The following is a 576,716-nucleotide window of genomic DNA, read 5'->3' as shown; positions in this document are numbered from 1 at the left end:
AGCAACCACACTTTGATGTTTCTCTCCTTCTCTCTCTCCTTCTCTTCCCCACACTCTAAAAATAAAAAAAAAAGTATTCAATGAAAGGCTTTAAGCAATAAATGAGAGGTGATAATGTGACAGGGTTCAGGGATAGGCTGTTCAGCATTATCCCAAAGACTGTCAGCATTTTAAGAAAAGAAGAACAGCTCTATAATAGTTTTCACCAAAATCTCATGACATATGCACACAATAAAGTAATTTGTAAAAAAAATAATCGGAGGATTCTTGTTTGATAACAAATACTCTGATTGTGGCATATATTTTTATGGATACCAAAGAATCATTTTATCTTTATAATATACCTCAATTACTGGAGTAGAATGAGAATCATTAAATAATCAAATAAATTCTTACTTTTCAATTTACGAACTAAAAAGAGTAAATGCATATAATTTATTTGCAGTAGTGGCTGTTTCTAATATAATATAATGAAGGAATAGAAAAAAAAACAGTACTGACAGTGATCTTTCTATATTGAAAAAAAGTTTTTCTCTCCAGTAATAATTAGAACCAACTGCATTAAGGTTCATCTCCTATCAATAACATAGACTATCTTGTTCATTATCTCAAATAGAGAGATGCCAGAAAACAGATTGCAGAAAACAACAGTGGGAGGGACCCATTAATTATTATTTGTTAGTTCAATTTCCAAGTACATTTAATCTCCCACAATTACCTAATGTAGACTGGCAGAAAAGGAAACTTTAATTTAGGAATCAGAAATTGGCTCAATTCTCTCTGCTGATTTTCTGCTACTAATGGGGAAGACAAACGACATGTGTTAATGTGTGGCAATATTCTCTATTGTACTTTGTGGGCGTGGCATTATTCGAGTTCTCTTTTTGGTCGATGAATAGTCAAACCAACTTTTAGTTTTGTTGAACGAAAGAATAGAAAATGGCTATATTAATGTGCCATTCTAAAAGTACTGTTAATTAGGGGAAAATATAATATCATGTGTAACTTCAATTTCTTAACAATTGTTAAATAATGTCTTACATAATTTTTTAATAACATTAGACTCTAGGTCCCACTCAGAGCAGTGTCAGAACTTTTAAGCGATTTACTTTGATGTTTCTCCCCGTAATCTGTGAGTATTTTCTGAACCCAAATCAGCCCCTTTTGTTTTGCCAGCAGAAAAAAGCAGCCAATTCATGTAAGTGGTTTGCTTCTTCAGTTCCTCCTATTGGCTAGGAAGTCAAAACTGGATTGGTCAGAACAGGATCAGTGCTGCTTGAAGGAGGGGAGACCACAGTACCAAACAGACATCTGTTTATCTGATTAATTCTCCATGTGAAATTCCAAAATCGTCTCAACATCCTGATTGTAGTGTAGTGGTGGCATTATTTTATTAATTGATTTGAAATTATTTTTTCTTTATTTCTCCAAATTTCTACTTCTCTGCTATTTGGGCATATACCCTGTTGATTATATAGCATGAAAAGCGTGTCTTTTCCATTTTTAAAGGTGTTATTCTATAAGCTTGTAGAAGAAAAGGCACATTTCAGAAATACAAATGCAAACACTTGAGCACATGCTCAGTGTGGGTTTGCATCGCCAAGTCATTGGGGGTAAGTGCTTGTGGAGTGACCCAGGGAACACAGAGAGAGCTTTGCACCTTATCTGACTGATAGAACACTTGTTAAAGATGATGATGTGAACGTCTTATTTTCATATGGCACAGAAATAAACTAAAAAATATCTTAGAATTACATAGACTTGTGATCCTCTGGTGGGCTATGAAGGTCATTCCTTCATGAATACAGAAGTCTCCCACATTTGAACATCTACTTGCAAATCATCACGTAACATAATGCTGTATGTTTATACTTTATACATCTTAATGAAATATTAAAGAGGCTTATTTTGAGTTCATAATATTAATATTAATTACAGTAGAGGTCACGACAGTAAGAGGAATGCAATTGTTTCCCTGGAACAGGTTTTTTAAAGTCCTATACTTATTTGATAACCTTGGAACAATCAAGATAATACTGTTTTAAAATTTTCTATCACCATGTCTTTCTTTCCTAATTTTTTCCCTTTTGCTCCTCACTTTACTATCAATAAATACAATTCCTTAAATACCTGAATGTTCTTCTAATCTTCTTTTTCATTCATAAGGTCACAAGGTCAGAAGCAAATTGGCTACAAAAGATTCTGCTAAAATTAAGAGATAAACTATGCAAGAAAATAATCTGGATGTCTTCCCCTCCCCTATTTCTTCATTAGAGAGTTCTGCTGCACAGTAGGCATAAAATTAATGGACAGTTTACATAACATTTGCAATAAATTGCCAGATAAAACAGCTTTCTCAGTTGTGTGATTCTGAGATTGAGAAACAAAACTATAAACTTTATTCTTTGCTTGCATTGCTGCCAGCATGTTGTCTAAAACATCTGCTCGGGTAATATGTCATATGCAATGGCCTGTGCAGGTTAGACCAGTACATAATAGAAGTAAATGTATTTTTAAATGCCAGGTTTTAAAAGAAGACAGGCCTGCTTGGTATCTCATTATAAGTGAAATGACTTTTCATGTCATCCCATCAGTAGTCATGCAGCTTTGGGGAGAGTTTCAAAGGTCAACATCCATAGCTCTTTATTCTTTACTCATTCACTATTTTCTCAGGAGAGAAATGAAGGAAAACTATTTTCTAAGTGGACTTGCATTTCATCTAACAAATGAAAAATTGTTGCTCCAAGTTTCTGTATATGCCAACAATCTCTTGAATTTGATATTGTTGCCAGAGGAACAAAACATCTCAGGGCAAAAAAACAAGTTTAAGTTCTTTTTCCTTCCTTCTATCCAAAATGCATGATTGCAGAAAATATGCCTAAAATAATCCAAGAAACACCTAGAAACAGTCCCTCAAGGTAAATTAGGAAGGTGCATAATTTCTTCACACCTGCAAGCTATTGACTTTGGGGGAATGTTTCCCATCCTTTCAGTCAGTACATTGTGGACTGATAAATTCCACTAAAAACAGTAAATAGGATTAACAAAGAAAAGGGGTTACATACAACAAAAAACAAAAATTTCTAGCTTTGTCTCCAGGTGGTTCATTTATTCCTTCATTCAACAGCAATACTGTTTCCTGAAACTCTGCTCTGGGCTGGGACTTTTCTAGGCTCTGGAAGTGCAAGAATGACCAAGGTCCTCAAAGTCCTTGCCCTTGTCCAGGAAGTGGAGACAATAAGCAAAAAATAGTTAAAGAACTTTGGGTAGTAAAAGTAAGAAGTATGAAAAGTATATGAGGATTGTTAGTTCCTTCTATTGAGTATTTGTAACTCATGGTTTTATTGGTAATATCAGAATGAAAGAGCTCTAAGGAGGACATGACATGGTAAATGCCAACTGTGCTGGTGAAGCCCAGACAGCCCTGTGTGGAAGGCTGGGCGTCACAGTGACATGTTCAAAGGCTGGGGTTACAATGTACTTGTAGAGTTGATAGGAAGCCTTCTGACTGTTTAAATATATATATTTTTTGCCCTCACTGCCCTACTCTTAAATGAACTACCCTGCCCACACTAACTGCCCAGTCCACTGCAAAATAATTGTTAAGAACCTCGGTAATATCTGACAACTAGACTAATTTCCACTTTTGTGTACTCCTGCCTTCCATTAAGGCTCATGTTCTCTGCTGTTTTTCCTCAAGTACCCTGTTAAATCAATAGGCCTGTAAGTCAGTAACAAGGTTCAAGTTAGAGTGTAAATGGCAGAGAGTGGCTTTTGATGTCAGCCCTGTGAAGGGCCTCCATTTACCCTACACTCATCATCAACAAAAATAAAAATGTCAACATTCCAGAAATTATGGAGGAGACGATGGGAGAGTTACCTTTGGAAAAACAAGACTTTTAAGGCTTTCTGAGCACAAAGCGACCAGAGCACGCCTGTCTTGCAAGTAATGCCGACTCTACAGTATTAGCGCTGATCCAATTATCTGGAGGACAACCAGACATTGCATACCTACTGTTATGCCACAGCTTGCCTGTGAGGATTCTCATTAAAAAGGTTTAACCTGAATTTTATCAAGTCTTTAGGTCTAACTCTCAGATTATGGGAAGTACAGAGGAAAGATGATCAAGTTAAACAAAACCATGAGGAAACTATTAGATAAATCAAAAGGTAAAACATTCTGATAATCAATTGGTCTGATCCTTCAAATAGTTCCTGGATAATTTCTACACAAAAGAAAGTTAAGATAATGAGCTTATTCTAACACGTTATACTTGAATGATCCTGATTTTATCTTTTTAGGAAATTACTGTCAAAATATTCATAATGATTACTAATACTAACATGTGGGCTAAGAATTAGATTATATTGTACTTACCATTAATATTAATATTATTAGCTGTGATATTGGCATTGTTTTATGTATAATAATGCCAATATATTTTAAAAATATTGATGCTGAAGCAATTAGAGAGAAGTGTCATGATGAAATTATTCAGCAAGTTTCAATTATATTCTTTTTATAAACATTTTTAATAAAGACTTTTAAAACTAAGTATAGGTTAAACTTTATTGTTTTTTATAAACAGCATTTTTTCTACATGGCCAAGATAATTTTTCTATTTTATAGAATTTTATTATTTTTTATTTTTAAATTATTTTTTATTGTTGTTCAAATACAGTTGTCTCCATTTCCCTCCAAAGCTCTCCCCTACCCCACCCATCTCCACCTCCCACCCTTGATTCTATCCCCTTTGGCTTTGTCTATGTGTTCTTTATACATGTTCCTTGACGACCCTTCCCCTTCTTTCCTCTATTGCCCCCTCCCACCTCCCCTCTGATTACTGGCAGTTTGTTCTTTATTTCAATGTCTCTGGTTCTACTTTGCTTGCTTGTTTGCTTTGTTGATTAAGTTCCACTTATAGGTGAGATTATATGGTATTTGTCTTGCTGCCTGGCTTATTTCAGTTAGCATAATGCTCTCCAGTTCCATCCATGTTGTAGCAAAAGGTGTATAATAAGCTTTAGTTATCCAGAACTCCAAATAGTCTTTTTAGAAAACTGCATATACCAGATAACAAAGTTAATACCTGATACATTGCAAACATAAAGTGTTGGTTTAAAGTTGCTATGAAATTGTTTTGATAAGTATAATTTATAGAATATCATGGAATTGTTTCTTATGGAATTTAGGTTATTCTCATTAGTAATTAATATTCTGACATTGATAATAAAACATATGATTGAATTAGACTGATACTGACATATATTCTAAATTTATTTTTCTGAAAATCTGTGGTATCAACTTGATCTGAGTCTTTTTTCTTTTCATCCTTTCAGTGGTATTTGTTGAGCAGATACATCAGGGCTAGATGAACATGTTGGGGGCGGGGGGAAGAGGGAAGAGAAATGAAACTGTATTTGGGGATAGACGCAATGAACCTGAATCTCGTAGGGTTCATGCAGGATCTTGAGGGTAATTGTGAAATAGCTGACATAAACACCAGCATTTTAGCATTTGGGATCCATGCAAAACAGACCTATGAGAAGACCAAAATATGAGGGAAACTCAGCTTCCCTGGGGAGAAGAAATTCATAGGAAGGGTAATTCTTTAGATAAATCTGAGAGATAAAAAAGAACTTGGCAGATAGACAAGAAGTGTGGAGCTTTAGATATTTTGAATATGTGTTACTACAAAGATAGTGGCGTCTTCAACTGAAATTGAAAAGAAACAGAAGCTAGGTTATTAAGATCAGTTTTAATAAAAAAGATGAGTTTCATGATTGACAGATCAATATGATTGCATGAGTAAACTCTCTTACTTATTGTATCATTGACAAGACGGCAATGACTGATGTCAGATAGCACTTCTGTCTTCTCTTTTACTAGCCTTTCAAAAAAAAGAAGAAGAAGAAGAAGAAAGTCTAACATAGGATCCAAGACTGGCTGGCTTCAAATAAACACCTTCTCCACACTTACCAGTTGAATAATCGGGGGCAACTCCAGTTTTATGTGCTAGAGTTTCCTAAAAACTACTTCATATGGTTGTTAAAAGGTTTAAATGAATTAACACAAATTAGGGGCTTAGAACAGTATCTGGGACAGTGTGTACACTCAATAAATATTAGTAATTATTAAATGTTCAAGGATAAAATTTCTTCAATTACTATTGCATTGTTTGACCAAATATATAATCTTATGACTAACTTTTAGATATTCTTAATAAGTGTTCTAAAACTACTATTATCAAGAATATAGAGAATAATATACAAGAAATACCATTTCTGCTTTGTCAAAGAAAACTTAAACAGAGTGGCCAATGAAGCAAATAATGACTAAAGAAAAGCAAAGTTAAAGTCTTTTACATTTAATTGTTGCTCACATTTTGATGGTCATAAGTAATTCACTGAGCTCTGAAGTTTTCAGATTAAGAAAGCAAAATTCACTTGGTTACTATCTCCAACATGCAGGCCCAGCTGCGTCCAGCTATGCCAAAAATATCTGGAGAGCCCACCCCCAGACATGAACTACATGAACCACACGAACTGCATTTAGTCGTCCCAATGACATATGATTTACTGCCTGGATGTCTATACACAGTCCTATTTTATTTTCATGACTAAATTGCTACTCATAATTTTTTCTCTGTAATGTTCTAAACATATTGCATAATTTTCAAAAAGTCCAGGGGAAATCACAGGAGGTAATGTTAATGTTGGGAGAAAGGGTTCTTCAGAACTAAGCCTTCTCTGAGAAATGGACGCGGAGTGAGTAGGCAGAGCTCATGTCACTTTGTGAACTCCCAGATGATGTTAGAGAGACTGTTAGAAACCCTGTCTGTTCTTGAGGGCATGTTAGCAATTACTCCAATCCATTTTTATCTTTCCTGGGTCCTTTCTTTTCTCCTTGGTTTCAGGCAGTCTTTTTGAAAAGGCTTATAGACACAAGAAAAACAGAGAAGGGGAAATGCTACATAAATACCCATGGGACCTCTCCATCTCTCTTATGTTTGCTCTTTTTGTCTCCTCTTTAATTATCATCCATTCTGAACCTGTTTGGAAAAGGTACATTGGTTTCAAAATCCATGAGCAAAAATAAATATACTATAAATCATCTTTTTCTTTCTTCTAAAAATAATCCTAGTATCTCACTCCGCAAATAGGACAGTCAGCTCTATGATGTTAATCAAATATAAAAATAGTAATATAATGCAATGCCCTTCAGAACATTAATACAAGTGGCAAGAAATAATGATTTAATAGTAGAGAGCACTTCATTTCATCAATGAAAGTACTGGTGCAGCCAGCAAGGCTAACAAATGTACACACTCAGTTCAAATCTCACCAACTTGACATGTTTTTCATTATTTTAATGTCAACTTCTCAAGAGCAGAATGGATGAAATAAAAGTTACTGCTGACTGATGAACATATGGGGATAGCCATCTTTTTTTTCACTCTGCCCAGGTGAACAGCATTAATGACCTCTCCTACCCTCTACAGCTTTTGCCTTTGTTCTGATTTGTGTCTCCAGCAGATGCAAAGAACTGCTGGTTCTTTTCCTCACATTATCTCTTTCACCTTCAGAAGAACTTCCATTAGCTTTCTGGTCCAAAGCCTAGGAATACATACACCCTTTCCAAAATGTACTAAATGCCTCAAAACATATGTCCTAACCTAATTCTTTTTTTCATGATGTTTTCCCTTTTTAACATTTGAAGGCTCTCAATCACCAAAAATTCAACCAGTATTGACTTTATATTAATAATTTTTCCACATTCAAAATATAGTCCCTCAATTCAGAAAACAGGGAGAAAGTAATATTTATTCTATTACTTTTAGTAATACTGAAAGTAATACACAAGGTAGTACTTCATTGTATTATTGTATTGTATTAATGTAACACTTATCACTGTATGCTACAGTGATGAGATAAGAGTTTGCATTCATTTCAGAGAAGTTGGAACAACATTACTTTATTTTCCTGGGAGATTTATATATATATATATAAAATAATATAAATATAAATAAATATAAATAAATATATATATTTATATATATAAATATATATATATATATATATAAATCCTACCCCATTATCAGCCTGTATGCCAATTATCTATTTTAGATGATGGAATTAGGAATTAGACACACGGAGTACTATCTGGAAAAGTCTAGCCATTGTTACTATAAAAAGAACAGTTTTTGCAACAGTGGTGTAACCTGGCAGCCAAGGAGAGTGGAATGGAATGTGCATGTGTGAACAAGGATGACTTCACTGTACTAGTCAGTGGGGATGGTAGATGCCACCGAGTGAGCATGTTTAGTATGTGTCCATCACATTCAAAATGACTGAGTGAGTAAAGCAATGAATCTGCAACACATTTTGCAATAATCTTGAACATACTTCCATGGAAACTACTTGTATGATTCAGAAGTCTGCAGCTATGGGCAGCTGGTGATTGACAGCTGCATCACAACAACATGCCTGCTCATGCATCACATCTCATGCAGAGTTTTTTGGAAAAACATCAAATCACCCAGGTAACTCAGCCGTCCTACATCCCTGACTTCTGGCTTTTTCCACAACTAAAATCACTTTTGGAAGAGAAGAGATTTCAGACCGTTGATGAGAGTCAAGAAAATATGATGGGACAATTGATGGTGTTTGGGAGAACTGTGTGAGGTCCCAAGGTGCCTACTTTAAAGGGGGCTGAGGCATCATTTTCCTATGTACAATGTTTTTTGTATCTTGTGTCTTCTTCAAGAAATGTCTCTATTTTTCATATTACATGGCTGGATATCTTCTGGACAGACCTGGCATCCTCAAATGAAGTTCTCACATGTATGTTTAAGGAAAAATAAAAAGAATGTTCACTGAAGCATTGTGTGTGATAGCTAATATTGAAAATAACCTAAATGTTCATTAGAAGAAAAATGGATAAATTGTGGAATATTCATACAATAGAAAACATCGATTGAGGATGGGTACATGCATCAATGTTGAATAAAAAAAGGCTAAAGAATGTTATATACAGCTTGATATCAATTATGTGAAGTTAAAAACATAAAATAAAAAAACTATACTGATTCTGGCTACATGCATAGGCATACTCTCTTTATTGCACTTTGCTGGTATTTTTTTTCAAATTGAAGGAATTTGAAGTGTGGAAGACTATTAGCACCATTTTTCCAACATTGGCTCAATTCATAATACAATATTTAGAATTTTTTATTATTATTACATTTTTGCAGTGTTCTGTGATCAGTAAGTATTCTTTGACATTACTATAATAATATGGGGGGTGGACATTTGAACAATGTCCATATATGAACTTAACCCATAAATGTGTGTGTTCTGACTGCTCCACTTGTTGGTTTTGCCCCATCTCTTTTCCTTTTCTCAGGCCTACCTTCTCCCTGAGACATAGCAACACTGAAATTAGGTCAATTAACAATCTTATAATGGCCTCTGAGTGTTCATGTGAAAGGCAGAGCTATATCTGATACAATATTGCTACGAGCAATGTCTGACATTTTGTTGCCTATGTTTTCTTCTATGATTCTTATGATTTTGGGTCTAACACTTAAGTCTTTGATCTATTTCAAATTTATTCTTGTGTGTGGTATAAGAAGTTGGTTTAGATTCATTTTACTGCATGTATCTGTCCAATTTTCCCAACACTACTTACTAAATAAACTATCTTTGGCTCATTTATGTGCTTGCTTCCTCTGTCAAATATTAATTGACTATAAAGGTGTGGGTTTGTTTTGGGCTCTATATTCTGTTCCATTGATCTATGTGACTGTTTTTGTGCAAGTACTATGCTGTTTTGATTACTATGGCATTATATTATAGTTTGATATTAAGTAGTGTGATTCCACCAACATTGTTCTTTTTTCTCAGGATCACTGTTGCTATGTGAGGCCTTGTGTGGTTCCATATAATTTTTTGAAATATTTGTTCCAGTTCTGTGAAATACATAACTGGAATCTTGAAAGGAATTGAGTGGAATTTATAGATTGCTTTTGGTAGTATGGACATTGTAATAAAGTTAATTGTGCCCATCCATGAACATGGTATGTGTTTCCACTTATTTGAATCTCCTTAAATTTCTTTCTTCAGTGTTTATAATTTGCTGAGTACAAGTCTTTTACATCCTTGGTTACATTTATCCCTAGGTATTTTATTGTTTTTGAGAAAATTGTGGATGAGATTGTTTTATTCTTTTATTTCCTTTTCTGTTTGTTCATTGATGTTTGACATATAAAAATTCAACTGATTTCTGGATATTAATTTTGTATCCTGCTACTTTGCTGAATTCAGTTTTTCAGTGCTAGTAGTTTCTAGGTGGAATCTTTGGGGTTCTGTATGTACATACCATGTCATCTGCAAATAATAACAGCTTTACTTCTTCCTTTCCAATTTGGGTGTCTTTTATTTCTTTTTCTTGTCTGATTGCTATGGCTAGGACTTCCAGTACTATATGGAATAAGAGAGGTGAAAGCAGACATCCCTGTCTTGTTCTCAGTCTTAGGAGGAACACTTGTCATTTTTGCTCATTGAGTATGATGCTGGCAATGGGTTTCTCACATATGGCCTTAACTATGCTTAGTTATGTTCCCTCTAATGATAACTCTTTGCTGACAGTTTTAATTATAAATGGTGCTAGATTTCATCTAATGCTTTTTCTTCATCTATTGATGTCATTATAATTAAGTGGTTTTTATCTTTCATTTTGTTTATTTGGTGAATTACATTTATTGATTGCAAATATTGAACAAACCTTGCATTCCCAGAGTAAATCCCACTTGATCATGATGTATGATCTTTTTAATACATTTGTCTATTCAATTTGCTAATATTTTGTTGAGTATTTTGGAGTCTGTGTTCATCAGGATATTGGCCAATGATTTGCCTTCTTTGTAGTGTCTTGACTTGGTTTTAAAATTAAGAGAACGCTGGCCTGATAAAATGAGTTTTAGCATCTTTCTTTCTCTTGAATTTTTTAAAATAGTTTGAGGACAGGAGTTAGTTCTTCCTAGAATGTTTGGTAGAATTCATCTGTGAAGCCATCCAGTCCAGGGCTTTTGTTTCTTGGGAACTTTTTCTATTACTGCTTCAATTTTTTTAGGTGTAATCTATCTATTCAGATTCTCTTATTCTTCCTGATTTAGTTTTGGAGGATTGTACATTTCTAGGATTTTATCCATTTCATCCATATTTTCCAGTTTGTTGGCATATAGTTGTTCATAATATTTTCATACAATCCTTTGAATTTTCTTGGTGTCAGTTGTTATTTCTCCCCTTTCATTTCTGATTTAATTTATTTTGTTCTTCTCTTTTTTCTTTATGAGTTGGTTAAAGATTTGTCAATCTTGTTTATCTTTTCAAAGAACCCAGTTCTTGGATTCATTGATTTTTTGTATCATGATTTTTTAGACTTTATTTTATTTATTTCTGCTCTGATCTTTATTATTTCCTTCCTTCTACTCATTTGGAGCTTCATTTGTTGTTCTTTCTCAAGTTCCTTTAAGTGTAAAGTTAGATTGTTCATATGGACTTTTTCTGGTCTTTTGAGATAGGCCTGCAATGCTATGAATTTCCCTCTTAGAATTTCTTTCCCAGGGTCCAACAGATTTCGGATTGCTGTGTCCTCATTTTTATTTCTTTCAAGGTATCTTTTGATTACTTCCTTGATTTCATTGTTGACCCATTCACTTTTAAATATCATGGAATTTAGCTTCTATATCTTTGCATGTTTTCCAGTGTTCTTCTGATTGATTTCTAGTTTCATAGCATTGTGGTCAGAGAAGATGCTTTATATACTTTCAATCTTCTTAAATTTATTGAAACTTGTTTTATGTCTTAACATATGGTCTATTCTAGAAAATGTTCCATGTATACTTGAGAAGTCTGTATATTTGGGGTGAAATACTCTGAAGATAATCAATTAAGTCTATTTGATCTAGTGTGTCATTGAAGGCTGCTGTCTCCTTGTTAATTTTTTTCCTAGAAGATCTATCCATTGAAATCAATGGTGTGTTAAAATCTCCAACTATGACTGTGTTCCAGTTGAAATCTCCCTTTATGTCAGGGGTGCCCAACATTTTGGCATCTGTGCCACACTGGAAGAAGAAGAGCTGTCTTGGGCTACACATTAAATACATTGTGATGCGTAATCACAAAAAAATTCTTATAATGTTTTAAGTAAATTTATGGTATTGTGTTGGGCCACATTCATAGCCATCCTGGGCTGCATGAGGCCCATGGGCTGCAGGTTGGACATCCCTGCTCTATGTCCATCAAGAATTTTTCACATATTTAGTTGCTTCTGCAACGTGTATGTAAATATTTACTAGAGTTATATCCTCTTGTTGGATTTTTCCCTTTATCTTTATATAGTGTCTTTCTTTGTCTCTTACTATAGCTTTGGTTTTAAACTCTATTTTTTCAGCTGTAAGTACTGCTACCCCCAGCTTATTTTCCTTTCCATTTGCATGAAATATCTTTTTCTATCCCTTTACTTTTAGTCTATGCGTATCTTTTGCTCTGAGATGGGTCTCTTGGAGGCAGCATATATATGGGTCTTGTTTTCTTATTCATTCAGCTACCCATGTCTTTTGGTTAGAGCATTTAAGCCATTTAAATTTAAGGTGATTATTGATAGGTACACATTTAATGCCATTTTATTGTTAGACAATTTTCCTTTGTTTCTTTCTTTCTCTTTTTCTTCTTCTTCTTAAAGCAAGCTCTTTAATATCTGTTGCAGTATTGGTTTGGTGTTAGCAAACTCTTTTAGTTTTTCTCTGTCTGGGAAGCTCCTCATTTTTCCTTCAATTTTAAATGATAACCTGTTGGGTAAAGTAGCCTTGGTTGTAGGTCCTTGCTTTTCATCACCTTGAATATTTCATTCAGCTCCCTTCTGTCCTGAAATGTTTCTGTTGAGAAATCTGATGACAGTCTAACTGGTGCTCCCTTGTGTGTAACTACTTGTTGTTTTCTTTTCCTTGCATCTTTTAGGATTCTCTTCTTATCTGTAAGCCTTGTCATTTTAATGAGGATGTATCTCAGGAAGGCCTCTTTGAATCCAATTTGTTTGGGACTCTCTGGGCTTTCAGGACTTGTGTGCCTTTTCCTTTCACCAGAATAGAGAAGTTTTCAATCATTATTTCTTCAAATAGGTTCCCAATCCCTTGCTCACTTTCTTCTTCTTTTGATATTCCCATGATGCAGATGTTGTTACAATTCATGTTGTCCAAAATATTTCTTAAGCTCTCCTCATTTTTTTAATTCTTTTTTTTTCTCTGCCCAAGTGTTTTTTTCTCTCTTGTCTTTCAAATCAGTTATTCAGCCCTCTACTTCATCTAACCTACTTTTTATTCCTTCTAGTATATTATTTATCTCAGATATTGCATTCTTTATTTCTGATTGGTACTTATTTATGGTCCCTATCTTTTTTCATGTTGTTGAGTATCCTTATAATCATTACTCTAAACTCTCTAGGTGATAAATCATTTACCTTCATTTCATCTAGTTCTTTTTCTGAAGAACTCTCTTGTTCTTTCAGTTGGGGTCCTTGTCTTTGTCTTTGCATTTTGACTGCTTCTTTGTATTTGTTTCAATGTACTAGGAACAACTGCAAAGACTCTAGTGTAGGTCTTTGTCAGACACTGATTGTGGCTGGCCCTGTCCTATTTGGAGCCATCAGCAATCCACAGCACGTGATTCCCTCTGTTGAGCCTATTTGTGTGCAGAGAAAACCAGGCTGCACACCAAGGCCAGCTTTTATCAGTACAGGGCCATGCAAGGGTCAGCTAAAGTCTCACAGAGTTCCCAGGGAATCTGCCTTGGTTGTTAAACTAATCAATCATATAACTTCAGGCTGTAATCATCTATTCACCTTAAGCTCCATAGTGTGGGGCAGAGTAATTCCTTTGGGTAGGGCTATAGTTTCCTCCCAGGCTAATGCCACTCAGAAAGGAGTGCTCTGCCTGAGAAAGATGGCTCCTGCAGTGTGGGGACTGACTCAGCATAGGGATCCTGGCAGCTATTCCTTTATTTGTCTCTCCAGAGCCACCAACCCCAGACTCTCTTCAAGCATCTCTGGTACACTTTTCCCTTCCTCTGCCAGAGCCCAGGGTAAGTAGTTGCAAGTGAAATTTTGTGCATTGGCCCTTTAACAGGCTTTCAGAGTCTCCAGCCATCTCTCCCTGAAAGACAGAAACCCTTTTGCTTTTCATAGCTGGATAGTATCTGGGTTCCTTTCTAGCTCTGGTGCTATAACCTGGAGAGCCCAACTTGGGGTTTAGGTCACACTCTTCTCAGAGGGAAACTTCCGGCTACTGAAATATCCCTCTGGCATTTCAGCTGCCACCCATGGAAGCCTAGCCAACCCTCTTGTGCCTCCTTCACACTCCTGACCAGTCTCATTGTGGTGAAGTTGTTTCTTCTGTCTATCCATAGTTATAAGGCTTTTCTCCAGCCAGTCTTCAGCTAGTTATTCAAGATGCTTCCTTTAAAATGTAGTTGTAATTCCAAATTGGTCCTGGAAAGTGGGTAGTGTAGCTTCCACTTACGCCTCTGCCATCTGGATCCCTCAGTTTCTTGTATCTTCTTCAATAAATGTCTCTGTTTTTAATTACATGGCTGGATACTTTCTAAACATACCTCATAAGGCCACTGTGTTCAAACAAAGTTTTGTGCCATCTTGGTTATTTTTATGCCCCACTTGGATACATTATATCCATTTACATTCATCTTCCAGAGCTATGCATTTATTATTACCTCAGGAAGGAAGAATGAAATTTGCTACTTGGTAGGGTTTGGTGAAAAAAAATACATATATAAGATTACCATGGTTTTATTTTTTGTAATGGGGTATTCTTTTTTAACATATCAACAAAATTATATATACATACACATATATGTGTATATATACACATATATGCATATATATTATATATATTAAATTATATATACTGTATACGTGTAAAATCTCAGTATCCAAAATGGCATGGCCTTGGGAATTTAGAAGGTAAAGCAAACAAATTAAGGCTAATTTTATCAGGGGTAGAGAACTGACTAGAACAATAGGCACACCAAGTTAATGATGCTGGGTAAATATTAGCTCAAGGAGATTTGGTGCCAATATATTAGCAAATAGGATGTGGCTAAAGAATATGTGGATGTCAGTTTTTAGATGCAAGTGGGTGTACCATCAGAAACCAGTGAAACCTTTCCAAGAGGTTGAAAATCATATGGAAGTAGGGTCCATTTGTGTCTGGCTGATTTCACTTAACATAATATCCTCGAGGTTCATCCATGTCGTCATAAATGACAGAATTTCCTTCTTTTTTAAGGCTGAATAGTACATTGCAAGGTATACCTCACATTTTCTTTATCCATTCATTTGTTGATGGACATTTAATTTTTTTTACCAATATTATATAATACCATTGAAAAGATAAATCTGAGATAGGCAAACTTATAGAAGCAAAGGTGGTTTTCCGGGTCATAAGAGGTGGAAATGGGGAAGTATTAGTCAAAGGATTTCAGTATACAAGATGAATAAGTCCTACAAAGCAGCATGATGCTTATATGAACTGTATTGTATAGTCAAAGACTTGCTAATAGGGTAGATTTTATGTTAAAGTTTCTTATTACAATAATAATAATAAAAAAATAAAAATAAATAAGAGGGATGAAAAAAGTTTTAGAGGCAACACTGGGCACTCTTGTAAGAGGAAAAAATGCCAGATCCAAAGAAATGCTAGCATATAAGGCCATAAGATGTCAAGAATTGCGTTGGGTATTTAGAAACAGCACATTCAGATAAATTGTCCCTTTTGAGTTATCTCTGATAAGAAGCATAGATTTACTGATGTGAGCAGCATAAGTCAGGAGAATACACTGTTCTTTCAATTGTAAATGAAGGGCACATTTCTGGGGATTTTACTGCTAAAGGTTCTGCTTTTCATCTAGCATGGGAATGTTAGGTAAAAGAGTCAGTGGGGGAAATACAGGATGAGCTCCATCCTTGAGATAATGAAAATAAAGACCAATGAAGTTCTCAGTTGCCATCTCTATAATGGAGTTAAAAATTGGGAAGTGTGTGTTATAACATGTATGATCTCAAAAACACTATGATAAGTGAAAAAAAGCTAGTCACAAAAGACCATTTATGATTCTATTTTTATAAAATGTCTAGAAGAGGCAGGGGGAGGGTTGGAGAGAGAAAGAGAAAGAAAGAAGGGAGGGAAAGAGGGAGATGGGTGAGATTCATGGTTATCAGGGACTAGAGGGAGAATGGAAGTACAAAAGACAACTAATGGGTACAGACTTTCTTTCAAGGGTGATGAAAATATTCTAAAATTATATATTGGTGATAGTGGCCCAACTCTGTGAATATGCTAATAACTCTGAATGGTATACTTTAAGAGTGTGAATTTAAGACATGAATTATATCTCTTTTTACAGTATTTTAAATATTTTAATCATTTGTTTGTTTGTTTGTTTGTTTGTTTGTTTATTAGAGAGGGGAAGGAAGGGAGAAAGAGAGAGAGAGTAACATCAATGTGTGGTTGCTTCCCACTGGGGGCCTGGCCTGCAACCTAGGAATGTGCCCTGATTGGGAATCGAACCTGCAATGCTTTGGTTTGCAGCCCGCGCTCAATCCACTGAGCTATGCCAGCCAGGGCATGAATTATATCTTTATAAATGTTATTTTTAAAAGTATTGGGGACTATGCTATAAGGACTATGTATGATTTTTGCTATTTATGACTTCACCACCTTTATTATTTTTATTTTCCTTGGTCTGTTCACCTCAGAGATTCACAGTTAAGTATCCATGCAAATGATTGTTCCAAGGGCAAGGCAGAAAATTATACCTTTTCTATAGGGAAAATGTGAGTAATAACATATTTAAGTAATAAGTAAATAAACAAATAACAATTAACTTTATGGAGTACTTGCCATGCATAAGGCACCATTCTAGGAGTTGTATAAATACAGATACAGGTATAGATATAGATATAGGCATGAGCATAAATATAGATGTAGATGTGGCTGTGGCTATTCATGTGGCTCTGTGTGTGGAGGTGGTGGTGGACATGGAGGTAGACGTAGACAGGGATATGGGAATGAAGATGGAGATACACAGACAGAGACATGTAAACTGGAAGAGAAAGGAAGAGCAGGCCTAGCACCTGCTCCTTGCCCAGAGGAAAAAAGCCAGCAGAGAAGGGTGGCTCGGGACAGAAAAGCAGACTGGAGGCATAACTGCACAAGTGAGTTTCCTAACATTTATACTTATACTCAGATAGAACCCTTATACTTCACTGATGTTCAGGAAAAGAGCCTGAATTTGTGACTAGCTAAGGTCCATTTCAACATACTGAATCAGAAATCAGCATGATTCTTAAAGCTTTTCTGATCCCACTTGGAGAGAGGTTCAATAACCTCAGAATGTGCCACTGTCTGTCAGTGAGGGAGACACAGAGACAGGGACAGCCAAGCCAGACTGTGCAGGTGGAGTTTTGTCTCTCAAACTGTAAAACATGGACCAAATACATCAAAATCATGTTTGGGTTTTTTTGTTTTTCTTTCCTTTGGACTTCAAGCACCCAGAATTGTGTTATGGCAGATTGTCATCACTGGCCATGGAAGTCCCATATTTTATTTTACTGTATTTCATTGTATTTTGCTTTATTTTATATCTTCTTCATTGCCCTCTTTACTTCCTGGCTCATTGCTCTCCTACCAGAGGCACTAAGTTCTAGTACATTTAATATATGCCTTTTCAATCTACCTCCTGTATACATATATATGTATGTGAGTGTGTGTGTATGCATATATATATAGCATCTGCAACATTAATAATATAACATATGCATATTATCAAATTTGGGGGAGTTTTGACTTACAGCATTATGCTATAAATCCTCTTCTGTCCCAAGTTTATTTGACTAGCACTGTATCTTTGAGAACTTCCATACTCTAATGTATAAAGTTAGTTCACACATCTGAGCTCTGCAGAGCATTCTGTCCCACATACATGCCACATTTTACTTTTTTATTCTCTACTGGCAGACATTTGGGTTACCAGCAGCCTGTTGCTGCTCCAGTCATTGGAAATAAAATAAAAGCAATTTACCAAATTGATGCAACTTCCTCCTGGAAAAATTATGGTGAGGAGGACAGAAAAAGAGGGGGTATTAAACAAACCAACTTCTATGAATTGTTGAAACATTCTTGAAAGTGCTAAGGAGGCTGTAATAATCTCCCCTGGAAAATTATCTCAGTTGTCATTGCTATTTACAGTTCACGAAGTGAGCAGTTTACAAAGTGAGTGCTTTAGAAATCTGTTCCATAAAGAGCAGAGTTGAAACAGTTAACTATGTTCCTTTATTGTAGGATTCTCTCCGTGTTTAATATCTCAATGAGCATGCAGCCTACACCTGAATACCTATGAACCAGTAGACTTTGTTTCCACAGAACAATCCCAAGAAATGCTGTTATACTGTGTTGTTATTATTTTACCTGTTTTCAGAGACATAGTGATAATATCAGAAGGCAATGAGATATTCACCAAAAGAAAGTGAGCCTTGAAAAGAAAAGAGGTACTTTTTGAGAAGAAAGCATTTTGATTAGAGTTTTATATTATTCAGTTTTTTCCAATATTATGTATTTTGTGGTTTCTGTTTATTTTTCCATTATGCTAAATCACAAATCTCTCTATGAAACCATGTTTAGAAAACCTGTGGTTGGTTATTAAACAGTGTATATGTGCTTACATTTCAGCTGCTGATGCCTTGGTAGTGTTTGTGCCTGGTCAGATCCACCAACATAGGCCAGAGCCTGATCTACTACAAACGGTAAGTGAGGAAGTCAACTCAGGCCTTGGTCATGAGAAGAACAAGTGCCGCTACTGCCTGTCAGCCAGGCCCAGGGTGCCTCTGTCCCTGGTCAGCGCTGAAGATGTTGGCCACACAAGTTCCATTCATCAGCACCTGCAGAGCGAGCACTTGTGTTTAACTGAGTTCAGGGTCAACCAACTGGATTCAGTATGTTCAATCTGAGAATACAAGCTATTGTTAAAAGGCAGTGCATTGTTAATAAACAGGAGAACAATTGTCTGGGAAGCTTCAGAAATTAGGTTTTCAGGTTTTTGGTCTACTCTAAAACTTTGAAAATTGAACTCTAGGTGGGAAATTGGGAGCTGTTATTTACCATATGACATTCAAACATGAAATTTGCAATTTAATGAAAAAAGTACTGTTGGACGCATTATGTCAAAGCAAGAGATGATCCCAAAGAAAAGGCTATACATTAATTTATTTCATCTTTATCATTTATTTTTATAAACTGCTAAAGCTGTGCTTTATTTATTGCAACTCACCCATATATAATTCTCTGTAGTTTTGAAAACTCCATCTTACATTTCCACCCCAACTTTATAAATTGCATTGATTTATGTCTGTCTCTTAAGCCTAAAACCATTTATTGCAACAACAAAACATCCTCCTATTCTCGTGATCTAGGAACAAAGTCGACCCACTTACTGTGTAGTGAGCATTGACAGATGGCCAAATGGGGTGATAGCTTTGATTTTAATGTGTCTTAAGAGAGTAAATGAAGCACAGGCAATCTCCATCTCATGTGAACAGTTGGATTTTTGTGTGCCTTGTCGGCAACGCCGAGGTGCAATTCTCACAGCACTCCATTGATTTTCCACTCAAGCATGACCACTCAGATGGCAAAAAGCAGGGTCAAGAATTTTTAAAGTTGTTTTTCCTGTTTGTCTATAAAAGTACAAACAGAGTTGATTATACTTACTTAAGGCATAGTCAGGAGTTTGCTGGTGCAAAGTCTTTATGGGTTTCACAGGTTATGAATTTTTAATTTCACTTAAAATGAAATGATTTTGTCAAGAGAATCATTAACATCATAAAGACAGTGATAATAAAAATTCTTCACACCTCCCCACCTGTGATTTTAGCATATATCATGGATGACAAAGCATCTTGCATTGTTTGCTTTAAGCTCTGAACAGGGACAGACTTCAACAGTAGAACATGAAATAATGGTTATAATGGAGCAATAAAGTCTGGCTGCTATAGGATAGCATGGTATTTTGTACTGGGCCTCAGATTAACTTTAAATACAAAATACTATTTAAATACAAGGATTAACTACTTTATCCACCCTGACAGTATGAAAGATTTAGAAAGTATTTGGAGAGGAAGGAGGCAAAGCTAAACTCCACAGCAACTTTAGCCACAGGACGACTTTTAAACAAATGGAAGCCTGATGTCACTAGCCCTGTAGATTAAAAATTTCAGTAGAATTGTACTTCTGTATACAAATACCAGTCACAATCATCACAAGCCATGAGACCACTGCTAGGTTTTATTTTAGTGCAATCCTCAAATATACAGCTATAAATTTCTCAGGTCTCATAATTCAGTTGGTAAGTTTGTGTTTACATTTCACCTTTCAGTACAATAACACAAGAACAGGCTTGGAGTTGAATCACAAAGACCTGATTTTAAGTCTTGTGTCCACCTTACACCTGCTTTGTGAAATCAGGAAGCTAATTTGGGCCTTTCAGCCTGTATCCACATCTGTAATGGGAAGAATACTACTACCAAGTTTCTAAGATTCTTATACCATTAGATTAGATTACCTTTGAGAACTGACAAGTAGTGTCTGGCATTTAATCATTTTCATTCACTTATCACATGTGGCTAATATGATAAAAGAAGTTTTCTATTCAAAGTCTATTAGGAATGTGAGACATTCTGTTATATCCCAAGGAGAATGCACATCTATACAATGCAATGATCCTAGCACCATACTGCACCGGTACCCCCAGCAGCAAAATGAATGTTATGTTCCCAACAGGACAGACTGTTAGAAGAGTAAAGCCAGATTCCCAGGGACCCAATATTCTACAGTGTTACATTTGTCTGATAGGGTAATGATGAGGGGGCATCCTCCAAGTCCACGCTTCATCTGCTAACCTCAGCACATCTGAGCATTTCAGAGCTGATTCAGGAGTGCAGTGGTGTGGTGGGAGGTAGGAAATGAAAACTCCAACAGGCCCACTCATGGACAGCAGTGTGTGCTCTCTTGAAAGTGAACACTGAGTGTGTGAATGGAGAAATAAACATTGACAAGATAATAACAAATATCAAGAAAATGAAAAAAAATATTTCAGCTGGCCTAAAGAAAGGAAAGCCCAGAATCTTCCAACCCCATATGCATTCTGGCAAGTCTCTGCAAACAATTACTTTTTCTTCCCATAGCCTTGCAGGCACCTAATTGCCTTGATTTCTCCCATGAAGCAGCATTCTTTACTCTTCCAGATGAAAGGAGGGCTTGGGAGTGAAATACTCAACAGCAAGCATGGACTTTGTCTTACTTCCTTTGCAGGAAGGCTCAATTATAATAAATTAGTCAATAAATATGCACCCATGGCAAGTCTCTGGCCTACCGCTTTGCTTTTTCTCTTGGATTGAGAAGGGCAAGATAGGTAGAACCTCCTCTATCAGGATGAACACATCCTATACTGTCTACTAATTTTCACCTTTAGAGCCTTTAGAGTGATGGGTAGGCCATTCTGACAAGACCCTGTGACAAAAGGCAAAGGCTGGCTCTGTCCATGCAAACCTGGACAAATGGCCGATGTATCTCTCACCCGTCCTGAAAGTATTTTGGTCATAATTCCAAACAAACATTTTAATTTAAACATCCATAGGAAAAATCAAATACCACAAGCCTAAAACTGAAACCATAATTCAATTCCACAAACCAGCATCTCCTCTCATTGAGCCCTGGATTTACGAATAACAAGCACTGGAGTCTCAAATCCAGTGCCCATCCAAGGGAGCTCCTCCTCCCACTTCACATGGCCAACCACTCACCACACCATGTGATTTTCCTCCCTTACCAATTTTGAGTCTTTTACGTCTGTGAGAGGCTTAATTTAAGCTGTCAGCTTCCATTAGTTTCCTATGTTTCTGTAACAAATTACCACACACTTGGGGCTCTAGAGGCCAGAAGTAGCAACTCAGTTTCATTAGGTAGAAATCCAGGTGTCAGTCCCTTCTAGGTTTTGGAGGCTGTGGCGGGCCTTGGCTTGTGACTGCCTCACTTGAATTTCTGCTTCTGGGGTCACACTGCCATCTCTCTTCTGTGTGTTTCAACTTCTCTCTGTCTCTCTCATGTAATGACACTTGTGGTTGCATTTGGAGCCCACCTGGATATTCCAGGATACTCTTCTCATCTCAGACTCCTTCACTTAATCACAGGTGCAGAGTCTTTGCCACACATGTTGCTACAAGTTGAACTGTACCCCCCTAAAATGTATGCATTGAAGTCCTAGCCTCTGGTGACTCAAAATGTGATCACATTCAAAGACAGGGTCTTTGTAATCAGATAATGAGGCCATTAGGGTGGTTCCTAAACCAATACGACTGATGTCCTTACAAAAGGGAAGATTTGGACACAGAGACATGTGTGGAGGAAGGGGAAGTGAAGAATCAGAGGGAGAATTCAATGAGGGAGGCTCAGACAAGACTCTTCCCTCACAACTCTCAAAGGAACCAACCCTTATAACACCATGGGCTTGGATTTCTAGAGTCCAAAACTGTGAAACAAAAAACTTCTGCTGTGTAAGCCACCTAGTTTGTGGTACTTAGGTATAGCAGCCCTAGCAAACTAATGCAGAAGGTAATACTGACAAGTGGCAGGGGTTAGGACCTGTACCTTTCGGGGTCAATATTCATCCACCACACTGCCTTATTGTGTCAGGTGTCTCCTTGTCATCAGGCTCACCCCTTTCAGCCCATTCTCCATAAGACTACTTAAAAATTACATTCAGGGCTTCAGAGATAAATATTCTACAGGAGATCCAAATAGGTCTTTTTATATACAACTGTTCCACAATTGATCATTATACTTTTGATCAATTTCTGGAGAAATGTACTAAATAAAACATAACATAATTTGCAGCTTGAATTTGTCATTCCTTGTACTTTGAAGGCAAGGACAGTAAAAAAGTAATGGACTACAAGAGTCATCCCCAAAGGCAGGCCCCAGAACTAACTGCATTAACATTGCTCTGGCCCTTTTACGGCAAGGTCTCCTGGGGCAGGAGCCAAGCTTCTTTAGTTTTCACCAGGGCCCGAGGACCTAAGATGAGTGGCCAGGTTTGACAACTGTAGAGATACAAGTTCAGTGGAAATCTTTACTTTTTGAAAGTTTTAGAGAGTTTGCTCTTTAACATGGCAATGGAGGTCAGGCTGTGTAAAACTGTCTTGGCTGATCAAGTGTTCATTTCAAACAGGTGAAACAAATCTTTGACTATTCTGCCCAGTGTCAGTTCATCTATATGCACAATCAATCTCTCTCTCATAACTTACATGTAACCTATAAACTGGATAATTGAAAACTAGCTTTGAATGAGTTAGAACAGTGGCTTACAAATCATGAGCACAAGCGTTTATTAATCTAAAAAACTTATTTTGGGCAAAATGCCAGAGTGAGGGTGCTGTCCTGGACAGGTTATCAGGCCTCGCATCTGATTTCAATAATATTCACTTTTAATGACTTTTATAATTAAACTTATATATAACTTCAATCTAAAAAAATTCTCTGCTAGACAAAATAAGAAATTAAATTCTAATATAGATTAATAAGTCACTAATTACTGATTATAAAATAATCTTTATAAAAGTTGCCTTTCCTATTTAGAAAACAGAGATTTATTTTCACAAACTAGAATTGTCCTCAAAAGGAAATAGGTCTGCCAAACAACTAGTGTGAGAAAGTGGCTTAAGACACTATTCTAAAGTTTTAAACCCTATTCTGACATATTGTATTGACTGATATTTATCTGATATACAACCACTCTATATAGCAGATGGCATTTTTCTCACTGATACTGTGGGGAATTAATCATTAAAATGTTGCAATGCTCAAAATTAGATACCCTATAGGTGTACTAACATTACTTTATGGCCTCTTCTTTAAAATGTTTCCCAAGGTAAAATGATGTTCAAGTTCTATGTTAGTGTTTCTTACCTGGTGGAATGAAGGCTTAGAATGGTAAATATGAGTATTTTCGATAAACTTAAATATATCTTTATTGAGCTATAACTAACACATTTACATAGTATTAGTTTCATGTGTGTAATGTAATGTTTTGATATTTGTATATGTTGTAAAATCACCACTGTAAGTCCAATGAACATCCATCACCAATCATGGTCACACTTTTTTTTTCTTGTGATGATCTTTTAATACTACTCTGTTGGCAACTTGCCAACATACAATGCAATGCTAGAAACTATAGTCACCATGTTGTAATCACATCCCCAGGACTTATTTATTTTATAATTGGAAGTTTGTACCTTTGAACTCCTTCACCCATTTTGCCTTCACCATGCCTGTGGCAACCACTAATCTATTCTCCATACCTACAATTGTTCTTTGTTTTTCTTAGATTCCACATATAAGATCATAATATGGTATTTGTCTTTTTCTCTCTGACTTATTTCACTTAGCATAATGCTTCAAGGTCCATCCATGTTGTTGCAAATGGCAAGATTTCCTTCCTTTTTAATTGGATAGTTTTATTATAAATAAATATCTATACCACAGCTTCTTAATCTACAGATGAATATTTAGGTTGCTTCCATGTCTTTCCCATTGTAAATAATACTGTAATGAACATGGAGGTGCAGGTATATTTTCAAGTTAATGTTTTCATTTCCTTTGGATAAATAAGAAGAAGTAGCATTTCTGGATCATATTGTGGCTTAATTAATGGTTTTGAGGAATCTTTACCCTTTCCATAGTGGGTTTACATCAAACAGTGGACAAGGTGAACACACAATGCAGTGTACAGATATGTGCTGTAGAATTGTGCACCCGAAACCTGTATAATTTTGTTAACCAGTGTCACCCCAGTAAATTAAATAAAAATGAAAAAACAAAATAAAATAAGTATTTGTGGAATGAATGAGTCATCTGCTTAAAAGAAAGAGAGAAGAAGGAAAATATAGCTAAGCACTTTCTTAGGAAGAAAAAGAGGAAACTGATATTAGTGATATTTTTGAGCACTAGCTTTCTCTGACACAAGTACTAGACATTTATGTATCAAAATAATAAAGACTGAATATTAAATTACAGAAAAAATTGAGAGGAAACTGTATTAGTTTAATATGTAATTATGTTAGATGAAAGGTTAGAAATCAAGAAGATTATAATCAAGTTAAAATTCTAGATATGACAAGTACATTATTGCAAACAGTGCACAAGTGTTCCCTTTTCTCCGTGTCCTTGACCACGCTTGTTATTATTGGCTTTTTGATGATAACTGTTCTAACATGTGTGAAGTGATATCTCATCATGACTTAAGTTTGATTTCTCTGGTGATTAATGATATTAAGCACCTTTTCATGTCTGTAGGTCATCTGCATGTCCTCTTTGAAAAAATATCTGTTCAGGCCTTCTGCTCATTTTTTAAGTCAGATTGTTTTTTTGTTATTGAGTTGTGTGATCTCATTGTATATTTCGGATCTTAAACCCTTACTGGATATATGATTTGCAACTATTTCTCCCACTTGGCAGGTTGCTTTTTCATTTTGTTAATACTTTCCTTTGCTGTACAGATGCTTTTTAGTTTGATGTAAACCCATTGTTTACTTTTGCTCTTGTTGCCTTTTCTTTTAGTGTCAAATCCAAGAAATCATTACCAAGACAAATGTCAAGGAACTTACCACCTGTTTTTATTCTAGAAATTTTATGGTTTCAGGGATTCAGCTTAGGCCTTTAATCCATTTGAGTTAATTTTTGTGCATGATATCAGATAGTCTTCCAGTTTTCCTTTCTTTTTCTTTTTTTGTAGGTGACCATTCAGCTTCCCAACACTGTTGAAGAGAATGTTCTTACCCCATTGTATATTCTTGGCTCCTTCTTTATAAATTAACTGACAAATGTGAGTGAATTTATTTCTGTGTTCTCTATTCTGTTCTATTTATCTATGTGTATGCTTTCAAGTCAATGCCACACCATTCTGACTGTTATAGCTTTGTACTATAATTTGAAATCAGGAAGCATGATGCCTCCAGCTTTGTTCTTCTTTCTCAAAACTGTTTTGCATATTCGAGGTCTTTTGGTTTTTCATACAAAGTTTAGGATCATGTGTTCTGTTTTTGTAACAAAACAAAACAAAAACTATTCTTGAGATTTTGCTAAAGTTTGCACTGAATTAGTAATTGGGGTAATATGAACATTTTAACAATATTAAATTTTCCAGTGCATTAGTACAGAATATCTTTCCATTTACTTGTGTCTTTATTAATTTTTTTATTAATGTCTTATAGTTTTCAGTGTATGGGTCTTTTATATCCCTGGTTCAATTTATTCCTAGGTATTTTATTTTTGATGCAATCTTAAATTGAATTATTTTCTCAATTTTTCTTTCTGATTGTTATTAGCATTTAGAAGTACAACTGATTTTTGTATATTAATAATGTATTCTATAACTTTACTGAATTTAATAATTTTAACAGTGTATTGGTGGAGTCTTTAGTTTTCAATATAAGAATAATTCATCTGCAAAGAGTTATCTTTTTATTCTTCATTTGCAATTAGGATGCTTTTTATTTCTTTAATATAAATCTTACATTATTCTGACAAGTGTTTTCTTTTCCACATGGTTTGGAAACCACTGCACTGTTTTATGTAACCTGAAAAAATTAAAGATTTCCTTATGTATGTATTGGAGTAAATATAGATCTGTGGATGAGACAAACATTGCCCCTACATGTGGGGACTTCCTTGGCCCATTGCCAGATAAATATGAGAGAGCCATCTACTTAGGTAAGATGTTTGTTTGGAAACTTAATTTTCACAGTTGGAGATCAATCCAAACCTTTGCTTAAGAGCCTTCAAAGAATGTGAGTCTGCCCTTAATTAATAGCATGAAAGTCTTATACCCTACAAAAACCAAACCATCTTTGTCAAAAACCATAACCTCCAATGACCCAACTTTCTACCAAAAACCAGGCTGTGAGAAGAAAAAAGTTTTAAGAAGATTGCAGAAAGCCAGCAAACTTTCATTTATTTATCTCTTTCAACTGTTACTTTTTACTTTAATTAAAGTGAACATGAGCATAACATAAAATTAACCACTTTAAGTTTTTAACACAGTAGCATCAAGTGCATTCATAACACTGTGCAGTGACCATATTTGTCTCATTTCCCCAAACCATTTCATCACTCCCCAAAATCCCATACTCATTAAGCAGTTTTCACCTTTCCTCCCATCCCTACCTACCACTAAGTGGCAACACTGTTCTGCTTCCTGTCTCTATGGATTTATTTATTTTGTACATTTTGCATAAATGGAATCATACAATAGATGATCTTTGTGTCTGGCTTCTTTCACTTTCCATAATGTTATCAAGGTTTATTCATATTGTAGCTTGTGTCAGAATTTCACTAATTTATGACTGAATGATATTCCATTGTATGGATATACCACATTTTGTTTATCCATTCATCTGTTGATGGATGTTTGAGTTGTTTCTACATTTTGCTTGTTGTGAATAATGCTGTTATTAGCATTTATGGGTAAGTTTTTATTTGAATGCCTATTTCCAATTATTTGGGACATACACCATTTACTTACAAATGGAAATATATATTATATATAATAAATACACAATAAATATATAATAAAAGTATTATTATATTTATATAGTAAATATACAATATACATTTTATGCACAATACATATTTTATTATATATAAGACCCTGTCTCCTGACTCCTGGTAACCAGAGAAACATTATAGGTCAGGTGTCCCCAACCTCCAGGCCATGGGGGAACAGGCCGAAGAGCAGGAGGTAAGCTTGAATTTAATGCACTTGAATCATCCTGAAACTATCTTTCCCACCCCCCTGGTCCATGGGAAAATTGTTTTCCATAAAAGAGCCAAAAATATTGGGGACTACTGCTGTAGGTGATAAATAATATTTTCACTGTAAGTAATTTTTGTCTTTCCTATCAATTGGTCTCCTTTGTGCCTCTTTTTCTGTGTTTTAGAAGCAACCAGTTACCCACTATCACTGTCTCGTCTCCACACTCATCACCTTAAACGTTCAACTCTACTCAGGCATTCATACTGCCCATACGGCATCTCTTCCCTCAAACATCCTGTGCTTTCCACCCTTCCTCTCCCTAAAATCAATACATTTTTAAAGATTTTATTTATTTATTTTTAGGGAGGTGAGGGGAGAGAGAAAAAGATGGAGAGAAACATCAATGTGTGGCTGTCTTTCAAGCTTCCCCCACTGGGGACCTGGTCCACAAGCCAGGCATGTGCCCTGACTGGGAATCAAACTGGCAACCTTTGATTTGCAGGCTGGCACTCAATCCACTAAGCCGCAACAGTCAGGGCTAAAACTGTTTTTTGAAACCAAGATTAAGTGGGAAATATTAGACACTATGACAGGGACAGTGACAAGGATATTCTAAAGAAAGATTAGCTGTGTCTGTCCTAACACATCTCAAAGAAAGTCAATACACAAGCTTCCTTCTTCTCCTTCTTCATGAAAAGTTAGACCTACTTGGGATATTTGTATGGAATGAAGCAAAAAATCTACACTTCTTATAAACTTTTTCACAGCATTCATGGGATTTGAGGGTGTCCTAGAAATCCATTTGGGAACTTCAGAATTTAGGAATTTCATTTCAAAGCAATACAGTTGAAACTACATACAGTTTATAGTTAATACTTCTCAAATCCATTGTTTGTGCAAAGTTCCAATGCAAAGGGTTTAAAACTATACAACATCTTCATTAGCATTATTATTGCTGAGAAATTAATAAAATTTGTATTTTATTATTTACAAGGATAATCAAAATCAAGAAGGCCACAGATGACTACTCATGAAGATTACTATTGCCATACACAAATGTGTACTTGTGTCACAAAGTGGAACTTGAGTTTCTAATCTATACTTTCCCCCCTTCTTCCTTCCACTGTCTGTACTGGTGCAGAACCAGCTAGCCCACATCCTTCCTTTGTGTAAAGGAGATCACCACTCCATCCTCTTTTGGGTGTGTAGAAATCTCCTCTGGCAACTCTGAGCCTTGGTACTAGCACCCGTGCTTACCAGAGTAGAATAGGGAAACTCCTTCATAAGATAAAGCGGGGAGGGTTATACTGAGATGCCAGCAGCACAACACAATTGCTTTGTCTTCAATAGCTCCACCAAATCACTAAAATTGATTATACTGGATTGTCAGTGGATTCAAGATTATAGTCCTAGAAACCTTAAGGTCATCATTAAAATCAGATTCAAGTTCCTCTGGTTTTAAACATTCTTTTCCTATTAACCTAGCCCAGAATAACCTCTCCTTCTTTCTGAACTCTTAATGTTCTTGTACTACATATCAAACCTTGGCAAATATGCCTTTGTGTTCTTTGTGTTTTATTTCTCCCAATTATCAGAGAGTACTCTATCTTCTAGCTTCAATTTCCCTCACTTCAGTCAGCATACCTGATGTAGTGTTATTAAATACAAACTCAATAACAATTTACTGATTGGTTGATTGATTATACGTGTGTGTATGTGTGATAGTAAATATTTGATGTGTCAGTAAATATTAGGATGTGTTAGTACATGAGACTACATATCCAGCAATCTTAAAAACCTGAGGTATAATCTAATTCTGAATGTAAAGTTTTAATTAATCACAAATTGCATAATATGTCAACAGTTTATACATTGTGTTTTTGGCTTTCCATTGTTGGGAACCGCCCTGACTGGTATCAGAAGCTGAAACCCCCGCCTAGCTAAGGCTAAGGGAACGCCCTTGGAACTGTAAGCCAGCAAGGAGACAAAAGCTTATCTTCCTGGCAGGAATGCTGCTTCTGCTGCTTTATTCATGACTGAACCCCCCAAAAGCTTGGTCGGTTAGCCAAAGACGGGTAAGATTCCCCATGGGGGGAACGACCTAAGCCAGGCACGATAACTTTGGGAGGCCCCCCCCCCAAAAGAAGGACTTGGGGGGCTGCAGCAAAAGGGGGGTGATGGACCCTCGCTCCTCGGCTTTGACATAGCCTGAGTTCTCAGCGTCTGGGAGAAAATCTCCTTATCTCTTGGTTACCTAGTTCCCTTGCTCCACCTAAGCCTAAAACAATGACAGGGTGGTGCAGCTCGGTACTGAGAAGTGCGGATTTCCCGGGGTGATCAGGCCTAAGAAAGAATATGTAAATTACTGTGAAACCTTCTTTGTTTAGAATGCTCTCAGTTGAATGAGAAGGGTCTTAGGAGGAAGTTAGTTTGTTCCTCATTCTTACAGCTCTTTGACCCCAACTCAATAGACCGGCAGAGTTCTTTGTTTTCTATAGTTCCTTACTTCCCCTAATGAGTACTGTACTTTACCTGAATTATTATGCAAAATGAGCCCAATAAAAGCAGGTATGGACTGTAAATCAGCGTGCTCCCCACTAGGGGGGGTGGCCATTCTGTCCCTACTTCCCCACAGAAACTAGTCTGTCTCTGTGCATGTGTGTTTTTTCTCGCGTATTGTCGAGCCATCCACAGCGTTCCGTGGTCACTGCTGGCCGGTGACCCACGCGCAACATTCCATGTATTTCAAATGTATAACACAGAAATGGCATTTTTTAAAAATATTTTATTGTTGTTCAATTATAGTTGTCTGTGGAGAAATGGCATTTTTATGCGACTCAAAAGCCATGCCTTTGTATAATCTGTGAATGACAAACCACATGTTTTTGTATCGATGCTGTGGTGCCTTCTGTTCCAGTACAATTTAAAGTTGCCTTTCAGGGTAAGGAATCTTGCCCTTTAAAATGAGAATTAGGTATGGGTATATGACTTGAATCCTGTGTATATTAGCAAAGGATAATATATGTAAAAGTTCAAGCCTTTAAAGGTTTGAATTGATTAGGAATGAACCACAGGCAAGAAATTTTCTCCAGGTAGAAGGACATCCTTCTCCATGGATGGGCAGTGGACATGATCTTCATAAACACAGAATCATCTTGTTTTGAAAATAAGGAGTACTTAGAGTCAAGTTTTTCTGATACCCTTATTGTACAGAGAACTGCACCATGTAGCCCTAAGTACCTGCTCCCAACCTTTGCCCATCCCCAGCCCAGCAAGAGGGTACCAAGCATTGTGTACCAGACTGGGGTCCCTCAGCTTCCCAGAAACCCCACAACTTCGATTGCACTCTCATTTTACTATATCCCAATTCACCATGTGTAAGAGGATGCCTCACGAGTCCAATTTGCATTCATGCCTATTTTCAGTTTGTGTGGTGTGTCTGCTATAGCAGTTGATTTGAAAACATGCTTGTTAACTTGTCTGACTCTAAGTTGTCATTTGACCATGAAACCAAGCCCTGACTGTGGTCCTCTCTAGTCCTAGACTTACACTGTCACATGTGGCAGCCACGAGCCACAAGTGGCTATTGAGCCTTTGAAATGTGGCCAGTCTAAACTGACAAGTGGTCAAGTGTAAAATACTTTAAGACTTGGTATGAAAAACTTAAATATCTCAATAATTTTTATATTGATTCTAACTTTATTTTTTCATTGTTATTCAAGAACAGTTGTCTCTATTTTTACCCCATCATGCCCCTCCCCCACCCTACCCTTCTCCACGTCCCACCCTAGAACCTGCCCCCTTTGGCTTTGTCCATGTGTCCTTCATACATGTTCCTTGATGGCCCTTCCCCATTTAATAATATTTTAATGTATTGGATAGTCAAATATTATTAAACTTAATTTTACCTTTCTTTTTTTACTTTTTAAAGGTGACTAGTACAAAATTTTATATGACTTATTTGTGACCTATGCTATCTATTTATTGAAAAACATTGTTCTAGGGTCCAAGGAGTGATTCTCCAGTTCTGTTCAATGTACTGCCTCCCTCAGTGTCAGTTATGCATTTTGCTGGTTTAGACAGCCAGGCCCTATTCCAGACTTACTGAAACTTGCTTTGAGGGATGAGGCCCTGAAATCTGTGTTTTAACTCCCTCCTGACATGATTCTTTTGCCTGACAAAGTCTGGGGTCAGTTGTTTAAGAACAAGCCTCCGATACTATTTCACTTCCTCTCTGCTTGTCACAAAGGAAGCAGAATGATGAGTCAAGAAATGAAATATTAAAAGGCAAAATAGCCTTTATATCTTTAAGCCTACTCATCTAGTGATGGTATACATGAAAAGACCTATGAGGAGATTGATGCTGAGTTGTATCAATAATGTTCCAAAACAACAGAACTAAATTAGTTTGTGTTGAAATACTTCCCACTCTAAGCATGGGAGCCACACTTGTATGCAGGTGACAGGCAGGAGGGATGAGTGGCTATGTGGGCAGCCTTCTGAGGCAGACAGACCTGGATTGAAGCTTGTGCCCCTCCACTCACAAGCTCTTTATCCTGGGAATGACACCTTTACTTTTAAGGATCCATATTCTCATTAGCAAAGCAGAGAAAATAATGCCTACCTTACAGCTTGAAAAACATTGTGAGATGTAAATTAAATAATGTAAACAAGATGCCAGATACATACATAGTAAACATTCAATAAATGGTAACAGGTTTTGTTATCATTAATGTAAGTTTTCAGGATGAATTTCTTCATTTAGTTTTAAAAATAAAAACATGTTTACATATGATTAAATAAATAACATTATTTAACTATTGATATTCATGATGAAGATTCAAATAATATGTAGATATTCACATTTTTTTAAATATTGCTCTAAATTGTGCATTGTTTGGTTTAAGGTTAGCAATTAGAAATGGAGTATTTTCTTGTGCTTTATTGTTTGAATAAAATTCCTTAATTGAAAGGAATAATGAACTCCTGTATCACATTCTATTTTATTTATCCACAACTATGTGATGTCTCACAATTCAAGCCATGGAGACATTTCCAGCTCTTGCTTCATCTGGAGTTGATTACCAGAATTTTAGGCAAGTCCTTGGGAAGAATAGCATCTGAACATTTAACCATGAAAGTTAAAAGCAATGACAAATATTATAGTATATTTAAAGGAACACAAATCTGCTTGTGCATGAAAAATCACACCCAAAATCCAAATTGAATCTCAAGTCCTCTGGATCTCAGTTGAAGTATGATAGCCTCTTTAAGTCTAAATCAGCATGATGATGGAATTATCTGATTATCAAAGTGGCAAGAGTCATGAGAATGTTAAAAATAGATGTAAGGCTAAGAGAAAGCAGAAGCTTGCTGACGGTAATGAATGAAGAGTGAGATCTAGAAAAAAAAGAAACACAAAACAGGACATGGAAGGGTGACCAGGGTGGTGACACTGTGGTGGGAAGGTGGAGATGAGTCAGGCCGGGCTGACAGTTTTGAGCCCAAAATGTTGAATTTATTTTTGTCTTTTGAAAATAATGTGAATTTTAATCACACAATAAAAAATTGTTTGATTGCCTGGGCCTTATGTATGTTTCTTTTCCCTATCTTTAAGTTCATTTTCTGTTAACCACATTACCCACAGCAAAGCCCCTTTTCACTCATCCACTCACTCATTTATTAAATAAATATTTGTTTTGTCTATTATTTTTCAGGCAATCTAATTGATGCTAGTGACATTCAAAATAATAAAAAATGAAGGAGGTTGTCATTCAAGTACATAGAGCAGTGGTATATACAAGAACTCACTGAAGCACAGTAGAGAAGTCTCCTACTCTCTGAAAGAAGTTCACAAGAAAGACAAAATGGGAGAAGTTACTATAGACATGTGATATAGCAAGGAGACAGGAAAGGTCAAGTACATGCCAAGAATGACAAGTGGCTGTGTGATATCCAGGATGCACAAGAGTGAATGGAAACAGGAAAGTTGAGGAAGACAGACACAACATTTCTTCATTAGAGGAAAGAAATAATATTATGCTAAGGAAAAGAGCTTTATCCTATTGCACTGAAAGAATAGAAACCAAAGATAAATATCATAGAATTTGCATTTTATAAGAATCACATTGGTCACAGGTGATTATGAAGTAGAAAGATATAAAAGCTGGAGAAAGAAAGAGAGGCTAGATTTTGTCAGAACAATTCTGGAAAGAGTAGCTAGTTCTCTAAACTGTGTTGGCAGGACTCAGGAAGAGGAGAAATTTCTGAGAGATATTTAGGAGGTGGTTTTGGTATAGAGTCGGTTACAACCATCACCATCTATTTTCCCCCTAAAATACACAGCAATGAAGGGATAGTTAAAAGAACTGGTCCTTCCATATACAGAATACTATGTAATAGTCAAAACAGGGAGGCAGAGGTGCAGGCTTTGAAGAAAAAAAGATAATAAAACTAAGTCAAAACAGAAGATCTAGTTTTGTTTTATAAAATGTAGGGTGATGATGGGAAGGGCCTGCAGGAAGCCTCCGTGTTCAGGGTGAGGTCACCACTTGCCTTGCCATCATTGACTTTGGTCAATGACACACCTCATACATGATGGCGGCCACATAAGATTATAATGGAGCTGAAAAATTCCTATTGCTAGTGACATGGTAGCCTGGGTAAGGTCACATAGCACAACGCATTACTCTTATGTTTGTGGTGATGCTGGTGTAAACAAACCTACTGCTCTGCCTGCTGTATAAAAGTATAGCACATGTCGTTATGTATCATACCTAACACTTGGTTAAGAATAACAAATGACTGTTACTGGTTTATGTATTTACTACACTACCATTTCATCATTATTTCAGACTTTATGCTTTCTGCTTATACAAAAATTTGCTGTAAAACTGTATGCTGTGTTATACTGGCAGCAGCCTCATACATCTTGTGGTTACTGCATCTCTTGATTCTATCATTTACTCTCAGTTTGATTTGATGTTGTGTTGTCTTGTACAGTAATATGCTCTCCAGGTTTGTAGTCTGGGAACAGTAGGCTATACCACGTGGCCTAGGTGTGTAGTAGGCTGTGCCATCTAGGTTTGTATGAGTCAAGTCTTATGAAGTTCACACAATGACAAAATTGCCTAACATCACATTTCTCTAAACATATTCCTGTCATTAAGCAGCACGTGACTGTAAAGGGTTGAAGACTGATTCCAAGGTGGGGGAGAGGAAGGACACTTTATGAGCTTGTGTATTGATTAAATGTTTATGAGGTAGCATATTTTAAGAGATCATAAAATGTGTGTTGAATATTTTAAGAGATAATAAAAAGAAAATTGCTGTAAATTCAGGTTATTTCTAAGAACAATAATGACTTACTTCAATCACAAGAAAACCAAGTTATTTCAAAATAAGGTATATAAATTTATTAAATCTTGAGGGTATTTAACTTTTTTAAAGTCAGAGAAATAAAATTTTAATATATTAATTCTGGAAATTTAGACAGGTTTCAAAGGATTTTAAAATATTGATTTGTTATCAATCAGATTTTAATTATACTTTTCATATGTAGTCTTTATTAACAAACCGAAATTGGGCTGCTTTATATTTGAGACTATTTTGCGCGTGAACCATTGCCATGATAAATTAGCAGCAGCACTGGAAATTGTGGATGGATGAAAGGCTTGGAATAACTCTTTCCAAATGCAGCAAAAGCCCCATATTTCGCATTTAATGGGATACTGCTCCTTCTAAAATCCTTTGGAACAAGGAGCCATTAGATTTCCTGTTTCTCTTCCTCAAGGAAGAGGACTTGGGAGATGACAGTGTGCACATGCTACGTGTGCCTTCCTGCTGACACTGCACCTGCAGAAGCTAAGACTCACCTTGGGTTATGACTACAGGAAGCCTAGTATCCATGCAGGCGGCAATGGCTCAGATAAGGCAGTTTACTTCCACTGTGTTCTCTCACTTGTCAGTTCTGCATGTGGTTGGCCACTGTTAGACTGGTAGACATGGGCTAAAATTTTCAGAACTCATTATTATTGAGTTCAAACATAGATGATCTGTTGCTATAATGAATGAAAGAATGGCCAAGACAAGGAGTCTTTTCCAAAAAGATGTCAGTAAGTGGTTAGAAAAGGCAGGTGAGAAAAATTCAGGAGTCAAGGATAACTCACAGAAGCCAGGTCTGGCTAACTGGGTGGGTGATGGAGCCTGCCAATTTCTGAGGGTCAGCCAGGGCAGGAGCAGGGCTGAGAGGGAATCTGAGTTTAGGTGTTTGTAGAACCTAAAGAGGAGAATTCCAAGTTGGATTCAGAACTGGAGGTTGAGAAAAATCTGGGAAGAATATGTAATTTGATTGATCATTAAATAATGGCTGAAGAAAATAATGTGAATTAAAGTCATTAAAATTTCTATGAAAAAGGAGGAAGGAAGAAAAATATATATCCCCTTTTTTCTTCTTCAGTCCTCGGTAGAACATCCATTCCAGCCAGATGCTGTTAAATGACAATCAAGAATAAATTTTTTTCTTATCTAACTTTGTAACATGAAGATTTTGAAAGAATCCCTTAAAAACAATAAATTGTGTAGTTTTTATAACTTCTGGATGATAAGTTTTTAGGAAGCAAATGTTTTCTCAAAATTGTGCTTGGTAAAGCATACTTATTGTGGAAAACTATGAATAACTGAATGAGAATCTTTAGTTTTAGAATGTTTATTCTAGCAGACTGGTAACAATAGTATACTACCAGGGGCATAAAGATATTCACAACTGTCTTTTAGTGCTAATGGCCTGCTATAATCTCAAAAAGTGAAGCCCAGTCAGGCTGACCACATAGAGATAAGATATAGTTTGAGCTGTAAGAAGCCCACGATCTGGATGTCTTTAAATATCTTCATGCAAAACAACTAAAGAAATGTCTCCTCCAATGCAGTCACTATTTTTTAGAGGAAGTATTCTTAAAATATATTAAGATATAAAAGTTTAAAAATTCTTATAATCTCCTAAAACAGGATTTCTAGAGATTATGAGATGAGAAATGAGAATGTTGTTAGGTATTTGCGCTATACCATATGATATATCTTCTGGAAAGTGCAGTCTTGTTTTGGAGTTGTTCTAAAGATGAACAGGAGAGAAGGTTCAGATAGTACTATTGCAGACTTCCCCACCACAGAGGAGTCAAGATCCACTTCTGATCCAGTCCTCAGGGGAAGATGACCTTGTGGCAAAGGGCAATTAGAACAGTTTCCAAAGGCTTCCTTTTATTCTCACCTGATATGTCATGGGCATATGAGGCAAGGCCTGCGAGGTGAATCAGTGGCTGGCTTTCAGAAAAGATCTGATGTCTTGGTCTAATAAAAGTCCAAAAGGGAGCTAATATTACTGAGTTTAAAAAAATCACACTATAAATATCCTTTGAGACTTTTCTGTTTTGGCAGCTTGCAATTACTACAAAATACTTGGTGTGGCACAACACATTTTTGCAAATAACAGTAAACAGACATATTTTATTAGCTAATAACAGACTCTAATATGTTTAAGCATGCCAAATACTGTCTTCCATTTTCTTCAAGTCAGAAGGAAGAAACAAACTTTTCTACGAGGTATGTGATTTTTCATACACAAAGATTTATAATAATCTTTGCAATGGCTGAAAACTAGGTCCTTGGAAAGCCCCAGATAGAAAACAGAATACAAACAGGAGAGTAATGTAATGAGAGACTCTGTGTACGTGTGTAAATGTGCATGTGTGTCCAAGCGTATCTGCGCATTCTTGCTTTTGGTCTGGGCATGCCGTGAGAAGGACAGAGTTAAAGGAAGAGACAAAGTGTAGGGGACAGCGGAGGCATGGATCACTCTCTCTGACACATCCTGTTGGAGAAGGCAGTGTGGGTCCTTGAAACTGGAGATGGAGGGCTGTACTTGCATTTACTGGGTACCTCAGTGCTCAAAGCAACACAGTGAATGACGGCAGGAGCCTGGCCTTGGTGATAAAAGTCTGTCTACTAGTCCCTTGTCCTCTGAGTTTCAGTAACCTGATCTGTAAGTCACAGGCACAAACAATACCTCATATGATTGATTTTAGTCAAGTAAATGTTTAATAAAGTTCAATCAAGAGTATCTTCTCTTCTTGGACAGGAATTATAACTGAGTTTTAGGGGTTGGGGTCATACTTACACAGGGCATGTACAACACTGGGTTGCACAGAGGTGCAACTGCTTGGACCTTAAAATAAGTACAAGGATGACAGATTTTACATGCAGTCTGCATTTAACTCTTCATCCTTGAAAAACAAGGAGAAAGAGAAAAAAAGACAAAGAGAACACAGAGTGTATCATTTCTGATAAATCATAATGCTTCAACCAGCAGACATCCCATCATCTGCACAAAAATGCCCAGCCACTGGACCATGCAACACCACGATGTGGCTCCTACACAGAACACATCAGATGGCAGTATTTCACACCATGCAGTTCCTAAGTAAAATATTGAACTGAAGTCGCAAGGGACACACAACTCTATTTGACTGTAAAAGTCACTTAACCCATCTTGGGTCCGTGGGAGGACTAGATTGAACCAGTTACTTCCTGAAAATTGGTAAGCCATAGTCGAAACTTGGACCAGGGTCTGGACTTTATTTTAAGATATGACTTTTCTTCTTGGTTTTGTCTTCAAGAATTTTTTATTTTTTAAAAAAGCAACCATTATTTTGGATGGTTACAGTGACAAGAAATCTTCCCCAGATAGATTTTTGAATTAAAAAAAAATCAACACTAGTAAAAACAAACAACAACCTCCCCCAGAAAACCAGGGTGGGCTTCAGGACAGCATGGCCCAGGGTTTTATTATCAGGTCCAGTTCCCCTCCCTGCTAATGGCTTCATTCTCAGCAAGCTCTCCCTCAAAGTTCTCACAGCTCCTTCATATTTTATTTTCTTCCATTCAAATCCAATGCAAAGAGCAAGAGTAACATTCACAGAACTAGCCAAAACCTCCTTGCATCTTCCCCTCGGGCCTAAGTGAGGCACTTGCTTGCCTCTGACCCAATCGCTAATTGCCTTTAGGCAACTTGATGGCGGGGACCCCAGACCCGAGGTCCCGAGAAGGTACGGGAAGCCTCCTGTTAATGGAGTGCAGACAAACACAACGCTCTGCAGATCTGGGAGCATCAGAACACCCGTAAAACCATAGCCTTTTTTTTTATTCTTCTCACGAACTTTGAGACTCATTTTGTTATCACTGAGGCACAATTTTCTTTATATTATGATATTGGAATTTTTACATATGGTTCAGAACTAAAAAGGAAGTTATTATAAAGAGCCTTGCAAAATGGATATGAATATTTCATTTATTTGCCATAAACATAGATCTCTGGCTTTTTTGGCGGGTTGTCTTAAAATCTGGATCCTCAAAAATCTTCCCATTAAATCAACAGCAAAAGTCAACAAAATTATGAAATCTTCATCTGCTTATTGAAACAAATTTCAAAATCTAATCTCACATTTCAAACTAAGTCTCTAGCAGTGTGTGGTGGGTACTTGTTGATTAAAGGCACACCCTGGAAGGAAGGAATAAATTGGCTAAGGCACACACATTTGACAGAATGTAGAAAACATTTCCAAAGCAAGTATTTACCATGCTTATTTCTTTAAATATTTACATAATTGATAATTGATGGATTATTTTATGCACTACCTTATGCCAAATACTATTCTTGGGGCAGACAATTGCTGCTTTTAATTAAAGATTACTACATTTTACATGTCTAGTTGAGTAATTATTTTCTAAATGAATTATATAATATGACCCATTTTAACTACTAAGTTAAAAAACAGGAGGGATATTTCAGATTCTACAGATTTCTAACCTTAGCTCTTTTTTCACTCTTCAAACTCTTCAAAGTCAGAGTCTACATTAGAGAATCACAAATCTGTATTTCTATACAATTTCAACTTTATTCTGTTTCTAACTAAACTCTAGCCTCCTCCACCTGTATATATCCTATTTGAACCTCAAATTCAAAGTACACCTACAAAGCTTACTCTTCATATTTTATGCAAGACAAGTTCTTTCTCTCTCCTGAAGTTGTGATTTTATTGGAACTTCATTTTTCCAGACAACTGGGCTCCATTTATCCCAAACTTCCCTTTCACTTTCTAACCATTAAATAGGAGGCCAAGTCCAAAGACAATGCTTCCATCATATCTTTCAAATATTTTATCTGACAATCTTGAGAGAAAGAAATGTGGAATGCAACATTTATTTTTATGATATGAGATTCACAAATGTTTGGCCATAGTACATGGGGTGGGAAATATTAATTATTTTTGCTCTGTGAGATGTTTCACTCTAAACTAGTTTTACAGGAATATAACTCCAAATTTAGTAATGTGAATATCTGAATCTATTAAACAGGCTAGAAAATTAAAACAATCAAGGCCATACATATCCTTATCAGAAATGTTTATGTGACTTTATTTTAAAGTCATACTCGTGTCTACTGGACACATTTTACAATAGTAATATCTGTTGATTTTATATCTTTATGAGGATCCAACTAACAGGATCTTATTAAATATCATTCTTATTACAAAGAAGATAAGTATCTGTTACAATGCCTTTCTTGAAATTCAGTATTAAAATTAGTGAGAAATTACCGCAAAAAAATACCATTGAGGTTTGATTATTTTAAAAAAATATTTAAAAATATCAAGAATTCTATTTAAACATTAATATTTTACTAACATTCTGAGGGCAAATTTCTCTGGTCTTAAGTAATATACTATAATCATAATTCCCTTATAATTTAATGTGATTAGATTATAATTATGTCATGATGGCAAAATTGATATGTTTTTCTTTTGATCTGAAGAAAGCCATGAGGCACATAGAATCAAATCGGTGGGACATGGAAGGTCCTTTGGCTGGACTGAGCTGCCTGTCAGCTCTGGTGTCTCCCATTTGTTTCAGTTACTAAGGCCTCGTTTAGCATCTAACACCCACCAGGAAATGGGCTCCGTATGGCAACAGTCAGGTAAGTGAGGAGGCTGCATTTACTTTCACACAGCTCAAACTGGTCACTGCCCTTTCTGAATCACTCTCTGTCACCCCACACTGTGCGGCAGGAGAGGAAGCAGGGCTATGGGGATGAAGCTGGACACTGAAAAGGGATCACAAGGGCTTGGAGCTACTTAGAGAAAATTATGATTGATTATAAAATGTAATTACATATAGATGATCTTTTTTGACTTCTGTCTCTTATAAGTGGTTTATTTTTAATTTATATATCCTTTTTAGCTTATTTTATTTCTTTTATTTTTTAATTTTATTTTGTTGTTGAAGTACAATTTTCTATCTTTTACTCCCATCCCAGCCCACTCCCCAACCCTCTCCTCCTCCATTTCTACCCACCCCTAGTTTTTTATCCATGTGTCCCTTATACTTGTTACTGTAAACTCTTGCCCTTTTCCCTTGAAATTCTCCTGAAATTCCCTCCCCTCTCCCCTCTGAACACTGTTAGCCTGTTCTCTGTTTCAGTGTCTTTGGTTATATTTTGCTTGTTTCTTTGTTTTGTTGTCTAGGTTCCTGTTAAAGGTGAATGAATGGATAAAAAAACTATGGTGCATTTACACAATGGAATTCGATGCAGCAGAAAGAAAGAAGGAGCTCCTATCCTTTGCAACAGCATGGATACAACTGGAAAGCATTATGCTATGCGAAATAAGCCAGGTGGTGAAAGACAAATCCTTTTTTATTTATATTTATTTATATATAAAATTTCTAAAATCTCTAAGTTTGTGAATAGGTTTTTAAGAGTAGCATTTCTGAAATATTCCACATATTCTTCCTTACCCCCATTTAGTTATAAATCAAAGTCAGAGACAGATTCCATACAATTATAAATGTATATTTTCAAAATTAGTTTTATATTATACTTGTATAAGGTTTGCAAGTAGCACAGTGGCTAAAGAGATAGCCAACCTGGGTCAAGTGCACTGTCCACTTGACCATTGCTACTTCAGCATAGTGGATGACAGGTTATTTCAACACCCTGCCATTACATTGTATACAGTGTCTAGCAGTGAGCCCCTGAAGGGTTAAATTTGCATCTGTCCCCCAATCCCACCGCCCCCTGTAACTACTTGGCCCATAGAAGGCATTTGGGGCTAAAAAAGTAATGTAACCAGGATGCCATGTTGCTAATCACTGGGTATTACCACTTACATAGAAATGCATTAATAAATTTACTTTATAACTAGTATTTTTGACATTATGTTCAAAGCTAGTTATTTAATTTAAATAACTGCTGAAAAAGAATGTAAATTTAAGTAAACTGTGTTAAAAAAGGGAAACTCATGTAATATTTGATGTTGCTATAAGTTTAAACACCTTTACATAAAATAAAGTTATTCTCAATGAAAGAAATTCAAAGTGCTTTTATCTTGCTTCTTTTATTACACAGTCAGTAAACCATCTTTAGTGTTAAACTAATGATTAGACATATAAAAACATACATTATATATTTGTAAATATATCATTTATATATTTATATATGTCATATATTTTTACTTTATATAATAAACTCAATACTTATTAATAATACATTATTAAGCTACTAAAATATACATATTTTACATTTTAATCACATACACTTGCATTATATATCATAATATAATATATACTTAAGTTTGAGATCTACAATTTAAACATAGAGAGCTTAATAATACATATAATAAATGTTAATACTATTTAATATTGAATAATAGTTTAATTAATATATAACACTTAAACTATATAATTTGTATAAGGATATTTAAACAAGTACAGAAAAAAATTAATAGCACCAGGAGTTGTTAACTGGCACTAGGAATTTATACTCCAACTATATATGTCAGTACAAGAAATAACATCAAATGAAAGTTTCCCATAAATTGATACATCAATTACCCCAAAGTTTCAAAATTTCATAACAGAATAATCTTGGCCTTTATTTCTTTCCTCAAGTGACATACCTACCCAGGTGGAGAAAAGCAGATTCCTCCCTGCCTGGTTATTGGTGGTTTTTCATTCTGCAGAGTGCACAGTACACAAGTGGGGAAGAAGATATTTTGTTCCATCCATGGAATGTGCCAATGCAGGATGGGGGTGGAATCACAGTGTCATCTTTTCCCATCAAAGATTCATACATTGATTCATTTGCCAAACAGCTATGGAGGAAAAAAAATCAATTCAAATGTCACTTAGAGTGAAAGAGTAAAAATAATTGATTATATAATTTCTGTTGGTACATACTTTGAATTTTCAATTTTTGTCATGAAAGCATGTGTCTTAATTTGGTCACCATTTGCATATGTTATTCAAAGCATATCTTAACGATTACATCTATATATATTTAATCCATCATGTCTTAAAATTAAAATCACTAGGAATAAAGTGAAATTAGTTTTGGCCTTTCTTGAGTTCACATTTCTTTATTACCAATGGCACAGTTTCAAAGTTTCATTGTCTTAATGCTCACATTTTGACAAATGCAGGAGTGAGTAAAAAGAATTGGAGGGAATCAGAAATTTTGTTATTTCTATCCATTTTTAGTATCAACACCCTTCTAAAATATACCCAAAAGGGGGGAGACAAAGACATAATAAATAAATGCCAGCTTTTCATGTCTACATGAATCCAAAAATAATTATTAAAATTGATGTAGTTAAGTGTAACAGTTATGAATATCTAAAAGTGAAAAGTTTTGAATTATTTCAGTTATATGTTTTGGCATATCCCTTAGAGAAGAGACTGATCAAACCCCCTGTTTGTGGTTATAAAAACAAAAAGCAAAACCTACTCAATTAAAATTTTACTCTTAGTCTGCTTGTGATAGTTTTATATAAAAGAGCCCTGCTCACACATTTCAAAAAGTGGGGAGAAATGCAATATCGCCAAATAAGCCTTCCCTTCTACAAAATTTGTCCCCATAATGACAAAGAGCTGTGTTTATAAAATCCATCTGTACACCATTGTTGATGATTCACCTGGGGACAGAGAACAACAGGACTGGGTCACAGGTATTAATGGCACAGGGGCCTTTAAACTCATTACTTGTGCGGTCATATTTTATTTTAGAATTGGATTCCTTATATTAGGCCCATGAAATTATTCTCTTTGCCAATAAAAATATGTTTTCCCTTCACTTGTAGTAGCTATGTGAGTACTAGTCATGTTCTAGGTGATTTCTAAACACAAAAAGCCATTTACTGAATTAAATACAGTTTGAATTTTACATGATGTCAAATAACACTCTTGACTAAACTGTTATCTGTTCCACCTGTTCAGGGGCACTTAGGAGCAGTCCAAATGTGTCTATTAAGAATACTCTACCAGAATACATTACATTAGAAAGTTTGAAGCAGGTGTTACTGAGTTTATTAATAATTCAACAGCCTTGCATACCCATAATACTTTGTGTCAAAGACAGTGGAGCCAGTCTAAAGGGGCTGGCCCATACTTTCATGGCAATTACTCTCTGCTTATGAACACCAATTGTATAGCACTAGCCAGAAAAAAAAAGTACCAAATGAACACGAAATAATAGAAGTCTACAAAAGTGTTATCACAGCAGAAGGGCAGAGGGAAAATCCAAAGCATGTAAATGGTGAGAGGAAATGGAGGGGAGGTGTAGGGAAGACAGGAGAGTATGAGCAGATGCACAGAGGTGCTGCATCACATGTTGTGATGGCCAGAGGGTCCTGGCGAGCCGAGTCTTGTGGGTGAAGAGTCCAGGGAGGTAGGAGTCAGGCTTTGAGCAATGGAGAAGTGTACGTTTAGTAGTAAAGACTTCTACTCTGAAAACACTGGGGGAAGACTTAGTAAGTTAAAGGTCAGGAAAATTGCCTGGTCTATCTTTTATATAAGCACGTGATTCAAGCAGCAATATAACTAATGGGCTGCCTGTGAGAAGTTAAATAGCTTTAGGGAATCTCTCCATAGTCCCAGTGAAAAATACAAAGAAACAAAATCAATATTAATTCTTAAAAGCATGCGAACACAACAATGTATGTATGTCATTCATTCACTGGGCGTCCATTGTGCAATAGTAAGTACATGCCAGGAACAGTGCTTGGTGCTTTAACCCATCGGGGTCCAGCTGCTGAATGGTGGTGAGACAGTTAGCTCAGGCTACCTTCCCAGTAGTGGACAATGCCACCCACAAAACATGATCCCTGGGGGAAAATGTTAAACAAAAATACAATGATATGTGTTTATAAATGTTATTTATACTATTTTCAGGGAAAGAATGTGTGCCCTGAGAGAATGTAATATCAGGTCTCTACCCCAAGCTGCTGGGAAGGAGAGACTTCTCTGTAGAGTGCTGTTCTACTGGGCACAAAGGGAGAAGGAAGAGTGAGCCGCAGGTTAAGGAGCCCACAGGACAGGGTGTGAGGAAGACAGGCTCGCCAATGTTAGAAATGCTGCAGAGACTAAGTGCGGATTTTACTAAGAAGACACCACTGAATTAGAAAGTAAGAAGTTAATTTTCATACGACCCAGAAGTAATGCTCACGGGTATTGCTCAAAGGAGTTGAAAAGTTTTGTCCACGCAAAAGCCTGCACATGGATGTTTATAGCAGCTTCATTCATAATTGCCAAAACTTGGTAGCAAACAAGATGTCCTTCAGTAAGTGGAGAAATGTGGTCATCCAGACAAAGGGACATTATTCAGTATTGAAAAGAAATGAGCTATCATGCCATGAAAAGACTTGGAAAAATCCAAAATGCTTAGCATTAAGTGAAAGAAGCCATCTGAAGAGGCCAATTGCTGTATGATTGCAATGATATAAGATTCCAGAAAAGGTGATACTATAGAGACAGTAAGAAGGATCAGCAGTTGTCAGGGGCTGGGGAAGAGAGAGGTGAACATGTGGACCACAGAGGATTTTTAGCACAGTGAAACTACCTGCATGCATGTGTTCAAACCCATGGAACGCACACCACCAAATGTGGACCCGAAGGTCAACTCTGGACTCTGGGTGATGATGATGTGTCAGGGAGCTTTACTGGTTGTTAACAAATGGACCACTTCAAGGGGGTGGTTGATAATGAGGGAGGCGCTGTATGTGTGAGGGCGGGAAGTGTTATGAGAAATCGCTACTCTCAATTTTTCTGTGAACCTAAAGCTTCTCTAAAAACTAAGAGTCTTACCAAAAGGTCTTTTCTGGAGCATGGGGGAGAAAAAAAGATACAGAGAGAAAATGAACATTCACGGAAAGCCCATTTTATTTCAAGAACTGAGGAGCTCTAGGTCCAGGAGGTTAACAGAGGGGAAGGGCATGTGAGAACAGGAGCTAGGCTCGTCTTCAAAACACTTGAGAGATGTCCTGGAAGAAAAGGCTGAGATGGCGGGAGTTTAGTCAAGATGGAACTTTTGTAGGAGACAAGAACATGGTAATTAAGGCAAGGGAGAAGGGAAATGGGAGAACAAAATATAAGAGGAGAAAATACTTAGTAACTAAGTAAAGGTTCAGAAGTATTACTGACCATGAACATTTGCACAAACTTTATTGTACCATTTTAACACGAGGAAACTGTTGTTCTAAGAATTGGATTGACTGAACAGCAAATGGAGAATTTCATTTGATCTACAGCTCAATTCTTTGAAAAATTTCTTATTCTTAGAAACAAACAAACAAACAAACCAAAAGCAAACCATGGTCTCCCCATTGCTTCGACCCTCCCTAGGAGAGCACAGAGGTGACATGTGCCTTACCCCGTTAGACCTCTGAGAGCAGCCCTAAGCCAGAGATATGTGTTCACAATGCCTGGGAAGCCACTTATACCTGGAAGCGCCTGGAATATCCCCCATGGGTTGTAAGAAAGTGTTCAGTGTGTCTCTAATTGCCAAAGAGCTACAGCACACAGCTGAATGGAAGCACACACATTGCCTTGGAAAGCAGGGGGCCTTGAGGAACGTACTGTGTCTCCTCTACCTGGACTGCCAGGCTTCCTCCAGGATGTTCTGTCTCAGAAAGCATTTCGTGTTTCCATTTGCTGAATATACAGCCACAATGCACACATTTACTTATTGAAATTGGAGGTCACAAATTTCCTGCTCAGCACCTTCTTCAACCTGTATGAAGATTAAATGTATTTCTTGGAAACAGAAAAGCATTTAAAATATATGAAGTTGTGGAAATACCTGCTATAGTATTGTGAGTGTGCAGTTAATTGAGAGTGTCAGACAAAACTGTACAAGGGAGGAGAGAGAAAATAACCTTGGGACATTTTTTCCTCTCTGTAGTATGTTTTCTCTCTGCAGCATCCATAACAACTCTCTAGAAAATGGAGGAAAAAAACCTACCTTTAGTGTGCTCTGCCCCCTTTCAACAGTCCTACACCTAAACCTGCCTCCTGTTCACCAGAACAAAGAATGAATCTGCTGAGCACTGTCATTGTCTTCCTAGCCATTTAAGCTCAACACCATTTTTTGCTATTCCAGAAAGAGCTGGAACTAGTGTCCCTAAAATATTACAAAGGTTGCAGGTAAGAATACCTAGAAGATACAGAGCCCACCCCCAGCCAGTCCCAGAAAACTCCTCAGACAGTGCAAACTGTGGATAAATTAACCTGGGAGAGAAAGATTATTCCCTCTTGTTTCCTCTGCCATCTGCAGAGACTCTGACTTATGGGGACTTGAGCTCATGGTTAGTAGCAGGATTTTAAATAAGAAAAAGTCTTTTGTTTTTTATAGCTGTAAAATTATATTCAGTGGTATCTGCTATTGTAGTTAACTGTGTTCTTCACATGATTCAATTAATATCTAATCCTCTAAGTGAAACATCGTGGAGCAATAGAGGGGGTAATTCAACAAACACAATGGAAAATAACTTGAGAAACAGCAGGTCAAGTACTCGACATAAAATGCATATTGAACATAAGATTTTGCAAAGGGTAAATTAATTTGCATGCTCTGAAAATTCCATTTTGCAATGGGGCATTCATTTTTTTTAACCTCAGGAGGAAGGTTTCTCAGAAAATGAAATTTAAAAATACTGCTCATTGTATCTCTCTTTTTTCTCTTCTTCTCCCCTTTTCTCTTGCTACTCCTCAATAAAACAAGAAGAATAATCAGTATAGGCTTCTGGCAGCACAGTGAGAGAAATGTGAGATTGGCCCTTAAGGGAATTTTTATTCTCAAGTGGATGTAAATGTATTCATCAATTCAAAGAAATGCATAGTGTGTTATATACACAATACATTAATAAATAGCCATGCATTAAAAAATAATGAGGTTTTCCACAAAACAACATCCTGTGGTGTGTAGGGTCATAAAAAAGATACTAAAAGAGGGAGAAAAGATTATGTGTAAAATCTGATTAAAATACAGAAACACCATCATATATGTAAGATGTAATAAATATTTTATTAGTTAACTATAAACAAAAGAACAAATGCAGTAAAATGTAATTAAAAATGCAAAAGTGAAGGGTGTGATTTATTTCGCTACAATAATGTTAATATTACAAATGGTATGTAAATGTGTTTCAGGATTATATTGTAGAAAGAGTGGAAAGCAACCATTCATTTCTTGTAATGAGATTTCATCTTTTTTTTGATTTACATTTGTTTAAATATTTCAAATACTGAATGAATAATGTTGCTCTTAAACCTTACACAGCTTAGCACATTCTCAAATTTCCATCAGCTCTTGGACAAGATTTGCATGTTGGCAGGCAGTTTCCAGGCAGAACCACTAATTGTGAAAATAGAAGAAAATTGACTGGCAGAGACCAAGAATATTTTTAGTGCTGTTGGCCGAATGAGTTTGGCTTTGAGTAGTAACCTCTACCAGTGAAATTCCTGGAACCAAAAATAGCACTTTACAGAAGCCTCCCCAATTAAAACAGGTGAAAAGACCAAAATGTAACATTCATTAACAACTATTGACTTGCAAATTTTAGGGGTTTAGAAAGATTATTTGACCTGAGCTTTCCTGTCATGGCCTCTGTAACGGAGCACAAAGCCGGAGGTTTTTATCAGACACCAAAGCACACGCAAGACCGTGAAACTGCAGGTACACCCTTTACTAGAAGCTGACCCTTCCCCTGGCTGAGCCTCACTCAAACAGAAAATACACCTTAAAGAGGTCTCTTCCACATGTATGCGGAGTGTGTAGCATGAAATTGCCCTTAGGTTGGACTCCAATTTGGAAATAACGACTGTCATTTGTTTACTATATTCCAACATTCCGTGTTTGAGCAATCATTTCATCTCTCTCTTAAAGTATATACCTCACAAAATATACTAAAACCTCTCACTATTATCAGATTGGGAGGGAATGGATCTTCAGAAAAGATACAACCTAGCCAGCTTGTTCCTCTAGTCCACAGCAGAAATTCCACTGCCCTCAGCAGGTTTCCTCTTTCATCCCTATGCCACCACTGCTCCCGACCTTGTTGCCACAGTACCTTTACCTAGTTCCCCTGCTTTCCCGTCCCATTATGAACTGGGCCTGCATACTGCCAGCTCTCAAAGTCCTCAGAGTGGCCTGTGTCACTGTCCTCGTTTCTGGCCACCCCAAACCCCCTCAACTGGCGTAGCCCAGAAATGAATTTCCTTTGCATTGCTTCTCTGACCCCATCTCCACACAGCATCCAAAGCCACACCACATCATGGGAGTTTCTGTTTCTTCTAACTCAAATATCCCAAGTGCCTTTTCCTGTTATAAAAATAATCATGAAATCCCCCTTCTCAATGAAGCTTCTTGGAATAAAAGAACAATTCTTGCTTCTCTAGTCTGCTGGAGTATAAGTCAGGAATGTTTTTAACAAAACAGATAGGAGGACATCCAGCTACAATGGCTCACACCAATACAAATTTATGAGTTTACTTTCTTATATAGCAAGATGTTCATAGCAGACAATTCTTAGTTTTGCTTCTCCAATTTAAAAATGTAAGCACCAGTACCACTGTTTTCTCTTTTCTATGCTTCATGGTCATAAGAAGGCTGCTGCAGCCCAGCCATCACCTCTACACTCAAGGCAAGAATCAGGAGAAAAGCACAATTTCAGTGGCTATCTGAGAAAACAAATTCTTTTCCCAGAACTGCACAGCAGACTCCCCCTTCTCTTTCATTAGCTACAACCACATCAGGTCTCCAACACTAACTGGAAGTTGGCTAGAAAGAAGTTGGAACAGATGACTTGGTTAGCCACCCAAGAGTGTCTGTCACAGTCATTGAACCAAAGTAATTGTGTTTCCTCACCATGTAGACATTGAACCAGATGTTTATTCTCACTCAGTCAAGAAACAAGGCCTAATTGAGAGTCTTTTATGTGCATGACATTAATCTTCATTTTAGAGAAGGTACAGAAATTGAGGCCTAATACACAATATAATATTATATTGATACATTAAATATTACTGTTATATTAAATATTATATAGCATATATAACATAAATAAGGTAGTGTTTCACTGCCTTCAAGTCCAGATAAGTTTGTATGACACAGCAGAATGGGAAAAATGAGAAATGCTTTAAAAGTTAGCAAACAAATAAAGCAGACTAATTGCAAACATGTACAGTTCCAAGATAGTATACAATGTAGGTAAATGGAAAATGCAAAATTAGAACAGGACAGAGTCAGCCATAGGATGTTTCTTGTGAGAAACAATGAGGAAGTCATGTTTTAAGGGTAAGGAACAGACATAAATTGGTATAGAACAGTGGTTCCCCGAATATTCTTGGTCTGATAACCCTGCTAATAAAAGTATTGAACATTCTCCCTCAGTATATGCACAGATAAGCTATGTATTTAATCATGATGATGCATTCATCATCATACTAATGTGGTGCATCTAGAATAAACCACACACAAAATAGAAGTATGAGATGTCAAAGTATCTCCTCACAAGATACTTATAAATTACAAAAGTATAAAATAGTTTTTAGTAGAGAAAACTGGCAGATACATCTTAAATAAATGATCAAAGTTACCATTGTCACCAGTGAAATGCACCAAATATCATGTGCCTTCTGATAAGATGCATTGAGAAAGGGACAGTATCACTTCTCTGGTATTCCTGCTAAAAATGCATACACTGATTTTAATCAGGAGAAAATGTCACAAACTCAAATTAAGGAACATTCTGCAAAATATCTCACTGGTAACAATTTTAAAAAGTCAAGGTCCTAAAGTCATAAAGGACAAAGACCCAATCTTTCCCAGGTTGGAAACCGATAAGGAAAAACAGAGACTAATGTGCTTTGGGATCCTGGATTGGACCCTGGACCAGAAAAAGGACATTAGTGTAATGATTTGAAATATTTGGATGAGATCTTTAGATGAGTTAATAGTGCTTATTCATGTTAATTTTCTGGTTTGGATAACTGTACTTAAGTTTATGTAATACATTCACATTTGGGGAATCTCATTAAAGCATATACAAGAATTCTTAATAGCATTTTGCAACTTTTTCAAAATAAAAAAAATACTAAAAAGGATGAGACCTTTAAAATGTGGAAAGAGAAGTTGTGGCAATGTAAAGAAAGCCAGGCAGGGTTTGAAAAATGCAAAGGTGTCAGGGGAAAAGGGGAAGGGTTTGCAGGAGCAAGTATAAAGGACACATGGACAATAACAAGGGGGGTGGAAATGGGAGGGAGGTGGGGAGGGCTGGGGGGATGGGTTGGGATGGGGTAAAAGGCAGAAAACTGTACTTGAACAGCAACTAAAATTTAAAAAATGAAAAAAAATAAAGAAAAAAGAAAAATGCAAAGGTGTTTGCTCTCTTAAATTGATCTAACTTTCTAGGACAGCAATTTCATACATTTTTAAATGGTATTTAACTGTTTGATTTAAAGATCTCACTTCTATGTATATAAAAGTCATCATCTGAAATGGAGAACCAGGGTATACAAACATTTCACTGAGATATTCTCTGTAAGACTGAATAATTGGAACCAATTTAAATATCCAAGAGTGGTAGAGATAGCTACATTTTTAGTAAATCCATACAATGGAATGCTTTGTAGCCACTAGAATCTTATGTTCCAAATTATTTAGTAGTATAGCAGAATAACAGCTTAAGTGGAACAAACAAAATAAAGTATCGGCGGTTTATGCCAATTATGAGTGCAGATTGTATATAATATATAAATGTTGTCTTTATAATGCAAAAGTCAACTGAGCAGTTTTAAATTTAAAAAGTAGAAATGGATAGTCATTTGTATTGGGGTTTTAAGAAATATTCATCTAGTCAAAGGGTAACTGGGGATATAATTAGCTTCCTCTAGCAAAGTAAATGTGAGATATACATATATCAGTGAGACACTTTGCAGAACGTTTCTTAATTTGTGTGTGCGTGCGTGTGTGTGAATGAAATTTTTATTCTTAAAGTTCACATATGTCCATATATACAATTATAGTTGATAAACAATATTATAAAAGTATCAGGTTACAACATAACAATTAGACACATATAACTTACGAAGTCATCATCCTGATTAATAGAATCTCTCTGAATCTCCTTGAAATGGGGCATATTTTAAAGAGAGCAGAAAGCTGCACTCAGAAGGAGGAGGTCCTGTGAGCTTTGCCTTTGGAAATGAAGGCAGGTGAGAGAAATTGATTAGCATTTAAATATAAGCTAGTGCGACAATAGGGTAAGACCAGTACATAAACATTTTCTAGGGTTTGGTAACTTTGGCATCATTCTCATGGTTTTTATTTTTGTTTTGCTTTGTAAATTCTCCATTGTGATTGACAACAAAAAACCTAGAAACACAAATGGGTGGGTGCCTATCTTCAGTATCAGGAAGGAAACAGTGAGCTGAAGGGACTGCATCCTTTCTCACACCAGGCAGGAGAAGTACAACAAATATCCCAGTGGGCCAGGCAGCTTGAAAGAGAGAGCAAAGGACAACAGAGTCCATAGGTTAGGGCACAAGAAGGAAATTTAGAGCATTGGGAGCCTCCCTAGGCTTGAGCAAGAATCCCAGGACTTGAGCAAAACAATAGGAGGTCAAGGATAATAAGAAGTGCAAATATGAGAGAGAAAAATACCCCTGCACCAGTGAATGCTGTCCTCCCACCCCAGCTGGTCTCCAGGCCATTTACAGATATTTACAGATCTGTGTTGAATACCTACCATTATTCCTCCTTGAATTTGACCGCACCTATTGGGCACCTACTATGGGGACAACTTTAGGAATCATCCTCAAACGGATCCAGATGGCCATTAATGGGAGTCTCCTCATAACCTTGTTCACCGCTTAAGTCCCAGCAACCTTCATGGAGACACCTGCCATCTCTGACCAACCCCTGTCTGCTTCCCTTTCTCGCATGACACTTTCGGCCTCTCTTCATACCTGGCATTTGCTCCTTGATCCATTTCCCATGCCCATCAGCTCTCACCCAACTCAGGATGGACTTCACAGATCTGACTACCGAAAATGTCACTCTAGGAATGGAGGAAGAAAAGGAGAAAAGGGAAGGTGAGGAGGATAATCGTGATCTCCCTTTCCACCAAGAAGCCCCAAGCCTAAATCCTGGGGAAGGGAGAGGTGAGAGGAAGCTCTATGATGTCTCCACTGTATTTGCTGAAACTGGTTAATCCCATCACTGTGCCATTGATCTCCCATTTGTGCATTTTTCATAATTTATTTCATTAGTGTATTGCACTAATCCCCCTGACTTTTATATTCTTGTATTCAGTCATCTACTGGGTATTTCTACCTGCAAGTTTAAATGTATCTCAAGTTGTGAGGTTCCCCAAACCTTCTCCCCCTTCTTTATCTGCCTTGGCTACGGTCTTCACCCTTCACCAGAGCCAAGAAATCATCCCAGACTCAGCTTTTTCCCCTCAGTTCCCAAATCAAATGGTTACCAACGATCAATTGTCCCATCAATTTTAACCTCATTGCCATTGAAGTTAACCTCACTGATGTCTGTTCACTCCTCTCCTGCCTCATTGCCATTGCTCAGCCTTCCCTCTCTCACGCAGATGATTGCAATCAGCTTTGTGCGTCCTCCTTGCCCCCAGTGCCCCAGTATCTATTTCATCACTTCTGTCCCAACAAGCATACACATACACACACACTCTCAAATCTATTCTTTCTGACACAGAAGATGGAATTATATTCCTCAAGTTCACTTGTGTCCATTTCACACCTCTGCTTGAATCCCTTCAGTAGTTTCTTGCCTGATTAATCAAAGCCCAAACAAGTTATCCCAGCATCCAGCTTGGCCCCTGCCTTCCTGTACAGCCCTTTTACTGCTCCCAGCGAGTACTCAGCAGCTATGTACCATCCTGGAACACGATGTACCCTTCCTGCTCCTTAGATGAGAATATTCAAAGCGCTTTTGCCCTCTTAACCCCTACCCGATTCACCTGGCAAACTCTCATTCATCTCCCATGATTTGAAACAAATGTTTTCACTCTCTTCGTGTGATGACACATCTCACTTTTTACATCAGTTGTATTGAGGTATAGTGGCATAAAATGAACTGCACACACTTAAAGTGGACAAGTTGATGTCTGAACATATGTTTACATTTGTGAACAATCACCCAAAGCAGGACGATGAGCATCTCTCTCTTCACCCCCACCCCCACCCCCCCGCCACCTGCCCCTTTCCTTCCTCCATCCTCCTGCAACCACTGCTCTGAGTCTGCGTTGATACATGTGTTTGTATTTATTAGAAATTTATATAAATGGGTTGTACTATATACATTCCCTTTTGTCTGGCTGCTTTTACTCGTTATAATTATTTTGATATCAATAGTCTATTTCTTTTTATGACTGAATAATATTCCATTATGTGAATAAACCACAATTTGTTAATTCATTCACCTATTGATAGACATCTGGGTTATTTACAGCACATGGCTCTTTGAATACAACTGCTATGAACTTTCTCATGCAAATCTTTGAGTGGACATATTCTTTTGTTTCTCTTGGGCAAATAGTAAGGTATGGAACAACCCAATCATATAGTAAGTGTAAGCGTAGCTTTGTAAGAAAGTGCCAAATGTTTTGCCAAGATGCTGCACCCTTTTGCATTCCCACCAGCAGTGTGTGAGAGTTCTGAATCCTCACAGCCTCAATGACACTTGTTATTGTATTTTTTATTGTATTCATCATAGTAAGTGTGGAATAGTATCTCATTATCACTTTAACTTGTATTTATCTAATGACTAATAAGTTTCATTTATGTGTTTATTTGCCATCTGGATATCTTTATTAGTGAAGTGTACAAATCTTTTGCCCAGTTTTTAATTGTGCTTTTTGTGTTCTTACTGAATTTAGAGAGTCCTTCATATATTCTGGATACAAGTTCTTTATCAGATATACATTATATACATAGTAATTTACATTTACTCTGAATGACTAATCTTTTTTCTTTTCACATTTTTAAGATCAAGTATTTTTATATTTGATAAGGTCCAATTTATCAATTTATTGATATTTTCCTTTGTGTTTTGATGTCATATTTAAGAAATCTTTTCCTAATCCAAATTCCCAGTGTTTTTCCTTTATTTTCTTTATGTTTTGTAGTTTTAGGTTTTACATATAGGTATTAATGCATTTTGAATTACATTTGTATGTGGCATAAAATTATTTTTAAATGAATATACAATTGTCTCAGCATTGTTTGTTGAAAGACTATCCTATCTCCTTTGAATTGATTTTGCATAAATTTTACCTAATTCTCCTGGTTTTGTAACTTATAACAAAGTATTATAATATTTTGAACTTATAAATCTAATAAAAAGCAGTTATTGAATGTGAAGGACCATGCACATCCTATTCAATTTTTATAGGATGTGGAAGGAAGGAAGGAAGGAAGGAAGGAAGGAAGGAAGGAAGGGGAGAAGAGGAGAAGAAAAGGAAAAGGAAATTGAAAAAAAGAAAAGGAAAGTTAGTTGGAAACTATCAACCAGTCAGCATGACTGAAGAACCTAACAAAACATTTTAGGCTTTGTCCCTATCCCTATTCTGAATAGTTTTCTATTTATTACCTCTGTCCCTTTCTCTGAGATGATTAGCCAATAACCTTCATGGTGAGCAGTCTGTTTGGGGACCCAGCAAGGAAGAAGAGATAGGAGATTTTTGTGCCCACTGCAGGCAGAAAAAGAGCACAGCAGGGTCAGTGTATGGGGACCAACCTTGAGAGGACAGTGACGGAATCCCCAGCACTGCATCAGGAGAGAAGGGACTTGAACTAGAAAAATCCTTTATTTCCCACAAGCACTCTGTGCAGCACACCAGTTCTGGTGGTACATGCACAAGACAGACACCCACAATTCCCTATCAGACAGGTTTTGATAGGTACTGAAGAATTTGGAGAAGGGGACAATTAATTCTGTCTGAAGGATCTCATAAAACTTCTTCAAAGAAGGTCTATCTGAGCTGGAGAATAAAGGAAGAATTTCAACAGGTGCATTTGGAGAAGGGACTTTTCTGGGCATTGCAAGCAGACTGTGAACCCACAGAAGGCCTCTTGCTGTGTACCTCTCCAGTGATATTAGTGCCTGTGTTCATTTACTGATAATTTAAAATCTTTATTCTGTGACCAAGGCAGATGTCTTTGAATACATCTCCAGGTAGATGAATGCAGGGTTAGAATCTGTATGGCTTATGTTTTGCAATACAACTCTTATGCAAGTTGTTTGTTTATTAGATGTTGATGATAGGAATGAGATAAAAATGATGATTTCAATGGCACCATCAACTAAATATCATGTGAAGAAGAAAGAGTTTGATTGCTTCTTGCTTTGGTGTTTGTGATGTTTTAAGAAATGCCTGAATAAGAATGGAAAGGCACATTTGCAATGGCCCACAAGAGATCAACACCTGCCATTCTCAATAAAAGGTCCCTTGTCTGTTGTCATGATACTCTCTAAAAGAGCTGAGGGTGGAAAATTTAACAGTTAACAATGCAGGGTTGGCCTCCAGGGCTGAGATGCCTCAGGCATGCTGGCATTTCCTAGGAGAGCAGGTAAAAAAAGTAGCTTATTATCTCATCATTGAACTGAACTCTTAAATGAGTCAGTTACATAAATACATGCATTTTACTGTAAATGTCAGATTAATCAAAACAGTAACAAATTCAGGTGACAAAAACTTAGGGAGCAGGAGACAATTAGATATCAAAAGTAGACAAAGAAAATAAAAATCATAGCTAATTTTTGGACTGAAATAAACTAATAGAAAATAATTTAAAATAAACTAAACTAAAATAAACTAAAGAAAAATAATTTAAATATTTCCATATTTCAATGTTACAAAACTTATATGCCTTCCACATTAAGTTCATAACCACTAAGAAAATAATTGTTTTAATCCTCTGTGAAAGCTAATAAATCATTTCAGAGAAAGTCCTCAACATTCTGTGGGGGCGGTGGGGGGAGGTAAATTTTCTGAAGATTCTGGCATGTGAGTGACACTTTGTAGAAATTTTGAGGGGATGTACCTGCAACAATAACGAAGATAAGTCGCATTTCAGGGCATCAATTATTGGCTACGTACTTTACTTTTCAATTTTACCTTATTGAGTCCTTGTGAATACCTTTAAGATAGACACATTAATTATATAATTTCATATTGCATGTTATTATACTATTATTTTGCTATTATTATTACTACTACTAATAATATATTGGAGCACATGTCACTTCTAGGTTCTTTGTCAGTGCATAAGGAGGGAATTAAGCCAAAATTAACCCCAACAAAGTCACTTAATTCACACTTTAATGTCTAGGAACAGACACTTAAGACCTCCAACCAGTCATTTATTTACTTCCTCCCTGTCTCTGCTTTTCACCTAGGGGTTCCTTTCCCAATGTGCAGGTCTTTCCCTTCCCCATGTCCCTCCTTCCAGCCACCCCTCACTCTCTTCCTGCTCTCTCCACAGTTGCTTTTTGATAAGTTAAATGTGTACATAAATCAAGTACCTTACCATCTACTGAGCTTCTATGTGTCAGAAACTGTGTTAAGTTCTTCAGATGTGTATTGTTTCTAATGCATAAAACATTTGAAAAGTTTAAAGAAGTGAAAACATGTGTCCAAGATCACAACCCTGACGAAGTTCCAAACCAAGTTTTCTAAGGAATCAATATTATCTGGTGCCTACTATGCTGGCCACCTCCTGGTCACATTGGTTGGTTGGTGTTCTGACAAGGATTGAGGCTAATTTTCTTCACATCCTGCAGATCATAGGTTTCAGCTAAAACTTCAGAGTCTTCAATCCTCAAATAAACAACACCTGCAATTTGGGCACACTGTCACCAGGTGGCAAAAGGTCTTTAATGGTTACTTCGTGATCTAAGGGCGAAAACTATGTGTGCTGGAGTGTTTCCATCACTTACAAATGACACATCTTATAAGCGTGCTGCCCACTCCAGACTATCACTCCCCTCCTTGAAAATGGAATAATCTTGGTACTGTCTTCATAAAATGTGTTGAGGGTTCAATGAGTTAAGGGGTCAAAACAGACAATGTTCTCAATTGACCCCTTCCCCTGGAATGACCTTCTCCCCTAATCCAATAGCCAGTACGGCATTCTGGACTGTTCTTTAACAACTAGGAGTGCACGTGAGCCCTTTCCGTTCCTCTGATATTTTACATGGTTTTGGCCAACCCATAAAATCTAGCCCTTCCCAGACAATTCTCCCATTCTGCAGCCCACATTCCAATTTTAAAATCTCATATGTATGCTATATATAAATATATATATATATATATATATATATTATAATATCTAAATAGCACTAGATTTATAAAGATAACATTTTAGAGAAACTTCTAAGGAAATACTCAGGATTGCCAATACACATGGGATGTTGACTAGGGTACCTGGTATTGTACCAAACACTCCAGAAGCATAATTTTATTTAATCTTGTTAACAAGCCTGTGAAATTGGTTCATAATAATAATATTGTTCCCAATAATATTTCCATTTTACACATGAGAAAATGGGATAACAAACTTGGACCAAGCTGTATAATTAGTAAGAAATCAGCTTAGATGCAAATGAGCAGACCAGCTGCATAGCCCAAGATTTTACACCACATATCTGTGGTTATTCACCTTGACTTTATAGAGCGGTAGCTTGGGGAGCATTTCTCGAAAGCTCTGTACCCTTTCCATGCTCACAGAATTAGAGCCTGAGTATCTTCATTGTCATAGGCAATTGGTTTACACAGAGCTGAGGCCCACTGTGTTGAACTTTCCTGCTTCCCACTAATAATAACTAACTTGGGGTGCAGTTCTGTACCTTTCTCACTAATCCTTAAAATATCTTTTCCCTTAGGATGAGTTCTAAATATTCAGGGAGTTTATATTCAACATCTTGAAGCACCTCTTGCTGCTTATCTGACAGAAACGTGCTTCACCCCCTCTCTCACTGTTAAAAGGAGAATAACTGCCAAAGAGCGAGATAAAAAAACAGTTTCTCTTCTGTGGTTTCCTGTTCCTAATTCTGCTGCATCTTTTTCTGCTCCTCTGTCCTTTTGCCACTTGAAAGAAGTGAAAAGAGGAAAAAAAAAAGATAGAGTAGCATAATCCCATTGAGACCATAGAGTGCCCAGAGGCTGAGCATTTAGAGAACAATAAAATGAGTCTATGGTTTTACCTTATAGAAATGCCAAGTTGCCTTTTCCCATTCAAATCTCTGGCTGGAAGTGCCTTACTTAAAGTAACTTAAAGATAATAATGATTAAAATTAGACAGTGATTCAACCAGTGTGCTTTAGCGATGTTCAGTAGACTGTCCCTTTGCTGCCTCAGGTGTTTAGTTATTAAATAATATTTCTGCTCTCAGCAAATCTAAAGATGGAGGTCCAGGAGTTCTGCGGCTTCTGCTCTGGGATCAGCAGCCATGCTCTGGGGGTCTGGGAGAGGAGACTACGCCCACATTCCCAGGCGCCAGTGAGCCTGGGTGTGATACTTGGAATGACTTTCTCATGTGTCTGGCACCATCTAAGGGTGACCTAATGCCCACATACCCCTCTTTGGCTGTGCTGAACTTATCAATGAGGTGGCATTTCTCCTCAATCTGTGTGACCAAGACTTTTGCCAGCTGTGCTTTATCTCTACTAAATCAACAAACAACAAGTGCTGGTGAGGGTGTGGAGAAAGGGAACCCATGTGCACTGTTGGTGGGAATGCAGACTGGTGCAGCCACTGTGGGGTTTCCTCCAAATATTAGAAATGGAACTGCCTTTTGACCCCGTGATCTCACTTCTGGGAATATATCCTAACAACTCTGAAATACCTGTCAGAAAGAATATGTGCACCCCTGTGTCTACTGCAGCGTTACTTACAATGGCCAAGACCTGGAAGCACCTCAAGAGCCCATCAGTAGATGAGTGGATAAAAAAGATGTGGTACATTTATACAATGGAATACCTCGTGGCTATAAAAAAGAAGGAAATCTTACCTTTTGTGACAGCATGGATGGACCTGGAAGTTATTATGCCATCTGAAATAAGCTAGTCTGAGAAAGGCAAATAACTATATGATCTCACTTACATCTGAAATCTAATGAACAAAAGAAACTGATAAACAAAATAGAACCAGATGCATGAATATATGCAATAGAGTGACAGCTGTCAGAAGGAAGGGTAGTTGAGGGGACTGGAAGAGATTAGCCAAAGAACATATATGCATAGCCCATGGACACAGACAACAGTGTGCTAAAAGCCAGGGGAAGGTGGGTAGGGGCTGGGTGAAGGTGGGCAAAGGAGACATCTGTACTAATGTCAACAATAAAATAAAAGTTAAATCTGAACAAACCGAACAAGACTGACTACAAATGTGAGATCCACCAGGAAGCCAGTGACAGGACATAGCAATGTCTCCCACCAGAGGGTGTGACAGTGAGGCATAGGCTCAGGTCACAGGAAGCAGCTCTGCCACCACCTCTTCCAGCTTCCCAAGGATGGGCCCAAAGCTGAGCTCCACAGAAAACCTCAGCCCCTCCTCAGACCATCTGCACAGGGACTGCCTGATCACCAAAAAGCCTCAGGCCACAACAGACCTGGGGAAACACAAACAGTCCACCTTCAACCTGGCCAGCAAGGGCAACCCTGACCAGTAGTCACTGGCATTGGTGGAGTTGGGGATTTGTAAGTAAACTGTCCTCATCTCCATGACCACCAAATGAACATTCTCCTTCCTCTATGCCTGCTTTTGTATCAGTTTAGATTAAAATATGATGAAAATAGCAAAACAACAAAAAATGAAAATAAAAGCAAGGACCTACAACTAACATTACTCTACCTATTAAAGCTATCATTAGAATTGAAGGAGCAATAAAGAACTTCCCAGACAAAAAAAAGCTAAAGGAGTTTATTACCACTAACCAGTATTATGAGAAATGTTAAAGGGACTTCTAGAAGAAGAAGGAGGAGGATGAGGAAGAGGAGGAGAAGGAAAGATCAAAAGTATGAATAATAAAATGGCAGTAACTATGTATCTGTCAATAATTTATTTAAATATAAATGTATTAACTGCTTCAATCAAAAAACATGTGGTGACAGAATGGATAAGAAAACAAGACTTTTCCACGTGCTGTCTACAAGAGATACTTCAGATCAAAAAACACACACAGATTGAAAATAAATTATGGTAACAGATATTTCATGACAATGGAAATAAATTTTAAAAAGCTATGCTAACAATAGTTATACAAGACAAAATAGACTTTAAAACAAAGCCTCCGACAAGAGATGAAGAAGAACCCAGCAATTCTACCTCTGGGTATTTATTCAATGAAACTCAAAACACTAAATCAAAAAAACACATACTGTATGTTTATCCTAGCATTTACAATAGCCAATGTATGGAAACAACCTAAGTGTCCATTATTAGATGAATATATAAAGAAGTAATTCATATATACAATGGAATGTGACTCAGCCATAACAGAAGGAATGAAATCTTGCCCTGGCCAGGTGACTCAGCTGGTTGAGGTGTCGTCCCATACACCAAAATCTGGGGCACGTATGGGAGGCAACTGATGGATTCTATGTTTCTCTCTCTCTCTCTCTCTCTCTCTCTCTCTCTCTCTCTCTCTCTCTCTCTCTCTCTCCCCCTCTCCCTCTCTAAAAAATCATCACTAAACATATCCTCAGGTGGGGATGAAATTTTTTTTCAAAAACAGTGAGATCTTGCCATCTGCATCAACATGGATAGACCTAGAGAGTATTGTGCTGAATGAAGTTAGACAGAAAAAGACAAATGTCAGATGATTTTGCTTATGTGTGGAATCTAGAAAACAACAAGCAAGCAGAACAGAAGCAGACTCATAGACACAGAGAACATTTTGACAGGTGCCAGATGGGAGGGCGTGTAGGAAAAGGTGATAAAGGTGAAAGGATTAGGAAGTACAACGGGTAGTTACAAGATAATCGTGGCTTGTAAAGTGCAGTGCAGGAAATACAGTCAATAATATAACAACTGTGTACATTGTAAGAAGGGTACTAGATTTATGTGGGCAATCATTTCATAAGGTATATAAATGTCTAAACACGATGCTGTATACCTGAACCCTATATAATATTGTATGTCAACTCTAATTGTAAAATTAAAAAACTGTTAAAAATTTTAAAAGTAAGAAAAATTATCAAGGGGCTAGTTACCCCTAAGTGCACACTGCCACATGTTCTTTGATCAATGAACTTATTTTCTCTGGAATTTTAAATTTCTTTTCTGTAAACTTTAAGGATCATACTAGGTGACTTCTAAAGTCATCTCATAACCTTGTAAAAATATTAACAATGTACTTAACATAATTATTTTCTCTACAGGGACTGGCATTAGTACAGAAGGAAGAGGTACTGATTTGTCAGGCTTTCTTGATGGAAAATACCTTGTTTTAGGTTATCATGAGCTCCATTAGCAAGTGCTGAAAAGGACACAGTACTCTAGGCTACCCCATGAGAAACATGTTTACAGTTTAAAAGAGATGAAAGAAGCATTGTACTCTCCATTATTCAGATGACATTTGGATACATAAGTTTAGGTCTGGCCAATGTAACTTAGAAGTGGCATTGGCAAGCTAGAGCATCCACAGAAAGGCAAAAAAGACAAAAATCTCAATGATTACATATGAGAAACAGCTAAGGAAGCTTGGAATGACTGACGTGGAAGCTCAGCATGGCACATATATGAGTAGTCTGTATGAGAAACTCAGTTTATTCAATGATGTATCAGAAAACAGAATCAAATATAAGGGTTGTAAATTACAAGAAAGAAATTTCGAGTTTGATTTTAGAAACCATTCTGAAAATGAGTTACTCAAAATAAAATGGATTTCATTGAGAAGGTAAATGATTCCATCTCACTGACCACACAAAAGCCGAGGCTGTATGGACAGTGGTCATGGATTTTATTATGTGCATTTCTCCATTTGGACCAAACTCGGTTAATGGACATCTATGGCCCCTGACAAATCTAGACTCTCTGACACTAAAGGTGTATTTTCCCCCCACTACCCAGCAACCAAAAGAGAATTAGGTCAAATCTTTTGCTGATTGAAGAAAGCAGATGATACGTAGAAAAACATTTTTTACTCTTCATTTTGGAAAAGTTTATAATTAATATTTATCCAGAAAAAGATAAAATAAGACCATTCATTTATATTCAGTTTTTCATTTTTCAAAGCCATGTCCATGAAAGGAAGAATAGGGTGTATTTCTTCAATCATTCAGCTGCTTCTTTTCCATGATTACTCCTGATATGGTCTTGACTCTTATAGTTTTTAAATTTTTCATCAGAATTAACACTATAGAAGTGATTTTACATTTTTACAATAAAATAAGGATGTTTTAAAGCAAGAATTACTGTGCTGAAAAGCTACCCTATAAATCAGATCACTTGACATTAGATTTTAAGGGCAATCCATGAAACTGTGAAGAAATAAAATCAATGAGAATATTTGCATAAAATTAGGCAGGAGGTTAGAATACATGGGCATCTGCTAAAGAGACAGATGATATCTAAGCATTTACACTGGCTTTTAAGGCACTGAATGTGATTTGGCTTCTAGCTAGCCGAAGAATTCCAGATCATATCAAAATCTCTTAAATGTAGTTTAAAAATATTTTGCTTTCTCTCGAGATGTTATGTGCACTTCTCCTTTTACATCCAACCAAGAGCCAGCTCAATGGCAATATTTCCCTGCAGCTAATGATCCCAACTTTGTTTGTGAATCATGGTTTCTACCTGACAAAGACAAAAATTGACATGCTTTCAGGACATAAATTAAAAATATAAATGCTCTTTTCAAAAGTTAATAAGACTAAGAGAGAAAAATGTGTCTCCCTGGTAAAGGAGAATGAATTAAAATGATGAATGAAAGAACACATTACATTTTCCTGGTTTTGAATACCTCTGGGTTAGTAGTTGACTAGTAGAGACTAGGCCTTTAAAGAAAAAAAAATCTCCCCAGGGTGCTATTAATACTGGTGAGCACTTTAGGTAATTGGGGCAGGAAGTTCAGTCCAGGCAGAAACACAAAACAAGGGGGAGAAAATTAAATTGTTTGTTTTAAAAAGCATTGTCACATTCATAAAGGAAAGTCATTTGCATTAATTCCAGTAGTTCTAACAACATAACTTTTCCATTTGTGTCCCCCCCAAACTGTGAATATAAAGTGTGATTCAAGATACCCAATTTCTCTGCTTCCAGTATCTTCAGCCACAATCACCTTTCCTGTCCTTGGAAGCCTATTTGCAGCCCAGGACCTGGTAAGTGAGTTACACCCAACTCATCATAATGCTGAAAGTATTGGGTGTTAATTCTCCCAGGGTTACTTGCATTGTAACCGGGGCATGACCTTAGTTTTCAGTCTCTTTTGTACAATTTTTGACTCATCTTGAGGAAGGTGAATAGTCACTTGTAGAACACGGTCTTCTAAAAGTCCTAAAATCAAAACCATATGCAGAAATATGAATGCCTACTTTCAAAATAACAACTACGGTTCTTTCCCTGATGGGAGTTTTACTATGCCCGCTCTGAAACAGTCATAATTAAAAATACTTTATTGACATTTAACACCATGGGAACTCTCTTTGAAGTGTTGTTATGGAGCTCCCCCACCATATTTGACTGTGTGAGATGTGAGGGCTTCTGGAGCCTGACCAATCACATGTCTAATTAACATAGCCATTCATTCATTCATGCATCCATTGAGTACCTACCAAATTTCAGACACCATGCTGGGAAGGAACCAGGCCTGGTCCTTTTCCACAAAGACCTGACAGTCTAAAGTCCAACTGAAGAATTTTTCCTTTTAGTTATATTATGATCAAACTTAAAAGTATAATTCATATAAGAATTTGAACTAAACTATACTGCTTTATTTCTCAAGTCTGTGTATTCCAGAACTTGCAGGGTTTGCTGGTTTTGTTATATAATATAATGCAATATAATGTCAATATAGTCTATGGATAACCATTTTGGAACTAAAGTTTATGCCTCCATCTAGGGTTCAACCTTGGTCTTTGAAGATCTTCTCACAAATGAAAAAGAAATTCAAAATTCTCTGGGATAAATAAACTTCATTTTCTCGAGTTGTGAATGATAAATCTGGTACACTGTTCATAAAACTCATTTAGAATTATAAAAACAAACCTCAATTAATCAAATCCATATATTATGGACCCTAAAAGACAGTCTGTTATTGATTTTCCTTTTCCAATGTGTATAAGGTTATTAAAAATGATAATGCAATTTCTGACAATGTGGGTAGACTTTGAAATAAGTGGGAGAGGGAAAGACAAATACCATGTGATTTCACTTACATGAGGAATCTAGAAAAAGCAAAAAAAAAAGATAAAACAAAAAATGAGCTTATAGACACAGACAACAAATTGGTGGTTTCAAGAAGCAGGGGTGGGGATTATGTGTGAGTAGAGACAAAATTAGCGAAGGTCAGAAGATACAAACTTCCTCATTGATTAAAGAAAGACATCCTGGAGGCATAATGTACAGCATGATGACTATAGTTAATAATATTGTATTGCATATTTGAAAATTTCTGAGAATAGATCTCATAAGTACTCACAATAAAGAAAATAGTAGCTATTTATGGTGACAGATGTTAACTAGACTTATCTTGGTGATCATTTGGCAACATATTAAACTACTGTATCACTATGTGGTATATCTGAAATAAATATAATGATATATGTCAATTATAAAACAATAAAAATCATACATACAATTCTTCTCCTTCTCCTCTTCCTTTTTCTTCTTCTTATCCTCTTCTTCATCTTTATCCCCCTCTTCCTCCTCCTCCTCCTTCCCCTCCCCCTCCTCATCCTCCTTCTTCTTTTTCTGTTGTAAATTTCATAGTGCTGTGGCAAAAACCCACTTAGCAGGGGTGGAGTTGCAGAGTCCCAGGGCCACAGTTCTGCTTGCAAATATTAGGTGCAGACTGAAATATTTAAACATAGGTTCTACCAAATTAGAGAGCTAGTAAAAAGGTTTTCATTTTATTACTTGGTTGTGTTTCTCAGTAAACACAAAGCAATCTTGAGATATTACTTTCCTAATTATATTATTAATCTAGTAACAACATCTTAATTGTCATACACATTGAATAAGTCACTGCTGCCCAATTGTTACTTCTTACAATAATTTTTTTAACTCAATTCAATTCAATTCAATAGTATTTGAGTGCCCAAAAGTCTCAGCTTAGGGATCTGTGCTAGAAAGAACTACTGGGCAATTTTTTATTTGTAGTCACAGAAAAAAAAATAATATCATGTTTTTTGAATGACCTACTTATCAGTTTACATGTACTCACAGGTTGATATTTCAAAAGCAAGGTAAGTATTGAAATATGATTTCTGTTCAGCTGGATGGGGTCCATCTGCAGAAAAATTTGACCAGACCTTTACTGAAAACCACCCACTTTCTGTGACTGAGATAGGCCAATACCTTGGGTGGTCACTGAACTTTCAATTCTTCTTACTACATCCCACAATTCTTTTTGATCCCCCCACCCCATTTCAGAATTCTCAAGTTCAGCCCCTAAGCGGCACCACATGAAGTTACTTTACTAAGATTATAAAAATAAAAGGTAAAAATGTGCACCATTTTCATTCTTATCACAATCATTGTCACATGAATAGATTCTTGATCTGACATTTCCTATTCTTACAGCAGGCAATCTTTGTCACAAGAATAAGTTTTTTCTTAAAAAAAAAAGTTTCATCCATGCTGTGAAAGCCAGCAGCCAAGTCTACGGCCTTGACCTTTTTAATGTTCTCTCATTTGATCCGGCCACCATTTCTCTTCTTTTCTGTTAACACCTTTGGTAACTTAGGAGAAAGAGGTAGAATAACTAGTCCATCAAACTGAGAGTATAAAGGTTAAAGCAGAATAGTTTACTGCCTTTCATAGATAACACTAGCCATTGAGATTCTCATGTCTTGTTCTTGTGACAAAAAAATGGCAAAGAAACAGAAAATGGCACAACATGAATCCATTCTCATGACAACAGTTGTAACAAGAATGAGAACTAGTACAAACAATCTATTCCTCTTCTGGTCTTAAACTTGGAAACTTGTTGCTCTACATGACTATAGTTGGAGTTATTTTTAGTCAATTCAGATAATTTCTTCTTCAAATAATAAATTCATTTAAATGAATTCAATGTTGGAAAAATACCAGCCTCAGAGGAATCATAATCATTTTATTTCTATGCCTCTATAATTTCATACATTTCTCTCAGTTGAGATTATTTTCCTGTAATGTACTAAATTCACCAAACAATAAATGCCTGATATTTTTTCAAAAACAGATTAAAACATTTGACAGTAAAAGATATCACTAATGTTGAATTAATCGGGAAAAAATTATGGACTAATTGGTCTGATTTTCAGTTTCCGCGTGTAGATTAAGGGAGGAGTGAGTTGGCTAACTCAGTGTGGACAGCCAACGCTGGTCACCCCTCCAGATGGCCAATTGAGGCTCTTGGGGAGTAGTAGGGGAAACTTTGTGAGGCTTAGTCAGTCTGCATTGGCTTTCTGACTAATCAAATTTATTGGCAACTCTTACCTTTATTTTTAATATATAGACATCTGAAATCATCTAAATCATTTATAGAGATGCTATACAATGAATAATTATTATTGATGATAAGATAAACCATCTGAGGAGACATTTTTTAAGGAGAGAGACTTTTATTTTGTGTTGAGGAAGATGGCAGAATTATTCTCTGAGACTAATTCTTTGTCAGCAATTTATTTAGCACAAGTTTCTTGTGGGAATCATAATAATTTCACAAGACAATAACATAAAGAAAAATATCTCTTAATAAGCCAAATAAAGAAACAATATAATCCACACAAATGACAAATTAATCACACTCTTGTTCTAAGCAAGAGGAGGCGAAAGGAATGAAGTCCAAATTTAGTGGTGTTTTTTTTCATGAGTTTGGTTTCTGGGGAGATGGCTTAACCAACTATGAGTTGACATCCACCTGTCAGTGCAAAACAAAAAGGCCTCCTGTTGCTAGCGCATGTTGCTAGGGAATGAAGAGGCTAGTGTTGGCAGACAAACCAGGCTGCTCAGAGACGTTGCACTGTTTAGCACCACTGCCCACTGGAGTCGCCTTGGCCAAGGTAGGAGCAAGTGTCTCAAGAGCTTCAGAGAGCTATTTAGGTCATCACAGCGTAGCTTGCTAAGACCAAAATTCTCAGAGTCCTCACAAACTCTCAGTGTTTATAGACTAAATTTCCCTTTGCCCTCACTGCTTCCCCACATGTTTTTACTGATAAGTTCCCAGCATTGTACATCATCACCTAGGCCACCTCGGTGCTCAACACTGTGGACAATAGATGTGGGATGAGAGTACCCTGACACCTTACTTTGCGCTTATATCAAAACAACTTGACTTCTAAAAACAACTTTCTTGGTCTTTGCAATAAACAAGTGGATTAAAACAACTTCACTGAAATCATAAACCAGTATATTTGAAACTATATTAAACCTATACACCACAGGCACCAAGCCCTCAAAATACTTTCATTTCAAAAGAAATGCTTTTATTTATATACATATTTTAAGTTGGAGTGAAACTGAAGCTTTGACCAAAGTTATTGAATCTATTGCTTACTTAGCATTATGTAGATAATTGCTTTAGTTTCATATACCTAATATGTGTTCAATAATCTTTTGTTGAATAAGGCAATAAATGAATGAGAACTCAAACTTCTGTCTTATGTAGCCACCCATGAGTGGAATGCCTATGTGCCTGTGTGCTGTCAAATTTTTAGGGATTTTTTGTATATATGTATATATTTCTTTTCCTCAGCAGAGCTCCTGGAGACAGTGAGAAGACTTGGGAAAGATGACCAGTAATGAGGGAAATCCTGACAGCTCTTCTAGGGTGTGGGCTTATTCCTAGGAGATTGAGACAAATGCTATACCCTGAGCATTTAATCCAAGCAATTGCTGGCTGAATCTAGTACACAGAGCTCTCCAGAGCAAAATGACATTTGTTTTGGTAAGTTTAGGGGATGGACAAGATTTGGCCCTTTCATGGTTTTTTAGACAGTATGCCAAATTTGTGCTTCCCTGTAGTGAACACTGAAAGAGGGGGTTGTTAAGTTGAAGAAATGTTAACAAAAGGACAGCTAGAAGTACATAAAAATGCCCTAGTGAAAACTTGGTTTAAGGGCAGCCTAGGAATTTAACCCCACTAGTAACATTTAACGTGTGTAGTTGCTTCAAAAATACTATGAGATGGGAACCTTAAGACAGAGTTAGTAGTAATCTCTGGAAGGGTTACATTAAAGGAGATCAAAGCTCTAGCCTTACCACACAGCTGCAAAATGAGAAAAGTCTTCTGTGCGACCGAAAACTTATGTCAAATTTTTACATCTGAATAATCACCAGGGGTGACGGTTTCTTTTCAAAGGCTCTAATAAATAAAACTAGTTTATTGTAGGTGACTGGAGTCAGAGTTAATATCTTTCAGACATTATAAAATCTGTGTTCTGAGAGCTGTTTTAGTTTATTATTTTTCTTGTCCTCTAGTATCACATATTCTCTTTTGAAGCATTCTACTCTTTCTTCTGCTATATTTTGAAAATCCTATGTGAGAATTTTAGTATCTGGAACACTTTTTACAGCTTTTCTTCATTAAATGAAAAAGTGAACTGACTTTCAGTACTTTGCTTTTCTGAATTTGAATTTGTTTTAAAAAAGCAGAAACAGTAATATAAAACTCCATTAAAAAACAGAAATGATTATAGTGTGTACAAACACTAACCCATTTTGAAGGGTTCCTTTAAGTTAAAAGGAATCACATTAAAGCAGAAAGATAGCAAGGGTAAAAATTACATAATCCCAGCAAGAGCAGAAGCATTCTAGAATCCGTGCTATGTGCTGATGCTCCTCTGTGCAAATGAAGGCTCCTTGTCCTTTCAGGCAGGACACACTGAGAGACACCCGCTGAGAGAGCAAAGCCTCAGCCCCCTTGACCCAAACTCAGGAACAAGGCCCTGTGTGTCAAGACCCAGCTCTCCTCTCCAGCCTCTCTTCCACCATTGCCCATTGAAATTTGCATCCATGCCATGTGCACCTTACATTTGTGGCTCGGTTTCACTTTTATTTCTGTGACTCTCTTCCTCTTTCTTCTTGCCTATATACTTTCTTTGGAGTATTCAGAATTCAGCCTAAATGTCATTTTATTGGTGAAAACTTTCAAGACTCTCCACAGGTTCAGGCTAGATACTCTTCCTGAGGATTCCATATCATCTAGTGCTTCCCCGAGACCACCCATTAGTATTATAATTGCTTATCTTCTAATCTTATAATCTTACTGGGTTCCAATGTCCAAGACAGTGGGGATTGGAACCCAGTGTCCCAGGCATCCAGCTCTGTGCTCATACAGAGCAGGTGCCCAGTAGTCTTTTTTGCAAAGGTACAAATGAACTCATGAGAGAAAAATCTTCCAATGCCTGCAGCCTAATGTGAGTTACAAAGTCTAAGAATTATGTGACCTGGAAAACACTAGCCATATTAAGAAGATGGCCAGTCAGCACAGATCTGACCACAGAGAACACTAAGAAGAGGATGCAGGCCAGATGAGCAAAAAAAATTAGAATGAACGAACACTAATTCTCCATTACAGCAGAACTTTTCTCTTAAACTGCAAAGTATAGTTTGAGAATAGTTCATTGAGTGCTCTTGTAATTGAGGGTAAGCTCAGGCATCTTTTAACAAATCATTTTATCATTTCCAAAAGGCCTGATTTTAAGCACTTTCTAGATATTAAAATAAAGTGTCTTATAACAGGAAAGACCCCACATAATTATATAAGACTCCTAGAGGTGGAAACATCAAGAAGGGATCCCCTTTAAAGCAAGTTATATGAGTGTCCTGGCTATGACAGTGATTCAGCGTTTAAAACTACCCTCAAGAGTCTCTAAGTGGTGATGGCACAGTTCTGTATTCCAAGTAGGTGGTAGTTACACAAATCTGTGTAGATGATAAAATTGCATAGCACTATTCACCAAAAAATGTGCTAGTTTTGTAACTATGTGTGCATTAAATAACAATTTTGCATTATTTTATAGTAACTATTTGCATTAAGTTTAAATGAGGTCATTTGTGAACTATTTTTATAACGCTCCTATAAAAAATGTTTTCAAAATGCACCTGTGTACTACCAATCTTTCTATTGTGTACAAATTAGATAACTAGCAAAGTTAGCCAATTTCTCCAAGGTTGCTCAACTGGTATATTGAAGAATTCAGACTAGAATCTGTTTGCTATCTCCAAAGAGGTGAACATATCTCTTTACCAATACCAGTAACACACACACACACACACACACACCCCTATTCCCATCTCCCCCTTCACTGCTATCACTTTATGCAACCACTAGCTATTAATGATTTGAAAGGAGAGACCTAAAACCACAGCAAATCAAATGTTGGCAACGACAAGAAATCTTTGGTGTGATTATGGTTGAACAACCACACTCTGAGATACCTGAGTGGTGAGATTTACACATTTGGAACTGAAATTCATATAACACTGGGGGAAAAATACTGAGACTGTAGAAGAATTATTTTAGCAGTATGTAATTCAGAAATGTGTTCTTTCATATGTTCTTTAGGTTAGGCCAAATTTGTTTTACTTTTAAGTGTAAAAATAATTCTATTTTTCCCACCTCAAAATCTTAGGTAATTATTCTTTATAAAATTACATAATTTCCAAATTTTCTATGGAAAAGTCAGAGACCAAGTTTTCCCCCTATAAAGGACACACTCATTTAGGCAAAGCAGTTGCTGGGCCTGATACAGCCCAGGAGGCAAAGGTGATCTCGAATGCACTCAGTGATAATTATGAGAAGCCTCTAATCTCTGTTCTATCCAAGATGGCTTTGACAGCAGAGACACCACTAGCAAGGACAAGATGCTGCTCCTTTGTTTTTCTTTTGATGCTTAAGGCTGCTAACTCCCACTTAAGGTTAGAGAAGAATGTTCTGATGACACTAGAAAGTATTGAAAATGCTCTTATAATTTACAGTCTTTTCTTCTTTTCCTTCAAGGTCTTCTGTGTGGTACTTTGTTCTTTTATGTGATTTGTCTAGAGAGACATGAAGCCTGTGCATTGCAGGCATGAGAAGTGAGAAAAATAAACGTAGTCAGTCAACCAGGCCTGGCATGGTTGGAGTCAGTAATGATAATTGTGAGCATCAGTAAATGAGGGTTGTTGAATCTGACAATAAACCATTGCATTACATTTGTTCACCTCTTTTCTACCCTAAAATATTATGATATGATTTAAAAAGGAGCATGCTAGCAGTTTACCCCTTGATATCTGTTATGACTGAATTATATCCCCCCAAAATTAATTTATAGAAGCCCTCACCCCCAATGTAACTGTATTTGGAAATAGGACCTTTGGGAAGGTAATTAAGCTTAATGAGATCAGAGGCTGAAGCTCTAACCCAATGTGAGTGGTATCTTCATAGTAAGAGGAAGTGACACCATGCGCACATGCACACAGAGGAAAAGTATGTGAAGACACAGACAGGTGCAATCTGCAAGCCGTGGAGAGAGGCCTCAGGAGAAGCCAACCCTGATGCCTTACCTCCAGAACTGGATGGAAATCAATTGCCATTGTTTAAGCCACCCATGATATTTTGTTATGGCAGCCCAAGAAAACTAACACAATATGATGATTCTACATGAAGCTAATATACATTTGAATCAACTATTTTTAATGAGTATTTGTTGTGCCCTCAAAAATAGACTTATATTTTCAATCAATAATGTTAGGAACAATCTACATAAGTGAGAAGAGGGATAAAATGGCTGAATAAGAAGAGGGATAAAAGCTCTTGTCTCCATGGAGCTTTGAAGTCTGGTACAAAAGATGAAAGAATACATGACAAATATTTTGGCACAGAAATTCAGGGACAGAGGAGTTCAAACAAGTTTCTACAATATGGTGTAACACAGAAGTGAGCAACTCATTTTGTAAAGGGCCAGCTAGAAAATAGTTGAGGCTCCATAGAGTCTCAATAATTTTGTAATAACTATAGATGGTGATAAATGGGTACTAGAGCTATCAGGGTGATTATTTCATAAGTTATATAAATGTCTAATCACCATGTTGTACATCTGAAACTAAAATAATATTGTATGTCAACTATAATTAAAGACATAAAAATTATTTTTAAAAACAAAAAGAAAGAAAAGGAAATATTTCAGGCTTTTTGGGTCATGGAGTCTGTTACAACTCTTCCACACGGCCACTACAAGTAGGTAACACTCAACCAACGAGTATGGTATATTTTATTACTGCTCTATTCACAGATGTGGACATTTGAATTTCATATAATTTTATGTACCTTAAAATAGCATTCTACTTTTTCTAATCATTAAAAATATATAAGCCATTCTCAGTTGGCCAGTCATACCCAATTAGATGGATGGCCAGATTTGGTCCACAGGTAATGGTTTGCTGATCGCTGGTACAGTATATAGGGTTCAAAATTGTTTTAGCCACAAATCTCTTTGTTCTAATCAAAGTTCGCAATGAAATTCAATAATTATTTTAGCATGAGGAAGAAGAATAAAGCACTGAGTTTATCTCTTACAGCAATTCCAGGGAATCCTTGGAGACATAAAGATAGTGGTTTAGGAGTCAGAAAACCGGGTTTTCTTGGTCAATATTTAAATACAATATACTACAGTTTTCTCAATTCAAAAGGAAAGGCTTTGACCATATATGCATTTTGTATAAAACATCTATTTGTATGATTATCATGGATGGTCAATTCATAAGGTAGATCATGTCTGAGCTTGGGAGGATGACAGGAATAACTCGCCAAAGTGGAGTCACTTCTGCATCTTTGTTCATGTTATTCTCCGAAGAGTCAGAGAAGGGGAAGGCCCCTCACTGGCAGCCCACGAATACATGATTTCTGGGGCCAAGGCAGAGTGGGAATTCTTTGTCAAGATACAGGAACAAGAAAGTATCACTGCAAGAGAAAGCAAGTCCATCGAAACTTGAGAAAGAAACTGAATTTTGGTAACTGAGAAAATAAGCAAGCAGTATATTGTACTATATATGTTGGACTGCCGGGGTAAGTAGAACTGGATGTATGGAGTAGGGCTGGATTACGGAGAGTGAAGACAATGAGACTGATGAGTTGGTACTTAGGTCACAGGCAAGCTGAAGGACTTTTTATCTGTAACATGGCATAATCCATTAGCCAAGCGGCAACAAACGTGTAAGAGTTCAGACTCTGATGCTACACTGCCTGATTGGAGTCCCAGCTTTTTCATTTGTTGTATTTGAGTTCACACATGTCACCTAACTTCTCAGTGCCTGTTTCCTCATCTGAAAAATACAAATAACAATTGTTTATTCTTTTTGTTCTTGTGAGAATTAAATGACTTAATAAATGTAAAATATATAGTGGCATTCCTGACATATAGTATGTGCTCAGTAAATGTAGATTATTATTATTATACAGAAAGTATTAGACACACACAGGTGTGTGTGCCTACACACAGACACGCATCCCACACTGTACTCAGGAAGTTTGGCGAACAAAGTTTCTTTTTTTTTACAGGAATGATGATTTTTTAAAAGAGTTTATTTATTTATTTATTTTAGAGAGGGAAGGGAGGGAGAGAGAGAGAGAGAGAGAGAGAGAGAGAGAGAGAGAGAGATATCAGTGTGTGGTTGCTGGGGGCCATGGCCTGCAACCTAGGCACGTGCCCTGACTGGGAATCAAACCTGCGATGCCTGGTTCGAAGCCTGTGCTCAATCCACTAAGCTACGGCAGCCAGGGTGGCGAACAAAGTTTTTATAGTGATTTAGCATCCAGTATCAATATTTGGATGACCTTAGGATAAGAAAGAATGAACTAAAAGAAATTTCAAAAGAAGAGTCTATTAGATTAAATAAATAATAGATTGAAGAGAACAACCCAATAAAAGATGACTCTAAAACAGTGATTTTTTCTTTCCCCTCCCCTCCCCTCCCCTCCCCCCTTCTCTTCTCTTCTCTTCTCTTCTCTTCTCTTCTTCTCTTCTTTCTCTCTTTCTTTCTTTTTCTTTCTTTCTTTCTTTCTTTCTTTCTTTCTTTTCTTTTTTCTTTTCTTTTTCTCCCCTTCCTTCCCCTCCCTTCCCCTCCCTCCCTCCCTCCCTTCCTTCCTTCCTTCCTTCCTTCCTTCCATTAGACAGTGATTTTCACCTATTGTGCCTCAACAGGCACACTGGTGTTCCACAAGAATTTTTATTTTTATTATTATTTTTCAGCTATTTTATTTTGTATCTATTTTATACATTATTTTTACTGTATTTTTTCATTACCATTTATCCCCTTTATACCCTTTTCCAGCCCCTCCACCCTTGCAATTACCAGCTGCAATAACTGACTGTCTACCTTAGTCCAAGGCACTGAGATCTTTTCCCTTAGACTGTCGAATAAAAAAGTGACAACAGCCAACACAACAATAGATGTCTGATGTGAATAAATCAATGTATACTTTTTTTGATCAGCAAAAAATATAATGTATATTTTTTGGTGTGCCACAGAATTTTAGTAATTAGTTTACATGTGCCCTGAGATGAAAAAAAATTTGGAAATTGCTGCTCTAGGAGACTAAGAAAAATATAATGTGATTACCAAATGGAGAAGTGGTAAGAGAAAATTATTTATAAAGAAAGAGCACTACAATTTTATGTATCATGTTTCAAATGTTGCAAAATTGTTTATAGGTATTTCAAAGACATGAGATTGGAGTTTGGGCCAAAGTTTGGGTCAATGAAAAATACAGTTGAACTATAAGACATGTCTAATCATTTCATCAAGAAATGAAGTTAAAAATGAATGGAAGTCTAAAACTTTATAGAATGGCAAGCATTAGAAAACAAAGGCATATAAATAATCCATGAAAGAAAACAAAATAAAATAAAAAGGTGCCTACAGAGGAGTGGACATGCAGGAAAGGGTCATATGCCAGAGGCCATGCAAGGAGACCTTGTTTAAGGAAAGTAAATTTGATCAGTGTAATAGTTTCCATTGCAATAAAGTTAAAAAGAATGACAGCAGAAAAGATAACACCAGATTTTGTAATAAGTGATTAGATATCTATAGGTAAATATATTAAATAAATTTGTTGGGATAAAAATCATTTTGCAGAGGGTTTGAAAGAATAATGTAAGAAATAAAACATGTAAGGGAAAATGGACAATTTAATCCACTTTAGATAAATAAGAAATTGTAGGTAATTAGATGTTGTTACTGTCAATGTTTTTCTATTTGATACGCATGGTCAATAGGAAAGATGTTAAAAGCCTCACATGATCACCAGCATATGTCAGTTTCATTTTTGACAGAGGCTGCATGGCATCTCCTAATACCCATTTTCCCTTTTTTTCATTTCAAAACTCTGTCTTTCAGTTGAGTATACTCTCAGCCATATAGATGTAGTACTACATTTCCTAGCTTCCCTTGCATCAAACTGTAGCCTTTGGACTACATTCTGGCTGATGAAATGTAATCAGTACAATGCTGTATTTTCAGAATGTCTTCTTAATAGGGAAAAGAAATCCCAACCATGCCTTTTCCTTATTCTTCCAACCCGAGACAGATGTACTGCATTGAAATCATCTTAGATTTACTCAGGTAGGTGTGGTGAAAGGAAACAGCCTGACTTCCTGATGTCTTCAGGAGTATCCCTGAACTGCTCCAGGCATCTGCATTTCAACTTCCTTAGTATGAGAAAGAAGTTTCTTCTATCTTGTTTTAGCAAAATAATTTGAGTGCTTGCTATTATATGCCAAACCAATCTTCACATTTAATCAGTCATAAGCAGGAGGCTCTAGGGGCAAGATGGGGGAAATGGGTAAAATAAATATATTCACATGGCAATCTGAGTGTACTCCACAACCTGCTGTGTTTATAAAAGTTAGAAACAATATGCTCTCTCAAAAAGCCAGAGGAGATGGAAGGAATCTGTACCAGTAGGGCTCCTGGACTAAGTGAGGTAACACTCTAAATGTAATGAAGGTATTGTTTATCTAGACATGCAAAACCAAGGGAAGAGTACAGGATTGGTGAAACGCTCTAGAACTAACAATAGTGGGAAGTCATGACCACTTCTAGGTCTGAAATCAGAGGTGGGAGCAGTTACTGAACCTGGATTTGACTGTAATGACAGAAGCTCTGGCCTTCAGAAGAAAAATGCAGTGACACTGGCCTGTTGGGGAGGAAGGCAAAGGAATGAGAACCCCAGGATCACCTTATGCCTCTGATCTCCTAATGGGGCATCCTGGGAGAACCCACCGATGCCAATTTATTATGTTCAGCTTACCAAGAAAAAGAAGTGAAACTAGAGGGAAACATTAGAAATTATTCAAAGTGTGAAAGTGGTATGAAGATAGTCATGGTGCAAAAATCTCTGTATGATGTACAGTGAGCAAGTGCATTACCTGAGGCTGGGTCCATGGAAAATGAGTAAAAGCTGGGACCCAAAATATTCAGCAGAGTAAAGGAGGAAATATTTTCATCTTTCAGGATCAAGAACATAGTCATACAGTCAACTGTGCTAGATGTTTCTAGATTATTCTACTTCCACTTCTTAGATCCATAGTGACAAGTTTTGACATTCAAGGTACAAAAAATATTCCTCCTTGTAATAATGCCAGTCAGTTCTTCTAAATAATTCAGTGTGACTCTACTTTTTAAAGCCATCATGTGTTCATAATACGCAAACTTGGTGTTAGCTGTTTTTTCCACACCAAATTTACTCAACATTGTAAACAAGTATTCAACTAAGGCAGACTACAAAATAGTTTTGGCTCAAAAATATCAACTAATTAGAACACCTTCTTGGCAACCATTAGATTCCAAAACTTTATCTTCTTCCTTTCAATTAATAATATTATGGAAGTTGTTTTTAACTTGAATGTTTCAATTTAAACCAGTCCTCTTTGCTTTTTCCTTTATGTATCCAAAGGAAATTATATATAAACATAAACATGGATACAGGGATATATTGAGATATGTTTATGTTTAAGGAGGGGAATCATCTTCTCATCACCAACAATGACTTTGAAAGAGAAGAGGGTAAAATGATCAGACTCCACCTGCTTTCATTTTCTAGATATAAGTAGCATACAATTTAATAATTTCCAAAACCATTTACTGATTACCCACTGTGTGTTTGACATTGTTCCATATTCAATTATTTTTATATTTGGCAGAATAGAGGATAACAGATGAATATATATTTATATTTTAAAAGATTATCTGAGAATAGACTCAATAACCCTGAAGTCAGGGGAAATTATAGTAATGAAAGCCAAGTATGCTAATTATACACATACACACACACACACACACACACACACACACACACATTTGTATGTATGTATGTATATGTAATTACACACACACACACACACACACACACACACACACACACACAAATGTATGTGAGGAAACCCTGTCTGTGCAGACAATTTCAATTTTAAAAATTCGTGGCAAAATCCGTGGGCCCATGTGAGGTACAATGAACTATAAATGAGGAATTTCAAAACCCCCTCTACAAGAAGCAGCAGCAATGCTAATGCTCTAACCAGGCTTGTGTTGAAGCAATATTGATCTCTTGCCTTTGCATTTCCTTAGCCCCATTTATTTTGTGCCGGTTGCATCACTGATTGTGAGCTGCATTATCCATGGTACCGGGAACATTGGTTTCCAGTGACACTCTCCAAGGTTGTTTTGGTGTTTCCTTGACAGTGGCCATAATGCCAGTCATCCAGAGCATGTAGGAAAATGTAATTGCTGTGTCATTTTCTGCTCCTGTTAAATTTACCTTTCTAAATTTAGAACATTAACTTAGAACAACACATCTTCCAACCATGTCCTCTTCTGAATGCTTTAGACCATACTCACTGCATCTTATAATAGGATCTCCTTCAGTGTTTACCCAAAATGCAGGAGCAATGTGGGTGGAGTGAGAAAAACAATGGGTCAGTCATGCACAGCTGAAGATCAACTAAAGAGCGCACAGCATCACCACATCTATTGGAGACAGGAGAAGAAACTGAAGGGCCCATTAGAGTTGTGTCAGATAGGCCCTCAAAACAGATAGGTGGCCATCCTGAGAGGGTATGGAACCTGGAGAGAGAAGGGGACTGCCCTGTGTGTCCTCTGCACGTTCCCAGATCCATCAGGTGCTGCAGTCAACCCACTGGCCACAGGTGGCTTAAGACCAAGGAAGACCTCTAAAATTCCTCCTGTGTCTGTTTCTATGAGAATCACTTAATATCAGCATATGACCTTGATTTTTTGTGATGGGCCTAATTTGTATGATCACCGAGCTGAGAAGATCTCTAGATCATACATGTGGAACCAGAGCCAGGCCAAGGCATCAAGGTTGAGTCCATAGGAGCAAAGCTGATGGGTGGCGTGGAGAGTCGAAGAACACTTAGAAAGGCAGATGGGGCCTGTGGGCCATGTCCAGATTCCATGCAACCTGCATAGCTGTCACCATGGGACATGGCCCATTTCAGGCAGGGGTCAGGGATAGGAGGATGACACAGACATTGTAGAAAGATGTTGCATTTTTGGATTGGGGGCAGGGCCCTGCTTGCTTGGGTCTAACTTTGGGCTGGTCTTAAACTAGCAAAAAACAACCATAAAAATAAATTCCCAATAAACTCTTCCAGAAATAGAAGGAAGGACTCCTAAAGTGCCTAAGAATTTTCCTAAAGTTCTATCCACCCGTGTGTCCTAAGGAACCTTTGAGGAACTCAGATACACTGGCTTGGGTGGCCCAGCAAATTCAAATCACATTATCACATTGAAGCTTCAGTACAATGACTACGGCCATGTGGGAAAATGCATTCACTTCCCACATTTAGAAATTCCTTCTGGGTCTTTCTAATAGCCACTTCTACTGATGTTTCTCCTACATTACCCTGTGCTTTCAAGAAACATAAATATAGTAACCTGGACAGTGTGCTGCACTCATATGTGAGAAAAGAAAAAGAAAGAGTCCAAACTGTAAGAAGCTGTGGAGTCCTTCTTGATGAGCCCGTATGAAAACATTGAGCAAAATATCAACTGTCATTGACTGGAAATCCTTAGCAAAAGTGTTTAGGTTAATCTTATTTATTTAACTCTTAGTAAACCAAAGGTATTGGGAGAATCGTGTGTTGTGATGATGCAGGGTTAAGTTAGTTATGGGTAGGAACTGAGGAAATAGCTTTACCAATCTAGCCTCTGCAGAAATCCTCTAGGATTTCATGCAGACATGAAAAAAACCACACCTATTTGGAGGAGCATTATAATAGGGAACACTAGCAGTTGTCCCCAAATTGACGATGAGCATGTGCTGTGTCCCTGACAGAAAGGAAGCTCCTTGCGATGGAGTTGAAGGGCACTCACAGTAGCCTCTAGATGGAGTCCACAAGCAACTGCACTGCAGACATTTTCACACTTTAATCAAGATCTCTTTACATTACCAGCTTCTCGAAGAAGGTCTGATGGGAAAATAGTGGAATGCAAGCCCAGAATATTTCATCAGCTGTTTTGTGCCAGACTAAATTTCTTCAGTTTATATTTAGAATACTTAGACTGGCAAGAAGCACTGAAGAACAGCACTAAAGTCGTTTTTGTGCAGATTACAGTACATCAGTGTCACACAAATCACCAAAACTAAGAAATTCTAAGAATTTTATTTATAACATATTTTTTTAAATTAAAAAAAATAAAAACACTGAGAATGCAGCAGAATTTTCTTGGTTGACTAGTTTTTGCTCTTTAAGTTGACAAGAGATTTTTAAAAAAGATGTTTCCATTTTTCTTACTAATTAGAGAAAAATAAGTTGAGTCCATCTGTTTTTTTTTTTTCTAAATGAATTGATGGCATCTCTTTCAGGATTTCTATCTAAACTGGAAGAAAAAAAAAAACCAACCCTTTGTTTTCTGAGCAGGAAAGTAGCCTTTTTAAACATAGTTTTTTCATCACACTTCATGAAAAAGAGTAACATAGGCTCCCTTATTTATTGGCAAATATTCTTTTATTTCATTTATGCTTTCAAGGGCTTCACTGGCAATTGAAGACGAACTATAAAATTTGCCACCTCCTCCCCAGAACAGTTTATGAAATCTGTCAGCAATCTGTATAATATACAAGAACCTTAATTATGAATCAATGTCACATTATGAATAGAGGTGTTTGTCGTTAATGCCCTCAGTGCTCGGTAAGCAATAGCCCTGTCACCAAAAACATTTTCCTTTCCCCAGCACTTACCCCAGGATGACCACTTTTGTTAGGTGCACACAGAGTTTTTACTTGGTCTTGTGGCCAAATTATAGGGAAATGATGCGTGATCTAGGGAAGTTTTACATTGCAAAGAAGCAAGGATGTTCTTACTGGAAAAATGAAAATCTCCCGAGACTGTTGGTGACTGACACTATATTTTATCTGCACACTGAAACAACACACTTATCAAATGAAAGGGAAAAAGAAAAATTACAAGAGATTTGATCTCTTTTATAGCTCTAATAGTAAAATACACTATATGATTAATGAACCTGTCAGTTGTAATGGGAAGAATATGTAACAAGTAACTGTGCATTACTCGTTTGTGATTATATCTTTTATAAATTCAGCCATGTGTAGTGTGATAAGATTAACTCTTTACAATTTTAAGGTAATGCTATAAAGTAAGTTAAAAACCGAAGTCTGTTCTATTTTTGCCTCTCTGCCAATTGTTAATGTGACTTTTAGGAACACATTTCCTGCAATCGATAATTACTCAATTAGCAGCTTATTAAGTTTATATGTCAATAAATTTCATTACCAGGTGTCTGAGGCAGGAAAAAAATGCTCTGGCACTTGGTGCATGCAATATTTCTTTGAAAAAAATTATTTTTAAAATGTGCTCTTTGCTGGATTTATTAGCCTATATAATATTCATAGAATTCAAACCTAGACATGTAACTACCATTACTCAGAAATATATGCAAGGCTTAAGTTAGGAAGCATAGCTATTGAGAATATCATTTTAGTACAGATGTGTTGAAAGAAAGAAAAGAAAGAAAGAAGGAAAGGAAGGAAGGAAGGAAGGAAGGAAGGAAGGAAGGAAGGAAGGAAGGAAGGAAGGAAGGAAGGAAGAAAAGGAGGGGGGAGGAAAAGGAGAAGAGGGAAAGGAAGGAAGGGGGAAGGGAAAGGGGAGAGGGAAAGAAATTAAGCCAAGCACTAATGGCAGCAGCAAGTTCAAAGGAAAGGAGTGAAGAGCTAGTAAAGACAGTGTTATCAATGAAAGAGCTCCCATATCTGCCTCTTTCTTCAAAGTTCCTGATAACAGAGCAAAGTGAGCTCAATTACATTATTTATGGAAAATAGAAAACAAAGTTCCTACTTGTTCATATGTTTGACATAGGAATTCCATAATTCATTGACCAAATGGTCCTGGAAATGGTTTCTGTGGTCTCCATATTGACTTGTAGGAAATGTAAGGTCATAAGTTATACATGAGGATCTCAACATTTAATTACCAAACACATGATATTGGTAGTCAGACCTGCATGGTGTGATGGGTGACAAAAACTAAAAAAAATCACAGGGTGTACCTGTTGTTGATCTACTGTGGCATTGTCCTGCCCTCTCCCCTAAGCTGGCCTCAATTACCAGAGCTTATTTACTTTGATAGATGAAAAAAAAATGTTGCAAAGAAAGAAAGGTCAAATTTTATATACTAAAATAAAGGAAGGGGGAGAAGGTGGAAGGAGAATGAGGAGGAGGAGATGGAGGAGAAGATGAAAAATTCATTGAGCTTACTGTGTTCCAAGTTTCATTAATATCTTTATGTGTATTGTTTTATTTAATATAATTTCCATAAAAACAATGTGTCATTCTATTCACATCTTCCCATGAGAAACATGGCTTAGAACAGATGTGTCACTTGCTCAAGGTCACAGTACTAATAGGCAGCAGTAAAAAAACCTAAACCTGAATGAGCTGCACTAGCCCTTAGCCATGACCAGCAGAATGAGATTCAAAAGAGAGAGTTTCTGGGGGAGAAGAAGCAAGTGTGCAGGGGTAGTTGGAAGCTCCACTTGCAGAGACAGCCAGAGGGAAGATGCAGTGGAAAGCCTGGGGGAGACAACTAGGAGAGGCTCTGTGGTGCTGAGAGCAAATCTCAGCTACCTCACCTTCCCCAGGCCACACACTCATCACTTATACACAAAGTCACTCTTTATGTGCTGCCTCTTCCATAAAGGGGAATCTGTTCCTCATTTCTTCCACAGGCCAAGACACTCTAAAGCATTTTGAGCATAAAGAGAAGACCTGAGTTGTGTGCTGGTGGTGCTCCCATGTACAGTTGTGTGGGTTGTGCCCTGCACAGCTCTAGGCTAGAGACATTCTGCAAAACCACACATGGCAGTGCTTCGCCCTGGTGCGGTTCAAAGGGATCTCTGCCACCTGGAGAATTCATGTTATTTCTCTGATGCAAAAAGGGCATGAAAATTTCTACCTCATGGAAGTCTTATGAAAATTAGGGGGTATTACATCTGGAACAGAAGTGGCTATTGAATAAATGTTACCAGTATGACTCTCTTGAGAGAGTTTAGTGTCTGGGATTTGATTCAACTGTTATTTTTTAAGATCTTTAAAATACGGAAGTATTAATTAAGTTTAAAAATATGACATTTCTACATGCATTGAATATATTCAAAATATAATTATGTATGTATATATATATAACATATATGCAATTGACTAGTCCAAAGTATGTCCACAATCTTAGAAGAATTATTTCAAATTATATTTTGGCCAAATATTGGGAGAATAGGGTCTATTTCTGGGGTCAGGGAAATTTCTGGAATGAGATGATAGTTAACTATTGGAGTATTGCCAATATAAGGAGGGTGAGGAGGAGAAGGTTGAAGAGAGCATGAACAAATAGGTTGATAAAGCTAAAATAGGGCAAAACACCAATGAATTCATTAAGCAAACACCTAAAGGGAGTAAGGAATACCCTGTGGCAGCTATAGGACAAAAAAAACAGTCCATACGGAGTTTTTTGTAGCCCTGGTTGAGACATTTTATGCAAATACACACATGTATAAATCAATACATTGACTCTGATTTTTGCAAATTGTCTATTTTTATAAATTATGTGTTTTATATTTATTAGTTATCTTAAACCTATCCACTGAGGCACCCAAAAACTTATAAAGTTCCCCTATCAAAGGAAAATTCCTTAAGTCAAAACCATACATAATAATACTCTGGGAAAATTGTAATTTAACTCTAGATCAATTTCAGCTGTCTAGTTACTGCACTCTGTGATTTTAGTAACAGAATTTTCCACACTTGTGTAATCTGTAGATTACAGTTTATCTGAGGTTATTATATATAACATACACCATGCAATTAATGATTCCAAACTCAACAATAGCTTATAACCTTATCATTTCCTACAAATTTACATGGAGACCACAGAAACCATTGTCAGGACCAGCTGGTTAACAAAATGTAGACCTCCTATGCCAAACATAGGTGAACATGCAGGAACTTCATATCTGAGATAATAGGTCTGCCTGGGATTCATTACTATGCCCTTTATAACACCTGGGGATACAGGTAAGTTTGGGGACTGTACATTTAAAAACCATAGCGTACACTTACTGAAAATCTTGGTGCAACAAAATAATTGTGTTTGGAATCTTTTTTTGTAGACTACTGAGTAACATATGAAATACATGCAGTATCTTTTTACTCTACAATTAACCAAGTAAAACTGAAACTGTAATTACATAAAGATCATCCTTTTATTAAAACTTTGTAAAGTAGCCCTGGCTGGCGTAGCTCAGTGGATTGAGCGCGGACTGGGAACCAAAGTGTCCCAGGTTCGATTCCCAGCCAGGGTACATGCCTGGGTTGCAGGCCATAACCCCCAGCAACCGCACATTGGTGTTTCTCTCTCCGTCTATCTCCTTCCCTTCCCCTCTAAAAATAAACAAATAAAATCTTAAAAAAAAAAAACTTTGTAAAGTATATGATTGTCTAACCACTATGCCATAGACTTGGAACTAATATAAAATAATATTAAATATCAACTGTAAGAGAAAAATAAAAAAAATTTAAAACCCAGTGTTTTCAATTTGAAGTTGAGCCCACCTTTAGGACAATATTGAAATCATATTTCTTTTGATGGTATCTTCTTCATTTCCTTCTTTCATCCCTTACCCCATGGCCAAGATTCTATTTTGTGGTCTTTACTTGCCTCAGGTTTGTACATAAAGAAAGGTACGAAATATGCATTTTAATCTGCAGTAGTGGTTCAATGATAGCCATCACTTTCTTTTATTATCAGCTATTATTACTTGATAACAAAAATTCTATTGAATAAAACTATCAGTATTCAATATCTCATGATTTCTCGATAGTACACTTTTTTGATTTGCTATCTTTTAAGCTTTTAACTTAGGCTAATTGCCCTTCAGTTCCCACCACTGACTTTTCCCCATTTGAAAAAGCGTATGTCTTTTTCTGCTTAAAAACTCTATTCAGGTTTATAAATAATGGAAGTAGTTTTGCAGTAAGTTAATTTCCAAATGACTAAGAGGAAGAGTGTTTGTATCTCCTAGAGATGTTAATTTCTCAATAGTTTTGACTAATTATTTTCTATTAACTATAAATTTGATTGCATTTCTATTCACAGTTACCATCAATTTTGAACATTACTTGCCCGTGGATCAAACAAAATCAGAGTCCTAGAATTTTAATGCTATAGGTTAACAAATATATTTTGCCTCTATTTAAGAAGCAGTATTTTCCATAACAGAAATAACAAAAACTATATGTTATATGTTTCTCTGAATGTATTGCATTAAAAAAATGGTGTGAAAATTGTATCAAGTTTCCTCCCACAGAAACCAAGCTCTTTACACCCGGTTTAACAGTTCATAAACTCTCCATGTTGAGATGGATTGATATGCCCAAGTGTAGAAATGAGGATTCTGCAGTGTAAATGACACTCAGTCCTGGCTTCCTTCACAACATTTCCATAGCCACAGGCAACGAAACGCAAGGCCTGTTATGTCCTCTTAATATGCAGTGTCTGTGGGAGAAGACAGTTTGGACTGATCCTCCTTTTAGGACACTAGTATGATCAAGTTTCATCATACTATATTAATATAAAATTACTTTTCAGTTAAAACTCAAAACTTAATAATTATGGAAAGTTTAGGTTTTTCCCTTCTCTGTATTTTCTAAATTGTTTGCAGTAAATATACATGTCTTTTAAAATGCCTTTTTAAAAAAGATTTTATTAAATTATTTTTAGAGAAAGGGGAAGGGAAGGAGAAAGACAGATGAAAGACAAGGAGAAAGAACATCTATGTGAGGTTGCCTCTCATGTGCCCCCTGATGGCGAACTGGTCTGCAACCCAGGCATGTGCCCCGACTGGGAATTGAACCCTCAACCTTTTGGTTCACAGGCCAGCACTCAATCCACTGAGCCTCACGAGCCAGGGCTAAAATATCTTTTTTAAAGTTTCATTTTGTACTTTATAAAGAAGCCAACAAGAGCTCTTTAACTGTTTCTAAGTATATTAAGAGAAAAAGAGTCTCTCTCTGACACTTTTTACCAAATGTGTTCTGCCAAACTAATCCTTCCCCATAGCATACAACAGCCGGAATCAAGGGGTTACACTTATAAATCTTAATTTCCAGACAATTAGGTATATAGCCAACTTAAAAATTGCTACCATTTTCATTAATATTTTTTAACCAGCATTGAAATGTCACTTTTACTCAAAGTGGATCATGGAGCTTCTCACAGAGAATGGCTAGAGCATCATCATTTTGCCAGTGTTATTGCCATCACAGCAGGATATGAAACACACCTTGAAGAGATAGGGAACTGCAACAAGCAGTATCCATTTCAAGAGAATTCTGTTGCTGTCAACAGAGAAATCAGAGAGAAATCAGACACACAGCCAAACTGAGACCCCTTAATGACAGACATTTACAAACTAAACTTCTCTTCCCTTTCTTCTGTGTTGCCCAGTCCCACTGTCCGCCAACCAGTCAGGTCTGACAGCTACCCCAGAACCCTCCCTTCCCTTGTTCACAGCAGTTAAATTAAAACTGCTTCAATAAGATATTCACTGACCTAACACAATGTTCATAGTATATTACAAGGCAGACTCCAAACTTTATGTACATTATAATATGTATCTATTATAAAAATTATAATAGTATAAAAATTATATGAATAAACATACACACTGAGAAAAATGTGAAAATACATTTATACATACATAGGTGTAGACATTTATATGTAAAAACACGTGTGTTATATTGTTTACATGTACATATTTATATTTGTATATTTCTGTTAGGTGGTTAAATCTATCTGATGGAGTTATGTTGATGTTGATTGACACTGTCCTCTTTTTACTTTTCTATAGTCACCTCAATAAACATATTTCACTTGTAAAACAGGGACATATGTCTATCGTAATTATCTCTCCATTATCTAGAAACAAAGTTCCAAACTTTCTAGCCCTCACGCATATTCTGCCTGTTCTGTCCCTGACAACACTACATATATTTTTTTCCTGCAGCATGTATCTTGTGTTCTATTCATTATTTTCCTCAGTGTGGCATGTTCTTTCCTGCTTCAATGCCTTTGCATATTCTTTTTGCCTGGAGTGCTATTTTTTTAAGATTTTATTTCTTTTTTTTTAAATTGTTGTTCAAGTACAGTTGTCTCCATTTTCCCACCACCACTTTCCCCTGCCCCACCCTCAATTCTAGCTGCTTTGTCTTTGTCCATGGGTCCTTTATATATGTTCCTTGATGACCCTTCCCCTTCTTTCCCCCATTATCCTCCTCCCCCTCAATTTGTTCTTTATGTCATGTCTTTGGTTATATTTTGCTTGCTTGTTGGTTTTGTTGATATGAAAGGATGCTCAGCAACACTAGACATCAGAGAGATGCAAATTAAACCACAATGAGATACCACTTCACACAGGTCAGAATTGGCCATCATAAACAAAGCAACAAACAACAAGGGTTGGAGAGGTTGTGGAGAAAAGGGGTTGTGTAGTACACTGTTGGTGGGAATGCAGACTGGTGCAGCTGCTGTGGAAAACAGCATGGAATTTCTTCAGAAAACTAAAAATGGAACTGTCTTTTGACCCAGCAGTTCCACTGCTGGGATTATATCCTAAGAACCCTGAAGCACCAATCCAAAAGAACCTATGCACACCAGTGTTCATAGCAGCACAATTTACAATAGCCACGTGCTGGAAGCAACCTAAGTGCCCATCAGTAAATGAATGGATCAAAACACTGCTACATTTACACAATTGAATACTATGCTGCAGAAAGAAAGAAGGAGCTCCTACCCTTTGCAACAGCATGGATGGACCTGAAGAGCATTATGCTAAGTGAAATAAGCAGGCGCCGAAAGACAAATACCATGTGATCTCACCTATAAGTAGAGTGCTATTTCTTACCTTGTCCACCTGGCAAACTCATGTACTCCATTCAAAACCCAGAATTCACCAGATATTATTTCCCCTTTTGCTCCCATACTGATTTTTGCAACCTTCCACCATCATGCTAATCTACCATCACATTGCGAGCTGCTTGAAGTAGGCGCTGTGTTTTAGTCACTTTTCTTCAAAAGTGCTGAGTAATAGGCACTTAAAAGTATTGAGTAAATGAATGAGTGGGTGAATGAATAAATTAGTAAACTTTATAGGGGTATGTTAAAGGTTGATGTGATGAAGTTTATAAAGTATTTAGCAGAATGCCTGAACATAGTGAGTGTTCATGAGATGAGTAGCTTCCATTGTCATCATTACTGTGTGATATATTCTCATCTGTTCTACTTTGAGCATTGGGTCTCTTCGTTGTTGGACAACCTGGTTAAAAGACAACATTGATGCGCGTGGGTCACTGGCCAGCAGTGACCACGGAACGCTGCGGATGGCTCGACGATAAACATGCGAGAAAAAACATGCACAGAGACAGACCAGTTTCTGTGGGGAAGTAGGGACAAAATGGCCAACCCCCCTAGTGGGGAGCGCGCCGATTTACAGTCCATACCTGCTTTTATTGGGCTCATTTTGCCTAATAATTCAGATAAAGTACAGTACTCATTAGGCTGTAAGACTTTGAGGAACAAACTAACTTCCTTCTTGGACCCCTCTCATTCAACTGAGGGCATTCTAAACAAAGAATGTTTCACAGTAATTTACATATTCTTTCTTAGGCCTTATCACCCGGGGAATCCGCCCTTTTCAGCACAGAGCTGCACCACCCTGTCATTGTTTCAGGCTTAGGTGGAGCAAGGGAACTAAGGCAACTGGGAGACAAGGAGGTTTTCTCCCAGATGCTGAGAACTTCAGGCTACGTCAAAGCCAAGGAGTGAGGGTCCATCACCCCCTTTTGCTGCAGCCTCCCAAGTCCTTCTTTTGGGGGGCCTCCCAAAGTGATTGTGCCTGTCTTAGTTCGTTCCCCCCTTGGGGGATCTTACTTGTCTTTGGCTAACCGACCAAGCTTTTTAGGGTTCAGTTATGAATAAAGCAGCAGAAGCAGCATTCCTGCCAGGGAGATAAGCTTTTGTCTCCTTGCTGGCTTAGGGTTCCAAGGGTGTTCCCTTAGCCTTAGCCTAGGTGGGGATTTCAGCTCCTGATACCAGTCAGGGTGGTTCCCAACACAACATAACAGTACATTCCATTGAATTAGTAATTCTGCACATATTGGGTCTTATTATTCTATGGGCTCAGGATAACCAAAGAAAGACAGATGGAGGAGAGGGAAGATCTCAAAAGCTGATGTTTTTTTAAAAAATCAAGTGGGCTTTCATAAATAAACCAGTAAGAGGCAGAAAAAATAAGAAGCAATTAATTTTTTAAAAAAGCTTTCATCCTAATACTTCTATATACTTTTCTCAGGAAGCATATTGCCCTCCTGATTACTTTTCCCACTTTTTTTAACCCTTCAGTGTTCAATATGCATGATGTGTGCGTGTGCTCATGTTATAATATAATCTACCTCAGTACCTACTTCCCCTATCTCAACCTAAGTCTGGGTCTGTCTAGAGTTCCTCGAAATACCTAACAAATACCAACAACAGTTATCTACTGACTTAAAGGGAATTTTATAAGAACAATAAAGTGTAAACATGTTAGGACTAGAGTGTATAATGAGCTCTTACTTGAGTAGAGTAGAAAGCTGACTAATGCGAAGCCTTAAAAGCTTCTCTCTGCAACTAAAAAAGCCATGGGTGAGACAGTCTTCTTCACTTCAGACCCAGAGAAATGGTACCATCAACATCATTTTGAAACAAGTACTCTCCAACCCATGAATATTTTTACAAATACTTTTCCAAAGTTATTTCTGTTTGTTGCAAGTCACAAACTTATTTTTTCCATATATTTGCCTTTGGTCTTCCTATTCACCATTGACTTTGGTAACAGATTATTTGGATTCAGTCCTGATACAATGCAATTCTTTCAGGTTACTTATTTTAACATTTTAAGATTTAGGGAAATTTTCTACTTGAGGAAAAACTTAGACTTTCTACATTGAGTCTCTTAAATGTATTACCTATTTTCTCCATTTCAAATGTTTCTCCATTTCTATTAATTTTTTTGCTATCCATTTTTCTGTTTTCTTTTCTGGAACAGTGAATATTCTGCAATATCTACAACAAAAGAAATAGTTTATGTGGCATATCATTTCACAGTATAGAGTCAGAAGAGCCAACACATCTATAGGATATCTTCTATTATTTTTAACATACTAGTTTTATGAAAAATGACGGATTAATCTGGAAAAATTGCCACTTCATTCTTCACATGCTGTGTCCCAGACATTGTTTGTACTTGTGGGTGCTGATGATTATTTTATGTAATTTCTGATGTTTTATAAAAGTGCCCCATAATATCGCTCTAATTGAGATTCTGGCAACATGTTCCTTTGGTTGTTGAAATGCTTACTGAACAATGTCAAGTGGTTGTTTTCAGTCTAAATTCCAACATGAAAAAATGACCAAGTCATACATGTCTTTCAAGTGGGATTCTAGTTCCCCCAAAAATTACTCTCTAGCTTCTATTCAAGAACATTAAATAAAAGTCATGTACATACAGAGAGTGTCATCATTTGGACTGATACATAAGTAGTCACGGAGATAGGCATAATTTGAGAAGCTTTGGGCAGACTCTCTCCTTGGAAATATCTGTATCTGGAATTTCATTATATGGAAATAAACTGACAGATAGCAGAGTAACAGCCTTTAGAAGTGAAGGCTGAGAAGATCACCAGGTAGAAGGTAAGAATCCTGAAAAAGGAGCTAAGAAAATGCCAAAGCCAGCAGTGACTAACACTGAAAATGATTTAATCTGAGTAGGTACCCACCAAATATTTTAAGCAGTCTGCTGTGCTGTCGGTAGTGGAAATTTACATTTTGAAATTTTGACCTAATCTGTGAATACATACAGGTCTTTAGTTTTAGAATTTTTAGATATGTTGAAAAGTAACAATGTAAATCTATATTTATGCAAATACATTCAAATGTATTAAAACCAAACAATGTTGGCTTTTTTTCCCCCTAAAAGGAGTACTCAACAGATTCCTGAGACTGTAACTGCAGAGAACAACTTGGAGACATTCTCAATTAAAAGTAATTATATATTCAACATATTTATGATTAAGTAAATGGATAGCAGCTGGCAAGGGCCAGGTTTCTCACTGTAGGAAAGGAAGTTTACAGATAAGCAAGGAGAGAAGGCTATAGTGATCGATGCGGCAGTGGATTAAAGTTGAAGACACCAGCATGATTTCATGTTTAGCTTAATACAGATACAGATGGTCACATATACATATGAATGTATTTATAGATATGTGTCTATACACAGGTTAGAATTCACCCATATTTCCTTTCTCTGTTAGCTGAGGTAGCCAAAAGCAATGACACCCCAGCAGCAAGGACCATACCCGGAGCCCAGAGCATGGTTTATAACACCCACTCAAATGAAACAAATCCCCAGGGCAAGAGCTGAATCTAGGACTGGAGCAAGACACATACAAGAAGAACCTGGAACATCTCACAGTGCCAGGAAGTAATGGGGTTATTAAAAATAAAACATGGTGCAGCCACTGTGGAAAACAGTATGGAATTTCTTCAGAAAACTAAAAATGGAACTGTCTTTTGACCCAGTAGTTCCACTGCTGGAATTATATCCTAAGAACCCTGAAACACCAGTCCTAAAGAATCTATGCACCCCAATGTTCATAGCCGCACAGTTCACAATAGCCAAGTGCTGGAAGCAACCTAAGTGCCCATCAGTAAATGAATGGATCAAAACACTGGTACATTTACACAATGGAATGCCATATTTTTCAGACTATAAGATGCACATTTTTACCATATTTTTGCTTCAAAATATTTTTTCCTATTTTCCTCCTCTAAAACCTAGCTGTGTCTTATGGTGTACACCCCAGATGTACCTAGGTTTTAGAGGAGGAAAAAAGGGAAAAAATTTTGAGCAAAAAATGTGGTAAAAAAGTGGGTCTTATAGTCTGAAGAATATAGTACTACGCAGCAGAAAGAAGGAAAGAACTCCTACCCTTTGCAACAGCATGGATAGATCTGGAGAGCATTATACTAAGTGAAGTAAACCAGGTAGTGAGGGACAAATACCAAATGATCTCACCTTTAACTGGAACCTAATCAACAAAACAAATAGGCAAGCAAAATATAACCAGAGACATTGAAATTAAGAACAATCTGACAGTAACCAGAGGGGATATGGGAGGAGATAATGGGGGGAAGGGGAGAAGGGTTTTTGGGAACTACTATAAAGGACACGTGGACAAAACCAAGGGGTGGAGTGGAAGCAAGGGAGGGAGGTAGGGATGGCAGGGTGATGAAGGAGTGGTGGGGGGTAAATGCAGACAACTATAACTGAACAACAATAAAATAATTAAAAACATAAAACAAAAAAACAAGGTCTGGCTGGTATAGTTCAGTGAATTGAGCACAGGCCTATGAATCAAAGGGTCACTGGTTTGATTCCCAGTCAGGTCACATGCCTGGTTTGCAGGCCAGGTCCCAAGCTGGGGGCATGTGGGAAGCAACCACACATTGATGCTTCTCTCCCTCTCTCTTTCCCTTCACCCCTCTCTAAAAATAAATAAATAAAATCTTAAAAAAAAAACAGAAACAACAAGACAAACAATAGTAAAGGAATGCAAAAGAACATAGAATCCACTGAAAGTGTTCCCATGGTCAAATCAGGAACAATTTGAACAATAAAATAAATAAAATAATATTGGATTATAATAATGAAACTATAAGACAAATATTGGTGCATGTGTATTAATGTAACAACTATTTTTATAAGTAAATAAATAAGGGATAAGAAACAAAATTTCAAAATAATTTATGTAGATACTCCAACCCACTGGTTAAGTGAAAGCCGTACACAGAGACTTTTTTCTAATGTGTATGGTCTGAAAGGGAGGGAAATGGAATAGACTTACAGTGGAAAAACCTGACGACACTACTGTGCTGGGTGATCAAGGTCAGCATCAAAAGTGATCAGTCATGTTAATAATAGATACCATTGACATAATGTATGATGTGGTCTGCCTTTCCAAAGCACATAACCTCAGTGTAATCAGAGAGAGACATTAGACAAATCCCAACAAAAACACCAGATTTAAATTCCAGTTAAAGACCACTGAAAAATACCTGACCAATACGACTCAAAACTGTAAGAGTCACCCAAAACAAGGAAGTCTGAGGAAGTGTCACAGCCAAGATGGCCTAAGGAGACATGAAAACTAAATGTAACATAGTATCTGGGTGGGTTTTGGAAGAGAAAAAGACATTAAGTAAAAATTAAGAGCATCTAAATAAATATGGACTTTGTAGTAATAAAATACTTAGAAATAAACTTAACTAAGAAGGTGAGAAAAGACTTGTATACTGAAAACTACAAAACATTGATGAAAGAGATCAAAGAAGCCCCAAAATACCAATTATACCTCAATAAAACAGAAAAAAAGGACACACAAAAATAAAAGATGTCCCATGTTCATGGATTAGGAGACAATATTGTTAAGGTGTCCATATTACCCAAAGCAATCTATAGATTCAATACGACCCCTATGGAAATTCCAGTGGGTTTTGATTGCAGTTGATCTGTAGAGGAGTTACATGTACAGTCATGTGTAGGGACAACCACAGTGATGGCCTGTTCTCTACAGATTAGTAACTACTGGTTTTAATAATCAAGACTCAGTTTCTTCCCATACTGGGTAGCTTAGTTGATTAGAGCACTGTCCCAATATGCCAAGGTTGTAGGTTCAATCCCCAGTCAGGGCATATACAAGAAGCAACCAATGAATGCATAAATGGGTGGAACAACAAGTTGATGGTTCTCTCTCTCTCTTCCTCTCCCTTTCTCCCATCCCCTATCTCTCTCTAAAATCAATAAATAAGAATTTTTTAAAAAATACCCAGCTTCTGTGATTCAGTGTCTAATGTATGTAGCCTGCACAGATATTTAAAAAAATATATAGCCTTTGCAAGTAGGCAGACTTGGATGCAAATTTTCAAATCTCTTCCTTACAACTTAATAGTGCAAGCTATCCAAAATCCAAACATCATTTCCCCTTCTGTAAAAAGGAATGATAACATAGCTTATTTGTGTCTTAGTGAAAATCTTACCACACACACACACACAGACTGCACAGATAGATATCTAAAAAGATAGAGAAGAAAGACTAGATAATTAGATACATAGATAAATAGATAGATACACAGACAGATAATGAGAAATAGGATAAAAGTAGAACATTATAAATACTCAAGAAACAGATTTTGATATTATTACTATCCATGAGCTTCTCTGGAAGCTCTATTAATTACCCACTGACTTGCTTTAACTCTAATTCCTCCCATATTCTATCACAAAAAACTTGCGAGTGTTTTAAACACACTTGCGAGTGTTTAAAAGCTGCGTTTTGATAAGTATTGTATACTTCCTCCCTGGCCTCTATGAGGTAGAAGATCTTAAAATTCCCCTGGCAATTCAATGAACCAGCCTTTGCAATCGCCCAGCAGCACAGGGCTACCTGCACTCTGAGCCGTAGAACTGCCGGCCAACTCGAAGCACCTGAGCTCCAGGGCAGGAAATCTCTGTTCACTGTAGAATGGTGACTGCCTGGAAGGGATGACAGGTCTTCCTCTCAGGAGAACTCTGGGTATATTTCCAGGCCCCAAAACTAGAAAATTGATGGGCTTGATGTTGTCAAGTATTAGAATAATACAAATTGTAGAACACCTCTGTCTATAATATATCTCATAGTTCTAGAGGCCACAATTCAAGAAAGGTAAAATGTAAAAACGGAATTTAAATTATCAAGAAAAACAAGGATTTAGGGCCAGAATTCATTAGTCACTGAAGTCAAAGTAATTTCTTTTTAAGCATTCATCTCTGAGTCCCATTAGATTCCAGGGACCATCATTATAGTAAGATACCATTAGAAGTTCAAATAATACAGTAAAAACACATTTATTAATGACAGATATGTTATGCTTTATCTATCAGGTTATTTCCAGACATGCAAACAAAAAAAAGATTTTATGGCTTTTTTAATTGCCATGCTTCTTAATTCCAATTTTACTGTGTGGTCACATTGAAGCCACTTAATTACTGTTTCCGTTCAACACATCTCTATTCCCTAATCCCGCAGTGGTATATTAATAGACTCTTATAAACAGAATTTCTACTGACTTCCACTAATGTTGAATATTTATTCTCACTGTAACTAAACACTGTAAAATGTTAAAGGGAGCACTGTATAAGAAATGCAAAGACATTTGTTTCTTTGCTGATACAAGCATACATGATGAGTCGTACATAAATAGCTTTGTCTCCAGAGAGTTACCTTCCCCGCCTTGCCCTTATGGTATGCATGGCGTACAAGCTGTGTACTTTGGGAGATTTTATTTTTCCATATTATTTCACTCCTGCACCTCCTACACAAGGCAAGGAAATGCCTGCTTTCAGAGAACATGACGTCAGCATCACAAATATGGGTACGATATCATCTGAGATATTTTCTGAAGAGCTTGTGAAACAATTTTTAAAGTTCTAATCTCAAAGGTTGATTCTCTAAGGTAGGGTTTTCAAATTAAATTTATTGAGGTGATATTGGTTAATAAAATTTATAGGTTTCAAGTGTACAGTTCTATGATGAATCATCTATACACTGCATTGTGTTTCTAAGGTAAGTTTTAAAGACCAAACACTTGAAATTTCCAGCTTTGCTGATTCTTATTCCACAGTGAGAGGTAAGGAGTAAAGCACATAGCTTTTCAGAAAAAGCTAAGTGCTGAGAAATAACTCTTTCCTCCTTGAACTTCATTCCTTAGACTATTTTAGATCTTTGACATGGCTAGTTATCATTAGAGCATATCCTAGTAGAAATAAGTTACAGAACTAATAACTTACAAATGTCTACCAGCTAAGCAGAGTGCAGGGAAGCAGGCCAGGGGTGGGAAAAAAGTACTTTTCTATCTTAATATTTAGTCATTCATTCAGCATTCTTTGAGTGCCTGCTTTGCTAGGCACCTTGCTTGACACTGGAAACACACTACAATTTTTATTAGATTAATTTGCCTCACATTAACTATAATAAAATAATATAAAAATCCTGCATTGTAACATTTAATTTTTAATTATCAGGTTATCCCCAATGATCTCTGGTAATATTATCATTATGTTCTTATACTATCATTATTTTTATTATTATTATTTTTACATATTTTATTTATTTTCTTTTAGAGAGAGGGAAAAGGAGGGAGAAAGAGAGGGAAACATCAGTGTGTGGTTGTCTCTCACATGGCCCCCACAGGGGCCCTGGTCCACAACCCAGGCATGTGCCCTGAGTGGAAATCAAACTGATGACCCCTTGGTTCACAGCCCATGCTCAATCCACTGAGCTACACCAGCCAGGGCTATCACTATTTTTATATTTCTGTCATATTGTTGCCATGTTATTATTATCATCATCATTATAATTCAGCAGCAGAGTAGTAGAGCCAAGAGGATAGATCCTGGAGTCATATCGTCCAAATTTTAATCTCAGCTCTGTCACTACATCACTTAACCATTCTGCATCTCATTTTCCTTACCATATATAGAGACAAAATTAGGACTGCTCTAATTATAGCAAGATTAATCTAATATAATTGTTTTAAGAAAAGAACAAACCACAACTTGAAGTAGTGGCATATAATAAACACTACTCGGCTTTTAATAAATAATAGCTACAATTGGTTAGAGATGAGGAAACTTAAGCTCATTTGGGTGGAGTGACTTGGAAGAGCTCCCCCGAGTTGACATTCACACCAGAGCCCATAGCCTTCACGCACTTTGAAGTCTCCTTAAGTACAGAAGTAGAAACACTGAAACAAAGGAGGTGGCAATATGTGTTTACATAGCACCTTCTATCCTGTTAGTGCTTTTCTATCAAATTTGCATTTCTATTAAAATACTTTTAAAAACGCAGCTCAAAATGTGGAAAAATCAAGGCACTCAGGAATATAGTTTATGAAAAATTACCAAAAAAGACCATAGATAAATTTCACTTAGTTCTCCATTCCTCTGCCTCTGTTCCTATCACTGCAACACTTGTCTTCTCAAAACAGCCCAAAAGGTTTCCCATGGCTGCAGAATCAAGTCTCAAATCCTTGGACTGACACTCAAGGTCTTTCACAGTCTGACACCATCCCACCCACATCTCTGGACAGCTGCTCTGATTATGTCAAATGATTCACAGTCCTCCAAACTTCTCACATTGTCCCACGCCTCTGTCTTCTCCATGTGCCTCAGCCCACAGTCCTGGTTCCTTCCCACCCCCACCAATGCTTAGCAGAACCCCAGTATCCCCTTAAATGTGGTTGAAATGTTGGCTTACTGAGAACTTTTCCTCAAACTCTCATTCAAATTCAAGTGTGCCTTCTTTGCATTTTCATATGCTTTGCTTACACAACAGTAACACTTATTTCACTTGCCATCCCTTGTAGATGGTTTGTATTCTGCTCTTCTCTGTTGGTCACAGCAGAAGCATTTTCCCTGTGATTATTTGCCCTCTAAAACCCCTGGAACAATGGCTGCAGGGTATTACATCTAAGAGGGAGGCTGTAATTTACTCCATCATTTCATTGATACTGAACACCTGGTGTTCCATTTTTTCACTGTTATAATCAATGCTGCAATAACATAATAAACCGTGTCTTTGTGACTTTTGCAAATCTCTTGACATTTTTTAAAAGATTTTATTTATTTATGTTTAGAGAGGGGAATAAAAGGAGAAAGAGAGGAAGAGGAACATCCACATATGAGAGAAACATTGATTGGTTGACTCTCACACCTGGGGCCCGAAATAGCAACCTAGTCATGTGCCTTGACACGGAGTCAAACTGGCGACCTTTCACTTTGCAGGGCAATGCCCATCAGCTGAGCCACACCGACCAGGGTTTGTGGAGACTTTTTGAAAATTAATTTGTGTGAGCTCTTTGTTGTATTTGCACCGAGTCCTTACACCTGTTTGTCTCTCACCATTCTGGGTGGTCATTTGTTTGATGGACTTGTTTTCCCACAGCACAATCCTTCATGAAACAACTGCTGTCTTGCTTCCTTTAAACTACCCCTTTTCTCTCTCTCACATGTACACACGTGTGTAATTGCTGCTTTGTTTTCCTTTTTTATTTCATAGTGCTATTGTGCAATCTAATAAAATAATTGTGATATGCTTTGAAATGACATAAGACATTATCCCTCCCAAAGATAATGTTCATCACTAGAAGTAACAAAATATTTAAATTTATTTTTTTCATTTTTTCAGTTTACTTCATTTTAGTTATAGGGAAAGAACCATATGTCTTCCAGTGTTTTTCTCATTGGCTTCTTAAATAAAATTTATCTTGTAAAATAGGCCAAATGAATAGGGGAAAAAGTTTCCCTCTGTACTGGAGAAAATTATGCCATACTTTTTAAACACTCAAATTTCCAAGTTATCTTCCTTAATATTTATTCAGCAATATTTCATTACTCCCACTTAATTGTAGCTTCAAAGTATATAATGCAAAATGGAAAATATCTGTTTATGAGTCAATTATTTATTTATAGTTTTGTTGCTTTTAATAAAGCCTTTGAATCTAGGCCACCCAATAGTTTTGTAGACTAATCACTTTATATTTCTTGAGAAAAATGCTTTGTTAAAATCTAGTCAGATGTGTTTTCAGAAATTAAATACTAGAAAAGTAAAGTTTCTTTTCTAAAAATATAATCTGTGCCAGAGACCAAGTTGCAAAACATCCAGAAAGTTTTAGACTATTAGTAAATATTCCAGTGACATTTAGATTAATCAAGCTACCAGAAAGACAAAGATAATAATGATGCAATTCTTAGGTAGGGAAAAAAGAATTAGAAGATAGCTTCTAAGAAACATATAATAAGAAAAAAAATATTTAAAAGGTCGAGGAGAGACTAAAAGCAGAAAGTCAAAAAACTCAAAGGCAGAAAGGGTCTCTCCTTAATGCTTACACACAGAAAGCTCTCAGTTTTCCCTTGTTAGAAGAATCAAGCAGAAAAAAAAATTTTTAATTCTTTAACAGAAAAAATAACCTGAATAAATAGTTCATCACCTGGACATGCTAACAAGAGGGTCTGAAGCTTCTTCACCTAAGGCAAGGAAGATACACGGCAGTTAAGCTTATTCAGTCCTTGTGGGAAAACAAATCTATACTAACCCCTGTTTATAAGATATAACCATTGTAAAATGAGTATTTTACTGTACCTGAGTTCTTTTATTTCTTTACATCAAACTCCAGTTCCGGTTTTATCTTTTTAAAAAAATACACAAAATGAGTAATTTTAGCAAAGACAATGTTGCTATTTTAACAAAGTACTATTATATAAACAATCAACAACAATTAAAAATGCATGCTGTAATTTTGACTCAGGTGATTTGCATGCCTAAAGAAGCCTGTCTGTTAGAATTGAACACTTAACCTGGCAACACCATCCACATAATGTTAGTTCACTCAATTGCTGGCTTGTAGGAAATATATATGAAATTATTGGCCATGCCCATTTGAACCAGTGAAGAAATGGCAAATATTAAAAATTCTATAAGTTACTTGCTTCAGTGGGCCTTATTTGTGATCTATCTTCTCAAGAAAAAAAAATCAGCTTCTTAAAGAAAGTATTTGTGCATACATCTGCTAAAAGATCCATCTTAGTCAGAGGGAAATATAACCAGATCCAAATTTCCAACCAGGATTTAAGAAATCAAGTACACACCAGCAGGTGGCAATTTGGTAACCACACACATATAATCTCTAGTGTCCACATTCTCTTAGGCATATGTCATATGACACTGACTTGGCATTGCAGATGCTATTATGCTTATTTATTTGCTATGAAATGGGCTGATTTTACTGGACCACATCTCTTCGTACATACAGAATTCCCATCGAAGTAAAGAACCCTTCTGTTTACCATTGAAGTTTATCATCATTCTGTTTATCATAATGAAGTCAATGGGAGCTCTGTGCACACAAGGAATGAAGCAGCCAGCAAAATCAAGCTCTAAATACTAGAAACCTGGAGAGAGGCCAGTGATGAACTGGCATGAAAATGGAATAACCATCTTGCCTTTACAGCTGGTCTCCTGAAACGGAACGGGAGAATATGAGAGGACGCACAGCAGAAATGATGCCTCTGCACAGCATTCAGGCTCTGGGCAAACAGACCCTGGAGCCGGGCGGCCGTCAATCTGCTGCGGGATCCACGGGACCACTTCCATCAACCCTTTATGAAATTAATTAATCAAAGTGAAAACTAAAGTGGTGCAAAGGTATCTCTGGAAAAGAGTGCATCTTGCAAAGAAATGGTAAGTTCAATAATTCAAAAGGAAACAGTGGCTGAAGAGATGATCTTAGCCACATTACATCACGACGTCCCTTCCAACCCACCCACACCCACCACAAACACTCATTTTCTGAAGGGCAAGATTGTCTCAAGGTCTTATCGACACTAACTGCATTACCCAAGCACAGAGAATACAATCAGATCTCTCCCCTTCATAATGTAGATGTTGTCTTTTTAAAGCAAGTTTGATTATATTCTGAATAGGTCAGTCTGTGTGCCTGACATTTCTCCTCAGTTTCCTGTGACCTTTTAATAAGAATGACTTGGTTTTGCACTGCAGAAAATGGAACTGTCCCTTTTCAATCAGTGAATATGAGAAGCACAGTGTGAACATATCACATTTTCTGTACAGCACGATTACTCCTGCAACAACAAAGTGAATGAAACCCAATCATTCTATAAAGACATGTGTCCTATTTGGCTTTAATTTTACCTTTTTCTGCCGCTCATTCCCATACACTTGTAAATATTTAAACAAACGTGCAGTCACATTTGCTCAGGGAAAGTAACAAATTAATAAAATCTCTGTTGAACAAATCTGACTTTCATAATGTATGCTTAACCAGATGTCATCTTTGAATAGCATTGCAAAGAATTATTAACATGGACCTCCCATGGTTATAGAGAGACAATTATCACCAGTGATCCAATTTCTAAATTTCAGAAATGTTCCTCTTTATTAGGTTCCAGCAACAGACAATTCAACCAGACAGACCATCCATGCCTGGATGAACAAGAGAACGGTCTCTGCCCAACTCAAGAGGCTGGAATTGCTGCGCTACAGGAGCTGGCCCCCCGATTTCCCACAGGATGCTGGTCAGTATAGGAACTGTCCAGTCCTAGGAATGCAGGGTCAGATTCTCTGCTGAATAAATGTGTATTGGAAGGACACAGGTACAAGTTTTATTCCCACAACCGGACTGGGTTTCCTGATGTAGTGATGTAGTTACACATGACTACCTACAGGAAGGTAAAGACAGAAATGAAAACTAACCTAGTGTGATATTAGCAAGGAGCACCAACCACCAAAAGATATCTGGGAAGCTGAACTGGAAAGTGAGTCAGATGTATGTATGTAGCACTCACATAGCAAGACATGTGGTCCCCTGGGTTCTGTTCAAGGATTCTACAAGAATGGTCCCTGTCTTCTTGGAAGCAGAAGGAGAAGCAGATGATCAGGAAGCAAGTAAAGACACTAATAACAATATAATTGCAAATTGGGGTACTTGAGGGGAAGACTATTACTAGAATGGGCTAGTGGAGAAAAATAATCTAAATCAGAAGTTAAAAACTTCTTCTGCAAAGGGAAAGATAGCAAATATTTTGGGCTTTGTTGGCCACATTTGATCTCTACCACATATTTTTATAATCTGTTAAAAACATAAAGATTATTCTTTCTTACTTCAAGGGCCTTACCAAAGCAAGACACAGGCCAAGGCCAGCCTGTGGGCCATAGTTTGCCAACTTCTGCTGGCAAAAGAGAAAGGTAGGAACTCCAGAATAACTATGCATAAAGGTTCAAGATGGAAAATCAAGGCCCTTGTAGGTGAAGCAACAGAGACATGAGACTGGGGAGGTGCGCTGGGCTCAGCAGTCTCAATGAGAAGTTTAAACATCTTTCTAAAGGCAGTGGGAAGCCACCAGAGTTGTCGATTAAAGGTGATATCATGATCCAGTTTATTTAAAAGGCTTGTTTGTACCAGTGTGGAAAATTTGCATCAGTTTTTTTTTTTTTTTGCTGGACAGGCACCAGAACTCAGTGAGAAGAAAAGGAGAAGGGGAGGGAGGGAGGAGGCAGGGTGTGGCTACTGGTGTTCCTTCTCCCAGCTCTTTAGGACCTGGAGAGCCCCTTGCAGGGATGTGAAATGTATCTCCCATCTGGCTGCTTTTAAGACTCTTCTGGTTGGTCTACTGTCCCTGGATATCATTTCTTATTCTTTTAACTTTCACAGAAGCCAATTTTGAATTTAGAAATATTCACTTATTCTAATACGGTTGTTCAACCAGCAATATATTTAAAAGTGTGAATGTGCCCATCTAGGAGTAAATCTGCATGGATATGCAGCATTGAATGAGTCAGAGAGAAAGATTTAGGAGATTGTGGTTGTCCTCCTTTTTGCCATTTCTCCCCTCTTCTCCTGTAAAGAGAATTAACCTGATTAGACATGCCTGGAGAGAGAGGAAGCAGAAATCAATTGTTTATTGTCTCCAGGATGTGACTCACCATTTCCACCCTCATATTCCCTGCTTTGCTTGAGGATTTTTTAGCATGTTTTTGCAAAAGTCTCCCCTACTATAAAATTGAGCCCAGGCTCACCTTTTCCATGAAGTCTTTCTAGAAGACAAAAACACTAGCCGGCTTTCATCAATTATTCCCTATACACACTTGTGTTTGGAAACGCAGTCGTGGATTTAGCCTCTCTTCTTGGATTTGGGTTCTGGTTCTTACTTTCCTGTCCCCTCTCTTATCCATGGGCATTAAATTTCCCCCTGAAAGGTGGCCCAATTTGATACTTAGAAAAGTATCAGAAATTGGGACAGCCTCATAAAAAAGAATGAAATCTTTCCATTTCAACAGCATGGATAGACCTAAAGGGTGTTATGCTACATGAAATAAATCAGTCACAGAAAGACAAATGCCACTTGATTTTACTTACATGTGTAATCTAAAGAATGAAGCAGCCCTGGTTGGTGTAGCTCAGTGGATTGAGAATGGGCTGCGAATCAAAGGGCCACCAGTTCAGTTCCCAGTCAGGGCACATGCCTGGGTTGCAGGCCAGGTCCCCAGTGGGGGACACATGAGAGGCAACCACACATTGATGTTTCTTTACCTCTCTTTCTTCCTCCTTTCCCCTCTCTCTAAAAGTAAATAAATATAAAATATTAAAAAAAGAACAAAACAAGAGCAGCCTTAGACATACAGAGAATAAACTGACATTTGGTGGAAGGGAGGAGCCTTGAGGGTCTGGATGAAAAAAGTGAAGGGATTAAGAATTACAAATTGGTAGTTACAGAATGGTTATGTGGTTGTGAGTACAGTGTAGGAAGTATATTTAATAATATTGCAATAACTATGTATGGTACCCGGTGGGCACTGGAAATATTGGGGGGGACACTTTTTAAAGTGTATGAGTGTTTGACCACTATGCTGTACACCTGAAATTAATACAAAATAATATTGAATGTAAACTGTAATTCAAAAATAATATTTTAAAACTAAAATTAAAAAATAAAAAATGTATAATAAAAAAAGAAATAGGGGCACCCTCAAGAACAGATGTTATTAATTCAGTATCAACCCAAATATTCCAAGGGAGAATCTTCTTAAAATATGTTCCCTAGTAATCCAACAAAGGCTTAGGCAATTCCCACCTCTTTTTTTTGTTGAATGAAACCATTCAAAGCATCTTACGTATGATGTTATTGTCCTTAAAGGCCCTATAAAAAGAAACCGTTAAATTTGGTCAGATAAAGCTAAGGCATCTTGTACTCAAACTTTCTCCCTTGGAAACTATAAAGTAGATAACGTATTAAAGACCCTGACCCTGTTCAACTTAATTTGCCTGATTGCTTCCAGAACCTTTTGACCACAAGATCCACTTTTCTTCAAAAACATACTAGTTCCTCAAAACACTTTGAGAAATGCAAAGTTCAAGCATTGCCCCCAGCAGGCCCAGGGAGGTGTGGGGAGTGCAGGGAATAGGGGGAGGGAAGCAGCCGCTATCCCAATGGTATGACCCATTAACTTTTTATTCCTTGTCAGACTAACTCCTTGAACTAAGAAAATAACTTTGAGTTGGTCAGGGGTAGTGGGAGGAAAACAGTGTTTCCAGCCTTGGTCTCTTTCCCTGGAAGGTCCAGCAGGGCTGCACAGTGATGTGTGGACTTGTGAGCGGACAGGTCAACAGATGGATGTCTTGTCATTGTCAAGAGTAAACAAATGGCTATGCCTAAATGAGCCCCAACCACTAACTGCTAGGTGTTTGGTGGGGGGAGTGAGTGGGTTGCCATCCAGATGAGAAACGCACGGTAGGGTTGGTGTTTTACAGAAAGCAAGAGCCCTTTGCAGCAGGCAGAACTGGGTTAGAACCTAGGCCTCCCCCCAACCCTTTCCAGCTGTAAGGTTTGTCCTGTCGGCCCTGTATTTTGTGAAATGGAATTAGTGACACTAATATAGAACCATTGAAAGTATAACATGAGCAACTTTTCTCAAAATAACTCATATACTGCCTAGGAGAAACTCTATAACATCTGAAAGAACTTTATCTTCATGGATCATCCCTGAAATTTAGCCAAAATGATCACTTTTCATCTCAGATTCAATTTTTCCATACTGCAAATTTAAATCAAGTATTAATTTCCCTCATTATGCCCTAATCTCAACATACTTTTATCCTATCCATCTTATTTTTTAAAAAAATAGAAAAATATTCAACCATACATAATTCTTCAGAAATAAATGACAATTTCTGATTGGATTTAAACTGATGACATTTTGGCTCAATTATACATGGGTAGGTATTGGTTTAAGTTAATTTCAAAATTACATATGCATTCTATAAATATAAGGATTTTTATTAAACATCTCTCCTGGTCTTGTTTTATTTTTGGTATTTGTTTCATCATCAAAAACAGGTGATACTTTTTATATAATGTTAGGCTTAAGATAGAAAGGGACTCAATTTGGACAATGAAGAGATAAAATGCCTGGTGGATAGTCATCAGAATTCTGCAGCTGCCCAAAATAGTCCTAAAAATCAGCTGTGCTTATAGTGTCTAATTCTGACAGTGGAATGTTTTTGGCCCAGATAACATAGTGTTTGACACACAAAAGCAAATCAGAACCCATCTCCTATGTCAACACTGCTAAAGAAGGCAAACTATACAGAGGTGTTTTGTTCATGTGTCGGACTACAGGCCGCTCAAATTAAAAAGCATCTTGTTATCCTAGGCTTGCCATATGCACACATGCATATAAGCAGAAGGATAACAAACTCAATATATGATCTCAGTTGGCAGAATTGTGAACCCTAGTCTAAGCTCTTTAATTGAGGTATTACATATTAGGTTTAATACTTATGACACGTACTCCAATCACAGACCCTCAAGTCAGGAAAGAATCAGGCCACTTAGATATTTTTATGTTTACAATTTATTAAAAATTAAATAGAGAAATCTCAAAACAAAGCTACAGAAGTTATAGTATAATTTAAATGTTTACACTTAATTAACATTTTAACATAAAAATACAATGTAATGTAAATGCACTTTATACAAGGTATTTAAAAATTTATTAAAAATATAACTTACAAACAGTATGGTCTGGTAAGTAAGACAGGAGAATAAAGCTCTTTGATTATTATCTTTTAAAATTTCTCTCAGAATTTATAAAATTGTGTATAACATCATTTGGAAATAACATCAAATATCTAAGTTTAAGAGGCTGATGTACATGAGGGGCAGGCCTTCAACAAAACTCTTCTGTGTACTTACAATGGCCTAAAGAAAAAACATAATATATATATGTCAAATTTTATCATTGGAATTAATATCAGATATAATCTAATTTAATATGGTTTAATGACAAGTGGGAAAAACAGGGCTCAAAAAAATGAAATAACTTATACATAAACACAGCGCGTATAAGAGCTTGTTAAGACCAAAAACTATATCCCTTGAGCCTATTTCCAAAACATTTTTATTATACTTAATTTTAAAACACAAATGAAGAACCTGGATCTGTTTCAGCATCATGAAGAAAATTAGAAAACTAACTATTTAATAAATAATAAGCCCCCCAAATTAACAAATAAGTGATATTGAATATCAAATAAGCTACACACCAATATTTAGTCACAAAACAAAACTACCTATGCTCTTCTTCAAGGAACAAGGTGAAAAAATATAGTAAAATAAAAAGATCTACCAAAACTTTCTAGTAAATGCTAAATGTTATGCAAATAAAGTAATAATACTTAACTTTGAGAGAGGGCCTAGTGACATATTAAAATAATGAAAAATAAATTTTACTTTTTATTTTATTATTTTCTGTCCTACTAGTTTTTATAAACATGTGTTTGTCCTAATTTTTATTTTATCAAAAAATAACCAATTTCTATATATTTATTACAAACTTACCCTACAAATGGATAATATGCCTTTTTGTAAATTTTCACTTAAAATTCACCCCAAGGGAACAATATTAGGTAAGTCAAAAAGAGGTCTCAGTAAACATTAGAACCAGAACTTACTGGGCTATATTTTCTTATCCTAATAAAGTAAATCTAATAAATATTCTATTTAACAACAAACAAAACCACGTGTTTAACACAGACAACAGGATGGTGATTACCAGAGGGAAAGGGGGTAGGGGAGGTAGAAGAGCATAAAGGGGGGTAAATGGTGATGGAAGGAGTCTTGACTTGGGGTGGTATATTGATCATACAATATACAGATGATGTATTATAGAGTTGTATACCTAAAACCTATGTAATTTTATTAACCAATGTCTCTTCAATAAATTCCATAAAGTTTTAAAACAATGAAAAACATGTTTACAACCAAGATGCAGTAACAGGAACCAGATATGTAGTCCCAACAGAACCTAGACAAAGTACATGAAACAAAACCTTTCAAGACACAGAGTACCAGGCAATAAAGAACAGTGATCCCTGAGGAATGGGAAATAAGCAAGGTGAATCCACATGATTGCCAATAGCTTGCTTTTGTGAGAGTTTCCAAGCAATAGCACAGGAAGGTATAACCCAGGTGAAATCCACTAGATTTCCTGAATTGAGGAGAGACCAAGCAGTTAGACTTACCAGGATAGAGTACAGAGAGGAGAGCTACTGCAGATAGAAAACTCCAGATATACCCATTAGGTAGTGATTAGAGGTCCCCACCAATTACTGATCAATGCATGCATATGACAAAATTACCTAAGACTTGGGAAAAAATCACCTAAAAAAAATAGAGGAAATAGTACCAACCATCACTCACATAGCACAGAGAATAGTGCCTGTTCTCATCAACCAACTACAAAAATTCCTAATTCCTGGGGCATTAAGTAAAGTACACAGGAAGTTCTTGCCTCAATAGTAGCAAACAACTGGCTCTAGTCTAAGCACCACGCTGGACCCACCTAACCTTAAAGACAGCCCTGAAAGAATCAACCTATTTCCAAGTAACTTAATACTGAAAGTAAATTACATGAGTATTTATAAATCCAAAATGTTTAACACTCAAAAAAATGAAATTCACAATGTCTGGCATCCAGTGAAAAATTACCAAGCATGCAAACAAGCAGAAAAATATGATCTATAATGAGGAGAAAATCAAAGGCAACCAAAAAGTTACATAAATGTTAGAATTAGCAAATGAGTATATTAAAATAGTTAATGTAACTGATCTAAAAATGTTCAGAGCATTAAGGAGAGAAATGAAATATCTAAAAATGAATAAATTAAATTTTTAGAAAGGAAATCTTCAGTGTCTTGGGTAAAGACTACACTGGATAAAGATAAAGGGCAAAGTAGATATTGCATAAGAAAAGATTATTAACTTTTATTATTTGGCTATATAAGCAATTCAAAGTGAAATACAAAGAGAAAAAAGAATTTAACAAGTTGTGGGATAATGTCAAGTGGTCAAACATATATTCAGTTACTCTTAATAAAGAAGAGATTGTAGTACAGAACGCTTGATTGAACAATAATAGAAATTTTCTACTATTGATGACACAAACCTGTAGATACAAGATGATCAATGAACCCAAGCACAAGAAACTTAAAGAAAATGACACTAAGTCACCTTATACTCAAATTGCTCAACCAGTGATAAGGAGAAAAATCTCAAAGTCAGCAACAATGAAAAACAGGTTGTATAACAAGAAAAATAAGAATAACAGATTTCTTATCAGAAACAATAAAAGAAGGAAGGCAGTGGAGATACATTTATAAAGTAGTGAAAGAAAAAAAAACTCTCAATCTATACACTATACCCAGCAAAAATATCTTTCCAAAGCAATGGAAAAAATAAACACTTTAAGAACAAACCTGCACTACCAGAAATATTCAAAAAGAAGGAAAATTATATGAAAAGAAAATATGAATCTACCAAAAAGAATGAAAAGAAACACAAATGAAAACTTTGGATAAACATTTTAAATTTTAAAAATATATCAACGTTCTAAATAAGTGGCTGCTTAAACAAAATAATGATGATGTAGTCTGAGGGTTAAACATATAGGAAAGACAATCATAACACAAAGGTCTGGAGAGAAGAGGTGGAATGTGCTATCATAAGACACACACTATATGTGATGTGTGTGTTAAATAATATTTGAAAATAATGGAGTAATAGACAAAACTGTACTTGAACAATTAAAATAAAATTTAAAAAATTTGAAAATAAAATGTGTTAAATATATGTATTATAAATATTACAGTAGTTACAAAAATAATAATATAATGACATAAATACTGAACCATCAAAAAATAAAATGGAAACCATAAAAATACACAATACTTTAATCCTTAATAAAGAAAAATAAGGGGAAAGTGAGAAAAAATACATGGAACAAATAGAAAATAAATAGCATACTATGAGACTTGAAACTTATTAGCTATATAGGTACAAATAGGTTGAAAATTAAATAAATAAAAGGATGAAAAAGGACAGCAGACTGGAAACGTGATATGTGTTCAGAGAAGCAGCCCTAGATGATGACACTAGTGGACAATTAGAGCCATGATGCTAGCTGAGTCCACACAAGTGGAGGAGAGGGCTCCCAGCTGTCGCAATTTTTAAAGATGGGAAAGATGAGAAATAAATAAATAAATGCTAAGACTACTGCGAAGAAGTACCTAGAAAAACGGGAGGAGGCCAGAGAACGGTGTCCTGCTATCCAAATAAAACGTTTCAAGAAGGAAGTAAGTCACTAATGTGTCAGAGGACTGGTCACTGGACTGAGAACCCAGCAGTTCATGTGTGTCCTGAACGCCAACAGCCCAGGGTGTGGTGTGAACGGGACTGGAAGGGCCTCCTGAGAGAAGGGGGTGAATGGATTAACAGAGAAAAAGAAACTTTCTTTTGAGGACGTTTTCTGTAAAGGGGAACAAAGAGAGGTCAGTAGCTGGAGAAAGGATAGGGAATAAGTAATTAAAAATAAAGCAGTTTGACTTTGGGTGATGTAATTAAAGGAAAACTTTTTCTCATTTGTATTTTTCTATATTTTCCAAATTCCTATAATGAATAAAGAAGTATATGTTGTTTTTATAACAAGAAAATGAATGAAGTATTAGAAAAAGAAAATATGTTAGTAATTCTCCTCCTTCATATATCAGTTTCCCCACTCTATATAGACAGTTTCTGTTAGAAGATAGAAGATTATTGGAAAAGAAGGTTTTTGGCTTTTGTTTTGTTTTTTTTTTTTTAATATCCCAGGTCACAGCAGCAAGTGACAAGCTATATAACCTGCATGATATTCATCGGAATTCAGAATTCGGGTGCCTTGGCTCAGCCTCCTGTGCCTGAGGCTCTAACCTGAGGTGTGGCTGCTGCTCAAGAAGCACTTTTGAAGTCTGGGAAGCCTTTTATTTTAGTATCCATCTGTTGTGGTGATTCAAGTTGTTTATAATTATTTTGGAATGGAAAATGGCTTTAATACCAAGTAATTTTCTTTTTTTCTATGCATTAAGAAGCTGTGAAAATAAAGGGAACAATCTCATTCATTTACAATTGCATCGAAAGGAATAAAATACCTAGGAATAAATTTAACCAAGTGGGCGAAAGGCCAGTCTATTGAAAACCAAGGCATTAATGAGTAAAAGCAAAGAAGACACAGCCCTGACTGGTGTGGCTCAGTGTGCTGGGTGCCTTCCTGCAATCCAAAAGTTCTCCAGTTTGATTCCTGATCAAAGGTACATACTCACCCACATTAATCATCGGGGAAATACAAATCAAAACACACATATATATCACCTCATACCTGTTATAATATCTATTATTAAAAAGATAAGAAATAGCAAGTGTTGGCGAAGGTGTGGAGAAAAGGGAACCCATATGCACTGTTGGTGGGAATAAAGCTGGTGCAACTGTTATGGAAAACAGTGTGGAGAAACCTCAAAAAATAAAAAATAGAACTAAGACACAATCTAGCAATTCCACTTGGGTATTTATGTAAATAAAATGAAAATGCTGACTAGGAAATATACCTGTACCCTTATGTTCATTGCAACATTATTTCCAATAGCCAAGAAATGGAAGCAAACTATCTACCAATGGATGGATGAATGGATAAAGAAATTGAGATATTTTATACATATATGTCATAATTCCATTTTGTATATACTACGTACACATAATGGAATATGTTCAGCCATAAAAAATGAAAGCTTGCCATTTTCAACAACATAAATGGACCTCAAAGGCATTATGGTAAGTGCAATAAGTCAAACAGAGAAGACAAGTACTATATGATATCACTTATATGCGGGAACTTAAAAAAAAAGAGCTAATAGATACAGAGAACAGATTGGTGGTTGCCAGAGGTGGAGGGGGGCTGGTGGGAGAAATGGATGAAGGGTGTATACATTTATTAAAAGGTAAAGACAGTAGCTAATAAGCACAAAGCAATTAAATAATTATTATGGGTGTACAGGTGGTTTTTACAGTGGTGCCACTCCTGTCTCATGAGCAAGAAAGAGTAGGTGGTATGTGGAAAGTTTCTAGCTGGACTGAGAGAAAAAAATATTTCAGTAGGTTGGTGATAGGCCAGGTTGAGAGGAATAGCAAGTTGGAATTTTATCTTGGAAGTACAAGGAAAACCACTGAGATTTTAAAGTGGGCAAATATTAATAGTTTCCAGGTTTGTATTCAATAAGAGAATTCCAATGTCAATTATAAAAGTTGGCTTAAAAGTAGATAAATTTGGAAGCAAAAAAGCCACTATATTTTGAGTCATTTCATAAATGTGGGGGAGATGAAGAAATTGAATTGATGTTAAAAACCACATTGCCATGGATATCCTTGTTCATGATTCTACACTGTGGAATATTATATAGTAGTTAAAATGAATGAATTATATGATACAGATTAATTTTATACATAACATATAGAATCAAAGTAAAACTGATTGAAAAAGACTACCAACAATACAGTATAATTTTTAACCTGAAAAATAAACAAACTAAATAACAAGTTTAGAGTATGCATACATGTGATAAATCTCCATTTTAAAAATACAAGAAAATTATAAACACACCATTCAAAGCAGTTAACTTTTGGGAGGAGGCAGAGAGAACTACTTCAGTTATAAACCTGCTTGGCTTTTACTAAAGGTCTAAACTCAAATAAATCAAGGGTCTGGGCAAGCACAAATGAAAGTACACACCCTGTCTAAACGATGAACATTGTCCAGAGCACACACCTTCCACACTAAGTAGTAACCACTGAACACAGGTCTCTGGGAATGCAGGCCCTATATTGTCATACTTTCTAATAAATAAATAAAAACCTTTTTTTGTGATACAAAAGACTTGTAAAAGCTGACTCAGTACTTCTTTTTAAAAACAGAGTGGGCCAAATGAAACATGGCTATTATTATATTACTAGTCTTCTGGTCTATACTTGGGAGTCCTTCTTTTTAAAGTCTCCCTCACTATGTGGAAGGTTCTGCTGTGTAAAACGATGACATCAGAACAATTAGTGTCCAATAGGGACTGAAGGTGATTGTAGTGCGTGGGTTGGCCTTTTAGAGCTCTTCTGCTCTTTCTGCTGCAGTGTTGGCTGCGGCCACCTTGGAAGCGCCAATCAATGCCCGTTTGAAGTCCTTTTGACCTCTCTCTTCCTGCGCCATCATGGCAGAGGCCTGGCTGGTTCTTCCCCCACTCCTCCATGTGGTCAGCTCAGCAATGTTTAGACAGTAGTACCAAAATGTCCTCAGGTATGCCAATGCCTTCCTTTCACTCCACTCTCATATCACCAGCTCACCGTTAATCTGTTGGCCTGACCTCTCTCCTACCAGCTGAACTCCCAGTTTACAATGGGCCTTCTCAAAATACAGGCTGTAACGTGTGGGTTGGCCTCAAGACTGTCACATAAACTTCACCACACTCTAAAAGAATCCTAGAACAGACTGGTTACACCTCTCATCTGCTATTGTATTGGTTGCCCCCTGAATCCATCCCTCCTATTCAACAACTATTAGTTTCCATTTACAGAAACATGTTTCTAAAAAGTTGCCTTTACCCACAGGGTTTAGCATGTGGTTAAGCGAATGCAATCAGCAAGACCCACAACCTGGGCTGTAGATATTGTTCAGGGGTGAATATGTAATAAATCAGTCAAGAAAGAATATTATTTCAACAAGAATTCTAAGGCAGATGTCTCTTGCTGGATATGAACGTGTATAAGTAGATGGCCCTAGGAGATTCCAGTATTTATCTGGGAACCAGGAGTGATATCAGCCTTGATAAGTCAACAGTGCAGGAGAAAGAGAACAAAACAAAAGAAAATGAGTTTCCTGGTGACATGATTAAGCCTCTTAACCTAGCAATAACTGATATCTGCTGAACTTTTAGATTTTTCACATTAGTCAATAACATTTTTTATAGCTTAAGCTATTTTGCATTAAATTTTCTGTTATTTGATCTGAAAGAATCATAAAGAGTTCTTCATCTACTACCCAACTACAATCCAAAATTCTTTTTTAAAACAGAGTGGGCCAAATTTTTTTAATGTACTTTATAAAGATTCAAGGAATTCTCTAATGTACATCATAACTCCTAAAATCTTTGTCAGAGTCTGAGAATTATTTCTGATTCAAGGGGGAAAATAAAGGAATTTGGGCTCAGAGCAGGAAAGACAACATCAGAAAAATGATAAAGAAAAGATTAGCATGACAACAGAGACAGAATCTTGCATTATCCATTTGAGGATCTGTCCCTACATTTTAAAAATGAGACAGAATTATGTAAAAAATCACACTAAAGTGCTATTCACACCTTTCTTTGGGAAAAACACATTTACCTTAAATATTTATAGTATATAGAAAGATCTACCAAGAGAACTTAGTAAAGATCACTGAAAATAAAAAATATACTTATTTTGTTAAATCATTCAGCAGAGTAGAAAGAGCAAATTCTTCTCTTCAGTATATTCTGACAGATTTATGGTGTTACAGAAGAAAAGTCACTGACAATGTAAACGCTTTTTCTCTAAGCCTTTGCTTAGAGAAAAAGCATTTGAATTTTTAAGGTGCTTGAATTTTTAAGGTGCTTGTTTAAAAGGTGAAAACAGGGCGGTCAATCCCCATTCCCTCAACAATGTTCCTAAGTATTTATTGAATAATGGAAGTATGAACATGGATGTGAGAAGACAAGTTTTCTGAGCCTAATGTAAGTGTATTTCTGTGAAGGGAGTAAGCAGCTAGGGTTTGGCAACCTCAGAAATGACAAGACCCCATCCTACTACGTTGGAGCTTCGGGTTTCAGAAGAGTCAGTGCAAAATGATGATCCACACAATAAAAAATAGTTTCTTGTCCTTATCTGCCTGGTTTCAACCTGAATGACCTTCTTACTTGGTATTTTTAACACTGCTACGGCACAGATACTGTTAATGTGCAGGGAATACGACAATAAGCAAGCTCAACAAGATCCCTGCTCACATGTTTACGCTGTGCGAGGAAGAGACTGAAAAGGAAGGAGAGAAGGACATTTCCTCTGAGGCTTTTAAGTCACAGAAGGAAACATACAATTTGATTCTCTGTGCAATGGGCAGCCACTGGCTAATTTTAAGCAGGGAAATGACCTAATCTTATTTACATTTCAGAAAAACACTCCAGCCACTGAGAATAGAATGTTGACAGGCAAGAGTAGCAACAGGGAGACCAGGAAGGAGGCTGGCGGGTTTCTGTGGCATGGGAGATGAGAGCATAGGCTCTGGAACTGTCATAGCTTTTCTGATTAGCTTTGTGCCATGTGGCAAGTAGCTTAACCTGTCTGGGTCTCTTTGTCTCACTGTAAGATGGAGGTAATGACAATGCTCATTGTAGAGTTCCTGGGAGGATCCTTAGGGCTTTAACATGTTGTGAGTGCTCATATGTGTTTGGTTTTGTAGTATTGCAAGGTCAAGTTACAGAACTACCAGTGAGGACAGAGAAAAAGAAGAGAAACTGGATGGGCTTTAGAGGTAATGCCATTGGACATTCTAACACTGAAGGTATCGAAATTGACAGATCAAATGTATTTGCTTAATACACCTGTACAGTTTGTTATAATTCTTTTGGATAAGAGGTGAGTCATTAAAAAAATGATTATTCTGCAATATAATCAGAGAATTTTAAATCTGGAAAAGAACTCAGAGCAAATTCAATTCAATGTTATCCAAAAAATACTGCACAAAGCCTAAGGGTCCTTAAAGGCTTCTTAGCAATGGAGGTTACAACAGAAAGTGCCTTCCCCATGACAAGCCTATTGGGGGATACTGCAATGCCTTTCTCCTAGTAGGTGTTTTTGGTCCCAAAATAGTCATGGGGATGTAAAGTACAGCATAGGAAATATAGTCAATACTATTGTAATAACTATGTATGGTGCCAGGTAGGTACTTGAAATATTGGCGGGTGGAGCATTCAATGGTGTCCAACCTCTTGGCATCTCTGGCCACAGAGGAAGAAGAGTTGCCTTGGGCCACACATTAAATACACAAACACTAACAAAAACAAAAAAATCTCATAATGTTTTAAGTAAATTTACAATTTTGTGTTGGGCCACATTCATAGCCATCCTGGGCTGCATGAGGCCTGTGGGCTGCCTGTCTAACCACTATGCTGTACACCTGAAACTAATACAAAATAACACTGAAGGCAAACTAACTGAAAAATAAAGTCTAAAACAATATGAATGGAAAGAGAAAGCATGAAAAAGAAAGCAGGCACCTGTAATGCTCATTTACAGATCTTCTGAAAAGTATTTACAATAAGTAACTAAATGCTCTTCTAAGTAAAGAGTTGAATTCCCTCAAATTTTATTTCTATATTTTGTACAGTATAGTAACCAACTTAAATTTCAATATGAGACATCTCTGTTCTTAAAATCCATTTTTCCATTCCTTATCGAGGAATTTGTTGAACCACTCCTTTGAGTTAACGTCTAGTCTCTGGCCATGCTTCTGAATCCTCTTTCACCTCCTCTGAAACTTACTCATCCTCACTGTTTGTTTCTTATGAGAAAGAGTGTGGCTTTTTGTCTCTCCTAGCCCATACTTCAGGCTCTCAAGTTTATTATTTCACATTTAAAATTGCTCATCAAGAATTGTGTAAATAAAGACATTCTCTTTGAAGAAAAATTTTGGTTGTCCACCTTAAAAAAATATCTAACATTTTGTATATGCTGTCTATACAGGCATGGATGGGAGCAAAGCTAACCAGATTCTAGGGCTAGCTAGCAAAGCAGAGATGATACGTAATTAAAGTTGGCATCCATCATGGTGTGACCACCTTGGGTGCTCTCCAGGTTGACATTTTTACTCTGCAGATTCACTCTACTGGGTCACATTTGCAGGCAGAAGTTAGACTCTCAGTGTCACCCATCAAGTATTTGCCTTGTTCTGGGTGATTCAACTAGCTTGGAGCAAGATACTACTCAGTAGCATGGTGCTGTAAAAAGCAGATTTGATCCCTGGGGAGAGAGCATTGACAAGGACAAAGACAAACAGAAGTGGATTGCTTGCTGCTCTTACAAACCTCTAGAAATCAGAAAGCCCTCAGGTAACCAGCACAGGAGGCCCATCCCCTGTGATCTGCAACACAGTGATGGTCAGAGGGAGAGTCAACAGGACCGGGGAGGCAGGGGCCTTGCACTCTGCACAAAATCACCAGATTTATGGCAGCAAAATTTATAATTTGAGGCCCTGGGAAAAGATCCTGAGACTGCCTTCTTTGGCAATAGCTGCCCCTAAATATGAGTTAAGTTGGCCCTGAGGTTGAGGTTATCAGTTTCTGTGGTGAGCCACGCTGGAGAAGGCCAAAACGGACAGATTAGAAGAGTTTGTATTCACACAAAAAGCAGAGCAGCTTTGGAATAGATTTTAGAAACTCTAATTGGTGATGCGAAATGCCCAGGTTTTTTGTGTCCATGAGGAATCTGTTATTCCCTAAAATAAATTTATTATGATTTTTAAATAGCTTAGGTTCTAAATGCTAATAAATAAGTTATTGAGGACCATGTGTGTTGAGTATTTATATTCTTGTTGATTGGTTGTATTAATATTCAACATATTTGTGGAGATGGCCTAGGAAATTTTCAGTGATGACAAGTTATCTTCACATTTTCCATTATGACAAGTCATTCTTGTGCCTGAGTGCATATGCTGGTATATATAGGTGAACCCATGCATGCAAAGTAAATGTGGGTTGCACATCTTTGCTTCAGAATGTGATAATCAGAGACAGAAGGATACACATGTTGATCTCAGTGCACATACTGTATAACCCAAGGCACCTGTGCTCTGCTTTGACGTGGCCAGATCTAGCCTTTGGACACATTCCATCACAAAGACAAAGCTAAAGGAAGGTGAGCAGAGTGAGAGTAGTTAGTTGTGCAGTGAGGTTTACAATGGCAGGCCCATAGCCTGCCTTCAACAGAACACACTATAAACATATCACTCAATTTCTGCCTTCAACATAGCACATTATAAACATATTCAAAAAAGAAACTTTTTATAATTACAATATTCATACAAATATTATCATCCAAAATTAGATGAGAAAGAAAGGAAAAGAAAGAAAAGCAATCCATGCTGCTGTTCATTTATAGCTCTTGTAATGATAATTATAATAGGTGGGCTAAAATGTCTAATTCTTAAATATTGTTGAATCACTCTCAATTGTATTTTTTATATTTTTTATTTTTGCTCCCATCTAGCACAGATTATTGAAAGCTATAAGCTTTCTGTTGTTTGACCAATAATAAATAGTGAAACCAGCCAAGATGATCTACATTTCTTCTTTTCCATTTGACCTAAAAAATCTATACCCTGCCTATTTATTTTAAGCCATCTAATTGAGTTTATAAAGACTGATTGTCATGATTATCATTGCCAACAGTATTTAAGAATCTGTGAATTCACACTGACCAATGTACACCAGCACACACAGCCTGTTTCTGATCATGCCATTCTTTCTACAATGGCTCTGAATCATGTTCACAGCTTCTCCAGGTCTCAGCTTCCATGGAAGTTGCCACCAATACTGGTTGTTTGTGATATTCCAAAAGAATCATCTAATCAATTCACACAAACTTATTATTAATGAAAATATTTTCCTCATAAACTTGCACATTGTCTAAAATTCCTACCGTTGATGTCTTTTATAAGGCCTAACATTCAACACACATTATCTCAATGGGTTTCTGTGCTTAAGTAACTCGTTATTAATTAGCAGATCCTAAGAAAAAAAAATAGGATTCATGTAAAGGATTAGTAAATTGTGGTGGAGATACAAAAACCCTGAATGCAGCTCAAATCTTGAACACTGATAGATTGGGTGCTCAGGCAATGGGAATAATGTGAAAAAAAAGAGAAAGAAATTCCTGGTTTCTGACCTCATGAGACTGCTGAAAATAATTGTAAGATCACTGGGAGAAGGTTCAGAAAAATGAAGCCAACTTTTTTCTTTTCTAAGCAATTTTATGAAAACTTCTTATCAACTCTTCCAGAACCTTAGCAATCTTTGACATGTTAAAGACTGTAGTGAAAAATTTCCAGATAAGCTAATTGCCTAATAATGATATTGAGCCTCCTAATAAGTAGAAAAAATTGCCCTTACCACTAAAATATTATTTGTATTAATGTAATACTTACAGTAATACAATATGTACTAAGGCATCCTGTCCTGAGAACAAAATCTCTATTGTGTCTCTCCCATAGAGGAAAAATGGCATTCCATTGATTGTGCCTGGAAAGAATCAAGTGCTCCGTGTTCTAAATGGTTTGGAGCTTATATAGACATTTACAGGAAACTAATGTTGTGTACTCTGGTTAGAGTTGGGAGCTAATTCTGTAACACTGAAGAGTCTTTTAAGATATCAGTGAGGTTGACTCATTTTTAGATAAACCACAAGTCAAAGCAGCCTGTCCAGCAAATGTTTCTTAAAAGGAAATGTATTCCCAGCATCACATTAAAGCTGCTGCTGATGAGACCAATTTAGGAAATTTTTAAAGGCAGGTGCTACTTTCCAGTTCTTTAGCTCACTTTTCTTGGTTTTAAATCCTAAGTACTCTGAGAAAACAGCCCAGCAGCTGGAGAAGGTGGAGTCAGGAGCTGGAGAGCCATTTTAGAGACGGCTCTCATGTTCTTGTCTTTTCATCATTTGCTTTGTTATAGCTGATCAAAAACTGCAACCAACTGAGATCACAGAGGGTTCATCTGCCTGTGTGCTGAGAATCCTAATTTCAAGTCACTTCTCTTCTTTATCTGAAGTCATTCTGATCATAAAGTGGTGGTGCAGGGGGAGAAGCAAGGAGAAAGAAAAAAATAAAACAGTAAACAAGGCAACAAAAACACTATATAGCCCCACCAAAAATTAAAAAAAAACCAAAGTAAATTAAATTAAGGATTCCCTTCATATTTTTCAGTCACGTAACTAAAAAGGAGAAATAAGATATGTTATTAAAAATATTTTCAAATAATCTGTCAAAACCTTCAAATAAATATAATTTGAAATTTGCACTTATTAGCAAGAAAAATACAAAATGGGTTGTCTTAGATTCCTTCTTACAAGGGAATATTTCCTTAGAATAATTGATGTCAGATGGGTTCCCTGTTACCTATAGAATTCCCAGTCATCTTTAATGACTCTGATCCTATTTATCTTCTTGTGTAGTCCTCCCTTAGACTTGACTCCTGACCCCTTTAGCACTGTCTCTATAACAAGCATTTGACACATAGATTGCACTGGTAGTTGTTCTGGTGTGTGTATGAGTTTGTCTCCCTAACTATGTTGACATTTCTCTAAGGACAGAGTACCTATCTTCTTCTGTATTATCCATGATCTGAGCCACAGTTCCTTTCATGATCATTATAATCATTACAGTAATTTTAAAAAGACAAGTGTTTCCATGAATACCAACTCAACCTTGAAACAGCCCTGCAGAGAAACTGATAGAGAAGTTATACAACTTACCCAAGGTTAAATATTAGTGAATAACAATCACCTACTCATTTATTTAAATATCAACCACAAAGTAGTAATTCTTAACCTTTATACTTCATAGCAAACATAGGAAAAGATATGTTTGGATGACACACTAAGGAAAGCAGGCTGCTGGTGACAGAGTAACTGGCCCAGGATAATAGAAATCCATTTCTTGACATACCTGGGACCTGTCTGTGGCACACCAGCATAGCATGGCATTTGGGGGGTTCTATGAAAGAACTATGTGCTGTAAAACAGTGACCTACACATGAAGGTGGATACCAGAATCTATGAGCCTTGATTTAAGCCAGTAGGAGTAAGGACTGAGAGATGCTGAGTAAAGTAAGTGCATGAATAATTATCAATGAAGGCCAGGAAGTGATCAATGGCCAAATGAGAATAGAGAAATCTCACCACAGAAGGTTGGATTACATTTATAAAATTTCCCAGAATCATTGAGTATCTACTGGTCCTGTGTTAGGCACTGGGGATGCAGTTGAGTGTCCAAGAAACTAATTTGTAAACTAGTGATTTTCAACTGATGTGCTGCAAAAAAATTTTAAAAATGCAATATCCAACTATTTAGTCCAGGCCACTGAATTCTTTTCCCTTAGACTGTCAAATTTAAAAAAAAAAAAATGACAACAGCCAATACAACAATAGCTGTTAGGTGTGAATGAATCAAAATTATACCTACTTTTGTCAGATCAGCAAAAATATAACATTTTTTTGGTATGCCACAGAATTTCAATTAGCTTATGTGTTCCATGACATGAAAAGGTTAAAAATCACTGTTGTAAACTCAGGGGCAGATCACACTTATTAACACATTGTTATAAAAGAGAAAAGTGGTTGTGATGATGGAGGTCTATGTGGGGGTCATCTGGGAGCACAAATGAGTTGAGCATTAAGGCAGATGTTGATTCTTAATAATCAGAAATCCAGAATGTAAGAAAGTAGGCTGATCTACATGAAAGGCCTAGCCAAAATAAATGAAGTGATGAATCATCATAGTTAGATATTGCCTAGAAAAATATTATATGAAAAGAAATGTGGGTGGAAAACAAACTCTAAGGTCAGTGTATTCCTGAGCATCAAGGAAAGCTGAGCCCTAAGCACATCTACAGGCAGACTGCAGAGATGAAAGAAGGAAGGTGATACACCATCAAGCATAACAACATCCACATCATAGGGATACAAGAAGGGAAAGAGAGTGAGCAAGGGATAGAGAAATTGTTTGAAGAAATAATGGCAGAAAACTTCCCTAACCTGGTGAAGGAAAAAGTCACACAAGTTCTGGAAGCACAGAGAATCCCATCAAGATGAACCTAAGAGATCCACACCAAGATGCCTTAAAAAGGCATTGGTTAAAGACAAAGAGACTCTTCAAGTCAGAAAGAAAGAAAAACTTAGTTACCTACAAGTGAGTACCCATATGGATGTCAGCTGATTTCTCAACAGAAAGATTTCAGAGCAGAAGGGATTGGCATGAAATATTCAAAGTGATAAAAAGCAAGGGCCTACAACCAAGCTACTATTCATGGCAAGGCTATCAATTAATATTGAAAGCAAAATAGTGATCTTCCAAGAACGAAAGAAAGAAAGAAAGAAAGAAAGAAAGAAAGAAAGAAAGAAAGAAAGAAAGAAAGAAAGAAAGGAGAAAGAAAAGAAAAGAGAAAGAAAAGAAAAGAGAAAGAAAGAAAAAGAAAAGAAAAGAGAAAGAAAGAAAAGAAAGAAAAGAGAAAGAAAGGAAAAGAGAAAGAAAAGAAAAGAAAAGAAAAGAGAAAGAAAGAAAGAAAGGAGAAAGAAAAGAAAAGAGAAAGAAAGAAAGAAAGAAAAGAAAAGAGAAAGAAAGAAAGAAAGAAAAAGAAAGAAAGAAAGAACGAAAGAAGAGGAAGAACTAAGGGAGATCATGATCACCAAACCAGTATTGCAAGAAATGTTAAAGGGACTACTACTACTACTACTATTACTACTACTACTAATAATAATAATAGAGAGAAGAAAGATGGGTATAAAGGGGGGAAAAGGCAAAAATATGCACCTAATAATAATAACCTAAATGAAGATGAATTAAATTCTTTAATCATAAGACATAGGGTAGCTGAATGTGTAAGAAAACATGATCCAGATATATGCTATATACAAGAGACCCATCTCAAAAAAAAAAAAGATCCATAAAGACTGAAAGTGAAGGGATGGAAGAAATATTCCATGCAAATGGAAATGGAATAAAAGCTGGGGTAGCCATAGTTATGTCAGAAAAAAAAGACTTTAAAACAAAGGCCATTACAAAAGACAAAGAAAGTCACTACATAATATTAAAGAGCTTGATCCAACAAGATATAACACTTATAAATATGTACACACAACATAGGAACACCTAAATGTATAAAGAGTCTTGTTGGACTTTAAGAAAGAGATCAACAGCAATAGAGTACAGTGGGAGATTTTAACACACCCCTGTCATCAATTAATAGATCTTCCAGAAAAAAAATAAACAAGGCAACAGCAACCTTAAAAGATGGATTGGATTGGATAGATTTAAATGATATTTACAGAACATTTTTATCCCAAGGGAGCAGAACATACATTTTTCTTAATGCACATGGAACATTCTTAAATAGAGAACACATGTCAGCACATACAATAAGTCAATAAATTCAAGAAGCTTTAAATCACATCAAGAATCTTCTTGGATAACAGTGGTAGGAAATTGGAAATCAACTATAATTTTTAAAAAAGTGAAAAACATTCAAACACATGGAGAATAAATAGCATGTTATTATACAATGAATGGGTTAACAATGAGATGAAGGGGGAAATTTAAAAATGACCTGGACACAAATGAAAATAAATGCAAAAACACCTAAATTTATGGGACACAGCCAAAGCAATACTAAGAGGAAAGTTCATAGCATTAGAGGCTCGCCTCAAGAAGCAAAAATAATCTTGAATAAACAATCTAAATCTACATCTAAAAATTAGAAATAGAACAACAAACAAAGCCTAGAGTAAGGAGAAGAAATAATGAAGATCAGAGTGGAAATAAATGACAGAGACTAAAAAATACAATACAAAATATCAATGAAACCAAGAACTGGTTCTTTACAAAGATAAAGAAGATTGACAAACCTTTAACCAGACTCATCAAGAAAAAAAGAGAGAAGACACAAAATTTAAAAATCAAAAATAAAAAGGACAGGTAACAACTGAAATCACAGAAATACAAGAGATTGTAAGTAAATACTATGAATAACTGTATGCCAACAAATTGGATAAGCTGTGCAAAATGGATAAATTCCTAGAAACATACAATCTTCCAAAACTGAATTAAGAAGATTCAGAGAACTTAAATAGACTGATTACAACAATAAAATTGAAGCAGTAATCAAAAAACTCACAGCAAATGAAAATCCTGAGCCATGTAGTTTAATAGGTGAATTTTAGCAAACATCCAAAGAAGAAATAACACCTATCATTCATTCTTAAACTATTCCAAAAAATTCAAGAGAGAGGAAGATTTTCAAGCTCTCTTTAATGAGGTCAGCATTATTCTCATTTCAAAACCAGATAAAGACACCACAAAGAAAAAGTTATAGACCATTATCCCCGATGAACATAGATGCAAAAATCCTCCACAAAATACTAGCAAACTAGATCCAGCCATACAGCATGATTAAGTGGTATTTATTTAGGGAATTCAAGGTGGGTACAATGTCTACAAATCAAAAAACTTGCAATACCACATATAAAATGAAGGATAAAAATCACATGATCGTATTAATAGATGCAGAAAAAGCCTTTGATAAACCCCAGCACTCCTTTATGATAAAAGTTCTTGCAAAGTGGGAATAGAGGGAACATACCTCAAAGTAATAAAGGCCTTGTATCACAAACCCATAGCCAAGATCATACTCAATGGGCAAAAACTAAAAGTGTTTCACTTAAGATAAGGAACAAGACAAGAATATCTTCTTCCACCACTCTTATTCGACATAGTACTGGAAATCAAGCCACATCAATTAGACAAGTAAAAGAAATAAAAGGAATCCAAATTGGAAAAAAAAGAAAAAAGCAGCACTGTCATTATTTGTAGATGAAATGATATTCTACATAGAATACTCTAACGATTCCCCTAAAACACTTTGGCAAAGTAGCAAGATACAAAATTAATACCCAGAATCAGTGGTATTTTTATACACCAATAATGAACTGTCAGAAGGAGAAACTAAGAAAACAAACCCATTTATTATTGCAACAAAATATAAGGAACCTAGGAATAAATTTAACCAAGGAAGTAAGAGACCAGTACTCCAAAAACTATAGGATATTGAGGAAATTGAGGAAGATACAAATAAATGGAAGCATATACATATTCATGGATTGAAAGAATTAATATCATTAAAATATCCATACTTCTTAAAGCAATCTATAGATTCAATTCAATTTCTATTAAAATACCCATGATATATTTTACAGATCTAGAACAAATATTCCAAAAATTTATATGGAACCAAAAGAGACGCTGAATAGCCTCTGCAATTCGAAGAAGAACGAAGTTGGAGGTATCACAATACCTGATATCAAACTGTATTACAAGGCCACTATAACCAAAACAGTCTGGTCCTGGCATAAGAACACATACACAGATCAATGGAACAGATCAAATAGCCCAGAAGTCAAACCATGACTTCATGGTTAATTAAGGAGAAACCAACAGCATACAATGGAGTAAAGATAGTCCCTTTAATAAAAGGTGTTGCAAAAATTGGACAGGTGCATGCAAAAAAAAATGTAACTAGACTACCAATGCATAGCACATATAAGAATAAACTCAAAATTAATAAAATAATATAAGTCACAAAAATCCTAGATGAATATATAAACAGTAAAATCTCAGATATCTCTCATGGCAATATTTTTGTAGATATACCTCCTAGGTCAAGGGAAACAAAGGAAAAAATAAACAAATGGGGCTACATCCAACTAAAAGGCTTTTGCACAACACAGGAAACCATCAACAAAATGAAAAGGAAACCCACTGTATGGGAGAATATATTTGCCAAAAAATATCTCATAAAACGTTATTCTCCAAAACGTATAAAAAAACTTCTACAACTCAATAACAGGAAGACAAGCAACCCAGTTTAAAAATGGGCAAAGGACCTGAATAGACACTTCACCAAAAAGAACATACAGATGGCCAATAGACTTATGAAAAAATACTCACTATGACTAATCATCAGAGCAATGTACATTAAAACCACAATAGGATATCACTTCATATCTGCCAGAATGGTTATGATCAATAAATTAACAAACAACACAAATGTTGGTGGAAATGTGGAGAAAAGGGAACCCTTGTGCACTGTTGGTAGAAATGTAGACTGGTGTAGCCATTGTGGAAAACAATATGAAGATGCCTCAAAAAATTAAAAATGGCCCTGGCTGGCATAGCTCAGTGGATTGAGCGTGGGCTGTGAACCAAAGTGTCGCAGGTTCGATTCCCAGTCAAGGCACATGCCTGGGTTGCAGGCCATGGCCCCCAGCAACCGCACATTGATGTTTCTCTCTCTCTTAAAAAAAAAATGGAACTGCCTTATAGCCCAGTGTTCCCACTTTGGTAATATCCAAAGAAATGCAAAACACTAATTTGAAAGGATATTTGCACGATTATGTTCATTGCAGCATTATTTACAATAATCAAGATTTAGAAACAGCCCTAGTGCCCATCAGTAGGTAAGTGGATAAAAAAGCCATGGTACATTTACACTATGGAATACTATGTAGCTGTAAAAAAAAAAAAAAGAAGAAGGAAATCTTTTGCAACAGCATAAATGGACCTGGAGGTTATAATGCTATGTGAAATGAGCCTGTCAGGGAAAGACAAATGACACATAATCTCACTTATACATGCAAGCTAATGAACAAAAGAAACTGATGAACAAAATGGTAAAATAAGCATTGATACATGGAACAGACTGAGAGCTGTAAGAGAAGAGAGGGCAGATGGGACTGGATGAAAGACAGTTAAGCGATTAGCCAAAGAACACGATAAGCATGACACACAGACACAGGCAACAGCATAGTGGTGGCCAGAGGGCAGAGGGGTCAGTGGCTGGGAGGAGGTAGGCTAAGTGGGGGAAATGGGAACATCTGTAATAGTGTCAACAATAAAAATAAAATTTAAAAAAAGAAATTGAAATCTGGAATTAATTGGTTAAATTAATTAATCAAATAGAAGGCAGGGATAAGAGGAAGTCAAAGTGGCAAAGCACTCAAATTTAAAAAGTCCAGGTTGGAAAGAGAGGAAATTATAACCAAGAAAGTGACATGGACATGGAAAATGCAAGGAACTAAGTCAGGATTAGATGACACAACGGATATAAACATTGACTTCTCTAAAATGGGAGGGGAGTTACACAAGTCACCAAGATGAAGAGATCAGCGGCAAGGCCCATGTTGGCTAAAGCGGATGGTCTGGATAGAAAAGTTTTGGGAAATAAGATGTGAAATCAGTTTTAAAAGGTCATCAAGGTAGATGATGAAGTTGCTCTAGATTGCTGGAAGTGGGATAGAAAAGAAGCCTTGAAGTCACTGAGATTTAGCATTGTTTTTTAAAGTGCTTATTTATGTATGAAAAGTAAATCATAGATTCTAATGAATAAATGATTAGATTCACACATTTTGTGTGAAAATATTCTCTAAAATATCTCTGAGGATATGACAGCTCAGTCTGCATAGCAACAACCAAAATTTGCCCTTCTATTTACAGCTTCCCCATTCTGTTATGATGCAAATATATTTGTTTCCTATTCAAGAAAAGCAGCATTTTCTTTCCAATGATAAAGCATCTTACTTTATGGCAATCTTTGAAATGCATTAGGTGAAATGAGATTTTTTTTTTGCTTTTTCTCGCTTTTATGAAAAAATTCAATAGCTTCACATTACATGTAACATTTTCTCACAACTTTCCTATTTAGAAGCTATTATAAAATAGTCAAATGGGAAGTAAATGTTCTTTTTATTTCACAAACCACTTACAGGAAGGCAAAAATATACAGATAACAGATTCGAGAAAGTGTAAGAAGAAATTCAGGGGATGCCAAGAACAGAAGAATCATTAGAGAGAAATAGTCTCATCAAGATTTACATGACAACATTTAATTTCATTTTAAATGTGGTTTCTAAATTCATCTGTTTTTAGAAGATTATCTAGGGGGCTCACCTTTCTTCTTGCATCTGTTTTCATCAGCACAGAAAAATACTGCCAGTATTAGACCCCTAATAGAAAGACTCCACGAATGCAAGGTTTTTGGAGAGGATGGTTTGGGATATTAATGCGGAGGTAGTCATGATGAAACCCAGCCTGAAACTGAGTGTACCATTAAGGGAAACTGACATTGTCAAAGGCAGGGTGCATATTTTACTACCATTTGTTTTTGGCTGCTTAATTCTGTGGCCTCCTTGCCTGATAAAATTTTACTGAAACTGAGTTCATTTGTTATGAAAATAGGTGTAATTCAAAATGTCGATATCCATCCCATGATTTCCATAAAAATTATATATAATTGTAGTCCTATATGCCCAATGATATGGAATTGTTACACTGTCACACATCCATACAACACAAAAAGACTAATTAAAAAACATCATATTCCTGATGAATATTTGATAATGTAAAAATGTTCACATTATTTTGATAAGAAAATGTTAGAAACCATAATAATTGGTTTGGTTCCTATTGATAAGTAAAATATGTGTGTGCATGTAAGAGACAAAAGTTGGATAGCAAAAATATTCATAAAAATGCTAGTTGTCTCAGCTTGTGGAACTAAGATGATTCTTATTACATGTTTCACGTTTCTCATTGCTTTCCAAATGTTGCAGTAAATGCTTAATAATCAAACCAATATGGTAAAATATTTAGTCTTAGATTTTAGAAATATTTGCTGAGCTGCAGCCTGGAGCTCAAATAAGGGATGGGAAGCTGACAGCCAGGAGAGTAGTAGTTGATGCCGCAGACAGACGAGATTGATGACCGAGGGAACACACATTTCTAAAAATCCATGATTAAATTACAGCATGCAATTATCCTGAGTAAATCCCCATTAAAAATTGAGTAAGAACAGCAGAGAAATGAATGATACAGTAAATGTACAACAATTAGATATATATTAAACTCTGTACACCCCTGAAAGAAATTATATCTCCTTGAAAGACAGTAATTCAGTAAAAAGGACGCTGAGCTTTGGCATCACAAACACCCAGTTCTGAGTTTAGCAGTACCACATACATAGTGAAGATGTAATCTGAGCACATCACTTAACTTTAAATCTATTTTCCACTGGAAAAGCAAAGTATAGATAATAATTCTTACCTCACTAGGTTGTTATGAGAATTAAATGAGATAAATATTGAAAGCATTTTTATATGGAAGGTACTTAAAATTATTAGCTTACTCCTCCCCCACCATTTCAAACACCAAGTGTCCACAGATAATACACAAACATTGATACTGTTCTATCCTAAGAAAGAAATATAGATATAAAACATACAAAAATTGCATGGATTCGGTCTCAAGATGCAACACAATGAAATCAAGTACTTAACATGTCATAATTTACAAAAACTTATAAACATACACTTCCCACAACAGCATTATTCCAAGAAAAATGAAGGATTGTTTTTATCAAATATTTAGAAATTAATACAAATGAAAACACTTCAAATATAATGACAGGTGGAAGAAATTTAAAATATATATTTCTACATAGTGTGAGTTCAGTAATTTTTTTAGAAAAAAAAATGAAGAAAGCACCCTAGCTATGCCATCTGTCCTTTTATTTGTAGGTATATGTTTGACCAGAGTGAGGGTCTTTAAAATTTAAAAATGTGTGTTGACAACTAAAGGATCATTATATTTTCCAATGATCTATAGTGGGTGGGCACCATTATTTCCTTAAATAGTTATGTTTATGTGAAGATAAAATAATTTAGTAGAAAAATAATGATGAATAACAAATCTGAAAGCTCCTTTTGCTGGTAAACCAATAATGCAAAATTTAAAATTCCTGTAAAATCTAATAATGAAAAAAGACAAACCAAAATTAAAATGAGAATGCAGAAGGAAATCAGCTTTTTTAGTATTATGATATGATATACTAGCTGTACTTGATTTTGATTAAGCAAATAGCTGAAATGCTATAAATATTATAAAGTATAAAAGTTGACACATGTTAAAATATCTCCAGCTCAATAAATATAGAAGAAATTATGGAATATTTATTAAAAACCATCCTCTAAAAATTTCCTTATTTTGATAGATTTGTCAATTAACTATTTAAAATATTACAGAATAAGTTATTTTCATGTTAGATACTTTATTTCAAAACACAGAAAAATAGAGGAAGCCACACAATTTATTCAGTGAGGAAAACATGATACAACCTCAAGCTTAATGAAAATGTCATATGGAGACCATTTATGTAATATTTACTAAAACTAACAAAGATATCAGACAAATGTAAACTCAAACATTTTAAGTTCTAAAAAGTCTAATGTAATTTGTTCAAAATCTATTTGGATACAACAATTGTTTAAAAATGAATATTTTCTATTGTTGGTGTTGGTAACCTTGATACAATGCAGATATTTTTGCAAATTATTTTGAGTCTTTATTTTCCCCCCATAAATGTTGGGATGTTTTAATTTTGTTTCTTGTTTTTTTCAGTTCAAAATGTGTTTCATTCTTAAAATCTCTTCAAGTTATTTTTCTTTGTGTTATTTATTGTAATTGAAGTTAGAAATAAAACAAGTGTCTAATAAAAATAGAACGACTAAATGATGGTAAAATAGAACACAATGTAAATTAGTGAATTGCATGTAATCATTAATAATGATCCTGGAGAAATTTTCCCATTGCTATGGAGAGCTCTTGATGAAAACAGATTATATTGTGCATAGGATATTCATTTCACCTTTGTAAAAAATGTTAAAAATGTGATTATATGTGTTTGGAAAGAAAAAATCTGGGAAAATATGCCAGAAAATGTTAATAATAATATATTCTTCGTGGGTTTTATAGGCGGTGTTCTTTTCTGTCCTCTTTTGATAATCTCTTTTTCTACATTGTGAAAAAAATTAAAATCTATGAAAAGGAAACATTTAAAATACTATATTATTCCAAGCTTTAAATTTTAAAGAAGTTTTAAATTTAATTAATTTTAATGAATTATGTCTCTACCCCTTTAGAAATGTTTCCAGTAAGTTGTCAATAATTTATTTTTTATTTATTTTTTTTTAATTGTTATTTGGCATGTATATTATGATGTTAACACCATCAAATAAAGGACCATATGATTTTATTTATATGTGAGATATAAAACTGAAAGCAACATATGAACTGCAAGAAAAACAAACAAAAGCTCATTGACTCAGACAATAGTGTGGTGGTCACCAGAGGAAAGGGGGGCAGAGGAGCAGGAAATGGTAATGGTGGTCAAGTATATGGTGACAGAAGATTTGACTTTGGGTTGTGGGTACATAATAATTTATATTTAAAATAATTTTCAACTGAACATAAACTAAATATTTTATATACTTCTTATGAAACCAGTGCCGTTTAAAGAAAATTGTTGACTGACTGATTCAGAGTTAACCACTGACCGAAAAATAAATACTGCTTAGAATAATAGGGAGTAAGAATATTTATTTTAGGGCCAATATTATTGTTATGAAATTTGCATTATGATCAATGTGTTTCTCATCAAAATGCTTTCAACCAAACCCTCTTCCAAACAATGACCAAGAAATTTTGATCCCTGGAATGTAAGGATGCTGCAATATTAAAAGAGCTATTAGAATAAGTATCATAGGCGTAAGATAAAACAGAAAATTAACATTCTGATACATTGATGATAACTTCAATACACACTCCAAATTTAAAAAATGTTAATGACAGTAACCAGAGGAAAGAGGGGAAGGGACTATAAGGGGAAAGGGTAAACAGGAAGAATTATAAAGGACATTTGGACAACAAGGGGAGGGGTGGGAACAGGGGAAGGAGGTGGGGGGAAAGGCAGAAAATTGTACTTGAACAACAGTAAAAAAAATGTTATAAAAAGAAAACCAGAAGTTTAACATTTAAAACTCTGAAGGTGTTTTTACCAAATTCAAAATTAAGAACAAAAATGGTGACTTCACAATGCTGTACATTATGAAAAAACTAAAACTCTAAGTTTTAGAAAAAAAGAAACTATTAGATCCTAGCAGATAACAATGAGGTATATCAATAAGAGCTATACAAATTTGTTTAAAAAACAAAATACTAGACCAGAATGTGGACTTCTATGGGTTGTCCCAGTGAGTGCGGTTATAATGTAGGCATAATACAGCTATGCTCCAGATAAGCATACGAAGTCACATATTCTCCAATTTTTGCATACTTGGCTGAAATCAAATGATCCAACTCACAGTGATAGAAAATATAAAAAAAAATTTAGGAATAATTTTGAGAAGTATATGTGCTATTGTAAAGCAAACCATAATATGTTTATGATATATTATTTCTGGCAAATGGGAAATAATAGTATTTGATGACTATTTTTAAGGCAAATAAATAAAATTTTTTAAAAAGTTAATTAAACTTTACACAAAATTCCAGGAGTCTTATTTTTTTTTTACGTTTTATTTATTTATTTTTAGAAAGAGGGAAAGGGAAGGAGGAAGAGAGGGAGAGAAACATCAATAGGTTGCCTCTAGTACACTCCCTGAGAGACCAAACCTGCAACGCAGGCATGTGCCCTGACCTGGAATTGAACTGGTGAACTTTTGCTTTGCAGAATAGTGCCCAACCCAACTGAGTCACACCAGTCAAGGCAGGATTATTTTAAAAAGAACATTTCTAAAGTCCATAAGGAAGAATACAGAGGAAATCATATTTTAAAAAGCTTTTTTTTTAAAGGATGGAAGAAAAAAGCAAACAAAATATAACCAGAGGCATTGAAATTAAGAACAACCTAACAATAACCAGAGGGGAGGGGAGAGGGAACAATGGAGGGAAGGGTTTTCAGGAACTACTCTACAGGACACATAGACAAAACCAAGGGGGAGGGTGGAAGCAAGGGAGGGAGGTGGGGTTGGCTGGGCTGGCGGGGGGTGGGGAAGCATAGCGGGGGGGGGGGGAATGCCAACAGCTGTAATTGAACAACAATTAAAAAAGAAAAAAAGAGAAAAAGCGTGAAAGAAAATCAGGTCATGTATCAAAAACATTTCAAAATGACAATTAAAGTAAATTTTTAATAAATCAGATTATACAGAAATTTGGGTTTATAGCTAGTTTCATAAGTCTGTCATTAACTCAGTGAATTGTATCAATTATATCCCAAGGAATATAGTTTTAAATGTTATCTCTAGTTTGAAAAAGGTGAGAAAGCTTTGAAGACTCCATCATACTACTTGGGAATGTTTCTTAATGGATAATACTGAATATTTTTCAAATATTCAAAACTAATAACCTTCTAAGCTATGAAGCTATAGATGATATCACATATGAAAACATCTTGAAAATTTTATACATATGAAAGACATTTATTAGTAAATCATTTTTTAAAAATCATTGGAAACAGTGGCCAGATGGTGGGCTGGTCCAAAATATAAATTTCAGATATTATTCTGAATTGTCTTGTTATTTATACTTTCAAAGCTGGTTGTGCTTATGCAAAGAGAGAGACAGGTCAATGAAAGGTCAACAAAGATAAATCTAGATACTACATTCCCATCAAAAGAGAGAAAACCAAGTGAAAATGGTATCATGAGAGCTGAGAGAAAACAAAGAAATTGTCAGATATTGCATGAAGAATGAATGAGAGCAGGAATAGAGATATTACTTTAGTGAACTTGGCACTTGAGTTCTTCAAAATCCCAATACAAATCTTAACTTCACTTGAAACTGAAGAGGTTGAAATAATCAGGTTGGGACTACAATCATTTTCTTCTGGATTCATTATTCAAGCTTATTTTAAATGATTTATTTAATGATTTAGAGAATAAACATTCTTTAAATAAACATTCTCTAGGTACTCAAATTCTTCCTTTATTTATCAATCCATTTGGGAGTTTACAAATATATAAAGTCATCAAAATATAGTTAGACCAAATATATGGTTTATCCAGTCAAACTTTTAAATATTACAGATTAGAATGCTAACCCTCACAGAGGTGTCAAACTCATTTTCACTGGGGCCACATAAGCCTCACGGTTGCCTTCAAGGGGCCAGATGTAATGTTAGGACTATATAAATGTAACTACTTAACTAAAGGCAAGGAGCTTGGCACTACTGCGGGGTAGAAACAAGGTAGGATTAAACAAGATAGGGTGGGTGGGCTGGGATGGGAGTAAAGGAGAGAAAACTGTACTTGAACAATGATTAAAATAAAATAAAAAAACAAGGTAGAGGGCTGGCTTTTGCCCACAGGCCTGTGTTTGCCACCTGCACTCTACCATTATTTAGACAAAAGATCTATTTCAATCACATCAATACATTATGGTTTTATTTGCAGGCTTATAAGCCATATTTTGAAACTCTTTTTTTAAAAAAAGATTTATGAAAATTACCTGGAGGTGATAACTAGTTTAATGAGCTTCAGATTATTCTTAATAGTATTCCAACAAACCAACAGTGTCAAGTAGTGCTGAAGTAGTAAAATATGTTCAGAAAGTAAAAAACCTCCCTCCCAAAGTGAAGTCATCTTTGCCTTTTTTTAAATCCCAAGCCACATAATATTTCACCAAAATTATTTAATGCTGCTTTCTTGATGATGTAGAAAAGTATCATTGGTCTTTGATTTTCTGTTTTATTTACTTTGTATTCCCTTGATTTCTTATCTTATAATTATTATTCCCTTCCTTCTACTTACCATTGCTAAAATTGGGTCTTCTTCTACACATTTACAAAGAAGTCTATATAACACATTGTAGACTACCTTCTTTTCTGATACAAGCCGTTGAAGGTATAGATTTCCCAATAAATACTACATGAGCAGCATTCTACAAATGCGATTATTTTGTGGTTTAATTTTTACTTAGTCAAAATATCACCTGGACTTTCCTGCAGTTTCTTCTGCAGTTGACCCATGGGTTATTTAGAATGCTATTGTTCAATTTGAAAATTGGGGTTTTGCACATGTATGTTATTAATTTACAATTTAATTCCATGGTGTAGTCACAGAACTTATCTTTATTTTTTAACATTTCAAAATTTATTTAGATTACTTTCATGGCCCAGACTATGGTCTATCTGTGAAAATTTTATTCGCACATTCTCTGTTATTGCTGAGAATGTTCTATAAATAGCAACTAGGTCAAGTTCTTTCACAGTGTTGTTCAAGTGTTCTACATCCTTACTGATAGTCTATCTGTTCTATCAGCTGCTGAGAGAGGTGGGTAAAAATATCAACTATCTTTGTAGATTCAACTATGTCTTTTTAACAAGTGTCAGTTTTTGCTTCAGGTATTTTGAAGCTCTATATTTAGATATATATACATTTAAGATTATGATGTTTTATGGATATGGGTTAACTGCTTTTTCACTATGAAACATCCTTTTATCTCTAGTAACATTCTCTGTTCTGAAGGACATTTTATCTGATATATTACAGATTCTCCAGATTTCTTAGAAGTTTGTCATGATATAGTTTATGCCATTAACTTTAAACCTGCTGTTTCTTTATATCTAAAATGGAGGTTGTCTAGACAGACTATCTATCTATCTTGACAATCTCTTTTAATTAGAATTTAATTTACTGTTACTATTAACATATTTGGATTAAATTTGTCCTCTTGCCATTTGTCTCCTACTTGTCACATCTGGGTTTTGTTTCTGTCTTTTTGGGGGAGATTATTTATTTTTATTCCATTTTATCTCCATGATTGGCTTATTATCTATAACTTTGTTGTTTTTTCTATAGTGGCTCCAATATATTTTAGTTTGCCATAAAATTATATTTAACATATAACAAAAGAAGCTTAAAGCTGTACTTTCATTTCCTCCCTGACTTTTTTGTACTTTTTTTATCACATATTTTACTTCTATATTCTATATATTATATAAAGCTCCCAACACATTGTTATTTTTGTTTTCAATGATCATTACATTTTTTAGAGAATTAAAAACTGAGAAAAAAAGTATCTCATGGTCACCAACATAACTTCTGAAACAGGTTCCTTTGAGTAGATCCATATTTTCCTCCAATAACCTCTGCCTGATGATTTTCATTTAACAGTTCTTGTCATTTGGGTCTGAATGGGATGAATTCTCTCACTTTTGTTTACCAGGGAAAAAAAGTATTTTGTCTTCATATTTGAAAGCAAATATTAACTGCATATAAAATTCTAGATTGGCAAGTTGACTTTTATTGTTAAAGTATTTTTAAGACCTTGTTTGCATGTAGGGCTTGCAAAGTCTCTGATAAGAGGTCTGTTGTTATTCTTTGCATATAATGTTTTATTTTATGTGGCAATATTTAAGTCTTTGTCTTTACTACTTGCATACAATAATTAGTTAGGATGTGCTTGGTGTAGAAATTTAAAAACTCATTTCTTCAAGTGAGACAAAAACTTGTTTCCTCTCATTTCTTCAAACTTTTTTCTTTGAACTCCTCTCCTTTTGGGTTATAAATAGTACATATGATAGACAACTTGATGCCATCCCATAGTTCAGAAAAACATCTATTTTATCATCTTATTTTTCTTCTATGCCTCATTTTAAGTCGTTCCTATCACTATGTTTTCAAGTTTATCTCTTTTTGTTGGAGTGCCTAATCTGCTGTAATCTCATCCAATATATTTTTATTTCAGATATTATATTTCTCATCTCTAGTCTGTATGATTCTTATAAAAATATCTTCCTCCCTGGCTGGCATAGCTCAGTGGATTGAGTGCGAGCTGGGAACCAAAGTGTCCCAGGTTCGATTCCCAGCCAGGGTACATGCCGCGGTTGCAGGCCATAACCCCCAGCAACCGCACATTGATGTTTCTCTCTCTCTCTCTCTCTCTCTCTCCCTCCCTTCCCTCTTCTAAAAATAAATAAACAAAACCTTTAAAAATATATATCTTCCCTTTCTTACCTAATTATATTCATGTTTTCCTTTAAGTCCCTGCTCACATAAAGAGTGTAATTACTCTTTCGAAGCCCTTTTCTGGCAATTCTACCATCACTGTCATTTGGGGGCCTGTTTATCTTGGCTGATATCTCTCTCAGGTATAGGTTGCATTTTTTGTTTCTTGTCATGTTTAAGAACTTCTGATTGGATGCTCAACATTGTGTTGTTCCATAGTTCATTTCTGAATTTCATTGTCCTCCTTTGAAGGTGTTAGGCCTTGTTCTGGCAGGCTTGATCACTTGCTATAAGTTTGATCCCCCTAAGGCAACTTTTTAAGCTTTCTTAGGATGGATCTAGAGTAACCTTTACCCTAATTATTGCTTAATAATAAAGTAGAAACACTCTGAAGCCTCTATTGAAGTCTCCAGATGAGTATAAAGAACTCTTCACGTAAGCCAATCAAAGCTTGAATCTCTCTCTACCTTGTGTAAGCTTTGGAAATTATTTGGATACAATAATATGATATTTATTCACCTAGCTTCCTGTACTTTCACTCCATATGCACATACCATAGAACTAAACCATAGAATTTTCCAAAGATTCTTTTTTTTTGGTAATATCTATCCCTTGGAATTCTGCTCTCATACCTCCAGACTCTTCAGCTTTCCTAAACTCCCATCTCTCTCTTTTCTGCCTAGGACCCTGTACCTGCACCATGAACTGAAATGTGCCTCTGAACAAAAGCTAGAGTAATTCTAAGGCCCATTTCATTTGTTTCCTTCTTCTCAAAAAGTTCTACACTGTCTCCTCACTAATGTACAAAATCTGTGGTTACATAGCTTTTCTCCAGTTTTCTAATAGTTCACAGTAGCAGGGAAAATCTGCCCCCTGTCAAATCAAAGTGAACTCTAAATTATAATCTGACAACTGACCTACTGTTCATATGATACATCAATACATAGATTTATCAATATTCATTAATACTATTATATTTTAACAATTTTAATTTAACTTTGTATGTATATTTTATAATACATAAAACATTTGATAATCAATATCATTATTCAATATTTGAAATATGTTTATTTCCACTTTGCAGAAGTTAGGCTATAACTTGAAATTTTTTCCTTATAATGATTTTAATAATATTTACATTATAATTAACTGGAGTTCGCATTTCATTTTTTTAGTGCACTGATAGTTTATGAAATAGAATAAGATGTTTGTTAAAATCTAATGTTGGTAACTTGTTTCCAGTTAAAAACATACATAATAATATGTGTGTGTGTATGTGTACATTATTTAATGGGTTCCAAGCAATAAATTTGCCTCATATGTTTCATTTACACTATTTTGTACTCTAATTTTTCTGTGCATTCTAGCAGGTGACTACACTGGTCAATAAGTAAAATGATATGAAAGGAAAAATAAAAATATTGTTTCTGAAAACATTAATGATATAGTATTATTTTAAAAAGCCATTATATATAATACAGTAATATTTTAAATCAGTAAAACTACTGCTGCTGATGATATTCTTATTATGGCATTATATGTTTTTCTTACATGATTTATGCAAGCATACCTTGGAGATATTGTGGGTTTGGTTCCAGACCACCATAACAAAGCAAATATCCCAACAAGCAAATATTGCAATAAAGCCAGTAACAGAATGGGTTTTTTTTTTTGTAGTCTGTTAAGTGCATAATAGTTTTATGTCTAAATTAATGTACATACTTTATTTTAAAATACTTTATTGCTCAAATATGCTCACTGTCATCTGAACATTCAGTGAGTTGTGATCTTTTAGCTTCCAGAGGCTCTTGCCTCAATGTGGATGGCTGCTGACTAGTCAGGGTGGTGGTTATGGAAGGCTGGGGTGGCAGTGGCAATTTTTACAAAGAAGACAAGAACGAAGTTCGCTACACTAATTGACAATTTCTCTGTAGCAGGCAATGTTTTTAATAGCATTTTACTCACAGTAGAACTTCTTTCAAAATTGATGTAAATCCTTTCAAATCCTCCTGCTGCTTTAACAACTAAGTTTGTGTAATATTCGAAATCCCTTGTTGTCATTTCAAAAATCTTCACAGAAATTTTACCGGGAGTAGATTAGTGGAGCAGTCAGCACACACTCATTTACCAGTTAATTTTGCTGTCTTACATGGGCATGCTTCATGGTGCCCCAAAAGCATTATAATAGTAACTTCAGAGATCACTAATTAAAGATCACCAAAACAAACACAATAATAATGAAAACATTTAAAATACTGCAAAAATCACCAAAATGGTACACAGAGACACAGAGTGCGCAAATGAGGTTAGAGAAGTGGGACCTAGAGACTTACTCTGTACAGGGTTGCCACAAACCTTCAATTTGTACAAAACATAATATCTGCAAAGAACAATAAAGTGAAGCTCAATAAAATGAGGTATTACTCTGCAATATTTGTCACAATTTTTTTAAATCACTGATGAATTTGGTGTTCATTCCCTACATCAGGAATAGAGCTTCTGATTTAATAAGATTCTAATAGAGAACATGTAATCTTTTTATAACAATTCAGTTTATGATAAGTTCTTTTTGAAGTACACACTGAAAGATAGGAAATGTTATTATATTTTAATGGTTTACCTTTTTTTTAATTGAACAGAAGTTGAAAATTTATTACATTTAGGAAAAAAGTGACCTGACATTTTTCATTTCTTCCTAATACAAATTTGACCCTGTGATGAAATATTTCAATTAAGAGAAACAATGCAAAGCCTACGAGTAATAAAGTACCACTGTTAAAGAAGGAAAATGTGTGTTTGCTCTTGCTGAAAGCAGAGTTGAAGATGAAATGCAGATGACAGATAAAAAAGAGAAACAGTCACATTTCTTCCCTTTCTACCTGATGCTAAGCTTACAAAATAAGAGGCATCCATCTTGGTAACCCTGGTCATTTTGCAGAAAAGGCTGACCTCAGAAAAGGAAAAAAAAGAAGGAAGATTTCTATTCTCACAATGGCTTGGTATAAAAAACTAGGAAATTCTTCAAGAGACTATAGTTAAACAGAAAAAGTATAAAATTATTAATTATTATTTTGGGCACATTATCTACTCCGCACATTTCTGTTGCACATTTCTTGCTGAAAAGTAGTATGCCCTACTTTATTTTATATCCAGAGTTAGACATGTAGTAGGGCTTCAAATACCAGTTTAATTAATTTTCTCAGCCTGCTTTTCTTTTCATTAAAATTATTTACTCTAGAATTTTGATCTTCTGAAGGCCCATGTCTTTTTTCTCATCTATTACCTAATGAGGAAAATGACTAAGAGAATTCAAACAGGACTTATGACACAGACCCTTAAAAGGAAACTTAGTGGAAAGGTTGGAACTTTGAGCTCTAGCAGATAGAGATGTGGCTGTTGCTTTTCAGCTTTCAACAGCTGCATATGGGAGAGGTAATGATAACAACTAGATTGCTTACCCTGACGACAGTGAATCAGGACTCACCCAAGTGGTGTTGTTCAGAGTAAGAGCTGGACCTTTATAATCCAGCCTTTTGAATGACATTTAAGAGCAAGGATAGGGCTGACCACATTTTCTGAGAAGATTAAAAATGAAATCTATTATCAGTAAGAGCAGTCAATGCCACATAGATTCCCTGTTTCACCGATGGTTAATAGTTGAGATTTATTAGAGATAGAATTAAAACCACCTGCTTCTCAACCTTCTACCATTTCAATATTACTAATAATAACAACGAATTTGGAGGTGGAAAATTTTAAAAGCTATCTTAGGTCGAGAATGAGCAGTTCCTGTCACACAGATCTTTAAAACCTCTTAAAAGTATGTCCTTCTAAATCCTGCCTGATTAATATCAGCCTTCTCTGAAAACACTTTTTTTCACTTTTTTTTTGTATTCCATGGGACCTGTTATCAATTTACAGTTTTCAATACAATGTCTCCAATGTATTTAAGTCTCTTCAACAAAAGTGAATGGAATATACATTCATTTATTCATATAAATATATCTATCAAGCCTCTGTTGTGTGTCAGACACGTTTCAGGGTGCTGGGGAGAGAGCACTGATCAAAAACAGATAAGATGTTTCTCATGGAGACTTATGAATAAATTACTAAACAAATAAACAAAATGTATCATTTATATTATAATAAGTACTATGAAAATAATAAAAGATGACAACATTATAGAAAGTAACTAAGAAGCCACTTTAGATCAAACAAGCAGAAGATAAACCTTATAATAAAGACCTTAATGAGACGCAGAATTTGCCATGAGCAACTTCAGGAAAAAGTGCAATTATGCATAAATGCCCCAAACTGAAAATGGACTTGGCTGAAGCCAGGCACAGAATTAAGCCTCATTTATAGGGGGTGACACAGACTACCATGTAAAAATTAAAGGCAGTGACAGAGCTGCCTACATTTTCTGTGAAGTAGGTCCTGGTAAAGGTTTGGACTGAAGTAGTAACAGTAGGGATAGGGAAAGGACACGAAATTGAACATATTTTAAAAGTCAAGATGAAGTACTTGAAAATATGTTAGATATCGGGTATGTGAGTAAAAGTGCAGAATAGAAGATGACTCCCAAGGTTTGGCTTAAGCGTCTAAGTGAATGGAGTACCATTTAATTGAATACAAACTTGGAATGGAAAGTTTGGGTAGAGAATATTGACTCAGTAGATGGATACATATGTGTGGAAATTAAAGACATCCACATAGGATTTTAGCATCTATGTTGATCAAGGATATTGGCCTATAATTTTCTTTTCTTTTTTTTTTGTAGTGTCTTTATCTGGTTTTGGAATTACAATAATACTGGCTTTTTAAAAGAGCTTGGGAGGCTTCCTTTCTCCTGAATTTTTTCAAATAGTTTCAGAAAGATAGGTGTTAGACCTTCCCAGAATATTTGGTAAAATTTACCTGTGAAGCCATTCAACCCAGGGCTTTTGTTTGTTGGCAGTTTTTTGATAATTGCTTCAACTTCACTAGATGTAACCTGTCTATTCACATTCTCTAATTCTTCCTAATTTTGTTTTGGAAGCTTCTGTGTTTCTAGGAATCTATCCATGTCATACAGGTTGTCTAGTTTGCTGGCATATAGTTGTTTATAATATTTTCTTACAATCCATTGTATTTTTTGGTATCGGTTGTTATTTCTTCTCTTTCATTTCTGATTTTATTTATTTGAGTCCCCTCTCCTTTTTTTTCTTGATGAGTCTAGTTAAAGTTTTCCCAATCTCATTTATCTTTTCAAAAACCAGCTCTTGGATTCATTGACCTTTTGTATCATTTGTAGGCTCTATTTCATTTATTTCTGCTCTGATTTTTATCATTTCCTTCCTTCTACTCACTTTGGGCTTTGTTTATTGTTCTTTTCCAAGTTCCTTTAAATATAAAGTTAGATTGTTTATTTGAGCTTTTTCTTGTTTTTTTTTTTTTTTTGAGAGAGGCCTATAATGCTATGAACTTCCCTCTTATGATTGTTTTCCCTGTGTCCCATTGATTTTGAATCATTGTGTTCTCTTCTTCATTTTTTCAAGGTATCTTTTGATTCCTTTTTTGATCTCATTGTTGACCACTTCACCATTGAATAACATGTTATTTAGCTTCCATGTCATTGTATATTTTTCAGTGTTCTTGTTATTGATTTCTAGTTTCATAGCATTTGTGGTCAGAGAAGATGATTGATATTTGGAAACTGAAGACAGCAATGCATCAAAAAGGTCATATGTCATGATCAAGTAGAATTTATTCCAGGAATGCAAGATTGGTACAACATTAACAAATCAATAAATGAGATTCACCACATAAACAAAATAAAGGATAAAAACCACATGATTATATTAATAGATGCAGAAAAAGCATTTGAAAAAATCTAGCACCTATGTATGATTAAAAAATCTCAGAAAAGTGGGAATAAAAGCAACATACCTAAACATAATAAAGGCCATATATGACAAACACAGTGCCACTATCATCCTCAACAGGCAAAAACTACAAGCATTCCCCTTAAGATCACGAACAAGATAGGGATGTCCACTTTCACCTCTTATTCAACATAATACTGGAAAACCTAACCACAGTAATTGGACAAGAAAAAGAAATAGAAGATATTCAAACTGTAAAGGAACTAAAACTGTCTTTATTTGCAAATGGCATGATACTGTACACAGAGAACCCCAAAGATTCCACCAAGAAACTAATAGAACTGATAAATGAATTCAGCAATGTAGCAAGATACAAAAATTAATCTAGAAATCAGTTGCATTTTTATATGTTAATAACAAACAAACAGAAAAGGAAATTAAGAAAACAATCCTATTCACAATTGCTTCAAAAAGAATAAAATACCTAGGAAAAAGCCTAGCCAAGGACATAAGAGCCTGTACTTGGTCATTATAAGACACTAAAGAAAGAAATTGAAGAAGATACAAATAAGTGGAAGTATATACTGTGTTCATGGATAGGAAGAATTAATATATTAAAAAGCCCATACTAATCAAAGCAATCTATAGATTTAACACAATTTCTATCAAGATTCCAATGATGTAGTTCACAGAACTAAAACAAATATTTCAAAAATTTATATGGAACCACAAAAGGCCTTGCATAGCAACAGCAATCCTGAGAAAGAAGAACAAAGTCAGAGGAATCATGCTACCTAATATCAAACTATCTATAAGGCCATAGTAATTAAAACTGCATGGTAATGGCATAAAAACAGACACATAGATCAATGCAAATAGAATAGAAAGATGAAAAATAAACCCACATATTTAGAGTCAATTAATATTCACAGAAGAAGGAAGCACACATGATGGGCTAAAGATAGTTTATTCAATAAAAGGTGTTGGGAAAATTGGACAGATAAATGCAGAAAAATGAAACTAGCCCTCCTTATGCCACACACAAGAATAAATTCAAAATTTATTAACTCAAAATGTTAGACCTGAAACCATAAAAATCATAGAAGAAAACATAGGCAGCAAAATCTTAGACTTAGCTTGTAGCAATGTTTTATCAGAAATATCTTCCCAAACAAGGGGGGGAAAAGGAAAAATAGACAAATGGGACTAAATCAAACTAAAAGTTTTTGCAGGAAAACATCAAGAAAATAAAACACAACCCACAGAATGGGAGGACATATTCACTAATACATCTGATAAAGGATTAATATCCACAATTTATAAAGAACTTAACAAAATTCATCACAAAAAATAAAAACAACCCAATTAAAAATGGACAAAGGCCCTGGCTGGTGTGGCTCAATGAGTTGAGTGCTGGTCTGTGAACCAAAGGGTCACCAGTTTGATTTCCAATTAGGGCACATGCCTGAGCTGTGGCCCAGGTCCCCAGTGGGGGGTGTATGAGATACAAATGCACATTGATTTTTCTCCCTTTCTTTCCCCCTCCCTTCCCCTCTGTCTAAAAATAACTAAATAAAATCTTTTAAAAAAATGGGCAAGGGACTTAACTAGACACTTTTCCAAAGAGGATATACAGATGGTCAATAGACATATGAAAATATGCTCAACATCACTAATCATCAGAGAAATACAAATAAAAACCAAAATAAGATATTATCTCATACCTGTCAGAATGGCTATCATCAATAAATCAACAAACAAGTCCTAGGGAGGATGTGGAGAAAGGGGAACACTTCTATACTGTTGTAACAGTGGAAATGCAGACTGGTGCAGTCACTGTGGAAAGCAGTATGGAGATATCTCAAAAAATTAAAAATGGACCTGCTTTTTGACTGAGTGATCTCGTTTCTGGGAATATACCCAAAGGAACCCAAAACACTAATTCAAAAGAACATAGCACCCATATGTGCATTGCAGCATTATATACAATCACCAAATACGGAAGCAGCCCGAGTGTCCATCATTACATGAGTGGATGAAACAACTATGGGACACTTAAACAATAGAATAGTACTTGGCCATAATAAAGAAGAAATTTTTGCCATTGTGACAGTATGGATGAACCTGGAGAACATTATGCTAAGTGAAACAAACCAGTCAGAGAAAGACAAATTCCATATTATCTCACTCACATGTGAAATCTAATGAACAAACTGAACTAACAAGAAAAATAAAGGCAGATTCATAGATGGGGAGCAGGATGATAGTTAGTGAGTGTGGAGAGTTTAGGGGATAGATGGCTTGAGCAAAAAGGAAAAAGAATACATAGACAATAATGTGATAATTGCAGGAGTGAGGAGGATATAAGGGGACCAAATGGTAATGAAAAAAAAATAAACTTTCAGAAAAAAAAAGATATCCACATAGGTATGTAATTAATCCTTTGAAGATGGAATTCATGTAGTAATTTTATTATTAAGAAAAATATATGATAAAAGCTAAGAGAAAATCTGATAATAGACTTCAAAATTTTGTCATTAGCACCTTTGAAATAAAATACCTATTTCCCTAAGTCTGTAAACTGAAGGAAAATTCCATGTCACAGGACAGTAACTGTGTATTTTTACATTTTGATTCCAAATCTCTTACAAACTTCTAAAAACAAATTGTCATTACATATTCATTGGATAGATGATATGATTCAGCATTACAGCACACGAGATATCCCCACATTCTTCCTTTCTCACTTGCACAGCCTGCTTCTCCCAACTCTTCTAAATAGGAACTAGGGCCTCTTTTCCTAGATCCTGGAGAGAAAACAGTGTCAGTGACCCCACCCCCACCCAATCAGCCTGCCCGCCTTAAACCTGTGAGCCTTGACTCCTTCTACCTTCAGAGAGCATGTAGAGGAGATCAATGTTGCTCCTCTGACTCTAAGAATTGGGCAGCCTTACTGGTACATTCATATTCTACTCAGGAGGCTCCCTAAGCCATCATGTAACCAACAGACCAACAGCCATGCAGAGAAGCCTGGGTAAGCAGGAATTAAGCTCTTTGGGCCCGTTCAGGGAAATTTCCTTCACAAATATCAGGTAGTTGTGTTACAGGATGCAGCTTAGATGGGGGGGGGGTGGCAAAAAGGGATTTGGAATGGGGTCCAGAAGTCAATGTGTCTAGGAAATATTAGGATGTCCTCCCCCCTCCCCTGCACAGGTGCAGGTTGGGAAAAAGGACACATGGAGCAGGGCCATTGAGAGCTCTTTTACATAGCAACAGTTTTGCAGCTAACCTCTGGTGTGATCATTTAACATATCTATAACGTTTAACTGGTTACATAGATATGTTAAATAGCTGTGGCCATGCTCTGAGCCAGAGGGATGGAAGTAACTTCCCCACCAAGATGTAACTGGGGTCAGGTCCCCCGAGTTACAGCACCTGTGTGGAAGCTTGGAGAAGATTGGCTCCATGACAAGGGGCCATGCCTGCCCAGACTCACGATAGCAACCCAGTAAAGCTGGAAGGATATGAGAGTGCTGGCAAATGTAGCCAGTTGTGGAAGGAGTCAGAAATGGGGCTACAGAGGAAGATTGGCATGGGGATTTAAACCCAGATGGAGCTTTGCCAGAGTGGAAACTTCCACTGACATTGGGCAGGGAGAACCACTCAGTCTTTAGCAGAGTGGGGACTCCCACAGCCCTGTGAGAGAGGACCACTCGGCTGTGGCAATAGAAGGGAGAACCATGCAGCTTTGCCAGAGTGAAGACCCCTGAAGCTTTAGAAAGGGGAACCACCACCCGGCTTTAGCAGAGATCCCGTCGACACAGCTGATGGTGCCAAGAACCAAGGGAGGCCTACCAGCCAAGACAGATTACTGGGAAGAACTGGGGGCTGCCTGACACACAGGCTTCTAAAGTCTTTCTTTTCCTGAGATACGATACCCCAGACTGGGCAAAGGGGGAAGGAAGGACTGTGTGTGTTTGTGGGTGTTTTAAGGGGACTTTGGGATTTTGATGAAGACATTAGGTCACTGCTTTAAGTTTGTATAGCATTAAATAAACATTTTCTTTCTTTTTCACAAATCTCTGGCAGTGAGAGATGTCTTTCCTATAAGGCAGTGGACATAACAAACCTGGAGGGGTTCCTTTCGGTAACAATATATTGCCTTTGGCCCCCCTTGTGTTCTGTAACAGTTGTAAATGCAACCTAAAATGAGCTAGTATTTACCTTTAACCAAATGTCATCCACAGTTCAGAGACTAAGAAAAATATCTTTAGAAATTATATCTAGAAATATATCTATTATATTTAGAAATTATATCCAGTCTCTGAAGGAGATATCAAGTGTGCCACATACTTCTAATGATCAATGTAAAATTTAAGAATAAACCCTTAGAACTTTTAGCTGAAAGTATTGTGCTAAAAATCATACTGTGAAAATAAAACAAATGCTACAAAACTATTCACTGTCAATATCTCTGTCTTCTGCTAGTGGTTATGGTATGTGTTTAGCGGCAACAACGTGGGAAAGGAGGGCAGTACAGGAAAGGACAGAGGTAACTCTGCCGTTCGTCATACACACTCCAGGCTATGCCCCCTGGAAGAGGGAGCACAACAAAGCAGCATTTATACCTAAAGGTGATCAACCATCCTTTAGCCTGGCTTTTTTCTGTTTCTGATCTGGACAAAAAATAATGACAGATGTTTTGGAAGTTAGGCACAAAACGATATACTCTGAGTTGGATTTCACACTGCAAGTATCAGTCCCAAAGCCAGACAATTAAAATATTTTTAACAAATGAACATTAGACTAGTTTTGGTTTCATTATAGAAATTACAAAATAGTTATAAGGCAAATAAGCAATTACAAAAATTACCTATTTGCTTTTTTCTGTAATTATATTCAAGGTACAACAAATGATTTATAATTTAACAAAAGCAAGAAAATGTCATGTATTCGAAAGTAATTATTTGTACCTGTTGGATTTATGTTGGGTTCTGGGATATTTCTAAAAATAGTAAACATAAAATAAGTAATTAAAACTTCAAATGCATTAGTAGATTCTTGAAAAAAATAGGCAGGAGAATGAAGCTGGCTGGGAGGAGAATGAGATGTTGGCATGTGCTCTCTTAGAGACCTGAAGCCACCTCCTTATAGATTCATGCCTGGGTTGTAGAAATGGCCATGGGCAGAAAAAACTTCAATGATATTTGTGATATTTTGTAAATAAAGGCAAATCTCCTTGTTTATCTCCAAGCAGTCTTGACTTGTTCACAAAATCTCCTTAGGAATAGTCAAACTGGACTAAAACAGTGGGAGGGGAGGCAGGGTAAAGGAAGGAATCATTACTAGGAAGCAAGAGCAAAGAGAGGAGTTTTGAGGCAATGTCGAAACTTTTTCATTTAGATATTTGGAAGATCTCACTAAAGACATTCCCAAACCAACTGGAGGATGAAAAATAGTAGCTGAGAGGAAAAATATGAAAGCACTTTGGATAAACTACCTAGGATTTGCCAGAAACAGTTAACAGTGTTTAAGGTGTGGGAAGGAGAAACTATAAGGCACTATAGACCTAGCCAAAAAATGCTCAATAAGTTGCAGTTATATGGTGAGGTTAGAATCTGTCAAAATAGTATCCTTAGGACTTTGCAGAGGGTTGATTTCAACTAAGTGATTAAAAATTTAAACCTGGACCAGAAATTTAACCCCATCCTCAATACAAGAAAATACTGAATTCTGAAGTAAATCATAAGCAATTTTTTGCATTAATGATGATGAAATTATCAGCAATCTAGAGTTTGTCATAGTATTTGTAATAATAATATCTGTTCCAGAGTGCTCACTGTGTACACAAAATTTGAAGCACACTGAAAACAACCAGGAAACTCTCCTAAATCATTTTCATTCAACTGATAATATCCTAAGAGAAAATGTAGGGAGTAAGGGAAAGTATTACAAAGTAACCATTTATCTGTGAGACTTTGAAAGGGAAGGGAGAGAAGTGTTCAATAGAAAATAACCAACATACAAAAGTCTTAACTACATGAAGAGATGGACAAGAGGTGAGTCTCAGAATCATCCAGGAGTTTTTTCAAATGATGCTATTCCCACTCTCCTCTCAGAAAGAGTCTAATATAGACTCTGATATGCTCCAATGCAAACATCCCAGTTATGCAGGTACAAACTACTATCCTTGACAGATCCATGTCTAAATGTTATTATGAACTTCTGGATAGATTTGAGTAGTTTTAATATTAACAACCCTTTGACCAAGAACAACAACAAAAAAAAAAAAGAAAAAAAGGGACTTCTGGACAAGATGGAGGCATCGGTAGACACACTGTGCCTCCTTGTACAACCAAAAGAAGGACAACAACAATTTAAAAAGGAAACAACCAGAACTGATAGAAAACCAAACTGTATGGAAGTCCGGCAACCAAGGAGTTAAAAAAGACACATTCATCCAGACCTATAGGAGGGGTGGAGACAGGCAGGCAGAGAGGACTCCAAGCCAGGTGGTGGCTGGCAGACCAGTGAGGCAGCGGATTATGAAGCAGGGCATGCAAGGCTGCCGCTAGCAGGCAAGGCAGCAGCGGGTGGATCCAGCCAGGCAGCAGATTGCAGCCCGGGAGGTCCTACATTCATGTGCAGATAAACTAGGAGAAACAACTGGGGATCAAAACAGACTGTGCAACCCAGGGCTTCTACACAGGGCAATAAAGCTGCAGAAAACTAATTGAAAACACCTGTGGGGGTTGAAGTGGTAGGAGAAACACTCAGCCTCACAGGAGAGTTTGTTGGAGAGATTCACAGGGTCCTAAAATGTACACAAGCCCACCCACTCAGGAATCAGCACCATAAGGGCCCAATTTGCTGGTAGGAAGCAGGGGAAGTGACTAAAATCTGGCAGAGTAGACAAGTGCCATTGTTCCCTCTCAGACCCCTTCCCCACATACAGTGTGAAAACATATCTACATGGGTTACACTGCCAGGGTGAATACCTAGGGCTCTACCCCTCATACATAACAGGCATGTCAAGACAAAAAAAAAAGTGGCCCAAATGAAAGAACAGATCAAAACTCCAGAAAAATACAACTAAGTGATGAAGAGAGAGCCAACCTATCAGATGCACAGTTCAGAACACTGGTAATCAGTATGCCTACAGAATTTGGTCACAAATTAGATGAAAAAATAAAGGCTATGCTAAGTGAAATAAAGGAAAATGTACAGGGAACCAACAGTGACGGGAAGGAAACTGGGACTCAAATCAATGGAGTGGACCAGAAGGAAGAAATAAACATTCAACCAGAACAGAATGAAGAAACAAGAATTCAAAAAAAAAATGAGGAGAGGCTTAGGAACCTCCAGGACATCTTTAAACATTCCAACATCCGAATTATAGGGGAACCAGAAATAGAAGAGGAAGAGCAACAAGTGGAAAAGTTATTTGAACAAATAATAAAGGAGAACTTCCCAAATCTGGCAAAGGAAATAGACTTCCAGGAAGTCCAGGAAGCTCAGAGAATCCCAAAGAAGTTGGACCCAAGGAAGAACACACCAAGGCACATCATAATTACATTAGTCAAGGCAAAAATGAAGGAGAGAATCCTAGAAGCAGCAAGAGAAAAAGGAGACAGTTACCTACAAAGTAACTGTTCTGAGTTCCCATCAGAACTGTCAGCTGATTTCTCAAGAGACTTGCAGGCAAGAAGGGGCTGGAAAGAAGTATTTCAAGTCATGAAAGGCAAGGATCTACATCCATGATTGCTCTATCCAGCAAAGCTTTCATTTAGAAGAGAAGGTCAGATAAAGTGCTTCTCAGATAAGGTCAAGTTAAAGGAGTTCAGCATCACCAAGCCCTTACTTATATGAAATGTTAAAGAGACTTATCCAAGAAGAAGAAGATGAAAAATGTGAATAGTAAAATGAAAATAAACTCAGCTATTAACAACCACACCTAAAACAAAAACTAAAGCAAACTAAGCAAACAACTAGAACAGGAACAGAATCACAGAAATAGAGATCACATGGAGGGTTAACAACAGGGGAGTGGGAGGAAGAGAGATGGGGAAAAGGTATAGAGAATAAGTAGCATAGATGGTAAGTAGAAAATAGAAAGGGGGAGGGTAAGAATAGTATGGGAAATGTAGAAGCCAAAGAACTTATATGTACGACCCATGGACATGAACTGGAAGTGGGGAATGTGGGTGGGATGAGGTGTGCATGGTGGAGGGGAGTGAAGGGAGAAAATGAGACAACTGTAAAAGCATAATTAATAACATATATTTAATAAAACTGAATATACTATAAAATAATGTATTTAAAGTTGTCAGAGACCTACCCAAGCAAAAAGAATTAGTGAAATCAAGAACCAGAGAGGTGAGTGGATGACCTGCCATTTCTTTTTTTCTGAAGGCCTTTGCTGATTCTGTGTGCAGGAAAGAAGGTTGATGATTTGGGTTTTGTCTCAGCAGGAGACCAACTCTGGGGAAAAAAGAAATATTAGTGATTTTGGCAGTCTCATAAGGACAGAGAAAGAAACTGGAGATTTGAGAGATATCAAATATATAACCATTTTTGCCTTCAAGACATTTTCAAAATTGTGAAGTGAAAGTAGGAGATAAAAAAGCTATGCAAACGGATTAATGGAATTCAAGACCCACAGGGAGATGGACTTTTAGACTGTAACACTTAGCACTTGAAAACCCTGAAAAGGTAGGCCCTGGAATCATAGGATGAACAAGAAGTGGTTAAACCTATCCTTACCAAAACCTCAATCCTGGCTTGGCTCACACAATCCTGATAGGGTAATCATTTGAGCAAAGAAAGATGTTCTATATTATCTGGAGCCTTTATAATTTTTTGTGCCAAAGGACAGAGCAAAATTAATATAAATAAAAAATGGCAATAGAAATACTTTTAAAAGTGATCTAGACACTAAAGTTAACAGTTAAGAATATTTAAATAACTATGCCTGATCTTGATATAGTAAATAAAATGTAGAAAACTGTGAATAAAAATAGAGATACTTTCACCAAAAATTAGGAATGAAAGAGAAACAAATGGTAATTAAAAAATTTAAATGTTCAGTATCTAAAGTGGCTTTTATAGTATATTGAAGAAATAATGGGAAATTTTTTTTCCAAATTGTTGAAAGATATCAACTCTAGATTGAAGAATCTCTGTAAATCTGAGCAAGACAAACACAAAAAAATTCTGCTTGACATATCATGATATGATTGCTGATAGATTGTGGGGGAGGAGGGAGACAGAGACATAGACATAATGACATGAGACAGAAAAGAAGAAATAAAGCAGCAAGAGAAAAATGTAAATTAGTTTCAAAGAAGAACAATTAGACAGGGAGCTAAGTTTTCAATAGAAATATGGAAATAAAGATGTTTTTGAATAAATAAGATATAATATTCTGCTAAGAAAAAGAAGCAAACTATATTAAATGAAGGAAAATGATTCCTACTTTTAAAATTTAAATTAAGATACATTAAATTAAAATAAAAACAAATGCTACTTAGAAACACCTTCAACATAATAAAACAACATATTTAAAAGTAAAGAGATGGAAAATAGTAATATATACAGTGACAATACTAACCAAAAGAACTCTATTTTTATACTAACTTCACAGCATATTTTAACACAGAAAGCATTTCTGGCAAGAAAAAGAAGTATTTCATAATGATAAGATCATCAATCCACCAGAAAGTTATATAATTTAAAATCAATATGCACTCAATAACATGAAAATACAAGGTCTGTCCAGAAAATATCTGGCATGTAATACAAAAAAATAAATACATTTTTTGAAGACAACAAGATGCAAGAAACATTGTGCATAAGACAATGATGTCTCAGTCCCGTCCAAAGTAGGCACCTTTGGACCTCACTCAGTTCCCCCAATTGCCATCAGCTGCCCCATCATATTTTCTTGAATATCACTGACAGTCAAAAATCTCTTCCCTTTAAAAAGTGGTTTTAGTTTTGGGAAGAAAAACCAGAAGTTGCAGGTGCCAAATTTGGACTGTAGCGTGTCTACACCTGGGTGATTTGATGTCTCACCAAAAAACTCTGCACAAGACGTGATGCATGAGCAGGTGCATTGTCATGATGAAGCTGCCAATTACCAGTTGCCCAAAGCTGTGGCCTTCTAAATCATTCAAACAGTTTCTGTGGAGAAATGCTCAAGCTTAAAATAAAACTTAACGCAGATCGATTGCTCAATTCCCTCAGTCATTTTGAATGCAACTACACATGCTCACTGTACAGCTTCTACTGTTCCCACTGACTAGTACAGTGGAGTCATCATTGTTCACACATGTGCATTCCAGTCCACTGCCTTGGCTGCCTGGTTACATCAGTGTCATGCAAACTGTTCTCCACATATTAACAATGGCTGGGCTTTTTCTAAACAGACCTTGTATTTGCAACAAAATTGATAAATTAAAAAAGAGTAGATAAATCCACACTCATAGTGAGAGACCAAACATTCTCAATATCTGACAAAACAGAAAGATAAAAATATATAAATTGATAGAAAATTTAGTTAACAAATTTGAGTTAATTGAAATATGTACAATATTGCTTGCACCAACCACAAAATACATATTTTATCCATACATGAAATATTTACCAAGTTAATCATATACTGCATTATAGAAGAAGCCTTAAAAATTTCAAAGGATTGACTTCACTCAAAGTAGGTACAATGCCAATAGAAAGATTAAACTATCAATTAATGAGAGAAAACTAGAAAATCACCACTATTAGCAATTAAGCAGCCATTTTCTAAGTAACACACAAATCAAAAACAATCACAGGAAAATTAGAAAATATTTTAAAAGATTTTCATTTATTTATTTTTAACAAGAGGGCAAGGTTGGGAGAAAGAGAGAGAGAGAAACATCAATGTGTGGTTGCCTCTCACATGCCCCCTACTAGGGACCTGGCCTGCAACCCAGGCATGTGCTCTGACTGGGAATTGAACTGGCAACACTTTGGTTTGCAGGTCAGCACTCAACCCCCTGAGCCACACCAGCTAGGGCAAAATCAAAAACTATTTTTAACTAAATGATAAGAATATTATATTTCAACACTTGTAGAATGCAGCTAGAATTTTTAGACTAAAATTATAGCCTTTGAAAAGTATATTTAGAAAAAAAGTGTTGAAAATGAATAATCTATGATTTCACATCAATAAAAGCAAAAGAAAGTAGAAGAAAATAATAAAAATAATAGGAAAAAATCAGTGTAATAGAAGTACTAAAATACAATATGAAAAATGAACAAAAGTTGGTGTTTGAAGGATTAATAAAGTTAGTAAGTATTATATCTTCACTTAAACCCACATAGTATCAGGCTTGTAACAATCTGGGTTAACAAAGAAAGAAAGTAATTAATAAAAATTTAGGACAGTTTGGCATGATACTATTTAAAAGATATTTATGTGTGGCATTGTAAAAAAAAGTATTTTATCAGCTAGTTTTGCACTCAAAATGTTTTGAGGTGAAATGTATATGTCATACCACTATGTAAAAGAGTAAAATCTCTTTTTCCTACTTGTTCCTGAGCAGCCAAAAACCAGTGGAAAAATTATAAAATATACTGATTTAATTTATTTTAAATCATACAAGTTCAATTCACTTGCACCCATATTATTGCTTAGAAATCCTATCATTCATATTGAATAACTCCCAAGAGTACTGAGCTCACCAATCCCACATCCATCCATGCACATTCATGAAATGTTCTTGAATTCTAATTGCCTAATAAGATTGACATCATCTAACCATGATATCTGAAGTTAAATTATTATTTTTTAATGTTTGGTCTTTGTTGCTGACATATAAATTTGTGATAAAAAACAGAGATTATTGTTTCTTTCAGGGCCACCTCTCCAGCATTTAAAACTGTGTTGGGAACAAAATAAACACCTAAATATTTACTAAGAGATCTATTGTGGGTTAGTGTTTTATTACCATGGACCAGGTTATCAAGCCACATATCCCTCTGGAAACTAAAGCATAGCAAAAAGTGCTAAAAGTACCTTCCCAAAAGCAAGAAAATTTTCATAAAAGAGTAAAGTACTACTGAGCTAACTATAAGGAGATTAGGAGACACAAAGAGAGATGCAGATAACCAAGACATTGAAACCACTTTTCTGAAGAATTTGTAGATCCCTGAAAACTGAAGCTTCCATTTGGCTACCTCAGGTGAGACAGATAGAAGAAAAAGCTCAGTGGGCATGCAAAATAAGAAGCTTATAGGAAAATCTCTTTTTGCTATGCATGATTTTCAAAGTGCTAAGAGCTTGAGGTGAAAGGATAAACAGAAGTATACACGCAACTACACTCGCATGATGGATTAAAGGAAAGATTATCTTGGCACCAAAGTTGGGTGAAATTATTCCAGCTCCAATTTTTAAAACTATCCTTTCTCACTAAAATGCCTATGCTTTGCCTTTGACAAAGACCACTTGGCTATATTAATGTGGGTCAATTTCTGGGCTCTGTGTTCTGTTCCACTGATCTATGTGTCTATTGCTTTGCCAGTATAACCCCATCTTGACTGTTGTAACTTAATAGTATTAAAATCGGGTAATGTCCTCCAGTTTTTTTATTCTTCAGTACCGTGTTGGCTATTCTTGGCCTTCTACATTTCTATATGTATTTTTAAGTCAGTTTTTCAATAATTACAAAATAACTTCTTAGGATTTTGATTGAGAGTGCATTGAATCTACAGAAGAATTTGGAAAGAACTGACATTTTAACAATATTGAATTTTCTTATTATAAACATGAAATACTTTTTATCTAAAATACTATGAACTGAAGTTTGACAAAGAGAAGACAGAGAGACAAACAAACAAACAGAAAGAGAATGAAAGAAGGAAGAGGATGAAAAGAAGAAGAAAGAAAAAAGGGGAGAAGGGGGAGGGGAGAAAAGGAGGGGAAAATGATAAGGTTATATTTTGAGAGGTATGGGATGAGAATTTTTCATAACTAATGAAAAATACCAATCCAATCCTGATAGGCATGGCTCAGTGGGTTGAGTGAGCATCATCATCGGGCAAACCGAAAGGTCATCAGTTCAATTCTTGGTCAGGGCATATACCTGGGTTGTGGGCCAGGTCCCCAGTTGGATAAGTGTGAGAGGCAACAAATTGATGTTTCTCTCACACATTGATGTTTCTCTCTTTCTCCCTTCTTTCCCCTCTCTCTAAAAATAAATTAATAAAATCTTTAAAATAAAGAAAATAAAAAGAAAAGCACCAATCCATAGATTCCTCTAAAAAACCATTAGCAGGATTTAAAAAATATATATAATCTTAGATGCATTACAGTAAAACCACCAAACACCAAAGGCCATGCAAATATTTTTAAACAACCTGATAATTCTTTTTAATAGCATTGAAAATAGTGATAATGAAACTGAAGGATGATACTTCAAAGAGCTTCAGTAATAAGTGCAAAGGAGTAAAACTGAATCTGCAGAAGAATAGAATATTTCTTGACTCCCAGTTAAAATATACTCAAAGAATATATGTGAAATTAATGCTTTTTCTGATAAACTGAGATTGTCACTTGAAGATTTCACTAAGGAAAATTCTAAAGAATATATTTTAGACAAAGGAAAATGATACCATATAGAAAAATTAAAATTCAAGAAAAACTAAAGGCCACAAAATTAGTGAATATGTGAGTAATTTAAAAAAACATAGTTTCCCTCATTTTTTATATTAGTTTCAATAAAGTACCAAATAAATCTCACAGAGACCTGCAAGATAAACAGAGAAAATAATTACAATACCTCCTTGGGAATCATTAAGGAAAATCTATGTATTTGGAGAGATGCTCCATGTTTATGATTAGAAAACTCAATATTTTAAAAATATCAGTTTTTCCCAAATTAATTATGAATGTCTTAAAACTTTATCAGATTCCAAAAGGCATTTTATGAAACATAAATTTGCTTCTAATATGTATTTTTAAATGAAGAAAGTAAAAAATTACCAAGAAATAATAAACAAATTAGACTTTTACCTCAAGAGACTCAAGAAATAATAAACAAATTAGACTTTTACCTCATTTACAAGAGAATTCTCCATGCATTAAAGACATAAATCTTAAAATATCTGTAAGATTATAAAAATAAATGTGAAACAATACATGAAATCAGTGTATGGGTATAAACTGTAATGAAAAAAAATTAAGAATCTCCAAAACATTAAACCTAAAAAATTTGTTTACCCAAATCACCAAATAGAGAGTAAAAGCAAAAGATACATGGGGAGAAGCTATTTACAATCAAAATAGCAAAAGGGGTGAATCTGGAATATAGAGACTTAGAAATAAATAAATGACCAAAAGACTGGAAGAAGGACTTCACAGAGATGATATTCAAGGCCATTACATGACAATGTGTTCAATTTTATTAGTAATTAGGTCAATACAAATTGAAATCAAAGTCTGAAGATTCTTAGACACTGATACTATATGGGTGCATCAGCATAACCACCACAGAAGAAAATTCAGAATTATCCAGCAAAATTAAGATTCACATTCCATAGGTCTTATCACTTTTGTTTTTAATAATATTTTTTAAATATTTCATTTATTCCTATCACATTTACATATAAGAAGAACCTAAATGAACAGACACACAGGTACCCAGAGAGAGATACAAGAACTTCCATGGCACGTGCTTATAATACCAAATTCTACCAAAAACCCAAACAGCCACTGACATAAGAGTTGGATAATGAGGGAAAGAAAGGGAAGGTTCCTCAGGAAACATGTATAAAGGACCCCAGACAAAGACAATGGGGGAGGGAACATTGAATGTGGGAGGTGGGGGTGGGTAAGGCAAGGGAAGAGTAATGGGGGGGAAATGGGGACAACTGTAATTGGAGGACAATAAAAAATAAATTATAAATAAATTGAGCTATACTCAACAAAGAAATATTGTGCATCAATGCAAATGAATGAGCTACAATTGCATTCAACAAAATAAATAAATCTCACAGACATAATGATGAAGAAAGAAATAAAAAACATGAATATATATATTTGGCTCCAATGTTATATAGTTCAAAATCTCTCAAAACTAAAGCATATTGTTTAAAAATGTTTAAATAGTTGTAAATAGTATTTTAAAAGGCAAGAAAACAGGGTTTCAGTCTAGACGGAAGCATAGGTAAATGTGGCACTTGAATCCTCCCACAATCACATCAAAATCACAACTAAATTACAGAAGAACCATCACTCAGAACCACCTAAAATCTAGCTGAATGGAAGTCCTACAACTAAGGATATAAAGAAGCCACATTGACACTGGCAGGAGAGGCAGAGACATATAACAAGCTAGTCCCACACCCACGTGTGGCAGACAAAAATCTGCAGAGGTTCCCGCTGAGGCGTGAGGGATTCTAGCCCCACACCAGGACCTCCAGCCCCGCGCCCAGTGCTGGGAAGCGAAGTTCCCGTAATGTCTCACAGTAAAATACAGGATTGAGGCTGAGGAAAATGGAAGGCCTTGGAGTCCAAGGCAGTTCCTCTTAAAGAGCCCCTACATGTTGGACCTACTCCCTCTGAGCTCCAGTGCTGGGACAGCAGCTCAGAAGGCACCACAAACATATAGGGAGGAAGTGAATTTTATGGCAAGGGGATCGGGTAGAGCTGGACGGGCAGCTTTCTCCCAGACGGAAGCGCTGGCAGAGGCCCTTGTTCCTTCCCCGCAGAACAGCAGGTAGGCTCCATACCTGAGTCCCATCAACCTGACTGACAAAGTTTACTCAACCCTGGTGATCCCCCAAGACCCACCCAACCCAAATTTCTGGCCCAACCCAAGTCCTCTCCAGTGGCTTTTCCATACAAACTGCCTATTTTAGCTAATGCGTCAGACTTTCCTAAAATCTCTCAAACAAGCAGCATCTGGCTTCAGTGTGCTGTGTACCTCTCTCTAAGTGGTCTCAGGCCAGACACTGGTAGCAGCCAGCCTTGGTTCACAGGTGGGCATCTCCTGGGCACCTCCAAGTGCAGCACAAGTAGCAGCCATCTGCAGATCACTTTGTAGCTCCTGCCGGGTAGCCCCCAGCAAGGCACTAACAGAACAGAAACATACTCAAAGATATAGTGAGCATTTTGACAGTTGCCAGAAGGGTGTCGGGGATAGGGGACTGGGTGACAAAGATGAAGGGATTAAGAAGTACAAATTGGTAGTTACAGAATAGTCACAGGGATGTAAAGTACAGCATAAGGACTATGGTCAATAATATTGTAATGACTATGCATGGTGTCAGGTGGGTACTGGAGTTATCAGTGTGATCATTTTGCAAGTTATACAATGTCCAATAACTGGGTTGTACCCCTGAACCTGTTAAAATACTGTATTTCAACTGTAACTTAAAAAAAAGTTGTTTAAAGTAAAAAATATATTATTCTAAGCAGATTAAGTCAGACACAGAAGGGCAAATATTATATGATTCTACTTACATGAGGTATCTAGAACATGCAAATTCATAGAGACAGAAAGAACAATAGTCATTACTAGGGACTGAGGGGAGTGGGGATAAGGAGTCATTATTTAATAGGCACAGAATTGTTGTTCAGATGACAAAAACATTCTGGGAATGGATAGTGGTGTTGTCTGCACAACCTTGTGGATGTACCAAATGTCACTGGATTGTACAGTTAAAACATAGTTAAAATGGTAAATTTTATACATATTTTACTACAATAAAAATACCAAAAAACCAAAAAGATAGTAGTACTTAACTACCTACTTAGGACAAGGCCTAGCAGATAATAATCAATAAGGATAACTCTTATTGTTTTACCATTATTTAGAAGGAAAAGTAACTTGAATTTGTCATGTGAAATTGGATTATTAATATCTGTGCTAAGGGATGAAGAAATGTTACAAATTTTTACTTTGCATTCATAATTTATTTTTAACTAATTAAATATTCAAGTTAAACATTTCTTTTAATAACAAAAATAAATAAAGACATGTGTAAAAATAAATAAAAATAAAAACAAAAGGCAAGAAAATAATAATGACAAGAAAAACCAGAAATCTCTGGAGGAAGAGAGGGACTTATAACTGGGAAAGAGAGCAGGAGGGCTCCTAGTGTGGCAGTCAAACATCTATTTTGAACTAAATGGATCATTTGTTGAACTATTCATATAGATTTTATGTTTTTGTATTTTATATAAATTTTACAATTAAAGAGAAAGATTACAGTGAATGGACTGTTTTGCTCTTTTAAATTAAAACATTTTTCTACTTTTCTGTACATTTTGTAATTAGACAAAAAAAGGACCTGAGGCAGGTAGGAGTTGATTCTACTTGTGTACTAGACTTTTCAATAAAAACTTCCAGAATGAATAATTAACTTTCTCTCTTCATACCTTATGTAAAATGTCTTTCTCCTTGTTACACTCCCTTCTCTCAAATAAACCTTGCCTGGTTTAACCTTCCTTTCTTGGCTCATTTCCTTATATACTCTCATTCATTAGGGACTTCTCATAACACCTTTATTTATTGCCTTTTTCTGGTAATCTTTACAATATAATCCACACTGTCCACTTGCATTTCTTTATTTTTGGTCATTTGTTGGGGCTCCACACTCTGGTTTCTGCCACTACCATTCACCTGAAAGTTCGCAACTCCTCTGACAGCCATATTCAATGACTTTGTTTATTATCCTACACCCCGAGTTTGCTGCTGCATTGTGTTTGTTTTACTGTATTTGAAAAGCAAAAATCAAACCTTGAAATGCAAATGCAGACTGCTACCATGATAAAGGATATGGGAAATGGAAGCAAACATACTGTGGCAGTGGGCAGAAGAGTAATAATGTGTATGGATTAGCCCTGGCTGGCATAGCTCAGTGGATTGAGTGTGGGCTGGGAACCAAAGTGTCCCAGGTTCGATTCTCAGCCAGGGTACATTCCTGGGTTGCAGGCCATAACCTCCAGCAACCGCACATTGATGTTTCTCTCTCTCTCTCTCCCTCTCCCTCTCCCTCTCTCTCTCTCTCTCTCTCTCTCTCTCTCTCTCTCTCTCTCTCTCTCTCTCTCTCCCTCCCTTCCCTCTCTAAAAATAAATAAATAAAATCTTTAAAAAAAATAATGTGTATGGATTAGATGAAAATAATGTTTAGAGTGAGACCAAAATATGGAAGGGAGATAAAAACACTTAGGGAAATAAGAGGGCCTGAGGAAAGAATGGAAGGCAAAAGCAGAGGAAAACTTGATATTAAGAAGTATATGCTGAGGTCAGGGTTCTGGACATGGCCCTTCTTATATTTTACTTCATATAATGCTCACAACAAAGTTTTTGTTTTGTACAAAATGAAACTGAGTCTCAGAGAGGTTAAATATTTTGCCAAGATGAAAATAGAAAAGCATACAGATCCCCAAGCCCATAATCTTTGTGTCAGGTTTCTCTAACACAGACATATGAATAAATGTCAGCATCATTAGTCATCAGAGATGCAAACTAAATCACAATGAGATACCACCTCACACCCACCAAAATAACTGTCATTAATACACCAACAAAAAACAAGTGCTGGCAAGAATGTGGAGAAACAGGAACCCTCATGCACTGTTGGTGGGAATGTGTATTGGTGCAGCCATTGTAGAAAACAGTATGGAGTTTCCTCAAAAGTTAAAAACTGAATTGCCTTTTGACCCAGGAATTCCATTGCTAGGAACATATCCTAAAAATCCTGAAACACCAATTCAAAAGAATATGTGCACCCCTATGTTTCTAGCAGCATTATTTACAAGAGCCAAGATTTGGAAACAGCCTATGTGCCCATCAATGGATGAATGGGTAAAAACACTATAGTACATTTATCTAATGGAATACTACACAGCAGTAAAAAAGAAGAAATTCTTACTTTGGGGGGCAGGATGGATGGAACTGGAGACTATTATGCTCAGTGACACAAGGCAAATACTGTATAATCTTATTTATAACTAGAATCTAATGAATAAAATAAACTAACGAGCAAAATAGAATCAGAGGCACAGAAACATGGAACAGACTGACAGCTGTAGAAGAGGAGGTGGGAGGGGGAGAGTGGTTGAAAGAAGATGAAAGGAAAATAAAACATATGCATGAACCATGGATATGAACAATGGTGTGGGACTGACTGTGGGAATGGGGGGAGAGAAAGGGGAGGGGGCAAAGGGTAGAAAATTGGGATGACTGCATAATAGCATAAAAATGAAAAAATATTTAACTTTCAAAAAAAGAGAGAAAAGGTGAGGAAAGACACATAACGGAAAAAAACAAAGAAAGCACAAGCAGCTACACTGTTTCAAATGTTTTCACCTTAGCTTCACTTAATCCACCTATCACAGTGTTTTTCACAAAGAATCAATATCCAGCCAGCTTCATACCTGATATGCAAAAACAGTTACTTTGCATATCAATAGCAGGCTAGCTAGGGAGATGGGTGTGATTTAAATCCATGCTGTAACTGGGAGGCAGCTCCCCCTGGTTACAGCACCTTCATAAGAGCTTGGAGATGGTTTGCTCTTATAGGGCCATGCCTGCCTGGACTAACTATGGCAACTAAGAAAGGCTGAAATTACAGAAGTGTTAGCAGGAATAGTCAATTGTGGGAGGAGTCAGAAACAGATTTTCAAAGGAAGATTCTTGCCAGGATTTAAACCCAGGTGTGGCAACCATGCTGGGGCTTAACGTAGGGTTTTGCAGAACTTAACTACAGAGGGGTCCCCCTTGACCCTGCAACGTAGGAAGCAGGACAACAGGATATAGCAGCCATGCAGAGCTCTCTCTCTCTCTCAGCCATTTGAAAGAATACAGGAGACTATAAGGGGGACAATGCAGGACAATGAGGGAGGACAATGTGAGACCATGTGGGTTAAAAAGGGTGAATGAAAGGACTCTTGCTGGTGGGCCATGAGAAGATTAAGAACTGGACTTTTTGGATTAAGAGCTGGAGATTGCAGTGGAAACAAAGCTGGTGGTACTGGGGACGATGGGAGGCCTGCCCAGCCAAGCATGGATTACTGGGAGGAGCCAGAAGTCCAGTTGAGCTAAGGACTTCTATTTCTTTTTCCTGAGATATGTACCTCTGACTGGCATGGTTGGGCAAAGCGGGGAAGGAAGGACTGTATGTGGGGCTTGTGGGTGTTTTAAAGGAACTTTGGGATTTTTCATGGTGACAGTACATCATTACTCTGAACCTACACAACTTTTGAATGAATAGTTCCTTTCCTTTTTACCAAAAATAAAGAATCCAATGATCTATGAATAAAATTTGCCCTAGGTCACATGAATCAATAACATATTATTCATCATTTATTCAAATAGTTATTACTTAGTAAAGATTAAATGCCCATTATGTGCTGAATAGTTGGCTATTTAAAGGATTTTATTTCATAAGGAATGTGACTGTTAGAAAAATACTACATTCTGTGAAAGGAGAAAATAATAACATTACTTGGAAATGGACTTTTGCTAAATATAAGAAGTGCTACCCGCTAGAGATACTTATGACCATGTGACGAAAAGTTAAAATACTCTTCATTTTTCTATTTCATTTTATGATTTTAGGTAACCCTGATTTGTATAACATTAAGCTCCTCTTCCCTATGTCTTAAACTAGCTTGCAGCAGAGTGTGTGAAGTAGGGCCATTAAATCTATAATAAAGACAACAGGACATAATGCCATAATGGACAGAGTACTTGGTCATTCTCAGTCTTAGAAGGAGTTTGTGATGATTTAGGGATTTCAGAGGTCCAGGGACCCACATGCCCACAAACCACTGTGGGCTCTTGGCTTGAGCAGGAAGGAATTCAAATATGAGCTAGCATAGAGTCTGAATTGACGGAGAGCTTATTTGTGAAGTGGTGAGACAGAGAGTGGGCTACTCCACAGACAGAACAGCCCCTCTCTAGTGGGATTTACTTCTTTACTGAGATTCATTTCATCAAGGGGTAGAGTAGTCAATAAAGGAAAGGAATATTCAAGATTTTTTCTGGGAAAGGGGTACAGACTTCTCAGAAGAACCCCAGTGGCCATGACGTATCCTTATACGTGTTTTCTGTTTCCAATCTTGGCTGCATGGGGTGAGTCGTTTAATATGCTAATATACTACCATGAGTATATAATGGGGCTGGGGTTACCACAAAATAAAATCAGTTGCCATGTTGAGTTAAGCTGGTCTTCTGCCAGTTCTAAGCCATATATCCAGGTCTAAGCCATAAATCCACTGGTGGTTGGTCTTAATATCTCCTTGATAGTCCTTGTAGCCCTTATCAGTTACAGCTGCTTTGCCACATACCCTATCTCAGTAATACATGCAGAGAGAGGTTCACTCTCAAGGAAGAGAAACCATCCCCTTACATACAAACCTATGAGCAATATACTTCTCCTGAAGAACCTGCCTGTACACAGCAAAGATTTGTGAGGGCTTTGAGGAGAAATCACAAGTAAATGAGAATAACAAAAGGAGATTATTCATGAAAAAAAATCAGGCAAATTCCAGTCAAAGGCATGCTGTAAAACCCAACCAGTATGCCTCAAATCTATCAAGATTATCAAAATAAAGAAAGTCTAAGAAACTCTTAGCCAAGAAGAGCTCAAGGAACTATGATGTCTAAATGGAATGTGGATCCTGGATGGGATACTGAAGGAGAACAAGAACTAAGGAAATCTGAATACACAGTAGACTTTAGGTGATAATAATGTCTCAATACAGGTTCACTAATGGTAACAAATGTACCATATCAATACATTAATAACAAGGGAAGCTGGGTACCAGGGATGTGAAAATTCTCTGATTTCTCTGAAATCTTTCTGTAAATCTAAACCTGTTCTAAACTTTAAAGTCATTATCTTTTCCTTTTAAAAAAGATTATTTGTACTGAACTTACCTTAGGTGAGATTAAGAGCATGCAGACCCTTTATAAATCTAAAAGTTAAGATTAATGGTTAAGATGAACTTGTTTAGGGATATTAAAAATAAAAAGGAAAAAGTACACCTACAGGTAACAGAGAAAGGTGATTTAGTTTACTAGAAATCCTGAAGATGAAAATTTGATTGAGAGTGTCTTTTGCAAATCATGACTCATTGAAAAGTAAAATAGTTTTGAGGAGCAGTAGAGTCCCTTACTGTTTAGGGTCATATTTGCACCAGCACACTATTCCATTTACAGGAAAATCAAGGGTGTTAAAAACAGAGCCCTTTTCCACCCAGTCAGTTGTTTTCTAACTTATATGAGTTATGTAAAATGGACTTAATCTTTTATCATCCATTTAAGAAATTATCATTCATTTGAGACCATAGGAGTTATTACATATCCAATGTGACATTTTTATCTTCAATAAATTCTCATTCAGTTCCTATATTAACTGGAGAAACAATTTTAGTGTGCTTAATCAAAATTCTTTATGGATTTTTTTATTTTACACCAGTTATAGTATAGTATAGTCTTTAACAAAAATAATAATTAAAATATTCATTTGAATAACCATAATGACATTTTTCTCTTCAGTCCCTTTAAGGGTACCTGTCAAAAGAACCAAGCTTGTTTGTCACTCTGTGGTGCCCAAAGGTGCCATCATAAGTTGATGGTTTGATTATTTTCTTAGTTTTCCATTTACTTAGATTTTCTCTATAGGTATCATTTGGCAATTTGAATTTAAATTAACTCATAAATAACTTAGATTTATTGTCACTCCTATAAAACATAAATTTTTGTGGCCCAACATTCATTCCATTTTAACATATCTGACAAATGTGTAAGTGATTACAATTAGTCTGTTATTTTATACCACACACTTTTGAAAAGGAGAGGGTACACCTTTCCACCTTTCCATAGTTATAATGCCATTTGCAAACTGGCAAATTGTGAATTTTTGTGAAGTATAATGCCATATTTGGTTTATTTATACAAGCCTTTATATGCAGTGTTGGTACATAAGGTTTATTTCCATTTTATGTCATATTTTTGGTTTAAATTCAGATTTTTTATAGTTTCATTTACCCCTCGTGTAATAAATTCCTCATTAAGATTTATGTCCTCCCAACATCATTGACTGTGTGTTTAATGAGTTTACATTGCTGTATATATTATTAAATCTGTCTCACTTTTTAATATTTTCACCTCTATGATCATATGAACACTAACCACCAAGCTCCTTTGAGCAAAGATTTATTTGAAGGCAAAATTTTAGCTATAGTTCTGTGCTTATAATACTCTTTAAATCCTACACACACAGACACACACACACACATACACCATTTATCTAAATCTCTTCAAAAGTTTTTTTCACTATTTCTGCATTTTTTCCTTGAAAACAATTCTTACTCTGCAAGTGGAAACCACATATTTGCCTCACACTCTCATCCCATTAGAGAAGGTGATGACATTCTGTCTCCTTCAACAATCCACATCCTTTAAGTCAACTTTGAGCCATTTATTAACCAGAATAAATGATTGTGGTTATTAAACTTGGGGAAAAATCCTTAATGTCTCTCATATCTTTTTGTCTTTTTATAAACCAAATAATTTTCACATTAGTACACAAACATACTACTAGATTTTTTTAAAACATAGAAATAGCATACACTAATTTTCAACTCTTTATCTCTTAACTATTAATGTCATTTAGGGATACAAATGAAACTTCAAAAGGAACAAGCCTTAAATAATTTAGTCACACTTTAAAACAATCCTTTCTAAAGTTTTCACAGAGGACTTTGGGTTTCACGGCTGGCATATTTACTTTTAAAGCATGTTTTGAATGCCCCTGTCCAGAGCCATCAGCTTGATTTTGTCAAATACTAGTTCTTAAGTAATTTCAGTGTTCATGTCTAGCCACTTTACTTCAAATTTTTAATACTGTTAGGATGCCTGAGCCCAATAACCTTTTCAACTTTAAATATAGGTGTAAGCTATTCTCCATGGCATTAATCCCTCACTTGAAATATTTTAACACATAGAAAATGAATCAGAATGAAGTGAGATAAGTTAAAATCTTGCTACAGAATTTATAGAAACCTGGATGCAATTTGGGAAAAATCTGCACAGACTTAAATTTGTTAATTATGGGGGAAATTGGAACATGAAAAAAAAACATTGGTAAATGAGAGGAAAAATATGAAAGCAAAATATTTGTTTATCATTTTTATTGTTATTCTATTGCAGTTGTCCCTATTTTCCCCCTTTCCCCTCCTCTGCCCATCCCACCCACCACTCCCAGAGTCAATTCCCCACACTGTTGTCTGTGTCTCTGGGTCATGCATATGTGTTCTTTAAGCAAAGTATTGTTTAATTTTTTCTTATAATACTTTGTGAAACTAATTGGCCTAAAATGTAATACTTTAGTACAGAAAATACTATACTCCATCAAAGTTACACAGAAAAGTTATTAAGAATGATGTGTATTTACCTCCATGTAGTTAGAATGCGAGCCATTGACTCATTATGAGCTTGACCACAGTCACTGAGAGTACTCTTCCCCAAAACAGTACATCCATTATTCCAGGACCTTGAGAGGGACCCCCCCAAAATGTTTATAAAACAATTTAAATCTTAAAGAGTATAGTTTTTAGGATTAAGAATCTTTCCTTCCTTATATAACAATGCTACCATAAACTCTATTTTTATATTATATACTAAAGAGATTTGAAGATGAAATTCAGATTTTTGTATTAATGAGAAATCACAGTAGAATGTTAACTGAATTATCTCCAAATCTGCATCTGATTTGAAGTGATGGTTTACAAGTACAATATATTTTTCTGGGTCAATTACTTCTGTGCTCAGTAAAAATAAAATTCTAACCAATAACAGAGGTTGAAATTAAAGAATGAGAAAATGCATGAAACTCTCTCTATGATTAGTTACCTACTTGGGGATTTCTGAAAGAACAAATTTATTGAGTTAATGTAATGAGCTAGTCTGAGATTTCTTCCAAGAACATCAGCTTGTCTAATTAGGTTTTTGGACAATTTGCCAAACATAAATAAGTTACAGGAAAAGTTTATAGTTTCTATGAGTAATATATTTTTCCTATCACTCTTCATGAAATTTGGCCTTTTTTCAAATCCCTCATTTATTCTTAAGTATTGGTAACTGGTGGTTACTCTTTTATCGATGATAGCAACATCCTCGTATTTCCAAGTAAATCACTGTAGAATGACACCTTCCAACAAACTACTTCTTTTACAATAGTTCTGGGTTCAGCATTTATTTTCCCTTCTGACTTTCCAGAATCTAATAGAATCTGATAGAATCTAATCATGTGGGTCATTTTAATGACTCAAATTTTCATAAACTCTAAGAACTGGTGTTTGTGTGAATGGTTAGTAATAAAAAATGTAGCAGAACATTAGTAAATATTATGAAAGGCACCTTATTTACCTCAGCTTATAGCATTTTCACAGTTTAATTATGTATATTTCCAATATGTTTCCCAAATGGCCAAGAAGCAATAAATATGTTCTGAACTACAAGCTGAAATTTTTTCACTTGATCTTGACATTAAGGATATAAAATATAAGCTAGGACACAAAATGAGTATTTGTTTGTATTCATACTGAATAGCAATGGGGGAAATTTGGATTTTATAGCCCTACTTTTGTTGCATAGGGTCATTTTTGTCTCCATACATTTGAAAAGAGAAGTCTGTCGACTACCCTTAATTATAGTTGATAGGTGGCATTCAACTGAACCCTGCTCAGAAGTTCTCCTGGTCCTTTATTTTCAAATAATAAGCAAAACCTTGTGAGGAAATCTTTTTCCATCTCTTGACCAAGGAAGCTGATGGTGATTAAATATAATTTAGCATCCGTTCTAACCAAATTCACTATACCTAATATATGGCCCGAGGTCTTCTTTTTTCCCTTTATTCATTTGTCCCAGTTTTATTAAGATTCAATGGAAAATATTGTATTATTTTAAGTTGTACAACATAATGATTTGATATATGAATATAATGTGAAATAATTATTAAAATTACTTTAATTAGCATCTATCACCTCATATAATCACAATTTTTTTCCAGTGGTCAGAACAAGTAAGTTCTACTCTCTAAGTAATTTTCAAATATATAATACACTACTGCTAACTATACTCACCATCTGTACATCACAGCCCCAGTATTTATTCATCTTACAATTGGAAATTTGTACATTTTTGTGTGCTCCTCACCTCACATCGCTGGCAACTACCAACTCATTTTCTGTTTGTGAGAGCTCATTTTTTTAATTCCTCATATAACTATTATTGTATAGTATTTGTCATTTTCTGTCTGACTTATTTCACTTTCGACATAATGCCCTTGAGGTTCATTTACATTGTTGCAAAAGTCAGGATTTCCTTCTTTTTCATGTCTGAATATGGCTCCTTAATATATATACATATCACACATCTTTATCTATTTATCCATTGATGAACATTTAGGTTGTTTCTATGTCTTGGGTATTATAATAATGCTGCAATAAACATGAGGTGCAGATATCTCTTTGAAATAATGACTTCGTTTCCATCAAATATATGACGTCTGTCCAGAAAAAGTCCAGCCATTGTTAACATAACAAGAATGGTTTGTGAGACATCAATGTAACGAAGGAGAGTGGCAGCCAAGGAGAGTGGACTGGAACATGCATGCATGAACTATGATGACTTCACTGTACTAGTTAGTGGGGTGGTAGATACCATTGAGTGAGTCTATGTACTGTGTAGGTGTCACATTCAAAATGACTGAGTGAGTAGAGAAAAGAATCAGCATCAAATTTTGTGTTAGGTTTGAACATTCCTCCACAGAAACTATTCCAATGATTCAGAAGGCCGCAGCTATCGGCCACTGGTGATTGGCAGCTTCATGATGACAACACACTCACTCAAGTATCATGTCTTGCACAGAGCTTTTTGGCAAGACATCAAATAACCCAGGTGACTCAGTACCTCTGCAGCCCAGATTTGGCACCCTGCAACATCTGGCTTTTCCCAAAACTAAAATCACCTTTGAAAGGGGAGAGATTTCAGACCATTGATGAGACTGAGGAAAATATGACAGGGGAGTTGATGGTGATTGGAAGAACTGTGTGAGGTCCCAAGGTGCCTACTTTGAAGGGGACTGAGGCATCAATGTCCTATGTACAACACTTCTTGTATCTTGTATCATCTTCAATAAATGTCTCTCTTTTTCATATTACATGGGTGGATCATATACCAAGAAATGGAATTGTTGGATCATTTGGCAGTTCTATTTTTAATCTTTAAGGATCTTTCATGCTGTTTTCCATAGTGGCTGCACTAATTTATACTCCCACCAACAGTGCACAGGGTTTCCCTTTCTCCACACCCTTTTCTGAGGTAATTTTAATTTAACATCATGTAGTAATAAATACATGGTGTCGTAAATCTTTTTTAAGTAGCAGTTAAACCACACCACAGGCCTTTTTCACCTGCCACCCCACACAGCAGACATGGGTGAAAGAAAAGAAAAGAAAGAAAGTGGGTGATAGAAAGGAAAAGGCAGGCTTCTCAGACTGTTCTTGCTCATGGGGAAGGTCAGAGCACCGGCCTCAAGCAAGCTCCAGATATCCAGCTGAGCTCCCATGGGCTCCAAAGAAAACTTGAACATCCTAATTAATATTTGAATATACTGTACTTAGAAATAAGCTTCATATCTGGGCTGTGCAGATGTAACAGGTGAGTGGCACTCTCAAAGACAGATTACAACAGTCATCACTTGACCACTGGTCACCATCAAGTGAGAAAAGGACATTCCCAGTGCTGAAGCATAGATGGTAACAAGGTCTTGATTTGGTTTGGTCTTTTTTCCAGTTTGTGGAAGACAGGGGTAAAGGGTGATTCATAGATTCTCTCTCTCACTTTTTCTCCGTCACCTATTTATCTGTCTTCCTTGAATGAGGCTTCTTATGATAAATATAGGTGGACAATGTGATTATTTGTGGGAAGGTAAAAGCAACAAAACAGGCTGATTTTCTGGAATCTAAAACCCTGTTTTCTGAGTATCTCCTCTGACAGTCCCTTCATGTAAGGCTCCATTGTCTTCTCTGTATTGTTAAACAGTACAAGTCAAAGCTGTTCATCAATTTACCCACTCTCCCATCCTGATCGCTCCCGCACTCTCTTGCTATATTAATAGTTCCCCTGAAATCCTATCACTTTGCTGGAGGATTGATGTAAGTCTCCAACAATTAACATAATTACAAGCCTGATTATCTTCTAATTGCATTATGAGTATTTGGTTATTCGCTACACAAATTAGAGAAAATTAAAGAGGAGCAAGATCCTGCAGTGTGGGCGTCAAGCTTTCTAAAACAGTTATGAGCATTTGAATGCAAAGCAGTAACCTAAAGGCGAAGACTGTTTTCTATTTCTGTTGGCTAACAGTTGATACATTTCACTTTGGAGAATGGTACAATCTTTTATTTATTTATTTTGACTAATGGCACACAAAATTCTCTCTGAATGGTTTATAAATTTTGTCCAAAATACCAGAAGCATAAATAAACTGGTTCATGTAATAAGATCTATGATCAAAAATAAATAAATAAATGATAGTTCAAAGTACTCTAAGTCAGACATGGAAGCTGTAACTAAAAACATCAATATTTTTTTCTCATCGTCATCACCATCATCATCCTGAGAACATTCTTCATAGTGAAGAAAATTATATATTAAATTCTGAAGTATGTGTTCTTTATAGATCGTGCTGCAATATCAGACTCAGATTACATTTCTCATTAGGTAGAGGGCAGAAGTATCTAAGATTGAAAAACCTTTGGTGGAACAGGTAGAGTTGGCCCTCTCCTTACTATGCTACTCTATTAATATTCTCTCACTCAATCCTTGCTGCCACATTTATGCTTGACCCTCCACGGAGAACACACTCCTTTTAATATTATGACCAGACCTGTTAACACACATCAAAACAAACAAACAAACAAACAAACAAACAAAACACTGTTAGGGTAATTAAACAAGGGGGCCATTACTCTGAAGTGGCTCTAATGCCTTGGTAGCCTAAGTAAACAAATTGAAACCTAAGCCAGAGTAGAGTTCTGCAAATGCCTGCAGGTTGAGAAATCGAAAGCTAAGAACAACCAGTCATCAACATCCAACAAGGCTTTCCCAAATAAGACAAGCAAGCTATAGCCAATCAAATAATTTTCTTGCTTTGCTTCTGCATCAGCTTTACAAAAGCCTTTCCCAAACTCCTGTTGGCAGAGTACCCCTAACCACTTTCAGTACGGCACTACCATACTTGAACTGACTCTTCAAAGATGCAATGTAACTCAGTTAATCTTTTAACAACACAAAACATACAGTTTTCCTTGGGTCCTCATGACACTTTTGGGACCAGCTGAATATTTCAAAGAGAACCCCACTGAATGCTAAGGGAGAAAAAATAAAAATAATTAAGAAAAAACAAACAACAAAAACAGCCAAGTTTTCAAACTATCTGTCCCTCCCTCCATAAGAATTCCCCGAGCACCACTCAGGCTCTCTTTTGCCTCTGACTCCTCGTCAACATCTGCAAGGAATGTGTTGCATTACTTCCTGTCCCACCAATGCAATATTTTGGATGCTGTGATTTTTTTTTAAAGTCAGGAATTGCGCTCAGGTTTCCCACACCCTCTCAAGCTCAATCAGTGAGAAAAGATGAGCTATTTCCACGACTATTTGGCTGGGCTAAGTGATTCTAACAAAGACCTCATTCAACACATCCAAGGAAAACTGTGTTCCCTACCTTAACAGATCCTAGTGGGACATGATGTAACCCTATGTGGTCAAGGGTAGGAACACCAAAATACTTGCCTCGATGTAGCTCTTACTCAGGAATCTCTAAACTTTTAAAAAAAATACCCAGCATTGGATAGGTGATGATAGGAGTGTGCTAGAAAAGACCCTGATAGCAGCATCTTTGCTGACAGCTGAAATCTCCTTGCCAACTCACAATCACGGCCTGAGTGGGAAAAACCAAACATCAGTAATTCTAAATGTGCTTTCGAGAAAGCTGGAGCCCAAGTAAAATGGGTTTTTTTCCTGGTTAAATAGACACCTCAACTGTTGCATAAATCACTCTTTATTTGTAACATAGTAAAAACTCTCTACTCTGAACTCCCATAATACTTGTCTGATCCAGTTACTTGACACTTATTCATTTACTGAGGCAAGACTTATTTAATGAGCATGTATTACGTGTTTGACACAGGAGCAAGGCAGATGCAAGCCTGCCCTCCTGGAGCATGTAGTCAAGTAAGAGACACTCTCAGAACCGCATGTTTGAAGGCAGTGGAAGTACAACATGCTCATATAAAGGGACAATAATGAAGAGAATTTAATTTTAGTAAGAGCAAGCCAAGCCAAGCTGAGTGTGGGGGGAGTAGTGAAAGGTCAGTAGAGGAAACACAAATGTGCCAATATGAGAAAGATAAGGAAAGAGCATGTGCAAAGCCCACAAGGTAAGTGACTGTGGTGCCTTTAGGAAGCAATATAACTTGTGATGGCAGGCCGGCACATGAAGTATGAAGCAGGGAGTGTTTTTATAACTTATATCACATTTGGTTCATCAAAATTTCCATTGCTTACCTATTGTCTGTCTTGAAGCATAATCTCCACAGGTGCAAGCACAGTATCTGCCTGGTTCTTCACTGAGTTCTCTGTGCTGATACCACCTAGTGCCAACTAGGGGCTCAGGAAACACTGGTGCAGTGAGAATGACTCGAGATGAGGTTGAGAAACAACCAGGAAGCAGAGCATCAGGGGAATTACAAGCCATGTTAGGGGTTTTGAACATTATCCTGACCACAGTGGAAGGTTATCTAAGGGATTTAAACATGAGAAGAACATGATCCCATTTGAATTTTGGAAATGCAGTTTATTTATTCATTTAATAAATAGTGTTGAGTTTCAGGTAATGTGATAGTGTCTGGAAATATAATGGTAAGCAACACCAGATATGGCCCTGGCTTTTATAAGGCTTAGAGTCTATTGAGAGTATAAATGAGATAAATGCTGCGCAGAAAGAAACAGTGTCTGCTCAGATCAAGTAGCAATGGAACCTGAACTAGACTGCTGGGTTAAGAGAGTTTTTCCTGGGGACATGACAGTTGGGCTGAGCTGTGTAGCAGAAAATTAAAATAAAAGCAATATTGTTGAAGCTTGTTCACTTATGCCTTACATTAGAATTTATATTTACAACTCCACTTTTAATGCAATAGTACAGAATAAAGATGTTCACACCATCAATATACATAATATAAATTGTAAAATGTTCATGCTATTAATATGTATAATAATTATAAAATATGAACTCATTCAGAAAAAAGTAAAATGCAGAACATCTGAAATATGATATAATAATTTAAAATAATTATTATAAAATTAATCAACTTTGAATCTAGTTATCCTTTAAAGTGCAAAACATAAAAACAAAAAATAAAGGACTTTTATTTTACTGTTACAGAAATTATAATGCACCTGACTGAGTACCATATTTGTTCTACTTCGTACAAAGACTTTGTAGCGTAACTTTCCCAGCTACTAGTAAGGAACAAGAAGACCCACCTAATAAACAATCTTCCACAGTTTCTCCAAAACCAGTAACCAACATTTACCATCCAAACTTCCTCCCAGACAGGCAGGCTGATTGACTAGGAGAGAGAGCGTGGATGGACAATCCATGCTTTATAATCAACAGTGATGCCCATGAAAATCAGTGAGGTAAACTGTTGTCCTCAGAAGCTTTCTTATGTCCTTACCTCAAAGATTATTCTTCATGTGCTCATCTGTCCACACCTCCCCAGGCTTTCTCCAAGGCAGAACTAATTAAACACGAGTTATTCCTCCTCTTTTTCTTATTCTCTTCTTTGTAAGGTAGAGGTTTGTAACAACAAATGTTAACAAGGGGAAAGTCTCTCTATCCAGGGCCATCAACATGAGGTATCAAAAGTCCAGCTTTTCAAAAGACCTACTCTATCCAGTCATTTTTAGCAACTGTGTCCTTAACTCCCCTCATTCTTGCCTCAAAATACATATTTACATAACTTTTCAACTGTGCCAGTTCTGTTCCTCTGCTGTGTCACTTGACAAGGTCTTGTAGACCACTAGAGCTTTCTCCAAAGATGCTAATAACACATTTTGTTTTTAGAGCCTAACTTTGATAAAAAGTTATCTACTTTTTATCTTTCTTCTACTTTCATAAAAAGTATCTCTGAATACCACTTCTGGCCCAGTAGTGATGATTCTTCAAATAACATTCCAATTACTCCAAAAATTAACATTCTAAAAATTAAAGTTATTTTATTAAGATAGTCAAAAGGTTATTTTCCTTTTTAATTTCATTATTGTGCAAAAATATACATTTTAAAAATTAATTTCAAATTTTAAAATTTGTATACACGTTTGTAATTAATAGAAATTTCTCAGGTGGGATTTTGAGACCTTCCTTGTTAGAAGCTCCATGTTGTGAAGAACAAATGAAAAATGTGTAAATGCTCAGAAAACAGTAAGCCTCTTCACAGAGGAAACAGATTATTATTGAAAATTTTTCACATTTCTTAGAACACTTGGTGTGGCACCTTGGAAAATCTCGATTTTAAATTAATTATGAAACAAAGTAATTAATATATAGTTGGACTTATGCAGCCCAAAAGTACCATAGTTTCATACACAATTTTATGCATTTATTATAAAATGAAACAATTTCTGGGAAAATAAAAGTAAAAAAAAATTTCCATTGTAGGTGAAATGATTAAGCCATGATACCAAAGATGGAAAGCCAAAGAGACCTCATTTATTATTTTTCCAGGGGAAGTGGTTTTATTTTATAATGCTTGGTGGAAGATTTACCATGAGGTTACCATTAGCCTAACTTTGTTTTTTAAAAAGACTCTATTTTTCAGAGAAGTTTTAGGTTTGCAGCAAGAGTGGAAGATACAGAGCTTCCCATATGCCCCCTACCACCACACACACCCCCTCCCCTCCAGCAACGCCCCCTGCTAGAGCGGCACATTAGTTACAACAGAGGAGCCTTCATTGACACTTCATTTCCATCCAAAGTCAACTGCGTACAATAGGTTCACTCTTGGTGCTGTTCATACGATGGGTTTTGACAAGTGTGTGATGGCAGGTGTCCAACATCATATTATCATATAGAGTAGTTCACTTCCCTAAAACTCTTCTGTGCTTTCTGCCTATTCATCCCTCCTGCCTCTCACCCAGGCACCCACTGCCATTTAAACAAACTTTTATAATCGTAACACAAGTTCTACAAGATGTTTTAAAATGATATTTTATCCTTGATCTATTGGTAACAAAATCTTCATTGTGGGTGTCTCTCTCCTACCACCACCAACCCCTACCTTAAAAAAATCCCTTTGCTCTATCATAGAACATTGAATAAAAGCCTGGAAGCATTAGTGCAAAGGAATTTATCAAATATTTAAATTTAAATAACAGTGATGCAGTCATTGAAAAAATATGAATTGAAAACTTCCAAGGTAAGTTCTGGGGAAAAAGCAACAAACACAAGAGGTTCAAGCCCATAATCTTGTTTCACTTATTACATTCTGCCGATAACATAAGATGCACCACGGTTCCGGGTGTTGAGATGGCTGATATTCTTTTCTAGCTCTTGATCCTGCTTATTGTGTTTACCTGTCCAGAAAGCAACAAGATAAGGTGGTAAACACAAGATTCTTAGGCCCAAAATTGTACCTTATAGTCATCTTTGTCATGGCTTCTTACAATAGGAAAATTTTTATTATTATAGGTTTGGTTCAGAAATGTCAGAATTAGAATAAAGGGGTTAGAGTTAATGTAATTTTGCTTTCCTTAAATCATTTATCTAAACATCCCAAGTAGAAATTTCTAAGCTAGGTGACTGCAAAAGCAGGGCCAGCTGGGGTTTCTTCTCATTGCAATCTCCATGGCAGTCCTAATAAAAATAACTATTGTCATACTTGGGTTATAAATTAAATGCTTCCTATGTGAGTATATGTGTGTATGTATGTATATACACATATAATTAATCTTATTATATCCCTATAAAATATTATTTCCCACATGTGTCCCCCCAAAATACCATGCAGAATCAAAGCATATCTAGTTGGTATAAACATTAGCCAAAATGGTGATAAATTCTGAAATATTTAAAAAAATTATTAGCTGCTAATATTTTAAAAACTAACAGTAATCAAAACAATAGCAGTAAATACCATAAACACAAGTAGAAGTAAATTTATTAGTCCCTCTTTCACTTCTTCATTCCATTCTTTTAGCAAAGAAATATCAAACACACACTCTGTGCCAAGCTCAATGCTAATTTTAGGAGATGCCATGGTTCATAAGACTTATCCCCTCCCTTCCAAGATGGCGACAAAAGCAACAAGCACATAGGCAATTAAAGTAATGTTTATCATTAATCATTATGCTATGAGTATTTATAGGGTGGTCAGAAAACCAACATGCATACTAACTAGATATTTTCTGTATACTCCTCTCTAACCTCCACAAAAATTGTTAAATTTCCCTATGTCCTTCTGAATATGATATTGGAAGTCATTATGAAAATCTCTGATAGAAATGTTTAATTTTTCTGCTATTGCTAACTGAATCTGGAGTAAACAGAAGTTGTCCAAGCTTTTTTTAAGTAACTTCAAACAGTAACATGACAGAAGATATCTAGAAGAACACAGGAGAAATAACGCTGTGGTACAGAATGAGATAGAACATAGGTTTCTTTTTTGCTTTAAGATTTTATTTATTTATTTATTTATTATATAGAGAGAGGAGAATGGAGAAAGAGAGAGATGGAAAGAAACATCGATGGGTTTCCTCTTCCATGCCCCCAACAAGAGTACCTGGCCTGCAACCCAGGAATGCGCCCTGACAGAGAATCGAAACGGTGACATTTCAGTTTGTGGGATGACACCCCAACCCACACACCAGTCAGGGCACACGGGCCTCTTTTAATTAATGTGCACAAACACTTTGTGGCCACTGTGATCATTTTCAAGACAATACCTACCAGTATTCTAGGCTAAAAATGTAGATTTTTAATAAGTTGTCATATCAACTAAAAAAAAGGGTGTTCCATGAAAAAAATGGTTCATTCTGTCTGCAACCAGAAAAATCACAAACATGCTTTTCCTTGGAGACAACCTTAACGTGTCAGTATGCAGGATACATGCCTTATTTATACTGAGCCATTTCATCACATAGAATATATAAAAATGGTATGTACTCAAGAACTGAGATTTAATGAAAATAAGTATTTTTGCTGCTTAAGCAAGGATATTCTTAAGTGAAACTATCTCTTTTCTCTTGCAACTGCATGGTGGTAAAGAACATAATGACTTCTAGTACACTTGGTGTCACTAACTTGATTCATGCTAAAGTCCCAGCGGTTTTAGCCACATTGCTCTGCACCAACCATTGCTTTAGTACCATCAGTGCAAATGTTAAAGAAGTGCAAAAGGCAAATGACATCTTGCACATCTCAGAAGTCATCGGGAGGCTTTGCTCTGAGGAAGGCTGCACTTGAGCATTTTACCCTATCCTCCCCCTACTCATCCTACTTCCCTCACATCCTCCACCCTTTTCTAATACCTTTTTATTTTTGAGTTCTTGGACCCATAAAACACAGTGAATATTCCTCCTATGTTCTCCTATAATATGTTGTACAATGTGAGAGAAATGAAAATAAAGTTTGAGATACTGCTCTTTTCAAATCTAACAATGATAAAGATATCAGAAGTCATTACCACAAAAACAAATTAAAAGTGAATTTACTAGTTCCTCTCTCACTTCTTTGTTCCATCTTTTTGAGCAAAAAGTCATTACATATTATGTGCCCAGTCCACTTCTAATTTTAAATGTCACTGTGGTGGGATCTCATCAAGTAAAATACTTTACTCTATGAAAGACCCTGTTAAGAAGATAAAAATACAAGATACCCCTGCCTGGGTTACTCAGTTTGTTGGAGCATCATCCCATGCATCAAAAGGTTGTGGCTTCAGTTCCCAGTCAGGGCACAAACCTAGGCTGTGGGTTCCATCTCTGGCTGAGGCACATACAGAAGGCAACTGATCAATATTTCTCTGTCACATCAATGTTTTTCTCCCTTCCTCTCTCTTTAAAATCAATAAAACATATCCTCATGTGAGAATTTTAAAAAAGACAAATTAAAGACTAAGAGAAAACATTTACAAATCACATTTCTAACCAAAGACTAGAATCTAAAATACATACAAGGGGGAAACCACAAAAAAAAACCATAATTATCTTATTAAGGATGGGGCTCTTGTAGCACAGGCTTCTCTGGCTAGGGGAGTGTTCTGGGAACCCAGCTGGCATTGTTGTGAGAGGCTGCTTTTGGCTTCAGTGAATTTTTTTGAAGACTTTCAACTCCTTTACCCATCTCTTGATGAATGATTTATTGAGAGCACCTGCCCACACTGTGCTGAATGTTCAGCAGTTTTTGACCAAAAACAGCATGACTCCTGTGCCCCACCCTCCCTATTCACCAGATCTCTCCCCAGAGGGACTTTTTGTTGTCTCCCTGGATGAAAAAAAAGTCCTCAAAGGGAAATGTTTTGCTGATGTGTAAAAGGTGAAACAAAAAACAGCAGAAGCACTGAAAGGCTTCAAAATAGACAAGTCCAAACCCATTTTGAGCAGTGGAAAAAATGTCTCAATAGATGTATTGCATCAAATGGAGAGTAGTTTGAAGGTGACTGATGTTTAAACATGTAAGAATAAATACACAAATTTTTACAAATAAATGTTGGGTGTTTTGGGGTCTCACCTTGTAAATAATTTTCAAAATTCAATGCTTGTTTTAAAAAAGGAATACAAATCAAAATAAACCACAAACATGAACAGACAGTTCACCAAAGATCATATCCAACTGGCAAATAAGCTCATAAAAACATGTTTAACTTTATTAGCATTAAGAATATGCAAATTAAAACTAAGGTATCACTACACATTTACCATAATAAAATGCAATGGTAACACAAAATGACAGTGAGGATGCAAAGAAAATGAGTCATTCATACACTATTTATGGGAATGTAAAATGTTACAAATAATTCTGGAGAAAGTTTGACAGTTTCTTATAAATCTAAATATGCAATTGTCCAAAATCTAGCAATTTCACTCATGGGCATTTATCCCAGAGAAACAAAATATTATGTTCACAGAACCTACACATAAAAATTCATAGAAGCTCTATTTATAATAGTCCCAAACTGGAAACAACTTAAATGCCTTCCAAAGGGTGAATGGCTTAATAAACTTTAATATACCCACATCAAGAAATATTATTCAGCAATGAAAAGAAACTATTAATATATACCAGAACTTGGATGAATCTCCAGGAAATTAGGTTAAGTGAAAAAAGCCCATCCTAACAGATTATATGCTATATTATTAAAGTAATGCAATATTCTTTAAATTAGAAAATTACTAATATAGATAATACATTAATGGTTGCCCAGGGTTAGAAAGAGAGGAGAGAATTCCTCTCCTCTATTCTGGAATAGAAAATTCCAGAGTACACAACTCATAGTTTTATAGTATGCCCTTTCTGAGCAACATGATGAAATCTCATTTCTGCCTCATCCATCTTGCCTGGGATATGAATCATCTCTTTGTCCAGAGTATCCATGGATACTCTGCTCAAAGATATGCTTCCTGCTCATTGGTCACCTAGTAGCAGTCTCAATTATTAGCTCAACTTTCATAGTCTCTCAGTGCTTGTGTTCCAATAACTCCTTAGCCTATGCTACGTCACAATGCCTACGTCACTCACTTCACCTCACCTCATCATGTAGACATTGTATCATCTCACATTATCACCAAAAGAAAGGTGAGTACAGTACAACAAGCTACTTTGAAAAAGATCACATTCACACAACTTTTAATATAGTATACTGTGATGAGTCTATTTTCTATTAATTATTGTTGTTAATCTCTTACTGTGCTTAATTTATAAATTAAACTTTATCACAGGTATGTAAATGGAGGATAAATCAGTCTATATAGGGTTCAATACTATCTGTAGTTTCAGGCATCCATTAGGGGAGTTGAGGGATATTTCCTCCCTCAAATAAGGGGGGACTGCAGGAGTTAATAATACTATACTATATACTTACAACTTGCTAAGAGAGTAAATCTTTTTTTTTAAGATTTTATTTATTTTTAGAGAGGGAAGGGAGGGAGAAAGAGAGAGAGAGAGAAACATCAATGTGTGGTTGCTGGGGGTCGTGGCCTGCAACCCAGGCATGTGCCTTGACTGGGAATCGAACCTGCGATGCTTTAGTTCCCAGCTTGGGCTCAATCCACTGAGCTACGCCAGCCAGGGCAAGAGAGTAAATCTTAAATGTCCTCATCACAAAAGGAAATGATAAGGATGTGATGTGATGAAGGTGTTAAGTAATGCTATGGTGGTAATAACATTGTGATAAATAAATTAATCAAATCAATACACTGTACACTTTAAATTTGCACAATGTTATATGTCAATTATATATCAAGCTGTAAAAAAATAAACATAAAATTACAATATTTTCTTGCAATCTCACTTCTGAGTATACACATACAAAATGTGAAAGACATTCAAATAGATATTTGTTTACCCATGTTTATACGAGCATTATTCACAATCACCAAAAGGTGGAAGCAACACAGTGTCATCTCATCGGCGGATGACTGAGTGAACATAGATATAACAGAATGTTACTCAGCCTCGAAAAGAAAGTCTAAGACATGTTGCAACATGAATGAGGCTTGCCATTCATCCATCACGCTAAGTAAAGTCAATCATAAATAAGAAAATATTTTATAATTTCACTATTTGAGGTACCTAGATTAGTTAAATTCATAGAGACAAAGAGCGTAGAATGGTGGTTGCCAGAGACTGGGAAGGACGAGAAAATGAGGAGTTATTATTTAGTGAATATGAAGTTTCAGTTTCAGAGAGAAAGAAGTTTTGAAGAATGGTGATATGGTTGCACAACAATATGAATGTACTTAATGCCACTAAATGGCACATTGGTTTAAATGGTAAATTTTGTTACATATATTTCATCACAATAAAAAATATTTTAAGAACACATTAAAAAATAACAATAAAAAACACAGACAGGTATAACAATGTAAAAATAATAACAAATAAAGAAAATATATCTTTTTAAAATAATGTTTTTTTGAAAAAATTTAAAATAAAATCTGCTAGTCTTGCATAGATATGTATAATAACAATGTGCTGTGGCTTTAACATAACGTATCTCTAGATATTTATAATTAGACCATAAAAACTTATAATTTGGTCCTGAAATATTTTGAAGACATAATATTTCAGTAGGAACTAAACAAATAACTGTGGAGTGAATATATGGATTGAAACACAAAGCAATGACATGATGTTTATTATAAATCTAGAGTCAAAAGCCAACTTCCCTGGAGACGTGATTCTGCCATACTGAAGGCAAAAAACAAATAAAGTATTGCTCTGTTGCTTCATCACCTTATTAAAGAAGGTTGACTCTGTACTTAGATGGCAGGAAAATAATTTATTTCTCTGCCACTTTGTTTATTCACCCCCAGCAAGGTAAATATAAGGTGTTACTTTTTATTTATTTAGCTTTTAGAAGATACCTACTCCATCACAGGATACATATTCTATTAGGAATATAATTCTCTTCTCTTCTTTTGGTAGAAAGTGTATCAGAATTATTTATAATAAAAGCTTTCTACACATAAAATGTTAACACTTCTAAGGAAATGTGTGAGAACTCTAAAGAAAATTAATCAATGGTAATATTACATTGTTTCACTCATGTGAACTATTACACTAAATCAAAAACAAAACTACTCTGGATATTGATAACATATGAGTAAATATCTCAATTTCACATGGTTTTAAAAGAGGAATTGATTATGGTGAGTCAAATAGATTCTTACATGGATAAAAATGCATTCAATTTTATAAAATCTTTGAAAGTGATAATTTTAAGAGTTAAGGTATATTTATAACTGAAACAAAATGAAATGTAGGGCAGCAAAAAATGAGTATTTTGACAACTTATATGGCCTTTATAAGCAGGGAGACCTGGTAACTAACAGGTACCTAATCTTAAAAACCCTATGGAGGAATCTTTCAAATCTTAATCATTTTTTTGTATCATTGGAAGGATTCAGAAGTGACCATTATAGGTATGCCTCAATAGACAGAAAAATTTTTAGTCATATTTATTATAAGATTAGATCAAAGTGAAAGGAGTTCCAGAAATTGGAAATTATGATTGCCACTAAGTGCCATTAAGAGAAAATGCAAATGTTACAATGAAAGACCCTTACAGAGCAAGGCACCTCCCCCCACCAGCTTCTTTCTCATTTCTTTCAGTTTCTTTAGTTTTATTGTAGTCAGCTACAGAGACTAAGAAGCAAGAATTTCAGATCATGTATTTATTCCTTGTGAGACTGGATATTCTGTATATTAAAAGAACAGTCTTTCATCAGTCAAACTGAAGTGGACTTGCTATGTTCTTGTAGAGTGCAGGGAAAATTTTTCTTTGTGGTTTTTGCTTGATGAGCCTATGAATCTTTACTTGGTGGTTGTTTTTAAAATATTTAAATTTATCTAAAAATATGTAAGACCACAAAGAATTCTGGTATGTAAAGAGAATAAAAGAAAGAAAAGACCAAGTCTAGGGTGATTAATTCAGTTGTTAGCTGGCTCTCCCCAAAATAGCCAGTAACAAAATCACAGTGGTTAGAGAAGCATGGCTGTAGTTAGGTGCATTTAGTTAAACAGGGTATGATCTATAAGGGGTCAGACCTGTTTATGATGATACTGGAGTCTGAAGGGTGACAATATCATTGTTTCAGGAGACCTTTCCAACTTTAGAATAGGGAGGGACAAAGACAGCCTGTGCAGCTCAAAAAGAAAAAGTTAACATGAACAAAGCAGGTGATCAAGGCCACAGCCAAAGCCAGGTCTAGATGTGAACAGAAAAAAAAGAAATATATATATATTTTAAAAGAATAAATTTATATATATATTTAAATATATATAAATTATATATAATATATAATTAAATATATATTATATATATTTATATATATTTAAAAGAAAAAATTTATATATATTTAAAAGAAAAAATTTATATATAAAAAAGAAAATATATATAATATTATATATTATATATAATATAAAAGAAATATATATAAATATATATATATAAATAACTAGAGTGGAAATTAAGTTATAGACACAGAACACAAAGGGGATTATTGATGATAAAGCTAAATTTCAAGAGATGCATAGTTTTCTGAGCCCAGAAAAAGGTATAGATATGATCAATTCTATACAAACAGTAGGAATAGATTTCTTAACATATTTCCCAGACCAAAATATAGATGGCTGGGCTAAAATAATAGGAACTTAAACTACCCTTGAAAAAAACCATGTAACTCTCTTGATTAGAAATGGATTATTCTTCCATTAGGCTGTTGATGGATGATCTTCATTTAAACTATATGTTGATGTAGAGTTAATAGCTAATTAATATATATATTTTTCAAATCAGGAACTGTAACAACTGTAAAAAATCATATGATTCTATGGTTAGTTTTATAAGCCTTTGACTAAATACAACACTGATTTTAACAAACTAGAAAGAATGTAATTCTAATCTTTCAAAGAATTATCTAAAACCAAACAAACCAAAAACTTACTGCTAACAATAAATTTAATGATGAAATCTTAAAAACTTTCTCCGAGATTAGAAAGAGCTCATTGGCCATTGCTATAATCACTTCTACTCAACAATTTACTGGATATCTTAGTCAATGTACCAAAACAAGAATAATACATAAAAAACATGATGTAACCATCATTATTTAAGACAACAGGGTGTGTATGTAAAAAAATCACATGAATCTACACACAGACTATTCAAATTAATGCAAAAATTTAGATAACTTTTAGACTGCAAAATCAATAGAAAAGTCTATTGTATTCCTATACATCATAAAAATAAAACAAAAGTAGTTGTGAGAAGAAAAGAAAAGAAAACAAAAGAAAAGAAAATAGAACAAATTTGTAATCTTGGAGTAATCAAAGATGACTTTAAAAGACATGAGAAGGCCAACAAGCACATGAAAAGATGCTCAATATTATTAATCATGAGAGAAGTATAAATTAAAACCATGATGAGATATCAACTCACACCAGTTAGAATGGATACTGCAAAAAAAAGAAAAGCAAGTGTTGGGAGGAATTTGGAGGAGTTGAAACCCCTGTTATCTGTTGCTAAGGTTTTAAAATGGTGCACTTTAGGGAAGATCTGAAAAAAGTTGAAAATAGAACTATCATATGATTCAGGAATTCCATTTCTGGGTATGTATCTGAAAAAATTGAAAGTAGGGTCTCAAGAAGATACTTGCACACCCATGTTAATGGCAGTACTATCCATAATAACCAAAAGGTATAAACAACCCAAATATCTAATGACAAATGAATAGATAAACAAAATGTGGTATATGCACACCATGGAATATTATTCAGCCTCAAAAAGGAAGAAAATCTTGTCACATGTCACAATATGGATGAACCTTGAACATATTAAGCAAAATAAATCTATCACAGACAAAGCAAGTAATATATGATTTCATTTCAATGAGGTGCCTAATGTAGTCAAAGTTATAGAAACAGAAAGTGGAATGGTGGTTGCAGAGGTTGGTAGAGAAGAGAGGAAAGAGAATTTGTTGTTCAATGAATATAGAATTTCAGATTTACAAGATAAAAAGTTCTGGGAGGTGGTCAAAGATGACAGCATAGAAAGATCCAGATCCTAAACTCACCTCCCTCTACAAACACAGAAAAAACAATACCTACATATGGTACAATTTGCTGTAAAAAGAACCTGAGGACTATTGAATAGCTACCTCAGAACAGAGAATAAAAAGACAATATCAAGACTGGTCAAAGAGGCAGAGACACAGTTTTGGAAAAAAAATACTTTTGGGGCAGTAACCCCTATACAGTGGGACCTCAGAAAAAAAAAGTTTCTCCCTGAGGAGCAAAGGGTTGGTGTCCCACATCAGGTACCACAACTCTTGACCTTCTCTGAGAGACAAGCCCCCAAAACATTAGGGTTTGAAAATCAATGAGGCTTATGTCCAGTAGAACTGTTAGACTGTAGAAAATGGAGTTTCCACAATTAAAGGGTATCCTGAGACCCAGTGCACAAGCAACAGTTGGAAAAGAGCCTACACCATACCTGAATGAGATTTGTATGCTAACCTTAGAGTATCTGCCAGAGGTGCACAAGCCCGTTAAGGCACTTTCCAGGGATAAATTGCTGTTTTCGCATTTTCCTCCATCTTGCTAGTGCCAGTGTTGCAAGTGCCACTTTTGCACTCTTACTACAAACTGCTAGGGCAGCAAGTAAATGTGTGCCCCTGACCCCAACATTGCTCCTACGGCCTCTTCACAGCTGGCAGTGATGAACAGTCCATGTAGGGAAAACACTTGAGTGCCAGAATCTGGAGGCTGGGAGAAATTGCATTTCTAGGCCCCATTGGTCTGAAACAATCAAAGAGACTGTTCAAGTAACAATACAGCAGGAGAGCAAGGTTAAATGATAAGGTTCATTCTTACACAAGCCCTCCTGTGATCTTTATTTGTTTATCTAGCACCATGTGTGAAAACATACATAGTATGTGTCTGGCACTCTCTTTGAACTGATGATATATAATGAAGAAAAATGGCACACATGATCTTTGATACTTTCATCCACTATTAGAAGAGTAGGAAGGATAGCTGTTTCTTCTAATACATAGAAGCAAAAACAGAGATTTAAGGTAAATTAGAAAACAAGGGAATATGTCACAAATTAAAAAAGCAAGATAAAACCCCAGAAAAAAAAGCCTTAGTAAAACAAAGATAAGTAATTTACTTAATAAAGTGTTCAATGTAATGGTCATAAAATGCCCATCAAGCCATGCCCGGTGCAGCTCAGTTGGTTGGAACGTCATCCTATACATCAAAAGATTGGGGATTTGATTCCCAGTCAGGGCACATACATAGGCTCTGAGTTTGATGCCTGGTCAGGGAGCATATTGGAGGCAACCAACCAATATTTGTCTCTCACATCAATGTTTCTCTCTCTCTGTGCCTTTCACTTTCTCTAAAATCAATATATATATTTTTTTAATTTTAGAAGATGTTCATCAGGCTCAGGAGAAGAATGGATGAACTCAGAGAGAACTTCAACAAAGAAAATATCTAAGAAAGTACTGAACAGAAGTCACAAAGCTGAAGAATGCAATAACTGATCTGAAAAACATATATACTAGAGGGGTTCAACAATAGACTAGATGAAAGAAGAATCAGTGATCTGAAAGACAGGGTACTGGAACTCACTCAAACAGAGCAGCAAAGGGAAAAAATTAGTTTTAAGTGAAGGTAGCTTATGGAACCTATAGGACAACTACAAGCAGAATAATATTCACACTCTAAACATGTTTGAAGAGGAAAGAGAAAAGGGGGAGGAAAACTTACTTGAAGAAATAATTTTTGAAAACTTTCCTACCTGAAGAAGAAAAGAGACATCCAGATACAGGAAGCTTAGACAGTTTCAACCAAGTTGAACCCAAAGAGACCCACATGAAGACACATTGTAATTAAACTGTCAAAAATTAAAGAGAAATCTTGAAGCAACAAGAGAAAATTCACATGTTTATGAACAAGGGGGACACCATAAGATAACTAGCAGATTTCTCAGCAGAAACTTTGCAGGCCAGAAGTGATTGACAAGATACATATGCAAAGAGCTTAAAGAAAACATTACTTCCAACCAAGAAAAGTAGTTATTATTCAGCAAAGTTATTACTTAGAATTTAGTGGAAGAAAAATGAACTTTCCAAACAAAAGCTAAAGGAGTTCATCACCACTAAATCAGCCGTAGAAGAAATGTTAAAGGGATTTTTTAAAGCTGAAAATAAAGACACTAATTAGTAATAGGAAAACATAAAAAGTGTCACTGGTGAAGGTAAATATATAGTAAAGGAAGTGGATTAATCACTTATAAAACTAGTGTGAAGGTTAAAACACATAAATAATACAAATAAATACAACTACAAATATTAGTTAAAGGATGCACAAAATAAAAAGATACAAAATATGATATTAAAAGCATAAACTGCTGAGGAATGGAATAAAAATGCAGAGTTCCAGAATTCATTAAAACATAATGTGCTATCAACTTAAAATAGACTATTATATAGAGAGGCTGCTCTGTGTGAGCCTCATGGTAACCACAAGCCAAAAAACTCATAATATATATATAAAAGGTAATAAGAAGCCCTGGCTGGTGTAGCTCAGTGGATTGAGTGCGGGCTGTGAACCAAAGTGTCCCAAGTTCGATTCCCAGTAAGGGCACATTCCTGGGTTGCAGGCCACCGCCCCCAGCAACCGCACATTGAGGTTTCTCTCTCTCTCTTTCTCCCTCCCTTCCCTCTCTATAAATAAATAAAATCTTTTTTAAAAAGGTAATAAGAGAGGACACTAAGCATAACATTACAGAAAGTCATCAAACCATAAGGGATGAAAGAAAGAAAAGAAGAAAGGAACAGAGCACAACTAAAAACAGCTAAAAATTTTAACAAAATGGCAGTAAGCCCATAACCATCAATAATTACTTAAATGTAAATAGACTACATTCTCCAAACAAAAGACATACACTAGGTAAATGGATTAAAAAAAACCCATCATATGTTGCATACTAGAGACTCACTTCAAATATAAGGACATGAACAGACTGAAAGTGAATGATTGGAAAAGGGTTTTTATTTTATGCAAATAAAAAAAACAAAGGAAATTTGAGTAGTAGTAGTTCTATCACACAAAATGCAATAGATGTCAAAACAAAAACTGTAATAAAAGACAAAAATGGGTATTGCATAAAGATAATCAATCTAACAACAAGATATAACATTTATAAATATATATGTACCAAACATTTGAGCACAAAATATATAAATCAAATATAAGCAGACATAAAGGGAAAAATTGATAGCAATACCATAATAGTGGGAAACTTTGATACCCCACTTATCAAAGAATAGAACATTCAACATCAATGAGATCATTTTGCAATGCATACAATAATCCAATCTTTAGATTATATACCTGAAACTAAGATAATGCTGCATGTCTATTAAAATTCAATAAAATAAAAGTTTTGGAGTGCTATTTCACAATACTATGAATGTACTTCACATTTTAAAGTGTAGATTTAAAATGGTTACGATGGTAACCAAAAATACATGAGAATCATTAAATTAGACCAAAATAAAGATATTTTAAAATCAAGCTTTACCATTAACAGTCTAAAAAGGTAATTGATAAATGAGAGAATATATTCACAATATATATATTAGTAAAGGAATTTCTATATAGATTATATTTTTAAAATCTTAGAAATCAATAAGAAAAGACATCCAACTTAGTAGAAAAATGGCAAAATCTCAACAGACGCTGTGTCTTCTGAAAAATTTGCAAATCTGCAAATAATCATATAAATACTAAACTAACACTTGAAATAACAAAGTAAAATATACTGCATCTACAATAATGTTTGGATGAAAAAGGCAAAAAATACCAAGTATTATGAAGGTATGTGTTTACTGGGGAACTCCCCTATGCTCCAAATGGAAGGGTAAATTGGCACAAGTTCCTTGCAAAAATCTTTGTCAGTATCTACTTAACTTAAATACATGAATACCCTAGGACCTAGAAATTCAATTCCAAGGTATATACCCAAAAGAAATCTCTACATTTGTTCACCAAGAGACAATTACTAGAAATTCACAGCAGACATGCTAGACAACAATTAGCAGTACTATTTGAAATAATCAAATGGCCAGCAGCAGTAGAATGATGGAAGCATTGTAGTATACTCATACCACCTAAAAGACTATTCAACATTGGAATCAGTGAATACAACTGCTCCATAAGGGCATTCCATTTATACTGATTCCATTTATATGGATATGGCTAAATCTACTTTAGAAGTCAGTAGGTTAGAAGTCATGTGTTACCTGAAACCTGGTTACATAAATATCTTCAGTTTGTAAAAATCCACCTTGATGAATAAATACATGCTCTTTCTATGAGTAGAGTATGAATTAATTTTAAAAGTTAAATACATACATACTTAACTCATAAGAAAGATGTTCAGAATTTTCTTCTGTTCTTCCCTTTCCCATCCAGCTGGTCAGAAAGTTCCATGAATAATGCCTTTAAACATTTTCAAAATTTTCCCAATATTTCTGTCTTCAATGCCATGTTGTAGTTTCTCTGCTTTCCAATCTACTGATCTTTATTTGTTTATCTAGCAATATGTGTGAAAACATACATAGTACATGTCTGGCACTCTCTTTGAACTGATGATACATGAGGAACAAAAATGGTATGCATGTTCTTTGATACTTTTATCCACTATTAGAAAAACTATCCTATAAGGAAACTCAATATGTACATATGATTATCGAAGCATTTTTATCATGGCAACACTTTATAAGTATACAAAACCTGAAAATCCCCAAAAGTCCATCAATTCAGTAATTATTTTACTTTGTATTATTGCTCTCTCTGTTTCCAGCTTTTTTGCTTTTTTCCTTCTTTGATGACTCTTTCCCACAATCCCCACTACCAAGCCCAATCCCAACACTATGCTTGATTGGCTTATACTCATTCCTCAGGGTTCAGCTGACACATTCATATATCTAGAAAGTTCCTCATTTCACAAGTATTATGGAATGTGCTGCTTCTCTGGCTTCAATTATATTCAATAATGCTTATTTTATATTACCAATAAATACTATAAAGGATTTATTATGATCTGCCTGATTCAATTCCAAAAAAGTATAGCAGTTAAAAGAATACATATATTCAAAAGTAATATTTTTAAAAATCAACACTTTTTTCCCCAGACACCTTTAGGAAAGGCATAATCTCCCAGCAACACATACAAATCTCTTCTCTTCCTAACCCTAGTGTATTGACCTGTAAACTGTAGCCATTTTCTTCCAAAAATAACTCTCTGGGTTTTGTCACTATAACCCTGTTCTTGTCCTCCTCCCCTACCTCCTTTTCTCACATTGTTTTGTCTCAAAACCTCAAGAGCTCATTGGGCAAGCAGACTCCCCACAGAGAAAGAAAGAAACAGGTGGACTGAGCCAGAACTGTCTTGGTTATAAACAGGCAAGGAAAGCCTGGGACTGTTCTTTACTAACAATTGTTAGCCCATCACACATGCATTCTAAGAATTGTGACTTCACTGTACAATTGATATTTATTTGACTGGTTCTCACTAGAATGTAAGTTTCTTGAGCTCAGGGATTTTATCTTCACCATTCTTTAGAACACTTAGTGCACTTAAATGAATATCTGTTGAATGACTGATAGACTGAATTCTTTGTACTGTGAATCTCACGTCATACATTTAAAAGATGCTATAAGTGCTATAATATTTTCATTGGGATTTTTGAGACTGAATTACATGTAATTTGACCAAAATAATACTATTTTATACAATGTGTATGTATAAAGAAAATTTCAGTAAGGCTCTTTTTCAAAAAAATTTACGAAAAGTGTAATATATTGAACTATACATATTTTCTTGAACAGTCAAGAATATTATAAGATTCACTTTTTATCAGGAAAGCATAGACCATGACTCAACAAATTGGGTGGCTTATGTATAAGAAAATATGCCACTTTCATCATAGTACCCAGCACAATGTGCTTCGATCTTAACTGTGTTCCAAATTAATAACTCTGTGCAGAAAAAAAAAAAAGATTCTCTATGTCAGTGAGTTGGGTAGGCACTAGGACAGTTTCTCTAGGGCCTAACAAAGATCCTGGATAAGGATGCTCTCCTGAACAATCTTGAATCTTTGTGGTACATAGCAGCTCTCAATGAAATATCAACAAAGATATCTCAATGTAGGGACATGAACTGAAAATGTCAGTATGAAATCATATTTCTTTGGCTGAAGCAATCTCTAATGAAATACATGTGAAGAGGTAATTTCCCGAAGTGCAGAACTTGAATGATTTGTTGTCTTTGCTCCCATCAGTTTGGGTTGATTTGATTTCTGGTAAAAATTTAAAGATCAAATGCTAATATAGCTATCTTGTCTTATCAGCTTTAACTGCTTTCCTAGAATTGTGCTTAATTAGCTTTTGAGTTTATTATGACATTAAACCATCATGGACTTTAAGCCAAAAAAATGTTGCTTAGTTTGATGGTGTTTGTACTGTGTCCACCTACTAGTTTGATTCTTAAAAGTACATATTTTTTAGAAAAACTATTCACTAGTCTTTTGTCACACTATTCTTCTTCATAATTCTAGCATGCCCATTTTAAACTAGTATACAGTGTGGTAAAAAGATTGTGACCATTTCTGAGTTTACACAGCAGGTCAAGACTGAAACTGAAGTCACCAAATACCTAACAAAACCATAGAACTATACTGCTGGGAGGAATCTGGAGAACATAGAATCCACTCACATTGCAGGTGAGAAAAGGTCTTGTTAGGTTAATTGCTTGATTACTCTACTTTACAGGTAGACTACAGATTCTCTAATCCACCCCACGCAAATATTTTATCATCATTATTATCATATCAAACCAGTGGAGCAGATCCAAAGAGAAGTAGTGGAGTTTATTTTATGTCACACAATAGCAATTGCCTTGTGTAACAATTTTTCATTTTAATCATTCATAATTTTATTGAAATGAGAAGATGCCTCTCCTTCAAATGCCAATGAAAAAAATTCCTTAGAAAAATAATTAAAAAAAACAAATTCTAGTAATTTGTCATTCTGCCCTACTTAAATTAACATTTAGCCCTAACATTGATATAAAAATATTAGATATTAATGGAGAGTTTAGCTTTACATATTTTTCCCCTGCAGTGTCAGCTAACATCTTTTGTCATTTTTGGATGCAACAATGACAATCAATTACTTGAGTCTGACTACATTAACACAGTCTTTCTAAAAGAAATTGGAGTCTAAGGGCAAGAATCCAATCACCAAGAGACAAAACAAATCATGACCAAAACATAGCCAGCAACAAAATCACTGTGCTAGAGAGAGAAATCCAGAAACTCAGTTCGTTATTTGATTTCAGCTCAGTGTCATGATGGCTTCCAGACTGAAGTATAGGACTGACTATCAGAAATGTTAAAACATTTCTATTAAATACATATATATGCAATTTTTAAAAATGTGTTATGTGTCTGTCAGTGCTAGAGACATACTAGGTAGTTAGTTAAACAATTAAATTATGAAATATAAAGATACTTTTATTAATATCCTTGTTCATAATAGAACAAGGGAAATAATGATAACTGGCAATACTACCAACTTCAAGGCACAATGCTAAGCACTGTAAGAATATATATTATTTTATAATCACAAAAGGAATGATTATTATCTTTACTTAAAAGTAAAAGTTTAGAAAAGTTAATTTTTCCAGAGCCATAAAGCCAGTTGAAAGCCAACCCATAATTGAGGCTCAAACCATTATTTAGTAGTGGCTCAATCCAAGAAAAATAAAAATCAATTTAACCAACAAGTAAAAAAGACTCATTTAGCCAGTTTTGAGGAGGAAAAAAGCCATGATGGAAAGGCAGTTTAACCTGCAGTTGATGATTGAACAAGGCAGGGGCTAGGGCCCTGAGCCCTGCACGGTCGAAAATACACATATAGCTTTGATTCCCCAAAACTTAAGTTGTCTGTCAGTATCCAGAAGGGGCTGGTTCCAGGACCCCACTCTTGGCAAATATTCATTTCATGGATGCTCTAGTCCCTTATACAAAATGGCCTAGAGCACTGCACACCCTCCATCCTTTTCATCCATGGATTCCCAACCATGGATGGAAAATTCTGTTTTCAACCTACACTTGACTGAATCCATGGTTGTGAAACACAGGGATAGGGAAAACAGACTGTATATTTATTGAAAAAAATCCATGTATAAGTGAACCAGTTCAGTTTAAATCCATGTTTTCCAAGGGTCAACTGTAATAGTTAGAAAGGATTAAGGGAACTGTGAGTGGATTCCCATTGATCTGAATTTCCTTATCATGTGGCAGAAGTTGGTGGTCTATGGCTTAGCTATCTATGACAAACCTGTCTTTTCCCTCACTTCTTGATAGCTCAGTTTTCTTGTTACTTTTTATTAATACTCAGTGTTTTAAAATTTATTTTTTATGTAGGGGGCAGAGGGTAAAAAAATTTATTTTGTATGTCATTCTTCACATATGACATGTGAAAAAAGGTGGCAAAAATAATATCACTTTATAGATTAGGATGGCAGGTGAAAAGAGCTTAGGTGATTAGGTTTACATGCCAGGAAATTGGAGAGTCTAGAATGAAACTTAATTGTTATTGAACTGTTAGTTCTCGATTTTTCTCTCAACCATAGTGTTTCTACTCAATAGAAGAAAATATTCTTGCAAAAATAAGCCTCTAAAATGTAAAGGAGCTGAAAAGACTAAGAAGTAGAAAGGAAGATCTGATATAAATAAGTGTCTCAAAGAAAACCTACCCACCAGTTCTGATATCAAAGGAAGTGGATTGAAACTTGAATAAAATAAAGTAGATGAGGTCTGTCCAGAAGAAAGGCCAGGGTTTGTTAACATAAGAACAGTTTGTGCAACACTGATGTAACCTGGCAGCCAAGGAGAGTGGGCTGGAATGTGCATTCATGAACAATGATGACTTCACTATACTAGTCAGTGGGGGCGGTGGACGCTGTTGAGTGAGTATGTGTACCATGCAGCTGTCACACTGAAAATAACTAAGTGAGTAGAGCAACGAATCTGCATCAAATTTTGCATTAAGTTTGAACATTCCTCCATGGAAACTATTCGGATAATTCAGAAGGCCACAGCTATGGGCAACTGGTAATCGGCAGCTTCATCACAACACTCTGCACTTACGTATCACATCTCGTGCAGAGTTTTTTGGTGAGGCATCAAATCACCCAGGTGACTCAGCCCCCTACAGACCAGATTTGGTGCCCTGAGATTTCTTGATTTTCCTAAAACTAAAATCACCTTTGAAAGGGAAGAGATTTCAGACCATTGATAAGATTCAGGAAAATAGGACAAGGAAATTGATGACAATTGGGAGAACTGTGTTAGCTCCCAGGGTGCCTACTTTGAAGGGAACTGAGGCATCATTGTCCTATGTACAATGTTTCTTGTATCTTATATCTTTTACCTTCTTAAATAAATGTCTCTATTTTTCATATTACATGGCTGGATACCTTCTGGACAGACCTCATATTTCTTAGGAAGAGTGCTTAACAAATAAGGCAACTACAAAATGTTATTGGAGATAATTCAGCACAAAGAACACAGTAGGGGAGCAGCCTGATCTTGAACCAGGCACAGAAACAGTGCCCTAGTCCTGGTGTCTACAACTTAGAGCATAACCGTGGATAAGGCATGTGGTTTCTCAGTACCTCAGTATATTGCATGTCCCCACATGCAAAATGCACATTCTAACAAATGAATCATAACATTGTTTATATGTATATCTTTTGTTTTAGATCATATAGGTTTAGAAAAGCCCACAGGGAAAAAGATTAAAGAATCAAGTGTTGGCTTCCTAAACCTTTAAGCCTACCCAGAAATGTATAAAAACATTAGAAATTCAGAGGAAAATATACTATCCCACAGTAGACTACTATAGACTCTTCAAGACATAGGTTTGAGGAAATCTGTAATCAGAGGGAAAATACACACACAGTATAGTAGAAAGTGATTTGACATTACCTACTCAATAGATGAGAAAAATGTGTAAGTTAAACAAATGAAACAAGACTATTAATAGTCCATCTGAAACACTGCATTTGTAATGAAGAATTGTATTATCTGCATCATTTACAATCTTCTAATTATATATATATATATAATATTTTTATGTACACACACACACTAAAATCTCTTTTGAAATACTCTCTAAGAAGACAGTCTTTTGTGAAATGCCTCCATTGCCAGGAATTGTGTTTTGGCAAATCACTGAATTTTTGCAGTCTGTAAATATGACAGGTATTAAGTCTAAGTAGCCTAGTACATGAAATGAATTTTTATTACTTTGTTTTCAGGCTGTCCACACCGTGTTCCCAGCAATAAAGATGTTTTGTACAAATTCAGCTGCCATTTAAAAGGTGCATATCACCCACCAACAATTTTAAGTGAGTAACTCGATCGTACGTTACTAAACAGTAAAATTGCAGTCAAACAAAAAAAAGGCTTTATTCTTTACATTTTGTGGGGAGGTTATTGACTTTAATGACATTCAGAAATGCAGACTGACTGCAGGATTGGGCCATTAATTCTCCTAAAACATGAATTTTAAAAATTAACATTTGAGGAGGAAATAATATCACACAGAAACCCTTATTTTGAGCTGTTGGATTGCTGAAGCAGAATCTGACTTATTTTTAATGTATTATGAAGAGATGTAGGAAAATTACCACTAGAAGGATTCATGGCTAATTAAAATTTTCAAATTGTATAATCTGAAAATTAGTGTTTGCAAGAAAATCTGACACTCAGCCTTAAACACGGCTCCCTGTGTGCGCAGCTCTAATGAGCTGTTTTTCTGGGCTGTGCAGTCCTTGACATTTGTCATAATCCTCAGGCCACTCAAATATAGCAATGCACTCTTTGGAACAGACACCCACCATACAAGTTTCTTTCTCTTCTTAAGGTTATATTTTTAAGAGCCATCAGTTATCTGTACACTACGCTCATCATGTTAATAGCTTCTATAAATATTCTGACAGATCATTCCTCTCTTAATTGTCTAGCAATGAAAGAATAGGCATGTGTCCACAGAGAATATGAAGAAGACTATGAGATGACTTTCCACCTCTAGGTGAGCATAATATGAAAGCCACTGAGGGCACTTTCCACTAGAATATTCTATGTGCAACAAAGCATAAGGAATCACAGGTAAAAATATAGAACATATACTTAGAATATAGGCCACAATCATTCTCCTAATTTTTTAAACAAATATTTCATATCATAATGTTTCAATGGTGGATTACACTTTATTGACTTTAAGATTTCTTCAAGAGATCTATAGGGACACAAAGTATGTTGTATCATCCCCCAAATAAAGCCAACTCCTGAATAAGATAATCAACTTGCACTTTCATCATCAGACAGATTTTAACACCTACACTCTTTTTCACTTACCATAATATTAGGAGTTGCAATTACCAGCTAAAACCTGAGTATAGAGGTAGCACTGGTTTTATGTTTTAAGTAATAATGATCTTTTCACAATAAGCAATAAAAAAGTGGCAAATGCCAGCTAAAATTTGGTAATGATTGGAGTGTACATAAAATTTTTCATACTAACTTCTGGAGTTAAAAGGAGAGGTATTAGTAATTACTATAATTACTAATACAGTTATAAGTACTAATTAATATCATTATAAATGATTATTCCGAGACAACAAGCACAAATCAGGATGGCCCCCCTCCTGATGACCAACTGGGCACTAGGCTGAGTCTATGACGTACTTGGCCTTATTTCATTATTTCACACTCACACCATAGATGGATAGCAGTATCATTATCCCTGCTTGACAGATGAGAAAACTAAGTCTCAGAAAATTAAGCAATTTAGTAAACCAAGGAACTGGATTTTGAACACAGCTGCCCATCTGGCTCAAAGCCTAGGATTTTCCTGCAATGTAGCTGCTGCTGCCATGAATTACAGAAATAATGTTGCTCTTCATCTTAAAAACTGATAAGAAAGAGTGTGCTCACTTCCATATTCTTCTCTCTCTCCCCCCTTTATGCATAAACATGCAAATATAAGTATAGTTGTAGAAAACAAACATACTGATTTGAGGTCAAAGAGATTGAAGACAATTCTGCATCCAGGAAAGTGAATAAATTTAGAATTTCACAAATCCTTCTAAACCACTTCTAGTTCATTCTTGGATCCCTGTGGATCGTGACTCCCTTTGAAACCAGGACTTCAGGACAGCAGGGATAGGAAGCAAAACTTTTGCTTGTGGGCACTGTAGTGTGTAGTGACTGAAGCGATTCCCATTCCCATCCCTTGATTCCTGGAATGTGAATTCTCACTATGGGAAGGAGAGTACAATGTATGTATTTGATGCTGATTTAAATAATATACTGCCTCCTGGGGGACACTGCCCTGCCCCAGTGCCTAGAAGGCATTGTCACCTAATGGATGCCATGATTGAGTCTTCTGCAAAAGGCTCGTACACCATTTTATCAAGTAAGCTGCTTCAGAATGAGGGGGAAGGTAAAGCTTATGAACTTCATGAGCAAGGGCCCACTATTGCATTTCTTTTGCTGTGAATAAAGTCCTTTATGGGAAGAGATAATCTGTGAGTTACTATGACAGTGAACAAGACATTCCAAAATTTTGTAAATGGTGTTTTTTGCAGAAGCATTGGGGAAAGCAAATCTATATCAAGAGTTAGATTCTATTCCATCAAGAATGAAAACACTGCCCCTTCTATGATGGAAGTGGTACAATGCTATCAGAATAGCTGGTTGACCACCATAGAGAACAGTGTCATACTGGAGACTTCATGTTGGTTTTGCTGTTGACAGATTAGGCACTCGGCAGTGGCTGTAGCTAGGTTAGCCTTTATGAGTGATCGTTCATGTTGGTGTGCCTGTGTATACACTCCATCCCTGCTACCATGGCCACTTTGCTCATGAGCCCATTGAACAATAATAGGAGTAGGTGGAGAAATGTGACTTACATAAACAAAACAAGTCATCTTGTCTACTTCTGCTGAAGTCACCTATGGTGAGCACTCACATGGAACACAGCTATCTTCACATTCTGCTACCATTTGGAGAAATCTATCCCTATGTCTTTCCTAGATCTCCTTGTCACTGGTTTTCCAGTTGCATTTCTTGCAAATCTTTAGTTCTGAATTAGAGCAAGTCAGTCAGGTCCTTATACACCACCATTAATCAGTCACTGAAAGGAGATATGTTCTCCAGTGAGGCAATCATCTTGAGCCAAGGTAACCTAGTTGAGGAGCTACAGCAGAGAACCATCTCCCCATAGTACTCCCAGCAGGGAAAAGCTCTTCACTTACGAAGAGGTTTGGCAGCCCCACTCATCCCATCATAACGTCCACTACACTTCTCCACTTGCTGAGTAATTTGACATGAAAATATGAATTACAATAAACAGTTTTTTTAAAATGAAATATTACGTTACTACTGACATTAGCAGTGTCAACGTATGTGATTTGAATTACAATAAGTATTTAAAACTTCCAGTATTAACTGACTACTGAGTCCTTAGTATTCTATCCTTTCTAGTTTCAGAGAGACCATTTGCCATTCAGATCATTGTTGGAATGCTGGCCAGAGTTTATTCCTCAGTCTGCTGGCATGTTTCTGTAAAATGAAAAGACCTATAGGCACTTTTTGTAACCTGGGCTTTCTCCAAATAGTGATGATGGGTTCATTATGAAAACCATTCCTTAGTTCCTTAAATACTCTACAAATTCCCCAACCCTCTTCATAGTTTAAAAATATCACATATAACAAATTGTTCTGCAGTGTCTCTGCAGCATGTACTAAATCTGTATGGTAGAATGATTTGTAATGCTATTCTCTTCTTGAAATGATATACTAATCTCAAATGTGCCTTTATTAACTAGATTAAATCTTAGTATGAAATTAAAGGCTTTCTGAGATTCTCTGCCAGATCAGCTGTCATCTCCCATGCTGTGTGTCCAAGAGCAATGCACTTTCTACTCTTGACTCTTTATTGGAAAGGAGGGAGAGCTGTCCACAGTCAAAATCCAATGGAATACCCACCTGTCCCTCTGGAACTCTTTTCTGATGTCCACTTAACACAAGTGACCTGTATATTTCTTCAGTAAGTAAACCCAGAACAACTCATTTAAGTGCTTTGAAAAAGATTATTTTGAAAATAAATTGGCCTTCAATATTTATTAGTCTGCAAAATGATTTCCAAATGATTGGTTGTTCAGAAAAGAATCAGTTACTTAAAAGTCATTACTTTTTACAGGATGTACCTTATAAAATCAGCTGAAACATGTCACTGTGACTATATTCTCTTATATTCAAATTTAATTATTGACTCTCTACAAATTATGAAGCTGAAAATGTCCTGGGCATTTATAGAGTTGTACCTGCAATTATTTGGTTTACAGCAGCAGTAAGTGACAGAGAAAACCTGGGTCACAGCAACAGTCCCCAGTGTTTTCTCAGACAGAAGCACATTTTCCTCAGGGCCACCGGGTCTCTACAAACAACATTCTTTCTGCCAGGCACTTTGTAATGTGCAATGAACAGTGTCATTTATTTTCATTTCCTCATACTTAATTGCATGCTTCTTGCTTCCAACATTAAGCCAGAAGGCAGGTGGCAGAAGCAATGAACTAAGCTGGGAGTAGCTGTTGTAGTTACAGTCTCCCTCCCTTAAAAGCAAGCCTACTATTTACAGCCCAGCAGCAGTCACTGGGCTGGAAAACTGTCCCCTTCCACTGAAAGTTCTGACTCTGCAGAAGCTACTGTTAAGGCTAGTGCCCAATGAAGAAAAGGCACCCAGCTGACTATATTTCTCAGTGGCATTTGCACAAAAGTTCTGAAAATATTAATCCAATAATAGATATCAAAACTAAGTAAGTATCCTGATAAATTATGTAAATTAACTACCAAATGATGTGATAAGAGAAACAATTGTCAGAATATAGCTTTTACTTAAATAATATGACTCATTCCCAAATACTATTTTTTTATAAATTTAGGGCAAACCTGCTTAAAACTGATTATCCTAAGAAGCAGGGTGAGCTAGTTGAACAAATTAAATATCTAATGTATATAATTATTTATAGACATTTAACAACATTTTCAAAACCAAGAGACATCTCAATATGGTGCCATTCTGTAGCCCAAAAATAAACTTGTTCAATATTGAGCCAAAGTAGATTTTTACCTTTTTCACCAATAAATGCAACTAATGACTGACTGAGATTTATTGCTTTACCTCTTTCCCCAAATAAAAGACCCTCTTTGTCCTATTACCATCTTTAAGCAATATATCATGACATAAGTTACACTTTTTCAATGATGTCACATGTTGCTAATCAGGTGTCCTTTAGAACCTGAGAACAAACACTGTATTTCAGCAGTAAAGAGTAATAAATGTCATAAGAATCTGATTTCCTGAGGCTATTTGCTCTTTTTTTTTTTTCAGGAAAAAAAAGCAATCATGTTGTACGAAATGTGTTTTTTCTTACTCTTGATCATGTTAATATTAATGTAAGGGATATGAAATGAAGAATAGAGCAGGGTCCCCACTCTTGTGTACTTTCAACACAACACAAACTCATGGGCCTCCACCGGTCTTTCTCTTTGGCCCCAAATCTGGGTTCTGGATGTGTGTTATGAATTAAAAGCATTAATTATGGTTCTTTTATTTTGAACTGTCTCTCTATTCTTTCCTTAGCCTCTATTCCTTCTCTGCTTACTGTTCCCTTCATGTTCATGACACCTGGGCCCTCTACCTTAGTGTTCTGTCAATGTTCACCTTTCCACCCAGCTTTCGTATGTCTTCTCTCCAGACGTTGGCAAACCTTTCTTACTCATAGCTGTTACTGTAAAAGGATGTTATCACTAAGTAATTATTTGTGAACAAATGAATGACACAATCACAAACACAACTATAAATCTGATACTTGATCATATTTTCACTTGTGCATAGCTTCATTATCCAAAATATAAGATGGTTTTTAACTAACAAGTTCTGAATTTTGGACATGCTGTCCACCAAATTTGGAAATTCAAATCCACAATATAGTCCCACAGCAAAGAAACCTTTCTAACATGGTGTCTTCCAAAGTTACCTGGATTTGGACACCACATTTTCATAAAATATCTGTCAACATTTCTTGGAACATACTGTGAGAAACATTAGCTTAGAAGCTACAAGTTTAAGCAATTTTCAGATAGTAATTTAAAAGCAATCAATAGTTATATGTATGCAAACATTGGGCTAATAAAGCAAATCAAAAATACATTCCTAGTATGATTTACAATATTAATTTGAATAATGTATTTTAATAAGTATTGAAAATAGTCATAAACACTTGATTTGTTTATATTCTGAATTGCAAAATCTAATTTAGCTGGAGTGTTAGCTTCACTTATGCCTCAGTATCAAAGACCTTTTGCTGTTCGTAAAGTTCTTCTGATGCAGATTAGAAAAATAATGCTAGCTGTTTACAAGCTTACTATTAGTGTACATCTTGGGCTGTTTTGTGAATCTTTCCATGATTCATTGGATGGTAGATTTTTTTATATAAATAAAATAAAGTCACTAATTTGTTAAATTTAGGATGATCATTTTTAGTATATTTGATGATGATTTTGACTTTCTCAGATAAAAGATTCCTTTATTCACTTATTTAATAAATACATATTAAGTATATATTGTATGCCAGGCATTGTCCTGGGGTCTTGAATCCATTAGTGAACAAAACAGATCAAGATTCCTGCCTATATAGACTTTATATTTTAGTTGTAGTGGGAGAGTGTGGATCATGGCTGTCAATAAACAGTAAGCATAATAAATAAGCAAATTATAGAGTTTATTACAAGGTTATAAGTACAGGGCAAAAATTAGAGCAAGATAAGTGATTGGGAGAGCTGGAACAGGGGAGGGAGTGGCTGCAATTTTACATAAGGTAGTCAGCATGGGTCACTTTGGAAAGTTGACATTTGAGTTAAAATTTGAAGTTGAAAGAGTTTGATAGCTAAAGGAAAAGCACTATTATCAGAGGGGACCGAGAGTATGCAGACTAAGAAAATATCTGACATGTTAAAGAGAAGCAAAAAAGGCAAAATGAATAGAACAAATTCAACAAGAAGAAAAAAAAGTAGAAAATAAGGCCAACTAAGAAACAGGGGGATAAAAATTATGATTTTATATGCCATTGTAAGAATGTTGGCTTTAACTCTAATGAAGTGAGGAGCCACTGGCAGGATTTTAGGAGAGGGGTAACATGATTAATTCAATTTCATAAGAATTAACCTGTCTACTGTTAAGAACAGAGTATAGAGACACAAGAATAAAAGAAGAGAGGCCAGAAGTATTGTAAGAGTGGAGGTGGTACAAAAGTATCTGGACTCTGGGTATATTGTGAAGATAGAGCCAAGGGGGTTTCCAGAAAACTTGTTGGTAAAGTGTTAAAGAAAGAAAAGTTTCAAGAACCCCGAGGTCTTTTGCCTGTTTAATCAGTAATGTAGAGTTGCTTTCAAATGAGATAAGAAAACTTCTCAATAGAGAAAATTAATGGAAAATAAGGAGCTTAGTTGCAAATATTATGAGTGTGAGATGTTTTGTCTATCATTCACCCACGTAGAGACATCACAGAGTGCTGGATGTATAAGTCTGAAATCCAGAAAGAGTTCTACCCTGGACACATCAATCTCAGAACTATTAGCATGTAGGTGGTTTTAAAGATAAGAGACTAGATAAGATCACCAAATATGTAAGTGTAAATGGAGAAGAAAAGATCAAGAACAAAAACTAAGGAACTATGTTAAGATATTATGAAGGAAAAAATAAACAAACAACAGGAAACTGAGAAAAAGTAGCCAGTGATATAAGAAGAACACCTAAAGAGAGCAATGTCCTCAAAGCCACTTGAGAGAGTTTGCCCATATGGAGCATGCAATCCAAGGACAGAGAACCAACAAACAAATTTAGCAACATGAAGGATTTTGTTGATGTTGGCAAGAGTCACTCAGTCGTTTGGTAAGAGTAAAAGTTTGACATGGATGGGATTAAGTGAAAATGTTAACAGGAAATTGAAGGAAATCAAATACAAACCACTATTTGGGAAGTTCTCTTTCAAAAAAAAAGCCAAGAAATGATCATATAAATTAAGCAAATATAATGTTAAGAATTTTTATATTAGAGAAAAAGAACAGCATATTAGTATAGTAATGAAATGATCCATCAGAATGCAAAAATATTAATGATACAGAAAGAGAAAATGGCTGGAAAATTGTCCTTGAGTTGGTAAAAGGAAATGGGGCTTTTGCCTAAGACTTTCTTTAAAAGTATTTTACAAACCACAATGTGACTTTGGTTTCTAGACATCTTGTGGCATTTTCAGAGAAGTTTGGGTAAAATCAATGAACAAGATCATATTTTTATAACATTTTGTTACTCTTTAGAAGGCAAGAACTCCTTAGGGAATGCATTCTTCCTACTTGGAATTTGGTAATCACATGTGATATTGAGAACTAATAAATATTTATAGCTTTGTGTAGAATTTATAAAAAGTATGAGAAAATTGCTGGTTATTCATCATTTTTCAAAACCACAGGTTATATGCCCAGAGAGATAGTAATCAATACAGTATTTGGATAAATACTAAAACACGGAACAGCTTCTGTTAATGGCTAAAAATAGCAACCTTGATGCATTTCAGTGTAGTTCTGTGAAGAATGGGGGACAGGCAGTCCAATCAACTCTGGTTTGTTACATGTAGTATCTCTACCATCTTGACCACATGGCTTAAAGGTGGCAGTGGTAAAGGAGAAGGGGGGATATGGAAATGGGGAAGGCACAGTTTCTTTCATCTGCCTGAATCTCAAAGTGACATATCACTTTTCCTCAAACTCCATTGGTTAGAACTATTTACATAGCCCTACCTGAATTCCAGGAGGGTAGGAAATACATTTGTGTGCTCAAAAGAAGCAGTGGGTTTGGTTGGAATCTATCTAGTCTACCACAAAACATATATAATTGTATGTCTTTGTCTGAATTGTTAGACCTAAACATTTGGCTCATACATTAACATGCAGATGATTGAATAATGGACCAATATTTTATAGTCTGTTGTAACCATTATTCAAAGATGACTGTATATCATAGTGTGATATGCCAGTATCAATTAAATTATTGATTTAGATTCTAAAACTCATGTAAGAAAGAAGCTCCACTGAAAACATTCTAAATTCTGATAGTAATGTACTGGTTAGTAAGAAAAATAAACAAAATATATACAAAATTACATAGATCTTTTGGAGACTGAATAATGATGTGTGGATAGATATTTCTGAGAAATGGAATAAGATATGAAAATATTTCAAGATAAAGAAGAGGGTGGGAAATACAAACAGTCTCTAAAAATAGTATACAAAGCAAATAGTATACACAGGAAGTATAGTCTGGAGAGATAAGCTCGAGTTGTATTACAAAAGTTTTTGTACACTATAAAAAATAAATGTTTAATTTTGCACTGGGACATACCTTTTCAAAACAAAGCATAAGACAAGTGTAGCATAATATGTCTACTTTGAAAACCATGCTAATTTGCAAATAATACAAAACAAAGATAATGTGTTTAGATGCATAACATTCCTATCTCATCCTTTACAGTTTAATATATATTCAAAGAATATTTACCACAAGTATCTCTACATTCCAAATAAGGAAACCAGAGCCTAGCAAATATTAAATTCTCTGACTAGCTCCCTTTCTGTGAATCAATACACTGATTGGCACTGCGGGATTCCAGCAATTGTAGTGGAAATATCTGAGAAGAGCCACAACAGTTGGTAAACCTTAACCCTCACTCTAGCATGAACAAGACTTTTTTCCTTTCCCACTTTCCTGACAAAGTGATAATTGATGGTCCTTTCCTCTATAAAAGGAATTTGACTGGAATGGACGTTGGAGATGAGAGATTCCCTGATAATCCATCACAAACCTTATTCATGACCTGAGATAAAGTCCATTAAGCGGAAGATATTTGAATGGATCAAACTCCAAATGCTGCTAAGACACAGACTCAATGGGAATGGTTCATCACAGGCTTCTCAGGTAGGTAGACCTAACAATTGAGTGAGCTTTATTAGATCATTTTAAAAGTTCTTATTAGGTTAAAGAAATTTTCCCTGATTCTCCCTGCTAAGCACAAGTATAAACCCTTGAAGTGATGCAAGAGAGGACCAAAGAACTCTAAAATGTGGTAAGAAAAAGGTGAGATAAATCCATGGTCCCTAAGACTTACCTGTGTATTCTTCTAAGAGTTTTACTTCTTACGTTAGGTCTTTGATCATTTCAGGTTAAATTTTGGGTATAGCATGAGGTAGCATGTCCAAATTCATTTTCTTGCCTGTAAATATCCAGTTGTCCCAGCACTAAAATATAAACAAGAAAAATGGATAAATTGCTTTTATCAAAAGCAAAAATATCATGCTTCAAAAGACACTATCAATAAACTAAAAAGATAAGCCACTGACTGGGACAAAACATTTGCAAATTATATATATATAATATAAAATATAAAAATACATTTATTATAACAGGCTTATACCTAGAATACATAAAGAGCTCTTACAACTCAATGGAAAAAGGCAAATAAGCCAATATAAAAATAAGAAAAGGGTTGGCATAGATTTTATCCAAAGATATACAATGGCCAATAAAAACATAAAAATATGCTCAAAATTATTAGTCATTAAAAAAATGGAAATCAAAATCACAATTAGATATCACTTCATACTCACCAGAATGGCTAGAATTAAAAAATCGGACACAATAGCAGTGGTGGTGAGGGAGTGGAGAAACTGGAACCCTCAAACATGGTTGGTGTGATGCAAAATGTCACAGCCATTTTGAAAGACATTCTGATAGTTCTAAAAAAATGGAACATAGTGTTACCCTTTAACACAGCAATTCTATTTCTAGGTGTATATTCAAGAGAAATTAGAACATTTGCTCACACAAAAACTTGCACTTGACCACTCATAGCTGCATCATTCATAGTAGCCAAATAGTGGCAACATTATTTGTCTACCAACTGATGAATGGATAAACAAAACATGGTATATTCATGCAATGATATTATTCAGCCATAAACTGAACGAAGTACTGATAACATGCTGTAGCATGGAAAAACCTTAAATACATTCCGCTAAGTGAAAGAAATATATCACAAAAGACCACATATTATATTATTCTATTTATATAAAATGTCTGGAAGGCTAATCTATACAGACAGAAAGTAGATAAGTGAGTGGTTTGCTAGAACTGAGATCCAGGTTGAAGGGAATAAAGGAATTGAAGGGTGATGGCTAATGGTATGGGATTTTCTTCTAAAGCAATGAGAATGCTCTACAATTGATTATGGTGATGGCTGCACAATGTTATACCTATAATAAAAACTATTGAATTGTATGCTTTAAGTGAGTAAATTGTATGACATATGGATTATATCTCAGTAAAGCTGTTACCAAAAAAAGCAGGAATTGTTATATTAATATTAATACAGTTGATTTCAGAAAAAACATTATTAGTACAAAGGAACATTATATTTCAATGATACAAAAAAGATCAATCCACCAGGAAAACATAATTATCCTCAATGTGCACATATCAAACAAAAGAGCCGCCAAATACATGAAGCAGAAATAGAGCTGAAAGTAAAAATGGACAAGTCCACATTATGCTTGGAACTTCCCATCCTATCCTTAGTTCCTAACGGAACTAGCCAGAAAATCAGCACAGATGTGGAAGATCTGAACAGTACAAACAACCAGTAACATCTAATTGAAATACACGGAACACTTCACCAAACAACAGCAAAATATATTTTTGAAGAGTTCATGAATCATTTACCAAGAAAGAACATATCCTGGGCCACAAAAGGAACTTCAAATTTAAATAAATTGAGATCATACAGAGTATGTTCTCCATCATAGTAGAATAAAAATAGAAATAAGTAAATAGAAGGAAAACCAGAACATTTCTGAACACACAGAAAGAGACATACTTCTAATCACTCTATGGTAAAAGAGTAAGTCTCCAAAAAATTAAAAAATGCATAGAATAGAATGAAAATGTAAACTAAAAGTATCAAAATATATATGATGCAATTTAAGCAGTGCTGAGAGGTAAATTTACAGCACTGAATGCTTACATTTAAAAGAGGAAAGGGCTCATATCAATAATTTAAGTTCCTATTGAGAAACCAGAAAGAGCAGAGAAAAATCAACCCAAAGAAAGTAGGGGAAAGAATACAGATAAGAACGAAAATGATTGAAAGTGGAAATAGGAATACAATAGATAAAATCAATGAAACAAGAAGCTGATTCTGTAAAAAAAAGAAATCAGTAAAAATCACAGTCTTTATTTAGTAAGATTGACAAGACTAAAAGTAGAGAAGGCATAAATCCCAAGTGTCAAGAATTAAATAGGGGATATCACTACAGATCTTGCAGCTTTTAAAAGGTTTAAAAAATGAATACTGTGTTCCTATACTTAGGGAGTTCTACTAAATATCTAGTCTGTGTGATACACAGTACATAAATAAACAGTTTAAAAGGCAAGAAATAATACAAGTAGCAATATAGCTATGATAAAAATACCTTGGGGTGATACGCCCAGGTAGTGGCTTCAGATGGTGAGGCCAGGGTTGATATTTAAGCTGAGAGCTAAGTGGAGAGAAAGAGGGAGCCTGGTGAAGCTCTAGGGAGAAGGAGAACCTTTTAGACAGAGATGACAGCTAATGCGAAGGCCTTGAGGCATGGAAAAATCTGGTGTGTTTAAGGATGACAAAAAGGTAAGTGTGACTGGAGTCTGGTAAGCCAGACAGACACTGGTAGGGCGTAAGAAATGTTACCAGGGGCCAGTTCAGATGAGACCTTCCAGGCCAAGAGAAGTCATCTGAGTTGGGTTGTTGTGTGAGGGGACATGGGGATCTGCTTAAGCAGGGAAGGGACTTGTTCTAAACCACATTTTAAAAGGATGACTATGGTTGCTTTTGGAGAATGGACGGTGAAGAGACAAGACTGGAGGCTGAGACAAGTTAAAAGGCTATTGCTGTAGAGGTGGTAGTGGCGTGGACCAGGCTTTTTATGTGGAAGTAGAGAGAACTAGACAGACTCAAATATATTTTGACAGGTGATAACGTTTTCCTCCAACATCAAATTTAGACTGAGAAATTCCACTACTAAGTTTTGTTTTTCTCAGTACACACTTGCTAACAATGCAGTGAGTGCTTTCGTGTTTTCCTGTCTGCAGTTATTATGTGTTTTCTTGACTTCACAATTCATAGTGATGAAGAGAAGCAGTGTAATAAGAACTACATTTATCGCCACAAAAGAAAAGGTTCTAAAAGCTTGAAAGAGCATTTCACTTCTGTATAAATTTCAGCACTCAGTTTAAGTTGACAATTTTGGTTTTTATTGTACAAAATTTATAAGTTTTTGAAACATATGCTTTTGCGCAATTGGATTATCTGGTTTGTGTCCTAATTCTAGAATAGCACTTTATATAGTAAGACTGGCATTACAATCATTAAAATGTTACTCATATATAAACATTTTTTGGTTTTATCATTACTTTTATCAACTAAGACTTATTTCATGTTCACATGTATGGCATGATCATTTTCATAAGTAAAAAGAATAGAGATTACTTCAGAGGTATCAAAACTGTATGGTTTTAAGCAGGCTCAGTTAATATTAGTTGTGCTGAAAAATAATGTTATAAACCCCTTTAAATGACAGTCATTAATAGAATAATTTTGCTTTTCATAGTATATGATTTTGTAAGTGATCTAGCTGTTAAAAATCTACACGTGTAATCTGACTGAACAATAATATGGTGTTTCTGAAATGGTTCAGACATGTAACTCCTCTTAAATCGAGAGTGGAGATGTTCTTTACTTCCTTTTATGTCGCAGGCAGGCATACGCTAAGACAGCAGAGCTGACCTGAGCATTTACAGCTACTCTGAAAATGATCATCTCCTACCTCCTAGCAGTTAGTACTAGAAATTGGACGGAGTAACTGGCCTTCTGCAAAGCCTGACAGACATTTTCATGCTCATGAATTCTGTCAGTTCTAGTCCTTTCATCCATGAAGACGGGGAATGACTGCTCTGGGCCGAGTATCAGAGCCAAAAGCTTAATAAACTAGCAAATGACATTCTTATTATGTTTTAAATGCTTTCCTTACATTTCCCAATTCAATCATGCTTAACAGGGGAAAAATTACTTCCTTGGTTGGAAGTTTTAATTAATAATTATATTGAAACCAAACTTAGACTTTGATACATTTTAACAAAGAAAAGTCTTGAAGTTGACAGAATTCTCATTTTCAAATTTCATCCTCACTAAAGGAAAATTCTCTTGAAAAACATCTCACCAGCGAGGCTTTGTGTTCAGCGGACACGAGTAAGAAGTGACTAGATGGAAAGCAACATGCGGCTGTGTTTTATATACGTATCGGCAATCTGGAACCATGTGGCTAAATTAAAGAAGGTCTGTGTTTCAAAAATGATATTTACTCTTATATTCCCATTCCACATTAGTAATAGGAAAAATCAGGGATCTAGCTGTTACTATCATTCTTTTATTTGCTAATTTGATACATATTTGTTGATATATATTTGTTGAAATATATCAGGCACTGTTCTGGGTCCTGTGCATACAGCTATGAATGAAACAAAGTCCTACCTTCCTAGAGTTTACATTTTAGAGTCCGCCAATATAGGCAGGAAAAGGTCATATTCTCTTAGGTGATGAAGCTCACAAAGGTCCTTGACATTAATTGGCCCCCAGCTGAGCTCCCATGAGCCCCCAGCTGGAACTCTTCTCTCCTGGTGGGCATGCACGATCAGGAGGATGGGAGCTACTTGTGTCTGTGAGAGAACCTGATGACTGACTGCTGTCACCCCTTGGTCTCAGCTGCCCTAAGACTTGTCTGCAGTAGCCTCAGCATGCTTCCGCTCCAATCTCTGCAGCTGCTGCTGGAGCAGACCCACCCCCACAGCCGCACTTGGTCCTCACCGGGGAATGCAGTATTCTACGAATTCTAGACCTGCCCACCTAAACCAACCTCACTTCCCAATATTCTCCCACCCACACAGCCAGCTCCAGTGCACAGATTCCTTGGGTTTCTTTAAAGCTTCTTAGCTCTCTCCAAAATCATGGTCTCTGCCTTGACTCTTCTCTCAGATCTTCATATTCCTAGCTTCTTGGTAACACAAATCTCAGCTCAAATATCATCTCTTCATAAAGGCCTTTCTCAGTGACATTATTAAAATGTGAGTCCCCTTCCACATTCTGTTTTCTTTACTTGTCACTATTGGAAGTTATTGTATGTCCTTGTTATTTGATGACTGTATGTTTCCCAGACTAGACACAAGCTCCATTACAGAAGGGACCTTGTTTGTCTGTCTTTGACCCCATAGCATCACTGGCATTTGGAGCAGTTTCTTGGACATGGTAGACACTCAGTGTATAGTTGTTAAATGAGTGAATAAATATTGCTGCTACTGCACATTTTCTTTTTGTAGACTGGCTCCTTGAATTGCTCATTCTCATTCATAATGACATTGAATCTCATGTTATTCCAGAAAAAATAGTTGGAAAGAATCACACAAATAAAAAAGAAAAGACATGTTTTCTTGGATCAAGTCTGCACTCAAATAAGATGAAGACCTTCTCCACATTTTTATCCAAATTTTGTCCACATTGCCGTTTACCTTGTCCTTAAAAATTTAATTCACCTCTTATGATGCATGGAAGTCTTCATTCTCATACGCAGAATAATGCATTTTCTGTTTGATTTTTTAAGCATATTGTGTTTATCTGCAGAGCAACACCTATATAATAGTGACAGTGAAGTAAGAAAATTATAATATCTAACTTATTGCTTCAAGGGTCATGCATAAAGTGTTAACTGGAAGGAATCATTAAACCATACAGTGGCACACGTGTTTTCAGGTTTGTCATTGAAAGTAAGTGACTGTTTTCACCCAAGGGAATCACGGCTTACATAGGCCACCATGAAATTAGAGTTGCCTCAGTCTAATGGCCTCCTTGTTCGATTACTGTCACAGTAGTAAGTACTTTTAGGTATGTTTTAAAATGAAGAAACCAAGGAGCAGAAAGCTTTAATAACTTGCACAAGACTGCACAGAGAACAAGGTGGATCAAGAAGTAAATTTACTTCTGCAGAGATTAAACAAAATTATAAAGTGAAAAAAGCTTGACAGATGTAGGACATAAATTCTACATAAATCTGATTCCTGGGAATAATTGAGTGTTTTTAGAAAATCACATTATTTGAAACTGCTCAAGATTCTAGAATTTTGAAGCTTCAGTTGAAGCTTCCTTACCTCATCCCATGACCTCAGCAAAATGACAACTAAATTGTAGAACAGTCAACCTGGGTAACCATCTGAATACTAGCTGAGCAGAAGTTCTATGATAGCAAATATACAGAAGAAGCTATGTTGAGACAGGTAGGACGAGTGAGGACACAAAATGGGCTGGCCCCGAATCCATGTGTGGCAGCTGAAAATCCAGAGGGATATCAAAGTTGCAGAGGTCCAATCTAAGGAACAAGGGGTCTCAGCCCCACACTGAGCTCCCCAGCATGGAACAACAATGGCAGGAAGAGAAGCCCACATAAATCTGGATGCGAAAATCAGTAGGGATTCTGTCCATCTGGGTGAAATAAAAAGCTCCTGGAAAGCCAGGTGCCTCTTTTTTAATTTTTATTTATTTATTTTTAGAGAGGGAAGGGAGAGAGAAAGAGAGAGAGAGAGAGAGAGAAACATCAGTGTGCACTTGCTGGGGGTTGTGGCTTGCAACCCAGGCATGTGCCCTGACTGGGAATCAAACCTGCAACGCTTTGGTTAGCAGCTTGCGCTCAATCCACTGAGCCATGCCAGCCAGGGCCCAGGTGCCTCTTAAAGGGACAACACACAAATGCTCACTTGCGGACACTCCACCTGGAAAAGGGGCAGCCATTCAAAGAGTGTCAGAGACAGACAGGGAGAGATTGCATCATTGTGTATCTTTAAGGAGAGGGCTGGAGGGAGAGCAGCCAATGTCCTTGTGTTAAATCCACTCCCACACAGCATTACCCAGCTAATGCATGGCCCAAGGAACTGTCAGAGGCAACCATTCTGGGGCCCCATTGCAGTTTTTATTTAAAAAGAAAAAAGAAAAAAAAAACCTTTTAAAGAATTTCAGTCAGGTTGGAGAGGTATCGGAGACACACAGGGAAAAACTGAATTGTGCATCTTCGAGCAAGGTCTCTCTCGTGACATGAAGCACCTTTCCCGTGTTGAGCCTTTTCTTCATACCATCAAATCTTAATCTGTATTAGCCAGGTGAACTTCCCTCCCCACTGCAAAGGTCAGCAGGCCCCAGGTACATGGTGGTTGTCCTTGGTGTACCTTGAGACTTTTGCTGAGTGGTCTCAGAACAAGCACTGACACCGAGTTGAAATCTGTATTAACCTGATGAACACCACTCTCCTCTTCTTGGTAACTCCCTGAGCCCCTGCCTTATGTAAGCAACTCTTATACTGCCTAAGGCTCTTTCAAAGGCTGAGCCTTATGGGCAACCAGCAGATGGCGGTGGGTCTTGGGTGCCTAGGGCCTTTATATGACCTACCCTTAGCTCAGTACTAGTAGAAGCCAGCCTCAATTCACATCTTGGCCACATTTATATTCATATGCACACAATACCTGCACAGACAGCAACCAACCATGAATCGCTCTGTAGCTCCTAACAAGCAGCCTCAAAAAGTGTCTGTCACTGACTCTCACCAGAGTCTTTCCCAAGAGGACCCAGAACCAACACACCAGATGACTGGCTTCAGACCACAACAAAGCACCACCTCATTTTCTGTACAAGTGACATACCCAAAGGGAGGTCTCCACAAGCATCAGATTCTACTGGGACAAATTCTGCTTCATGGGGTCAGCCCTCACACAACAGCTCATACACTGTGGTTGTAGCCAGTCCTCACAGCAAACCAAACTACCTGAGAATTAACCCCACCCACGTATGTGCCAAACAGCAATCAAGCTCATCTACAGCAGAAGGGCATATATAACCCCTACAAGGGGCACTATTGGAGCAATTATCTCAGGTAATCTGGGAGACTGCACAACTGAGCCCCCCAGGACACCTACTACATAAGGCCACCTTACCAAGACTGAGAGACATAGCAATTCCATGTAATATACAGGCACAAATATGAAGAGACAGGTAAAATGGTGACACAAAGAAACATGTTCCAAAAGAAAAAAAAAGGAAAACTCTGCAGAAAAAGAACTAAAGGAAATGGAGGCAAGCATTCTATCAGATATAGAGTTCAAAACAATGGTTAAAAGAATGCTCAGGGAACTTAGTGAGAACTTCAACAAAGAGACTGCAATCATAAAATGGATGTAGAAACTGTAAAAAAGAACCAGTCAGAAATGAAGACTGCAATAACGAAAATGAAGAATATACTAGAAGGAATCAACAATGGTGAAGCAGAAAATCTCATCAGCAATTTGGAAGAAAAGGTAGAAGAAAACACCCAGTAAGGGCAGCAAAAGAACAAAGAATTTTTTTTTAAATGAGGATGATTTAAGGGACCTCTTGGACAACATCAAGTATAACAATATTTGCATCATAGGAGTACCAGAAGGAGAAAAGAGAGAGCAAGTGATTGAAAACTACTTGAAGATATAATTACTGTAAACTTCCTTAACCTGGTGAAGGAAAACAAAACACAGGTCCAGAAAGTGCAGAAGAGTCCCAGACAAGATAAACCCAAAGAAGTCCATACCAAGATACATCATAATTAAAATGGGAAAGGTTAAAGATAAAGAAAAAATTTTAAAGTAACAAGAAAAAGACATACCTACAAGGGAGCTCCCATAAGACTGTCAACTCATTTTTCCACAGAAACTTTGCAGGCCAGAGAAGATTGGCATAAAATATTCAAAGTAATGAAAAGCAAGGATCTACAACCAAAACTACTTTACCTAGCAAGTTTATCATTTAAAATGGAAGAAGAGAAAAAGAGCTTCTCAGACAAGAAAAAGCTAAAGAAGTTCATTATCACCAAACCAGTATTAGAAGAAATGTTAAAGTTACTTCACTAAGACAAAGAAATAAAAAAAGGAATATAATTATAAAGAGTAAAAGGCAATAAATTCGTACCTAAGTGTTCCAGTCAAAATACATAGGGTAGATGAATAGATATGAAAACAAGACATGTTGGGAACCACTTTGTGTGGTATTGGAGACGGTAGCCCTGCTCAAGTGAGGCCTTGAAAGAGGTCTGTAAGACTTGACTGGAAAACTGGGAATGTAGGAGGCAGGCATGACCCAATTTACCTTCACCTAAATAAACTAAAAAAGACAAACAAAGCCCAAAAGTGAGTGGAAAGAAAAAATATCAGTGTAAATTTTTTTTAAATCAAGTCTAAAAAAACAATTAAAAAATATCAATGAAAACAAGAGCTGGTTCTTTGAAGAGATAAATAAGATTGATACACCTTTAACTAGACTCATTAAGGAAAAAAGAAAGAGGGCCCACATAAATAAAATCAGAAATAAAAGAGAAGTGACAACTAAAGCCACATGAATACAAAGATTACAAGGAAGTACTATGAAGAATTATATGCCAATAAATTGACAGTGTGGAAAAAAATGAGTGCATTTTTAGAAATGTACAGTCCTCTAAGACCAGCTCAAAAAAATAAAATCCTTTAAATATATAGATTATTATCAGTGAAGTCAAGTGGGTAAAAACTCCCAATAAGCAAATGTCCAGGAATAGACAGATTCACAAGTAAATTTTACCAAATATTCACAGAAAAATTAACTCCTATTCTCCTCAAATTATTACAAAAAATTCAACAGTAGAGAAGGCTCCAAAACTCATTTAACAAGGCCAGCATTATCCTGATTCCAAAACCAGACAAAGATATTATGAAGAAAAACTTATAGGTCAATGTCCTTGGTGAACACAGATGCAAATATGCTCAATAAAGTATTAGAACATCAAATTCAGCAATACATTAAAAAGACATACACCGTGATCAAATGGGATTTATTCTTGGGATGCAACATTGGTTCTATATCTGCAAATCAATTACCATGATATACCACATAAACAAAATGAAGGGGAAAAATCATATGATAATATTGGTAGACACAGAAAAAGCATTTAACAAAACCCAGCATCCCTTTATGATAAAAACCTCTCAGCAAGGTGGAAAGAGAGGGAACATACCTCAACATAATAAAGACCATATATGACAAACCCACAACTAACATCTACTCAATGGAGAAAAATTAAAAGCATTTCCATTAAGATAAGGAAAATATAGGAATGTCCACTTTCACTACTCTCATTCAACATAATGCTGGAAGTCTTAGCCACAACAATTAGATGAGAAAGAATAAAAGGCATCCAAATTGTAAAGGAAGAAGACTATTCTTATTTGTACATGACATTACACTGGATATAGAGAACCCTAAAAATTCCACCAAAAAACTACTGGAACTAATAAATAAATTCAGTAAATTAGTGGGATACAAAATAAGTATTTAAAGATCAGTTGCATTTTTAAACATCAATAATGAAGTATCAGAAAGAAAAACTAAGAAAACTATCCCATTTGTAATTGCATCAAAACTACCCAAGAATAAATTTAACCAAGGAGTTGAAAGACTTATTTTCAGAAATTTGTAAGACATTTAAGAAAGAAATTAGGACGATACACTAAGTAGAAGCATATATTGTGCTCAAGGGTAGGAAGAATTAACATCATTAACACATTGTTAGAGGGGAGGTGGGTTGGGGATTTAAGTGAAAAAGATGAAGAGGTTAAGCAGAAAAATATTTAAAAAAACTCGTACACACACAATATGGTGATTACCAGAGGGAAAGAGGGTGGAGGAGGTAAAAGAGGGTAAATGGGAGATAAATGGTGACAGGAGACTTGACTTGGGGTGGTGAACACAGGATATAATACAGAGATAATGTATTTATCCATTGGCATAGCTAAAACCTATATGATTTTATTAACCAAGGTCACCCCAATAAAGTCAATAAAAATTATTTAAAAATAGAGAAAAATAGTCCATACTACCTAAAGCAATCTATAGATTCAATGCTATCTCTATCAAAATTCCAACGGTGGTTTTCACAGAACTAGAACGAGTAATCCAAAAATGTGTGTGGAATCACAAAAGACCCTGAAGAGCCATAACAATCATGAAAAAGAACAAAGTTAGAAGTATCACCCTCCCGATATCAAACTTTACTACAGGGTCACAGTTATCAAAACAGCATAAAAACAGACAGATAGTTCAGTGGAACAGAGAGCCCAGAAATAAACACATGCCTATATGGTCAATTAATATATGACAAATGAGGGAAAATATACAATAGATATAAAAACAGGCTATTCAATAAATGGGGTTGGTAAAATTGAACATATACATGCAAAAAATAAACTAGACCACCTTCTTATACCATACAGAAGAATAAACTCAAAATGGATTAGGGACTTAAATGTAAGATTAGATACCATAAAAATCTTAGAATAAAACATAGGCAGTAAACTCTCTTACATTTCTCTTAGCTATATCTTCTTCTGATGTATCTCCTCTTACAAGGGAAACAAAAGAAAAAATAAACAAATGGGACTACATAAATTTAAAACGTTTTGCACTGAAAAAGGAAACCATCAAAAAAAGGGAAAAGACAACCTATGGAGTAGAAGAAGATATTTGTCAATGATACATCTGATGATGTGTTAATATACAAAATGTATAAAGAACCCATACAACTCAATACCAAAATAGCAAACAATCCAATTAAAAAATGGGCAGACGACCTGAATAGACACTTCTCTAAAGAGGACATACAGATGGCAAATACACATATGAAAAGATGCTCAATGTCACCAATCACCAGATAAATACAAATTAAAACCACAAGACATCTCCTCACACCTGTCATAATGGCTATTATCAAGAAATCAAAAAAACAAGTGTTGGTGAGAATGTGGAGAAAAGGAAACCCTCAAACACTGTTAGTAGGAATGCAGATTGGTGCAGCCACTATAGAAAAAAAGTATATGGAGTTTTCTCAAAATTTAAAAATAGGACTACCTTATGGCCTAGCAATTCTACTTATGGGTAATTATCTGAAGAAAACCCAAACACTAATTCAAAAAGATGTAGGAACCCTGTGTTCATGGCAACATTATTTACTGTAGCCAAGATATGGAAGCACACCAAAAAAAGCCCATCAGTAGATGAGTGGATAAAGTTGTGCATATATGTCATGAAATATTACTTGGCCATAAAAAAGAACAAAACCTTGCCATGAGCAACAACATGGATAGACCTAGAGGGTATTATGCTAAGTGAAATAAGTCCGACAGAGAAAGACAAATACCATATGATTTCACTAATATGTGGAATATAAAAAATTAAATAAATGAATGAACAAAACAGGAAAAGACTCATAAAAAGAACAAACTGCTGTTTGCCACATGGTAGGGGGGTTGAAGGGGATGAGTAGGAAGTTACAAAATAGTCATGATGATATAAAGTACAGCATTGGAGATTTAGTCAATAATATTATAATAATTATATATGGTGCCAGGTGGGTACTTGAATTATTGAGGAAGGAGAATCACAGTATAAATTCTATAACTATCTAACCATTATGCTATACATCTGAAACTAATATAAAATAATATTTAATGTCAATTGTAATTGAAAAATAAAGATTTTTTAAAGGGATACTCCATGTGATAATAAAAAAGAAAATCTCAAGACAGAGGTCTTCGGTATAATAGGACTAGCATTGAATATACAGAAAATTGTTATATAAATGGTTATAAAATTGAAAGTAAATATCAAAACCATTTTCCAAAGAAACTACATGTGTTATAAAACAATCTCATTGAAATATGATTATCTGGTCCCAAATAATGCTGAGAAGTAACAAAGTGGGTTAGAAAGGTACACAAACTTCATTGAGTTCTACAAAGAAGTCAAAAGGTCTTCAACCTGAAGTGAGCTTTTGAACAAAATAAAATTTATGAAATACAGTTTTAAAAACATAAAGGTAACCACAAGTAGAATTAAAAATAGGGCATGAACCTTCTACATCACAAAGATAATCAAAGTTAGGCAAAGTACACTCTATAAATAAAACAGATGACAAAGAAAATAATGTTTAAGTATAAAATCAGAAAATTAAGGCAGCAGGAGCTTATACCCAACATCGGTTATATTGTCTTTATTGAAAGACAAAAATTAATGGATAGTGACAAAAAACAAAAGGCATATGTAAAAAAAAAAAAGGGAACCAAAGACATTAATTCTGGTGGATTATAATTCATGGCAAAAGTGTTAAAACAAAGTGAGATATATGAACATTAAAGAATGTTTATGCACAAGACATACTATGTACTACATAAATAGTGTCATGGTATGCAGGACTCATCCTAAAAGAAAAACCTGAAAAACAAATTTTCTGGGAGAGTTTAACATTGCTTATTTTGGTCTTTGTCATATCAAAATAAAAACAGTGAAGATATAGAATTTAGGCCTTGTGGTTAATGTCTATATTAACTTTTGTAGTCTGAAAATACTATATTATGTTTTCAAATGTCCACAAACTAGTTACAAATACTTAGGCCACAAGCAAAATTTCAAGTAATTCCAAAATTATTGGAAAGGGCATTAAAACTGTAAAATGAAGAGAATTGTAAATTGAGAGAAAAAGAAAGTGCTTAAAATATGGAAATGTTCTATTACTATTTTCTATTACTTTGGAGCCTCTATGTAGACAATTATACCGTGAGGGAATGACAATTTTATTTCTTTCTTAGCAACCTGTATCTATTTTATTTATATTTCATGTTTTATGGCACTTTTTAAGACTTCTTTTTTTAAATTATTTTATTATTTTTCAATTACAGTTGTCTACATTTACCCCCCACCCCTCCCCACCAACCCCAGCCATCCCCACCTCCCTCCCCTGATTCCACCACCATGGTTTTGTCCATGTGTCCTTCATAGTTGTTCCTGAAAACCCTTCCCACTTCCTCCTCTCCATCCCCTCCCACCTCCCCTCTGATACTGTCAGATTGTTCCTAATTTCTGTGTCTCTGGTTATATTTTGCTTACTTGTTGGTTTTGTTGATTATGTTCCAGTTAAAGGTGAGATCACATGGTATTTGTCCCTCACCACCTGGCTTTTTTCACTTAGCATAATGCTCTCCAGTTCTATCCGTGCTGTTGCAAAGAGTAGGTGCTGTTTAACACTTCTTACAAAATGTTGAATATAAATGATGATAGAATTCATGTCCTGTTCTCATTGAAAAAAATAATTATGATTTCCTCATTGAATATATTGTTTACTGCTAGTTTTCTTTTTTAAAAAATATTTTTTTAATTTTTTAAATTTATTTTTAAAGCAAGGGAAAGGGAGGGAGAAAGAGAGGGAGAGAAACATCAATACATGGTTGCCTCTTGCATGTCCCCTACCAGGGACTTGGCCTGCAACGCAGGCATGTACCCTGACTTAGGAGTGAATCAGAGACCCTTTGGTTTGCAGGCCAGCGCTCAATCCACTGAGCCACACCAGCCAGGGCATACTGCTGGTTTTCTAATCAGGTTAGGAAATTTCTTTTGATCCAAATTTATTAAAGATGGCAACCCTGTGGTACAATGACAGCACGTCTGACTCCAGATTAAATTTATTAAAGATGTTTATTATGAATGGGTGGAATTTGATCACATGCTTTTGTGAATTTATTACATCTGTGCAGGTAATAATGATATACTCATTATCATTTAATCTGGAGGTTGGTAAACTACAGCCTGTGGGACAAATCTGACCTATGTTTATGAGTAACATACTACTGGAACACAGCCATATCTGTTCATTTACATGTTGTCTATGGATGTTTTTCTACTGCAGAACAGAAGTGAGAAGCCAGGCAGAACCATACTGCCCACAAATCCTATTATTTACTACCTGGCCCTTTACAGAGTTTATTAATCCCTGTTTTAATCATTTAATATGGTGTTGACATAACTGGATTTTCTTTGTTAAGCTTCAAATATCAGAAATATATTGGTATAAACCCTACTTGATCATTACATATGATCATTCTTCACATTTCTAAATTCAATTCAGTTTTGTTGGGAGGAGGTTCATACTGAAAAGAAATATTTGTATACAGGGTGGGCAAAAGTACATTTACAGTTGTTTGTACAGAAAATAACATAATAATTAATAAATAATATGAAAATAAACTCTGTTTTGTGTAATCTACTTTAGCCCCACCTTGTATTATCCTTTTTTTACTTGGAAATTCAGGTTACATAATTATATTTCTTTAGCAAATGTTGCATGATGTTTAATACATAACAGACATAAGCCACAGCACCATGCAGCTATTAACTCACACTAATCTCATTAAATGATTTAGGAAGTGTTCCTTTTTTTTTACTCTCTGAAAGAATTTGTGTAAGCTTTACTTTTCTGATTTGTAAATATCTGGTTGAACTTATTTATCTGTTTTTAAAAATCTGGGTTTAGTTTGGAGGAAATATTTTAAAATACTGGTTCAATTTTTAAAATTATTACAAGACTAGTTAGGATTTTTATCTATTTTTAAGTCATTTTTTGAAATTTATATTATTAAAATGTATTAATTTTACCTTAATTTTTCCAAATTAATACTGCTTTTATTGGTCTCATAATATCTTGTTATTATCTAATATATTTATAGTTACTTCCCATTTTCATTCCTAACATTTTTTACTTTTCTCCCCTATCAGTCTTTCTCGAGACTAAGGTCTTTTAAAATAACATTTGTTTGTTGTTGTTGTTGTTGTTGTTGTTGTGCTCTATTTTTACTTTTGTTGTCTCTGTCATTGATTTTCTATTTTTATCAATATTTTTATCCTTTCTCTTTTTTTAGGTTTCTCTCTTTTTAACTTCTAACTGCTTGACTCATTAAATTTTAACTCTTCTACTTTACTAATATAAGCAATTAGACTATAAATTCTCATTTAAGCACTGCTTTAATTTTTAAAAGCAACTTTTAAAACACAGTATTTTTATTACGATTCATTTATATTTATTTTCTAATTTGCATTGTAACTTTTCTCTGAACCATAGCTTAAAGTATATTTTCTTACTTTTCAAATGTATATAATAGTGAGTAAAAAAATTAGAAAACTAATGAAATTTACAAAAACATGATTTATAGCATAATATATGCTCAAATTTTATAATCATTCTCTATGGTTCAGTTTCTAAATGTTCATTCAAGCCTGTTAATTATGTTGTTTAAATCCTCAATATCCCAATTGCTTGTTTTGGCCAATTATGAAAGAAGAGTATTAACAATGCCCACTATATAGTTGATTTGTAAATCCTCCCTTGAAGTTCTATTGATTTTTATCTTATATTATTATGCTACTTTATTAGGTGCATACAAGAATAATTTTATTATATTTCTAGCCAATTTATTTTTATCCAATGTAGTTACTAGTGACCATTTCTGGCCTTAAAGTTTTTTCCCTGCTACCAATATAGCTTCTCCTACTTGTTTTTTGCCAAGTAAACAAAAAACACTCTTGCTATTTTGACTAAAAGAGATTTAATATTAAGAATTGTTTGCACAAGTAATTGAAGAACTAAGAGGCAGAGAGGGGCCAGAAAGGCACCTAGAGGGTAGCAGCAGTAAGAAGATGCTACCATCCCTATAACTGGAATAATAGTGAGGGGAGTTGGTGTTCCAGAGTCCAGAAGAAGATTCTATCGGGCAAGAGCTGCACATCAGGAGCTAAAAACACAGAGGGTGGGGCTTTCCAACGGAATTAGAGCTGCAGAGAAAAGAAACTTCTAGAACCCCTATTTGAAATAACTGTCTTCCCCCTTCCTTCTGTCCTCTTGTCTTCAGCAAGAGCTTCCCATTGGCCCAAATGACTAAGTTAGAGGGCAAAGTAACCTGGGGATAGTGGTCCATGTGGAAAGCAGTAGAGCAAGAGGAAGCATGAGGGATGGATCTGAGAACAAACAAACATCTTCGTGGCACTCACAGATTTGCCTGCTGTATATTTTTCTAACCGTTTTCCAGTCTTTTTGTGTCCTTCTGTTTTGGATGTTATTGACATTGATGACAGTTTATTGACTATCATTTGTTTTTGTTGACAGTCTAGGTGAATATTTGTATCCTTTAGATTTTTTATGTGTTTAGTTTGGATTTATTGAACTTTTTGTGACTTCTGCCCTCACCCCACATTTCCCTCTGCTAGTTGAGAAATATGCTTTGGTTCATCTCAGGACCATTGATCCTTCTAATTGAAATACATGCTTTTTGTTTTGGGGGGATGTTTGACGTGTGCTTGATAATAATAAATGTTCTACATTTTTATTGGTCTGAAATGTTCTTATGTTACCTTCACTCTTAGAATATAATTCAAAATTGAAGGTTATTTTTCTTTCAAGCACTTTTCCTTTGGTTTCTATGATGATTGCTAAGACAGCTACCTATTTAATTATCTTTCCTTTTCAGGTTATCTGCTTTTTGTTTTGCCATTTCACTAAGATGTACCTACTTAAGTCTAACTTCAAGAGGCAGAATCATACAGGAGTTAAGAGCATGAACTCAGGAGCCAGCCTGTAACTATAATTTGCTAGCCATAAAACCTTGGGCATGTTGTTTAAATTTTCTGCGATTCAATTACTTCACATGTTGTGATCATAAAGGCATTAATCTATGTCAACTTCTCAGAATTTGGCCTGGCTTGTGTTGAACAATTTTTTACCTTTTCTTAACCCCATTTTGTTCTTTCTTGTGATTCATTGGACTTCCTAAATTTAAAGTTTGTTTTCTTTTCATATTTATAGATTTAAATATTTTTCTCTCTTATGTTTTTTTCTGTTGTATGCTGAAATACCCACTCTAACCTTACTGGAGCATCTCACTCTATTATAGAAGTCTCCTAACTCTCATTTTTTTAGACAGCTTTTTCAGTTTGCTGAGTCTCTCTACAACTATTTCTAATTTATGGTTTAATCATTTTGTTTAGTTTCTAATTTCATTCCTATGAATCTCTATTTTATTTATCAAATCTCACTGGTCAATTTTAGTAGCTCTTTTTATGTTTTCATGCCTTCTTTTTAAAGACCTGTTAAACATACTCTTCTGTATTTTTATCAGTTAATTCTAACATTTAGTAATTAAAGATCTGGTTCTATAACTTTTTGTTTGTTTGTTTGCTTGTTTGTTTGTTTAATGTGACTCCCACTGAAATAGCCTGGTTTCTCCTGTATCTAGAAATACTTTCTGGAATGCCAGCTGTAGAAATTAGCTGAGCCTAGTTTTTAAGTGCATTTCTCCAAGGCTGTACTTGCTTTTGCTTCTTCTGAATGGGGTTAAAACCTGAAATTAAAATTCAATATTATGTGCTGTCTTGATATCTGAAGCGTAGAGGGCTTCAAATGACCTAACTACAACTCTCCTTCCCCACTCTAACCCTTTGGATAATGTCCTCCAGCCAAACAACCTTACTTATCATGGAGACCAAGCAAAATACTCGATTATCACTGAATAATGGGCATTAGCTCCCTGCCAGCCTGAAGAATTATTCAAAGACGCCAGTTACATCCTCTCACAGGAAATAGGGTCATCCCAGATTCTTAAGACTGCCACTCACAGCTCTGTTTGCTCACTCTCTTTTCACGTGCAACCCCTGAGTGACCCTGGATGACACAGTGTTCTCCTCCCCCAGGCTGTGAGTGTGTGTGACTAATAAATTGCTGTCTTTCTGTCCAGTGTTGAGTGCCCTATGTTCTGCCATCCTCATTTCCCTAAGAAGGGAAGCTCTCTCTCACCAAAAGGATGAAGAGGCAAAAAGAACACTGGGTTCTGAGCTTGGTGTTAACATGTAACACTTCAAATAACTTAGGAATTTGGAGAGTCATCTTGCCATGTAAATTCAGGCCTCAACCCAGGTAAGTGTAAGCCACATTCATACCTTCATTTGAGGAAATTGTTTTCTCCCTCTTTTTTTTTTTTGCTCAAAGACAAATGGACAAACATCCTGGGGCAGGTGGGGTGGGGGATGCCCTTCAGTGAGTCCTCTTTTTATGTGAGCTTCTCCAGTTTGACTTGAGCCTATTCAGTCCCATGGTTTATTTCTTATCCCTTATACAAGGCTATCTCCTAGCATGTGCTTACTCATTATATAGTTTCCCCCTTTCTTGCCATTTCTGTAGAATTCAATCATTGAATCCTATCAAAGTTTTATATTTTACAGAAGCTCCATCATGTATTAAAAATATTTGTTTATATATATTACACAGCTGTATTTTTAATTTTTGTCTTACCAAGAGGGGATCTTCTAAACATTTCTCTCCCACTGTCCCTGTCTCCTAGTCTCTCTCTTGTTCTGACTTGCTCTCTTGCTCTATTTCTCTCTCTCTTTCTCTCTCTCACATACACACATACATGCACACAAAAGCAAAGTTGAATCTTCCTGTCATTGTGTTCTTCTAGCATGTGATTATTATTGGTCCCGCAGCATTTAATCATACAATTGTAGTATAATTTAGTTAAGAATTCTGTTTTCAGACACAAAGATTTCAGAAATCTTAATATTTGTACAGTTATAAATAGTGACACAACTAATACCCTTGTATAAAAACCTATCTCTAATTATTTTCTTAGAATAGATTCTTGGATGTGTTATTATCCTGACAAAGGGTATGAACTCTTTCAGGGCTCTTGATGCATTTTGCCAAATTGCTTTCTAGAAATGTTGTAGCAATTTACAATTCACTGCAGTGTGTGATGGGTGAAAAGTGATGTATCATTGACGATTTAATGTGCATTTACTGATTACTTGTGAGGTTAAACATTAACGAAGTGTGCTATATGTTTAACCAATTTCCTTCTAAGAATATCAAGTGATTTTAATTATCCAGTTGGGGCTTTCTTCATGTCTTCATTCGAAATATTTGTGATTCTTACTCCAAACACAGCATTGTGTTAAAACTGAGGATTAGCTCAGTATCCCAGCATCTTTCAATACCCATGGAAAAACTGGCAAATAAGGGAGCAGTTATGTAATGATGCAAGGAAATGTAGCGGCAAATGCAGGCTTCTGCTCAGCGAACCCCCTGCTGTACAAAATAAGTAAATAAATAAAACTCTTGATTCATGGCTTTGAATAATCAGAATTAATCTTAATATAATTTCATGCTTTCTATTAAAAAGGTAAACACCATATTGAAATCTGACTTTAAATGATTTTTAATTTGGCAGTTTTACAAGTAATATTGTTTTTGTACCCCAGACGGTTTGGAGGTGCACCAGCATCTTGCTCAACTCCACTGCTTGTTTCCATTATCTCTGGGGAAGGATCTGCTAGTTGTCACCTGAAGGTATTCTAAGACATCATTTAATGAACTATTATAGTTTAATATAACTGGTAAAACTATCAGATTTTCTCTTAGTTTTAGTCATCACATTCTTATGAAATTAAATTTTGGCTCCTAAAAGGATACCTTTCATGTGATACAGTCCTTGCAACAGCCGTTCATTTGTATTTTCATTGAATTATTATTCACAATAATTTCTGATTCAAGAGAAGGCCACTCATATGACAATGTGGCCATCTCAGTGAAATTGTGTGATATCCTCAATAGGATGTTCCTTCAAATCTCAGATAAAAAGCTTTACACCTTTTCATCGCCTTTACATCCAGAGCCAAGGGGCCAGCTGAGCATGTGTGCTACAGGCAAGAAGAATAACATGTACACACATCTCGTTTGTCTACATAGCCGGCACTGGAGAACAAAAGGGAAATTATATATATATTTGTACTTCAAACAATAGGACCAGGTAAAATTATATGCAGAAAAAAGTAGACTGTGTACCAAAAAGCTGTTTTATTTAGGACATTTTGTGTTTTATTATGATAATTTTACACTATTTTCCCCAGTGGACTGGCTTTGTGAAGGATCTGTTTGCTTTGTAGGTTGCCAGAACCAAGAAGTGTTCTGCCTCATCTCAGTCACCACAGGCCTAATCCTGGGAGATGTGATGGGCTATCAAAGTATCCTACACTATTTCTGACAATTTGAAAGAAATCTTTTATTTAGGGGAAAAGAGAGAGAAAAATAAAGAAGAAAAGGGTAGGAAGGAAGTTGGGGAAAAGAGAAAAAGAGAGGAAAGAGCATACAGGGCAGCTAGGCACCTGGGCCTCTGGTCTCAGCTGTGTTCGCTTGTACCTCTCTAGTCAGCTTGCTGATCTTGGTTGGTTTCTTTCAGAATGCTGGCCTGAGCTCGTTCTAACAGTGGCAGCACAGCTTAAAAAAAAAAAGAAAAGAAAAAGAAAAAGAAAGGAAGAAAGAATATATGCAAAGCCTCTTGAGTTCTGGACTTGTAACTAAGGCACTATATTTTCCACCATTTTCAATTGTTCAAAGTCCACTATAATCTAGTCTTAAGGAATTATGGAAACAGTTTCCACATTCTGATGAGAAGAACTACAAAGTTCTATTGAAAAGGGTATGGATAAGAAAGGGGTAAAGAATTGGGATTATTTTTGAAATCTATCTACCCAATGATAACAATTGTTTATGATGAAAATGTATATTTTGTTCTTCTTAATTTTTCCTTGAGTTCATCATATCCTTAAATGTAGCTTGAATAAAAACAAATCATGCTATCTTTATCTCCAACTTTGCTATGTTATAACATCTTTCTGGGTCAGTTCATATCTTTTAATATCTGCATAGGATTTACTAAATCAATGTGTCATAATTTATTTAACTATTTCCCTATCAGGTAAAAATACAGTTGACTTTTTTTTCCCTAGTGCAAGCATATCTTTATAAGAACATATTTGTATACTCATGACTTTAATCATAAAAATTTGTTTCCTAGAAGGGTAATTTATGGTTCAAAGGGTATACACAATTTTCATTCTCATGAACTAAATTTACTTTATAGAAAGGGGCTAGTCTTGGTGACATATTTGCCAGAGTAATTAATGCCAGTTGCTGGAACAAATAACCATAAAACATAGTGATGTAGCACAAGGAAAGTTAGGTACATGTCAGACAATCATCTTCAACAGGTCTGCTCCGTGCCAGGAACCCAAGCCTCTTCCGCCATGTGCTCTTGCCACCTCAGAAAGTGGCCTCAGAAGACCTTCACTGAATCTTTTGTATTTAACAAGCTGCCAAGAAGAGAAACAGTTAGGGTAAGGAAATAATGGGAAATATCATTAGGCCAAGCTTGAAGTGGTTTATTTTCTTCAAAAGGAGAAGACAATCATCTATAAGCCAAAGAAAAAAGATGACAAAGAAATCAATCCTGTCAACACCTTGATTTCAGACTTCTAGTGTCCAGAATTGTAAGAAAATAAAATTTTGTTGCTTAAGCCACCTACTCTGGGGTAGTTTGATATAGCAGCCTTAGCAGACAAATACGGTCTACATAATTTCACATAAAATATGTGCTGCCAAACACCTTTATCCTCTTTCAGACTACTTGCTGTACATAAATCTCCCCAAATCTCTTTATTATTTTATTTTATTTTTTTGCTGGAATATTTTTAAGCTTTTGTTTATACCTTTAAAAATTGGATGGGTCAAGGTGATTGTTATTTACACTTTCTTGATTTCTAGTGAGAATAAGAATGTTTTTTGCATGTTATTGACCATTATTATTTGCACTTCCCCTTCTGTAAATTGTGCCACTCATCTATTTTTAATCATTTTGCTCTTCTTATTTTTAATTGGAAGAAATTATTTGTATATTTTACATAACAACACTTTGTTGAGTAAGTTGCAAAGATTTTCTTCCTGTCATTTGTATTTTGACTTGGTTTTTGAGCTTGTCTGACTTGTAAGTGCTTTACATTTTTTTCACTTATAGATGAGCTCCTATGTTCCAGACAGTAAATGCTGCAGGAGATAGCATGACAAGCCTGTCAGAATCCCTGCCCTCAAGAAGATTATAGCTTTGTGAAACAGGTTGAAACAGGCACACAAATATGCCTAATACACAGCAGCACGTGCGAGACGTCACAAAAGGGGAACAACAACTCAGGCCATGGTGAGGAGGTGAGGAAAGACTTGACTTCACAATGACAGTGTTATTTGTGGAGCATCTGTTCACATCAGGTGAGCCAAGAAAATATGTCTAACTAATACATGAGACACATTTGTTAGAGCTTCCCCACCCACGGCATCTTAAAAAGCAAGCTCAAGTATTCATTTCTTTGGGTGATTATGTTTAAGGATAGCATGGTGAGTAACGAAGTGCAGAAATATTAGGCTAGAAAAAGAGGGAAAGAAAATTGATCTCCCCTTCAGGCTTCTAGAAAAAGCTAAGAGAAGAGCAAGCTCTGCAAGGTGGCAGAGGCCAAACTCCAGCCTCTGGGCTTTGCTTTCTCCCAAATGCCCAACCTAGGACCTGCACAGGCAGGTGATGAACTGTGGGCCCTTGCCAACCCTGGATGACTCCCTTGGCCTTTTGGCACAAGCTCAGGAGCATTCAGGTTATTAAATGCACACATGTCTGTGTGCTCTAGAGACATCAAGATTCATTTTGGCCATGCCTGTGAACACGCAGTTTTGCATAGTGAAGAATAGACTTGCAGAGGTACCATCTTGGGCTAATATACTGGCTGGCACTTAGTTACTGTGGGATTTCCCTACTTGGCCATTTTACCTCTCTGTGCCCCAAATTCTTCTCCAATAAATTAGGATATAATAATAGAGTCTACTTTGTGAGGTAAAAAATTAAATGGGATAACACATATAAGGAGTTTAAACCAGTGCCTACTCCTACTGTAAATAAATGTTATAGTCTTTGTGAATTTACCTGCCATAAGGTATTCATTATACTCTTAGCATCCCAGTCATATTGAGAACTATTCCTCAAAGTCTGGCAAATAGCAGAACTTGTATTTAGACCCAGGCTGGTGGGCATCTGGGCTCTTAATCTCTGCACCATCCTCTTCACCACCAGAAAGTACACACTAGCCAAGAGATTAGAAGCAGATTTTCTATTCTCTTGGAAGAAATTGTTACTTGCATTGAACTAGTTTCAATAGAAAGGCAAAGCCAAAGAGATGACACTATTTGGGAGGAGGTGGAAAAAATTTTCCTCAATACACAGTTTTCTTCTAAGCCTGCTTAACTGGCTAGGTCAATGAAACCATAGACCTACCTTTATTTGCAAGTGCTGATAGACCAAATAGAAGGGCAAACTTGCTGGCTGAAGTTGTTTTGGTACAATCTCTCTCAGCCTGGAAAAGGAGGCTAACATTCTTATAAGTAGCTAGCACTCACTGCCATTGGAACTGGACCACTCAGCGGGCAGCGGACAAGGGCCACAGAAAGAGGCCAACGTGGCCTAGAGTTCTCATTTCTGTACGATTCTTTTTCTGTCTGATCACTTAGCAATGGGTATTATTTAATCTGATTTGTCGTCTCTACATCCTGCCAGAACCTCACAGTCTCAAAATATTTTAAAGACAGGAAACTGTACACTGGTTTGTAAAGTCAAAAACCTACTTAAGATATTTTTAACAGAGCACTGCTGAGCTGAAAAGTGGCTCTCCAGCAAGATCGTGGAGACGTGCACACTGACTTGAAACATCAAATTGTAAAAATAAACTCAACTCAACTGTAAACAGGGGACAATTGCAGATAATTCAGGGGAATTTTGACAGTTATTAAAGGGCATTGCAAAAGAGACTTCCTGTTCTGTCTGTACCCCAGAAAAAGCCCAGCCACTGAGGAAAAAATTGATTGACGTGTATCCCCAACTGCCGTAGGGGGATTCAGGGCTGCCTCATTGCTCTGCCAGTTCTTTCCCATATTCCACAAATAAATACAATAATGCTTTCAATTGGAGCACGTGGTTACTTTATGTGGGATCAGATTAAGTTAGTGTTATAATGTAGACTCCTTTTCTTAATTTTCAAGCCCCAACAATGAAATTAGAAAGAAGTTTTCCAGCTCCCTTACTTTGTCCAGCTTATTGAAGGCCCAGAATAAAGCCCTGGGCTCTAGGCCAGCTTTATTCCAAATCCCACATCCTTGGGTCTAAATCCACCTTTGCCACCTTTGAGTCACTGAGCAGGGCTTCAAACTCCAGGTCTTCACATTGGGCAACTCAGTCCAATAGTATAGTAAATGTAATTTTATGTATATGTCTTTATGTCTGTATGTACAGATCCTGAAAGAATTCAGATAGCCAGTAGCTGATAAGATCAAAATAAATTTATTAAAGGGATGCTCTTAAATAGGTATATGTTCCCACTCTTTGAAACTAATGTCACAGACAAAATGAAACTCCCCCCCCACCACCACCCACATACTGTCAGTCTTATTAGGACAACTTTTATGTTTTAGCGATTAAACCTATTTTATATAGCTGGATCAACAGCTAGTCTTTCTATTAGAGAGACAACCAAGTCCAGGGGTGAAGTGCCATTAGCTGCCCATGTTCAAATCCTGGCTCTACAGCTTACTGTGTTTATGAACTTGTTATTATTATTTTGTCCACACATAATGAAGAGAAAGAACTTATTAGAACTCAATTCAATTAAACAATTAATTATTGAGGACTTATTACATTTAAGAAACTGTGTTTGGCATTGCAAGGGCTTCAGAGATAAATAGACCATGGTTATCCTGCTTCAACAACTTACTGAGAAGGATGATAGAGTCAAATATGCAAAACCTTAGTAGAGGGGGAATATGAGAAGTCTCATGAAAGACTCACCAATAAAGACTTCAGGAGTGAGAGCAGGGGAAGCCCAGATCCAGTTGGAAGGACCAGGGGGAGTTTCAGGAAGGTAGTGTCAATTAAGATAAAAACAGAAGCCAGAGAGTAATGATGATAACATGAGGAAGTAGGAGGCAAGGCAGGACATTGCCCAGGAACAAACACAGAGGAGTCAGAAAAAGTCAGGGTATGTTAGAAGACTATGAAGTGATTTTATCTAGTAGAAACACAAAAATTAAGAGAAATAAGACTAAGAAGGTGAGCCAGGGTCTGGAGTATTGGCCATGGAATCCTTAGTTAATTAACTCCAAAATTAATAAAAATGGGCAACATCACTGATGTATACCAAGCATCTCTGGAAGATTCTAGAAACAGTAAATACTGGCTTAAACTTTAGATCCAAAGATCCTAAATCAATAGGAAGCAAACTTACGAGTTTTCTTATGTGAAAATAACAGATTAAACTTTAAATGGAAATTTATAAATTATTTACAATTTTTTAAATATGTGTTAGAGCTTTATCACATTTTACCAAGTGGCAGCCTTTCTGAAAGAACTCTTTTGCAGGAACTGAAATAATTAAATTGAAGATTCAGTGTACTTTTTCAATCATTGCATTAAAAAATTCATTCAGGTTTTTTTCTGAGGAAGAGATAAACCGCTGCTAAGGAAGTGGCTGAATCTTTTTCTAAACTACTGTATTCACCATAAAAATGACATAGTCCCAAATAATACCTAATAGAAGCTGGTTACCTCAAAATCAGAAAAAAAAACCTTGCCCTTTCAAAACTAGCTTTCAGAGGAGAGAGGTTTGGGGGAGTTGAGAGAAAAAGGTGAAAGGATTAAGCCATATATATAAATTTTTTATTTTAATTCCTGTTCAAGTACAGTTTTCTGCCTTTTACTCTCATCCTAGCCCCTCCCCACCTCCCTCCCGTTTCCACCCCCACCCTTGTTATTGTCCATGTGACCTTTATACTTGTTCCTGCAAACCCTTCCCCTTTTCTGCTGAAATTCCCTCCCTTCTCCCCTCTGGTCACTGTCAGCTATTCTCTATTTCAGTGTCTTTGGTTATATTTTGCTTGTTTTTTTTTTTGTTTTGTTGATTAGGTTCCTGTTAAAGGTGAGATCATATGGTATTTGTCTTTTACCACTTGGCTTATTTCACTTAGCATAATGCTTTCCAGTTTCATCCATGCTGCTGCAAAGGGCAGGAGCTCCTTATTTCTGCCTGCTGCATAGAATTCCATTGTGTAAATGTGCCATAGTTTTTTGGTCCATTCATTTACTGATGGGCACCTAGATTGCTTCCAACACTTAGCTATTGTAAATTGTGCTGCTATGAACATTGGGGTGCATAGATTCTTTTAGATTGGTGTTTTCAGAAAAAAGGTGAAAGGATTAAGCAAAAATATATATATTTTTTAAAAACTAGTTTTTTGTACTTGTTTCTATACCAGATATTGGAAATACAAAGCTGATTGAGATATAATCTAGAACCAAAGAAGAGTTTATAAACAAATCCTTACAACACAGTAATGAAGAAATACACAGTGTGTCTGTTGGGGGAAGGAAGGCTAAACCCAACTTCTCCAAAGTAAGATTTGATTTGGGTCTTGAAGGTAATAGGGTCTGCCACGTGACTATGCAGTAGTGGGATGTTCTTCCTAGACCGAGGAAACAGTAGGTACAGATGCTTGAAAATAAAGCAAGCACATGTGGTTATTTATTTTCAGGAGAGCAAGTGGTTTGGTGTGTTTGGGTATCAGAAAGTTGTTCAAAGTGCTGAAGCATAGGAATGGAGTTCTGCAGGTTTCTTTCAGACCGATAGTCATGGTGGGCATATAGAGGCTAAACTGTAGGCAAGAAGACCTAGTGGGAGGCTACTGCAAAAGTCCAGGTGAGAAATAAGAAATAATGAGAACCATGGTTAACCATGGTTATTGACTATAATTATTAAACAAAATATGTATTCCAGGATGAAGTTATTTGTAAAGATATTGTATTTATCAAGATGTATATGCATGTCCTGAATCTGAATGACTGAAGAAATTATTTCACCCTTTATAAAGGTTCGAGCTGATATAGCTGGTAGAGAGTTGGAAACAGGCACCTGAAACTCAGAAAATGGAAAAGAAGTATAGATTTGAAAAGAACTGGAAAATAAGTTGTAGTTGAAGCTATGAAAACAGATGACCCTCCAGAGGAGGGTATAGAGAGGCTTCTGTAAACCCAGAGCATATCTGGAGCACTCAAGCAGTGTTTGTTGAGTGTTGAGGGAATGGATGAATGTGTACCATTCTCTCCCGGAATGGTCTTCTCCTTGGACTCTATGACTCCACATTCCCTTGGTTTTACTTATTCATCTGTTTCTTTTCCTGCTGTTCTCTTTACCTATTTGTTCTCTTCACATGGTGGTCCCCATCTGTCTAACTACAAGGATAAATATAGCAGGTCCCTTGGTTCAGAGGCTTCACGATCTAATGGGATCTAATTTTTTTAATGCTCCAAGAACAGTTTAATAAGATGAGCAATAAAGCATGCTCAGCAAAGCAGACAGGTATAAAATTAATTGAAATCTTAGCCAGAATGATCTCAATAGAAAATATGTCAGGAGCAGAAATCCAGATTGCTGTGGGTTGGAGAAAGAATAAGTGAGGTAAAAAAGAAGAGATAGAGAATTATCTCAAGAAGTTTCACAGCAACTGGGTAGAAGGAGATAGAGCTGTATCCGGAAGGGGATGCAGAATCAAAAGTTGTTTTGATTGAATGAGAGGGGTTGTGGTTGTGGAAAAGGTGAGTGTTCTTTAGACCAAGAACCCAACAAAACACAGAAAACATTGTCTTTGACCTCAAGGAGCCATTTATTAAAGAAAACAGACATGTAAGTTGACCAGGACAGTAGAGTGTGATTGATACCAGGACCAGCCCGGAATGTGAGAGTTGGCGGATCTGTGAAGCCTTCCTGAAGGTGATGAAGACCTGATGCCTGACCTGAGTTGCAAAGATAAATAGAAGCTTTTCACTCCAAGACCAGGGAGAAGGGGATGCTGGACAGAGGAAACAATGGGAACAAAAGCAAAGAAGTATTAAAAAAGCGAGGGTTACAAGTTATTTGTTTTTTCTGCCCCCTGTGGAATGTATTTTCATTTTATTTGCATTGTTTTCTGAAAAGCACATTTTTTATTTTCTTTAAATTTAACTTATCAAATTGTATTTTGTGCCCTATGGAAGCTGTGTCTAACCCAAGTCATGATTTTATACTACATATTTTCTTTTCTTTTCTTTTTTTTAGTTTTAGCTATCATATTTAGGATTGTGTTCTATTTCGAGTCAACTTTTGTATATGGTGTGAAGTAAAAGTTTATTTTGCATATTTATTTATGCAAAAAGTTTATTTTGAATATTTGATTGTTACAGCATAATTTGTGAATTATGTTGTGAATTCACATTGAATTACCTTGGTACTTTTGTGGAGAATCAATTAACCATGTATTAATAGGTCTATTTCCAGACTTCCACTTTGTTCAGTCGATCTACGTGTCTAGAAAACTAATATCATGTGGTCTTAATTTTTTAAAACTTTACAGTAAGTCTTAAAATCAAGTAGTATAATTCTTCCAACTTTATTCTTTTTCAAAATTGTTTTGGTCCTTTGCATTTCCATAAAAATTAAAATAAATATATTCTTTTCCAGGAAAACAAACTAGGATTTTTACTGAAATTTCCTGTAGATTATTTTAGGCAGAATGGTATGCTAACTACATTAAGGACATCATACTATGAGCATGACAGAGCTCTCTCATTATTTAGATCTGTTTAATTTTCTCAGTATTGTTTTGCAACTTTTAGTGTGAAGTTTATGCCTAAGTACTTGCTACTTTTGATGCTATTATAAATAGACATTTTTCAATTTCTAATTGTTATTAGTGTATAGAAATAGAATTATTTTTATATATTGACTTTGTATCCTACAATCTTGATAAAATAACTTACTAGTTTTAGTAGCTTTTTTTGTAGCATCTAATACAGAACTTACACCCAGAATATAAAAAGAGCTAATACAACTCAGCAATGAGTGGACAAACAATTCAATTTTATAAAGGGAAAATCTCTTAGTAAATTCTTCATAAAGGAGATACACTAATGAGAAACATATGAAAAGCTGCTCACCATCATTAGTCATTAGGAAAATTTAAATTCATAAAATATGATTACAAACCCAATGGAAAGGCTAAATTTAGAAGGTCTCATAATGCCAAGTGTTGGCAAGGATTTTAAGCAATCAAAACTCTCATGCATCTCTGGTAAAAATGAAAAAGGGTAGTCATTTATAAAATCAGTTTGACAGTTTCTTATAAATGTAAACATACTTTTGCCATAAAATCTGGCATTCACATCCCTAGATATTTATGCAAAGGAAATGAAAATATATGCTCATATGAGTACTTGTATTGGGGTTTTCACAGAAGCTTTATTCATAGTAGTTAAAACTGGAAGAAATTCACATACTCATCAATTAGCAAATAGATAAAAAAATGCTGTGTTATATTCATAATGGAATAGTACTCAGCACTAAAAGCGCAAGCTGCTAGTAGACATCACAATGTGGATGCATTTCAAACACATCATGCTAAGGAAAAAAACCAGACATGAAAGGCCACATACTGAAATATTCCATAGTACATTTTGGGGAAAAAAAAAACTGGAGTGACAAAAATCAGGTCAGGGGTTTCTCGGGTCTGGGTGTTGGAGAGAGGATTGCCTGCAAAGGGGCCCAAGGGAACTTTTTGAACTGATGGGGCCATTGTGTATGTGACTGTGGTAGTAGTTCACACTTACAAGCGTTTCTCAAAACTCTTTAAATTGTCCATCTAAAATTAGTACATTTTTATAGATAAATTATTCTTTGATGCATTTGCTTCCAAAGAAATCATAGGGTATTTAAGTTAACGCAAGTACAGGTCCATAATCCCTTATGTGAGACCTTACAGGGCAAATGTGCTCAAAATGAACAATTTTTGAATTTCTGAAAGCTTATACTGTATATTACATACAGGGGTGGGCAAACGTAAGCGCCCTGTGCCATTGTGACAGTCTTTCGAGTTAATAAAGCTATTGCAATAATCATTACCTGTATTTCTTTCTCCATGCAAACAACTGTACACCTATTTTTGCTCACACTCAAACATTCCCCTGATGCAGGATTTGAAAAAGCACCCCATAATCAAAAGCAGTACATTTCTGCAGCAAAATGTATGAATATTCACTGAGTAGAATCAATAAATTCTGTAAAAAGCCTCTTGTCAATTTAGATTAGATGTTGCTTCTAGATATTGCTACCAAATGTGTCAGGAAAAAAAGTACATTTTCAGAGCTAAAGAATCTCAGGATTGAGATCAAGGGGCTGGGGTCCTATCCAAGCAGTTTGGTGTTTTCTATCATTTAAAATGTGGGGATTGGGGCTGAGGGAAGGGAGACTGTAAGAATGGCAAAACAGAAAGCTGGAGACAGAGCTAGATCACAAAGGGCCACACATGAAGCTTAATATTCTTCTGAATTTATGTATATACCACATGAGTACTAAAATGGCAGATTAACAAAATTGCAGGAAAAGGAGTATCTGCTCTCTTCTTTAGTAATGAACTCTAGCAGTAGCTTATGAAATCCTCACTGTGATAGAGTAAGAATTGAAGAGTACATAAAAACTCCATTGTCCATATAGTATTATAATACAAATATACCAAAGTCAGGTCCTATTTAAGGTTCTTTGAGATTCCCCAACCTCTTCCAGATAAAGTTCCTGCCCTTAGTTAGACAATTTCAGTGATTGAACTCCCTTTCCGTGTCTCCCACCACTACTCCTATCTCTTCTAAATTCCCCCGAGCCCCGCGCGAGCCGCGAGCTTAGGCGCCTTAAAAATGACAGAAAATACGTAATTGTGTGTTTTGGTTGTTCTGAAAATTTTCTTTCTCTTGTGAGTCTCTTTGATTTTGTTCATGCTCTTCTATTTGTTTAAAAGGCTATTTTCTCTACTTACTCTCTGACTAATGTCTATTTTAGACATTAGAAATGCTATGGAGGCCACACAAAAAACCATAAATTGATCAGTCCCCAGTAGCTAAGGAACAAAGGGAGTAGGAGCAGCAAGAAGTAACATACGTTGTTACTTAGGTCACCTAACACAGAAAGGGCCCTTAGCAATGGTTTCCTTAATTAAAAGTGATATTCGACAATTAGATAATACAGATAAGGCAACAGAAAGAACATAATACTATTGCAACTCTTTTCCAACCTGTCTTAATGAAGTGGAAGTGTTTACACATTATGACATCTTGAATCTTTACCAGTAGCTTCCTAAATTAACTCTTTCTGAGACCAAGGAAAAAGTATGCTAAGTTAAGTTATCCTCTTGCAAAGAGCATTTTTAAAGGAATTGAGATACAGGGGCATCAGTCCAATTTAAAGAGATTCTATTCCCTCCCTCTAGGAGCTTATAATCATCATAAAACATATTAATACAGACAGGCTTATTGGACCACCCTTTGGAACAAAATGGAAACATTAAAGCAATACATAGATAGAGGGGTAATTGCATTATGTAAAGGTCAAGTGTAAGTGGATTTATAGTGGAAGGAAGCAGTGAGTACCTAATCAGGGCGGACAGTAGGAACTACAGGTGGAAACTGGGCCGGGTGAGGGCGAAGAGTCACTTACCTAATCAATGCTGGAAGATTTCATGGGAGAGGTGGGAATTCACTACAACTGTCAGCCTGAGTGAGAGCTGAAGAGTCTCTCTGTCTTAAAAATGTGTGATTTTTGCATTAGTGACATGAAGGCTACACATTAAAATATACCACAGTAAAGCAGGAGGATGCCTGTTTTTTCATCTCTGGCTCTGAGATCATCCTAAAAGACCATCTCCTTCATGTGAGAGCATCCTTTAAAAAAATTAGAGTAACATTAGATTATTAAATATTTCAATTCCTAGGTTATATCATTTAACATTTTTCTTGCAACATGAGATGTTTGCTATTTTTCTTTGTAACCAAATCCCTTGAAACTGCTCAGGAACAAAATTTAATTTAAAAAAATTCTTAGATTTCAAAGAACTACAAGAAACATCTTGGCCCATTGTCCGGATGAACCTCCCTTTCTGCTATCTAAAATTTATGAGCACAGAAACCCTTTAGATAGTTAGAGCTAAGTTCAAACCCTCCTCCCACTTGGTCTTTTATAAATAAAGAAGGAGCATTTCAAGAACAGGAGTGCCAGTGGGTGCACAGGTAACTCTACAAACTTTCACTGGGTGCAGAGATTTTAAATTTAGTTCTATGTAGAGCCCTCACTTTCCTTTGGCACTCCATTAAAGATCAGTGGGGAAAATGCTTTCTATGTGTGACTAAATCTCAATGCTCTACTGTTACATCCATTTCCCCATGTCCTGTCTTCGTTGGAGGTATTCTCTCCTTGTTTAGGAAAGAACTCTTGAGACACTCGATTTGAAGATATTGCATTGCTTCTCTGTATTGCCCTCTCTAGACAAGTCCTTTAATCTTTTTTAAAGGTCTTATTTTCCAATCCTTTAATCATCTCTGTGGTAAAAAACAAAGTTCCCATCCCTCTTTGTCTCTCTCTGGACATAGGCACTGACTAGTATAAGTCCTATGAGTTATATTTCTATTTTTTCCACTCAAGTGCTATCTTTCCTGCTTAAATTGAAGTGTTGCTGTTGACTCGCCACATCTTCTTTGAAAAACAATAACAAAACATAGCTATGAACACAGTTCAAAATAAAGCACAGAGTGCACAAGTAAACCAGAATTATCTTTTCTTTATTACTCTAGCTCCCTTTTGGGCCCCATATCTCAAGAATATCAGCCTTGATTATCCATTTTCACCAAAAAATAGCATTTACTAAGGCAGGAATATTAACTCTGTAAGCAAAATGACTGGTCCTTTCATCTCAGCAATTCCATACCTACTCACCTTCCAATTGACTTTTTTTTCCAATTGACTTTTTATAAATATTAGTTTGCATTAAAAAATCCATTTAATTGCATTGGAAAAAAACACTTCACTGCTACACTCCAGGCCGATACCATGTTGCAGCTGCTCCTATTTAAGGGATAATTGTGCCTCACTCTTCTACAAGGAACTAATTCTGATATTAAAAGGATTTGTCCTCACAGTTTATCCTGATGAGAGAGGACTGGATTATTGCCATGTAAAATAACTGAATAGTCCTATTATAGCTATTATGCCACAAATGTTGGATATTGTTGAAGATCAAAGTGCTGTACCATACTCCATGGTGAGATGAACAGGCATGGCACACTTCCCATATTATGTAAAAAACACTGCATTTTATGAGTCATTTAGTACCATGTGAGGTATCTGTGGACCCTACATCATTTCCTTCAAACTTTCCTCATCATTCTGAAATCCTTTATTTTCAGGTTGAGAGACTTACACTCAAGTCATTTCTCACCAGTCTCCCCAGGAAATAAACTTCAGTGCTCGGTGTTCTCCCATTGCATCATGTTACGTATTGCACATCATTCTATTTTCCATTTAAAGAACTTTAGAAAAATATTGCATAACTCTGGACAACAGTACATTCTAACTGGTAAATTGAAGTAAAAGCTAAACATTTCTTATCAAAACCATTAATGATGTTTCTTGAACCTTTAGAATGTGAAGGACTCAGTCTTGGTTAAGTTCTAAGAAAACAAACATAGCTATATTTTAAAAAATATTTCAGTTATTTATTTTTAGACAGAGGGGAAGGGAGGAAGAAAGATAGGGAGAGAAACATCAATGTGTGGTTGCCTCTCGCTTGCCCTCTACTGGGGACCTGGCCCGCAACCCAGGCATGTGCCCTGACTGGGAATTGAACCAGTGACCTGCTAGTTCACAGGCCAGCACTCAATCCACTAAGCCACATCAGCCAGGGCCAAACATAGCTATTTCACACTATGATCATGCAGGAAACTAAACCTGTAAACACATGAATAACAAGATGCCTTGTGATATAGGGTGGCCAATATGAAGTGTCAAATGAATGGAATTTTTTTTAAAAATTAGCCTTTATTCTACAGGAGAGATTGAGGCATCAGCTATTATTGGAAAGCTCATATTCAAGAGGAGGCCAAAGAAATGACTGGATATTAATTTAATGATAAAATACAGCATGTTTTCACTTCAGTTTTAATTTTGCATTTCAAAATAAATCCCTCTATCAGATGTGCAGTCCCATAGGCGATATGTAGAGGACTTCTACCATTCAAGAAAAACTAGCTCAAAAATCTAACCAAAACTGTCCTTAAAGAAGTGCCATTTTTTAAAAATAATTTTTATAAGACTCTTATAAATCCTGGTAGGTTTAAATGTCTAGGGGATCTTTCCCCTGAAGTAACACGTTCTGTATGTAACTTGGAGGTATTGCTATAAGATTTAGGACTTACTGTGTAGTACAAAGAGTCAATAAACATAAAATGTGGTCAATGAAAACAATTGCGCATTTGAACACACAACAATTATGAAACTATAATTAAAATGAAGACAAGTAACATTGAGGGAACAAAATCAAATGCTAAGTGTGGTTTGTAATTACTGGTTAGGGTTTCCAATGTAATTTGTAAAACCAAATGAGACAGTAAAATTAAATGTAGAAACATTAGGAACAGGTCAAGGACATAGACATTTCATGAATTATTACATCAATACTAGTAAAGAGATGTTTTGTTCAAGGACACACTCTTTCTGCTAATTAGAGCTTATAAAGTCCCTAGTCAGATGACCAAATTCTAATCTGTACCTATAGAACAATTAATGTATGTTTAGTCAGAGTAATTGGGTAGATTGCCGCATTAAATCTGTAACGGGGCCGATGACAGGGTCCTGGGAGTTGTGACCCTCGATGCCCCCTTAGGAAAGCCAACACAAAATATCTATCCAGCCAGTAAATTTTATTTACTAAAATTTCCTGCTTTTAGCATTCCATTTGTGCCCATCTTATCTTTCCTTTTAGACCAGTGTTTTGCAATCTTTCCTGAAAGTTAAAACCACTGGAGAGCTTTGAAAATTCCCTGTGTCCAGACCCTAACTCTAAATGAATTAAATCAGAAACTTTGGGGATAGAGCACAGGAATGAGTATGTTCCAAAGCTTCTATGGTGATTCCACTGACCAGATAAGGTTGGGAATACCGCTCTGGAAGACTATAAACACGTCTAAAGCAGAAACTGTTTTAATCTGTCTTTATATGTCAACATATACATAACACACAGCCTAGTGTTTTGCTCTCCTCCTCTGTCTTTGTTAAATAATGTACAAATGAATGAATGGGCGTACAAATGAGTGAGTAACCTTAGCCATGATATAGAGCTGAATGTCCTAGAAATTGACAAGAAACTACTATTTTATCTGCAAAGTTAGTAAGATTTAGTCAGAGGTTTAGATAATTAACTTTCCCCAAGTTTTTCTTGGAAATACACCCATTCATTACGTGATAGGCCTTGGGTGGAGCATTACAATGAAAGCGTGTTTTTTCAGGTTACATGGAGATGGCCTTTGTGTTCTACTCTTTATAAACGACTGGAGTGAAAGTTGTTTTTTGTTTTTGTTTTTGATTAATGCTCACATTTCCATCTGAGTTGGGAAAATCTGAGTCGTCCTTTGTTCTCACACTGCTAGCACACTCACAAAACTTCTGACACCACATATGTAGAGGTTTTCTCCACATCAAGCAGTTCTGTGACACCAGCTGGGTGTCCTACAATTTAACTCAATTTTGACACCATTTCCATGGAAAGAGTCAGTTGCACAAGACTGCCTGCCCCCTTCAAACACCAATCCCGTCTAGGAGGTTAGCTATGCTTCTGACCTATTGGCTATAAATTAGTTTCTCAACATCCCCTCCTTGGGTTTGATTAATTTGCTAGCACAGTTCACAGAATTCAGGAAAAGAGTTTACATACTTACTGTTTGTTAATTTTTTATAAACGGATATGCTGAAGGATACAGATGAGCATCCAGATAAAAGAGATGGTCAGGGCAAGATGTATAGATCTAAGGGGGCACTGAGTTTCCATACCCTTTCCAGGACCACCATTATTCTAGCACCTCCATGTGTTCACCAGCCAGGAAGCTCTCCACCCCTAGTACTTTTGGGATTTTTATGGACACTTCATTACACAGGCACGATAGTTCATCAACTCCATTTTCATCTCTACCCTGAATTGACCTTCATGGTCTTCTCTCTATGTATGAATGATTAGATTTAAGAGCTTTTTAAATCAATAGCTACATTTCTACCCATCACTGCATTCCATGCACAAACATATCACTTCAACTCTATGCACTGCATGTGGAAGAAACCAGGCCCTTGATTATAATCAACTAGAGGGACACACAGGTCCCATACATTTGAGTTTTCCTTAAGACAGAAAAGTGGAAGGTTTTGGAAGAAAGTGGAGATGTCATTATCTTCCCCCAGATGTCAACATGTTGATAATGACATTGCCCTTCCCTCCCAAACCACTTCATCTTCCTGAAGTTCACAGGAACAGGGGATGGGCATGGCAGGGTAGAGCAATGGGAGAAAAATGGGGACAACTGTAACTTAACAACAATAATTTTTTTTAAAGCAATGATAGATTCTGAGGGAGTTTTTTAAAATTGAATTTTGGAATGATATAATATATATGTAATAAATGCTGGATTGAAGACAGAAATTTAATCTTAAAAATATTTAATTTTACCCTATGAGGGTTTCTCTTTAAATTGTAGAAAGAAATACATATAAGCGCATTTTAGCATTTAGAATTAAAATTTTGAACACTGAAATCACAAACCAGAAAATTTCATTTAAATTTTATTTTAAAGAACTTTATTAAGGGGAAAAGCATAATTTCTATTTCTTACTTTTATTTTGTGCCTTGAAGGAGCTGTAAATATGGAGGTTCTTCTGCATCCAGTGGAAAGGAATTCTTTTTCCTAATCACTTTCTCTTCCTGCACCAATTTTCACTTTGTCAGTCTTGAGATGGAGAGAAAGCTGGATTTTTGCTATTTATAAAAATGATGAAGGGAAGAAGGAAAATCCTGGCTTAAGAGAGAAATGATGTAAGGAGTAGAAAGCAATGCTTAACAAAAGTACCAACAGGAGCCATGTATAGATGCCCAACCATGTTGATCTGATCATTTCTTACACTGTCTTCATAGATTTCCTTCCAGATCTGCTTGCTTGTGACTGATACTCTCAAATGCAAAAGCAATATAGCTGTGGGAAAGTTGCAGAGCAGTTGGTAATCAACGTGCACTAGAAGGCTGTGCGGGGTGTCAAAATGTTATTAGTGTCCTCCTGGTGCCAGAAACAACTGGAGCAGATGAAGTATTTCCAGGCTCTTTTGTAGGGCCTTAGGCCCTAGTGTGTGGGGCTACTTCCTCCTGAGAAGGTAAATATTACACACTCCTGCTTGGACTTTCCAACAACGACAGAGCCCCAGCGTAAAATCTGTTGGACCGCGGCCAAGATACACCAAACTTTTCCAACCACCTGGAGGCACGGAGTTGTAAGTTTCCGGGTTTAAGAGGTAAGGCGGGAAAACATGATTGGTGATTTCCTCATCCCACTTACCAACCAGAGAAATAGGGAGGCTGATTCGAGGTCATCCGTGCACCTCTAAGAGCATTACTGGGCTTCCCACTATTAAAAGACAAGATCCCCATAATGGGCAACTAGCAAGCCCACGTGTTTCCCCTCTAGCCTTATCATGTGTGCTGATAATTGTTCACGCATTTATCCTTTGAGTCCTTAAGGCAGCCTTGGCCCTCGCAACCCTCCAATTGGGCACAGGTCACTGGGGGGTGGGGGGGTGAGGGCTGGAGGCAGCAGTGAGCAAAGAACGGCGGGGGGGGAGACTTGTACAGACCATCCACACCCTGAAGTCCAACCGGTTCACTGGGACAGCAGTCCATTCACAGCGCACAGAGGGTTCACGCTCTTTGCAGGCTCTCGGTCCCCAAGAACAGCGCTGCGAGGGACAGTCACCTTCCCAGGAACTGGAAGTGGGAATGGGGACTCGGAGACTGGGTACGGAAAGACGCGGACGGGGTATTAGGGGATGCAAAAAAGGAAGTGGGACGTAGGTGCAGGGCGCGGTGGAAGCGGGGTGGGGTCAGGGCGGGCCCGGGGGCGGGACTGCGGGGCACGGTGAGTCACAGCGCCCCCTTGCTGTGCGCTCCCCGTGGTGCCCCGCGGCTGCTTCTGGCTCGGGCTCGCCAACCCCTTTGTGTAACACGCACAGCCTGGAGTAGCGCGGCGGCTCCGGCACAGCAGAGGCTCCCTGGGGTCCCGCTGCCTTGTCCCGGGCCCAGACGCGCTTTCCTCCTGCTTCACCGCTCCTCCCTCCTCCAGCACCCGGCCTGAGCTGCAGCCTTCGGGCCTCAAGCAGCCCGCGTCCTGCGGTGCGCCCTAACCAGCACAGCCCCGGGCGCTCACCACCCCTCACGCCTTGTCCCCCTCTTATTTCTCCCCGCCATCCCAGGCCTCCAAGGTGGAAAGAATAAACTAAAAGCAGATCAACTCAGAGACTCCAATAAAACGCCCAGTACCTAGAGCCCGAGCGCGAGCCCGTGTGCCCGGCGGCTAGGGGCGCGGGAGGCGGGGATGGGGGGGCGGGCGGGGGGACAATGAGCGCATGAAGTTACCTGCCCGGCGGCAGCGGCGGTGGTGGCGGCGGGGCCGGGAGGCGGCAGCGGAGCTGGCTGCGCTCTCGGCGTTGACGGGTGCGCGCCGCGGCTTGGGGGAGAGTTGAGCGCTTTTCCCCCCTCTTTTTTCTTTCTTTTTTTTTTTTTCCCTCTTCTTCTTAAACAAACCGCAAACGGATGTGAGGGAAGGAAGGTGTTTCTTTTACTCCTGAGTCCAGACACCTCTCTCTGTTCCGTCTAAGCTTGTTTTGCTGCACACTTTTTTTAAAAGAGGAAAAGAAAAGGAGTTGCTTGATGTGAGAGTGAAATGGACGTAAGATTTTATCCACCTCCAGCTCAGCCAGCAGCTGCGCCCGACGCTCCCTGTCTGGGACCTTCTCCCTGCCTGGACCCCTACTATTGCAACAAGGTGAACGCTCTGCTTTTGTTTCCACCGTGTACTCGCTGCTTGATCCCGGGAGGGGGGCGGCGGCGGCCGGGCCAGCTCCGCGGCCGGGCCGGTCGGCGGAGGCCAGTCCCGGGAGCGCTGGGCTCCCAACCCATTGCAGCCCTGCGTGCGTTTGGGTAGTAAATATTGTGGAGCGGCTCCGGGGGTTTGTCAAACACCGCGATTGTGCGGAAAGTGACACGATTTGCTCGGATTCTTTCCTTCCTGCTGTTCGCGACTAAGGATCCCTGCCTAGGTTTGCCGGGGGGCGTTTAAAAAAAATTAGAAGAAAACCACGGTATACTTTGGGGGTGTGTCTGGTGTCCGGGAACCAAGGCAGAGACTGAGAGAATTCAGTTTATTTTCCAGTTTCCCTTCTCCTTACCTCCCTCCCTCTCACGGGCAGCGGGGGCTCGTGGCACGGCTTCCCTGCTCGGGATTAGTTGCCAGGGGAGCAGCCGGGAGTCGGGGTGCCGGAACCCGGGAGACGCCTCCGCCCCCCGCGGAGAAAATTGCTCCACAACTCTTTTGTTTTCGAAAACCCGTTCTGGTGGTCGAGGCCGGTGTTGGGACTCTAGCCTGCGGGCCGAGGCGCAGCGGGGGAGCCGGGTCTTGGGGCGGGGTGCGGGGGGGGGGACAGCTCCCATTTGGTTGGGGGCCTGCGCGCGGAAATTGCAAGTTTGTTCTGAGCGGGACGAGCGCTTCAAGTTCACGTCCAAAGCTCCAGCACTCGGCACGGGGCTGGAGCAGGGTCCCAGGCTGGGCTGCACCCTCAGCCCCTTGACCCCAGGCGCCAAGGCCGCTGGGCACCAGGACGAGGCTGACCCAGCTGGTGGCCCGGGGTGGGGGAGCCCGCCGGAGCTACTGCAGTGCTCCACTTGTCCCAAGGTTAGAGTAGTCAGAGGGTGCTTCTGGAGGGGGTTATTTCGGGGCTTCTCGAACTTTCATCCCCAAAAGGGAGGGTGCGTGGGGGCCGGTCTTCTCAGCGCAGCGTCGGGCCAAGGCCATCCCAGCCTTGGGCTTGTTGGACGTGTCTAAGCTGTCCCACTGGGTGGACGTCGGCGATTAGAACTGAGTTCTCTGAAAGGCCGGGCAAACGGTTTAGATGCCCTGCTCCTGTTTGGTGGTAAACCGCCCTGATACTCAAAGCCCCTACAAGCAATTCCCTGTTGGCCCCTCAGTGAATTCCACTGGATAAATCGCTGGGACTCTCTAACATTTGCCCGGTGGCAAATTATCATCAAACAGCTTTTTTTTTTTAAACGTGATACAGAACAGAGGCTGCATCCTCAGTCCTCGGGCCCCCCACCACGCAACCGACATGTAGCCCCGAGTCTTGGTCAGTCGGGACACGCGCGCGCGCGCACACACACACACACACACACACACAGCTGTGAGTTAAGTGAACCACAGATATCACCCCGTGGAGCTGCTAAATGCTGTGCACACTGCGAGTCCCAATAACACGGATGAGCTGTGTACCGATAATGTTTCAGCAAGTTTGAAACAAGGGAAATCTAGTCTCAGGGAAGGCAGAATGGCTTTTCATCACATAGGGAGCCCTTTAGCTCGAGGCAAGTTGGAAGGCAAGGGTAACTTTGGCAAGAGAAGTTTGTGTGCTGAAGTTTCATAATTAGTTGGTAACATAGTTCTTTTATTCTAAAATCAGTTTTGCCTTTATAAGCAAGCATTTTGTGTTTGTAACATTTTATATTGCTTACGGCACTATTACTAGTAAAAATAATAATAAAGTAGCTGTCCTCTCTTGGATAAAAAGACGTATTCCACGGTAGTAACCAAACCAAAAGGTCAGAACCATTTTGGCAATGAAACTGGACACATCTTATTAAATTTATCAGTGATTTTAGGCTCCAAAAAGAGAGTAATGTCTTGGATACAAGTTTCAGTTGTAATTCTTGAGATAGTAGGATCAAATTTCATTTAAAAACTAAATGCTTTGGAAAATCAAGGATTACTTCAATATATTAAATCATTTCCTAGTTAAGTGCTTCAAATAATTTTAGTGAGTTGTGCTGTGAATTGAATAAATTAATTTAGAAAGTCTTCAGAATTTCTTTACCAGCTCACTGAAGTTCCTTTTAAGTCACTCGCTGTATGAGGAGCAAACTGTTCTTTTTAAATGCAAATTAGCCACCCTTTCTATAGACTAGTTGCAAGTCTTCTATTTAACTTATCCGGGAATAATGGATTTTTAAAGATGCAAAGTCATAAGATGTACTTGTCATAGTAGGAAGAGACTTCATGGAAATGTTTCTTGCAGGATGTTTTTTCCTGCCCTTTTCTGTGTAGCAGTACTGAGCCAGATTATATTAAATGTCCAGAATAGGTTTTCTAGGCCCCAGAAAGCCCAGGTGCTAGTATTTTCTACTCCATCATGATTACCACTGGTACAAAATTTCTGTCTAGCTCCACATTTTTAATTGCTTCAAATATAGTCAACTAGCTTCATTTGTGCAATGACTCCGTGGATTTGCAGGGATCTGAGGGATGGACAGAAGTTTGGATGAGATGAAATAAGAAATCTGTCTCTACATTTAGCAAAAACAAGTTGCAACAGACTTCCTTAAAAGAGACAAGCCTGTAATGTAAACCCTGTCTCTTTCAGATGTGCAATGAATACTTAGCTCATTACAAGAAACAATCACTTTGTCAGGTTATTTGTTTTTAATAGGGTGATAAGATCATAAATTACTAATTATCTTTATTTTAAATCTGTCAACACTTAAAGTTGGTACCTAAATCCCAGCAGAACTAGTATCTCTCTGTGCTTCAATATGATGCAGTTGTAGCTAAAGTTTCTCCAGTCCCCTTTTTTCAATGTCAGAACAGACCCTAATAGAGAAAATGAATATCCTCTTCCTGAAGCTTTTCTAAACTCACTTGTGATGGTTTTACTCTGCTAACACTTTCTGGCACTGCTGCTCTATAGACTGTCAAAATACCACTTATATTTTTCAGTTAATGAACTCTGTAGGAGGAATTTTGTGGAAACAGTTTAGCTAGTATTGCACATTACTGTGCAAAACTGACCTCCATTTTCACATAGCCCATTGCAGGAGAAAAGTGAGAACAATGTGAATGATGTTAGTTATGGCAACTGTGTGAGGAATCTCTTATACAAACAGCCAGAACGGATGGCATGTTGCTGTATATAGGTCAGCCTTTGAATGCAGTGCAGCTCATAGACTGGACAGAACCATGTAGGCTGGAAGTCACAGTCTTCACCTCTTGCAACTTAAAGCATGTTAATTCACACATTGAGAAGTGGGTACCACAGTGGTGTTTCATCTGATTAAGACCATTTTAGGTAACATTGTATCCCTTACTTGAATTGAATGTTACAAAAAGAAACTGTATTATAGGAGCTCACAATGGGAGTTCAGTAGTAAAATACAGTCCCATTTTTTGTTCTAGTTGAGGATGTCAGAGCATCAGTTTAAATATATACCTACCGAGTAATAACAGTTCCTTTCAGTTTCTTAGTGCAGTGTCATTTCTGAAGATTGTTTTCACTGATTTTATGCTAAATTGGGACAAAGAAATGGCACTTTTTCATTTTTACAATGATGTGATGTGTTCAGTTATTGCTCAGTATCTGCCCACATAAGGAGTAGTAATACAATTATGTTATGACATGGCTAATGACAGGGATGCTGACCTCTGCCAGCAGTGGGAGAGGAAATAATGGTCTTTACTGTTCTCAGTGGTTGCTTTTGTAGAATCAGGTCCTGAATCTTTCGTTGGTTGATTTAGACACAGGGAGGTCCAAAACACAAACCCATGCTTAAGACTAGCTATATATAAAGAATAATGGGCATTTGGTATATTGGGCTTTCGTTGTGAAATGAGGAGGGACTGTGTATAATCTTTTCATGTAAACATTGGAGGAAGGACTTATTTGTGATGAACTCTGCATTAAAATGTCAGGGTTAACATTAGACATCTGATAACTTTTGAGAAAAACAAGATTCATTACCCTCTGCAAAATCTCCTTTGAGCTTATTTTTCCATTTAGAGTATTATGCAATGTACTTTCGTATGGCAAAACTCATCATATGTAAAATACAGGGTTTACAAGGACATTAGGATAGAGTCATTATTTCTAGTTTAATTAGTAAATGTAAGAAAATGGACAAGAATGGGAGGAGGAGGAGGAAGAAGGGGAGGGTTATAAGCAATTTAGTGCATCATGCTTGATTAATTTCCTATTCACTTTCATAACTTCTAGGACTTTAAGAAATTCATAGTTGATACTTTGGACATCATTAGTATAATTAAAACTCCCTTGTGAGTTCTATTAGCTGGCATCTTTCATAAGTTTTTAGGTCTTTAAATATGTTTTAAGTGAATTTATAGACAAGAAATTGCATAAACCAAGCAATCATATGGCTCTGGCCACTAAATCACATATCACACAAAAACCCCAAATGTAGCTATCTTGACTTTGTGGTATATATTAGTGTCTGAAATTTCCATTTTAAATAATTATACAAAAATTAGAATTATGAGCTTTGGGGAGATCTAATATTATTTAACATGGTTTCAGATTCTTCCAGTTTACTGTATGTTTTAAAAGTTACTGAATGGTAATATTAAGGAGCATATTGATATTTTACTTAGCTAGAAAAACTAAACTGATATTTAATATTATTTAGCTGACTGCTTAGTATAGAATTTTTTAAATGATGTGATTGCAAAGGACTTAAGAACAGAGGAAAGAAGTAAGGCAGTTGAAACTAGAAGAAGGGAAAGTTCCAAGTTTAATAATTCCTGTTTGAGAAACAAAACTGGGCATCAAATTTTGGTTTTGGTATGTGGGCCTATTTCATGTTATACTTTTTTGTTTTTGAAATAGGCTCAATTCAACAAAGGGATAACTTAGAGAACTGGAGTGGGACATTGTATTTAACTGTGAAAAAGTTTTTTTTTCTAGTGCTTTCCAACATTTGGTTAGGGTACTAGAAAGCTGAAAAGACCCTGGGGATATTTTCCAACTGCTGGTGACTCTTCCTGTCTAGATGGATGCCTTCGCTCAGCAGCAGGTCTGTCCACAGTGCCTCTTGCTTCCTCTCCTTTTCTCGTCCCCAAACACCCCCATCCCTGGAACAACCCACCCCCTTGCTTTTCTCCTCCGCAATCTTCATCTGCACCTGGGAGGTCTGTACTCTCTACTCTGAATTTCCTCCCTTTCCCCAGGTCCTTGACTTCCATTGTGTTTATCTTGGCTGCCATACTCCCTTTTCTGCTCATCAAATGTTATCATTACCATGTGAACAACTCTCTTCTTCCTCCTGTACCTGACCTTATTTTTGGTTAAGACAATTTGGATCTGCCAGTTCTCAGGCCCATATCCACTTTTCAAAATCCTGAATTAAGCTGTTCTCCTTGTTCCCAGTTCCCCCATCTGAGTGAGTGATGTAGGGTCATACAGTCACAGACCAAAAAAACAGATATGATGCTGAGGGGAAAAATAACTATGGTAGATATTTCCAATCTCTTATAATTTGCCCACATTTTATACACAGTGCATATAGAGCTTGGAAACAGTTCCTTGAACATCCCTTCTCAGTGAGAAATCTTTATTTAGACACTAAAATAGTATGAAAGGGAGACTGTGATCACCTTATCTTTAGCTGGCATGCAGTAAGTTAGGTGAGTTACAATTACAGTAACCATCAGTAAGGGTTAGCCTACTTCTGTGTTCTTATCAGAATATGCAGAGATACCTAAAATGGGAAAACTGGACATGCAGAACTTATTTAACTGATGAAATTTAGATACTTATTATCCTACACTTCAGCCCTCTGAATGTTGAATTCAAGGGTTCTGGAAGACATAAAGTAGGATATTTATGTTATATCACAATAAAAATGAAATGTAATTATCATGACTTGATTAAATTCTATCAATTACATTTTAAAATGTTATCATTTAAGATAAAACTTATATTGTACACAGTCAAATCCAAGGATCCAAAACATGTACCTTGAGGAGAAAACAAGATTGTAATAAACCATACTTACTGAATACTGCAGCTGCAGGAATCAGAACTGTATTTCCTGCTCACAAGAAGCTTCCATGTTCTTCTACGGAGAAGAACTATAGTTCTTGCCTGCAAGAAGCATTCCATCCAAATGTGTGAAGGCCGCCTTATTTCAACTGAATTCAAACAAAACTTCAATGTGGGAATATTTACTTTTACTGATTTTAAAGATAATTTCTTTCCTTTCATTTACGTCCACTTTGATGTTATTGATCTGTTTTCACTGCATCTTTTTCTTTGAAGGTGTACTTTTCAGAATCAGATATCTGTGGTCTGTATTGGTTGATAGGACCAGCAGTAGACAGTGAATTGCACTAAATGGACTGCCTACTAGGAAAACTGCAATGCCAAGATGATTCAGCTAACATCTGCCCTAATGAATTTAGCATTTTTTTGTTTGTTTTAAGCCACACATGCCAAAATTTGTACTGAAGAGCAATTTCTTATTAAAAACAGTTGAGTTATGCGCTACTTAGAAATGTGGTTTATAATGGAAGTGCCAACAGACTGTTAATTATAGCAGTTCTTCCATAATACTTTGAGACATGGCATTCACATTAACCTGCGTGAGTTTTTCCTGGTTATAACGTGTTTGTCCCTATAGAATGACTTTGAAAATGGGAACGTTGTATTGCTCTGTACTTGGATGTCGATGGTGCAGCAGAAAAGCCCAGAGGAAGGATAACACCAGAAAGAAGCCCCTGCTCTTTCACGCCAGGACACACCAACATTTTCCTAGACTCCTTCAAGCAAGTTTGCCTTACTTGGTTAAAAATTTTAAAGTTAACTTCTGAAAACTATCTTTAGATTTTCATTTTACTCATGAAAAATGATCACTGACACATATTTATAGTAGTAGTAAAGGTCATGAAAACAATGTCACTAATAATGCTTTTCTGTTTGTCCATTTTTCACTTTGGATTTTTAAATGGTTCTGCTTTAGCCAAGTATTTATTGTTTTTCATTCCAGAATTATGTGTTTTTATGAAACTGTCTTGAAAGGACTCCTAATCAAACTAAGGCTATGGTTGGTTGATAAGAAGCTTTACTAGTGGCCAAGAAAATATAAAGTATGTTGAGATACTATGTAGACCTACAATATGTACTTATCCGACCCACAGTATTGGCAATGTCAGCTTCTGCATATAATGCCTTTAGATTAAGTCTCTAAAATCCTATCTGGGGGTGGCCCAGCCAAAGAAATAGGGGTGTGTGTGTGTGTGTGTGTGTGTGTAAGTGTGTGTTTGATGTGTTTCTCATGGTCCCGGATATATTTCTAGCCATAAATACATAAGAATTGATCATAAATGGCAGAATCTATCAATGTGTACAAGGATAATAAGGGAAATCATAGTAGGAATTGACTAGTAGGAATGTCTCATTAGCACTTATTTTGAGAAATGTAGCCATGTTTCACAGGTGGAGATGCTTTCCACCATAGTGGGGCTTTAATCGGGCACATTATTACCTAGTAAAGAAGACTCAAGAGCTAGATCTTTCTAAGGAAAACCATAGGCCTTTCTTAAGAAAGGACTTCTTTTTGTTGAAGATTTGAGGTAAAAACTGAGGGCTGTTGGAGCTGTGTTGACTTACTCCAAAGGCAACATAAATGGACCTGTGAAAGGATATGATTCCCTTTCCTTTTTCTTCAGAAACCTTTGTTCTATGTCTGGTAAAAGTTCTGACACTAAAACCTTAATCCATCTGTGTCCCAATCCTGCCCACTAGGGAAAATTATTTATATGTGTATCAAGAAGCCTTATGAGAATTAAGGAGTCATCAGAGGTAGGTTATTTTGAAATTCTGTGGTGAAAGACATTCAAAAATTCAAATAATGATAGATGTTAGCAAAATACTATATTCTCAGCTCATTTCTTCTATTTCTGCCACCCCAGTAGAATAAATGTGTTTTCCAAAGTTGTAGACTAGTGATTCTTTCAGCAAGGGATAACCTTTCTAGAAGGTCAGAGGTGAACTTGGGAAAAGGGTGTGTGTGGCTATAGTCTGTAATCTCCCTGCCTCAGATATCGATAATCGCCTCCCTCAGGGGGCCTCTTTTTCTCTCTCTATGTTGAGAGCCAATGCACCTAATGAGAGATGCTGCTAGTGGGAGCTGTTGCCTGTTTTGCACTGGAAGAAGATACCCTAAAAGTTGAAAATAACTGCTACAGGGGGAAATGCCCTCTTGTAGTTCCTGACCTCAGGGAAGCAAACTCGCCCCTCTGTGCCTTCCTCTGACATAAGGGTCAGAGATGTGAAATACAATGTGCAAGATTAATTAGCAAATGAACCAACTGGGTCTGAAAGATAGTCCAATTACACTGAAAGCATATCTGTGTACCACCTGATTTCCTTAAGTCTTTTAACTCAATTAAGTGGCTAATTTTAAAAAATGATGGGTAAAGTGTAATGTGCATTGGCATCCTTATACCATTGTAAAGCCCAGTTCTTTTCTATGCCGATATTCCTGAGCCTAAAAAATGCCAGTAACAATTGTATAAAGAGAAATGTTAATAATAAAGAGGCAGGATAACCTTTCAACAAAAAGTATATTTTATTGTTTGACAGATGCAGTCATGAACATTAATCATAGAAACCTGCAGATAGTAGAAGCTTAATATCAAAGCTAATGATTTATTTTATGTTAATGACTTTCTGCCAGGGCATAAAAGACTCTTCATAATGGACTCTCTGTGCTGTGTTCAGTTACTAAGGCTAATGGGATAATCTTTTCTCTCCCCAAATTAAGCTTTTTTTGAAATAAATTATGCTGTTATTTTTCAAGGTAACTCTCAAAAATTTACTGCAAAACTAATCTTTTAAGAACCGCTTAGGAAATAAAGCGGAAGAAAAATTCCAAAGCAGCTTTTCTAGTTCATGAACAGTTTTATTTAATTAGAAAAAGTTTGCATGTATGCTAATATCCCTGAACTTGTAATGCCAAACAATTTTAAAGTCAGCCTTCAGCGGTGCAGTCTGCCTTTAAAGCTCAGCCCCTGTGAGGAAGACCCACCACAGAACGTGTTTTCGTGGATTCCCAGACAATAATGAGCTGAGTGGTAGTAAAACACTGGGTTGTTCACTGGGAAGTTTTAAAAACCGTGTTTACAATTAGTTATAACCAACATTATATTTCAATAAGAGATAATTTGCCTACTAAAGTTCACATAATGTGCTAATCTCATCTAATGGTTAATAAAGACCTCCTCCCTCACTCCCTTGATGGCTATAAAAGGCTATTATATAGGGCTGGGCAAAAGTAGGTTTACAGTTCTTCTAGTTGTTCACAGGGAAAGTAATACAAGAATGAATAAATAATAATACAAGAATACACTGTGTTTTGCCTACTTACCACTGTGAACCTACCTTTGCCCCACCCTGTAATGGCAGCGGTTCAGGTGCAGCTGCTGTGTGTTAATCATGCATCATTGTCCCGCTAATAAACACCCGCAGGTCAGCACCCCTCAGAACCTACACCACCTATGCTCTTTCCCCAATATTTAGTCACACGTTCAAAGCATATCTGTTCATTTCCCTTAGCCTCACAATCAGTTAATGCCCCTCCAAGCTGCTTGTGTGATAAAGATTTTGTTACCTAAGCTAGGTCATAGAGGAGATGAATATATATTTAAACTAATTTTCCCCCATGCACACATTTCCATTTACACACTCATTGACTAAATCAGTGTAGGGTTGTGGTCGCCAGAAACCCCTTTTTATAAATGAGTAGATGTATTCCAAACCGAGAATGTTTTCAGATTTCACGTGTTGTTTAAGGAGATGTTTGGAAGAAAAACAACTTTTCGATAACCAGAATCATTCAAAGTAAACAGAGTGAATTGGGAAATGAGAAGGGATGTTTAAAATCTAAACAAACAGGACTTGGTGTTAGTTTATAAACCTGATACAGTAGTGAAATATTATTTGCTTGATTGTTCTTTAGGCATGGGAAAGCAATAATAGCAAAAGCTCCTTTAAACCATATTTTCTGCACACAAAGAACATATTCATGTGGGATTTCCATTTTGCCACAAAATTGTGCAAATCAATATGCCAGCACTTATCTGCATTAAAATTCGGTAGACAACAATTTCTAGGCATAGTAGTAGTGTGGTTTTCCTGACACCCTTGCTTAGTGTTTAAGGTAATTCTTGCTTTTGTGTGCTCAGAGAGAAGCCAAGGCCTCATTTTCTCATCTTGTATTATTGTCTCCTGTTTTCTGTGACTCATTTTGATAACCCTGTGTGTGTGTGTCTTCTTCCTCATGATTTAAGAACCTTACATGTATTAAGAGAAGGGAAAGAAAGGAAACTCAACTGTTTCCATCATCAGTAGAAATGCAAAAAGAAAACTAGTGGGCGGAGCTTCTATTTGTGCTGCACATAACATACAATGGTACATTTGTCATGCTTTAAATATATAATGCCTACAATAAAATATGTACAGGCACAGTTGTGATCTATGAAGTTCCTGGCTCCAGTGTCATTGTTTGTAGTCTCTACGGTTGTCATACATTGTTCTTTGCACATCATACCCTTACAGCAGAATTTGACACAATTTCTAGCTTTCAGCCCTGCACCATTTTCACTGCACAATATACATGAGTTTGACAGGGTGTGTTGAGGAAAACTCTGGCAAGCAATTGATATTTTGAAGTGGCAAGCGTTTCAGCAGCTGCCTGCTTGTGAAAAAGGAATGATAAGATATACTGTATTGTTAGTTTCAGGGAAAGCATTAAGGTTTAAGCTCTGTAAAAATGTACACATTATTCGTCAGTGGTGAAGCAAGTCTTTTATGTTTTTCAGAGCTTAGCTCCTGGCTGATGTGAACTAGCATGACATTGGTCAGTAAATGAATAGGAGTACTTTGAATTTGAACTGCTGCCAATTTTACACCAACAAAGGAACTGACAAAAGAAAGATTTTATGTGAAATGCAAAGCACACACAATGTCTTGGGGGTGGGGAAAAGGAAGGAGAGAGAGAGAGAGAAACCCACACAGAATATTCTTCCACCCATACTTGTAAGGATACCAAATAGTTAAAATACATCCATTTTTCATGGCTCATCAGCTACAACCTAAGCTGTTTTATCTAATGTCCTTTAAAAACCTGTTGTATACAATAGGCTTTTAGAAGATGTTCGTATAGAATTTAGAGTGTTTTTCTAAATATCACACTGTGCCCTGAAGGCCTGTTGGCAGAATATCAGAGTTGCCCACTGCTGGAGTCCCCAGCTCTCTCTCTATCTGGTAGTGGGAAATTGTAGTTTAATCAGTTATGGCACTTTCAGTGTGTAACGTTCATTAGCAAGGCAATTTGTCATGACTGCTAATGGTCAGGATGCATCTGCTCTCTCAGTTACAGAGCATGATAAGGAAGAAGACAAATATTTCAATATCTGATAGTATTAACTTGTTTCAAATTTGTAATCCAAGGTTAGTTCCTCAAAACAGACACAGCAGCAGATTAACAAGCATCCTATATTCAATTTTACTGTGCCCTGTTTTTATGGATTTATGACTTTAAAGCACACTAATGTGCTATTATGAAGGGCACAGTCTTTGATTAGATGTTCAACAGAAACTAAGTTACGAGCAGAGCCTTCTAAGTTATCAAGCCTTCTGGGTTCATCTGGAAAGAATTTATGTGCATAATATTTTCTATAGAGCTCCATAAATTGGAAGGCTTGATACATGCAGTATTTCTGACATGCTAAATATTCTTTTTTTAATTCTTTATACTTTTTATTGACTTTATTGAGGTAAAACTGGTTAATAAAATTATATAGCTTTCAGGTGTACAATTCTATAATACATCAACTATATATTGTAAATATTCTTCTTATGATTAAAAAAGTCACTTTCCCATTGCTTTATAAACTGGTTAGTCACTTTTCAAGTGAGATTAGAGTCTGATCCATTTGATCCATTTTAAAAGTTTTAAAATCCTAGTGGAAAACTTCAGAATGAATTAGAAACGTCACATTTCTGCCCAGTGAACTGCTTTATAAGATCATTGTTCATTGTTCTCAACTGGAAAAGTTAAAAAGATTCCCCCAGTTGAGAAGGCTAAGATTTTTATATCTCTCATATTTTCTAGATATTACATCACATGGATTGCCATACAAAATCTTTCTGACACATTTTCATTTTTAATGAAAGGCCCTAAAATTCAGAGCATAATGATTTCTTAGAAACGGAACCTAATCTTGGTAAAAAAAAATTTATTCTTGCTAGAAACAAAAGCTGTTACTGTTTAAGTTCCTGTTGAGCGGTTAGTTGGTACGCTTCGCTGAATGTTGTCAAAAAGGCTTTCCTCATGATTGACAACCCGGCAGGAATGTGAATGGAGATTTTAATTGCGTATCATGTGTGCATATCAGAGGGAGTGAATTCATGACTCTGCTTAGCTCCATATCTCTACTGGTCAGCCGTGCCAAAAAATGCACTTTTATGTGCAATTTTTCCAAAAAGAGAAAGGTGTATGTGTCCTGAAGTCATTCGTTATTCATTTCTGAAGTGAAACACTTGTGTTCCTTTAGTCTCGGAGTTTGAAAGCGGCACAAAAATCCATTTTGAGATTTCTTTCTTTAACTCTTTGCACCAATACTTGGATGATGTAAATTCTTTTCAGTTACAAGTTGGGAGAAGCCTGCCAGAACATATTTTTCTTATGGCACTTGTTATATGAAGAGTGTTTGTCTTTCATTCTTTCTTTTCTTCCCCCTAAAGAGTACTTTGAAAAGAAAGAAACAAATGTAAGCTAGCGGAAAATTTTACTGAGGTCAATTGCCTTTCTATAACTTGAAATCTTTAGAAAAGGCCTGGGGGTGGGTGGGTGGAGAAGAAAGGATATATTTCTGAGAGGTAGAAGGTTCATAAAATGGTGTCTAAAGTTTTGTTAATTTTATATCTGAATTTTGGTTAAAATACAGTGTTTATTGTAAAATGACATTACGAAGTATGTGAATGTTCATTTCTTGGAAAAATGACTCCTCTGCTGAAAACTTAAAGGTCAAAGATCAATTTCTGCTATCACTTCTTTGCCAAGAAGCAATGGTGATGATATACCATTTATCTTATTGAGATATCTAAACCCAATACATGTGAGATTTTCAGAGTGGGGCAAAACTTACTCTGTTAGGTAACTTGGGCTACAATAACCCCCAGACTGGTCAGGAACTTATTAATGGAAAAGAAAAAAGTGTGTGATGAATATGCTATACATAATTTTTCATTTGATATGGTGTGAAAATTTGGAACTTGGGTTGTAAATTTAGCATATAGCTACTTTTCTGTGTGATTTTGAATAGCTGAGAAAAAGATTAGTGCCAGGGTCATTTTAAATATAGCGATAGTAATGAGTAGGATGATGTTGAAAAGATGGTGACTTTGTAGCCTGAGGATATCCCACAGGACTTGACTTTGTTCTAGGCTCTAATATGTTATCTCAACACATTTTAGAACATATCAAATTGCAGGCTGATGATTCAGCCCTTAATATAGTGTGCAGTTCAGGTTGATTGCTATATGAAGGTGCTACTGTACCTTTAAAATGTTAAAGAAGAAAAATCGATTTTATTTTAAAAATTTAACTTTATGTGTGAGGTGACATTTTTCTAACGTTATGGAAGACTATTTTGTACTTTATACTGAGAGCTCAGGCAAGGAAAAATCTATTTACAAAATGAAAAAACCTGCTCAGCTGAATGCATTTCACTTTTAAAGATGATATTCTGGTAATGAACTTTATCAAGCAGAGAACATTTCAGTAAAAGTATTAAAGTAGTTCCTATTTCGGTTGCTTCACTTAAGGCTGTGTCACTGTTTTCATTATAACTTCTTATTTTCAGGTAGCTCTAATGCAGTCCCCATACAAATATTTGCACAGGGATGAAATGAGAATATTTTAGCTTAGAAATAGGGTTTTTTATTTGGCATGCACTTCTAAAGGAGCTTTAGGCTTTGTTAATAAGGCACATTTAATTCATTTTTAGAAATCGAAAAGCATTTACTGAACATCAACTGTGTGCAAAGGCCTATGCTAAGTGTTAAGGGGGGCGGGGTGCTGGGAGAGGCACAGAGATGAGTAAACTGGGGACCCTGCCTCCACATGGCTAATCAAGAGAGGAATACAAATAACCATAACACAGCTGTAGTATAACTGATGTGATATGAAGTCTATGGTCAACGTGCTTTGGGGCAAAGAAGAAGTAATGAATTGAAGTGAGGAAATCCCAAGTTGCTTCCTGGAGGAAATGGCACTTCAATTAGCCTTAAAACTTGGGCAATGGTTACGGGGAAAGTTCTAGTTTTTAAATTATTTTTTAGACTTTCTACTTCTCTTCAAAATCACTTGAGGAAACTTAAAACGAGAAGGAACACATACAGTAAGACTAATATTATTAGTATTAACACAGAATGTTCTAGCCAGGAAACAGCGATGCATATTTCTTAGCTTAGGTGTTATCACTAGAATTTAACATTAGATTTGGCTCTGTCTTTCTCAGAGTCAGGGCAAAATATAAACACATTGGGTGACAAAATGTTGATATCTGAGAACATATGAACACTAACTATACATGAGCAAAAAGTTTTTCCCTAAGTAAAAGACTGCGACAGACATAAAATGAGGAAATGTGTGGAGGTGAGACATCGAGAGCTATCTGAGCAGAAATCTGATGTGTCTGGGCTGAGACTGAGCTATCTGTAGTGAGAAATGGGACATAAAGGAGGAATAGGAACAGGAGAGAACCAGGTACAGTTTGGGGACAAGAAGAATGAAAGCATCAGGCGTGTGTTCTAGAAGGTAGCTGTTGTTACAGAGAATGGGTTGGGAGAAGCTGGGTGGAATTCAAATTGTTTACAGTAAGTGGGCTAATGTTCAACCCTAATAAGAATGTACCAGCAAAGACTCCTTGGGGGAATTACATGATGATAAAGTGAACAATTGGGCATTTATCTGTTTTTTGATGACTTTTCAAATTATAGATGAATGATAAGCATCTAGGTTTTATGCTCCAGACAAAAGGTTGAGTTATATAAAAATTTAACTTCTTAAAGCATACTAGAGTGTTTCTGTCTTTCTGAAAATTCTTTTTTTAAATAAGCCCAGTCATTAACAATGAATATCAATGCTTTGTGTACAGTCTTAGAAGTACACGTGCTGAGTTAACTTTCAAAATTGTTAGTAATCTCTTTCCTGAAATTTCTTGGTCAGTGATAAATATACATAATATTATTAGTAAATTTGGGAAGTATATCCAAGTGTCCAAACACATTCAGAAATGTCTATCAGCAGTTTTGAAGGTATCTCATAATCTTCAAATATCCTCATAACAAACTCCTCTCATTTTTCTATGGAAATGTGCTAATGAATTTCTTCCACAAGGAGCCCAAAGTGCTTCTGTAATGTACGTAGCTCTTGGAGGGCCAATGTTTCATCTTTATGACATATGTGGATTTTATATTATGTTCCATAACACATTCATGTGTTTTAATATAAACATTATACTTCCAGTCACTTACAACTGAAGCCACTCCATGTTCCAGGAAGAGAGTCCATGGTATTATAGAGTTCTACTGCCCTGGCACATTACTCCACTCCTAGGGGCGTGAGTTTGGGAAGCGTGAAATAATGTAAAGGCCTCTTCTCTTTATTATTAAGAAATAGACCGGATGCCTTGCGTAAGTTTATTTTGTTAGGACATTTCTCTCACGGAGAATGGAACATTTTGTTCACTCTTATTTTTTCCCTGACGTTCACTAATTCTCTATTTTCGATAACAAAGCTTGACAAAGTACTTTATCGTAGTCTGAAATGGAGGACTATATAGCTACGGCTTAGTAATTGCTGGTGCCACAGGCCTAGTAACATTATGCTTAAAGGAAGAAAATGCTGAAGAGGGAGGAAGTCAAGTATCCAACATGTAGATGAAAGGGAAAAATCTTATAGTACTGGCAAAACCTGATGATGTTCTGTGATGGAAAAAGGTAGTCAAAAATGGTTTCATATTGGTAGATATTAGTATATAACCTAGCCTGACAAGAATTTAGACAGTCCCAGGAAAGGAAAGGATCGTGAAGAAATTAACTGATTAGAGTGATGGTTGGAGGTGGGGTGGGGACAGGTGTAGGACAGGGCAACACCTGTAACATAATTATTGGCTCAAGCTTGGGTAACTCCCACCCACTTTTCTTCCCTCTCTCTCTTTCTCCCGTCCTTCCATCACATCAGACATAATTTGTAAGATGACTGACATTATTTTCAAGATTCTTTTATACTTGTTTTCTTAGATGACCTTTACCAGTACTCTCCTCACCTGCCTGCAATGGGCTTCTGCTTCTGGGCAGCTATTTTCTCCTGTCTGTTTATTGTCACGAGTACACAATTCAGTGGACTGAGCTTTTCTTGAAAAACAGTAGTTCAGTTGATGCAAGACGAGATGGATAGATTTTGGGTGTGTGTATGAAGGATGTCCTAACAAATGCCAATCTACCTGATACCCATAGCATGCCATTAAATCAGTTTGGTTTGTTTTTCCTTTATTTCATTTAAGCCTTTAGCTGTTTTTGAAATAAATTATTTGTTAACAGGCATGTGTAAATAATGGATATATCCTTTAATGACAAAATTACATGTTTTCTTCTAGAAACTGCACTTAGGCAGATGAACATTTCAGATTTTTCTTTTACCCAAATCAAAAAGCTTTGCCTATATAATACCTTTTCAAGTTTCATCCAAAATAGCAGATCAGGGGGAAAAACATTGTATATGTCTGCAGTTTACATACATTTACTCACAAGGTCCCGTAAAGTAGAACAAAAAAAATAATGAAAAAGAGAAGCAGATTTTTAATATTTGATTCTGTAGTCCATTTCTCCCTGTGTTTTAAGGCCCAGGCCAAAGAACTTTATAGACTCTGCTTCCAGCAGCATGACATTTGCAAATCTTGGTCAATTTATTCATTAAATATTTTGAATGATTACTATGCACCAGAAACTGTGCTAAGTGGTAGGGATAGAAACAGAAAAAAAATAGCGTGCATTTACAGAGGTAATAATCTTAGATGTGATGTGAATAATCTTGTTAATAGAAGATAGAGGATCTGAGACTGAAATGGACAACTTTAATATTTGACCTAAATACTATTTACATTAAGCTCTAAATATCCCTGTGTTCATTCATGCATTTACTTTTTCTGCTCCTTTTCCTTTTTTAGTCTAGATGACACAATGAGAGTAGCAGCAGCATTCCTCACCCTTTCTCAGGCCTTGCTCTGAGAGCAACTGATAGCCTGTGGGCTACGGTGACTCGGTAACTTAAGCCAATAGTGATTGTTTATGGAGGAGCCAAAGGAATGAATTTTTTAAAATTGAAATTCTAATCGTGCAAGTATGTAAATCTTTGGAAATTTGAACGAAGCATTATTTAAAATAAAGAATGAAGTTTATCCTTAATTTTTCAAACTGCTTTAATGGACTGAAATCAGTTGCTTAACATACAATATCATTTTTCTATTTGAAGTTGCTCATAAGTTCAGGATATTTTTTAAATGGTAAAACGATCAGTGTTCATTTTGTTCAGGTTTATCATAGTGGTTTTCCAAGGTAAACACCGCTGTGCATTTTAAAATTATTTTTTTTTCTGACAAGTGCTGCACATTCTGGGACACAGTCATTGCTGAAATTGCTTCAGAATAATTCTGTGAATCTCCTATTTTCTTACCATCTCATTCCTTACCCTAATATGGTATGGAACCAGACTGCAATTACACTTTCACAATTACTTTATTATATGGCTTGAAATATACTCCTGAAGCTCTTATTACGTTTTCCATACGCCATTTGCACAGACTGCTGGTGGCTGTCAGCGGCGCTTCCTCAGGACAATCAGCCATTCTTAACGGGTTGTGTTTAAATCCAGAACACCACAAATGGAGAGTGCCTCTCTCTCCTTGCTGATGAATTTTTAATGTTCAAGCATTTATAATATAATTCAAAGGACTTCGTTATAACAGCTTGTGGAATTAGGCATGTGTGTTTTAAAATATCAGATATTTATTTGTGATCTTTGTAAAAGAGAAAGAAAAGGAAAACAACACAATATTAATAGTGTGGTTGTGTCTGTGGCAACCTGAGCATTATGTCACCCAATGTTGGCACTCCTTTTCCCTGAAAGGGGTTGTTGAAGATTTTCTACTTCAAATAATTCACTCACAAGCTCTTCTCTCCACAATGGCACTTTATGGGGGGAAAAGGAGCAACTCCATTCCATGTCTTTTAGTAGAAACTGGAATGCCATATATTCAAATATGGAATACATTTACATTTAACAACAAAATCAAGGCCCCTTTCTTTTGTGTTACAAAGAGAAATATTCTCCTTTAAAAAAAAAACAAGCCAGTTCTTATGGTCTTTGAGAGACTTCCAAAAAGAATTTGGTTGACTTTGAGAGCCATATGGTACAGTCTGTTACCCTCTTTAATGATTTTTTTTACCATTTTACTTCACTCAAAAACTTACTTACTTTGGAACAACTACATATTAGGCCATCTTATAAAGTTTTGACATTTGAAATATATATAATAGAAACTAGTTAAAATATAATCACCTTATGTGTTTCCTGCTGTTAAATGCCAATGTAGAGTGATTTCTTCCCCTTTTGAAAAATTAGACAGATTTGAGTCAAATGCTAATACCCTATAGGTATATGTACTCATTCAAGTCTGTAATGTCAAATGTTCAGGAATATTCAGATGATTCATTGCATGCTCTGATTTTATTCAGTGCTTAAATTTATCAATGTACCTTTTGAAATAAAATAACAATATATTTTGCACTAAACAATTTGATGTATGTCTTCCAGGTGACTTCTTCTTTTTTTTTGATCATTTGTAATGACAATGAAATTAACTCACTAAATGGTTCTATTTGTAACTTACTGTGGCACGAAGAAGATGGAGAATTCCTGAGACTTAGATGCTAATTATTGAACTAACCACACAATGTGGGACAAATTACATACTTCTCATCTTTCCTCTAACACTAGGTGATTGATTTAAAATTCTTCCCCACCCAAAGAATCAGGAGATTTCTCAATGATAAGGAAGAGGTCCTAAGAATAAAAGCAACCAAAATTATTACAGACACCAAATTTAAAAACCTAATGATGCTGTTATTTATTGCATACCTCTCTAGGATCCATCATAACTCACTCAGTTTAATGACCAAAAAGCACAGCAAAGTAGATTCTCAAGGAGCAAAAACTTAGGGCAAACATTCAGCATGGTTTTAATCAGTTTCATCTTAACCCAAAACATCATTTTTTTTAAAATTGAGTTATACCTGAACCATTTTGGCTAAATGGCAACTCGAGTTTATTAAAGTGTCAGATGATAAAATGTCTCTCCAATATTCAATGTATAGCTGACTTTTAAGGGTTAGGGGTACTGCCCCATGAAACAAACATCTACTTGTAACTTTTGACTGTCCAAAACCTTCACTATCATTAATATAGTCTACTGTTGATCAGAAATCTTACCTATAATATAAAGTTGATTAACACATATTTTGTTTGTTATATATATTATGTACTATGTTCTTTCAATAAAGTAAGCTAGAGAAAAGAAAATATTCTTAAGAAAATCATAAGGAAAAATACATTTACAGTGCTGTATGTATTTATTGAAAAAAAAAAGTGTGTATAAGTGAACCGGCACAGTTCAAACCAATGTTGTTCAAAGGTCAACTGTACGAACAGGGCGCATCGTAGATCATAAGTTAGGAGATAACTTGGCAATTCAGAAGTCACTGAAGGTGAGTAGCCAAGGTCCTAAGGAGTTGGCCAGAACCCAGGGAAATAGCTCAGCCTGAAGGAGTGAGCCAAATATCCACATTTAGGCATCTTGATGAACTAGAACAGTGTCCTGTCCCACTTATAGGTTTATTATCATCATAGGGTTCTTGCACTGCCGCAAGAAATACTAGCATTGCTGTGTCAGGCAATGTGAAAAGCTTTATTTTAAGTGCAGAGTGTGCAGGCTTTCAAAGTGGTCATGTCTTATATCACCCTGCTCTGTCTTTCACAAATATAATATCAGCAGGCTACAAAGAGGCAGAGTTCCTGACTTCGAGAAGTTTGGAGTGGGAAAAAACGAAGAGTTTGTACTTGAAGAAGAAAACATTTAGAGAGAATAACATGAAAAAGAAAATATATTCTTAGTGGATTTCCAATCAGTCATTCTTTTTTAAAAATATATTTCATTGATTATGCTATTGCAGTTGTACCTTTTTTCCCTCCCCTTTATTCCCCTTTGCCCTACACTCCTCTCCCACCAGCATTCCTCCCCACTTAATTCATGCCCATGGGTCATACATACAAGTTCTTTGGCTTCTACATTTCCTACACTATTATTAACTCCCCCTGTCTATTTTCTACCTACCATCTATGCTACTTATTCTCTGTACCTTTTCCCCCTCTCTCCTTCTCCCACTCCCCTGTTGCTAACCCTCCATGTGATCTGCATTTCTGTGTTCTGTTCCTGTTCTAATTGTTTGCTTAGTTTGTTTTTGTTTTAGGTGTGGTTGTTAATAATTGTGAGTTTGCTGTCATTTTACTATACTTGTTTTTTATCTTCTTTCTTAGATAAGTCCCTTCAATATTTCATAAAATAAGGGCTTGGTGATGATGAACTCCTTGAACTGGACCTTATCTGAGAGGCACTTTATCTGCCCTTCCATTCTAAATGAAAGCTTTCCTGGATAGAGCAATCTTGGTTGTGGGTTCTTGCCTTTCATGACTTGAAATACTTCTTTTCAGCCCCTTCTTGCTTGCAAGGTTTTTTTTTTGAGAAATCAGCTGATAGTCTTATGGGAACTCCTTTGTAGGTAACTATCTCCTTTTCTCTTGCTGCTGTTAAGATTCACTCCTTAATTTTAATCTTGGGTAATGTAATTATGATATACCTTGGTGTGTGCTTCCTTGGGTCCAACTTCTTTGGGACTCTCTGAGCTTCCTGGACTTCCTGGAAGTCTATTTCTTTTGCTAGGGAAGTTCTCCTCATTATTTTTTCAAATAAGTTTTCAATTTCTTGCTCTTCTTCTTCTGGCCTCCCTATGATTTGGATGTTGGAATGTTTAAAGTTGTCCTGGAGGTTCCTAAGCCTCTCCTCCTTTTTTTGAATTCTTGTTTCTTCATTCTGTTCTGGTTGAATGTTTATTTCTTCCTTCTGCTCCAAATCATTGATTTGATTCCCAGTTTCCTTCCCTTTACTGTTGGTTCCCTGTATATTTTCCTTTATTTCACTTTGCATAGCCTTCACTTTTTCCTCTATTTTGCGACCCCATTCAGCCATTTCTGTGAACATCCTGATTACCAGTGTTTTGAACTCTGCATGTCCTCATCATTTATTTTATTTTTTGAGCTTTTATCTGTTCTTTCATTTGGGTTATATTTTTTTTGTCTCCGTGAGCTTGTTGTGTTGTGAGGGACAAAGCCTGAATTATTCACCAGTGTGGGGTAACCCCCATGGCTGTGTTGTGACTGTATGTGTGGGAGGGGTCCTAGAGGGAGCAATGCCACTTGCTGAACTCTCATCTGGCTTTCAGTCACTTCCCCTACTACCTACAAGCAAATTGGGCCCTTCTGGTGCTGATTGCCAAGTGGGTGGGTTTGTGTACCTTCTAGGACTCTGTGGGTCTCTCCATGAACTCTCCTGTGAGGCTGGGAGTTTCTCCCACCACTGCAACCCCCACAGGTTTTTACAGTCAGAGGTTTTGAGGCTTTATTTCCCCATTGGAACTCTGGGTTGCACGGTCTGTCTCACTTTCCAGTTGTTCCTTCTGGTTTATCTGCATCAAATGTGGGACTGCCCGGTCCACCAGCCACCACCTTGTCAGCCTTACTCCACCCTTCCTACCAGTGTGAATGAATATTTCTTCTTTGATTCCTTGGTTGTCAGAATTCCATACAGTTTGATTTTCTGGCAGTTCTGGCTATTTTTTTTAATTTTATATTTGTTGTTGTTCTTCTTTTGGTTGTGCAAGGAGGCAAAGTATACCTGCCTCTGCCTCCCTCCAGCTGGAAGTCTCAATCTGTCACTCTTAACCTCTCTGGTTCACATGTACAAGCAAGTATTCTAGAACTTCTGATGCTATACTTGAAGGAATTTATAGGCCAAAGCCTTAAAAATAAAGTTTCAGAAAACTGAAAAAAAAATTTTCCACAGTCACACTCTTCCCTAGCTCACCCTCTATGCTTCTGAGCCTGTCTCTGGGTATTCTGTCAGGTTCCCATAAACTCACACTTTGGGATAATCCAGTAGCTTCCTTTTTCTTCAACAGACTCATTTTGCTCCCACACCTTCTAACTTAGCTGCAATAAGATCAGCTGCTCAGCATTTGTGCTGGTTGCCTCATGTGACATGTCCCCATCAACATTCCCCCAGACCAGGTAGAACCAGAAGTAATTCATTTCACTTAAGGCAAAAATAAATTTTACATTTTTAACAAAGTTTATATGCCTTCCATGAAGAAAATGACAAACTGACTTGATAACCACTAGCTAAAGTGGTATCAAAAAGTAAAATATTAAAATCATGTTCATGAAAGTGTTTGCATATTTTTAAAGTTTTAATTAGTTTATTTTCAATTCCTCACAAAAACACTGGATCCTCTCTATGCCAACCTGTCCAGCCATTTGGTCAAGGCGGTAGCAGACACTGAGTGCTCACTGCCCAGTGAGCTGAGTTATCTAGATGGGATTTTCCAGAAGCTCTGGAGTAGGACAGGCCCAAATTTGAGAGAGTTAGAGGCATGGAGCTTCATAGAAGTATCAGAGAGCAGTTTTGGCAAGTTTCTTTTCTTCTTTGTGCCTCAGTTTTCTCACCTGCAAAGTGGAACAATACTACTCTTTCCTTTATGGGGTTTATGGTGAGGATTAAATGATGGAAATTGCATAAAACACCACCCAGGCCACCTGGAACAAAGTGTTTAGTACACATTAGCTGCTGTTGCTGCTGCTGACGTATTCATTCTGGCAACATACACATGGCTGGAGGACTTCATGCTGTTTGTAAACTCCAGTGCTTGTGAAACGCATTAATGAGGCTTCTTTGGATGTCCTCAAACTAGTGTTGAAGCTGGTGATATTGTTGTAAGATCACACCAGTGTGGTCACAGACCTGTTATGCCATGATCTTGGTCCAATGGTCAGAATCATCCCAGATATGGCACAACATTATGGACACCTGACCTGAAGATGCTAGCAGGCCCCCTGAGCCTCAGGTGCTCCCCCACATATAGCTCTGGGCACCTTCGGTCATGGTCAAGTCCCCAACAAAAGCTGATGCATCAGCTGCAGTTGGCTGTAGTAAAACATATATCTCACCTGGGCTAACCCTCCAGCCTTGTTCCCTTAATACACTTGCTTAGATTAATTTTTCACATTAGTAAACTGGTACCTTTGTCCCCAAGAGATGTCAGATGAAAAAGCTTCAACACAAGATGCCTCTAGACTTATACACAGCACACACTGTTGGTACACAGGATGGAGAGAACAAGAGGCCTTTCACTGAAAGAAATGATGGCAGGCCACCAGCCATACAGTTCACCTGGTTCTTAGCTGGGCTTGCCCTGTGGCTGCTCCAGGAGGTAGTCACAAATCCACAAAGGTCAGCAGAAAGTCTCTTCTGTGAAACTCTGCCTCTATGATGTTTTTATTTTCTCTACAATTACCAGAAATTATATTATGATGCAGGAGCCAAATTATCTTTGTAGATTTCTAGGTGGAATTTTAATCACTTAATTAAAATACAGACTCATAATTTGTGTGTGTGTGTGTGTGTGAGAGAGAGAGAGAGAGAGAGAGGAAGAGAGAGACAGAGTTTGAAGAACTCTAAGATATTGCATACAATGCAATCTGGATTTCAATGAATACAGTTTCACTATTATATATTCCATGGAAGGTTAGAGGAACTCATGTCTAAGTTGAAGGTATGCACTTGCTGCATTTGTTATGACATTTAGCTTTAGTTTTCAGCTAGTAAAAAACTGAATCTACAAAGTGCAAAGAAGTAAAGATGGGTTAGTGGTGATCTGCACGTTAATGATAGAACAAAAGCTCTTCAAACCGCTAATCCTAGGAGTGCTAATGTGTGTTAAAAAATAAACTAATTAAAGTCACTTTTAAAACCATGTTAGTCCATTTCAGCACAGGACAATGAGTGGGAAAGAGACATTACTATTTAATTTATACTTTTATAGTAATGGATAATGAGGTTATCCTTTAATTGGCATATACATTTGTAAGCTATGTAGAACAACATTTCGAGGCAGGGGAGTGAGATATTTGGATCTCCATTTTACAGTAAAAGAAACTGAGGTTCAAAGCACTTAAGCGAATGATTTAAAATCGTGTGGCTATTAAATGACCGAATAGGGAAGTATTAAATGATTGTGCTGATAGGAACACATCTCCACATATCCATTCTACAGTTCATCAGTTCTGCTGAATTCTCAAAGCAGAAATGACAGGCATGTCTGCCTAAACTTTGAACTCATTGGCTCAGTGGGAACACCCAAGGAAATGTTCATTTATTTCACCTTATAGTAGTCTTATTTTCAAAGAATATGCAAGAGTCTGCTTCTCTTTTGTTATTTTTAATATGACTTTTCTTGCAGAATATTCTCAAGAAAATTAAGTGCACATAAAGTCAAGACTGGCAATGCAAGAAAGCCCCTTAAAGTGAATATTAGAAATCTTATGTGTAATTTTTTTAATGTGTTGGAACATGGACAAACTCTATCTCTGAAATTTCTGTGGAAAGCCAAAACAAATGACTTTTAAAGCAAATGTTTCCTCTATGTATCTAACTGCAAGGTCAAATTCTGTCTTAAAACAAGTGACCTCAATTACTTAATTCAACAAAAATTAGCAAAACCACAGAAAAGACAATAATGATCAGCTATAATTCCTGTCCTCAGGCACCTAGAACATTATGGGCTGTATAAGGCATTTGCATTATGAAGATGTGTTAGTGATGGTACTGTAAAAAATGCAACTTTTAGGAAAATTTCAATAATATTATCTAAATATTAAGAAAAGACATCATTATCTAGTCTTCCCCTGTACCAGGACATTGGGTTGCAGTGTAGCAGTGGGCTTTTTTGTGCTACTTCCAACTGCAGTGACATCAGAAAGACAAAAAGGCTCTTGGCGTGTCCTTTCTCTAGAAAGCAGAGGGAAAGGTGACTGAAACATGTGTCTCCCTCATAGAGTTGTCTGTGAAAATGCATACCTCTCTGGGGACTTAGATACCTTTGAAGACTACTACTCAATTTTCAGAAATGTCAGACCTGTGAAAAAAGAAGTTTGTGTATTTCTTCCCAATTTTGAACTGCTTCAGAAATCTTTCTACACTGTGATGCATGCCAATGATTGGCTTGTCTTTTAATTTTTTTAATTACAATGTCTTTTAAACTGAAATGTTATTATCACTTCTTATACTAATTAAAAATCCTATTGTTATAAATCTTTCAAACACAATAATTATACAATAATTACAATACTTATTGCATTTATTATAAGTTGTACAGAAGTAAACAAAATAAAAACCCACTTTCCTATCTAACCCCAGCTCTAGAAATAACCTTAGCTAATTGTTTAGTGTTTTATCTTTCCACTGTTTTTATTATTTTCTTTAAATATGTGTTTACATTATTAGAGATATATTTAATATATTGATCATTATAGAATCTGTAAAACATGTAATTCTTAACCAGATTAGAATCATGCTCTGTTGTATTGTTTTGTTTTGCTTATCATAATTTTTTACTAAATAATTTATTATCACTCTTGAAATTTTTATGTCACAAGTGATTACTTTTCTTTAGTGTGACAGGCTGATGAGTAAATGCAAACAATGTGACACTCTGCAGGAAACTTTGTTATTGGCACTTACCAACAGACCAATAGAAGTTGATCAAGTCTATAGTTGATTCCTCCTGAGCTGCTTTAAAAAGGTTGAATTAATAAGGAAAAATATTAGGATTTGTAGCTGAGACACTCAAGTTACCCAGTAACTTTGCTATTTAATTGAAGCCATGTGGACAGAAGCAGTAATGTATTTTCAAGCAAGCAGGTCCTAGGTGCAAGCAGAACGGAGCAGAAGTTTATACCTTAGAAGAGAAAGAAAAGACCTCATGGAAGTTTTCTGGACAGGTACTCCCCATTACAAAGTCATTGACATAACTATAAATAATTATTTTGCCAGATGTAAAAGATATATTTATTGAAGTAACAACATTTACAAAAGTTGGTTCAAAAACACTTCTAGGAACTGAGATATTTCAAATAGAAGTAATGCACAGCACCTAATCTGTTTCTAAATATAACAAAGTGCATAAGAATCATTCAATGAGTGTTAACTGAGCACTTACCACCTTTACTTGATTCTACCAGGAATTATAATAAGAATAAGACACGTCTGTTCAAGGACTTTTAAGTTTTACGAATGCTTTCACCTACAGTATTTCTTAGCAGCTATAATGGAGAGTGGACACTGTTACAGAGAGACGAAGCTCAGGCACTGAGTGACAAAACCAGAATGAGAAGGGGGCTATCACCTTGGAACCTGTATAGGAAGGACAGAAGTCTCCATTGCACAAGTTCTATCATGACCCCATCCCATGTCCTTGGAAAAAGTGCTAATACATCTTGTGACTTTTCTTGCTAGCTCAGATGCAGCCTTGGATTCCATTTCTACGTGCTCACTCCTTGGTTTTTGTATCCAACCAGTTACCTGTTTGCCAATCCTGTCTAATGCTCATTCCACTATGCCTTGTTGCTTCTGAAAAACATACAGTTTATTTTAGAGTAACAGACACTTGCAGTGCACTTCTTCTGTTCCAGGCATGGAGAGTTAAAGGTAAATAGGCTATGGTCACTCATCTAGAAAAGCTAGTAGGGCATGTCTTGGATGCTGGGCTAAAGTAGAAGAATGCACAGGGAGGACAAAGGGAGGCCCTAATCCAGCCTGAACTTCAAGGAAGACTTCCTGAAGGAGATGCCAGGAATTAAAAAAAAATGAGGGGAGAATGAAGTGTCAACGTTGATCTATCATGGCAGAGATCAGTGGAAATGTTTGTGATGTACACAGTAGGAAAAAATCAGATGTGGATGACTGGCTGGATGATAGTCACTGAGAAGGAAAATCAGCTCCAACGTAATAACAACATTAACTGATACCAAAAACCTGGTGTATCTGAACCCCATGCTGAGTACTCTAAGTGAATTATGTAGTTCTTATAACATCTCTATAAGATAATGCTATCATTAACCCCAATTTACAGATGAGGAAACGAAAATCCAGATCTATCTGCATTATCAAAGAAGAACTTATTGGGAGTGAAGAATCATAGACCAATAATGGAATCAGGGCAGCCCGTTTTTTGATGAACAGAGGAAGAAGTCTCCAAAAAGAAAGAAGGAAATTTCAGAGAGAACCAGGGTGGAATAGTGTCATAAAAGCCAAGAGAATAGAGAGTTCTAGGGAGCATGTTGTTAATAGTGAATATTGGCCAATATGGACATCAGCAGCAACTTGATGAAAATGGTTTTAATGGAATGCTGAGTCTCAGAGCCAGGTAATGATGGATTGAGGAATGGGAGTAATTGATACTGTTCAGAATGGATGGCTCTTCAGTACATTTACCTAAGGAAATAAGGAAAGACAGCAGTAGTTGGGGGAGACGGTGATCTGGAGTGGTTATCTTTTTGGATAAGAGAGACCTGAGCAGGCAGTCATGAGCTACATAATGACAGGGATACATTCCAATAAACATGCTGTTATGCAATTTTTGTTGTTGTTGTTGTAGGATCATGGTACTACCGAAAAGCTCTTAGATCTAGGCAAAACTTTAAAAATTACAGAGCAATTAGTATGCTGATAATAATTTGACTTCAGTTACCTCCAACAGGATTTTCCAGACTATTTACTGGGAATATGTGTCTTGTGACATTTTCAATAGGTGCCCCTGAGAGTAAAGTTGTCCTAGAGCAAACATATTAAAACATCATTGCATACATTCTCCTTTTAGAGACTCATTATATTTTAGCTGATAAAAGGCTCTAAGAAGAGCCTTCTGGATTGTCACTTGTGTAACTTTTTGGAACCCAGTACGACACCATTGGGAAACAGTAATTTCGTATTTGGCCATAGTGCCCTGAGAGCACCATGTCAGTGACCAGCAGATTGAGTCAGATGGTCTGAGGGGCCATCACTGGAAAGTGCTGGACATGAAGTGTTACATTCCCAGAGTGGATGGCAGTATCTGCCCACAGAACTTACAGTCAATGCTCTGAATTAAGGAAGGCTGTTCTTGTTTCCCCGAAGCTCTAACATGCCACCAAGGAGTGAACAGAATCCCACGGTAGTCACTGAATCTGAGGAGTCACTGCCAACAGGCACCATCGTTAAACAGGTCTACTTGAGGGACTTTCAGAAACTATAACTGACTATACCCCCAGGCCACTGAAGAGCTAAACGAAGTGACTATGGGATTCCCACAACCAACTGAGCTCAAGATATAACCCTAAAGTGAGAAAACACACAACAGGAAGTGACAGATCATGTCTGTACCGTACAGCCCGAACCCTGTATGCTCTGTCCTCAGTGTGTATGCCGAGTGTACTGACAGCGTTAGGCTCTCTTAGCAGGCTTCATGCAAAGTGAGTTCAAGGAGGTCGAGCTTTATCAAGATCTCAATTTCCAATTTGTCACAGAATACTATTAAACATTCTTTTACGTCTATACTTATTTTATCTTAAATAAACTTGGGTGCTGACTCATTTTGCAGTCCATTTAGGTTTAAATATTCCATTTCACTAACTATTAATAGTAAAATTGATATTCTTTTTAGTTAATAGGATGCCATTAGTGCAATCTACTAACTTGTGGCTAGTAAGTACCTCCTAAAAACTGTAGTCATGTCACTGTGCAAGGGTCCCCGAGTGTCATCAGTTTGTTTTGATTTGCAAGTGGTGATGCATTGTCTGTGAGCACTCCAGCTTTTCTCACACCACAGCTACCTCACTTGCCAAATGTGGGAATGATCCTTTGTTCACATTAATTGAAAACGACGTCCTTATTCATCATATGCAATTTTTTTAGTCATTAAAATTCTGTCCAAAGCCTATCCAACTGAGGGGAATGACTGAATAATACCTGGGGCCTGTTAACCTATTGTTATTAGCCTTTTGTTTTATCCTCCTGAGATGAGCAGAAACAGGAACTCTGATGTTCAAACTTTGTCTTTGATTCTGCACTCAAAATGTAACGCTAGAGCAAGTATGTTCATAATCTAGAAACATATTTTTGAACTAACTTACCCAGAAAATGTCTAGAGTCTTTCATTTCACTTGAAGCTATAAAGATTGACTATATTCCCATTGGAAATATTAACTTTTATGATAAATGTTTCTTTACCTAGTTACTTGTACCTGTATAAGTATATAGTTGAGCAACTGTGCAGTGCAATTGATTAAGATAGTGAGCTGGGATTCACTTCTGAAAGTAAAAATCTTTAGAAATAAGTCTGGGTCTGAATTATGCTGCCAGTCATTACCTGGATTAAGATGCGGCTACAGGCTGTGTCTGTTTCATGTCTTCTTTTTTCCTTGTGACCTTCTGAGAAGTAGTAAAAAACACATTAAAATAATTTATATTAGATGTCAAAAATGTGTTTTACTTTTTTTATAATAAAGGTTTCCATCCCTTTGATTAAATTTATGCTTATATTTGACGCTTTCTGGAGGTACATAAATTCGCATGACAGGGAAAGTCCACACATTCACAGTACCCAGGGCTGGGCTGAGCTGAATTTGGACACATGACATAAATAAAAGTGGTTTTACGTTTCACCTTCATCTGGTAGGTGAGCACTCCACCTTTTCTTGTGAAACATAATCGGTTGTGACATGGCAAAATTAGATCCTGGCTATTTATTATCTTCTGAAATCAAACCCCATAACTGGGAAAGCATGTGGTAGGTCTGCTGGGGCAGCTTGCATGCAGAGAGGAAAGGGGGGCTTTCCAGTTTTATAATCTCAAGGTGATTTTCTCCAACATCTCAAGCATTTTAATTAATTACTCTGAAAGATTGAGTAAATTATTGTTTGAATACTTTATGGCATTACATGTTAACATTTCAAGGACAAAGTGCTGTACTTTGCTTTTCAACAATGCCTCGTCTGTCAGAATATATCTTTCAAATTTATGTAGTTTGCGGCAGAGTAAAGGGGGAACAGACCTGGAGTCCTGTGAATTATTAGGTGACACCAGAGTCAAATGTGATCTATCTGACAACAAAAGAAATATTTATCGAAATCTGATTTCCAGTTAGAAATTAACAAAATTAATAGTGAAACCGATTTGCTGCATTTCCTCAGAACACGTGATATAAACTTAGCTTTTTTGATGAAGTTCTTCTGATTTTTTACTATTAACACTTGGCAAATATGAAAGGCTAAGCACATGCCTTCAAATCAAAACAAAACAAATTTCATGAAAATGGTCTGGGGCATGCCAGTTTCACCCAGGGAACCATGCTTCACAAAGTTTATTGTGAGAGCTGTGGTCTTACGCTTATGCTTACAGATTAAATGTATTTCAGCTTGAATATCAAAATCTTTGAGTATATATATATATATGTATATATATATATATATATATGAAAAAATCATTCTTCAGCTTGCCAAAAGCTTCCCTGCTGAGTTTGACGAAGTCTGTTTAAATGTAGAAAGTGCATAATATGTCATAGGCTGTTTAGCTGATATTTGTAACCACTAACAAGCTTCTCTGCAGATATAATCTTTCTCCGTAAGGGCACTCAACCTTTTACAAACTTCATCCTACCATCAGTAGATTAGATTAAGTCCCCATTTACTGCATCATATTAATATTTTCAGTGGCACACTAATCCAAGAAATAAATGTGTCAGTTTCTATGGCTACATTGTAATGGGCATAGCCATCAGAGAGTGCCTTAAGGCCACATAAAAGACTTAATGTACAGATTGAATAGAAGCACATTATTTATTACGAAGCTATCAAACCGAGAAATTTAGCGATCTCATTTTTTAGATTTGCTCATTTGACCTGGGCCAATTTGCCTGACTGATAATATTGAATATTTAGTATCACAATATTTTTACAGTTTTAAGAATAGTGTTTCAGGCTAATTTGATTCAGAACACTTTGTTGAATTGAATGATTTTATGTCCCCAGAATGTTACTCATACTTCTTTTTTAGTTTTAATGACTTAAAATTTAAGGCATAAGGCCGTTTATAATACTGAAGAGGGGATTCTATGTAACAAAAATAATAACAGAGAGATGGAAACAAACCTTTTTGACCTGATTCTGTCATCTGCAGGTTGGGAGACATAAAAACAGGGGTGGAGTTGGGGCATGGAGTAATGTGCTCCCCAAGACTCCCCACAACCCAAGAGTCAAACAAGGTTTTATTCTCTATGAGTTTTGGTGGTATGGTTTGATTCACCCTGAAAATTGTAATGAGAGACTCAGAAGAAGAAAGGTTTGTAGAGAAAGAATTTTCTCAATCTGTTTCTCCCAAACCTCACACCCTCCTCTTCCTTTTTATAAGAAGAGAAGTGTAGGGGTCACTTGCTTAAGTACAAGAAGCTCTGTGTCAACACCAAACCTGGTGCCTCCTTCAGTATGTTTATATTTGAGCTGAAAATGAAATTGAAAATAATGTCAAGTTTGTTATTTGGTATTATACAATTAAAAAAATCTAACGCTTTTAACTGGATTAAATTTTTTTTAAGTAAATGTGAACAAATGCATTTAGAAGTTGAATGCGTACTCTGGTTGCTGGTAGCCAAAAAGTATAATATTTAGATATGACTGTTTCTCATAGAGTCATTCATTCATTGAACCATGGACATAAAAATTGAGAGGACTGCTTTCTATCAGGTGCAGTAGAAGAATCTCTCTTAGGTCAAGTCTATGGTGTATCAGGGGGAGCCTGAAATGTTTTAGGCAGATGTGGAGGGCCCACTTCTGACTATTCATTTTCTTATGCTTCTTTTCTTGGTTTGTTTCTTTATTATTTGGCATAGTTGCTTTAAACAGATGTAAAATTTGGAGTTACTACTAGAGTATTCATTGGCATATCTGATTACATCTATACTTGTCATTACATTTGGCAAAGTATATTTTAGTATGGGATTTGGAGAGAGAATATTTAAAATTTATGGGTATTTTATGGTGTTGTAAAAATCTGTTAAAAGACAAAATGACTTTTTTAAATATTCTTTTGTACTTTCTTAAACAGCTACTAATAACCACGTAGACTGTCACGTTGACAAAATCTGCCATTTCTAGACTTCCGCATGTCAATGAAACAGTGTCAGAAGCCAGAGGGAAGAAAAGAAAGACTTTGCAGAACATACTATTGCCTTTAACCGAGTCCTCCCGATCTATCAAAATCTTAAACTTTATGTTCTGGAAAAGTCCATTTCCAACAAATCAAAATAACCCTTCTGACAACATTTTATTGGCATCAATGGGAAGGAGAAGTAAAAGATTTTACTAGTAGGTTGCTTAAAGTTGAGAACAGATAGAAAGTTGTTACCTAAGAATTAATTTGAAATAAAATGCCTGCATGCATGGGTATACTTTTATTTCATTGGAGAATGTTACCTGTCCTGCCATTAAAAAGTGGCTGACACAGACTTTTATGACAACTTTCCAGCCCAGTATTAACACAATCATCCTCTCATTTTTCTAAGAAGAGAAGAAGGGCTCTTTGTTCTTTAGAAAAAACACATATCTCTATCTTTTTCTTTGTCTTCATAGTATTTGGTTTATATTCTGACAATACAAATATAATATTTAAGGCTCCTTTCAGAATTCAAGGTGTACTTTAAAGTAAATATATACTTTTATAAACCTTGTGAATACAGTAAGTATTTTAGTAAGAACATTCTGTGGGCTACTCGTATTGAAAGTTACTTAAGCCTGTGAGTAAAAGAAGTGTTTTCTACCATAAAATTTCTTTATAGCATGAGCTTAAAAAATATTATATGTATTATAGACCCAAAACATTGAGTATAGTGTTGTTTTCATAAAAACCTTCACATGGCAACAAGTGTCTTCTGAATTAACAGATTTCAATTTGCAGTTGAAGTTAGAAATATGAGGGTTCTTTTTCTATTCTGCTACTGAGCTTTGTTTCTGAATTTAGAAGGAGTAAGTGCAAATAGATTCTTGTAGTGGAAAATGCAAAGGAAATTTCTACAGCATTTTGCCCCCGTGGTTCCTACAACAGTGAGTTATCGCTTCTCTGTCCCGTGGTCATTAATAATGACAGATGCACATGGTGCAGAGTTCACCTACATTATTGTCAGTAACGGGGCTGGCAAGAGAATATTTATTACAAGAGGAGGAGGGACAAAGAGACATGATGTTGAAACAGAAGACGAGCAAAGTTCAGCTGTTTTTTTTTTCTATTGAAATAAAATATCATCATTCTCTAAGCTTTTTTAATAGCATTGATTTCAAAGCACTCTTACTGCAAATATATTTCATCTCCATAAATGTTTTTTGTAGTGTTGATTTAAAAACAGAAATGCTCAACATTCTTTTTAATTTTATTTTTTCAGTAAACCTACTAACCAAATATATTGAGAAAATGTTAAATATTATTTAATGTATTAATAGGAGGGTGGTTTGATTAAAGTTCCCTTTCCCCTCCCCCCTCCCATGATATACAGAACTGAAGAGGATTTAAAATAGAAACAGCAAGCATTTAAATACTGATTTGAAATTTTGCTTAAATAGATATTATAATAAGATATATGTTCCAAGAGGAAGAGTTTACAAAGTACATTTGTGTAGTCTCCCCTTGCTTCTCTCCCTCCCTTTTCATTCCTTCTTTGCTCTGCCCTACCCCTCACCCCCCACCCCTTTCAAATTTTAGCCTATTAAGACAACTATACTTGGAATTCCTTTCCTGAGTTAGTCTGTTGATTGTCCATTGAGGTACAAAGGAAAGCCTGTCCTTGGAGTCAGGTTTGCTCTGCCTCCCCACACTCCCCCACCCCCATCCACAGCAGCAGAAGTCCAGAAATAGCCTCCTCAGTGCAAATCTCTGACTGGTTGAGAATTCTTTTTAAAAAAAATGATGAAGGGGGTGGGGTAGGGAGAAATGAAATTAGATGAATGTGAGGTTCTTTTCCTCCCCAATTTCAGAATAAAGGAAGGAAAGAGATGAGGGACACAGCTTCCTTCTGCCATTGATTTATAGATAAATAACAAATCCACGAGTGTGGAGTTACACAAATGAAGATACACTGAGAGAAAACTTACAGGCTATTTTTATCAGCTGACAGAACTTTCAAAATGATTAAGAACAATTGTAATTTTAAGGAAGATGCAGGCTAGGGTGTGGCACAAGGTACTGTAGGTGTACTGAAAATTTTAGATTGCATTTTTTTAGAGAAAAATCTATACCTTGCTCATTTTCCTATTCCCTTTACAACAAGCATTGTACCTGCACCCAGAAGGCACTAAATATATGTGTTTCAAGTATGTATGAAGAGTAGAGATGTATAAGACACAGGCATTAATTAATTAATTTTAATTAAAATTCATGTGTATGAATATATTTTAAGACAGTGATAGTGGGGTACTCATGCTGTTTGCAATAAAAGCCCCAGTGTTGGTTTTAAGGAGATTTCACAGTGCTGAAACCTCTCATCTCGTGGCCTCAGGAATAGGGTTTGGCCAAACTGACCCACTGAGAAGTGATACTGTCAATTCACAGATTCACTGTGGAAGGTACTCTTCAAAAGCTGACTTTACAGAAATTAGTGGTTCTTTAATTTCAGAAAAGAAATGAATATAAGTCTTTTCCAAATTAGAACCAAAACAAACAAATAAAAAGTGTTACAAATAAAATTAAACTGATTTTATGAGCCTATCAAATGATATTAATAAGAGTAGGGCAAGATTAGAACTCCACTAAAATGATGTTGCAGTTTTAAAAAGCTCTCCTCAGATAACTCAGAATGAATTAAATCACTGCTTTAGTTGACTGGAAACATTCAAATCAGAGAACCAAATTATAACTGATTTTTTTATTATTATGACTCAAGGTAAAATAATTTTATCTCTTCTTCCCTTTATAAATATTTAATGATCCAATGTAAATTGTGGGAAAATGGAAACACAGACATTTTTGGTGAAGGTGTATGACAATAGCCCTGGAAAGCCTGCCACTCAGTATTTGATTTTTTTCAAGTAACTCCCAATTGTCAGTTATCTATGGCTTTTTAAAAACAGGATGGAGTTAACTGTTACTCCTCTGCCTTAATTTTATCCACTCCTTCACTGTTGCTTTGAACATGATACCGAAGGAAGCTAGTTCCTTCTCCCGCTGACAAGTCACAGTTACTACAGCTTTCCCAAGTAACATGATCAATACCTTCCAAGGTGTTTTATTCCACTTTCCTTAGATGTCATACAAAGACACTTTTTCAAATGCTGCTTCTCATAGGCTCTGAATGATGCTCTGAACTCGCAATCAAAATGTGAAAGTTAAAGCCACCAGAGACACGTAAAGTTCGTCTTCTGTTTCACATAACAGAAATATAGAAAACCTTAAGCAAATGAGTATGTATTCCTTAGGGAATCGTTGGAGTCTTGTGTAGGAGCCATACCTAAATTTTTTCTATTTCACAACTCGTTCGTGCTGTGATCCTGAATTAATTTGAAAACTCCCTTTCTACGCAAGAATGAAACTTCTCCCATTTAAAAACCTCCCATGAGCACTGCCAAATACAGTGCATAAAGAGTTATGATTCCCACCAGCCCACAGGTGAGTTCCGCCCAGGAGGTAGGGCTGCGTCCCCGGCTCTGTGGGGAGGAGTGATGGTCAGAGCTTCCCATCACACTGCAGAGAGAGGGGCTCTTCATGCCACTTGCTTGCCATCCCTGTCCTGTCACAAAGTGGCCCGTGAAGTAAGTGTACAGTTGTGAGTATGCAAAGTACGGAGTTTAGTCTTTTATTATTATTTATTAATTACTATATTCTTTCTATACAAGCAACTGTAAGCCTACTTTTGTTAACCCCTATGTAGCACAAGTAGAATTGTGCCTTATGATTCTTGGTCATAGTACAAATAGTTTTCATAATTTACTGTTTGTGTGGATAATACTTTTGGCTTCATTTCCTTTATTTCTTCATTTATTTTGTCCTTGCAGCAGTGTATGCATCTGCAAGTACAACTAAGGCTGCACCCAAAGCAGCAAGCTGCCACTTCCTATGCACAACATTTGTCTTATCATGAATTAGGAGGCCACAATGATTATTCTAAAGACAGAGTTGCCAGACTTTCAATTGCCTCTATTCTTTATAGTCCAATAAATACATTTCCTTTTTTAATAACACATTTTCTACATCATAGTCCTTAGCAAACAGGAAAGAATCAATAAGTATTGAACTTCATTCAGCATCAACCACGTAAATAAAATATCTGTTGTGTAGGCTCTTAGCCTGGAAAAGCCTTAGTCTTTCATCAAGGCTATCTGGAACCTTCAACTCCCACCAGGAGGGAGTGAGTGCAGGTGCTGTTTTCTGTACCAGAAAAGTAATTACATGTATCTTGATATATGCATCATGCTTTTCCTGGTCATGTTCCATTTCGGAAGTGAGTGGCCTTGCACCAACAAACTTTCTGATGCAGAATTGAAGGAGTTCTAAAGAATAGGCAACAGCCCTGGCTGGTGTGGGTCAGTGGATTGAGTGCCAGCCTGTGAACCAAAGTGTCTCCAGTTCAATTCTCAGTCAGGACACATGCCTAGGTTTCAGGCCAGGTCCCCAGAAGGGGGCACTCAAGAGGCAACCTCACAGTGATGTTTCTCCAGTGTGTAAATTTCACCAGTGTGAAAATTCACGTTCAGCTTTATAGTCAAAGCCAGAGTTAAGAAGCATCAATCAGACAAAGATCCTCCCATATTATCTTTCCTGTCTCTTTGACACTTCCCTGTAGTGAGAATCTGCTATATCATTGGATGGCTTATCTTAGTTTTCGTTGATGAATGACTGTAATTTTTACTTCTTCAGTAGCTTTTCCTAATCAATGCCTTACAGTGTGACTTTTACTTCAAATTTCCTACTGTATGCTTTCTTTTATTTATTGTTTATTCTATTACAGTTGTCCCAATTTTTCCCTTTTGCCCCCCTCCACCCAACCACCCTTCTCTCCCATAGTTAATCCCCTCTCCATTGACAATGTCCATGAGTCATTCATACATGTCCTTTAACTAATCCATTTGCCTTCCTTCCTTCATTCTCCCCCTTCTTCCTCCCCTCCTACAGCTATCAGTCTATTCCATGTTTCCATGTCTCTGATGTCTCTGGTTCTATTTTCCTCATTAGTTTATTTTTTAGATTAGATTAGATTCCAGTTATAAGTGAGGTCATATGGTATTTTTTTTTGCCAATTAGCTTATCTCAGTTAGCACAATAGTCTCCAGTTCCATCCATGCTCTTGAAAAAGGTAGAATTCCTTCTTTCTTTTAGCTGTATAGTATTTCATTGTGTACATGTACCAGTTTCTAATCCACTTATCTACTGATGGGCACTTGGTAGATTTCTAACACTTGGCTGTTGTAAATAGTGCTGCTATGAACAGAAGGATGCATAAGTTATTTTGAATTGGTGTTTCAGGATTCTTAGGGTATATTCCCAACACTGGAATCGCTGGGTCATAAAGCAGTTCCATTTTTATTTTTTTGAGTAAAATCCATACTATTTTTCAGTGGCTACAGTGGTTGACCGGTCTGCATTCCCTCCAACAGTGCTCTGGGATTCCCTTTCTTCCACATCCTTGTCAGCACTTGTTGTTTGTTGATTTGTTTATGATGGCCCTTCTGACAGGTGTAAGGTTATGTCTCATAGTGCATTTAATTTGCATCTCTCTGATGGCTCATGATGTTGCACATTTTTTCATAAGTCTGTGGTCCATCTGTATGTCCTCCTTGAAGAAATGTCTATTCAGGTCCTTTGCCTATTTTTTAATTGGATTGTTTGCCTTCCTGGTGTTGAGTTATATGAGTTCTTTATATATGTTGAAGATCAAACCCTTGTCCAAGGTATGATTGACAAATATGTTCTCCCTCACAGTCAGTTCCCTCTTCATTTTGATGAAGGTTTCTTTAGCCATGCAAAAACCTTTTAATTTGATGTAGTCCCATTTGTTTATTTTTTCCTTGCCCTAGGAGATATATTGGCAAAAATATTGCTACATCAGATATCTGAAATTTTACTGCCTATGTTTTACGCTAGGACTCTTATGGCATTATGACTTATATTTAAGTCTTGTATCTATATTGAGTTTATTCTAGTGTATGGTGTAAGTTGGTAGTGTAGTTTCATTATTTTGCATGTACCAGTCCAGTTTTCCCAACAACATTTATTGAAGAGACTGTTTTTACTCCATTGTATTCTTGTGCCCCCTTTGTCAAATATTAATTGACCATAGATACATGGGTATATTTCTGGGCTTTCTCTTCTGTTCCATTGATTTATGTGTCTGTTTTATGCCTGTACCAGACTGTCCTGATTACAGTGGGCTTGTAGTATACTTTTATATCAGGTATTGTGATATCTCTTATTTTGTTTTTCTTTCTCAGGATGACTGAGCTATTTAGAGTATCTTTTGGTTCCATATAAGTTTTTAGAATATTTGTTGTAGATCTGTGAAATATGCTATTGGTATTTTAATAGGATTTGTGTTAAATCTATAGATTGTTTTGGGTAGTATTGACATTTCAATGATGTTAATTCTCCCAATCTGTGAACAGAGTATAGGCTTCCATTTATTTATGTCTTCCTCAGTTTCTTTCCTCAGTGTTCTATAGTTTTTCAATACAAGTCTTTTACATCCTCAGTTAAATTTATCCCTAGGTACTTTAGTTTTCTTGTTACTATAGTAAATATGATTTTTTCTTAGTTTTGCTTTCTGATAACTCATTGTTGGTGTACAAGAATGCCATCAATTTCTGAATATTGAGCTTGTATACTGCTACTGTACCAAATTCACTTATTAGGCTATTTTTTTGGTGGAGACTATAGGGTTTTCTATGTATGCCATCATGTTGTCTGCGAATGACAGTTTTACTTCCTCTTTCCAATTTGGATGCCTTTTATTTTTTTTCTTGTCTAATCACTGTGGCTAAAACTTCCAGCACTATGCTGGATAAGAGTGATAAAAGTGGAAGCCCTTGTCTTGTTCCTGATCATAAGGGAAACATTTTTAGTTTTTGCCCATTGAGTATGATGTTGGCTGTAGGTCTCTCATATGTGGCCTTTATTATTATGTTGAAGTGTGCTGCCTCTATTCCCACTTTGCTGAGTGTTTTTGTCATAATTGGGTGCTGGATTTTGTCAAATACTTTTCAGCATTATTGATATGATCATGTGATTCAGTATTTCATTTTGTTTATGTAATTTCTTATGTTTATTGATTTGTGAATGTTCTACCACCCTCTCATCTCTGGAATAAATCCCACTTGGTCATGATGTATGATCTGTTTACTGTATTGCTGGGTCTGGATTACCAATGTGTTGTTGAGGATTTAACATCTATATTTATCAGAGATATTGGCCTGTAATTTTCTTTCTTTGTTGTGTCTCTTACCTGGTTTTGGAGTTAGGATAATACTGGCCTCATAAAAAAGGACTTTAGGAGTCTTCCCTCTTCTTAAATTTTTTGGAATACTTTAGAAGGATAAGTGTTAGTTCTTCTTTGAACGTTTGGTAAAATTTGCCTGTGAAGCCATCTGGTCCAGGGCTTTTGTGTATTGGGAGTTTTTTAATTACTGCTTCAATTTTGCTAGTTGTCATCTGTCTGTTCAGGCTTTCTGCTTCTTCTTGATTCAGTTTTGGGAGATTGTATGTCTTCAGAAATTTGTCCATTTCACCCAGGTTGTCCACTCTGTTGGCATATAATTATTCATAGTAACTTCTTAAAATCCTTTATGTTTCTGTGTTACTGGTTGTTACTTCTCCTCTTTCATTTCTGACTTTATTTATTTGGGTCCCCTCTCTTCTTTTCTTGAGGAGTCTGGTTAAAGGATTGTCTATTTTGTTTATGTTTTCAATGAACCAGCTCCTGGATTCATTTATTCTTTGGATTATTTTTTTAGTCTCTATGTCATTTAATTCTGCCCTGATCTTGATTGTTTCCTTTCTGCTACTTGCTCTGGGCTTTGTTTGTTGTCCTTCTAGTTCTTTTATATGTAAGGTTAGGTTGTTTGAGATTTTTCTATCTTCTTTAGGTAGGCCTGTATTGCTTACAGGTTTGGGGTTGTTGTATGTTCATTTTCACTTGTTTCCAGATACTTTTTGATATCTTTCCTGATCTCATTGTTAATCCATTCATTATTTAATAACATGTTATTCAGTCTCCATGTATTTGAATGTTTCTGAGTTTTTTCCTTGAGCTTGGTTTCCAGTTTCAAACAATTGTGATCCAAGAAGATGCTTGATATGATTTCATTTTTCTTGAATTTGTTAAGGCTTATATTGTGTCCTACCATGTAATCTATCTTTGAAAATGATCCATGTGTCTTTGAAAAGAATGTATTCTTTGCTTCTTTGGGGTGAAATATTCTACAAATATCAATTAAGTTCATTTAATAAGAGGATCCTTCACTGCCACCATATCCTTGTTGATTCTTTGTTTGGATGATCTATCTATTTTTGCTAGTGGGGTTTAAAATCCCCTATTATGACTGTATTGCTGTTGATTTCCTTCTGAAAGTCCTCCAAGATTTTCCTTATGCATTTAGGTGCTTGTATGTTAGGTGCATATATATTTATAAGGGTTATATTCTCTTGTTGGGCTACTCCCTTAAGTATTAAGTATTATGACCTTCATTGTCTCTTATTTTGGCCTTTGTTTTGAAGTCTGTTTTGTCTTATATAAGTATTGTTACCCCACCTTTTTGTCCATGTCCATTTGTTTGGTATAATTTTTTGCATCCCTTCACTTGAAGCCTGTGTATATATTTTGTTCACAGGTGGATCTCTTGTAGACAGCATATATGTAGGCTGTGTTTTCTTATCCATTCAGCTATCCTATGTCTTTTGATTGGAGCATTCAACCCATTTACATTTCAAGTTATTATTGAGAGGTATTTATTCATTGCCATGTTCCTTTTGTGCCTGTGTTCCTCTCTCTCTCTCTCTCTCTCTCTATTTTTCTCCTTCTCCTTCCTCTCCTTCTCTTTTCTCTCCTTCTCCTTCCTCTCCTCCCCCCTCCTCCCCTCCCCTCCCCCTCCCCCTCTTCTTCTTCTCCTCCTCCCCCTCCCCCTCTTCTTCTTCTCCTCCTCCTCCTCCCCCTCCTCCTCCTCCTCCCCCTCCTCCTCCCCCTCCCCCTCCCCCATTTAGCATCTGCTCTCTGTTGCAATGCTGGTTTGCTGGAGATGAACTTTTTAGCTTTTTTTTTGGGGGGGGGGGGAAGCTCTTTATTTAGTCTTCCATTTTAAATGAGAACATTGCTGGATAGAGTAGTTTTGTTTGCAGGTCTTTGCTTTTCATTTCTTGGAATATTTCATGCCATTTCTTTTTCACTTGTAGTGTTTCTGCTGAGAAATCAACTGATAGCCTTATCAGGGCTCCCTTGTATGTTACTAGCTGCTTCTCCCTTGCTGCCTTTCAGACTCTCTGTCTTTAAATTTTGCCGTTTTAATTTATGATGTGTCTTGGAGTGGGCCTCCTTGTATTCATCTTGATTGGGACCCTTTGTGCTTCCAGAACTTGTGTGACTTCTTCCCTCACTAAGTTAAGGAAATATTCTGTCATTATTTTTTCAAACAGGTTTTCTATCCCTTGCTCTTTTTCTTCTCCTTCTGATATTCCTGTGATCCAGATGTTATTATATTTCATGTTGTCCTAAAGCTCCCTTAAATTCTCCTTATTGCTTTTGAGTCTTTTTTCATTTTGTTCTGACTGGATGTTTTTTTTTGCCTTGTCTTCTAGCTTACTGATTCAGTCTTCTTCATCTAACTAGATTTTAATTCCTTCTAGTGTATTCTTCATTTCACATATTGTATTCTTCATTTTCTCCTGGTTCTTATTCATAGTTTTGATGTCCTTTTGCATGCTGATGTAATTCCTACTAAGTTCCTTGTAACTCCCATAAAGTTCCTTGTAGTTATCACTGAGTTCCTTGAGCATCCTTATAATCATTTTTAAGCTCTATATCTGATAGTTTCCTTGCCTCAATTTCATTTAGCTTTTTTTTTCTGGGGATTCCCCCTTTCTTTTCATTTGTGGGTTGTTTCCTTGTCTCCTTACTTTAGGTGACTTTTTTGTTTGTTTCTGTGTGTTAGATTGCTCTGCATTGACTCCCTGTGTTTCAGGGTTGCCTTTTCTAGTAGGAGTTCTGTGGGACTCAATGGTGCAGTCTCTTTGATCTCCTGATATGGGTGCTCTAGAAATGCTCTTTATTCAGTTTTTGTGGGCTCATTTGTTGTACTTGCATTTTGATTATTGATGGCTCATTCATTAATGAGTTCTCTGGTTGGCTGACTGAGAATCAAAACTCCCACCACATCTTGTATATTGTTACAGATGCTGGCAGAACAAAGCAAAACTACCCAGAAAACCAAACCTACACCAGCAAAAATATCCCCTACCACATCAGCAATATCAACAGCAAATGAGCAAAGATTAATAAAGGTTGAAAGAGATTAATAATATTATAAGATAGGGACCTGGCTGGTGTAGCTCAGTGGATTGAGTGCCAGCCTATAAACCTAAGAGTCACCGGTTTGATTACCAGTCAGGGTACATGCCTGGGTTGCAGGCCAGGTCCTCAGTAGGGCACATGTGAAAGGCAACCACCCACTGTTATATCTCTTGCTCTCTTTCTCCCTCCCTCCCCCTCTGTCTAAAAATAAATACATAAAGTATTTTTTAAAAAAGAATATTATTAGATAGAAAAAAGAATATAAGATGAATAAAGGAAGGAAAATGATTTTTAGAGGGAAGAGGAGGAGAAATAATGAAGGTAGGGAAAAGAAACAAGGCAAAGAAAGGGTGAAAGTAAAATTTAAAACATAAGTAATGCAGGGAAGGGAGATGGCACAATGAAGAAAAGAGAAAAGCATATATGAGGTTTGAAATAAAATAAAAAAGAGTGAACCAATAGGAAAAAATTGAAGAAAGACCACAACAGGGTAAATAATTATGACAAATGAGCAAAAAGAAATAAAGGTGAAAAGAGAATAAGAATGTTATAAGAAAGAGTAAAGAAAATATGAGATGTCTACAGTAAAGAAAAATGATTTTGAGAGGCTAGAGGGTGGAAAAACATTAAGAGAAAAAATAGAACCCAGGATAAGAAGGGGAAAAAATAAAATTTCTTACTCAAATAATAAAGGACAGGAGGAAGGCAAAATGGAGTAAGACTGTAGGAGAGTAACCCATGACATTTGAAATTAAAAAATAGTAAACAACTAGGAATAAAATTAAATAAAAATAGCCATAACTGCAATATACATGCCAAACAAGCAATAATTAATAAATGTGGAAAGAAAACAATAATATTTTAAAGAAATGAAAAAGAATGTGAGCTGGCTAAAGGGAAGAAAAACAATTTTGAGAAGATCATTTTGGGAGAGGATCTCCTCCCCAGGAGAAACAGTAAGAGTAAGGAATAGGAACAAGGTCTAGAAAGGGGGGAAATAAAATTTAAAATAAAAATAAGAAAAGGAAGTAAGAAGGCAAAATGAAATAAGATGAGGGAAGGGTACAATGTGAAATTTGAAATAAAAATAAAATTAAAAACAAACAAATAAAAAGAATAAAAAATAAGACAAAAACGGTGAATTAATTGGAATACAATTGAAGAAAAAGAAAAAATGTTATAAGGGTATGCAAGAGAAAAATATAACACAAATACTGAGGAAGAATGAGGTGGAATTTGTCTCAACAGAGTTTGGTATTTGCCTTCTGTCTTCTCCTTCTGGATGTACCTCTGGCTTTTTATCAGCTTAAGGTCCAGGGGTGGGTCATCCAACTTCTGGCAGCACTGCATGTACCACCTACACCTGCCTCTAGAGGGGTTTTCTTTGCAATTGGGAGTGTGGAACCCCTGGGTCTCCCCAGGGAGGTGCTGTTCTGCATTCTGGGAAAATTGTGGGGGTGTTTTCCTGCCCCGGCACTGCCCATTTTGATCTGTCCTAGCTTCTTTCCTTATTTCCAATAACGTATACTTCTGATGAACTACCTATCCATTTCAAGGGAAGGGACAATCTATGTAAGAGGGTCAGCTCCTTCCTGCTTGGTGCTGATGGCAGCTCTGTGTGAGAGCGAAAGGTGGGTGGGGCCCTGGTTATCCCTTGCTGCACCAATTTCTGATCTCCCTGACTTGATGGCCTTAGTGGAATAGGGCCCTAAGGAACCAGTGTATTTTGTCTCCCTGAGAGAAGTTCAAAATGGGCCCTTTTGGAGTTTCTCTTCCTGTCTTTCTCCTGCGAATATGCACTCTGCAGGGGGTTCTTGAGCCTGGCCTGACTCTTATGCAGAGCTTCCTGGATGGATCTGGTGTTTACAATCCTGCAGGAGGCAGGGGCTAGGTACATCCTTCCCATCCTAGAAGTTTGAACTCTGCCAGGGAAGGGCGGTCTGCCTGACTGTAAATAATCTCAGGTGCTCAACTCTTGCCCCTCTAATTTCCAGCCCACTGTCCTCACTGTAGACACAGTCACAAACTTTCCATCTTGCATAGCCCCCATCTTACTAGCTGCATGGAACTGGGACCCAGAAATCCCTTTGCTGTGCAATTTTCTGATCCCCCTGCAAAGCTGTATTCAGTGGGGTGAAACTGAGCTTTCGATCTTGTTCCTTTGCTGTCAAGGCAGCTGCCCCATGTGCAGCTGCCCAGCATGCTTAAGCTCCCCTTTTAAAAAATCTGCCTTTAGTGCCCTCACTGCTATGTGGAGTCACTGTCCAGTTCTCTGCACACACCACCTCTCCAAAAGGCCAAAATTTCTGAATGTCATGGCTGGCCACGACCTACTTCCACCATAGCCAGGTGTGGCCTCTGATCATTTTGGGAGATAGAGTCCCTCTCTCTCTCAGGCTGGCATTTGGCACTGAAGCTATGAACATGCACCTCACTGTGTATGTATAGCTTGGAGCTCCCTGACTCTGTTATCCTCCCAAGTCTCTCCCAACCAGGGTCAGGGGTTGCCTGCACAAGACTGAGGCCCCCTGCCCTGGGAGGGGAGGAACCACAAAGTTGTGACTTCTGACTAGTCTGCTGGTACAGGTGCATGGGGTTTTTACCCTTCAATTTATAAAATCTTGTTCCTACCCATTGTGAAGGGTCTTCTGTACTCCTTGGCCTCAAAACCTATCAGCTAAGATTCTGTTGATTGTTCAGGTTATTTATTGGAACATCAGCCAAGAATCTTAAGCTAGCGTGCTTTCTCAGACAAACATTGAGTTCTTCCAGTCAAGTCATTTTTATCCTTGCTAGCTTCTCATGGATATGTGTTGCACACTGGACATCTTTCTCCTTGTAAGATTCTTCTCCCTCAGTTGACATACCTTGCTCTCTCAGACCTCCTGAACTCTTCAAACTTCTTTCTCCCCTTCACATGGACCCTTCATGACCCATTCATGTTGGGTAAGCCATTTAACTTGACTCTTGTTAAAGAAAAATAATATTCTGAATCTTGTCAAAATGATAATGAAGACTTTATTCAAGGGTATTGCACCCTGGCTGGGTGGTTCAGTTGATTGAAGCATGGTCCCATACAGCAAAAGGTCATGGGTTTGATTCCTGGTCAGAGCAAATACCTAGGTTGCATGTTGGTTCCCCAGGTTGAGGTACATACTTCGGGCAACCGTGCGCTGGAGTCAACTGGTCAATGTTTCTCTCTTTCTCTCTCTCTCTTTGTTTCTCTCCCTTCTTCTCTCTAAAATCAATAAACATCCTCAGGTGAGGATTTTTTTTAAAGAGTATTGCAATATGTGGTGTCAAATTGTTGCAGTAGGGGAGAGAGATCAGGCTCAACTCTGAGTGCAATAAGAATAAGTGGGGATTTATAGTCAAGGAGCTAGTTTGGAACAGAGACTATTAAGGGTGATTACTAAAAACAGGGAAAATCCTTGCTAAACTGACCTAACAAGATTCTTGCTAAAGGCACGCCAGGGTGATCAGATATTAAGGGTGCAATGGTGGGGAATGAGAAATTTGATCAGATATTGAAGGTAAGGGGATTCAGTCTAAATTGGCTTAGCAGGATTCTTGCTAAAGTTGAACACACAAATATGGACACTGAAGTCCAAAACTGGGGCGTAGTTGAGAAGAGGGCATGGAGAACTGTGACTCAAGTTTGGTCGAGGGGAGAGTCTTTGTCAAGTGCTGCCTTCTCTCTTTGCCCTTACTACTCTAGTGGGCACATCTGTTGTCGTGCTTTTAGCTCTGACTCTGCTGAATAAAAAACGAACATCCCTAGACCTCAAATCCTATGACTTCATTTCTACATTTACAGATATTCTCAGATCAGCATATCTTAAATCAAACTCATCAACTGTCTGCCTTTCACCATTTTTGCAATTATCATTTTTGTTCCTCTGGTCCTTCAAGCTAAAAATGTGGAACTCTTGTTTGACTGCATCCTTTTCTTTATTATGTCAATAAATTTTGTCGACTCGTCCTCTTAGATTGTGCTGAAATTCCAGTTTTCATCCGTGCCATCTCCTGGCTGTGTCTCCATGAGAGCCTTTCTCTGCAGTCCCTGCACCAAGTTCTGCTTGCGTGTAACAGACAACAGAAAGTCTGACCTTCCTTAGTCACAATTTAATTTTCTTATTCCTCTAGTGGCTGCTTACTTTCTCTTCCATGAAACCTTAAACCATGTGGGCCTCTTAATGATGCTATACTCTGATCCCGGGGGCCAGGAATCTCATGCTCTCTGAGTGCTGGACATTCTTGTGTCTGTCATTTCCTTGTCACTGTCTCACCTTGAATGCCCATGTTTGACCCAAATTCTCTGTTTCCTTTGTAGTAAAAAGTCAAGGGCCACATCCTCCTTCTAAACTTTTCCTGATCCTAGTTCACCTTGATTTTTCTCTAATTTCAATCTTTATAACTTTCAGAAGCTGTCAACTATATTTTAGCCCTTAATATTATATTGCTTTTTTTTACCATATCTCTCATTATCACTTTATCATTTTTTGTGAATATATTGTCTCAACAATAAGGTTCAGCTCTTAGGGGCCAGACATTTCTCATCTAGATCCATGTGGATATTTTACAGGATAAATTATGGTAGATAGATGTTCATTCAATGCTTATTGCTTGATTGATGATTAGTGTTCTTACAAGGAAGGTGTTTCACTCCTCACCTGCTGCTTTTTCTCTGTTCTACAAATATTCAATATTTTGTTAAGAATTGCAAATTGTGAAAAGCATATTGAGTAGGTAGATACCAATATATTATGCACTCATCCTAGGAGCACTTGGATAGCTATATGAGCAGAAAACACAAGCTTTTATTCTTTTCTCTCTCTCTCTCTTTCTCTCTCTCTTTCTCTCTCTCTTTCTTTCTTCCTCTCTTTAGTTGAAATTTGGTAGACATTTGTTCATAGAACTGATGTATGGCATGCTTGCAGACAGATTTATTATTGGAGAAATTAGGAATTGAGAGGTGACATAACTGGCCCAAGATTACTTATGTCTATGGCAGTGCTTCTTGCCATGCATTGAAGTGAAGAATTAAAATTATTATTCAGACAACACAAAGCGTTTTCTAAAAGCAAAATATACAAATATCAAGGACCAAGGAAAATAAGAGAATGCCTTCTGAACTCTGAAACTTAATTCTTTATTTTTGCGTAGTAATATCTACAAGCCACTTTGGACCATGGTATTTAGGTGAAGGGTTTTGAAGAAAGTGCCTGGTCACAACTCGAGGGTTTATTTTGGGGTCCTCTGGAGGGCAGAAGGGCAAATTGCACATTATATTATGTCATTTCTAGATGGAACACTTGATATGTTTAAGTCAGGTCTTCCAAATCTGTCCACAGGAAGACTCTTGATTTCTATTAAATAGACTTATGGAGACTACAGACATTCTTGTCTCGCTCAGAGATTTGTGTTTAGTTTTCTGGGATACTTTCCAATAATAGTGTCTTTCAGGACTCAAATTCTATGATAGAAAAACTAAGATAAAAAATATCCTACTATCTGTGCTGGCTTCAACATAAATTGCACTCTGAATACTATAGCTCGGATCCCCACAGCCCTGCCAACCCCAATAGCTATTTAGTTTCAAACAATGTACTTAGCTTGGTTTCGCTCGATAAAGTTTTAGATAATTGCTATTGCTGTTGTTGTTTTTATTTATTTATTGAGGCTTTCCTGATTGTTTCTAGGGCATAGGAAAGGGATATTTAATAAAATGCAAAGGTTATAATGTTACAGCCTCTAGCAAAGTTTATATAATGCTGACCCTTGAGATGTTTCTAATCACTTCTGAGATGATGAACAAAATCATAGACAGAGGTTTGCATGTTCCCAGGGAGGATCAGTTAAACGGGTTTCTGTTAGTTTTTGATTCTTTAGTTTAGGATTCAAATCCATTTTATCATGGTGTACATGTATAAGAAACTGACAAAACGTGCATGTGTCTTAACTTTTCTTTTAAAATTAAACTTTTTAACCATTCAGAAGAGAGACAAAATGTGAAAGAACCATTTATTTTTAGAGTTATTTGTACATAGCTGCCCTGTCATGTATTTGGTATAAATTTAGTCAGAATTATAAACACAAGTATTCAAGTTTGTCAACAATTTTAAATAATGCCAAGCAATTTAAAAATATTTTTAAAATTTTAGTAGAAATATGAATCAGAAATAAAATTATTACCATTTCTTATAATGTTGTAAATAATAGATTTTGCCCTATTACAAGTATTGAATACTTTTAGTAGACTGGAGATAGTCTCATGGTCTACAAAGATCGGTGTAGTTTCAAATTTCTAGTGATACACAGCTATATGGCTGTGTTTAGAGAAAGATACTAAACAACAAATTCTTTAATTTATTACTGTATAACTTGCTGATTATTAGCATAATTTATTTCTTTCCCTAAAAATATTAATGTTTAAAAATTTCCTCCTCATAAAGCAGTTTCCTCAGCTGTTAGTTTTGAGTAGGTACCCTTCTCGCATCATTTGTATGATGATGGCTTTGATTTCATTCCAGCAGGGGCAAAACACCAGTGATAAGAAAAGAAAAAGAAATTCAGCAGTTTCTATCTACAAGGCAATATACTTATAAACATTATTGCAAAAAGACATTTTTTATGTCAATGTCAGAATGCTTTGATGATTGAGGAAGGATACCATGGAAATGTCATTCTTGCATTGATTAGTAGTGCAGAAGTCTTTTTTCTTTTTTGGCTAGCATATTTTATAATGTGTAATCTACTAGACCCTGAGGAAGTTGAAGAAAAGAGAAGGGGAAAGTAAGAAAACCAGAAGAAGCTCAGACCTTTCAAGAATCTAGAAAGTGATCTCCTTAGTATAATTTTACCTTTACATTTATTTCTTTATCTTGTTTCTTGGTTAATTGCTAAAATTATAAAGAATTCTATAATACTCTGTCCAAAGGGAAATATATAGACTTAAGAAAATAGAATATATGATTTATTTAGAACAATTTGCAATTTCTTTGAAATTCATAATTTAGGCTTAATGTCTTTGGCCATAGCTATAAGTAGCTGGATGCTGTAAGTAGCTGGATCATGACATGACAGAGCCAATAATCTGTACTACTCAGAGACTGAATGTTTATGCCACAAATCCTCATAGCCACCTACTTACCTGGATGAAGTTCACTGGCAATTGTTCAAGTTTCTTAGACACAAACATGATTTAACACTTTAGGGCACTGTAACCAAAAAAATATATATATAGAAGTTTGGCTATCTTATAATTCAAAAATTATGTGTTTTAAACTTTAGGCAATTCTTTCTCCAGAAATTATTTCTTTTACTTTAAATGTAAGAGTCCTTGAAATTAAAACATAACTCTGGCCAGCTGTCATTTGATCATTGTCATTAGACTTTGATAATTCAGCATTTTCTTTTCTGGGGACCAATATCTAAGGGAAAAAAAGATACCCTAGTGGAGAGCATTTCATATGAAGTTTTACAAACTCGTCCCGTTCCTAAGTAATTTGTTAACTCATGCATTCTGGCATGTAAGAAAGATGGCAAGTGTGTCAGCACAAGTGTGAATTGAATTTTGGCATTCTGAGACCTTCCTTCTGCTCCAACCCCATTCCCTACAATTCCCATTCTTTCTCTTTTCCTCCCTTCTTTCAAATGGAATCTCAGTGAATCAGACTCTGAAGTTGCCTTACCCTTGATACTCTTCCCAGTTTGTGGACTTTTCATGATCACTGTAGATAAAAGAACAAAAGCCCCCCCCCCAAAAAAAACCCAAAAAACTTCACCAAACTGCCACTCATAGAGCTGGTAACCATTCTCTTCTGTAGATGTAATCGCTAGCTGAAAAATCAAAAACACTGTTTTCTCACTTCTAAAGATATTTCTAGCTTTATCTGTTTAATTTTTTTATTTATTTTTTAAATTTCTTTTGTTTAGGATACAATCATATGATAGTATAAGTCACTGCTCTCATTTTCCTCAGAAGGAATTGTACAATTGTACCTCTTTTTCAAATTTTCTATTCAATCTAACTTTGGCATTTTCAGGTGACCTTGAAATGTACTTCAGAAAAAAAAATAGAGGCCATTAAGTGACCAAGTATTTCCTTCTGGCCATAACATCTAACAGCCTGTCTGTACCCTCTGTTGGTGCTCTTTCTTGCTCCATCTTCTCCATTTTTTCAATCTTGAGTCTGCCTGTGTTCTGAATATGCTCATGCCTCTTCCACCTTGAAAATGTAAATGGTTTGAACCTGAGTTGCTCCTAGGCTTTCAATCCTGTCTTCTTCCATTTCCAACCAAGCTTTTTGAAAGGTTGTGTTACACACCGTCTTCTCCTGTTTTGACTTTGTGTTGCTCTACACATTTCTTAGGCCTTTATCAGTCTTAAAGGTCAACAATGATCTTCATGTTGCCAAATCCACCTTCCTTTGTCAAAATTTTCCTCTCAGTATCTGACTCCCTATACAATAAATTCTACTTTTTCTTGTACCTTTTCTGGCTGTTTCTTCCCATGTTCCACTTCTTCTGTGGACCTCTTAGATTAATGAGCCAGTGCTTTGTAATCCATTGAAAATTGTATTCTATTTAGGAGATGCCCCAGGATTGAGTGTGCTGAACTTCTGAACAGTGTGATTAAGAGCTTGTATCTTAATTGCTGGCATTCCCAAGGGCTCATCTTAGGAGCCCTTTTCTATAAACATGATTTCCAGTGTGATTGATCCCAAACAAATGGCTTCAACCACTGATCATAAACTGTCCTCTTATACCTTCAGTGGTTATCTCTCCTCATTTCTATACCTCTATTTTCAGTTGTCATTCAGGCACCTGTAATTAAATATCCTGCATCTCAAAATCAGGAGATTCAAATGCAACACTTTTCATCCCAAGCATGCCTGTTTCTTTGCTGTTAATTATAATACAGACAATTGCACCAATTGCCTGTTTGCCCAAACCAACACCCTTGGAAGGATTCTAGATTATTCCCTCTTTATTATCTTCTATACCTAGTAAGTTGCTAATACCTCTCTGTGCTTGGCATTTACCTCCCCCTTTTCCTTTCCTGTATTCCCTCCCTGAGGTTAGACCCCATTTATTCTCACTGGATCAATCACCTGAATAGCCATTCCTCTTGCTGTCAACCCATAGCATGGCACACAGATCCTCCTGGTTGGACTCCCAGCTTCCTTCCAGGTGTTTTCTCTCATCACATCCTTACAGGCACTGTGCCCTTGAACCTGAATGCACCTTGCAGTTTCAAGCCACCTCAAATTCACACAGGCTACTTTCCCTGCCTCAATGGCCCCCTTTATGTTCCACCTGTCTGATTCCTGTAAACTCTTCCACATCACTCTTTCTAAGATGCCTTTCTGGTCCCCTCAAACCCAACTTCAGTTTGATGTGCTTCTTCTGGGCCCATAGCTGTCCCTGTATATTTTACCTGAATGTTCAGACAGTAGGTAATGTTTAATTTTTGGTGAAGTGGTTACAAACCTAGGCTCTACAATCAGTCTAGCTGGGGAGGTGGCTAAGTTCCAACACCCACATCATGATGATAGCAAGTTAACTTCACCTGTCAGTGCCTCATTTCCTAATCCTAGAAATGGAGATAAAATTTTGTAAAGATTAATTGAACAGAAAAGTGTAATACACTTAGAATGCATGGTATACAAGAGTCTTAATAAAAGTTATTTTTTTCTTTACTTTTCTCAAATTTTAATTGTTGTTCAACTACAGTTTTCTGTCTTTTACTCCCATCCCAGCCCACACCACAGCCCTCCCCACCTCCCTCCCATTTCCACCCCCCTAGTTTTTGTCCATGTGTCCTTTATACTTGTTCCTGTAAACCCTTCCCCTTTTCCCCTGAAATTCCCTCCCCTCTCCCCTCTGGTCACCGTAAGCCTGTTCTCTATTTCAGTGTCTTTGGTTCTATTTTGCTTGTTTGTTTGTTTTGTTGTTTAGGTTCCTGTTAAAGGTGAGATCATATGGTATTTGTATTTTTGGTTTTATTCTTTTTGCTTTATTTCCTCTTTTTTTCCTTTTCCTTCTTTTCCTTTTTCCCTCCTCCTCTTGTTTTCTTCATCTTCATTCTCAGCCTCCTCTTCCTTTATAATCATCTTCTCCCACTCTATCCCTGTGAAGCTCTGTGAGCACTGAGACTATACTACGTTCAGTTCTGTGCCCCATATTTTGTAATAGACAGTTTTATTATTTATTGGCATTGAGAAAAAAATGTTTTTCTACATCTAAAAAGTATTATTTTTACCATTTAGAGTTACTGAATATTTTTTCAGTGTTATTAATAAAATACAGAGATTTTTAGGAACCTTTGTCAATGCTAAATATGCCAGAATGGGGTCCTATGTAAATACATGGTAAGCATAATGATAATGTCAAACATTTATGTCAGGTGTAGTTTAATAAAAAGAGCTGTGCATATATTAATTCACACCAATATTATTCCCACTTACAGGTCTAGTAATCAGCTATTTTTTTGGTTCACATAATTAGGTTACTTATTTTATTTATAACAATTGTATATAATAATCACTATATAACTATACCTTTTTATACTGGGAAAGAAAACACAGCCATGATTTTATTTCTTTGAAAGACAAGAAAAGAAATGTAATTTTACATCAGAGACAAAATATAGGGAAAATTTTTAGTGTGTTGGACATTCAAATTAAATCAATAAAATTAAATCTATTTTTTAAAAAGATTTTATTTATTTATTTTTAGATAGAAGGGAAGGCAGGGAGAAAGAGAAGGAGAGAACCATCAATGTGTGGTTGACTCTCACGCATCCCCTACTGGGGACCTGGTCTGCAACCCAAGCATATGCCCTGACTGGGAATTGAACCAGCCACCTTGGTTTGCAGGCCCATGCTCAATCCACTGAGCTACACCAGCTAGGGCTAAAAATATTTTTTTAAATGTGTACCCATAATTCTAATCTTGCATGGAGTTTCTAATAGGAGATGAACTTCTCTATTTTTTGTAATGGAAGGAATTTGATTCTTGGAATTAATTGTTGTTTCCACCATTTACAAAGAATAGCTTTGGGCCAGACAAGCTTGTGGAAACTTTAGTTTCCACAATGCATTTGAAACTAGGGAATGTGTTTAGAATTAATAACATGTTGTGTTTGTTGTTATTGTAGTTTTAAATTGGAATATTAGCTAAGCTATATCTTTAAGACTGCTTTTTTTCTTTTTCACAAATGAAGAGGGATTCTAGAACATTTGTTTTTCTGTAATGAAGTAAGTTTGGAAAATGATAGCATACCAAGTGCCCCTTGCAGTGAGATTAAGAAGAGGGTCAGCAGAAAAGGCATGAGTGCAACTTGGGGTAACTCACTATTTCTTCAAACCCTGTCCCCCTCCACCTCAATATCTATTTGTCCCTCCAGGCACAGTAGTGATCTGTGGAGTATAGTTTGCACAATATTTCTGTGTTTACCAGTTTGGGTTCAATCCTATGAAATATAATGCATTTTTTAATTAAAATTAAGTTTTGTTATATTTTAGCCATAATGAGTTTTTGGTCATAATGAGTTTGACCTACAAGCTTGTAAGTTGAGAATAACTGACAGAGAGCAAGGAAATTAATTTGCAAATTAGACTGTTAGGGAGAAGTTTTGTTTGTGTTTTTTTCCTTATAGTAGCTGGGGCCTCCGTGTTGACATGGCCTTCATACTATGGTTCAATTCAACATTACACAGAGCAGGAAAAGTAACAGATTGTTACTGAAAGAATTTGGGGGAAGTTTTGCAATGCAAAGAATTTGTGGGGTCTATTTAATTGAGCTGCGAGACATATAATTTGAGGGGTAATGGCAGTCAACCCATAATTAGTAAAAGAACAGGAGCTCAATTTTGTCATTGTGGCAGATAGTCAATATTATTACTTTTAACTTGTATTTGTTACTTAATTTTTGTACTTCAACTAGTTAAACACTTAGTACAGCCTTAACTATTCTCAAAAAGCATCTGTTGTGTGGTTGTTTCCTTCATCTGTGTTTTTATTTAACCTGATAATGAAGAAGAATGCTAATGAAACCTTTTTGGTGTCCCTTTTGTACAACTGTAGCAAACTTCCCTTGTCTAGGTTTTAATCATGACATATTTGCTCATAAATTATCCAACAGCACATGTATGAAACCACTGTAAGTCCATGCCTGGATGGCAAAACCTTTATTTGGCACAGCTATGGCACATAAGGCTTTTTACTCTTCACGAAACCGGCATTCAGCAATACCCAGGAAGGGCAACGGTGGTCCCACGTTCCCCATGGTTTGGTATAATTTCCCTCCTCATTTAAACGTTCTTCCTTTTCCCCTGTATCACCTCCATGACTGAAAGTTATCATTTAACCAAGCTGGCCATCTTTTTATCTATTTGGAGGAATTCAGCATCCAAAAAACCAAACAGTTTTTTTCATGTAAAATTCTTTCTCACTCACACTGTCATTACGAAGTCATAAAAACATATTATTCACTTACTAGTTTTGTCAAGACATGAGACTTAACTTGATTATTTGACAATTTTTGTTCTCTCTAAAACTTAAACTTTGCTTCTTAAATAAACTTTTTTAGTAAGATTTTTATTTATTTATTTATTTATTTTTTTTAGAGAGGGAAGGGGGAGAGAGAGAGAGAAACATCAATGTGCGGTTGCTGGGGGTCATGGCCTGCAACCCAGGCATGTGCCCTAACTGGGAATCGAACCTGCGACACTTTGGTTTGCAGCCCACGCTCAATCCACTGAGCTACGCCAGCCAGGGCTCAAGTAAACTTTAAAAAGAAGGAAAACAGGAGTGAAAGAAACTGAATGTGAGCCTGGAATAAAATTTTTGTTTCTACCATAAACACATAGATGGTGTGGCATTTTCTCTCTCATATTCTTCTGTCACTTATGAAGATAAAAATGTTTGGCTCCAGGACAGAGATGTGCAGTGGAAAGTCACTGAGTCCAGAACTAGCTAACTCGTTGGTTAACCTTTTAGCTAGTTAGTCCCTTCTAACTAGCTAAATGGTTAAGAACAAGTCATTTAACTTTTCTGGATTCAGTTTTTTCACTTGTAAAAGGAAGAGGTCTGATTATAATATCTTTAAACTAGTATTCTAGGATTACTCTACAAGTGTGGGAGAAAAACAGATTTTCCTCTATCTTTCTAAGTTCTCTTGGCTGGTCTAATGGCTAAATCAACATGAGACTAGTTAATAAGAAAAAAACACATTTCATTGTATATGTGAGTGTGGTAACCCCCCATACATGAGAGGTTTTAGGACAGAAAGGGAAAATTGGTGTATATGACATTCTGAGCTAAGAGTGAGGTAAGGAGCCTGGGCCTTCAGAGGGGAGGAGGGTCATTCACAGGAAGATAAGAAGAGCAGATGTTCAGTAATTAGAAGTTGGCCCTGCCCTATATGGCTAGGTCATAAAATGTTGTTTCTGGAGATAACTCTTATTATGGGCAATGTCCCAAATTTAGATTGTTCTAAGTATTTCAGGGAGGGGTAGAAGTTTCTCTTGAGCCCACAGGGTCTCAATTATCTTCAGCCCAAAATAATTCATATACCAAAATGGCACATCTTGGGAGGTCTGTTCTTAACTCCTTCACAAGTAATAAAAATATGACATGAAAGTTGTACTAAGTTACTTCCTCTAAAAAATCAGTAATAACAAAACTTGCTATCTACTTTGTATTAACTTTACATAGCAGCAGAGGATAATAGTGGCATCTGAATCACTGAAAAATACCAAATTAATATACAATTGCAATCCAGATTAGCCACATTTATTCTAACAATCACATTACTCCTTTGCCCATTTTAAGTTACTGTGATTATTTTTTGCTAGCTCTTTGGGAGAAATGGGTTATTTTTTTAATTATGAAAATGTTATTTCAGTAAATGTAATTTAATTAAAATGAGAATTTCTGCCAACTGTTTTAAATAAATACAGTATTCTTTTACTAGTATGAAAGGAGTTACTATTTGCTGTCTCATTTCCTCACTAATACCCTGCCCTGTTTAGCTTGAACCTGAGCTTGTGGAAGTTTAGTCTTAACCAAAGCAGTTCTTTTTCATGTAAGTAGGTTAAATGTGAATTGGGCAGCCTCAGGGTGCTTTTTTGTTCCCTTTTAAAAGGCCCCCTCAAGAGGGCTCCTTTTAGAAACCTGGAATCATATGTTTAGAAGATTGATCCAAATTAGCATTAGAATGGTCCTTTTATTTTTAAAAACTATACAGACTATTTAAAATATGCTAAACTGACATAAATTAAACTAAAACTGAATAAGGGAAATAACATTTCATGTTGTATTCTGCCTTTGTGTTGAAAGAACTGAAATCAGAGAAAAAAAATGTAAAATATGTTAAGGTACAATTTCTGTCCTCAAAATACAGGAGAAAATGTACGTGTACAAAAGGTTCAAATTAATGTTATTCATTTTCTTGTGTGACTTTACATGCCCTAGAATGCTATAAGCAGACCAAGACTTTATATGTGTTTTGACTTCCGAGAAGCTTTTGTATTCACTTTTAAAGAAATATTACATTAATAAATTTCTAGAATTACTTTTTAAATTATCTTGTTGATAGAACTGCTGGCAGTTGATGAAGCATATTAATGTGTCTTCTCTTTTGTAAACTGTATAGAAATTTTTTTCCAGAGTTAAGACAGTACGCACATTTTAATTTGTTGGAAAAGGCTGAACCATTAAATGAGTAAAATTTCTTACACTGATTTTTAAAAATATGCTGAAAAACTACAGGACTACAAATTATGCTTTGGCTATAATTCAGGACTGTACAGTAACCGAGGTCTCTAAAGTTCTCAAAAGAATGACAAAGGCAGCATGATTTCCAGACGTGTGCATTATATATGCTAATAGCTTTGCAGTGAGAAAGGTTTATATTCTTGTAATAGAGGAAACATTCACTTTTAACATTTTAGACCATGGGGAACATAGTAATTACAACAGGCACTAATATCTGTCTCCTTTCTAGTCTTGCTTTCAGCCTCCTCCATTCCAAGCACTGCAGCAATCCCAGTTGAATTAGTCAAAGGAATTTAAACCCAGGTCATTTCCAGTGTCTTTTATTCTCTTAATAGTACATTTAGCACAACACTGATCCTCACAGAATGTACGGCATGGCTCATGTATATACATCATCAAAGCAAAAGGAATGAAGAATGTTTCTCTTTACTTAAATATGTCTATAGATATTTCCATTTATGTGATGTACAGTGATGATTTTCAGAAACACAACGCTGGAATACTCTTTTGGAGTTGAGATTAAGTCTAAAGCTATGCTCTCTGTAAAAATCTGTGTCCTTAGTCAGGTAATCCCATCATTAGCTAGAACAGTTTGGCCAATGTTCAATCTTTTGAACAAAATAAACTTGCAGATTGTATTGTTAGATGAGAAACAAAAACAAGCAGTTATTAGCACTTGATTGATGGCATTCGTGATATTTACCTCATAGGTTCAGTTAGCAAGCAGATCCCCTGCCTTAGCGGGGCTTGCACCCCATACACAGCATTGGCAGTTGTAACGTTGCTTTGAGAATCTCACATTCTTAATCCTTAATTAGTGAGTAGGTCCAGTGAGGAATCTATTGGATTTCAGTAGCTAGTGCCCTGTAATCAATATCCCTAAAAATATGCATTTTAATGCTAAAAATGCCTTTTCTGGATAGTTTTTGCCAACTTATTTTTACTCAGGCAAAAATGAAAAAATACAGAATAAATTCATAAGCTTCTTTTTCCTTTTCTATGAAGGACTAATATGGTTTTATTTTCTTGTTAAAGGTATTAAATTATTTAGAAAAGTTAATCTATATTACGAAGAAAAAAACTTTCAGTAGACTTAAAGCTTAATGACAGTTCTATGAATGTTTACTCTCTTGATCTCACTCTCTTTCCCTCTCTCTGTCATATGCACACACACACACACACACACACACACACACTTTGCCTTTTGCAAATAATCCTCACAGATTGTGTAACTGTTGAGGTAACAAAAAGGTATACAGGTGGCCTGATGTCACTACTAAGGAGTAAAGGTTTGGAATTTTATGGTTGTTTCAACCTCTGCCAGTGGGGAGCAAGCATAAAACAACAACACCTGTTCTTCTATTTCTTTTTTAAATGGAGAATATGACCCATCTGCCATATCCTTTCAAAGCTGTCTGCTTAGAACAGGTAATACTCATCATCCAAGAGAGCCATGCTGGCAACGCACACTGATAGAAAGGCTGTAAGTAGAAACTGCCTCCTTCCTCCCTCGTCCTCATGCTGCCTCCAAATGCACCTTATATTTTATTACCCATTAAATTTTCTGTATTTCTAAAATATTGTGCTTGCTTGAGTAATCACCCTGTTCCCCCTCGTGTCGATAGTTGCTCTAAAAGCTCACTTCTGTGGACATCTTCTCTCCCTATCACTTCTTCAGTCTCCTTTAAGGAGTTACCCCCAGGAAGACTTCCCCAACCTCTGGGAAATTAGGACCTCCTTCTTTTCAACTCATACCCCCATTACAGTTCTGCTTTGTAGCTATTTGTCTTACCTTCATGACTTGAATTGCTAAGGCTGGACATATACGTTCTATTCATCCCAAGCTGCCCACTTCTAGCAAGGTGCTTGATGAGTGGTAGTACAAAATAAATGTTTAAGAAAGCCCAGATAAGGGAACTGTAGTGATGTAAGTTGAGATGGAAGAAGAGGAGAAAGGGAGATCAGGAGAGGGGACTGAATGGACCAGGAGGAAGAAGTGGCACCTGAGGGTAATAGCTATTATTTCTCTATTTTTAGCTTTTTGCTCCTTTACTTTTAGGTTTGGGTTTTAATGAAAAAAGAAAACCCTGGGTTCTGTTAAATAGGGATCATGTGGGGTCAGTGGCATAATGGAGATTTCAAACATGCTGCAGTGGGGGGCTTCTTCTTTGGGGCTTTGTTTAGGAAGATTAAATGTTTCTCAAAACAAGGTTTTTAATTTGTAAAATTCGAATAAAAATAAGTTAATAAAATTATAAAAATATGAGTGAGAACAAGAGAAGAGCTGAGAAGGATGATAGAAAAGTGATTCTAATTTGCTCGTCCTCTTCGGGCTCCTCCAGCTGGAGCGGTGGATAGGAGTGCTTTGCGACATCCAGCTCTGCCTTCCCCCTGTATGGTGATGGCCGAGAGGACCTAGTTCCAGATCTTCTTGTTGTCTGGGTTGCTTTATGTAGGAATGTGTTAAATGGTGCAAGGAGCAAAAGTAAATGAACTGGCCTTATTCAAGGGCTTGTTGTCCTCTTATCAGATCATGTGGCCACTAACTATGAGACTTAAGAATCTCAAAGGCCAGGTGGGAATTTTCCTGGTAGCAAGGGCCTATGGGTTAGGGGAAAATAGGGGATTTTTTTTACCGAATAAACATTTTTAAAATTTTATTTAAAAATCGTGGTAGAGGAAATTACAGAAGATGGAGACTATCAAAGAGAGGAAATGCCAGGTAATTACTAAACCTTTACTGCACCTTATCTTTAGAGACACAGGCTGGATCTCTATACACAAGGGTGAACTTGTCCATGGCTGTGCTATTCATCAATTTTTTTAAAAATCAAATGCCTTTTCTCAAAATAATCAGCATCAATTGCTTTGGTTGCATTTGTTAATGATTTTCCATATTGATCATTTAGGAGCTGGAGCATTATTATTCATAATACCTTGATCCAGTCATTTAGTAATACAGTCAGGTGTGTGCATGCACACACACACACACACACACAGTCAAACACATATTTTGTTTGCAGTTTTGAAAAAAAGTGTTTTCATCACCTATTTTGTCATTGTCATTTTTACTGTACAATCTCTTGGTAATCTCCCGTAATCCTTGCTGACTCATTTTATTTTTCTCAGTAAATAGAAAAAGCTGGAGCTTTACGGTAGATTTTGAGTGGGGACTGACAAAAGGGAAGGACATTCAGCATGAAAAATTTCATTATGTTTTTTCAATTAGTTTTTCCCCCAGCAGCAGAGTTGTTCTCCAGGACAGGCTTAATTTCTCATCTGTAGTGGAAAATGTGAAGGTCACTAAACAACAAGGGGCAGGTTGCCTTCACAGAGAATTGGTCAGCTTTCTGCATCAGAAATCAATGGCCTTTTTATCTACCCATTAAGAGCTTTGTGATACTGGCAAGTTATAGTCAATCTCTCTGAGTCCTGGTTTCCTCATTTGTGTCCTGAACAATGGCATTATCTAATTTATGATGATGCTGAGAGAACTGAATGACTTAACATGCAAAGATTGCTTCAAAAACATTATTGGCACCCAACAAATATTTTCTATTGCTATTAGTATCTTATTATTATCATATAAAATGATAATACCAAGAACAGTAGTGAGATTTGGAGTCATGAGGATTGGGATAGGCAAAGGGAAGAGTTGGGATAGGTAAATCTGATGAGACAGATTTGAGCGATCTACAGGCAAAGACAGAGATACATGGGGATACCAAGCTTTGCCTTGACAAATTTAAACAATCTATTATAAATTGTTATGAAAAGGGCCATAACGCCTCTTGAAAAAAGCTGAATTATAAGGTAATATAGCAAACTAATACAATGGACAACAGTTTCACAATTTTAGAATTTTATCAAAGATGAATGCTTATTTTTATTTGTTTCTACTTATGGGAAAAATGACTATGATCCATCAAGGGAAAAAAGATAAATATACATTAAAGCCATACCTATTGACTACCAAAATCTAGATGATTTTCCTTCTAAAAGACTTTTTTACTACCTAACATAAAAGGTGGAAACCAGAATTCAATCACTTCCCAACGCTGTAATGTGAACTATTTTCTAGATGTTCTCTACTCATTTCTGGCTACAATAATGAGAGTTCTGAAACAATGCCACAAAGCAGTACTAAATATGTGCTCTCCCACACATTGCCTATAAGGGAAATCAAGTCGAGAACAATTTCACTAACTGTTTGCCAAGGTCAACTTCTCTGTTTTTCAAAGAGTAATGTTCTTTCCTTGAAAAATAATGTAATCCTTTCTGCATTGAAATATGGGCCTCCTGATATGGAATTCTTTCTTGAATAATAATATAAATCCATGTTATCTAATTTGACAGTAGACTACTGTATGGAGATTTAAGAAACAATGTTAATATTAATTTATTCAAAGGAGGTACATTTATTGCTATTTCTTTTTTAATTTCCACTCTGTATCTTTACCAACTAGGTAATATTCCTTCATAAAATATTTTAAAATGGTAAAATGCTTTCTTTGTCTTTGTACCTTCCAATTAAATTGTTTCCCCCCATAGCTGGAATGGAGAGTCGGTGGGGGCACACCTGATCTTTAGTTGAACATCCAGAGATAGTTCCACCTTCTGTTTTTTAGAAAGGCAGCCTGGATGTATACTTATTTAATTTTCTTTTAATGTTGGTGACATGGGAAAAGGGGATTAAAAAGATATCATGCTTTTTAAATTCTTTTTATACACTCTAGAAAATAATTCCTTATAGCCAGCTGTTCTTATTTTCCTGGTTACCCATACTCAGTATCTCTTGTCTAGACCTCCTCCCCTCTACAAACTAACAGTAAAGCTGCCAGTGCACCAGAGCCTAGATGAGTTCACATCCTCGTTGGGCTGAATACTCTTATTTTTAAAAGTGCTTTATCTTCTTGCCTCCTATATTCTAGAAAAAGCCAGTCTTGTCCTCACCTTGCTCAGAAGTTGGCCATCAGGGTGTGCTTATTGAACTGGACTACAGACCTAGGTTTTTTTGTTCATTACTTTCCAACAAACAAAAGGCGCTGGGTGCAGGAGGCTCTTGCTAGGTAGAGGCTATGAGGAAGAGTTGCAGGCAGGGAATGACAGCAAGGAGCTTGCCGTTAGCAGTCCGGGAGGCTGGGTTTTCTGACTTGAAGCAGACAGCCCATCACCACCCACAAGCATGTTGCCAGAATGAAATTTTAGGATCAACAGCTGTGTTTTCACACTCAGGCCTGGCGCACCATTGCTGAGACTTATCATGTGATTATAAGAGTGAGACCATCTTTCTTTCTACACTTAGTATCTCTAAAAAGAAAAGGGGAGAAAGGAAATTATCAGTGTACCTCCTTCAAGAAGTGAGGCAGGTGGAATGCAACTCCTCCAGCTCAGCTGCAAGGCCTGACCTCAGCCGGCCCCTGCTCCTTTTGGGGCCCTACTTGCTTGTTCTGGGCCACTTGAAGGAACCTGCTCCTGCTCTTTCCCCTCCCACCTCCTTGTCATTTTGAGCATATGTTCCTGAAAAATGTACTTCATTCTTTCCCCCTAAATCTAAGCCTCTTCCCAAGCTCAGCTCTCCCAGAAGCCACCTTGGAGGTGCGCCAGCTTCCACAGCCAGGTGTCACTTTCAGCAGCACCTGAGAATTCTGTCCCTTAGCAAATTTACATGGTAAAGCACGGTTGATATATGATAATGCATAGCTGCTTAATAGTTTTTTCCTCAAGCCTCCAAATAATAAGTAAACCAGTGTCTAAAGAAAGAACTTTTAAAACAGCACCGTGAAATTCATCTCACATCTACAGAATATGATCACCCCTCCTTCAGAGCAGGGGCCAACCCGTCTGTTCTCCACATTCTATGGTGCCCTGGGGGTGTTTCCAAACAACATTCAGTGAGTTGTTCAGCTGTGGACCCTGGATGAATTAGGAGCTTTAGGAGGGGTGCAGTCCAACTCTTTGTATTTACTAAGGCACCTCTTAGCACTGAAAGAAATAATTTGTTGTAATAATTGCTGCTACTCAAAAAGAATCTTTGCTGATATTGATGGTGAATAATTAGGCACTTAAAATGTCTTAAACTTTTCATGATTTAAATTTTTGAGGACCTTCATCATTAAGATAACTATTAAGGGAATACCTGTTTCTTGTAGAAAATATGGACAATGAAGCTATAAAAATATGTAATTCTACCACTCAGCATGCATGTTTATGTATGCAATATATAAATTTGAGTCATTCATGTACAAACTGTTCTGTTTATGTAGACTGTATGGTGAGAGAGAAAGAAGGAGAACAAGAGAAAGGAGGGAATACACTGTTTATTTATACTCAGGAAGAATGCAGTTACAAGCATAGGCTCCAGAGTAAGACATGTTACTTTAGGCAAGTTATTCCACAGCTCTAGGCCTCAGGTGTTGTGAGAATTAAATGAGATACTAGGGACTGGTATTTATTGGATGTCCCCAATGTCAGAGAGTTTTTACAAAACAACTCTTAAACTCTCACAACAAACCCATTAATTGTGTATTACAACACTTTGCCTTTCATCGGGTGTACAACATAATTATAAAGAGCTTAGCATGGTGTCAGAAGTATGGTAAGTACTAACTATTTGTGCATGATTTTTTCTTTCACAAAATGTAGAGAGTAACAGGAAGTTTTATAACATCCTTTTCATTTTATGTTTAACCATTTTCCCAGAATGATATTTTTTAATTTAAATTTACCAGTTAATGTCTTCAAATAAAAACTAAAGGATATCTTTCATACTCTTTATTCCAGGAATGAAATTCAGGTTCTTACATTAATAAAGACTAGGAATGGCTTTTTGTATATTATTTTTTGCTCATATCACCTCACTGTTAGGATCTCATCAGCTCTGCCCAAGTGGTTGTCTAAAATGGAGATCATTTAACTTGCGGCACATAAAGACTTGTTGCTTTTGCCTTTTCCCGGTTGCTTTTGGGTGGAAGTCTAGAATACGTGCAGTTGGTTTTTGAACCACATACTTACTGCACAGGGGACTGTGGCTCCCCAGTTAATCTACACAGAGTGGGGATTTCTGCTTGAATGGCTATGTCTTTCATGTAACGAATGACACATGACAGCAGCAAACATTTTTTTTCTTGGATTTGCATAGGATCAAATTCAGTCCTTAAACAGGAAAGATCACCAGGGCTCACAAGTTCCATTTTTCCTGTCAAAGGTTGAAGTTGATAAGAACTCTAACTGCAGTCCTAGAAAAGCACATAACAATTCTACTCTCAAACATTTTACACAAAGGAACCTTCTTATTTTCTTTGTAGTGGTATCAGTATAATTTTCAGGGCACAGAGTTTGGAAAAACTTCCAGTGAAAACTTGAAAAAATATTTGTTTTTATAATTTTTATAGAATGTTTAGCAAAATGTTTTGATCTCTTTGGCAAAAGAAGTGTTTATGAATGGTATCAAATTACTTGGCAATTATTTTAGGCAAAATTGTTTTGGGACTTCTAAGGGGTAACTTAAACTTTTGTATTGTGTTGCCAAGTTCTTTCTAGAAGGGTGTTCAGAGAGCACTGCCCTTGTATCCTAAGATGTCTTTCCATGTGGTCTGGTTAGAGTCGAAAGATGGGACAGATGGCATTTGGAGATGAGATAGTCCTATCAAGTCAGCCAGTGCTAGGAAGGCCGACCCAGGTGCTGGTTTGGGGAAGAAATTCAGACCTTTAGAGAGAATTTTGTATTATTCTTAAAAAAGCCTTCCCTACTTCAAAATAAAGCACTTTCCACTTTATTTTTACTTTAATATATTTAACTGTGTAATGATGTGTTTTTGACTAAGTTGTAAGGCAGCCATCCATTTTTCCATAATGGCAGCTAAATGGTGTATTCAATTCCCCATGTAGAGTTCGATGGGTTTCTGGACTTCCCTTCAGTTCAGTCCACTCAGGGCCAAATGTATGCTTGTTCATGGTGGATGCACTTGCATCTTCATTCAGCCCTGGCCTCCTGGCTGCAGTCTTCCTTGCTCCTGGAACTCTGTAACAGACTAATGCTGACAGGTTAGACAGAGGCACAGGACACATTAGAGCCCTTGTTTGTGATCCACAGGCTCAGACAGGAGAAAGAGGCATGGTTGATGGGAGCAGGGCTGAATACAGCCCCCCTCTGGTTTCCCTCAAGCAGACTAATAAGCTCATCTGGTCCCAGTGTGCTACTATTGATCCAAGGATAAGGCTCCCATTGGTTTACAACAGTGCTTGTCCCCTGGGGCTTCTTTGCTGCTGATCTGAGCATGGGATCACAGCAAGCCTACCCTTTGTATCCAACTCTAGGCGTATACAAAGCAAGGCAGCAAACCGGTCCTCACCTCAACTCAGTGGGCATGATGCCCTCTGAGCAACATCCCTAGAAAACTGTAAGTTCTTACAATGCAGCCAGTTAGATTTTTCTCCTTCATCTTCTTTTCCCCCATCTCACTCAATGAGTTTGTGGTGGCTAGTGGTACATGGTAGAGAACATCTCTATAATTTATGAGAGGGTGCACACTTAGAGGAATGTATTTGGTTTGTGGTGAGAAACTTCCTTTTTCAAAGTTAGGATAGCCTAGTCTTTAATATCATTCTCAGAATTGTGTTGGTTTTGTATTTTGTTTTTTGGTTTGTTTAGTGTTGTTGTTCCTGGAAAAGTTGCTAAACATATGACTATTTCTGAAATGATATATGTGTCTTGGTCAAAGTTTTAAATACCAGACCCCAAACCTTGCTTCCCTTTTATTTACTGACTCCTGACAATTGTGAACTATGTGATACAAATTGTAGAAGCCATTTCCAGTGAACTTACTGATACTGTTGTAAGGAGAGATGGACAGAATAAAAGAAAAAGTGTCTGATTTCTGACATTTGGGAACACAAGACAAGGCTTTAAACTTGTCACATAGTTTAAAAAAAATTTGTTTTTTTCCTGACAGAGGAAACAGAGTATACGAAGACCAGGGTGCTCCATCTGTACTCATGCCTATTCATGAACTGTTTATAGTAGGATTAATTATAGCTTAAATTATTCATGGGTATTATAATGTAAGGATTTGATTAATAGTTCAAATAATGGCTAATATGTATATGTAACTTTAAAAGGCTGGAGAGTTTTGTTAGATTATTTTCATCATTCAGTGTCTCTCACTGAGCCATGGACACTGGACAGGAGAGTAACTTTCAAGTCACTCCGAGTGCTTGGACTAGCCACATTTTCCCAGTTCTCTCATATACTTCCTAATATGATGAAAGTTAATTCTGTACTCCAGATGCAAAGTTGGAAAGCCATGTTTACTAAAAGTATACATGGTTTTCATGAAAAAAACACATATAATATGTGTTTCTTTAAACTTGAGAAAAATATTTTCACTTTACATCATGTAGGCTTGGTCTTGAATGACTACTATTCTAAGAAAAGTGACATTAAAACATGATGAAAAACTCCTCTTTTTATTTGACTTTTAAATGGAAATAGATTAGGTGTTTGAATATCTCAGACCAATGAGAAAGCCCCAACCCTTACCCAGCATCCATGTGTTCTCAATACCACTCGCACACTCATCCAACTTCCCTGCATTCCACGAGGGGAGCAGGGCCTCCCGAGCAGTAACTCTTACTGTAAAGCCATTCGAAATATGTGACACTTAAAGAAAAATGGTATAAAAATGTCAGGACGAAACAGAACATGTCATAAAGACTACATTTCTGGGTATAAGACAACTGAATTATTAGTCTTATAAAGGGAATGAAACAACAGTCAAGATTATGTTTTATGTTTTTTCTAGTTGAGCAGACCGATGTATTTTGCAGATGAACCTGGGGAAAGACCCAGGGCAATGCAGCAGCAGAGAAGGGGTTGCTTTGGTCAGGATGCAGGCAAACACAAACCATGTGTTCTGTTCATCTTTTCACAAGGGACTTTAGGTCATTATTGTTTTATGGGAAATAACATTTTTTCATTGCAACATATTAAAAGATAAAAAAAGAGAATTTGTGATTTTTTTTGTCAAAGTAGTGAGTATGAGGGTATTTTTACTTTATTACTGAACAGCATAGTTGATGAGAATATATGGTTGTGTGTTAAGCAAAACACTTTTGAACAAAATTTTCATCACTGAACGTGGTCTGTTGGATAGTATATATGATTTCTCTTCAACCAAGAAATGTCAAGGGCATCCTCTGAAAGTCATAATCATCATTAGTTTTATTGTCATGTGGATTTCAAAGAAGTATTTATGCTTATATAAGTCTTGACCTCCTTATGTCTATATTCTTCATTATGCAGACTCAGAATTTGGTCCTATGTAAGTGATATTAAAGTAGGGTCCATTTAAAAATTTTTATTTTAGAGCTTCTCTATGTCAGGCCTTTTTCTAAGAACTTTTCAAACGTTAAGTTATTTAAACCTCACAGCACCTTTGTGACGTATATTACTAATATTCAGAGGAATGTACTAGTATGTCATGTCAACCCTGTGAGGTGTGTACTAACATTATCAGACAAAGCTGAGGAACAGGGATGTTAAGGGACTTGCTCAGTGTCACTCTGCTGGTGAGTGGCAGAGCTGGGTTCGAATGTGGGTGAAATATGTTGCCTTATGTAGAACCATAACAACAGATGTGAATATTTGTTCCAAATAATACTACTGCTGCTGCAATAGCTTACAACCTTCTGATAAATGAGAAATTGAGATTTCTGTTGTTCAGAATAGTCAACTGAAATCCATGCTAGAATTAATTCTGAAAATTAAATCTCTGAATTATTGATGCTGTACCGTTTCAAATGTAGGTTATTATAAATTTCAGTAGAGAAGGCAAATGGTTATTTATTCCTTAAAATAAATAAGCATGAATAATGTGATTTATCACCACATTACATGTGACATTTGATTTTATTTAAAATGATTTTTTTTCATAGTGTAAAATTCACTACATGCTTTGCAAGTGCACTAAAATATTTATTGAAAAATGATGTTAGTAAATTGTGAATTAATATGTGAGGAAACACTCTTGGCATGATTGAAGTTTAATTATAAAAAAACACATACATATAAAATAATGTTACATTGTATGTTCATGTGTTTTCACTACTTATTTATAGCATCCTCTCATCTATGTAAAAGTATGTAACATAAAATTATTATGAGATAATTTATTAGGCATTCAAATTTCACCACAGTTTTCTTTATACATATTATATTGGATAATTATCCCTTAGTTTTATTTTACTTCATGTTTAAATTCATATCAGGGTTATGATTCTAAAGGAAAGACAAAATAACAAGACACAAATTTTGGCAAACACACCTATTGGTAAGAAAACAGAAATAATATTGTTCAGATGTACTTGTTATATTGACTCACTAAGTAGAGCTAACCAACTTCTCTATTTAATTTTTCAATTGAGAAAAGCCTGAAGTCAGTGTAATGTTGGGGGTTGAAATATTAATTCACCTTTTTTTATCATCTGTATAATTTTATGGCTTCAGTGAGAAATCTAAACATGCAGTGTCACTCATAGACACAGATAACAGTATGGTGATTATCAGAGAGAAACGGGGGTTGGTGGAGGCAGAAGATACAGGGGAGAAAAATGGGGATGGAAGGAGACTTGACTTGGGGTGATGAACACACAGTACAATATAGAAATATGTATTATAGAACTGTTCACTTGAAACATTGAATTAACTGTCACTCCAATAAATTCAATAACTTCAATAAATTCAAAATTTCAAAGAAAGAAAAAAAATAAACATGCATTTTAATCCAAAAGGTATTTTTAAAACATCTACTGGTGACCCAGATTGTTTACAGAAGCTAAAAAATTCAAAATAGATTTCCTTTATTTGTTTTTGAAGATTTGGGTCAAATAGAGACACTTATGATATATACCAGGAAAAGTGGTACAATGTTTGACTAATATGCACACTGTGTTTGTTTTGAAGTTACCTGTTGTATTTGTATCCTGAAGATACTAAAACCTCTATAGCTATTTGAGATATCTGACATAATCCCAAAGTTCTTATGGATTGTTTTGGAGTTACGTATTCATTGCCCTCAATATTTCTTAAACTACTGCTTCTTGTACATTGAGTAAAGGAAGCTGCATCTTCTTCAGATAGTGGAGAATCTGTTCCTTTCCAAAAGGAACAAAGTCTGTCCCATTCTCTGCAGTATAATTCCTCTCACCTGAAAATTGTATAAATGGTTATTTTATAGATTACAAATGCCTTTCTATGTTGATGTCAAATGTTAAGGATATATCATCAACAACTTTTCTTCTTTTGTTCTTGAAGTCATCTAAAATCATCCTGAACCTACTGATAATTTTATACCAGGAAACAATAAGAATACATATTTGTCTTAATCTTTGTATGACCAGTTTCTAGTATGTCACCTCTCATATAATAGACTTCCATAAATATTTGATGATGAATGATGAACTTTCAAGCAAAAAATGATTTAGTACCTTTATCGGGAATAATGTAAAGTTTTCATATTGGTGAGATACTGCAGAATGCAACACACATAATGCAACTGAGCATTTTCAGTTTTGTTTTTATAGCTATTTCACAGCAAAAACAAAAACAATTGAAACTGTCAGTATGAGGGTATAAAGGATAAAAAATACTTATCATGCAATGAATGTTAGGTGATGCAAATGGAAAACCCACAAGTCAACTTGAGCTTCTTGCCTGATACACAGAGGTTTTAGAATATATTCAGTTTATTTAAATATATGTTAATATAAGGAATTAGGCTGAAATGAGAGCATAGGCTTTTCTTCTTTACATTAATGCTTTACAATGTACAGTAAGGTTAAATTAAAGTAATATTAACATAGCACAGGAGGAAATCTCAACGGAAGATAATATAATTCTGATTTTACTTAATTCATGAGTCTGATGGCTTGTCAAGTACTAGATCAAGAAAACAAGAGTGTTGAGTATTGAGAGGATGACATTTGTAGGTGGCTGTTTTACTCCTTGGTTTATGACTTCTAATATTTGTATTCTTGTGTCATTCATGCAACACTTTAACAGTTAAACACTATCTATGTTCATCCTAAAACCAGTCCTGGGAGGGAAACTAAAGGCTCTCCTGGTATTCCAACTCCAAGTTCAATCCTCCCATCAACTCAGAGATGTTGCTTCATTGTGTCTGCTTCCCTCGTGCACTTGCATTAATTCTGACTGTACATAAACTTTACTGTGGAACATAAGTTACAATAAATTGTCATATTATAGCATAAGACGAACTTCTAAGCCGTTCCTATATTTAGCACAAGGCTTAGAAGAGGGCATGGATAGTAAATGCACAAAGGAAGGGGTCACTGCAAAGCAACCTCACTTGAGAAGCTGGGGATCAATACCAGGCTTATGAAATTGTTTGTGTCAGGCATCCTCTGGATGTGTTTTATTGTTTTTATTAGTGTGACTATATAATATAAGAACATACACTTCTTTCTTTGACTTTTCAATGCCTGCCTCCTATAGAAACCCCTGGCACTCCAGTCTGCTCTCTCCTATGACCACATTCCACAAGAGAGGCGAACTTTCTACATACTCAGATTTCAAACAGATTCACTTTCTTTCAGGAAACTATAAAGCACCCTGTGATCCACAGAAGTGGTTTAACTCAGGAGTTCATCAAGCTATCAGTAGTCAGCAGAAATGTTCTTCTACCTGCATGTTTGAAAGTCAGTGTTTGAAATCCCATTGAAATCTTTTTACAAAGGATTTAAAATAATTTGTAGATTAGAAAAACAGAGAACTGGACAACTTCACTTCATTTTCTGTTTTCAGTCAGCTGAATAATTGCTTGACTATTGGTCCTCTTCAGTTATCTTCTTCAATGACCTGATTTTTCTCCCCTAAATCTAGTTTCTAATACTTGATAGTTTGTTATACTGTAGATGTAAACATTAGCACGCTGGAGTTAATCCATATTAAAAAGTTGAAAATGATATTGGAGTTTCAAGTCTTCTCAGCCTAATATGCTGATTAAAAAACGTATGTTTTCTCTAGTTTATTTAGAAGAACAAGAGATAAAACCTTGCAGTCTTTGTCATCCATTGAAGAGGGGAGCTCATTGATTAGCTATTTAATTGCCTTTGATTCTGTGAGTGACCACATAATTGCCAAGTGAAGCCTCAGTAACATTCGTTAGCAGTTGAGTGATTAATTAACTGCTCTGTCCGTAAATTGAAAAAGCAAACTGACTTATATTATGGATTTAAATACAGTTAAGATGCATAAAGCATGTCTGCTGTCTTATATCACCAACTGTTTTTTTACTTTTATTTTCTGATCATGTAATAATTGACAGATAAATTATTTTGCTTATAACATCATTGAAAATGAGTCAGTGGAATAGATTACAGATTAGCTAAAAAGAGCTTATGACCATTTTTGTTTAAATCCTCAGATGAATTAAAACATTTTGAAGGTGGTTTTATTTCTTTGAAATAACTATCTTCCATACACTAATGTCTATGTGACATTAATACTTATACACTTATAAACATAAATAATAGTATATTACATAACATAAATACAAATTATTTTTAATAGAGAGTGTGACTTAAGTGTTTTAATGTCTCTGGGGAAGAGTCAGCAATGGGTTCCACTTTTTTCTCCATTCATGAGAGTATAAAATGTGAGGACATTTCTAAGAAAGCTCCTTTTTTTTGCTTGCACTTTGCAAGAGGATATATTAATTTGAAGTCAAAACAGCAGAAATTTTGCTGTACTATTTATAAATTCTGTGTTTTTTGGGTGAGTTCCCTAACTTCCTGGTGTCTTAGCATTTTAATCAGTAAAATGAAAAAATATCTTCAGTGTTCATACTGGGGGACCTTGCACGAAACTGTCCATGGGCTGGAGACTTGGGAGGGTCCACGGAGATCCAGACAAGGAGTGAGAGCCAGAGGCAGTTGAACAGGTAGGTGGGTTGGTTCAACTGCTTCCTGGTTATTGCTACTGATAATGCAAAGAATAGAATTTGCCTGCTGCCATTAGAACTGTGAACACCAGTACATAAAGATTCTTTCATTGGGCTGAAAGAGAAGACTTGATAATTCAGGCTGACTTTGAAAACGCTTTCTAATTCTGAGGTATTGAGTCACTGTGACTGCGGCCTTTGGGACAATGTTCATTTGACCTTGTCGACAGAAGGGAAGAGAACTCATTTACTCTTAGGAAAATAGTGACTTTCTATAAAAATTTACTTCAGATTTTATCCTGAAGGTGCATTAGTATTACAACAATGATTGTTAACAATTATATACTATTGAATTCATTTCTAATCTGAGTATTAGTCCAAATTGTGGCTGTATTTTTAAAATCTATGGGTCACTGTATTGCAAAAACTGTTACACAGAGTACTCTTTGTTCATAGTGCAAAGATGGAAATTCTGAATAAAACTGTGTCATTAAATTATTATAATTACTTTTTTGAAAATTTAATTAATATTATTTTATTCTGTGATGTTTTGAAATTGGTTTGTATATATGGTGGCTTTTCTTTTCTTTTTCCCTTTTTAGTTTCTTCTTTTTAAAATTCTCTGAACTGTGTCTAGGGGCTTCGTTTGCAGCACAATTTTCAGTTTTATTCCAGAGAATTGTGGAAGTATTCAAAATAAACTAACACATTCTTAAAAGACTGCATTTAATTAATTTGCACAGTGAGCATAAGAATGTATTATTGCCAACAGTGAGGAAAAATACACAAAACCTGGAACCTCTTTTCTTCTTCTGTCTCTTTCTCCATGGACACATTTCTCCTCTCTAACCTAGCCTATCCCAAAGGGTATGGGATTGTTACCAGTGAGTAGCCGTGAAATATGGACTCTGCTACTTGCAATTTAAAAAACATGGTACTGAGAGGTATGGGTGATGAACCAGTGACTTCAGCTCACACTCAGAATATTACTTTCCAACAGGAAGATGGCGTTTGACCCTTCAGTTTCTCCATTACTCCCTGTTTGTAAAGTACGGACCTTTGGCAATCCTGAGATTCATTAACACCTAGTTTGTTATTTAGTTCTCTGAAACTGCAGCTCACCCATAAGCCCTTCAGGACTGAAAGTACTGATGCAGCTTGAGAATGGGGAGAATTTGGCTGTTTCAAAATAAATAGTGAATAGCAGATTTTTTTAAAAGTCCCCATTAAATATTTAATTTATAGAAGCTTCTACAATGCCATTATTAATCACATAGTATATCTTTTGAATATAAAATAGCCTGGCATGTGGTAGGCTCTCCACAAATATAGGATTTATGTTATTATAATCGGTGTTGTTGTCAAGTGAATAATTGAATGAAGCCATGCAACATGAAGGGTAAAAATCATCACATAGCAACATATTTCTGTAACTGATAGTTTCTTAAAAGTCAGTACATGCAGACTTCATACAGAGGCCCTAAGCCTAGATAATGGAAATCGCCATTGGGTGCAAACATAGGCCTGAGTTGTGGCTGCCAAGAACAGGCAAAATGTATCGCCTTAACCCAGGGTGACTTTGTGGGTAATACAGCTGGAGTTCTGTTTTACTTCTAACTTTCTGGTAGAATCTCTTTGAAGCCCAGGGCAAAAGAAGCTCTTCAAATATTTTGGCCTCATTCCATCATAGCCACAGGTACTCTGCCAACAAATTTTTTTTTGAGTTCTATAAAAGTCAGCTTCTACTAAATGATTATTTAATTCTTTCCTAAGTCAGATGAGATTAGTAGTGTTTTCCAGGCAAAACAGAGGTAGAGTGGACCACAAGACCCCAGGATTTTACTTAACTTGATTTGGAAGTTTCCTGAATAATCATTGTGCCTTACGTCCTCAAATGGGACAACTAACTGGGACTTTTTTTAACTTAAGTGACTGTGGAGAGACCCTAGGCTCTGTAGAATTCACAGTGACCTTGCTGTACTCTGCAGACGTAACTGCTGTACATCTAGACTGTGCTGTTATTCAAACAGCAACCGTGAGTAGGAAATAGAATCCTCGCTCTTCAACTTCAAAGATGATTTCTTTGCATCTGAGCAGCAGAATGATTTTTGTACCAGTTATAAGCCTTGTCTATGAATTATTTTAAAAATAAATTCTTGTGTTCTGAGACATTTTTGAAAAAATCATTTGTTACCACCATCACATAAATATAGAAAAGAACAGACATGTACTATCAAAGGTGAAACTTTCATATTTAAAAAAAAGAGTGCATTTGTTTCTAAATCTAGATTGTTTAAGCAGTGACTAAGAAAAACTATGTCTGCATGTAATTAAAGAAGTAAAAATTAAGAAAGGAATTATATGAAAGTAGCAAAGAAAATTTAAGTAGTTGAAAAGAGAAAGATACTGTGTGGGAAAGAAATGAGCCTGATTTCCGTGCACAAAAATGGCTGGAAAATAATTTTAAAAGCCCCATCATTCTAGTACTTTAAGATTATTCTATACAAAACTGTGTGCACCATTTCTACTTAGAAGAACAATATGGGTAGGGTTAACTGGACTGATGACCTAAGTTTTCTAGGCAACTAATAATTTAAAAGAATTTTTTGAAAGCAGCAAAATGTGGCTAGCCAATTATTCATACATACTAGTAATCTTTTAGTTTTTCATTTTATGCTTTCTTGTGTTTACTTAGGAGTCAGTGTATAATACTTTTTCTTTAAAGAGGACATTTAAGAGAGGGACAACACTCATTTTTTGAAGTACACACTCTAACTTTTGTGTAGTCATTACGCATGTATGGGGGAGAAATGCATCACAGTGTGAAAGAGTTCCCATGTAGACTTGAAAACACTCAATCATAATTCAATAAAAAGTGAACTTTAGATACTTTTAATTATTTATTCTAAGTGAAAAGAAGAATATATACCTGGAAAAATAAATGAATTTATTTTAAATCATAAAAAATTACTTTTCAGAAAACAGTCTGAAATGCTCTGGGTACACAGTGTTACAAATATCCTGTTTTCTTCACTGGGGTTTCAAAGGCATCGCTGTGGCCTGGGAAGCAGGGACTGGGAACTGACTCTCTGCAGTCAGCGAGGGACAGGTGGGAAATCATGTTTTTGAAGAAGAGTTCACTTGTAATAGTAAGTTGCCACAGTCAACTTTCACCTCTGCCAAATGTGTGATTGGCTTAAGCTACTTATATTTTCAAATCTGCTAATTATTCACAGTTTTGGCAGAGCTGTTGCTTCACACAGTGTTGGTGGCTGTCGTCCACCTTTTTTTTTATGAGTTCCATGAAAGGGAAATTGGAATTATTTTTTTTCCTTCTGAAGCTTTGGATGATAGATACCACCACAGTTATTCTGAATTTGAAACAGTTTCACAGTTTTATCATGGAATGGGTGCTAACTTCCCAGCATAATTCTGTGGTTTTTAAAAAATGTTACACCAAAACTGGCTCCGGAGGAATAGCTATGTCAGGAGGATTTGCTGGGTTCCAAAAGAGAAAAAGGAACAGAAAAAAGGAAGAGTAGATTATGTGGTTGCAAGACTTATGGTTTATGTACCCCTTGGGATTGAGGGCCGCTCAAAGACAGGAAGTATCCATTCATAAGTCTTGGGCCCTTTCTACTGTATTTGGTATCATAATTTAAATGAATTCAGGGCTGAATGCCAGCATCAATCAGTTCCACATGTTTGATCAAATCTCCATTCTTGCCTACATAGTCCTTTCAAAAAAGAAGCATGCTTTAGTAGAGGATGACAGAACTACTTTAGGGTACACCTCCATCTGGCATTCCTGGCTAGTGGAGAGAAGTCATGAAACTGATTCCCAGGTTCTAGAATAAATACATTTGCAGAAATTTATGCGCCCAAATAAGTTATACCTCCTTTAAGACTACACAGTTAATCCAAAAGTACTACCATTGTTTGAAACAAGTAAGGAAACCTCTTGTATAATTTTCTATAGAAAAAAATTATGAACTATGGGTATATATATAGCTTATTTATTTAGTTTTCATTATAGTGTTAGTCTGTAACCCAAAAGATTATCTATTTTATTCATTAAGTTTAAGTCTGATTTCTTCCTACAGTTCATTATGAAAATATTCAAATGTAGCAAAGTTGAAAGATTTTAAAACAAAGCTAGATTCCACCAAAACATTGTGCTACACTTGTTCTATTACATAGCTAATTGACTTTTTGGTCATTTCTCCAAATTTAATTCACCCTAAAAATTAGATGTTCTCACCAACACACACATACACACACATGCCATGCAAGGACATGAAGTAGTGCAGGTAATTCCAAAACATGAGTTTGAGATAATGATAGACTCATGAAAGTATTAAGTGACTTCAGTATTTTTAAAAAGACTATCTAATATATATGGTTCAGTCCTGGTCTATTTGCTTAAAAATTATTCAGTACATTAGAGTCACAGCTCATTTATGGCTTTAGTAGTATGACAACTTTGTAAGTTTAGATCTAGGCTAGATCCAGAGCTCTACAAGTCCGTGAAAGTAAACTTAAAGCTACGTAGTAAAAACTAATTATTCATATATGCATTGTTGACATTCGAGAAAGATAAATTTATTCATTCCTGTTAGGTGATAATTTTGATTCCCTGTTTTTTCCATAATAATAAAAATGCAACTAGTTCTTGTAGGGAGCTAAGATGTTCTTAGTTGTTCTTCCCTCCTTAACATTATGGATTAATGTATAAAGGTGATAACTGACATCAACAGAGAATATTTGTCTTAAAAATGCTCAAGTTTTCTCTGGCTTTAAAATTCTTTGATTCCATAAGCTCTGAAATATCTTTATGATTTTAGTATCAAATATTCATATTTGAAAGATAATGTAGATGTGAATGACAGGAAACCTTGTGTGTTTGACCAACTTCTTACCCTTGACAGGAACTACTTTGGGCTCATGGACATGTGATACAAACACCTATAAATATCGAATTCCTGTGATCTTGGATTTGTTGGGCTTCTAACCCTTTACTATCAGTGATCAGAATCCTTTAATACTGCAAAATATTTGGACTTTATTGGAAATCCCTTTGGCTGTAGTACAAGCGTTCCGGTCTGAAGGAAACATGCCATGTAGAAATGAAAACCTGAAAGAATTTTCCTACAGTGGCATTTGATCTGGCAATGTGTTAAGGAATTCTACAGCCACATTAATGCAAGAAAAACTTACAGAAATAGCGCTGAAGGATTATAAATGAACAGATTAAGAGAAAATTTTAGAATTACAAACACAGATAAGACCTCAGAGAGACTGCTGAAGTCAGTCCCTGCATTTCACATATGAGGTGATGGTGGATCACTCAGTGAGGTTGATTCCGTCCACTTGCCAAAATTCATTCATGTAATAGTGAGCAGAACCCAGACAAGAACCCAAGACTTTTGTCTTCCACACTTGTTTTTACAATACATCAGACTTTCCTGAGATAGGGTTCTTAACTTATTTATAGCTAAAGACACTGGGCCACGGAGATTAAGTAACTTGCTCCAGTTCAGAGGGTAAGCGAGTGGCCCAGCTGGGATTCGACTCAGGCTGGCTGGCTCTGGATTCCCCATTCCTCATCACAGACTCAGATGGCTCTGAATGAGTGGGTGAGTGAACGAAAGAATATGCTTAGATACAGAAAGGAGCTGGGACTCACTGGTTAGGGAAAGACATAAGAAGTTGATGTTAAATTATGAGAACACGTTTGCAAGGGAAGAAAGGGTAAAGGGCAACCTAGGTAAGACACACAGACTCCAGGGGGAGTGCCCGATGAGTCTGGGAGCACTGATGTCTCTAAAGCAGGGCTGGGGTTGGGAAGAGAAGGTACTGAAGCAGCACAGTTTGCTTCAGATAGTGAGGGCTGACAACACCATGTCATAGGACTGGAAATTGATCCAGCCATTGAGAAGAAAGTGACAAGCATAATATACATTTAATACTTAGTAAATGCTAGGTGCTCTAATGCTTTACACACGTACACATGTGTATACTGCCCCCCCTTTCTGTCTCTCACTCACTTTGTCCTTCTTATGAGGCACTTCCGGCCCTCCTGCCTATGGCCAAAGGTCTCACTGGCAGCAAGTGACTGAAGCATGGGATTGTGACAAGTTCCATCTGATGGTAGATCTTGTTTTGACTTCACCTGGTTGCAAAGAGGCAGTGTTAGTTTTGAAGTGAGAGTGCGGCCTGATCACATTTGTTTGCTTTTCAGCAATCAATAGCAGAGCCAGGGCGAGTGGACTAGTGAGGGGAGAGGAAAGGGTCAAGGAGACCAGCAAAGGCTGTCCCAGACCAGAGGAGGCAAAAGTGTTTCCTGAGGCAGTGGCAGTGAAGCTCCAAGGGCACTTCTGATTTGAGATTTTTTCCGAACTACCTTTAGACTTTACAGGCAAAGAATGCTCTGTCCACGCTGAGCTAATGTGGCCCTTGTGATTTAGCAGCAGTGTGAATAATTAGGCCTAGAGACCTTCCACGGCTGGCCAGGGCATGAGCTTAGTCCCTAGGTGAGCAGATTTTTGTCATGTTGACAGTTGTACACTCAAATGGTTTGTTTGTTTAACTAATGATTAGTCCCTTTTACACAGAATATGAGCACTCAAATTAGTGTTTGTTGAGCTTGACGAAATGCCTATCGCTTCTGGGTGGGAGATTACCACTGTACCCATTGTGAGAGGCCTCACACTTCAGTTGCTGCTGATGGTCTAGGAAGGCAGGGGATCTCCAAATTTTCAAAACAGAAGGAAACTGATGCTTCTCAGAGTTCAGTCGTGACAAAATTATGTTTTATGGGTGAATTTTTTTAAAATTAAGGAACATTAGAATTAGTACAATTTTATGAGGCTTTTTCATTTTCCCTTTTAGTGGATGTAAAACTGGGTGAGTAAAAAAGAAAATAAAGTGTCAGTATAAAGTGTTAATTAAATAAGTAATGTATTATTTCTTCTTTGAGAATATAATTTAAAAGTGTATTTTAATAAACTCTTCTCTGTCTAAAACCACAAGGAAACACATAAAGGCTTTGTAAATTACTACTGAATTTTTTTCTGAAGGCAAAAAACAAATCTTTTCTGGCAATTTACAGAAATGTTTTAGATTCTTTAATATTTAGCCTAAAGGGAAAATTAGTGGGATGCCAGAAGGAGGTAGTTAGGGTAATGATAAGAGACAAATGAGAAAAAATGGACAATGGAAGGACATTATCCTATTAGAAGGATAATGAGAGGGAACAAGAAATAAAGAAAGGAGGGGAACATTAATGAAAATGAGCAGAGAAATGAATTGTGTGTAGGGAAATAATGAGGATATAAACAAAAATCCTAACATTCTTTCTCTTACAGCTGTACGTTTACTCTTCACCATATGAGAAATATAGAATGTTACTGAACAGTAAACAACCCAAAGTAATTGTAAATATAAAAGCAAAGAAAAGAAAGTATAACAATAGCTCTTTCAACTATATAAACAATCTCTTTGATTCATTAGCAGATAATTTGGAAAATATTTGACAAAGTTGTTGCTTTCAGTCATAATAGTATGTGAACAATACATTTTTCATTCATATCAAATCTGTTTGATTAAGGTTGGTTGAGTTTGACATTCTTTGCTTAATCAAGCTTGGGCAGACTTTCTTAGATATGTCCCGCTAATGAATGATTGATGTGAATTGACATGATGTCGGATTACTGTAGCACAGTTCTTGAGTGACTTCAGTGTATTTTGGGAATATTGTTTCAATTCAAAAGTAGGAAAGGGAGGTCAGAGGTCAGTTAGCCCAACTGTCATTTCAGAGATGAAGGAAATAAAATCCTGGGGAAGCTAAATGCCTTTGCCTAAGGCCCAAAGCTGGTTAAGATCAGCCTAGGAATTATCACATTCCCTCAGTCCATGAGATTTCATCACACCACCCTGCTCCAGGAATCTCAGAGCAATAGTGGAGAAACACAAGAAGATTCAGAAAAGATTCCTACCCTTTGGGCTGCCATTTTGCCAGTCAACTTGTTATTGGCTTTAAGAATATAATTTTTTAAAATGTATTTGAATCAGCTCTCCTCCATCCAAAATGAGAAGGTATATATATATATACACACACACACACACACACAAGTATTGTAAGTTATTGGTAAATATTTTTTTCTGAAGGAAAAAATTAAACAACAACAAAACAAACCTTTTCAACAATGCACAGAAATGTTTTTGATTCTTTAATTTTTAGCTTAAACGGAAAATTAGTGGGATGCCAGAAAACCCAAGAGAAAATAATAAAAAATTTTTAAAGAGAATAAATCAAAACTGCCCATGAAGGTAGAGGCACATGATGTGGGAGAATCAGCAGCAGCCTAGGAGTCAGGAGCCCTTTCTCAGGGGCCCCTGCTGTTAGTGAGCTTGGGCAGATGGCCAACAGCCTTATTCTGCAGGTGATAAGAAAGGGAGAGACTGAATCCAATGAAATCCAAAGTATCTTCCAGCTTTAAAATTTTAATGTAATGTTATAGGTAGCAATGACAATTTTAACTTTTAAGGACACTTGTGGTTAATACCTTATCATAGTGAGGAAAAATAATAGTGTAATCTCTCTCAACCAGCTACTGTTGTTAAAAATAATCCTATGAGCTGAGAATCTCCAATGAAATGTGAAGGAAATGTTGGTAAATCAGCCCTTTAAAGGGGGGGGACATAGCACAAGCAAAGAACAAATTTTTATAAAAATTAATTGTCAAAAAACTAATCTTGTTGCTATTTATAATCTACCTTCTTGGTCTTACATAAGCGTGTATCTGACTGACAGGAAGTTTCAAATCCCCGTCTCAACTTGGTGTTCAGACAGCCTTTCATTGTGAGAAACTTAAATAGTTCTTTCTTCAGAGTAAAATATGTTAACCATTGTGCCAGAACGAAATTTAATATTTTGAAGTCTTTTGTTAAAATAAATTGCCTGAGTTTACCATTATAACTATAGTATATACTTAAAGCAGATATACATAAAAATAGCAAGCAATTGCCACTGGATACCTAATTCTGGATTTAACTGGTATCATCATAAGGGAATTCTCCCAAAAAGAAGTCTTCCATGTCAAGGGCTATAGACCAGGAGGCCCTCCCTAAAACTGTCTTGGAGCCCTATGTTTTGTTTGTCCTATATAATATTGCTACATTATGATACTTTTTCAACTTTAAGACAATAGGTGAACACACAAATTTGATGTGTCTTCAGAATTGTAAGAAAGTAAAAGTGGCATGTGAGGATGTTACTTGAAGAAAAACAATTAACAGGACATTTTTTAAGCATGTAGAAATTTTTAAGGCCAAAGAAAGAGAAAGACAACTTTTTCTTATGTTTACTGTTTTAAACACTTAATATAGCTTTAATAATTCATAGGAAGAAGGTGAGAGTAAGTAGATTGACAATCTCAGTCTACATTGAACTTTAACAGACCTTGAAAAGGGGTAAGAGCTACAGAGAGAAAGTTTTTGGAAGCAAAATTATAATTATACAAAGAAAGGAATATACATTCATGAAAATGGGAAAAGGGAGTTTGTAAATGTTCAATAATGTGCAAAAAAAAGCTTGTACTTATGCCACCAAACAGCGAGGGCCAAAATACGGGAGGAAAAGTAAACAGGGTGTGAAAATATCGAAGCTCCTGGCAGTAGTGTCTTCACTACTCAACACAAAGGTAAGCTGTGATCACAGAACCACACCATGGGGTAGCAGCAGGTGGGAAAAGACTGCACGAAAACTGCACAGCCAACCTATGGGCATAAATTTTGCATCTTGACATGAATCATAAGTTATATAGGGATTGCCAGGTATTATTCTAGAAGTATTATTGTTTGTGAGGCCTCGTCATAAATAGGAGAAACACATGAAATCTCAGAAAAGACACACAAAGGGCCTCTGTTTTGAAAGGAGGGAAAGATGACCCAGGCAAAAATAAAGTAATTGATTTAACTTGGGCCTTATCAAGACAAATAACATTAAACATCTTTGTGCACACATACCCCAGATTTATGAAGAATAAATTATACTGATTTAAATACCAGTAATGAATAAAGCAAATTAACAATTTGATATTATAAATACTCATAGCCAGCATAGAAAAAGAAGGGTAAATTATCTAATACATCTGAATGTAACTTAGTTTTTTTCATGGATTAATACTTTCATTAATAATTTAGGAAATGACCTCACTACTACACAGAGATGAATTTTTAGGTAGAGAGTTTAGACATAGGTGTTTTTAGGATTTCCAAAAGTTGTACTTTCCAGCAAGACCATGTCTCTGAAATTATTAAAAATTCAAATGACAGTTTTCCATAAGGTACAGGACGAGGTACAATGGAGATAAGTATTACCATCCTGAGCAAGGTAATGTCCTGTGTCCTGGAAGGGCCCTCACTTTCCAGACTGATCTCTGCTCCTTGCAATGCAGCCTCAGTCCACCTTGGGCAAATGATGTAATTTCCAAAAGGGACTGGCTGTTTCTCTTCTCTTTCCCACACCACATCCCTTTAACTGATTGTCTTATTTGTACTTGAATCTTCAATGCAAACAGTACCTCTTCCTGGAAGCATTCCTAATTCCCCTTTCCTACCACCTAACATGGTATTTCTTCCGTGCATGTCTTTTATGAGTCTCTAGAACAGTATGAACAGGACTGCTGTGGCACAATGCCACATGACATGTAGGCACAAAGACAGAGCTAGAGCCTGAGGGCCAGTCTGACCTTCTGCTAGCCGTGTGACCAAGGGGAGTTGAGTGATTGAGTTTCTACCTCTTTGGGCCATTTCTTCCTTGGTAAAACAAGGATAATAGTAATAGCCTCCAGAGGTGGTATTAATGCTAAAGTGAGTTCACATACAGGATTGCACAAAAGTATGTTTACAGTTGTAATACAAATAAAGAATACAATAATAAGTAATTATACAAGAATCAACTGTGTTTGGCCTACTCACAACTGTAAACCGACCTTTGCCCACCCCTGTATGTAAAGTGGTTTGCTTAGGCTGCTGGCTGGCACTCGGTGAACCCTGTGAGCATGAGCTCTCATGGGCATCCCAATTTGCACCATCATCGTTTGTGACCATTGTGGTTACGGTCACACAGTGCGATGTTGCTGGTCTCAGCAAAGACATCTCCTGTCCTGCCATTTCAGGCTTTGTGTCCTCAGGGTCGAGCATCCTTGGCACATAATATTTTCCAGTACATGTATTGCCAAGTAAGTGAATAAATGACAGAAAAGAGATTGGCTATTTATCAGCTCTTGGAGATTATATGTCAGCAATGGAATGCATGGCTTTTGTTCCTTGCTTACACAAATAAAAGATAGGAATGCAAATTAGGTATAATCTGGTAATTACTACTTTCCTATAGTCACCATTACTATTATTAAGTTATTGGTTCTAATTTTTGACTACACATTCACTTATATTGCTTAGCAATGGAAATCTATTTTTTATTAAATTAAGTAAATGGGTTCATGTATTTATGGACAGGGCTAATTTGTTAGTTTCCATGAGGGCCAGAACAAGAAGAAACAGGCTTAGAGAGAATGGCTAACGCATGGCGAGAATGTATGCTAGAATACATTGGACACAGAATACTCCCCAGTGGCCATTGTCCAGGAAGTCCAGGGCAGGCAGAATGTGTTTTTTACTGTATATATTTAGTACTATTTGACAGGTTTGACATATTCATCTATTACTTTTTCCATTAAAATCTAGTTAGACAAATATTTAATTATTCAGTACTAGAGTAGGCTAATAAAGAATGCCGCAGCATACTGTGAAAATATTTATGACAAGCTGGGTGCTTGGTGGGTACATTTGGTCGTGAGGGCCAGTGCGGTTTTCCTTCTGTCTGCATTTTTTCTTCCCTGTTGGGTCTTCCTTAGATCCTGGCTCACATTTCTCTCTTCCCCCTTCCCTTCCACTTACTAACTGAGAGACTTTGAGTTGGTTCTAACTTGTCTGTGTCCAAAGTTGCTCATCTATAAGATGGGGATAATAATTGTTCCTACACTGCAATGTTGTGAGGATAAAATGAATTCATGTCTGGAAGCCTTTGGAACAATGTTTGGCACAAGCCAAGTGCTGTATATGGACTCGTTGTTATAACTATTATCACCTTTTCTTTCTCTAATTCGTGGTTTCCTTCTTGTGCTCAAAAAATCCCATTGTAAAATGGGTTGATGGTGAACTGGCGGAGTGAAGGTGGATGCTGATTAGAAGTTCATCTTGGATTTGCTTAGGTGGAGGGTGCAGGGGACTCTGGTTGGTCCTCTCCCCCTGCCGCACTCAACAATGGGCCTATCCTCTGTCAACTGACAAACAGAACCAAGCCATTCTGTTTTAGAGAGGTTTTTATTTTATTGAATTTATTGGGGTGACATTGGTTAATAAAATTATGTAGATTTTAGGTTTTTAGAGGATGGAAGGAGGATGCAAATCACCTATTTCACTTTTCATATATTTCATACATTTTAAGCATTATAAGCTACTTGTGGGGCTTGGGAGGAAGGGGCTGGGGCAGGGCACATACTTAAGGGCACATGCACCTGTTGAACTATGACTGGACACAGACCTCATTGCCACGCTCCCACGTCAGAGTTGGTGTCTTGGCAGCAGTTTGTGTAGTAATTATAGTAGAGATTACTTTAAAATAGGACTGGCATAGATTTCCATCTTATCTGGTAACAGTTAACTTATTAATGATCGTTTTGGTCTGTTGGCAGCCGTTCTGTCTTTAAACTGTGAGACCGATACAATCTCAAGCTTCGATGGATAAGTAATTGGATGGGAGACCATGGAGAACTCCTAGACATTACGGAAAGTGTTTTTAAGAATTCCGCCTTCGGCCTCTGTGGGTCAGGAATCGTGGTTCTGGCAGATGGCTGGAAGGTCCCTTTGTAGGTGGTATACATGCAAATCAAAATCTTGGCTACCTTGAGCATTTTATTTGGGTACATTTTCTTTCATGGTGCTTCCCCAAGGATTCCAAGGACTTTTGGTCTGAAAGGGCAGAGCAACTGAGAAATTACTATGGAGATGCATATTGAGGTAGCCTAATCTGAGATCATAGGAGCAACCTCACTCTATTCTTTGGTACAAGAAAATGCATGCAACGGAATAAATGTTTCAAGAGGCTAGCCAATCTGTTTTGAACATAGTCTCTAGTCTGTTCAGACTAGAACAGTCTCTAGTTCTAGTCTGAACACACTAGACTCTCCTTCTACTCATAATTCAGCAGATTTTTACATTCATGTCTGGGATAAATTACAGTCAATGCCTCCTTTCCTGCATTAGTAATGTCTGGGCCTAGATAGTTCATATTGTTTTTTTTTAAGATTGTATTTATTTATTTTTAGACAGAGGGGAAGGGAGGGAGAAAGAGAGAGAAACATCAATGTGTGGTTGCCTCTCACGTGTCCCCTGTTGGGGACCTGGCCCACAATGTAGGTATGTGCCCTGACTGTGAGTCGAACCAGTGACCCTTTGGTTCACAGGCTGGAGCTCAGTCCACTGGGCCACACCAGCCAGGGCAGTTCAAGTTTTTAATTGTGGTAAAATACACATAACATAAAATGTACCATTTCAACCATTTTTAAGTGTACAATTTAGTGGCATTAAGTACATTCACATTATTGTGCAGCCATCACCACCATCCATCTCCAGAACATTTTTGTCTTCCCAACCTGAAATCCTGTGCCCATTACAGAACTCCCCATTCTCCCCTCCACCAGGCCCTTGTGACCACGGTGGATAGTTCATTTTTAGCAACTGTTTTTTTTTCTTTAACTGAGTGCCTACTGTAATGGTAACAGAAAGATGAGTCAGATGTGATCTCTGTGTGCAAGGTTCTCAAAAGAGGAAAGTCCAACAATTTGGGAATCATGTTTTCAGTCCTCTGTAGACTCACAGTAGGACATTCCCAGAAAACTTAGAGCAAAAGAGCCTAGCCAAAAGTGAAATAATGCCACCTAAGCACCTAGCACAGTGCCTGGCACTCAATAAGCAATTTTAAGTAATGGCCTTCATTATTATTAGGGAAAGTATAGATATTCACTAGAGGGATAGACACAGGAAGAGCGATGCTATCAGAAGTGATAGCATAAGCAAGGTTCAGACTGCATTTTCTGCTAAGGAAAGCAAAAGGAAATAACCATTGCAAAGGCCAAAAGGAATATTCATAGAGTCACTAATGATAGTAAATTATTTAAATATTATTTCAATGAATTGATTTTACTATGTCATCTCTCAACTTATAAACTTCAAGTGGGCATAAGAGAATTCTAGGTTTTTCCTTAACCTGTTCTTTCCCTAGTGTTTCCATCTGAGAGATACCCAATTATGTAAGGCAACATCCCTCAAGTCATCTTTGATCCCACACTTTCTTTCACTCCCATATTTGCATCTATTTCTCTCCATTGCTGATATTCTCACTCTAACCACACCGTGGGTGTAGTTTGTCTCCATTGCTGTAAGAGCTTTCTAACTGGTCTCCTTGATTTTCTGATTTCTCCTCTCCCATCCCTTTTCTCCACAGAGGATATGAGAGAAAACACAAATCAGATTATGTCTTGTTTTCATACAACCCTTCGGCTTTTCCCCATTAGACTTAGGGGGGAAACTCTAGTTTCTTTTCATGAACTCAAGGCCATGCATTTTCCAGCCCTTATCTATCTCTCCAACCTCATTTTGAATTTTTCTCTAATTTATTTATGTATTTGTAATGTTTCTCACACCAGCCAAACTTATTCCTGACTCATGGTGGCAACTGACCCAGCCTCTCAGTCTGGCACTATCTACCTGGAAGCTGGCTTGTTGTCATTAAATTCTTAGCCTAAATGTCACCTCCTCAGAGAGACCTTCTTTGACCACTCAATGCAAAATGTCCCACCCTTCAACTTCTGTCCTTAGCACATAACATTTCATTTTTCATAGATTTATATGACTGGACGTTATTCCATTTATATGTTTACCTCTTGAATTGTCTCTCCCTCCCTCTAGAACTTAAACTTGGAGTAGGGACATATGTCATGTTTTTGCTCAACAGTTTATACACAGTTATTATACTGGTGCCTGGAACGTGGTGTAGCTCAGTGGGTATTTGCCAAATGAGCACACCAATGTGTCAAATTCAAGCACTGACTTGCGCCCAGTCTGTGTAAAACTCGGCACAGCAGTGGGCATTGCGATGAGAAGTGTGCTGATCTCATCCCAGAAGTTTATGTTTCAAATCAACAAAGTCACAGACACAGAAACATTTTCAGTGTGCTGTTAGTGTAGATTAACGAAATATCAGAACTTCAACTATGATTTTTTATTTTCCATAATGCTTTAACCTAATCACCTTTTTCCAACCTAATTAATCTCCTCATGGTGCTTTCTCCCCTCTGAGGCCCTCTCACTGAACTGGAGAGGCTTTATGTGGCTGAACTGGAATGACTTTACATCCGTGGGGGTCCCGTAAGTGGAGGACTGCTTGTACTTCTTTGTACCCCCAATAATTTTTATTTTTTGCATTTTTTGCAATGTGTTAGTAAACACATTGTAAGCACTCCATTGATATTTGAATTGATTGACTGATAATTAACATGAATGTGATATTTTACATCACATATTTGGTTCTGTCACTACAATGAAATTCTGGCCTGCATTGCTTCTGACATAATGATCCAGCATATGGAGTTGCTTTATAAAGAAAATGAGGGGGGATTCTGATTCTTATTTAAAACATACATAGATAATGCCTACTTTTTCCAAAGTTAACAGAGGAAATCCTTGTGGCTATAGTGTAAACATTGTAAATAAGCAATCTGTTATCAGTCATGTTTTATTACCATTGGAACATGTTGAGTGCTTTGATAATGACCTTGAGAGCCAATAGCCTCTGTAACCTAGATGTAACCAAGGAACTCTAGAACAGCTCAAAGCCTAAAACATTGACCTTCAACCTGCTCGGGAGCAGATGGAACACCACGCGCACCTGGCCGTGTGTAAATGTTAGCCTGTTTACTCTGTGACGTGAGCAGCAGCGAGCCAACAGCGGATACTTCTGTTTTTCCATTTCATAGAGCTTTGGTAGCTTTTGTTAAGAAAAGTTCTTCAAATATTAAACAAAAGGCTGTGAAATATTGGATTCATTAGAAATGTAAAACTTACTACCGTTGCTCTAGCGGCAACTGCTCAGCATGCTTAAAAAAAGTAACATTGACAAACATTACTTATTTCTGTGGTTGTCAACATTTAATTAAACAGGGCCCCTATGTCTTAAGATGTCACTGTTTTGTACATGTGCAATAAAAGGTTCAAATTAAAATACTGTACAATTAGTTTGCATAGAAAAATGACTTTTGCAGACCTCTACAATAGACAGTTTAGAGAAATAAGCATTTTGTGTTTAAATTGTGCTCCTTAGTATTTTAAACAGATGGCAATGGCTTTCGTCTTGATTATAACTTTGAGGCATGCTTTACTAAATGGAATCAGCGGGGTTCATTAAGGTCCCATTTGATGTATCAGTATTATAAAAATACCATGTTAATTATCCTCAAACGTTGCAAGTTACCTCCATTTTTCTGCAATCAGAAGATGAGAGAAACCCTGTGAAGCAAATTAGTCCTAATTGAAAGAGGACTGATTAATATTTAAATAAGGCATTGTGTGAGGGATTCTGCCATGAGAAAAATAGGCTGAACATCTGAATTAATTGCATAGCAGGTTAAATTAAATTTCATATAATGGGTTGGAAGATGAGTTGGCACAGTGCTTTAGCAGAGAGCACAATGGCTGAAATACCAGTCTTTTCTTTCACTCTTGGCTGAATTCCATCGAGGTCCTTGTAGCCATTACCTCTTTGTTGTCTCTCTTTCAATGCAAACAAAGGTACTAACAGAAAATTGCTACCACATTTTTAAAAATGTTAATCTTTTTTGGGAGACAGCACCTGTCTACATTTTCTCCATTTCTCTTCCACCTTGGCTGTAAAATTGGGAAACATTAGTATCTTTTGCCTTGCCAGGTTTAATGAGGATTGATGTCATAAAATGCTAATGGCTGGAATATAGTTAGAATTGTGCTATTAGTGGGTTATCACTGTCTGACATTTTCACTGCACTGGAGCATGCATGTGGAGCCTGTTTAAAGTGATTGGGTTACTTAAGGGTCCCTGTTAGGGATATTTAATCCAACATAAATTACTTATGCACTTTGTTAGTGTTCAAAGGAAGAGTGTCACGTTGTACATGCTGGCAGTTTTCCAGTCAAGAGCTGTTAATTACTGTACAGCAAGTGAATACATTCTGCAGCAATGGAAGTTATGGGGGTGGGCGGCTATATCTATATTCCATCTACCTAACAATGAATAGGTGAGACCGTATAGGAAAAGAAATAGACGAAGTCACTTCTGCCCTTAGGAATTATAGTGCCATTTGTTTTCATTTTGAAAATGAAAACAAATGACTGCGTGATTCCCTCGGGGAAAGTACTTTAGTTATAAAGCATTCCTGCCCCAAACGAGCAATTATCTAGCAGTATGCTGTTAACAACCAAATAAATTTTCCAAATCCTTAATTCAAAATTTTACAACTTGGTGAACCTCAAGGTTTGCAGAGATAATTATTTGCTAATCAAGCAAAAACCTGTAGCAATGATAGCCACAATTTAAAAAAAAATTATGGTTAACGTAATGTTTCTAAAGTTACCTTGTAACAAGCTTCAATAAATCAGATAGTAACTTTTTAATGTAACTTGGAAGGATTAAGCCTTTGTTTATATTACTAGCAGTTATGATATCTGCTATTGTTTGAAAACCTAAGTGTGAAAAAGAAAAGCTCTCTTTTCCCCTTCCCTGCCACTATGGCTAAATAAAGGAGACCTCTGGTGTCATTTAGAAGTGTTCATAGGTAATGTATATATTAGATGTCCCTGATACTATTCATTTGCTGAAATAGCCAGGAGCATATATCATGAATTTTTGCAAACAATTCATTTTCTGTGTCTAAGAAGATGCAAAAATATATACTTTGTAAGCCTTTGTAAAATAACCCTTCTTTCTGAATTATGGCTGTGAGCGCAAAGAACGTTTCATTTTCGTAGTCCTTATTATAGCCATCGGTTTTAAATTAAGAGTTAGAAGTATGTGCCTAGCATATTTATAAACTTCCTTTTAAAAAGAAAAAAATTATTTTCTTACTAAGAAATGATGAGTTAGGCATGGCTGGGTCACACACATGCTGTTGTTTTAATAACAGAAATAAAAAATATTTTGTTCGTAATATTAAAAGGATTTGCTATTTCATCCAAATACATGGTAACAGATACAAACCCATACAGTTAATTTTAATGCTTAGTATATCATCTGTTAATGAAGTCATGCTTCAAAAGATTTCAAAGATGTTTCTGCTTTGAACAAAGTTGTAAGACCTGACATTGGGGAGTTGATGCCTAATAATTCACATGGGACAGCAGTGAAATATGAAGCCCTCCTAAATTTAACTGGCTAACAAGCATGTGAACAAAGAGCAGTAAGTCATAGTTATGCAAGAAGGGATCTATTACCAAGTTCAAATATATAGAAGTCTCTATCCATCTCTTGATGAGGATCATATGTATACGGGTAACTCCTCGTAAGGCTAAGGGGAGTTCACCAGAAACATCCTTTGTGCACTTCTGGGCAATGGACCAATCTCCTGAGTGTATTGTGAGTGATGAGACATTTCAATGAAGTCCATAAAAAATCAGATTGAGCAAAGGTAATAATTCCTTCATAATTGGCTTAATGATGAGAGGGAACATGAAAAGATATAAATCTGTGCAACAAATCAAGAATGTTTCAGAAAGGTTCTTAGACTCAGGCCAGTTGCTGCTGTCAAACAAAAAGGTGATTTGAAAAAGAAACCCTTTCCATACTTTGCATCATCTTTAAGTCGCTGAAAATTAAAATAAACTTGTTCATGTTACAAAAAGACATGTTGCACGTGACTAACAGAAACAAAGACAATAAGCTCCAAAAATGTCTGCACACTTTAAAGTCCCATTTTTTCTGAAGTGCAATTAAAGGATGATTCTATGGTTGATAATTCTTACACCTCTGACACACATAGATGTATCTGCATACAAGAGATTATGTTTATGTGTGTGTATGTATATATATAATTTTATATATTATGTAATTATACATATATACATATATACATATTTATATATACATATGTATATGTATATATAATATATTAAAAATTTGGAGCCTTCTTAGTTACCCCGTATTTACTAACCAGTTATGTTCCACAGCCTAGGACTAAACAGTCTGGACAAAACTTTAACATTGAACCAAAATCAGAAGCATTTCCTTTGTAGCTGGCACCCAGTCTGTTTCTTTAACAGGTATAGCTTTCGCTGTGAGACCACAAATACCGAGGGGCAAAGGTGCAAAGAGGGAACTAGCAGTGGCATTGGGGTAATCATGGGGCCTTCAGCAGTTATCCCCACCTTCCCACCCTCTTCTCATGCCTCCTGGCCTAATCACAGAGATACTGGTTTTTGTTTGATTTTGTTTTGATTTGATTTTATAGCAGTTCTGCAGCTGTATTAAATTGCCCCATATTCTCATGGAAATCTTACATCCAGGTATTTGATGCTCTTGGAGCAAGGGAAGCACAAAGCTGACATTTGTTCAGGATTGGAACTTAAGTGAAATGTATTTCTTTCTGGCAACTTGAAACTTTGAGAAGTGAAATGATAGAATCACTATATCCACTATGTGATATCTGAGTGTCACTCAAATGGCAAGCACTGTTAATCGCATTTCTCAGTGTCCAAGGGTTACAGGCTTATAGAAGTGACAATAGTGGATTCTAGATCTTGTAAGCTTTCTTATCCAAACCCAGATTGCTAAAAGAAAATAGTTCATTTATCAGATTAAAAGAAGACCTTGCAGAATCTGTAGCCTGAGTTGTGCAGTACATACTCTTGTAGGCTGGCAAAGTGACCAGTTAAATTTCCACTCCTCTCCTTTTATTGTTGCTGTTGAAAAAAAGTGAGATACTTGCATTCACAGCTTGCTAAATCAAATGCTTCTATTGCTTTTCTTATACGTGCCTCTCAGGCTTTCCTTTCTGTCCATGACTCTGCTGATCACTAAAGCGGTGCACCCTTAGATGCCAGCAGCACTCTGAAGTGAGCCATCACAATGACGTAGAACTGCGAGCTGTGCTAGAAAAAGGACAGGCCTAAAGTATATGCAGATATGTACAATCTCAATACTGATTCAGTGTGCTGACCGAATGAACAAGTAAAATTAATTGAAACAAACTAAAACTCACGGATGGCCTCGGATGAGTGAAGATTGTATGTATAACCATGTTTCTCATTTTCTTTACTCTTGAAACTTACACCTTGACAGAGTTGTGTTTGCACCACAAACAATATGTTTGCACCACTCACGTACTGCATCTATCATAATCAATTCAATTTTATTCAGTCGACATTTTTGAGCAACTCTCCGTGCCTGGAACTCCACTAGTCCTGGAGGCAAAGTTGGAGAAAGGGAAGATCCTTGTCCTTGAAAAGTCCCTTTACAAGAGAGGTAGTCACATGAACATGAGATGCTACTACTACCCAAAAAGTGCAGTAATGATAGGTATGATGCGTGAGGGGAAGGCTCATAGTCCTACCTGAGGAACAGAGAGCTGGACTGCTGCTGAGAAGATGACATCCACGCTGGGCCCTGAAGAAGGAGACCACCAGGCAGATTGAGAGACATGGGGAAGAGGGCAGAAGGACAGCATGGGCAAAGGCATGGGGAACTGTACTGGATAACCACTGACAGAAGCAATCGAACTGGTGTTTTTAGAATGTAGCAGCATTTATAGCTGTAAAGGAGGCTAGAAAGGCAGACTGGAGAAAATTTTAATACTGAACCAAAATCAGAAGCAGTTCCTTCGTAGCCGGCACCCAGTCTGTTTCTTGAACAGGTGTAGCTTTCACTGTGAGACCGCAAATAAAGAGGTGTAGAGGTGCAAAAAGGGAACTAGCATGAAGTCATGAAGATCTTGTGTCTGGCTGAGAAATGTAAACTTTGCTGTCTTATATGTGTATGAATGTTACTTCCCTGATTGGGCCCTGGCCGGTGTAGCTCAGTGGATCGAGCACGAGCCTGTGGACCAAAGAGTTGCCAGTTCGATTCCCCATAAGGGCACATGCATAGGTTGCGGGCCAGGTCCCCAGTAGGGAATGTGTGAGAGGCCACCACACATTAGTGTTTCTTTCCCTCTCTTTCTCCCTCACTTCCCTTCTCTCTAAAAATAAATAAATAAAAAGCGTAAAAAATAATCCAATTCTTGTGTGTGTACTTTTAGAATGGTAAAAGTCTGCTGGTACAACTTCCTTACCAAGCAATGTTTATCTCTCACACCAATGTCTCTCTCTCTCCCCCTTTTTCTCTCTCTAAAATCAATAAGCATGTTCTCAGGTGAGGATAAATGTGTGTGTGTATGTGTGTGTGTGTGTATCAAGGAATTTCAATGGCTACTGTAATTTTCTGCTAATGGTTGATATTAAAAATCTAAAACTTTTAATCAATTAAAAACCCTTAATAGTCCTATAAAAACTTGGTCAAATTTAACTTGTTCTGGAATTGGTATCCACTTTAATATTTTTGCTTTGAAAACAAAGTGGATTTTGCACATGCTGTTTCTCTAGATTGTATGGATATAACCTACCCATTTTATTATAGCTTAGACATGTTTTTTGGGGGGGAGGGGCAGGGGAATAAAGCCAAACACAGAAACAGTTTTCAAAAGTTGCAGCAAGAAGAGATACAATCCCAATGATCTGAAACCCATGTTCTATGCACAGACTAGCTTGGTTAGTGATAAGATTTCCTGGAACACTGCATTCAGAAACAGCAAATTATGAAACAGGCTGTTGGTTACTAGTGCCCGGCATGGATAGCTGACCACAAATATGTGACAACCTGATCGGTACATGGGATCCTGAAAAACTTTGAAAAAATACCCGTTCATAAGAACCTAAGAAACATAAAGGTTTGTGGCCATTTATATAAACCAAGCACAAACTTAATAGCCCCTAAAAATATCATCCTGTTATGGCAGATTATAGTAATTTTTGTTCCAATAAATTTTCTGATTTACCAAGGAAAAAACACTATGCCAAGTAAGCTTTTTAATAAAGTGGTAATTACACAATTTATTTTCAAAGTATTTACATTCAAAATGGTCAAAATGCCTTAAAACATAGGTTCTTTCTGAGCTAAAGGCAAAAGACAGCTACCCAATGTATCTCGTAATATCAAGGAGCACTTACTTACACAATGCCTCCCATGCACCAGACACTGTGCAAGCTACTGCAAAACTGCAAAGATGAAGGGGTCTCAGTCTTGCCTCAGTAGGCTTGTGATTCTGTGGAAGGGACATAAGGGATGAGAAAGGAGCAAGTGCAGGGAACAAGACCACTCCCAAGCAGGTTCCAGATGGCTGGTTCTTTTGTTTTTCTTTTCCATTATCTTTCCATAACCTTTTCAATTATTATTGCTTATTCTTTTCATTACCCATAAGGATCTTAAGTATAATTTTTATTAGAGCAACAACTATAAACTCTTGTCTTTCATATACATCACTGGGAATTGTCTCTGATTTTCCCAGTAACTTACTTGGAAGTATTTCCATTTTATGGTGAAGGAAACTAAGCTTCAGAGAAGCTAAGTGTGTTGGTGTTCAGCAATAATCTTTAAGTCAAGAAAATAAATCATAGTGACCTAATTAACTGGCATTAAAACAGTCAGAACTTCTCGCCTATGAAGAAATAATAGGACCTCTCACTTAGAATATATTCGAAAGAGCCATGGCCTGGGTGAGCTCTGGGACTAAAAGGTGGGTACACTGTGCGCAGCCCCCTTAACCTCTTTGGATGGGTTTCTCCAGCTGTAAAATTGAAGGACTGACTTGAGGAATCACACATGTATTTTTTAATCTATTACATGTTTCTCAAATATTAAAAACCAGAGTCATAGAGTATGTTTAAAATGGTTTTCAGTCAAAGCATCTGTTCAGGTAGTTTCACAGGGAATGAGAACCTGAAGGGTTCACACCACAGTGTTCTCAAAATCATGGATTATCACAGGCGTAGGTAGGACACTGTGCACTAAACCAGATTCATAAGTTATTCTCAAAACCATACAAAAATGCATTGAACGCACAGAAGCTAAGCTGCGAACCCAAAGGTTTTCACAAAGGCCTTCCATTTCTCAGCTAGATGGGATCCCAGAGCAGGTTTGTTCAACATTATCAGTATGAACTTCAAAAATTGCATGGTGGAAGTCATACGCCATTGAGATTTTCATAATTTAAACATAACTGTCAGTGAAAGGAGTTTGAGCTCATAATAGTAACTAGTTTCCAGTCACTTGGGGATGGTGTGCGTGCTTTTCATAGCGGCTTTGCACCTTGCCCCTCCTTACTAGAGCAATCAAGGTCTCAGTTCCCAACCCCGCAACAAGCTGGTTGCTGCAGTCAGGTCTCACGGCAGGGTCCTTTCAGGCAAAGTGAACCGACAGACAAGGCCACTGAGTGCAACACTGAGGCCTGCTAGCATTCCACGCCCAACTCTGATTGCTTACCTGTTAATTTTTACTTCGCTGATCACTTGTCATCATTTAAAATCCCATGCTGGTGATCTGCTCCCACCTAGATGTCTTAGGTGATGCTTCCACTCACCATGAGTTTACCAGTTGTTGTATTTCAAGAAGCAGAAATAGTTTAAGAAAAAGCAAGCCAATCACTGTGCACACTGAAAAACAATGTTATGCAAGTAGGAAACAGGTATCATTAATTGTGCATGCACTGAAGCAGCACGATGCATAGAAAAAAGTGATGACCGCGGAGCTGGATGCAAGAGGGTTTGACCCTGACTGCTGTGACTGGCTGTGTGGAATTAGGGAACACACGTAACTTCTCTCATTTGTTGGAAATGGGGTCTAAAATCCAGCCCCGTGCTGTATGGAGTAAAGGATTGCATGTAACACCACAGCATAGGATGTGGCAGAGTCTTTTGTGGGATTTGCTACATCCACCCTCCTGCTTCATGAGTGAGGTAATTGTGGGTGACCGAAATCAAAATGGCTAAGTTCAAGGATGGAGAACATACCAATGAAATGCACAGAACTTACGAAATTAAGTTTAACTCTGTTTCACTGTAGCATTTGAGTTTATAAGTCGTAGTTAAAATATTCATTTTAATTTAGAGAATCTAAATTGATATAATGATGGCTCATAAACACCTTCTCTATTTAATCTGGGATGCAGCTTAAATTTCTTAATTAAAAATGGTGAAGCTCACAGGTTGGATACGTGACACACAGCTTCTGTAGTGATCCTTTCTTTGGACATGTGGATTACTTTGTAACAGAAAATATCATGTTACATACAGGCTTTTAAAATCCTTACAGACTGACCAGATGATGATTTGGGTAATTTATCTCCTTTCTCTTCTCTAACAGATCTACGGGGGTATTTTAACATTTTCACCTAATAAAGTTTAATGGAAAGTTTGAGTAAAAGTTAAGAAAAAGATAATATTAACCCAGGTGTGACGGCTGGAATTTTAATCATGATTTTAGCTCTCTGCACATATTTAAAAGAAAATGAAAATAATATATACACCAGTTATGGTGATTGTTAAGAGCTGCCTATGTCAGAATCATTGGTTTGGGAGAATTATTTCACTATTGGAGAAAACCAGTTTGTTTTTGGACTTTGGACATCTTCCGCTCTGTCATTCCCATAGGCACCGTTCTCTCCTGCCGGATGACCAGCTCGATTAGGAAACTGTCTCAGATATGTTTTTTTTTTTCCACTTGTAGGAAACCTATTGCCCAGTAAAAGTTCAGAAGTGACCCCTCTTTTCTGACAACAGATGGCAGTGTTTTCAGATACAATGGCCATGTGTTCATTAGCTAAGCTACTGAGGAATCTTAGGTGACTTTTCTCTTTCAAACCACTCACCCTCGGTCAGGAGCTGCACATGGGAGCACCTGGACCGCATACGACATTGTTTTAAAGATGTATCTGCAGGATAGAGTTTAGGCAGTATTAATTACTCTTATGTACAATAGAAGTGTCTCTTTTTATTAAGAGAGTAAATTTATAAATTTAATTTCTCTGAACAAATATAACAACAGAAAATGTATCTGAAACTTTCTGACAGGAACAATTCATTCCGACATGTTTTGTCTGTTAAGTAAAATATAACACTTTAAGTAAAGTTGATAACTATCAAAAGTTTGTAGCATGTAGTTTACTGTTAACTTTAGTATATTTGTATCAGGAAGGGTATGGTAATACTTCAGGTGAAACTTAAAGAGAAATCCTAAGATGCCTATTGATGTAATTAGTTAAAGCCTTTTCATGTAAGTACTTGGTATTTTAGGGCTTTGACAAGAACTATTTCTCAAATATTCTGAATTTAACACATGCGTGCCTAGTGGCTGTGGGTATGGTGTGGGAGAAGCCATGTAAAAACATTGACTCTGAGTGGGCCTAGAATATAGAGTAGGTTGGAGACAGGCAGAGAAGATAGAAAAGTGTTCTCTGCAGGAAGGACCATTGTAAGGCTTATCAATGAGGTGGGAGGTCCTGGAATGACAAATGGTTCAGCCTGTCCCAAGTGAAATATAAGGTAAAAGGATTGGAAAATGGGGCGGTACCAAATTGTGAAGATCCTTGAAAGACTCCATGAGCCAGTGGCTTTTACATTAAAGACAAAAACAGTGTGTCCTTTCATGTAAATAAAAATTTGAGTGGAAGCCCATAGTTTATGAAACAAATAAATCATTGCTCTTGAAGGCTAGTCCTTGAAGCAAAACGCTTAGCACTATCTTCTGAGCTAAGGGTGAAAACTACCATTTAGAAATTACTAATAGGCAAGATATGCATTCATTCATTTATTCAGTCATTTTACAAACTGAGCACCTACTATGTGCCATGCAGTTGTTGTATGTGTATTTGTTTAATGTTGAAACTTGCTGAGAGAAATATGATTCATTGCAGAGCTACAGCCAAGGTTCATTAGGAGAATATTTTTCACAGCAAGTTACCTTATAAGTATTATATGATTAAATTGTAAGACTTTAAATACACTATTTAAAATAATAATACATAATAATTCCAAAGCAGGAAAACACACACATTATGCAAACTTTCATTCCATTTTCTGTAGTTAAATACACACACACATACGCACATGCTTACATACAGACATATACCTAAGAGTATGCATTGGTTTATCTAAACAGTTATATACCTATATTAAAAGACAAAAGCAACCCAATTAAATTACAATTTACTTTATTTTACATAGAAACACTTGCAATTGAGACACAAATTAAAATTTCGTTTTTGGTTCAGCCATCATTTCTGTGCTCCTTCCACTTTGGCGGCAGCGCGCCTCTGCTGTGTCAGAAGGGAACGCCTGTCCCACTGCTGTCTGTCTCCATCTCCATAATGTGGCTCCTTCTCTGCTGCGGCCTTCTTCTTTCTGTGCCTAGTGGGACCTCAGAGGTTCTGTAATTGTTTCCATAAGACCTGGGATGTCTGGGATGTATTTTTTTGGTTCCACTTAGTTGTTTGGTACTAATCTGGCTTTATGCTTAAGGCTAACGAATATCTTATTTAACAGTGTATGTTTAAAACATGATACCCTGAACCATACTGTGGTTGTTAGTATAGTGTATATCCTTTTTCTAGATAATGTAGCTATCTCTCCACTTTAGGACACCTTCTATAATGCTTAAATGTTGAATATTAAAGCAAATGAACTTTAAATGTTGAAGAAATGAAGAAAGGCATTAACTGTGAACGTATTAGTAAAATGAGGGGGAAGGCCAGCACATTCTGGTCCATGGTGGCTGAACTCCCCTGTGGCTGCCAGAGTCCGTTTTCCTGCACAGCGGCCTTGGACTCTCTCAGCAGCACAGCAGAGAGGCAGGGCCACCTTAGAAAGCCAGAGCTGGAGAAAGCACCTGGACTGTAGGGATTTAGAAATCTTTTGCATGACACAGAACCCCTGGGAACTCTTGCTGTAAAGAAGCTGATTGACCTTTGTTTAACCTGGCATGTCCTAACTTATTTAACCTGTTTGAGTATAATACATTATCTTGCCATGGAACCCACTTTGGGAAATGCCATTCTAGCATTTTCTGGATCCTAAAATTAAACATGCAGTCTCTTCTGAATCACTAAACGCAACTGCCCGTGCAAAGGGTTGAGCGAGGAGGGGTGGGGCGGGAAGGACCAGAGACACAATTCCCCAGGACCTTCCTAATTCCTTCTTGCCAATGGCACATCCTCTTTGGTCTCAGGACATTTCCCCTGTACCTGGGACTTGGTCCACAGAAAGACCCAGCCTGCTTCTCTGAGAAGTTGCTGTGAAACTACCATAATATGCTGGGAGATACAAAACAAAGCTTGATTTTCTTAAAACTGCACCATTTTAATGTTTGAAAACATTTTGTTGAACATTGTGACATGAATCCACCCAGTCTTTGCTTGAAACTTAGGGCCCTAAATTAAAATCGAAATTAGACTTTTCTTAGGAGTTAAAAAGAAAGAATTTATGACAGCAGGGAGTACAAAACAGTGCTTTGTATTTATCGTTTGCCATTGTGGTTGTTGGCACAATGGAGAACTTACACTCTCTCTTTCTCTTTTTGACTTGAACACATAAAGGTAAGCAGTTGAGAGAGACGGAAACCAACTGTTTTTCCATTCACCTTATTATTGAGCTGTGGTTTTAGAACTTCCGTTTTGTTATCAAAAGATCTAAACTAAAGCTTCAGTTAAGAAAGGAGAAAGAGTTAACATTTAAAAGTGTAGGAAAATAGCTCTAGACACCTGTTCTGAGTTGGTAATATAATACTCAAAATAATATTACCTGGTAAATTACAGTTTAAAACTGGTGTAAAAAGCATGTCTTATTATATTATTTATCATGTATTTAATCCCATTGTTCTTATTTATTCATTTTACTTCATTTTAAAGAACATATTTTTTTCTGAGATATCCATTACCTAACAGGTGTCTAATAATTAAATTTATATGAAAATTATCTCAAAGGTATCTTCAGCAAAGTCATTAACTATAACCTCCAAGCTTTACAATTAACCAGCAAAGCACTTGTTATGCTCTCTTCCTTTGGGGGGTGATACCGTGCTTCAGGTAGCATTTTGAAAGTATTGGAGAAAGCTGAAGGAGTTAGTGAGAAAGTCTCTCTGATGCATGATGCTGTTTTAAAAAGGGAAAAAGAAGAAAGGAAAGAAAAGGAAATGGAAAGGAAGGGAAAGGAAAGGAGGGGAGAGGAGGGGAGGGAAAAGGAAGGAAAAAGGGAAGGGAAGGAAAAAGGGAGAGGAAAAATAAAAACAAGACACAATTTCCATAAGCATGGCCTCTCCAGATTTCATATAAACATGGAATTCATAAGCAACCTGACAATGCCAAGCAGCATATGTTTATTATAGCCGAGTAAGGGTTTCCTTGCAGAGTGTATCAACACCAGCCTCATAATTGCCTGGTGAAACTAGGCACACTGTCTGGTGGTAGCAGTCTGGTGGAGGTAGCATGCCTCCCAGAGGTGAGATGCAGACCCTTCAAGGAGGAAGGACGCCTTTCCTCCCAGTGGAAGTGTCTATGGCTGTGAACAGTAAAGAAGCAATATAGACATCTTCAGCCAAGAGTTATTAACCTTCACGCTAGAGGAGGTGATAGATAATATTTGGATTGGGAGAATGAATTGAAACCTCTTCCAGACTCACACTCTACAAAGCTATAAAAGTCATAAGTAGAAATATGTTATTGAAAACTCAGAATCTTAGACTGGTAAAGCGAATGGATAGGAATCATACAGTAAAAAAATAATTTATTCATATATACATAGCTTATTTTGTCACATCAGCTTTAAATGGCCTTTTCCTCTGCAGCTAGTTTGGCTCCAATTGAATACAATAAATGTCTCATGACAGAGCTTGCGTTGGCTTTGTGATTGTGAGCAAGTGCAGAAAGGTAACCGATGCAATCCTAGTGTAGAAACACGATCTCGGCTGATTGAGTTGACGTGATAAACAGCAGCTTTACATGTTAATATTTATTTAAAGATGCGATTGCTTCTATTGTGAGCAGAAATGCTTATAGAACCATTTATTGACATTTATTTTTTAGTTGAGCCATAGTTATCATCAATGGTCTTTCTGGGAATAGACATTTGACACTTGAATATATTTAACACAATGTATCCTAATTGTGTTTATCTATATTTTTGTGGTACAATTTTAAATGGGGAAAATTAAATTGATATTTTTTTTAAAAATGAGGAAAAGTGAGTTTTGTAAATAAAGTTACTGCATAAAATAAATGGTTTATTTTGCCCTGGTTATTAAAAAAATAAACACAAACCCTGACTTTATTATTTTAACCTGCAATAATTGAACCCAACAATGCCTGTCTTGGAATTCTTGTGTATATCCCTTGCACACAGTAGGGACTTAAATATTGATCATGAGAAGCAATATATGTCAAGAAAAGGAGACCAATTTAGTGACTGAATTCCACTAAAAATTGAAGTATAAATATGGATTTTTTAAAATTGATTTGTTATTTAGGTCATCAATATTAAACAGTCTGAAAATGGGCCTGTTAGAGATTATCTTTTAAGAGCATAAACTAAAAGCTGGGGGGGAATAAAAAGATTAGTAGTACCCAAGTCTTTTCTATATTATCTTTAATGCTAACATTTAAAGAATGGCAGCTATAGAGAAATCTCAAATGACTAAACTGAAAAATTTGCATGTCCTGGTACCTCTCTGAGCCACATAATCACTGTATGTGTTACATTAAAAGAGCTGATTTTGTATTGTCTTTACAGCTTTCATTTCATATTTTTGCAATCATTTTTATACTGTTTGTTTTTATTTCAGGGTTAGTCAGCTATTTATTTCATTAGTATTGAGCAAAGCAAACCAATAGATAAAGAACTGTCTTTTTTATCTGTCTTTTATAATCATTTCTTTTTTAAGTAATAAATTTACATTTTATAATCGTAATCATGAGATTGCAAATGAAATCAGTTCAAGAAAGATTAATTCAGTCATGCTCACAGCTGTGAAGATTGTGGAAATAAATATCATTTTGCAATAATGTATTCTTGACAAAGGGCATAACAAAAGAATGAGTTCTATTCAGAGATAGTGGGTATATTTATTTTGCATGTTGGGGGAGGGGCGTTCAGCTCTAGCTCCTCGACCCTGACCTAGTTTTGTAGCTGCTTATTATTCAGCTATATGTTTGAGAAATCTCTGTAATTTAATTTGGCATCCTCTTCTGCATGTCTGCGCCTAGCAGTAGGGGCTCATGATATTAGCAGTGTCCCATGCTGAATCGTATTTATTTTAAAATATCCTAACACACTCCTAACTCAGAAAGAAAGTGTTAATTGTTGCCAGGGAACTGCCTGATTACAGACTTGCTGTCCCGTCCAGGACCCTGCCATAATTAGTAACCACTGTTGACATTTAGATTTAAATTGAATTTTCTTCTAATTAAACCCAGAGGGGGTTGATCCTCTCAGATGTACAGGTTAATAAAATTAGTCAGAAACTGTTAAACAGTGAGCTGAATTCTCCAGGAGAGCTTTCTCAATGTATTGTTAAGAATTCTGTAATTAATATTAAAGGCATTCATTAAATTTGAATTGTCTTTTTCTGGTTGGAGTTGCATATGGTTTTGTAACAGTTATTTCTTTAATTAGACCTGTTTCCTTTGATAACTATAGTATTACTAATTTCTCTCATGTTTGTACATTTAGAATTATAAACACCATTCCCCTATTCCATTCTGCTATGCATAATTCACACCAGCATTATTCTAGGAGTACCCAATGAATAATAATAAATGCTAAAAATAAATACAGTAGTGCAATGAAATTTCAGTACTCCAGATGACTCTTAACTGCTCTCTATTTGTCACTGTCCTTGTAACAAAGATATTTAAGCTTTGAGCGGGTCATCAGCATTTCCATCTGTATATTTTTCTTTCTCCTCCTCACAAGTTTTGACATAACAGTAGCTTGAATTTGGATTGCTTTATCGAGCGATAGGAAGTGTTGCCAGTTCTAAGCTACAGTGTAGATTCTACATAGCAACATAAGCTTTGATTCCTCCTCCCTTCCAGAGACTTGGGGAATAAAAAACATCTCAACTCTCAGTATGAAAACAGATGACAGGAAAATTGCAAATGATCAGAGATGAGGGATAAAGTGAGTTTGGTGGTGTTATGAGGAGATGTCCACTATTAACCTTTTGATAGCATCTGGATTTAAAGGAACTTTTGAGAAGCAAAGCTTTAGCTACTCTCATCTTTGTTTTTTTCTCTTTTTTCCCCTGAATTCTTTAATTTCTTATGTACCCCACAGAATAATAACATATTGTCAACTTCGCCATTGTACAAAAGTCTTGTTTTCAATATACCGATAATAGTTTTATATGTTAATACTTAATAAATAGCACTCTCTAAATATGCTGGATAATTACAGTTTCCTTTCTAAAACAATGACAGTTTCCTTCCTCTCCCTAAAACTCCCTGTAATAAAACCATGTAATCGATGGTACTAGTCACTTTGGGATAATAGGTTTTAGAAAAAGATTCCTGCAGGATTTGGCAAGGTGTTTTAGTGTTATACTTACCCTCAAAAGAGACGCACGGTTATTTTATAAAATGCTTCTTAATTTTCTAATCAAAATAAACGGAAGGAAACAACATGACTTCATTTTTCTTGCTCAGTTTACTTAACTAAATCGCATTAAATGAAAAGGTTTCTAGACACAGTTAAGTTCAGATGGGAAACCCTGGGGGCAGAGTATGCTGAGCACACAAACAGTTGTGCCTCGCACAAGCCCATCTGAGAGTTAAGAACTTCAAACCTGCAGAACTTTAAATTATGGAATGATTTTTTTAACAAAGTCTGAAACCTCCTCCTAAAGACTTTATGGCTGTAGTACATCATATAGTTGATGGTAGCCCTATGTAATGAAATCCAGGGTAAGATGTTGCTTAACATTAAGTCCTACTAGACTCTAAAACCCAGGACAGGGGCAATGTTCTGGGAGCAGAGGGTGTGCTATGGAATGAACAATAGCAAGCCTATGGTATGGTATAAGCTCACCCCATGGCCTGCCGGATATCCTAGAATTGAGAAAGTACTGCAGTGCCCACAGTTGCATGCAGCAATATGTAAACATGAGCTGTTAGTTGTAAGCTTCAAACACAACAGGAATAGAATTGCCAGCATATTACAAAGGACTCTATGTCACAGTATTAACCACAAGTTTAATTTCTTTGTCACCAGTGTTTCCTGACTCAGTTTATTTTAGGGTATTTTTTTCACCTGTGGGAACAGATGTGGGTGCAGCAAGAGCACACGGCCTGGGAACCAGAGGTTTCTGCTGGTCTCTGCCAGCCAGCTGAGAACACTTGGGCCAGTCATTTCACTCTCGTGTTTCAGTTGCCTTCCGGGTAGAGCTGAGAGACAGTAGGCTCTTATCTCCTTATGATTCAATATGTTTTGAGTTCAAAAAGAAAGTGAGGTATTTGCAAGAAGATGATTCTTTAAAAAATGTGTCATGATCATGATCACTAGTTTATTAATGAAAGATAAAAGGAATATGAATTAATTTCCTAATTTTATCCCATTCGTTATAACTCCAGAAGACTTTTCTAGAGTGAAAACAATACCCAATTCTGACTTTAAATTGAATGTTAATGTTTTTCAATAGAAAGTGTTTTTTCATGGGAGATCTGTGGTCGAGCTCACAGCCTCTTGTCAGCCCAGGTTAAGTTCTCCGTAGACATGTGTTCGTTCTTGTATGAGGAGCCAATGTCTCTTAAATCATCTACCTTAAATACCCCACTGCCTGGGGCCAGCGACTTCTTCCTCACACCCCACCCAATATTCCCAGTGTGCCCCAAACTTATTGGTGAAATGGCCATTTCTTGGGTGACCCCCAACCCTTCTCCAAACATGGAGCCAGACTCTGGTTCTAAATAATTAATAATCAAAGGGCCTCCAGTTGTCTTAAAGCAAATATCAAATTGTTTATTGGTTTAATTCACCTTAAATTTCTTATCTTTAGAGTAGGATTCTAGGTCATTTATGCATTTTTACAATAACCACATTAAAGAAATGAAAGATTGATTGCATTTTGTTGAGAGGGGGCCCCGAGTGATGCTGAGGAGGAGGGTCTGTAGCAGCAAGGTGGCTTTAGCTGACCCAGGAATGAGTCAGACTGCTAGAATCGGGCCATGGTGGCATTAACGTCATCCACTCTTAAATTTCTGTGTCACGAGCTTGACATTTAGTGAACTCCTCTATGGAGCATTGTCCCCATCACGTGTGGAGCACTGGTTCTTTTAAGGAGTAGCATTGGGTTGTGTGTCGAATCACTGTTTACAAGAGAAAGCAGGTACGTAGGCCCCAGAGTTGAGGTGGCAGGAGAGAGGCTAAGATATCTGGCAATGGGACACAGTAATAACCCAGAGATTTCACTTACTCTTCAAGTAAAACCCAAAAGACAGGTAGCATTATTATTATTCTCACCTTATCAATTGGGAAACTGATAGGAGGAGAGAGGAGAGGTTAAATACCTCGACCAAACTTCCAGACAATAAGTGATGGCTATTTTTACCCTGCAGCCCAAAGAAACAAGTTTGAAAGAAAGATATGATGAACAAATACAGATATTTCAGGACACTTGAAAAAGGATTTACTGCGTTTTATTGGCCCAGACTGCCATGTATAGAAAGTTCAGGCTCTCTTAAAAAACAAACACAAACAAAAATCCTTTTCTGTCCCTCCCCAGAGCTTTTCAGTGAGAGAGAAGGTGTGTGTGGGGGGTGGGGGGGGGGCAGTGGTTTCTGCTGGGTGACTGAGGCTGTTTTCAGCAGACTTTCTTGGTTCAGGCTGCTTCTCTGGGGGGCAGGGATCCCACAAGGGAAAGCTGTTCATTGTGCTTAGAAGATAGAATAGAAATAAATAGGATTTCCTCCAAGAGAAAGAGTTTCTGATGGATTGAAATCACATTGGTGGCAGGCTAATCCTTGGTCTCTTTGTTACCTTGGCTTTTGTTAAATAATGTCCAGCTACTACCTGTATCTTTATGTTCTCTAGATAAATTATGTGTAATTGTCAATACTGACATGTCCATGAGGCAAGTGAAAGGGGATCTAAAATACAATGTATTTGAAATTAGCTTCATGGTTTTTCCATGAGTTCTTCCTTTATCCAGACCAACTTCTTTTCCCAGAGGTGCTGGCTTTATTTCGTTTCAAAAAGCAGTGATGAGAAACACCCTTTCTTACTATTGATGATTGTTAAGACCGTGATTCAGCTATGCAAATGGGCAAACATACTGGCCACCTGAACTTAATCAGGGAGGCCAACAGAGGTGACATGAACAACGATCCTTTGTCAAAAACCCTAACAGTCCTCTCATTTAACTTTCATTTACTTTCATTTGTTTTTAATAGGGGGGTGACTATAGGAGAAATGCACTTGCATTCCCTTAGTGCATCTAATGGGGATGATAAGATAGGCTCATTATAAAGCATTGTCAAATATATTTTTATATTTGACCTTCACAATAACTCCTTGTGGTTGGCATTATTATCCCAGTAGTGCTGAAGAGGGCTTTGAGGACCAAGATTCAGAAAGGTTAAACGGCTGTGATAATCACATACAATTATCAGGTGATACAGCTGGGATCACAATCCCATCATAACCTTTCACACTATGATCACGGCAGGTAACTGTAAATAAAATCTTCCCAAATTTTACATTTCAATTTTGTTTAGCCTCTTGCTTCTTTAAATTATATGCAGTATTTTAATATCAGCAGCTCCCCACCAAAAATACTTTAAACATCTTCCAATGTTTAAATTCTTCCATGGCAGTCTTTTAAAATATAGTAATAATAATGGTCCTAAGAATTGCTAACATTGTGACCAGCTTTTTATGCGTAAGACAACTTACTAAGCATTTTATTTGTAGTATGACATTTAATATTTGCAATAATCTTTCGATGAAGTACTCACTGTATGCTCATTCTACTCATGAGAAAACTCAGGCTTCCAGATTTTAAGTAATGAGGGCAAGTGATTTTGTTACTACTTAAGTGGAAGAACTCAAAAGTGAATGCAGACCTAGCACAAGAGCCAATGCTCATAAATTCTACACAACTTTGAATGTCAGAGATAAACTTTGAAGATCATTTTAAAAATCAAGAGTAATTTTGATAGAACTTCTGTATCTCTCCAATCTTCCAAATCAAACTAAAGCTCCACATTTAAAGAAAACACCCTATTTTTCTTCCATGTTTATTCCAAATCTGGATTATAAATTACTAACAGCTGTTCAAGAGTTTTTAATACATTTTTTATTTGCATCTTTCTTGTTTACTTCTCTTCCATTGCTGTTACAATGCTGTAGTCACATGAGATTAAATGGCAGCAAAAGCTACAAAAATGGGAGTTGGTCACTTTTTATTTGGTTACTCTGAAATAGTAACCCATGCTTGTGGTAGAGAAAGAAGGGATCTAAAAGGAAACCCTCTACCTTTGGAGAAGTAAAGAAGAAAGAGCAGGTAGAGTGTGGAAAGTTGAAGAGGGTGGAGAGGAAAAGAGAAGATAGAAAAACTGGGAGAATACAGGGTGGGAGATGAAAGTGGGTGCTCACTACTAAATGGAAAAAAAGGAAGGCAAGAATGAATAAAGGCCAGAGGGAGAGAGGAAAGGAAAGAAAAAAAGGAGGAGAGAAGAAAAGATAGAAGGGTGGGAGGGAGGGAGGGAAGAAAAATTAAACAAAATTTAAGTCAAAAGCAAGTAATATCTACTGAAATCTTTCTGGCCCCTCCCCTCCCTTCACGCTCCCCAAGAAAAAGCTTTGTTTGTAGCTTTAAGTGAAGCTAACTGAATATTTGTAATGTACCAAATTCTGTTAAGCAATGAACCCACGGGTGGCCACATTTGCGGCCATCTCTACACCCTGACAGGGCAATTTGCCAATGAGATTTCCAAAGGAAAATGTTATAAGACAGCCACCATGAGAAATTTTTCCACCTTGAGGAGGCCACCACATTGAGACACTTCTCTCGTTTCCATTGAACTCTGTAGGATATGACTAGTCATTCAATCTCATGTCATTTTTAGAGCAATGGCTCTTGGTCATGGGGACATGTTTCTGTTTAGAAGGCTCCACCTTCAGATGAAGAAGCACCAATCCAGACAGGGTCCGTTACCATGACTGCAGGTCCTTTCTAGGCTTGGGGTGGGCCTACCAGATAAAAACAAATCAGCTGCCCACAGTCCCTCTGCCGGTGCATGGTATGAATTAATATAGATTTTTTTCCTTTACTAAATGGCAGTTTCATTCAGTGGAACTCCCACTGTTTCCTATTTATCCATTTATCCATTAACAATCTTGTCACACAGGCAGCAATTCAAACCTGTACATTTTCTTTAAGATATTTCATTCTACCACTAAATTAGCCTCGAAATGTGGATAATTAAACAACTTGTAATCTGGATATAGCATAGTCATCTCATTCAAACAAATACACAGATAATTTAACCAGTCTTTTACCAATTGACCTGAGGAAATGAAAATCACGGCAATTAAAGCTGTTCTCCTTTGACAAAAAAGACGAAGAGTAAAAAGAAATAATTTTAATCTATAAAAAAATGTGTAGTATATTTTCTTTATTTTGACCATCCAAAAAATCATGAGTTCAAATTCAAATTCACTGGAAGTGAAGCAGGTAAAAGATAAGTGCGTGGGAAAAATGCTAAATTTAAAGCAACCAGGATCTTTTTAAGAAAGAAATCTTTGCCTCATTTAGGATATCAATGGTCTAGCTGAGAACCTTCAGCCTTCTGCAGTGAACTTCAAAGAGGCTGTTATCACATATATTACTATTGTTATTACCCATGTAGTTTAATATCTTTAGACAATATTTATATACGTCAGCATGTGATACAGTTTCATGGACAGAATGATTAATCAAGTTTGCCAAAAAATGTCAGTGTTACTTTTATTGATTGATTGATTGATTGATCGATATTACCCCACAGTATTCGAGAAAGAATTAGAAGAGATTCCATTGTGCTTTCAACAATAGATTTCCTTCCTTCTGAAATTATGGTTTGGTACTAAACTCATTACATTAATCAGATATCATTATTCAATTGTATTCACTGATTTCTATCTCCACCTGAATGTTTCGGTTCCCTTCATACTTCCTCTGAACACACTTCCTTAGTTCACACCTTTGTATGTGCTTTTGTTCTCAGACTCTGGTAACTAGTGCAGAACCAGCCCCATGTACTACATTAAAAATTACAAGTGTTACCTTCTACTGAAAGGTTCGCACACTGCTGTTGATATGTGTCATTTCTCTTTTTTTCCTACCAATTTAGACATTTCCAGTGGGTTAAATTAATTTTTCAAGAAAGAATTTCATTGAACTGTCAAATGACAGAATATGATAAAAAAGTAGCATAATTGAAAGAAATTAGGACAACTCCGTACTCTCCAGCAAAGCAGTGGGGATTACTGACCGCTCTGAGAGCATCTGGGAAGTGGTTTGTTTTGTGAGCTCCAGGAGAAGGTATGGGGCTGGAAATGCACCGTTGTCGGGCACAGGGTGGTTTGCTCAGGGATATCTAGGTTTTCTGAATCTCCAGAGTCCAGGATTTTGCTGCCACCCTGCAATTCCAACGTGATTCCATCCATCAGCAAGTGTGTACTAAGCTCATGCCTGCAATCAGCTGTGCCATCCAGAGTTAGGAAGGAGGGTTCATGGAGGAATTGGAACTTAAGTATCAGAAGGCACAGCTGAAATACTTGTCCTTTAGTGGAGGTTTTTTTCTCTCTCCAAGTTATTTGTTTGATCTGGAGGGAGGTCTATGCACAAAAGTATCCTATTCATTCTGAATTTTGGTTAACTAGTTGTAATTAGCTATGCAAAGTTAAGGTACCTCAAGAGTTAAAAGCCAGTGGTATACCTAAGGCCAAAGTTAGATACTATGTTTGAAGGAAGGTAGCTGTTATTAAGTCAATATTTAGTGAATGCTACTAGAGGGTGAAATACACACTACGTCCTTTGGGAGAAATATAAAGTATAGAAAAAACAACATACCTGTCCTTGGTAAGCTTGCAATCTTAGGTCTTTGACAATGGGGATGGAATTACAGGACTCAGATCAAAAAGATATAAGCATATACCTAAAGACATCTTTGTTTTCTTCCCTATATCCCTTTCCTTCTTCCAATGAAAATGTTCATCGAAATAGCACAGCAGTTACTTTGCCAAAAGAGGAAGTAAATCCATGGAGCATAGTATTATTTTAAAAGCCAGTGAGTGATAGGACCCAGTGAGTTAGGGAAACGGCATCTGGTTTTTCTGAAACTATTTCTTTTATTCTTTCACAGAAATTCCACAGTGTATGTTCCCTCATATATGTTCAAAGCACAGAGACTTCGGAGTTATATGTAAAATGTGTTTTTTTTTCCCACTAAATAAAAGCAGCCAAGGCACAATGAATTGAAACATGAATGTTCAGAGAACATTTGTTTTCTGACAAATGAAAGTGAAATGCATTACCTGCTTATTCAAACACTGGAAAGTCTGAAATCCCTGCAAAATGTCTCCGTAAACAAGAGCATATGACCGGGAGAGCTTTAGACAATGACTGTGCACATTTGGCAAACTGAGGCAGGTAGGGCAGCCAAAGGCTCTACCTATAAAGGTCTGACAAGTTCACACCCTGCGGTGTGCTGCTTTCCTAGTAAAAAGATTTGAGGGGGAAACATGCATCAGAACTGCTAAACTAATAGCTTTAAATCCACCCAGGACAGCAGTTCCCTTTCAACAGTAGCCAAGGGGCCAGTGGGCACCAGGAGGTTGGGCTTTGAGCCTCACTGCAGTACTGTGGAGAAACAGAAAAGGCACTGTGTTTCAGTTCCAAGAAGGCTGTCAGTGAGCATGTCTGTCATTCCAAAACCCAGCTTGATTAGCAGGTCTTTTCTCCTTATTTTGTGCTCATTAAAAAAAAAAGTCATAGACATTTGGTGATTATGTTGCTGTTTATGAAGTGAATTCTACTGGAAAACTATTTAGGTATATTTTGTTGTAATAATTCTTACTTTTCACAGATGTTACTGTTATTATTTAACAAGTGCAAAAATGTGATAAAATTTTAGTTAATATGTATAGGATACCATTTGCCAGCAATTGTTAATTTACAGAAAGTATAACTTTCCTTTAAGGCTTATTTAATATATCTAAATACATAATAGCTAGGTTGTAATACTTGCTGTAGTCATTTACTATTTTTACATTTTTATTTGTTGATTTTAGAGAAAGAGAAGAAAGGAGAGAGAGAGAGAGAAAGAGACATCGATTTGTTGTTCCACTTATTTATGCATCCATTGATGGATTCTTCTATGTGCCCTGACTGGGGATCAAACCCACAACCTTGACATATGGGGATGATGCTTGTACAAACTGAGCTACCCAGCAAGGGCTGTAATCATTTTCATTATAGAATTTTTAAAACTCACTTATGAAAATTATGTTTTCATGTTAAGATTAAACAAAGTAAATTTCTGAACATATTTAAATATTAGTATTATTTATAAACTAAAGTCAAAATATGATTACATATTCCAGGAATAGGCTACTATGCTGGATTGCTTTCAATACTGGAATGAGTACACAAACATTGCTATTTACTATAGCCACAAAAAGTGTTCTATTTTATTATGCCAACAATGATAATAACAAAAAATAACCTGACATTGATAATAAGAGTCACTATTTCCTATGTTGCCCTACTGTATACGTCAAGCACTGTATTAGATATTTAGATTATCTCACTTAATCTTTACAACTGCCTCAGGAATTTTTATCCTTTTTTCAGATGAACTAGCTAATTTTACCCTAGCTGTTAAGTAATTTGCTTAAGTTTTCATTGTTAAATAGTGGTGAAACCTGGAATCTTATGCAAAGATCATGCTTTTTCTGACCTTATTTTAAGCCTAATAAAAACTTCTTTTTCTAGTGGATTATAGGTCTTTAATTATTATAATACACACCAGTATTAATGTCAATATTGCATTTTAAATATGTTTCATGTGTGGATTAATGCCATAAGTTAGTCCTTCGAATGATGCTTAAAAGCTTGGCATACTTAGGCAACCACAAAAATTGAGATAGTGTGTTGTGGATATCACCTCAACACACTATCAGCTCAGTGGGGAAAAGATAAAGCTACAGAAAATTGCAGTTGACTGGAATCAAACTACACTAGTTGCTTACAATTGATTGTGTGTTATTCAACCACAAAGATAAATTAGAACATGGACTACTGCAATAGAAAAGTGGTTTAGATGTCACAGAGCCAGTATGACTATTTTTATCTCTCAGTTGTAAACCATAGCTTACAGTGGCGGAAATGACATTGAACTGTTTTTCTCCTTGATGATTTACAGCCTGTATAGTGCATTTGTAAGAGCAGATGTCACATTTTATGTATTTGAAAGTGTCAAGTCTGCTGACTTATGTCTGAAGATTCTGTTCTGGAATCAATAGAATGCAGTGATTTCCATTTCTTAAAAGTGATTTTCCCAACATCATAAAAAACACATAGTGATGACTGGTCATTAGAATGGGAACTCTTATATTAGGTCTTGTACTTTACATACATCACACTATTGATGATTATTTTGTGAAATCTGATTTGAATGAACAAGGAAGCTTCTAGTGAGCCGACCATGTTTGTGCTTAAACAAATTAAAAAATGTTTGCGTTTCATCCTAGACATAGCTGTCCAAAGTCTAAGATGGATTGAGCAAAGGAAAATGCATCAGGGTTTTCATAATAAAAAATTATTCCCAGAAAGTCCACATATACTTTATTCATTCCATATTTCAAATTGATTTTCATTTTACCATTTAGGGTGCAGTTACTGGTAGTCCCATCTTTTAAAAAGTCAAATTTGCATTTAAATAGAAACTGTTTCAATCATTTAACATCCGAAAACCTGAACATTTCATTCATTCTTTTTTTTTCCATCTCTTTTATGCCTTTCACTGTTGGAAAAAACCTTGTGTTGTACTTTTCCATAATCATCATGAATTCTGAACTTGAATAAAGACTGTAAGTTTCTTCTTCCTTATGTCACTCATTAAAATCCCATTGCTAATAGATCTGTGTGCATAGGACAGACTCAGGTGAGAAGAGAGTAAAAGCAAGGTGTGGAAAACTTCATAGCTCATAAGTTGTGATAGAACAAGATTTTATTCAACTAGATATGAAAAAAATTCAGTGAATATAACTTAACTAAATGTAATAACCAAACAGAAAAGAAGGCATTAAAAATAATAACCACTTAAGTTGTTATTTAAAAAAAATATTGAGATAATAAAATAATTTGTGTTATCTAATAACTAACAGTGTAACTATTTTCATGAAGAGTATCAATCTGCAAAAATGTTTTGTAATTTGGTTTGATCTCTGTTTTTTTAAGATGAATCAAAGCCATTTATTAGTTAAAGAAGATGAAAGCAAAGGTCAGTTATCAAAATGTAATTAGCTTAGAAGCCTCAACTTAATTCAAAAACAATAAGACATGGACTTAAATATAAGGAAATGAAATAGTCCTTGTCAGCATTTGTAGACATCTATGTATTTCTTTTCATTCACTTGAGACACCATTTTCAACAATTTTAAGAACATCAAGAAATGGCTTTAGTTGACTTGAACTTGTAGTGCCTCTATTCTACCACAAAACAGCTTAATGTTCATGACTGACTGATTCCAGGTGAGAAAGGCTATTTCCTAACATTTACTTTATTGCCCATGTACTGTCTTCTTACTTATAACACGAAAGAAAAGCACTGCCATGACCAGGGTGGCTCAGTTGGTTGTGCATCTTCCCACAAAGCAAAAGGTCACTGCTTTGATTCCCTATTGGAGCGCATGCCTGGACTACAGTTCCGGTCCCTGGTTGGGGCACTTACGAGAAGCAACTGATCAATGTTTCTCTCTTGCACCAGTGTTTCTCTCCCTCACTTTCTCCTTCACTTCCCCTCTCTCTAAAAATAAAGTCTTGAAAAGCACTATACTTTTTATTCACCTGATAACATTATATACATATTAAATGGTTAAGACGTTTTAAAATACTGGAGTTTTAATTTATTATGTGCCTCCATTTTTAAATAAAATATTCTAGTATTTTAAATTGTACCATTGTATTTGACAATGGAGGTGTTTACATTGATAAAGGGAAAGTTGTCAAAACCCACTTATTCATGAGACTTAATAATGCTATTATGAGTATTTTATTACTTCTTTTTCCCAATCTCTTTTGATTAGGGGGGTGTGTTTATGTGTAGGTCTTTGCAACACATATTATTTTGTCATCTTGACTGACCGTACAGCTATTTCCCAAAAAACAGACCAAAGTTACTCAAAAGAATAGTACTCTTTAATCTTTTTTTTGTTCTATTAACAGGTCCCTATCTCTAGAGGTCCATATTTTTATCATCAAACTCAGATCACCCATTAAAACTCACATCTGAAACTTATTAGCATCCTTGCATGATCACATAACTGAGCAAGGCACAGAAAACCCTGTTCTCAGCTGCTCTCAGTCCCATCACTTCCAGTGCCATCATAACTAGTGATTGACTGCAGTGAGTTGCTAGAGTCAGTTTTCCTATAATCAGATGTTTGCCTGTTTCTGAGTGCAATTATTTAAGGTGGGTGGGGAAGTATGGGTTTGGTAGAAGTGTGGGAAATTGAACCACAAATATTTTGCCGTATTTATGTCAAGAAAACGACTAATATTGAACTGAAAAAGACAGAAACAACTGTCAGATGATTCTTGCTGTTTCTTTGATGTATGAGCATCATAGTCTACACCTGAAAGGTTATAACCTTAAAACTCTATCTAACACAAGGAGCCTGGGAAAGTCCTTCATGTCACATGGGAAGTGAATGAACTAAGGCAGATCCAGAACGATCTTGGGTCTTGCAGATGTTTAGCCGACCCATTGCTGCTTAGAGACTGTCACAGAGATTGTTGTTATGTCAGAGACTACAATAATTACCAATTGTACTAAGCTTGCTATCATAATTCTATTATGAGGCCATATTCTCTTTCTAGTTTACAGAATCTAGATAGATTAGTATGAGGAGAGACAGAAAGACACACCCAAATGAGATAAGAAATTTTATCTCATTTTATAATTGAATTGCCTGATTTGAATTTAATTTTTTGAGTTACTTCAGTATTGTCCTCTGTGTCTTGAATTATTATTGTGAAAGTAGTGAGATGTGACAAAAGGAAAATGTCCTTTGCAATAGAGTTGTGATCCCTTTAGTGTATGTATGTATATTTCTGATTACTCATACACTAACAGTATACAAATGTCAAACATTACAGAATTTTTTTCCCTCAATTTCCATAGACAGGTACCCTAAAATAGTTAAGGAACACTGATCCAGAGCAAGTCCCCTACTAAGTAACAATGCTGAATAATTTGAATTGAGTTAATTATACAGACCTGTAGTAGAATTAAAAGATTCTCCAGCTGAACTAAGTACAGCAGGTCCTCAAATAACATTGCTTAATTCAATGTTGTTTCATTATAACGAGTGTCGACTCGGGTGAAAGACGATATATTCCCAGCAGGACCACTGACTGTGTGGGGCTTGCACTGTGTCCCCATATCTGTGTGGGTTTTCTCCTGGTACCCTGGTTTCCTCCCACATCCCAAAGATGTGTACGTGAGGTTACTTGGTATGTCCCCATTGTCCCCATCTTAGAGAGTGTGGGTGTGAGTGGCCCAGCAATGGAAGGGCAGCCGGTCTGGGGTGGGCCCCGCCTTGTGCCCTTAGCTGCCAGGAGAGGCTCCCACCACCTGGAACACTGAGCTGGAATTGATTGCATTGGGAAATGATGATTGTACTTGTTTTTGTTTATCTCTCTTAAGAGTATGTACATTTATTTCAGTGTTTAATATGAGAAGTGCTTTGGGTCTCTGGAAGTTTGCTGATGTTTTTGAGACTAGAAATATCTTAGAAGTTTAAGTCTTGTTTATATCACTTAGCCTAGGGTCAATTTGGCTTCTTTTTATGCCATTCTGTTTAAAAATTGCAGTTTCCAAGAACCTGTTGATGATGTTAAGTCAGGACTTGTGTCTAAACAAGGAATTCTTTTACTATGGGTTAATCTAAAAGATATTTATAATGCAAAACTTTGGCTCAGTTATAAATCCAGCAGATAAGATAGCACCTAATTTCATTTTTCTATTGCATCCAGCTCATTTTCCCAATGAACTTTAAATAATGTTCATGTAGCCCCTAGCACCTCCTTCATGCATGCTGGGTATTCCCATAGTGTCTGCACTGTAATTACTTTATTATTTCTGTAGTGTATCACCACAGACGTGATTTTCCTTTCTTATCTCTTTCTCTTTAATATCACTTCTCCCTTGCTGCCAATCAATTTGATTTAGCTTTATTTTATAACCCCCGCAGCTATTATCTGTAAGAACTGAATATACACATCCATTCTGTTCATTTCCTTGGAAAGATTTCCTACACTTTTACTCTGTGTATCTTTTTAGATCAAATTCCTCTTTCTATAAAGACATGACATATTTTCAAAGCATATCCAATTGTGTGTGTGTGTATACATGGTATATATTTTAACTAAATATCCAGATTCATAATTTCCCTTAGTCTTACTGTCTTGATTTTCTGAGCTTGATAGCTCTCCAAATCTCTTTCTTTCTTTTCAAATATTTTATTTATTTATTTCTAGAGAGAGGGGAAGGGAAGGAGAGAGGGAGAGAAACATCAATGTGTGGTTGTTTCTCATGCACCCCTAACTGAGGACTTGGCCTGCAACCCAGGCATGTACCCTGACTGGGAATCGAACCAGCTACCCTTTAGTTCACAGGCTGGCACTCAATCCACTGAGCCACACCAGCCAGGGCATCTCTTCCATTCATTCTTATACACACACACACACACACATATACACATATATATATATTTGAATATATAGAATTATAATAGTAATTCTATAATAGTAATTCTATATATTCATATATATATGTATATATAGCATTAGATCTGGGGTGCTTTTACCCCCACTGATTCGCTCTGCCAGTCTTTGTCACACATGGACAAGAACAGTTCTGCTGCAGAAACTCATGAGTCCATCTCTTGCACATGTGTCCTCTCTACCAGCATTCTTATCTCAAAGTGACCAAACCTGAATGTGCATATTTTATATTTTATATCAGAATTTGTCCTAGGCAGCCACTGACTCCATAGCTTCACATCTTTTTTCACTTTCTCCTTCAGGGTCTACAGTATTTCCACAATAGTCCTGACAACCCTTTCAATTCCTGGTTTTTGCTTTCAGAAACGGTCTGCTTCACCTCTTAGTTTCTTTTCTCTTTTCACTTGCTTTCCCATGTAGGGACTTAACTTCCTTTTTCTGGAGCTTTAATTTCTTGTCTCTTCCTGAAATTATTGACTGATATTCCTACAATTAAATAATTTAGTCTTTATTTGTTTTTGGACATCTTCATCAGGTTCATTTTTAATGAACTGGCCACTGAGATTGCCTTTAAATTAGTTATTTTCAATCATGTCTGTAACCTCAGAAACAAAACTATTTTGTTCTGCCTTTATGCTAGCCCCGGTTACCAACGAGAGTTACAGAAATTCTCCATAGCAATTTGAATTTAGTTTCTTTTCAGTTATTGGGAAGGCTCAGCTGCTCCTAGAGACTTATGTCACCAAAACAAATGCTTTAATTTTAAAGCAAACATTTTGATTATAAACATGATGCCAAAGAAAACATTTGGTAGCAACAGGAAGCAACAGACTGAACTAAATTAATAAAATGAATAGTAACTGGCGATATTGGAATGTGTGCTGTTGGGAGAATTCAGAGGCTTGAGGGAATTCACTTAATTTTTTTGCACTCAGACTATCATAGTGTTTGACATCAAGGTCAACCTTTGGAATTTCTTATTGGAACTAAGGAAACTTTCTGGATCCATTATTCAGTGAACAGCACCTTGCAGGCAGTGAACTTTGGTTAAATGACCTTTGTTGTTGGGGAACCAGACCCATATTTCAGCGTGCTACTGATTAATAACCAAAATATTTTCCAAACCTTACCGTATATTTTTATTGAGTCAAATCTAATTCTCTTCCTCATATTAAATTATATTTTAACATATTCACCATTGATTATCTAATATTAATATGACCAAGATATTATATCTGATATTACAGTATCAGCATTTATATATTAATAGCCTAAGAGTAAACAATTTCCAAGTTGATAATACCATTATAAATTAAATGTACATTTTAAATGTATACTTATGCAGGGTCAAAAGTAAGAACCAGTGAAATCTTAGTTTGATTATCTGTTGGGTGTGACTGAACCTTTATTTTTAGAGACCCTCTGTGCTTCACATGATCTTGTCTAGTAATGACCTGCGAGCAGAAACTTCAGTGGAGGAGGGGCATAACTAAGTCATTGGCTCTGACGTCCTCCTGCATTTGGCAGGCTGATGAATGTAGCTGTTCCAGTTGGATGGGACAGGAGTCTGTGATTCTGAAGCCTTCGGGCCTAGCACAAGTCTTCAGAAAGTGAAAGACTCATCAAAGTCATAGTCCCCAGATACGCATGCACTTAAGCTGGGTCCACAGATTGTTCAGCCTGAACTGTTGATTCATGTCTTAATCCGCTGGCCTCTGGCCCGGCTTTAGTCTCACTTGTTTCTTCTCTCAGCAGCTCCTCTCTCCACGATAACTCTCAAAGCACCCCTCCACTTGTTACAATTCTGATCAAATCTGCTTGTGGATACTGACTTTTTCATCTGAAGGTAGAACTCCTGCAGCTTTCAGAGTTCCACCTGTGAGCATTTGGAAGGGAGGAGGGGAGAGAGTGTGTCTCCTCTAGGTTTATTTTGCATTGAATATAGTGTTACCTTTGTATTTCTTTAAGGCCTCTTTCAGAGTGTGCGGACAGAGGGATCAGTCAGTCTGGTTCTGGCTACTAGTCTGAAGATGTGTGTTTCGTATGGCGGTGCATTTCTAAAAATACTTAGGTAGGAAATCAACCACCACAGCTATGCAAGTTTGAGAGAGAGCTCTGGAAGCAGGTCTCCATGGTGGAGGCTGAAAGGGGCTGTCATGTGCTAACTGACTGAGCCTTCCGTTAGAATCCCCCCAGGCACCTCATCAACTCAGACTCAAGTACCATGGGTTTCTCAAAGGAAATTGGTATGACTATTTCATCGTCGTCATTTTCATTAAACAAAGAACAGTTTTCTAGTGGGAGTAAAGGTAGTGGTAATTTTACTCTAAAATAAATATCTTTCATTAATCTTTTTCTCAAGTAGGTACAGGAAAAGGAAACTATTTAACATCAAAGGACACAAAGAAGTAGATTAAAGTTCCAGGAAAAGGGCATTGGCATGATTAAGTTTTTCTTTCATTATTAAATTACTTTTACTTGTTTGCTTTTTTGTTGTTGTTGTTGTTGTTGTTGTTGTTGTTGTTGTTATCCCCCACCTTTTTCTAGAAAGGCAAATTAAAGAAAAAAAATGATGATTATAATCTAATATGTGTGCAGAACTAGAGCCTTGATGATTCTGAGATGGGAACTGGACGGTCCTCAGAAAGGAGACTCTGGGAGGGAAGACCCTTGAAACTGGACTTAAAAACTGGACTTTGCCCCACCAGACCTTCCCCAGTCACTGCACACTCTCAATTTCTGCTTAGCTTCGTCTTGTGGGAAAACACTGTGAGGCCTTCTCGTAAAGACTAATTAAACAGTACATGTAGAAAATTTGGGCCCTGAAATATACATATGCAAAGCATTTTCAGGGAAGAGTGCGTTTCTTCACATTCCCCAGGACTGAAAGGAGAGTGGAAATATGCTTGTCAGAAAGAGTAAAACTGCTATAAAAATTACAATGTTCAAACTGGACGAGGAATAGATTTCCATATTTATTGAGTAAGGGGAGAACAGGCCCGGTAACAGAGGGAATACCAACTAGATGAAATGTGGCATCTGGGACAAGTAAATTAAAATGATTCCCTGCCCCAGGAAAAACCCACTGAAAACAACTGCTTTTTACTCTATCTCATTACTGAGTAAGTCACCTCAGTTTTGAAATGGCACAAAGTAATCGAAATGATATTTTACCTGTTGGTAAGGATTCATTCAAGCAAGCAGATCAGTCACTGAGGTACAAGATGCTAAAGTACATTTTTTTGTGATGAAAACGATGACCAGCATAGGGACAGATGGATCTAATTTCTCTCCCCCAATTTACCATAGTTTTACAACATAAAATAAACACATTTATTTTTCTATTTTGGGGGTAATCAGTTTTAAGTATACGTCTAACTCAGTCTTTCAAATCATGCATCTTCAGTCATATGTGTGATCCAGAGGAGTGAAGAGATCGTAACCAGCAGCACTTATGTAAACTATGTATTTTGATTTAAATTATATAAATTATAAGTAACATATAATTTGATTTAAATTATCAGTACTGTTCATTGTGACATTAAAATGAAACAAGATGAATTTTTCATAATCTTTATTTTTAGGGCAATGTAGTTCATGGAGCATTTGCAGTTCACTATCTTAAGAGAAAAATCAGAAGAAATCTGGGATCCATTACCAGGAACTCAGAATACTCATTTGTTTTGGGAAATTGAAATAGAAATTTTTTGCTTTGGGAAATAAGTCCCTAGCCACTGTATTATGAAGGAATTATTATTATTATTATTATTTATTATTATTATTAGGTTTTTAGCTTATAACATTTTAAAAACTCACATTAGCGGATAAATTGGCATTACTAATAAATTCTGTACTCTTAGATCTGTACCTCCATTATCATAACAATTACTCCTCAAGTGAAGTTTTAAAGAGTTAGTGGCAGATGATATTGATTATGAAAGATTTTAAAATTTAAGAAAGCTTTGTTCTGCCCCTGTCCAGTGGGACAGGCAGTGGTGTAAATAGTGTGGCAAATGTCACTATGAGGTACACAAGATGTAGGGTATACAGCACACGGAGGGCACAGGGACACAGGAGAGGGGCAAACTCTGAGAAAGAAGTTTACTGAAGTGACGAGAAAGTAGCGAAGAACTTTTAGCTCCTGCAGTTTTCAAGGCGGGGAGCTGCATCCCACCCTGGAGAGGCCTGCTGCTCTCCCAGAGTGTTCTGTCACCTTTACAGAAATGAAAATCAGGGCAAAAAGGGAGAGAAACCAACAGCTTTCTCTGAAACAACGGAGTTTCAGATCATCTCGGGAAGATTAGAAAGTAGTCTTTCAGAGGACATTTTCTTCATTATGTTTAGAGAGAGAGAGAGAGAGAGAATAAAAACATCAGTATGAGAGAGAAACATTGATTGGTTGCCTCCAGTACATGCCCCCAAGGGGGATTGAACTTGCAACCTGGTTATGTGCCCTGACTGAGGATTGAATCTACAACATTTCTGTGCATGCTCCAACCAATTGAGCCACACTGGCCAGGGCTGATTTAATATATGTTTTACATGGCATTCTCTACATGCACCCTCTTATTTCTGTCACACTATTGTACCATAGAGCTTCTGCCACTGGCTGTAGAGGTTAGCAGTAAGGAATTGGCAGTCACGCCAGGAAAAAATTTCATCATTCCTGACAATAGGACTTTTCTACTAGAATGACTTAGAATTTGCAAGAACCCTAGGGTATTTAGTCTTTTCTAAAATTAAAACAAACAACAACTGAAACTTTGTCAAACTACAGTCTAAATATAGATATATAATGTTACCACTCTTTTTCCTTAATGGAAATGGGCATGTTTGTGTGTATCTGTTATATTCATCCCTTCATTTTGCAAATTTGTGTAGATTTATCTGTATTTCCTCATCACAACAAGTGAATATATCTCTGGGCCCTTCTCCTCTCAGGGACCACCATACCCCTAGACTGAGCTTCCTCTGTAAGTGCAAACTTTTCTATACCAGAGCCTATACATTACCGAAAAATCAAAAGTTCACAATGGTCTCCATGGAAGGACTGGCAAAGAAAGAAGGCTGTTTCCAGTTATCTACTCTCTTGCTTTCTGTCTAGTCTAGATTTGACTAAGGGTTCTAGAAACTCCTGATCAATGCCAATGAGAAAATTTTGTGGATGTAGGTTACAATAGGCTGTGTTCCATTTTTGAAAACTTTCCATAGTAGAACATTTCACAAAGTCTATGCTTAGACCTTATATTATGCTACCATGGCAACTGGTCACCCAGCCAAGTGGGGGATGCTGATCTCGGTATTCTAAAATGTGGTTACATACTTTTTCCCTTAGGTCATCACAGAAGATTCTACAATAGAATTTCCCAGAATAATTATTACAAATACATTAAGAATGCAAATTATATGAAAAGACAAAATCATTGACTGAAGAGCAAAAGTCTGTGATCTTAGATTTAGAGGCATATACTCAGGTTAGCCCTCCCTCCAGCCCTTAACCTGATCCAGCAGCTTGAACACTGAATAGCAAGACTGAAATGAGATGCTCAGTCAGCCCTAGAACCCCATCTTGGTCTTATCGCTGTTGTCTCAGAAGAAACTCGGACCTCAACATGTCTTAAGTACATTCATTATCTTTCCATGGAAAACTTTGCTGTAGTTTTACCTGTGGGTCAGAAAGACATTTCTCATCTGGCTCAAAAATCCTAGCTTGGCCTTTAACATATCCTGTGCTTACATGACAAGGTCCTCTTCCCACCATTCCTGGTAGAACTTCATTAATATTCACCAAAGTCAGTGAGCCTCTTGAAGAGATCATAAGCGTAAGAATCTCTTGGCCGCACACCTCCATCTCCCTGAATAAAATCTACCCTCAGTTAAAACAGTATATTTGCTAGACCTCTCAGATATAGAATTTCTGGGGTACTCCCTGCTAGAAAGTCCTTTTCTGTCAACCCCTAGAGCAAAGTTGGTGACTCTTCCTGCTCTCAGTTCCAGACTGTCAGTTGAGTCCCTGCTGAATGTCTTGGTTGCACCTCCAGGTCTCTCCCCACCTACCTGAGCCCAGTGACCACTGGGCCTTTCCTGACAGATCCCACATTCTCCCACGCTCCCTGTTCTCTCACTCTTTTTAACTTAGGTGTGTGGGGAGAGCCCACGCTAACTTCCATTGGTGGGATCTTGTATAATGAACATATATTCCATATGCAACAAAGTTACAAAATAAACACAGTCACAGATAAAGAAGTAATTTCTTTACATTTTTATCACCTTCATCTTTAAACTTAAATATGCTGATAAAGAAGAGAATTGAGGTAAAAAAAATTGAGCCAATTTAATGATGAGTGTTCTATTTAGTTGATTCAAAAAAGTTGAGTAATAAAAAAGTCACAGGTTTTAGTGTACGGCATAGGGAAAACAGTTAATAATATTGTAGTTACTCTGTAGGGTGACAAATGGTTACTAGACTTATCGTGATGATCACTTCATGACGTATGGGAGTAAAGTCACGGTGTTGTATACCTGAAACTAATATGATGTTGTATGAAAACTATACTTCAAAGAAAGAGAAAAAACTTGTGTAATGCTTAATCCTTAAAATGCAGCTTTTGCTTACTACAGAGTTCTTTGGAGCTTCAATAAAATAACTGATTAGGATGTGAATTTCTTTTTCATGAGAGAGAGTAACCACTATTCTCTATAGAAGGCTGATGCTACAGATTCTTACAGTAAGTTCGGAAGATGACGGAGTATAATTGACCATGAATCTATGCAGGAGAAACAAGTAGTTTGCCTCTCAAACCAAAAAACAATGTGCATGTGATTTTAAAAGCAAAAATTCATTTTGAAATGTCTGGATATGAATAGTTTGTAGGCTGCCAAAACAGACAGACATCCTGTGCCCATATAAGAAAGAGAAAAACGTGTAAAATATTTGGTATTTCCATTTTAGAAACCACTGATGTATTTCTACCTGTAGCAAACATTCACATATATTGACCAAAACATGGAGACGTGATGTGGCTGCCTCCTGGCTGGCTGTCAACTAGTCAGCAACTCACCCATCAGAATTTCCTTCAGACTTGGGCCCCTGTGTTTGAGCTTCTTTCTCAGTTGCAGCCTCTGCTTGCCACTCTTCGCCTTGCTTTCATTCCATTTCAGAAAACATCTATTCCCACGTAAACTACAGAGTTACAGCCAGCAGCATGTGTAGCAGGGACAGATAGCCTGCGGTTGCCCAGGGACTTCTCATTTTATCTTTGCACAGACCCAGTGCGGCCTGCCAGGTACAACCAGTGTAAGGAGGACCGAGGCATCTCCATCCTGCCAGCAGCCCAGCCAGTGCCGAGATGCACACAGTGATACGCTGGGGCTGCTTGACAGCGTGGAGAGATTCTGTACATCATGCTGCTCCCATTGATTACAGTCTGAAAGAACATTAACCCTCCTTACGACCCCAAGATACACTCTCTCTACAAGTGTGTGTTTGTAACATCGGTGTGTTACCAGAGCTTTTTAAAGATTAATTCCTTGCTAGAGATAAAACTCTCTCACAAAACAAGGAAATTTGGAGCAAGGATGAGTATTGTCAAGCATGTTTCTTTGGAACAATTTTTAAAGTCACAGACTGCACTTATGTTTTTCATATTACTAGTGCGGAGAGTAAAAGCTGTTGGAGAAAATTTGTTTTTTAACTAGATGTTGATGGTCTCCAAAAGCACCAAGGACAGAATTGATTAGATCCTGAGAAGCAATCAGGACATGATATCCTCAGTAACAATCACCCCTCCCCCAGAACTTACTGTAGTTTTTCCTTTTAATTAATCTACCACACATTTTGGGTTTGTACAGACCCTGGTGGGTTTCCCTAAAGAGTGCTGTCACTCTGGAAAATCAGACTCCCTCTAATGCTTGAAGGAGCACATGATTCACTCTCTTTTCTAGCTTGAAGGCCAATGCTTAATTTCCTTGTTAATTGTATCCTAAATGAGCAATTCTCTTCAGCTTCATTAAATAGGATAATTTGGATTGCACAATTATCAACCATTTTTATCAGAATTACGATTTATGTTTGTCAGCTTGTTTTCCTGGCGGTCTTCACCTACCGTGGCATGCAGGGTTGCATCCCTGTGCATAGTCAGTAGCAGGACATGTTGGTTCCAGGGCCAGCTGCCTTCCCCCGATCCTGACGGCTCACTTCCTTTCTGCCTCAGTTTTCTGCATCTGTCAAATCTCATTTGGTTTTCGTGGGGATTATCAGAAGTAATACAGGTAAAGCACTCAGGAAAATACTCAATTTTGTATGTGCTCAATAAATGTTAGGTTAAATGTAGAATGAAAGCGTTTGGACAAAGGAATTGTCTTCGAGGGCCTAAGGAAAAAAAGTACCTTTTGCTCTAAAGGATAGTGCCAAGCGATGCATTTAGTTTAACTGCGGTCCACACTTCAGAGGGTGTGGGTGAAAGAGGGGGATGCCCTTACTCTGCCTTGTCACAGGCTTTGACAGGGAAGCTCTAAAATGTCATTCATAGCTTTAGCAGTTGACAGCAAGTGCATGCAAGCCTGCATTGTACTAGGATAGTCTTTTTTTTCCAAAGTCAATTTTTTAATTGATGGATTGATTTTAGAGAGAGGAAACGGGGGAGAGAGATTGATTTGTTATTCCATTTATTTATACATGCATTGATTGATCCTTCTATGTGCCTTTGTGCCCTTACTGGGGATCAAACCCACAACCTTGGCATATGGGGATGATACCCTAACCAACTGAGCTACCTTGTCAGGGCCATGCTGGGATGTTCTGGAGGGCTTCTCTGTCTCATCCCTTACCCACTCTCTGCTGGCCCACATTACTTATGCATTGCAGAACTGTGGTATTGACTGTGGAAACTGATGGTGATGTCATTCAAGTAGGGTTTGTAGAGGAAATATCAGTGAAAAAAAGAGAGGAATGCTTTCTCCTCTGCTAAGTTTCTTTTAATCGCAAGAAATAGAAACCACCTCTGGCTTGTTTAATCAACAACAAAAATTTAGTGGGATATTGGAGTATTTCAGGGAATTCAGGAATTGAAAAGCCAGGTCTGGGAAAGACAACAGAAAGTCTAACCCACAGCATGGTTAAAAGCATGGACTCTAGAGCCAAACTGCGTCTCTGTTTATATCCCAGGCCTTCAGCTTGCTAACTATGTGATCATGGGCCGTTATTTACCTACTTGGTGCCTTAGTTTCCCTGTCTGAAAAATGGAGAAAATTATTAAAAGAGGTAGTAACTGAAAGGGCTTGGGACAGTTGTGTACAGTAAGCACTGTGTGAGGGCTGATTAAGTTACCATGGACACCGGCACCCCCTATTCCCCCATGGGCATTGGTACCTCCCTGCCACCCCACCATGAAACACTGCCATTGCTAAGACTCAGCTCTGAAGATGTGCATCTGCAGCAAATCTGATTGGCTGAGCCTGTGTTTGGCTTCAAGTCTGGATCATGAGGTGTGGATAGGGCTCCTGTGAGCCAACCGTCTTCTTGGGCTGGAGTCAAAGGCGATGGTGTCCTGAGTGGGGGCTTTAGTTATGAGTCACTAGCCATGACATGCTTGCAACCTTCTGAGTTCAAAAAAAATGGTCATAAAATATTTCATTTGAAAATAGTTTATATTAATAACTAACACATTGGCAAATATAGCTAGTGGGAATACACTTGCTTTTTTTTCTGTAGAAATACCAAGACTCCTAAAACTCTAATATTTGAAGAGCTTAATGAGATGCAAGTGAAATAGCACATGTTCTTTGGTTAACACCAAAGGAGAAACAATTACTCAAGCAGACATTCAGCTCATAGTTAATGGGAACAAAACACTAGAGGCAAAATGTGTGAAGCTGCTAAAATATACAAATATACCCAGTTGACCCTTGAACAATATGAGTTGAACTGTGTAGGTCCACTTATATGCAGAATCTTTTCAATAACTATTTAGTCATTCCTCTGCATCCCTGAATTTTGCATCCTCAGATTCAGGAACCATAGATTGAAAGCAATGTTTTTGATCCATGGTTAGGAATCTGTGGATTCAGAGGGCCGATTGTATGCATTAAGCTATGTAATTTTATATAAGAAATTTGAACATTCACAGATATTGACATCTATGTGGATTTATAATCAATCCCCCATGGATACTAAGGGATGATTGTAGATAACGTTTGGGTGAGTCAAAAATTAACATGAAGGTTTTTGACTGTGTAGGAGGTTGGCACCTCAACACATACATTGTTCAAGAATCAGTTATATACCAAATAATGGGCACATCATTGCACAAAGGATGCTCCCTTATCTCAAGGATACCCTGAATCTCAATACCCATTTGGTCTCTCTGGTGATAGGGGTTTATGCTGAGAGGGGCTCCTTATTATACCATGCACTAGGCTTAGCTAAAAGTTTGTATTGTCTAAACCTTTGTAATAGTGTGTTGATCTCTGCTAGGCTCTCACAGAAAGAAACAATTTGATTATTTCTATCCTATGTATAAAAAAAATCTGATCAACTAGTAAAGAAATAAGTGACTTCTTCCCAGCCTTGGCAGTGTTGCCCTCCTTTACCTTTTCCTCTAGGTGCCACAGCCACAGTAGAGACCCACCAGACTGCTATTGGGAACCTATGAGCTCAGGTCAAGGTGTAGATGCCACTGGTCAAGTGAATTTGGGGAGTTCAGCATGTAACAACCTCATCTCACCTTGGAGGTTCCCAGTGCATATTGGCATATTGAAGACTGAGAAGTTCTGTATTAAGCTTTTTTTCTTTTTCTTTTTAAAATCATTTTCCCAGCCTTTTCCAAACTTGTTGGTCCACTAAACCCATTTTTACAGAATAACTCTTATCATCCAAAAGACTTAGTTTTGTGAGGCACAGTTTGAGGGTTGCCCATGTGGATGAACCGATATGACTAGATAATTACTCTTTTAAACCTATCCTAGTTTCATCATGGCTTAGCTCAGGGGTTAGCATACCTTTCCTGTAAAGGGTCAGCTAGTAAGTATTTTGGTTTTGCCAGTCAGACAGCCTGTGTCATAATCAACTATTGGATTGTACTACAAAAACAGCTATGGCAATGCATAAATAAATGAGCATGGCTGTGTGTCCAAAAACCTTTATCGATAAAAACAGGTGGCAGGTCAATTTTGGCCCATGGACATAGCTTATGGAGCCCTGACTTAGATGAATGAATTTATTATTCCAAACCTACTTTTATTCACAAAAACCTGTATTTCCTTGGTAGCTTTTGACTCATTCTTTGGAATTTTTATAATTGTCTCATTTCTTTATAGTTGACTCATTTCAGACTTTTCCATGATGAAATTAACACTTTGTTTCATCATTTAAAGTTCCAGATCACTGTTCATTCAATGTGCACCTTTGCATAGTGTCTCTTCATCTAGGCTTTGCCTTTACCTTCTGTTCTTAATCAAACTGCATCGTAGTAACAAGCACACCTAAGCCCCGTGGGTTCAAAAGTTATGGGTTGGGATTCCTGCATTACTTCTAACTAGTCATGTGATTTGGGCCAAGTTCTTTCCTCTGAGCCTTAATCCCCCTAGCTCTCAAAGCAAGAGCTTCACTGTAGAGCAGGAGTCTCCACCAGCCCTTGGGAGTGGAGGAGCACCCACACTGTGCATGATTTGAGGAATGTGGACTTGCTGTCCTTTCTGCTAACCTCACTTCCAGTTTACTCTGATGATATAAACCTCACCTTGAACTGACCAAGTCCTTGATGGTTAAAATACTAGCCTAAGTGCATCGTAGTTGCTAAACACAGGCCAACTACTTCATTAGGCACCAGCTGGAGACTTAGCTGTCAGGGATGATTGTGACTCTACCTGTCATTTCCCTTCAAACTGATTTAGAACAAAATTCCAATGCCCCATCCCACCTAGAATGTTGAAAGAACCTTCTAGAAGTAGCATGTCACTTAATTTTGCTATTTCTTCACTATTTTCTATTGTTTCACATTTCAGTAGTTCACAGTGCAACCTCAGAATTGGTATATATCCATAGTGTATAGAGAAGGCAAAATATAGGTATTTAACAAAAACAAATTCAACTCTGAGTCTTGACTAAAACCCAGAAAGGTGAAAAGGGTGATGTCCTAGCACACCATTTCCTCTTGGGAGGCAGCATCCTGCATTTGTCTCCTGTCCCTTGGCTCCTCACAATGGTGAGATGAAGGTCATTGTGTGACCATCAGCATTCCGCTACTCCATGGCCCTTAGATGCATGTGCCCACTTGGTCTGGTCCTCAGATGATGAGGGAGGGCATCTGGGACATTGAGGGAAGGGCTGAGCTGTCTCACTGTTTGAACTCTGTGTGACACAAACTTGAGGGTGACATCAGGGATTTTCTAGGGTCATTTGGCCAGTTCAACTTGAGAACATAGTCCCCACAGGGACTCCCAGCCTGTCCACAATTTCTCCAAAACATGTGCAAACGTAGTGGCGTGAAGTTCTAGGTTTCTTCAAGAAGCAGTGAAATTCAGGGAGGGGCGCTCCTATTTTCAGCTTCATTCACTTTTACGTGTTAACAGCCAGGCCTCACTTACCAGCAGGATGACACAGAAATGAAGCCCGAAGGCTGTGGGTGGTTTAAGCAGTACTCCTGCGTCTCTTTTTTATTAAGTCCCTTTTCTGTCTTAATACATCTTTTCTTTCTGTACTCAAGGCAGCAAGTGAGTGTATCATTTATCGGCTAATAAGTCGTCTGACAAGATAGCCACTTTGTACCTAATTGTTCAGTTTATTTATGTATTATTGATGAGCCCAGACTTGAACTCTGCTTCCCTTGGAGGCTGTTTGATAAATCTCTTGGCTAATCCTAAAACGCTGAATTATCTGCTGGAGCCGAATGCATGACATTGCTTTTACTTTGTATTCCTACAGGCCCTGGGTATACCTCTCAGTATCTGTGTTTAACAGTAAGAAGTAAAATAAGATATGTAATTCAAATTGCTCTTTGAGCTTTTAAAAAAAGAAGGTATAAAACACACTTATTAAAACATTTTCTGACTCTTGAGGCTTACATGATCTTCAGTACTTTAAGTTATTTTGAACTGTGTGAACTAAATGCCAAACTGTAACTCACTTTACTGTGGTTTCAGTCGCAACCAGTGGCCAGTAAATGAGATGGAGGATTGGGAACTATATTCTATTTCTAAATCCTTTGGTGGTCTTTACTAGACACCATGGTTGAGACCCTAGAGCCCAGCTCTAAAATCATAAAAATTCCCCTGCTCTTTGCTATCCTCTGATTAGCAAAACCACTTCCCCTAAGTGTCCTCTCTGTCCTGTTTCTCCATCAGTAAATTTAAGTGACGACACTTAAGTACTATGTTTAAGCAGCATAGTGAGGTTTTTAAATGAGCTTACTGAAGATTGAAGTGCCCTGAGACTCAACCATGCCGTGTAATATTATAAGGATTGGTATTTGAACAATAATCAGAACACTTAAACTATAGATCAGCCGCAGGCAGGTGGCTCAGTAGATTGGAGCATCATTCCACATACCAAAAGGTTTCTGGTTTGATCCCCTGTCAGGGCATATACCTAGGGTGTGGGTTCAATCCCTGGTCGGGGCATGTACAGCAAACAACTAATCTCTCTCTCTCTCTCTCCCTCCTTCTCTCTCTTCCTTCCTCTCTCTAAAATTAATAAAGCATATCCTAATGTGAGGATTAAAAGATAATAAAAATAAAATAAAATTATAGATCAACATAGGTGAGAGTTTTGTTCCTCACAAGATTTGTAACTATCTATGAGTCACTAGATGGCCCTTTGTGCTCGCAAGCGGAGGGAAAGAGGTTTAAAAAATGCAAGGGCTGCTTGAAAACTTCAAACATGTTCGTTCTTGCTAAGCACTCAGGGTGAGGAGTCGTCCCATAAGGCACTAGGACACATTCACCAATTTGCAGGAAAACAACAAGAAAAGAATGTATGTTCCTTTGATCTCAACTACAGAATCAAACAAATTTCTTTAAAAGTTAAACCCATCCTGCCTTTCTTAAACATTTTGATATTCTGTTGATCACAGATATTTTTCACTTGTCCTAAAAATTCTGGTGATACATACATAACATGAAATTTACCATCTTAATCGCTGTTAAATTGTACATTCACGTTTTTATCCAACTAATCTCCAGAACATTTCATCTTCCTGAACTGAAACCCTGCGCCCATTACACATCTACTTTCCATGCCCCCGCTCCCCAGTCCCTGTCAGCCACAGTTCTATTTTCTGTTGCTCTGTGTTTGACTACTTTAGATGCCTTATATAAGTGGAATCACACATTTTTGTTACTGGTATATTTTCCTTAGCATTATGTCCTCAAGGTTGATCCATGTATCAGAATCTTCTCCCTTCTTTAGGCTGAATAATAGTCCATCGTACATATATACCACACTGTTTATCCATTCATCATCTATTTGCTTCTACCCTTTGGCTATTGTGAATAATGATTCTGTGAACATGGTTGTACAAATATCTTTTCCAGTCCCTGCTTCCAATCCTTTCAGTATACACCCAGAAGTGGAGTTGCTAGATCAGATGGTAATTCCACGTTAATTTTTTTTGAGGGACTGCCATACTCTCTTTCACGGCAGCTGTACTGTTTTAAGTTTCTACTAGGAATGCACCAGGATTCTGATTTCTCCACATCCTTGCCAACAATTGTTAATTTTTTTTCATTTTAATATAATAGCCATCCTAATGGTTGTGAAGTAGTATCTCATTGTAGTTTTGATTTTCATTTCTCTGATTATTAGTGATGTTGAGCAACTTTTCATGTGCTTACTAATTGTTGGTATATATTTTTTGGAGAAATATCTACTCAAGTCTTCTGCCCATTCTTTTAACAGTGTTATTTGCTTTTTGTCACTAAGTTTTAAGAGTTCTTAATTTGAGGTCAGTGCCGAAAAAGTCCAGCCATTGTTAATATAACAAGAATGGTTTGCATGACATTAATGTCACCTGGCATCCAAAGAGTGGACTGGGATATGCATGAGTGAACTATGACCATTTCACTGAGCATGTGTACTGTGCAGCCTCACATTCAAAATAACTGAGCTAGTGAAGCAACAAATCTGCATCAAATTTTATGTTAAGCTTGAACATTCCTCCATAGGAACTATTCAGATGATTCAGAAGGCTTTCAGGGACAATGCAATGAGTGCAAAGATGCAATACAACAAAAACAGCCATAGCTATGGGCAACTGGTGATGGGCAGCTTCACCATAGCAATGCTGCGGCTCATGCATCATGTCTCGTACAGAATTTTTTGGTGAAACAGCAAATCACCCAGGTAACACAGCTCCCCTACAGCCCAGGTTTGGCGCCCTGTGACTTCTGGCTTTTCCAAACCTAAAATCATCTTTAAAAGGGAACAGATTTCAGACAGTTGATGAAATTCAGGAAAATACAATGGGTCAGGTGATGGCAACTCCAACAAAGGATTTTGCAGTATGTTTTGAATATTAGAAGAGATACTGGGAGAACTGTGTGAGGTCCCAAGGTACCTACTTTGAAGGGGACTGGGATGTCATTTTCCTGTGTATAGTGTTTCTTATATCTTGTATCTTCTTCAATAAATGTCTCTATTTTTCATATTACACGGCTGAATAACTTCTGGACAGACCTTGTATAGTCTGGATATTAACCCCTTATCAAATATACACCATAAAAATATTTTCTTCTATTCTGTGGGTTGCATTTTCACCTTGTTTGAACAGTATAATGCATGGAAGTTTTCCATTTCCATTGGACTACATAGGTAGTCCAATTTATTTCTTTTTGTTGTTGTTGTTGCCTATGGTTTTGGTGTCATTTCCAAGAAATCTTTGTCAAATCCAATGTCATGAAGCTTCTCCCCATGAGTAGGGTTTTTTTGCATTCTTTTTAAAAATATTGCATTAAAACATCATTCACCTTGACTACTCAGTTATTTAACACTCCATTAAGCTTTTCTCATGAGGCAAACGGGCCTTACCCGAGCACCAGCCCTAAATTTTAGGAGTGCTGTGCAACAACCAAGTCATTCATCTCTGGGAAAGGGAATTTTTCAAGTGAAGGGCCAAATTGCTTCCATGTGTACCTTCCCAACAGCTTCAGATGAAGAATTTCTGAAATACATTTACTGCATCTAATCTTGCATGTAGCATTAGTTTTACCCAGCACTTTTTATAGATGTACCTTTATAGAATAAAAGGGAGGTGATTCTTTCATTAAGAATAAACTCAAAAGCATACATAAAGGAAGAAGGAGCACTGAAGAAAATATCACCAAAATTTAGCTTTTTGAGGTAGACAGCTTAACTATTTTTATTAATTTAACATTTATTTTTATGGCATTCTACATATTTTTGGTGATTGATTTGAATAATCATCCTCAAGGTACATAGAACTAGTGATAAAATGATTTCACTTTTGCATATGAAAATATTAGAGCTTAGAAACTTTGTCTACTTATTCAATATTTTGTGGCATTTAAGAGGTAGAAAACAGACTGGAGCCTAACACCTCTCCTTCTCTCTGTGCCAATGAGTCTCAAATTGTGGTTCCTGGACCAGTGGTATCAGCCTCACCTGAGACATGCAAATTCTCAGGCCCCTTTCCCGATCCACTGACTCAAAAATTTTGAAGGGTGGTCCAGTAGTCTGTGTCTTAATGAATCCTGTAGGGAATTCTGCTCGTGACATGTATGGGAACCACTACTCTGTGCAGTGGTGTGCGTGCAAGCACTGAAGTGGACATGAGTCCACAGCCTTCACTCTCAATGAATCTAGTAGATAAAGTAAGACACAGCTCATTTTTCAGGTAGACTGTGATATCAGTGTAAGAGAGAACTAATGGAGACTTTTCTAATTCAGAAGAGGGATAAATATCCCTTGGGTTTAACAAGCAGAAAGCGCTACATAGAATGGTGGTTGAATCTGGATATTCAGAGTTGAAGTATGACATTTCTAACAGGGACCACACGAATAAATGCAGCAAGGGGAGTGGTGAGCTCAGAGGGCACATGGGGCAGCTCAGTCTGGCACTGGTTCTGGCTTCATGGAGCTGACAGCAGATGCTAGAGAGCTTTGAATATCGGAATAAAAAGACTTCATTTTATTCAATTGACAGTAAGACACCAAGACATGTTTTGAGCAGGGGAGAGCCATATTCAAAGCTGTAATTTATGAAATTCTTCTCAGGATCATATTGGTTGGATTTCATTAAGGGAAGGCTGGGGGATGGAAGACCAGTTAGAAAAGTATGGTGAGAGTCTGGATGACAGGTGACAAGAACACACACTAGAGATGAAGCAGTAGGAATGGGTATTTCAATCTATAATCTGTAGGATTTGATATGCCAAGGACAGAGAAGTATCCAAAAACAATTGTTATGTAATTTGGTGACTAAGGGCCCTAAGATATGTCCTGAATAAAAATAGAGAAACAGTTTCAGAAGGAAGAACAGTTGAGCCTTGAACACAGTCATTTTGGGGTTATGACAGGTTTCCTTGATGAAGATGGCCAACAGGAAGTAAAAATGAAAAGATGGCTGTAGGCAGAGGGATCATTTCTGAAAAGATATTTGAGAATGAGCTGATTCTCTGTAGAAGTAAGCTCATTTCTGAGAAGAGGGTTTGAGGAACAATTCCCTCTGGTGGCACTCAGGGTCAGGAAAATGGAGTAGGGTCAGAGAAGAGGCTTTTGGGGAGTTTAGTGTGAAAATCGAAGAATGAGAGATCCAAGAGACAAGGGCTGGTTGTCAGTGCTGAAGGAGGGAACGAGAATGAAAACCAGAGTGCAGAAAGTGAAGGTGGCAGCACAAGACTTCAGGGGTCAAGAGACGAGTGAGTAGGTGGTTGGAAAAGCATGCAGCAATCAGACGAAGTTCCTCTGAGCAGTTTTGTAGTCAGTCATGGAAAGAAGAGAGATAAATTAGTTACTTGGGAAAGTAGTTGAGTATAGGGAAGAATCATTGATTGATTGGCCGGGTTTGCTTTGCTTCATAGAAATGAAGCAGAATATGACCTTCTTTGTAGCTAGAACAGTGGTAAAAAGATAAGAAATAATTGATTGGACAAATTACCAGAAAAGGATATAGTTGAGAGTGTAAGAGAAGGGTTCTTGAGAAGGGAGAAAAATCTACCTCTGAAACTAAAAGGAAAGGATAAAAGGAAATTATGGTTTCAAGCACAAGCACAGCTTATTTAGATAGCTTTCCTTGTACAGTAAGAGGATCATCAGAGAGAGGCCATCAAAAATTGAAGTTTCAAGGATAGGAATAATTTGGAATGGACAAGGTGGGGAATACGGTAGATACCCAATGAGAGTTCTAACCTACAACCATTATTTTTCATTTTTACTTTTTTTTGGCTATCTTTATCGAAGCAACCTGTCAGAAGCCCAAATAGACTGTGTTCAGGGTTCAACTCTTCTTCCTTTTAAAGCTGTTCCTCTGTTTTTATTAATGACACATCTCAGAATAACAAGTCACTGAATCTCATAATTTAAATATCTTTTGGATAGTTCTCTCTCCCTGGCATGCCAAGCCTTGTGGATTATAGATATGAAATATGAATTCCTACCACTTCAAGTATAATCTATGTCCTTATCACAAAATGACTTATCTTTCACAGCCATTTTGAGATTGTTGCCACCTCTTCTAACTGGTCTTCTATCTCCAGGTTTCTCTAAATGCAATCCATACAATATAATTATGAAAATAATTTCTTAGTTACAGTTTTGAATGTGGTTCATCCCTGATCATGAAAGGCTGAGTTAATTGGTGCCTAGGTGAAACTGGGAAACAGGATTTCACAGTGCAATTAATCAATTCAATTTCATGATTATCTCTAACAACATCATGTGGCTTTGAAACAGGGACTAAGTAAGAAAGCAAAATATTTCCTAGGATTGGGAAACATAAGAGAGGTATGGGGGAGAAAAAATAGGTAAAGATGTTAAAGGAAATAGGGCAATAGGAAGAGCCTCTTTGAAATTAGCAAGTCTGAAATTTATTGTGCATGTTTTTAGAGTCAATGAAACAAAGACTAGAAACAGGTGGAGATATTAAAGGTACTTGGAAGAACAGATAGAAGACTCAGAAGTTAAAAAATGGAAGTGGCAGGGTGGAAATTCTAGTCAGAGCAAAGAATTTTACAACTTAATATCCAGTGAGGTCAGTCTTGCATGATGACAAGTGCACATTACTACCAATGCTGCAGGAACTGAAGTACAGTCATTAATTAAAACTGTAATGACAATAACAAAAAAGTGAAGGTAATGTTGGAAAGGTCAACCACAAGGACACTGAAGTCAGGAAAGGTAGTGAGTAGGAAAGGAGGGAGGGAGGAGTGTGTTTTAGAGAATAGTAGGTGACAATTAGAACAGTGAAAATGTGGGACAAACAGATGATGTAGATTCCAAGAGAAGTTGTTGAAAATGGAAGAAACCATTTTTAATTTCTATTTCTTGACCTGCAAGATGAGAGACTGGGAAGGGTTAGGTAACCCTACATGAGAAAAGTGGAAGAAGATTCAAAGCATGTTCAAGATGATTTTCTATTAAATTTATTGGGGTGACATTGGTTAATAAGATGATACAGGCTTCAGGTGTATAGTTCTATAAAACATCAGCTGCATACTGCATCACGTACTCAATACCCAAAGTGAAGTCTCTTTCCACCACCATCCCCCACCTGCCCTCTTTCACCCTGCCCCCTTCCCCTTTCCCTCTGTCAATCACCATACTGTCGTCTCTGCCTGTGTCTGTGTGTATGTATTTTAATAAACGACGAATAGACTTGAAAAGGGGCACATCCAGGTTGAGATGCATTATTAGCTGTGAGACTCATGAGGGCAGAGATCATATTATCTTTGCTTTTTTCCCTCTACTTTCTAAGAATATTTCTGAAGCATAGGGTGGTAGCATAATAAATGCTGAATGAATGAATGAATGAATCAATCAATCAATGACTACTTTGATCAATCAATGATCAAAAAAGTAATCAATGACTACTTTTTTGTGTTTTACAGTTTTTTCAATTTTCCCCCTTTGCCCCTCTCCACCCAGCCCCCACTTCCGTAGTCAATCTCCACCCCATTGTGCTTGTCCATCGGTCCTTCATATATGTTCCTTGAGTAAACCCTTCACCTTTCAAACGGTTCCCCCTTCCATCTCCCCTCTTACTGTTGTCAGTGTATTCTGCTGATTAATTATGTTTCTTAGATTCCTCTTATAAGTGAGATCATGTGGTATTTGTCTTTTACTGTCTTATTTCACTTAGCATGATAGTCTCCAATTCCATCCATGCTGTCACAAAAGGTAGAAATTCCTTCTTCCTTTCTACTTTGTAGTATTCCATTGGGTAAATGTACCAGTTTTTTAATTCACTCATCTACTGATGGGCACTTAGGCTGTTTCCAGTTCTTGGCTATATAAATAGTGCTGCTGTGAACATAGGGGTGATAAGTTCTTTTGAATTGGTGTTTCAGGATTCTTAGGGTATATTCTCAGAAGTAGGATCACTGGTTTAAAAGGTAGTTCCCTTTTTACCTTTTTAAGGAAATTCCATACTGTTTTCCATTGTGGCTACACCAGTCTGCATTCCTACCAACAGTGCACTAGAGTTCCCTTTTCTCCATATCCTCACCAGCACTTGTTGTTTGTTGATTTATTAATGAGAGCCATTCTGACAGGTGCGAGGTGATATCTCATAGTGGTTTTAATTTGCGTCTTTCTGATGGCTATTAATGTTGAGCACTTATTCATATGACTATGGTCCATCTGCATGTCCTCCTTGGAGAAGTGTCTATTCAAGTCCTTTGCCCATTTTTTAATTGGGTTGTTTGTCTTCCTGGTGCTGAGTTGTATGAGTTCTTCATATATTTTGGAGATTAAACCCTTGTCCCATGCATCATTGGCAAATATGTTCTCCCAAACTGTAGGTTCCCTTTTCATTTTGATGATCATTTCTTTAACCATGCAGAAGCTTTTAAATTTGATGTAGTCCCATTTGCTTATTTTTTCCTTTATTTCCATTGCCCTAGAGAACGTATTGGCAAAAATATTGCTACATGAGATATCTGAAATGTATTGCCTGTTTTCTGCTAGGATTTTTATGGTGTCATGACTTTAAGTTTTGCACCCATTTTGCGTTTATTCTGGTGTATGGTGTAAGTTGGTAGTCTAGTTTTATTTTTTTTACATGTACCAGTCCAGTTCTCCCAACACCACTTATTGAAGAGAATGTTTTTACTCAGTTGTATGCTCGTGCCTCCTTTGTCAAATATTAATTGACCATAGAGACATAGGTTCATTTCTGGGCTCTCTTTTCAGTTCCACTGGTCTATGTGTCTGTTCTTATGCTAGTACCAGGCTGTTTTGATTACAGTGGCCTTGTAATACAGTTTTATGTCAGGTATTGTGATCCCTCCTGCTTTGTTCTTCCTTCTCAAAATTGCTGAGACTATTCAGGGTCATTTATGGTTCTACATAAATTTTTGTTGTAATTGTTGTAGATCTGTGAAATATGCCATTAGTATCTTAATAGGGATTGCATTGAATCTATAAATTGCTTTGGGTAGTATGGATATATTAATGATGTTAATTCTCCCAATCCATGAACATGGTATATGCTTCCATTTATTTGTATCTTCCTCAATTTCTTTCTTCAGTGTTCTATAGTTTTCCGAGTATAGGTTTTTTATCTCCTTGGCTAAGTTTATTCCTAGGTACTTTATTTTTTCGTTGTTGTATAGTAAGTGGGACTTTTTCCTCATTTCTATTTCTGATATTTCATTGTTGTATATAAAAATGTCATCTATTTCTGAATGTTGACTTTGTATCCTGCTACTTTACCAAATGCACTTATTAGATTGGAGTGTTTTTGGTGGAGTTTTAGGGTTTTCTATGTACGCTATCATGTTGTCTACAAATAATGACAGTTTTACTTCTTCCTTTCCATTTTAGATGCCTTTTATTTCTTTTTCTCTGATCACTGTGGCTAGAACTTCCAGTACTATATTGTAAGAGTGGTGAAAGCAGACACCCTTGTCTTGTTCCTGGTGTTAATGGAAATGCTTTTAGGTTTTGCCCATTGAGTATGATGTGGGCAGTAAGATTTTTGTATATCACCTTTATTATGTTGCATTATGCTCCCTTTAATCCCACTTTGTTGAGGGTTTTTATCATAAATGGGTGCTGTATTTTATCAAATGCTTTTTAGCATCTATTAATATGCTCAAGTGATTTTTGTCTTTCATTTTGTTTGTGTGATGTATTATGTTTGTTGATTTGTGAATCAACCTTGCATCCTTCCTTGCAACCATCCTTGCATCCCTGGAATAAATCTCACCTGATCATGGTATATGATTTTTTAAATTTAGTGCTGGATCCAGTTTGCCAATATTTTGTAGAGGATTTTAGCATCTATGTTCATCAGAGATATTGACCTATAATTTTCCTTCTTTGTTGGATTTTTACCTGGTTCTGGAATTAGTATAATATAGGCCTCATAAAAAGAGTTTGGGAGTCTTCCCTATTCTTTAATTTTTTTGGAATCGTTTGAGAAGGATAGGTATTAGTTCTTCTTTGAATGTCTGGGTGAAATTTGCCTGTAAAGCTCCCTGGTCCAGGGTTTTTGTGTGTTGGGAGTTTTTTAATTACTGCTTCAATTTGCTGGTTGTGAACAGTCTATTCAGGCTTTCTGCTTCTTCTTGATTCAGTTTTAGAAGACTGTATGTTTCTAGAAATTTATACATTTTGCCTAGGTTGTCCAATATACTGGCATATGGTTGTTCTTAGTAATTCCTTACAATCCTTTGTAATACTGTGATAACAATTATAACTTCTCTTTCATTTCTGATTATATTTATTTGGGTCCTCTTCCTTTTTTTTTTCTTGATAGGTCTGGTTAAAGGTTTGTCTATATTTTTTATATTTTCAAAGAACCAGCTCCTGGATTTATTGATTTTTTAATGCTTTTTTAGTCTCTATGTTATTTTATTCTGCTCTGATCTTGACTATTTCCTTCCTTCTACTCACTCTGGGCTTTGTTTGTTGTGTCCCTCTAGTTCTTTTAGATGTAGGATTAGGTTGTTTATTAGAGATTTTTCTATCTTCTTTAGGTAGGTCTGTATCACTATGTACTTCCCTCTCAGGACTGCCTTGCTGTGTCCCATAGGTTTTAGGTGGTTATATGTTCATTTTCATTTGTTTCCAGATAGTTTTTCACTTCTTCCTTGATCTCATTGTTAACCCATTCACTATTTAATAGTATGTTATTCAGCCTTCATGTATTTGAATGTTTTAAATTTTTTAAATAATCAGTCAATGAGGTAACAGGACTAAGAAAGTAATTATTGTTAATTTGTACTCAATTTTAAAGAACAGGGTTGCAAGAAACAGGTGTTTGGGAGTAGGCTCAAGACACACTTGAAACAGCAGAGTCCTTGTTAGGCTTTTTCTGAGTTTGCCTCCCAGTACTGGAGAGATTAGTGACAGCAACCTGTGGGCTCAGGAAGCAGCTGAAGGAGACAGCTAATGAGATGCTCTACTCCCACCTTAAGTTCATTGAACAGGATCAAGAAGAAAGGGAACTGGCCCTCGCTCCTTCACATTTTCTCTCTTCCTTCCCCCATGCTTCTCATTTCTTACTCTCAGGCTTTAACGGCTCTGGGACATAATGCTACTGAGTGAACAAGGCTAGACAGTCTTTTTTTTTAACAGCTTTACTGAGGTGTCATTTACTTGCCATGAAATGTAACTGTGCTAATTGTACAATGAAATGATTTTTATTAAGTTTACAGAGTTGTACAACCATCCACAAAATCTAGTTTTAGGACATGTCTTCATTCCTAAAAGATCCATCATGAGTTTGACCAACCTGGACAACGAGTTTCACATCAGGGTAATAGCTGTACTTATTCAGTGTTTACTGTGATCTGAGCTATGTTTTAAGCAATGTAAAGGCACTGACTCATTTAATCTTTACAATGACCCTGAGATGGGCACTGTTTCCCATCTTACAGAGGCAAAAACTGAGACATTTGTCACTTCCAGGAACAGGCAGAGACAGCATTTAAATTCAAGCATGCTGGCTCCAAAGCTGTTGATCTTAGCCACCATGCCATATTGCTGTTTAATATATACTGGTCATTTGAGAAGCAGGACAAAAATAGCAATAACTATCTATGTTCTTTCTCTGTTTCACTTTATATCATCAACATGGAGTGAGAAGTACAGCTTTAGTGCAAAAATATCCATACATTTACATACATTTCCCTTAAGTAGCTGATACTGGAAATACTGAAAAATTATGAATAAATGTATATGGAAGAGAATGAAGTTAAGAGTCTTGGCAGTTATCTGGTTAATACATTAGATCATTGGGACAAAGAAATTCTATCTGGTGGTTTGAAAAACCTGGTATGGCTGTCCACATTCATCAAATTAATAGGATAATTGCCAATTCTCTACTTCACTTTGTCTGTATCAAGATAGCCTGAAACACAAATGGGAGTTTTTGCCCAAATGATACAAATTTAGTCACTTGCAAATATCCTGGTCACTAACCTAGAAAGACTGTGGGGGATAGTTGGAAGTGTTCCCAGAAATTCAGTTTCAGTATGGAACAGCACAAGAAGTATAATTGTGGTATTGCCTCTTTATGAAATCAACTACTGACATTTAATCCATGTAAAATTCTGTATCTACTTACAGATATTTCTGGAAAGATATCATGTCAAATGAGCAGAGCATTAAATAGACATATCATTTTCCATAACCATTTCCTAATGTTAATTTAAGAAAAATGCAATTAATACTCAGTGTGGTGAGGACTACAAGGAGGAGCTTAGACTAAAGGCTTTATTTTTAGCAACAGCACCTTGGGGAGGTAGACAGAGTCCGTACTGGCTGGAAAGAATCCTCTTAACTTCAGTGCTGTAGACAAAATATGTTTTTAAAAAAACTATCAATGTAGCTCCTTTTCTGTATGATACTATTGTGGTGGACAAAGCCTGCAGAATATGCAATACCAAGAGTGAATGCGAATGTAAAACATGGGCTTTGGGTGATAATGAGCTGTCAGTGTAGATTCGTGGATTGTAACAAAAGCCCCACTGTGTGGTGACATGTCAATAATCAGGCCGTTGAGTGCATGTGGAGACAGGGGTACCTGAGAACTCTGTGCTTTGTACTTAATTTTCTTGTAAGCTTAAATCTGCCCTAAAAATGAAGTTTATTTAAAAAAAATCTAAGCAATATGCTATTTTAAATAGCAGTCTATTATTCTATATTTTTCTATCTAGAAATGAATAGTGTTTAAATGCCAAAATCAGGTGGTTCATTTCCTCCAAGATTGTCAGAGCACTTCACGTGCATATACCTTGCCTTGTGTATAAAACTTACCTAGCCAGGTTGAAGGGTGGCCCCACCAGTACAGACAGTGTCTGCCATTTCAAGGCATGGAGGGATCTCAGGCTAACTCCTCCCAGAGTTCTACCTTATCTAGATTTTTTCTCTGAACACTTCACATCGGCTATATATTCTGATTCTTCTCAGACTGAAGGCTCCTCTTTCTCACTTTTAGTCATCCATTGGGAGTATCATCTACTTTGTGAATTGCCTGCCCATCTTGAATCCAATGCATACTTCCCTTAGCTGCTCTATACTTTCCTGAGGAACTTCCCTTGGTGCCCAACCACCACATTCTAAATGAATGAAACTCATACCATTATTAATCAGTTATGTCACAACTGGGGAGATAAACATGCTGCCTAAAATTATGGAGTGCGTTCCAAATTCAGTTTACTTATTAATTAATTTTAAATTAGTTGCTTTTAGAAGATAACCTAGTCATAGATGCCCCTTTCTTCGAAAACTGAAGTAGATAGCTTTACTTTATCTTAAAATATAACAGTATTTGGGAGAGATAGATTTAGTAAATAGTGTCTACCTTTCTTCCCAACCTCATATATATACATATTACATATAACTTTCTCAAAGAGCAATATCTATGCCAGCTTGATATCCAGGAAGAGTGCTCAAAAAATAATGAATACTATGAATTAGATATAACTGCTTTCTGTTGCTATAAAGAATTGTCCTTTTTAGACAGATAACATCATGTGGAAATATCCACTGTCCTAAGAACATGCTAATGTTTCTCATAAAGATGCAGCATCTTGCAAACAAATGATTAGATTTGTGCATGAAATGATAAATAGAATCCTAATTAACAAATTGCTAATTTTTCTTATAACATTTAGGTGTTAACTGTGGCAAGTGGCAGTTTTTATGTGTAGATTGAAGAATCTATTTTGTTATTCCCTAGTTACCCAGAGTAATTGTATCTCCCAAGTTTATGTAATACAATGTATGCTTATTTTGAATTAGTGGAGTTTAAGCATGGAATGTTGAGGGCTCTTTAATTCTGGTTTTGAACGGTTTTGAACACCATACCTGAAGAACCTGGAACAGTGCGATTGGCCTGTAAGAGTTGGGTAATTACATGGCATTGTGCAAATTACTTAGGCCATATCTAAATGATTTTTTAAATAAACTTATTAATTGATTTTGAGTTGGAGCTACCTTTATTACTTAAGTGAATCATTTCTTAGTTGATCTCATCTCTCATCCCATAGTTTGTCATAAAAATGACCAGAACCTCACACTCAGTGCTACAGAGCAGGGTGCCTCAGCAGCAGTATTGTTGATGCTGGGGCTGGGTAATTCTTTTCTGTGGGGCTGTCCTGCACATTATAGCATGTACGCAGGCATCCCTGGCCTCTTCCCACTGCATGCCAGTGGCACTGCTCAGTCGTGACAGTAAAAAGGGAGCAGACTTGCTTGGGGTTGAAAACCACTTCCATAGAAGATATAGATTGCATTGTGTAACCATCATGATATTACTAAGTAGAATGAGCAAAACTAGAGGCAATCAATTGAAAAAACAAAATAAAATGAAACTTTGAAACCAAAAATAGTCAGGGGCGGGGGGGCATGGGAGGGGGTAGATGGGGATAGATTGACTTCCGGTGGTGAGCCCCCCATGCTGTATGCAGATGATGTTTTATTGAGTTGTACATTTAAAATCAGTATGGTTCATAAACCAATGTCACCCCAATAAATTCAATAAAAAATAAAATAATAAAGATGCTCCCAGTTTGTGAACTGATCTTATGTGCACAATAAACTCTTCCTACATATTTTATTTAAAAAAAGATCCAAGGGAATGCTGATAACTATCTAAACTGTGGAATTGCTTAACTGTGTGGTGGACATACCTGGCACTACAGAAATACCTCAAACCCTTCACTGAGTCAGCCTCACACTTTAAAGAATGTTGGGCTGAAAAACAGTCTTCAGTGACTGCTAGTGGGTAAAATACAGGGAGGAGCTATGGAGAAAATGGCAGATGTTTGAGACTCACAGACTTTCCTATAAATGCATATTCACAAGCCCTTTCTTTTTCAATAATCTGACTGTGAAAATTCAGTTTTAAAAAATACAGTTTACAATCTCCATAGAGGTTACAGTATACAGGTTTTGACTAAAAATCCATTAACTTTTAAAACCACTACTACAAGTAGATTATTACAAATGTAGTTTCATTGCCTGAAAATCGAATGTAATGGGGGCATCATTAAATATGGGTTTTAAATATTAGAGGCTGGTTATTTTCTGTCACATGACTTAAGATCTTTTTGTTGCCTAAATTAAGTAGAATGGGGAATCGGAACTGCAATATAACTTTCTGAGGAAAGTAGGTTAGCTGTGAAGAAAAGGCAACATTGTTCTGCTTTTAAAATAAAAATCCATCTTAGATCATTTAATCTTGCTCTAATGTTTAGTGTTTATCCTATTCTAACTTTAATACATGTTTAAATTATTTGTTTCAAGTTTAATGTCTCAAGTAATTTGAAGGATTTCTTGGAGAGAAGATTCATTAGATAGATTTAAAATATGTATCTTCTGCTTCAAACTATTCAGAGGGCATTTCAACCAAGAAAATCTTGAAATCACTTAATCTAACATTAATATTAATTTACTTAATAGTTATAAAAATACATTATGCCAAAATTTTTTATAGCAAATATGAAATGTGCAAAAGATATTAATAATGTAATATATCTTACAGAAGGTGAAGTAGTAGGTTACAGAGTAGTAGAGAATACATCATTTCTTTGATATGAGCATTATAAGGAACATTAACTGATTACTGAAACAGCTTAAGTATCTATGGTTATGTAAGGTTACACAATTGTTGAACTAGAGTAATAATTGTTATGTAGTATCATAAAATACAAAGAACAATTGTTATCTTATGGATAATTTAATGCATAAAGTTTAAAGGAATGGCAAATAAAATGCTATAGAAGATCTATACCATCCTACATTATACTACTATATATTTAAGTATAACATTGCAATTTGTACGCCCAAACTGTCTGAAATCTTCATTTTATGGTAATAAATTCATCTGAAGCAATTTTAGTGAATGCGTACTGTGCAGTTTACATGGCTGGGTAATATTTTCTCTATGATTTAAGAGAAGAGGTCAGTAGTGTGTTGGCATTTTCAGACAACTTCTCCTGCAGCTTCGTGTGGTAGTTTTTAATACTGCACCATAATAGATGCTGCCCTGTGCGACCTAAAATATCTTAAGTATTAGCCAAATAAAAAACATTTCAAGAGAAAAATATTTTGTATGCACACAAAGTAAATAAATATGCACATATTTACATACCCATACATACACACATAATGCTCTACAAACTTTCCATTTACTTAGTGATTACACTTCTATTTTCTTTTGCCTGCTTCATTGCTTTTTGCTTTTCTAATATTTAAGGTAGGAATCTGCATTTACATATATAGCGATAAAAAATTAGGTCTATGTATCATTTTCCATATTAAAGACTTTTTCACAGGCTAATTTAAGGCACATTGAGACTGATTCTTTCCACTACTTTCTGCCTATCATTCTTTCCAATTAATAATGGAAACAGTCAAATAAACTTGCCATTAGGGGAAGTACCATAGTTTCCAGAATGTAGCACAGGGTTTATATGTTTAACACTTTACAATTTACAAATGCTTTTACATATCTCATTTGAATTTGAAATAATTGCATGTAAGAAATATACTTCTTATTCTTCTTTCCAAGATCAGTCAGCTAAGAATGTTAGCATCAAGACTCTCATCTGGGCCTTCTCACTTCAAACCACTCCATGATGGAATCTCTCCTAAATTCTGTGCAATTCTGCTATACCTGCAAGGGAACAAGAGGCCCTGAATTACAAACCACATGGGGAAAAGGGAGGGATGAATTATACTGTGTCTGCCAATCCAGTCGGCTTTTCATTAGGCTGCTAGTATAGATTTGGAGATGGTTCAGAGAGCAATATGTTCACCAGCAGGCTGATGTCAGCGTGAAAAAATAAACCCGCTTGATGGAGAGCAACATGGGCACAATCTGCTTACTGAGACTGGACTTGCCTACTCGGTGCCATGAAGCTTTTAACTATGATCTAGGCTCTTCTAAAATGAGCTTCTTTACAATTATCCAAACTAGAGTGACTGAAGAAAATTCAGTCCCTATAGAACAGGAAAAAAATGGAAAGCCAGAGTGTGGTCTGGTTTTTGGAAGCTTTGTCCAATGATCCTGGAGGATCAGTTGTTTTCATGAACAGAATTGATTTGGGAATGAAATCATGTGGGGTCAATGTAACTGCAGAGTAATGAAACAGTGAGATATCTGAAATGCTTTTAGTTCTTACAATATTGCACTGGATTTATTTAACCATTTTATGTTATTTAGTAAGTAATGTATGCTAGGCAGATGCTCAGTGTTGGGGACAGAAAAATAAATAAGAAAGTCCTTGCCCTCCGAGAGCTCATAATCCAACACAGAAATAACGTAGCGGAACAACGACAATACAATAAGCACCAGATGCCATACAGAAATTTCAGAAACACGGAGAAGGGACTTTAAATCATCAGTGATGTCAGGTAAGGCTTACCTTCTGGGGAAGATTCTCCTTGGCTGGGTGAGTCCAAGCTTAGGCCTGTTGTTCAACCATAATCTGTAATACTAGCATCTTACTATTTCACAAGTGTACCAGGTTGGTTGATTCATTCTATAATCATCTTACTGCTGGGAAATAGGGAGGAAAATAACCAAGTAGGAAGTGAAAGGTGTTCCAGTTAGAGGAGATGATGGGAAGGAACAAAGGCAGGGATTTTTTGGCTATATGAAAATCACTGAGCGAGGATGAAATGTAGAGAGAGTGACAAGAGAGGCACAAAGGAGTGATGTTAAAAATATTTAGCACGTGGCATGACCCGGACCTTGGCCAGTTAGTGTGAACACCAGTCATAAACAAGCGGTGCAGCTGTTCACATCAGGAAGGGCCTTGTGTTCTAAGCTAAGGAAGTCAGACTTTACCTTGAAAACCATAGGGATCATTGAAGGACTTTAAACAGTGGAGGAGCAGAAGACAAGTTTATTATACTCAGACTCATTTAGTCTAGGTCATCAAGCAGTAAAAAGAAAGTATGGGACTTGCTTTGAGTATCTGCTAGACATGTGCATTATGCTAGGCACCTCCCCATGCAGGTCTGGCCCTTATGACAATCCTGTAATAGGGCCATGGGGGTTCACAGTGGCCAGATCTTCCCAAGTTCCATAGCTGAGAGGCAGAGATAGGTCTCAAACCATAGTCTGAATCAGGATTGTGTAGTCTCTCTTCTTCTGCATCTGCTAAGGACTGTTCTGGGCCAATTAGAGTGGACTGTGGCATGGAGTATGTACTTACAGGAAATACCCATTGTTCTTAAGTTGGTATTGTCACTAAAATAGTATATTGAAGTCAATTCTCCTGGTAATCATTGAATAGGTTATGATGTTCATTAATTCTAGTCACTTTGGGATATTTGAGTCTTGCATGTTGATTGATCTTCCTTCCAGGAGTTTGTTTTCTTAGCAAATCTCTTATTAGGTACTTTTCGGCCATCAGACAGACCTGGAATTGAGGCTTTGCTCTACACCTTTCAAGTGACTTAATTCTTTAAGCCTTATTCTACTTATTGGTAAAAAGGACACAAAAACTGGCTGCCTCAAAAAGTTGTTGTAAGCTTAAATTAAGTCAAGCATGTGTATTCCTGGCTCAAAATAAATATTAGTGGCCATTACTGACAATGTGGTGTGGCAACAGTAGGTGAAAGTGAGCATTTGTTGAGTGAATGAATGAATGAATGAATGAATAATTACATCTGGGAATGGGTTGCTTGCCATTGAATTTTGATATAACAGCAAGACCATGCTAGATGGCTCACCCTTGATAGTACTATTGTCTCCATTTTTAGCAAAACAGCATCAGACAGTGCCATTCTAGAAAGTAAAACAGGAAACCAATCACCCCTCACCATGCAGTCTAAATAAGGTGTTCAGGAGAAGCAAGCAAGTCTTTTCAGAAACAAGACTTACAGTTTCAGCTCCAACATGTGTCTGGCAACACGTGCTGCCGTGGAAAGGACAGAGGCAAAAGGGAGGAGGAAGCATTTGGGAGAATATCCCCCCTCAAAAAAAAATGTCAAACGGAACTGGGAGAATGATCTAGGGGGAGTAGTTAGAACTGCTATAAATGAAAGGACAATAAAAAGAAACTGTGAAACTGAAGTCCATCAAGAGCTGGTATGAATGTGCCTTGGGAAAGGGACACCTTGTGCAGGAAGCCCTAAGCTAAAGCAAGGAAGGTGACACCATAATTGTCATATAAAGGTGGGTAAGTCAGAAGGGAAAGTCACATGAAATCACTGTTTAAAAAAAGGAGACTAAACAGGGAGCAAAAAGAGATATAACTATATAGTATTTGAAGATGTTAAAGAAAAGTCAAAATTAAACTCCTTTGATATAACAAATAAGTGGAATGACTTCAAGTTTCTTAAACAAAAGATCCATGCTTACAGAACTTTGCCTTCTTTCACAATGGACAAGCCCATACTGAATGACTTGAAGGATTTTTTCCCCTTCTGTTTAATCCAGTTCTTTGAAATGAATTGTTTTCATTCAGAAAGCAACCTGTCTGGAACATGAAAAAATTAAATGTTAAATATGATCTCAAAAAGGAAATGGAGTGGACCTAGACTGAACTGCTTGCATTGCTGCATGCTCAGGTTCATCCTGAATGTACCAAAATATATTTATTTTAACACCTGTCCTGCCATTAGGAGACTAACTACCAGAAGTCTATTCCTGGAGCATTATTGTTATATGTAGTCACAATCTTATTTTCTGAGTAACAATAAGAGGGAAGTGAGAATCTCCATCTTAATAATTCTGTACCTTCCTTTTTTATATTTTTATTTGGCACTACCACTATTAATCTCAAAATTATTTAAAAATTGTCCTCAAATCTTTGAAAATACTTGTTATCTCACTGAAGTGCCGCCTTACCAGTCTAAGTTCTCTGTTCATCTCTTTTGTACACTTGCCAGTCAAGTCTCATAACCTTTCAAGGCTCTGAACTTCTGCTAGTCCCTTCTGTTTTTCTTATTTAGGGGCTCCCAGAGCAGAACATGTTCTTCTGGACCAGACATGTGTAGAAAAATATTCTCGCCTTTTTCTCTACATATCAGGAACTAGAAAAAGTTCACTATGCTTAAAAGAGAATACTAGCAATAAAAAGCAAACCCCCAAAAGTAATGGCTTTCATACTTTTCATTCCACATCTATGTGGGATTTAGGTGTCATGGTAAATGAGGTGAGAGCTGATATGATGTGGAAATAAGTGAGCTTAGGGAAGGATTGCCAGCAACTTTGGATGTACTTCTCAAATTCTTCCCTTACTAGATGGATTCAGAAAAAAAAATTTGTCTAAAACATGACAAGTCAGAGAAATGTTCTGAAGCAATTATTTGAAACTGAACTGAGTTTCAACGATATGGTATATAGTTTTATAGCTTTATGATCTGTAGAAACTCAAAAATTACTTGGGAATTCATTCCCAAAACAAGGCTCCTAGGTGGAATCTGAAGTCACTGCTCCTGATTTTCCAGCATCAGGCACCTTGTGGAGGCGTTTTAGTAAAAACTAAAAGTGTGTATCATGCGTGTTTTGATTTGGTTATACTTACTTTCATTAAATGCACCAGAGTGAATTTGGTGGTATAGTGAAGCTTTTATCCACGCATTCTTTTCTTTCTTAAATGATGCCTAAATTAAAATAAATTGCTTTGTGTTGGAATCTTAGAGTTAATGGTTTCTAGGAACTTGCTTTTAGTTTCTTGAAACTGATGTTTTCTTGATATAGGAAAATCCTAGTTCTTCTATTTATTACTATTCTATACATTTGTTTCTGTCTTTGCACAGGACTTCAAAATAAAATTAAGATCCTTAAAAATAATATAATGAAGGCAGAACCAGGACGGGTGAGGTTAGTGTAGGCCTGAAGTTGAGGGACCTGACACTGTCCGGTTGTGCACCACTGCACAGCATCTCGGTCCAGGCTCCCCAGAGAGCAGAGTCTATAGTGAAAGTTCGCATGTAACACTCTGGGTACAAGCCCAGGAAAACAAGAATGAGGGAGCTAGAAAGTGAACAAGGAAGCAGAAAGAGCAAACCAGGACGCACGTGTGTTCACAGTGCCACGGCTTTGCAACTAATCATCGTTGGTTACTGGGTCTGAGAGATTTCTTTAAAGAGTCCCCAGGGGATGCTAGGTTCGGTGCTCTCCATTGGTCCACATCTCCTCAGCACTCTCTGGATGTGTCCTCCCAGCCCGGTGGCACCGACTCTGGGAAAGGCAGAACCTCTTCAGCTCCGGCCAGGTGCAGAACTTCTTGCTGTAAGTTGGTGCCAGGCTTGGGGCATCCAGGACTGTAGCTGTGGTGGCAGCACAAGGAGTGTGTCTAAGGCTGAATGACCATGGTAATGGTGCCAGCCATTCCTGGAAGCAAAGGGTCGTGGCCAAGGCCTGAGGGTCAGGTGGGCTGAGCCGACCTGGGGAACACGTGACTGGATCTGTCTCGGACAAGTCACTTAAATACTTTGTGTTTCAGTTTTGTCATCTGTAAAGTGGGGTTAAGAACAGTCACCATATTATAAGACTGTTAGTAAAATTAAATGCTTTAGTATACTTAATGCAATTAGAAAATGCCTGCCAATGTTAAAACTAGTTTGAACCATGGTAGCATCATTATCCTAATATAGAATCTACAACATAAGGTGACGAAACAGAATAGTGTTCATTTGAGTTAATAAACTTAGTGAGTTTGTTTAAAAAACAAACAAACAAACAAATATTGTATTGCAGCCATACACTTAGCCTCAGAGGGAAAATGCTGTTATGACTCTCTGAGTCATGCCACTGAGTTGAGTGTAGGACAAATTCAAGGTATATACATAGCATCATTATTGAAAATTTCAGTTCTCAAAGTTAGCAAAAGAGACATGATGTGCAGTTCTTCCCACATAAGTATATCACTAAAACAAAAATGAGAATATCAATTCAGTTCCAAACAGAGTCCAGATGCTAAGTCATGGTTGTGATAGTCTATTGTGGGCAGTGTAGCATTCTCCCTGTCCTGTCACTGTGTCTTCCAAGCAGCTGTGCTATGCACAGATCGCATTTTCTCTCCATGAATTCAGATCTGCAACAGAGTGTTTACCACCCAAGTTCAAGTGACAGGAACCCAACAGAAAGGTGTTTCTCTTTCCTAGTTCAGCTCTGTGCATTCCCAGGTTGTAACACACATCCATTCAAGGCACTGCTAGAGCAAGTCTGTTTTCTCATCCTTGGGTGTTGGTAGCCTGCACTAACAGGTCAGCTTTCCTCACCCTATGAGTCATTTTTCTGGCCCGCTGTGCTCAGCACTGGTTCCATTCAGTTTGGCTGGCATGGAGGCAGACTGCCTTAGACTATTGCATCAGCAAGTTCAGCCTTGAATTAGAAGATAAACATGCATTCTCTCTAGTGTCTCCTGACCTTTTTCCTTGAGAATGGAAGATTGGGTGGTGGTGTTGGAGCACGCCTTGCTCTACATTTATATTAACATTGGATATAGTAACATTGGTTACCGTACGTAGGAACAGCCATGACAACCAAGCTCAGTGCACATTATTACCTTTCACATGATGCTTAGAGCTCCCAAAATGCCTCGCTCTATGTGAGACAGCAGAAGTCTTTGATTTCATGGCCTAAACCGAAGTTAGTTATTCCATTCAAAACAAACAAACAAAAACACTAGATGATGTGTAGTCTTATATTAAGCCAAGCAACACAAAATTGGGTATTTTATTTTGAGGATATTACCCTCTCTTATAATGATTTATTATAATGCATCCTCCCAGAAATATCACATTAACTCCTATTACAAACATTTCCATTTTTAGCTCTTTAAAAAAAAATCGAAGTATCAAATATTCCTCAGTGGACACCCAGAAATCTAAGGTTTCCCTTTATAGGCTGTACAACGTGGTACTGTTCCATGAATTCCACAAGGCGTCCCCCTCCCAGACCCTCTCCAGCAGCAGTTTGCTGGTTTTCTTCTAATGGTTTCCTTAAAAAGATTCCATTTCCTGTACCAGCACTAATGATTGATTTGCACTTCACATTCTATCTTTGATTTTTCTTGTTTTACTGGTTTCGGTAGCCTAATATTGCCCATTTTTGCTCATCATTCACTATGTTCAGACAGTGTTGGATGTCTGCTTTCAGTTTTTAAATAGAAGAAATAATAACTACCTAGTTTGAAAAGCTCTTTGGGATTATGGGTTTGGTTAATATCCTCTAAAAACAATTTCAAAAAACTGTACTTGCAGATTATAAATGACTTTTTATGTGATTGCATCCCCTGGTGCTTTGAAATAAAAACACAATAAAGAGTATAAAAGCACTTGATCAGAAAGGCTAATCCTGAGTTGATGCCACTTACATTTAGATTTAAATAAGTCAGCCTATTCGTTCTTTCAAACTTTGCTTCAGGTTTTAAATTGAGAATACATGGAAATTAAAAGCCCTAGTATGCTTAGATACATTTTAAAAAGTTATAATGCCTAAATTCAGTGGACTCTAAGAATACAACTGGGATAAACATAAAGAATAGGAAAATGTAGTTAGTAATTTTTAATGAAACAACGCTATTGCAACAATTAGTAATAAGGTTCATCTAATATGTGGTTCAGGTGAAAGAAAGTGGAGTCATTGGGATAATAATGCAGATGCCGTGCTGAGACTAGAGTATACAAACAAGCCACACACAGATAGTGTACAGTCTGACACCCCACTTTTTGTGAGTGATGGAGTATAAAGTAGTGTGTCATAGTGGACAATTCTCCTACTAGAATTCTGGGCCTTGATTCTATGCACAGATGGAACACATGGCCAACAAAAGTCTGTTTCTTTCTATCATAATATGAGAGTCCAGATATGATGCCATCAGGACCTTTCCAAGACCAAAATTCTAGGACTCTATTGCACTATATAATCCAAACTTGAAATGACAACTTGATACACACCCATGACCCAGGATGCATTCTGAGGATGTTGCATCAGCATGAGGCCTGGTGAGATCCCTGGAACCACTTCCTGGACAGAGTGGCACCCGGTGGAGGGTGAGAAGTACAATAATGACATTAACCTGACAGGGTCTATGTGGGCAGTGGGTGAAGGGCCACTGGAACTTTGGCTTAATTTTCTTCCTTCATCCAAGAGTTTGTCCAACCACAAGGGGAAAGGCTAGGCCTCACACACATATGTGTTTTAGTTTGGTGACTCAAAATTCTTCTGAAAGAGGGCTTACACTCATTTAGACCTGGGTTTCTTGATTCTTGGCTAGTCTATATGTTTTCTACTTAAATAAAAATCTTGAGGAAGAAGTAGATCTAGTATTTGAGTGATGGTGCCCTGGCCATTCCTATATATTATATTTTTCTTTATAAGGACATCAACTTCTATAAAACCTACTTTAATTCACTGTAAGACTTTGAGCTGATGCCTTTAAAAGCCTCAAACCATTCTCTAAAAGCTTAATCTTCTTTCTCTTCCAAGTCACTGAATTCTCTAGGAAGGTAATGCATTTAATTAAGCAAATACTATTTAATTTTTGTTAACTAGACATTTTTGAGGACTTTTTATGTGCTGGCCCCAAGATATAGAGGCATTGAAGATATCTAAGGTGCACCCTGTGTCCTCTGGTAGCTCACGGCCAGTGGAGTTAGTCGCCTAAAAACAAGACATGGCTGGAACCAGAGAACTGCCTACAGGAAGGAGCTCAGAAGCTGGAGAGAACCCAGCCCTGACTTAGGGGAACTGCAGAGCGAAAGGCGAATTTCAACAAGTGAAAGAGAAGCAAAGCATTCTGAACAAAGAGGTGTGGATGTATGTGGGATGGCCTGGGGAACAGGATTGAATTCTGTGAGGCCACAGCCTCTCATAGCAAAATCCCCATGGTTACAGCTCCCCTTTAGAAATGCACGCAATAGCATGAAATAACTGTCAGCTTTTCATGTGCTTCTACTTTGTATCTCCTCCAGAAAAAGGCTTTTGGAAGAGCTGAGAATATCTTGGTAGTAATAGAGGAAGCCAGATTAATAGTTTACCAGAGAAACAACAGGGTATATGTATACAAAGAAACGGTTTATTATAAGGAATTGTCTCATGCAATTATGGAGGCTGACAAGTCCCCAGATCTGTAGTTGGGAAGCTGGAGACACAGGGAAGCCAGTGATATAGTTCCAGTACAAAAGCTGTCAGGCTTGAGACCCAAGAAGTGGTGAGGTTCCATTTCAAGAATGAAGGCAGGAAAAGACCAGTATCCCAGATCAACAGTCAAGCTGGTCAAGCTGGAGATGTTCCCTCTTTTTCTCATGAATATCAGCCTTTTTGTTCTCTTTAGGCCTTTAACTGATTGGATGAGGCCCACCTACATTAGAGAGGCCAATCTGCTTTACTCAGTCCACCATTTCCAATGTTCATTTCATCCAAAAACACCCTCACAGACAGAACAGTATTTGACCAAATATCTGGGCACCAGGTGGCCCAGTCAAGTTGATAAAATTAATTATCACCATATCTTGGCCTTTTAAGGTTTAATTACAAAGCATCCAGGGACATTCATGAGCCTGATTACCAGACCGATAGTTCACCAAGACTCATGGGATTTTTTAAATTTATTTCTTAACATTTTAATTAAATGTATTACTGTGACATTGGTTAGGTTTTAAGTGTATGATCCCATAATATAATATATTATTTATGTATTGCATCATGTGTTTACCAGCAATCGTTATATCTCCTTCTGTAACCATGTATTTGACCCTCTTTACCTTCACTATCTCCTGCCACCCCCCTTTCCCTCTGGTAACCACCATACTGTTGTCTGTATCTATGAGGTCTTTTTGCTTATCTTGTTTGTTCATTTGTTGCTTTCAGTTTTATGTCCCATCTATGAGTGAAATTATATAGTTCCTGACTTTTTCCATCTGACTTACTTTGCTTAGTATGGTAATCTCAATATCCATCCATGTAGTCACAAATGTGATATATGTATATGAATAGTATATGTGTGTGTGTGTGTGTACACGATACCACATTTTCTTTATTTAATCATCAAGCAAAGGACACTTCAATTGTTTTCATGTGTTGGTCACCATGTATCTTTACGAATAAATGTTTTCAAATTTTCCAGGTAGATACCCATAAAAGTGATTGCTAGGTCATATGCTAACTCTATTCTTAATTTTGGAGGAACCTGCATACTGCTTTCATAGTGGCTACACCAGTGTCCATTCCCACCAGCACTGAATGAGGGTTCCTTTTCCTTCACAACCTCCCTGGCACTTGTTATTACCTGTCTTGTTGATAACAGCCATTCTAGCAGGTGTGAGGTGGTATCTATCTCATTGTATTTTTTAAATTTTAAGATTTTATTTATTTATGTTTAGAGAGAAGGGAAGGGAGGGAGAGAAACATCAGTGTGTGGTTGCCTCTCATCCACCCCCTACAGGGTTTGCATTTCTTTAATAGCTAGTGAAGGTATAAGTGTCTTTCCATATCTGTCGGCCGTTTGTAAGTCTTCTTGGGAGAAGTGTCTGTTCAGGTCCTCTGCCCATTTTTTAATTGGATTGCTAGTTTTCTTGTTATTAAGTTGTATGAGTTCTTCATATATTTTGGATATGAACCCTGATCAGAGGTATTGTTCGCAAATATCTTCTCCCATTTGGTTGATTGCCTTTTCATTTTCTGATGGTTTCTTTCGCTGTGCAGAAGCTTTTTAGTTTGGTAAGCCCCATTCATTGATTTTTGCTTTTACAATATTTTCCTCGCCTTTGAAGTCAAATTCATAAAATCTTGTCTAAAAACCAAGGTCTGGAACTTTAGTACTATGTTTTCTTTGTAATTTATTGTTTCAGGTTTTGTATTTAGGTTTGACCTATTTTGAGTTAATGTTTGTGTATGATGACAAATAGCAGTCTAGTTTTATTCTTTTGCATGTGGCTGCTCAATGTTACAGCATCGTTTATTGAAAAGGCTTTCTTTTCCCATTTTATGCTTTTGGCTCTTTTGTTGAAAATTATTTGCCTATAGCCTGGCCAGATAGCTCACTCAGTTGGAGTGTCATCCTGATATGCCAAGGTTGTAGCTCCATCCCCAGTCAGGACACCTATAGGGGTCAACCAATGAGTGCATGAATAAGCGGAACAACACATTGATGTTTCTCTCTCCATCTCTAAAATCAATAAATAAAAATTGTTTTAAAAAGGAAATTATTTGCCCATATACATGCGAGTTTATTTCTGGACTTTTAATTCTGTTCCATTGGTCTGTGTGTCTATTTTTTCTGCCAATACCATGCTGTTTTGATATTGTCACTTATTAGTATAAGTTGAAGTCAGGGAGTATGATACTTCTTGGCTTTGTTCTTTGAGACTTATGTTTTTTTTGAAAGTCTCACAATATTGTACACATTCTTAAACAATATCTCAACATCATTGAGATATTGCCAATGATATGCTTTGGAAATTTATTGACATTTTCCAAATTGATAGCTAATTTATCATTATGATTTGGACTATATGCATATGTTCTGGTAGTTAAGTGTATATGCTAGAAAGCAAAGCTGCTTGGCTTTAAATCTTAGGTCTGCCTTTTAAGAGCTATGCAACCTTGAGGATCTGGCTTAAACTCCGTGCCTTTTTTTTTAAGATTTTGTTTATTTATTTGTAGAGAGAGAGGAAGGGAAGGAGAAAGAGAGGGAGAGAAACATCAATGTGTGGTTGCCTCTCAAGTGCCCCCTACTGAAGGCTTGGCCTGCAACCCAGGCATGAGCTGTAACTGGGAATCGAACCGGCGACCCTTTGATTCATAGGCCCATGCTCAATCCACTGGGCTACCCCAGCCAGGGCTCTCTGTGTCTTTAGTCTTAACTTATAAACTGTAGGTAATAAAAATATCTAAATCTTGGTATTTATGAAGATTAAATCAGGTAATACACATCAGTTAATGTAAAGATATAGGTAGGTCATGGGGACATAGAACGTATTCAACAAAATAGTTGTGCCTATAGCAACATACCTTTTATTATAAAATGCTGTTATAGCCTTGGCTCAATATTATTTAAACATTGGTACTTTTTGAGTAAAGAGTCCTTATCAAGAGCAGTAACATTGAATATGCTTAATTAGCATACACTTTGGATAGACTAAAACCAAAACTCCAAAGCCTCAGTTGGCTTGAAAATGACACCAGATTTAGCAAGTGAGTTAGAGAAGATGGAATAGAAAGTAACACATTTATAGAATATGCACAGGCAGTGGAGTGTTTGATTCACTTCACTACTTCTGTTCAATTTAGTTTGTTATAGTCAGAGAAACTGTCCATATTTTAAGTGTTTCTTTGGCATCTTGACATTAAAAACATTTGCAAACAAACCAACAGTGGATGTGGGTGGAGAAATGCTAAATGATGCTTTGTCAAGTTTTGAGCTGTCAGGAGGAACAGACAGATTGACTGGGGCTAGGATTGTCTTTGGGTTGAAGGTGATCAATCACCTGACTGATGGAAAAGCAACCTTGGGTAAGTAACTTGGACTCAGAGCTCTTGAGCCAGATGACAAAGCTACCAAAATGTCCAGCTAGTCTTTTCTAAGTGTGCTATTTCTGATTTGTCTGAACAACCACATCATTCAATAAGTGATTTCATATCCGTTTAGATAAGGTTGTTCACATAACATGAAATATATCTGCAGAGTGATGAGTGAGGAAATCCTTTGGTTCTTTGAACTTAACCTCATGAGTGCTTCAGCATCCTTAGGGAGGTCTTTATTCATACAACTGATGTTTATGTGAATACTCAGGGCATCCACTTCTGTTGACTACAGTTCAGAGGCTTCGGTGTGTCCCTATGTTTCATACAACCCTCTTGAGCTAGCACCTCATAGGTGGTGGAATATGATGTCTATAACACAATTTTTGATGGTATATGAAGTATGTCCATGTTACTCAGTGCTTGCACCTCCATCAATAACATCATTCTGCCTTGAAAACTATTGTAATTTTTCAGATTTTCAAGTTCTTGTGTCTGAAATTAGTCTGCCAATGAAAGTATATTCAGACTCAGCTCTTTGAAACTGGCTATATTAGTTCATTTGATTATTTCCTTGGGGAATTTTTCTTCTAATGAAAAAAGAAATGCCTTGTCCATTTGTCAAGTGACTAAAGATAGCTGAGGATTAAATATGAATGGAGCAATTACTGCTTTCAAAAACCCAAATAATGGAAAGTATGTTGTTGTTATTGCTGTTGCATGAACTATTACATCTTTCTGCAATTGCTCTGCCTGGTGAATTTCCTCCTCCCATCTTGTTCTGAACTTGTAAATGTGTGTATGGATTTCTATGCATTTGTAATACTTACATTAATTCTATGTCATTGAGAAACTTTAGAGAGGGAAATTTAATCATCAAGCTTGTATATTTTTATTGTTATTCATTATTGTTATCATTCTTAGCCATGGATGTAGTGGCACATGCTTTTTTTAAATATTGTCATAAAGTTAAAATTTTTAATCATAAGGCTATTGTGATGAAGCCTGTTTTAGTCTGTTATGAAAGCTCTGCACTCTTTCATTTCTGAGAGCTAAACTCAGAATGCATTGAGCTGTGCCTTAGTTTATTTTCCATTATCTTTTTCCCCCAGAAATTGTGCCACTCATTTAATACTTCATTACAACCAAACTGCAATATGTATACATGGTACGCAAAATGAGCCATTTTGTTTTAAAACAGATTGCAGATGAAAGGAAGCCATTCATTTCTTGCTTGCTTGCTGTAATTACTAGAGCACTAATTACTCCAAATCACTGACATCCAAGGTCAGGAAGGATGACAACAGAAACATGAAAGAAAAAATGTGGCTCAGTCGCTAGGACTGATTTTTCGTATTCCCAAACACAGTATTATTTTTATGGCTACTGTTTTTTAGTTTGGTGGTGAAAAACAGAACAAAACAAACAAACATGCACACACACAAATAAAAACCCTGCACACAGTCAAGATTGCTCAATGTTTACTATTATTTCATTCGCAGTTTGACGGTGAGAACATGTACATGAGCATGACAGAGCCGAGCCAGGACTATGTGCCAGCCAGCCAGGTGGGTTAATTAATCTTCTCTGCCTTGTTTCAAATTGTAATTAAACAAATTCAAAGAGTTGCATTGCAAATGAGTAGCACTATCAGTAACTGCCGCAATCAGGAATAATCATAATTTATAAACAAAGCATTTAAGCCTTGTTTCCAGTTAATGAGATAGAGCTGATAAAGCACCGGAGTTGGCGTTTGTTGAAAGACGCTACCTTGTTTCCCTCCAGAACAGCAAGCAGCTGTTTTGCCAGCATGATCTTTACTAAACAGTTGTTTTACCTTTAGGAAATAAAGTCTTTACAGGTGCAGGTTATTTGTGCTTCTGACTAGAGACAAGTTAATCATTATAAGCTACACATGCCACAAATAGTTTTAATTATCCACTGTTGCAGCAGTTTTCAATAAAATGTTGTATTTATAACCAAAATCACGTGGCCAATCGGCGCTGTATGGCTGCTTTCAGAATCTATCAGGTGGGTAGTTTTCAAGCCAAAATGCATGATATCATTGAAACCTTTCAAGGGCACGTTTGTATCCATTTTGCTGGGAATGGTTGACAAGGTATTTAATTGTCAGAAGTTGACAACAAAATTCCGATGGTTACATTGATAAAAGTAAATGCTTACATATTTATTTTTAGATGCTTAAGACCAGGCCTTTTAATCCAGCCAGGACATTTAAAGCAAAATTATAACTGCCCCCAGGGTACAGTATAACATAATATATAAGAACATTGTAAGCAAAAAATAAACAAATGAGTGAATGAAAGTGAGGGTAAATTCATAGGAACATTTTGTAGGCTTGAACATGTTTTTTTTTGCTAGAAGACTATAAAACCACAGTAGCTTGAAGTTTCTTGTAACAGTGACTATGGTGGAAATTCGAAAATGTAGTGTCGTTTTTCAATGCCTACATATCTGCCCAGTAGAGTTGTTAACTGGGAAGGGTAGGGGTAGGAGGATGATAAAATATCTGTTGTTCTTCATGGAGGTTGTCAGTGAATTAAATCTAATGTATATGGTAGGGATGCATTTTGAGGGGCTTTGAAATTTCTCTAAGAGCCAAATGTCTTGTGCTTAACTAAAAACAGAGGCAGACCTGCCTCTCCGTGAACTTTGCATTTAGAAGTCATTATGGTCACTGCCTCCTTTGGCAGACATTCTAGAAACCACACTCTATTGTTCAAACGAGAAGGTCATCGTGAAGTTCAAAGATCCGGACTACATTTCCTCCCATTCAGCTGAGTTGACCACACTCAGAATACCTTTGGAAGGCCGAGCTTTGCATTTAAAATTCTTACAGAATGGAATTCATTCAGCTAAGTAGCCTCCAAGATCCATAGGTGGTTCTGAATAGGACTGTTTGATTAAAAAATGAAAAATGTTACTATTAATTTTCTTCTAACCATCAATCCCAAAACTGTACTGACAAGTTTAGTATTACTATTAGATTAGAGCAACCCAGTATCATCTCTTTGGTGCCTTTAGGGTTTTGAAGTGTAAGGGCTAATTGAATTTGTTTGAAACAGTAGAAACACAAACTCAATAAATGATTGCTGTTATAAAGCAGCTGCTCCCTCTCAGAGAATCATTATGTCCTTCTTAAAGACTTTTGGAAAAGGGATTAGAAATTCAAAGCATATACATCATAAGAGCTTGGGCCCTTAGATTTTTAAATTCAAGTACAGCGGATGGATAATATTAAGCCCGACTGAAATCAAACAGCTAACTTTATTTTTCTTAATATTTCAGTCAGGAGTTGCTAAAAATGTTTTAAATACCAGTGAAAATTTATGAAGTAGTAAGAACTCCAGATACTTTGTCTTTGTAAAGCTGTGCCAGAATAAAACTATCTTTTAATAATGTAGCATACATGAGAATTTTTTTAGAATGTGTTACTTCTAAAAATTAGACTAATGTAAGATCATATATACTCTGGGGGGAAATAAACTTCACAAATCACGTAAGTTTAATGGCCTTAGCTAAATTTTGCACTTACCATTCCTTTTGTTTACTGTAATATAGTGCATTCCAGAATTCATTACCTGATAGTCTTTTAGGGAATCTTAATCAATTTACTGCTTTTGGCAATCATAAATAAGATTTTAGTCATCCTGCAGGAAAAAAAAGTTTTGTTCTTTTCCTACATAACATCAGACATCTGCATAGCTTAGTAATCCAAGACAACTTGCCTCATAGCGTCACTCAACAATTATAATTCCTGTTCAATTTTCAAATCAGTACATGCTTTGAGACTTATAGACTAAGTTGCTAAGTAGGAACATATGGTGTACTACTGCTCCTGTGATGTTGCTGCAAGCAAATAGCATAATTCTAAACTTGAAATGATTTTTATAGAAAGCCAGTGCTGGAATAGCTCCAGCAATGGAAGTACACTGTAAAAATTAGTGATATTCTTTTAGGCAGTCCCAAAAGGCTCTTTGGCACTGTCTACTACATGCATTCTATACCTCTTCAGTGGGTGTATACAAATCCTTATAATTTTTTGCATATAATTTTGTAATTGATAGGCAGCTTTTATTGAATATACCACCACATAATAAGCCTGATGAGTATGTAATAAAAACTCATGACATTTCCACTTCTCTCTGGCTCCATTTTTGGAATATTGGCTATTTTCTCCTATAATAAAGTACACTGGCCACTCAGTACTTCGATCTAAACACCATTTAAAATTTTCTAACTCTGGACAGAATTTGAACGACACAGCGCGAGATTACTTTCTGTTTCCAGACCCTGGCTAAGAGGACTCATGTTGCCTGATACCTTATGAAACTGCAGATTCTCTCCTGTGGAGTTTGTGGGAGAGCGTGAGTGGGCTAATGAAAGGAAAGCCAACTGAACATTAGCTAACAGTCCTTCATAAACTCAGTCCTTTCTCGTTCCTAGCCTGTTATGTTTGACTGACCAATGTGCCAGAATACACAACAATGAGGCCGAGAAGTTTGGGCTTCTCACCTGAGCTCAGACTCTTCCCCAGACCCACTCAGATTCATGTGCTATGTGGTCTTTCTCTTCTAGTTCTAGCCCCTTTCGCCAGCCCCTACAATTATAGTACCTTCTGTAGTTCCTCATCTGTGATTGTGCTCAATATATAAATGTTCATTGGAATTGCATACATCAAAGGAAACAGGAATCTCCTCCTCTGGATCAGAACTTTCTCTGTCACAAAGGTTACTAATGTTTTTATGTTTAGTTCTGGATATGTGCCATTACTTTTTCTCATTGTTTCTTCTTCTCTGGGAGTTCCCAGAATATCATTGTCCATGGCTACCTGTCCATTCCAAGCTTTTCACACACACTGCAACATATTTCACCATTTGTCTGGCATAAGAACACCTCTCATGCATGTCTCCCTTGGGATACTGTGGGAAAATGGTTAAAAAGGACCAGTCTTTTTATATAAGAAATAATTGTTAGCCCTGGCTGGCATAGCTCAGTGGATTGAGCGTGGGCTGAGAACCAAAGTGTCCCAGGTTCGATTCCCAGCCAGGGTACATGCCTGGGTTGCAGGCCATAACCCCCAGCAACCGCACATTGATGTTTCTCTCTCTCTATCTCCCTCCCTTCCCTCTCTAAAAATAAATGTAAATAAATAAAATCTTTAAAAAAAGAAATAATTGCTTAATAGCGGGAATCAGAAGATTTTTCTGGTGTCAAGTTGTGAAGAAGCTTTGGTTACTGGATTGAAACATGTTTTCAATTAAGTCACTTCCTCCTTGACATTGGCCTCTACTCCACTAACCCATTTCTTTTTGTTTGGTTTCCATCCCTACCCTCTTGTTTCCTTCATTCCTCCTCTCTTCCTCCTTCTTTCCTTTCTTCCTCCTTCTTTCCATGAACAGTTATCCTTTAAGCATTGGCTAATTTTTGTTGTTAATTCTGAGCATCATAGTAAACTCAAAATATGAAATGAGACCCCATTTTATATTATTTTCAGTTGTGATTAGGTTCCTCTCCCTGCTTCTTTCCTCTTCCCCCACTGAAATTGTCTCTTACCTAGGCCCTCAAATCCCACAGTTAAAAAATAACAGTGATAAAATATAGCAATATTATGTACAACTTAAGTATAGGATATACATTTTATACCACACATTTTGAGTATAGAAGCTGAAGAGCACCTGTGTATCTCAGGCAGCTTTCTCATGTGAGTTTGGGTTTGATTTTTAACTTCACTAGACCCTTGTCCCTGACAACCACTCAGACTCAACAGATCAGTGCATCACATCAAGATTCACCACCTCCAACCTACTCCCTTACCTCCTAATCTTCTTTTTTCTCTTTTTTTGGCCTGTAGTCATAACAGTTAACACCACCTACCCAGTCTACCAAGACAGGGACCTGGACAGTCTCTCTTATCTATCACTCTGCTCTGAGTTACAGCACATAGTGTTGGTTCTACTTTTTTGCATAACTTTGGAACTGGTCTCCTCTTTTCCCTGTATACAACCACTGCCTGAGTGCTGGGGCCCACAGTTTCTCATTAACTTGTCTCATCTCATCTCACTTCCACCTCTCCGTTTCTCCTCTCACCATTGCTGAATGGTCCTTGTCTCTTTCCCACTTACACACCTCCATGCCTCTCGTGTGTGCAAATCAGAGTTATTGAGGACATATTTGCCCCTCTGCGGCATGTAGCATACTAAAATTGGTACCAATTTCTCTTTCTTTTTTCCCCCCACCTGAAAGGATCTCCTGTTCCTAGAATAACGTTTGACACATCAGAGGTATGCAGCGCTTTTTGTAGAAAGATGAGTAAATGAATACAGATCTTGTGTACATTTTTAAATCATATTAATTCTTTTTTTTAAAGATTTTACTTATTTATTTTTAGAGAGGAGAAGAGAGGGAGGAAAAGGGTGAGAAACATCAACATGTGGTTGCCTCTTGCATGCCCCCCACTGGGGACCTGGCCCGCAACCCAGGCATGTGCCCTAGACTGGGAATCAAACCGGTGACCCTTTGGTTTGTATACTGGTCCTCAATCCACTGAACCACACCAACCTGGGGCAAATCACATTAATTCTTTGACTTTTCTGTTTGCAATGATTTTCAGCCCAGCATTGCAGATATTTAGCAAATCTGGCCCTGCCTATTGCATTCTACTAGCACTCATCCGTGTGGTGTGAATGCCCCCACACATTAACAAAGGATGCCAGCTCTCCCACCTCCTTAGAAAATCATGTCAAGTACAGGAATGGAAGAATGACAGTGATAATGAACTCAGTAATAACAGGAGTTATTCTTACAATGATAGCACATTGCTATCTGTCATCAGCAATGCAGTGGCTGTGGGACCAAGAGGGCTCTCTGTGTCCCTTTCTGTACAATATTGTATTAAATCTATTAGAATTATAACATTTTGAGTTTGCAAGCATATTCATAACTATATCTATATTTTTAATTACATTTGTCTAATGAGAAAATTTCCTAGGTTAGAATGTAAATGAGGTATCACAAAAGGGCCTAGATAATATATTTCTAAGACCAATTTCGAAAAAAAAAAATTCTTGACTATGGGCCATAAAATTTCCATGATCATGACATAAATTTGAACTATAAATTAGACCAATTACTCTTAGATTGGTTCCTTTTGGCAGAAATTTCAGGCGTAAAGTCAACTTGACTTTTTGACCATTGACCCAATAAAATGGCAAAGCTGCCATGCTTCGGGTAATCTAGTTAGTCCAACGAAGTCTGGCGTCTTAACAAGCCCAAACTAGTTACTCAAACCAGTCTTCAGTGTAACATTCAAATGATTACTCTGTGCAGTCCCGGAGGCATTCATTACAGACAAAATTGCTCTTGCTGCCTTGCATACAAGCTGAGTTTTCAATGGGAAATGAAAGGATGCCTGGAAAAATAGGCCACCTAATTAAGTTAAACTACTCTAGCATTTGGCTTGACATCTTCATTACTCAAAATTAAAAAGATGCTTCACTTGAGCACACAAGTTACTATTGTTTATGTTGTTTTCTTCCTAAATTGGCTTCTTACATGGAAGTCTGTTTTTCAGAATTATATCTTGAAATAGCTCACATATTTCTTACAGTTTATAAAAATGTCTTAATAGCGGTATGGATACTGAGTACGGGCACCATACAAACATACATCTTCGGGCTCTTGATGGTCAAACATACATCAGTCTTTCTGCATATTTTCTTGATTATTTACATATTGGCGTGGTTGAACTTCAGATGATTCTTTACCCGAGTCTTCATTATTTATTATTTTTTAGTTGGTTTTGGACTCTGTTAGCTATAAATGATCATTTAACATGAGAAATATGAATTCTTCAAAAAACATTTAAGTAGACCATAAAATTTAAACTGAAATTCATTTGTCCAGTAGAAGTGTTTTACATCAACCTCTCAAACAGAGCTATTTCGGGAACGTTTTACAATGTAAACACATGTAGAGCACGCCATGCACTGATTGCCAGTTCCTACTCATTGACACTAATGAGGCTGCTGACAGGTTAAATGTTGTGTATCATATATATTTCCAAGCTGTGGGATTTGTGAATATAAGACTCATTTTTTTATTTCAGAAAATGAATGTTTGTTGCTGAGTATGCTCAAGAATTTTATTATAATTGTCTAATAGTAGGTTTTCAAGCATTAGGGAAAGAAATTTCAGTGATAAAAATTATGAAAATACCTGAATGGAACAGCACTGGGGCTAAAAACAGATGCAAACCAGGTTCTCAAAGCATCAGGCTCCATTTGGAGGACCATTGGCTCAGTGGGCAACTGTCATTGGCACCAAAACATTCAGGTGCTGGGAGGAGGCGCTGGGGCTCCAGCGCACAGCCTGGCCACTTACATAGCTGAGATTGGCATTTTGAAAGCAGTCCTTCAGCTTGTTCAGAATTCCATTTTGAAGATTTTTTTATTTTAGCACATGAACAATTACAGTAAGATCCCCTTTGTTAAATTTTACAAGGTATAACACACTAGATTTTTCCCCTGTCACTTACTGTAATAAATCTGTCATTAAAGAATGTCAAAAAATAAAAATAATACTTAACTTTAAGATAGTAATATGTTGAACAATGTCATCTGTCTCCATTTTCAAGGCACTTAAAGGTTGTACTAAAGAAATCTTCCAATTTTAATATGCCAATATATCAAGTAAAAGCAACTTTGCCCATTTTTACTGTATGAACACTGAGGCTTGGAAAGGCTGAGGTTTTTTTCCACCCACTTGTGTCTCTTCTGAGACCTCTTTCTTCAATGTTCGTCTGCCACCCAAACACCTTTAAAGATGTGTCAAGTTTCCCTCTGCAGTTTCAGTTCCTCAGTTTGGGAGCAGACTGAGGTAGACTTCCCAGAAACACAAAGAACGTTTCAGTTTAATCTTCATTTATGTCCGTTTTTTCCCCCTTTTTCTTGTGTTTTTTTCTGATCTATGTTATTTCAGTTTGGATATAAAAATTTATACCTACAACCCTAATGATTTGAAAGTAATTGATGACTGTCTTGAAAAACGTTCTCTATACATTCCTTGCTGTTTATAAGTTATGATGATTGATTCTTTCGCTAGCAGTCAAACAAGTAACTTCTGAGTCCTAGCATCAAATTATTCAAATGGAATTGCCTGCTCTGAAACTCAGAATGGCTCTGATGGTCACGATCTGAGACCAATAACGAAGGCTTCCCTGTATGCAGCTTGGCATTCGGCATTTCAGGAGAAGGTCCTCCCTCAAGAAGGGCTTAACTCACTGTGAGTTAGTTTCTGAATTCACAAAGTAGCCTTAGAGGAATAGTGGTTGGGGACCGGGGACAGCAGTAGGATCGCAGGTGTGGGGCAAGGCCAGTAGCCCTATACAGAAATTGCCTTGGTTGGGGGCAGTCTGGACTCATCTGTACTGTGAGTATCCAGCTGTTTATTTCTTATCCTCTGACTTCATTTAAACTTCTTGCTTGTCAACATAACGATATGTTTTAGTAGAAAGTTTCTGCTTGGCTAGAAGTTTATGTTAGACCTCCCATACCCACAGTGTAATAAATGAATTAGATCCATAATGATAATAATAGCTGTCAGTTGACAGCTACCTCTATTTGGCAAGGAACTAAGCAAAGGCTTTGCATACATTATCTCAATCCATAGAATAATTCAGCAAGGATGAGAGAGGTTAGAATGATGGGCAAAAAAATCTACAAAATAGTAAATATCAGAGTTAGGCCTGGGAAGGCTTCATGCCCACATCACAACCCATCCCTGGTCAGCTAGTCTTTATTTTATTCTAGCTTATGGACATCCCAACCTCAACCGACCCTTGTTAGTGTTGAAATAACTACAATGTGTGAACGTGTGTGCAAGTACTCTGAAAAAATGAGGTTGAACCAAATGAAATTGCAGATACATGATCATCTTTTACCTGCAAAAGCAGCAATCTCTGCGAATATTCTCACTGTTCTGATTTTGTAATAATCAGGCAGGCTAACCATTCTCTGTGTTAAGACCATGCATGTGTCCCCAGACCTAGTTCTTTCCCTAGTACTGATTTTATGAATGCTGGTGATACAAACTCTGAAAAAAAAAAGCAGCAATCTTACATCTGTCCAAACACACATAACAGGCCATGCAACGTGAGGTTTTATTTGCTGTTCCTGACTTCTTTTATCCAGACCAGCGATTCCTTGCTTCTCCTCCTGTTCAGCCTTTTCCACACTTTTGCCACCACTGCTGGCTTGTTTCCTCTTACTCTCCTGTCAGCATTCAGGACTTCCCCCACCGGCAGTGCTCTTCCTTTTCTCCTCCAGAAGGAAAACAAAGTGCAGGAGGGATTTCTATAGAAGACACTCACCCCTCCTGCTCTTCCCCAGGGATCCAACTTCTGGGTAACTCAAGGATAACAGGTTGCATCTTCATCAAACAGGAAATTCTCTCCAATTGGTCAGCTCTTCTTTTTTCTTCCATGTCCCCATCTTCAGCTCCACTTCACTGTAAACTTTCTTTGTGGCAAAAACTTTAGAAAGTGAGATGATCATCATATATTTAGGCATCCACTTGCAGTGAGTTCCTGCTAAATGTTCCAGAGTAGGAATTGCACATCGGAGTACAAACAGGGGCCTCTCTTTCCTTGTTCTGTTCTTTGTTTGAGGGAGGGGCCAAACCAAGAGCTCAGGCCATCTGTTTAGGTCTCTTCCTCAGCTGATCTGTCTACTTTATGAAGAATGTAAGTTTACATAGCCAACATTTGCTAATTTCTACACAACAGTCAAAAATGATAAGAATGCGCATGAACAGAGATAGCATGTATTTTTCACTTTACATATAAGTTATGTGCCAAAAAAAAAAAAAAAACAGGCCAACACTGAATGTTCAGCTCTGGGTTGTCTACCTTCATGTTATTTAGCAAATAGAACTGAACCATAAGGAAAAATCAATTGCACTCAGGTTTTTTTTTAAAAAAGAAAATTTATTAAAGCTCAAAGGCCATGAGTATTTTAAAATACTATATTGAGCCCTGACTGGCATAGCTCACTGGATTGAGCTCAGGCTGTGAACCAAAGCATTGCAGGTTCAATTCCCAGTCAGGGCACATGCCTGGGTTGCAGGCCACGACACCCAGCAACCACACATTGATGTTTCTCTCTCTCTCTCTTCTCCCTCCCTTCCCTCTCTAAAAATAACCACGTAAAATCTTTTTAAAAAATCTTAAAATAGTATATTGAAACCCAAGGCATTTTATTTAATTATTAAATATAAAAAGCAACTTTGTAATGATACTGTGTGTTTCTCCTCTGCCCATCTGGTCCTTTAAATACAAGAAAATCATTTATCCTCTCAGGGCCTCGGTTTTCTCATCTGTAAAGTAGGGGCATATTCTCTGAGGTCTTCTCTTGAGTGAGTGTTCTGTGATTCCATTGATCATAAATATAGTACTCTAGAACATTATCTCAAAGAAAAAACATATAAGATTTTTATCATAGTGTGCTTCTTAACAGAGAATAATCAGAAATGCCTTCAATGTTTGATAAGAAGAAACTGGTAGAATAAATTATAGAACATGCACATGATGACATAATATTCAGCTATTCAGACAATAATGTAGTGATATTAATTGACATGAAAAATTATTCATAATGCATTAAATGATCAGATTAAATTGTATGATGGTATAATAATAATAATAATAATGTAGTTATCATTTACTGATTATCTTATGAGCCAGTTTATTACTCAAATTAGTTGTATTACCTCATTTAATCCTGATATACCCTTAATGAATTGAATACTATTAACATCTTTATTTTATAGATTTGGGAACTAAGGCTTAGAGGAATTAAGTAACTACATATACTAAGAGATGAGCTGAGGTAGCATTTGCAAGTAGCATTTCTAGATCTATGTTGCATTTCTGACTTTTTAAAAATTCAATAAATTACAATAAAATTCAAAAAATACAATAAAAATAATAATAAAGTGAAAAAACAAAAGCCCAAAATAAAATAGAAAACAAACTTAAAAAGTTTTAAAAGATACACATAAACTGTACTTTTCACATAAAAAAAGTGTGCTTTTTTTTCCAGAATAGTTGAATTGAGTGATTATTTTCATGTACAATTTCTTTAATTTTTTTCTGGTTAATGTGGAGTATTTATAAAATGAAACAAAAATGTATAAAACTAAATCTCAGAATATAAGAAGTGAATGTGAGAATTGAAAGCATCTTAAAAACTAAAAAAAGTGTAAACTGCCAATTTGTACATAAAACTGTACACCAAACAATTAAATTTGAATGTTTTAATTATCTACTTTAAACTCCGAATATACAATGATGACCTGTTACCAGAAGAACATGCCTGGGCCCCATTAGGGTTTCAGCAGCAGCTCCTGCACATCAGCCTGCTCTCCCTAATTATCCATGTATGGGGTATGGGTGGTTGGGGGTACATTATTTGTTTCACCCCCCCCTTTTTTAGCGAGAGAGGAGGAGACCCTTAAAACAATTGCAGAGAACACTTGGCTTTAAAATGTTCCTTAAAAATACATCTCGTACACTCATGTAGACCCTCAAACAATACTGAGAGGAAAAAGTCTGTTCCCCATTTCAGTATCATTAATGAATTATGACAGGAGAAATGAGTATATGTAAATGTTAAGGACTTTTCTGGAAGCTCCTGGAGAGGGCACCCTGGCAACAGTCATGATTCACAGAGGAGGGATGGACTGTCCCGCCCCGCCCACCCCGATCTGAGCATGCTTGGCTTATTGCCAAGATACCCCTGAATCTTCAAAGCTTCAGCTTCTAAGTTGCACCACAAGGGTCCAAGTTTACCCAGTCCTAGCCCCAGAAAGATCCAGTGTCAGACATTCTGTGGGGTGGCATCAAGTTGACCTTGTTTTCTGGTCTCATTCAACCTTTGGACCAGATGCAATAGAGGCTTGCTTTGGGCCTGGTGTCCCAGAGATTTTTTTTTTTTGACTGGTGGAGCCAATCTTGCCCTTGAAGTTTTCTTAAAGATGAAGAACCTGACTTTGCTGTTGAACATCCTTGCTTCATTTTCCAGAGTCCTTCATTCGTCAGTTTCGTGGTCCTCCCTTAATCACTAATTGCATCTTGGCAGAAGTGTCTGATCTTCGGGCCCTGTTATCAGGGTGAATCTGCTGAGAACAATTTCTGCAGCATCCCAGCTTCAAATAATTCCTCTTTTATTTACACTCTGATATTACTAAGCCTCACACTTGGAACAGGCTACTTGTTGGGAGCCTAATTACTTACATCTCTTCTAATTCACTTCCTATGTAACAAACTGCATCTTACAATCTCTTGTATCACAAATCACACTTTGCAGAATGCCTCACACACAGTAGGTGCACAACAAATGCTTCTATGGCAAGTGAGGCAATCATTACCTTTTATTCAATACCAGTCACAAAACTTAATGAGCATAAATAAAATAAGTGTACTTTCTACCAAATATTATATTTTGATAACTGTTGCTTGAAAAATTAGTACATTGTGGGATTTTAAATGAAGATGATTTATTGCTATTGTCTAACATGTGAAGAAAGACAAAAAAATGTTTGCAGGATCATTGGCTTGAGCACATCAATGGCACTGTTGGACAATTCTTGCTGAGTGTTAAGATGATTTATGTAACAGACTGAAGCTCTCCACAGTCATACATTATAGTCTCAAGCTATCAACCCCTGTTCATGCAGAGACAAAAGAATCTGAAAACTACCTCCTTCGAATGTCTCCTCAAAGAAATAGGAGATAATGTTGATGCTGTTTAAACTCTTTGGAGAGAAATCACCATTACATACAATATCTAAACTTCTGAAAACATGCAGAGTCAGTTTATTATTTTTCTAATAATGGCTCAGTTTGCTTTCTATTCAGTTATTTGAATCATACTACAAGAATTTTCCATAATAGAAGATGAGATGTGTTTAAACATTGGCATTTTGCTATCATGAACTTTCAAGAATTATATTACAGATTAAAAATTAAGGCATTCTCTATATGTTTGATGGCAGTGCTATTTATTTATCTTTCAAATAAAGAGCTATATGAGAAACATATTTTACACTGTTATAACCATAGCCATATATTTAGTGCGTGCATGATTGCATGAAACCATGGCATAATTTAAAGATACATACAAGATGATATTTTTGAAATTCTTCTGAGTTATGGGGCTTCTTGTCACCAAAGATTGAATGCTGTATATAATGATTGCAGTATGTGGACAGCGACCCACAAATGCCAAGGTTCATCTGGTGGAGAAACTAGATTTTAAGAAGAGAAGAAAAGGCAAAGGCCAGAAGAGATTTCCCATTTATTGTTCCTGGTCAGCCTATATTAACACTCTCTCTAGACAGTATGAAAACAAGAATTCGCTGTAGTCAAAAGAAAAATCAGCCTAATTAACATCCCACTTCCAGATGTAATAATGTAGCATAAGAATAATAAAATAAGAACAGGCCATAGCCAAAGGCAATGTGGATTGCAGAAGGAAACAATAATGTAAACAGAATTCACAGGTCATAGAATATGTAGAGCAATATGATTAAAAAGGAATGTGAGTGAGTAATTATGCAGACGGGGAGAATGAGGTCTTCCAGAGATCAGGTGAGAAATGTGCTCTGCTTTTTCACTGGAGGGGAGCCTGGGGAAGGTTGGACATGGGGAAGGACAATGGCTTTTTCCAAATGGCTGGAAAATCTCCCAAACAGGTCAAATCAAAACACATTGGAAGGATCCTCTGTTACTTACCTAACCCCAATTCTTGATTCTAGTCTGAGAAATAATCCATTTCATTAGCATTCTGACCTTGCCAAGAATCTCCCAGGAAAGGTAGCCTTCTAGGGACATAAGAAAGTACTCATACAGTTTTTCTTGTGAACTTAGACACTGAAATTCTGGTTCCAAATTCCTTCCCCTTTTGCCTGGGTCAATAGGAGCCGGTCTGTCAGGAGCCGATCGGCCTAGGTTGCAGGTCTGCCTGCAGAATTCTCTGAAAAAGCAATTATGGCACTTGGGACATGAGGTTATTGCCACTTTTCACCTGTATACCATTTTCCACTATCTTCTTATTCTTTGATTTCAAAAATGCAATTTAATCTTCTTAAAATACAGGAGAAATTTTATCCTAGCTATTTATGGGGAACAGTTAAATGAATATATTATGTATAAATGGGGCTACACTTTGCTTCAATATGAGGTCTGATCAGTGCCAAATATACTGGAATTCCTTTACAATGATGTCTGAGTTCTTCCATCCACTGTCCACAGCCATTTGTTTCCTTGGCTATTATCCCATCGATGGCATATACAAATGCATTTAACAGTAACCGTAGCTATGCTAAGGCTGCCATTTGTGAGAACTTTCTTTGTGGCAGATGTATATTACCGAGATTTTTACCTATCTCATGTTTTTGTTTTCAGTGCTCATAAGAACCCCACCGAGTAGGTTTTGAAACTTAGATTCACAAGGAGGAAGACTTTCCCAAGAATTCACACAAATAAATGCTGCAAAGAACCTGGAAACAGTCCCTTCCTGTTGGCCTCCAGAGCCTCGGTTCCTTCTGACATGCTCTGTGGCCGTTCTTATCAGTCACTGAAGGAGTTGTCATGAGGCCTCTCAACCAGACTGAAATCCGTCTCCTTCTCATGGAGAAAGATGTAGCACTTTCTAAGCTAAATATGCAAATTCCAATGTTCAGGATTTAAGAAAATCACTTGAAATAGTCACTGAATCTATTATTTAGAACTATAAAAATACTCTCTTGAGGTCTATGATACTGTATTTTGAAGTTACTACTTTAATGCTTCCAACAGTCCCCTCGTAGCCTTGAAAAGTTTATATATTATTTATTCCAGAATTAGCCAAGTATTGTAATAGTACATACAGCCCATGGTCCATGACCTTGGCTCCTGCTCCCTGGATACACAGAGGTACACGGTGTGTGGTGTATGCCAGTACCAGCAATATGGTGAGACTCTCCTGTGTGAAGGACCAATGAGTAGCTTAAGATCAGGGACAAGCTGGTTATAGAGAAATAATATAACTTTAAGTTTTTTGAAACATTTGGGTCCTGCAGTGTCTACGTTTAAGAGCACATCACTTTGCATGCTTATTTGTAATTTACCTTTTTTTAACCTGAAGATACAAGATAAAATTAAAAGTATTGGCTTGAATTTCATACCGCTATCCCTAAGCACTTTCTCTCCACTTGTGTAGATGGTGACCATTGACTTTTATCATTCCTTGGGGAGCAGGGAAGCTTTATGGCTCCGACTGCTGATAAAACTCTGATCTCTAGACTTGGGTGGTTAAAGGCACTATAAAGGGTGATAAGGAAGATGATACCATCTTCATTCAGCATCCAGACCTGTTCTCCCCCAGCATTCAGTACTGGAATCCAGCCCCATAGATCCTTAGAGCATGGATTGACTCCTTGGTGGTCATTAACTCAGGTAAAAACAAAAAACTAAAAAATAAAAACATAGTTATGCATCTCATGGGTATGCTTTCGTCCCAAGTAAGTTGGAATATGAAAGAACCTTCAAACTCCTGGCCTCACTGAGACTTGAAGGAAGAAAATAAGCCCAAGTCAGAAAAGAACCCTGAGTCAGAAGACGAGTGCAGAAGGCCCACTGTGCCAGCTAAGAGTGGTTTTAACAGAAGGAGCCTTCTCTGACCACTTGGCCTCAGGTTTTGGCCACATCACCAGTGTTCCTGTTTCTGTGATCAGAGTACCTTCCCATGCCCTCAATGCCCACTTGTCTAATTAGGCCCTTCTAATGGCTAGTCATGGGTCACCAGACATACTGTCCCCAAGAGATCCTGATGTGGAACCAAGGTTTCCACCAAGTCCTTAGCTGGCATTGTACCTGCAGTGGGGATTAGGTTCCAACAACTGCTGAGAGCCAAAAGGAGCCAAACCCACCTTTAGGAATCCTCTGGGACCTTCATGTCACTACAGAATGGTGGGTGCAAGTCATTTGGGGGGATGTATTGAAAGCCAGAGAGAGACACTAAACTACCCTGCCCCAGCCTTATTAAGGTTGCTTCAATCTTGACATTTCTAACAGGCTATTTTTGCTCCCTGACAAACTGAGGGATTAACGTTACTTACCATGTTGTGAACTGGCCAGTGCAAAGACTTGGGAATACAAGATATTTATTCTAGCCCATGAAACAACACTCCATGCCTTTGAAAAGTCATTGTAGCATTCATTCTTTCATATATGCATTCATTCTATGATTTGTTTGTTAGTTCATTGAACAGACATTGAACCAGGCAGCTTCATAAGGAGTAAGAGAAAATATTGAATCATGTCTTATTTAATACATCCCCTCAAAATTGCAAATTGTTTCTAATCTGTAATTTACTATTGTTAAGTCAAACTTACTTCTATTAAGTCTTTAAATTTTAAAATAAAGATGTCATGCCATAGAAATCAATGTTGAGGAACTAGCAGTTAGTCTGGCATTGAATTTTATGTAAATTCTCTGACATTTTGACATTTATGCAATTGCCAGGATACTTTTAAATGGCATCACTTACACTGTAGTAGGCTCACGGCATGTAACTGCATCATGTCTCTTAATGTAAAGAACAGAAACTACTAGCTAACCTTATGTTAAAATTCATGGAGGAGGGCGAAGGGGGAAAAATTGGGGCAACTGTAATAGAACAACAATAAAGTATTTTTAAAACAATTCTTGATCCACATAACTACCCATTACTGGTTAAGTTGTGGTATCTGTGGTTTTGGTGTATAAGTGCATGGATTGCATAACATTAGTGTATAATTACATGAAAATAAACCATATAGCTTAGTTAAATTGCAGTACAATCGTTCCCACTGAATGTAAAGTGATACCAATTAAACCTTCCTTTGGAACACCACAAATGAAGATTTAACTACTGGAGAAATTCTAGAATGTGAAATTCTTGTATACCACAGGTAGAATATCCCTGGATATTTTCAGAGGCTTAATGACATTTGTAAAATTAAAAACATCTTTCTCCTTTATTGCTGGCATTAACTGTGCCTTATCCAGGAAAGTTGCAAATATACCAATTAACTTCGTAAAATATGGGTATCAATGAGTTTAACCTTTAAAATGTTGACAAAAAGGAAATTATAATTTCTTGTATTCATATAAATATTTTATGTTAGTGGAGTGGGCATTGGAGTGGAATTGGGACAAGGAAAGACCTGATATTAATGTTAATACTAATTCTTAAATTATGAAATTTTGTTTATCAGGAACAGTTGATTGGCAACTTTGTGTCATTCTCCCTAATAAAATAGTAGCAAGTAAAATACTTAAGTATCACAGTAACAAAAATGCCTTCTGCCTTCATACATTCATCCCTCATATGTACTGAGCTGATTATTTATCGGCCGAGTGTAAGCTATTGAACTTCTGAGTCTTAATTTTCTCTTCAGGAAACCAGGGCAATAAAAGCTACACAAAGGATTATTGTAAGGATTAAATGAAGACATAGCCAAGGATTCAACACAGTGCTTTATATGGATTCCACATTAATAGACATGCTTCCTCTCTCTTTCACCTCCCCATTTCACATCTTCTATGCTCCTTCCTCTGTGAATACTTGTACCAGGACTGATGGTTTAGATCTATAAGACATGAGGTCTAAAATATATGACACAAGTGAGAACTTACTCAAACTTGTAACTTTGACACAGAGCACTAATATGTTTTTCAGATGAGAGATACACACTGTAAACAGGATAATTCAGCAAGTGATGATTGAACTTTTAGAGCTGGTGATTTCTTTTTTAGCAGAACTTTAGACATTTAGGAGAATCAAATCTTTCTTTCCTATACCCCCAGTCTCTAACCTACACGTGCCTCTCTGTGACCAGGTCTCAATTCCAGATGTTCCAAGTAACTCTTCATTTCATCATTTCTTTGGACAGCACCTAAACAAATACATCAAAAGTTGTACAACATTTAGCAAGTGCAACTTGAAGATTTTCTTTCTGTTAGACAAATAGACGCCATCTGGAAAAAATAACCCCAGGCGCTTGGACACAGGAGCATGAAGCTTATTGGCTGAACACCCAATGAATACCTTACACTACTTTCTTTGGCTCCTACCCTCTGCCTGCTCATTTCAAATCTTGCACACTTCAGCAGGCGCTGTGCTGTGAGACAAACGAGTCCTTGTTACCCACGCACTCAAATACTATGAAGACTTACTTAATTTGAAAGACAGGCTTTGCAAAAATTATCTGCATCAAAATCGTTTCCTTTCATACTGGGATACTTGCTCTATAAAGGACTGCTAAATAGCACTGTGTCTTGACATTAATTGATAGCAATATTTTATTATTCAGTTTCTCAAATTCTCCTGCAGCAAACATTTTCAGTGTTTGCCGTGTTCCATTTTTAAACAGGAGTTTCCTCATACAATCTTCCTTTCCTTCTTTGCTCCCTCCCCTCCTCTTTTATCTAAAACTACTTTCTAAGAGAAAAAGTCCCACATATATTGTTACTCATTTTACTGATTGACTTCTATTTCTAAATTCGTATTATAATAATTAACGTTAATTTTGCTTTTCACAGTTGGCTGAACTGAATTTAAATGCCTGCAATATTATTTATTAAAACTAAACCTTAATTTTTATAAATTAAATAAACCTGAATGAATAGTCAGACATCAAGAAAACAATCTTCATTTTCATTTTGCTGATATAATTGTTTTGATAAAAATAGTTTCTCATGGCATTTTTTTCACATATCAGACTTTCTATGCAACCACACTTATGCAACATGCTTTAACTTATTTCTTTACTAATTACTTTCCTTTTGTCAGAGCAAGCATGTAGCTTTTCAAAACCCAAAGCCAATTGCCTAGGAACTTCTGGAATTCATTTTATTACATCTCATGATCTGAACAGTAGGGAGTCCTATGAAACATGTTTGATCAAACATTAACTTTATAAATTGCCTTCCTTCCCCACAATTCCCATGAAAAAGGTATTCAGCTAGATTAAAACTCTGGAAAATTTTAATGGGACTTTTGAAATCTGTTTGAGTTCAGCTTCTTGGAAAAAAAATAAAACTGCCTAATGGAAGCATGCTTTGTATGACAAGTGGATATGCCTTTGAGGCAATTTTCTTCCGTGCATAATAGTGAAAATTGCGGCGGGATAATCTGAGTGTTTGAAATGTCATTGCCAAATCCATAATGCCGCTTGCAATAACACCTGGAGAGGGCACGTGTGTTTGTTCATGACGAGAAAGAAGAAACAGATGATAATGTGCAATAATCTCACTGTGTGTCTTTGCAGGCCTACCCTGGTCCAAGCCTGGAAAGTGAAGACTTTAACATCCCACCCATCACTCCTCCTTCCCTCCCCGACCACTCGCTGGTGCACCTGAATGAAGTAGAGACCGGTTACCACTCTCTCTGTCACCCAATGAACCACAATGGCCTGCTACCATTTCATCCTCAGAACATGGACCTGCCTGAAATCACCGTGTCCAACATGCTGGGGCAGGATGGAGCACTGCTTACCAACTCCATTTCCGTGGTAAGAATCAGTTTACCAACATGTGGTGGGGAGCAGAAGATGCAGCAGGGCAAGGCGGGACTTAAAGCAAGAAGCCTCTGAAACTAGAAATAATGTTAAAGCTATGGAAAACATTCACCATAATGTCCTGTAAAATCCTGAGGCACTTTTCCATTTTCTATTTAAGTCTAAGCAAAATCGATTAATAACATGTTTAATTACACATATTTATAAATCAAAGTACTAAATACTGTTTGACACTGACTGTTGTCTTATAAAGCCCAACTGTCTTACTAGTTTTCAGGTGAGAAGTTATCTTTAAAGGTGCTACCTCCCATGTCGTGCAGGATTCCTCACCACAAGCAAGGCTTTCACGTCTCCTGAACAGGAATCACTATTAAACTTGGTTTCTACCCTACTTTCCACTTTCCAACTCCATAAATTTATATAATAGGAAAGCCAGAAAACAATTTTAATTTTTATTTTGGAGGTATATAATGCTTATGATCAAAATGCATCCTCATGAACGTATTCCAGCGTATTGGGCCCATTGGTCTCAGAATCTTCTAATGTTCTTTACTTCTCAGGTGTAGTGGGGATGGACATCATAGAGAAAACTAGCAAAAATTAAATTCCCGGCCCCTACCCAGAGAGTCCAGGGGGTCTGTGTTTTTAAGGAGCGTCTCTGACTTATAAAATCTCTTCATCTGATTTTATGTCATCTAAAAACAATTTCTCTGTCTATATCACAAGTGGTGACACATATTTTCAGTAGGATATGGCTAAGGATAAGGGCAGAGCTTTGTACCATGTCATAAAACTCTCCCCAGGGCTGACAGTGACTTTGAACTAGCACCCTTTCATTTCCATTCTTCAGTCACTTAACAACTACATTGTCATTTTTGTAAATTGCTGAATAGTGCTGTCAGATTCACAATGAACAAACTTATGAACTTGTTTATTTTATATTGTTTCTGATAGGAAAGTATTTTATATTATCACTTATCTCAGTCATCTGGGGATGCACCTCTAACTTGAATGACTTCACAGGAAGGTTTTTCTGTTAATCACCAACAAAGAGGAGGTGTGTGAAGGAGAGTTGAAAGAACCCCCACAGTAGTGTTTTAGGGAATGAAGCCCAGAGCCTAATGCCATGATGGTGTAAGATTTTCCTAAGAACTGGCAGCTAGCTGGTCGGCCAAGATGAGAGAACCCATTCACAGTACCTGCAGTGGGAGAAAACTCAGCTCTGTTGCCACAGTATTTTATATTATATTCACCTGTCTAGATTTATCTTAAGACTAGTAACTATGACTTCATTAAGCAGACAATGGATTTTTAACAAACATATTAAATGTCTAAATATGAATAATGTACTTTAAAGTAGTCACCTTGAAAAATCACAGAAAAAATTATTCTTTGGGGCTAAGGCTTTAGACCCAGTTCACGGGTCAGTAGGCATCCAGGTTATGGCTTTGTAGGCATCCTCATTCACTAAGGAGAGGAAGAGAGCACACATGTATAAAAATATCAGTTTTGTTCCCTATGCCCCTTCCTCATAGCATGAATGGAGTTGGGCCATAGGCGGGATGACAAGATAATTCAATTACATAGTTTAAGACCCTAAGCCTTTTATATAATTTGTCATCTTAGCATTCCTAGGACCCTCTCATTTACTCTTTAAGAGGTATGTGTGCAACTTTAATAAATACACATCTGGGCCTTTCCCAGGTTTGCCATCCATGACAGTCACTCCATTCGCAAATGAAGCTCAGGACTGGACCTAGTCACACTGTGAAACATGCCATCTTCCAGGCCCTTCCTCACTGTGCTTTCCTCTTAACCTCCCAGGAGTTTCAGTTCATCCACTTTTCTTTATGCTGTGTCCACCCAACTGAATGTCCAAAACTAAACTTATATAGTTTTGTTTTATCATAGTATGTCCCTTGGAACTTCTAACTCTTTACAAGGCAGAGGGCCTGATTGGCCTATACTAAGGGATGAATCTCCAGCTTGCCATTCAGCTCTTGGCATGGAGAATCTAGCAGGGATTTTCATTGGCTGGTGAGCCTTCCCAGGACCTCTGAAACCACATTCTGAAGTGGGCACCTGCTTTGCCTACTAACAGTAATGATCCTAGCACTCGATGCTATAAGTAAAAAGCTTCCTCAACTGATAATACAAGTGTTGGTGAGACTTTGGAGAGGCTCCAGCACTGTCCAATATAACTCTCTGTGATAATAGCTTTTCCATTATCCATACTGTCCAATAACAGTAGTCACTGGCTCTTGAGTGTTTTAAATGTGGCCAATGAGAATTAAAGGCTAATTTTTATTTTATTACATTTTAATTATTTTTAAAATAGCCATATGTACCCAGTAGCTACTACATTGAATACTATACATCTAGTTAATAATGTTGATTCTAACATTAAGTCCTTATTAAACACATTTTTTTAAGCCAGAGTGGTCTTAGAGACAGATTTGGAGATTAAATTTATTGTGAGAACCCTATTTTAAGACTTTGATCTCTGGCTGGATTCTGGGAGCCAGAGTTTCATATATTATAAAGTTGCAATCTAAAATTGGAGGGGTCAACTTTATTGGAGTCTATTAATTCCTTTGAGAAACAGAGAACCTCTTCACTCCTTATTTTGAGCTGTCATGTATCTAGAATGCCATCTCTCTGTGTGTACATTTGAAATGCTTTCCATGGTCTAAATGTTTGCAAGGGTTCAAATGATTGATAAAACAGGGTCACTGGCCTTAAGAGCTTCTAAGGTACAGGAAAAAAAGGGGGAATACTTTGGAAACAATTAGAATGAGACATGAAGCAATGAGAGAGAGACCAAGCAAAGTGCTTAATTTAGTTTTACTGGCTGTGAGCCCTGTAGGAATTGCTGGTTGGAAGAGATCACAGTAATCTGGTTTGGGTAGTTTATAAACTTAGTAGAAAAGGTGGGACTGTAGTTAGGGTTTGAAAGATGGTTTTGATTTAATAGAAAAGAAGAGGCATATTGGAGAGCATTTCAAAAGCAGGTTAGATATTTCAAGTTTGGAGATTTGACCGAAGACTTCAAAAAACAATTAGAGTTCTGTGGACTTGATATGATGGATTCTGAAAAATTATTGGCTGTTTTCACTCAAGGCAAAAGCATTAGGAAAGCAGTGTTGTAGGAAAATATTTTTGGCACTTCCCTGGATGGATAACAGTGGTTGGAAACTGCAGATGCGGAAAGTCTGAGGAGCCTGTGTCACAACCAGGCGCGGGGTGTTGAGGAGGCACATAGAGTGGTGACAGTGAGAACGAAAGATGGGGTGCTAAGCTGTTTTCACATCATTCCCAACTATAAATGGATCTAAAGATGAACAACCCTTCATGTCATCGTATTTTACACTTATAAAGCACTAAGGGATTATTTGCTTTGTAAGGAAGTTTAGGACTATAAAATATTCTCTTCACACTTCTTTGTAAAAACTGGCTTAAAACTCTTTCCTTAGCAACTTGCTCGTTCCTAATGTGATCACAAACTTTAACAGCTGACTATTAACTGGTTTGCTAATTGCTGAAATATATGGATAGTGCACAATTGAGGTCATCAGTGCTCATGCAGACAAGGAAATAACAGCTTCTGAAATCAGGAGGCAAATGCTACCCACCTAGAAATTACAGCGCTCTTTCCAAGGTCTTCTTTCAAGGTCACCTACAATATGGGAACAACCAAGAAGAGCTAACACTTGTAGATTTTACATAATGAACTTGCTGTAACTTTTAAAATCCTGGGAGTACATGCCACTCTAGCTAGATTTATACATAGGATCAACTTCTTTATCCAAAAGCTCTTCAATGTTATTAAAGCTGAGCTTTTTGCTGTTAGTATGGTGCTTTCATCTTTGTGTTAATATTTTCACTTGATGGAATTTTAGAATTTGAATGGATCAAAAAGGTGAAAATACTTAGTTCTCATTTAGCTATTACAATACTTTAGAGGTTATTGTAACATTTAGTATATATACATCACTATATTTTATATATTATTATTTTTAGAATATAAATTATATATAATATAATCTTTTCTTAGATTTTATTTTAAAGAGAAATTTCTTGTGTCCTATCCTCAGTGACAATATAAGTGATACAATGTCACTGACTTTAAGCATTTCCTATCATTGTCCATATATATATAAATATATATAAAAACTTATATAATATATATAAAAATTTATTCCATATGAGAAATCCATATCTGAATGAGTATTGTTACTCCACTTTCACAAATGGAAAAGGGGGGATCAGAGTGATTAAGTGGCTTGCTCAGTGGCTCAGCTAGTAAACACCCCACCTTCCTTGTTTGGAAAATAAGGATAATAATAGTCCTTACCTCATGGGGTTAAATGGATAAGAATTGCTTAGATACATAGACCAATTGGTTGGCAAATAGGAAGTATTATATAAGTTTGTTAAATAAAATATGAAAAGCAAGCTTGTACGACTTTTTTGAACAAGTTAAAATGCATGAAAGAGAAGATTTTCCAAAAGAGTTATTTATACTTTAATCCTCAATCTTCTTCAGACCTGTCAAAAAAAAAACAAAGATAGCAATGAGCCTGCTATTAACCAAAGCAAAGAAGTCTCTACCTTTCAGCGAGTGAACCAAGGTAGGTAGAAGTCTCTACCTTTCAGCGAGTGAACCAAGATTTTCCAAAAGAGTTATTTATACTTTAATCCTCAATCTTCTTCAGACCTGTCAAAAAAAAAAACAAAGATAGCAATGAGCCTGCTATTAACCAAAGCAAAGAAGTCTCTACCTTTCAGATGTGGGAGGGAAGGTGCAGGGCAGAGGGGAATAAAGGGGAGAAAAAAAATGGAACAATGGTAATAGCATAACCAATAAAATATTTTATAAATAAATAAATAAATACGACATCTTTGGGCTGGATGACCTCAGTTCAAATCTTGACACTGCCACTTACCAGTTGTGTTCATTCAGCAAGTTACATAACCTTCCTGCATCTCTTTTCTTATCAATAAAATTGCTATAATAAGATATTTAATCCCATAATGTTGTGAGCATTAAATTAGTTAATATCTGTAAAACAGTGCCTGTCATGTAGTTGGTGCTGGATATACTCAGAATTTCTTCCTAATAAAAAGGCAACCAGGGTAGCATATCTGGGTTGCCTTCTAAAATTTGCCATAAACCTATATGGGGGGGAAGCACACTTAGGGCAAACTTTCTTCCGAAACTTCCCCTCCCTGCTTCTTTTCCTATATCCTTGTCTGTGCCATCTTGTATGTTAGTAGTCAGTCAGGACTCTGCAAGAAATTACATTTCTGGCACTTTAAAAAGATTGTATTTTCTTAAAACTGCTATTTTCCAAGACCAGACTATAAAACAAGGTAGAATTTCTATTAGTATAGACTGTCGAATAAGTGCCAATTAGTTCTGATTCTCTGGGTCCAAGTAAAACAGCTACTCATGATCCAATATGTAAAAGTTCCATTTTCTCAAAATTCCCCTGAGTTATTTTGATAGTGGGTAATTGATTAGGGAGTGGAGTATGGTTAGAAGAGCACTGAAATGAGAGTCTAGAAAGCCAGGCCCTGCCTTGGATGAGCTTGTCAGCCAGGGGCAATTCCCTGCCCCCTATCAGTAAGCAGCAGGGTTGGGCTAGCCGAGGGGCTCCAGACTGAGGCCCTTGGAGACAGGGGAAGCTGGGAATGAGCCAGAGGGGCATTGCTCTTACTCATCTCACTTGTTCACACTTCTTGTAAAATGTGCCCTGATCAAAGAATTCTGCCCCCCAAGAAGATGGAAAATCACAAGTAGTTGATCACTGAGATCCTTCCCAGGGCTAGCATTTTCCTATGATTCATTCTCTATCGACCACGCAGCTGTGATCCAGAGTCACGACTCACTGGTCTGTCACTTCAGTTGCTTAGTAATTTTTCCGACCATCACTTTGGCTTCTCAGTGTTTTACCTGTCCCTGAAAGCCTAATCCTTTATTAAGATACTTGAATCTATTGAACCGAACGTTTCTCTTCAGTGGAAAATGTTATTTTGCCATTAAGAAGACAGTGGCATTGCTCCGTGAGAACAGACAGTGTGTTCATGTTGTTAGAAAGAAACTACAGAACTATTGTATTTTCGGAGAAAGGTAGAATAAGAAAATGTCCGTATTAAGTGTTCACGGATTCAGAAAAAAACCCTTTGATTCATACCAACCGAAATCGAGAGTCTCTCCTTTTCCTCTCTACTCTGGTACATTCACTGCTGGGTTAATCACGGATTGGTGGAAGGCAAAATACAACCTTGTATAAAGTCATCCAAGCCTCGCTGCCTGGCATATATGTGGCGATTGCTTGTTCTTTGTGCAGTCAACAGAAGCTCTTTCATACAAAGAAAAACCGTGCAAAGTTTTAGAATGGCCTCACAGAAAGGATTCATTTAGAACCTGGGCTGTTTGCAGAGTGTGGTCCTAATAACACATTATAGAAAATTTACAATGAAAAAAGCAACAAAGGAGATTTCAATTTCGTTAAATGCTTCAAATTTCTAGTTCTAGAGTTTGAAATGGAAAAAAGATGTTAAAAGCAATAAAATTGGGGGGTTTATTTCCCAAATGCCTTATTTTTCCAGGCAACAAAAGCAAGCATAATATATGTACTCAGATTTATTGTCACTTTTAGCATTCAGTCATGGCACACTTCGCATTCAAAGGCCAGTGTACAGCTGTTTTGACAACCATCCCTTCAGTAGGTACTGGGCGGGGTGGACGAAACTGAAGCGGGAGTGTTCTTCTGGGTCTATAGGGAGTGCTGTTCCATCAAGGAAGTCAGATGTATCAGAGCAGCATGAATTTCTAATCTGTTGCCATTATGGAAAAGACCACTGGCATATTGAATAATGTAGCTTTCAAAGCCAAGCAGAAAATGTGATTACAGGCAATTTGATTGCTATTTTTAAAATAAATATTTTCAAAATCTTGAGATACTTTATTTCATGTAATGCATAAAGTATGTACCAGTGGACGAGACCTAAATATCTTTCAGGACATGAGGGAGCTGGTGATGTCAGCCCCATTTAGATGTGAACTAATAGATGCATTAGTTTACAGTGGGATGGATGTCACAGGGCTGTGTTTCTCTCTTTAAAAAACAGGGAAAAAAGCAATAAAAAGAAATTACTTTACCCACTTTGACAGAAAAAAATGAAGAATAATTATTTAGCATTAGGCCACAATTCATCACACATTTAGCAATTACAGCCTGTTTTTTCACAAATTATTTTTTTTAAGATAGCAGCACATGGGAGCAATGTATTAAACCACTTGAGTACTGTGAGTAAATGGGCTGGGTTTTTGTTCTTATTTTTAACCATATATAATAAAAGTGTGTGGTTTGGGGTGGGTTTTTTAATGTCAAATTCCTAATAAGGCCAAAAATAAGCGTTGTTTGTGGTTAGTTGTTAAGCTCTACTTAAGCCCTTTCTTTGCTGAAAACAGACTACTTTGAATGTGGTATTGATAAGTAGTTCAATGTCCTCATTATATTAATGATTTGGGACTATCTTATAGTGCTGTAATAAAATATTTTTCCAAGCTACAGCTCTCCTTAATAGTGTTCAGGAAAGGAGCCAATTTAAAAATAACACTTTTCCTTTCTTATGCCAAGTAAGAAAACTCAAGATTTACTTTGTATATAGGGCTTGTTGTACTTTCTGTTCAATCCTGGAGTTCATATGGATTTGTGCCTCGCCCATGCATGAAAGAAGTTAAAAAGCTATAAAACTAGTTATATAATATACTGTAAGCAAACTCTGGGAGTTATTCAATCCAGTCTCTTAATTCTAGGCAGGAGTAAACTTAAACCATTTAAGATATGTGGTTTTCTATCTAAGAGCCAAGATTCCACAACTTTCCTTGGTAGCCTGTTTGTGTTTAATTAACCTTGTAACATTAAGTTAAATTACACTAAGAGATTTAGATTTCTTCCAGGAAGTTCCTTATTAAAGTTAAACTAAAATCTCTTACTGCAATTTCAGTCTACTTTGTCTGCTTCAGACGTCTGAATGCTTGGGGAACAGTTGATTCAAGTATTTGACATTTATTAAGTCAGTCCTGCAGTTGTGTTTTACCTGGCCCAAGTAACCCCAATTCTTTTAACCTTTCCTCAAAGGTCATACTTTTCAACCTCTCAATCAAATTAACTTTGTTTTTTTTCTTTTTAATTTTTTTTATCTTAAGGAATGCCAACCACAGTGAGAAGCAGAGCTCCAGAAAGAGCTTGAGATCACAGATTAATTTCTAAAGTTTTCAAATAAATTCTCCACCCCCATGTGGACATTTTATGATAGGCCCTTTAATAGCATCATTGATTGCTGACATATTTCATTTTAGACCCGTCGATCACTCCCAGGGCATGTTCTCTCTGTGCTGGTGTCCAGCCAGCAGCTCCCGCCATCTTGTTTCTGTGTAACTCATTTCACATCCCAAAGGCAAACATCTGGAAAGGCCATCATGGTGTTATTCTTCAAGTCATCCTTTTTTCTGCTTGAGTATCCACTATTTAAATAGACCTTAGCAAATAAAAAGAGGCAAGAAAAGTATAGTTATGTACTCATAATTGTCCTTAGACAAACAGATTCTAAGTGGGCTCATAAGTCAGACTCCCCGGGCCCTGGCTATGAGGTTTCAGTCACTTACTGTAACCTCCAAATTGTTGATCAAATCGTTACTGAAGTGTTGAGGAGGGAGTTTGGGAAAAGCAGCACAGAATCTGGATGAAAAAGAATTGGGAGCAGGAAGAATAAGCAGCCAGTGAAAACAGAAGCCTGTTGAGTAGAAAAACCACGTACCTCAGGGCTCCATCTGCTGTGGGCTTCCTGTCCAGGGCCTTCCCCTTCCCTGTCCCTTCTCCAACTCCACCTCCCTTGCTTGTTTCTCCTCCTCATTCCAGGTCCGACTCAGGTGCTGTCATCCCCTTCTACCCTAAATAATAATGATAACACTTCCTGTATCAAGTCTGGGTGATAAATCAGGCCTTGAGTTGAGTACTTCAGGTGGGTCATTCTTCTTGCTCTCTCGTTCCTTCTCTTTTGGCTTGAACACTCAGAACATGCCCTCCCTGGGGAAGGAAAGGTTCTGTTTTCCTCTCATCTGCCTAGAGACTTCTTTACAGAAAAGTGGGCCTAGAAATCCTAAGAGCTTACTTGGTTTCATTGCTGAGACTTTCATGTGAAAATTATCGATGATAATATTATATATGGATCGCATATAGTAGGAGCTCAGGAACTATTTCTGATCAAATGGATGAACTCTTGTGCCCCTTAAGATCTTTTTATTTTTTCCAGACAGTACAGGATCATTATTGCTTTTGATGCTGACAGGTCTAAGCAGTTGTGTAGTCTTCTAGATGTATACAAATATTCTAGTTTTTAGAAAGTATATAATGTGATTTAGCCTGGTCTGCTGCTTTCAATGTAGCTAAATGAGTTTGAACCCTCAACTTCCATCAAATCTTGTATCCTTAAAACTTAATCAACTTACTACTAACTTCCTAATCCATACCATTATTAAGTTGATATATATGACAATTAACTATAATGTATAGTTGATCTCTTCTAGATGAATACTTTTATTTTCTTAATAGAGCTATTTTTCATGGAGACAAATTATTAGTAAAATTACAAGGCTTCTAAAGGAATATCTTGGGGGTAGAAGAAGCACTGTGGATAATAAATGTCTATTAAACAAGGGCCGATATGACCAGTGTTTGTTTTTTGTTTTATTACAGAATGATTCAATCTTTGACTTTCTGTTTGCTTGATTTGTGCAAATAGATTATTAACATTAAAATGTTGCATTATAAACACATTGACTCCTGGAGTCACAGGAGAATGAGTTTAAAATGCTTTTCAGAACAATGAAACCGTCTCCTTTCAAGACACCACTTCCTTCATTATTCATTAACTATTCTTATCTAGTGCATACGGGAACATTTTAAGAGCAGTTCTGTTTTTTCTTTCCATTTCAGTTTTTTCCAGTTTGAGTTTGAGTTCCCTTCTGTGAACAAGCATTACCTGCAAGCACACAATGTTTGTCTTTTCATATCAGCCATTTTTATACTTGTCTCTGCCAGAAGCAGCATGCACGCCATTGGGGAAAGGCATGAAGTGCTGTAGGGTCTTGGACCACAGGGTGCAGTTGTTAAAACAGTGGATTCACCCTTCCTTTCTTGGGTCTTATAAAATATTACAAGTGCCATAATCATCCAGAGAATAGGTCTTTTTTTTCCTTTGCCCTAATAAATATATTCAGCATTTTGATAAATATATAATAACAAAATTGATAGTTGAACTTTTCAGGGTTTAATGGAATGTACAAATTCCCCAGGGAAATCTAAGTACTATTTGAAAAAAGGAGGATTTAACTCCTTTTTTTGTAATTCGAGGTAGCAATTCCCTTTTTGATAGGCAAGAAACTGTCTCAATATTTGTTACATTTTAAAAGCATTTGTTAAAAGTATCATATGCTCTAAGATTTAAGGAGGTTTTCTTCCAATCAAAATTCAGATTGTTTTTAATAAACATTATTCAACCCCCAAAACATTTTACACTATTAAAATTTTTACATTTTTATATATTGTGAACTTAATCACACTTTCTGCTAACCAGCAGACCAAAACAATGGTTTACCAAATTGTGATAAGACCATATTCTATACATCGTGAAACTTGAAAATGCTCAAAATGAAAAAAAAGTTCCTCCTCAATTCTTAAAATGATAGATTTGTAAAGGTTATATTATTACAACTATCAAGACAAACAAAATTACTACCATTTAAAATTTTTTCTCCTGTACACTATACACATATTATAATTCTTGAAGAATTAATAAGGAGAAGAGTCACCCTTGACCATGTAACTATTATTTACATTTAATGAAAGCATTTATTTATCCTTCTGTCTCTTTTTCCACATAAACACATGCAATGACACATTCGTCTGTTGATTGTGTTCCTGTGGCTGAGGCTCTCATCACATCGTGAGAGTGTCAGTGGTCAGCAAAGGCCACTCCTCCACTAGGCAGATGCAAATTGGGACCTTTGGTTAACAGCTTCTGTGTTACCTGGGGTACTTTTTTGTTTCTGTGGTTGTTCTTGCTTTCCCCAAAGCAGCCTCATTTCTAATTAGAACAGCATGTGGGGCGGGCCTTGTTTCCCGGCACACAACAGACATTGCTTCTCTGAAGCTGCATTTTGCTGTGCACATCACACATTTTTGGAGTGTCTTCACTGTGCCTCAGATCTGCTGGGTGTTAGGTGTAGTGAATGTTAGAATCCAGGAGCTTACAGTTTACTTGGGAAGATGAGTATTACTCATATGAGACAAGTGGAAAATGTGAGACCATGTAAGGTCAAATTCTCAAATTTGGTACCCAGGGAGTGTGGGAATCACCTGTAGAAACCTGCCTATGCTGTCCAGGTCTTGAGAAACAATGTGAGTGGTTGATTCCCAGCTGGTTCAAGGGTAAGGCAGCCTGGACTTGGACCCGGACTAAACCCTCGCTGACTATATGTCACTGTGGACAAGCGACTTCACTCTCACTCTCTCACCTCTTACCTCTCTTGTTGGTGATAAAGATTGAATGAGTCTATATATCTGAACCCCTCAAGCAAAACCAGCTGGTGTGCTTCACATCACATTTTATTATCCAGTGAAACCCCACGGCTGCTCATCTGAGTTTTCCTTACATTGCCTGTCATTCCTCTTCTAGTTACCAGTGTCCTTGTTTTCTGGGATGTTCCAAGAATGGCTATGCTGGCATCTATTGAACATCAACTCTTGCCAGGTCTCTTGCCAAGAGAAAACATTCAGTTTTCTCTTTAACTCCCATAATCACATCAGGAGAGCATGGTGTGGTGTTGCCCAACCATACCCCAGAGGGACTGAGGACTCAGAGGCAGGTTCCACAGGTGGGTAGATGGTAGGTAGAGAAGCAGCGGGCTAAAGTTCTTGTCCTGTCTGTGTTTCTGGTGAGTCAGGGGCTGTGCCTCCCACTGAGGAGGCTCCATAACATTGCACTGAAAGCCTTGATTGAGCCTGGTCCTCCCCTTCTTCCCTACCAAGTGTGTTCAGGTGGGTTTGGTGTCATCACTGTGCATGCTGGATAAGCCAGCCCAGGCAGTGTTCACAGTTCTCCCTTCTTCTTTTAACAAAATAAACTCATCTTATTTTCTCAGTGTTATAGTAGTAATAATCAGAGAGAGCGAGTAGAAGAAAAAAAATATCATATTGTTGAGTGAAAAGGGATGGATGGACTTCCAGCTGAGTGACTTTGACAAATGACTGGATCTCTGGCTCTGAGTTTCCTTCACTGTAAAAAAAAAATAATAATATGACAACAATGATATTTATATGACCATGTGATTGTGGGCATTAAGTAAGATGCCAGATTAAGATTTCTAGCTCTTGACAGTTTAAGTACTTTCTCTAGTTATCATGTTGAATAAATTAGCATTCCAGCTAGTGAAAAATGTTTGCTGTTTGCCAAAAACCCAGTAATTTAAATTATTAACTCTTCTGCAACGAAGATGGTGTTACCTCCTCGGGTAGCAACAGGCTGTACTAACAGACTAGGATTTCTGCCACCCTGCCTTGTGCCCAGGAGGTGGGTTATCTGCCTTTTGCTGTGAATCAGCCAACCTCAACACATTTCCCCTTCATCAAAAGTATACAAAATTTAGTTTTAAAAGTCCAAAGATATTTAAATTTATTTTATAAATAAAGGGAAGAAAAATTCTGGGCAGCTTGCCAACCATAGCAGATCTGAAATTACCTAGCAATATTTCCTTCTCGGTATTAAATTCCTGTTACTTTTTTATATGTTCATATTAATTTGTCTATTCATAAAAATTTAAATATTCTTTATGGCAAAGAGTTGATAAAAGCCAAAGAAATAAAGAGTGAATTGTGAACACTTCTCAAGTTTTCTTCATTGCTGTCCAAAAATGATAAATTAATGTGTCCAGGGTCACAAAAGCATCTTGACAGGCCTAGTCCCAAATAAGCAGCATGCTCAGATCCCACCTCGGACTCAGAGCCCACCCTGATATACTCTTCAGTGTGAATAAGAAGACTGGTCCATGGAGGATGGAGGGGCCAGGGTGTGACTTTCAAAGCTCTCTGTGTCAATGGCCCTGTTCTTCTCACCCAGACTATGGAATGTCCCATGCCTGAGAGCAGTACTGTGGAGATCCCCTCATGGGGCCAGAAACTGGCAGGAAGGTTATTCTACACGCAAAGACTGTGCTTAATGATCTCAGAGGAGGAGGTGTAGGGTTTGATCTGTCAGCTCTTAGTGAGATTTTCGATGATTCATCATAGTCTGAGTTAACCCAGGCACTCAACTGCCTGCGTAGGGTCTCCCAACCAGGATTTGGTCTAGGATGAATCTACGAACGTAGTTAAATGAACCGGGGTGCTTTTATGCATAGTCTCCACAGCCGTAAAGAAGGGACACATCACCTTGGCCTATTTGGCAGAGTCAATGCACAGTACAATGGCACCTCAGTGTTAGGTGGCATGAGCTACGGAAAAGCAGTCCCTTAAACATAGTATAGCAAAGAGCTACTTCACAGAGCACAAGGTAATTTAAATGATGTTGTGACAGTGCTGGTCCATGTCAGTGGTACAATGGAAAAAAATATTGAAATCAGGATCATCTGAAGGCAGAGAATGTCAAACATGACCTCACTAAGTCCAACATTCCATTACTATACAGTGATTGGAATGGTGGGCCCTTCCTGGCGGCAGGGCCTGGCACAGGTACTTCACCCGCTTCCCCATCTCTGAGATGCAAATAACAGTTAGTGTGTTTTATTTCCTCCTCTTGTAGTGAGACAGCAAGAGTAAGCCAATCACAGTTTCTCATATAAAATAAACTATAAACAAGTAATAAATGCCCATTTCTCTTGAATGTACCCTAATATTGCATTTTTTTTATTTTCATGTGAGGTATAACAAAGAACCTTTGTTATACTGTATGTTACTGATATACTTTGCAAAAAAATGCTTTCATATATGTATTCACTTAAAATGTTAGCCTTTTTAAGTTAAAAAGATAATAGATTCTTATTCACCGAGGCTTACAGAAAAGGTTACTAAATGGACAGTTTGGGTTAATCTTAGGTTGTCATTGAACTTGCCATTGAAAGCTTGGTTTTGAGGGTAAAAAGGGTACAGGTGGGCCAAGTGACAGGGGCTGTGGCCGTGGATAAGGCACCTCCAGGTGTAAAATCCAGAGGCTGCTTTTTGCCAATAAAGAGCTCAACCACAAGGAAGGGGGCAAGTCAGCGCTTCCTCACTTCTTCTCACATCATCTATAATGATCATATATAAAATTAAGAAATGTGAACTTATTCCAAAAAGCACAGCAAAGTAAACAAAAACAAAAAAAAGAAATGACTACAATATACAGCTTCCTGCAGAGTCCAGAAAAAGAAGAAATTAAGAATTAAATCTCCCTGGGCAAGCTATCAAAATGTTGAGAAAAATAGATTACTAATGAGAAAATATCAAATATCTATGGGGAGATGAATGCACATAACTCTGAATCGTGGATCACAAAAGGCTTTCCTCAGGCACTCAATGACAACTGTATGATGCATAAAATAGCAAGTTCTCCTTATTACAGTTTATTGGATAAGCACCTGCATGAATACAGGGCTGCACGCTGCCCAGCAAGAAAGAATCTTGCCCAAAGGGCTCTTGGTCCAAGTTGTGAAGACAGCGCTCAGGCATAAAATGTATGAGCTGAGAAAGTGATTAGGGTTATGTCCACGAGAGAGCAAACAAATGTTTTGACAAAGAATAAACCTGGTAATGGGTTCTTTGCCTTGAGAATGTTCAAATGAGTAATGTTCAAGACAGTAATCCTGTTGACAGTTACCAGGGAGTTTCATTTCAAACCCTCCCTACCTCTGCTTAGTATAAAAACATAGCGGTGAGGACAACTATAACATGTACTGTAGAATTTGGAAATCTCTCCTTCTTACATCTTTTGCAATTTAATATGTCAGTGGAAAATCACAGAATTATACGAAAAATGAATATTTACCTTAAAAAGCAAGATGTTTGAGGCACTAAGTTCTTTAAATATCTGCAAGTCATTGTTCTGTATTTCATTTTCTATTCATAGAGAGAGCTCAGATTTCTGCAGTACTAAGCACCTTACATTTGGTTGGATTCTGTATTAGAAAATTTTTACCTTAGAGCTTCACAGTGTCTTGCAGATTCTAAAATGGAACCCCAATTTTTCTTTTTTGTTCATATGCACAGGCCTTGAGTCTTAGAATAATTAAGCAGTATAAGGCATCTACTATATGTAAGATTACTACATAATTTATCATTCAAACCAACACAGTTTTGAGAGTGGGGCCGCTGACTAATAATGATTAGTCCTAAAGCTGGGACTGGAACTTAGGTTCTAGTAAGTATATGTGAGACACTGTAGACGTCAATGGTGAGGATGCAAAAATTTTATGGGACTAGTTCTTGCCTTCAAGTGTCTAGTAAAACAAATGAATTATGTATTTAAAAAGCCAGGTAACATTTCAAAGCATGGCACTTACTATACATGAGGAATCAGGACAAGCTAATTAATATAAGTAGCATTTGAATAGGTCTCAAAAATGTTTGATTACTGACAGGGAGAAGTAGGGAGGTGTTTCTGAAGTGAGGAGTTTCACTGTATGTTATGTGAGCTGAGTCACTGCCCACTTCAGATTCTCAACCCAAAAAACCTGGGACTCGTTTTTCATTCATTCTTATTTCAAACACCCAGTTTATAAGCAGGTCTTAAATGAATTGCTTCTGAAATATATTTGGCATCTACCCACATAGTTTTCTTCTTCACTGCTCCCACCCTAGTCCAAAGTGCCATTTTCTCTTGGATTATAGTGATGGTCTCCTAACTGGCCTCCTCTCCTAATGCTGGCCCTCCATAACACATCATTCACACAAGAGTCAGTGAACAGAATGGTCACACTATTCTGCCCCTGACTGAGCTACAGCCTCACTAGCTTTTTGTCACCCTCCTCCCACCCAATTACCTTCATACTTGGTCCTCTCGCCTCAGATCTTCAGTCAGTTCTCAGCTCAAATGTCACTTCTCTGAAGCACTGGTCTAAGCTGGCTGTGCCCCACCACTCACCCCCATCACATTGCCATGTTTTATCAACTGAGTTAACACTATAAAGTGCACATGGAAAGAAATGAGTAAATCTTAGTGTTTTTACTCTCTGAATTGTCTGCTTTATTTAACTAGTTGGTTATTTGCCTCCCACTGCCGCTTACTCCGTGAGAGGTAGAAACCTTGGCACCTAATCTCTGCTCTCTCCTGTGCATGCAGGACAGATGTCTCAGTAGGCACTCACTTGGTAGTTGTCGAATGAAAGCATATATGTTCACTACCGTGTCTGACAGATTAAAGATGTCCTTAAGAAATTGAAGACTCTTAAGAAAGTTCACATTTCATATCTTACTAAGACAGGGTACCATGGAAGCCTGTGGAAGAGTTTGATACGTGTGTGTTTGTATACACACATGCACACACATACCACATACAACTATGTAAGTATGCTGATTTATGATTAAAATATATTTTTATCTTTGCCTTCATCTCTTCTCCCTTGGTCCTAAACATTGATCCTGGGAACCTCAAATTAGTAAAGCACTGGGTCAGGACAACCCCAAGAAAGCATAAGAAATGCTTCGGTCACCTGGGACACTGTTGTATGCGCCGCATGAATAATCTCATTGGTGTAGCACCCTCACTTAGGAAGATCCTAAACTCAGGGCTGCTGTGGCTCCCAGCGCACATGCCTTAGACAGTGTCAGCCCACAGCGTTCTCTAATACAGCAGAGGGGAAATTTAGGAACCAAGATAGTGACACAGAATTCTTATTCTCATTCCAAGGTGTCTAATTATACCCCCCTCAAATGATAATATAATATCATAATAATGAAAGTTACATGGTTGATTGGAGTTCCAACATACTTTTGAAGTATAAATAGAAAGATAAAAATGCATCTAGTAAAATGGCTTTGAAAAATAAAAATAACATCTTTCAGAGATTTAAAGAGGTATTTAGGAAATAATGACTTAATTGTGAAAAACAATTTCAGGTTAAAAAGTTTTGATAAGATCTGGTAGATTTGGCAAACAATTTTCAGTAATATTTATAAAATGTACAGAGAGGGTCAGATCAGAAAAGAGTTTGGGAACTTCTATTTTTCTTTCCAATATCTGCTTCCAGCAATCAAGTTAGGAAAAGAATCCTTACTGTATAGTAAAATTAGCACTAATTTTAGAGTAATTAGAGATGTTGGGAGTATAACTGTGAGACTCTAAAAAGCTAATTTTTCTGGGCCTTAACACAAAATGTACTCTCATGTTTGTTTTGATAATATTCTTTAACTATTGGTAACAATTTCAGCTTAGAAAATTGTCACATAGATTTATGTCCTAAGGAATTGTTTATGAAATTTGGATCCTCCCCATTTTTATCTAGATTGGAATATGACTTGGTATTGTTTGAAGATGTTTATGGACATTTAAGTGACTTATTTCATTTTTAGTATCAATAGATTAGTAATTAAATTTCAAAAATAGTCATTTTACATCACTTAACATATAATAATTTTTTAAAAAACTAAATGTAGTTGCACATCTTTAAGAGATGAGAAATCTTCAGCTACCAGGCTGAATTTCCTCTTGATATTGTGCACGGTGTGACCCTAATGAGTGGCACTTCAGGACTCTTATTTCCTTACTTGACTCCTTTGTCTCCACACAAGGCTGAATATGTCCTAATAAATGACTGGGCACAGAATATAATAAATCAGTCTATGTGTCACCCATCATGAGTCATAGTTGCATTTTTAGAGGAATCTTCACAATTTTATCTCAAAGGAATGATTAACGAGCTGGAAATATCAGATATTTTAAATATATATAACTTTCTTTTTAGTTCTAACAAGCATATATTGAGCTCTTGCTCTGTGCCCAGAACTATTATAAATGCCAAGGAAATAACTTCTCACAGAGAAGTTATTTTCCAACTTACTATCTAGATCATGGATTCTTAACCTTGGCTCTATTGACATTTTGGTCTGAATAATTCTTTGTTGCGGAGGAGATACTTCTCCTTTGCAGTACAAAATGTTAGCAGCCCTGATGTCTACCCACTAGATGCCAAACCCTCTACTTGTAACAACAAAGAAATCTCCAGACATTGCCAAATGTCCTCTGAGGGGAAAAATGCTTCTGAGTGAGAACCATGCTCTAAATAATTTCTGTACATGTGGAATGGGCAATGATTAGAGATTTGCACAGGCCTTCTCTTAAAGGACCCTGCAAAAGGAAATGGGCATTCTAACTATTTGCGTCGCTAGTCTTGTAGGAACAATCTTAGAATTAGAGATGAGCTGGAAATTACATGAGTCACTAGGCAAAATCCTTCCTTGTTCAATTCAATCAAGCCAATTGTTAGAGGTGTTCAGGACTGGCTAAATTTATAGCTACCAGAGGCAGGAACAGACCACCTCTCCTGACTCTCACTTCAGGTTCTGCCCATTATACTTCACTGCTTCCAGGTAAAGGAGGCATTGATATTGACAGTGCGGTGCTTGGATCTATGACCTTCACCGTTTTCCTCAGGTAACCATTTTGACAAACACCACTTACTCTAGTTTCCAGGACTTACTCAACTGCAGAATGAGGCCAGGTGGACTGCCTGTCACGTATAATTCTCTCCACTCCACTGAGCGCACTTTCAGCTCTCTCTCTCCATCTTCTGTCATCCCAATAACTAGGGTGTGATTTATATTGTTCTCAGAAAGTGGCTAAATAAAAGCAAACTTTAAACAAAATTCAGTGATACTTAAATTCTAACAAATAAATTTAAGTTGTTCTTTTTGGGAAAACATCTAAAAAGCTGGCAATAAATACTTTTCACATTTTGAATAGATCTTTGCAAAACATCCTCATATTTTTAAGTATTGGTAATAAAAACAGTAATAGTCAACACTTTTCTTAAGCATTTACTAGCTTCAAGGCAGAAAGCTATCCTTGTAATATGGAAATTAACAAAGCATACTGGGAACTGATGCATCAGTAAGTCACTGAGGCAATAACACTATGTACTATGACACTATAGGTAAAGCAGTAAGAGTGTCCAGAAAAGGAGAAGAGAAAGTGGAAAACAAACATTAATCCAAATTATACTAAGTGCCAGGCATCATTCTAGGCACTGTATTATACAAACACTGTCATGTAGTCCTATAATTTGAAGTAGATATTACTTCCCACATTTACCAAAAAACAGTAGTGGGAACAATGCAAGCAAAGGTGCATGTGAAGGGAAGCAAAACAAACAAACAATAATATGCAATGTCATAACAGGTAAAGGGGAAAGATACTCCCACATAAAGTGGGAGTATCTCAGACAATTCTTGGCAAAAAGCAAATTTTGCAAGCATCAATTAAATGGATGTGGATGAAAGAATGAGTATTAGGTTGAAGCTAACTCTTAGAGACCCTTGAATGTGAAGGAAAACATTTGAATTTCATTCATTACTCAATGAGAACGAATGGAGGATTTTTAATCACAGGAGATGTGATTGGAGTTATACAGTTTATCATTCTTTTCCTGGGTCACTCTGTGGGTTTCATATATGGGCAGAGGGTTCTGCCATACTTTAAAGCCAAGTTTAGAATAATCATCATGCTCACAGACAGAAAGGGGAAGATATGTTTATTTGGTACAAATAGGATCATCATGATAAAGAAAAAGAGGAGCTATGTGTTTCTGTGTCATGTGCCCCTCTGGGTCTAGAAAGGTATGTTTCTTCTTGAGCCTGTGTTATTTCAAAGTATAGCTCACAGATAGGCAGCGTCCACATCACCTAGAAACTTGTCAAAAAGGTAAACTGTTGGGCCTACCCCATGTCTTCTGAAACTCTGGCTTTTGGGTTCAGGTATCTGTCTTCCAGTAAGACCTCTGGGTCTTCTGTTGCATGCTAAGTTTAAGAACCGTTTTTTCTAGAGCAACTTAATTTGAAACGAAATACTATTCTTTCTCCCTAGAGGACACAAACGAACAAAAATCATAAGCATTCTGCCCTTAGAAAAAAAAGGTATCCATTGCCTTAAAAACATTCAAGGAATCACAGGCAGGGTTTGAATCAGTCTTGGTTTAAGGTATAAGCTAATCATAACTAACAGCAGGAATTAAATCCAGTCTCCCTTATGCCTCAGAGAGGGCAAAACAGCCTTTTGAAAACCTTATTTGAATCCATGAATGAAGTAAATTAAAGTAGATCACACTTGTTTGATTTTTTAAATATATTGATATATTCATTAAATTTAAGAGACAGTATGATAGAATCTTTGCAGTCAAACCATCAGGATAAAGTTCCATAACCAAAAGAAATTACAACAAACCAAAGTCCATTTCAGAGATACTTTCTGGAACACCAAAATTCCATTATCATTATAGCTCAAGCCTGAGACTTTAGCTGGAGTGGTAGCAGGGGATTTAAATCGAAAGTAATTGAACTTGAGTATTCTATATTCTTCTTTATTTTTGCTCAGATGTGACTTGATCATCTTCCACTGCAGTTCCAAATGATCAGCTTCAGTTCAGTCATTTCAGCCTTTAATCAATGCTGAACAGTACGTAACTTTCCATGAGAACTTATTTATAGTATAATATTTTATGTAATTGTGTACATTATGAACTTAACCCTTCATTTATTAAAATACAATAAATTCAGTAAGAACGAGCACTCATATCCTCAATCTATGCATATACATATGTATTTACAATAAATAAGAAATATAGTATGAAGTTAAAATTTAGAGTAGATATGTATGAAGGACCCAAGGATGAAGAAAATGGAAGGCAGGGGAGAACTGAATGTGGGAGATGGAGGGGTGGGCAGAGCAGGGGAGAGCAATGGGAGGACAACTATAATTGAAGAACAATAAAAAAAATTAAAAATAAATAAAATTTAGAGTAGAGCAAGATATTTCTAATTTTATTTATATATCCCCTTTCTGCTTCAGGTCTTACCATTGAAGTGTCTGGACATTTCTAATGATCTCTCCAGCTACATGTCTAGGATATTAAACTGGATAACTACCCTTGCCCCAAACCGAGAGTGACCCATTTAAAACAGTCCCTGTTCAACACTTTCAAAGGGAACTGCTTAAAATGGGCCATCCTGTACTAAACCATGAAATAAACTCCAAGGGAATTTGGAAGATGTCCAAGAGGTTGTATAATTTGACAGTGAAAAGAAAAAGAGTAAAAAATACATTACAGGGAATAATGTTTTTTTGAAGAAAAAAATGAGAAGAACTGGGAAATATTTCACCCAGAAATTCAATAGAGAAATATTTTCAGGAGCAGACATGCCTGTAGTTGTCTGAGGTGCATGTTCTGCTGGTCCTCGGCTCTCCAACATTGTCTGACCATGATCATCTTTATTTGTAACTATTCTGTGCATGTCCTTGGTAAACAGCAACAATGACTTCAGACTAGACCTAGGACCCAGGGTAAGGGCCGCATACAGATAAACTAGAGGAATACAGATAAGTTTTCTACAGGCCTATATTGTTGTGCCTTGGAAAGAATTTACAGGGCTCTGCTACTAAGGAAACAGACCCTTTAAAAGATGTTGGTAAAATACATTTTGATCAATCAAATCATGCTCTTTAATTAACTTACTTTTTAATATCAAAATTGTTTCCCAGGAGAAAAAAGTAAGCTGTCAAGTAATCTAATTCATATTGTCACAAAGTCCTCTGACAGAGTATGGGCCACCTACTAGCCATAAAAGAGTATCCTTTACAAAAGCCAGTTGGACATTGAAATCTTGTGTTATTTCTGTTCACACAGGATCCACTCTGCTTTGACAGGTTGCCCTTAACATTTCAACTGTAGTGGTTCCCAAACTTCTTATTTTCTAATTTCAATGATCAAATTCCATCAACTTTTAATAGTTGAACTTTCAAGATTCATTAATTTTAAAAAATATGTAACATCCAAAGGATTTAGTAATGCTACTAAAATAATTTGTATTTTATGACTATCAATAACATTTATAAAGACTTGGAAAAACTTTGTCAGCTACATCTGTAAATTTGCATATGGATGCAAACGGCTTTGCATATGGATACCTAGACCACTGCAATGACTCCAGTATGTCCTAATTTAAATTTGGGTATTACTCTATCAAGGGTAGGGCAGTAAGGGCAATTTAATGTGATGCTGAATTGATCTCTGAGGCTGAGGTCAGGTCCTGCCACCTCCTTTACCATATTACCTGTCAGAAACGAGACCTTTTTGATGAACATTGTGGAAATTTGAGATCCAAAAGAGATTGAGAGACTCTTCGGTGCTTCTCAAACTTTAATGTGTATGGATATCACTGAGTCTGTTAAAATTGAGATTCTGCTCCAGCATATCTAGGGTGGTGCCTGAGAGGTGAGGCTGAGGCTGCTGGTCCAAGGTCCACAGTTTGAGCAGCAGCAACAATTACATCATCAAACCTAAGTGTTCATCAGGAGGCAAATGCTTGGCCCCCACCCCAAAGCCATTTAATCTAATTCTTCTGGGTTGGGGTCCAAAGATTAGTATGTTTTTTCAAAACTCCCCAGGTGATTTTTACTGTGCAACCAGAGTTGAAAACCACAAAGCTACAGTTTTTCTGTGTTCTGCAAGTCACTAATCTCCAAACCTGCTATTTCTTATGAAGGAAAGATAGCAAGGTCATCCTGTTAATGAGAACCTCTAGAGGACAAAATGATGAAGGAGAGAAAGCTGCAGGCAATTTTCAACTTTGTATGGAAAAAAATAAACACTGTATAAAATAGAATTGCTGATGTCTTGAGTAGACTGCTTTAGGCTGAAGTAATTTTTGTCCCTAAGAGACAGTTTGAGGCAAGAGGATTCTCCATCAGAAGAAATGAGAAGACCCTTGGATTAATTCATTTGGCAGATATATGTTAGCGTCTTCTGTGTTCCTGGCTCTGTGCTAAGCATAAGCTTTGCAATGATGCCACAGCCATTGCCTATCATACCAGATCAAGAGCCATGCAAATATATAGCATGGTATAATCATTGTTTTGGAGGACGTATAAACAAAGTACAGGAAGAACATAGGAGAAAGTGCTCATGGATCTTCTGGTAGTATTTAGGAATGGCTTTCAAAAGACTTTCAAAGCTGAGGTTTGCAGTGTTTGGAGAAGTGAAACCCCAAAAAACAAGGAAGGCAGGCTTTCAGGGCACTGGGTGCAGCGTGATCGAAGGAAAGCACGGAGGTGAGGGTGGCAAGTTTGGGAGGTGGGAGATAATGTAAAAGTGTAAGGTGCATGATGAGAGAGGAGGCCCACCAGGTGGGCAGCAATCCCATCACAAAGGCCTATGTGCCATGTTTCAGTCATACATGTGGGTTATGTGTAAAAGATTGGAGATGATAACCTCTAGACTCCCCATTAATACAATTACTGTACAGTTGTACCATGAGGGATTTTTTTTTAGATCATGTAATTGTCTCATGTCTAACAAATTACAATTCCTCTTCCCAGTTTCTGAGTATGGATCTTTCTACATACTGTATTTGAAGACACTGAGCATATTTGGGATCCTATGAATTGACTTTGCATAAGCTTTCTGCATAAGAAACTAGGCACCAAGTTTTTGCCCTCCAGGAACTTTCCTGGTTTCATTCTAAGTAATTGCTGATTACACTAACCTGAAATGGTCCAGCAGTGTATTAGAGCATCTTATCAAGGCTGGACTAGGCGGCAGGACACGAGGTAGTTCTAATTCAGCCCCTCATACTGAACTGTCCTATGTGCTGCCTTCGTGCAGAAAATCACAGTCCTGACACCCCCTTAAATGAATTCACTGACTCTTTTATTAGATTTTAGTTGGCATCCATAGTTTTGATTCCCAGAATGGGCAGAATATTAAATATTATCACCCATGAACATCTCAGCACAAATATATGGACAAAATTAGCAAGTCTTTCACCTAAGTTGGCCTGAAAAAGCCAGGAAGTTAAACATGTCTGATTGGACATACACTCAGTGCTTGGGGCATTTCTACACAGTGCTTGGTGAAGTAGGTGACTCCAAGAGGAATAAGCCACTGAGCGTGTAGGAAATAGGGGAGCAGGGGAAACACAAAGGGTTGAGAAGTGGGGGTGGGGGCAGACCTCAGAGGAAAGACTTCGAGCTGACCGGTCCTCTCAGGGGTTCCAGCAGCTTGGTCCTTCTCGCGTCTGCAGAAGAGCGCTAGGCCTTGAACATCAGAGTGTAGTTACAAAGAGAAACTTACACTTCCATCGCTGCAGACTGAAGGAATTTCATGTTATCCGAGACAATCACAAATAGCGTTGCCAGAAGAGCCAAAAACTGTTGGTTGTTTTTTGAGGTGTTTTTTTTTTTCATAATCTCATGCCAGGCAAAAGAGGGACATAAGCAAATATTTTTATATTTTGAAAAGGATGTTTGATTTTATAACATCTTGAAGGAAAGAAAGCAAACAAGCCTGGCTAATGCCTTTTAAAAAGAGAGAATATGTTTTTCCTAGTTAACGACAAAGATTTCACTGAGATGGGGAAAAAAATGGAGCGTTTATAAAAATGTTGATGTAGATATAATTAGATCCATTTTAGGACCAAAAGTTTTATGCAGAAACTGACAGAAGGATACACAATAATTATAGTTTCCTGACAAGCTGAATAGAGTTTTCTTTTTTTATCTTATGGTTTTAGAAAACCAAACTGTAAATAAATATGCAGTTTGACAGATTGTAATTGCGATCAGCACGGCGTCTTTTCATTTAATCAGATGGTGTTATTAAAATGGGGTTACAATTAAACATTTTACAATGTGACGTCGAACTCCATTAAAATTCTCAGCAAACAGCAATTTACATCCGATGTTTCAGCATCCTTTTCTATTTGCAGAAATGTTATTGGCTGTGACCTTCTACTGGATGGGTGTCTGTTTATTTTTTTTATTTTTTCTCCTTACTTTGATAAATGATATTGAGCAGCCACTTTCTTTTTCTCCTTGCACAACCAAGATATTAGTGTTGCATGTTCTTCTTGAATTATTGTGACCCTTACCATACAAGGATTGGACCAAACAGAAGGTTTAAAAAAGCATGTTTACTTGACAGGAAATTCATTTTCTCTGTTTATATAATAGTCATCCCTATCAACTTCAAATTCATATTGAACTTACAGTTAAATTTGTTTCAGGGGAAGATTAATAGGAAGCTTTTGCTAAGTGTAAATATCAGTTAATATTTTATATTCCCTAGAAAAGTACATCCTTAAACAAAGAATGAAAAGGTGTAAAATTGAATTTGACAGTAATTAAAAGGAAAATGGCCTTAAAATGCTGGCAGGGCGAAATTATGCGGTGCTCTACTCTTTCTGCTCAATCTGTGGTATGATTGTGACAAAACATCTCCTGATCTTCATAAAGAACATTCAGAAATATGACTAAACATTGCCATAGGCTCAGAAGCAGATGATAAGATAATGGAACACAGTAGAAAAGGGAATCCAAATTGCAACTCTACACTTTTGACAGTACAAAGGAATAATGCAAGTCGTTGTGTACATCGTGAACTTGAACAGTGCAATCACTGGAAATCTATCCACACACAAAGCATAAAACTTGGATTCATTTACAGAAAAAAAAAAGCAAATTCAGCAAAGTCTATGTTGACTGAAGTGTTTCCACCTGTACGTCGTATCCAGCCAAGAAGAGTTTACTGATAATGACCTCGGTCACCCTCTAATAGCACAAGTACTGGATGTAGTTTTTTATTTTCAAAACAAAGAAAAAGTTCTCTAGTAAATTGCAATCAAAGGTTTTTCCAAAGGACTCCTTTCAAATTAGAAAAGTTTCGAATGGGGAACTTTGCCTGTCTACGGAAGAAAGGAGAAAACATTTTAGAAAAGTAGTCATCTGACTAATAAACATAATTGTTCCCCTTTAGTAGGGAAATAAAATAATTTGAAGTTATTCAATGGCCAATTATCTAATTTTGCATGATAGAGATTTTATTTCACAGTCACCTGTTGCCTGCCTTCCAGCCACTTGGTTGTCATATCGCTTATCAGTAGGTACCACTTCAGCAGGGTGAAAGGGGCTTAAAAATCAAACCTGTCCATTCTTCCAGAGCTGTGAAGTGACTTGATATTTAGTCAACTCCTTCCCCGTTTTACAGATGGAAAAGCCTCATTTCTGGGAAGTTAGAAGATCATACAGCTCATTCACAGAAAAACAGGAATGAGGACCAGATTTGGACACTGAGCCTTGCTCCATTCCATTTATTATTCAGATTTGGTTATTTTTATTTATCCATCAATAAACATTTATTGAGCTCCTACTATGTGGCAGGCTTGTTGAAGTCATAGCTTGTGGAGACTTTGAGTATTATCAGCCAATGAAATGTGGGAAAATAAAAAGTAGAAAATAGGGTCATTCCCATGGTTAGACCTCTGCCAGCACTGCTTAACAGTTTTAAAAAAACACGGGAGTGATTGTTGAAGTACAGCTATTGTATTGTTATATGTGAGCCTGCCAGGAATCTACTGGCAGAACTCATCATTTTGTTTCAATAGAATGCCAGTAAATGCCATTTCCCAGGGCCTGCCAGAGCTCGACCACAGGCGGAAATGGTCCTTCTATCCCCAAAAGGCTGTTGAAGTTGAGAGAAATAATAAATGTAAAAGTGCCTCATTGTAACCTGGAAAACCTCTAAATAATCTAACAGCAAACATTGATTGTGCCCCCTACTTAGAACTAAAGCTCTGAGCTTTAGTAGCACATATAGCAGGAAACAAAATAAATATATATGATATATAAATAAATAAATAAATATTGTCCATACTATTTGGGTGTTTCCAGTATAGGACAAAAGACAAATATTAAACATGCATACAAATAAAATAATACGTTTAACAATGTAAAAGCATTTTGTAAGTTGTTATAGTGGAGCATCTGTGAATCCAGAATTTTAGTATCTTTCTTAGCAAAACCATTCAAATCAATGTACTTGACTGTCTTTCTCACTGGAACACACCGTATATCTCTTTATAAAGCATGATCTGAGCCATGTTTTTTAAACACACATTCTTACTCCATTGCTAAAAGTTCAGTATTACTAGCATGGGTCATTTTGGTACTGCTTACTCATCTAACCTCTGCAACCAGGAATGTGAAAATATATTTTATTAGGAATATACATAAAACACAATAGCATCGTGAAATGAGCCCTGGGTGATAAGGCCAGGGCCCAGGGTAAGAATTCTGGATCTGATATCTTATATTTATGTAACTTGGAGCCATCCATTAATTAAATATCTCCATGTCCACATGATAGGCCGTGGATAATATATGTGAACTCATTAGCAATTCAGTTTTTTCCTGCAAAAAAAGGATACAAGATGAGATGATCCCTGAGGTCACTTCCTGCCCACAAATCCTATATTTACTATGTACCCCAATTTAATGAGACTTTTAGTAATGTAAATATTAGCCCATATTCAAAAAGATCCCTTATTAAACTTGGAAAGCGAAGAAGAATATTCCCGGAATTGATGGAAAACCCCACCTGAGTCCAATTCTAAACAGCATTGGGGGGAATGCGCAGCTGTTTACCAGTGCAGAGAAAAGCTATATCTGAATTTTGGATGAGAAGTGAAAAATACCTTATCCAGTTGAAACTACAGAGGGAATTTAGATAGGATGTAATTACGCAGTTGGAATCTATCCAGAAGCTTTTGACTAACCCGCCTCCTTCTACAAGAAGTACATTTGCCCTGGGATCTTTTAATGACAGCATGTGATCAAGACCCTCCATTTTAACGCCCCATCAAAAACAAGAGTCCACTACGCATTTGCAATATAGTAAATTCCCTTTGCACCCATCTTGGAACATTTGTTTAATACTGTGTTTCATCAGCACCAGTTCTTACAGAACGTGTCTTCCCTCTTCCCCGCAGGGTCTCTAGTCTCACTCTGGCTTCATTCTGCTATTCGTAATCCTCTGATCAGTACCTGCATGAACCATGTGAATCCTATGTGCTCAGTTAGTGCTTTTCGTAAAAGGTTATGCTTCATTCAAAGACACGATTTTTTCAAAAAGTAAACAGTATTTTTTTAGGACGGCTACTTTCATTTTCATGCTCCGGACTGGGCCTCCAGCCAGCAGTCAGTGAGAACAGAGGGTGATACAAAGTCGTTTTAAAGCTTTGTAACAGAGGTGACACTTAACCAAGAGCTAGTAGAGCAGGCATTATTCTAAGCAAGAGGGTACTGAGGAGAGTTCATAGGCATTCATGAAAAGATTGCTGGATTTTCAAACACTCACAAAAAATATTCGGCATCATTTTAGGCAGAAGGATGAAATGGGGAAGAAACAAAGAGCCACATTTTACTGTTAGGCAGTAGATGTAATTCATGCAGCTAGCGAAAGAAAAATGAATTTAAATAATCCAAATGACCAGAGGACAGAAATATATATATCCCATTTTTGACAAAATAATATGATCAACTAGCTCATCTTTCCAGACAACATGTAAGATGTATCTGTGTAATAAAAGTTCCCTGATGCAAAATGAAACCTAATGCAATACCCACAAATTCTAGATTTGGCGAAGACTTAAGATTTAACATTCTTTTCTCAGCCTGGGCTTGTGTCCCAAACTCAGTGCTTCTATCACCATCACCCATTTTCCAAGCCTCCAATTCAGAGGTCTGGGAGAGCCAACAAGTTAGGAACCCCTTACAACTGCCACCAATTAAGAAGCACGGGTTTGGTTCTACATACAGACGAGCAGTTGAAATGCTCGTTTTGTATTCATGCGCAAAGACTGAGGCATGGATGGGTTAGTTTCTTTTTGTTTCCAGTTCACAAACTGATGGTGACCAGTAAGGAAATGCAACAAGGAAAAGGTAAAAGTGGCATCTATCAAGAAAGGCCTGTTATTTTTGCACTGAAAAAATTATATTCCCCATATTGAGGAGAAAAGAGAAAAAAAATTCTCTCATTGTAATGGTGATTGCCCTGGGTTGAAACCCTAGATTTATTTTGAACATAAGATGAATCTACATGTAAAAATATAGAGATAAGTTGCTATTATTAGAAAAATTAAAATAATGTTTAGAATTAAACCAAAATAGTATGTTGTAAATAAATATAAGTACATTAATATATAATACCTTTTCCATTTTACAAGAGCATGAAAAGTATACGTGGCTCACTCTCAATCTTAGTTAATAAAGTTTGGACACATGAATATCACTGACATATGTATATCTGATTAAGAAGGTGGCCTGGATTCTCTTAAAGCTTGTAGTACATCCTGTCTATTGTTGTGTTTCCATATTTAAGCTTGTACATACCACATGTTTATAAACCATCCTGATCAAGCTTGAACCAGCTTGATTACTTTTGATTTGTGCTGTAAGATTTCTTCATTCTTCCTGGAAGTTTCAAGACATTTTCCTCTAAACCTATTCTTTCTTTCTTTAGATTTATTTACTACCTTTAGAAGTAGAAAAGTCCAATTTCAATCATGTTTGAAATAACTCATTTTAGACAAGTACGTGCTGCTATGCTTACAAAACATATATGAGTGGAATATGCAATTACTACAACTCAGTTTCCTGGCACAGAAACATTTCAGCATTATAGCATTACAGAAATAGAATGACATGCATAATGAAAGATTTCAAGATTCACCCAAGGCATTTATTCTCTTCACCTTAATGTTCTCAGCAGTAGCATAGTATCCATTAAAAGGTACTATGAATTATGGTTGCCTAGCAACAGGAAGGAGCTTGTAACAGCACCAAAGAATGAAATGGCTGGTTGATAAAATGAATTTTCTCTGAGCATTAGCCTGTTGAAACTGCCTTTTCTTGTGGAACATAAAGTGCATTTATTTGTCTCATGCATTTTTTATTAGAAAATTATTTGAGTTCCAGGGACTTGAATCGTTTTGCTACAGGAGATATTTGATTTTAATGTGTTGTACTAAAATAAGTAATAAAAGACACTTTCTTCAAAGCAAAGTCACCAAACAATCCTGTGTGAATTTTTGAAGGAAGGAATAAAATATTTGATAAGCTATTCCATTACTGGTTTCTAATTAAAAATGGCCTTAGATAGGGCTCAAAATTCTACTAATCCTATAAAAAGTATAACGTTAAAATAGTGGATTCTTCTTGGTTATACGAAGGATAGAAACATTCTGTTGACAATGAAATACAAGAGGAGAATTTTTTAAATTTTATTCTTTGCTATTGGTTTCTAAACACTTATTTCAACAAAGGTGTAGTTACCAAGAACTCTACCAATTATACATTATCTTCAATTTATTTTATTTTATTGTGCTGTTTCAAACACTTTCATTCCTAGGCTGCCTTTTTTTGCAACGATCAAATTAATGTATAGCATTGCCTTGCAGGTCTCTTGACCCAACAAATACACTCAGATGACATAAATAAATGGTGCCAGCAGCTACTAAAATGGTGCCAGCAGCATATTTGAAATTATTATTTTGTGTGAGCATTTTTTCAATTTAAAGCAAATCAGATCTTCTGCTTAGATTCAGAAACACTGTTTGTAAACAACCCAAAATTGAAAAGGTTAAAAACAGCTTAGAGCAGAAACTATTAAAATGAGAGCTCATATACATGGTTTATGATTTTCTTTTGTCTACTCATTTTTCTCCATTTCTATATTATCATTATATGTATCCAGAATATTTTATATACTATATTTACCTTGCTGTGCAAAATATAGTATCATATGTGTTCCTCTACTTATGTACAGATAGAAGTTATATCACTTAAATGCCAAGCATTACATTTGTAATCACCATTTTGTATAATATATTGCTCTGGCTGTTCAGTGCATGGTTCATTTTTATGACAACATAATCTCTGGTTGAAAAAAGAGTTATGTTGGGCCAATGTTTATTTCACTGGGTGAATAGTAGAGACTCCTTTGTCCTTAAGTAGCTATTCAGTTCAATCCTGGCCCAGAGCTGATAGTTATAGGAGGGAGCATCAAATGGAAATGTTATTGATCACCGTAAATGGAAAGAATTTTATACAGAATAATTACTCATACAGATAGTAACGTGAGGACCAGCTCTTAAAATGACCATCTTGGCACAATCTTTATAATCCAACTAAAAAAGAACATTGAAATTATATTTGTTGAAACAGATCAATGTAGGCAAACAAGTTTGTGATTTCCGCCAATAACACTCATTGATAGTATTTTCTCTGGAGCCTGAATTTCCAACTGATAGTCTATGTGTTTAGTTTATATTATTCCTTGAACCAAAATTAGGAGCATATTATTTCCCTTTTTGTGGATTTCCTTATTGGCCCAGTTTTCTGTTTTCAAGGTTGTGAAGTTCCCATCTGAGCACTCTGCCACCACTGTGTGCGAGACCCAGGTACAATGTTACCTGAGCCAGTCTCAAAGCACTTATCAGAAGAGATAGAATTAACATCTTTTCAAAATTCTTTGGTGTCTGAAGCCCAGGTTCACACCAAAAATTGAAAAACGAGAGTGTCGACCTATATTGATTATTCGTGTTTTTCCTAAAATGATTGTGAGAGCTGGTTTTCCCTCGTAGAGAGTAAGAAGCTTATACTAGTTAGTGGGAGGTAATGGTTGTGTTAGCCTCTACCTTACAGCTTTTTGTAGCTTGCAAAGAACTTTCCTTTACATGATCTCTTTAGATTTTCACAAGCACCTTGTGATATAAATAGGACAGGAGCTGTCATTAGAAAAGGCAGAGCTTACTGCCAAGAGCACAAGACTTGGAGTGACAAGAACAGTGTTTAGATCAGGGCTGCCCCTTAACTATGTCTCCTTGGCCAAGTCCCTGGACCCTTCAGAGCCTTGATTTGCTCTAAAGGAAATGATATTACTTCCCCTGGAGAATTAATGTCAAAATTAAATGTGTGAAAGTATCTAGCATGTAATAAATACTAAATAAATGAGAATAAAATCTAAATCTAAAAGATTGGTTTGCAATATTGAGCCTTAAAGGATGCAAGCAACTTCCCTAGGTTAAGCAGCTACAAAAGCATAGATGGGTTTGCACACCTCTGACACCTGCTCTGAGTGCTAGCAGATTTCACCCCAAGAGTTTCCACTGCAAAGGAATCACATAAAGAAACTGAATAAGGTGATGAAGGGACTCAAACAAAAGTGTGAGCACAAGTGCTTCTGTTACTCACTGGGGTGAGCCCAAATGCTGACTATCCCCCTGAACCAAAGACCTGTCTCCTAGGCTCACTGCTTGCACCTCCTGAAACTTTTTGGCATGATGCTTTGTTACTAAATTCCAAATACATTACACTTAGGAACACTATGACTTGCTTTCCAAAATCAGAAGTTTTGTAGAATAAATATTGCCTTGATTTTTAATGCATTAACAGTTACATTACAAGTTAATTATATCCTATTGGAACTAAAATATATGTTGTTCACCCTCACTAAAGATAAAAGAACACTGCTGTGAGAGGTGAGAGCCTTCTTTTTAAGGGTACATAGGAGTAATAAAACATATGAATAAATCAAACCTTAACCACTGCTAATATTTTGCAAAGGTGTAAATTAAAACTCCAGAGCTTGACTGGTTTGATTAACAATGAATTTAGTGCAGCAGAATCTCACTTGAACATAAAACTATTATGCTCATAATAATCCTATGTAGTTATTAGAGAGCCAAATTGAAATGCTTTCTGATATTTGCATAGAATTATGAGATACATTCTGTGTGTATTTACCATGTGCTCACTGGCTAAAAGATTCTTAATCGAGAAAGGTGCCTGAAATTATTTGTATGTTTATATAAAATAGATTATCAAAATGTTATGATGTTGCTGTAGTTTAGGACCCCATTATTGGCTTATCTTGTGATTATGGGAAGCTAGTAGTAAATGTAAAATAAATATTTACTGCAAAATTATTTAATTTAAAAAATGTTTTCTTCGTAGAAGCTATCAGGAGTTAGCCAATCTTTTGACAGATTGCCAGGCCACTAGTAGAATAATAAAAAAAAAATGTAGAAATATCCAGGGTAAGAGGGCAAACAGGATTTATCATTCATGAAAATTACATTTATGGTTCAACCACAATTGTTACTGACTCACGTATATAGGATGTGTTAAAAAAAAAAGACTCTATTTAAATGAAATCGCACTTCTACCACCATCTATGAAAAAGTGGCAGAATCTAACATTTTAGTCTTGGAATGACTGTAGCCTCATGAATATTCCATCACTGACAGTTGCCAGGATTTTCAAGTAAGCAACAACAGAAGGTTAAAAAAAGCAGAGAACACATTACTGAGTTTTAGTTGATGTTACAGTTTGATTTTGAGCAAAAATTTCTCCATACAATGGGTTCCCATGATGCCTATGGTTAACATATTTATAATATGTAGCTTATATCCTCCTGAATGTGTTCTAAACCCACCATCTACACAGGGTATTGTTTATTTAGCATGTTAATTTATTCTACAGTATCCAGGAATTCTACACCCAAATTCCTGAATTCTGCCATCCAGATAAAGTCATAGCAAGAGTAAGTTAAATATTAATTTAAAATAAAATAAACATGTTTACAGGGTATGATGCAAGTGATAATTAGTAAAATTGGTGGTCATGATCTTGGAGAAGCAGGATTATTTCATTGAGGTGAATTTTGCTTCTAGAACTTTCTGCCCTAAAAAGATGTTTTATAAACTTGGATATAAATGCCCTGATATTTCAGTCCATTAGTGGTGATAACTAGAAGGCTCATAATAATTATTACAAATATGTATTACGTCCTGGCTGGCATAGCTCAGTGGATTGAGCGTGGGCTGTGAACCGAAGCATCGCAGGTTCAATTCCCAGTCAGGGCACATGCCTGGGTTGTAGGCCACAGCCCCCAATAACCACACATTGATGTTTCTCTCTCTCTCTTTCTCCCTCCCTTCCCTCTCTAAAAATAAATAAATAAAATCTTTTAAAAAATACAATATGTATTACAAATGCCTGCAGGGTAAAAGAATTGCAGAATTTCAGAGCTATAGTCCAGGAAAAGAAATGACCAACTGACAAGTAAAAGACCAAGTTGTCTTACTTGCCTTTCTGCTACTTGAGGCAGAATACATGTCTGATCCCTAATTCAGGAATGTGTTGCAATAATAAATCTCAGCATTTCTTCCTGTATGATGCACAAGAGTAATAATGGGTTTCTTGCCTATTCTTATGCAAGTTATCATGTGGTTCATGCTGGGTAATAGTACTAAGCCCAGCCTATTATAGAGACAAAAAATACTGAAATGGCAGTACTTAAAGTAAAAAAGGATTTTCAAAACATTAGGATATGATGGTATGCAGAAAGCCAGCTCAAGGAAAGTGACATTATTACTGGAGGCTCACTAGCAGAGCCACCCTCCCCAAGCTGGACGTGACATCTCCTCCTGTCACCTGAGCCTCACAGTGAGCAGGCTAAAGCTTGACTACTCTGTCTGTATCATGCCAGGGAGGGTCCACCCACGTTTTGACATACCAAACACAGGAAACAGTGACATTTAGTGAATCGATGTCACATAAACGTTAGAAATCTTACCAATATTGCCCTCCCCAAAAAGGTGACAAAGGAGGGATAAAAAGTCTAACATTTATTGACTGTTCCATCAAATACTTTTGAAGATGATCTGGATGTATAACTAAAGGCCCTTCTACATCACGTACTGTGGGTCCGATTCTGGAAGCTTTATAGATGCATTATAGTATTTAATATTAATAACATCTCTCTGAGGTAGATACTGAACCCCTATGTCTATAGACAGAGAAACTAAGGCTCAGAGGAATGAAATAACGCAAAAATTAAAACCTAGTGTGCCTCTCCATCAATCTTTCTAGAGCCGCCTCAGCCAGAGCCATTTGCTGTGTTGTGAAGAACAAATGGGATTGTGACATCGTCCTGTATAGAATACTTGCTGATGAGAAGCCTAGGACTGTGGCCCACAGAGTAAAGCAGATTCTAGTACTTTTTGAGTCAGGTGAAACTCAGTCAAATCAGATTTTGGTTTAGACATACAAAGAACAAAACTCTATATATAAGGCTAAACTTCATACACAGGATTATCAGGAGTTGAGTGGTAAGAACTGACATGCTGAATCACTAGTGTCCTATAGGACTTAATGTCTCTTCCAAGTTCTTTCCTACTTATCTGTACAACTTTTTTTGTTTTTTATTTTTATATATTTATACAAAAATAGATGATATAATAAATGCTTTATATATTTATGTGTATAAACTATCTTATGCATAAAAACTATAATCTTTTTGGTTGTGGAACTAGGCTGTTTATTTGTTTGTTTGTTTGTTTGTTTTCCAAAGGCTAATCTTATTTTAAAAATAAAAGATTGCTTGACTAGAATCTAATATGAGTGTATGTAATCAGCACCTTAAAATAATCAGAATTATTAAAATTACATATATTAGGAAAGGTAAATTATTAGTAAATAATAACAGTCATTCCTTTAAGAATGCATTATTACATCAACACTGACATTAATTTATCTCATTCTTCTACTTTTAAAAAGTCAATATCAATAAAGTGGGACAATCCCAGACATAAAGCTATAGAACCTCTATGTTTAAAGATCAACTGAACTTCTAAGAGCCTTTATTAATTAATCTGCAATGTGGGAATAATATAACTAAATGCCACAATGTTTCTGAAGTAGCTGCACAAATCACTGTGTAAGGTTGGCAATCAGTAAAATTCTGAGTCCAGATCTGACCCATTGGCTGGTGGCAGGGCAAGGCTTTCAGCTTTCAAGGGAATTTTGAATTGTGGTCATCATGCTATTATTTCAAAGCACACAAGTGCTATTTGGTAAGGTTTGAACATAATTAAAAACAAAGGGGAGCATTCTTACAAATCAAATTTTCAATAAGCTAAAGGGCAACCGATTTTACTCTAATGAATACTATTTATATTCAGTTATAAAGTGATCCTTATTATTTTTTTATTAAACTTATTGGGGTGACATTGGTTAACAAGATTATATAGGTTTCAAGTGTACAATTATATGATAAATAATCTGTATATTGCATTATATGGCCACTAGCTCACGTCACATCTCCTGCCATCACTATGTATTTGATCCCCTTATCCTTTACTATTCCCCCCCTTCCCTTTGGTAACCCTCACACCTTTGTGTCTAAAGCGAGTTTTTGTCTCACTTGCTCATTTATGGCTTTTAGGTTTATCACCCAAGTATAAGTGAAATCTTACGGTTCTTAATTTTTTCTGTCTGACTTATTTCACTTAGCATGATATTCTTAAGATCTATCCATGTTGTCACAAATGGCAGTATTTCATATTTTCTTATGGCTGAATAGTATTCCATTGTGTATATATGTACCACAGCTTCTTTCTTACATGACAATAATACATTAGTTTGTAAAGGGCAAGTGAATGTCTTTCATCCGCTAACTAAGATAGCTTTAAAAAAATATTTATTTATTTTTAAAGAGAAGGCAAGGCAGGGAGAAAGACAGGAGAAACAGAGGGAGGGAAACATTGATATGAGAGAGAAATATCCATGTGGGAGAGAAACATCAATTTCTCTCTGTGTGCCCCGACCAGGGACAAACTCACAACACAGACATTGCCCTGACTGGGAATCGAACCAGCCACCTTTTGCTTTTCAGGACGATGCCCAACCAACTGAACCACACTAGTCAGGGCATAGGATAACTTTTCATTTTTACCCATTAACTATGAAGCAAAGCATATTTTGAAGTCTCTACTTCATGTAGAGACTTCATTCTGATAGTTTTCACATTTACACCTTAAATTCTGATATTTAATTTTTCATTCTGATAGTTTTCACATTTACACCTTAAACAACCTTAAGGAAAGCCTAATGGTCAATTGTCTCTTGAAGTAAAGTGTTTGAAAACTTTTGTAACTTTCTGCCAAGTAAAACAGACTTAGTCTTATAGTAATTGCAATAAACATGTGACAAATTAAAGGAAAAATTTATATAAACATGTACTGAACATAGTTATGGGCTCTAGATGTTATAATTACATTTTGTTTGGAAAATATGTTGAAAACACTATTTCTAGGAAGTATAATGCATGTCACCTAGGTCCTGTGCAATAGCGAAGGTCATCTGGTATCGGGAACAGGCATTAAGTTCAAAAAATAAAGAGATGATATCTTTGGGGAAAAAAATATCTTCTTCTAGCCAGCCAAAGATGAAAAATGAAGTTGTTCAGAACTCAGTTTTCTGAGTATTTATAACACCATATGTGTGTGTGATTTGGGGCAATTTGAAGGATAAGTCTAGATACCCATGCAAAATTATGACTTTACAAAATTACTACAGACACAAACCAGTTAGATTTCTGGGCTAAATGGTAATTGGAGTACTTATACTTTATTTGACCTGAAGTATGTGGTGTTGGACCAACAAATTCATCTGCTTCTAGTGATCTAAGACTAAGTAGTTCCATAGTTCTGTAATGTTTTATATTATGGTTGCTTACATCTTTGTTATTCTAATGTTTTGTCCACACAGTTGCTTCCACTCTCCTGAACAATAAGGTGTATCACACAGAGCCCAATTAATGCAGAAATGAGGCTAAAAATAATAAGAAGTTGATTCCTGATATAGTACTTCTCTAAAGACCACCATGTGGGAGCAATACAATTCATATATCTGAATCAAATGTAATAGTTTTAGAGATTTTGCATTATTTCTCCATTAACTCAGTGCTTTATTTTTAAAAATTTTTTATTTAGTTGTTGTTCAAGTGCAGTTTTCTTTTACTCCCATCCCAGCCAACCCCCCACCAGGCCTCCCCACCTCTCTCCCATTTCCACCCCCTCTAGTTTTTGTCCATGTGTCCTTTACACTTGTTCCTGTAAATCCTTCCCCTTTTCCCCTGAAATTCCCTCCCCTCCCTTCTTTGGTCAGCCTGTTCTCTAACTCAGTGCTTTAAATGCTGCACTGGCAGAGTTACTGTGGCCATGACACATTTAAAGGAGCCCAAAGCCTCATGCATTCCTTTTTCATCTGTTTTAGATGCAGTATAGGTAACGCCCTTCCTGTCTTTATAATCCAAATCAGTTTCAATCTATTATCAGGGCAGTGCAAGTTTATTTTGTTTATTTTAACCATTACAGTGCCCACTAGAAAAATACAACCATCAAAAAACCACCAGGAAACACAGTTTTCTTGTAAGTGAAGAAGAAACTGTCTCATTAATATCCCTCTCTCTGTTTCTCTCTGTCTCTCTCTATGTCCTCACATCTGCCTCCTTCCTAACTTTCCACATTCTGGAATTGAATCTCTCATTGTGAGGCTGCCCCACCTTACACTGAAGCATCCATAAATTGAAGAAGCAATGAGACCCAAAATGCTAGCGTATATAATGGCTTTCAGCATAGTGTGTCTCTGATATATAGAAAGTAGAGTTATGCAATTATACCAACAGTTAAGTTGGTGGAATTTATGGAAAACTTGGTGAGTCAGCTCTTTAGAAATGACTCCCACCCAGGAACGAAGCTTTCTCCTCTATCACACGTTATCAGCCTCATTGTCTAATTTCACCCCAGGTGGGCTAAGAATGCAGATGCTTTAGATGCAAGTTTAGATGCAGATACTGCAGGGCAGAAACTGGGTGGTATCACAAGGGGGCCGACGTGCATAGTTAAAGACCATAGCTAACCACAGCCCTTTGTGGAACACTATTTGTCCAAAACAAAGAGCCTAGACCCTTCCCAGCGCAAAAGAGCAACACAAAATGTAGAGTTGTTCCTATATTTTAAATCATGTTCAGTTGCAAGCCTCCCCATCTCTCTTAAGTCCCCAGCTGTTCAGTTCAACACAGCTTAACTTCCACTTCATGAAGAAGTCATATTTAACTAACAAAAACTTTCCCAGCTTCTCCCTTCCCCATGCTAAGGGTACTCTATGTTGTCACCTGTTTCCCTAGGCAGGCATGGATAGAGAGGGTATCAGGAGTAAAGGTCGGGACTCCGTGGGTGGGAACTCCCCTCACCATCCACCAGTCTGCCAGGTGGGGAAGTTTCCACAGCTCTCCTTGCCTTGGTTCTCCCAAAACTGTATGTTACACAAAGCTCACAGCATGACGTGTTATTTCCCTTATTATTCCTTCCCCTTGGATCCTGAGGAATCAGCTGTTCCCTCTTTATTTTTCTTTTTAGATTAACGTGTCTAAATGGTTATATGTCAATTATACTCAGGAAATCTGGGTGGGGGGGCATGTCTAAATGTATGCTTGGCCCTCCAAGACTCCTCTTTATTTGTAAATATTGAGTGTCTAACTGGGCTGACCTCCTTTCATCTACAAACATGTTAGGTCCCTTATTTTCTTAGAAGACAATTAACAACTCTTCCTAAAAATTATTTTTTACTAAAGCATTGGCCCCTTTCTCCCCTCTTCTTCACAACCCTAAATCTGAAGGCGACCTCTACTTCTGTGAATTGCTGGAGACCATTGGTCTCGCTTTTCTCCCGTCGTGACCTCGGTTTGCTCACCCATGAAATCCAAGAGAGGGAGAAGAGGAAGGAAAGATTTTAGAGATCAGTCTGTTTAAGGGAACAAAATACATTGATCTCTCAGGTTCTTTCCTCCTGGGGTGTGGTTGTGTGACTCCGTGCCTTGATACCTGCCCATCTCCCCTGCCAGATTGCAATGAACACCCCCCAAGATTCTGCTTCTCTGTGTCTGCATTGCTGTGATCTCAACAGTTTCCACCACCACCCCATTTGGGGGATTGACACATCTGTGTCTCCCACGCTACTCTCATTTTCGACCTCTAATTCCATGACTTCAAATACCTCATGAACACCCCTCCAGGGTTTTCTGCTAACACCTCAAATTTAACAACTTCCTCACTACACCTGGTCCCTCCTCTTAACTCCACCCATGCCACTACTGTTCTCCTGGTTACCGAGATCTAAGCCTTCCTGTCATCAATTTCCATTCAGTGATCTCCAAAGCCTATTTCTGTCTCTACAGCATCTCTCCCGTTATTTCTTCTTGTGCATTCCAAGTGCCGGCACCCCAATGTAAAACATTAATAACAAATCCAAGCAAGAGAAAGTGAGAGGTTATCTCTCATTTAGACGAATGTTAAGGTCCTAAAATGTTTCTTTTTCTTCCACTCCTTTATGCACAAATTACCAGAATATTTCTTTTAAGACATAGTTTTTAATTATAACATTTCAGTGCTCTGAAATCTTTGATGGATTCTTCATTGCTCATTAAATAAAAGACATACTCCTTGGGCAGGGCTACCATCATATGGTATGTACCCCTTGGATTCAGCTGTCTGTTGGCTGGCCCAGTGCTCCCTGCAGCTATGTGACATAATGGCCCTCTCTTCCCTATGGTCTTTAATCAAGCATCACCCATCTCCTGTTACAGCCTTATTTCTCTTTATTCTCAACCTGTTCCCTATGTAGCCAAAAAAATTAAGCACTGCCATTTTATGAATAGCTTCTAAAGTTTGCTGCCTACCTGAAATTAATTCTACTTGGAATATTCCATTTTTCTCATCTCTGCTTACTAAAATTCTACCCACCTTTCAAAATTCAGTTTAATACACTTTTAAGTGAATATAGTCTATCTCCTACCATTGTCCATGTACAACATTGTGGATGCCCTCAATGACTTTCTGCCTCATTCTGCTCTTACTAGTTGATGTGTGTTTTAGGGCCTCTACAATATTATAAGCTCTCTGAATATTTTAGCTACACTAGATTCCTCTTCAAATTCTCCTCAATGTAAAATACCAACCATATTTTGTACATAATGACTCATTTATTGAATGAATTGATGTATTGTCAGATATATCTTATTTTTAATTGACCCTCCCAAAAAGATGAATATCAAAATCATGGACATAAAGTGTTTTATACAATATTCAAAATTATTACATTTATCTCATTTTCTACTAACATAATTTTAAAAAATATTTTTCTATTTTTACACCCAGCCTTTGGTGGTGAATAATACATATCCATCTGTTAAAGTGTGAGTCATATGTCGTAACATATATAGCCTCCAAAAATTTTAAATTGGAAGCTTTGTTTTCATAATGCTAAGAGATCACTTTAGTCATAGTTTGAATTTTGAACTTTTGGCAACTAATAATGTACCTCTAGTTGATTTTGAAATACACATTTAGCAATATTAATTAAAGTGAATGCAAGATATCTGAACATTGGTATTTTACTGTGCCGATTTTTTTGAATAGAGCAATTCACTTCTAAAATCATGGCTTCTATCAAATAAGCTCCCTTTTAAGAGGTAAAATTTTATATCAGAATATATACAAAAGATCCATCTATTGCTGATGAACTTTTTTCATAGTATTATCATTTTTATTGTCATTACCCTTTTTAAATTTGTTTGAATTAGCAATAGGTTCTGATGATTTAATATCAGAAAGTATCCCCTTTTTATCTTATATCTTACCATTTCTGTCCCAACCACCAAAACAGGTAACCACTGACTGTGCTATCTCCTTTCAAAGTTTTTAGATTCTTATTATCTTCCCTACTTTTTCTTTTTACAAAAGATAAGTACTATTCCACTTCTTTCTTTTTTCACTTGGAGATCTTCCATATGAGGATGCTCTTCCATATGAGCTGCTTTATTCCTTTTTGTCTTTTCATAGTGTTCCATTTTGTACATGCTTCATAATTCAGTTAACTAATCTCCTATTGCAAAGTATTTTGTTTTCTTTTTTTTTGTATTGCAAACAATGCTGCAATATAGAACCTTGTATAGATATTTTACATGCATGTAAGTGCAGTGGAATTTCTCAGTAAAAATGTATATGCATTTGTAATTTAATGACTATGCCAAATTGCACTCTACACATGTTGTACTAATTTAGAATGTCATTACCTAGATATGGGAGTGTCTGCTTTCCTTAGCTCTGTCAAACTTTGGATTTTGACCAATCTGATAAGTGAAAAAACTCTAAGTATATTTTTCCTGTAATTAAAAGCCATTCATATGTTCTTTTTTTCTGTTAGTTTCTGTGAGAAACTATCCTGATGTAAGATAAGAGGTGTTGATACAATTTAACTTCTTTAGTTGGCTCACCAGTTATATATTAAGTAAACAATCCACCTTTAATTCACTGGTTTGAGATGCCCCTTCTATTACATAGTAAATTCATGTATGTAGTTGAGTCTATTTCCCGATTTCCTGTTATATAATCTTTCTATGCCAATGCTAATATTCTATTGTGACTTTTTCAGTGTTTTAATATATTTTTGTATCATTTACTTTTAATCCTCTTCATTGCTCTTCTTGGCTATTTCTGTTAATTTTTCTATTTGTACTTTATGATAACTTGCCCATGCCCATAAAACAAAAAACTTCAAATAGTCTTTTATTAGTTATAACACTATAAGTAGAAATTAATTTCTAGAAAATCAAAATGTGAATAATGTTGAGTCCTCTGTTTCAAGAACATAATACGTATTTCCATTTTTTCATGTTTTCTCTTGTGGTCATGAGTAATATTTTGAAGTTTTCTTCTCATATATCTTATTTATTTCTTGCTAAACTAATAATTCATGTGGCTACTATAAATGGCATATTTTCTCTATTATGTTTTCCATATGGCTGGACAATTTTTAAAACAAGTAAAAATGAAATACGACATATCAGAACCTATAAAATATAGCTAATGCTGTGTTCATAGGAAAATTCTTAACCTTAAATATTTATATCAGTTCGTATATAAAATGTATTAAAATGGTATAAATAAATTACTGTACATTTAAAATATAGGTAAGTTAGAAAAAAGCAACAAAATAAATTTAAGGAAAATGAAATAAAGATATCAATAAAGAGAAGAAAATATCAAGTTAGGAAGCAGAAAGACAGTAAAACTAAAAATATAAAACTAAAATCCAGTTTTTTGAAAAGATAGTAAAATATTGGTTGAACAAAAGTATAAGTCACAACCTATAAAAAATAAACACAGAGACATGTAGAAGATTAAGAGAGTCAGAAAGGACTACTTAGTTCAATTCTTCATATATTTATTTGGAAAAATCTGGAAATATAAAATTTATAAAAAGCTAATCACAGAAAACATAGAAAATTAAAATAGACTGATATCAAAGGAAGAATATGAGAACATTGCCCCATTTCTCAATAAAAATAGCAACATGTCTAAATGATTTTAGAGAGGAATTCTACAACAAATATTTAAAGCTGGTAAAAATTGTTCCAAAACATTGGGGGAAAATATTGCTACTTTTTTGTATGAAATGTGCACAATATTGGTACCAAAACTTGTCATTGCACAAAAAAGTGAAGCTACAGACCAACTTCATGAATGAATATCAATACAAAAGCCTAATTAAAATATTAACAAACAGAATTCAAGAGTGAAATTACATCTGGACCAAGTAAGGTTTATTGCAAGCATGCAAGAGTGGCTTCATTTTAAGAAATGCATTCATTTCACATAAATTACATGTAAATCCACAGCAATATTTGATGAAATTTTTGATTTTTTAAACTTAATTAAATAAGACTCAGTGATACTTTCTTAATGTGACAGAATGTATTTATCTCTGAATAAAAGTAAGGCTCATGTCTATAAGAGAGACACTAGAATCAGTCCCATCACAGTAAAAAATAAGATGAGAATTCCCCCTATAACAACTACCTTTAATACATAGTATTAGCCAATATAATTAAACAAAAGAAATAAAGATTATAAGCACTGGAAAAAAAATAAGGTCAAACAGTGCTTGGAAAAGCAAAGAAGATCTAATGTAAAGCTACCAAAAACAATAGGGGAATTCAAAGACAAAGTTAATATAAAGAAGTTAATAACTTTCATACATATTTGACACTCAATGTTTGTATGAAGAATATGCTTTCATTGTCTTTTCAGTTGAGCATCAAAAGTAATTATGTTTAACTACTAAATTTGTGTATTTTTACTTGACCGAAAGTAGAATCTGGACTTTCTCTATCAATGACCTTGACTTCCTATTTTTCTTTTGAGAAGACATCCACTTCAGACCCTGATATGCACAGTCTGCATGTAACCCTGACTGTTGGGCATCCGATTTGCCATGATGTGCTGTGGTGTAAGTGCTTTGAACTGCCATCATTCACAGCAGAAAAGAATAGATTTAGGAAAGCATTTGATAAGATCATTAGAATTAGTTGTACTTTTAAATAAAACTTTATCACACATGTCTACCATAGCTTTCCTCACCATCTGTTACTTTCATGAGTGAGACTTTTAGAAAGTAAGATATGTGGGATGTCAGGCGAGGGATCCCAGCATCATGCTCTATGAAGGCTGCTTGAGTCCATTTGACAATCTCTAGATGGAAGCATACCCAAGAAGAAGATCACTCTCTCCTAAAACCTCTTAGGGTCTGTACCTCTTTTAGACTGGGCAGTAGCAGTCCACTGGTGGAAAGCACTTTGAGACAATCTTTGGGAACAAATTGTGACTCATGTACTAGTGTGTGAAAACACTGAAACCACATCATGCAATTATATTCAAGGTCTCCTTCTCCAGTATGTCAAAGATTGTATCATGGTTGCACACCCTAACAAAACCCATGTTCCTGCAAATGTCCTCCTTGAGGTGATCATTTTGATTGAAGTTTCAGGATATATTATATGTGCTTTAATGGAGTAAGAGCCAAATAGTACAGGGCCTCACTAGAGCATAGACTTTGGGGACTGAATATAACAATTAACTTTTTTTTTAACAATTAACTTTTTAAAATCCCCATGGAAAATACACCAGACTATCCTGTAGTACTCCTGAGCAGGATTGCTCTTGTTAACATGGGTTCAAGCAGTTTTTGTTATGAAGTGACAGAAATAAACCATATAAACAGCCAACAGCAGGTGATAAGTGAATCTGAACTTAAATCATTTGGCATTTGCTGGCAAACTGAAATGTTTTTGTTTTCACTAACATAGTAAAACTCCTCAGAGAGCCAAATAAATTATTATTCCCATCTAACAGCCTCATTTTGTGAAAACACATACAGCGGTTCTGTTGTACACAAAACAGTTTTGTTGTCACATTCTACAATGTGACTAGAGAAAGGTGATACAGCAAGAGGTGAGATTTTCACACAGTTTAAAGCTACCCCAAAAAGAGGTGGTTTGGATATAGACACATTTATATCAGTTTTTCAGCCAGAAGTAGCAACAGGTAGGTTTCAGTATGACTACTGTACTCAACAAAAATTATGTGTTAAGTGCTTTATTTAGAATGGATATCAGTAGCCATGAAATTACTACTTTTGCCACATTTCCCAATAAACATAGGAATGACAGAAAATGGAACAATTTTTTTCATTAAGACAGCACCCAAACTAAACAAGTAGATACTGTCAAGAACCCATTTCTCTGTTGTAATGCTGAACTATTTATTCCCACAAAACCCCTCCTATTTTCTGAAAAAGATTAATACAGTTCTAACTTGAGCTTATTGCTTCTTTTTCTCTGGAGGACAAATAGTGCCTGCTCTTCTGAAAGCATTATAGGAATCTTAAAGACACACTGCTACACAGGTTTGGAAAAAAACATTTCAGCCCATGCTCAGCTTTGAATCACTTCATTACAGTTAGTTCATAATGTTAAATGCCTGAGAATGTATTTACTGTGCATATTATTATGCATGCAAATAATCTTAAGGGAGTAATTGCAACTAGAAATGCTCTAAGCATTATCTGCTAAAGCTAAAAGAAATTTAATTAGCAAAGGTCAAAATGAAACTTTAAAGAATAAACAAAGGAAAAAAGAATTTGAAAGGCTTTTGTAAGACAGCAATAATTCAAGGCAGGAATAAGACTTGCTGAATTAAAACTTGGTTTTGAAACAAACAAGAAACAACCTAAGTTACAGTGAGTTCTGCAGTGTTGATGTGGGTGTTAGTGTCTCATTCCTCTAGGCCATCACAATTTCAGTAGAATCACCAGAGAGTCTTCTTGTGCCTGAGAAGCTCTTTGACGGTCTATTGTAATGCATTTCAACCAACTTATAAATCATTTTGCAGAGACTAATGATTTATTACTGCTGTAATGAACTTCACGGGTATCAATACATTAGTATCCACTTTGAAAAGAAACTTGTCAGGTCCCATTGGAACGATGATCAGTTTACTATTGTTATTAATGACCCTGATCAGCTCTTTGGATCTATGAATAATCTTTTTAAATGACAGAGGTCTTCCATTTGGGGGAAAATCAATGCATATGTAAAATAAAAGTATATGCTGTTCATTTTCCAATCCCTTCATCAATGCCAGGACTGGTTGTCAGTTGTCTAAACTTAAAGCTTCAAAATTATTTTAAAATCTATCCAATTCAACCTTATTAAAAAGCTGGTGAATATATCCTAAAAGGATAATGTCATTCCAATCGCCTGTCTCTTGTTACTAAATTATGGTGTTTTCTTTCTTTCTACTTGAAGCCCCAGCTGGACCCTAGTGGTTTGACTAAAATGGAAATTACCATGTTAGGTGTTTTTTTTTTTAATGTTCAGTGATGTCAGGCATTTGACCTGTGAGGCTTTTGAAACTGACCTCATTGCTTCTTTCCATTCATTAAACTACAACCTTTGCTCTCTTGTCATGAAAGATAAATGAAGATTCGCCAATCTTTGTTTAAGAGAAGATTTATTGTTTACATTAATGTAAATTAAGTGGAAAGATACCAATTATTTTTCAAGTCAATCAGATGTCTTATTTGAGGTTTCAATTTATATCCTGCTTATTACTATAATTTCTGTATACTTAGTCACACTTTTTCAAAAATTAACATCCAAATGAACAATTTTTATGGAAATCTCCCATTCCATACTTTTTCCTACTTAACCAGGAAAACAAGTTCTAAAATACATTTTTATATAAGTAATTAAAATTGGATTTAAATGGTAGTTTTCATTCTACAGAGTTGTTACAATTGTTGTCACAATTTTCATATGAGATCAAAATTTTGCAGAAACATTATGAAAGCAGAGTGATTATTAGTAAATGTAGAAAACATGTTTTAAGAAGAAAAGCAGTATAAAGTTTCACTATAGTAAAACTCTCTGAACTAAACATTTTAGTCATTGGCCACAGAGAAAATAAAATGGTGAAATAAGTCATTTTTAATGTAAAACTTTTAAAGGTTTTAAAGGATCACACAGAGAAAAGGAAAGGAAAGTGAAGTGAAGGGAAGGGAAGGGAAGGGAAGGGAAGGGAAGGGAAGGGAAGGGAAGGGAAGGGAAGGGAAGGGAAGGGAAGGGAAGGGAAGGGAAGGGAAGGGAAGGGAAGGGAGGAGAATTTAAAAAATATTTGCTCTGAAAGAAAACAAATACGTCCTATAATCAAAGGTCCTTATTTTCCTGGGGAGGAAACTGAGGCCACAAAAAAGTTTAAGGCGTGACTTCCTGTCAGAGGGTTGGAGCCCACTGGTGACATGGAGCCTAAAGCTGTGTGTTCATGTATTGACCAGCCTGTGAGGACTTCACATGGGGGGAACCTTAAAGTCTTCCGTTTTAACCCCATAGCCTAACACTGTGCCTGGCTCAGCTCCAGTGCCTGAGAATGCCGTTAGGACACAAATTGCAAAGAGGACCAAATGAAAGAAAGAAAAACACAGAGCAGGTGGTTCAGACTTGCGACCTTAGAGCTTTTTCTGCTTCCTAGTCCCTCACTGAAACACTCTTACTTTTACCTAATTGTTTACCCTTATAATGATTTTATTCAGAAATTGGTATTAGCAAGTGAGACATTTTTTTCTGTATCTTAAAAAATGGAATTTTGAATTTGAGTGAATATTTCTCTCATTAATTCTATACCTTAGTAAATAATGCCTGCACAGGATACTTTGAAGAATCCTATAGTTGATAGTGACAGAATCAACTTGAAGTAACGTATTCCACATCGCCCTCCTATATTTGTTAAGCTCCTGCATTTACACTTTTCAATGTTAGGAGCTGACTTCTTTGCATGGTAACCCTTTCCAATACCACACAATCATTTGTCAAAGTCCTTTTTAATGTTGAACTTGAATCAGCCCTTCACAATTTTTTTAAATGTAGTGACATTGGCTGAGTGTTCTTAGATGAAATAGTTCTGTTTGTAGTGAAATAAGTCTGACTGTACAAACACAGATACTCTCAAAGATCTAGAGGATGGCAGAGCAAAGCAGGGGCCAGCCTCAGTGAAACTCATTTTGTCAAGTCCTCTTAAGAAAGCTAGAGCTACTATGACATCAGAGTCACAGCTAAGTTTTGACCACTAAGAAATGATGCTCAAACACCACTTGCAGTTGTTCAGCTTTTCTATGATCCAGCATGACAGAAGTTGGTGTGCAATGAAAGGGAAAGGCAATGCAAAGCCAGACATAGAGTGCGTCAGCAAGTCAGGAAACAAAGATTTCCAACAAGGGGTAAGAGTTAGGACAGTCTTCTAATTCCAAATGTTGCCATCTTAATGGCATTGTGTGATGGCACTGTGTGACTTGAAAATGAGTGCTTATTTTCTCTGCCAATCACAGTCCTCCGGACATGCATGTGCTGTGGCATCAGGAAATGGCTACTGAACTAGAAAGCTGGGTTCTACTTATAGCATCTCAATTACATGAACCTCAAACAAGTTACTGAACTTCTCTGAATATTGATTTCTTCCTCTGGAGTGGGGGGAAAGTGTGTATCATGCTTTCTTTATTTGCCTTTCAGCTTAAAGATAGAGATGATGCATAATCAAATTAGATGATAATAACCATGGGACCATTAGGTAGCCCTGATATTGTGGCTTGATGTTGTTTTTCCTGAACTAGAGTGTAAACTGTTAGCCTCTACGTCAGTGGTTCTCACGTGCCCATGTGAGGATGGGTGGTAATTGATCCTAAAGTTCTTACTGCTCCTCTCAAAAATAAGAAAATGTATGAAATTGTTCTCATAAATCAAAATGTATTCCCTTTAGAGGACAATTTTTTATTCATGGATGTCCCTCTAATTTCATTAGTGTGAAAATGCCCTTTCTTTTATGAAATGATGATGAGATATAACTACATATGGCTTATATACTCACTTAATATTAAAAGTTGATAAATCTCTCATTTCCATCACTTTAAATACACTTTGTTGGTGGGGACACCCTAAAGTTTGGGTGTCCACGTTCTCCATCTTTATGGCTGAACTCTGCCTGCCCCATCGCATCCCTGTCCCCATCCTTCAGCTCAATGCCTCCTGTGTAAGAGGCCCATACTATTGTTTGTTAAATGAATCAATTGGTGCATTCCCTTTGGAGGCTAGCTGGTGTATTAGTCCCATTTTGAGGTAGCTGTTCATGGATACCTTCAATGCATGCAAATGAAGTAATAAAAAGTACTCAGCACACCCAGTAAATTCAGTTGCTTCTTATGTAACACTACATTAAAGCATAAATAACTTAGATGAATAGCATAGACAGTTCACTTGTAGTAAGATCCAAAGATAACCTCAGGTACATGGAAGTATGTTTTCAGCTCACAGTGTTGCTGTAAGTTCCTTCACCATCCCAGACATATTCACAGCCCTGTTCCTCTCATATTGCTTTGGCATAGTTAGCTTTCTGAGTCTTGTTCTAGCAGAAAGAGAGTGCGTGCATTTCCTAAATGACCCATGCAGTAACCATCAAGGATAATCAGCTGTCACCAACCTGGTCTGTTCTCATGATTATTTGCTCAGATATAAAAATAAAGTCTTGTGTGTATTAAAACTCTCTGCAACTAATGGCTATAATAATAACAACAATGACTCTTTGTTCAAAGTTCTTAATATATACCAGATTATTTGCACAGATTGTATTTCTCACATCTCCCCTTCTCTTTTCTGCTTAGTCATTGCCTCCTTATACAAGGCCACTGAGTGGCCTTGGTCCCCCTGGACTGTCACCTTCCAGGCAGACCGGGAAACCCACACACCATTGTCTCTCCCTCTGTCTTCATGCTCCTTGCATATTCCTGTCCCCACCTCCCAGGCCCCAGGAATAATACTCCTTCTGACCAGTAGCTGTGTAAGCTTCTCTAGTTCTTTCTAAAACATGAATTTCCTGAAGGATCAGTCTTTTTTGTGAATGTTCTAAGATCTGAACAGTTTTGAAAAACAGTGAAGACAATAAGACATAATTTATTCAGTGCTGTTTCTTATAAGAAAGTAAAAGTGTCAGAAGTAGGTTGCCCCAGTGCCTAGATGGCATACAATGTGTGGGTGGCGCTATAGGAAGATTTTTTTTTAATTTTCAGGGATCAAATAACTGAAATATATATCCTGAGTTTTGTCACAGAAAGTTGATCCAATAGATCATAGTTTCTTTTGCTTCTTTCAAAACCTAAGGTTTTGTTTTGTTTCATTCATTTTGTTTTCAAGAAATGCATCCTTTGGCACAAGCCAGTTCCTTGAGTTTTACAGAGAAAGTAAAATGTGGCATTTCCCAAAGGATTGGTCAACCACAAGGAAGAATTTATCAGACAGCTAGATTACACGGTTGATTACTCTTGGGACATATTTTTTTTCATTTAGAATAATGTGTATTTGCTGTAATAACTGATTAAAAATAGGTTGCTTTATATACTTTTCAGTTCCCAAAATTAGATGGTTCCTTTTGGTCTTTAATAGGAATTAGAAGAGTTTTCTTCAAACGTGGTAATGTTTATTTGGAGAAAATTAATTTTTATTCTGTTGAGATAACATCTGATTTTTACTTAAAATCTTGAAGACTTGAGTATAATTTCTAGATCACATATACTAATTGACATTTTATTTTAACCATAATGGCAAAACTATCTAAAAAATTATCATAGAAACACAGGAATTCTAAGCTATCATGTCAATAGTCTAGTATGATTTCTGTCAAATATCAGAGTGTCATTGATTTTATAGAATTCTAATTGCACATGAATATAGCCTTAATGGAAATGAAATCATATTTATTTTCCTTCTATTGCATTTACCCAAGCACAGTTCTTACGTGAAGATATGTCTACTGGCAAAGAATACAATATCGTCATCAAATACCTTCACAAAAGCTTATTTCCTTTTCAGCCACAGAAAACTAGAAGCTACTGAAAGGCACTGGGTATGTTACAGGACCCAAAGAGGGGCAGAAAAATAGAATTCTTATCAAAGACAAACCAATCTATGTTTGATCCAGAACACTGTGCTCTGGTGTCATTGCTGTGAAATGGAATTTGATTGATTATTTTATTTTATTTTCAAATGGCAAAATTTATCCCAATATTCTACTAAGGTTTAAGTAGCTAATTATTTCAGAGCAAATTTAAAAAGAATAATGGGTAAAGCGTACTGATTTTAAAGATGATTGAGGAAAAAGTTGACAGATCTAAAATTACAAAATTTCTCCAACTCACGCAAGTTTTCTCTGGGGATTTTACAAAAGGATACTATAGAAGTATATTCTCTAGAAAACATTGTTTGTCCTTGGCCTTTTGCCCTACTACCTGTTCTTTTGATGAAAATATGAACCTAAGGGAAGGCAAGGGAGGTTCTAGATTTTCTCTTTTCCCCCAAGAACAGCCTGAGTCATTGCCTGCTTCCACCTTCTTATAAAAAGGGAAAAGAACTCTTAGTCATGATGGGATAAACTGAAAGTGGATTTCATTGCTAGTGGTGACTTTCAAGTCTGAATTCCTCTGAAATCTTGCAGTTAGTCTGTAGGCACCGTGGTTGCTGAAACCCTTTGGTTACCTGGCACATCAGCGTTTGATTTGCTCCTGCTTCCTGTTCGGAAACAGAGTCTAGATAACCTAAAGTAGCACCTTTGTCCTCCTCACTACCCTCAGAAATCAAAACAAAATAGCTGGAGCAGGCAAAACCAATTGGAGAGTTCCTGCATCTTGTTGTGTTTTGTTTTGTTTTGTTTTGTTTTTTAACACACAGGCTTTCTCCAAATGTTCATTTACTTCTGCAATGAATCAGAGGCTGTTGCTGGGATTAAAAAGCATTTGAGAGGCCTGCACGTTTTAGTACACTGCACGACTTCATATTTGCTTTGGATGACAGACATATATGTTCTTTCTGCCTGAAGAGACTGTTTGTTTTGTGAAGTACAAGTTAAAAGAGACTGAATCTAACTTAGAGAATGTTCTTTCAGATCCTTGATTACATACATCTTTAGTGGTGTGAGCTTTATTGGATTATGCACAGTGCTCTGATTCCACTAACCGCATGTGTAAACAGCAGGCAAGGTTGGAGTGTTATGAAAAACGCTCGTTGAGTCTCTATTTCAGACTAGGAGGGTGAATACCTTTACTGTAATCAGGGTGAACAAACACTGAATTAATAAAGTTTAGGGAAGGTTATTCTAGACCACACCTTTCCTCTACACTACTGTAACTAGCAACATTTTTCTTTTCTTTTCTTCTTGATGGATGCATTTATTATGTTAAACTGCATGTCACTGTTCCATTGCTGCTTTTAATTTGTAAAAACCACATAATCATCTACATGTTTATAAAAGTATTATTTGAAAATAATATATAATGCTGTGATAGACCACATAGACACATCACTGTAATAATTAATAAAAAGGAAGACATATAGAAAATCATTTGGTAACGAACAACATAATTGTCAAATTTGGTTCCTGCTTTGGCTCCTTTTATAAACTGAGATCTCAGAAACTAGGACATAAATCACTCTATAAATGCCATCCGTTAGTCAAAATACAGTCTCCATAAATATTTCAGCAGCACTTGTATGCTTTTAATTCTACATCATTTCACTGTAGTTCACTTCAAAGCTAAATTATTAATGTCTCTCTTTCTAAAAATTCAAAATATAATATACTGAAAAGACTTTAGTAATTGGAATTCAAAATATCCTCTGGATGTCTGAAAGTATATTGTTCATGTTTGTTTCCATTCTAGGAGAAAAATAGAACTAGCAAAAGCAATCAGATTAAAGTAATTTAAGTAGAAATGTGAATGATTAAGGTTGGTTTCAAATACATATTTACTGTTGTTCCTGTTTTCTCCCATTTTAAAAGAGAATGTTAATCTCCATTAGTGATTGCCTGAAGATACATTTTGCCCAAGGTAGTTTGAGTCTGGGGAGCTTATATAGACCACCTCAAATCATAACACCTCGGTGCTGCCCACCAATCCCCATGACTGACTTGACCAAACAACTTCATTCTCACAATGAAATTCAGGCTGATAAAAATATATATAAGTATACAATTTCTATCATACATTGTTAAGTAAATATGTATTTTTATTTTATTTTATTTACTTAGCTTTTCTTAATATATTACCTAGCAAATCTTCTCCAAAATTTTTTTAAACTGTGCATTAATGTGAGTATTTTATAAAAATATTTATGCTTATAAAATACTTTTCTATTTCTTTACTTAGTTTATTGATCAAATATTATCATCTGACAGAAAAATGAAACATCTTGGAAGTTTTATTAAATATTTTGGGTTAACTGCACAAAGAAAAAAGTAATCTAGAAAAATTTGAGAGCCAGATTTTTCTGTCTCCAGCACCAATTATAACCTTGATAATACTGACTTAAAACTGTTCATTCATTCTTTTGTAATTCTTTCAGTATACACATGCTGAGCTACAGCCCCAACACAGGAAACCTCAGGAATCATGTCCCCACATATCAGAAAACAAAACCTGAAACTTTGAGACACTTTTCGCTGGCCAGCTGTGGCTCACCTAGAGTTGAACCCAGGTTTCTGATCTTTCCAGAAAGTCTAATGGGACATGAACTGCACCCTCTGCTCACTCCTTTTGTTTTCCCTTGCATACAAAACCAATTGCCAAAGAATGTATCAAAAGTATTAAACAGGAGAATTTGGGTTTCAGTTATTCTAATACCCAGCCATGAGATTTGTTAATGTTCTGCTGTAGGCTGTTTTACTATTTTAAGAGGAAATCACTTTTTGAGTCTAAATTTTCATGGAACCTGCCCAGGAGAAAAAAAATCTCTAAGCTCAGACCATCATCTATGATACCTTCATGACAAAAGAAAACACAAAATATAAATGAGTTACTTTATTCTACTATATTTCTCTCTCGGTGGGCCACCATGTAATACCTTCACACTTGAAGTCTTTAAGTGACATGAGAAGAGTTTCTAAGGAAGATAAACTTTTGAGTCAGCAGGACCTATAAAATACATGCTTGCTAACCATATTAGGAAATAGTATCTCCATTTTTACAAAAAATAATAAACATCTAAAAACAGTGAAAAATCTTAGTAGGCTTTCCACATGTGATGCAGTAGCAGTGACAGAAGTCCCTGCCCGAAAGATCTTGTACTTAGTCCCCAAAACTAAAAAGTACTATTGAAAGGCACTGTGAACTGTGATTTGTTCTCAAAGGCTTTCTTTTTTTGTTAAGGAATATTCTTTTTATTACTCTCCTTCTTTGTTACTACCACTGTTGAAAAAGAACAACACAATTGCCCCTTTTTTCCTCTTTTTTTCTTTTATTTATAACTTTTTTAGAAAATTGAGCTATAATTGACATGTAAAAATTATATTTATTCCAGGTGTACAACATAATGATTCAATGTATGTATGTATCGTGAAATAATCACATTAAGTCTAGTTAACATCCATTGCCACGCATAGTTACAATTTTTTGTGTGTGATGAGAATTTTCAAACCTACTCTCTTAGCAACCTTCAGATATAAAATGCAGTTTTATTGACTATAATCACCATGCCTCACATGTGCCTTACATCCCCAGGACTTATTTTTTTTTCAATAGCTGGAGGTTTGTACCTATTGACCAGGGAACACGTTCACCGATACCTCCACCCCTGCCCTGTACCCCTTCCCCAACCACCAATCTGTTCTCTGTATCTGTGAGTTAAGGGTTTTTGTTCATTCAGATTCCACATGTCAGTGAGATCATGTGGTATTTATCTTTTTGTGTCTGACTTATTTCACATTGCATAATTTTACCTCAAGGTCATCCATGTCAGAAATGATAGGCTTTCTTCCTTTCAATTCATATTCCTTTGTATATATACCACATTTTCTTCATCCATTCATCCATTAATAGACATTTAGGTTGCTTCCATATTTATTGCCCCTCTCCTTTTTTTTAATTCTCAAAGGCCTTCTGTGCACTCACTGACTCCTGAAACAAGTCTAGGAATCCCCTGTTGAGTGCTGAGATAGAGTCGTCAGAGTGGAAAAGATAGACACAATCTACAAAGGCCTCAGTGATAAACAGGAATTCCAGCCTTCTAGTGTTGGACACCTTACAAGCTTTTGGCATTCTTTGCAGCATTCTTTTCTACTCCTAAATGTTTTTCATGGCATAATATCCATGTTTTAAATTTAAGTGGATTAAAATTAATTTTGCCTTTAACATGTTTGCGGTAGCTATTGCAATTTTTAGACATCCTTTGGGAATGGAGTCTAATACAAATAGACTTTCTTCTCTCAATAAATAGCACATGTTTCTCATCCTTGGCTCTCATGTTCTAATCTTGGCCAAGAAATACCTCAAGTAGGCGAATCCAGAAACCAGAATACCTTAGTACTCTCACAGTCTTAGGAAGCCAAAATGTTCTCGGGAACACACATATTCCTACCACTGTCTACACACACACACTCAAAACATCCCTCACATTTTTCCTTCTTCAAAACAAAATAAAATGTCTAGCATTCTGAAAAGGCACTTCTGTACTTCTATGGAAACTAAAAAAATTCCCAGAAGAAAATTTTAATACGAAAGTTTTAAAAATCCACTGGGGGAAACAAAACATGATGGACTTGTTAACACACACCCTGCACTTAGAAACCTGGTGGAATGGCTGCCAGGCACCGATGGGTGAGGCCCCTTATAGCAGACGCACCAGCCAGGAAAAAGGAACACCCTGAGGTTTGTTCCCCTTCAGGATGATTAATGATAGGGCCCAGCTCCTGTCACACTCAGCCAACAATGGGCCTTCATCTACCCTGGTGAGAAAAACTTTCTGGCACTCAGGTTCTGTATTGCTTTCAGGAGGGACAATTCACTCAGGAAATATCTGGTCTCTGCCTTTGAACAGATTATAGAAGAGAAATATCTGATATTCGTGGAACCTCTGGCAGCTAAACAGTTAAATAGAGTTTCCACTATGAGCAAAGACCAAAGAAGTCATATATCCCACTGGTATATTAATTTACAGTGTACTGTTAGTATCTTCCACAATTGTTTAGTGGAAGATTAGCACTTCTATTTGATGGTACCTCAGGTGTGAGGTACCCAATGAGTACCAATGAGTACTCAGGAGTGACAAAAACTCAGTGCTCACATTCTCAGACTCACCCTGATTCACGCTTGTGAAAGTGAAGTGTGTAAAAAATCTTCTGTTTACACATAATTACATTTTTTAGAACGTAGTAAGGAAGATCAGGATACAATAGTCCCTTGGTTAAAAAAGCAGTGAAGCATGTAAGCATCCGGTCATTTGAGGATGGAACCAGCGCTCCTTGTTAGTGTTTGGGTCTATAGTTGCAGCTCTCTCATCTTCATAGTAGGAACAATAGCCACAAAACTTTGTCCACAAATATTTTCTCTTTAAATTTCTTTAAAATGGTGCAAGAAGTTAAAAAAGTCTTATGAGGCTATCCAAAAGAAGATTCTTTATGGATTTTTCACAATATTTTTCATAAACTTTTGGAGCATCATTATGTCATGCAGCAAGTTTTTAAGCAGTGTATCATTTTTTTATTGTTGTTCAAGTACAGTTGTCTCCATTTTCCCCCAAGTAGTGCATCTTTATTTAATCTTTCCAGAGCATTACATTTAATTTGTATAGAAACTACTCTGCATGTATACAGATTTAATCAGTTCATAAGCTATTTGAATAAATGTTGAGATTTCATTAATAAAGCTCTAATGGGCATAAACAGTTTGGGAACTGATGTACCTGATTCTTCGTTAGCTTACAGCTTAATTCCTGGGAATAAAACTGGGACAGTTTTTTTTTAATATTTTTTTTATTTCATGAAGTTTTAAAGTTACAAAATTATTGAGAAGATAGTAAAGAGAGTTCCTACGGTACCCCAGGCCTAATTTCCCCTTCTGTTGACAATTAGTATGGTACTTTCATCACAATGAATGAACCAATATTGGTATGTTATTCTTATCTAAAGTCCATACTTTATTGAGATATCTTCAGCTTTTCCCTAATGCCCATATTTGTTCCAGGATACCACCCAGGACACCACCTTACATTTAGTTAACGGATCTCCTTAGGCTGCTCCTGGGCTGTGGCAGTTTCTCAAATTTTTTTTGTTTTTGATAACCTTGACAGTTTTAAGGAGTACTGTCCATTGATCAAGATTTGTTTGCTGTTTTTACCATGATTAGATTAGAGTTCACATAGTTTTGGGAAGAAAATCAAAGAAGCAAAGTGCTATTCTCATCAGGTCATATCAAGGGTTTATATTATCAATATTACTTATCACTGGTGATAATCTTGATCACCTGTTTGAAGTAGTGTTCTTCACATTTCTCCACTATAAGGTTATTTTTTTTTTAATTCTCCTTTTCTGTACTGGACTCTTTTCAAGAAAGTCATTATGAGCAGCCCACATTTAAGGAGTGGGGAGCTATGTTTCCGGTCCTTGATAGTGGGTATCTACATAAATTATTCGAAATTTTTCTGCATTGGAGAATTGTCTATTTTCTCTCCTTTATTTAATCATTTGTTTGTTTCCTCAATCATTTTTTGTTTTAGTATGGAATGATGGGATTCCTTTTTTTTTTACTTAGGGTTAAAATCAAATACTATTTTATCTATCTATCTATCAACCTACCTACCTATATATCATGTATCTATCTTTCTATCTATCATCTGTCTCAAATTATTCCAGCTTTGGCCATTGAGAGCTCTTTTAGTTGGCTCTTCTGTCCCTGTCCCTCTGGCTAATACTTATTGTGTGTGTGTATGTTGCTGTTTGTTTTTGTATTTTCAACACTTTCTTACTTTCTGCCACTACAAGACACTCTAGGTTCATCTTATATATTTTCTGCTCCTGACCTAGAACTAGTCATTTCTCCAAGGAGCCCTGGTTCCTCTTATTGAAGAATGGCATCAGAAATTAAGATCTGGGCGCTAGGTGTGCTCATTGCTACTGGGGTTTCATTGTTTCTAGGACCTCTCAGCTGACAGAACAGATGAGTATATGTATAAATATAGTGTATACACACATATATGTGAAGAAGTCTATATGAATCACCTGTATCTATATTAAACTAAATGGTAGTTCATACTGTCTTCCTCTCTAATCCAATGCCACATAGCCTTCTGCCCTTGCTTGTCTGTAACCTTCCACAACAGTGGAAAACCTGGCCCCCACCATTCACTACCCATTTACTTCATTGTTCAGATCCAGGAAACACATAGGGGCATCAGAATTGTTAACCCATCCTCCTGTGGAAATCAACCTAACCAGTAGTATACAGTGCTTATCATAAGTCCCTTTTACTTTTAGTCTTACAGACTCTACTCATTTCCAAAGCCATGTATGTCAGCAACTTATTACATACCTCCCTTAATGAAAATTGTTCCATATGTTGGCAATGCATTAAGAATCTTTTGTCACATTCTGCATTCCATCTTGGGATTCCCCAACCTCCTAAATATTTTTTTTAATTTTTATACATTCAAGTTTACTTTTTGTACAATAAAGTCCTCTCGGTATTGACAAATGCTTCATTTCTTGTATTCACCATTATACTATCATACAGAATAGTTTCAATACCTTCAAATATTCCTTTGTCTTACCTGCTTAACCATCTTTCCCTCCTAAATGTCTGGCAATCAATGTTTACCTCATCTAGTTTTGCCTTTACCAGAATGTCATATAATTGGAATTCTATATAGTTATAGCTTTTCCTGACTGCTTTTATTTAGCCATATGCATTCAAGATTCATTCATGCCTTCTCATAGCTTAATAGCTCACTTAATTTTACCACTAAATACTCTTCCACTATAGGGATGCACTGGAGTTTGTTTATTCCTTCGCCTATTAAAGAACTTTTTGGCGACTATGTATAAATCTGCTTATAAACATTTATAGGTTCTTGATTGGACATATGTTTTCAAGTCAGTTGGGTAAATACTTAGGAGTGTGACTACTAAATTGTATATTTTGTAAAAAACTGTCAAATTGTCTTCCAAAGTGTCTGTATCATTTTAATTCCCATCAGTACTAAATAAAAGATCTTGTATATTTTTCTTTTGCCTAGGATGCCCAATTTTTCCAGCATCATGTGTTAAAAGATTCTATTTCTCCATTGAATTTCCTTTGCTCTTTTGCCAATGATCAGGGTGCATTTCTGGGCTCTTTATTCTGTTTCATTGATCCATGTGTCTATTCTTTTGCCAATAATATGCTGTCTTTATTACTATCACTTTGTAGTAAGTCTTAAAATTAGGCAGTGTGAGTTCTCAAACTTTGTTCTTCTTCAGTACTGTGTTAGCTATTCTAGGTTCTTTGCCTTTACATAAAACTTCAGAACCACATTGTCAATATCCATGAAATAGCTTGTTGAGACTTGATTGGGATTGTATTAAACCTATAGATCAAGCTGAGAAGAACTGACATCTTAACAATATTGAATCTTCCATAAGTCTTCCCATTTATTTAGCTCCTCAGTGTTTTGTAGTTTTCTGTATATAAGGCTTGTGCATGCTTTGTCACATTCATGCCTAAATATTTCATGTAGGGAATGCTACTATAAATCACATTTTTTTTCATTTCAAATTCTAATTTTTACCTACTGGTATATAAGAAAGCATTTCTATCTTGCATACTTATTATACTTATTATTATTTCTAAGAGTTTGTTGTTGTTGTTGTTGTTGTTGATAGTCATGTCACCTGCACATTGAGACAGTTTTACTTCTTTCTTTTCCATCTGGGCATCAATTTATTTCAACTTATTATTGCACTAGCTGGGGCCTCCAGTGTGATGTTGAATTGGAGTGGTGAGAGGGGACACCTCACCTGGTTTCTGGTCTTAGAGGGGAAACATCCAGTTTATTACTATTAAGTATGTTAGCTGTAAGGTTTTGTAGATTTTTTAAATGTTGAGGATTTTTTCCTATTCCTACTTTGCTATGGATTTTTAGCATAAGATTATATTTTGCCATGTGCTTTTTCTGCACCTATTGATAAGATTATGTTTTTTTTCTTCTTTAGCCTGCAGATGTGTTGGATTACACTGATGGGTTTTCTAATGTGGAACTAGCTTTGCACACTTAGAATAAATTATATTTGTGGTGTACAATTATTTTTATAAGTTGTTAGATGCATTTGTAAATACTTTATTGAGGACTTTTGCGTTTAGATTTATGAGAGCTATTGGAATAGTTTTCTTACAGTGTTTTTATATAGTTTCAGTAGTAAAGTAATTTTGGACTTGTGGCATTAGTTGGGAAGTGTTTCCTCTTCCTAATTTCTGCAGACATTGTGGAGAATTGTTATGACTTCCTTGTTTTTGAGTTTCTTGGGATGATAGTACTCAATAAAATTATATGGGTTTCAGTTGTACAATTCTATAATACATAATCTATATATTGTATTGTGTGTTCACCACCTCAATTCAAGGCTCCTTCTATCACCATTTATCCCCCCTTTGCCCTCTTCTACCTCCCCTACCATCCTTTTTCTCTGGTAATGACCATGCTATTGTCTGTGTCTATAAGTCTTTTTTCTTTGCTTAATCCCTTCATCATTTTCACCCAGCCCCTCTACCCCCCTCCCCTCTGATAGCTGTCAGCCTGTTCTCTGTATCTATTAATCTGTTTCTGTTGTTTGCTAGTTTATTTTATTCATTATATTCCACATACAAGTGAAATCAGTTGGTACTTGTCTTTCTCTGACTGGCTTATTTCACTTAACCTAATGCTCTCCAGGTCCATCCACACTGTCACAAAAGGTAAGATTTTCATCTTTTTACATTCAGGTTGTGTTCCATTGTGTAAATGTACCACAGCTATTTTATCCACTCATCTACTGATGGACACTTGGGCTGCTTTCTTGGCTTGGTTATTGTAAATAATGCTGCAGTGAACACGGAGGTGCATATATTCCTTTGAATCAGTGTTTTCCACAGCCACTGTGGAAAACCACTGCTTTCCACAGTGGCTGCACCAGTCTGCATTCCCACCAACAGTGCACAAAGGTTCCCTTTTCTCTACATCCTCACCAGCACTTATTTGTTGATATTTTAATGATAGCCATTCTAACAGGTGTCAGGTGATATTTCATTGTGGCTTTAATTTTCATTTCTCTGACAATTAGTGACAATGAGCATCTTTTCATATGTCTATTGGCCATCTGTGTGTCCTCTTTGGAGAAGTATCCATTTAGGTCCTTTGCCCATTTTTTAATTGGATTTTTTCTGTGTTGGTTTTATAAGTTCTTTATAAATTTTGGACATTAACCCTTTGTCAGATTGATCATTGGTAAATATGTTCTCCTATTCAGGGACTGTCTTCTCATTTTGTTGATGGTTTCCTTTGCTGTGCAAAAACTTTTTAGTTTCATGTAGTCCATATATTTATTTTTTCTTTTGTTTCTCTTCTATGAGGATATATAGCAGATAACAATATTGCTATGAGAAATGTTTGAGATTTTACTGCCTATGGTTTCTTCTAAGATTTTTATGGTTTTGAGTCTAACATCTAAGTCTTTAATCTATGTTGAGTTTATTCTTGTGTATGGTGTAAGAACGTGCTCTAGTTTCATTTTTTCCATGTATCTGTTCAATTTTCCCAACACCATTTACTGAATAAGCTATTTTTACTCCATTGTATATTTTTGCCTGCTTGGTCAAATACTAATTTACATAAAGGTGTGGATTTATTTCTGGACTCTCTGTTCTGATCCATTGATCTATATGTCTGGTTTTATGCCAGGTCCGTGCTGTTTTGATTATTATGGGTTTATAGTATGGTTTGATATTAGGTAGTGTGATTCCTTCTACTTTGTTCTTCTTTCTCAAGATTGCTATGGCTATTTGGGGTCTTTTTTAGTTGCATAGAATTTTTTGGAATATTGTTCCAGGGTATACCAAATCTAGCTGCCACCTACAGGGTGCTCACATACCTTTGCAGCAGGACAGGGGTCCCAAGGACTCATCAAGGTGAAGCCTGCAGAGTTTACACCCAAACAAATCAAGATTTGGCCCTGTGAAGGGAGGGCTCTGCACAAGTTGGGTATGGGAGGGAAAAAGGACTTCTGTACTGTAGCCACATAACTCAGTCTGTCCCAGATTCTATCAGGAGTTCCATCTCAGCTTGGAGGCCACCGGGAATCAGAAGGATGGGGAGGTGTCATTCAGGCTTGAGGAAAGGTGGGGAGAGTGGCCCCCTCCCCAAAGCCACACAAGTTAGTCTGTACAGGACTGTGTCCAGAACTTGACAGGGCAGAGCCACCAGGAGTCAGGAGGATGGGGCCACCAGACAGTGGGGCTAGCAAATCTCCCACGAAGGGGAGGTGCCAGTCACATTCATGAGAAAGTGAGAGGAATGGCCTCTACCCCAAAGCCTCACAACTCAGGACACCCCCTGAGTATGCCCATACCACTACATCCCAGCCCAGGCAACTGACTCCTCAGCAGGGCACAAGCTCTGCAGAGTTGTGTCACACAGAGTCCCAGGGGGTTTAGGTATATTGCATTCCCCTTGAAAGATGTCATATGGAGGGGAGTGCTCCACCCCAAAAAAAGATGATGGCTGTGGTATGGGATAATGACTCAGCACAGGGATCCTGGTTACTGTCCCTTCAGCTCTTTCACCAGAGTCACAAAACTCAGTCTCTTCTCACATAATTCTAGTTTGCTCCACCCTCCTTCCACTGGAGCACAGGATGAGTGGCTGAGAATGAGATTTTTCTGCACCAGCCCTGTGTATCTAGCTGACCTTTCTCTCTCCTTATGGTGCAGACAGAATCTCCTCTGATTTTCACACCCAGATGTTATAAATACGGAGCCTCTTCCTAGCTCTGATGCACTGGCCTGGGGAGCCCAACATGGGTTTGAGACCCCATGCTCCTCAGGGTAAACTTTTGCAGCTGAGGTATCCCTCCAGAATCTCAGCCACTACCTCTGAGAACAGAGCCAGCCCTCTTTGTGTCCTCATCCTTCCTACCAGTCTCAGTGTGGCTTCTTCTGTAAATCCTTGGTTATAAGACTTCATTTCAGCTAATCTTCAGTTGATTATTCAAGCTGATTGCTCTATATTTTAGTTGTCATTCCAGTTTGGTCCTAGGAGGTGAAGGTAACATCCACCTACTCTGCTGCCACTTTGGACATCCCTGGTATGAGTTCTTCTTTAAATGTTCAGTAGTAACAATCTGGGCCTGGTGACTTCTTTTGAAAGATTGTTAATTATTGATTAATTTGTTTAATATTCAATATATATACAATTGTTTAGGTTATCTGTTTCTTTTTGTATGTTTTAGTGTTTTTTTAATTTTAAGGAATTTTTCCACTTCATCTAAATTGTCAGATTTAATAGTGATGATCTCCCTTTTATTTCTGATATTAGTAATTTGTGTTCTCTCTTTTTTTTTTTTGCTGGTTAGCCTGTCTAGCAGTTTATTAATTTTATTAATTTCTCACAGAAACATCTTTAGTCTTTGATGATTTTTTTCTATTTGTTGTTGTCAAGTTCATTGATTTCTTTTCCAATTTTTATTATTTCTTTTCTTCTTCTAGGTTCAGAATTACATTGCTCTTTCTTCTCTAGTTTCCTGAGACAAAAGCTTGTTATTGATTTTAGACATTTTTTTCTAATATATGCATTTAATGATACAAATTTCCCTCTAAGCACTACTTTTACTGCATCCTACAAATTTTATTCAGTTGTAAGTTTATGTTCACTTAGCTCCTAAGTTATTAATATGCTAATAAATTCTAAATAACTAATTTTAACTACTTTAGAAAGATTTTACCCTAGATTTTGAAAATATTTGAAGACAAAGAATCATGGTTTATTCCCACATTAGCCAATGAACTCCCACATGTTATTAGGTGGAGCATCATTTGCTCCCTCCATTCTTTATACCCCTCCATTCTTTATACCCTGTTTATTAATAATAACCAGGGACCTGCAAGAAAGAACTCTCTCAGAAGTCTAGCCCACACAAATGCCAGGTCAAAGTGCCCTATCATCAGTGGGTAATCCCATACCATAATCTCCTGGCATGACTATTAGCAAATGAATCCACCAGAAAAAAAACAAAACTCTCTTGGGAAAGCTTAGAGATTTACCAAATGGATCTGCAATTGAATTACTTCTGCATAATTCTCTCTGATCCCAGTTCTTCAGAACCAAACAATCTAGAAGCACACTGATTGGTACCTGGCCATTGAAACTTGGGTTCATCTACCAGCCACATTGGTACTATCTGGGAGCTTGTTAGAAATGCTGAATCTGAGGTTCCTCCAAAGACTCCCCTTTAGGAAGAGCCACATGGACTCATGTACATGCTAAAGTTTGCAGAGTCCTGTCCTAGATAATTGTAGACTGTGTTGTAAAGAAGATGCCTGGGATGGGAAGGATGGATCTCCTCGTACAGGCGTATCAGGGCAAGTGTCTCTGAGAAGGCTGCCCTTCAGACAATGAGTGTAAAGCTTTGTACATCTTGACTCCTCCCCTTTAGTTCTATGATTCTCAACCCCCACCGTCCTACTCTCCTGCCACCCACTGCCACCAAATCCTGGAAGTACCTGTGTGTGTCACACCTAGTGAGCATCCAATAAAAGTTTGGGGGCGAGAGTGAAAGGGACATAAGCCCTAAAAAAACTATTTCCATTTCATTAAAAAAGGAAAAAAATTAACATATAAATATTTATTGTCTTCAACCAAATACCCTAGCCTGTGAAAGAGGAAATAAAATGTAATACACTTTTTCAAAAGGTTCTGACTCCTTTCTTTTCCAAGAGCATTTTCTTCTTCAGAAAATAAATTGTAACTGGAAAATTCTATTAGCTTTTATAAATGTAGATGCTGAAAAATGATCATATGGTTTTAAATTTAAAAACTGCAGGGTAGATATCTTTTTCTTGTTCCCTTATAATAGTCTCTAGACTTTAATGGTGTGAGGGTTTTTTTTTCCTTCAATTGATCGATGTAATTGAGATTTTTCCCATTTATTGGAGTTGTCATCTTGTGGTCATATAATTATGCTAGAGATATTAAATATGTTTTAGACACAAAATTGTAAATATAATACAGAGGAACTATGAACTTATTTCCATATCATTAAACTACATTTTACCTGTGAGCAAAGTGCATTTTTCAAAACTTGCAAGAAATATCTTGCCTTGCAATAGTACATATATTTAACATTCTTTTAAAAGTCACTTGGCTTCACATTGCTATTTGGATTATTTTATTATTAGGAAATAAGGGGTCAGTAGAGTTTCGAGTTTCAATGTGTGTAACTGACCGCTTAGTAAGATTGTAATTCTATTCTGAAATACCCTTCCCACAATTAAGTATTTTTAGGATGTGAGCTATTATTTGGGGAAAACATACCTAAGTTAATAGTCTCATGACTTTGCTTAAGAAAAGTATAGAAAGCATAAACATTTGTGTATTCAAATGGAAATTCTAATACAACAACTATTCCTGTCAGGTGCATTGTGGACATTGCTTTAGTAATAAATAATGCTCCCGTTTTTATTGTAGTGGCATTGAAATATTTGGGGATCATCAGCTTACTAATTATGCAGATTCTAAAATAATTCATCCTTTTCAATTTCCAGAATTCTGCTCTTTTTGGGCTTTTTCTTTTGAACCAATGCTTGATGAATATGCGTATGTCAGTCAGCATAACTTTTCATACACCAATCTTTGTATAACTAAATGCAAGTAAACTCCTTTACAATACAGGATTTTCTTATTTAAATCGTTCTGTTAGTATATGGATTTAGCGTCACAATAGGCTTTGAGGCTTTATCTAAGGTGGTAGCAGTTCTTTTAGTTAAATAATGTTAATGCTATTACTAAAATTTATGGATTAAAGTAATAAAATAATGAATTCAGTATTACTTTTAATTTAAAAATAAATCCCCCTGGCATATTAAAATCTCTATTAACAAGTCCAACCAAGCAAACTTCTCAGCTGACTAGTACTTTATTTTATGTTACCTTTCTTTTTGCCACATAGCACTTTAAAGGTAAGACATGCATTCCCAGGCCGGGGGTTGGGGGGAAGGGGCGCACGCATCCACAGATCAGCAAACAAGTAGTCCACACCGCATAGCCACAATACTGCAAAATGATTACTGAGAGGAAAATTCATGCCCTTGAAATACTTCAAGATTCACTATAAAAAGAATATATATTACATTTCCTTTAGAATCTGGTGTTTAACTGGACCAGAAAAGTTGGCAAAGCATTTTAGAACAGTCTTCAACCTAGACTCACAGTAAAACTGATGTATCCCCACCTTTTCTTGCAGAATATTTTATTTTCTTTCCTCCCCACCTCCCACCCAGATAACATGTTTCGCTAATAAGTGAATTACACTGATTGACAAGTAGGGCAATATAAAGGAAGGTTTGATCAAAATGTTTGAGTCAATGGTTTCATGAAAGCATCATTTATGTAGCAACATTTTTAGCTAATCAAATGAGTGTTGTAAAGATCCAGATAAAAATTACTACTGTTGGTATGACTATAAATATTCTTTATGACCCAATGAAAAAACCCAAGTTATTTTTGAAACATTAGGCCTATATTCAGGATCTGATAAAGTGGTCTTTCTGCTAATGTAGCATCAAATGTTAGTGTGTTTTATTGGCTTCTATGTTAGAACAACTTGATACTGTAGAATATACTCTAATACACATAGTCTTAAAGCTACAGACTGTCTCTAACTATGTTAAAATTCAAAAATAAAGTATTTTAAAATAAAAGTGCTAATTGCCAAACAGAAGTCAAACTATCAGATTGCTCTTAGTCACATTTTTTAAAAGTATGATTTGATTGTATATTGAATTTTTAAGGCCTAAAATTATTCTTTACTTTTGTGGAAGAGCCACACAATTATGTTATTTGTGTTAGATTTCATATCACATTATCTTAGGCAAATCATTACTTTTATGAAAATGTAGCAGATATAATGACCATTCAATAATCAGAGAGTGTCTGGTGTCAACCATATTGTCTTCAGAATCAAATTCTACTTATTTCCAGTTTTCAAATGTCTTGCTGTGCTAAAACATTCTTAATTCTCAGTGATGTTCACCACAATTTTAATGCAATGCAGTGCAGACTCCTTGTTGCAGCATTATTTGCACATTTCAGTCCCATCTGTCAGCCATTAGTCCCTTGCTCGGAAGTCACGCTCCTTCCTTTGCAATCCTATAGCAGTGTATTTCTGTTTACAAGAATTAACCCACTCTGATGTGTATTATAGTGTGTCTCCCTACACTGTGATCTCTTCAAGTACAGGGACAGTCTTATCTACCTTTATTTCCCTTAGGATCTTTCATAATACCAGGCACAGAGTAAGTGTTCAGTAAAATATTTCTACCTGAGAGGAAAAGACTCCTTCCAGTCATTCTAGGTTCTAGCTGCATCTTCCCAAGCAAGCTTTTCAAGCCATCCTTTGCTAAAAGAACACCTAAAACCATCAGATCATACCTGCATACAGAGTCAATAGCAAGGGTGTCATTGCTATGCCATGGGCTTTGAGGTCCAGCAGCCTGTGACAACTTCCTGCTGGTCCACTAAGTAATGAAAAACCCCCTCTCTGAGCTCTGGGTTCTTCACAGGTGTGATGATCTCCCCCAGTATTGTGAGGGTTAAATAAGGCACTGCACATAAATTTATAGTACTGTGCGTGATATGTAAATTGGGGCAAAGTAGTATTAAATCTTTATATGAAAATTTAAGACCACAATTACCAAAGGCTAGCCAGCACTGAGCAGTTGAGGACACTGACTAAACTGTGGATAATTAACCAATTGTTAGGCATAGCCCAGCTCCAATCAGCTGTGTAAGTGTAGTTTCCTGGAGAAATGGATTTAATATGGAAAAGTGTATTTGCTTTCTTTTTATAATTAATACCCAAACTTATATTATGTCATCCTCACATAGGGTTATAATTCTGCAGAATTAAGATATTTTTAAACTTTTTAGACAATAATTATCTATTTTAACATCTATTGGGTAGATGTTTAACCTACAAATGATATATTATTCAATTCTTAATTTTTGTGCTTTAAAATTAACCTTTATTTAAACCTAATTATTGGTTAAGTGGGTCTAATGTTAATGGACATTGACATGATGGACATTGAAAGTTGAAAAAATTGAAGCTATGTGTCCAAATTAAAATTTAAACATGTAGTTCACATATTCTAAAAGAACATGTATGCTTCTGTAGTAATAATTCTATTATCACCAAGTTACAGGATAGATTTTTAATTACGACCTTTATATCAGTATAAGCCATGTATTTCGGATTAAAAGCCTACTGCTTTAACTAGTCTAGTTAAAGACTATGGCGTGATACATTCTGGGCTCCAACTTTTCTAAAAACCAGAGAACACTTATAATAACACTTTTCTAATTTCATGGTTCAGTGCACCGTCAGTAAAGATTTAAATAATTCAGAAAGAAAGCCTATTCTCTTTCTTTATTAGAAGTTTCAGTGAGGCAAATTCTTTGACATTTAATAGGTTTTTAACCCTTTTAATAACTTTTTTATAATGAAATTTATTGGCAGTTGTTTTAAAGAAAGGGATATTATATTAGCATGAATAGCAGTCAGTAGTTTTTATGATTAGTTTTGAGACCTTGACCTTCTATGACTCAAAGTGAATAAAAGAATAAATGAGTGAATAATGTTAACAGTAACTAAATTATGTATATCCAGAAACATAGAGACTATGTAGAACTACTCTCATCTCATTATCTGACATGGTATAAAATTTTGGCAGACAAATATTTAAATTTTTAATTGTTTTAAAGAAGCTTAAGGTCACTTACAGAGTCAGGTACTTTAAAGGGACTAAAAGACATTATAATTATCCTAGCCTGATTTTAGCAAGTTATTAATACTATCCTCAATGGAGGAGGATTTCTAGCCTTTTCTATCATAGTTTCATGCTATTTTAATATTTTATAATATATTATTAAGAGAATTATTGAAACATTTCCATAATAAAATACTAATTTTAAATTGTACTTTTTTCAAGTCTCCAGTAAGTTGGGAGCAACAAATATTCTGCACAAGAAAGCTACCTGGCCTGAGCAGAATATAAGGTTTTAATTTTGCTTCTTGAGATGTACTTTTAAGTGAATGTCATGTGTATCTAATGATTTAAGAGCCTCTAAATGAACTCAAATATCACTTTTCTGAACCGATGTTAAGAAGTCAATATTCCACTTGACATCTCCACTTTTACTAACATCACATTAGCATTCCAGTGGAGAGTATAAAATTCAGTTAAATTTTCAGGTTTAAATATAGTATAAAGAATCATTTCAGCTGACATGTGATGCTATAAATATACAGAGCTAGTTCTCATCGGTAAACCACAAACCTCCATAGGCCATGTCTCATACCATTTCCCAATTTTCTTTGCGCCCTTCCTTCCAATCCATTCTTTTTGTTTCAATGCATACAATCTTCTGAAAGCATTCTGAAAATAAGGTACATTATTCAGTCCCTTCCTTGGGCACATCAAAGCAGAGGAGATGTGAACAGACATTAGCATGTTTGAATACACTTTAATATAAGATTATAGCCCTGTGAACAAAACACAGCCTACACTTTACAGTGCAGAAGTAAAAGACATAATTTATACAAAAGAAGGGGAGGGGGCTTGATTGACTCTAATCACAAGAGCCTGACCAGGGGTCGAACCTGCAACATTCTGGTACATGAAACAATGCTCTAACTAACTGAGCCACTCATCCAGGGCTCAAGCCCTTTTAAATAAAACAGAGCTTTCAGTCCATGAGGCTTCATGTCCTGCCATTAACTGAAATTATGAAAGATGACCCTTGTCCATTAACAGTTGAGCTTGCCTGTTGCACATTTTTCGTGTTTCCTTTATTGGAGCTGGGCACAGGAGCCCTTTCAAGGGCTGACAGAAGCACAGTGCTGAGCTCAGCAACATGGATGTTGATGGTTTAACAATAACAATAGGAGACAAATAGTGTTGGCATGAAGCCATCGGAAATGAGGTGCTTCGATGTGATTAAAAAACATCTTTCCAACTGTGTGATTAAAAGGCGTAACTATACCCCATAACCTCCTGGCCCTCATTGTGATCCAAAGGAGAGGTTATGTGTACAGAGTTGATGGCAGAGAATGGTGTACTATGAACTGGAATACCTTTTATGCATTACATTTTTTTGAACTTTGTATCTATTAGTTAGCCTATTAACCTTGACCAGAGAGCTATTAAAATCCAGGTCATACGTTCAACCTTTATCAGATCTAAATGTACTTTCACACAGTGAAACCCTGTGCTCTGTGACATAAGCTGCCCAGCTTATCCCAGGGTAGGTCCCCACTAACACATGCTCTGGGCTGCCAGAATGCTTGGTCACAACTATTCCATGCCTCCTCATGAGCTAGAACTAGTCAGGGAAAGAGACTCAAGGATGACAACAAATGATAAACAGTAGCATCTCCCACAAAAGGTAATACATATAAGCAACAACCACAAAAATAAGTTTATATTTGATAAAACATCTTCTTCATCATTATCCCATTAATCCTCACCATCACACTTTAAAGCAAGCATTTATGGTCAGTATATTTCTCTCATATTCATTGCCTCAAACCTTATCGCTGTCCCACAAACTGCATCTGTCATGTTACCTATTCTCCCCCCACTAGACAGAGAATTGCATAAGGGCAAGGATTTCAGTGTGATTGGTCACATGCCTTACCCAGTACCTGGAGCAGTGCCTGGAACATAGTAGGCCCTCAATAAATATTTGTTGTTGAAAACTTGTCACCACTCTTTACAGAGGTTGGGAAAGTTAGATACCTCATTAGAAAAAGAGCAACCTGATGACATCGTGAGCAGGGTTTCCTCCATTCTAGGGCACTACCTCCCATGTAGGAAAAGGAAGGAGCCAATGTAATGGTATAAAATTGCTTTTTCAGTTATGCTTATAAAAACGAATGCAGACGGATACAATAGGGCAACTAAGATGCCTCTTCCCAGGGGATGTGACAGGAGTAGAAGCTGAGTTTGGTCCAGGAGGACCAGCGCCTGGCGAGGGCACTGAGGACATTGAGAGACGGGGTTTCCTCTCCTCCTCTGTGACTTTCTGATGTCGGTCAATGGCTGATCTTTGGTTCGTTCCTGGGAGACCATATACAACTTTCATTAATTAAATTAAAGAATGGTCAAATGATCTTTAGCCAGTATAAGTTTTAGCCATGAGTTCTAAACCCCTCAATGGCTTTTTCTTCTAACACGTAAAGTCTCTTGAATGGTAGGAGTCCCCCATTCATGGAAAAGGCCACCGTGAAGGAGAGGCCAGAGTTTGAAGGAGGAGGATAATCAAGCATTATCCAAGTGTCTGTGAGCATAAGATTTTGTTTTTTGAGGTGGTTCTAATCTTCTCCAAAAATGGTGGTTTTAGAGAGTGCTGTGTCCTCCCATTTGGCAACTATCTAATGAATCATGCTCCAGAGCGCTTGCTCTCCTGTGATAATTAGTTTTATAATGACTATTTACCCTGACTAAACTACAAATATTCTATTTTAGTGCATTGTAAAGAAATTTGAGCCCTATGTGTTCATATAGTTTTTTGGGAAAAAGTAGATTCCAAATGTTAAAATCAATAACAATTTTGTGTTTGGAACTTTACAATTGAAATCAAGTTATCCTGACCCAATATTGAGGATAAAAAGACATTTTCATAAAAATGTCTAGTCTTTCTTTTGAACCTCATTTTTCCTAATCTTTCAAAATGTAGCACATGCTTTGCATATGTATTTTCAAGATTTCCTCTCTTTTGACAATAATTATCAATCTTCAATATCAGAAGCCTAATAGCAAAAAAAGTTAAAGTTTATTTAAAGTACACATTTTTAAATAATAAATCACACAAGATCATGTAGAAACAATTTATTTGATTTGTTTGGACAACAAATAATTTAGCTTGCTCTTGGAAATACATTTAGGAAAACAATAAATAAAAATTGATTATTAAATTACCCACACATTTGTTCTGGTATATACATTTACATATTAATTGAATTCCTGGAAAAATATGCAATCAAGTTGGGGAATTAAATAATACCAACATTTACATACTTCTCATAGCCTCTTAGAGTGCATTAGTCCTAAGAAAAATGGAACTGCTTAGCCTTCCTGGCCTGATTATCCATGCAAGGCTGAATGGACTACCAAAAGCAAGGCTCAGACGTGTGTATTTAGATGCTAAGGGCAGTGTGTGTTAAATAGTGTGTATAAAAGGAACCAAGAGTAAGCAGTTGTCACAGCCTAAGCCAGCAGGGTCTCCTCCTGGCCCTGGGGAAAGCACTCAACAGCAAAGGGTGTCAAATGCTGACAGACAGGAGTAAATGGAAGGGCTTCAGAGATTCCTCACGTTCTCTTGTTCCTACTGCACCTGGCAAACTTCCAGGCCTTGCCTGCAAAGCCCACAGAAAGCAGCAGCTGGCGACGCACATTAGCAAATAAGGCCTCAGGCCTCCCCATGTTCCAGGCTCTGTTCACCAACTGCTATTCTCTCAAACAGCTGGATCAGAGCGAGCCAAGATGTCGTTAGAGTTTTATGTGTACAACTGTTTTGATATGGATTGTCTGCTAGAGGCAGAGATAATGATAGCTTTCAAGGCTCACATGTTGGACTGGGAAGGATACTGATATTTGAAAAAAGAAGACAGACTCTGGAAAGATTGTGAAACATGCAGCTTTAAATACTGAAATGCAGGCCTTTACTTGTTCTGGTGCCATTCAAGTGAGCAGTTTTAACACTCTTCATTTGCTAATACAATTAATGTTGTTCCAAGGATTTTTTGTGTGTGGGGGTGGGGTGGGAGGGAGAATGTTACTTATTTTGAAAAATACCCCAAGGGCCCTGGCTGGCAGGGCCCTGGCCAGCAGGCTCCATCAGTTGGATCACCATCCTGTAACTGAAAGTTTGCAGGTTCAGGGTGCATACAAGAAGCAACCAAATGATGCTTCTTTCACACATTGATGTTGCTCTCTCTTCTTTCCTCTCTCCTTTTCTCTCTCTCTAAAGGCAATGAAAAAAAAATGTCCTTGGATGAGAATTTTAAAAAAAACACACAATGAGCTACCTGAGTATTTTTTTGCCTTTTCAAAGAAAGTCCGAGAAAAATAAAGGCAAACGCATGCTGAAACATCTATCAGAGTGTCTAGGGTTTCCCCCAGGAGGGCTGTCCTCAGCCTGGAGTCCTTATCACTGTAGGTAGTTGGGCGAGGGTAGAAAGGAACATGGTATTGGCGTTAAACCCCAGATGATAAGGCAATCAGGAGGGAGAATGTGTACTATCTGCTTTGGTTTCCTCATTGATTTAACTGAGCTTTTGCTTTTCATTAATTGGAATAAAGTTTCCAAGAAACACAAACAAAATTTTCTCTTTATCATTATAATCTTCCTCCATTGTTTTAATTGATGTTTTCAGTTCCCATAATTATAGAACAATATTAGTACTCAATAGAAATCGGTAAAATCTAAGAAAGCAGTTCTGGCTTTCCAAAAGAAGTAAAATCTAGCACACGTTCAATGGGTTGAGTTTCCCTGATAGGGAGATGCATACTAAGAGCCATTCAAAACTAAAATGCCAATGACATGCCGGACTTTCAGCTGAGAAAAAATGTAGTTCACTGCACTTGAAATCAACAAAATGAGAAGTACAGACATTAGAAAGTCCCTTTGGAGACACCTGAGTCCCGAGAATTTAGCAAAAGTAGTTCCCAAAAGATCAAGGATTTGTGATACTGTGCATGTGAAGTTGGGGTCATCAATCCTAATGGTATCTGGCTTCAGCATCTATTCAGTGTAACTCAAGGAATATGTGTTTAGTGCCTACAATGTGCTAAGATCTGTGCTAGATACAAGGGCTACAATGGTCAATAAATAGATTCTATCCCTGCTTTTTTGAGTTGATAATATGTTAGGCTATGTCAGTTAAGATTAGGTTCAGTTGCATGTAATAGGCAACCTGAAATGACACTGATTCTACAAAACATAAGCATTTACTTCCCTCTCCCATGGAAGACTCCCACAGCAGGTAGGCTGTCCAGGCTCTGCTGGCTCCATGATACTCAGATGCTCAAGCACCTTGTGCCTACAGCATCCTAACATCCAAGACATTTCCCAAGCTCTAATCACACTCACGTATTTGCAGGCAGAAAGGATCAAATGGAGGTGAACCTTTCCCTTTAGGAAGGTTTCTTAGAAGTACCATACAACACTTCCACTTACATGTCAGTATCCAAAACTTGGTCATATGGCCATACAAAGCTACAAGGGAAGTATCCTGTGATAACTAGCTTCTTGGCTGGACAACTTAATACTGGAGGCCTGTCCCTCAGGACAAAAGTATAATGAATGTTGAAAGTTACAGCATGAGGTTTCTGCCATAAAGGGAAATAGACATTATTCACATTTTCTTTTCATCTCGTGACTAATGCTAGGTTAAGTTCACATAAAAAAAAGAAAAATCATCACACTGGTTATAGTTTGTTCATACTTGTAGCATTTATTTCTTCATTTACATAATGACTCAGCCACTATTTTTGAATACTTGAAATGTCTAATTTAATCAGGAACACTGCCTAGAAAGTACAAACACATTAGACTAAGGAACTGAAAAATAGTGTACCAATAAGAAAGCACAAACAAAAGGCTTTGGTAGTTCAGACAGAGAGGTTCTTAAAGCTTTGTTGATAAGTTGATTTTTTTAAACTTGACTTTAAAATACATTTAGGGTTTGGGTGTATAAGTATTGAGAAAAGAACACAAATATGTAAAAATAATCATAATTCATTTCTGCTTTAATCTCTGTTGGTAGAAAGATCTGAGATCATGTAACCTCTCCCATTCTCAAAAAACTTGTGCAAAACAGTCATTAGTTAAATAATGTCATTTAGCTACCTCAAAGGGGAATAATAAGGCTCAATAGGTAAAAATACTGTGCAAACCATAAATCACTGAACTAAGTAAGGTTTTTTAAACTGATTTTTCAAATTTCAGATAGCAGATGCTCAGAAAGTGAATGCTAAAAGAACATAATAGACAAAGACACACATTTAAGGGGCACAGGAAAAGAAAAGCAATCAATTGGGTTTGGCTGAACAATAAAGTATATAAAGAACAGTTTCAGGAATCAGGTTTATGTGGAATTTTCAATGGCGTGCTGGAGAGATTACATTTAATTTGGTAGGCAGATATCACCGGGAAGTTTTTGAGTCTACAGCTCATGAAGATTAAGTCTGCTGTACTCTTCAGAGTGGAAGTGAAGAGATTCCTTTTAGTTAAGTAGCTATTGTAAGTGAAGAGGTAATGAAGACCTCAAATACATGAATGGGTGTGGGAATGAAAGGAAGGGCAGATGGGAGGGATATTTTAGAGCAGACTCAATGCAACTCACAAGAATTTGAAAGAAAAGGGGAGAATAAAAAATTACTAGAACAATTTTGAGTAGAAGTGAGTTGGAGAATGAAGGTGTTATCACCAAAATTGGACACAGTGTACAAAGTAGGTCTGAGAACAAAAACATTGTTCACGCTTCTAGCGGAGGTGATACCCAAGTAGTTGTCCAGCAGGCAGTTGCAGAACTAGACCTGAAGTTTGGGTCAGAAGTGTACATTGTGATGTATAGCATTCCCCACTAACAGAACCATGATGAATTTTGACTTGGTGGAAGAAATGTGAATCAGAAACAAAAGGTTAGCCCTGGCTGGCGTAGCTCAGTGGATTGAGTGCGGGCTGCGAACCAAAGTGTCGCAGGTTCGATTCCCAGTCAGGGCACATGCCTGGGTTGCTGGCCACAGCCCCCAGCAACCGCACATTGATGTTTCTCTCTCTCTCTCTCTTTCTCCCTCCCTTCCCTCTCTAAAAATAAATAAATAAATAAATAAATAAATAAATAAAATCTTTAAAAAAAAAAAAGAAACAAAAGGTTAGGGAACCAGGTGTGGGGAGTTGTGGGAAGAAGAGAAGTTAATGGAAGAGTTGTGAGGAATCAGAGAAAACAGCAGTTGTTATTAAGCATGACTTACATGAATTATTTACAGTAAGTTAAAAATATTAGAGGTAAATAGAAAATAATATTCTGCAAGTTGAGGTTGTATATTTGACATTAAGTTCAGTAATCAATGAAAATCTTTATAGAAGGATGCCAGTAGTCGAAACATTTGCTTATCTCTTTGTGAGCTAATTATTCTTATTCATCAGTAATCAGACTCTATCCAGTTTTATTTTCCCCATGTTATCCATTAAGCAGTGATTAATACTGAACAGACTCCTGTGAAGGCAAGGTAAAATGAAAATACCCCTCCTAATTTACAAATGTCGCTATGAATGTTAAGACCTGGCTATGTCTAAGTGCATCTGAGGCCTAAGGTTGGAGTATGCTCTCTAATTTTTGATCATCACCCTCTAAACAAGAAAGTTGTTTTTTGATTTGGTGTTAAAGCTGCTGTCTGAATGGCCTAACACCATTGGTGACAAGCTGTTTTCAACTAATAGTGAGGCTGTTGAAAAGACGTACCCTGTTGAGTACCTCACTGTCCCTACCCAAACTGATTATTCTTTTTTGTTAACCCTCACCTGAGGATATGTCCATTGATTTTTTAGAGAGAAGGGGAGGGAGAGAGAGAAACATTGATGTGAGAGATGTTTTTCCCATATAATACTGACCATGGGATCACACGCACAACCTAGGTATGTGCCTTGACTGGGAATTGAACCCAGAACCTTTTGGTGTACAGACAACTTAGCCACCTGCCCAGGGCCTGAATTGATTCTTTACCCACTTTTGCCATGCCTACCTCCTCCTACTAATTGTACAAAGGTGGGGGTACAAATTTTAGTACTCCGAGATCTACCAACAACACTAATTTTTGCATTTCATTTATTTATTTTTAAAGAGAGGGGAAGGGAGGGAGAACTAGAGCAAGAAAAACATTGATGTGACAGAGAAACACCAGTTGGTTGCTTTTTGTACCTGCCCCAACCAGGTGCTGAACCCACACCCCAGGCATGTGCCTAGACCGAGGATGGAACTGGCAACCTTTTGCTTTCCAGGACTACACCAAACCAACTGAGGCACACCGGTCAGGGCTACCCACAGCACTAATTAACATAAGAAAGTCATCAAAAACATGACACAATCATGGAAGAGATAGGTGCTATAAAGTGAAATTGTTTTAGAATTTCGAAGACTCTTGGTGGTTGTCCTAAATCTGGAAACTACATGTAACTTAATTTAAAAATCATCCTCTCCAATACCATGTTAAAAACCATGATATTTCTGAAAGAGAAAGATTAAGAAGTGAGCTTCAAATTGATGTTATAAACTGTTTATTCTTTGTAACTTGACAAGGAGAAATACTGTCATTTAGCTAAACAATTTTGGAAAGACAATGTAGTTAAAATATGTTTTTGCTAATAATAAGCATTTTTAATTTACAGGGTAATGAAAATGTGTTCTCCTATAAGCACATATGTTTGAACACATGTGTTAGTGCTTCATTTAGTGCAGCGTTGAGAGGGGCCACCCTCGACAGGACAGTGCCCCTGTGGCCGTCCACTGCTCTGTGCTCACAGAGAGAGGGCTGTTCCACAGAGTCTGAGAAACAATGCAACAGGACTTCAGGACATCAGAGAGTGGACCTGAACAGAGATTTAGTATATACCGCCTCTTCTGTGTCCTGATTTTTATGGTCTGCTCTGCCAGTGGCACGACTTTAAGGGTATCTGTGAAAGCTAGTGTTATTTCATATGGAAGGTCAGCTTATAGAAGTTATGGGAAGAGCTAAGAAGGAAAAAAAAACTATTTTAGTAAAAGTGAGTGGCAGTAACACCAATGGACTGGGTAAAAACAATCATTTTGGGTAGACAACATTGGACAAGGTGTTTTTGATTATTTTTAGTGAACCATAACTCTGTTCGTGAGACACATGAAACATTGAATCAGCTGCTTAATACAGTAGGTTGTATCAAACACGGATAACTGAGACGGAAACTGAGGGATACAGATTTTACCTCCAACTCTGTGGCATGGGGAAGTCATTTATCTACTCTGAGCTTTATTCATTCATATTTATTTATCTACCAATATTCAACAAGCTAGCACTATGGCCTCCCCCTAAGATTCCTCTTCCATAGACTGAGAAAATGTCACAACGGGCCTCTGAAGCTCTACCATGCAACAACTTCTTAATGAGGGACTTCCTAAAAAGGAGAACCATGAGCTACTTTTGAAGGATTGGAGGAACATAGTTTAAGTTAGGGGAACAAAATGTTGATTTGGACCAGAAAAGACCCAGGTATGAAACCATGGGCCATCGTAAGCCCTCACCAAGAAGAGCCAGATTCTAGGATACCCAGAACTGAATCTGAAGACGAAGCAGAGTGAGAGCTGGGAAGGCCTGAAGGGGCGACACTGACTCATAAGAGGCCTCATGGTGGAGACGGTAACCCTGACTCAGGCAGACACCTCTTTGGTCACAGCTTCAGTTTCAGGTGGAACTAACTAGGTTGGTAAAATGACTAGAGAGCATTGGTAGAACATGATTTTATTACCAAAAGAGAAAAAAAACTGTGACTAAGTTACTTAATTGACCTTTACAGTATTCCTGTGTCATGATATTTGCAGACAAGCAGTTACTAGGCATTCTGACACCATGTGGGCTTTTTAAAAAAATGAAACTGAGAAAGACAACATTATTAATTTTATTTTTTTAGTTCCAAAATGTAACTTTAACCATGTATCGTTTCACTGCTTTTCTGTTTTCCATCTTTTTTTTCCTTTTGCTCTCTCTTGTTTTATAAACTGAGAACTGCATAAAAGCTCCAAGCCCCCTGAGTGAGAAAATGGCGCTGCTCCTATAAGCACCACAAAATATCCCCCATTATTTTAAGTTTGAAAATGCCAGAGAAATGTTAAATGAAATGCACCATACTCCTCTTTAACAACACATTTGACCTCTAGGTACGTTAAGAGCTTCATCCTCCAATGCTTTTAATTCTAATCCTTGCAGAGATGAAATTCATTGCTTGAATTACAAGAGTGAGTCTCATTAAGGCTAAAAAGCAGTGACCCAGATAGCATAATGGATTTATACGGTGACCTTGCAACTTTAGAAATTCACTTTCAAATCTGACTGTGCAGTCAGATTCTTTCAATAGTCAATTAATCAATTGGTTAATACCAACTTGTGAGAGTTCCGAGACTAGAAGTTAGTAGATCATTCTGGCCAACACTCACTATATAGAATTAAACTGAGAACCACAGTGCACTCAACTCCCAGAACCTTTCTTAAATAATCACAATAAAAGAAAGGGTTTTCATAAGTTGCTGTGAAAGTAGCGAGCACTAATAATTATATAGTTTTGAAACTAATACCATAAATATCTATTAATAGTATGTTTATGTTTCATTAGTAAAGACTGAATTCTCAAATTCTATTCTTTGGTAACAGGTGACAGCGCCTTTTACAGTAATACATACTGTTAGAATTCCTCAACTCTGGTGAGGGGAAAAGGTGGAAGAGTGTATAGTTCAGCCAGACATCCTACAGAATTTTTGGTCTAAGGAATATTTTTTAAATTTTTTCCAGAAACATGTTAACATGTTTGTGAAAAATTATTCCTAGCCTTTTTTTTTTTTGTAGATGCAAGATATACGGAACCCAGAAGGAACTCAGTACAGCTCCCATCCTCAGATGGCAGCCATGAGACCCAGGGGTCAGCCTGCAGATATCAGGCAGCAGCCGGGAATGATGCAGCACGGCCAGCTGACCACCATCAACCAGTCCCAGCTCAGTGCTCAGCTTGGGTTGAATATGGGAGGAAGCAGCATCCCCCACAACTCACCGTCTCCACCTGGAAGCAAGTCTGCAACTCCTTCCCCATCCAGTTCAGTCCATGAAGATGAAGGCGATGAGTCTTCTAAGGTATGTCTGGATTATTTTTAGGACCTATCTGAAATGCTTGTTAACTAAAAAAGTATTCTTTGGCATTTTTCTTGACTTCAGGTGGGTGCAAGTTTATGTCAGCCAAAATAAAAAATGTTGGTGAGGGTTGTACTTTTCTGATGAAGCATGAGGTTATAAATTGAGTGAATTGAATCACCTTGTTCAATTACATTTTTAAGTTCCTAATAAATCCTTTAAATACAGATGTATTAAGTATAAAAGTAAGTTGTACCCACAAAATATAGGATCTTCATAGTGAATTAGGGAGAATAAGTCTTACAGGACTCAACATCCAAAATCAAGCTGAATTCACCACTCATTCAGAAAAAGTCCATTTCAATTTAACCATTTTGATTTAAAAAGGCAACATCCCTGGGATACAATAATGGCTCTGTGTGTGTATGTGTGTGCATCTGTGTGAGAAAGAGAGGGAGAGAAAGAGATTAATAGTTAGATAAAACCTTTGAGATCATCTGACCCAACCATTTCATACTAAGAATGAGGAAAGTAAGGGGTGCAGATATTAGATGATTCCCTTCCAAGGGCGAAGCCTGGGTGTTCCATGCTTACCTGTTGTTAACCCCATGCCAATATATTTGTTTGACTATCTTTGTCACATTAAGTTACCTGTATAGGAATATGCATCTTGAAATGTCCTTAGGTTGAAAAATTAACTGCAGAATTATTTAAAGTATTCAAGGAAGCTTTTTTAAATAACACCATAAAACCAAGTGCATTTTCACCCCAAAATTCAAGATTATCTCTTTACTGCCTTGCTTATTGATGAAGCATCTTTCTTATTTGTCCCAGTGAGGACTCTTGTGCCTATTCACATATATACTTCTAGTTCCTTCTCTTTTAAAAAATATTACTAATGAATTTTCACTTGTGTCAGCCCTTTGATTTCTTTTCACTTTTGTGAGAATTTTCTTTTTGAGAAATTAAACTTGTCAACATGACAAGTTTACCAAGACAGCACTATGGGATTCTAATCTACTGTATATGGTGTATAGGATTAACTTTCTAAAAGCTACATAAATTTTTAAAATATCTGGAAATACTGTGACTTGTAGATTTATTTAGCCCAATAACAAGTACAAGGTTGCTATATTGACAATATTTTATTATTTTTAATATTCTTCATGCTCTGGTATTTGGGGTGGGGGGAGCCTTAGTGTTGAAAGGACTGCCCTCCCAGAGCTAGCTAATTTCTAGACAGTAAATGACACCTGTGAGCACAACTTTAATAAACAAACCAAGCAATCCAGAGTCCACATTCCCAACCATATCCTCTATCAAACTTTTACATAATTTTCTTAAGAAAAATGTGTATTATTCCAATACACATTTGGTCTTGAATAGGCCATGAGTACCTGGACCTAAATATGCACATCAGGAATTTGTTTGTGACCAGTGATTTAGATACTGGATTATGCATGGGTGATTCAAGTCAGTTTCCTAAACATAGGTGATATGTACTATATTGCTAGGGGGAAAATATATTCCACTCATAGTAAAGATTATTTGCCCATCTGGGCCATATCTTTTTAAGTATTCATTGCTGGAATTTCAGAAAATTAATGTAAAATTATAGCATCTTCTGACAATAAAGTTTATGCAGGATTATTCTTACTTACATAACATTTTCCACACTCTTCCATCTAAATTAGTAGACTTCGGAGAAGAAATTGAAAATTCCTGGAATTAACATTTACAGATTCTGCCCTTTTCTGTTGGTCCAAAAGGTCCATATCTTATTATTTGCTGAGTCATGAACTTGTATGTTATGAGCTTCCAAGCCTGTATGAATGTTTGCCAGTGAGTAGCCTGTTCAAGCATTCAACATCCACATCTCAAAATAACTTACACTCACTATTACTGATTGTGGAGCATTATATGCTATAAACTATATTCTATAGTGGTGTGTTCTTGGATTAGTGGTGTGTGAAGGCTCAGGGAAGGATTTCTCAAAAACACCTGATCAAAACGGCTTTTTGTCTATACAAGTATTCTCAAGTTCATGTTTAGTTTAAGTACATTTTCCATCTCAAGAATATCCAGCCTCCCATTCCAACTCCACATACTGTTCTTCATTTTAATTCTAATATAAAATTCTCCTTTCCAATTTATTTAACTTGTATTTATTAAATGGCTAAAAAAAATTCCTCTGACAAAAATGCTCAAGCATTCTTCATCATAGGTAAAGATTAAAATGGGATTTTTCCTTCATATGTAAGCAGGATTTATGTGGAGTATTGTGTTGAAACAGCTCCATTTAAATGTGAAATAACATTAAGTCAAAAGGATCATTTAAAATCATTTCTACCAAGAGAATTAAAAAAAGAATATTTACTCTCACACCAGAAAAAGAAGTCTTTAAAGCTTTCTTCTTAACACTTCATGCTCTCTTAAGCAATTACATATTAATTCCAGTTTATCTAATTGAACAATTAAATGAAATAAGTTTGTTTTGACAGGGAAATACTGTAAATACATCAGTAAAATAAATTATTACCTTATACACACTAACCATGGTTCTGATTGCTCTGGAGCTGCTGACAGCCTAAAGTCATAAAGTAGACATACAGTAAAAACATCAAAGATATATAAACATGGGTAACTTGTACGCCTGCAATGCAGTACTTGTAATACAACAGACACTTTAAGACATATAAAGTATCTGGCATTACAACTGTAATTTTAGCACATTTTCCCTTTAAGGAAATTATGAGCTAAGAATCACAATTTATATTTTTCCATTCTTTTAATTTCAACTTTTCTGCTTAAACTATCCATAAGTTTTGTAGGTGTCTCATAAATAGCATATGGTTAGACAATCTTTACTGTTAAGTGAGATGAACTTCATTTACATTAACATAAATACTAAAATATTGGTGTACTTTCTCCATCAAGTATGTTGCTTTCTATTTTGTCCCACTTACATCCTGTGATTGGTTTTTCTTTATTACCTTCTTCAACATTGTTTTGCTTTTGTTCATTCCATAATTTCCTCTTTTAAGAGTAGAAATTTTACATGTTTTCTGTTCATTGAGTGTCTAACTAACCCTGACACACAAATCTGTAAGAGTCTAACATTGATCAATATCTTTACCCTTCTTATATTACTTTAATTCCAAACACTCTTCTTCCAATTGGTACTGGAGCAGTGATTGCTGTTGTTCAGTTTAATTACAATTTAATTAACTCCTATAATTTACTCAACTCACAAAACATTATTTATTATTTTTAGTCTTTTTCTTTAGGTTTATTCACATATTCAGTATTTTTCCATCTGACCTCATTTTATGTATGCCTTTAAATTTTTTTCATGAAGATCTCTTGGGGGCATAATTACCTAATAAGTACTTTTATTAGATATAGAACTTTAGATTGACAGTGATTCTCTTCTATTATTGTGAAGATAATATATTACTCCATTGAATCCTGATTTTCATTGTTGCTTTTGAGGATTCTACTGCATCATTGTTTTCCTTTGAAAGAATATGCATTTCCTCTCTGACTAGTTCTAACATAACATCTCTTGCTTTTGTTGTCCTTCAGCTTCACTGTAATGTGTGTGGGTTTCTTTAAATTTACCCTGAATTTAAGTATTTCTCTTTTTTATCAGTTTTCAGCCATTTTTGTTTTTTCAGATATTTCCTCTTGCCATTCTTGCTCCCCTCGATCCTGCAGTCCTGATAAGATATGTGCTAGGCTTTCTCGTCCTATTCTCTACAACTTGTTGCTTTTATATTTTCCATTTCTTTGCCCCTCAGTATTGCATTCTAATTAATTTATTTAAATCCATTTCCCAGTTCATAGTAATTTTTTTCAGCAATACCCAATTTTAAATTGATCTATTGAGGTTTTAATTATAATTATTTTCTATTTGTGGTTTTTATTTGGTTCTTTGTGAAATACGTTTGGACTTTTTTTGTTGTTTGCTCTTTTATCCATATACTTAATCTCTTTTGCTTCTTCAAGCATTTCCTAATTCCAATACATGAAGTCTTTTGGGGTCTGATTCTACTCTCTATTGATGCCGCTGGCTCTTGGTTTTAATGCCTTATTTGATATTACATTTTTGTTTTTGAAATGATGGCTGATGTTAATTAGAACTTTATGAGACTTCCATTAGATCTGATTTGACAGCAGATTCCTTTAACAATGATTTGTGTTTGCTTCTGCCAAGCATTTTGGACCATTACAATCTAGAACCGCACTTGACTTAAAGCTTTTCAAAATGCCGGAAGAGTACACAGTCAGGGTAAATTGATGCACGTGCTGGCTTCTGTGTGTGGGCTGTCACAAACGATGTTTCCCCTCTCCACTCAGTATCATCCTTGCAGCTCCTGGGAAGGCACATGCAAGAGAAATCATTTTATTTCCCTCTTTACCTGAGACTCTAATTCTTTTCCACCCTGACTGTAATAGGGACCCTCCTGCTAAAATTCCCACCTTTGGTAAGCAGTGGGTTTTGTGTTCTGTCTACTGTGCCCTTGACTCAATTTTACCAGGTCTAGCAAATGTCTTCAAGATGAAAGCTTGTTTCAGTACTTTGTTTATTTCTCCCTGTTCCCGCTTTCACTTACTGTTTGCTTTTAAAAATTTCTTACTAATGTACTAGTGCCTCAATGCATGAGCTTAGCCATACTGGAGAGAAGAGAGGTTTTTTCTCAAAGGCAAAAGAACAAGTCACTAGATCGACAATTAAACAAGCCTTTAGGAAAGTACTTTTTGTTTACCACTGTTCTAAAGACAAGAAGGTTCCTGAAATAAAGTAAAAATGAGAGGCAGGCAAGTCTCTATAAACGTTAAATGAAATCAAGTAGTGTTAGAACCAAATGTGAAGTCACATTATCTACAACAGGACAGAATATTTAAAATTGGAACTTCAAAGTCTAGTATTTTCCACACTACACTGTGTTTATTATGCAATTGTTCAACACTTTGCATGATATTATATGCATGCTCTTTTTGAAGAATTCCTTATATCCCAGCAATTGAAAAAATATATATCCTTTGTTTATCAAAAAAAAAAATGTGTCCCATTGGTTAAGGCTGAGCTTAACAAACTAGTTCTGGGAAAAATAATAAAATTCAGTCAAATAGTCAGTTAGTACTTGATTTCAAATATAGTCCTGGAAATTCATTCAAGTATCTATTAGGATAGTATTTTCAAGGTGTGTTGGTTCTTAGATGATTCATACCCTAGCTGATTGAGCATATTTGATTAGTTCATGAAATAAAAATAAAGTGAGGCTAAACATAGGCACCTGGCATTTTACCCAGTGGAACTTAATCTCAATAGCTATGCATTCTTTGTCAGGCAGGAGAAACTCGCCATCCAAAACACCAAGAAGTGAAACATAATGGCCCAGGTAGACAAATTTAGATAAGACCAGTGAACCCAGCAAAACTCATAAATATAACTAGTAGGTGTATATAATTGTAATCAACTCTTTCCATCACTTTAAAGTGATGTTTCTAGACACTAGCCTAAATTTCTTATCTTACATAAATCTACTGAGTGTCTTTGCTAAACTCATCCTAAAACAATACTCAGCTATGTTTGGCAGAATCAAGGATTTTTTTAAAAAAAATGAATGTGCTTTGCAAACTGTGATACAAACACAATGCCCCACTCTTGTGAATCATTTCAAAAGTATAGCTTTCATATACACTGTTTTAAAATTGATGTTTTGAGTCATTGAATGTACTGTTTTTATTAATGATAATAATAAACCCAATTGTTAAATGAAAGAAGTATCACAGCCTTGCCAATTTCACAGTAGCTAGATGACTTACTTTCCATGCTTATTTGAAATTATTGTCATAAGGGGATTTTAGATGGTATAGTTTAGAAAAAAAGAGAGAACAGATTTAAGTAGCAAAATTTTTTACTTACAGAAACAGCATCATCACAAAAAGTACTGTGATGTGCCCTGTTTCTATGGTGAAGATTTTATAATATTTACTTTCAATGATAAGAGTTATAAGTGGAGTTCTATGTTGTTTGTTCAGCCTATTATGCAGATGGTGCTTGATTAAAATCTATTTTAAACTACAGCGATTACTGCAAGATAGTGTGCATTAAAAAGCTCTCCCAGCCTCCATTACAGGCTGTGGGACTGCTGCAGCTTATTTTAAATATGCCTATAGATGTTTCCAACTTCTCCAGGGACATTTCAATATCAGTAATTCTCTTTCCCTGAGAATCTTAACTCCCAGTCTGTATTCTTAAGAAGTATTATCTAAACAACATTGTTAACACATGCTTTTTTAAAGTGAAAAATTGTTGTTTTCTTGTGATAAATAAGTTAAATACATCACTATAATTCAGCAATAAGACATAAAAGGTGGATTGCCCGAAGCCTATGGATACCTCTAGGGGTTTTAGAAGTAAATCTGTAAATACAAGTTACCCAAAGCACATGCATCTGTGTAGAGCTTAAGTGGAGGTAATATTTTTATTTGTTTATGCATTTTTTTATTTATGCATTAATTGTGAAATAAGTCTGTGGATGATCAGGATTACAGTTAGAGCCTCAACCTAGCCATGTTCTTAGTTGCTGTGATTTTCATACAACTTTCATATGTGTTTTAAAATATCCTTTGCTTTGCAATTCTGAGCCTTTGCCCAGTGCTGTAGGATAAAGGAGTAGAAATGTGTGATAATCCACTGCGTGTAAGACACCATAGCGATGCTATGAGGATGCAGAGATTCACGGGACCTGGTCCTTACTTCCAATGTGCTTGTCATTGCGGGGAGTTAATATGTTTGCATTTCATGGTTTCTTCTCTATTATAAAGGTCATGATGTTGGAATTCAATTTAACTCTCTAGTCTTGGAACCCTAGTAACTTTATAAACACTGTACTCTAAAATTATGCCTAATAGACAATGTGGTACTGTACAATACAGTAGCCACTAATCATGTGTGACAGTTTACACTTAAATCTAATTAAAATTAAATAAATTTTAAAAATCAGTTCCTCAGCTGCACTAGCCAAATGTGCTCTACAGCCACATGTGGCTAATAGCTACCCTTTCCAGACAGCACAGAGAACATTTCCATCTCTCCAGAAAATTCTGTGAGACAGCGCTACTCTGGACTTTAGAAGTCAGGGCTTCTTAGAAAATTAGGACATAAAATGATATGCTTTCATCCACCTAAGTAAGAATTCAGGATCCAGACAACACTCAAAACTAAGGTCCAGGGACATATTACAAATCCATTTAGCTAATTTTTCCACCACGATCATATCCATCATCATTGTGCTCATTCCAAATAGTTAGTGGTCAGAAAAGCCAGGTATCTTTCATTATGCAACCCATTACTAGCATGTAAATGGATCCAAATTACAGCCACATTTCTTTCTTCAGGGAGGCTTTGCATATGAACAATGACCATGTGTTTTGCAAATATGCGATGGAACCACTTCCAGAAAGTAGGCCTTACGCGTTCCAAGTTCATTATACAGAATCTAAAACAGCAGCTCACTCTTGTACCCTCCCAAACAAAAGACAAATACAAAATAAAAACAAGACCCCCGCAGATCAGGAGGTAATGCCCAAGGTCAAGGGGTGGACGGCCTCACCCTTCGTAGCCCTGCCCGTGCACTTGGATACATTAGACACCAAACCACAGCAGGGAGCTTTCATTCCATTACAGCACATCCCAAAGTGAAAGCAAAGATAGTGTGCAAACCCAATGAGTTTTTATAAGAGGAACATTGAGTAATATAATAAATGAGTCCCCTTCAAAGCACGTTTTATTTTTAAAAGATAGACATCTTTCATACATAGTTTTTCTTTTTTTTTTTTTTGTCTTCTATTAGCCTTTGATGAAAGGCAGGAGATTATCTTAAATCATAGTTCATTTCTATGAGGGAAATTTTATAATTGGTCAGAATACTATGATCTAAGAATATAGTTTTAGTGATCTAGTTTAATTAAGAAGGAAAGGCAGTGAATCTTGAGAAATGAACATTTTATGTATATTCTTTAGGTTGATCCTCTCAGATGTCAGTTTTCTTCGATGGCAGATAATTCAGACTGAGATTCGCAGGCATATTTAAAGTGAGGGTATATTATTATGCTCTTGCTTTCAGGCATGACAAAGGAAAAAGTGATGTTATAAAACTGGCTGGTAGTCTGGCCGTAATGGGATGACATCGGCAGCTTTGTACCTTCCTGGTACTCAATCAGAGATACAACAGGAGCTCCAGGGTGATGCTCCATAAATGGGATCTCCTGAACCTTGAAAATGTCGAGGTGGAGTCATGAAATGCTTGCTTTTACTACATGAAACTCTCAGACTGAGCCCCACAGGACAAACCAGGAACCTTTGTTCCTGACTTTGTTCCTGGAAAGTCTCCAGACAATGAACTAAATCAACTGGTTGCATGGGATTTTTTAGTTTCCTACAGGGTAGATAGATATTCATTGCCTCCACATGACAGTTTGTGTCTTCATACACTTGACATGTAAACTTTTTCTCAATGGCAGTAACAAGTTCTCCTGCTTCCTCAGATCGTCCCCAGAAAGTAGGGCCATGGTGTCAAATACAAAAGGGTAATTGTCCTTTCTGTTGCTGCCGGCATCGCGTCCGGGAGACCTAAAACTTGCACCATGCTTTCCACATACAAATTCAAAAATGAAAAGATAGGGATCTGCAGTTCAAACACAATTTTGAACAGTGGAGAAACTATTTAAATAATTCGGGGAAATCTCTCAATCAGAACATCTACATTGACTCATAGTAAATTCACCTCCATGATTGACATTTGACTGTTTTCCAAAAAGATTGTCATAATCTACAATGATGGAGATTTCTGTGTGTCTGGCCATTAATTTTTTGGTTAAAACTTAAAATGAGTCCAGGTAATTTAAACATTCATTTCTCTATACTTTGTTTCTTATTTCTAAATATTTTAATTCTCTCATGAAATATGAGCTCCAATATCATGATCACTCCACTTTTAATTTTTTTTTCCTGTGGGCTTTCTCAACTCCTTTTTATTTATTTTTAATAAATATTTTATTGGTATAAATATAGGGATGGTCATGTTTACAAAATTTGGAAATTATAAAACTGTAAAGAAGAAAATCATAAAGACTCAGCCTTATAACCCAAGGACATAACAATTCACATGTCAAATTCTTTTAAAAAACCTATCCCTGTCTTCCGTCTTCCCACATACTGTTGTAAAGTACTGACGTAAATCAGTGAGGCTGGAGTTCCTGTAACAGAAACCATTTGTGCTTTGATTCATTCATTCTTTGAATTGTATTATTGTTTCATTATTATTTTTATTACTACTATAACAAATGTTAGGCACTTACTATGTGTCAGGAAACATGGTAAATGGCAGTGAGCAATACCAGGTGTAGGCCTGCCCTCATGGTGATTACACTGCACTGTAGGATGAGAGAAGATCTACCTACATAAATTAGAGTATAATTACAAGTTTGATATGAGCTATGAAGGGAAATGGAACCGTTGGAAGAGAAGGTGCTTATGATAAGAAATCAAGTCAGGGGAACACTAAAAGTCCTTTTTGGATTTAGCAGCACAGCCTTGGTGATGTCGTTGAGAGTTTAGAGATGGGAAGGCATGTTGAAGTGAGCTGCAGAGGTTACTTGCAGCCAGCCCAGACAACAGCTCTGAGGAGTGCGGCTGTGAGGAAAAGAAAGACATACCTACATGTAGCCTTGAGGCAAAGGGGAAGTTCACTTGTTTGGTTTGTCTCTTAAGTATGTAAAAGCCAGTTGGAGAAGTAGAGTGAAGGGTGTGACTGAGGTGAGCGTCTTCTACTCCTCCTGGACTCTGATTTAATACTTGTAAAGACAGCCTGGGCATCAGGGTATTATTACTAGAAAGTTTCCCTGATGATTCTAATGTGCAGCCATATTTTAGAATCACTGTTTTAGGTCATATTTGCCTGCATGTTTTCTTTAGAGCTATTATATCAGTTTGCCCAGTATGGTCAGTCTCAACACGCCATCCTCTGACAGCTTTACATGGGACCAACCACGCCACAGGCCCACCTCTCAGGTCCTTCCTAGGGAAGTCATCTTCCAATGTTAATCTGCTTTAGCTCGTCAGTTCAATTCAGAACATCCTGTCTCTATAGGGAAATTGATCTGCTTCTGTAGACAAATTAAAAATGATCATCTTTTAAATATCTCTCTCACTAAAGACAAGGAATTCACTTAGTTTTTTTTTCTTGTCTCTTTTTGGTTCTTGGACATATCTTTTAAACTGTGGCCAAATGGCATCACAAATTAATATTAAGGTCATTTCTTTCGATTCATTCAGTGAATTGTTTAGGCATTTCTACCACATCATAATTAACATTTTAATATTATTTTAAAGTCTTAAATATCATAGAATGTCATACATACTATCTCACAAAATGATGCATCAACTGGTTTGCAGTAAAAGAAACAGAGGCCCAGAGAATTTATGTAATTTGTCTGAGGCAGCACACTAAAAGTAGTGAAGAAGGGCATGAGTGTAGAGCCTCTGATGTCATATCCACTGGCCTCTCCGGATGTCACTCTTCCTCTTCAACAGTGGCAGTTATTTTATGCAAATTACCCTGCATAATTTATCTAGCAATTTATCTGAGGAAACTATATATTACATTATGTTTGCAGAGGAGGAAAGGCAATAGCAATAACAGCAAGAGTAGGAGAGGCTGTGGGGTCTCCCGTGACACTGGCGTCCCCAGCAGGTGTGCATGGATGGGCCTTTATGGGAGGGGCATGTGGGAAGAGGATTCCTGCAGAAACATCACTGCTTGATACTCATGTAACTTCATATAGTTTTAGAGGTAGAAATAAATCCTAGCCAGAATCACTCATTCTATAGATATGGATAAAGTGGCAAACATATAATTAGTTAAGATGAAAGTTAATATTCAAATGCCTGTGTCTTAAATACATTGTGTTTTTTCTAGTTGCATCATGGTAACAATTAAAATTATCCAAATATTCATACTTGAGGACAATAGGAGAAAACACAATCTATATTTATTTTTTAACTTTATTTTTATTGTTTACACTATTACAGATGTTCCCATTTTTCTCCCTTTGCTCGCCCTCACCCAGCTCCCCATCTCCCACATTCCCTCTGGTCATGTCCACATGGTAGTCTGTGTCCATGAGTTATTCACACTCTTGGGCTGATCCCTTCACCTTCTTTCCTGCAGTTCCCCCCACTCCCTCTGACAGCTGTCAGTCTGTTCCATGTGTCCATGCCTCTGTTTCTAAAACTAAAGTCTATTTTTAAATTGAGTGTAAAGCTAAGCTATTCTAGAAATATTCGATTCTGGATTTTAGACTCTAGTTTCCAAAGTTTTATTGGCCAATACGGTAGCCACTAGCCACTAGCCACATGTAGCTATTTAAATTTAAAGCAATTAAAATTAAATAAAATTGAAAACTTTGTTTCTTGTTCACACTAGCGGCTATTCCACATGCTTACTAGTGATGTGTGGCTAGTGGCCACCACACTGAATTGTGCAGGTTATACAAGTTTACTGTCACTGCAGGAGGTTCCATGGGGCGTCACTGCCCCACGCCCAGGTCACGCCACTCTCTGAACCATGAGCATTGCCTTCTACAGACTGAAGTGCAACATCAAAAGCCATTCCACTTCATTTATTGGGCATGTTGCCTGTTATGGTTTCAAAGTCATAATTAGGAACCAAAGGATAAACTCAGAAGAAAACAAGTTAGATTGTTCATACAGTGGGGTCACTGCAGAAGGAATCAGCAGCACAATGCTACTTATCACTAAGTTATTTGAACAAGAAAAAGACAAGTTAAGAGAGTTTAGGGATCATATTTAATAGATAATAATATTGTAAAAAGAATCAGTATTTTACTTTAAAGCTACTTAAATTAGGCAGAAGAGGCATAAACATGAAAACTACAGGAAATACAAAGTTTTACCTGAAAAACAGCAGCAAAGCAAAGTGCCCCTTTGGAATGCCTATGTCTGTGTGATGTGTGTATGGATGAATGTGTCTGTGTACATCTCAAAGGAGAACAACAATATAGTTTGTCCCCAAATTTTCTTAGTTCCTTTATAATTCTAATTTTACTTTTATTTCAGATCAATGGCGGAGAGAAGCGACCTGCCTCTGACATGGGGAAAAAACCAAAAACCCCCAAAAAGAAGAAGAAGAAGGATCCCAATGAGCCCCAGAAGCCTGTGTCTGCCTATGCGTTGTTTTTCCGTGATACTCAGGCCGCCATCAAGGGCCAGAATCCAAATGCTACCTTCGGTGAAGTCTCTAAAATTGTGGCTTCAATGTGGGATGGTTTAGGTGAAGAGCAAAAGCAGGTAAGAAAAGATGCGAAGTAGAGTAGGAATCAGCATGATTTGAGAAAGTGTATGCACTCCAAAGAAATGGCTTCTAAGGATTTTGGGTGAGTTCCTCAGCTACGAGAACTAAGGCTGGACTGCACCCCATCCGAACCAGACTGTGGCGACTTTGTCTTCCACAGAACTGTATACTTCTTTATTGCCCCTCTATAAATAGCGTGTTAGTCCTTTGTTTCAAAGTTTATAGAGTGTAGTTACTTTTGGAAGGACTTTTACATATCCCAGCCAGGATTACATCATTCCTTAATGCTGCCAATGTGATCATAAAAACCTAACAAAATACTAAAAGTATTTTGAAAACTGTCCACACCTCTCTTCAGTACTTACTACTTGCCCTTTTGTCATCAGAACCCTCTTTGCTAAGTGAACCTCAAGTTTAAGGGCTTCTGCCCTTAGCCATTCCCTAAGGACTATAGGGGAATGTTATTTAAGCCCACATACACCCTATTTCTGTGCTGCATTAAACGGGACCAGATGCCTGTTTATTCTCTTCTCCTGTGGATTGCCATGACGTGCCTGGGGACCATGCTTAGGGAGGGCCACCTGAGACACTTTGCATCTTAGCCCAGAAGGGAATCATGGAGAGAGAGTAAATGTTCAGTATGTAGATGTAGCCCACCTGAACAAGCAACAGTGATCACTTATTTCTAAACCAGGAATTAGAGTACCATTGTCACCACCTGGAATTTCATTGTCACAAAGAAAAAATTAACATTATCATTATAGTTATTGAAAGAATTATGTGAATGCAGCTTTAGCTATTACAGAACACTGAATTGCATTAATAATGTATTACTTCTGTACTTCAGTCTTGATAGAAACATTTACCTTTTTTCATCAAGTCCAAGGAACTATATTAGAAACAGAAAATCTCCAACCTATACACATCCAGAACTACCTATATATTGTATCTTCATCTATAAAGTATATAGTGTTTTATGCTTTTAAGAACACTATCACATGATTTATCTCATTTGCTCTACTCAATACTTGTAGATACTTTAATCTAAACTTTGCAGATTACAAAATGGGGCCAGAGAGTTAAATTCATTCACTTATTCATTCCTCAAATATTTACTGAGCATTTACTACATGCCCCAGGCACTGTTCTACAGACTGGGGATATAGCAGGGAGCAAAACAGAGTCCCTATTCTGTTGAATGATTTGTCTAAAATTATATAGCCATTATATAGAATTACTGTGACTAGAACTTATCACTGAACTTACAGTTCTTCTCTAACAAATTCTTCGAAATCAATTATAGTTGTAATAGTAAAACCAGTGGCTAGGGGAACAGAGCCTACCTCCCCACTTTTCTCCAACCACCCTTTCCTGTAAACCAAAACCAGACTTTACAATCATAAATCTCTATACATTTTCTCATGGCCTTTTTAATAAACACACCCCTGAAGCCTTCTCTGTGCGATCAATTAAAATACCCATTTAACTATTGAGAGAGCATGACACTGTGTTTTGTGATTCTGTCGAAAACCTAATATATTGTACTTGTTTCAGGATTTCAGAATTGGTTTCTATGCTAACTCAGATCAATTTTCCCTCACAGTCCCAAAGCTGAGGGATAGCTCCCAACTGATGCTGGCCATTTGTGGTAAAATTGCACAGTGACTCCACTCAGTAGAACATCGCTAAATGAGAAGCTCCGTGTACATAGACCAGGAATCCCAACCCCACCCTTGTTTCCTAGATGTTGTGATCAGAATGCCTTGGAGCCCCACCCACAATGCCACACTCCAGGACACGCCTCTCTCCGCTTTGATAATCTGTGTGTGTTCTTGGATGGGCACCGGGCTTCAGAGATGTCAACTCTTTTGCTTTGTGAGATAAAATTTTTCAGAGGAGACATCCAGAACACGATTGCCCTCCTAAAGAGTGTGGGCAGCTCCTCTTCATCAGAGGACATATACATTCCCCTCTGTGACTCAGCCTCTCTTCCCTTCCCCCCAACTCAGCGACAGAGTGAGGAGTATCACTCCAAGGCTCATCTGTGCTCTCTTAGCTTCTACTTTGTCAAAGTTTTATTTCATGGATCCTCAGTTGTCTGTACTACCAGCTGTCTGACTCCTCCTTATCGGTCTTTCTGACCCCAGAGAGGTGACTTTCGTAATCACTTCCCACCTTCACTAGAGGAACTCATGCGGTTTTAAGACCGGGGGTTTTAAAAGGCAGAGGCCTGCAACGGCCTTCCCTAATGTGTGGCTGGCTCTTTACATTAACGATATACAAAGTTAGCACAGTTACTTGTACCCATGTTTCTGGTGGAAAAGAAAAATGTCTTTTTTTTAATTTTTCAATGACAGTTGACATTCAATATTACATTAGTTTCAGGTGTACTGCATAGTGGTTAGATATTTAAGGAATTATGTTCTTATGATGAGTCTTAGGTAGTTCCTCAAGGCAGCAAATATAAATACGTAGGGTTTAACCACTAATTCTATCACAATAAGGGCTTTTATTTTGATTATAGCAAGTGGGGAACATTAAGACAATATTTCACTTTCTTTTTACCTAGACATATAAGGTATTTACAGACCAAAGGAATATGAGAGTGACTATTCTTTAACTCTCTTGTTAAAAAGGAAATTACTCCTGTTCTCAATTCCACCTTTCTGAGTCAGGGCTGAGACTTTCTAACAGAGATATTATCATAATTAGGATGTAACATTTAAGGCTTTTTAATCGTATACACAATGTTTCCCCCTTTCCCCTCTGAATTTTATTTCAAATTTAATAAGTAATTCCTTTGCTGGAAATAGTTGAGGGTTTTCTGGATAATTTGTTTTATACATAAAGGATAAAATTAAATAATAGTTGGCCCTATATAACTCATCGGGTAGTATAAAGCATGGGTTATGACACACCTAGGATGCAGGCCCATCCCAGGGACAAGCAGAGAGTCCAGTAAGTGAAATCAGATGCTGTGCTTACAAAAAGGGGGATATCACATCGACGAGCCACTGCTCTGCTGCTGCGTGGCAGCCCTTCCCTAACAGTTTGCAAAAATTGCCAGCAAAGCGTACATGCCCACCTAGAACACACATTTGGACATAAAGAGAATTTTAGCAAAATATCCAAAAGTGTTATTATGGTGTATTACCACCTGTTCTTTCCCTTTATGTTGACTCATTGTGCCAACATAATGTAATAGCCCAGTTTCAAACTTAAATTAATTTTATTTTACTCTCATTTAATATTCAAATTGGGGAGCGCACATGCTGCTATGTATTTTCAAAGGAATATTGGTTGGGCAGACAAGAGACAGGCCCTTAAACTAAAATTCAGGACAAAAGTTCATGGTAAGAACAGCCCCATTGCATAGGCAGTTGATCCAAGTAAAAGGCTAGGTTCCATGAGCCAGAATTGCTCAGAAATCCTGTTGTCATGATAGCCCACAATTAGGAACAGCTACAAAGATAAACACAGAATGGGGAAAATGGTCAAAATTATTGATGACTTATTAGGGGCTCAGAAAATTACAATATTTAAGGAAAAACAGCTATTAGTGAGATTACAACTGACTGTTTTCTTCCCGGCCGAAGGGAACACGACTAATAGAGCTGCTGTGTGTTTATATCACATGCTTCCTCATTGTGGAGTATAGGCGGGAATAAGGAGCCACTGCAGAGGGCAGATCTTTATTTTCAGACTCGATGGTGAGTGAGAAACTATATGTTCTTTGGTTTCCGTGGAGAATCTCTCAACGAAGAAAAATCAAAAGAAAGCTGAAGTGATAAAAATCCTCCAGATACACAAAACCTCCCTTCAGACTCCTTCCCACCAAAGCCTCTGAACAAACTTCACGTATCAGAGCTCTCACCATTTTAACACTTTGGAAGATGGTGTGCATGTGGAATGGGAGAGAATTGTGTTTGGGATTCCAGCTGGAGGTTTTAAATGCTAATGAAAAGTAAGACAATGGAGAGCCCATTTCAGAGGCATACCAAGTTGTTTTAAGGCACCAGATGGAGAAAGGGAAATAAAACATAAGTACTGCTGTGATGTCGGTCTTTGCCACTTATCTTTCACTGACTGGAACCTACAGAGGAAGAAAAATAATAATGTAACAATATCACACCCTTCATATTAGCACTCCTTGGAGTTTCAGCAGTCCTCAGCATCTTTTTTATGAGGTTCCAGCTCAATTTCCTGTTTATCTCCATTATTTCTGGAATCTCTGATTCTGGTCATTGAAGTCCAGGATCTGGGTCCACAGTGACAATAGAGAGCAGATCAAGCCCGTCTAAATTAAAGTCTGTCCAGCTTCGAAGCAGAAGGGATCGGTCCAAAAGGCTATAAAGGGTCCTTGGGTCCTTTTTTGCCACAGAAAGTCAACTCTTAAGTGGAAAAGGAAAGTCACCTTAAATCAGAACCAGATGTAAATGACTAAATGAACCTTAAGTTCCTAATTGGAGACACAGTCAGGCTGTACTACGTTTAGCAAATTACAAACAAAATGTTCTTGTTTACATTACATTAAATGGCTTTAAAGCTCCAGCCAAAGAGCTAAATAAACATGCTGTTAAGCTAAAAATGGAGTGGAAGGCCTGTTCAGAGTTTGATGTAGTCAGGAGAAACCACAGCCCACCAGACCCAGAGAGTGTATTTCTGTAAATGCTAGTGGTGTCGTGGATGGAACAGGAGAGTAGATTTACCTCGAGATCCAGAGCCTAATGAGCAGAGAGCACTTGCAGAGAACTGTTTGAATACTGTAACATATGCCTTCTTTCAGGATGCATAATTCATACCCAAGGATATTCGCCATAGCAGTTCAGCTCAATAGCAACACCTCATTATTTTATCCCTCACTATTTATTCCTATGTTTGACGCCTCATGAAATTACTGTTAATGTGTTTATATAAGGGGAGATCTGACACAAGTGGGAAGAATGTAATTTCCTACTCATTCTTTCCTGCTGCTGTGTCCTCTTCCCCTGGTACAAGTGGCAAGTGTAAATAGTTAATTTGCTTCAATTATGAGCCTGTCCTGCTAAATTAGAAGCAGCAGGGATATGAAGAGCCAGAATTATACTTATGAGGCAGCTGACAAATCCTCCGAGCCCATGGAATCAAATCATTTACTCCTCATTGGTGCTCAAACACCCACTCCATAAGTGCCGCCAGGCTTTCCTCATTTCCCCTTTATCTTAGAACAAAACTTGGATTTTATGTCAACAGTACATAAGGTTAACTTAAATCCTGTTGCACTATGTGGCTTTCACACATATTTATCTTGGCCATTTCCTTATGCATTTTCCCAAACTTTTTTTTTTAACTAGGAATAAGGGATGTGTGAGATAATTGCTCATTTTATAAACTGTAGAAGAAAAGTCTAATATTCCTAAAAATTTGACACTAAGAGATTGAAATTACATGAAATGGTGAGCATATTTTACTGCTAAATGTATACTGTATATGTTCCTGTGCATCCAGTGGCTGGAACATAAATGGGATTATTGCATGCAGCATAAACATACATGTACACATATACAAATATCCTATGCTCATATACAGGGAACAAAATTTCATTTGAAAGTTTCCATGACATTGTCAGGGACAGAATTTAACAAAATAATCATTCAAGTTGGTGTTTTTATGTATTATTGCTAAAAATGTTTGGGGGGGGGTGGGTTGTATATCTGTATATCAAAATCTCTGTTTCCATGGATGTGGAAAATGCAGTTTAGTACTTTTTTATATGCACTCATGCTTATACTGACTCACAGAAGGAAAAAGCTGAGACTAAGGACTCTACCCTCAATCACGAATATTTCCTGAGCACCTAGTATGTACCAAGCACTACCCTGTGTCCTGGGGCTTCAACTGTAGGAAGAAAAAAAGAGAGATCAGGCCCCTGAGGTGGTGTGTCTGAGAGAGGCATCAAGGGAGTTGTTGTGCCACTAGGAGGAGCCACTGAGTAAACAAAGGTGGAATTTTTTGATTCACACTCTCAGTCTGCCATACTTGCTGTAAGGTATTGGGTAAAATGACTATCTGTTCTAGTCTGTTTTCTTGTCTGCAAAAACGGAAATGATAAATACCATTGCAACATTCTTGTTGAAAGAATCGAAGACAATATATAAGTATATAAACTGCTTAACACAAAAAATGCACGCAATGTGTGCATATTTCTGATGCCTGTTTTCAACCTGTAGCTCCAGTGCCTCACACCCCAGCAGGCATCTGTTAGACACTCAATATATTGTTACATGTAATTGAACAACATCATACTTGCCGCAGTCATCTGCATTCAATAAATGAACAGATATATTTTGTAGCCTTTTTTTTCTGGAAAAAGGGCTTGCTTCTGATACCTAACATTCCAGAAACAGGCCACACCATTATTAGGTAGGCCTTCTAAATCTGTTCAGGTGTTCCCAACAAGAATCGATAGCAACATTTTTCTCACATTGTATAATATTTTCAGGCCTCTGAATACTACTTTTTAAAGTTTTTTGAGTTCTGGAATGCTTAAAAAATGCTGAGCAAGTTGCACAAGATGGAAAGTTAACTGCATTTGAGGACTGAGTTCTGTATAAAATACAGATGTCCTTTTTTAAACTGTCCTTAATAATAGCATTGAAAGAAGCTGCAAACATTAATTTCTAAAGGATATGGCAGAAAATTGTGGTTAAATTATTATTTCTAATATATAACTGTATTTCTAAGCATTTTCTATAAATATGAACTTGTAGTGGGGAAGAAAACTGCATGTGAAGTCAACCTCAAAAAAATGCCTTTTAATATTTTTTAGGGTTTGAATAGAATACAACGTTGGAAGAATTATATCTTTTTTCTTATTGTTACTGTAAAGGCTTGGTTGAAATAAACTATGACTAGAGATTAACTAGGGGCCTGAGCAGAAAAGAAGGAAGGAAGAAGGAATTAAATGGTATTTATAAGAGTTTGCTTTTTTCTGTATGAGTTGAATGGATTGTTTGGGTAAAGAGCAGAATGTAAAAGAGCAAAATGACAGATCGTATTAGAATTTTTTCTATTTGAGTTTATTGTAGTCACTGATATTGAACTGCTGGTTTCATTTAGGGGTAATTAGCCTGTAAAAACATGTGTACTGCTGGTATTTGGAGCATTTCAAAAATGATTCAGTGAATCACTCTATTACATGAACAGGATATGGATTCTGTAGAATTTCTATTTGATGTCTATCTACGTATGTTTTAGTTTAGCCATTATATATGTTTTAGTTTAACTACTGAGATGCAATCCTTAGATAGGATATGGTAGCTTTCTTAGAATAACAAACCACAGCACATAACTAAGGACAGGATGAATTCAAAAGTGTTTGGATGAGCTAGGGAAAAATGATAAATGATGTATTATGATTTTTAAATCCCCATCTGGCCAACTTTGCACTTTATTTCAAACAGCTGTAGACCATTTGGAAGCCATTTTGTAGCTCAACTGAGTACTAATATTTACTATATGAATCACATAACTTTAAAATATTTGTCTTTCCCTGAGAGAGAGAGAGACCATTTCTTTCCCAAACTTAACTTTGACATAAATCAGACCCATCCTCCTAGGTTAGGAGGTTTGATCACTGCAGAGGGCTGCTCTTTGCCAAAGGCAGTCAGCCTCACCGTTGGGTTCTGCGAGTAGACTTTCCCCGCCCATGAACAGAGGCCTTGAAACAGTTTCGAGGAACGTTTTACTGATGACTTTTACATAGCTGTTCTAAAGTAAGAATTTCCCCCACCTCACCTATATCTTGCATATGTACATATTTTTATCATTCTCTCATATATTTGAGGTCTTTCTTCAAACATTTCCAGCAAAGAAAGAATTGAAAAAGCAGCTTCGTAAAATTTTAGAAGGGCTCATCAGAAAGACATAGCAGTGTCTAACATTGGAACCATTAGGTAGTCCTCAAAGGGGGAGGGTCCACACCACTGTTGAAGAAAGTTGACTCCACTTTTAATCCTGATCTGGGCCACTCCCCTTTAAACACAATGGCTGAAATATACCTCCTGAAATCACCGCCCTTTGAATCTTCCCTGAGAACATCTGCAGCTATTCAGGAAAGAGCGAATCCATCAATCCATATAATGTGACATGATGAGTTTACTCTTTTCTAACGTGGTATTTAGGCACTTGTGCGATGATCCCACATAGCTAATTGTCAATAGCCAATAGGGAGCCATTTGTAGAAAACAGGGTACTGTGAATGCTAGTCAGGCATCCCATCATGACATTGATCCCCAACTAAAGCCAGGGGGCACATTCAGCCTGAAATTCATTGTTAGCCACCTTTCTCCTGCGGTGGTTAATCAACAAGTTTTAGGAGAGTTAACACTTTGTGTGATGTTGGCTACTGGGAGCCCAACAAAGGGGTAGGTCCAGTCACACCGTTGCTGTTTCAGTAGATACAAACTGCAAGAAAGGTGATAGATGCTACAATCCAGCCATCTGCAAATACTGTCGCATGCGCTGCTACTAAGAAAATGATGATTGGGCAATGCCATGGACCAAAGCACATTAGATTTGCCTTTGGAAGTTCAGCGAACCCCAGTTAGCTGCCTGGGGGTCGGTTGGAATGGCATATTGATAAAAACATAAGTGCTTTGAGCATATAAATGTGTATTACCATCAAAAATATGCAGTATTTACTAAGTATTTGTTTTAAAGACCTGAATGGGATTTCTATCTGTGTGAGAGAAAAATCCTCTAGAAATATTTTAAGGTATTAAAAGTAAATGTAAATAATGTCAGTTTAAACTCATTAACCATAAGTTATGTCTTGGAGGAGATACTTGAGAAAAAAACTAGAAGCAGCAGTCTGTCTCTCAAGGTTAAAAAAATCAGTAAAAAGCAGGAGAGCTTTGTTTTTCTGATTGTGGCTGAACCAAGGCATGTAATGTACATGGGGCATGGCACACACAGGCATTTGCTGTACCCTACCACTATTTGTTTTTACATCAAAATTTCCAAAAAAGTATCTGCGTTTGACTTCCAATAATTAGCTCAGTAAATTTCAAATACTCTTGTATTTAAACCAAAGGATTTATTGGTCTTTATTTAAAAAATAAAACTTTTAAGTCTCTTGAGTTTGCTATTTAGTAAAGATAGAACAATGATTATATGATAATATTGTATGAATTCTTAGTTGCCTTATTATAATCACCTTTCCTTATATCAAAATGCCAAGTATAAAAGTCTAGGCTGAAGACCTCCCTAAAAGAACTGAATGACTCGCAGGTATATTTTATGGGGTCCTTTGTCATTCTGTTGACAAGGTCAGTCATTTGTTTACCTTAAGTAAAGTGTTCTGCTTTAATTAAAATATTCATGAGTAAATAATATTTCTCTCATCTTGCATTTCACAGTTGGGGACTGGGCTCAGCAGAACCCCCTCGGCATTAAAAGCCATAAATTGACCCCCGTGGCCGACTTTGGCAGGGCTTTAGACATAATTTATGTTTAACTACTCTGATTCCAAAACCACTTTTCGGTACTTAATCTGTGTGTGTTTTAGCTCAGCATTACAAAATACTAGCCAAGCCTCATTCCTGCTGTAAAACTCAAGATGTGGGAAATTTGAAATAGCTGTTGATAAAAATACACTTCTTTTTACACAGTAAATGATGAAAAATATTTTGTTATTTAAGGCTGATTTCAAGAGATTGTGAAAAAGAGAGAGACTGAAGGCTTGAAAGAGTCAGTGTAGTGGCAGCAGACAGCCACGTGTGTTCACTCTGCTAATCCTTCATTTTCGGCTCCGATGACTCCTTTCTGTTTAACTTGGTGATGAGACCTTTAGCATAGCAGCAAGTCATTTTTTCAGTACTTTTGCTCAATTTAGGATGATTTTACTTACATTTTCAGGATAATTCCCACTGAAAAATGAAAACTTCTGGCTACTGAAATTCATTTCTGAACATTTTTACCGTTTCACAAGGCGGAGGAGCCCACAGACCCGGGTCGTCCGCCGTTTATGCGGGACAGGACCTGACCAGCGCAGGCTGTGCGGCACCACGTGCACGCAGCCCTCAGCTGCTGGGGCCCCCTTTCACCCCCAAGAGTGTCCGACTGCCATCGCCAAGTCCTGAGTCTTTGCAATCGAATGTCAAGGCTCAAAATCTTAAAATAGTGATGAACCTACCAACTCCAATACCGTTCCCTTGATTTACTTACTGAACATCATTGGCTATCTTTGAACCCTGTCCTTGTTTTTACATTTATGTGGAATGCATATATCAGGATTTGGATGCACTGTAGAATTATCTGCTCACTGTATGAATGTGAATGGCTTCTTTGCTCACATGTGTTTTCCTGGGAGCCTTTGTCAATAGTGTCTTTCTAAGCCAACTACTTCCACTCTCAGAGTAAACCAGATGAATCTTTTCATATGCTTTACATAAAATAGAAAATTTTATTATTGTTAATCTTCTTATCTGGCCTATTGCCATACTTCTTAAAAATCTGTTTCAGTAAGAGAATGCAATCTTTGGGCAGGTATATATAATTACATAATGTAATTGTGTGTTTCTGTGTGTGCATGTGTGTGCAATTGTCATTCTGCACTGTGCTGAGCTGGAAACAAAAGCAGATGCACTTTCTAATTTAAGTCTTTTTGTCGTTGTTACAGGTCTATAAAAAGAAAACCGAGGCTGCAAAGAAAGAGTACCTGAAGCAACTAGCAGCATACAGAGCCAGCCTTGTATCCAAGGTAACATTCAATCGTATAGTATTGTCAGATTGTGGGCATCTTCTTGCAGATGGTGGTGGTCATTTGAAAGCATGAAAGATCACTTTAGCATTTCTGCACAATCTTCTTTGTTAAAAAAAAAAGTAAATCCTAAACAAAGCTATATAGCTATATATTATGGAAATATTTGTTCATACTTAAAAGACAAGAGCAGCATCCTCTGGGCCTTCTGCGAAATATTTTCCACCTATGGATTAGTCACAACACATTCTTAATCCTCAGCAAACTTTCGATTTCTCTGTATCCCAATCTTAAACTTCCTGCTCCTTCATTGCCCTTCCAATTGACCTTTGCTGTAGAGATGCCAACTGTCAAATCCTAGCCTCACCCTGGCTGGCATAGCTCAGTGGATTGAGAGCGGGCGGTGAACCAAAGCGTCGCAGGTTTGATTCCCAGTCAGGGCACAGGCGTGGGTTGCAGGCCATGACCCCCAGCAACCACACATTGATGTTTCTCTCTCTCTCTATCTCCCTCCCTTCCCTCTCTAAAAATAAATAAGTAAAACCTTAAAAAAATAAAAAATAAATAAATAAAGAGGGACCTCATTGGATGCCCTGAGTACAGAGCCTTGGAATCTCAGTGCTGGGGGCCCGAGGGTCATTCAGTCCAGGCCTCACTTAAAAAAAAAAAATCCTAGCCTCATTACAACACCATTGGGATGTAAGCCTTCTCCCCACACCCTAAAAAAATTGCATTATTTCATTTGAAGGTGAAAATGTCACTTAAAAATATTTTATGCATTAATATATGGTTCAGATCAGTTATTAGGAGTGTCATTCCATGCACCAAATTCTTGCATGTTTGATTCCAGTCAGGGCACATACCTGTGCTGTGGGTTTGATCCCAGTTGGAACACATATGGGAGGCAACCAATTGATGTTTCTTTCCCACATTAATGTTTCTCTGTTTCTCTGTCTCCCTTTCTCTCTCTCTAAAAATCAATATATTTTTAAAAACTAAAGTAAAATATAAAATATCTTAAACACTAGTTCTTTCTGTTAAAAATACTCAAGAGTTGACTGTTTGGTCTCAGGTTATTAAAGATATATTTCCCTTTTTAGATTTCTCAGGGAGGTAACCTCAGGGAGACAGGGCTGTATTGATAGATGGTTGATACTATGTCATCTCAAGTCCAAATTGGGCTGTTACTTGGCTCAGTGTGTCCTGAGGCTCTGGACTTCATTCCATTCACCCATGAAAAATACTTTCTCTGTGATCCACAAATACCCATGCCCCTTCTAACAACTCCAAAGTAATTCTATAATGTAGGTTTTTGAAGGGGAAAATATATGCTGGTTATACTAATGCAGAACAGGAAAGAGCACAAATATACATATGTAAGAAATTTCAGTGTGCCAGTAGCCTAACTCAACTTATACTACACTTTGAAGGCATGACATTGTAGAAAAACTTAATATTTATTACTTAACCTTAAAATTTCTAGTCCCCCATACTCTCTCACTATGGATCTCGCACTTTCTAATTTCTAACTTTTGTGAAGCTATATATATATTCTGCTGATACAATCTCACATTTCTGTGTATTTATAGAATTCACAGAATGTGTGTAAAATTATAGCAAAAATATATTAGATTCATCCAGCCACTGGGTTAAATACTGATACTGATATTATTCAGACTGATATGCTCAAAATATAAGGGGGATTTTTAAAAAGTTAAGTAAGATTTCAACCAAGATAAATTTCTTTTTGAGCATTTCAAATAGTGTTAGTCAAAGCATTTTATCCAAGAAAATCAATACAAAAAGTTTCAATTCTAATACAAAGCACACTGGTTAATTATATGCAGATTGCCAGAATGCTATAATACTGACTAAGCCTTTACTTTCAAAACAAGTGTCCTCAGATATGCTCTTAGCTGCAACTTTTCTTACAATTCACTTTCAGAGTTGCAACCCTCAGTATACGGCAATTTGTATAAATGCTGCGAATTGCCATTTCTATATTTTAAAAACCAAGCACTTTTTTTTTACAGCTTACTCTGACGTTTTTCTTCTCTTTGGCAGTAGGAATTTTGCTGGAACTGTTGAATGTCTATTTATGTACAACTATGTATTGTGTGTATCCATACTGAAGGAAAGTTACAAACCCCCTGTCCAGGTTAGAAAAAAAGGACCCTCTGATGTTCTATGTGAACAGATAATTTTCAGTGTAACCCTGCAGGCACGTCCAGAAAAATTTCCAGCCTACCCTCCCATTGCAGATAAAAACATGTAAAAACCCATCTCTTTTCCATTTTATATTTTCCTCTTGTGGGACTGTTCTGACAAGTACAGTAGTTAGTTAGTTTATTTGTTTATTTATTTGTGTGTGTATGTATGTTCACCCAGGCCCCACACCCCACCCCTCTGGCAACCATCAGCTTGTTCTCTGTATCTCTGTATGGGTCTGTTTCTGTTTTGTTTTATTTATTCACTTGGGGTTTTTTTAGATTCTACATATAAATAAAATCAAAAGAAACCATTTTTTATTTCAAATCATAACAAATAGGTCATTTACATTTATGCATATATTTTTCTATGCTGTAATTTTTTAAGTATGTTATAAATTATTTCCCTATTCTGAAAGAGCTAAAGGGGCAATCATAAAATGCCCCATGGTATTGATCACTACGATTTCAAGTAAGCACAGTGCTCCAGCCAAGCTCCAGTTTTTCCCAGTCATTCGATCATGCATCTGTTTGGGAGGTGCTCCTGGGCATGTGGTCTATGCCAAGCACTGTGCCAGGCTCAGGATACAGCGGAAAACAGGCAGATGCATCCCCTGCGCTAAGGAGTTTTCTCTTTCGTTTGGGAGAGCAATAGTGGAAATGTAAACTAGTAAATGGCCAGGATCTCAGAGAATCTAAACATTCTGAAGGAAATAAAGCAAGTGATCTAAAATAAGGTGGACTGCAAAGTCCTCTTTGAAGAGGTGACATTGTAGTTGAGAGTCCAAGGAAGCCTGGGTGCTACAGGCCCAGAGGTTACTGTGGGAGAGCCCTGCAGCAGGAGCAAAGACCTGGGGGACAAAAGTGTCTCCTGGACTTGAGAGGTCATGTGGCTGGAGCTTAGTGACAGAGGATGTGTGGTTTGAAGTGAAGCTGGGAAGGTGGGCAGAGGCCAGATTGGGAAGGCCTTACAGGACACTGAAAGGAACTGGATTTATTCAGTACATGGGGAAGTCATTGACCTGGTGCCAGTAGGGAATGGCATGATCTGATTTATATTTTTAAAAGATCACTTTACGTGAATAAGCTTCCTCAGTCCCCACACCTTATCCCTCTAAGTTGACTTGATTGTCCACATTTCACTAAAGAGGGAAATCAGCGCATAGGGTACCAGTGCCCAAGGCCAGTGTTGAGCTAGCCCACTCTCAGTCCTCGTGCTGGGCCTTGCTGCTCATGCATCTGGACAGTGTGCTTGACCTGCTTCTTGAACACCCTCTGTCCTACAAGTCACGGCAGAGCATAGACTCTCTCTCATTGGTGAAATACACTATTAGCCAGAGAGCATCATGTTCATTTTCCTAAGTTCTTGCTTTACTCCTCCAGAGCTACAATATTTTGGTACCTACTTTCCATGTAATGCATTCATCTCACCAAACAAGCCTTCACTTTCTTAGGCCAATAGCTCTTACCCTCACTAATCTGCAGCCATGTCAAGGCTGCTACTTCTTGCAGCTTCCAGTCCAGGCCACACTCTGCATCTGCCCAAGGCTGCATGACACCTGCTTCATGTCAGGCGCAGGGCTAGGTGCTGAGAGCACAAAGAGGAATACAGCACATCAAAGGAAAATGCTTCATGACACTTGAAAGGTTTAAAACTACAGTCTAAAATTAGCTGCTTCTTACGGAACATAATCAAAAATAGAAACAGCCAGTGAATGCTGGCTCCACCCATGAAACTGAGTCACAAGATTAACAATGCCTGTCTCCTTTCTGCCTGTGCTCACATTATGTTTTAGTTTAAATCTGCTATATACCACTAATCCAACAAATTAATTAACACGACTCCTGGCCTGAATAAAATAGAAATCAACCAAAACCAAGAAAAGCTCTGTCACAGTAATTGAATATTCTGTCATACTTTAAAATGACAACACTGACATATTCTCAGAAGGACATTGAACTTTTTCCAATAATAACACAAATACAAATAATGTATTGTTATCAAGTAGCTTCTAGGAGTCACACATGGTGCTAGCAATGTGTATATTTCTACTAATCATCATAGTAACTCTACAAAGTAAGATTTAGACCCATTTTCAAGATAGTCCCTAGGCAGGGAGATTAAATGACTTGCCCACAGTAAGGAAAGGTTGATAGTGGCTGACTGAGGACCCAGCCTCCTCACTGTCTTGTTCCAAAGCTTATAGGTTTTCTCTGCCCATAGTGGTTGTCAAATATTTATATCTTTAGACCTATGACTTTTTGTTAGCTCCAGTAAAATTCTGTGCCAGCTCTTACATATTAGATAGCTAAGAGTAAAGCTTCCCTGGCTTAAATGATGGTAGGGATAGAAAGTTGCCCACTTTCACCCTCAACTGCCACTTACGAAGGCTCAGGCTTCCTGGCTAGAGCGGTTTTACATGCTATTTAATGTCATTTTGGGTTGGGCTATGAAGTAAAGCTTAAGGATATATAGTTTTTCCATAGACGTGGGTCTGAATTATTATGTTGAAAACAATGTATAACTTTAAAGCAATTGGAACTAGTTTCATTTTACCACATATACCAGAATTTATATTCCCAAAATGAGTGTTGCCTTCAAAGTGGTCGCCTGGGGAGGCTGCAAACTTATTTCTTTATTGCTCCCCAAGTTCAAAAGATTCTTGAAACTCCTGTTTTAGAACTGCAGTCAGAAAAGTTTATGAGCCACTTTAGAAAGTCAATCTTGTTACCTTGTTTTCACACCTCATTCTTTTCCCCAAACATCACTCAGATATAATCCACAGACTTGGCTTCTAGTGACTATTCACTGCTTCCAAAAATCAAATTCACCATCAAAAGACAAAGCATTGTCTGAGGATATGTGAAACAGTGTTCCATGAGGCTCTGAAGAGAAACCCAGTATGGAAGTTCTCAGATATTCCAAGTAAACACAGTGTTACTGAAAGAAACTTCCACCATCTTAGAAGTGCTGACCTGGAGGAGACAGCATTTTCGTGAACACATTCTGGTTTGTTAAACAAGGGTCATCAGATTCATGACTTTAAGGTCACATACCAGATAGAAAATTTTGCTTCTACCTTGTGCTAAAATTTATAGGGACAATGGAATCAATTTTTTTAATGTACAGTGTAGAACAGCATTGAATTAAGTTACAAAAGTTCTGTTGCCACAACCAGTGGTAAAGAATCCCAGTGCTCAATTCAGTTGAGAGGTAGTGAATTCAAAACAAAAGCAATGATTTCTGTTTACAAGATGAAGTAACTTATAGAATTCATGCCATGGAGACAAACACTGAGTCTACATTTGGAAATGGGATGGACCATTTTATGACTGCTAACATAAAATTTGCAGCTTTGTTAGCCCAGATTGTGATTTAAAGATAATAAAATCTCATGCTTCGGGGTGTAAGTTAATCACCTGCAAGGACCAGGAAGAACTTTTCATCCAGAAGTAACAATGCACAATTGAGTCATTTCATAAATGATGTTTAATTTCCAGTGCATCAAGTATTGGTCATTGCTGAAAGCAAGAATCAAATCAGATGGGCGATTACTCTTATTTGCTTCGGCAACTCCTATATTGTTGCTTCCACTGAATTTTATGTCTTGTGTTTATGCTTTGTTTAATAATAATTGCTTTGTCAATTTTTCTTTTTTTGTAACACTTATCATCCCAGGATGGGGGCATTTATACATTCTGCAGTATTATCTTCATTATACAATGTAAATGGGATCAAAACTATCTTGGATAATCAACAATTTGGTTATTAAGAAGTGTCTTAAGGTTTACAGAGTTGTATCTCTCTCTCATGAAAGGTTCTACTGAGAAGACCCAAAAGTCTCCCTTGCTACAAATGCACACTCCTTTTGCTTGTAGAGAACATCTTTCAGAATCAGGGATCCAGAAGCAAACAGAAAATAGAACTTATTCAGGAACCAATAGCTAGAACACAGTTTTTGCCTAAAAATATCTGATTTGAGGATTGATTTTCAGTTATACATACAGTAGTAAAATCACATTTATCAGGTTACCTATATAAAGCACACACCACTAAAATAAAACTGGTTAATGTGTTCAAAAATAGAAACCAATACAAATCATTACTTCTGTATGAGAAAATAGTTGTACCTCATGAAAGGTAGGTATAGAGATCTTCATACACAATATAATTAATTTGCAAAATTGTAGCCTTGCTTTCCTAGTTTAATTGGAAAAATGATACTATATTAAATTTATGGTTTTTTAATATTCACATCTAATCAGATTATAAATCCATAGCACTTTGCTATGGAAAATGAACATACTCTTCCTATCTTCCAAAATAATAAAATAACTGGATAATTAATAGGTGGCCTGTTATATTAGTCTGATGAAGAATTAATCAGAAATGAAGCTAGAGGTAGGTTTTTTCCTGTCTAAATGGGTAGACCTTCACATAAAGATGCTGATTCTCAAACTAGGAGTGGAACACGGTCAGCTTCTCTGCTGTCTGCATCCACCCAAGATCCAGTAGGGAATAAAGGGCCCGTTAACCATAGGACTAAGCTAAGGGTCGTAATTTCTCATCACTCCTGGGAGGGCATGGCTTATGCTGAGAGCAAAGAAGAAAGTGGAATATCAGTCCGATATTCTGTAGGTTTTCAAAGATTTCTGATCTTTCCTCACTCCTTGGGAGGAGGAAGGGCATGTTTTGCCAGAGCCTCAGCAAGGGCAGCAGTGGTTGTATGCTGCTCAAGGAGAGTTGTTCAGTCGTTCAGGAAACACGTTTGCTGTCTCTGTGTACTTGGCATTGTGCCCGATGCATGGGCAACAGAGAGTCGAGTCGCTCTCATAAAAAAGATCCTTTTTCTAGTGAGGGAGGGCTTCATTTTATAGAGAGCATACAGGGAGAGAGTGCCTTTTGAGGTGCCTGCCATGAACAGTCACATAGCTAGACACATTATTTACCTTGTCACATTAAATATTTGGAAAGTAAAGAGAAATCATGCAACTTCCCAAAATTCTTTTCCCCTCTGTGTCATAAATTTTGTTTCAAATGTTGTCTAAATCATTACTTTGAGAAATCTATTTCATTTGCCCATATTCCTCCTCATGATTAAAAGTTACTGCTTTTCCACCCCCCCCCCCCCCATAGCCTGGAATATCTCCTCTCCCTTTTTATGTGAATTTCTTTTATCTATTTTTTCCTTTTTTAATATTTTATTGTTCAATTACAGTTGTCTGCATTCACCTCCCACCACTCTCCCCCACCCCAGCCAAACCCACCTCCCTCCCTTGCTTCCACCCCCCTTGTCTTTGTCCATGTGTCCTTTATAGTTGTTCCTGAAAACCCTTCCCCCCATTATCCCCTCCCACCTCACCTCTGTTACTGTCAGATTGTTCTTAATTTCAATGTCTCTGGTTATATTTTGCTTGCTTTTTTCTTTTGTTGATTAGGTTCCAGTTAAAGGTTAGATTATATGGTATTTATCCCTCACCGCCTGGCTTATTTCACTTATTATAATGCTCTCTAGTAATTATTGTTACTCTATTACAGTTGTCCCAATTTTTTCCCCTTTGCCCTCCTCTACCCAGCCCATCCGAGCTCCCACAATCCATCCCCAAAATGTTTTAGTTTTACTGAAACTAAACGAAACAGCTGAATAGACAAAATGTTTTGTGTTTACCATGAAAAATGAGAGTCCTTACAAGGTTGGCAATAAAGTATCTCAAATGAGGTTGCAACTTACTTCTATATACCTATAAGTCTGTATTCCTGTCTCTACGTCTATCTATTATCTATCTATATGGTAGACCACATGCTACTAATTAAAAAGTAAAATTTGGGAGAATTTGGCTCATTGTTTATTTTTAATTCAATGTTGAGGAAAACCATTAACATGTTCACACCTTAGCTTTTCTAGGCTGTAATTGGGAAGCTGCTAACTTCCTAAATCCTTCAAGAAACTGTCATCATCCTTAGCCTAGAATACAAAATTTACTATGTAGGTAGAATTCCAGGAAACATGAAACAATGATTATTTTAATATTGTACCTGACTGTATATAATTTAACTATGCATTTCGAGATGATAAAAATCAATTTATTTGAGGCAACATATCTGACTAGTTAAACTGAAATGTATGTTCTATTTGCCATTTTAAATATGTGTGTAATTTATTAATTCTTCTGCACTGGTATTTTTCATGGAAAACTATTGCTGTGAAATGGCCCACTGAGAAGAGATTTTTGTGGTTCTCACCTGTAGAGTTACAGCATACGTTCACATACTGGCTTCCAAGAAGCCCTGCTCTCAAGGCACCCGATCAGTCTTACGTAACCCAGTGCTGTCGCCACACATATTTTATTATGTTTTTTAAAGCTATTTATTTTTCTGTGAACCCCTTCAATACAGTGTGCAAACTGTGTGTGTTGGGAGGCAAAGTGGTCGTTGCACCTAGAACTGCTTTCAAAGACTGGCTATCCACCCATGAGGCCAGACCTGCTGCTTGCTGAGTGTCTGTGTGCGTTAGGATTAGTCATTTTTAGTGTAAGTGTAGTGTAAGTATGTTTCCTTAAGTCTGTTTAATTTACCCAAATGTATTTATTACCCCATTGTAATTCTTGGGATGATTATATGACTACCTCTGAACAACATGTCATATGTACTTCTGTACATTTGGTTTACATATACACAGGTGCATATGCAAGTTCAGGCTACCTATGTAATACACATACAGGGTCCACCAGAAGGAAGGCCTGCTTGAGCGTAGTCAGTAGTGTCATAATATGGGTGTAATAATTTATAGTTTTAATTTGAACATTTCACCTAAAATGTCATATAGTGTGCTTGAGTGTGATATTGATATGTTACAGAATTTCATGCTTATGATTTTGTAATAAAAAGGGGTGTTATTTGTGCCAGACCCTGTATATACCTTATATATGTAATATCAGTAGGTAATGAGGCAATTATTGGCTACAGAAATTTTAAAAAATTTTATAATTACCTATATCTCATAGTTTTGAGAGCATGGCAAATGTGAGTGATTTCCCTTCTGTTTGAATTAAAAACATCTAAAAAGCAAAAACTAAAGATGCACTAACAAGTGTTATGTGTTATAGCTCTCACTCATCATGTAATCCTTTCTTCCCTGAACGACAGTGTCACAGTATATGACTAAATATGAAATTAGCCCTTGTGCTATAGGCTGGGAAGAGGGGCTGCAAACAAAATGAAAGCACTTTCCCTGATGATTTCAACACACACACGATAAACACATAACCATCTTGGCATGTATGGAATGATTTTTGAGGCATGTCACTGCAGTATGTGTTGTGATGATGTAGAACTAGTCACCGTTTACACGGCTTGAATTAGCCTGATTGGCCTTTTCCCTAAATTGCTCACTACTCTGCACATCAACAATATGAACTTTTAAGTGGAAGGAAGAAAATTGATTTAATTTTTTAATTGAAAGCACTTTTTAGGTACTATATTTATTTTTAATTATATTTTATTGATAATGCTATTACAGTTGTCTCAGTTTTTCCCCTTTTTCCCCCTTCCACCCATCACCCCACACTCCCTCAGGTGATCCCCACACCATTGTTCATGTCCATGGCTCATGCATATAAGTTCTTTGGCTACTCCATTTCCTACACGGTACTTTACATCCCCATGGCTATTCTATGACTACCTATCTGTACTTCTTTTTTCTTTTTCATTTTTTAAACCATTTTTAAATTGATGTTTGAATACAGTTGTCTCCATTTTCCCACCCCTCCCACTGCCACCTCCCACCCTCAGTCCTACCTCTTTGGCTTTGCCCATGGGTCCTTCATACATGTTCTTTGATGACCCTTTCCCTTCTAGGTACTATGTACAATAAAGCTTCTTTCTTTGATCTAAAGTCTCTCCTTAAAAATTTCTATGAACAATTTTATTACTACAGAAGACAGGAGTCTGAATGTGCGTTCCTATTTTGGAAGACTGCACTAACATTGACACAGAGAAAAATAATGAGAGTATTCTTTGAGGGGACTTGAACTCTTTGGGCACACGTACTGTAAACTCTGCCTGGAGTATTCAGTCTCATGGTACCTGAGATTCCCACCGTTTGGCATATTTTCACAGATGTTGGTTGTGTCCTTCCCATAGAGACAGCATGTGGGATACTAGTCCATATAACCAGCCTCCCCTCCTCGAGTCAGCACACATGGAGCATCATCCTTACTGTGGTTTTCATTTAATTTTCCTACATTATTGGGGAAAAAAGGAGTTGTGCTGCTAGCAAGGTCGTAGGCGGACATGACGCTCCCATGTTGAGTTTCTTGTCTTCATGTGTGATGAGCCAGCCAGCCTAACATGCCTGTCAGTGGATAGAGCTGCACGGAGCAAGAGGAACTCAGAAAGACCCTGCATTGCTGGGAGGAACGAGAAAATCATTCTGTCTTATAAACTGAGCAGGCATGACACCAGGGTCATAGAATAAAGACATATATACATCCTTAAGACCTTGTTTTGACAAAGTGACTTTTTTCTCCCAAAGGACATTTCAGCATTTTCTTTCTCCAGCTGGTTTCACCTTTCACCATTCGTTCTGTCAGCCTCTTCCTCTCAGCAAAGCAGGAGGTCAGTTCATGCCCAGAAAGAAATGCTTCAGAGTTCATTCTCTATTCTTTTTGGCTTCCACCGAAATGCCTGGTTGTTAAGCCAATTAAAAGAGTATTAGGAAATGGCCATGTGAAGGTATAAAAAACATGAGGGCAAAATTATACTCATTTATGATGGAGTCTAAAATTTCTAAGGGAGATTATTTTTATCTAGTTCATTAAAGGGGACAATTCATCACCAGCTTCTTTAAAAATCAAGATGAGTTCCATGGTTACTTTGAAGATATATTAATGTGGCTTTATGTGACTTCAGAAAGGTACTTTAGAACTCTTAGATTCCATATCCATTTCTACCAACTAGCTTTGATTTCTTTGTACAAATATCTAGGCCAAGGCTCTTGGAGAATACAAAAAGAAAAAAGAAAAAAACTAAACATATAATCAATAGAAGAACTCCAACACTGAAATGCTTTCCAAGTGAGCTACACGTATATTTCCTGTAAGGACAATGATGGTATCCATCCCACCCTGATTGTCTTCTCTTTATTTGGATGATGAGAAAAGCCACCAAGTCAGGGCTTAGCATTTAGAAAAAGCAAAAAAATGTCATCATAGGTTTCTTTAGATTTTTTAACAGGATAGAAGAAGTTCAGTCTTGCATAAGTCACCTTACAAATAATGGTGGTAGAGGTCTTCAATAATAGAGTCAAGAATAGTAATGGGTGTTGATTCCCATGGAAGTTCACGTGAAAACTCACAGAGCAATTTGTTAACAGAAGTCAACACCATGTGTATCTGTCTTAACTTTGCTCTTGTTTGTTTCCTCCACAGAGCTACAGTGAACCTGTTGATGTTAAGACATCTCAACCTCCTCAGCTGATCAATTCAAAGCCGTCAGTGTTCCATGGGCCCACCCAGGCCCACTCAGCTCTGTACCTAAGTTCCCACTATCACCAACAACCAGGAATGAATCCCCACCTAACTGCCATGCACCCAAGTCTCCCCAGGAGCATAGCCCCCAAGCCGAATAACCAAATGCCAGTGACTGTCTCTATAGCAAACATGGCCGTGTCCCCCCCACCTCCCCTCCAGATCAGTCCACCTCTCCACCAGCATCTCAACATGCAGCAGCACCAGCCACTCACCATGCAGCAGCCCCTTGGGAACCAGCTCCCCATGCAGGTCCAGTCTGCCTTACATTCACCCACCATGCAGCAGGTATGTGCTCATGTTCTGTTCATTCGGTAAAAAGGGGGATAGGTGTTTTCTGTTCTCCTATTTAAATGGAGAGAGAACTGAAGATATTCGATAAATATCTGCCTTCTGAAAAACACAGGTGGAGAGTTTGGGCAGCATTATACAATCACAAGAGTTGATAGCCACTTCTTTGCATAATCACTGGTTTCCTTCTCATGGTATCCATTTTGCTTCACCTTTATAATCACCCTAGTTTTCTGCTTGAGTAAAGTGCATTTGTTATTTTGAGATGCCAACTGCTATAAAGATCTCTTTAGGATTTAGAACTCTCTCTATTTTTTTTTAAATATTGTTCAGATATAAGGAAGCCCTGACTGGTATGACTGCTGAGTCCAATCAAAGCTGCAACATGTAATCAGACCCACTCTTTCTGGTCAGAAGTATCAATGAGTACAACTTTAAAAGTCCTAAGAAATGAAAATTTTAACCAGAGTTTTATTTTAGAATGGGTACCTGGCTTCTGCATGCATTAGAAAACATAAGAGGTTTGGAAACCTCCCTGCCCACTCCCCAATGCAGAAAACGTTTGTGTGCAATCTTGGCTTAACTTATCTTTGAAATTAAGTTTTCCTTTTGAATTCTGGTTTTATTTTAAAATTTGAAAATGAGGAGCAAAAGGTGTACATGAAACTGAGCATAAAACTTTTAAAAATCCTAAAAACTTGTTTTAAAAAAATAGACCAGGTAAAACCTACAAATAATATCAAATTTATCTCACTTTTATAATCTAATTACTCCATTTTTTTCCAGATGTATAATTAAATATGCAAACATAGCCTTCATATAGAATTGACGCCTAGGCCTCTGTGGAATTTGAGTCTATAGTTGGAGTAGGGTAGGGTACAGAAGAACCAGAAAGAGGAATTAAATATACATAGTCTCAAATTCATTTTTATTATTATAGTTGTCAACAGGATTTCTGAGAGCTGACAATAGCAAATGTTAATATGTTACCTTACTTTATCCTTACTTTCAGAAAATGTATAATGTAGATACTACTAGCATTATCTTCCTTATGCAGACAAGGGAACTCAGGCTTGGCAGAGTTGAGTAACATGCCCATGAGGTCAGAGCTGGAATTCACACCCCAGTCTACGCAGATATCAGAGCCTAGATTCTTAAATGCTAAACCTACTGCCTCTCACTCTTAATCATCCTTGTAGACTATTACCAATTTTATGTTAGAAAATCTGTGTCTCATAAGAATTTGGAGGGCCTTTAAATTCTAGTTAATTTTAAGATTAACATGGTTGTAGAGAGCCTAGCTGAAGTCTTCCTTGATCCCTAACACAAGGATATTGATGAAGCTCTGGTAACATACTTAGCTGTGTTTAGCAGACTAGTTGTTGGCTCCCTAGAGAGGGAGATGTGGAGAAAGCTGACTTCCGCCATCTTGCCTTGCCCACAGTGGTGTTTGTGAGCAGCAAGTGATACTCACAGGGTCAAATTTCCACTCTTTCCATCAAACATCATTCACAATAAAAGGGACCCTTTTGGGTGTCCCTGCATTTTAACAAACCAATAATGTTTGCATGAAGAATTAATAGTTTGAGGAATATGTCTGGTGATTCCTGCCTAACCAGGCCTGCTGCTGGCTTGGGGCCCATGCATTGCTCACAGTGCTGTAATACGGGGCTGTATCTTCTTGGAGGAAAGAACATGGAAGTCACAATCCACTCAACACGTTGAGGACTAGAGCTCTGCCAGAAAGGACAACTTCTTCCTTATTTATCCAGTCAGAGATGGTTCCTTTTTTTATTTATACAGACACCTTAGATGAGGTGGTCATGACCCTGAATAGTTTCCAACATTTCAGAATTACATAATGTGAAAACTCAAGTCATCTGTCTTTCCATATAGAATCTGGATGGAATAGGAAAAAGATAGAACAGACTACACTGCATACATTATTCATCAATCTCTAAGACAGTTCTATTAGCATACCTCAAAAAGTGTTCTTGCCAAGATGGTAGGACCTGATTTCAATTCACATTAATAATAGAAGACAAAGGGCACGGACCCAAAGTGGAGGCAGAAAGACTACAGTGACTACAGTCACTTCCAACAATGCCTTGATTGTGGTAGGTGGTCAATAAAATAATGCTGAGTGGACAAATACAAGAATTTTTTTAAAGAGTAATAAAAGTGTTTAAATATTAGAAGAAATTATAGGGTAGTTTATAGAATTTCAATTCCCTGGAAGTTTTTATTTTATTTCATTATTTTTCCTTGAAAGTTTTTAAAACTTTTTTATTTATTCCAAAAAGATTGCTAGAACCTCTAACACGTGCTAGACAGGGTCTCAGCTCTGGGAATTGAATGGTAAATGAGAACAAGTAATGAGGCCTCTGCCGCATGGAGGTCACATCAGACTTGGGTCGGTAGCAAATGGGAATAAGATAAACAGATAAATTGTTAAGTTCCCCTGGGAAAAACTAAAACAGGAGGACAAACTGCAGGGTGCCTGCAGGGGCCCGTAGCTGGAGCAAATCAGTAAGGTCCTATCAAAGGCTGTCACAACCACCTAAAGAATGAGAAGAGGAGGCAGCCTTTGATATTGGGAAGTTGGAAGGGTGTGGAGGGAATGCCAGGAGCACAGCAGCAAAGAAAAGAGGCTCCAATCTGGAAGGACCATGCTGGGAGGAGCAGGGCTGGTCCAGGACATGGAAAGGCAGCCAGCGGGGAGCCTGGTGAAGGGAGAGTGATGGGCAATGATCATAGACAGGTAATTGGAATATGATCCCCCAGGTTAAAGGACTGGCAGCCCTTTAGGATAACCAAGCTGATAATCCTAAAATGAGGATCCAAGTGTCCATTACCCCTTCATATCACTCAACTTATTACAACCACAGCAGTGTGTAGGGGGCCAGTGTCCAAGTCATCAAAGTCGGTCCTCAGCCTGTGGTAGCAGAACCAGGTTGTGGGTGAAATTACACCTGTCTGATGCATCATCCCAACCACCTTTATCCTGAAGATGTTTGCTTCCTGGGTATGAGGACCATGTTTACATATTCAAACAGCAAGGGGGAAAAAAAAGAAAGAGAAAATTAATGGCTACTGTATTTTTAAAATACTGTCTCATATTTCAGTATTACTTTAGCTATTTTATTATTCTTTTGAAAATGAATGTATCCTACAAAAATGATTATATGGTCCACCAGGAATAATAGCTTCATTTTTTTCTAGAATAATATTTTATATGCTAAACCCATAGACCAGCTTTTCTGGTCCAGTTTCTTCCTTTTTTTGTGTTCACTATATTGTCGAATGAGGTCAAGAAAAAAAATCATTAATATCTGTCAACTTCCTTTATAACCTTAAGAAAATAATCTTTGTAAGATATCACACAGACAGATTTTCAATTTCCTTGTGTAATAAACAGCTTCTTTAGGATTTGGGTGTAATTTAAAGGTTTAAAAAAATCACATTGAGATTGATGAATAAATCAGTTGTGAAGACAAAAACATTGATGCCTGTTGAAAATACCTCTCCAGACAGGCAGGAAATGAAATTAGTTCCCAGCAAAGTGTGGATATGAGGATCACTGTTTGGTTGTGCTGCGGGCTTTATAGGACTTGCTATGGTGGCACAACAAAACTGCTAGGGCTACAGAAATCTAATTAAAGAGCAAATGTCCCTTCTGACATCAAATTAATCTTTATCATGTTTCCTATTTTTATTTCAATCTGGCACCAGAAAATGAAATTTAAAATTCCAGGCATGCTACAAAACAGTTGGTGATTTTTCTCCTGAGCATTAAAATGCAAAATATTCAGTCTTGTTTAATTAGACTGCTAAGCCAACATTTTTCAAAAATTTATATCATCGTTTCATATTTACATCAATAATAAAAATGTACTTAGCTCTAGGATTGACCTCAGCATCTCTGTATATAACGTTCAGGAGAATGTTTCATTTTCTAAATTGAAAGCAAGTAAAATGATGTTACTTCAGGTTTTGCTTGTGTTCTTCTTAGTCCTTTGTTGTTTTAATTTTTGTGATCTTAAATTTAGGCATTCAAGTTAGATGAATTTTAAATCTTTGACCTTTGTAGATAGCACATAATTTTGGTTTTAGAAACTGAAGTTACCCATTTAATCTTAGATGAATAACTTAAAAATTAATGTTCTCCTGATGTTTTCTGCCCAACCCTGAGAAACTATTTTCACTGGATGCGGGTGGGGGTGGGGGGTGGGCGGTGGGGGGGCAATGGTGGTTCCTGTCATTGATTGTGTAGGGCGGGGTGGAAGTGGTTTAGTTTGTTTTTATTTATTTTTTGCTTTTATATATGTTTCCATACTTTTAACTACCTCGAGACATTTTTCGACTCTTCTGTTTTTGAGACTTGTTTACTTTTAGGTTACATTTTGTCAACTGTGCAAAAATACAATATGGAGAATTTTACATTAAAAAGATAGGAAAGCCCTGAGATTCACATATTTATACTCCCTGTGCCTTTACAACAGTAACTATAAGTAGCCTGTGTTAAACTGTATTTATCAGAAAACGTGATTTAGTGAGCTACAAATATGGGCTAGTCCCTGAGACTATCCAGTAGGCAAGCCCTGTGGCCAGCCCTTGTGACAGGGGCCGAAATGGAAGTCAACAGGAAGCACCTCACAGCAGGAGTTTTTTCCTGATGCATGCCCACCATCACACTAGATGCTAGAGGGAAAAGTCAAGAAAGCTGGACAATAAGCTCCATGAAGTCAATACTATAGGACCATAATGAAAGGAATACACTTCGTAGAAGCCAGTGGTACTTTGCATAACAGGCAGAGGGCGGTCTGGAGAACTAGATGAAATCAGCCTGGAAAGGACTAGAGAACCAAACACCCAGTTCAACCTCTTACTGTTCACCTTGCTATTTTGGAAAACATTTATAGCTTGAGCTGCAAGTGGTGTCTACATAAACAAGCTTATTTCCCATAAACCAATTGTTAATTTAGGAAACATTCTATTCCTTTTAGTCTGTGTGAGGTCAAATAACCAGGCTGGCTGAGTTCTCTACTTTTCGATGATCTGTTTCCAGTTATTCAAAGTTTTGTCATTCATCCACAACTTTGATGGGAGTTAATGTGGACATTGGCTTGAAGTCTTTATCATTTGAATGAAAAATAAATTGGTATCTTAAAGCCAATACTGAGAACTGAGGAAATTTGATAATAGGTGTCTTTGAGTAAAAGGGGACGTTGAATGTCCCAAGAGGAACATTCATACATGACTGAAAGTCTAAGGAAATATCCTTAGTTAAAAATCAATCCTCTGATCATTCTGCTGTTTTAAAATAAGAAAGAAAGGTAAAAACTCGATAATACTATGCTTTTAAAAGCTCCCTGCAAGTAAATGGAGAATGGTTCATTTTTAAATAAGTTGATTTTTTCAGTGGTTAAAAACCAAGTATGAAATTGGCTGCAGAAAGAGACAACCACAAGATTAATTAAGTTGCTTTTTTGGTCATTTCCAGCAAAGCTTGCTTATGCTGCTTTTGAATTCACCAGATAAGCTAAAAATAAATCATCATGTATAAAGCTTTTTTGTTTACCAGATATAAATATATACTTCTGATATTCTGTCCTTGAATTTGTAATGGCTTTGCAAAGATTAAAAGTCAACATTTCACCATATCAATGCATTAAAAGAATCTTCCTGAAGTCTGATTATTATTTGCCACTTAATAGACTTTTCAATTAAAAATTATTTGTTCTATCTTACACTTTTCCTTCTCAGTGTTTTCCAGTGGCAGGTTGTTCTGAATCTTTCCCCTATATTAGTCCAACAACTGTGAGAAAGCTTTGGTTGAAATTTTTTAGCTGAGAAAAAAAGTACAAATAAAAGAAGCAGATGGTCCCTTTGTGACTGAATGAAGAAAAAGGGTTTTGAGAACAATATGTGAATAGGTGTAGTCTAATAAAACACTCAGCCACCTGCTGCCCGAATCCTTCAAAAAAAGATTCTGTTGCATATTCCGGGGAATTAACTATTAATCTATCCTTGTGTTTGATAGAAAACATAAACTTGAAGAGTTTAGATCCTTTCCCTTTGTTTGGAATGAATCAGCTTTTCTATATTTTAAACTGTTTTATTTTTTATTGAATTTATCTGCTCAAGAGTATAATTAAAGGTTTTCTAACAAATGGTTAAATGAAGGAAAGGTAAGGAGAATGGGGTTATAAGCACTTCTTTTCTACTTTTGTTTTAAGTTTTCTTTTCTACCTTTGTTTTAAGTTTTCTGCCCTTCCCATAAGCTTGCCCCCTGAAGAACCACAAGCAAGAAGGCAGTAATGTGTTTGCAAACAATAGATAAATATTTAGGTGCATTTCTTCTTTAAGAGCCACTTTGATCCTTATTTGTGGACTGCTTTCCCTTTCAGGGATTTACTCTCCCACCCGACTATCAGACTATAATCAATCCTACATCTACAGCTGCACAAGTGGTCACCCAGGCAATGGAGTATGTGCGTTCTGGGTGCAGAAATCCTCCCGCCCAGCCCGTGGACTGGAATAACGACTACTGCAGTAGTGGGTAAGCGGCCGGTCATCGCCACCTGGTGGTGCGCAGTATTCAAAGCATGCCTATCGTGCCCTGCTCCCTAAGTCCCTGGAAATGTTGATCTTTTCTTCCGCTTTCTAAAAAGATGATGTGGAATGGTTCCACGTGCGTGAAAGCAGAAGACAGTGCTCCAGAAATTTTTAAGCGGTCTTCTAGCTGTTCCAAGAATAAACGCCTTTAGATCCCGGTTTGCTTTAGATGTAGGTTAACTAATAGTGCATTTTCCCAGGGCACAACTTCATCATCCTTCAAGCTGTAACAAATAGACTTACATCCCCCTGCGGTCACCTGTGGCGCACATCTTGTGTTTAACAAGACATTCTTTCTTTTCTCTTCATACAGGGGCATGCAGAGGGACAAAGCACTCTACCTTACCTGAAATCTGAACACCTCTCCTTTCCACTGAGGAATTCAGGGAAGTCTTTTCACTATGGATTGCTTTGTACAGTCAAGGCAGTTCTCCATTTTATTAGAAAATACGAGTTGCTAAGCACTTAGGACCATTTGAGCTTGTGGGTCACCCACTCTGGAGGAAATAGTCATGCTTCTTTATTATTTTTAATCCTTTATGGACATTGTTTTTCTTCTTTCCTGAAGGAAATTTGGACCATTCAGATTTTATGTTGGTTTTTTGCTGTGAAGTGCTGCGCTATAGTAACTGCCTTAGCAACTGTAGATGTCTCGGATAAAAGTCCTGGATTTTCCATTGGTTTTCATAATGGGTGTTTATATGAAACTACTAAAGACTTTTTAAATGGCTTGATGTAGCAGTCATAGCAAGTTTGTAAATAGCATCTATGTCACACTCTCCTAGAGTATAAAATGTGAATGTTTTTGTAGCTAAATTGTAATTTGAAACTGGCTCATTCCAGTTTATTGATTTCACAATAGGGGTTAAATTGGCAAACATTCATATTTTTACTTCATTTTTAAAACAACTAATAGTTCTATATTTTCAAAATGTTTGAAAAAAAAGTATTCCCAAATGATTTTAATTTAAAAACAAATTGGCTTTGTCTCATTGATCAGACAAAAAAAGAAACTAGTGTTGAGGGAAGCGCAAACACATTTATTTTGTACTGCAGAAAAATTGCTTTTTTGTATCACTTTTTGTGTAATGGTTAGTAATGTCATTTAAGTCCTTTTATGTATAAAACTGCCAAATGCTTACCTGGTATTTTATTAGATGCAGGAACAGATTGGAAAAAGCTAAATTATAACCTTTACATATGGCTCTGTATTATTGTTTCTTCATACTGTGTCTGTATTTAATCTTTTTTATGGAAACTGTTGCGCCTATTTATGAAATAATAAATATAGGTGTTTGTAAGTAAATTTGTTAGTATTTGAAAGAGGTTTCTTTGATGTTTTAACTTTTGCTGGCAAAAAAAAATTCACGCTTGGTGTGAATACTTTATTATTTAGTTTTTACAGTGACATGAATAAAGCCAAACCTACTTTTCATTTAGCAGCAAATTAAAGTAACTAATCCTTATTTTTACATTTTGTTGGTTGATGCAAATGAAAAACTATGGTATTTAAGAACTTTCTTCATACAGTATAACAGAGAAATTGCCCTTAAAGTCACACAAACTCCAAGACTAAACAGACAGGTTCTTGAGCTAAAAGGGTGGCTTCTTGGTTCTCAGCTGGTGTTAGTCAATTCCGTAAACTCCCCTCCTCCAAAAAAACAATAATTAAAGTTGAATCAACCAAAGTTCCTCAAGCTGTAGGCTTTTCACAAAACGCAGAAAACTTTTAGGAATTGAATCAAGGTTGGAGGAAGGGAAGGGGAAGCATACTGCCAAGGGTATATCTAAAGATAAAAGGTGAGTAACCAGACAGCAAAGAAAGGGAAAGCATCCAAATTTGAAAGCTGTTAATAGAAATTGAAATTCTTGCTGTCTTTTGTGCCTCTACAAGCTACTTCTCTTTCCAGAGTTCCTGGGTCTTCCAAGGGAATTCTGAGAGTACTAAAGATTTGCTAGGGAACCAAAAGCATTGAGAATTTGGCTGAAGGTTTGCATAGCATTTATATCAAAAAGAGCTAGTGAATTACTCCCTTACAGAGGATTGTATTTTTAAAAGTTAGTCTGGTTGGAAATCAAGAGAATGGTTGATGTCTCTTTCATGAAATGTGTGAAATAAACTTAGCAATTTAACTAAATACAAATATATTCATTGTGTAATCCAGTCAGATTAAAAAGACAAAAGGTATGCTTGCTTTGGAATGATTTTAGGCATTGTACAACCTTGAATCACTTGAGCATGTAATAACTAATAAATAATGCAGATCCAATGTGATTATTAAAATGACTGTAGCTGAGAGCTCTAATTTTCCTGTCTTGAAACTGTGTAAGAACTCATGTGATTAAGTTCACAGTTTATTGTTTGTCTGTTTAGTATTTCAGAAATATACCAGCACTACTAATTACCCAATGTCTTTTATTTATTATATTATGATCAAGTAGAATTTTCACTTGCATTAAGTAAACTAAGAAGGTAATTACTGGGATGGAAACAGCAAGCTCTGACTTTGACAGGCGGTTTGTACAGGAAAGTACAATGTTGTTTACAGCTTTTCTAGAACAGGTGTGCAACCAGGGTAGAGAGAGTGTTCAAACTCAATACCAAAAACAGTACAAAACAAATGTAAATAAAAGAGAACTCATCATAAATAAAAATTCTTGCCATGTGTGACCGTATTCTATTTGGACATCCCTCAGTCTCTAAAGGACAGACCCAGTCAGATGAGAAATCCCCAGTAAACTTGGTGGCAGAAGTGATCAGGCACAGTGGGGATTAATGGCTCCATGCCTCAGATGTTCTCTCCTGAAACGCTGAGAATGCCCCCTCATCAACCTGATCTCTAGTACGCTGAAGTATTGTTGCCTGAGAGATCCTCCATCTGTGAGAAGGAAGCCAGCTTCCGGCCTGGGCACAGTAGCTTTTAGCTTCAAACTCAAAGGAACAGTGATGTGGTGCCCTGCTCTAGTACTCTGCAGAATTTCTTCACTTCAAATAAGGTCATTCTGGTAAATGAAGCAATAATATTGAATATAAATATCTTTACCAACTCACCAAAATCAAAACTATAACAGATCTGAAAAAAAGAAAGAACAGTATGTATGACCGTGGGCAGGAGAGGTGGAGCTGTGTCTCTACCATAGAAAACGGGTAATCCCCAACCCCAATGCCTGTTTAAATGTGAATGAATCCACAATGGAAAATTAGTCAAACAGTGACTTCCAGTTAAGCAGGTTAGTGAACACAGCTATGGATAAAAGTTTGTTTCTGTGACTGTTTTACCTTGTTGCCTTGCAGGGGTGTCCAACCTTCTGGCATGTCTGGGCCACGCTGGAAGACGAAGAGTGGTTTTGGGCCATAATCAAATACATTGCAACATGTAATCAGAAAAAAATCTCATAATGTTTTAAGTAAATTTATGGTTCTGTGTTGGGCTACATTCACAGCCACCCTGAGCCACACGCGGCCCATGGGCCGCAGGTTGGACACCCTTGGCAGAAAGAGCCCTGCTGAACGGGACACGAGCCATCCATCAAAAGCCATGACCACAAAGAAAAGCATGTCCCAACTGAGACTTATTACTGAGAAATATTTTAAATTATGAATTTAAAATTTAAAGTAAGCATATCAACATCAATTTTTTTCCACGGACCTCTTGCCTTTTGCAAAATAGTTGCCCCACTCATTTGAAAGGTACTTAGATTGAGCCATACGAAATTGCCAATATTTGACTCTTGTACATAAAAATGACTAAATCCTAGGAGAAGATACTGAAAGAAGCAATGTTATGTTTGCTGACAAGGTGCCCCACTTTAAATCAGTCCCAGACATCTACATTAAATCAAATGAGGAATATTTTAAATTACTAGATTTTAGTAAATCCCAATAAACATCCATATTTCTTTGTTATGGCCAAAAAAAATTTATGTTGAAATTTATAACAAATAGGTTATCTGCTAGAACATGCAAGAATTTGTCACACACAGATGTTCTGTTAATGTTCATTGCTGAAAGGGGATTTGATCTGCATTTTCTTATTCCATTCATAATTCTCACTTTAAGGTAATGTTAGAAACAAAGGAATTCATCTCTTTGTTGATGATTGAACATTGAAATTGCAGCAAGGCAAAGTAAAAAATTCACATTGCAAGTTTTAACCCCAAGTACTTATAATACTGAGTCATCTAATGGGTGAATTCATGTAAGTCACCCAATAGTACAAACTCTTTGTTTGCCTAAAATGGAATCATTTATTTACTCCAAAGCAACTTGAAATACCAGAGCACACAGTAGGTGCACAATAAGTGCAATGATATATAAAAAGATCATGGAACATCACAAATTATTCTCAACAGGAGTGGTGTGCTGTTTCTTTGATGATTTAAAAACTCAGTAGAGAAGGGACTAATTATTGCAGACAAGCATTACAAAGTAAAGAAGAATGGAAATTTTTCATTAAGAAATCTGTCTTTTCTACAAAAAGATTGAGAAAAAGAGTTTTAAAATGAGTTGTGCCCTATTTTTTCAGGCTACATAATTGAATAAGAGTTTCAAGTTACAGAAGTAGAAGATAGAATACATGCTAGTCACACCAAGAAAGTAAGAAGCAAAAGCGAAAAAAAGGTGCTAGACAAGTAGGAGTACTGAGCTCAGGAGAGAAATTCCTGGGGACAAGTTTATGGAATGCTAAATTAAATTGATTGGCAGGATGCTGGGGTTTTTTTTCTAATTATCACATATTAGTGTGACTTGGTGAAATGAAGCAAATAGAACATCCCATTTCTGGACGTTGTGTAAATTACACAAGGATAAGAAGACATGGTCCTATTTTGTAAGATTCACAAAGATTTCCCTGGGTTTATTTCAAACCAGGTCCCTGCATGGAAGGACAAAGTTGCCAAATCCTTAGACAAGACTACAGCTAGTGGGAGGCAGGGGTAACTTCTGAACCAACATACACACACTTCGAAATCCATGTGTATACAGACATTAGATTTTTCCTTCTCACTTCTCATTTGGTTGACATCTTGTTATTTGTATCCAGAACCAGATTACATGGTAGTAAGCAAGAAGTGAAGGTGAAGAGCAGCAGGCAACTGAGGACAATGATGTACCACATTTCAGCACTGGTCAGAGTGGTGCCTTACCAAAGGAACACACTGCTGTCATCATTTCCCATTTTATTAGCAGCTTGTGAGCAAAGATGTTTGAAAGTGAAATTTCATCCACACTGACATGAGACCAGAGAGAAAAAAAAAAAAAACAACTGGAAAATAAAATGGAAAGACTTATAATTCTACAGAAAAAAAACCCAAACATTCTAAAGAAAGACTATGAACCAAATTATAGCATTTTTAAGGCCACAGCGTCCCTGTTTGACAATTGTGTGTTTACAATAAGCCTAAACATAATTGCTCTGATGGGCTGTCAGGGAAAAGATTAATTTGGCAAAGATTAGTATTGACTTGCTGTTTATTAAGGCTTTTAAACAGCTGTATCTGGCAGCATTCCTGTAAGTGCCTGTCATATCTGAAAATCAGCCTTACACCCTGGTGCTCGCCAGCTGTTACTAAACAATCTTCTACCACTTTGAATGTCTTTCTCCAGGCCAAACAGCAAGAGCAAACTATTGCCAAATGAGCCTTCTTCTCCTCCTGTCACTTTTTTTTTTGAGGTGGGGGTGGGGAGCTTCTGAATGCTGAAATGTCAGCTCGCGGGCGATGGCTTAGCTGATAAGAGGTGCCGGAAGTCAGTGGGTGGTTTGGGTGCTAGATGAATACATTCCCCACACAGAGAGTGGTAGTGCTGTTAGTCACTTCACACAGACACAAAACCACAGCTTGCAACTGTTGTAAGGCAGAGGTTTTAAAGACAGTTAGAGAGTGGTGATCAAAGGTTTAGAGCCAGCAGATATCCAAAACGAATGTTTTGTTCCCTCAGCCTGGCACATGCCCTACCAGCCATGGTGCTGAGAAAAGACCCCATAGTGGGATACTGAGGAAAAGTTCAGTCATGGCCATTAATCTCGATTGTGTGGACTGAGATTTCTCCGTAGACACTGAAAAAGGACCAGCCACTTTTGGTCAAATGTGCACCTCACATTTTGATTCAGGAGAAACCTGTAGAATAAGGCAGAGTTGGATGTTTTGAAGTCTGAGAGAAAGGGCAGATTGAGTTTTGTACTGGAATGAGAGCCAGTAGTTTTAAACCTAAGTACAGCCATAAAGGCAATGGAAAGAATAACATTCCAGTGCAGTTAAATATTAAGCCATAAAGGGCCCCGTGTTACAGTGAAAGTCACAGGAATCTTTCCAATATGACTGCTTTTTCGAGGATTACTCTCAACCTTTTCCAGTTGCATTGGACTGGAATGAGTTGTCAGAGCAGATATTAAAGGACATTGTCATCTCTTAACTCTTTCACTACCCTTTCCATTACCCTGGGATGGGATGGGGGAGGGGAGGAAATTAACCTGGGAGCTAAGCTTTCTGGGTGGACATTTAAGGAAGCTTTTGTCAATGTGTAACCCCCCAAAATAACTTTTTAAGTCCTTGGTATTGATGCAGTCTGATGCTTGACTTTTGAATGGAGATCAAGTCCTGTCGAATCCTGAGACAGAACAACAAACCATACTGTTCAGTCCTGAAACTATGCCATTTCCTCCTAGACACCCAAGAACTCTATCCCGAATCCTTTCCATATACCATGATGTGGGTGAAAGGAAGATGAGAAACGACACCATTTCAGCACTTACAGAGACATGAAGTGAATTGCTATTGAGAACAGAAGGCAAGATGTGTGTTTCACTGAGCCCCACTGAGCCCCACTGAGCTGAGCTCTCTGCTCTGAGATTTAATTCCTGGTCCTGCTGATGCTAAGGCTGTGGACAAAGAAAAATCTAGAGTGCAGAATTCACATGAAAACTCATCGGTGACCATAAATCATAGTGTTCTATGTCTGTGACTATGTTCTAGGGCAAGAGCTCACTGTTGGGGCCTGCCCACCCTAAAAGGTTAAGGCCAATAAACTAAGTGAGGGATCCCAAGGATTTGTTGAGGACTCCACTGTGGTTACACAAGAACCAAAGTGAACAGTGGATGAAAGGGAGTATCCCCATGGTGTGAGTTTCTGGATAAAGTCCTCCCAGAAATGCAGCCTGTGGGCATGATGTTCAAACACCGAAATGTACTATATGAAAGTAGCTTGCACCAATAATCATTGTTAGACTTATTTTTTATCTAGTTTTAACCAGTTTTTCAAGCCTGAGGAAACCCCTTAGAATTCATCTCTCTGCAAATTATAACCTATTCTGTGGAATATTTTGTTATTGAGTTTTGTTATTGGAGTTTTTTTTATCAAAGTAGACCCACAGAAACCTAAATCTGATCTTGTCAAAAGGTTCATATGAGAAGAGAAAAGATTGGTATAACTAATGAAACTGCAATTTCCGGGGAATATTACAAAATATGCCTATCTACAAAGCCATACTAACTGTTGAGATGGGTCATTTTTTAACACCTGGTTTCAAGATGTGGTTTCAGCAGACCAATATAACAGAAGTGACAGTCCTTTAAGACATTACGTTCCTGAGGGTTGTCTTAGGTTGGGTTTGTCTCTCTCCACCCCTTTCTTTTCTCATGTAGGAAAGAATCTGCTACTCTTAACCTATCAATTTCTTGAAATGATTCTGGTCTTGCATTCCCAGAACATTCACCTTCAACACACAGACAGCTAGCTGGGGGAGTCACATGGCCTGCAGCCGGCACCCATTGGCCTCGATTGTCACTTTGTTGATCACTTTGTTAATTCTCAAATGGAGAGAAATCGCGCCTTCCCCTACCCGCTTCTTCTTTCTAATGTAGAGCAATCAGAAGTCTCTAAGGACTTTCCTATATGACTTCCCATTTCATATCACAGATTGTTTAGATAAAAACTATTAGCTTCATATATTCAAACAGCTTCACTTCACCAAAATGAGCCTATTTTTGGCATTTTGCCTAAAGGTTTGTTTTTCCATTTTTGTAAATACGAAGTTTTACTGATGTTTCGGGCTTAAATCATCGTCATTCCTGCCACCCAAAAACCTTTTGGACTCAAGTGAAGTTGACGAGTTCCCTAAGAGGGAACTCAGTTTTTTAACAAGAGACATTAGAATGGCTCTTCACATTTAATTTATGTATATTTTCTTGCAACCTTTGACTGTTTGCATTTTTCCATGAAGTTAGTTTCAATCATTTCAATTTCAGCATAAGTACTGCCAAACATAATGATGCCAGCTCTTTATCTTGAGGTCATTACTTTGGAGAATACTTTCATTTGGACCACACACCATGCTGAAAAAAAGAACTCTTCAAAATACATATTCAAAGAGAGAAACTGCAAATAAACAAGCTCAAAACTTTACCCACTGTGGCTGTTGTGCAGAGCAGATGTACAATACAGGTTGCTACATATGACCTTATGTTTCATTCCTGGGTTAAGACAAGAATTTTTTAAAATTATCTGCTGTTATTCAAGGGTTAAAACGGCAGATGGAAATATATAATAATTGCCTCAAGTGAATCACAGCAAGATCTACATAGTAGCATGAAAATGGCTGATTTCTCAAAACATAGCTGGTGTAAACTGGTGAGCTTGGCTTCCAACTCCAGTTTTCCTTCCTACAGTCCCCTTTACCTCAGTGGAAAATTTTTTCACTTTGTTTTCCCCAAAAGTATCATATGTGCCTGTGGGCTCAATGGTCAGGGAGATAAGAAGATTCACTCTTCTCATTGTTTCCCCTTCAATTATTCAGTAGCCCTCCAGACCTCCCACTCTTCGGAGATGTTACAGTCACCAAATATTGATGTTTTATAGGATCAAGCTCGAACATGTAAGCCTCCAAGCCTGCCTTTCTTGACCACTAGGTTTTCAATGGGCTCTGTAATTATGTCCTTGATTCATCCAGATACAGGCGTAACCACCTAGCCCCGATGTAACAGACACAAAGCCACTGTCACTGGCTGCCCATAGTTGTAGACTGCATGCCTACATGCATGAATCTCAGAATGGTATAGAGGAATCATAAATTAAAGCTATATTTCTCAAGGCTTAGTATATTAAAAATAGATTCCCTGGCTCTATTTCCAGATAATCTGATTTAGTTGTTCTAAACTCTAGAGTGATGTCCTAGTATCTGCATTTTTGTTGCTACCCTGAGAGATTTTGAGGCAGGTGCCCACAGACTAATCCTGTAAGGGGAGATCAAGTCAGTCTTGCCACCAATTTTGAAGACTCAGATTCTGTGCTGCCCATGCCTAAGGTTAATACCAACTTGATGAATCAGCTTCTGAAAATGAAAACATAGCCAGCTAACATATCTCTAAATTATCTAATTAAAGTTCTTAAACTGTCCTCCACAACAAGGACTTTAGGGGCAGGTCTGTCCAGTGCTCAACAATGCTGTCTTTCCCATCATACCGAACCCGTAGACATTCATCCTCATCCTTGTTGCCTCATTTAGTATTCTAGGAAGGAAGAAGGAGGAAAAATGAAAGGAACAATGCCTGTCAGGAAACCAAAAACCTCCGGATATCCCCAACAGATTCCACTTAAATCTTATTGGCCAGAACGATCTCACATGCTTATCCTTAGACACTCATTGCCCCTTTAATAAAATCAGTGTTCTATTGCTAAGGAAGACAAGCAGAACAGATAACTGCAATAAAATTAGCAGTGTCCACCACACAACTTCCATTCATTCAACTGAAGTGTTTTCTGCTGCACCGCTACTGACTTAACTCTTTAAAAATATCCACAGTGATGCCCCAATTGCCAATTCCATAAGTCTTATATTCTGCGTTCATCTTCTTTGATTTCTCTGTTGCTTTTGCAACATTATTAAAACCCTCTTCCAGATCTCTCCCTTTAGTCTTACCTCTTCTAAATACTAGACTGTAGTTCCACTGACCACAGACAGACAGCTCCTAGCTGGTTTCTTATAACCACTTGACATTAAAAGTTACATATACTAAACTTATGACCTTCCAGTAAAGGTCTTTCTCAAACTCCTGGAGAATGGCATGTGACTTAATTAGCCTCCCAAACTAGGATTCTTGTCATCATTAACTCCCCGTTCCTTTCATCCCTCACAAAGATAAGACCATCTCTGTATCTGACAATGGCAAGTCCTGACTGGCTCTCAAATTTCATGGATTATTTTCTGTTCATTTGTCCATAATTTAGTTCAATGCCTTTATATCCTTCCCCTCACCCCCCTCCCCAGAATACCACCATAGTTACCTAAGTGGTCTCCAGGTTTACAGGCACCTATTAGTTTCTTTTATATAACTCAAATATAATATTATAAAGCCTTCATTTTTAAACTCCCTTGCTCCTCCTCCCATTGAGTATAGATTAAAATTTAAACAACTGAGCCTGATAAACACAACCACACAAAATCTGGCACCAATCTCCCTTACTTGCTACTGCTTCTCAATTTTCCTTCCAAGATTCTAAAATCTGGCCACCAAATTCCTTGCCAATCTCCACTACACTAGACTGCCAGGCTCTGCTCCATGCAATTATTCTTTCTGCTGCTGTCTCCTTTCTAAAAACTTCTCTATAAAATGAACATTACTTTCTCAATATTTCCACAGCATTCTGTTCTACTTTTGGAAGAAAGTTTTTTTTATACTGTAAGTATTTGTTTAAGGGTTTATTTCCATGTTCTTTAAACTCTCAATCTATTCAATAGGCAGTAGGTACTGGCCTATTCAACTAGTAGCTACTACTGTGCCAGGCAAACATATGCAATAAATGATTGTTGAAAGAATGAATAGTGTATTTCTTTGTTCTAGAGAAAATCTCACAAGAACATAATGACACCCTAGACAAGGAGATGTAGTAAATCATCATCTATGGGAGTCTTTTCCTAAAAGCCATAAATAAATCACATTATTTTTATAATTACAATTACCATCTGATGAGGCTGGATCCTATGAAAACCAGGCATGGTGCGGCTGGCCTTGCCCTGCAGAATGCCGTAATGGACTTGTGTAGGCAAAGCCGAACCTGGAATAGGTGCAAGGGCTAGAGAGAGCTAAACTGCTCAACCAGAAACAGGATGCAGATGATTTTGAATGATTTAGGATATTTTACACACACATACATGCACACACAAAGAAAGAGTGAGAAAGAGGAATAAAATAGGAAGAAGCATTGGAATCAGCCAGTAACATGAGTCTTGGGCTGGGAGAGGTAAAATAGCTCGTAGCTTTTAAATATATCCTCTAGGGAAATTCTCACATGTGTGTTCAGGGAAAAATAAAAAGAATGTTCACTACAGCATTGTGTGTGATAGCTAATACTGAAAATAACCTAAATGTTCACTAGCAGAAAAATGGATAAATTGTGGAATTTTCATACAATGGAATACAGCTGCTAAGGAATGAGCCAGGACACATGCATCAATGCTGAATTTAAAAAAAGGCTCAAGAATGTTATATACAGTTTGATATCAATTTATATGAAGTTAAAAACATAAAATACAATAATCTACACTGATTCCGGCTACATGCATAAGCATACTCTATTGCACTTTGTAGATATTGCATTTTTCTTCAAATTGAAGGTTTGTGGCAACCCTAAATTGAGGAAGCCTATTGGTACCATTTTTCCAACTTGCTCATTTCATGTCTCTGTGTCACATTTTGGTAATATTCACAATATTTAGAAACCTTTTTATTGTTATTACATTTCATATAGTGTTCTGTGGTCACTGATCTTTGATATTGATCTAGGAATTTGGAGAGGAGGCATTTTGACCCATGTCCATAAAAGACAATAAACAACCCATAAATGTGTGTGTTCTGATTGCTCCACTGGTCAATATTCCCCCATCTCTTTCCCTCTCCTCAGGCCTCCCTGTTCCCTGAGACACAGCAACATTGAAACTAGGCCAATGATCAACCTTACAATGGCCTCTAAGAGTTCAAGTGAAAGGCAGAGTTGCACATCTTTGACTTTAGATCAAAAGCTAAAAATGATTACACTGAGTGGGGAAGGCACATTGAAAGCCTAGACAGGCTGAAAGCTAGGCCTCTTGTGACAAACAGTTAGCCAAGTTGTGAATGCAAAGGAAAAGTTCTTAAAGGAAATTAAAAGTGCTACTCCAATGAACACATGCATGATAAGAAAGTGAAACAGCCTTACTGCTGATATGGAGAAAGTTTTAGTGGTCTGGATAGAAGATCAAACCAGCCACAACATTTTCTTAAGCCAAAACCTAATCCAGAGAAAGGCCTCAACCCTCTTTAACTCTATGAAGGCTGAGCGAGGTAAGGAAGTTGCAGAAGAAAAGTTTGAAGCTTGCCAAGTTTGCTTTGTGAGGTTGAAGAAAAGAAGCCATCTCCAAAACATAAAAGTGCAAGGTGAAGCAGCAAGTGCTGATATAGCAGCTGCAGCAAGTGCTGATGTAGCAGCTGCAGCAAGTTATTCAGAAGATCTTACTCGAACAATTAATGAAGCTGGCTACACTACAGATTTTTAATCAGAAGAAGATGCCATCTAACACTTTCTTAGCTAGAGAGAAAGCAGTGCCTGGTTTCAAAACTTCAAAGGACAGGATGAATTTCTTGTTAGGAGCTAATGCAACTGGTGACTTTAAGTTGAAACCAATACTAATTTACCATTCCAAAAGCCTAGGGCCCTTAAGAATTATGCTGGATCTACTCTACCTGTGTTCTAAAAATAGAACAACAAAACTTGGATGACTGTACATCTGTTTATGACATGGTTTACTGAATATTTTAAGCCTACTGTGAAACCCACTGCTCAGAAAAAAAATTATCTTTCAAAATACTACTCTTTATTGATAATGCACCTGGTCACCCAAGAGCTCTGATGGGGATGTACAATGACATTAATGTTGTTTTCATGCCTGCTAGCACAACATCCATGTTGCAGTCCATGGATCAGGGAGTAATTTTGACTTTCAAGTTTTATCATTTAAGAAATGCACTGTGTAAGGCTACAGCTGCCATACATAGTGATTCCTCTGATGGGTCTGGGCAAGGGAAATCAAAAAACTCTCTGGAAAGGATTCAGCCTTCTAGATGTCATTAAGAACATTTGAACATTTCTGACTCCTGAGAAGAAGTCAAAATATAAAGATTAACATTTTAGAAGAAATTGATTTAATTTTGAGGGGTTCAAGACTTGAGCAGAGAAAGCGACTGCAGATATGGTAGACATATCAAGAAAACTAGAATTAGAAGTGGAGCCTGAAGCTGTGATTAAGTTGTTGCAATCTAATGAGAAAACAACAAATGAGGAGTGGCTTCTTAGGAATGGTTAAAGAAAGGGGTTTCTTGAGATGGAATCTACTCATAGTGATGTTGTAAAAATAATGAAAATAACAACAAAGAATTTAGAATACTACATAAACTTGGTTAATAAAGCAGCAGCAGGGTTTGAGAGGAAAATTGACTCCAAATTTGAAAGAAGTCCTGCTGTAGGTAAAATGGAATCAAGCAGTATCACGTAGTCCAGATAAATTGTTCATGAAAGAGAGAATCAACTGATATGACAAACTCCACTGTAGTCTTACTATAAGAGATTGCCACAGCCACCCCAGCCTTCAGCCACCACCACCCTGATCAGTCGGCAGCCATCAACATTGAGGCGACAACCTCCACCAGCCAAAAGGTACTGACTTGCTGAAGGTTCAGATGATGGTTAACATTTCTATCAATAAAGTGTTCAATTAAGGTATGTACATTTTTAGACATAATTCTATTTTATACACTAGACTACAGAATAGTGGAAGTGTAACTTTTATAGGCATGGGGAAAGCAAACAATTTGTGTAACTCACTTTATTGTGATACTCTCTTCATTGTGGTGGTCTGGACCTGAATATTTCTGAGGTATGCCTTTATAAATAAAAGAAGCATGGAAACAGGCATGATGATATTAAACCATTTATGAGAGCAGCTATCTACTGGGGGAAGGAAAAAAAAAACAAGACCAGGGAGGGCTGCACAGGAACCTAACTATATCTATAATGTTTTATTTCTTTAAAAAAGATGCACCCAAGAATAAAAGTATGGAATGATGTTATAATTCACTAAGTCAGGGTGGTGGGTACATTGACCTTCATTATATTATCAGCCACTTGTACCAGTATATTTTTAATTTTATTTTATTGATTATGCCATTACAGCTGTCCCAGTTTTTCCCTCTTTACCCCTCTCCACCAGACCCCCCACTGCCTCAGATAATCCCCTCACCATTGTTTACGTACATGGGTCACACATGTATGTTCTTTGGCTACTCCATTACCTCTACTGAACTTTACATCCCCATGGCTATTCTGTAACCACCTATTTGTAATCCCCTCACCTCTTCACCCATTCTCCCACACCACCCCCGCTGTGTGTGCCAGTATATTTTAAATACATTTCAAAATGGGAATTTTCTCAAATTTAATCCCAAATACTAGATAATTTAAAGATATTTAAATCCAAGAACATTGTCTAAAATAGTTTGAATTTTGAGATTAAACACTTTGCTCTCCCTCAGTCTTTAACCCCTACTAATGTTACCCCACAATTTCACAAAAAACTATACACACAAGAATGTACATGCATAGTTTTTGTAAATATCATGGAAAGCAGCTGAGTCCACATCTGGGCCAATGCAGTGGGAAAGAGCAACAGCTGTCATAAAGTGACAGATAATCAAAAACTTTCCCAAATTCAGCAGGTGCAGGAGCCTGCATTCTGAGATGCCCATGAGGTGTGAGAACCATCCTCCCACTCACTGGCCCAAAATCCACAGGAGAATGGAAAGAGCTTGGATTTCTGGAAACGGGATTTCCACAGGACATGGGAAAGGGGCTTTGAGCAGACCTTACGCAGGTGTCTAGAACAACCAAGATTTAGATGATGTATACGTATGCTATCGATGTTACCATAATTAGTAATCAAGAGAAATTCCCCAAATCTTTGGGCAAATGTCTAAAGATGCTTATAATAATCAGAGCTTCCTTTTTTCCATTTGTTTATTTCATTACAATATTACATTTTTCTTCCTTTTACATTGTGGCAAGGCTAAAAAAGAAGATAGGAAAATTTTCAGATTAGTATTTTCTACCCCAAGAAAATCTGTGTTCTGAATCCAGCAGCTTTTGCTACGTACCTTGGAGCATTCTGAGTGGCATAAAGGCTTATCTTCAAAATAATTTATAAGAATGATGACATCAGAAAAACCCATTATAAAAAAATGAGGCAGCCTCTAACAATGGGTTCAGAACATTTTGCACCATGATTTCTTGGACATATTTTTCCCCTCTAAGATGACTTGTTCCAATGCCAGACACTTGGGAAAAATAACCTGAAGCAGTTGTATCAAAACAGACCATTGAAAATGTAAAGATAAATATTTGATACCAACTAAGATGTGCTATGGACACACTGACCCCTTACTGAGTCTTTCCCAAAGCCCAAGGTTGGAACCACACAACAGATGGGCACAGAATACAGTGGCATACATGAATTAGGTGATAGTGCCTACTTCACACATATCTAGTAATCTGTTAAGAGCTGAAGGTATTATGGTTTGTTTTTAAGCCATATCTAAATGTGTCTCATCAAAAATGGCTTTATTAAACTGAATACATCCAGAAGGCTGCATCAGAATGGTGAGTGCCCATGTTTTCCAGGTGCCTGGAAAGGAAAATAGTGAAGGGATAAATAAAAGGGGGGAAAAACAGAGAAGTGGTAAAAACTTGGGAGAGGACTGAAACATTTCAGATCATCACAGGCCTGAATAATTGTGACTAGAAATCTTCCAGAGACACTTTTCTGTATCCGTGTGAAGTTTAACCTGCCACCTCTCCAGCCTCTTCCAAAGCTGCCAGGTTAAGTTATCCAAGGGAAGAAGAGCAACAGTTGATTGATTTTCTTCTTTCTTTTTGGCCTTTCCAAAGCTTCTATTTCTTAAGTGAGTCATTTATTTGAGGATTCTATCTTCTGCATCTGTACAGGAAAATGTTACTTGGAAACCAAAGTAATAACATCGAAGAGTGACATTTTCTGTTCATTTCTGAACTTCAGGAATGAGGTTACTAAGTGGCCTTTTGGAAAGGTCCTCCTGCCTTTGGCTTTTACTTTTGGTCTACTAGTTAGTTTTTAAATAGAGAGCTTTCTAATTCTTTTATGTAGATGTGTGTCTTAATAAAAAATGAAAGCTCAAAAGAGACTTGTTTTTACCCACATAAAAAAAGGACTCTTTCCCCATCCCACCCCCCCCCACCAGTAGGTAAAAAAGTCACTTGGAAAAATACATAGTCTTTCTTTTCTCCTCCAAACATGTGAAACTATTGAAAAACATAATTTTAAGAATTTTTCAGAAATTGTCAACTTAAGACTACTCAAGTGATTCCAAACTAAATTCTAACCACAAAGGTTTTTTATTTATACCATTAATGGGAGGTGGGAGGAAATGGCATTCCTCCCACTTTTATTAAAAGTGGGAGGAATGCCATTTTTAATAAAAACAGAAATTGAGGCTCACTACGAAGACAAGCCTGATCTCTTCCAGTTGATGCCTAAGGGAAGGTGTCATAATTCCTACTATGAATAGATTCCCAAATGTTAAGCCAGTCAGTTAGTTGCTTTGAAGTATGACTCAGATTAAAGTAATATTATAAAATATTTTTGCTGAAGTCATATCCCATCCTTGTTCTTACAACTATCAAACCAAAGAAGTTTGATAACACATGGGGTAACCTGAGGGTGGGGGAATTTCTGAGATGTTTATCTACGGCTTCAACTGTGATCATCTCTCTAGCCAAGGGGCAGCCCAGTGTGGACACAGCTGATGATAGTGCAGTTTTCACTATGCAGACACCTTCCAAATACCAGCCCTCATACCTAAAGCCGCCGTTGAGAGAATGCCAACAGCCTCGTACCGGAAGAGCGATATGGATCATTCTCACTAGGAGCTTATTCACAGTGTCATTTCCTGGGAAAATACCATGAATCTCGTTGGGTTGAAGATGACTTTCAGAATCTAAACTACTAACCCACTCACCAGAAAGTATAGCTCAGTTATAAAAATCAGCCCAGGTCTGAACACCCTGAGTCTAAAAAAAAAATGCATGACAGCCTCTTGAACATAATAAAAACTTACATCTCTCTGCCTTACATCAGTGTTTCTTTTGGTTCAGAGTTCTGTAATCCTGTTTGGTGTGGGCGGGGGACCCTTAGTGAAAAATGTGGGTGATGCCGGTTGCCCCTGGTCTGGGTTGTAAAGGAAGATAGAAGACCGTGAGCAGAGGCAGGGACACCACTCAGTGTGGAAGAAACCATTCCAGATTGCACAGGCCATGTGCATTTGTCAAGCTTTAACTTTTAAAGATCATTGGTAAGGCATTAGAGGAAGCTAGTGAGATTTGGTCTCAAGAGGCCTAGGCCCAAAAGTTAGATCACATATCATTTGAATCAAGAAATGTGTGTGAATGAAAAAGGGGTACTACTAATGATTATACCAGAATAACAGCAGACAGGCACAACATTAAAAAATGCAGCACACACGTGCACCTTACTTCCAAGCCATGCAGACCATGGACACTGGTTTACTTCACAGGACCTCTTCTTCCTCATCTGTAAAATCCAAGTGAAAGAATGCCAACATCTCAGGGGTTAATAGCAAGCACTGTATAGATCCAAGGCACTGCATGGGTGAATTTTATTTGGAAATGTGTCCCTCAATAGCAGGACCTAGCCAACCCTGGAATAGTTTGCAGACCTCTAGTTTTTACCTCACAGAACAACATCACAGCCTTCTAGAACTTGGCAGTTCTCGGCAGCCAAGGCCTCAGAGCCAAGACTCCTCACTGAGGTGTGTGTTTCTCTTGTTTAAGAATGCACTTCACTGTCCAAGTTCCACAGAGTGATCACAAACTACTCTTAGAAGGAAAATGCTTTTTTTGTCATCATATGGCTACAGACTCTCAGGCAGCCAGAGGCCGAGAACTCTGTGGTCATTAAGGCCACACCCTGACCAGACAGAAACTTAAATCAGACATATTTTTTTAAAAATTCATTTCAAAAGTATCTCTTCTCTCCAGGCTGTTGTCTGCCTATGCAAACCCATAGAGTCCTGAGCATATCAGCATCGCACACCTGGGTAGATATAGATCATACAGATATCATGATAGACATAGATACATAACACATGTGTGTGTGTGTGTCTATATATATAGACACACAGTACACACAGTACACAGAGGAACTCTAACACCCAAACTAAACTAATATGTTGGTAAGAAACAGAGTCCCATAGGAAAGAGATGTGCTAGGCTTTGTAAAAAATTAAGAGCTAAGCCCCATGAGGAGCATGTATGGAATGTAGGAATGTCATGGTTGGCCACCCTTCACAACTGAGGGCGCTCATTCTTCAGCTGTTAAGAGTGTTGGCTACTGAGCTGTCAGCTGGGTCCCTCTCTAGGAATTGCTCTCAGCCCAAGAAAGCTGCATTGCCCAAGTTCATGCCCTCTCCCCTGTGGCAAACGCAAGCAATGGCTGGTTTACAATAGTTGCCTCAAGCTGGGACAATTTTGAAGGACTATCCCAGCCCTGAAGCTCTGGAAGGATCAGACCAGCTGCAGACTTTTTGGTGACTATGTCTCAGTTGTCCCTCTGTCCACCCATCTTTTCATCAGCCTGCACAGGTGTTGATCCCCGTAGTGCTCCCCAACCATATTCCTGCCCACAAAGCTCCATTCCAGGGTGTTCCCTAGGAAACACAGTCTAAGACAATGCACCATTTCTTTTTTGATTTCTTAAAATAAAGTGGAAGTATTGATAAATAAAATGAAATTATGTTAAAGAGGTACCCTGAGATGAGCAAGGCAGGTCTCTCTCAGAAGTCAGCTGGTGAGAGAGACGCATTGTAGCCAACATTCAGCCATGAGAGACTCAAAGAAAACAAAGGTACAACCAGCCCACAGGATGAGAGTCTGTATCTGCCAGTATTTATTCTGAAAATAAGCACTGAGTCATTTAACTGTTACTTTAATAAAGGCATTTGTAAAACATCTGTTATATGTATAAAGCTGTATTTTAAAATTGCCTATTATTCTAATTATCTAACATTGCATTAATCATACCTGGGAAAACCTGTCCAGTTATGATCATCCATCTGCGCATTTGGGGAAGCCTACCTGAGCCACAGATAGTTCCAAGAAGGAAAGTGCTCACCATGGAGGTCTGGAAGGAAAATAGGAAGATTCCATTGTATTTTGGTGATGCAACAAATGAAGAATAGTTTTGGATTCCTGGAACCTGATTCCTGATGCACCTCTTTACTGAAGAGTCTTCTCCTAGATCATTTCTTTAACTGAGTACTTCTGGGCAGGAAAATAACTCCCATATTTGACCTTTCACCATTCTGCAAAGATCTGTATAAAGATTCTTGCTGTAGGGTTTTCCCTCAGGCTACTTTCTGATTGGACGAAAGTTTTACAATAGGAATTCTCTAAAGCTGGTTAGTTAAAATGGTAGCCTTGAAATCAAAAAGAACCCTTCATGATGTATTGTTTTTTTAATCATCCACAAAGCCCTATGAGTTCAAGGGAAGACAGACATTCTGGAATAATAGATGCTACATTCACCTTTGAAATTGCTGTATGCACATACATAAATTCTTCCTTTTAAATTGTGAACCATAATACATTAGTAGTGAAATTGAAACTAGATGAATTAAATTCAAGAAACCAGAAATTATTAGATAGGGTTGCCACACAGGATCCTCCTTCTCTATCTTGAATTCCCAAAAGGACTGTCAACAAGATCTAAACGGGTAAGGAGTTAGCACTGAGCCGTGGGTCTTGTCACCTGCAGATGTAAAATGTTCCCTCACATTCACAGGCCTGTACCACAGAACTCAACAACTAGATGCAAAACCACATGCATTAAAAAGGTGACCATCATCCCCTAGCTGTTTGGTGTGGCTCAGAATGTGTAGCTATCTTCCAAGAGTAGTTTATGAAATGAAATCATTTGTTCCTATGGAATTTAATATTCTATTTGATTAATGACATAAATACAAACTAATTTCTAAGGGGAGCAATATACAGGCCTCTCACCTGCATGGCATAACAAATCCCCAAATGCATAATTTTTATATACCTTATGGAATTGATGTATTCAGAAACAGCTCTTGGAAATAAAGGACTAGAGCAACCTGAAATTCTAGAAATGGAAAAGTCAAGATGGCCACTAGCGACAAGCCTCCACTTTGTGTCTGGCCTTCTCCTTTCATATACAAATATTGCTTCCTAAATGCCCCTCGCTGCAGATGGAGATCTTGAGTCCCAAACTCTCAGAAAGACTTTTGAAGTGATGAATGTTTTCTGAGAACAGATTCAACAAAATGGTCCAGAAGCTTCTGAATAGTCAGTGCTGGCTAGAGCTGCTGGCTAGAGCTGCTGGAACTTTCCTCCTTTCCTTCCTGAGTCAGTGGGACACAACCTGAAACAGAGTTCTGTCATCAAAAATAAGCTGGATTATTAGAGAAGCCATCAAGAACAAAAGGCTATGATCAGGTTCCACCTGACCTGGCAAGCCAATAGAAACAGGGAGAATTTCTCTATAGGATGGTCAGTGCAACAAACAGAAATTGAGGGTTTCATTTTTATCTTCCCTTGGTTATATTAAAACTTTCTATTTCTGGACTTCCGGCCAAGATGGAAGCATAGGTAGACACACTGTGCCTCCTCGCACAACCAAGAAAGAGACAACAATCTAGAAACAGAATAACAACCAGAACTGAAAGAAAATTAATCTGAATGGAAGTCGGAAAACCAAGAAGTTAAAATAGACACAATCATCCAGACTTGTAGGAGAGGTGGAGTTGGGCAGCCAAGCATGGGTCATGTTGCAGAAAAGAGAGAGCATTAGGACCTGGCATATAAGGCATCCAGGGCACACAAGACCGCAGCCAGCAGACCCTGAGCATGCAAGCGGCAGCTCTCAGACCCTAGCCAAAGGGTGGCAACTGGCAGACCCAGCGAGGCGGCAATTGTGAAGCGAGGCACTTCACGCAACCCAGGATCCCAGCGCTGGGAAGTAGAGCCTTGGGGTACCAATTGAAAACACCTCTGGGGGTTGAGGCACAGGGAGGGACTCCCTGCCTCACAGGAGCAGTCCTTGGAAAGTCCCATGGGGTGCACAAGCCCAACTACATGGGAATTGGCACCAAAGGGGCCCAGTTGTCTCACAGGAAGTGGCAGAAGGAACTGAGATCTGACAGAGAGCAGAGCAAGCGTCATTGTTCCCTCTCGGACCCCGCCCCCACATACAATGTCGCAACCCAGTGACTTGGGTGCCCCACCCTGGTGAACGCCTAAGGATCCACCCCTCATACGTAATAGGTATGACCAGACCCTCCCCAAAAAAGATGGCTCAAACAGAATTGAAACCCCCACAATCTACTTTTAAGCGACTGAGAGATAGGCAACCTATCAGATGCACAGTTCAAATCACTGGTGATCAGGGTGCTCACAGAATTGGTTGATTTTGGTTGCAAACTAGATGAAAAAATGAAGGCTACAATAAGTGAAATGAAGAAAAATGCACAGGGAACCAATAGTGATGGAAAGAAAGGTGGGTCTCACATTAATGGAGTGGACCAGAAGGAAGAAAAAAACATACAACCAGAAAAGAATGAAGAAATAAGAATTCAGAAAAATGAGGAAAGGCTGAGGAACCTCCAGGACATCTTTAAACAATCCAACATCTGAATTATAGGGGTACCAGAAGGAGAAGAGGAAGAGCAACCAGTGGAAAACTTATTTGAACAAATAATAAAGAGTTTCCCCATTCTGGCAAAGGAAATAGACTTCCAGGAAGTCCAGGAAGCTCAGAGAGTCCCAAAGAATTTGGACCCCAGTAGTAACACACCAAGGCACATCATAATTACATTAGCCAAGATTAAAATGAAGGAGAGAATCCCAGAAGCAGCAAGAAATAAGGAGACAGTAACCTACAAAGGAGTTCCCATCAGACTGTCAGCTGATTTCTCAAAAGAGCCCTTACAGGCAAGAAGGGGCTGGAAAGAAGTATTCCAAGTCATGAAAGGCAAGACCTACATCCAAGATTGCTCCATCCAGCAAAGCTTTCATTTAGAATGGAAGGGCAGATAAAGTGCTTTTCAGATAAGGTCAAGTTAAAGGAGTTCATCATCACCAAGCCCTTATTATATGAAATATTAAAGGGACTTATCTAAGAAAAAGAAGATAAAAAATGTATAGTAAAATGAAAGCAAAGCCACAATTATTAACAACCACACCTAAAACAAAAACAAAAAGAAACTAAGCAAACAACTAGAACAGGAACAGAACCACAGAAATGGAGATCACATGGAGGGTTAGAAACAGGGGAGGGGGAGGAGGAGAGAGGGGGAAAAGCTACGGAGAACAAATAGCATAGATTGTAGGTAGAAAATAGACAGGGGAGGACAAGACTAGTATGGGAAACGTAGAAGTGAAAGAACTTATGACACATGGACATGAACTAAAGGGGGGGAATGTGAGTGGGAGAGGGTGTGCAGGGTAGGGGTAATGAAGGGGGGAAATGGGACAATTGTAATAGCATAATCAATAAAATAATTTAAAAAAGAAAAAAACTTTTTATTTTATAACAAGTTGAATTTTAACAGAATATTCACATCTATAATTTCAATTCACTGTGTGACAAATAGCACCAAAAGTGCAACACAACAGTGGGCATAAATCAAAATATCTGTATGTGTGTACTCTGAGAAAGAACCTCTGGTGAGCAGAGGAGGCTCCTAGACACTAACAGCCAGACCCCAATGCCTGAACATGGCACCATCTAACAGACCAAGACCACAACATCTCTCAGCAACACTTAGATACAAGTAGCTCATTTGCAGATGTCCTGTTAGTGTTGCGGGGTCATATTTTTCTTCTGCTTTTGAAGGATTGTCAGGTTCTGGTTTAAAGTCTCCAGAGCAGTATTGGGCATCCCTTTCATTTTACTCTTTGATTTTTACTTGAATCCTAGTCTCAAAGATAAACCAAAAATAGGAAGGGTAGAGGGAGTTATGAAACAAACATTTTTAAAGTATCACATGAATTTTCCCTAGTTTCTCTCATGGCGTTTTTGTGAACTCTAGAAACATTCCATTGCAAACTGAACTGACATTTTTCAGTCACTTAACAAGTAGACACCATTTTAGAAATTGCAGAAAGGAAGTGCCTAAAGATTTGTTCACACTAACTTTGCATTGACTTTGCAAGTCAGAGTTTCAAAGTTCATTGCACCATACAGCCACAATGGTAGCTCCATTAAAGATGGACTATGGCTTTGTAATATAACCAGTGCTTACCTCATTGAAGAGGGAAAGTAAAAACATAAGATGCCAAGAGGAAAACAAAGCTGATGGAGGAGTGATATGAAAGTCGTGGAGGCTCTGCATGGAAGAGTTGTCTTTCACAACACTATTATCATCATCCACAGGGCTTTCAACCACGTGACTTATCTCATTAGAAAGCCTCTATCCCGTATTTCTAAAAAGGACTATTTTTGTTGCAATCTCTGACCAATATATATTATGTGGCTCACAAGTAATTTCTAAAATATATTTTATTTTATCTTACAACTTAGAGTTGAGGTGACATCTTGATACCAATACACTCACAATTTTAACTTTGCAAATTAAAAGAGAGAGGAAAAAAAGAACTGAGAACAAGGGGAGATGGTGTCTTTATGAGCAGTAAATTTACTATAGCAGATGGGAACGTTTCGCCTCAGGACCCTGACTCACGTTACAGACATCATGTTGGGTAATGACAGCACGTGAGAAGAAGCTTCATACTAAGTCACAATCCTGTCATCACAAAGGAGTCAGCAAGGAGAGCGTGAGAGTTTATCTTCCTTGGGGAACCTGAGCATTTCATTTCAGGAACCAGGAAAACCCTCTTTCTTTTTCCTTCATAAGCCAAGGAACATGATAGGTTTCTGAAACTGATGGGGATCACTCTGTACTGATCGAGGTTGAGTGCAAGAAGATTCTGGTTGCTCTGGGGATCACAACTGTCTCAGAGCTGTCTAAAATATTTGATGGGAAATTAGAAGTGAAATACGAAAAATTCTAGCAGGAAGCAGTTTGAGGTTCTAACGGTGAAAGTGCAAATGCCATTCAGTTGTATTTGCTCCCACAAAATTCATGTCTCCTAACATGTCCCAGGGCAATGAAAGGCCAACATATCCTTTGACTGGGCAAGGATCCACCCCGGGATTCACAGGAGAAAAATACTAATGCAGAAAGACTACAGATAGCCAGAAATCTGTTGCTTCAAACATTTTTCAACCATTGTGCCTAAAGGAGGTGAGTGATTTGAACAGCAGTAAAAGTGAAAAGGACTGGAAAGAGTGTCAGGAGGAAGAGGAGTTTGATGGCATCCTTTCTTGAAGACTTATTTATAAGGTGGTTTATTTCAAATTGCTCAATGACAAAAACAAGGACTGCCACCACAGCAGACTGAGCCACCAAAAGAAAGACTAGACGGTGCCAGATGGGATTTCTGTCAGTGTGTTTAGGTCACATGTGGCCATTTATTACAAGGTGCTGCCAAGGTGACAGCAACTGTGCCTGGATATAGTCAAATCCAAGTGTCATTCTGGAAAGAGCAGTTGCCTGAGAGAAACATCTGTTCACCATCACTCATGGGCTTAACTGTAAGGTTCTTATCACCCAGAAGTGTTTGTCTACACACCACATGCCCTTCCTTATGTCCTACTTCAAAGAAACACCCGAACCAGTACAGAAGGCATCCAGGAGTGCTGATTAGTTATTTGACTCCTAAGCTGGTACTTTCTTAAAAAGTATTTTTTTTAAGATTTATTTATTTATTTATTTTTAGAGAGGGAAGGGAGGGAGAGAGAGAAACATCAATGTGCGGTTGCTGGGGGCCGTGGCCTGCAACCCAGGCATGTACCCTGACTGGGAATCGAACCTGCGACACTTTGGTTCGCAGCCCGCGCTCAATCCACTGAGCTACACCAGCCAGGGCTCTAAGCTGGTACTTTCAACCAACTTGATTAACTTACTCGATAGAGAAGCCAAACACAGAAAGATGGACTTTGAAATTTGGAAGAAATATTTTGAAATTTTTTAAAGGCAGTTTGAGTTTGGCAAGAGTTTAAGAAAAGTAAATTAAGCCCCCCCCCAAAAAAAAAGAAAAAGTAGGCCTATTTTCTTGTTTCTGCTCCCTGCTAGGAGTTCCCCCTTGACAAATTTTGAAGTCCCCATTGTAGAATGAATGCATTATAGGTACATCTACTCAGTCCTCCCAGTAATATCAAAGTGCCTTACTAAAACCATGCCAAGGCAGGATAAAGCCATCATTCATTTACTGCCTCCAGAGACTGCCCTTGTTCTTAGTATTCTGCTCCCACTTCTTCGTTATACTGGCCACCGGGAATTCATGTCGAAGGAATAATTCTAGCCCTCACTGGGCTTCTGTTCTAACTAGACAAACACAAAGGTAACAGGCCTTTCTGTAGTTTCTCTTTTATCCCATCAATTCAGTAAGAATCCTTTGCCCAAGAGACACACAGAAAACTACTAGGAACACAGGAGAAAGAAAGGTTCATGATTCCTGCTTCCCATTGTCTCTTGCTATTTGACCTCAGGTCACCTTTGTCCTGTCCTCTGATGCCTGTCCTGACCACCTACAAGCTATGCACACATCTCCAATTTCTGTCTGGAAATTCTTTGCTTAACCCAATATGATAAAAATAATTGCTCAATTTATTTATTTTCTCATGAAAGAATTAAGTAGCTGTGTCTTTCCAGATAATATCTGGTGAACCTAATGGAAGCAAAATAATCCCAGAGAACCTAAAGAAATTTCCATCAAAAGAAAAAAAAAGTCTGTTAACTCCACTAGGGCAGATGAGGTTTTATACGCCTACCTTCTGTAGGGTTTCTATTATGTAAATATAACTCAGTTGATATGGGTACTTCTGGGTTTCGTGGTCTGATTTTTAAATCATTCTGCATTCATACACTCCCTTAGATAAAAACCCTGCTGTAGAGAATAAGAGGTATTTTGTAGGGATACAAAAACCTTTCATTAGAACATCTGTTCCTCATAGAGGGTTTTCTTCAATCCTAGAAATTATTTCAGGAACAAGTATGACTGAGTCTGGAGAATTGAGTTATTTCTACATTAAAAGGAAGGCCAATTTCTAAGCATGTATCAGCTCAAATCAAAATCATTCACAAGTGGCGTGTTGTGGGCTGTCAGACAATGATTCTATCAACCTTGCACTTATCAAACAACAGCAACAAAATTACTCACTGTGTTTTCTTAATATTAGCACTAGGCTAAAATAATGACCAGATGTTCATTCTTTTAAATCTCCAAATTCCATTTCTGTGATCTTATTGCATTAGGGCAACTCTTAAAAGATTATACCATAGTGACACTATGGATATTTTTATAAGCTGTATAAAATTTTTGGCAAGTATTTCTGGTAGGAGTGAGCCCACATCCTAATTAGGTTTGGGGATTTTATTTTATTTACTTTTAGAGTGAGGGGAAGGGAGGGAGAAAGAAGGGGGAGAGAAACATCAATGTGTGATTGCCTCTCACACACCCCCCACTGGGGACCTGGCCCACAACTCAGGCATGTGCTGTGACTGGGAATCCAAGTGGCAACACTTTGATTCACAGGCTAGCACTTAACCCACTGACCCACACCATTCAAGGCCCTAATTAGATTTTTAACTCATCTTCTTCTTCAATTCAAGATTTATTAGATACATAGAATGAGGAAGCTATCATAAGTGCTGGGAATATTTTAAACTGTAGAAAGATAGTTCTTTCACTCCCAAAATGTTCTATTTATTCTCTCTTTTTCCTGTTCTCTAAGTGTCTCTCTGCTTCTCTTAGACACTCACCATCTCTCCATCTTTGTCAATCTCTCTCTCATCACCAATGGATTTCCCAATCAACAAATCCAGTGGTGATATTTTTTTTACATATACAACACTGAACCTCATTAAGTCCACCCTTTCTAAATCTACTTGTTTTCTTATGGCCCTCAACTCAGTTAATAACACTGTCCTCATCCTTCACTCTCTTCTCATTGATCACAGACCAAAATATGGAGGTCATCCTCAATTCCCCTTATCTCTTTCATCTCCTATAATCACTACCATCAGTTGTAACTTTCTAAGATTTTATTGATCTATCCTTTCTCTCCATCCTACTGTCATTGTCTTTGTTCTAGTTCTCATTCTTCTCATTTGGACTTCTGCAGTAGGCAAATGGCCTTCATGCTAGCTATTTCTTCATTCTAATCCATCTTTTTGTGTTGGGTAAAAAATCTTTTTAAAATAGGAAATAAACCATTCAAATTTCTGCTTAAAAACCTTTCAATGGCAATTTTAAAAAGCCTATATATAACAACTCCTTGAAGTGTAAAATCTCACTATTTTTATTTAATGTGCATAAGAATTTTAATTTATTTGTTTAAAGATTTTATTTATTCACCTTTAGAGAGAGGGGAAAGAAAGGAGAAAGAGAGGAAGAAAAACACCAATGTGTGGTTGTCTCTCACCTGCCCCCTGCTGGGGACCTGACCCACAACCCAGGCATTTGCCCTAACTGGGAATTGAACTGGCAACCCTTTGGTTCACAGGCTGCCACTCAGTCCACCAAACCTCACCAGCCAGGGTTAATGTGAATAAGAATTTTCAGATTAAAACAAAAAATTTTTTAGTAAAGTTTATATATGTAATTTTAATAGAAAAATAGAATTTAACTTACTTGACTTTTGATTAAATAAACTATTTACAATAGAAATATTTTTCTAAATCTTTCCATGGCAACCTGCTTCTTGCAGGTGAAATTCAAACTCTTCCATGTAGCATTAATGCATGATCCTCTGTGATCTGTGTTCTGCTGGCTTTTTCAGCTGTATGCACCCGTATTATTGAGCCATACTGAACTGTTCCCCACATTCCACGATCTCATGCCTCCTCTCCTTCACACATGTAATGCCCATGCCTTTCTTTTCCACATGGAGCTTCCCTATCAACACTTAGCTCAATATTACCTTCTCCAAGAAACTGTTCTCCCTGCTTCCTTCTTCTCTTTTACCACATAATTTTAATGGGCGATTTTTTTCATTGCACTTAAACTATTTTCACATCTCTCTCCCACATCATATTGTAATTTATGTGAGGGTAACTTATTTTTTTTCTTTGTATTTCTAGCATCTGGCTCCATGTTCCATAAATAATATGCTCTCATGAAGCAATGACTAAGTGGATGCTGACCTTCATCTTCTTCTGAGTTCTGTAGCATTTGGCACAACTCACCACCAGTCCTAGAATTTGCTAATCATTTGCTTTCCAAAGCACTACTCTCTTTTAATCCCCTTGAGCTTTCTGGACCATCCTTTATCCAGATCCTCCAACAATTCCTATTCTTTCTCTTATCTGGTAATATTTGATATTGTAGTGATTTCTAGCCCATTCTTTCCTTTACTCCCCTGCATCCTTTCCCTGGATGGTATATTGAGACCTTCACCTATAATCATAGGCTGACAGCTAACCAGCATCAGCCAAAGGCTACCATCCCTGAAATGGTCCTTTTCTCATTCTGTTCTCACAGATGTTTCTCCAGCAATGAAGTAGTTTTTAGTCTTTCATGGCACAATAATATCTTTATTTTATATATGTTCAAATGGAATCAAATGATTATGTTTATCAGTTATGAAGAATCAATAAATCAGAGTTTTAAAAAGTTTTCAATACTATAATAAACATGAATATAAATAAGGCCTATGTATATCAGAACCAAACATATCAGTGTGAACCTAAGAGAATTCTGGTAGAAATTAATTATAGCTCACCTTTATTTTTTATTTCATCTTAGGAGGCCATCATGGCAATCCATGGTGACTGCACAACTGTTACAATTATAACTCTTTTCTAAAACAGAAATCCCACCGCGTTGGCCTCATGTAATGGATAAGGTGGGAGAGATTTTACTGGAGTCCAGAGTTCAAGTGTGACAAAGCTGCTTATTCTAGTGATGATAAAATCTCACAGTGCTGCTCTTTGCAGACACCCTACTGGGAAGAAGGAAGAAAGTGGGCATTTTCCTCCTCCTTCTCCTGGAAAACAAGCTTGACTGTCTCAGTGGTTAATTTCATTTTTTTACAGCTAATCTTTCACTAGCTTTCCTATTTGTCTTCATGGGAGTAAGTAAGGCAAGAATCATGTTCACTAATCACTCAAGTCACAGCCTTGTCATTGGCAGTTTATTTAGCTTTTCAAAAAAAAAGATTTTATTTATTCATTTTTAGAGAGAGAGAGGAAGGAAGGGAGGAAAACAAC

General features: G+C 36.8%; 1 protein-coding gene and 1 non-coding gene across 6 annotated transcripts; both read left to right on the top strand.

Annotated features, from left to right (window-relative positions):
• The first annotated feature begins 244,429 nt into the window (after nt 1-244,429).
• Nucleotides 244,430-548,595, top strand: TOX (thymocyte selection associated high mobility group box). 5 transcript variants are annotated; one of them, XM_045861498.1, is made up of 9 exons: nt 244,430-244,570; nt 406,043-406,108; nt 424,915-425,157; nt 505,240-505,521; nt 517,670-517,900; nt 528,565-528,645; nt 540,282-540,668; nt 547,082-547,233; nt 547,603-548,595. In XM_045861498.1, exons 2-9 carry the CDS (start codon nt 406,058-406,060, stop codon nt 547,637-547,639), a joined length of 1,464 nt encoding a protein of 487 aa, XP_045717454.1. In that variant the 5' UTR covers nt 244,430-244,570; nt 406,043-406,057; the 3' UTR covers nt 547,640-548,595. The 5 variants fall into 5 exon arrangements, with proteins under 5 accessions (XP_045717454.1, XP_045717450.1, XP_045717451.1 ...); XM_045861494.1 differs by lacking the exon at nt 244,430-244,570 and adding an exon at nt 245,217-245,596; XM_045861495.1 differs by lacking the exon at nt 244,430-244,570 and adding an exon at nt 304,691-304,732.
• On the top strand, nt 414,520-414,650 carry LOC123833430. The gene has a single exon (XR_006788261.1). It is a non-coding gene; the product is annotated as a small nucleolar RNA SNORA72 (small nucleolar RNA).
• Nucleotides 548,596-576,716: the final 28,121 nt, after the last annotated feature.

The sequence above is a fragment of the Phyllostomus hastatus genome, unplaced genomic scaffold (assembly GCF_019186645.2).
Source record: "Phyllostomus hastatus isolate PE091 unplaced genomic scaffold, TTU_PhHast_1.1 phas_scaffold_21, whole genome shotgun sequence".
Lineage (NCBI taxonomy): Eukaryota > Metazoa > Chordata > Mammalia > Chiroptera > Phyllostomidae > Phyllostomus > Phyllostomus hastatus.
Note: the sequence above shows the minus strand (reverse complement) of the source record. Positions and strands in the feature narration are given on the sequence as shown.

Coding starts and splice junctions, on each gene's coding strand:
- TOX (XM_045861494.1), top strand. CDS start 245,495: ATGGACGTAAGATTTTATCCACCTCCAGCTCAGCCAGCAGCTGCGCCC. Junction 425,158..505,239: donor TTACCAACTCCATTTCCGTG/GTAAGAATCAGT, acceptor TTTTTTTTGTAG/ATGCAAGATATACGGAACCC. Junction 517,901..528,564: donor TAGGTGAAGAGCAAAAGCAG/GTAAGAAAAGAT, acceptor TCGTTGTTACAG/GTCTATAAAAAGAAAACCGA.